Source organism: Callithrix jacchus, chromosome 4, assembly GCF_049354715.1.
Source record: "Callithrix jacchus isolate 240 chromosome 4, calJac240_pri, whole genome shotgun sequence".
NCBI classification, from domain to species: domain Eukaryota; kingdom Metazoa; phylum Chordata; class Mammalia; order Primates; family Cebidae; genus Callithrix; species Callithrix jacchus.
Window position 1 is genome coordinate 16,797,979 of NC_133505.1, and position 487,587 is coordinate 17,285,565.

Below are 487,587 nucleotides of genomic sequence, written 5' to 3' on the forward strand. Positions count from 1 at the left end.
CGTCACACCTGACCCCACACATAATATGCTAGAGCTACACTTTATCATAGCAAAACCATACTGTTGGGGTCTTTAAGGTTATCCAGTAATGAGCATCCCAGTTCCCCACTTAAGTTCTAATGCAAACTAAAAATAAATCAAAAGAATATGCTAATGACTCCCAAACACACATCTCCAACCAGATTATTTATCTAAACTCCATATCAAAAATATTCTCAATTTCCTATTGGACAACTCCATCTCTCATACACAATCAATATTAAACTTATATTACAGCAAGCACTCCAGGAAGACTCCTTTCTTTTAAACTTATCACCGCTGTCTTCATTCAAACTCTTACAATTTCATTTAACTTAATTAAACTGAAATCAACATGTGACTACTCTTCTTCCAAGTCTCTTCCCATCCTTGATTTCACCCAATTTATCTTCTTAAAAACTAAATCTGACAACAAAAAGCATAAGGCAACAAGAAATACATCTAAAAAATGTGTACAAGATCTTTAAGTAAACAATAATACAACGTTATTGAACTACTTGACAGAAAACCTAAATAAGTGAAGAGATGTACCAAGTTCATGAATAGGTCAATACAGTATTTTGCAGATTAATTTCTAAATACAAACCATTTCAATAAAAACTCTATGACATTTTTGGTGAGAACTGACAACCTGATTTCCAAATACATGAGGGGAAAAAAAAGGACAAAAATAGCCAAGATAATTGTGAAGAAAAACAACGTTGGAAGAGTAGCAATACCAGGCATGAAGACTAGCTATGTCTTTGGTACTCATGTAGAGATAACCAAAAATGAAACACAATAGAAACACCCCCATGCTCAGGTGGATACTCAATATATGTCAGAGATGTCATGGCAAATTGTGTGTGTTTGGGGTCATGGAGAGGATGTATTAGATTCCATCAGCTACTGAAACAAAATACCACACACTGGATAGATTAAACAACAGAAATTTATATCTCACAGTTTTGAGAGCCAGAAGTCCTAAATCAACGTGTCAGTAGGTTTGGTTTCTCCTAAGTCCTCTCTCTTTGGCTTGCAGATGGCCCTCCTCACTGTGTCTTCACATGGCCTTTTCTCTGTGTGTACGCATCTGAGTCCTCATCTCCTTTTCTTATAAAAACACCTGTTCTATTGGATTAGGGCCACATCCATATGACCTCATTTAATTACCTCTTTAAAGACCCTATCTGCAAACACAGTCATGTTCTAAAGTACTGGGGATTAGGGTCACAGCCTATGAATTTTAGGAGGACATAATTCTACCCATAACATGGGGAAACATGGACTATTTATTAAATGATTCTGAAATAACTGTCTATCCACACAAGGGAAAAAAACAGATACTCAGATTCCTGCTTCTTAATAGCAAGAATGAAGCAAATTTTTTAACTTTTAGAAGAAAAGATGGTAGGAAATCTTTATGACCTTTGGATAGAAAGCATTTCTTTAAAAAGAAAAGACTGGCTGGGTGCAGTGGCTCACGCCTGTAATCCCAGCGCTTTGGGAGGCCAAGGTGGGTGAATCACAAGGTCAGGGGTTTGAAACCAGCCTGGCCAATATGGTGATACTCTGTCTCTACTAAAAATACAAAAATTAGCTGGGCATGGTAGTGGGTGCCTGTAATCCCAGCTACTCAGGAGGCTGAAGCAGGAGAATCACTTGAACCTGGGAGGCGGAGGTTGCAGTGAGCCAAGATTGCACCACTGCACTCCAGCCTGGGCAACAGAGTGAGACTCTGTCTCAAACAAACAAACAAACAAAAACACATTAAAAGTAAAATTTCTGTGCATCAGAAGACACTAGAACATGGTGAAAAGTGAACAAGTCAAACAGACTAAATGTCCATCTACAGGAAAAAATAAATTATTGTCTGTTTACAAAATAAAATCTTATACAGCAATGAAATGAATAAACAAACTAGTATTACATGTATCGACATAGATCAATCTCAAAAACATGATATTGAATGAAAAAAGCAAGTTGCAGAGCATACAAAAATATGATATATATGTGTATGCACATACATTTTATATATATTACAAATACCATACCCAGACCAGACGTGGGGGCTCATGCCAGTAATCCCAGCAGTTTGGGAGGCGGAGGTGGGCAGATCACCTGAGGTCAGGAGTTTGAAACCAGCCTGGCCAACATGATGAAATCCCATCTCTACTAAAAATACAAAAAAGTAGCCAGGCATGGTGGCACATGTCTGTAATCCCAACTACTCGGGAGGCTGAGGCAGGAGAATCACTTGAACCTAGGAGGCAGAGGTTGCAGTCAGCCGAGATCACACCACAGCACTCCAGCCTGGGTGTTAGAGCCAGACTCTGTCTGAAAACAAACAAAACAAATGCTGTATCCACAGTCATCTATATGTGTACATGCATATATTTAAAATGTATATATATGTGTGTGTGTGTGTGTACACATATACATAACTTTGGATACATGTACATATGTATTAAAAGTAAAAATAAAAATAGGATAAGAATGATAAATTCCAAATTCAGGATAGCAGCTACCTTTGGAAAAGGGGATTAGCACATACGATCAGAGACAGGTAACAGTGGCCTTCAGCGGTATTTGTAATGTTATTTCTGAAGCTGCTTGATAGGTATATTATGTATACCTATCTTTAACCTTTTTATGACTAAAAATTTTATTATTAGAAAAATTGACCTTGTAGTTTCCCTGCTTAAATTTCTGTTGGTTCACATTGCATATAAAGTCAGGCTCAATGGCTTGACACAACAGCTGGTTCATTATCTTTTTAGCCGCATCGCTCATCCCACTCAAACTCCTTCCCCAACCTCGCCACCTCCCATCACACTATATTCTATGCTCTAGCTATTCTGAACCACTCATTATGCCTCAAAATCTTATTCCGCTATATATCTTGATGATCTGAAAGGTTCTCTTGCTGCTTTTCTTGTCAAACCTACTCTCCTCCAAAATCTACATCAAACATCTGCCACCTTGCGAAGTTCCTTTCATCCCCTGGTGCAGAATTCATGGCTTCCTCCTTGGATTCCCATAGCACAGTCTTAACTGATTGAGACATTTACAAGTCATGTGGGAATTACCTATTTGCATGCCCATCTCCACAAAGAGATCAATAATTCATTCTTAGACAGAGGTCTGTAAATTGTGGCCCATGAACCAAATGCAGCCCACCATCCGATTTTGTACAGTTCATGAGCTAAAAATGATGTTTACATTTTCAAATGGTTGTTAAAAATAAAAATAATGTTTTTGACACATGAAAATTATGTGAAATTTAAATTTCAGCATCCTTAAATAATATTTTATTGGGACCTGGCTATTTTTATTCATTTACATATGGTCTTCGGCTGCCTCAGCACTACAATGGCAGAATTGAGCAGTTTCAACATCGACCATATGGCCCACAGAGCCTAAAATAGTTTCTCTCTGGCCCTTTAGAGAGAAAGTGTGCCAACCCCATCCTAGAAGGTGAAGACTGTCTTAATGGTCTTTGTTACCAGGATCAAGGTCAGGAAATGTTTGATGAGTGAATACATGAATAAGTAAATCCAATACTGGTTTCGCCCAGGCACAGTGGCTCACGCCTGTAATCCCACTGCTTTGGGAGGCTGAGGCAGGCGGATCACCTGAGGTCAGGAGTTCCAGACCAGCCTGACCAATATGGTAAAATCCCGTCTGTACTAAAACTACAAAAAGTAGCCTGGTGTGGTGGCCTGTGCTTGTAATCCCAGCTAATCAAGAGGCTGAGGCGGGAGAATTGCTGGAACCCAGGAGGTGGAGGTTGCAGTAAGCCGAGATCATGCCACTGCACTCCAGCCTGGGTGACAGACGGAGATGCTGTGTCCAAAAAAAGTTAAATAAAATAAATAAATAAATAAATAAATAAACCCAGTACTGGTTTAATGCAAAAAACACCTTGTGCTTTCGGGACAGCTCTAGTGTCAGGACCATGTGATTCTGAGTGCCTTGGTTCTGGTAATCCCAGAGTTCTCACAGATTTTGACTTTAATAAGCATACTCTGATTAAAGTCATATTTGGCACAGTCTGCCAATCCAAAATTGAATTCCTAATTTAAATGATTGCAGGGCTACATAGATTCCTGGCATGATGCTCACAGGACCAGCTATTATTAGCTAACGCCTCATCGCAGAATAGCTGACAGCCCTCGAAGAACCAAGTCCTCACCTGGAGGAAAGCAGGAAAGGGCAGATGCTGGAGGAGCTATTATAGAACCTTCCATCACTCCGTCCACCAATCTTCCTGGGCTATCCAAACAAACACTGAGCCAGAATCCACCTAGACACATGGTAAGAACTTTAATTTTTTCAAACTTACTGATTACTACATTCTAACTGTACTTCTTAGGAACACCCTTAGGGAGAGGGAGAAAGGTAGGCTTTGGATTAATTAAACCACTTCCTAAGTAACCTGAGATATTCTGCCATCTACAACGCTAGTCCTAGTCGGGCATAACGCTTCTTCTCTCGAACATGTTGTCAAATAACGTGTCAAAAACCACGACCTAAAGACCAGCAGAAAGGTACATGGGCAATGATAAGCATTCCGATTTTCATTTGGTCAGTGGGCCTATTTAAACAACAAAATCAGCAGCCTGTTGGAAAGGAAGCTCTAAAAGTAAAACAGGATTGCATATATTTTTAGCAATGTAATGACTCCAAAACGGAACTAAAGAGACAGAAAACAGGTACATAAAATGCGTCTCAGTGTTGAAACTTCGTCTGATACTCTCTGTTCTGTGGTTTTTCAGCTACTGAGGATTATACAAACGTCACCCCTCAGACTGGTAATATTATCACACCTTTCTCTTTAAATGGTGCTGCTCCTCAGAGAATAAAGTCTTCAATCACACTTGGTGTGATACTGCCTCAGCAGAGATCAGAATTTGCAGTATATGCACGTAAGCAGCCACCGTCTCTTGTAATTTGAGGGTCATGGAAAGGGTTTCTGGAGACAGATTCTAAGACAGAGTGGCATGAAGGTTTATCTGCCATTTTTAGCAATGTAATGCCATCCAAGGAGACCCACCTGGGGGAAAATGAGGAAGGCACGAAATGGGTGAAGGAGAAGCTATTGTGCTCACAACAGAGGCCTCAGCCCATTCTTCAGGGTGCTCCGGACCTGGCACAGACCTTTAGATTGTCCAAATGGAGGTTAGGGAGTGTCATGAAATTTTGTCCCCTCACCAAATTCATATATTGAAGCCCAGGCCTCCAGTACATCAGAATCTGACTACTTGGAGATGGGGCCTTTAAAGAGGCAATTAAGTTAAAACAAGGCTGTATATGTTTAAGCATTAGGGTGGGGCCTAATCCGATATGACTGGTATCCTTACAGGAAGCAGAAGAGACACAGGGATTTGCTTCCAGTACCAATTCACTGTATTAGTCTGTTCTCACACGGCTGATAAAGACATATCTGAGACTGGATAATTTATAAAGAAAAGGAGCTTTGATAAACTCACAGTTTCAGCCGGGTGCGGTGGCTCACGCCTGTAATCTCAGCAATTCAGGAAGCCAAAGTGGGCAGATCACCTGAGGTCAGGAGTTTGACACCAGCCTGACCAACATGGTGAAACCCATCTCTACTAAAACTAAAAAACTTAGCCGTGCATGGTGGCTTGCACCTGTAATCTCAGCTACTCAGGAGGCTGAGACAGGAGAATTACTTGAACCCAGGAGGTAGAGGTTGCAGTGAGCTGAGATCACACTGTTTACTCCAGCCTGGGTGACATAGTGAGACTGCGTCTCAAAAAAAACCCAACATTTTATATATATATATATATATATATATATATATATATATACACACACACACACACACACACACACACACATACACACACACACACACACACACACACACACACACACATATATATATATAGTCACAGTTTCACATGGCTAGGGAGGTCTCGCAATCATGGTAGAAGGTGAAAGACACGTCTTACCTGGTGGCAGACAAGAGAGAATGAGAATCAAGCCAAGGGAAACGCCTTATAAAATCATCAGATCTCGTGAGACTTATACACTACCATGAGAACATTATGGGGGAATTTACCCTATAATTCAATTATCTCCCACTGGTCCCCCCCCCCCCCGCAACACATGGTAATTATGTGAGCTACAATTCAAGATGAGATTTCAGTGGAGACACAGCGAACCGTATCAACACTACACGCTGAGTAAGGATCGCAGGAGGACACAGCAAGAAGACGCCATCTACAAGTCAGGGAGAGAAGCGTCAGCAGAAACCAACTCTGCTGAGACCGTGATGCTATACTTCTAGCCTCCACAGCTGTGAGAGAATGAATTTCTGTTGCTTAAGCCCCCCAGTCTGTAGTATTTTGTTACAGGAGCACTTTTATTGTAGACAATACAGAGGACCAGGCTTCTGTCTGTCAAAATGGATCCTCCCCTCCTGCCTGTAATTCCATCACAAATGCCTTTATATCACCAGCAACCTACTTCATTCATGTACCACCAACAACAAAGTGTTAAGCACCTTCTGAATGTCAGGCCCAATGCTATCCACTAACAGTCAATGATGAACATGCCTTCTTGGAGGATATAACCAAAAATTAATTACAATACTGTTTATAATGACGTAAGGAGGAATAGTGTATTGTGGAAGTGCAGATGAGGGGCCCTTAGTTAGACCTAGGTGATCAGAGAGGGCTTCCTAGGTGAGTAGGAGGTGTTCAGCCCTAGTGAGGGAAGGAATCATCCAGGAATAAAGAACAGCTGTGCAAAGGTCAGGAGGCAAGAGCTGATGTTGTATGAAGCAGCAGAAGGCTGGAATGTAGAGTGAGAAAGGACAAAATAAGAGAAGAGCCTGAGAGGCCGAGTAAGGTGGCTCATGCCTGTAATCCCAGAACTTTGGGAGGCCAGGCTGTTTCACATGGTGAAACCCTGTCTCTACTAAAATACAAAAAAATTAACTGGGCGTGGTGGTGCGCACCTGTAGTCCCAGCTGCTTAGGAGGCTGAGGCACAAGAATCGCTCGAGCCTTGGAGGTGGAGGTTCCCGTGAGCCGTGATCGCACCACTGCACCCCAGCTTGGGCTACAGAGTGAGACTCTGTCTCAAACAAAAAAAAAGAAAGAAAGAAAGAAAAAGAGGCTGAAAGATTGAAAGAATAAAGAGTGACTGAGCCACCAAGAAGTTTTGACTTTATATTAAGAGCTATGGGTAGCTCTTGAGTCTTAAGCAAAGAGATGAAATCAAATGTGTTTTACACAGCACTGTCTGGCTCCAGAATGGATGAAATGAAAGACAGATTGCAGACTGAGAATGGATTAGAGAGGAGGAGTGTGGAAGTAACAAGGCAGTTGAAGAAGCATGGTCACCTCTCTAAAGGGATGTCTATGAGGATATATTTCCATTTCCCTTGCAATTTAAGTTATAACTAGGAGGTAGAAATTAACAGGATTTAGTGGTTGGATGGCCATTCATGGTGAAACAAAGAGAAGACATCTGAAAAACTGAGTGTATGGGGGTGCCATTCCCAGAGAAAAGGGCAACTCAAAAAGTAATCACTACCATATTAACTGTCATCACCTCGTTTAAACCTTGCCTGTCCTTATATGTGTGTGCAGATCTGTCATCCCACTGAGATACAGGCACCTTGAGGACGGGATATAATTTCCATTTCTGTTAACTGGGCACAGCATCTCCTACTGCTTGATATGTGCTACTAGAAGAAACACAGACCTGGGTTCAAATTCCAATAACACAAGCCACTAACAAAGTGACTTTGGGGCAAGTGATTTTCCCTTCCTTCCTTCCTTCCTTCCTTCCTTCCTTCCTTCCTTCCTTCCTTCCTTCCTTCCTTCCTCCTTCCTTCCTTCTTCCTTCCTTCCTTCTTTCCTTCCTTCCTTCCTTTCTCAGTTAGAAATGGGTACTCACCCTATCTCTAGTGGCATGATCAAAGCTCACTGCAGCCTTGACTTCGTGGACTCAAACAATCCTCTGCCTCAGCCTCCTTGGACCACAGGTGTGTACCACCACACCCAGCTATGTTTTTGTAGAGACATGGTCTTGCTATCTTGCCCAGACTAGTCTCAAACTTCTGGCCTCAAATGATCCTCCTGCCTCAGCCTTCCAAAGTACTGGGGTTATAGGCATGAGCCACCGTGCCTGGCCTAAGTGATTTACTTTCTCTGAGTCTCAACCATGAAACAGGCAGGACAACATCTACTTTATTAGGTAGCTGTGAGAATTCAGTGAAATCATGTATATATAAAACTAGCATATTTATTCATTCATTCACCTTTAAGCACCTATTATGTGCCAGGTATTATCCTAGGCTTGAGGTTTTAGGAAGTATGTTCCAATAGGGGAAGAGAGACAATAAACAATAAAGCTATAAACAAGATCATTTCAAACAATGATTAGTAAGTACTATTAAGGCAACAAAACAGGCCGAGGTAATAGAAAGAGGGAGTGAGAAGAGATGTTTCTTTAAATCAGACTATTGGCTGGGTGTGGTGACTCATACCTGTAATCCTAGCACTTTGGGAGGCCGAGGTGGGAGGATCACTTCATATCAGGAGTTTGAGACCAGCCTGACCAACATGGTGAAACCCCATGTCTACTAAAAATACAAAAATTAGCCAGGCTTGATGGCACGCATCTGTAATCCCAGCTACTTGGGAGGCTGAGAATCACTTGAACCCAGGAAGTGGAGGTTGCAGTGAGCAGAGATCACACCACAGCCTGAGAGGCAGAGCAAGACTGTCTAAAAAAAAAAAAGACTATCATGGAAGAGTTCTCTGATCAGAGCAAATTCTAGCTGACACTAATGGGCAGGAGACAGGAAAGTGACATGTGGAGAAAGAGCACCCCAGGTAGCAAAAACAGCAGATGCAAAGGCCCTCAAGTTTGCGCTCACTAATTGCTAGTCCTCTTCTTACCTTCTTTCCCTTGTTGAAATTGAATGATGTTTCATTCAAATTGCTACTAATTCAATCTCAAAATAATACTCTGTAGCAACAGGCCGTTAATCCTCAGATATTTACATGTTGTGGCAGTGGTTCCTAGACTTGCCTGAATCCTACTTCCTGAAGATTCTAATTTGATATGAGACAGGCCTAGGCTTACACCTTTTTGATAAGCTTTCCAGCTGACTCTAAAGTTTGAGAGCTGGCCCGGCCAGGTCTGGTGGCTCACTCCTGTAATCCCAGCACTTTGGGAAGCCAAGGCGAGTGGATCACAAGGTCAGGAGTTCGAGACCAGCCTGGCCAACATGGTGAAATGCTGACTCTACTAAAAAAAAAAAAAAATTATCCAGGCATAGTTGTGGGCACCTGTAATCCCAGCTAATTCAGAAGGCCGAGGCAGCAGAATTGCTTGAACCCGAGAGGTGGAGGTTGCATTGAGCCGAGATTGCACCACTGCATTCCAGTCTGGGCAAAAGAGCAAGACTGGGTCTCAAAAAAAAAAAGTTTGAGAGTCACTGTGTTACAGAAAGGACTGTGAGTCCCAATTTAAAAATGTAGCAGGCCAAGTGTGGTAGCTCACACCTGTAAGTAATGCCAACATTTCAGGAGGCCAAGGCAGGAGGATCACTTGAGCCCAGAGATTTGAAACAAGCCTGGGCAACATAGCAAGACCCTGTCTCTAAAAAAAAAATTTTTTTTAATTAAAAAAATAGCTGGGCATTGTGGCATACACCTCTAATCCCAGCTATTCAGGAGGCTGAAATGGGAGAATTGCATGAGCCCAGGAATTTGAGGCTACAGTGAGCCAAGGTTGGCCCACTGCACTCAGCCTTGACAATAGAGTCAGACTCTGTCTCTGAAATGTTTCAAACTGTACTATGTTTCTTATAAAAATGTCCTTCTTGGAGTTCAAAATTTGATTCTTTCTTTTACAGCTCAATTGGCTATATTCATAGTTAGAGGAGGCCTTGCTCAATTAGGAAGCAAGTTAGCTTAGCTCCAAGATAGGGGAAGAAATGTGGCCATGTTTTTGGCACCTTTTAATTGGAGATAAATGCTAACATTTTGGAGAAAATCCAAAGAGCAATTAAAAGGAGAAAAGAACTAGCAAAATTATAAAACTAGTAAGTATTGTTTCCAAAAGCTGAACATACTCTGCTGCATAAGGATGGGGAAAAAAATGAAGTGTCCAAAGGGAGGTTTATAAATGCCAAAAAAATAAATCTCTAGAGGAGAAAAGTGTTTGCATTTACTGAGTATAAGCTTCTTGTTTTAAGCAGCTAAAATGTCAAGTTACAATTGAGGGAAACATCCATATCAGCCATTAAAGCATCATTTATAATAGGCCAGGCGCAGTAGCTCACGCCTGTAATCCCAGCACTTTGGGAGGCTGAGACAGATGGATCAACTTGAGGCCAGGAGTTTGAGACCAGCCTGGCCAACATGGTAAAACTCCGTCTCTACTAAAAAACAGAAAAATTAGCCCAGTGTTGTGGTGGGACCTGTAATCCCAGCTACTTGGGAGGCTGAGGCAGGAGAATCACTTGAACCCAGGAGGCAGAGGTTGCAGTGAGCTGAGATCGCACTCCAGCCTGGGCAACAGAATGAGACTCTGTCTCAAAAAAAAAAAATTGTAAAGTAGAAACATAACTACTGCATTAAGGAGACTACTAATATACTATTTTGTGGAATAGTGTGTTCTTGAAAAGATATGATTACTTCGAACTCCAAAATAGAGAGGAAGAAACTAGATGTAAAGGGGTGGAGCATTCCCTAAAGGTCAAAATGGAAGGGATAGAACAGAGGGAGGATGAGAAAGAATTAACCCTAAGGTAGAAAAATGCAATGCCACTTCTGATAGATCAGCCAAGCAAGCAGCTGGGTTGGACAAAAGAGACTCCAGGTAGCAGCTCCCTGAACACTGAAGTCGATGGCAATACTGAAAGTTCAAAGGAAGAAGCAATGGCAGTGGCAGCCTGGAGTCATAGGGAGTTAGTGGAAGGAGCAAGCCTCCTAGCAGGGTTGTGTGTCACTAGGCAGCAGAGGCTACACAGTTACGTGGAGGCAGGCAGGGGCCATCTCCACAGTGACCTGAGCATTAAGTCAGGTACTGCCAGGAAGGAGAGGTGGTCATGAGGTAACCCAAAGTGTTTCACAGACACACCCCACACAGTCATACACACACTCACAAATGCATATCACTATCACCACGCCCACATGCTTACACATACACATGCATACCCCACATGCACACACACGCTCATGTACACGCTAGGCTAGAAGGCAGAATTTTAAGGCATTTCTGGCAATTCCACTAGCTGGAGTGCTTGGAGACTTAAAAATCATTGTTTGTCACTTTTGTCTGTAACTACTTTGAATATTCAAGCAAGAGGACAAGGAAATATCTGTTATTGTACAAATTACATTTTGAGGGGAAAAAATAGTGACTTAATCAGAAATGCATTATCTCAATTTTATTTCATCTCCAATTAGCTAGGATCTCAAAACCTTTGTCTTTAAAAGTTGCTCCTGAAACAAGCCAAACCACCACTTAACCTCAGTAGAGAATAAATGGCTGTGTTATCCGCACAAGATTCCAAGGTTCCTTCTGAAGCAGTGATGAAAGAAGAGGTAGGCCTGAGCTAGCCTAGAAGTCAGGCACAATCTGCTTGGTAAGGACCTAATCCTGCAATAACACTGGATGACAGGAAGGATTTTTAAAACAACTTATTTTTTATCACTGTACATCCTTCTGTGAAGTTGACTGTATTTATGATATCAATAACACCCTAACCCTCAGGAATATTTATTGAGGGACTATTCTCCTAGGGAAGCGGCGGGGGGGCGGGGAGCGATAATAATTAAATGGATAAGAAAAATATACAATATGTCAGATGGGGGTAAGTTCTATGATAAAAAAAATTAAGTATTCAGAGTAATTGGGCTAAAAGAAGGAAAAAAAGACACAGTTTTGAATAGGGTAACAGGGATGAAGTCATCTATCTTTAAAAAAACAGGTCTCGGCAACTCTTGGGGCCGGCGCAGCAGCTTCGCTGGCACTTCAGCGTGGCAGCTCTCGAGCAGAGTAAACAGGGCCAGCTCCCCTTCTGACCGAGGGTTGGAGGACCTACACGGGTCCACAGCACGACTCCCGAGACGGGCGCAGTGGATGTGACGGCACCTCAGTGCAGCAGCTCTCGGCACAGAGTAAACGAGACTGGTTCCCCTTCTGACCGAGGTTTGGAGCCCCAGGAAGGCAGAGTCGCCCATTATGGACAAAAGAAGGAAGCCAGACAGGAGAACCCTGGGCAGAAAAGCACCATCAGTCTTAACACTGCCGTTCTGGCCCTGGGAACTAACAACCTGGACGTCCACTAAAGAGACCTAATCTGAAAGTTGGTAATTTCAAAGACCACAGGAGGATAAATTTACAATGATGGGAAGAAACCAGCATAAAAAGGCTGAGAATACTCAAAATCAGAACGCCTCTCCCTCTAAAGATGATCACAGTTCCACATCAACAATGGAACAAGGCTTGATGGAGAACGAGCGCATCCCAATGACAGAATCACTCTTCAAGGAATGGATAATAAGAAACTTCGGTGAGTTAAAAGACCATGTTGTAGCCCAACATAAAGAAACTAGGAACTTTGAAAAAAGGTTTGATGAAATCCTATTGAGAATAGACAACTTAGAGAGGAATATAAGTGAATTAATGGAACTGAAGAATACAATACAGGAACTCCGAGAAGTATGCACAGGTTTAAACACTCGAATTGTTCAAGCAGAAGAAGGGATATCAGAGGTCAAAGTCCAACTTAATGAAAGAAAACAAGAAGACAAGATTAGAGATAAAAGGATAAAAAGGAATGAGCAAAGTCTCCAAGAAATGTGGGACTATGTGAAAAGACCAAATTTACGTTTGATAGGTGTACCTGAATGTGATGGAGAGAATGAATCCAAGCTGGAAAATACCCTTCAGGATATTATTCAGGAAAATTTTCCTAAACTAGCAAAACAGGTCAATATTCAACCCCAGGTAATACAGAGAACACCACAAAGATATTCCTCAAGAAGAGCAACCCCAAGGCACATAATTGTTAGATTCACCAGGGTTGAAACAAAGAAGAAAATACTAAGGGCAGCCAGAGAGAAAGGTCAGGTTACCCACAAAGGCAAGCCTATCAGACTTACAGCAGATCTCTCAGCAGAAACTCTACAAGCCAGAAGAGAGTGGGGGCCAATATTCAACATCCTCAAAGAACAGAACCTTCAGCCCAGAATTTCATATCCAGCCAAACTAAGCTTCACAACGGAAGGAAAAATAAAATCTTTTATGAACAAGCAAGTACTCACAGATTTTATTACCACCAGGCCTGCTTTACAAGAGCTTCTGAAAGAAGCATTACACACAGAAAGAAACAACCAGTATTAGGCTTACTAAAAATATACCAAAAAGTAAAGAGCACCAACATAAAGAAGAATTTTCATCAACGAATGGATCAAACAGCCAGTTAACATCAAATGGCAGTAACCCTAAATTTAAATCGACTAAATCCCCCAATCAAAAGACACAGCCAAAACCCAACGGCATGTTACATCCAGACCTGTTTCACATGCAAGCATACACAAAGACTCAAAACAAAGGAATGGAGAAAGATTTACCAACCAAATGGAGAGCAAAAATAAATGAATAAATAAAAAGCAGGAGTTGCAATTCTTGTAGCGGATAAAATAGATTTTAAAGCAACAAAGATATAGTGGTAAAAGGATCAATACAACAACAAGAGCTAATGATCCTAACACCCAGATACATAGAGACTTAGATTCAATGAGACAGAAAATTAATAAGGATATCAAGGACTCGAACTCAGATCCGGAACAAGTAAACTTAATAAATATTTATAGAGCTCTTCACTTCAAATACATAAAATATACATTCTTGTCAATACTACATCATACCTACTCATAGGTTTAAATGAAACATTGATTGGCCATTATTAATATCCATTTTTTTTTTCAGAATAAAGCAATATTTCTGTTCACCCTCCCTCTCTCTCTTCCTCTTTCTTTCTCTCCTTTACTCATTTTTTTTCTTTCCTCTCAAAAAAAGAAATCAACTTGTAAAAAATAAATAAATAAATAAAAATAAAAAATAAAAAAACAGGTCTCCTGGGTATATAATGCTAAGTTGACAATTCTTTCCCTTCAGCACTTAAAATATATTGTCATCCAGCTAGGTGCGGTGACTCATGCCTATAATCCTAGCACTTTGGGAGCCCGAGATAGGCGGATCACGAGGTCAGGAGGTCAAGATCAGCCTGGCCAATACAGCAAAATCCCATCTCTACTAAAAATACAAAAATTAGCCAGGCGTGGTGGCGGGTGCCTGTAATCCCAGCTGCTAAGGAGGATGAGGGAGGAGAATTGCTTGAACCTGGGAGGTGGAGGTTGCGGTGCGCTGAGATCATCCCATTGCACTGTAGCCTGGATGACAAGAGCAAGACTCCGTATGAATATATATATATATATATTCAGAGAGAGAGAGAGAGAGACATCCTTGACTTCTTAACACTTAAGGAAAAGAGCATCCTTCCATGCCTCTTGAGGAAACTCCAAGGAGATCCACAGCAGTTGTGATGCGTTTCAGCATGAGAAGACCCTGCACTCAAGTTTTCTGGGAAACTAGAAACCTGGCTTCTTGTTTTCTAGGAGCACACATATAGCACTTGGGAGAACAAGCGTCTGGGCAAGAAGCATGAAACCTTCAGACTGGTTCCAGAATTCTGGCTCTAATCATGAAGGAACTTACCTGAAATATGTGTTTTTTCTTTTGTTGTAAAGATTTTCTCTTCCAGTTATTCTCTGTCCTTAAATTTTAGTATGTCTCTAAAAATAGTGTATCACGTGAGTGTGATGAAATGACAGAATCAGACTTCAGAAGGTGGATAAAAAAATAAATAAATAAAAATAAAAATAGTGTATCACTGTTTTTTTTAAATCCAGTTTCAACACTGTTTAACTGAAGAAGTAAGTCTGTTTGCCTTTACTGTGATTTCTGATATATTTAAATTATTTCCAACATCTTATATGAGTAGGGTAAACAAAAAGTACCAAATAAGATTTAAATGATTACATTTATTATGTATTTATATACACACACGTTTGTGTGTGTGTGTGTGTTTATGTGTATATTTTCTTCCTTTTTTTTCCTCCTGGGATTAATCAAGGTTTTTTTGCCAATTTATTTTTCCCCTGGACTGATTTGAAAGCAAGAATTCTGCAGCCACATGCTTTATAATATTTCAGTCAATAACAGACTGCATAGAAGACAGTGATCCCATAAAATTATAATACAGGTGAAAAATTCCCATTGCCTAGTAACATCGTAGCCAACATCAGAGCACAATTTTTTTAAATAAATGTAATGTAGCCTAAGTATACAGTATGTATAAAGTCTACAGTAACATACGGTGATGTCCTGGGACTTCACATTCACTCACCACCCACTGACTGACTCATCCAGAGCAACTTCCACTTCTGCAAGCTGCATTCATGACAAGTGTCTGATAGAGTTTGGATGTTTGTCCAAATCTTATGTTGAAATGTAATCCCCAGTGTTCAAGGTGGGGACTGGTGGGAGATATTTGGGTCATGGGGTCTGATCCTTCATGAATGGCTTGGTGCTGTTCCCATGATAATGAGTGAGTTTTCTCTGAGTTCACACAGGATCTAGTGGTTTAAAAGAGTGTGGCACCTCCCTGCTGTCTCTCTCTCACTCCCTCTCTCACCATGCAATAGGCCAGCTCCCCATTAGCCTTCCACCATGATTGTAAGCTTCCTAAAGCTCTCACCAGAAACTGAGCAAATGCCAATGCCATGCTTCGCAGATAGCCTGAGGAACTGTGAGCCAATTAAACTTCTTTTCTTTATAAATTACTCAGCCTCAGGTATTCCTTTATGGCAAAACAAATGGACTAACACATGCCCTATACAGGTGTACCATTTTTTATCACTTATATTTATACTGTACCTTTTCCGTGTTTAGATATGTTTAGATATCTTGGCTTTTTTTTTTTTTTTTATACAGCGCCTCACTCTGTCACCCAGGCTAAAGAACAGTGGCACAATCTGCAACCTCCACTTCCCAAGTACAAGCATTTCTCCTGCCTTAGCCTCCCGAGTAGCTGGGATTACAGGTGCCCACTACCACGCCTGGCTAATTTTTGTATTTGTAGTAGAGACAGGGTTTCACCATGTTGGCCAGCTGGTCTGGAACTCCTGACTTCAGGCAATCTGCCGGCCTTGGCTTCCCAAAGTAGATATTTTGGCACTTTCTTCTGAAACTGTTGTCCATCTTCTTGAGGTATATCTTTTAGAAAATCCTCAGTGAAAATCTGGTGATAAACTCTCAGTTTTTATTTATCAAAATAATCTATATTTCCAGCTTCTTATCGAGGATGTTTTGCTGGGTATGCAATTCTAGATTGATGTTATTTTCCTTCAGCACTTTAAAAATATTGTTTCCTTCTTTTCTGGTTTCTGTTTTTGCTCTTGATAGCTCTACTGATAATATAATTTTGTTCTTGTTGGATAATACATTTTTAAAATTTTTTTCTTTGTCTTCAATGGTTTGCAATTTTACTACCATATGTCTAATTGCAGATTTTCTTTTATTTAACATTGGCAGAAATGTGTCTGTTAACTAAGCCAGCTTTTAACTTTGCTGGTACTCATTATTGTTTCTTCATTTTCTGTTTCATTTGTTTTCTCTTTATTATTTCCTTTCTAAATGTTCAGCTTTTCCTTTTAAGGCTAAAAATTTCTCATGAAATACCTCTTTGGTTGTATACTTTAAATTTTGATGTATAGTATTTTTATCATTATATTTTTAATATTTTTGAATTTTCATTATGCTTTCTCCTTTTAACTCAGTGGGCATTTAGAATTTTGTTTTTTTTTTTAATTTCCAAACATACAAAATTGTTATCTTTTTCTGTTGATTTTTACCTTAATTGTACTATGGTCAAAATAGGTTGGAATTTGTTGAGATGAGTTTGATGGCTCATTTATGGCCAATTTTTGTATATGTTCCAGGTGTACTGGTTTAAAATATATATATATATATATGTGTGTGTGTGTATGGAACATATATATGTGTGTGTGTGTGTATGGAACAGAGATATATGTATGGAACATACATATATATATATATCTTCCAACTTTTGGATGCAAGATTTTATAGTATATTATAGTATTGTTAGTTCTAGTAGTAGTATTGAAATCATCCATGTCCTTACTGCTTTACAATCTTTTGATCTTCAATAATTGAGAAAAGTCTGTGATATACTTTGGAGATTTGTCCCCACCAAAATCTTACATTAATTGTCATCCCCAGTGTTGGAGGTGGGGCCTGGTGGGAAGTATTTGGATCATGAGGGTGGATTCCTGATGAATGGCTTGGGCCATCTCCTTGGTGACGAATGAGCTCTCATGCTGAGGTCGCTCCGACCTAGCCATTTGAAAGTGTGTGGCATCTTCCTCCCACTATCCCTCTCTTGCCTCTGCATTCGCCATGGGAGGTGCCTCCTCCACTTTATCTTCCACCATGACTGTGAGCTTCCTGAGGCTCCACAGAAGCTGAGCAAATGCCGCTATGCTTCCTGTAAAGCAGGGATGTCCAACCTTTTGTCTTCCCTGGACCACACTGGAAGAAGAATTGTCTTGGGCCATGCATACAATACACTAACACTAACACTAACGATAACTGATGAGCTTTCAAAGATTGCAAAAAAAAAAACTCATAATGTTTTGAGAAAGTTTACGAATTTGTGTTAGGCCATATTCAAAGCTGTCCTGGGCGACATGTGGCCTGTGGGTCACAGATTGGACAAGCTTGCTGTCCAGACTACAGAACTGTAAGCCAAGTAAGCCTCTTTTCTTCATAAATTACCCAGTCTCAGGTATTTATTGTTTGTTTGAGATGGAGTCTCACTCTGTCACCAGGCTGGAGTGCAGTGGCATGATCTTAGCTTACTGCAACCTCCACTTCCTGGGATCAAGCAGTTCTTCTGCCTTAACCTCCTGAGTAGCAGGGACTACAGGCACGTGCCACCATGCCCGGCTAATTTTTTGTATTTTTAATAAAGATGAGGTTTCACCGTATTAGCCAGGATGGTCTCGATCTCCTGATCTCATAATCTGCCCACCTCGGCCTCCCAAAGTCCTGGGATTACAGATGTAAGCCACCATGCCCAGCCCTCAGGTATTTCTTTATAGCAATGCAAGAATGACCTAATACAGTGCATTAAAAATATTTTACTATGAGTGGATTTGTCTATTTTTCCTAATGGTTCTGTCCATTTTTCTTGGTATGTCACACACAAGTATTCTCTCTTCCTACTAAATACAATGTTTTATTATTATGAAGTGGCCCACTTCACTACCTCCAGTAGCGTTCTGCCCTAACACTGGGATTTTCTGGTGTTAAGCTACAGCACAGCCGTGCTCGTGTGAATCATAAAACCCAGCCTCTGGACATGACGGGTACACCCCTAAGAAGGCTCATTCCTGTGACGGAGGATTACACAACAGTTTTCCGATGGTGGTCCCTGAACCAATTCTATTTCAGAATTCTCGGGATTCAGGATTCTCAGCTCAATCAGAACAAATATGTAGCCGTTTTCCTCTTCCTAGTGGTAATTTTAACGACTTTGCTTTGTGGAACTCTCCCCTTGGGTGCCCTAGGAGCAGCCCAGGAAGAAAACCGAAAGCTAACCACTAAGTGTCGCAGATGCAGACCCTTCAGGTAATTTGAGCCCAGCTGCGGGGTTGTCGTTTCACCCAGCCGTGCAAATGCTGCAAATGTGTCCTGTTGAGTATGTCCAGGTGGAAGCCCCTCCCCGGAGCAGGGCGGGCCGTAGGCCGCCTCCTGGTGCCCTCGCCTCGCTTCGCCTGCGCCTGCGCCGCCCCCTTTCCTGCGGATTCCAGCCGCTGGTGCCCTCTGGTGGCGGCCCTGCTGGCCTTGTCGTGTGACCCGCAGGGGGCGTCCCTACTGGCTTTTGCGCCGCGTTCTTCGGAGGGGTGGGACCCCTCAGGCAGTGCGACCACGTCCGCGCCCTCCGTCCTGGCTAACGGGTCGAACTCGTGCTTCGTTCGGCAGAGCCGCGACCCGAGTCAGTGGCTGAGACCCTGATCCCGGCAAGTCCCTGCCCATCACGCTGAGAGTACTGGGCAGCTGGGTCAAGATCTGGCAGGACCGCAGGCCAGGTTCTCCTGGGCCTGGGGGATCCTACTGGGACTTCCGGGGTGGCCAATCCACCTGCTGCATGCGGTGGGAGAGATGGGTGGAAATTCCCAGATTCACAGGAAAGGCACAGGGAAGGCAGAGTTGCCCCTTCCTTAACGTTCTGCAAAAGAAAACTCACCTGCTCTCTCTCCACTTAGCTTGCTTCCTCTCTCCACCCCTCCCTGCTCTCTAATATCTCTCTCTCTCTCTCTCTCTCTCTCTCTCTCTCTCTCTCTCTCTCTCTCACCCACACACACACACGAAGAAGGAAAACCGGTTTTCCTCTTTTTCTCTACTGTCTCACCTGCACAAAGCCACTGTATTAGGGCCACCATAACAAAGTCAACAGACTGAGGGCCTTGAACAACAAGAATGTATTCTCTCACAGTTCTGGAGACTGGAAACCCGAGATCAAAGTGTTGGCGGGGTTGGTTTCTTCCCAGACCTCCTTCCACCGCTTGTAGATGGCCACCTTCTTTCTGTGTCCCCTCATATGGTCTTTCTCTGTGCCTCAGGAGCCCTGGTGTCTCTCTCTCTTGTAAAGACATCTCATATTGGATTAGGGCCCACCCTAGTGGCCTCATTTGGTCTCATTCACCTCTGTAAAGACCTTATCTCTAAATATGGTGACACTCTGAGATACAGGGGTTGGAGCTTCAACATATAAACGGCGGGGAGGGAGGTACACCTGTACTTTTTAGTAGGGACAGGGTTTCACCTGACCAACATGGTGAAACCCTGTCCCTACTAAAAAAAATACAAAAATTCATCCAATTAGAGTCACCCTGTTGCCTAACGACTGGTGATGGGAAGGAGAGGTGTAGGATCAGGAAAAGAGGAAGTTTAATGTCTTAGGTTGCTGCCGGAGTAAACACATCACATTCCTCTGTTACCCATATTTAAGCCCCTTCCTTCACAAATACCGGTGTGACACTCCCACTTAACTTTTTCAGCTGGATGACAATAAACTTGTTCCCAGTTGGAGAGCACTGGAAAAACACAATGTGGGGTCATAAGGAAATGAACGTTGCCTGTAGAGTAGAAAGGGCTTCGGTGTGTGCAGAGTGAGCCACAAGTACAGGCAGGAGGTTAAAAAGTCCCTGGAATCACCCGCACCAGAAGCCAAAAAAAAAAAGAAGGCCAAAGCCACTGCTCCTGCTGAAGCTGGCTGAAACCCCAAGACCACACCTTGAATATGCTGGCACACTGGATATTTTTTTCACTGCCTTAAAGCTCCATGAGAGGCATTAATGAGAATTATAGATGCATTTGTTCCAAGGAAGCATTTCACCAAAGTATAACTCATAGGAAGTTAACTGCTCACCACCCCACTCCCCAGACACCCTCCAGAGTATCTAGATCTTGACTACTTACGACTTCCTGCAAAACTACTGGAGTAAAACCAAGGTAGACATCTTTTCTTCACGCTTATCACAGCATCATACCTGAAGACGTTTTGTTTTCCCATTTATCCTGAGTGAATCTATTCAAACACAATAAATGGCGGCTGGGTGCAGTGTCTCATGCCTATAATCCTAGCACTTTGGAAGGCTGAGGCAAGAGGATCACAAGGCCAGGAGTTCAAGACCAGCCTGACCAACATGGTGAAACCTGTCTCTACTAAAAAATAAAAAAATAAATATAAAAATTGGCAGCCCTGGTGGCGGGCATCTGTAATCCCAGCTGCTCAGGAGGCTGAGGCAGGAGAATCACTTGAACCCAGGAGGCGAATGTTGCAGAGAGCCAAGATCACGCCATTACATTCCAGCCTGGGTGACAGAGCAAGACTCCATCTCAAAACAAAACAAACAAACAAAAACAATAAATGACGGTGGTGAGCCTATTTGTATGATCCCAGTGAACTTCTGCACAGCAATGCATTTTCTAGCTCAGTGTATCTTGTGTCTCATTTCTGTAACCACTGCCAAGAGCTACTGGCTTCCTCTATCCAGAGGCTCTCCAGGACAACTGATTCCAAGCAATTGGAATCCTCACATCCTGTACCAGTTAAAGAAAAGTGTTTCACATCCATCTGAATGGCTACTGTTGGAAAACCAGAAACTAATAAGTATCAGGAAACATGGAGAAATTTGGACTCTTATCCACTGTGAGTGGGAATGTAAACTGGAGTAGCTGCTATAGAAAACAAAAAGACAGTTTCTCAAAATATTAAGAGTAGAATTATATGATCTCGCAATTCTATGACTGAGGATACATCCAAAAGAACTGAAGGCTGGGTCTGAAAGAGATTACTCATATACCCATTTTCATAGCTATATTATTCACAACAGCCAAAAGATAGATGCCAACCCAAGCATAGATCAATAAATGAATTGATCAGCAACAACACACACACACACACACACACACACACACAATGGAATATTATTCAGCTTTAAGAAGGAAAGAAATTCTGACACATGCCACAATATAAATGAACCTCAAGGGAACTATGCTAAATGAAATAAGCCAGTTACAAAAAGACAAATACTGTATGATTCCACTTATATGAGATACCTACAGTAGTCAAAGTCATAAAGGCAGAAAGTAGAATGGTTGTTGCCTGGGCTGGGGTATGGGGACAGGGAGTTATGATTTAATGGGTACAGAGTTGCAGTTTATCAAGAGGAAAATAGCTCGGTGGGTGGATAGTGGTGATGTTTCCACAACCAACGCTATGAATATACTTAACAGCTCTGTACTTAAAAATGGCTAACGTGGTAAATTTATTGGGGAGAAACAATAAATGAAGACATTTTTAAAATAATTTTCTTACAGAAGAGAGAAGGAATGAAGGAAAAGATGAGAATCAAGGAGGGGATGGGGCTAGGAGAGGTGGCAGTATCTATTAGGCGTGTTATCTGGTAATTCTTAGAAGTTGAAAGTCACATGGATTTTTTAATGATAAGTCAATGAATTATCATTGTCAAAATGATTCTATCAAAATGTTGATCAACCTTTTCATAATTATGGAAAGAATGATATGTCACCCAAATATGCATCTCCAAGTATCTTTGTCTTTTCAATACAAATATTTGCATAAAGCTGTTACACAGGTTTAATGAGTCTAGAGATCTAATGTACAACATGAGGACTATACTTAATTATATTGTATTATAGATGGGTAATTTGCCAAGACAGTAGATTTGAGGTACTCTTAGCATGGACACACACATACAAACACACACACACACACACACACACACACACAAAAGGTAACTATGAGATAGATGATGGATATATTAATTTGCTTGACTGTAGTAATTATTTCTCTAGGTATATGTATATTGAGATAGGTATATAAATCATCATGTTGTATACCTTAAATATATACAATAAAAATTTAGCATAATATTACCTTATCCAAAATCATTTATATTTTAGTTCTTTTAGATCCAGCTAGATAGAATGTGCTTATGCTACTGATCAGACCAGGCCATTTAGACATGTGGGGGGTAGAGGCATGACATTTTGACCTGGCATTTGTCAATCCTATCAAAACACTGAATCAAAATAAAGAAACACTATTTTTTTATTGCCTAATAATATTTCAAACAAACATGGCTGACATTGCAAGCACCTCACCCTCAGCCTCACCCCATCTCTATGCCTTTCACCTGCCTTCACCCCCATGTCAAAATAACAATATCCTATCGTAAAAACACAGTTTTGTTTTTATAATCAAACACTTTTCACCAGAGACATATGGATATCCCTGACCTTCACCCCAGTGCCCCCCATCCCATTCCTCACACTCACTCCCACCACAATGAGGGCAAGAGGCCCAAGGAAATGTTGAGTGTCCCAAATAGGGTGAGACAGCAGGTAGCCGCATTAAGAGGAAATTGTAGTAGCCTATTTTGGTGCCCTGTATCCCCTCCTCTTGACTCACCTCTGATTTTGGTCACAGCTGCAGTAAACAGTTTCTTCTAGTTCAGATCCAGCTATGGAGCCCACCCCACACCCTCACTTTAGTCTCCACATCTTGCCCCAAATCATTCACTGAACTCCCAGGAGCCCACCAGACCCTTACAAAACACAGCCTGGACATACAAGGCAATTAACACCCCTAGGGCAACCCCAACCAATGGATGGACAGAACTGGTGGTAGATGATCAATTCTCCAGGATTCCATCCAACAGAGAGACAATTCTGAGAGGCTACCTACTCAGAGACGCACACTACTCAGAGATCCAAGTGGAAGTGTACTCCTACCACTTCGATGACTCACCTGTATATCAGTTTTCCCTCTTTCATAATCTACCTCTCTCCACTCCCTTCTTATTTTCTGGGGTCACCTCGATTCAGGCCCAGCTTTCAGGAGAACCCAAACTATCTTGGTAACTTTTTTCAAAACATGCATATTTCATTTCAGTTGTTGTTTTGTGGTGTTGCTTTTAAAGGCTCAGTCAAAACTAGTCTACATCAAAGTGGTCAGGCTAGGCTGGAGGCTGTAGCTCACAACTTTTGGAAGGCCAAGGTGAGCCATCTCTTGAGGCCAGGAGTTCGAGACCAGCTTGGCCAACATGGCAAAACTCTGTCTCTACTAAAATTACACAAATTAGGTGTGGTGGTACACACCTATAGTCCCGGCTACTTGGGAGGCAGAAGAATCACTTGAATCCAGGAATTGGAGATTGCAGTGAGCCAAGATGGTGCCATTGCACTCCAGCCTGGGCAGCAAAGTGAGACTCCATCTTAAAAAAAAAAATCAGGCCAAAAGGCATTGCCAAAAAAGTATGGACTCATATGAAAAGGTCTTATTTGTAAGATGTTAGGGTGTGTGTGTGTATATTAAGCTAGAAAACACTAGTCATTTTCTGCAGTGCAGTATCACTGTGACCTTAAAAAAAAAAGCCAATATGATTTTTATGTTTCTCAATGCTTCTGCATCAGCCTAGGGACTTATAAAGTAAATCCCACAGTAAAATTGTGTGTGTGTGTGTGTGTGTGTGTGTGTGCGTGTGTAAAAGAGAGAGAAAGCATGCATAGATATTACTAGTGTAAGTTTACTATTAGGGAAGGGCTTTTTAAAAAAAATAACCGTAAATTTTAATAGAAATCAGTGTAATCAAGTTAGAACTCAGAATTCAGAAACTAACTCAGAACTGCACAGCTTTATAGAAACTGAACAGCTGACTCTTGAATGTTGACTGGATAAACAATGAAATGAAGGCAGAAATAAAGAGGTTCTTTGAAACCAACGAGAACGAAGACACAACATACCAGAATCTCTAGAACAGATTTAAAGCAGTCTCTAGAGGAAAACTTATAGCAATAAATGCCCACATGAGAAGCAAGGAAAGATCTAAAATTTACACCCTATCATCAAAATTGAAAGAGCTAGAGGAGCAAGATCAAAAAAACTAAAAACCTAGCAGAAGACAAGAAATAACTAAGATCAGAGCAGAACTGAAGGAGACAGAGACATGAAAAACCCTTCAAAAAATCAATAAATCCAGGAGCTGGTTTTTTGAAAAGATCAACAAAATAGACCACTAGCCAGATTAATAAAAAAGAAAAGAGAGAATAACCAAATAGATGCAATAAAAAAACGATAAAGGGGATATCACTACAGATTCCACAGAAATTCAAACCATCATCAGAGATTATTACAAACAACTCTATGCACATAAACTAGTAAACCTGGAAGAAATGGATAAATTCCTGGACACTTGCCTCCTCCCAAGCCTAAACCAGGAAGAAGTCGAAACCCTGAATAGACCAATAACAAGGTCTGAAGTTGAGGCAGCAATTAAGAGCCTACCACCCAAAAAAAGCCCAGGTCCAGATGGGTTAACAGCTGAATTCTACCAGACATACAAAGAGGAGCTGGTACCATTCCTTCTGAAACTATTCCAAATAATCCAAAAAGAGGGAATCCTTCCCAAATCATTTTATGAGACCAACATCATCCTGATACCAAAACCCAGCAGAGACTCAGCAAGAAAAAAAAACTTCAGGCCAATATCCATGATGAACATATATGCAAAAATCTTCAATAAAATATGGGCAAACCGACTGCAACAGCACATCAAAAAGCTTATCCACCATGATCAAGTAGGATTCATCCCGGGGATGCAAGGCTGGTTCAACATATGCAAGTCTATAAACATAATTCACCACATAAACAGAACCAAAGACAAAAACCACATGATTATCTCAACTGATGCAGAGAAGGCCTTTGACAAAATTCAACAGCCCTTTATGCTAAAAACCCTCAATAAAAAAAAAAAAAAAAAAAACCCTCAATAAACACGGTATCGATGGAATGTATCTCAAAATAATAAAAGCTATTTACAACAAACCAACAGTCAATATCATACTGAATGGGCAAAAACTGGAAGCATTCCCTTTGAAATCTGGCACTAGACAAGGATGCCCTCTCTCACCACTCCTATTCAATATAGTACTGGAAGTTCTAGCCAGAGCAATCAGAAAAAGAAATAAAGGGTATTCAAATAGGAAAGAAGAAAGTCAAATTGTCTCTATTTGCAGATGACATGATTGTATATCTAGAAGACCACATTGTCTCAGCCCAAAATCTCCTGAAACTGATAAGCAACTTCAGCAAAGTCTCAGGATACAAAATCAATGTGCAAAAATCACAAGCATTCCTATACACCAATAACAGTCTTAAAGAAAGCCAAATCAAGAACAAACTGCCATTCACAATTGCTACAAAGAGAGTAAAATACCTAGGAATAAAACTAACAAGGAATGTAAATGACCTCTTCAAGGAGAACTGCAAACCACTGCTCAACATAATAAGAGAGGACACAAACAGATGGAGAAACATTCCTAGTTCATGGTTAGGAAGAATCAATATTGTGAAAATGGCCATACTGCCCAAAGTAATTTACAGATTCAATGCTATCCCCATCAAGCTACCAATGACCTTCTTCACAGAACTGGAAAAAACCACCTTAAACTTCATATGGAACCAAAAGAGAGCCCGCGTAGCCAAGTCAATTCTAAGCAAAAAGAACAAATCAGAAGGCATCACACTACCTGACTTCAAACTATACTACAAGGCTACAGTAATCAAAACAGCATTGTACTGGTACTGAAACAGAGATATAGACCAATGGAACAGAACAGAGGCCTTGGAGGCAGCACAACATATCTACAACCATCCGATCTTTGACAAACCTGACAAAAACAAGCAATGGGGAAAGGATTCCCTGTTTAATAAATGGTGTTGGGAAAACTGGCTAGCCATATGCAGAAAGCAGAAACTGGACCCCTTCCTGACACCTTACACTAAAATTAACTCCAGATGGATTAAATACTTAAACATAAGACCTAACACCATTAAAACCCTAGAAGAAAATCTAGGCAAAACCATTCAGGACATAGGTGTAGGCAAGGACTTCATGACTGAAACACCAAAAGCATTGGCAACAAAAGCCAAAATAGACAAATGAACCTAATCAAACTCCACAGCTTCTGCACAGCAAAAGAAACAGTGATTAGAGTGAATCTGCTACCAACAGAATGGGAAAAATTTTTGCAGTTTACCCATCTGACAAAGGGCTGATATCCAGAATTTACAGAGAACTAAAATGGATTTACAAGAAAAAAACAAACTAGCCCATTCAAAAGTGGGCAAAGAATGTGAACAGACGCTTTACAAAAGAAGACATACATGAGGCCAACAAACATATGAAAAATGCTCATCATCACTGGTCATTAGAGAAATGCAAATCAAAACCACATTGAGATACCATGTCACGCCAGTTAGAATGGCTATCTTTAAAAAACCTGGAGACAACAGATGCTGGAGAGGATGTGGAGAAATAGGAACACTTTTACACTGTTGGTGGGAGTGTAAATTAGTTCAACCATTGTGGAAGAAAGTGTGGCGATTCCTCAAGGACCTAGAAATAAAAATTCCATTTGACCCAGCAATCCCATTACTGGGTATATAGCCAAAGGATTATAAATCGTTCTACTATAAGGACACATGCACACGAATGTTCATTGCAGCACTGTTTACAATAGCAAAGACCTGGAACCAACCCAAATGCCCATCGATGGTAGACTGGACAGGGAAAATGTGGCACATATACACCATGGAATATTATGCAGCAATCGAAAACGAAGAGTTCGTGTCCTTTGTAGGGACATGGATGAACCTGGAAACCATCATTCTCAGCAAACTGACACAAGAACAGAAAATCAAACACTACACATTCTCACTCATAGGCGGGTGTTGAACAATGAGAACACATGGACACAGGGAGGGGAGCACCACACACTGGGGTCTGTTGGGGGGAAATGTAATAAAGGAGCCTATTATTTAAATGACTGGTGATATTGATGATGATGATAATAGCATGTATTGAATGTGTGCTGTGTGCTCCTAAGTGCTTTACCCACACAATTTCATTTAGCTCTCATGACTGTGCAGTACATACTGTTACCACTCCCATTTTGTGGATAGGAAACTGAGGCTCAGAAGGATTGTGTAACTTTCCCTGTCAAAGGACTGGTAAGCAACAGAACCAGGCCTCAAACTCAGCCAATCTGGCTCTAGAACTTAGTTTTAATGCCCACATTCAAGTAAAAATTCATCACGTAATTCTTCCACTTTACACATGTATATTTTTACTTGTATACCAAAGTCAGCATCTTTAAGGCAACAGAAAAAAGTTTTAAAGTATAATTAACTTCTCCAATTTCACAAGGAACTGTAACACTGATGCTGCCGTTCTGGGAAAAGGCCAGAGCTGAACCGCCATGGCAGATGGCACTTGTCACCGCCAGCTCTGCGATGGCCACTCGGGCCAGCCACACCCTCCATCTGGGAAAGGGGCTGTGCTCTTTCTTCTTCCTCTTCTCACAGACTCCAAAGACTCCTGAAGTTCACTGGAAGAGATACCTTCTTTAATATCTACTTAATGTCCCATGCCTACAGCGGCTACTTCAAGGGGATCTCTGATGAACAACTGCCAAAAATGGCATGTTATCAAGACAAAACACAAACTTAAAAAGAAATGTGATCTCCAGGTTCACCAGCATCAATTAATTATTACTACTTTGTAAGCACATGGATTAGATTCTCAAAGCATGATGTTATAGACTTTATATAGTTATTTAAACCGTACATCTGAAATAGAAAATACACAAGTATCTCTGAAGTCTGTGGTAAACATATGTTAAGGGGGGGGGAAGCACAAAGCATAATCTTTTTAACCCAAATTAGAAGCCACTAAAAGAACACAACTGTACTACTCGTAATAGAAAGGTAGCAATTATTAGAAAAAAACAAGTTTTGGACATATATACAGAGAGAGGAAAAGTTAATTTGTCTCCAAATAAATGATTTCCAACTCAACATAGAAAAAAATCACTATACTAATCAAAGAAATTTCCTTAGTTTGAAAGTACCATATTGTAACAGTTATGGACACAAAATAGCAAATGAGGCTTCTTTTTAGTTTTAGATGAGAATTTTCTGGTGAATAAAATTCCTCACCTCCTTATACAACATGGTAGCAAAGAATTAACACCTTTGCTTTAAAAAAAAAAGAAAAAAGAAAGAGTTGAATGAGCAACATAGTTACTTTAAAGCATTAGAGTATATCATAACATTGAATGATACATGGGAAAAAATATATCTTTTTGGTTACAACAGAATCAGTTAAGAAACAAAATTTGCAATAATCATACCACGGCTGACTCCTATAAACCTATTATATCTTAGGATTCACATAATCCAGTTCTAGAATTCAAAGAAAAAAAGAACACCAAAAAAGTCACTGAAAATAATTCCAGATGTTATTTTCAGAGTTCCAAGACCAATGAGAAGGTTCCATTGCCTCTTCTTTCTACTTTTTTCAAATTCCTCAGTGGCTGCTACACCTCTGAGCCTCTTCTCACTCTCACTTCCCTCCTGAAACTCTCCTAGACACCTTTCCTTCCAAAGTGTCTCTCTTTCTTCCTTCCTCCTTTTCTAGACCTTCCTTCCTCCTGGTCAAACCCTAATCTCCACTTAACTCCTTGGTAAAGAGCATCCTTCTTACATGAGAATTTCCTGGTGAATAAAATTCTTCACCTCATTATACGACAACATGGTAATAAAAAAAGTAACATTCTTTGCTTTAAAAAATACCGTTGACTGAGTAATTTGATTATTTTGTTCAAAAATGTTTGTGTTGCAGCCATAAAAAGAATGAGTTCATGTCCTTTTCAGGGACGTGGATAAGTCTGGAAGCCATCATTCTCAGCAAAGTAACACAGGAACAGAAATCCAAACACCGCGTATTTTCACTTTTTTTTTTTTTGAGAGGGAGTTTCGCTCTTGTTACCCAGGCTGGAGTGCAATGGCGCGATCTCAGCTCACCGCAACCTCCACCTCCTGGGTTCAGGCAATTCTCCTGCGTCAGCCTCCCAAGTAGCTGGGATTGCAGGCACATGCCACCATGCCCAGCTAATTTTTTGTATTTTTACTAGAGACTGGGTTTCTAGTAGAGACCATGTTGTATTTGTATTTTTAGTAGAGACCATGTTGACCAGGATGGTCTCGATCTCTTGACCTCGTGATCCACACGCCTCGGCCTCCCAAAGTGCTGGGATTACAGGCTTGAGCCACCGCGCCTGGCCATATTTTCACTTTTAAGTGGGAGTTGAACAATGAGAACACATGGACACAGGGCGGGGAACATCACAAACTGGGGCCTGTCAGGGGCTGGAGTCAAGGGTAGGGAGAGCATTAGGACAAATACCTAATGCATGCAGGGCTTAAAACCTAGATGAAGGGTTGATAAGTGCAGCAAACCACCATGGCACATGTATACCTATGTAACAAATCTACATGTTCTGCATATGTATTGCAAAACTTAAAGTAAAACAAAAAATTATAATTAAAAAAAAAGTCAGTGGGCTGGGTACGGTGGCTCATGCCTATAATCCCAGCACTTTGGGAGGCCAAGGCGGGTGGATCACGAGGTGAGGAGTTCAAGACCAGCCTGGCCAACGTGGTGAAACCCTGTCTTTACTACAAATACAAATATTAGCCAGGCGTGGTAGTGGGCACCTGTAATCCCAGCTACTCAGGAGGCTGAAGCAGGAGAATTGCTTGAACCGGGAATGAAAAGTAGAGGTTGCAAGACTGGGTCACTGCACTCCAGCCTGGGCTACAGAGCAAGACGCCATCTCAAATGAATAAAATAAATAAATACACAAATAAAGTTAGTGTTTTCTTTATCATAACATTGAGTGATAAATGTGAAAAACATGAGAAGTATTTATAAGGAGAGTAGTCCCAATAATACAGTAGTGGTAGTAATAGGAAAAGAAAAACCTTAAAAAAAAAACTAGATATAATCAAATGTTGGATTTGTCTAGTGGTATTTTCGTTGTTCAGCTCTGCATTTATAATAAAAGCAGAACCTTTACATTGACATGCCTATAGAAAAAATAACTTTTTATTATAAAAATTACTATTCTATAACTGCTACCTCCTAACCTTCCTTTTATCATAAAACAATTATAATTATGTCAGATTTTTGCCTCCTCTATTTCTCACCTTACTGCTATGTAAAACAGAGTAATGAGGATAGCAACTTGTGACCATGTGGGACTATTAGGTATGAGTGGTCGTTCCATCTAGAGTTCTTTAAGATGAACATATTCTATACATTGGGAAGCTTATATTATATTTTCAGCTTTAAAATTAATATGGTAGCATGTGTTAAGCATGCCTTTTATTTTCTATTCTGGTACTCTGACCTCTTGGAGCCTTGCTGACCGGAAGGAGCTGGCCCATTCCAGGGTTAACTAATTCCTAGAGATAGTAAATGACTCATCTTTGAGCACACTTGTTAAATGTCAACAAACAAATCCAGGGTCCATACATCAGCCACCTTCTTTATCTTGCTTTCACATTCAAGCCACGACCCACCTGTCCTAATAACCCCAGAACCAGGTACCAGACAACTAGGGAGCACCCCTATGCCCCAGAACCAACTGAAATGATTCACACTAGCTATTCCTAAGCCTGTTTACCCTGTCTCACCTGTTTCTTTCTTGAGAAACCATAATAAAGGCTCTTGTACACAGTCCCTCTCCCTCCCTCTATTAACTGACCCTGGTGCTTCTCATGTGTCCTCCCATGGTGTGTCATGCTCCTGCCTCTTGGGAACTGTGAGTAACAAATTATCTTATCAGATGTTATTAATCTTATCAATCATAGCCATCTCCTGATCTGTTGGCTTTACTGTACCTCAAATATTCTATTAATATACTATACTTCAAAACACAGTTTTATTGTATGATGCAGAAATTGTCCACTTTTGCATTAATCTATTAATGTCAATTTTTACATATAATCTAATCTGTTACTTTTTTGATGGGCTTTTTTTCTTTGTACTCTAGAATTGGATTATGTGAATCCTAAAATATAATAGGTTTATAATAATCAGCAGTGGTATGATTATTGCAAATTTTGCTTTTTTTTTTTTTTGAGACAGAATTTCGCTCTTGTTGCCCAGGCTGGAGTACAATGGTGCAATCATGGCTCACTGCAGCATCCACCTCTCCAGTTCAAGCGATTCTTCTGCCTCAGCCTCCCAAGTAGCTGGGATTACAGGCATGCGGCGCCACACCTGGCTAATTTTGTATTTTAGTAGAGACAGGGTTTCTCTGTTGGTCAGGCTGGTCTCAAATTCCCGACCTCAGGTGATCTGTCCACCTCAGCCTCCCAAACTGCTGGGATTACAGGAGTAAACCACCACACCCGGCCAATTTTGCTTCTTAATTAATTGATCATGTTATAACTAAAAAGTTATATTTTCATTATATTTTTTCACATTTATCCCTCAATGTTATGATAAATCTACTCAAATACTTTAAAGTTAAAGTAACTGTCTTGCTCACTCAACAGTTTATTTTTTTAAAGCAAAAATGTTTATTCTTTACTATCATGTTGTATAGTAGATGAGAAATTTTATTTACCAGGAAGTTCTCATTTAAAACTAGAATGTCGGCTGAATGCAGTGGCTCATGCCTGTAATCCAGCACTTTGGGAGGCCAAGGCAAGCAGACCACCTGAGGTCACAAGTTCGAGACCAGCCTAGACAGCATGGTAAATCCTTGGCTCTACTAAAAATATAAAAATTAGCCAGATGTGGTCGTGGGTGCCTGTAATTCCAGCTACTCAGGAGGCTGAGGCACGAGAATCACTTGAACCCAGAGGTGGAGGTTGCAGTGAGCCAAGATCACATCATTGTATGCTAGCTTGGGTGACAGAATGAGACTCCATCTCAAAAAAAAAAAAAAAAACTAGAATGTAGCCTTATTTGTTTCATTACTTTCATTGAAAAATAAATCTCTGGATTATATGTCTCTAGAAAAGCTCTTTCTAAATTATTGCCACACCCACCAGCTACAAGAAAAACTTAGGCTGAATTACAACAATTCATATTTGGCTACCCTGTCAGTTCCCCTCACATCACTGTGGTAATGCTACCATCTCTACTGCCCACCCATAATATTTTTCATTCTTCCTGTGTCACGGTTAGTGCACTTCCTCTAAGGTTGGAAATCTGGAGATCTAGAGCTATAGGGTTTTTACAACTTGTCATTAAAAAAGTCACAACCACCTCAGCCCTCTATCCCACAGTGTAGCCAAGGGTGAAACTGAGCTGATGTAGCTAATGCATTGCCTTGGTTACAGGAGCTATGAGGGGTATACCCAGCCGGGTCCACTGAGATATCACTGACCAGAGGCAAATTTGGAAGGCATTCAATTTTGTGAGGAAATAGCTATAGCAAACACTTCCCTCTCTGTATACCTACATGCATATGGACAAAGTTCTCATAGGAAAGAGGAAATAGAGCAAGGTACACAGTGGGGAAAGAAATCAAGTAGGCAAATGAGCATTTTGGGAGGTGGCAGGAAGACCCAGGGAGACCCTGAACAATGAATAAAATTCAGAGTTTCACCACCCTGGAACTTTAGTTTCTGAACTTTAATTCAATATAAATGTCATTGGTGACTATGAGGAAGAATTATATAAACAAATATTGTAAGCAGGATATTAGTTTTAGAATTAAAAAAATAAAGAAAGTGATGTTCTCAGCTATATAGTAACAATGGGGGGAAAGGCAGACATATCAGTGGAGCAGAACAGAAAATCTGGGAATGACCCCAAGTGTATATGGGACTTTGACATATAACATTGGTATTTCCAATCAGTGGCATACAAAATAAATGGTGAAGAGACAACTGGCCAGCTTACTTTTTTTTTTAAATCTAAATAAATCAAATAATCAAACATTAAAAATGAAACTATGAAAATTGTGACAAACTATGAAAAAATGACAGTGACTTGAAGCATTCACTTAAAATATTTAAATATTTAGGTATTTATTTAAATATTTAAAATATTTATTTTATAGACTTCCTCAAAAAAAAGAAAGAAGTATCTTACCTCTCTAGCTTCCATCTCATTTTTCTGTGCCCTTACAGCAAAACTCTTTTGTCTGAAGATCCATTTGTCTATTATATAATGTTAAGTGAGCAAATCAAACTACAAAGTGTTAAGATTAGCATCATTCCATTTTTCAAGTTTTTCTTTTTTTTTTGAGACAGAGTTTCGCTCTTGTTTACCCAGGCTGGAGTGCAATGGCACGATCTCAGCTCACCGCAACCTCCGCCTCCTGGGTTCAGGCAATTCTCCTGCCTCAGCCTCCTGAGTAGCTGGAATCCCACCATGCCCAGCTAATTTTTTGTATTTTTAGTAGAGACAGGGTTTCACCATGTTGACCAGGATGGTCTCGATCTCTTGACCTCGTGATCCACCTGCCTCGGCCTCCCAAAGTGCTGGGATTACAGGCGTGAGCCACAAGTTTTAATGACTATAGGATATAAATATATAGTTTTTTAGCACAGAGAAAATACAAGAGCAAAATTAAAGTAGGAGATCTTGAACCTGAATTATAAATCCCTTATTGCTTAGCTTATTGAAACAAACATTTGCTGTTTTCATAAATTTATACAATCCAATAAGGTTTTTTGAAAGTTTTAATGTATAAAAGTGTTTATTGAACACAAAGTTTTCAATAGACTATGATGTAGGCATTGAGCAGCTTCTAGATTTATGACATAGTTAAACCCTAAAATGCAAAATTAAATTATTAAATGTTTGAGCCAACTTTAAAAAAATAACTAGAGAAATTAAGGAACTTCCATATTTTGCTTCATTGTTTATATAATCAAAATACATTCAAAATAATTAACTGAGTTTAGAATGCAAATACATCCCACCAATCCAATATTTTGAAGAAGAAAATAAAATTTAAAGAATCTATTTCTTGATTTTGTTGTTAGAGAGTATGATTCAACTGCTGGAATTACATTCATTTGGGAGTCTTGCTAATTGTAATATTAGGAGCTTTCAAAATGTTATAGACAGGGCTATGGTAAAATGAAACACATTAAATCGAGCATATTCAGGCACAGAAGCAGGCCTAAGAGAAGGCCAACATACACCATCTGGTTCAGAATCTCAGTTTCTTTAGTGACAGGGCAGTTAGCGAGCACCAGACACACGCATTTATTTTGGCTTTGTTCAAAATACACTTCTTTTTTTTTTACCTACTCTGTCAATTCTTGAGAGAACCTCAAATTTTATTCCAAAAAATTCAGACACTGTATCAAAGAAATTAAATTCTCAACAGTCGATGGCCCTTTATAGCTTCAATTTCTATGAAACTGAATTTTCCAGACTAATAGAGGCACTGTGAAAAAAACCTTCTTTGAATTAGTAAAAGATAATAAAAGTTCTTAGGCTGTTTGGATTAACAGTAACACTCAAAATTTTGATTTAAAATTGTTTTCACAATACTAATGGAAAAATCTTTTTTTGTTTTGTTTTGCTTTGTTTTGTTTTGAGACAGAGCCTCTCTCTGTCGCCAGGCTGGAGTGCGCCTCCCAGATTCAAGCGATTTCCTGCCTCAGCCTCCCAAGAAGCTGGAACTACAGACATGCACCACCACGCCCATCTAACTTTTGTATTTTTTAGTAAAGAAGAGTTTTCACCATGTTGGCCAGGATGGTCTCAATCTCTTGACCTTGGGATCTGCCCACCTTGGCCTCCCAAAGAGCTGGGATTACAGGCATGAGCCACTGCGCCCAGCCACTAATGGAAAAACCTTATTGAGTGTTAATGCAACAGCAATGATTTTACCAAGAAAAATTAGAACCGATTTTGACAAGGTTTATACTCCCTGGAAACATCACTATGGTCAAGTGTTTAAAATATAAATGAATTTTAACACCACCATTAAGGAAGCAACATCTACAATGCAGAAGTGAAACCTAAAATGTCAATTTTTAAATAAAGAGGGAACAACTGCAAGACTGCTTTTCGAAAAACTGGCAATACAGAAATGTATATTAAAGTTAATATTATCCAAATTCCCTAAACCAAATACAAGATACAGCTGCTGACTTATACAAATATATTTCTTACTACAACACAAATGGGTGAAAAGTGCATGGAGCGAAATGTAGAGCCATACGAAAGAAAACAGGGTTATTACCAATAGAATCACAGTTTTGGGTAGTCACTCAAAAGTAACACTTCACAAAAGAGTATAAAATAGCATGCATTTAAGCTTTGCCAGTTGCTTCCGTTTTCAATTAAAAGGGTATCGAAACTCATTACAGGCCAGGCATGGTGGCTCACACCTGTAATCCCAGCAGTTTGGGAGGCCAAGGCAGGCAGATCACCTGAGGTCAGGAGTTCAAGATCAGCCTGCCCAACATAGCAAAACCCCATCTCTACTAAAAAAAAAAAAAAAAATACAAAAAGTAGCTGGGTGTGGTGGCATGTACCTGTAATCCCAGCTACTTGGGAGGCTGAGGCAGGGAGAATTGCTTGAACCTGGAAGAAGGAGGTTTCAGTGAGCCAAGATCGTGCCACTGTACTCCAGCCTGGATGACAGAGTGAGACTCCGACTCAAAAACAAACAAACAAACAAATCATTACAAATAAAGAAAACAGACAAGTGCTTCAGAACAGTGGTTCTTAAAGTGCAGTCCCCACATAGCAATGGCAGCACCTTAGAACTTGTTAAAAAAGCAAGTTCTCACCCCACTTCAACCCCTAACTTGTTCAATCAGAAAGGAGTGGTCCAGCAATCTGTGTTTTAACAAGCTCTCCAGTGATTCCAGTGCACTCTACAGTAAGAGAATGACCGGGCTAACTATGGACAATTCGAAACTATTTTATAAACCCATCCTACAGGACAATAGCCAAAAACAGAGTTAGCACGTCAAGACATACAACCTCAAAGAGCTGGGAAAAAAGGAAATCAAATAAATTATTATTATTGTCTTAATGCTAAGCAATATCAAAAACCATTGTTGCATTAGCAGAATGTTGCATTTATCTTGTTGATCTTAGGTTTGAAGTTTTAAAGTTTGTTCATGTAAAAATATTTTATTACAGCAAATGACTGCCATTTTGTTATTAATAAAGTGATGTACAAATATATGTCAACCTAGGCTTGTTCGGCTACGCAAGGAGTTGTGGGGTAACATGACTTTTGAATTAGGAATTTCTTTAATTTGGGGCCATCTTGCTAAGCATGCCACCGGCTGAAGCTCTTCACTGCTGCCTCCTTGATTGGTGTCTCCTTTTAATCAATGGTTAGAGCTCTCACTCCACGTGGAGAGACACCTTCCTTATTCTTAGCAATGACAAACGACAGCTCTTTTAGTGACTAAGGATAGCTAGATCTCTTTCTTTCTTTCCTTCCCTTCCTTCCTTCCTTCTTTTCTTTCTTTCTTTTTTTTGACAAAGTCTCACTCTGTCACCAGGCTGGAGTGCAGTGGCGTGATCTCAGCTCACCACAACCTCCACCTCCTGGGTTCAAGCAATTCTCCTGCCTCAGCCTCTCGAGTAGCTGAGCCTACAGGCACACACCACCATGCCCAGATAATTTTTGTATTTTTAGTAGAGACAGGGTTTCATCACGTTGGCCAGGATGGTCTTGACCTTTTGACCTCATGATCTGCTCGACTCGGCCTCCCAAAGTGCTGGGATTACAGGCGTGAGCCACCACGCCTAGCCAGGTCTCTTTCATTCTCTCTAAAATGTACCTTTATTCCTTCAAATTAGAGACTGTTTTATTTGGACAGAAAGGAACTTCAATAAAGTAGTAGTCTCCAAAGTTAAAATAAAACACACACACTAGAACTTGAATAAATATTTATTTTTATCTTAAAGAATAGGAAATAAAACATACCTATGTTTAGTATATAGCTTGACTCTACCCCATAGGTAATAAGGTCATATGCCATATATAGCAGATGAGGGGCCTTGAGGGGAAAGTACGAATCTCACTACAGTGAGAATTTGTGGTAGCACCTCCCCCATCATTCATTTTGAAAGACTTGCTGATAATTAGTTTACCAGCTCTAGTTAACCCAGTTTAAGAATTATGATATCTAATGTTACCTAAACTAACATGATTAGACGGAACTGGTGTCACTAAATACACAAGCCTCTTCAGAAGATATCCAGTCGGGCGCAGTGGCTCACACCTGTAATCCCAGCACTTTGGGAGGCCAAGGTAGGTAGATCATGAGGTCAGGAGTTTGAGACCAGCCTGGCCAATATGGTGAAACCCCATCTCTACTAAAAATACAAAAAAATTAGCCAGGTATGGTGGTGCACGCCTGTAGTCCCAGCTACTCAGGAGGCTAAGGCAGAAGAATCACTTGAACCCAGGAAGCGGAGGTTGCAGTTTGCTGAGATAGCGCCATTACACTCTAGACCAGGTGACAGAGTGAGACTCTGTCTGCAAAAAAAAAAAAAAAAAAAAAAGATATCCATTGTTACTGATTGAATTTTTCTCCTCAAAATTTATATGTTCAAGTCCTAACCCCCTAGTGCCTCAAGATACGACCTTATTTTGGAGACAGGGTCTTTACAGCGGTCATCAAGTTAAAGTAAGGTCATGAGTGCCTTACTCTAATATGACAGCATCTTTATGAGAAGGGGAAAGTCAAACACAGACACTCACACAGAGGGAAGATGGCGTGAGGGCACAGGGAGAAGACGTCATCTCCAAGCCCAGGGGAGAGGCCCAGAAGAAACCATCCCTGCTGACACTTTGATCTTGGATTTCCAGCCTCAAGAACTGTGAGACAACAGATTTCTGTTATTTAAGCCACCCAGTTTGTGGTACTTTGTTACAGAGCCTTGGCAAATTACAGCATCCATGGATAGACCTCAGGTGGAAGATGTGTATGATGTTAGCACAAGGAATAACGAGAAAATGGCAGAGCTGTTTTTCCCATGCAAGCTCTTTACTAGCCGTAATACAAGGTAAAAACAGTAATCTAACCAGAGCTGTTAAGAGAAAAAATGGCCTCTCAAAATCAGAATCTCCAAAAAGCGATTTAAAATGTGAATGTTGAAAAATCGGGTGATTTGGAGTACTTGAATCGCTGAAAACTCCATCTAGATTCCCTCCATCAGGAAGCAGCAGACATCCTCCCCTGTCTAATGAGGCCGGCCCTGGCTTGCCTGAAGACCCTGGAATGACCTTCTTTGAGAAACTCAGCTGTCAACTGTCCTCATGCCCCTCCCTTCATCTCTCATCTCTTAAACTAGATAGAGTCAGATCCTACTTTGGCCCTAGGGGGTCAATTCAAAAGATAATTCACCAAGGTCCTAGCCCTTTGGAATGTAGGCAGCGCACATATGCAGAGCAAGTTTAGAACTGCATAGTGTGACAAACTCCACAGGGCTCTGACCTATAGGGGAGATCCCAAGTTGTCTGGGCACCTGGTACAGAGGTAATTTGGGGCAGGGGGATTATCGGCTTGGCTGGGAGAGTTTGACAAAGGAGATGGTTGGAGGTGTGGGCTCTGGGTTGGTTGGCTTGTATTTCAAAGGCACGCTCCCGGGGGAGTCTTTTGCTGTCTAGAAATTAGCTAGCCCCAGAGGGGCAGCCTCTCCAGGGCCAAGTCCCCAGATGCCAGAAAATAAGAAAATGTAGCTATTATATAGGGCCACTATAGGACTTGTGGTAGCCTGTTTACACACTGCTATAACGAATACCTGAGACTGGGTAATTTATAAAGAAAAGAGGTTTAATTGACTCACAATTCCACAGGATTACCAGGAAACGTGGATAGGAGGCCTCAGGAAACTTACAACCACCACTCAAGGTGAAAGGGAAGCAAGCACGTCTCACATGGCAGCAGGAGAGAGAGCAGTGTGAAGGGGGAACTTCCAAACCCTTCTAAAACCAGCAGCCAGGTGTGGTGACTCATGCCGGTAATCCAATCACTTTCAGAGGCTGAGCTGGGCAGATCACCTGAGGTCAGGAGTTCAAAACCAACGTGGCCAACATGGTGAAACCCCCTCTCTACTAAATACAAAATTAGCCAGGCGTGGTGGTGGGCACCCATAATCATAGCTATTTGGGAGGCTGAGGCAGGAGAATGGCTTAAACCTGGGAGCTGGAGGTTGCAGTGAGCCGAGATCATGCCACTGCACTCCAGCCTGGGTGACAGAGTGAGACTCCATCTCAAAAAAATAAATCAATACATACAATACAACCATCAGCTCTCTTGAAAACTCCCTCACTATTACGAGAACAGCATGGGGGAACCACTGCCCCCACAAGCCAGTCACCTCCCACCAGGTCCCTCCCTCAACACCACAGGATTATAATTCAGATTGTAATACAAGGTGAGATTTGGGTGGGGACACAGAGCCAAACCATATCAGACTGAAATGTGTCATGTTTGTAATAGTAAAGAAAAAAATACTTTAAAAAAGACCATTAAAGGGCAAAGATTGAGTAAGAAGCCCCTTGTTCCCATCTGGTCTCCTGTGCCTGAACCAGGCAGGCTCCTCTTTATTCCGAGGACATGGCCTCCCAGGACAGCAGGGCCCTCCCCCAGCACTTGCTGAGCTCTGAGAGAGAGCCTGGGAATCTTGGACATTTTCCCCTGCCACTCACTCAGGAAGTTTTATTGGTTCTTGGCCTATCTGCTCTATGCCTGTCACAGCTGATTCACAGGAGGAGAACTTAGCAAGGCCCACCTGGGAAGTGCAGCACAGGGGCCCTTTACACCCTCTGAGAGATTGGAACAGACGATGGCCAGATCCTGTATAAAAATAGAACTAGGCTGCGTGCAGTGGCTCACACCTGTAATCACGGCCCTTTGGGAGGCCGAGGCAGTGGATCACCTGAGGTCAGGGATTCAAGACCAGCCTGGGCAACATGATGAAACCCCGTCTCTACTAAAACTACAAAAATCAGCTGGGCACAGCAGCGAGTGCCTGTAGTCCCAGCTACTGGGGAGGCTGAAGCAGGAGAATTGCTTGAACTCAGGAAGCAGAGGTTGCGGTGAGCCGAGATTGCACCATTGCAAAATTCTGTCTCAAAATAAAAAAAAAAAAAAAAAAACAGACCCATAGCCTGCAGCAACCTGTTGGAGAAACCAGCCCCTAACCTACAATAACCAGCCCAGGAAGTCAGCCTGCCTTAGGTCAGGCTTGCAGGAAGTCAAATCACTATGCCTAGTAATAATCCAGGAAGGCAAACAATAATTCTTTCACAGTCAGCCAGAAATGCTCAGGATTTGATTAACAACTGATGCTTCCCTAATTTTTGTCCCTTTCCAATTCAGTACTAACCAGAGAAAGGTAAGTATTTACCCACAAGCAACCACATAGGATGCCCCGCTTCTAGGAAGCCGATCCAGCTTCCCACACCAACAACCTCCAATCGGTGCAGCCTAAAGCCCTCCCTTTCTTCCACCCTAAAGCTTCCCCACTCCTCTGCCACCTTTGAGTTGCTGCCAAGCACAAGCAGCAGTGGCTGACTCCCTGCTGTAGCAAGCTCTGAATGAATAGCCTTTGCTTCTTCTCATCTGCTTGGTCTTTATTTATTTCCATACCTCTGATGCCCAAACATATTTAGGGATTCGATTTCCACACACTCTCCACTGGTGGTCTTACCAGAGAGGCGCTGAGGCAGGCTTGAAGCCCCACCCAGATAGTCACTCTCCAACTCAGTTGCTCTCCCATCCAGCTCTGACCCTTCTCCCAGCTCCCAGATAGTTTCAACTCCTCTGAGGCAAGGGGAAAAAATGTCTCAGCCAGTATTTCTCCACATCTGCTGTTTATGGTATGAATATTACATTCCAAATCCCTAAAAAACAGAATATTCAAAAGCTTAAGATTCAGGACAGTCTTAACTACTCTCTCTGCTGTGATATTTAAAAGGCTGTGGTGAAACTCAGAAGATGAGACTTGATTCTTACCTTTTCTTTATATAGCTACCATAATACCCTAAGGAAGAGAATTTAAAATTAATAGAAACTCAAGCAATATGCCAATGAAATACAGATCTTATTTATATCCTGATTTGAACAAACTTTGAAAAATATTATAAGGCAACTGAGGACATTGAACGTTGGCTGGATATTTGATGATAGTAAAGAGTTATTGTTAATTTTAATGTGTGGTAATAGTGTTGTATGTTTAAAAAGTCCTTTTCTTTTAGAATAGTGAAACAGTTATGGATGAAATGATTTGATGTGTGGGATTTGTTTCAAAACAACCCAATGGTGAAAAAGATGGAGAGTAGGTAGGACTAGATGAAACAGGATTTGTTGATAATTATTGAAGCTGGAAGATGGGTAAATGAGGTTGCTTTTTTTTTTTAAGACAGAGTTTTGCTCTGTCACCAGGCTGGAGTGCACTGGCTCGATCTCGGCTCACCATAACTTCCACCCCCCAAGTTCAAGCGATTCTCCTGCCTCAGCTTCCCAAGTAGCTGGGACTACAGGTGTGCACCACCACACCCAGCCAATTTTTGTATTTTTAGTAGAGATGGAATTTCACCATGTTAGGCAGGATGGTCTCAATCTCCTGACCTCATGATCCACCCACCTTGGCCTCCAAAAGTGCTGGGATTACAGAGGTAAGCCACTGTACCTGGCCTGAGGTTTCTTATACTATTGTCTCTATTTTTGCATCCATTTGAACATTTTTGTAATTAAAAAAACCCTATTAATCATGCCTTTTAACTTTCTATAATTCTGATGTTTGGACATCTTGGTGTGACAGGCTGACAGGTTCTTCTGGCCTGCTGCCCTGTAAAAACCCCAGAGAACAGCAGTAAAGAAAGGGATTAATAATCACAGGGGCGGCCAGGTGAGGAGAACAGGGAGAAATTTCTCAACCCGTGTCTTTGAGAATTTGGAGGCTAGGGTGGTTTTTTTTTGTTTTTTTTTTTTTTTTTCTGTTTTTTTTGTTTTTTGTTTTTTTAAGAGAAAGAAAAAGAGGGAAAAAGAGGGAAAAAGAAATATTACTTCATTCCTAAAACAGGTTTCAATACCTGTTTAGGCTAGGGTTTTTTAAGGGTACTTTGGAGGGCAGGGGGCTGGGACTGCAACAATTGATTGGCTGGGGATGAACTCACAGGGCGTCTAAAACTGAATAGGCTTAGAAGTGGCTGAATCTAAAGTGAAGCAATAGGCCGGTGCCTTGAAATGGAACAGATCAGCTCTTGGAGGCAACAGTGAGATTTCTGGACCCGGCTTCTGTCAAATTATCAGGATTAAAAGAAATAATTTGCAGTATTGTTCACTAAGGGAGTGTGCATGCGCGTGTGTGTGTTTGTGTGTGTGTTTCTTTTTCTGGCAATATAAAAATCTCTCTCATACATACAAACATACACAAATACTTCCAAGTCGAATAGGCTGTCCTTTAGGTAAAATGATCTTTCAGTTTTGACAGATCAGTAAAGTATTTTTTAAAAGTTAAATAAAGGATCTCACTAAATACTAAAACAATAATTTCCTTTAAAAAAATTATGTCAGCTGAGAGCAGGGACTCATACTTGTAATATCAGCACCTTGGGAGGCCCAAGGAAGGAGGACTGCTTGAGCTCAGAAGTTCAAGACCAGCCTGGGCAATGTGTCAAAACCCTGTCTCTACAAAAAATACAAAAATTGCATGCCTGCAATCCCAGCTACTTAGGAGGCTGGGGTGGGAGGATGGTTTGACTCTGGGAGGCAGAGTTTGCACTGAGCCAAGATCATGCCACTGCACTCCAGCCTTGGTGACAGAGCAAGACACTGACTCAAAAAAAAAAAACCAAACTTTATGTCAACAGTAACAAATTGGGAAGGCCAAAATGTCAGTATGATAAACAATGAATAAATTGATTTTATCATAAGAAACTTACTATATCATACTTATTTTCATAAGTATAAGGGTATAAAACAAACCAGAATAAACACTTGAGGGTGGGAGAGTGTTTGGCACTAAATCCCAAATTAACATTCACAATTTTGTGTCCCCAAAGGCCTAGTTACCACCAACCATGAGTTACCATGAGTTAGGCCCATCATCCACAGCAGCCATGAGGGTTACTGCTTAGTCAGCTCTAGGGACACTAGGTGGGTTTATATCTGCTCTAAGAAAAGATGGTACCTAGAGGCTTCCAGGGGCCATGGAATAAAAATTAATTAATTAATTTTAAAAACCTCACGAAATGAGTAGAAGGCTCCATGTTGTGGGATTCAGTAAACTCTTCTTCAAAGGTTTTAGCTTGCTAATTTCCTTTAAAATCCAAAAGGGGAAAATCATTAAGTACAATGAATTCTGAATTCCTTTTCAAAGAACTAATATGTCAGTATATTCAACTTCCCTGTTCTTTGTTCTCCATTGTACAGTTCAACTTCCTTGTTTTTTCCCCTAGTTTCAGTAAACAACCTCCTCCAAGCTTCTATCACCTGCTATGTCCTTAGTCGTCCTTAGTCACCTGCTCTGTAACCATCCTTCCCACCAAAACTACTCACCCGACCGCTCCAGCACATACCCTTCTCTCTTTAAAATAGCCAATCGGAATTAGCTTAGACTATGAGGTCCAACCCTAGTCAATAGGGAAAAGACACAGCAGTAGAGACTAGCTATATTAGGGATAAGACCCTCTTCCCTCCCTTGTCCAGTGTGCTCTTGCCATTGCTCCATCCATGAGATGCACCTTTCTGTAGATATAAATTGCCTTGCTGAGAAAACCTTTGCCTGAGTGCTATTTCCACTTTGCGGCACCAAGCATTTTACTTCCAACAATGTGCTCACTTAAAAGAAATACATTGTTTTCATATAAGCTAAATCCATTGGTTCCCATCTAACCAGCAATAAGAAAATAAATAAGTTCATACAACTTATTAAAATGTTTTTCTAATTTTAGAAAATTCCAGGATTTTATACACAACAAAGTATAATGGAAAAAGACTTGGAGTCAGAAAACTCAGGTTAGAATCCTGGTTCCCTCACTTCCAAGTTCCCCAGCCTTTTTAAGTCATTTGAACTTTCTGAGTCTCAGTTTGCTCATCTGTCTAATACTGGGGGAGGGGGGGTTGATGCACAAATAGTTGAGGAGGAGTGCAAAAAAGTACCTGGCATAATGCCTGGCAATGAAATTAGAGTTAAAACTTGTGATTGTTATTTAAAATGCAGAACTGGAAAGACAAGTCCCACCTGTGCTTAGCAAAAAGGATTGCTACCAGCTGGGCACAGTGGCTCACAGCTGTAGTCCCAGCACTTTGGGAGGCCAAGGGGGTGAATCACAAGGTCAGGAGTTCAAGACAAGCCTGACCAAAATGATGAAACCTGTCTCTACTAAAAATACTAAAATTAGCCAAGTGTGGTGGTGGGTGCCTGTAATCCCAGCTACTTCGGAGGCTGGGGCAGGAGAATCACTTGAATCCAGGAGGGAGAAGTTGCAGTGAGCCAAGATTGCACCACTGCACTTCAGCTTGGGCAAGAGAGAGAAACTCCATCTAAAAAAAAACAATTGCTACCTTCTCCCTCTTGTCCAAGACCAGGATAAATGTCTGGGTCCAGACAGTGTATTTCCAGAAAGCCAGACCACATGAAAATTTATGATGTGGGCATTTATCATATTTTTCAATCAGCTGGTACCTTTGAAACATCCTCTCTGTGCTTGGGGAGTTAACTCAGAAAATGCTACCCAGGCTTCTTCACAGGCGTATTGCAACCTAAGCTCCACCAATTAGATGTCTAAATGAGAATCTGATTCAGCAGTAGACCAGGGCAGGCGAGGTATCCATGTAGAATATCCTTGCTGGTGGTAAAGGTATCCAGCCATCAGAAACAGCAGTGTCTGCAAACTTGGATTTCTAAGGTACAAGAATGGCTGCAGTGGCTGGAGTTTGTGAAAATTTCAGTTGTGCTGACTTGCTGGCAATAGTGCAAACTGTAGCAACTAGCGCTCTATGATGACAGTGATAGGGGAAGGACAGCTTCCTCATCAGACCAGGTCTCCCACATAGTTGGGGACACTATTCATGGAAACTGAATTTCAGACCAGGTCCCTAATAATTCTACGATGCAATGGTATTTTAATTAAATCTATTTCTGCCTAATCAGCCAGTCAGCTTCTCTTTTGCCCAAGAACTCAGGCAAATACAAATACAATGACCTTTCTAAAATGCAAACTAATCACCTGTCTTTGCTTAAAATGTTACCATGACAAAGTCTAAACTCCTCATCTTGGCATATAGGCACTGCTGCATCCCCGGCCTCACCTTTCACTAATAGATCTCCCACTCCACCATAAGCTGCAGTCACGCCAAACTACTTGTCACTACCCAACATTTTCATGTTCTTCCTTACCCTCAGATCCTTTGCATATGCTAGTTCTGGAAGCCAACAAAGATTTCTGAACATTGAAAGTTTAATGTTAACCTAAATAACAGACAGAGTGAGGCTCTAAAAGGAAATTATGTTTATCTGGGAATAGAGCATTGCAATGGAAATATGCATGCCATAGTAAACTATGTGCATATTCAGGGAGGCAAAGGAAGACAAAGGTGTTTGTTTGTTTGTTTGTTTTGAAGCAGTCTCACTCTGTCACCCAGGCTGGAGTTCAGTGGTGCCATCTCAGCTCAGTGCAACCTCCGCCTCCAGGATTCAAGCGATTCTCCTGCCTCAGCCTCCTGAGTAGCTAGTATTATAGGCATGCACTCACACCTGGCTGATTTTTGTATTTTTAGTAGAGATGGGGTTTTACCATGTTGGCCAGGCTTGTCTTAAACTCCTGACCCCAGGTGATCAGCTCACCTAGGCCTCCCAACATGCTGGGATTATAGGTGTGAGTCACCGCACCCAGTCAACAAAGGTTTTTAAAGGAAATAATAAGGAAAATTACATAATTGTTTTGAAATATTATCTTTGGCTACAATGATCAATAGCAAGAGTAATGCCAGTCTGAGGTTGGACAAGTAGTTGCTAGGCAGGTGTCCTTGGAGAAATATTTTTTGTATAAGGTTGCAAAGGCCTTTGTCCATGATTGTAGTTTTTGTAGTCTTTTTTCCTTATCAGGTGCACAAGCATGAGGATCTTTTTTTTTTCTTTTTGAGACAGGGTCTTGTTCTCTCACCCAGGCAGTGGTGTGATCTTGGTTCACTGCAATCTCCACCTCCCAGGTTCAAGGGATTCTCATGCCTCAGCCTCCCAAGTAGCTGGGATTACAGGCATGTGCCACTATGTATGGCTAATTTATGAATCTTCTCTTCATGACCTTCTCTGGCTCTGTTTCTCCAGATTTGCTTAACATTAGTGACTCCATTTTGACTCTGACCACTTTCACAATTCATTTCCCAGGCTCTCTTGCACCTAGGTTTGGCCATATGACTATATTCTAGTCAATGAAGAATGTAAGGGGAAGCAACATGTTCAACATCCAGGTCATATCCTTAGAGGGAAGAGGCATATTTTCCCATTCCTTTCCTGACTGGGTAGAACACCAGAACATTGGTGACCCATGTTGGCAGATAATGACAACTGTTTAAGAGTTGTGAGTCCGTGGGTTTGCCAACACTGTGGAGCCACCATATTGACCCTGTATTGTTACATGAGAGAGAAAAGATCTCAATCTTATCTGTAGAGCTTGTGTGTTTAGATGCTGAAACGACATCCTAACTAGTACACCAATTTAGCTAGTTAAGCAGAAAATTAATTTAATAAAGACACTTAGGTAGGTCACAGAATTTGCAGGAGGATCAGTCAGGCTTGGAGAGTACATAACCAGGAAAAATGCCCAAGGTACTACCATATGACACTATTACACCAGCAAAGACCCTACTGATCATACCTGGCGCTGTGCATTAGATGCCAAATCTGCCGTTACTGCTTCCCCTGAAACTCAATGCCTCCACCATCATCATTACCAGAAAAATGGCGCTTGCCTTCATGTTGCTTGTTTCCCAGAGTCTCACCCTGGTACGTGTATATATTTGCAGGGCAGGGGTTAGGTCACATATCTAATTGCAAGGGATACTGGGAAAGTATGTTCCTGGCAAAATGCTCCACATAGTACGGCCTCTTGAAGCAGTGAGAAATCCCCTCTAGTGGAGAATGGCAGGAAAAGGCACAAGGAGAGGAGTAATAAATAATCTGAAGCAGTTTTCTGCTTATGCTATAATTATTCTCTGAAACTTCAGAAACATCTGTTAATTGAAATAGGTTTGTATTAGCACTGTTTTGGAGAAGTAGTAAAAAGAGGCACTAGGCTGGGCGTGGTGGCTCACACCTATAATCCCAGCAGTTTGGGAGGCTGAGTGGGGCAGATCACTTGAGGTCAGCAGTTCGAGACTAGCTTGTCCAACATGGTGAAACTCCATCTCTACTAAAAAAATACAAAAAATTATCCAGGCAGGGTGGTGCACACCTGTAATCTCAGCTACTCGGGAGGCTGAGGCAGGAGAATCACTTCAACGCATGAGGTGGAGGTTGCAGTGAGCCGAGATCCCACCACTGCACTCTAGCCTAGTTGACAGAGCAAGACTCCATCTCAAAAAAATATAAATGAAGCATCAGTACTTTCAAAAATCTACACAGGGATGAGATGACAGGTTCCAGCTGCAAACTCACCCATGTTGTGGATAGATTCTGTATTTTTTCCCAAAGACTCCAAAGTCACTATAACCTTGGGAAGAACAGGAAGAGGAACAAGATGCCTTTATTACTTAGGATGGAGGATAAAGCCTTTTTATTGGCTAGTACTGAAGAAGATATTAGGGGAAAGACAAAGCACTTGGGTTTCACGGGTTTACTAAAAATTGGATGATATTCTAGACCAGCACTGTCTAAAACATATATAGCCACAAACGTCAGCCATATATTTAATTTTAAATTTTCTGGTGGGTACATTTTGGCTAATTTTTTGTACTTCAGTAGAGACAGGGTTTCACCAGGTTGGCCAGGATGGTCTCGATCTCTTGAACTCATGATCTGCCTGCCTCAGCCTCCCAAAGTGCTGGGATTACAGGTGTGAGCCACTGCACCCAGCCTCATTTTTCACTTTTAAAAAAGTTGTATGATGCCCAAACTGAGGTCATCTTTCTCTGCACATTCAGAAGAATCAATAGAGTTTTCAGCATCCTGCAGATAGCATTGTGAATCCTTCAGTCCCTGTGGTTAAATAAATGTTATCTATTCCCAATCCTTTGTTATGGATGTCCCTTCTGTCACTATAAGTATATAGGGTTGTTTCTTCTCCAAATAATGAGAGTTCATCTTTTCCTCTTCATATACAATGTTTTCACCTAATTCATTTCTCACATGTAATACCATAAGAGTAACTTCTTTGGTCCCCCTGAGTCCAATTTCTTCCATTTTAAAACATCCTGATTATTGATGCAAGACTAATCTTCAAAAATGTCATTTTTGAGCTGTTGGTAGGAAGACAGAAGGGATGGGGGATTAAGCAGCCAGCTTTGACTCTCTGCAATAGAAATATACACTCCAGAGAAATCTGTGCTTCCAATGGGAATATAATTACTCCTCCATATCCTCCCCCTTCACATCCAATCCATCATAGAAAAGGAAAGTCTGACACAAGATTTCTAATAAAACCTCAAAAAAGTCTTAGAGCCCAGTTTCTCTAAGAAAGGATACTAGCAATTCCAGCTGCCTCTTCCCCACCAATGCACAGATACAGAAAAGCTGACAGAGCCCTAGGACTATGCCCTCCAGCCATAGCTCAGAGGGCAAAACAAATGGGTCTTGCTTAAAAATGAGAAAGGATTTGAGGAGAAATTACACCCAAGCAAACTGAAAGCCTGGATAGAGCCCCCTAAAACGTTAAGAAGATGAAAAAAAAAGATACCATCTGCATTATGAAAATCTATTACTTTTTTAAAAGGAGGAGAAAGAAACAACCAGATTAAGAAAAAAAAAGATATGGAACCCAGTGTTGAAGAAAAAAGGAGAGAAGGAAATTCTCTATAATGGCTTCTCTATAAAGCAACTCACTAAAAATGTAAATTCCACAAATAAGAACTTAAAGACAAGATGAAATATCAAACAACAACAGGAAAAGAGAAACTTACAATTCTAAGCAAACAGATTAAATACCAAAAGAATACTCACCATAACTAATAAATTCTGCTTCTTTTTTTTTTTTTTTTTTTTTTTTGAGACAGAGTCTTGCTCCATCGCCAGGCGCCAGGCTGGAGTGCAGTGGCGCAACCTCAGCTCACTGCAACCTCCGCCTCCCAGCTTCAAGCAATTCTCCTGCCTCAGCCTCCTGTCTGCTTCTTACATATGACATTAAACATAGATAAAAGAGACCCAGGCTCTGGGCCCTGCTCTTTAGAGGACCAAGGATATCATAAAGACTGGGAAGATACATTTATTAAAGAACATGTGGGCATCACTGATGTTCTGTGCTGGCACAGCAAAACTCACAACCCTAAACCTGCTCTCACAATTCATACCACCCAGGCCCCAAGGAAAGGTTTCTTCTGAAGTACTGAAGAATGCCAAATGCCATGAAGGTTTTGCACCTCTGCCAATATCAGAGATGGACACTGCTCAGGAGAATGAGAAAGATCTGAGCTGAAGAGTTTAGGAAGGATGACAGGCCAATTGATTTGCTTGTCAAATACGTAGTCTCAGGTGAATCCCATAGATTCTTACCCATGAAAGTATCGTTTCCCAGAAGGCCAAGTATTCATTCTCTCACGTTTTTTTTGTGTCTAATTCATTTGTTTTAAAGGCACTAAAATATTAGAGCATATTCACAATTGTTATGCATGGCATCTGAGGAGCATTTTGCAACATTAAACAACTCATGTTACATATTATTCTTAAATGTGTATGTACATAAAGACAAGAAATAACATATGTGAAGTGTAGTTCCAATTCTTTACATTGGTAACTATATGGACTTTAAACATTAATACTGCAAATAGTTTTACAATGTAAAAATATTTACTATTATTATATTAATTTTCAAAAATAAATATTAAAGAAAATATCAACTTTATACAATTTTGATTTTTGTTCAATGTAATTATTTTGTTTTCTGGGTTTTTTTTCTTTTTTTGCTTCTTGGTTTTTTGTTTATGAGACAGAGTCACTCTGTTGCCCAGGCTGGAGTACAGTGGTGCAATTTCAGCTCACAACAACCTCCGCCTTCTGGGTTCAAGCCATTCTCCTGCCTCAGCCTCCCAAGTAGCTGGGGTAACAGGTGCCCACCACTACATCTGGCTAATTTTTGTATTTTTAGTAGAGACAGAGTTTCACCATGTTGGGCAGGCTGGTCTCGAACTCCTGACCCCTCAGGTGATCTGCCTGCCTCGCCCTCCCAAAGTACTGGGTTTATAGGCATGAGCCCCTGCATTCAGCCTATTTCATCTTTTAACAGAAAAATTTCAGGCAGGGTGCAGTGGCTCACGCCTGTCATCCCAGTGCTTTGGGAGACTGAGACGGGAGGATTGTTTGAGGTCAGGAGATGGAGACCAGCCTGGGCAACATAATGAGACCCTTCTCTACAAAAAAAATTCAAAAAATGGCCAGGCATGGTGGCTCATGCCTGTATTCCCAACCACTTTGGGAGGCTGAGGTGGGTAGATGACCTGAGGTTGGGAGTTCTAGACCAGCCTGACCAACACGGAGAAATCCCATCTCTAGTAAAAACATAAAATTAGCTAGGTGTGGTGGCGTATGCTATTCAGGAGGTTGAGGCAGAAGAATCGCTTGAACCCGGGAGGTGGAGGTTGTGGTGAGCTGAGATCGTGCCATTCCACTCCAGCCTGGGCAACAAGAGCTAAACTCCATCTCAAAAAAATAAAAATAAAAAAATTAACCTGGCATGGTGTATGTACCTATTATCCTAGCTAGCTGGGAGGCTGAGATGGGAGAATTGCTTGAACCCAGGAGCTCAAGTCTGCAGTAAGCTATGATTGTGCCACTGCATTTCAGCCTGGATGACAGAGGAAGACTCTGTCTCTCTCAAAAAAAAGTTTTAAAATTTCAATTTTAGAAGAAAAATATAAAAATCATTAGAACAATTTAAAAATTTCAATTTTTTACATCTTTTTTTGATGAAAAGTATTCAAATTTTGATTTAAAAATTTTTAACCTATATTTGTAAAAACAAATTACATGAAAACATAAAAAAAGTTCTTAAAAAACAAATTATGTGAAAATCTTCATTATACTAACATTATGTGTGATTTTGCTAAAATGAAAGAAAGAAAAATTAAAGTTATGGCATAGACAAAAAAACATGAACTATAAAAGTCTGTACTTTAGCATACATCTAAACGTTTCAGGCCCATAAACGGAACACTCAAATGTGCCCAATTGTAATTACATGTGTCACCTTTAATATTTTGCCAAATTTCAGTCATGTAAAAAAACCATGGCTTTTACACATATTTTGTTTTGTTAGTATAAAAGCATATTTGTTAAAGAAGATGGAGCATTTTTAAAAATTTAATAATTTCTTTTTTTTTTGAGACAGACTTTCGCTCTGTCCAAAGCTGGAGTGCAATGGCGCGATCTTGGCTCACCACAACTCTGCCTCCAGGGTTCAAGTGATTCCCCTGCCTCAGCCTCCCAAGTAGCTGAGACTACAGGCATGTACCACCATGCCTGGCTAATTTTGTATTTTTAGTTAGATAGAGTTTCTCCATGTTGGTCAGGCTGGTCTCGAACTCCCAACTTCAGGTGATCTGCCTGCTGCAGCCTCCCAAAGTGCTGGGATAACAGGTGTGAGCCACTGCGCCCAGCCTAATTTAATAATTTCTTAGTTTGGCTTATAACTTCTAAATATTTAAATATATGGGGAATGGGCCTGCATTTATTTTCTTGCTTTTACTCCTACAAATATCAGGAACAGGACTGCTTATCAGTAAGGAACAGAATTGATATGGCTAAAAATTATTTCCAAGAAGGAAAGTCTTGAGGCAAACAAAGTGAGTATAAGAAATAAAACCCAAAAAGTCATTTAAGAAAAATGAATAGATATGGAAAATAAAAGTAACCCAGGTCCAATGAAGAAATCTACTGAACACTTACCTTAGCTAAGTGCTCATATTTAGTGCAATGAATGATGGGAAAGCCTGAGACTATCCATCCATATGTGATACACTGAACACTACACACTAGCTATTCTTGCGAAAAATGTGTAATCTGAATCTAAACATAAGCAAATAATTGTACACATTTGAATTGTGGGACATTTCACAAGATAACTTGTCTGGACTCCTCAAAAATGTCATTTTCATAAAAGCTCCCTCCCCACCCTTCCCAGAAAATAACTTAAAAGATTGTTCTAGATTGAAGAAATGAAAGACATCATTTTTTAAAAGTGACTCAATATATACATAATTGTCCTTGAAGTAAAAATTCAATGAACCAACAGAAAAATTATCAAAAATACATGAAAACAAAGCCAGGCACAGTGGCTCACACCTGTAATCCCAGCACTTTGGGAGGCCAAGGAGGGTACACTGGTTGAGCTCAGGAGTTCCAGACTAGCCAGGGCAACATAGCAAGACCCCCAACTCTATTAAAATATGTATATTTATATTTATATATTATATATATAATGAGTTTATATGTGATATAGACTATATTTTAATATATGTAAATATATATATAAAGAAAACATTCACTGAAAAATGGAATCCACAGATTGAAAAGAAAGTTCTTCTTTAAGTAATGCTTAAATAGGAGACCTTAGTTATGTCTTGACTTTTCCTTAGGTCCTCTTGGTTACCATTATATGGTCCAGGGATAATTCTGACCATCCTCCATCTCTTTTATCCTGAAGACATCTAGAGTATATAAGGCCACCCAAAGTTCTCACAGATGGTAGCTAAGTCAGAGTCTGCCCTGTAAATCCAGCTTTACTTATGGGAGGTCCCTAAGTCTAGATAGGGAGACAGAGTAAGAGGGCCCCACTTTGGCCTCAGATCCAAGTATATTCACCAATCCAACTTTTTCATAAAGTCCTGAACCATGGGGGTTATCTGGCTTCTGCCTGATCCATTAATTGTTTGATACTTCTTTTTCATTGGCCATTAGATTCCTGTATCTAGTCTCATCTAGTTTCTTTATTGATTAGACAGAAGTTTAACATGTCTAGATTATCCTAATATATCTAGATGTATCGAGGATAGGAATCAGAAGCCCTATCCCAGCTGGTTTAAGCAAAAGCAACTTATTGGATTACATAAATAAAATGCCAATTTCAGCCTAAGTTAGAATCAGGTGCTCAAAAGGACCTGTCTCTTCATCTCTTTAGTCTTATTTTCTCCATAATGGCTTTAGTCTTAGGCCACATGGTAGCCCCCGGAGCTCATGGTTCAAATCATCCTACACCTAGACACCACAATAAAAAGACTGCCTCTTCCCAATAGTTACTATTTAGAATCCTAGAATTGGGCCGGACGTGGTGGCTCATACCTGTAATCCCAGCCCTTTGGGAGGCCGAGGCAGACAGATCACTTGAGGTCAGGAGTTAGAGACTAGCCTGGCTAACATGGTGAAACCCCTGTCTCTACTAAAAATATAAAAATAGCTGGGCATGGCAGTGCTTGCCTGTATCCCAGTTACTTGGGAGGCTAAGACAGGAGAATTGCCTGAACCCAGGAGGTGGAGGCTGCAGTGAGCCAAGATCGCGCCACCGCACTCCAGCCTGGGCAACAGAGTGAGGTACTATCAAAAAAAAAAAAAAAAAAAAAAAAATCCTAGAATTGAAGGTCATTGACTTTGATTGGGTGACATGTCCATGCCTGTGGTCTGTGGAGCGATCAATCCATCCAAACCGCATGAAATGAAGAGTGGAGAAGAGCAATTGCCCATGGAAAACTAGGGTGCTGAGCCCTAAAGAAAGGGAATCCTTTGGAAAACAAAACAGGTGTCACATCCAAGGAAAAATGAATGTTATCCAACCTGTGGTTAGAACTGACATTCCTATCATAGGCCAGGCACTGTGCTAAGTGCTTTCCGTATGTTATTGTGTTCTATATCGCCGGTAACAGTAATACATGAAAAGTTAGTCAACATCATTAGGCATCAAAGAAATGTATGTTAAAATCACAATAAGGTACCATTCCATGAGGACTGAAAATACCAAAATTTGACAAGGATGTGGAACAACTGAAACTCTCATCTATTGCTAAGAGTGCAACAGAGTGCAGTCGCTTTGGAAAAACAATTTGGCAGTGTCTATAAATTAAGCTATCCTATGATTCAGCAATTTGACCCACATTCTTTCCCCAAGAGGGATGAAAATATATGTCCACACAGTATTTTTTTTTTTTTTTTGAGACCAAGTCTCACTGTTGCCTAAGGTGGGAGTGCAGTGGCACAATCTAGGCTCACTACAACCTCTGCCTCCCATGTTCAACCAATTCTACTGCCTCAGCCTCCTGAGTAGCTGAGACTACAGGTGCCCACCACCATGCCTGACTAATTTTTGTATTTTCAGTAGAGATGAGGCTTCACCACATTGGCCAGGTTAATCTCAAACTTCTGACCTCAAACGAGGTCTCACACAAGAATGATCATAATGGTCTATGCACAATAGCCAAAAACTATAAGCAAACCAAATGGCCATTAAAAGGAGAATGGATGACCACTGGTGGTACGGTCATACAATAGAATATACTCAACTATTAAAAGCAACTAATTACTGATACAACAGCATGGATGAATCCCATCAATAATGAAGTCGGACACAAAGCAGAAGAAAGACACAAGGCAATGCTTATCGTAGGTCTCCATTTATATGAACTTCAAGAAAAGACAAAACTAATCTATGGTCATTGAAATCAGAAAATAGTTGCCTCGAGGTGGTGGTGGATTGTCTGGAAAACTGAAAACTGGCACAAAAGAACTTTCTGGAGCAATGAAAATGTTCTAGATCTTGATTGGGTGGTGCACACAACTGATAAATGTCAAGTTGAACATATGTCTGTGGATTTTATTGTATGCAAATTATACCTCAATTTTAAAAAATTACAAAGGACTAACATTAAAGTTTGTGCCACAGTTTAATGAATCGTTACCCTAAAGTTGTACACTAGTTTTTCCCACGTTTTCACAATCACAAATTATGATTCAACTACTATCTTCTGTAGTTGGTAATATTGGTATGAAATTATCAATATTAAACATTTTGACCCATAAAAATGATGTTTGTATGTAGATTTTTAATATTTTGGATTATTCCCATTAACCCCATTTTTAGAGTTAGGTGACTTGAGAAAAGTTTATACATTTTTGTTGATATTGCTAAACTGCTTTTTCTACCAGTTTTATAAATGTAAACTCCCAAGCTTTTACAAAAGTGTCTACTAGGTTGGTACAAAAGTAGTTGCGGCTTTTGCCACTGCAAAGAATGGCAAAAAACGCAATTACTTTTGCACCAACCTATGACTTGAATCCTATTTTTTTTACTTCTTCAAGTTTTGATAAACACTTTTTCACATCCACGCGCACTCTCCTATCTTCCCAGCACTTCGTACACCTCTCATGGCTCACAACACCTTCCATCACATATGTGTACGCATATGGCCGTATAGGAAAACAGCTTAACAACAATTTGTTTGGGGGTTATTTTTAAATCTCCTAACTTGGTGCCTTATGCATATCATTTATTCTTTCAACATCTTCCAAGTTCACCATGAGGGACCAGTTATCTGAGATTGTGGAACAGGCTTTCTCAAAAAGTCCCACGAACCTAAACATTATTAGTTTCAAACATACCGGTGTCATTTTAACATTCATGCCCCACGTTTTAAGTTCCCAGCTTGCGACCTTCTCGTGTTTTTGGTGCTCTAAACTGGAAACAAAAGCTATTTAAGTTCAGTTTTGAATGTATCATGTGAGCGCCTTTCCCTGAGCCCTGCTAATAATTCCTTAAAGTGCATCCCAGAGCCACATGTTGAGGGACTTAGGACGAGGATAATCAGTGAAATCTCGGGCAGCCTAGCCTGTTTGTCGGGACCTTTCAAAGGACTCTGAAGGGCGCCGGGGTGATTAATTCCTTTTTAAGGACAGCAGCGCAGTGAATATGCAAATCGTGGCAGCAACAAGCTTCTTCCCTTTCCGGAGTGCCCGCAGGCTCCTCCCGGTCCCTGCCGTCGCCTAGCGAGCGGGGCTGGGGCTCGCACGGTCCCCGCAGTGCCCCGAGACAAGCCACCTAGGCTCGGCCCAGCGTCCCGGAGCGCCACCGCGGGCTCCCACCGCCCCACCCCACCCCACCCCCGGCGCGCGTCTCGAGCCCCGCCCGCGCGCCCGGCAGGAAAGGGCGGGCCCGCGCTGCGGCCCACGCTCGCTCCCGCCCTCGGACTCCGGGCCGGGATCGCGCGCGCCCGACGCCGCAAGCGAGCGGCACGAGCGCGCGCCCGAGCCAGTAACCGGCTCGGGGATGGACTGCCGCTCCGTCGGGCGTCAGAGGACCCAGCGCCCGCCCGACCGCCGGCGGCTCCTGTTCTTCCTGCCCACGGGCCGCAGAGGAGGAAGACCGGGCGCCCCCGGAACCTCGGCACGCCGCTGCCTCTCCACGCTCCCCGGCGGACTGGGGGCGCTGCGCCCTCGCCCCCCTGCGGCCCGCAGCGGCGTGTCCTGTGCCTCCCCGCTGCTCCTCCTCCTGCTCGTGCCCTCCCCCCGCTTGGCCGCCGCCACCCCGCGCCGGCCGCTCGGGGACTGGGAGCGCTCACGCCTCGGATACGCGGTACCCCCGGTCGGGCGCAGCGGCGTGTGGAGATGCCCACCGGGCCTCTCCCCGGGTGTCGCCGCTGCCGTCCGCGCCCTTCCCCCGTGCCATAGCCCGGCGCTCTCACTCGCTTCCTGCAGGAGAGGTGAGGCTCGGGTGCGGGAAGAGAAAGGGGCTCATCTCGCAGGGCTGGGCGGCGGGGCGGGGACCTCGCCTACAGCCTCCGGGAGGAAAGGCCCGGAGAGCCAGAGGGCGGGTCAGCCGAGGGCACCGGCATCTGCCCGGCGCGTGGGGTGAAAGTCCGAACCCGCGCTGCTCGGCCGCGGTGGCCGGGCTTAGCGGAGAAGAGACGAATCGAATTCCGCAGAATCCAGGCGCACGTTTCCTGGCGCTAAAGTTGGAGGGAGGTGCCTGCTGAGGCGGGGAGGTGGTGCCGGGCCACTCCTAGGGTCTGCTTCTGGGCGCCGCCTTCCAGGCGTTCTGTTTGGCAGCGCCCAGCCTGTTGGCCGCTCAGGGGGAAGGGGTGTGCAGGTGGCTGTATGTTTGAGGAGCTCTCCGGGAAACGAAGGGATTGCTCTACAGTTAGACTTCACATTCTAATGGAATCCTTAATTCGTTCGTGGAGTCCTAGCGTCTACCCTGTGCCTGGCGCTTTTCTAGGTGTGTGGGGTATGGTGTATCAGTCCACAAAATCCTTTCCCTCTGGAGCTTAATTCTGGCAGAGGAGACGCAGTAAATATGTGTGTGTGGATACGTATGTATGCATAATTCGTGATGTAATTTATATATACATATATAATTTTTATATGTTCATAATTTGATAAATGGTATAGGAAAAAATAGGATAAGGCTTGGGATGTGGAATGGGTCTCCAGTTGTGAATTTAAATAGGGTGATCAGAATCAATTTCATTGCGAAGGTGGGATTTAATTAAATAGAGTCATGCATCCCTTCAGGACAGTCACCTACTGAGAAATGAGTCATTAGGTGATGTCTTCCTTGTGTGAAAATTGTAGAGTGTGCTTACACAAACCTTGATGCTACAGCCTACTACACACTAGACTAGTACTGAATACTAGAGGCAGTCTGAACACAATGGTATTTGAGTATTTAATGCAGGAAAGGTCCAGTAAAAGTAAGTGTTCTGGTCTCATAGACCGCTGTCGTGTCTGCCCTCTGTCCTGCGCTGAAAGGTAGTTGTGAGGCACATGACTGTTTTAAGGAAGTGAGAGGGATCACTGCCGTGGAGATGAGGAAGGTAAACAGGATCAATTTACTACATAGCAAATTGTTGATGAAAGAAAAAAATCAGGCCGGGCGCGGTGGCTCACGCCTGTAATTCCAGCACTTTGGGAGGCCGGATCACAAGGTCAGGAGATCGAGACCATCCTGGCCAACATGGTGAAACCCCGTCTCTACTAAAAAAATACAAAAAAAAAATTAGCTGGGCATGGCAGCGTGTGCCTGTAGTCCCAGCTACTCAGGAGACTGAGGCAGGAGAATTGCTTGAACCTAGGAGGCGGAGGTTGCAGTGAGGCAAGATTGCTCCATTGCACTCCAGCCTGGCGCCTGGCAACAGAGCCAGACTGTCAAAAAAAAAAAAAAAAGAAAAAGAAAAGAAAGAAAGAAAAAAGCAGTACAGTCAACAAATTTGGCAAAATTTTCACTTTGAACAGTCTATACATATTCACTAGTAGCCATCATTAACCACACCTTTTTCATATTTTCTTCAACACGTAGGCCCGGTAAATGTTGACAGCATCTAAAATTTAGGAATATCATTGGCTGGGGAAAATGCTCATTAGGAGAGCCACAAAGTGAAGAAACTTTATATACAGAGAGGGGGGAATGGAGTAGTGAACTCGGTGTTCCTGCACTTCAGTAATTAAGAGTCAGAGATGAGTTTGGTTTTTATTTCCGTATTTTGCCTTTTGTTGTGCTTTTTCTGACAAGCTGGTAATTTCCAATTTGTTTTTTTCTCAATACAAGAGTCTGGGGCAAAAAGAGAGTGTTGTTTCTCATGGATTTGCTGATCAGTCGGTTAGGTGGTACTGTTTAGTGTCAGCGACCTCATTCTTCAGTCATCATAGAAAATGAGTATGGATGCATAAGAGCAGAAGCAGAGTGGAGACACAGTTAAAGGAAGCGTGTTCCCAGCACTTTGGGAGGCCGAGGCGGGTGGATCACAAGGTCAAGAGATCGAGACCATCCTGGTCAACATGGTGAAACCCCGTTTCTACTAAAAATACAAAAAATTAGCTGGGCATGGTGGCACGTGCCTGTAATCCCAGCTACTCAGGAGGCTGAGGCAGGAGAATTGCCTGAACCCAGGAGGCGGAGGTTGCGGTGAGCCAAGATCGCTCCATTGCACTCCAGCCTGGGTAACAAGAGCGAAACTCCATCTCAAAAAAAAAAAAAAAAAAAAAAAGGAAGCGTGTATGCTCATTAACCAGCTAATGAGAGTTTCCCATCCATTGTTTGCTTGGTGCCTGAGGTTCTGAATCGGGCTGCTTTAAGGATGTCACGAGTAGGAAGTTTGTATTTGGTTTCCTCATCTGTCCATGGCTAACTCTGGGCCTGAATTGTAATCTTGGGTTTTTGAAAACCTCTTGATATGCTGAAGGTCCCCCAGAAAGGGGAATTCCATGTTACACGTTAACAGCTCAGTTGACTAACTTCTTGATGATCAGTGAGGAGTCCAGGACTTGGCTGCGTCCTCAGATACTGCCCTTTGACAGAAGGCAAGAGGGCATTTCCTCCCCTCAGCAGGGGTTGGAGTGCCCACTGGGAAGTGGCCAGCCCTTTTCAGAGGCAGTATTTCTTGGAAATAAACTTGCCGTTTCTGGGGTAAAAAGAATGCTTAAAGTTTAACAGTTGGGAAAGAGGAGCAAGCCATGCCTAAGCATAAAATTGCAGGAAATAGAATAGCTTAGGAAGCTAGAAAGCAAGCTGAAAGGATAAGCGTGGTCATAAATAGTAAGGGCTTTGTATGCCAGGTCAAGTTCTTTGCATCTAAGGGCCCAGTTTTACCAACAAACACACATAAGTCATTGCACTTTATATTTTGTCAGTCTGCACATGGTTCTTGATACACATATGGATTATTGCATCTCTTGCACTCATCTTGATGCTTACAATGACCACAACTACCATCCTGTTCCCTAGTTGGGAGTAGGCTGGGAATGACTCGCGCAGGCTGCAGCGAAGTGTCAGATGTGTAGGGTTCAGTCTACACCACATTTTTGTTTACTCTCGATTTTGTTGTGGAGTAATTAGGGGTGAAGGACTGAGAGTAGAAGCTGGAGCACCTTTCTGGTCATTCAGAGGCCTGCTGGGAAAACCTTTGACCTTTGAGTTGGCAGGTGACCCTTCTTGCTCTTGCCACTCTTCTGCAACACCAAACCTCAGACTGGTGCCAGTTTATGGCAGCATTAGAAAAGTAATGACAGATATGTGACAAGATTTTTATATACCAAGTTGATTAAATGGAAGTTCTTTAGATTGTTCATCTTTTTTATTTCTTTCGGTGCCATAATGTCTTTTTTAGTATAATATTTAATAGTAGTAGTAAGCAGCTATATTTAAATGTTCTTTCATGTTAAGATTAAAAATTGGCAACTCAAATATTGTTCCAATATATATATTTTTAGATACAGGCCCTTGCTTTGTTACCCAGGCTGGAGTGTAGTGGTGCAATCATAGCTCACTGCAGCCACAAACTCCTGGGCTCAAGCCATCCTCCTGCCTCTGCCTCCCAAGTAGCTCTGAGTAGCTAGGACTTCCCTGCCGCCCGCCCCCCCCGAAATGAGGTCTTACAATGTTGTCCAGGTTGGTCCTGAATACCTGGCCTCAAGTGATCTTCCCACTTTGGCCTGTCAAAGTACTGGAATTACAAACATGAACTACTTCACCTGGCCCAGTTTTTTTTTATTTTTTTAATGACTTTAGCAATTCATAAAATCCAAAAGCCAAGAAACTATACCATGTAGTATACTACCTCTCTCAGATGAGTACCTTGAAACAAGAAGTTTACAAAATGGATTAGATCTGTGGCTAAATACACAAAAATTTATAAAAAAGATAATATAAAAATTGTTAGAACATAGCTCTCTAAAGATAGGCTTTTGCAAAGACATTACAAGAAAAAAATGCTATTGACTGATACCTCTTATGATTAAAGATGAGAAAATCCATAACAAAACACTAGCAAGCCAAATCCAGCAACATATAAAAAGTGCAATGTACTAAGTGTAATGTATATTAAAGTATAATGTTCCTAAATAAATGGCAAGACATCCATGTTCATTGATCTGAATACTTAGTATTAAAGTGGCAGTACTTCCCAAACTGATCGACAAATTTAATACAATCCCTATCAAAATCCCAAGTAGTTTTCTTGTAGAAATTGACACAAAGGTCCTAAAATTCCTATGGAAACCTAAGAAAATCAGAATAGTCAAACAGCCCTGATAAACAAGAAAGTTTAAAACCCACACTGTGGGAGGGTGAGGTCTAGTCTGTAGTGAGCTATGATTGCACCACTGCACTCCAGCCTGGGCAACAGAGCGAGACCCTGTCTTTAAAAAAATCAAGAGCAACAACAAAAAAAAGACGCTTCCTGATGTCAAACTTAAAACAAACTTAAAAGTAATGAAGAAAGTGTGGCACTGGCATAAGGACAGACATATAGATGAATGCATTGCAATGGAGAGCCCAGACACAAGCCCTCATGCTTACAGCTCATTGATTTTCAACAAGAGGGGCAAGACAGTTCAGTGGAGGGAATGGTGCTGGGACAGCTGAACAGCCACATGGAGAAGAATGAAGCTGAACCTACGGCCACACACCATTTAAAATGCTACCTCCAAAATGAGTTAGAGACCTAAATGTAAAAGCTAAAACTAAAGCTCTTAGAAGACATAGGTGTAAATCTTCATGTACTTGGATTACCTAGTGGTTTCTTAGTATCAAAAGCACAAGATACAAAAAAACAGATCAGTTGGACTTCATCAAAAGTAAACTTGTGCCGGGTGTGGTGGCTCGTGCCTGTAGTCCCAGCTACTTGGGAGGCTGAGGTGGGAGGATCGCTTGAGCCCAGGAGTTCTGGGCTGTAGTGCACTATGCTGATCGGGTGTCCACACTATTAGGCATCAATATGGTGACCTCCTGGGAGCGGGGGGACCACCAGGTTGACTAAGGAGGGGTGAACCGGCCCAGGTCAGAAACGGAGCAGGTCAAAACTCCCGTGCTGATCAGTAGTGGGATCATGCCTGTGAATAGCCACTGCACTCCAGCCTGGGCAACATAGCGAGACCCTGTCTCTAAAAAATAAAACAAAATAAAATAAAATAAACTTGTGTGTTTCAAAAGACAGTATCAAAAAGTGAAAAGACAACCCAAAGAATGGGAGAAAATATTTTCAAATCATAATCAGATAAGGAGCTTGTATCTAGAATATATAAAAAACTCTTAAAGCTCAGTAATCTGGAGACAACCCTATTAAAAAGGGGCAAAGGGGCGGGACACAGTGGCACACGCCTGTAATCCCAGCAGTTTGGGAGGCCCAGGCAGGCGCAGATCACGAGGTCCAGAGATTGAGACCATCCTGGCCAATGTGGTGAAACCCTATCTCTACTAAAAATACAAAAACTAGCTGGGCATGGTGGTCTACATAGCAGCACGCCTGTAGTCCCAGCTGCTGAGGAGGCTGAGGCAGGAGAATTGCTTGAACCTGGGAGGCAGAGGTTAAGGTTGCAGTAAACTGAGATTGTGCCATTGCACTCCAGCCTGGGCAACAGAGTGAGACTCTGTTTCAAAAAAAAAAAAAGAGAGAGAAAGAAAGTAGGCAAAGGACTTTGTCTTAGTCTGTTTTGTGCTTTTGTGCTGCTCTAAAGGAATACTACAGACTGGTAATTTATAAAGAAAAGAGATGCATTTCTTACAGTTCTGGAGGCTAGGAAGTTCAAGATTGAGAGGCCCATATCTGGCCAGGGACTTCTTGCTGCTTCGTAACATGGTGGAAGGCAAACTCATTCTTTTATCAGAAACCTACCCCGGAGATAGCAGTGTTAATCCGTTCATGAACAGATCCCTCATGGCCTAATCACCTCTTAAAAGACCCACCTCTCTCAACACTGTTGCATTGGGAAGTAGGTTTTCAAAACATAAACTATGGGGAACATGTTCAAACCATAGCTAACTTGAATACATATTTCTCTAAAGAAGATATTCAAATGGCCAAGAAGGTGCTCAACATCATTAATCATCAGGGAAACGCTAATTGAAACCACAGTGCGATACTACTTTACATCCAGTGGGGTAATTATAATTTTTTTTAAAACCCAGATAATAGCAAGGGTTGGCGAGTATGTGGATAAATTGGGACCCTTGTGCACTGCTAGAGGGAATGTAAAATGGTATAACCTCTTTGGAAAACAGTCTGGCAGTTGCTGAAACAAACATGGATTATCATTTGATCCAGCAGTTCCACTCTTAAGTATATACTCAAGATAATTGAAAACATAACGTCCACATAATTCATAATAGCTAAGAAGTAGAAACAACCTGTGTCCTTTAACTGATGAATGGATAAAATTTAATATAGCTATACAATGGAGGAGTGTTCAGCAAAGAAATAAAGTGCCGACACGTGCTGCAACAGGGATGACCCTTGAAAACATGCTAAGTGAAAGAAGCCAGTCACAAAAGACTATATATTATATGATTCCGTGTCTATGAAATCTCCAGAGTAGGTAAACAAGAGACAGCAGATAGATCAGTGCTTGTCCTGAGTGTGGTTGGGGGCAGTGGGGCAGGGCTGGGGGAATTGGAGGGGACAGCTAAGGGGTACAGTTTGTCTTGAGAGTGAGGAAAATATTCTAAAGTTGATTGTCGGATGGTTGCACAATTCTGTGCCAAAACCTGTTGAATTGTATGCCTGAAATTGGGTGAATTGTAGATCTCAATGAAACTGTTATAAAGTTCTAGGTAGGCTTTGGGATATGCCTTACGTTCTCAGGGTGCTGAGTTGCTTTTGTTTTGCATTAAGTGTGTTTCGAGTTTATGTCTTTTCCACCCTAGAGCTAAGCCTGTCTGCTGGATGTCTGCAGCTGGAGCGCAGAAGGAGAGACTTCACCTCTTCTGGGAGTAGGAAGCTCTACTTCGACACTCATGCCTTAGTGTGCTTACTGGAAGACAATGGTAATCCTCTCATTTAGTGCCTTAGAAAAACCTTATAAATTATGACTTCTCTTTTGGTTTCATTTAATTTCTCCTATTTCTTTTTACTTTTATTTTTTATTTGTATTTTATTTTATTAGAGACAGGGTCTGGCTCTGTTGCTCAGGCTGGATTACAGTGGCGCAATCTTGGCTAACTGTAACCTGCCTCCTAGGCTCAAGCCATCCTCCCACCTCAGCCTCCTGAGTAGCTGGGACTACAGGCACATACCACCATGCCTGGCTAATTTTTATACCTCTTTGACTTTTAAGCCTATGGGTCATCTTTGGTTTACAATCAGCATAAGTTCTCCATTTCTTAAGTCCTCATCTTTTACTTAAGGACGTTTTTGCTTCATCAATGCAATGGAGACTTTTCTCACACATTGTCTCTTTGTCCAAGTGAAGTATATTTCTGTAACATCACCATGGAAGTACAGTGTTATAGGTAAAACTTTAGACACAAGTCAGCAAAGCTGAGGAACGGTTCCTATGACAACAGTCTCTGAAGCACAGAAGGGATAGTTTTATTACTCTGCATCTTCTGTACTTTTAAAAATCCTGTGAAATTGAAATGTTGCCGAGTAGCAGTTCTTGATAATCTCAACTTACTGTTCTTTTTTTCTTTTTAATATTCAAGCTAACATTCTCCCTTACTGCTGTTAAGATAAGAGATTGCTCTGGTATATTTGGTGTTCATTGAAAATGCACTTAGAATGTAGGGAACATTCTCGTACTAAATCACATTTAGACAAATACACCAATTTTAATTCTCTGTATGGTGACGCATTCTCAAATATCAGAATTTCAAAAGAATGTAGATTATGCTTGTGAAATAAATGTGGCTGTGTTTTTACTTCATTGTTTAGTTATTTGTCCGGTTGTATCTGTTCGTATCAGAAAAGCTGCTCTCTGTAGAGGTGCTTTACATGCTTAAGACAAAGTGATGGAATGAATTATTCTGCGCTCTGTGGGAGAGAGCAGCTGTGGGCTCAAGCCTAATTCTACAGACTTTTAGTAGCAAAGCTTAGGAAGCCTTTTCCCCCTTCTCAGTGTCCATTTGCCCATCTGTAGTATGAGTGCAATAAGAATTCCAAAGATCTTTTTGAATATTAAACAAGATAATGTGCATGAATGAACTTTGGAAAAACTGTCATATGCTGTGTAATAATTTTCACAACTTTTCTTGTCAAATAGTAGGTTTTTTTCACCAAAACTTCTTTCAGTTCAGAATTTAAAAGAGAAAAGTAGAGGTGAGAGGGGAACATGTCAAGTTACCCTGATAAGGCCAGGTGAAGTGGCTCATACCTGTAATCCCAGCACTTTGGGAGGCTGAGGCAGGAAGATCACTTGAGCCCAGGAGTTCAAGACCAATCTGTGCAATGTAGTGAGACCCTGTCTCTACCAAAAAAACAAATCCTGAGAAGCAGAAGTCTTCCTACTTTTCTTGATTTTAAACCTTGACCCGTGGTTATTTGCTTCTTTCAAGACCATGGTGTGAGGGCTGCACTGCAGTATGGAGGGGCTGTTCAATCCAACATGGGTGGGGGAGTGTCTGAGCTGACTGGCTGAGTCAAGGCCAGGAAGGACTTTTCAAGGCATATTCTACCCTGTGTCTTCAGATGAACAGAACTTCTCATGTGCCTGTGATCTCACTCACCTGGTTCTGCCCTATTCCCTCATGTCTGTAAAAACTTATTTCTGTCTCATAACTCGTAGGTTTTCAGGTTTCCACTTTTTCTCATCCCTTTCTTTTCCCAGAGGTGGTTATAAAGTTTATGGCTTTAGAGTTTGTTTTATAATCAGCATAAGTTCTCTTTCTGTCTTTTTTCTTTTCCTTTTCCTTGTCATTGCCAAACCTAATTTTCTTTGTTTCCTTCTTTTCTTTTCTTTCTGACAGTCTCACTTTTTCACCCAGGCTATAGTGCAGTGTGGCACAGTCTTGGCCTGCTGCATCCTCCACCTCCCGGTTTCAAGTGATCCTCCCACCTCATTCTACTGAGTAACTGGGATTACAGGCATGCACCACCACACCTGGCTAATTTTTCTGTATTTTTACTAGAGACGTGGTTTTACCATGTTTGGCCACGCTGGTCTCGAACTCCTGACCACAAGTAATCTGCCCACCTCGGCCTCCCAAAGTGCTAGGATTACAGGTGTGAGCCACCATGTCTGGCCACCAAACTTAATTATATTTAAAGATTAACTTTTTTTAATGAAAAGTGTTTTTTTTTAATTTTATTTAAATTAAAATAGAGATGAGGTCTTACTATGTTGCCCGTGCTGGTTTTGAGCTCCTGGGCTCAAAGATCCTCCCACCTTAGCCTCCCAAAGTGATAGGAGACACCACCATACCCAACCATTGAACTCTTCTTAATAAAGTTTTAAAATTTGCAGAAGTTTAGATTGAGTTTTTAAAAATTAGGAAGACCGATGAGAAGAAAGGAAACAGATTCAGAGCTAAGCAGTGTTAACATTTTGGTGGGTAACCCTTGGTATTTTTTTTCTAGACATGTGCATGACACGTTGGAAAATTAAAGGATTTTTATTAAAGTGATGGGAATAGGTCTGAGGTTTTTTCCTTCTCCTTTAAATCTGTGTCCTTGGTTTTTTTGTTGAGTATAGTCCCATGCTTCATCTCATCCAAAGAAATTCCATTAATTAAGTTTATTCCAAAAAATACACAATGTATTACAGGAATCGATAGAGTCTTCTGAAATTCTTATAGCTGGAAGTATTTAATAGAACATTTTCCAGGCACTCAGTTTTAAGCATTTAATTTAAACGTATGTGAAATACAGCCAGGCACAGTGGCTCACACCTGTAACCCTTTGGGAGGACAAGGTGGGTGGATCGTGAGGTCAGGATATTAAGACCATCCTGGCCAACATGGTGAAACCCCATCTGTACTAAAAATACGAAAAAATTAAGTGGGTGTGGTGGTGCATGCCTGTAGTCCCAGCTACTTGGGAGATTGAGGCAGGAGAATTGCTTGAACCCAGGAGGCGGAGATTGCAGTGAGCCAAGATCGTGCCGCTACTCTATAGCCTGGGCAACAGTGCAAGACTCTATCTCAAAAAAAAAGAATTTATGTGAAATATGAGTTATTATCCAATGTTTTAAAAGACAATACCAAGTACTACATTGAATCTCTGTCATTCAGTTGAGTATCATTTATTGACTATCGAAGGACATATTTTTTCCGCTTTGGGTCCCCCAGACTAGTTACTGAAGAGAATTGTGAAGGAAAAATGCAAGAACTGATTTTGTCTTTTGTTTGTTTTTTTTTTTGAGACAGAGTCTCACTCTGTTGCCAGGCTGGAGTGCAGTGGCACAATCTCGGCTCACTGCAACCTCCGCCTCCCGGGTTCAAGCAATTCTCCTGCCTCAGCCTCCTAAATAGCTGGGACTACAGGCGCACACAACCATGCCCAGCTAATTTTTGTATTTTCAGTAGAGATGGGGTTTCACCATGTTGGCCAGGATGGTCTCAATCTCTTGACCTCGTGATCTGCCCGCCTTGGCCTCCCAAAGTACTAGGATTATAGGCTTGAGCCACTGTGCCCGGCCTGTTTTGTTGTTTTTGAGACAGTTTCACTCTTGTTGCCCAGGCTGGAGTGCAGTGGTGCAATCTTGGCTCACCACATTCTCCGCCTCCCGGGTTCAAGGGATTCTCCTGCCCCAGCCTCCCGAGTAGCTGGAATTTACAGGCATGCACCATTACACCTGGCTAATTTTGTATTTTTAGTAGAGATGGGATTTCTCCACGTTGGTCAGGCTGGTCTCAAACTCCTGACCTTGTGATCCTCCCGCCTCAGCCTCCCAAAGTGCTGGGATTTATAGGCATGAACCTGGCCCTAATTTTCTCTTTTAAGTAACTTAGCCAACAGCTATATTACTATTTATATAGTCAATGATTTGACTGCCTTATGTTGGACATAAAATAGCTGAGCTTTCCTATTAAGGCAATTATTTTTTAATAACATACACATTCTAAAAGAGATATTGTCCACCATAGAAAATCTGCATAATTCAGAGAAAACATAAAGCAGAAAATAAAAATTACTATGAATCTTTGTTGAATTATAAAAACTGTAATTTTGAGTCTTGCCTTTTTTCACTTGACATTGACTTGCCAGCATTGTCTATCTCATTAAACAGTCTCTGAAAACATGACTTTTGATAGCTGGGAAGGACACTAGAGATCATCAGTCAGTAAAGCCACTGGTACCTGGGGAAGCCAGCTTGGATGTTTTGTGCTTGCTCTGAGTGACGGACACGTCATAGTCTGTGGCTCTACCCTTCTCCCCACCTCCTACCACACGGTGCCATGCCCCTGCTCCCAGATTCGGACAGTCACATGAATGTGTGCGTTTGCTGTGGGCTTTTGTGGCTCTAAGCATGATTTTTTTGTTTGTGCGCTTGCTTAGGGTTTGCTACTCAACAAGCAGAAATCATTGTGTCTGCATTGGTCAAGATCCTGGAGGCCAACATGGACATCGTCTACAAAGATATGGTCACCAAGATGCAGCAGGTTAGCCTTGTTGGGTCGGTGAGCAAGTTAGGACAGTGAAGATGGGGTATTATTTGTAGTAATGTTCTAATGTAATTTTTTGGATAGTAGGTGGAAAGTATATAGTAACTTTTACCATGGTTAAGAGGCAGAAGATTACAGTGGCATAAAAAAATATTAACTCAGAGCTATTTAGTCAATTTTAGAACCATTAGGCTTGAAAGCTCACTGTAAAAATCATTTCAGTGAAATAAATGGAGATGTGCCTGGATTATAATATTATAGCATCATGTTCTGGAGGCGTCAGACCACTACCCTTTTAGCTGTGATTCACTTGGTAATGATAACCAGATATGTGGTTTTTTGAGATAAGATCTCACTCTGTCGCCCAGGCTGGAGTGCAGTGGTGCAATCTCAGCTCGCTGCAGCCTTGATGATCTGGGTTCAAGTGATCCTCCCACCTCAGCATCCCAGTTAGCTGGCATTACAGGTGTGCACTACCACAGCTGGCTAATTTTTGTATTTTTTGTAGAGATAGGGTTTCATGATGTTGCTTAGGCTGGTCTTGAATTCCTGGGCTCAAGCGATCCCCCCGCCTTGGCCTCCCAAGGTGTTGGGATTACAGGTGTGAGCCACCTCGCCTTGCAAAATAATGTGCTTTTCTTCTTTTCCTTTTCCCCTTTTGGAATAGAGAATGACCTCACTCAACTTCTTATTTTGTCCACATTCTCCTGGTTTCTCAATAAGAAGATAGCACATTGAGACGATAGAAGTGGACTTTTTAGGGTAGACTAGATTATGTGTTTTGTTTTTCTTTTCCTAGGAGATCACTCTTCAGCAAATAATGTCTCAGATTGCAAATGTAAAAAAGGATATGATTATTTTGGAGAAGAGTGAATTTTCAGCCCTCAGAGCCGAAAATGAGGTAAAACAGAATCTCTCACGCTTAGATGATTCATTATATTAAGACATTGAGATGAAATATACACACACAAAAGAGCACACATAAGTGTACATCTCAGTGAATTTTTATCAAGTGTACACGTCTGGTCAAATCAAGCAGGGAAACTCGACCAGTGTCGCAGAAGTCCTTCTAATGCCTCTCGGTTGCTCCCACTGCAGAGGAAATGCTGTCCTAGCTGATCACACCACTGACTAGTTTTGCCTGTTCTAGAACCATTTGATGGAATCATGCTGTGTATCTTGTGGCAAGAGATCATTTTTTTCATTGTTTTACATGAATATGCCCCATCGTTCTATTGTAATGTATATTAGAATTGTTTCCAGTTTTTGGTTATTTTGAATAATTGCTGCTGCAAAATATCTCTTTTGTTTCTTTACATAGAGCATAAGGGATGAGCATTTAAATAGGTGCTTTCTATGCATCTTCCTTTTATTTTCAGTTCTATTTAAAGTCCCATAGGGAAGGCCATTTATTGCCTGTTGACCCTAGCCTCCTAAGAAACCTTCTAGCAAAAAGTAAAGTGGTAAAGTTTCAAACTCTCTAGGTTGTCCTTGAAATCAGTTATTTGAGGGCAGAACTAGTTGAAAGATAAACTGAAGGAGGTACTAACTAAAGCAGGGTCACTGAAGGCAAATGAGTGTGCCAGATACAGTTGTGATGACTTCATGTAGCCTTCAAGATTAATTAAAACTGATTTCAAGATATATGTGTTTTATGCCATTCTGCAGTCAGTACGGTGTTCTGAATGAACGGAAAACTTGAAGAACTGTGCATAAATACATGTTGTAATATTTGTTGATTACTGCCTTTTATGCTGTTCTTTTCTAACTTTCTAAAGACTTCTTTTTTTAATGTGTTTGTAGAAAATAAAACTCGAACTACATCAGTTAAAACAACAAGTAATGGTAAGATTCACTTTCCTGTTGGTTTGTTTGTAATTATATAAAATTATTAATAAATATGAGGAATGTTTTTAAAAACTCAAAAACTCAATTCTATGTGAAATGTTTGTGTAATATGCCTCAAAAGTGCACATTGAAAGATTAAGAACACAGTCAATGAATGAATTATTGTTGTCTGTAACCATATTCATTAAGAAAATTGTATTCCAGGAGGAATTGTCTTTTTTTTTTTTTTTTTTTGAGGCAGAATCTCACTCTTGCTGACAGAGCTGGAGTGCAATGGCATGATCTAGGCTCACTGCAATCTCCACCTCCCAGGTTCAAGCAGTTCTCCTGCCTCCGCCTTCCAAGTAACTAGGATTACAGGCACCCGCCACCACGCCTGACTAATTTTTGCATTTTTAGTAGAGATAGGGTTTCACGATGTTGGCCAGGCTGGTCTTGAACTGACCTCAGGTGATCCACCCACCTTGGCCTCCCAAAGTGCTAGGATTACAGGTGTTGTGAGCCACTGCACCCGGCCAGAATTAAGTCATGTTTAAGTCAAAGTTTTTCTAAAGTAGCCACATGGAAGGAATCCTTAAATTCTCTTAGACTGTCTTTAAAGAATCACGCATGATCTTTAAATGCTTACTCTGCCAGCTATTTGATGTTTTTTAAATATAAAAACATGGATGTTAAAAACAGGCTTTGATGCATATCAGAGAAAAGGCTCTGTGTAAACCAGGTTTTAATATTTTGCTGCTTTGAGGCCATCTTTGCTTTCCATAGTTGTTTAAGATCAGCTTTATTCATAAGTTCCATTCAGAGATTATATGGAGTCTTGAGGTTAAAAGCAGCAACAGGCTGGGCATTAAAAATTAGCTGGGCATGGTGGCATGTGCCTGTAATTCTAGCTGCTCGAGAGGCTGAGGCCGGAGAATTGCTTGAACCTGAGAGGCAGAAGTTGCAGTGAGCTGAGATCACACCATTGCACTCCAGCCTGGGTGACAGAGCGAGACTCTGTCTCAGAAAGAGCAGCAACAACCCACTCTAGACTGGCGTAAGCATATAGGGGGTTATGTGTGTAACTGGGAAGTTCTGGGACACGCTGCCTCCAGGTGTGGCTTCGCCAGAGTTCCCTGATGCCAGTAGACCTAGGTCCATTTCTCTGGAAGCCCCTGGCTCTGTCCTGCCCTGGGCTGCCTCCCCTAGGACAGGGGCAGTGTGAGCGATAGTCTCAGTGTCACATCCTCAGAGGGTTTGGATTTCTCCTTCTTTGTCGTTTGCCTACCTTTTAGGATGAAGTGATCAAAGTCCGAACAGATACCAAATTAGACTTCAACCTGGAAAAGAGCAGAGTAAAAGAATTGGTACGTTCTTTCACTAAATTTCTTTTTGGAATGGAATACCTGGTTAAGCCTAAGTTTATATACATGTCACAGGGACTGTTAAATATTTTTCTCTTTATCAATGTTAGGCTGTGTTTTCTCAGGCTGTGTTTTCTCTGTTATAATAATTTTGGACTAAGACTTAAATTTGATGCTCTCAAAAGTGACATTAAAATTAAAATCTTAGATTAGTCAATTTGAATCCTTGTTTCAGAAATACTAGGTATATTTACATAGACATTAATGAAGAAATCAAATGCAATCTTGATCTATTTAATACTCACTTAAATCCTCATAGGCCTTGATCTTGTAAGAGCTAAGTTGATTATCTCAGACTTTAATAATAATGTCATTAATATTAAATAATATTAAATTATACACTGGAATTCAAGATTAAAACATCTCTATGTTGTCTTTTAAATACAGTGAGAAGTAGTGGGGGCTTTTGTGTTTTTGTTTTCTTCTGTTTTGAGGTGGAGTCTCATTCCGTATCCCAGACTGGAGTGCAGTGGTGCAATCTCGGCTCACTGCAACCTCTTCCTCCTGGGTTCAAGCGATTCTCCTGCCTCAGCCTCCCGAATAGCTGGGATTACAGGTGCCCATCACCACGCCCAGCTAATTTTTGTATTAGTAGAGAAGGGGTTTCACCATGTTGGCCAGGCTGGTCTTGAACTCCTGACCTCAAGTGATCTGCCGACTTTGGCCTTTCCAAGTGCTGGGATTAGTAGAGTGAGCCACATGCCCAGCCCACAAGTTGTGTGTTTTAATAAAGATATGTGTCAGGTGCCTCTGGTGATTTTTAATCCTGTCTGAATATTCAGCTGTCCTCTTAGCAGACTTTATTTGGATTTGGTCATATCAGGTGCCTTTTTTATTCTTAGCATAATGAGATAGGGCAGAGAGAGCATCTTGCACTAACACAAAACTGAAAACACATGCAGAAGCTGAGTACTCACAACTGTTCGTTGTCTTCTCATTTTTCACAATTTCCTTTTAACCGAAATGTGCTCTAATGATAAATGACACAAATATTAAAACTCAAAAAAGTAACCTACTTGTGTTTCGGAACTGCCACTGGATTTCAAGAGTTAATCTGAGCTTCATTATACAAAATAATTATTATGTCCGTGTTACCTGTCTTTCTAGTCTTACAACCGTCTCCACCCATAACAATTAAATCACCTAGTATACTTAAATAATTAATGACTATAGCACGTGACTGGTGTTTGGAAGAGGAGAGGAGAAACTCTTTTGGTTACTTCTATCCTTATGGGTTGTGTACTCAGGTAAAACTGAATTCACTTGATGTAGGGAGATGACTGTCTGTAGCTAACCAGGCTGGGAAAAAATACATCAAAGACATCAGGAAATACAGGGCATGAATGTAGATTAAAGGCAGTAATTTTTTTATTTTATATGGAGTCATTTTAATAACATAACTAGGCTGATACATACGTACATTTTTCAATGATGTAATATTTAAATTTTACTCATTTTAAGTCAATGACATCATCTAGCAAACAAAAATTTTCCAGAAATTTTCATATTTTTAGTTTTTAAACCAAGGCATTCAAAATGATAAAATTTCTGCCAGGTGAGGTGGCTCAAACCTGTAATCCCAGCACTTTGGGAGACCAAGGTGGGTGGATCACCTGAGGTCAGAAGTTCACGGCTAGCCTGGCCAACGTGGTGAAACCCTGTCCCTACTAAAAATACAAAAATTAGCTGGGCATGGTGGCAGGCACCTGTAGTCCCAGCTACTCAGGAGGCTGAGGCAGGAGAATTGCTTGAACCCATGAGGAAGAGATTGCAGTGAGCCAAAATCGTACCACTGCACTCCAGCCTAGGTGACAGAGCAAGACTCTTGTCTCAAAAGAAAAAAAAAGAAAAGAAAAGATGAAATTTTCTTCAAATACTCATATTTTTCAGTTATTGGATATATAGAGTGGATCCATTCAGTGTTCTCATAAAATAAGAAAAGTAAAGCTTATACTATTTTGCAAATTTGATAATTCAGCACTCAAAATACTTAACTGATTTTCTTTTATTTGAACTTAATAGTTAAATATGCAGATAAATATAATTCACCTGTTATTATTTTATCTGGAATGACTTATATTGACCTTAATCTTCAGAAAGCAACAGTGCACAGAGTTTGAATTAAATCCTATGCATCATGACAGTAACTTTTTCTACATGATATAAAAGTGTCTTCGTGGTATATATGAACAGCAACTGTGACTATGAATTGTTCTTACAGTCTTTTTTTAGTGTTTCATTATTATTATTTCCATTTCAATAGGTTTTTGGGAAACAGGTGGTATTTGGTTACATGAATAAGTTCTTTAGTGGTGGTTTCTGAGCTGTTGGTGCACCCATCACCCTAGCAGCATACACGGTACCCAGTATGTAATCTTTTGTCCTTCATCCGCCTCCCACCCTTCCCCCCAAGTCCTCAAAGTCCACTGTACCATCCTTATGCCTTTGGGTCCTCATAGCTTAGCTCCCATCAAGCCAGTGAATTTATGTGATTTAGTGTCCTAGCTGGGAAGTTTTTCTTGGTAATCATAGATTTAGATTACTCTAAAGCACAGAGTAGTAGCAAATTATACGGCTAGTATGTTTGTAACATGCATTGGTGAAGATAAGTTGTTTGGCTCTCATTCTTTTGGTAAAGTTAAATGTTATATTAAATTAAAAATTAACTGTAATATTTACACCCAGTTCCAAAAGCAGTATGGCATGTAAACTTTTGGGCCATGGGGTTATGGAGCTACATAGATGTTATTTTTAAAATCATGGCATTGTCAAGATTTAGGTTTTTCTTTTGTGGGTGAGTCAATGTTGAGTTAATGAAGACTGAGGTTCAATGGTGTGCAAAATCTTTTTCCACGCCGCCCTCTAGTGGTGATTTGATGCATAGCGCTCTCCTGGTCTGGAAGCCTGATGTTTAAAGAGCATTGTTGTTGGTCTTACCACCTACCCTTGGCTAAGAGTTTTAGGGGTTTTTGCTTTTCCTTTTTTTTCTTTCCTTCTTTCTTTCTTTCTTTCTTTCTTTCTTTTTTACTTCCCAGCAGTGCTTTTTAAATACTTTATCTCCCAGTAGTCCCAGGAGAACATTTTATAGCTATAAAGTTTCTTTATTCTTCAAAGCATTTTTTCTCTCTATAACAAGGCTTATGTCGATCTTAAAAGTCTTCATTTAAATTATAGATTGTCGTTTTCTCAGTTAAATCCTGTTACCCACTGCTAAGGAAATAAGTCTGATTTCAATCTTATTGTCCACAAAACTGCCCTAAATCTTTTCACTGACATTAATAACCAAAGGCGAGATACTTCGACTCTGGGTAGAATTAGTTCCATTAGTAACACTGGATTATGACTACGCCCAAGTAGGTTTTTAAATTGTTACTAAAACCAACATGTGCAGGAGGCTAAGACGGGAGAACTGCTTGAACTTGGGAGGTGGAGGTTGCAGGGATCTGAGATCACACCACTGCACTCCAGCCTGGGAAATATAGTGAGATTCCATCTTAAACAAAAAACCAACATGTGAAGAGTTAGTGTATTTATGTATTTATGTTGTGTTTTATAATCACAACACAGTGTCTTTGTCATAGAATAAAATCCTTGCAGCTATTTTTTCCCCAACTTCATATCTTTCCTATCTTTTGTTAAGCCTCAAGTGACCTGTTTTGCTGCTAGTTATGATGGGATAGCTCCAAAATTGAATTGAGTCTCCATTTTCAACCCTCTCAATACCAAAAAGCATATGACTCAGCATCCATCTAAATTGGTCCCCAGGGAGTGCTGCTACAATAGTGGGAGGGACCTAAAGACATCACAGCAAAGATAGGAAAAGAGGAAAAAAGCAGGGAGAAGTGATGGATAACTAAGGGAATCCAGATATTGGAGGAATGAGTAAGTGTAAATAAGAAACTTTAGCCAGCACCGTGGGTCCTGCCTGTAATCCCAGCACCTTGGGAGGCCAAGGTGGGCGGATTGCTTGAACTCAGGAGTTTGAGACCAGCCTGGGCAACATGGCAAGACCCCATCTCTATGAAAAAACAAAAGAAACCTCAAATAAGAGTTATAAAGAAACAGGCAGCCTGCTTCATCCCAGAGGTGACTTTCTGGTGTTACATATTCTAGGAGGTACTGAGACCAGCATATTTAAGGCACCAGAGAAGGAGAAGAGAAGGGAGAGTAGATCAGAATCTGACCTGTTACATGTTTATTTCAGTATTCATTGAATGAAAAGAAGCTGCTGGAATTGAGAACAGAAATAGTGGCATTGGTAAGAAATGAGACTTTGATTTTTCTCTGTCATTGTACGCATCTTTGCTTTGTACTCTGCATGGTTGTTTGTAATGATAGTAGGAAGTTATATGCAGGTTTACTGTCATGGGATTTTTTTACATTGTGCTAAAATATATACAACATAAAAATAATCATTTTAACCATTTGTAAGTGTACAGTTTAGTGCTATTGAGTACTTTCACATTTTGGGACAACCATCACCTCTATCACAGAACTCTTTATTTTGCAAAATTGAAACTGTCCCCCGATACATTCCCTTTTCCAGCCCCTGTCGACCCCGATCCTATTCTATGAATTTGACTATTCTACATACCTCATATAAATAGAATCATAGTGTTAGCCTTTTTGCGGCTGGCTTATGTCACTTAACAGATGTCCAGAAGGTTCATCCATATTATTGCAAAGACCGGACTTTTCCTTTTTAAGGCTGCTGAGTATTCCATTCTATGTATATATACCACATTTTCTTTATGCCACATTTTATTTATTCATCTGTCAAGGGACACTTGTGTTGCTTCCACCCACTGGCTTTTGTGAATAGTGCTGCAGCGGGCATGGGTACGCAGATGTCTGTTGGGATCCCTGCTTTCAGTTCTTTTGGGTATTTATGCTGAAGTGGAGTGTCACAGAATTTTTTGCACTTCAAAAAATATTTGGTTACCTTAATGAAAGATAATTATCCTATGAAAGATTTAAACTTTCTTAATGAAGGTTTCCTTTTTTTTTTGAGATGGGGTCTCTCTGTGTCGCCCAGGCTAGAGTGCAGAGCTGCAATCTCAGTTCACTGCAACCTTTGTCTCCTGGGCTCAAGCGATCCTTCACCTCAGCCTCCAGAGTAGCTAGGACTACAGGTTCGCGCCACCACGCCCTGCTGGAAAGTTTGTTTTCCTTAACAGAAGTTTTATTAAGGAAGTGTAAATCTCAGTAATTGAAGAATAGTGAGGAATGGAGAAGTCTTACTCTATTTTTAATGGGCAGCATACATTACTCCTTTTCCATACTGTATGGAACCTGCGACCTCTGAAACCCACAAGAGTCTTTCATGAGAGAATTCTAGAATCCTGGGATGTTTCTCCGGAATACTTTTCTGCTCATCCAAGCATAATTATTTCTTTATTCTCTCCCTGAATTGGTAGCCATCGGGAACAGTTTAGTTGCTCTACAAGTTTTAGTGAAGCATTCCCAGGGTTTTTATGCATTACTGCAGTTACACAACCCTGTATAGCATCAGCCAAACCCACTGCCTTTTGAGGGTTGATTACGTATCCAGTTTAACCGTATTGTATTTGGGGAAGGACACAAATTGACCCTTGGTATCCAAGCCTCATAGTAATGAAGCACTTGATATTTGAACATGAAAAAAGAAAGCTTTTTAAAAATGTGCCTAGAAATAGCTCAAGACAAGCACTGCTGCTTTTAGATTATCTAAGACTCCATTTCTTGAAAACATTTTTTACTTTACTGTGTATCTTTGACTAAGGAGGATTTAGAAGGATGAGACATAGCCATTGCCTCTGAGAACAGGCTGGCTTCATAATACCACATCATTTGTATAGCAACCTGGAGTTATCACCAAAAACTTTTCCTCTTAGATGATCGCATCTGATTCTCTGTACAGCCCAGGTAAAGGCAGGGCCGCTGGTTTGGTTGTTGTGTTTTGTTTTCTGTTTTCATTTTTTTCAAGGAGAAGAAAACTAAGGCCTAGAGAGGTTAAGGGTCCTGACAAATGCAGTGCAGCATGAGGATTTTAGAACTGAGACTAAAGCCCAGGCTTGGCCAGGTTTCCCTGTGACTGCACCCTGCTGGGAAGGAGCTATAGGATGGAGGGCAGAGGGGACGTGCCGTGGTCTAACGCTGTGACTCTCTTTGTTTTAAAAGCATGCCCAGCAAGATCGGGCCCTCACCCAGACAGATAGGAAGATAGAAACTGAGGTTGCTGGCCTCAAAACCATGCTTGAGTCACACAAGCTTGATAATATTAAATATTTAGCAGGTAAGCTATTTTATATCTATTTAAATCAACCTGAAAAGAAAATAAATTTATAAAATAAGTTGACAGAAACTGCATTGATTCCAGCTCTTTTTGAAATACTTTAATATCTCTCAAATTGGAAGGCATTTTACAATTTCCAGGAGATGAAGTGTCATCCTTTAATTGGCATCTTTTCTTTCTTAGTAGTAAAGTAATGGTGTACTTTCGTAATGGATAGAATCCGAAATCTGATAAGATACTGTCATCGAACTGTAGTTATTTGGGATCTTTTGTTTGTTTGTTAGTTTTTGAGATGCAGTTTCCCTCTTGCTGCCCAGGCTGGAGTACAATGGCGAGATCTCAGCTCACCACAACCTCTGCCTCCTGGGTTCAAGAGATTCTGCCTCAGCCTCCCAAGTAGCTGGGATTACAGACATGTACCACCATGCCTGGCTAATTTTGTATTTTTAGTAGAGACGGGGTTTCTCCCTGTTGTTCAGGCTGGTCTCCAACTCCTGACCTCAGGTGATCCTCTTTGGCCTCCCAGAGTGTTAGGATTATAGGTGTGAGCCACTGCACCCAGCCTTGTTTTTTTGTTTTTTGAGACAGAGTTTTGCTCTTGTAGCCCAGGCTGCAGTGCAGTGATGCAATCTTGGCTCACTGAAACCTCTACCTTCTGGTTTCAAGTGATACTCCTGCCTCATCCTCCCCAGTAGCTGGGATTACAGGTGGCCCCCACCACCCCCACCTAATTTTTGTATTTTTAGTGGAGACGGGGTTTCACCATGTTTGCCAGGCTGCTCATGAACTCCTGACCTCAAGTGATCTGCCTCCCTTAGCCTTCCAAAGTGCTGGGATTACAGGTGTAAGCCATTGCACCTGGTCGTGTGTGTTTTCTTAATAAAAAGATATTCCCTCAAGTAGCTCTTAGTAGAACTAATAGTATTCTTGAATTGTTTTTTTTCTTACAGGGTCTATCTTTACGTGCCTAACAGTGGCTCTGGGATTTTATCGTCTGTGGATCTAATAAAGTGTCTATTTAAAGAGATTTCTGTTTTGCCTTAAGAATCCCAGATTGTTGTCCTTTTGTTTTCTTGTCACAAATTTGAAACCGGATTTTAGCTTACTGCATATTATTTATTTTTATGCGAATTATGGACCCATAACCAGGATAAAGAAGTCAGCTATTCCATAGTTATTCCTTTCCTCCTCTCTGCTTAGTCGACGTTCTGACTTAGCGGCGGACAGCACATGGAAGACCCTACTCAGCTGGACCAGGGAGCCTGGTCTCGCCTGTGGTGCACTCCAACAGCAGACATTGGTGTAATTCTCTGCATTTGTGGTCTTCATGGTCAGGGCACAATGGCTTTAATCAGTACTGGAAAATCGCTAAAGCTGAACCAAGAGCACCAGATCCTCTTTACCTAAACACCCAGTCTTTAACACGAGCTGGTCCCTGTACCCGAGGATTGTTGCAGCCGTAGTGGGTTGTTGTGTTAATAGGACAGCTGTGCCTCTACCTTCTCTTCTTTTGATTTCCATTGTCTTGTTAAGTTATTGTCAGGGTTATTTTTAATGTGCCTTCCAGCTAGAAAAATCAGCTGTCTAATGAAGCATTGCAATTGTAATGGGGACTCTTGCCTCTTAGAATGCAAGATTTTCCCTCCTCCCTCCCTCTTCTCCATCTGTTTCCCTCGTGATTTGAGAACTGTAATAATATTCCACTGGCGGCATTACCTACCTAGAAAACCTGCTGATTCTTTGCATGGAACGCTGCTTCAGTTTGCAGGACAAAGTCCACTTCCTTCTGGTCTTCAGTTACTTTTTATACAAGGGAGGCACTCAGCTCTCCATGTGTAAGATACCTAGATGATGGATACGTATTTCATAAATGAAATTTATTTCATTAATGAGTATCCCCTTGCCCCCATCCAGCTCAGGCTTTCAAAATTCGAGATGGTCCTGCCACACAGCATCCTAATCTAGATTGAGTAATTCTGTTAAAAACATTCTTATACCTCCCTTATCTTCATACCGAAAACAAGTAAATTCTAGATACAACTGGGCTTATTCTGGAGAAGCACAGTCTCATTTAATTTACTGGCACATGGGCAAGAATAAGCATTTTAGAGACAATGACACTGACAAAACTTTTTCTGCCTTTCTCTGCATACACATGTACATAGTCTGGTACAGTGGGGGAGTCACAGGAAGACTTCCTGATCAGCTCGGTGAATACATTACTCATTGTTAATGTTCCAAGCACATTGATTAAACAAAAATAGTTACCTTTTGTCCTTTGGATGTCATTTCTAACTTTTGGAAAATTAAGTCATTGTCCTTTTAGAGAATGTACATAGAGAGCTCAGAATTACATAGAGATTCTGAGCTCTCTATGTAATATGAAAGTCAAATATTTTTGCATGAGCAATAGCAGTTTTAGAGTGCAATATTATAGTTCAATCTTTTTCAAGTAGATCAAAAATTATCTTAACTGATTAATAAAGTATTTTATCAATATATTGTCCCCCTTTCAGAGGAAAGTCCTCAGAAGAGACTGCACACTTAGCAGTCGCCCTCATTATCAAAGGCCAAGGTGAGTGGCATCCCACCACATTCGGACCAGCTTCATGTCAGTATAACGGCCTAGAGCTTGGAGAAGGGCCATGGAGCACAGACACCCTTGTCAAGTCACACATCCAAGAGGAAAAGGGCCATATGCAATTATGTTTCAAGGTAAACACTAACCTTGTATAGGTTAAAAACAGTGAAGCGTCTTTGTATCCTGATAAATTTTTTTTAAATAACATGGTGGGGTGACATTTTTGAATCTGCTAAAAGTTTTCTCACATTCTTCCTGGTGATAACGGGCTGCATCATGCTGGCACTTCATTTGAGTGTTTGATTTTGCTGTAGAATTCTTTGCAGTACAGCAGAGCCTGTTTTTGGCCTTGGGAATTGAACTCTTCTTTTGATGATATGGATTGCATGCATATCTGGAGTGAGAAGGGTTCAGGACTGCGTTCACTTTATTTAGTGAAATGTATTCCATTTGAAAGGCATTTGAGTCCAAAATACAAGTGTACCCTTCCCACTTCTGGATCAAGCATCTGTGAGCAGACTAGATGAAGTATTCAGACTTCCTGAGGCTGGGTGCAGTGGCTCATGCCTATAATTCCAGCACCTTGAGGGCCAAGGTGGCAGATCACTCGAGGTCAGGAGTTGGAGATCAGCCTGGCCAACATGGCGAAACCCTACCTCTACTAAAAATACAAAAATGAGCCAGGTGTGGTGGCACGCACCTGTAATCCCACCTACTTGGGAGGATGAGGCAGGAAAATAGCATCCACCCCAGAGGCAGAAGTTGCAGTGAGCTGTGAAGATCTGCCTGGGCGATAGAGCAAGACTCCACCTCTAAATAAATAAATAAATAAAACCTCCTGAGCTACCTGGGCTTATACGGATTCAGATTACTTTAGGAAATTAGGCATTAGCACTAGGAAAGGGGAAGGTGCCTAGAAAAACTTCTAGCTAGCAATGTATGTCTAGCACACAGGGAAATCAACAATAGTGAGATCCTGAACACATCCCTCCAGGTGCTGGTGGAGGGAACGTGGTGCAATGCCTGAAGCAGAACCTCACATGGACAGAATGTATTTCCTTCTTGTTCTTACAGGGCTCCTCTGCATTCCTGCTTCTCTTCCCTCCCCTCTCCTCCCTCCCCTGCCCTTTATCTTTTCTAAAGCGACTGAACTCCAATTTCCATGCTTTCCTGCTATGTTAATAGGCAAAACCCGCTTGCGTGTATGGTTCTTTGCTGGAAACACGACTTTTCGTTTCTGTATTGGTTTTACTGTCAGCCAGTGTTCTAGCTTAATATCTAGCAAAACTAAATCTGAATGTACTCGCTTTTTCCATTAAGTATGCCAAGCACCTCAGTTGAAAGGCTTGACTCAAACCAGAAGTCTTGCTGGAATTCATCTCTGAACACTTGAAACACAGAAACCCTGAGCCACAGCGAACGTGCCTCTGTGTGCCAGATTGCCTTTGTCTCTGCTTCCTCGAGGCTCTTCCTTCCCTTCGTAGCTGTGCTTAGTGACATAATCTTCCCTCTTCTTTCCCAGCCGCCTCCTCTTGAGCCTGTCTGTTAATTAACCATGTCGGGATTGGCAAGCATTTATCCTCCCCCACCCTACCATGCAGTCTTCCAAGAATTTTGCAAAATTCTAAACAAAGAGATGGTATAATAGAATTCAGGTCTAGAAAACTTTGATTTTAACATAAGTTTATCAAATTGGTTGTGGGGTTGTTTTTTGGGGGGGGCACTAAAGCAAAAACATGTTAACCAGAAATAATTTATTCTTTATGTATGTAAAATACTTGAGAATGTTTAGCCTTTTGTTAGAATTTTATTTGGAAAATATTTATCTTTCTACACATTTTACACTTATGCTCCTTTAATTATACAACCCAAACAATTTCTTAACTGTTTTGTTACTTAAGCAGATATTCAATTATATTTATTGTCTAATAAAGTGTAAGATTCTATCTAAAATATTTAATTCTGATTAGATACAGAAAATAAACTTTTGTAATCATTCGAATTGAATATGAAAAGCTAGAATAACTGTGTTGCAACTGTTAATTTCAGCCAATTGTATAATGGTAACACTGGTGAATTTACAAGTAAATCTAATATTTGAAAAATTGGGTACACATAGAAAATAAATTTTAATATGTACAAAATTTTCATCATTCAAAACCATTTCTTTAGCGTCCTCGTGTAATTTTATGAGTAACTTTATATAAGCTTGAGGAGAAATTACAAGGTTTAAATACAAGTTTTTAGAAATGCACAACTTTTATTTTTTTGAGACAAGATATTGCCCTATTGCCTAGGCTGGATAGAGTGCAGTGACAGTCACTGCTCATTGCAGCCTCAGCCTTCCAGGCTCAAGCGATCCTCCACCCTCAGCCTGGGACCGAAGTAGCTGGGACCACAGGCATGTGCCACCACACCTACCTAATTTTTTTTCTATTCTTTGTAGAGATGGTGTCTCACTGTGTTGCCCAGGCTGGTCTCAGTCCTCTAGGATTAAGCCATCCTCCTGCCTCAGCCCCACAAAGTGCTGGTATTACATATGTGAGCCACAGCACCTGGCTGAGAAATATACAAGTTTAAAAAATCTTCCCAGGAGCTGTTGGTCTTGCCTGTAATCCCAGTACTTTAGGAGGCTAAAGTGGATGGGTCACTTGAGCCCTGGAGTTCGAAACCAGCCTGGCCAACATGGCAAAACCCTGTCTCTACAGAAAATACAAAAATTAGCTGGATGTGGTGGCACACACTTGTGGTCCCAGCTACTCGGGAGGCTGAGGTGGGAGGATGGCTTGAGCCCAGGAGGTAGAGGCTGCAGTGAGCTGTGGTTGGTTGTGCCACTGCACTCCAGCCTGGGTGACAGAGCAACACCCTGTCTCAAAAATAGCTATAAGGATTCTTGGAAATCCAAATCAGGCTTGAGCAAAAAAAAAAAAAAATATCCTTTTTTGGCTTATGTGACCAAGGTTCAAGAAGGACCAAAAAGATACCATGTGAGAACTCCCCTCTGCACCTCTTACCTTCGCTTTTTCACTGGAGGACATAATCCTCCCAGACCTACTTACTCAAGCACAGGGAGCCTGTGTGTCTGCAGGTAACACCCAGTACATCCCCTTATAGCCTAATGATTGGTGAGCTCCGCTATGAAAAAGCTTGGGAAGGAAGTATCTAAAGCAAGCAGCTGGGGTCACAAGAAGCAGAAGCGTCCTCAGAGGGATGCAGACTTCACCTTCCTGAGGGCCTGTTGAGCAAATTTCCCACCTCCGAAAAACTGAGCTCTCCTTGAGTCAGCCTGCGTGGGTTGATCTTCAGTGTAATAACTGTCTGCTCAGGAGGAGAGCAAAGGAACACCTTGGAAAAGAGGGTAAATGAAATACAGGTCTGGGCTCAGTGGCTCACGTCTGTAATCCCTGCTCTTGCTTGGGTAATTGCAGTTCATTGTGTTTCACATAATATTTCTGCTGGCTCTCTACCAAATTTTCATTTACTTTTATTTAGTGTTATGACTAGTTTCTAGGATCCCACTGTAGTTCTGGATTAACTCAGATGTTGGAGGGGAAAAAGAAAGTTAACTAAAAAATCCATGGCCTGCATGGTGGCTCACACCTATAATACTAGCACTTTGGGAGGCCAAGGCGGGTGCATCACCTGAGGTCAGGAGTTCGAGACCAGCCTGATCAACATGGAGAAACCCCATCTCTACTAAAAATTCAAAAATTACCCTGGTGTGGTGGCAAGCACCTGTAATCCCAGCTACTCAGGAGGCTGAGGCAGGAGAATCACTTGAACCAGGGGGTGGAGGTTGCAGTGAGGCAAGATTGTGCCACTTTACTCCAGCCTGGGTGAAAGAGCAAGACTGTCTTTAAAAAAAAAAAATCCACATAGGCTGGGCTCGGTGGCTCATACCTGTAATCCTAGCCCTTGGGAGGCCGTGGTGGATGGGTGGCTTTTGCTTAGAAGTTTGAGACCAGCCTGGGCAACATAGTGAAACACTCACTGTCTCTACAAAATATACAAAACTTAGCCGGGTATGGTGGCACACACCTGTAGTCTTAGCTATGCTGAAGTGGGAGGATCACTTGAGCCTGGGAGGTTGAGGCTGCAGTGAGCCATGATTGTGCCACTACATTCCAGCCTGGGTGACAGAGTGAGGCCCTGTCTCAAAAAAAAAAAGAATCCACACTCACATTTGAGTATTTCTCAAAACTCAGTACACTGATTTATACAAGAGGACTTCAAAAAGTTCATGGAAAAATGGAATTAGAAGATAAAAATTAAAAGGGTAAACTTTATTTCTCAATGTAAGAATCATCAAGGTCAACACTCTTGTAAGCAATGATAGCAGCCATGTAGTCCAGCCTTAAGGAACTGAGGGTCCTGGAAACTTAACCGTGTCAATGCAGCCTCTGTTCTATGTTAGTAACTGAAGAAAATTGGGTGCCCTTTACAGGTTGTGCTTTTTGTTTTTGTTTTTTGTTTTGTTTTTTGGTTGTTTTGCTCCATTGACCAGGCTGGAGTGCAATGGTGCAATCTTAGCTCACTGCAGCCTCAACCTCCCAGGTGCAAGGCATCCTCCAACCTCAACCTCCCAAGTGGCTGAGACTACAGGCATGCCACCACACCCAGCTAATTTTTGTATTTTTTGTACAGAAGAGATTTTGCCACGTTGCCCAGGCTGGCCTTAAACTCCTGAGCTAAAGCAATTCTCCTGCTTCAGCTTTCCAAAGGCGATTACAGGAGTGAGTCACTGCACCCAGCCTATTTTTTCTTTTCTTTTTTTCTTTTTTTTTTTTTTGAGACGGAGTTTCACTCTTGTTACCCAGGCTGGAGTGCAATGGCAGGATTTCGGCTCACCACAACCTCTGCCTCCTGGGTTCAGGCAATTTTCCTGCCTCAGCCTCCTGAGTAGCTGGGATTACAGGCATGCACCACCACGCCCACCTAATTTTTTGTATTTTTAGTAGAGACGGGGTTTCACCATATTGGTCAGGCTGGTCTTGAACTCCTGACCTCAGGTGATCCGCCCGCCTCAGCCTCCCAAAGTGCCAGGATTACAGGGGTGAGCCACCGTGCTTGGCTTAATTAACTAATTTTTTAATTTAAAATAAATTGAGACAAGGTGTCGCGATGTTGCCCAGACTGGTCTTGAACTCCTGGCCTCAAGTAATACTCCCACCTCGGCCTCCCAAAGTGCTAGGATTTGCAGGAATGAACTACTGTGCCTGGCCTTTTTTTGTTGTTGTTTCCGTTTTTTTTTTTTTTTTTTGAGACACAGTCTAGCTCTGTCATCCAGGCTGGAGTGTAGTGGTGAGATTTTGGCTCACTGTAGCCTCGACTTTCTGAGCTCAAACGATCCTCCCACATCAGGCTCCTGAGTAGCTGGGACTACAGGCATGCGCCACCATGCCTGGCTAATTTTTTTTTCTTTTTGAGACAGAGTGTTGCCTCATCACCCAGCTGGAGTGCAGTGGTACAATCTCAGTTTACTGCAACCTCCGCCTCCCAGGCTCAAGAGGTTCTCCAGCCTCACCCTCTCAAGTAGCTGGAACTACTGGCATGTGCCATCATGTCTGGCCAATTTTTGTATTTTTAGTAGAGACGAGGTCTCACTGTGCTGCCCAGGCTCGACTCAAACTCCTGGCCTCAACTGAGCCTCCCACCTCAGCCTCCCAAAGTGTTGGAATTATAGATGTGAGCCACTGCTCCAGCCTGCACAGCCTATTTTCAAACCGATGTAATTTCCTTTTTTGTGCCTCAAACTAGGTTCGGTTCCGGTATGTTATAACAAGTTAGGATATGTTTATGTTGGTGCAAAAACATTTTAAAATCCATACATAGTTTTTTCATAATATGCATTTTGCATGAACTTTTTGAAGTCCTCTTGTATATTGTTGGCTTTGCCATAGTGTTTTAACTATATAAGAGTAGAATAACCTCGGTACAACTCCTGAGATGGAGCAGGAATCCCTCTTAGAGGCCTACCAACCCCGCCAAAACAAAAATTTTTTAAAGTGTTGAGTTACTTAAAAAAAAATTCCAAGAACCTAACTAGCCCTAAAAATAAACAATAAGCAAAAAATTAAAGAAACAGTAGCCAAAAAAGTTAAAGTCATGAGATACTTGGTTCCCTGTAAAAATTAGATAATGGCCAGGCACAGTGGCTCACACCTGTAATCCCACCACTTTGGGAGGCTGAGGGGTGTGGATCACCTGAGGTCAGGAGTTTGAGACTAGCCTAAACACTATGGTGAAACCCCATCTCTACCAAAAATACAAAAATTAGCCCGGCTTGGTGGCCAGCACCTATAATCCCAGCTACTCAGGAGACTGAGGCAGGAGAATCGCTTGAACCTGGGAGGCAAAGGTTGCGGTGAGCCGAGATCAGCCATTGCACTCCAGCCTGGGCAATGGAGCAAAACCATGTAATTCATTCATAAATAAATAAGTAAACAAACAAACAAATGCCCCTTCCCCTGACCCCCTCCCGCTTTCTTCCACCACAAGCCTTGATAAAGGTATTTGACCTTACTACACCACGCAAGTAGACCCTCGTTCAGCTCGATAACACTCCTTTCCCTTTATACCGGGCAGGAGTAGAATTCCAACACCTAAGTTTCTTTTGCTTCAGTTGCCTTAGGGTGGGTGCATGGCAAATGTTCGTATTCCTGCTCAGCACCGCTCTCCTCTCTCCAGCTTCCTGCTTCTATCTTTTCTAACTATCACCTGCAAGAATAACTCAGATCATATATACTTGGTCTGAAATTCGCATGATTATGGGAAAAGGGTACTAAAATCAATCTATATTTGGTAGAATTTGTGGTTGGTAAGGGATGACTGTGGCTTATTTATGGTTGGTAAGGGCCCTTGGGCTTATTCATAGGGTGGTAGATCTAGAAGTCATGTGTCATCTACTGAATTTGTGGAATGCTGCAAATTACTTATGTATCCAGTTGCTTCATCCAACCTAGGAATAGAAAATACAGCTATGATACGTATATGCAATTAAACCACAAGGTCAGGTACTTCTGAAAACAAAAATGCTGTTCAGCTACTCCTGCCCCACCTTTGTTTTGTTTTGTTTTGTTTTTGAGACAGAGTTTTTGCTTTTGTCACCCAGGATGGAGTGCAATGATGTGATCTCAGTTCACTGCAGCCTCCACCTTCCGGGTTCAGGAGAGGCTCCTGCCTCAGCCTCCTGAGTGGCTGAGATTACAGGCACTTGCCACCACACCCAGCTAGTTTTTCGTATTTTTAGTAGAGATGGGGTTTCAACATGTCAGCCAGGCTGGTCTCGACCTCTTGACCTCAGGTGATCCAACTGCCTCAGCCTCCCAAAGTGCTAGGATTACAGGTGTGAGCCACCTTTCCTGACTACTCCTGCCCCTTTTAAAGGGAAGGGAGTGTTACTAAGCTGAACTGGGGTCTACTTGCTGGGTATAGTAAAGTCAAATATCTATATCGAGGCTTGTAGTGGGAGAAAGGGGGGCATTTATTTGTAGGGTGCCAAGCAAAGAGAATCAAGCAGCTCATGCTGAAAATCCACGGCCTACAGGTAAGGGTTTTTAAAGGCAGGGAGGCAGGGGTTATAGGCAGTCATAAATTAATTTTTTGAGTTTTCCGTATTAATATTTATGTGAATGAGCCTGGACAACATGGTGAAACCCCACCTCTAAAAAATACAAAAATTATCCGGGCGTGTTGATGCATGCCTGTAGTCCCAGCTACTCAGGGGGCTCAGGCAGGAGGATCACTTGAGCCCAGGAGGTCAAGGCTACAGTGAGCTCTGATCGTGCCACTACACTCCAACCTGGGTGACAGAAGAACCTATCTCAAAAAACAAAACAAAACAAAAAACAGAAAGAAAAAATGTATTTGAATGCCTCTGCTTGGTAGTAAGCACCAGCAAGTGCTAGTGGGCAAGCAGTAGCAACTCTCCAAAGCTTAGAACTCCATGGGAAAACCTTTAAAACTGAGAAAACTGTACCTATTACCTTTTTTCCTGAGAATTAACAAAACTTACGTTGTTTTAGCAGCATACTATCTTATTAGGATTGCTAACCACCAGTTTCTATACGCAGATATTTGGCCACCACGAATACGGTAAGTCAGGAGACCTGGCTTGGGCTCCCGGCCTTGCCACTTGTTGGACTCTTGGGAAAACCATTTGACCTTGCCAAGCCTATGTCTTAGTCAGTCTGGGCTGCTATTACAGAATGCCATAGACTGGGTGGCTTCAACAACAAACATTTATTTCCCACAGTTCTGGAGGCTGGAAGGTCTGAAATCATGGTACTGGCTGGCAGATCTGGTGTCTGCTGAGATCCCACTTTCTGGTTGACAAATAGCTGTCTTCTTGCTGTGTCCTCTGGAGACAGAGCAAACAGGCTGTCTGCAGTCTCTCCTTATAAGGGCACGAATCCCCTCATGAGGGCTCCATCCTTGTGACCTACTCACCTCCTCATCCTTGCTGTGTCCCCAGTCTCTCCTTCTAAGGGCACGAATCCCCTCATGAGGGCTCCATCCTTGTGACCTACTCACCTCCTCATCCTTGCTGTGTCCCCACATGGTGTGGAGACAGAGCAAACAAACAGGCTGTCTGCAGTCTCTCCTTATAAGGGCACGAATCCCCTCATGAGGGCTCCATCCTTGTGACCTACTCACCTCCTCATCCTTGCTGTGTCCCCAGTCTCTCCTTATAAGGGCACGAATCCCCTCATGAGGGCTCCATCCTTGTGACCTACTCACCTCCTCATCCTTGCTGTGTCCCCAGTCTCTCCTTATAAGGGCACGAATCCCCTCATGAGGGCTCCATCCTTGTGACCTACTCACCTCCTCATCCTTGCTGTGTCCACAGATGGTGTGGAGACAGAGCAAACAGGCTGTCTGCAGTCTCTCCTTATAAGGGCACGAATCCCCTCATGAGGGCTCCATCCTTGTGACCTACTCACCTCCTCATCCTTGCTGTGTCCCCAGTCTCTCCTTATAAGGGCACGAATCCCCTCATGAGGGCTCCATCCTTGTGACCTACTCACCTCCTCATCCTTGCTGTGTCCCCACATGGTGTGGAGACAGAGCAAACAAACAGGCTGTCTGCAGTCTCTCCTTATAAGGGCACGAATCCCCTCATGAGGGCTCCATCCTTGTGACCTACTCACCTCCTCATCCTTGCTGTGTCCCCAGTCTCTCCTTATAAGGGCACGAATCCCCTCATGAGGGCTCCATCCTTGTGACCTACTCACCTCCTCATCCTTGCTGTGTCCCCAGTCTCTCCTTATAAGGGCACGAATCCCCTCATGAGGGCTCCATCCTTGTGACCTACTCACCTCCTCATCCTTGCTGTGTCCCCAGTCTCTCCTTATAAGGGCACGAATCCCCTCATGAGGGCTCCATCCTTGTGACCTACTCACCTCCTCATCCTTGCTTTGTCCACAGATGGTGTGGAGACAGAGCAAACAAACAGGCTGTCTGCAGTCTCTCCTTATATGGGCACGAATCCCTCATGAGGGCTCCATCCTTGTGACCTACTCACCTCCTCATCCTTGCTGTGTCCCCAGTCTCTCCTTATAAGGGCACGAATCCCCTCATGAGGGCTCCATCCTTGTGACCTACTCACCTCCTCATCCTTGCTGTGTCCCCAGTCTCTCCTTATAAGGACACGAATCCCCTCATGAGGGCTCCATCCTTGTGACCTACTCACCTCCTCATCCTTGCTGTGTCCCCACATGGTGTGGAGACAGAGCAAACAAACAGGCTGTCTGCAGTCTCTCCTTATAAGGGCACGAATCCCCTCATGAGGGCTCCATCCTTGTGACCTACTCACCTCCTCATCCTTGCTGTGTCCTCAGTCTCTCCTTATAAGGGCACAAATCCCCTCATGAGGGCTCCATCCTTGTGACCTACTCACCTCCTCATCCTTGCTGTGTCCCCACATGGTGTGGAGACAGAGCAAACAAACAGGCTGTCTGCAGTCTCTCCTTATATGGGCACGAATCCCTCATGAGGGCTCCATCCTTGTGACCTACTCACCTCCTCATCCTTGCTGTGTCCCCAGTCTCTCCTTATAAGGGCACGAATCCCCTCATGAGGGCTCCATCCTTGTGACCTACTCACCTCCTCATCCTTGCTGTGTCCCCAGTCTCTCCTTCTAAGGGCACGAATCCCCTCATGAGGGCTCCATCCTTGTGACCTACTCACCTCCTCATCCTTGCTGTGTCCCCACATGGTGTGGAGACAGAGCAAACAAACAGGCTGTCTGCAGTCTCTCCTTATAAGGGCACGAATCCCCTCATGAGGGCTCCATCCTTGTGACCTACTCACCTCCTCATCCTTGCTGTGTCCCCAGTCTCTCCTTATAAGGGCACGAATCCCCTCATGAGGGCTCCATCCTTGTGACCTACTCACCTCCTCATCCTTGCTGTGTCCCCACATGGTGTGGAGACAGAGCAAACAAACAGGCTGTCTGCACTCTCTCCTTATAAGGGCACGTATCCCCTCCTGAGGGCTCCATATTTGTGACCTACTCACCTCCTCATCCTTGCTGTGTCCCCACATGGTGTGGAGACAGAGCAAACAAACAGGCTGTCTGCAGTCTCTCCTTATAAGGGCACGAATCCCCTCATGAGGGCTCCATCCTTGTGACCTACTCACCTCCTCATACCATCACACTGGGGAATAGGGTATCCACACAGGAATTTGGGAGAACACAAATTCAGTCCAGAGCACCTTAGTCCTTACATTTCTAAAACAACAACGATCATGATAATCGGAAAAGCATTTATTTACTATATTCCAGCCGTAGGTTTTTGTTTGTTTTTCGTTTTCTTGCGGGATGGAGTCTTGCTCTGTCACCCAGGCTGGAGTGCAATGGAGTGATCTCAGCTCACCGCAGCTTCCACCTACCAGGCTCAAGCAGTCCTCCCACCACATCCTCCCAAGTAGCTGGGGCTATAGGCATGTACCACCACACCTGGCAAATATTTTGTATTTTTTAGTGGAGAAGGGGTTTGCTGTGTTGCCCAGGCTGGTCTCAAACTCTTAACTCTCAAGCTCTCTGCCTGCCTCAGCCTCCCAACGTGCTGGGATTACAGGTCTGGGCCACCACACCCAGCCTCCAAGCGTGATTTTGTTTTTTGTTTTTCTGAGATGGAGTCTTGCTCTTTCACCCAGGCTGGAGTGCAGTGATGTGATCTTGGCTCACTGCAATCTCCGCCTCCCAGGTTCAAGCAATTGTCCTGCCTCAGCCTCCTGAGTAGCTGGCCTTACAGGCGTCCACTATGGTGCCTGGCTAATTTTTCTTTTTTTTTTTTTTTTTTGTATTTTTAGTAGAGATGGGGGGATTTCACCATCTTAGCCAGGCTGGTCTTGAACTCCTGACCTTGTAATCCACCCACCTCAGCCTCCCAAAGTGCTGGGATTACAGGCTTGAGCCACCGCACCCAGGCCAGCCATAGTTGTAAAGCCTTCACAATCTCGCTTAATCTTCATCACATCCCTATGAAGTAATTACTACAGCGATCTCTATTTTGCAGATGAGGATACTGAGGTATAGAAAGTTGAAGTAGACTGGATGAGGTGGCTCACACCTATAATCCCCACATTTTGGGAGGCTAAGGTGGAAGGATCTCTTGAACGCAGGAGTTTGAAACCAGCCTTGCCAACATGAGGAAACCCCATCTCTATTTATTTAAAAAAAAAAAAAAAAAAGTGGGCTGAGTGTGGTGCCTCACGCCTGTAATCCCAGCACTTTGGGAGGCGAAGGCAGATGGATCACCTGATGCCAGCAGTTCAAGGCTAGCCTGGCTAACATGGCAAAACCTTGTCTCTACTAAAAATACAAAAATTAGCCAGGCACAGTGATGCGCTCCTATAATCCCAGCACTTGTTGGGGGCTGGCAGGAGAATTACCTGAACCCAGGAGGTGAAGGTTGCAGTGACCCGAGATCGCACCACCACACTCCAGCCTGGGTGACAGAGTGAGAATTTGGCTCAAAAAAAAAAAAAAAAAAATGTAGGCCAGGCACAGTGGCTCATGCCTATAATCCCAGCACTTTGGGAGGCTGAGGTGGGCGGATAACCTGATATTGGGAGCCAAGATCACGCCACTGCACTCCAGCCTGGGTGACAGAGCAAGACTTGTCTAAAAAAAAAAAAAAAAGTTGAAGTAATTTGCCCAAGAACACATAGCTAGTAAATGGTAACTCAGAAGTCAAACCTAAGCATTCTGATTCCAGGAAATAGATACCCTACCTGGCTGATTCATGAAATACAATATTTCCATGTATTTGACCTCATTTGATCCTTACCACATAAGGATCAAATGAGGTCAAATACATGAAAATATTTTGTAAACAATAAAACCCCATACATGCATATAAAATATGTAGTCTGCATGCAATACCTGGAATCACTTACTAGTAATTACTGGTAATATTACTTCCCCAGCCACCAAACAAGCAAACTTCTGTTAGTATTCTCCCTGGCAACCACCCCAGAGCACTAAGATGAATTTACAGAGAAAGATGCAGTATCCTAGCAAAAGAACATTCTTCTTTGAATACCTAGGGTACAGACTATAGTAGGTATTGGAAGAATGTAGGTAACCCAGGCACATATCTGTAAGCTCCCGAGTGTTATACCACATCAATCTTCCATAGAGATCCCAGGATGGTTGTGAATGTTTATATTTGGTTTTTGTTTTTGTTTTTTGAGAAAGAGTCTCGCTCTGTCAGCAGGCTGGAGTGCAGTAGTGCTCTCTGTATTCAAGCGATCCTCCTGTCTCAGCCTCCTGAGTAGCAGTACTACAGGCATGTCCCACCATGCCCAGCTAATTTTTTTGTATTTTTAGTAGAGATGGGATTTCACCATGTTGGCCAAGATGGCCTTGATTTCTTGACTTCGTGATCTGCCTGCCTCAGCCTCCCAAAGTGCTGGAATTACAGGCGTGAGCCACCGTGCCCAGCCAAATGTTTATATTTTTATTGGGGAATCTTTATACAAAGGAGGTGATATTGACATGGAGCCCATTGTTTGGGTCTTAGATTCACCCAAAGTTTAGGCCTTAAATAGTTATTGCTGTTTCAGCACCCTCCCCCGCCAACTTTTTTTTTTTTTTTTTGAGACAGGGTCTGGCTCAGTCACCCAGGCTGGAGTACAGTGATGCAATCCAGCTTACTGTAACCTCTGCCTCCCTTAAACCATCCTCCCACTTCAGCCTTTCATGTAGCTGGTACTACAGACATGCACCGCCATGCCTGGCTAATTTTTTTATTTTTTGTAGATACGGGGTTTTGCCATGTTGCCCAGGCTGGTCTGGAACTCGTGGACTCAAGCAATCTACCTGCCTTGGCCTCCCAAATTGCTAGGATTACAGGTGTGAGCCTCTGAATCCAGTCTTCAGTATCCTTCTTTTGTGACATGATCTGGGCTATTTCATTCTTTTTTTTTTTCTTTTCTTTTCTTTCTGAGATGGAGTTTCACTGTTTCACCCAGGCTGGTGCAGTAGTTTGATCTTGGCTCACTTCAACCTTCCCTTTCCTGTTTCAAGTGATTCTCTCCTGCCTCAGCCTCCTGAGTAGCTGGGATTACTGGCCCTGCCACTATGCCCAGCTGATTTCTGTATTTTTAGTAGAGACAGGGTTTCACCATGTTGGCCAGGCTGGTCTCAAACTCCTGACCTCATGATCCACTTGCCTCGACCTCCCAAAGTGCTGGGATTATAGGCGTGAGCCCCCATGCCTGGCCTGGGATATTTCATTCTTAATCATCCAAGTTTACCATCTGCAGCACTTCATGAAAAAATAAAACAAATTTCAGCAGCTTTTCAAAACTCCCGTAAAAAGTTGGGCTACCCAAATCCTGAACAGGCCCTTGCAAGCATTCACATCTCATCCAGAATCTGTGCTTTATTTGCATTGAACCCTTCTTGTCTGCTCTCAGCTCTCAGTGGAGTCCAGAAGAGTGTCTCCCACTCTTCTCAAGCAAAGCAGGACTTCAGATCGAAAAAAAAAGTGCAGGAAAAACTGGGACATTTGCAGGGCACACCATCATTTCACCCGAACTTCTTGTGAGTTAAAAATGTAATGTATACTTGCCTATTCTGGTGATAGTGTGTTTCTTTCTTTTTTTTTATTCTTTTTTGAGACAGGGTCTTGCTCGGTTGCCCAGGCTGGAGGGCAGTGGTGCAGTCTCGGCTCACTAAAACCTTGGCCTCATGGGTTCAAGCAATTCTCCTGCCCCAGCCTCCAAAGTAGCTGGGATCACAGGTGTGCACCACCACACCTGGCTAATTTTTGTATTTTTAATAGAGACAAGGTTATTGCCATGTTGGCCAGGCTTGTCTTGAACTCCTGACCTCAAGTGATTCGCCAGCCTTGGCCTCCCAAAGTGCTGGAATTATAGGCTTGAGCCACCTCACTTGGCCGATGGTGAGTTTCTGTGTCTATGAGACAGTGCCACCAGAGTAGGCCAATCCAGAGACAGAAAGTAGATTTATGGTTGCCTGGAACTGGAGGACTTGGGGCGAAAGAGAGGGTGACTGCTAATCGGGTGGGATTTGTTTCTGAGGTGATGAAGCTGCTCTGACAGCAATCATAGTGACGGCTGCACAGCTCAGCAGATATATTAAAACCATGAAATTCCACACTCTGAATGGGTAAATTGTGTTTAGAAATACATCTCAATAAAGCTGTCATTAAAAAAATGCAACTTCAGAAAGCACATCATTCTTCTAAAAAAAGAAAAAGAGCAAGTAGTAACACTAAAACGACTCTCTGAAATCACCTATCCTTGTACACCTTCCATATACAGATGAAGAACCCAAGCCAGAAAATGTATACTTCACTGCGGGGCTCATGGCTGGTGACTGGAAGGCCCAGCCTGGGGTCCAAATGACACCTTGGTGGGTCCCCTTCCATGACTCCTGACTCCTGACTCCTCTCCCTCAGAAGAAGATGATTTGGTTGCTGTTAAAACCCAAATCACTTTTTATTAGGATTTAGTGGCCCGGGCACAGTGGCTCGTGCCTGTAATTCCAGCACTATGGGAGGCTGAGGCAGGTGGTTCACCTGAGGTCAGAAGTTCAAGACCAGCCTGGCCAACAGGGTGAAACCCCTGTCTCTACTAAGAATACAAAAAAATTAGGTGGGTGCCTGTAATCCCAGCTGCTTGGGAGGCTGAGGCAGGAGAATCGCTTGAACCGGGGAGGCAGAGGTTGCAGTGAGTTGAGATTTCGCCATTGCACTCCAGCCTGGGCATCAAAAGCAAAACTTCATCTAAAAAAAAAAAGAGAGAAAGAAAAAGGAAAAAAAGGATTTAGTGATAACGAAATGAAACAATCTAGTCATCTCTACATTTAAAATGTTTAACAAAGGTCAAAATCTACTTCTGGTCAGCACAAGGAGAGAAACTCAGATGATACATTTACAGCCTGGACAACATAGCCAGACCCTGTCTCTAAAAAAAAATAAAAAAAATTTATTTTTAATTAGCCGGACATATAGTGCATCCCTGTGCTCCCAGCTACTCAAGAGGCTGAGGCAGGAGAATCACTTGAACCTGGGAAGTGGAGGCTGCAGTGAGCTGAGATCATGCCACTGCACTCCAGCCTGGGCAACAGAGCGAAACCCTGTCTCAAAAATTAAAATAATAATAAAATGCAATCATCCGTGTACGGGCGTCTCCCCAGCTGCACTGTGGTTGCTAAGACAGGGCAGGGCCGGCTCACCGCCCCCTGCAGTGGGTGGGGTCTGGAGGCCTCGCGTGGCAGGCAGGGGCTTCCTGTCCACAGGGAGGCCTCTTCCAGGAAGCAAGTCTGCAGGGGCCAGACGGGGCGGCCACCAACAGCTTCGTGGCCCCAGGCGGGAGGTTCAGCTCTTGGCCACCTGGGGACCCCAGGACACCTGTGCCAGAGAAGATCCCTGGCGACCTCCTCCCTGTTCCCTCAAACACCGGACAGACCCACGCCCAGGTAGGCAAGCCCGGGGGTGTGCTCAGAACTCCGCGACTGGCTGCGGAATCCTGGCCTCTGACGGTTTCCTGTCGCAGGACAGGAAACCTCCTGGGCTCAAGCAGTCCTGCCTTGGCCTCCTGAGTAGCTGGGATCACAGACACACGCCCACTCTAAGTTTTAAAATTATTGTTTAAATATGATGCCTGGTGAATATAAGGTCTTCCTATGTTTCACCAGGCTGATCTCAAACGCCTAGGTTCAAACAATCCTCCCACCTTGGCCTCCCAAAGTGCTGGCATTACAGACATGAGACACTGCGCCCAGCCAATCTTCACTTTTTTTTTTTTTTTTTTTTTTTTTTGATACAGAGTTTCGCTCTTGTTACCCAGGCTGGAGTGCAATAGAGCGATCTCGGCTCACCGCAACCTCCGCCTCCTGGGTTCAGGTAATTCTCCTGCCTCAGGCTCCTGAGTAGCTGGGATTACAGGCACATGCCATCATGCCCACCTGATTTTTTGTATTTTTAGTAGAGACGGGGTTTCGCCATGTTGACCAGGATGGTCTCAATCTCTTGACCTCATGATCCACCCGCCTCGGTCTCCCAAAGTGCTGGGATTACAGGCGTGAGCCACTGCGCCCAGCCCCCCAATCTTCACTTTTTATCAAAACTAACTTCCTCTGAGAAAGAGTCTGGACCCACCCATTCTCCTCTGTGCTTACCCCTGCTAACATGCCGTGTCCTGGCAAGGAGTGTGCCCTCCAGAGCCTGGCTGCCTTGGTTTGAACCCTGTAAGACAGAAGGCAGATGACTTAACCTCTCAGTGCCTCAGTCTCCTCCTCAGTGAAATAGGGGTAATAGCAGTACCCATCTCATGTGGCCCTTAGGAGGATGAAATTAATTTATATAGGCCAGGTGTGGTGGCTTAAGCCTGTAATCCCAGCACTTTGGGAGGCCGAGGTGGGCAGATCACCTGAGGTCAGGAGATCAAGACCAGCCTGGCCAACATGGTGAAATTCTGTCTCTATTAATAATACAAAAATTAGCCCAGGCATAGTGGTGGGCGCCTATAATCCCAGCTAGTCGGGAGGCTGAGGCAGGAGAATCGCTTGAATCCGGGAGATGAAGGTTGCAGTGACCCGAGATTGGGCCACTACACTCCAGCCTGGGTGACACAGCAAGACTCTGTCTCAAAAAAAAAAAAATTAGTGGCCGTTCGGGGTGGCTCACACATGAAATCCCGGCACTTTGGGAGGCAGAGACGGGCAGATCACCTGAGGTCGGGAGTTCAAGACCAGCTTGACCAACATGGAGAAACCCCGTCTCTACTAAAAACACAAAATTAGCCAGGCATGGTGGTACATACCTGTAATCCCAGATACTCGGGAGGCTGAGGCAGGAGAATCACTTGATCCTGGGAAGCAGAGGTTGCGGTGAGCCGAGATCGTGCCATTGCACTCCAGCCTGGGCAACAGGAGCAAAACTGTCTCAAAAAAAATGAGTGTATGTGATCTAACCTCATGAGAAGGACCATCCTCTTACTAGTGTCCCTTCCTAGTGCTAAAATAGTGCTCCACAAACAGCAGAGCCTGCAATAAGTGCTTACTATCTGCTTCCCATAACAATCAGTTTCAAGCTAGCACAAAGCCCTTTGTCATATTTTTTAACACGGATGATCTGTCCTTATTTTAAACTCTTGATTCTCACTGAAGAGAAAATTTTCACCTTTCTGTTCGCCTTGTTTCTCCAAAGCCTTTTGTCATATTTCCCGAGTGTCCTTTAGCTGTGGCCACCCTGAGACCAGGGGACTTTCCTGGTTCTGGGCTTCAGATTACGGTTTAAAATTAGCCACATGACTCTCAGAGGGGGGCACCAGAGGAGGCGGGAATGCAGTGGGAGGGAAGAAGCAGACCTGGAGGCAGCGGTGTAGTGGAACAGAGACAGAGCCCCCGCAAACGTTGGCATCCACGGAGCGGGCACAGAGCCTTGAGATCCCCAAGGTTCTGAAAATCCTGACTTTATGCCGTGGTATATGTTTGTTGGGCAATGTCTGCTGCTGCCACATTCGAGCTGCACTGACAACTGGAATCTTCCGGATTGTTTCTTTTGTGATTATAAAGTGTCTTTGGGGTAGTGTGGTGTGGGCGGATGCAGTTTATAGAACTACTTGGACCAATCAGCCTCCTCCTCAAAGGAACACTGGCTTTCCACTCTTCCAGGGTTGGTCTTGAAAAACAACATATTATGTCAATCTGTTTTGGGGAAAAGGAGAGGAGAAAGGACGTCATTTGATTTAAGGACATAAAGAAATACCGGAGCCTGGGGCCGGCCCAGAATAGACTTCAGCAGGAGTGTTTGTCTTACCTGCATCTTCCCTCCGCTCTCCCGACTTTTTCCTCATTCCATGGTATCCCTTCTTCTGTCCAATGCCCACTGTCCGCCTGTGTTCTTAGTACCCTAACCCACCAAAAATGAACACAGCACCCTCTACTTTCCAGAAAGGAACACATCTCACCATGGATGACTTCATTATAAAGGTGGGATTTAACAACAGAGACCTGGGTTCAAATCCTAGCATGGGCTGGGCACAGTGGCTCATGCTTGTAATCCCAGAACTTTGGGAGGCCTAGGTGGGTGCATCACTTAAGGTCAGGAGTTCCAGACCAGACTGGCCAACATAGTGAAACCCTGTTTCTACTAAAAATACAAAAAATTAGCCGGGTGTGGTGGTGTGTGCCTGTAGTCTCAGCTACTCAGGTGGCTGAAGCAGAAGGATTGCTTAAACCCGGGAGGCAAAGGCTACAGTGAGCCGAGATCGCGCCACTGCACTCCAGCCTGGATAACAGCATAAGACTCTGTCAAAAAAAAAAAAAATCTAGCACATCTGCTTCCTAGTTGTTTGAACTAACCTCTCCTGTGTAAAGTAGGGATTTTAATGCTTACTGTATCTGGTAGTGTGCTTTAAGCTGCAACTAATGGCAAAGCCAACTCAAATGGGTTTAGCCAAAAAGGAAATGTATTGACCAAAGTAATTGGAATTTCAAAGGTGGGATAGGCTGATTGAACCCTGGTGTCAGGGACCTAGGTTCTTCCTGCATCTCTGCTTTCCGTCTTCAGTGTTAGCTTCCTCTTAAGGCTGGCTCCCTTCATAGTCAGAATGGCTGCCACAAAGACACAGGGCCACTCCCTCAACCACAAACTAATAGCTGACATCAAGGGAATGCTATGTGCTGATTGGCTTGAGCCTGGTTTCTAAGTCAATCACAAGTGAGAAATAAAAATGAAATTCCAAGCCCCTGACTGAACAGATCCCTTCTTGGCCAAGGGAACCTTGTAAGCTGAATTCACAGCCATGAAGGGATGAGAAATTGGACATGCCTCATTATGGCCCCTTCCTCTATAACAGCTATTAGATTTTCATCTCTCAGGGCTTAATATAAATCAGCTCTTTCAAAAGACCGCTAGTTTATCTTCCCACGTACAGAACAAAGACAAAATGAGATTAATCTTTCCTTCACCTCTCCTCAGACATCTTCTTCCTCTATTCCCTTTTTCTTTTCTCTCTCTCTCTCTTTTTTTTTTTTTTTTTTTTTTTTTTTGAGACAGAATCTCTCTGTGTTGTCCAGGCTGGAGTGCAGTGGTGCAATCTCAACTGACTGCAACTTCCGCCTCCCAGGTTCAAGCCATTCCCCTGCCTCAGCCTCCCAAGTAGCTGGGATTACAGGTACACGCCACCACACCCAGCTATTTTTTGTGTTTTTGGTAGAGACAGGGTTTCGCCATGTTGGCCAGGATGGTCTCAATCTCCTGACTTCATGATCCGCCTGCCTCTGCCTCCCAAAGTGCTGGGATTACAGGCAGGAGCCACTGTGCCTGGCCTCTATTCCCTTTTTCTTCAAATGTTCGTTCACCTTATCATAGGAAAAATGAGCACCAACTAAAGTCTCACAAGTATGTAACCATTTGTCTCGTGACCCGCCCCCTTTTCTTAAGGAAAATGTATAAATGCTAAACCTCCTGAGACCCTCTTTGGAAAAAAACAGCCACAGATGCTTCTATGACTCACATTTTTCCAGGGCACACCCTTAAGCTGGCTTACTAAACCTTGATGATTTGAGATTTATGGCTCGATCCCTCATTTTAGTTGTCACTAACAAAGAGGGACAGGATTACCATGACTGGTACAGACACTGGTGGATCCCAAACATGAGCACACATCAGAATAACCTGAAGGACGTATTAGACCCCTCACACGACTGGGCCTCAGCCCAAGTTTTGGATTCAGTAGGTCCAGAGAAGAGCCTGAGAATTTCCCTAACAAGTTTTCAGGTGAATCTGATGCTACCACACTTTGAGAACTACTAACATAAGCTAATCAGGAGAACCTGTAGACTGGGGTCAGTTCCTCAAATGGCACAGTGAGGAAGCAGTGAAATTGATGTTGGAGGGATAACTGTGAGCTTCAAAACCTTGTAGCAGGCCAGTGCAGTGGCTCATGCCTATAATCCCAGCACATTGAGAGGCCAAGGTGGGTGGATCACTTGAGGTCAGGAGTTTGAGACCAGCCTGGTCCACATGGTGAAACCCCATCTCTACTAAAAATACAAAAAATTAGCCAGGCATGGTGGCATATGCCTGTAATCCCAGCTACTTGGGAGGCTGAGGCAGGAGAGTCACTTGAACCTGGGAGGCAGAGATTGCAGTGAGCCAAGATTGCGCCACTGCACTCCAGCAAGACTCCATTTCAAAGAAAAACACAAAACTTGTAGCATAAATACACTGCACTCCAGCAAGACTCAATTTCAAAAAAAAAAAAACTTGTAGCATAAATACAGGATTGTTTCAGTTGTATATTGCTGTGTAACAAAATACCCCCAAACTTAGTGACTTAAAATAGCAATTTGTTACTAGTTTTGATGATTCTGTGTGTTGGCTGTGCCCAGCTGGACTGTTTTTACTTGGGGTCTCACATGCAGTATAGTCAGAAGTTAGGTGTGCCCCAAACCATCCACAGACTACAAGGAGCTGAGTGCCCAAGATGTCATTTACATTCACACATCTGGCTAGAATAGCTGAGGGCTGGCCAGGCATCTCTTCCTCCGCTCAGCTACTCCACATGGCTAGCTTGGGCTTCCTTATAACATGGTGGTTTCAGGAAAATTGAATTTTGTATATGGCAGTTGAATTTCTCAGAATGAGCATGCTAAGGGACCAGGGCAGAAGGTGTAAGACCTGATTTAGCCTTGGAAAAACCACATGGCACCACTTCTGCCCCATTCTTGTGGTTACAAAAGAGTCATAGGACCCACCCAGATTGAAGGGAAAGGCCCCACAGAAGGGCATGACTATGCAGAGGCAAGGGCTATGGGGAGCCATCTTGGAGACTAGCTCCCACAGGGATTAAAGGAGATCATTCATGTGAAGTCCTGAGTAAAAATGAAAGTGAAGCATTCACCACAAGTAAGTGCTGAGGAAATTAGCATTATTATCATTGTTGCTATTCTTTTCAGGGGAATTTGCCTATTATACTGTATCTGTTATTGAGGAATTTAAGGTTTTCCAATTAGAAAAGGATTTTCAGGCACTAGCCAGAAGGTGAGGCAGTATTTTCTTAAGAGTGATCTTTTCAGATGGGTGCAGTGGCTCACACCTATAATCCCAGCACTTTGGGAGGCGGAGGTGGGAGGATCACGAGGTCAGGAGTTCGCGACCAGCCTGACCAACATGGTGAAATCCCATCTCTACTAAAGATACAAAACTTAGCTGGGTGTGATGGCACGTGCCTGTAATCCCAGCTACTTAGGAGGCTGAGGCAGGAGAATTGCTTGAACCCAGGAAGCAGAGGTTGCAGTGAGCTGAGACTCAGCCACTGCACTCCAGCCTGGGTGACAGAGCAAGACTCCATCTCAAAAAAAAAAAAAAAGAAAGAGTGATCTCGTCAGTGTCCTCAAAACTGTATAAACAACTATTAATTTGACCAGGAGTAATACCTGTACTTTCAAGTATATCAGCTATGCAGTGGAAATGTTTCTTTTCTATTGCTTTCTATATGGCTCCTTTTTAGAATTTGGCTTTTGATGAGATATTTTTATTCAGACTCTTGTAGATGAGATAATTTTACTAATAATTATGACAGTGCTTTTGATAATGCTGTGTTATTAATACATCAGTACTTAGATAAAAGTTCTCAAATGTCCTGTTGCACATTTCAGTTCTGGAAAATCTCTAGAACAACAGTGTATCGAGAGACTGTCATTCCCATCCAGCCACCTCTATTCTGTGGACAAATACACCTTGCAAACTTGAATAATATCATGCATCGCTTAGTTTCAGAATAGTCTCATAGATAAAACGATTTTTTCTTAATTTCTTTCTGCCAAATTGTGTGTGTGCGCGCGCGTGTGTGTGTGTGTGTGTGTGCACGCGTGTCTTGGCTTGATACCTACTGGTGGTTTTTATTTTCCTTTCCCTTGGAGTGTGAAAGTGAGTTGGTTTTTTATTTAACCTCTCGAGCAAGGAAAGCTTGAGGGGCTTTACATTTCTGCATGTTGTCGGGGGTGGGGGAGGAACAGGTGTAAGCTATAAGAAAAATCTGCTGGTCCAAAGGGAAAAAAACAAGGAGCACCTGAGGAGCCAGGGTGTTCTGTCTGTTCACTAACATACCCATGCAGCCCTGCCAAGCTCTGATGTGTTTAGACTTGAGCTTCAAGGGGGAGATTGCACAAAGGCAAGTTCCTGGGATTTGTTCTGCAGTCTGAGTAGGCTGGGGTGTTCTCACTGAGCTATTTCTGTATAAAAAGCTGTCTGGAACCATCTGAGAAGCCACTAGCCACTGCGGTTTACTGGAAAAGGCCTTCTATTCACTCTCTGTTGCATCATTTCCCCTCCATTTTATGCTCAAAAGAACGACTGTGAGTGTCCATGTATATGTCTGTGTGCGCGTGAGTTCCAGAGTTGCGTTGCCATGGAGTTATTTGGAAAAGGCATCTTGTGAACCACTTGAACTGAACATACAAAAACGTATCTCAAAAATCAAAGCTCCTCTTATATAGACTCTTTCTGGGAAGATACACTAAAAATTCCTAACAGTAGTTGCCTTGGGGGATGGGAATTGGGTGGGGGAAAATGCTGTGAGGGGGTATGCTCTTCACTGTGCACTGTTTAATTTTTTTTTATCATGAGCATGTGATAGATTTTTTAAAACTGAAAGCTGAGCCGGGTGTGGTGGCTCACACCTGTAATCCCAGCACTTTGGGAGGCTGAAGTGGGCGGATCACAAGGTCAAGAGATCGAGACCATCCTGGCCAACCCGGTGAAACCCCATCTCTACTAAAAATACAAAAATTATCTGGGTGTAGTGACATGCACCTGTAATCCTAGCTGCTTGAGAGGCTGAGGCGGAAGAATCGCTTGAACCCAGGAGGCGGAGGTTGCAGTGAGCCGAGATTGTGCCACTGCACTCCAGCCTGGTGCCTGGCAATGGAGCAAGACTCTGTCTCAAAAAAAAAAAAAAAAAAAAACTGAAAGCTGGACCAGGGGTGGTGGCTCATGCCTGTAACCCCAGCACTTTGGGAGGCTGAAGCAGGTGGATCACCTGAGGTCAGGAGATTGAGAACAGCTTGACCAACATGGTGAAACCCCATCTCTACTCAAAATACAAAAATTAGCTGGGCCTGGTGTTGGGCACCTGTAATCCCAGCTACTCAGGAGGCTGAGACAGGAGAATCACTTGAACCCCAGAGGCAGAGGTTGCAGTGAGCCGAGATCTTGCCTATTGCACTCCAGCCTGAGCGACAACTCTGTCTCAAAAATAAAAATAAAAACTGATATTTAAATCCTAAGGCTTCTCTTGGGAAATACTCCCTGACTCAAATATCCCTCTTGACTCCTGCAATCAACTCCCCAGGAGGAAACTGGGAATCTCTGAACAATCCACAGGCTGAATACGAAGGAATCTGCTTGGCTTTTCGGATGCACACTTCATACCCTATCAATTAGAATACACAAAGTATGTGGAGAAGAGATACCACATCTTGTTGGATTCAGTTTTGCTCCTAACACAGTGTGGATTAAAGAGTAATCAATAATGACTTTAAACACATTCTTTTTGGCAATATCACAGAGAAAACGCAGCTAGTAGTGAATGTAGCAGCCTGCCGATTGCAGGGAGCCAAACATGAATATGACATCTCCAGACGCCTGACAACGCCTGCCAAGCCGACATGAAACACTCACCTAGGCTGGACCAGGAAGCTTCCTACCTGCTCACGTAGGAAAAGACTAAACACATTCATAATGTGTCCATACATGTTTTGATTCTCCAAGAGATGATGGCTCAGGCTTCAGAAAGAGTGGTGACCTTATTGTATGCTTTTGTATTCTCTTTGCTGATCCGATGGCCACTTCCAGACCAAGAGCACAAATTACAAATGAACGCCCCCAACAGCAGTTCCTTTTCCATCTTTACAGGGAATCCAGTAAAATAGAGACTGTCAATGCAGCATCTCTCATTGACAGTCTATTCATTGTGGGCTAACTGGATTGTACTGGACAGAGTTCTATTCATTGGGAATCATTAGTCGACTTAAGAGGGAGGAAAACAGAACAAAAAGGAAAAAACATTGCCCATCACAAAAATAACTCGAGACCTGTGCAGTCTGCCAACATTGGTCATCTGCGTTCAACTTGCTTTCAGCGCTCTGTTAAGTATACTGTACCACACCCTACCTCTGATGCCATTACTCCCTTCCTTTTGAATAGCAAAGTAATGGGAACTGGAAACGCTTCTGTGAATTTGGCAAGGTTTAGTATAAATGTTTCCATTAGATCTGGGCAAGGCGTGGATGGGGGAGGGAAACCCATCCACTGATTATGCTTTTGTGCTACCTCTTGGTTGAAGGTTGCCTTTCAGAGGTGAAGCCAGGCTTTTCCTATGCTTGAGATCATGCCTAGACCCAGTACAGCTTATTATATTGCTCAAATATGTTTGGAATTATTATGGAACGTCATGTCGCTCTAAATGGTTTTCCACAGCACATTCTTTTGCACATAGAGCTACTTAGTCTCTGAGTTTCTTCCTGAGGACATTGCGCTTTTCCATTTAACAGGGCAGGTGCTTCAGAGGATTTCAGTTTGGTTGGGAGAGATTTAGTGACTGTTCTCATATGTGTTTATGTCTTGTTTGACAGACAACTCTGCGAGGTTGACATCACTGACTTAGCTTTACCAGGGAGTAAGCCATTGCTCAGGGAAGCAAGTGTCCTGCCAGCGCTGCCCCCACTGGTACATGACAGAGCTGGGACTCACACCCAGGTCTCTCTGGCTCTTCTGGGAGCTTCCTCCCCCGTAGCAATGCCCTCTTTGGTGCTGAAGGTCAAGCTGTGGCTCACACAGTTTGGAAAGGGCTTTTTTTTTTTTTTTTTTTGAAATAGAGTTTTGCTCTTGTTGCCCAGGCTGGAGTGCAATGGCGCGATCTCCGCTCACTGCAACCTCTGTCTCCCAGGTTCAAGCAATTCTCCCGCCTCAGTTTCCCAAGTAGCTGGGATTACAGGCATGCACCACCATGCCTGGCTAATTTTTGTATTTCTAGTACAGACGGGGTTTCACCATATTGGTCAGGCTGGTCTTGAACTCCCAACCTCAGGTGATCCACCCATCTCTGCCTCCCAAAGTGCTGGGATTACAGGCATGAGCCACCACACCCAACCTGGACAGGGCTTTTAGGGAGCCTGGCCAGACCCTGAAGAGACATTGCTGAGAATAGGGACTTAGATCGGAGTGGGGAGTTTCGGTAATCCACCCCGCAAGTACATCTGGAGCCTGAGAGGTGGGGTTCCTCCAGCCTAAAGGCAGGTATGTAGGGACTAAGCCATAGGGCAAGATTTAAAACTCTAGAAAGAATGAGAAGACACAATGCAGGCCTTTAGTTGTGGAGGATATAAAGGAAGCCATGAAGGCACTGACACAGAATCCAAGGTATCAAAGGGGTCAAGTTGAAAACCCTCAAGACAAAACTTTCATCACAGGGGCCTATGGTGGTGAGCCAATTACTGGAATCAGGTCAGAGCAAGATCACCACCCGCCTGACTTGGTACTAAGCCTCTACTATGTGGCAGGCACTATTCTAGTTATTATGGAAATAGCCGTGAACAAAGTAGATCAAGTCTCTGCCTTCTTCAAGCTGGAGTCTAGTGACAGAAAACAAAAAAACAAGTAAATAGATATCTAATGAGGTTACATACTATAGAATAAAAACTGCATGATGGAGTTTGTTATGCTGGTGATGGTGGTGGTGGTTGCTATTTTACATAAGGTTGTCAGGAGGGCCACAGGCTATCGGACATTTGAGCAGAGACTTGAAGGAAGGAGGGAGTAAACATCCTGAATACCTGGGAGAAGAGCTTTGTAGGCAGAAGGAACAGTCACTGCAGAAGCTTTGAGATCAAGGGTACTTGGGGTGTTTTGGACTAGCAAAGAGATCAGGTTCACAGGTCGGGGAAAGCAGTGTCTGAGATGATTGGCACACTTGATGCTTACTAGGAAGGGCTCTTGGGATCAAACTGTGGAAGGGAAGGAAGCAAGGCTGGGCAGAGGGAGATGAGCTGTGATGCAGTCCCACCCAAAGCCCCAGGCAACCCCATGGGGATATGGAAGATAGGATGGCCCTTCAGAGCTGCTCTGAGCTGGGGACAGGGGACAGGCCCTTGCACCTCCAAATCATTCAGCCACTGGATGCTGGCTACATTGAGAAGGGAGTGAGATGGGGTGTTGAGGGGGACAGCTCTCCCCAGCCAAGGCCACCTCAGCATTCAAGGGCTGGCAGCTAGCAGTGCACCTCCGCTCCTGAAGGATGCTCTGGGTAGCACCTGCTGGTGGGATTGGAGCTTGAGCCGGGGGCAGGGACAGAAGATGAGCTTAGGAAAGTGTCCAGGAGCCAGATCGGGGGAGCCCTTGTGAGCCACGGTAAAGATGTGGGGTTCTCTTCCTTATGAGGTGGGGAGCCATCGAAGGGTGTGAGACAGAAATGCTAAACTCTGGCTTCTGTTTTAACCTGATCATGCTGGCAGCTGTGTGGAATAGACTGTAGATGGAAGAAGGGGACACAGGCAGGCTCACTAAGGGGTGCCCGTAGTCCTCCAGGGAAAAGGAGACCAGAGTGATACCTGGTGGCAGGTGTGAACAGTTGTTAGATTCTGGATATATTTTGAAGACAGAGCCGATAGGATTTGCTGATGAAGTGGGTGTGGGATATGAGAAAGAGGAAAAAACAAGGACAACACCAGTGTCTCTCTGGAGTAACTAAAAGGATGATGTCACCATTTACTGACACAGGGAAACTTGTGTATGAGTTTCCTGTTGTCGCCATAACAAACTACCACAAACTCAGTGGCTTAAAACAACACTAATGTGTTCTCTTATAGTCCTGGAGGTCAGATGTCTGAAGCCAAGGGGTTCAGGCTGGGCTCGGAGGCTCATAACTGTAATCCCAGCACTTTGGGAGGCCAAGGTGGGCAGATCATCTGAGGTCAGGAGTTCAAGACCAGCCTGGCCAACACGGTAAAACCCTGTCTCTACAAAAATACAAAAAAGAAAAAAGAAAAGAAAAACAAATTAGCTAGGCGTGGTGGAGCAGACCTATAATCCCAGCTACTTGTGAGGCTGAGACAGGAGAATCACTTGAACCTGGGAGGTGGAGGTTGCAGTGAGCCAAGATCACCCGACCTCGTGATCTGCCGACCTCAGCCTCCCAAAGTGCTGGGATTATGGGTGTGAGCCACTGCACCCGGCCTAATTTTTGTATTTTTACAGAGACAGGGTTTCACTCTGTTGGCCAGGCTGCTCTCGAACTCCTGACCTTAAGTGATCCACCCAGCTTGGCCTCCCAAAGTGCTGGGATTACAGGCATGAGCCACCGCACCTGGCCCCAAAATATCTTATAGTTTTGGACCACAGGTGGCCATGGATAACTGGAACAAAGAAAAGTAAAACTGTGGTGGAGAGGGGACTATTATATTTAAAGCCACATAATGAAATGATGACACCGAGGAAGTTGCTGTAGAGTGAGAAGTCTGAAGATTGAGCTCTGGAATATTCCAGTGATTGCGGATTAGGGAGAGAAGAAAGAGTGTGAGGGAGTGGGGAGAAGCTGAGAGGATCATGGCCCGGAGTCCAAGGACAGGGGGACAGCAGAGAGAGTAACGAGCTCCCGAGGAACGGGAGGACTGAGCACCAGCCCATTGGATTTGGCTGGTGACCTTGACAAAGCCACTAGGTCTCCTGTTTGAGAGGAGGAAGAGGGGTGACAGCCTGATGAAAATGAGATCAAGGCCAGGTGCTGTGGCTCATACCTGTAATCCCAGTACATTGGGAGACAGGCCTGCGAATCACTTGAGGTCAGGAGTTTGAGACCAGCCTGGCCAACGTGGTGAAACCCCATCTCTACTAAAAATACAAAAATTAGTCAGGTATGGTGGTGCACACCTGTAATCCCAGCTACTTGGAAGGCTGAGGCACGATAATCACTTGAATTCGGGAGGAAGAGGCTGCAGTGAGCCAAGATTGTGCTATTGCACTCCAGCCTGGGCAACAGAGCAAGACTCTGTCTCAAAAAAAAAAAAAAACAAAGCCTCAAAGGATAATGTGGGGGAAGGATTGGAGACGATCGGTGGAGCCTACTTCTAAAGAGCTTTGTTGGGAAAAGAAGTGAAGAGATGGGGCAGTAGCTCGCATGGGTTTGGGACCAAGAGAAGACCAGTGAGCCAGGTTATTCCAAGGTCCGCTCCGATTCCAGAATCTGGGCCAAGTGGAATCTATGGGTGGGCACAAAGGGGCCCACCTGAAGGTTAGGGATGAGAGAGCTCCAGGAGGAGAGGCCTAGCAAGTCCTGGTGTGGTGGGTAGAATAGGGCAAAAGAGCAATACGGATGTGCTGCTCCTTGTTTAATGACTAGCTTCCTACAGATGCTGAAAGGTTGAACAAGAACTGAATTTTTTTGAAAATTTGATCTGATTTTAACTACACTGGGAAAATTATTTGAAGGAAACTGCTAGTGATTTTTAAGGTGAAAATTCTCTCCAAATAGAACTATAAGAATTTCCATGTATCAGTTTTTCCAAAATCTGGGTACACATATAATTACATATTTTACTTCTCTATTCCATCTAGTACAAAACTAAATATGATTATATAAGATTTTCTTCAAATCATTGGAAACTCTTTTTCAATGGAGACTTCACAATATGACGGTGAGATTATAGGATGGCATGGTTTTTGTTTTGAAAAGCTAAAACATGGAGCAGGAAAGTTATTTTCCAGATGCCACTGCATAAGTGCCCAGCCAAGCCTGGCAATGAATCATGAGAACAGGAATTCAGGGCCAGAAGGCCTGTCACCCTCAGGACCCAAGGGAGTTACATATCAGGCACCATAAGAAATAGTTTCAAGGCTCTGGAGAGAACTTTAAGAAATTAAAGTATCGGCATCTAACATAAACAAGATCCCCAACACACGAATAGCAGCATGGGGCAGGGGAGAGAGGTCATGCACACCCCAAAATGCCTGCAGAGAGGATGGTACATAACAGCTTTGGCTTACACTGAGGAGAAGGTTTCCTTCCTGTGCTTGAAGATTCAAGGCTACACCGTGTCACTTTGAAAATGACGTCTTTGGCCGGGCTCAGTGGCCAAGGCAGGTGGATCACCTGAGGTTGGGAGCTCAAGACCAGTCTGACCAACATGAAGAAATCCCGTGTCTACTAAAAATACAAAATTAGCCAGGCATGGTGGCACATGCCTGTAATCCCAGCTGCTCAGGAGGCTGAGGCAGGAGAATTGCTCAAACCCAGGAAGTGGAGGTTGTGGTGAGCTGAGATTACATCATTGTATTCCAGTCTGGGCAACAAGAGCAAAACTTCATCTAAAAAAAAAAAAGAAGAAGAAGAAAGGAAAATGACATCTTCAGGACAAGCAAGCCAGCCCAAGGCCTTTGTACTTACTGTTTCCTCTGAGCCTCTCAGCCCTTCCCACCACCCCAGCTAAATCTCACTCATCCTTCGGGTCTCACCTGAAATTTCACTTGGTCAGGAGAGCCATTTCTGACCCTGGGGAGCCTGGGAGGCTGCCTCATTCCATCTTAATTCAGTTTTGGGGCCTATTAATTGGAAACCCACAAGTAATTCTTCTGAATAACCTTAGAATCAAAATTTTAAAATTAAAAAAAGTATGTAAGCATCTCATTAAATAAGGTGTCACTGAGGCCATTATAAATATTTTGTGAGCTAAACCAAAGGTGTGGGTACTAAAGCCTATTGGTAATAGAAGGTTCCAGGCCCTTCCAGGTCCTCTGGGACTAAGGTCTGTAATGTTTCTGCCTGAATAGAGAATGCAGAGCCTATCCCTTCCCATCCGATAGGTTCCACTCACCATCATCAGAGACACCATTCCTGAGCGCTCTATTTTATTTATTTATTTATTTATTTATTTATTTATTAATATTTTGAGACAGGCATGAGCCACTGTGCCTGGCCAGAGCACTCTATCTAAAATAGCAAATCCACCCAGGACACACAGTCCCCATCCTCTTACTTTGCATATTTTTCTCCACAGTCTCCTGGGACACTTTTACATGTTTGTTGATTGGCCTGACCTCCTTCTTTCCATAAAGGAAATAGTTTCTCTTGTTCACTATTGTATCACCAGAATCTGGAAGAATGCCTGGTGAGTAGTAGGTGCTTGGTAATATCTGTTGAATGAAACAATGAATGGGGCCAGACGCAGTGTCTCACACCTATAATCCCAGCACTTTGGGAGGCCGAGGCATGTGGATTACCTGAGGTTGGGAGTTCAAGACCAGCCTAGCCAACATTGCAAAACCCTGTCTCTACTAAAAATATAAAAATTAGCCAGGTGTGGTGGCACACACCTGTAATCCTAGCTACTCAGGAGGCTGAGGCAGGAGAATCACTTGAACCCAGGGGGTAGAGGTTAGAGTGAGCTGAGATTGTGCCACTGCACTCCAGCCTGGGCCACACAATGAGACTCTGTCTCAAAAAAAAAGAAATTCCTTTTCAATTTCTGTATGTATATGCTTCCGTGAGGTAAAATGCGATTTAGCTAAAGTGGTTTTCCTTGTTGAAAATTTGCTAATTCTTTGCCTATAAATTGCTACCCAAAAAGCAAAGATCTGATAGACAAATTAACATCAAGATGTTCATGATTGATGATAATATTTGTACTTTGAGAAGCAGTGGTGGCACTTTGAGTAGGCAAGTGTAAACTGAAGGATAGATACTTTTGTAGGACTTTACTGTTTGTTTTATCTTTATTTATTTACTTATTTATTTATTTTGAGACGGAGTCTCGCACTGTCACCCAGGCTGTAGCGCAGTGGCGTGATCTTGGCTCACTGCAATCTCCGCCTCCTGGGTTCCAGCAATTCTCCTGCCTCAGCTTCCTGAATAGCTGGGACTACAGGCGTGCGCCCCCTCACCCAGCTAATTTTTTTGTATTTTTAGTAGAGACGGGGTTTCACCATGTTGGCCAGGACAGTCTTCCTCTCCCGACCTTGTGATCTGCCCGCCTTGGCTTCCCAAAGTGCTGGGATTACAGGCATGAGCCACCATGCCTGGCCTATTTTATTTTTAAGACAATCTTGCTACGTCACCCAGGCTGGAGTGCAGTGGCATCTTGGCTCACTGCAACCCCTGCCTCCTGGGTTCAGGCAATTCTCCTGCCTCAGCTTCTCAAGTAGCTGGGATTAGAGGCATGTGCCATCAAGCCCAGGTAATTTGTCTTGTATTTTTAGTAGAGATGGATTTTCACCATATTGGCCAGGCTGGCTTTGAACTCCTGACCTCAAGTGATCCACCCATCTTGGCCTCCCAAAGGGCTGGGATTACAGGCATGAACTCCTGTGCCTGCCACACTTTACTGTTTAAAATTTGGCATGTGGACCAGCAGCGTTGAGATCCCCTGGGGGGTGCTTAATGGAAATGCAGAATCTTAGGCCTGCACCCCAGAACTACTAAATCAGAATGTGTATTTTGACAAGATCCCCAGGTGAGTTTGAGAAGTACTAGTCTAGGGAAGCACAAGATATTAGAATTGTCCATCCAATCTATGTGGAAAATGTGCTATTAGAAATTGGAGAGAGCTGGCTGGGTGCGGTGGCTCACACCTGTAATCCCAGCACTTTGGAAGGCCGAGGTAGGCAGATTACCTGAGGTCTGGATTTCAAGACCAGCCTGGCAAACATGGTGAAACCCTGTCACTACTAAAAATACAAAAATCAGCCGGACACGGTAGCATATGCCTGTCATCCCAGCTACTTGGGAGGCTGAGGCAGGAAAATCGCTTGAACCCAGGAGGTAGAGGTTGCAGTGAGCCAAGATTGCATATTGCACTGCAGCCTGGACAACAGAGTGAGAGTCCGTCTCAAAAAAATAAAAAAGAAAAAAAGAAATTGGAAAGGGCAGATAGGTAAAATTCCTACAGGTGGACCCTTATGTTCCTGCTCATTTCTGTTGCCTCTCCAACTTGTCAACACTGTGAAGCCCCCTCCCTGCACCTTCACACACTCCTAGTCTAACAAACACTGCCACACAGTACACACCTCCACACACCATCAGCAGTGACTATTGTGAACCTACTTATCTATTTTTACATTTGTGTGGTTCATTTGTAATAAAGATGGATTCAAATAAATCTGTGGCTGATTGGCTCCAATTTCTAATAAAGGAAATACGTTCAGTTGCTCTATCATTCTAGAGAAATTCCCATTTTAGTCCATTAGGATTGTCCTGAGTTGGTCTAATCCAACTCTGTGCCAAGTGGGTAGTTATCCTTACATGAAGAAAATACACTGTTTTAACTTGTATTAACTGGCATAAACTGGTCAATCTTCTTCACCCATACATCCATGGGAAAACTGGAAAAATAGTTATTAGAAAAGGGCACCATCATTCTAAAACAACAAAAAGAGAAACTTGGTTTTTGAGAAACTATTTTTGTTTAAAATTTTTGTTTTAATTTTTGTTTAGAATAGGCCAAGGTAGTAAATTATGCCTGGGAAAACAGATTTTAAATCCAGGCCTCAACAAATTACAAAAGATAGATTTCCAAGGAATATCAGCTCACGATAAAAATATCTCAGAACGTACAAGGAAATAAGCCATCATGCATGAAAGCCAGCAAACCCTGAATGATACTTTTTAATGAAAAAGTATTGATCAATAGATTCAGTGCAACGTCTGTCAAAATCTAAGCACACATTTTGAAAGAAATTGACAAGTTCATGTTAAAATCTCTGTGCAGTTGCAAAAGACATAGAAAAGCCAAGAATTTTTTTAAAAAAGAATGAAGGTGGAGAAATTCTGCTAACAGATTTCAATACTAATTGTAAAGCTACAGTAGTTAAGATAGGATAGTATTAGTGTAAGAACAGACAAATAGATTAATGTAACCGAGAGTTCAGAAGTAGACCCTCACACAGTCAAGTGACTTTAGACAGAAGTGCCAAGGTAATTCAATGAGCAAAGGGTATCTTTTCAACAACTGTGCTAGAAAAACTAGATATCCATATGAAAAACATGAGCCTTAACTTTTACTTCACACCATATGCAAAAATTAACTTGAAATAATCAAAGACCTACTTCTACAGGCTAAAATTATAACATTGCTATAAGGAAAAATAGGAAAAAATCTTCACAAGTTTGGGTTAGGCAGATTCCTTAGATGGGACACAAAAGCATGAAAAGAAGAAATTGAAAAATTGAACTCCATAAAAGTTTTAACTTCTAATCTTCACATATATCAGAAAGGACTGACAAAGTACTTCTATCCAGAATATATAAACAACTCTTATAAATAATAATACGATAAAACTCCAATTTTTTATGATCAAAAGATATAAACAAATATTTTGCAACAGAAAATAGACAATTGTCCAGTAAGTACATGAAAAATGCTTAACCATTTATCAGAGAAATGCAAATTAAAAGTACAATAAAATGCCACTCCACAGCCACCAGAATAGCTAAAATTTTTCAAATTGACAGTGCCAAGTATTGGCCAGGATGAACGTTGATGACAGATGTACACAACAGCACAACCAATTTGGAAAATAGCTTGGCGATTTCTTAGAGGGCTACACTATATGACCCAGCGATTTCACTCCTAGTTGTTTACCCAAGAGAAATGAAAACTTGTCCACAAGAAGACTTGTACATAAATACTTGTAGCAGCTTTATTATTTATAATACTAAAAACAGAAAATAACCAAAGTATCCATTACCGAGCAAATAGATAATGATGGTGTATCTATACATGTCTATATAATAGACACTACTCAGCAATAGAAAGGAACAAACTACTGATGTACACAATCTGAATGAATCCAAAACACTGATTATATTTTTACTTGTTTTATTTATTTATTTATTTTGAGACAGAGTCTCACTCTGTTGCCCACGCTGGGTTGCAGTGGCACGATCTCATTTCACTGCAACCTTCGCCTCCCGGGCTCAAGTAATTTTCCTGCCTCAGACTCCCAAGTAGCTGGGATCACAGGCATGCACCATCATGCCCAGCTAATTTTTGTATTTTTAGTACAGACGGGGTTTTACTGTGTTGGCCAGGCTGGTCTCAAACTCCTGACCTCAGGTGATTCACCCTCCTCAGCCTCCCAAAGTTCTTGGATTATAGGCACGAGTCACCATGCCTGATCCTGAATATATTTTTATTTTACATTATGTGAGGTCAAAGAAGCCAAATACCAAAGAGTACATAATGTATGATCCCATTTATATGAAACCTTAGAAAAAGGGGGAAATCATCTATGACAACAGAAAGCAGCTTAATGGTTACCTGGGATCAGAGGTAAGGGTGGAAAAGGAACAGGAGAGAATATTTTGCCAAGACAGAAATGTTGTAGATGTTGATTATGATGGTGATTACGTAAGACTCTACACTTGTCAAAACTCAGCAAACTGCATTCTTAAGTTGGGTCATTTGATTGTATGTAAATTACACCACAATGATGTTGAGTTTTATCAAACCGAAGGAAGGTATTGAAAACAGAAGGCTGAAAAAGAATGAAATGCAATGTCTGCAAGTGAAACACATAATTATTTAAAATATGTAAAAAAAAAAAAAAAAGAAAAGAAAATATGTATGGAGGACCTACTAGATGCGAGCAAGACGTTAGAAGGTCCTGGGGTGTTAAAGAAGATAAAATGGCAGTGATGGAGTGGAAAATAGTTGGGATTGAAAGGCAGAGTTGTGGCTCCCGCACAGTGGCTGTGTGACCTGGTCAGGTCACTTCTCCATAGGCCTCTGCTGCCTCACCAATAACATGAGGGAGATGGACTGGTTTGCCCCCAATGCTGTTACACTCTATTTTTAAGTCCATTAGGAATTTGCCTCCTTACAGAGTGAGAGATTAGAAATGGAAAGACACATAGCCTAAGTCAGACAAATCTAAGTTGTGCTTTAAAGAAATGAACACGTTTGGCCAGGCACGATGGCTCACGCCTGTAATCCCAGCACTTTGTGAGGGCGAGACAAGCAAATCACCTGAGGTCAGGAGCTTGAGACCAGCCTGGCCAACATAGTGAAACTCCATCTCTACTGAAAATATGAAAAATTAGCCAGGTGTGGTGGAGCTCGCCTGTAGTCCCAGCTACTCAGGGGGCTGAGTCAGGAGAATCCCTTGAGCCTGGGAGGTGGAGGTTGCAGTGAGCTATCCACCTGGGTGACAGAGCAAGACACCATCCATCTCAAAAAACAGACAAAAAAAAAAGGAAAGAAATGAGCATATTTGCAAAGGTGTGCTTTAAAGAAATGAACATATTAGCATTCATAATATAAATTATCTTAAAGAAATCATGCCAGTGTTTTTCAATTAACTTTTACTAAGCACTCATTTTTCACAGGTGTCTCCCCGACCTCCCCAGCTCCATCCTCCCTCCCTTTCTTTGTTTTTATTTCTTGTGACTCAGAAGACTATGTATTAACACACCCCTAAAACTGCTCAGAGGTCACAGTGACCTAATTCCTAAATGTCAGTTCCAATGCACTCGTAAATCTCCATCTTACCTGAATTCTGGGCCACACTCAACATTGTTAACCCCTCCAATCTCAGAGAATTTGTGACTCTTCAATTCTGAGATGCTGTTCTAGCTAAGTCTTCTCTTGCCCCCAGATGACTCCATCTCAGCCTCTTCTTTTTCTTTTCAACCCAAAAGTTCTTTGCAAAGAACCAGATAGTAAATATTTTAGATTTGGTGGGTCATGCGATCCCCTAAAGTAGCAGATTCTTCTTTGTTTTTTATTATTGTTTTAAACTCTTTGGGATGTAAAAGCCAGTCTTAGCTGGCCAGCGGTAGCCCTCCCTTTACACTCTGCCAGCCTTCCTGGGCCATTCCACCAAATGCTGCCCACCAGATGCTGCCACCTTTCACCCAGACCTTCAGAGCGATGTTTCTTAAGTTCCATCTCTCCGTGGCAGGGGTGTTAAGGGTGCCCCATTTTCTGAATTCCAAGAAAAATTCTGGTTATACAAAAAGAAAGGGCCAAGTACATGAATAGATGATTCATAAAGTAATGAATATCAATGGCTTTTAACCATATTAAGAGATTCTCGACCTCATCCACAATAAATGAAAAGCAAGGTGGTGGAAAAACCACCAGATGTGGTTTTTTCGATCTTGCAGAATAACAGAAACGAGAGTTTGATAACATGAACTGTAGATGAAGAACTGGAAAAATAGCATGATCCTCCTTGGTACACAGTTTAGCAACATCTATTAAAACATAAGATGCACGTATCTTCTCAACTGGCAGGTCCATTTCTAAATAGTTACATAAAAAAAAGGAAGGATGTAGAATTATCTGCATATAAAACAGAGCGTCGAGTGGCTAAGGTGGGGCAGAAACTGGCGTGCTGTGTGTCATGAGAGAAACTTACTTTTTCATTGTGTATATTTTTGTGTTAGAATGTTTTTCTTACTCATACTGTATTTTAACTTGCCCCCAATTTTTTTTTTTTTTTTGAGATGGAATTTCACTCTAGTTGCCGAGGCTGGAGTGCAGTGGCACGATCTCCACTCACTGCAACCTCCACCTCCCGGGTTCAAGAGATTCTCCTGCCTCAGCCTCCCACGTAGCTGGGATTGCAGGTGCCCACCACCATGCCCAGCTAAGTCTTGTATTTTTAGTAGAGATGGAGTTTCACCATGTTGGCTAGGTTAGTCTTAAACTCCTGACCTCAGGTGATCCACCCAGCTCAGCCTCCCAAAGTGCTGGGATTATAGGTGTGAACTACTGCACCCAGCTAAAATTATTAAGATAAATGAATGGATAGGTAGGTAGCTAAGTAGATAGATAGATAGATAGATAGATAGATAGATAGATAGAAAGAATAAACTTATAAACAAAAAGAGAGGAATAGTTGAAGTAGAAAGGATCTTAAAAGTTGTCTAATTCAATATTTGCTGATGAGGAAACTGAGCCCAGGACAGTTCTGTGGCATTCCTAAGATCCTGCTGTTACTAGCAGAGGTGCAACCTGACTCCAGGCCTCCCAACTCCCAGTCCAGCACTTGTCTCTCTGCATCCCACCACCTCTCTTAGATGACCCCCTTGATGAAGGTAGTTCATCTCAATCATTTGAACTCAATAAAGAAATGCAGCTTTCTAGAAAAAAAAATGTATCTTCTTTTGTTTTGAGACACACCTCTGTCAGCCAGGCTAGACTGCAGTGCCATGACTTCAGCTCACTGCAGACTTAACCTCCTGGGCTAAAGCGATCCTCTTGCCTCAGCCTCCTGAGTAGTTGGGGCTACAGGCAGATGCCACCATGCCCAGCTAATTTTTTTAAAGACAGAGTCTCTCTGTGTCGTCCAGGCTGGAGTGCAGTGGCGCGATCTCAGCTCACTGCAACCTCTGCCTCCTGGGTTCAAGTGATTCTCCTGCCTCGGCCTCCCAAGTAGCTAGGGTTACAGGCATGTACCATGGCTGGCTAATTTTGTGTTTTTAGTAGAGATGGGGTTTCGCCATGTTGGCCAGGCTGGTCTCGAACTGCTGACCTCAAGTGATCTACCTGTCTTGGCCTTCCAAAGTGGGATTACTCTTGGAATTACAGGAGTAAGCCACGACGCTCAACCAGCAAGACTTGTTTATCGTTTATCAGTCCTCTGTATTGCCACTATGCAAATTGTATATTCATCTGTTTTGCTTTTTCCTTTTGAGTTTTTCTTCTTCTGGCTCTTTGTGTGCATTTAGGATATCAAACCTTAGTTAAAATATATGATGTAAATATTTTATTATAGACTGCCACATGTCTTTTAATGATTTACCATGTCTTTCGTTGATATAAGTTTTTTTTTTTAATGTAGACTGTCCATTTTTTTCTTGTGGCTTCTGGATTGTGTCTTTTTTTTTTGAGACAGAGTCTCACTCTGTCACCCAGGCTAGAGTGTAGTGGCGCAATCTTGGCTCACTGCAACCTCTGCCTCCCAAGTTCAAGTGATTCTTCTGCCTCAGCCTCCCGAGTAGCTGGAAATACAGGTGCGGGCCACCACACCCGGTTAGTTGTTTTGTATTTTTAGTAGAGAAGAGATTTCACTGTGTTAGCCAGGATGGTCTCAATCTCCTGATCTCGTGATCCACCCACCTTGGCCTCCCGAAGTGCTGGGATTATAGGCAGGAGCCACTGGATTGCGTGTTTTTTAGAAAAGTTTGTGTTCAGAATTTCTTTTTTCTTTCATTAGACCTCCTCTGTGGTCTTCTTCTTTTTTCCCCAGGATTTCTAATGTGCATTTGGCCTTTCTGTTTGGAGCAGGGCCACTTCTGGGTTTGGGGCTTACCGTGAGATTTTTGTTCAGAGTAGCCTGGGATTCCTAGATGTTACTACAAGCTGAAAAGACTTATAGGGCCCAGCCTGGGCACTGGGTTTACAGTGCCCGCTCCTGAGTGCACCCAGCAGAGAACAGGTCTCCAGAGCTGAGGAAGGGAGCATCTTTGGCCTTTGGTTAGTTTAGCATTTACTGAGCGCAGTACTCGGCAGTGAGGTTTAGGAATGAGTAGGCCGTGGCCCTGCCCTGGAGGTGCTTGCAGAATAGTGAAGGAGACAGATACATAAACAGATCATTTCAGTTTTTCTACTATGACTGATTAACAGTCTACTCTAACCTCATAAAACATTTAAATTGACAGGGTGTGGTGGCTCACACCTGTAATCTCAGCATTTTGGAGGCTGAGGCAGGCAGATCACAAGGTCAGGAGTTCGAGACCAGCCTGGCCAACATGGCAAAACCTGGTCTCTACTAAAAATACAAAAATTAGCCAGGTGTGGTGGTGGGTGGCAGGGGGGTGCCTGTAATCCCAGCTACTCAGGAGGCTGAGGCAAGAGAATCTCTTGAACCTGGGAAGCAGAGGTTGCAGTAAGCCGAGATCGCAGCATTAGACTTCAGCCTGGGCAAAAAGAGCGAAACTCTACTTCCAAAAAAAAAATTTAGTATAGATAGAGATATTGACTTGATTACTTTGTTTAGTATTACAGAACTCCAGTTTTTAAAAATTGATCCAAAAAATTCTGATCTAAGATTTCATAACAACTGAAGAATTACCTACTAAGTGAGACAAATAAAAATAGCATGGACAGGAGTCAGTTCCTTGGATTCTAATCTGGGTTGTGCCAGGAACAAGCCTTGTGACCCAAAGTATTCCCTACACTTCTGGCCTTGGTTCTTTCCCGCGTGGCTTTCAGGATCTTGGGGTAGGGAGTTTGGTAAGGAGAGGGCATGGGAGGGCAGAGATGCATGAGGATTGTTCTGTTGTTTCATTTTGGTTTTTAAATATCACACTGAAGTTCCGCTGACTCACGTCTGTAATCCCAGCATTTTGGGATGCCAAGGTGGGGGCAGATTATTTGAGGTCAGGAGTTCAAGGCCAACCTGGCCAACATGGCAAAACCCCATCTCTGCTAAAAAATTCAAAAATTACCTGGGCATGGCGGCACGTGCCTGTAGTCTCAGCTACTCAGGAGGCTGGGGCAGGAGAATCACTTGAACCAGGTAGAAGGAGGTTGCATGGAGCTGAGATCCTGCCATTGCACTTCAGCCTGGGTGACAGAGTAAGACTGCATCTCAACAACAACAAAAAATCACACTGAAAAACCCTGCCTTTTTGATTAAACCCATATTTGGTTTACAAAGTGCTTTGTGATCCGATCCTTCATCTCACCTCTCTTGACTGTTTCTAGACAAGTCCTGTGTTCTCTCTTCCCTGTGAGACCTTTGCATGTGCTACTCTGGCCTCTTCTTCTGGACTTCCCCGAATCACTTCTTTACCTACTATTAGAGGCTGAATTATGTCCCTAAAAATATCTTATGTTGATGTCCTAACCCTCAGGACCTGAGAATGTGACCTTATTTGAAAATAGGGTCATTGCAGGTATAATATGTTAGGATGAGGTCATACTGAAGTGGGGTGGCCTCTAATCCAATATGACCACTGTCATTATGAAAAAGGGAAATTTGGACACAGAATGAGGTAGAGAGAGAGAATGCCATGCGAAGACTGAGGTTTAGCTGGCAGAAGCCAACGAGTGCCAAGGATTGCTGGCAAACCATCAGACGCGAGGGGAGAGGCATAGAACAGATTTACACTTGTGCCCACAGAAGAAACCAGCCCTGCCAACACTTTGGTCTTGGACTTCCAGCCTCCAGAACTGTGAGACAATATTTTTATGTGGTTTAAACCACCCAGTCTGTGGTACCTTGTCAAGGCAGCTCTAACTAACATCCTCACCTAACTCCCCTTCACAACTTCCCTCAGGCGTTACCTGGAGGCCTTTCTTGGCTCTCCAAGTCTGGGTTGTTCATCTTTCCCAGGGGCTCACACAGAAACCAAACTCTTCTAAGACTTCAGGTGGGCCTATGATACTGCCTGTAGACACCCTACCCCACATCGTATTAGACATATTAAAATGTGTCCAAATCCAACATTAAATATAATTTCATGGTGTAAATAGTTTTGAAAGAATTTGCTGTATAACATTGCTTTGGAAATTGACTGTGAGTAACTATTTTAAATGTATAACTGTTTATATCAGCCATACTTGTACATATCTGGCAATTGTAAAAATATTTGTTTTATTTGGTTTTGGTTTTGGTTTTGTGTTTTTTTGAGACAGAGCCTTGCTCTGCTGCTCAGGTTAGAGTATGGTGGTGTGATCGTGGCTCACTGAAGCGTCAGCCTCCTGGGTTCAAGCAGTCCTCCCACCTCAGATTCCTGAGTAGCTGGAACTATAGGTCCATGCCACCATGCCTGGCTAATTTTTTATTATTCTTTTGTAGAGACAAGTCTCCCTATGTTGCCCAGGCTGATCTTGAACTCCTGAGGTCAAGTGATTGTCCCTCCTCAGCCTCCCTAAGACTGAGATTACAGGTGTAAGCCACTATGGCCTGTAGAAATCTTTTTTTTTTTTTTAATTGATGCAGTTTTGCTCTTGTCACCCAGGCTGGAGTGCAGTGGTGCAATCTTGGCTAACTGCAACCTCCACCTCCCGAGCTCAAATGATTCTCCTGCCTCAGCCTCCCAAGTAGCTGGGATTACAGGCATCCACCACCACGCCTGGCTAATTTTTGTATTTTTAGTAGAGATGGGTTTTTACCATGTTGGCCAGGCTAGTCTCAAACTCCTGACCTCAGGTGATCCACCTGCCTCAGCCTCTCAAAGTGCTGGGATTACAGGCGTGAGCCACCATGTCCAGCAGAAATCTTTTAATAATCTAGTTTAGAAACTGTTTTCAGGTGTAATAATTTTTATGAATACTAAATGCGGCTAGGCTCGGTGGCTCATGCCTGTAATCCTAGCCCTTGGGAGTGTAAGGCGGGCAGATCACTTGAGGTCAGGAGTTTGAGACCAGACTGGCTAACATGGTGAAATGCTGTCTCTACTAAAAATACAAAAATTAGCCCATGGTGATGATGCCTGCCTGTAGTCCCAGCTACTCAGGAGGCCGAGGAAGGAGAATCGCTTGAACCCAGGAGGCAGAGGTTGCAGTGAGCCAAGATCACGCCACTGCACTCCAGCCTTGGCGACAGGAAACTTCATCTCAATAAATAAATGAATAAATAAGTAAATACTAAAGGAATTTGGATGCAGTTGACATAGTGTTGCATTTTTTTTTTTTGAGACGGGGTTTCGCTCTTGTTACCCAGGCTGGAGTGCAATGGCACGATCTCGGCTCACCGCAACCTCCGCCTTCTGGGTTCAAGCAATTCTCCTGCCTCAGCCTCCTGAGTGGCTGGGATTACAGGCACGCACCACCATGCCCAGCTAATTTTTTTTTGTATTTTTAGTAGAGACGGGGTTTCACCATGTTGACCAGGATGGTCTCGATCTCTTGACCTCGTGATCCACCCGTCTCGGCCTCCCAAAGTGCTGGGATTACAGGCTTGAGCCACTGTGCCCGGCCTAGTGTTGCATTTTGACATAATGTAGACCTTTTTTTTTTTTTTTTTTTTGAGACAGAGTCTTGCTTTGTGGCCCAGGCTGGAGTGCAGTGGCGCAATCTTGGCTCAGTGCAACCTCCACCTCCCGGGTTCAAGTGATTCTCCTGCCTCAGCCTCCCCAGTAGCTGGGATTACAGATGGGAGTCACCACGCCTGGCAAATTTTTATGTATTTTTAGAAGAGATGGGGTTTCACTATGTTGGCCAGGATGGTCTTGAACTCCTGACCTCGTGATCCACCTGCCTCGGCCTCCCAGAGTGCTGGGATTACAGGCATGAGCCACCGTGCCTGGCCTGTAGACATTTAATTAAATGTTTATTTGAACTTTTCATTTTCTTTTTATATTTTGTATGTGATATTTATATATCATTTATATATATAATTCATTTTCTTTTTATATTTTGGATATGATAGTTATGTGACATATCATTTGTATGCATATCATTCTCTCCATTAAGGGTTTAGAATTTTTTAAGACTCAAATATTTTTCTAGTTCCTGGGAATGCTTGCAGGCCTTAAGCCAGCAATCCCCAATGAATCAAACACGCCCCAGCATCCTGAGCTTATCTATGCTGCAGGACATAGCACTTTCTATGTTACTGTCATTACCTTGGGTTTCTCATACAAATCTATGAATTTCTGGAGGGCCAGTCAGTCTCTACCTTATTTCTCTATATATCTTACCTAGTACAATGTTTGCCACGCAGCTGGTGGGTGGTATAGTAGTCTTATTTAACGAACAAATAAGCACTTTTTTTTTTCACAAATTCAGCTTTAAAAATTTACTAAGTGTAGCAATAATTAATGCTTATACTTTAAAATGAAGAGCTAAACATGAAACAGATAAAGCTGCAGGGCAGGCCAGGTGAAGTGGATCACACCTATAATCCTAGCACTTTGTGAGGTCAAGGTAAGAGGATCACCTGAGGTCAGGACTTCAAGACCAGCCTGGCTGACATGGCAGAACCCAGTCTCTACTAAAAATATAAAAATTAGCTGGGCATGGTGGCAGGCGCCTGTAATCCCAGCTACTCGGGAGGCTGAGGCAGGAGAATCACTTGAACCTGGGATGCGGAGGTTGCAGTGAGCTGAGATCATGCCACTGCACTCCAGCCTGGGTGACAGAGCAAGACGGTCTCAAAACAAAAAAGCAAAAAGCTGCAGGGCATATATATTTTTTTACATTTTAGGACATTTATATTATGTCATCATAAGGCCAAACCACATTTTACTTTAGAAGGACAAAACCATTGTCATGTTGCTATTCCTAAGGGATAGGAGCAGATGCTAATTGTTGGTAAGTAGTCTAACGGGGCTTCTATCTCTCTTGGTTCTTCTAGGCCTTGGTTCAAGAAACTGAGTCTTGGATTAGGCCAAGCTAAAGGTTTAGAATAAATGCTAAAGAGCAAATGCCAAGGAGGAGAAACACACGGACATCATAGTGGTAGGAGCAGGCTCTGAAAAAAAGTAGGCATATGGGATCTGAAGGGTGAGGCAGAAGACAGTTGCCTATGCAGTACTAATGATGCTGGTGTGGTAATAAACAAGCTACAGCATGCGTTGAGAGTTTACTAGTACCAAAAACAGTGGGGATGGGCTTTGCATGCATTGCTTTTTTTTGTCCTCATGACAGTTCTGTGATGTATTATCACTTTCCCCATTATATGGATAAAGACATTGGGTTTAAAGAGATACAGCTGAGGTTAAGGTGAAGGTCTTCCAGCGGATGATGGCAGAGTTGGGATTTGGAGTTTGTGTGGCCCCAGAGCCCACACTCTTAACTACCACTTTCTTCCCAGCAATTTGGTTACTTATTTTTGTATTTTTAGTATAGACAGGGTTTCATCATGTTGGCCAGGCTGGTCCCAAACTCCTGACCTTAGGTGATCTGCCTGCCTTGGCCTCCCAAAGTGCTGGGTTTACAGGCATGAGCCACATTGCCCAGCCAAATTACAGAATTATTTTTAAGGAAATTTGTTCTAGTACATTAAACTACATTTAACCATTTAGTTAAGTAATTCCAGACTGTTTATGGAGAAGCACTGTCATGTTCCTTTAATAAATGTTGATGTCTCACTTACAATCACTAATAATGAATGTACTAAAATCCTTCAAATTAAAAAAGGATCTGGCTTTATTTAGGCAGTTAAATGTGTTCCTTACAAGTCTATTAACCAGCATAACAATTTATTTACTAAGCAATTTCTTAAAGTAATCAAAGGCTTCACCATGTTCAGAATGAATGCATTACAATTCAGAATCGAGCTCAACTTAATAAGGTTTTATTATATTGTAAAGGACTACATTAGGAAAGCTGTAGGGAGGAGCTCCAAGAGAAAAACATTTCTAAACTCTGACAGAATAACTTGTAAGCCAATGATGACACAGGATGTAAACCTGGTTCATTCCCAATTTAATACAGGCTTTTGGTCTAGTTTCTAGAATACATTGCTGAGTTAAAAAACTTAAAAAGCCACAGAATTCCAATAAATTATTTTATGCATGCATCAATACTTATTATAAAACCGGCATTGTGTTGCATGGTGCTTGAGGCTTTAGTCTTTCCAAACTTTAACATGCACAGGAATCATCTGGGGATAGTTACTCTGCAGATTCTTATTCAGTAGGTCTGGGTCAGGGCCAGAGAATCCACAGCTCTAAAATGCTCCCAGGGAAGCTGATGCTGAAGGGTTTGGAACTCAGATTTTTCAGGCCAGATAGTTGGATCTGCATCAAAATTGTAGCTCTACTGTACATGGGAGCTGTAGATCTGTGACCTGGGCAAGGTACTTAACCTCTCTGTGCCTTGGTTTCCTCATCTGCAAAATGGACTCATGGTAACTATATATACATCAGAGGTGTGTTGTGAAGATTAGATTAGTTAATGAATGTAAAGAAATTCAAGCAGAAAAAAAAAATTACAACTGTCATTGTATTACACATACGATTGCAACTTGCTTTTTGTATTTAGCTGTATATCCTGGGCATCTTTCCATGTCAGTAGAATAAAATCTATCCAATTCCCTCTAATAGCTACATAGAATTCCACAATTGGATGTATCTTAATTTGCTTCATTCCGGTGATTTTTTTTTCTCTTTTTAAAAATTGTGGTAAAACATACATGACATAAAATTTTACTATTTTATTTTATTTGAGATAGGGTCTCACTCTGTCCACAAGGCTGGAATGTAGTGGTGTGAACATGGCTCACTGCAGCCTTGACCTCCTGGGCTCAAGGCATCCTCCTGCCGCAGCCTCCTGTGTAGTTGGGATCACAGGTACATGCCATCACACCTGGTTAGTTTTTTTATTTTTTTAATAGAGACAGGGTCTCACTGTATTGCCCAGACTGGTATTGAACTCCTGGGCTCAAGTAATCCTCCTGCCTCAGCCTCCCAAAGTGCTGGGATTACAGGCATGAACCACCATGACCAGCCCCAAATTTGCCATTTGAAACATTTTTAAGTGTACAGTTCAGTGGCATTAAGTACATTCCCATGGTTATGCAACCATCATCACTGTCTCCAGAACTTTTTCACCATCCCAGCAGAAACTCTGGACCCTACAAACAATGCCTCCCCATTCTCCCAGCCCGTGGGACCCTTTATTCGACTTTGTGTTCCTGTACATTTTCCTAGTCTAGGTTCCTCAAATAGGTGGAATCATACAGTATTCCTCGTTTTGTGCCTCCGATGGATGAAGGACATGTTTTCTCAATCTGCCTTCCTGTAGAATCTGTGCTCTGAATTTTGAACTCTCTGAGGAGCTGGCTGTTGTCTCTCTCCTTGGCCTGGACAGGAATTAGGTCCGAGATGCTGGCCTTCTATGACATGCAAGGTCTGCAGGCTTCTGACTGTATAATTAACAAAAACATTCCCTGTGTGCCTACTGCAGGCCGGCACTGTACCGCTTGCTGCTCTGTGAGCTTGGAAAAAAGGCCCCTGTTTTACAGATGCAGACCCTGAAAATCAGAGAGGCAAAATGACCTTTTTGTTGTTACTAGTTAGGGACAGAGGTGGGTTCTAGTTAGGTCTGACTCCAAAGCCCCTGCTCTTTCACCACCTAGTAGTTTGGCAAAGGAAAAAGCAATCATTTCCAGTATTTTTAAAAACAACATTCTGATTAGTGCAGGTGGAACTTAAACCAAGCACCTTGAAAATTGAATATGCAGATACATAGCCAAAATAACCGAGGTATTTTCTAAACAAAAGAATTAATCACGGAACCAACCTCTAAGCTTCTCATTTGTTACTTGGTTTCTCAGAATAGGGGCATTTTCAAGGAGAGTAAATTTACACTGCCTGCTATTGTCTAGCCTTATATTATTAACAGTCTCGCATCATCATCATCACGAGAGTGTGTTGATGAGGGATGGTAGTTAAGCAAACAAAGAATTCGAAGAACTTCAGCAAACAGTTCTTTATAGAGCTAGCCCTGTCCTAAAATACAGCAGTCATTCCCTCCAGTGCTCCACAAGGAACAAGAATGCTCAGAGGCAACCTCTGAGGGATCCCTGACATACAGAACAAAAGTCAAAATGCTGGACACTCCCTGGGCAACTAAATAAGCCTGTGCATGCCTGTGTGTGTGCACGCACGTATGTGTGTGTGTACATGTGTATCCAGTTACTTATGGAACTAGACTCAAATATTCTACTTGATGCGAAAATCCTCTAAACATGGCTGTAACTACCACGTCTAAAAATCCCCTTCCTCCCTCCTACGAGTTGTCTTTGGTCTCTTGTTTTTGCCAGAGAGAAAGAGCACGGGCTATGTTTTGCATCAGCCTCTTCACGTGCTCAAGTTCAGGATCATCTTCACCGGCTCACATGTTGTTTTGGCAGCGCACATGCATTCTTTCCTGCGGCCACTGCTTAAAGGAGCCTCGTTCATCCAAGAGGAAGTGTGGCTGTCCTCCTGGCCGCTGCCGACTGGTTTACAGTGTGCTGTGACCCTGTGATGTTATGCTCTAAGTCTGTTTTGACTAGCTGGATGTTAGACTGGGGTGATTAGAGAAGGCTTGATAACATCACCTGAACGCAGTGTGCAAGCCAAAGCCACTATCTTATTATTCATTGTGAACGCCAACAAGACAAAAAAAACTGGTAAAATCCCCAATGACTTCAGAAGGAGATAGTGGTCAAAAGGTCATGGTTTTCCAGATCTCATGCTTTTTAGTGACTTGTTTCAGGCTATATAACTTTTTTTTTTTTTTTTTTGAGACAGTTTCGCTCTTGTCAACCAGGCTAGAGTGCAGTGGCACAATCTCGGCTCACCGCAACCTCTGCCTCCCAGGTTCAAGTGATTCTCCTGCCTCAGCCTCCCAAGTAGCTGGGATTACAGGCATGTGCCACCACACCCAGCTAATTTTTGTATTTTTAGTAGAGACAGGGTTTCTCCATGTTGCTCAGGCTGGTCTTGAACTCCTTATCTCAGGTGATCCACCCACCTCAATCTCCCAAAGTATTGGGATTATAGGCCTGAACCTCCGTGCCTGTCCGCTATTTACCATTTCTGTGACAATGATTAGTATCCAACCCCTATATAGTTACTAGGAATTTTGTAATTAGACAAACTTTTAATTTGTTATTATAAGTAAGTCTGAAATTCAAATCACATGTAGCCCCGTACACTGGATACCTTTCAAGGATTCGTGAGAAACAGTCTCTTTAAACACCCTGGCTGTGATACAATAAGGAATTCAGGCTACTCTGCACACTAGGAAATTGCCGTACTATTTTCTTATTGCAGCGAAGGCCGCTGCCCTTTTAAAGTTTGATGCAGTATCAGAATATAATGTTAACCTTTAATCCCTGTTTCAGTGCTTTGTAAGAATAATTGTGCGTTCACTTTTGGCAAGATCCTCAAAAGTACAAGGCTAGTATGATGTACAGGGTTCAGAAAAGCAGGGATATAAATAAAGCCATCCCTCCAGTCTTATATGCCTGTCATTGATTACCCATTTGGGGTCGGTGAGATACGTTGCACATGTATTCTGAGGTCCATGTGTTCTGGAGAGATCATGGTTACTATAAACGTTAAATTATAATTCAGTATATATTTATTGAACATCTCAATGCTGTGTTTGCTCTCAATTGAAGAGAGTTAGCTAAGCAAAGAAACAGATGAAACCTTCTGAAAGGGTTCCCATCTTCTCCTCTTCCCCTCAGTATCGTATCCCTCCACAGCATGGCTGGTTTCCATCACTCAACACACGTGAAACACACAGTGAAGTATATCTTGAAGGAACTTGCTATCTAGCTCAGGAGAAAAAAATGTATATATGAAAAAGCTAGAGGCTGGGTGTGGTGGCTCATGCTTTTAATCCCAGCACTTTGGGAGGCTGAAGTGGGCAGATCATTTGAGGTCAGGTGTTCAAGACCATCCTGGCCAACACAGTGAAACCTCATCTCTACTAAAAATACAAAAATTAGCCAGGCATGCTGGTGTGCACCTGCATGTTATCCCAGCTACTGGGGAGGCTGAGGCAGGATAATCTCTTGAACCCGGGAGGTGGAGGTTGCAGTGAACCGAGATCATGCCACTGTACTCCAGCCTGGGTGACAAGAGTAAGACTCTGTCTGCAAAAAAAAGAAAAGGCTAGAAGCCAGTGCAAGTTCATATAGAATCAAGTGCTAGAATGTGAGTGGCAAAGACAGAACGGGTTGGAATTTCAAAGGAGGAGAAAATAGCTGGGCTCAGGTTAGTGAAACATTTCTGTGGAAGGAAACTTGAGAGCCAGCCCCTGAATGGAGTGAGGAATTGAACTGATGCAAAGGAGAAAGAGTGGGCATCTCAGACTGGAAAATAGCTGAGCCGGAGCAGAGCACGGAGGTGAAATGAAAACATTGTGTGGCTGTTTCCATTTGTCCCTCCTTTATATTTTTTCCTGCTGCCTCACACAGGAAGAGCTCCTTCAACTCCACCTAATAAGCTGCAGATTTATAGAATAGCCACTCATACTTTATGCCATGTGTTCAGGGAATGTTTTATACCTTCTCTCTCATCTTTTGGGGGAGGGCAGGGGAACTGTATTTAATAAGGAAAAATGGAAACGTGAAAGGAAAATGTGCTCCTTCCTTTCCTGTCCCTACCCTTTCTTCCTGAATGATTGAGTCCTGAAGTATTAGATGGGGCAGAGTGAGGTGGGCATTCACAGACAGAAGAGAGGCAGGGCTGTGGTGTGTCAGAGCCACACCAGGTACAGCAGCCTCCATGCAAGGGGGAGGTCTGGCCGGGGAGTCGGAGCCTATAGGATGAGGGGTATCCACTCACAGGGGCTCTTGATGTGTGTATCCGAGCATCCTTACCTGGGGCAGCCTGACATGGGGTATCAGAGCCTGAGTGGAGAAAGAAAAGCATCCATAAGGGAGAAGAGACAACTGTGGAATTTGGAGATTGATCCAATAAGAAATATATTAAGATTTCTGTTTGTGACCAGCCTGACCAATACGATAAAACCCTGTCTCTACAAAAAATACAAAAATGGTGAGGTGGCGGGTGCCTGTAGTCCTAGCTACTCAGCAGGCTGAGAATGGAGAATTGCTTGAACTTGGGAGACAGCGGTTGCAGTGAGCCAAGATCTTGTCACTGCACTCCAGCAGCCTGAGTGACAGAGAGAGATTCCATCTCAAAAAAAAAAAGAAAAGAAAAGAAATAATTAAGTTTTCTCTTTCTCAGAAAGGGGAGTTAAAAATATAGAAAAAAAGAAAACTAAGATGAATATCGTGGTTTTGGATTCCAGTTGGGTGTATTAGTATGAATTAAAGTTTTCAAAATAGAAAGATAGATGGATAGACTTATACACATAAATGAATATCCATATATAAGTATTGTGGTGGGCATACTCTAAGATAGTCCCCAATTATTCACTTTGAGAGACCTGAGTCTACTCTTGCATCTACCATGTGGTAAGTTGATGGCACTTATATGCTCCTGAGATGGCCTTCAATGATCCACACCCCCCATTCATGCTTTCCCCTTGAATGTGGGCAGAGCCTATGACTCACTTCTAAGCAAGATAATATAGCAGATAGAATGGATTGTCATTTCTGTGAGTATGTTACATAAGATTATAATGTCTATCTTGCTTGGAGACTCTCTTTCACTTTTTTTTTCTTTTTTGAGATGAAGTCTCGCTCTTTTGCCCAGGCTGGAGTGCAGTAGCACAATTTCGTCTCACTGCAACCTCCGCCTCCCAAGTTCCAGTGATTCTCCTGCCTCAGCCTCCGGAGTAGCTGGGATTACAGGTGTGTGCCATCACACTCAGCTAATTTTGTATTTTTAGTAGAGTTGAGGTTTCACCATGTTGGCCAGGCTGGTCTTGAACTCCTGACCTCAGGTGATCCATTCACCTTGGCCTCCCAAAGTGCTTGGATTATAGGTGTGAGCCACCATGCCCAGCCTCTGCTTTTTTTTTTTTTTTTTGAGACAAGGTCTTGCTCTGTAGCCCCAGCTGGAGTGCAATGGAGCCATCATGGTTCACTGCAACCTCTACCTGCCTCCTTGGCTCAAGCAATCCTCCTGCCTTAGCCTCCAAATTAGCTGGGACTGCAAGCATGTGCCACCATACCCAGATGATTTTTTTTCTGTATTTTTTGTCAAGATAGTGTTTCACCTTGTTGCCCAGGCTGGTCTCATAGTCCTGGACTCAAGCAATCCTCCTACCTCAGCCTCCCGAAGTACTGGGATTACAGGTGAGAGCCAGCTCATCTGTGTAGAGCTATGGAGGCCCCACAGGGTCATGGGGTGTCCCTTACACTGTGCTAAGGTACAGGATCCAAGAAGTAAAGAGACAGGACACTGAAGAACTGGTGAAGAGCATCTGGACTCGGGGGGCCACACTGCCTGTGAGCGGAGATCAGCGGCGGTCCCCAAATGCCCAAGAGCATCTGTATTTATTAGGTACAAGCAGGGGGCAGGGTCATGAGTGAGGTCATTATCTATGGGATTAGTAATAGGGTATACCTAATCACATGAGTTACAAGCGAGGGGACCACCTCATGATGTCATCTGGGCAGAGAGGTGGGTCGTGGGCAGCAGGGTCTGTGCTGTGCATAGTAGTAGAGGGTCACGTACAGAAAAGGGGTCTACCCCCTTTAGGTCACCGAGGCAAGGAGGTGGGCCGTGTGCAACAGGTGTCATGCGCAATACTTCTTGTCTAGGGGCTGGAGACTTCAAAGGATTTCTAATAGAAGGATAATGTAAGCTTAATGCAGTGGGAGCTCACAGGCTTTTGCTCCTCTTAAGATATTTATGGGAGGATTCTTTGAGGTAGCACAGAAGCTAGAAAAGACTGACAGGGTATACAGCCGATGTAACTGGTTACACCAAAGGGTTCTTCTCCCTCGGTTACTTCTAGGATCTCAGGCCTGAGGCCTACTTTCCACAAGAACTGGATGCAAGGTACTACAACTCCTTTATCAGGAGGAGAGGCTCTTGCTCCAAGCCTGCCATACAACGTATGCCCTTTTAGGCAGGGACACCACCACCTGGGTCCTCGGTTCTCGTCCTGGTCTGGCTGTTTTCCCATGTACTGCTTCTGTTCTGTAACTGCTCTAGGCATTCCTCGTACTATAAACTAAAAGCACTAAAGGTGTCAGTACAGCTCTGACTACAATACCTATATAATTATATAGAAAAATTATATAGAACTAAGTAAGCTAGATATATGTAAGCAGTAAGTTACACTTCAAGTACTAATTCTATAAACTAATATATGATTATATATGAAGGTTTATATAAAGGAAACAGCTGAGCAATAACACTATAAACCAAGATATTTTTCAGGCCCTAGTTGTGCCTGGGGTCTGGAGAGTTCTCCTTCCTTGGTGCCCATGGGGGGTGTGACCCACAATCTGGCCTTCTTTCTGACTTTGATGGAGCAAGTTGCTAGGTGATGAGTCGCCCTCTGGAGAGGCCCACATGGCAAGGAACTGAGGGCAGGCTTCAGTCAACAGCCAGTAAGAACCTGAGGCCTGTTCGGCACACCCGTAAAGACCTGAATCCTGCCACCACATGAGTTTGAAAGTGTGTCTTTCCTCAGATGAACCCTGCGAACCCTGAGATAAGACCATAGCATCAGCTGACATTTTGTGAGACTTTAAAGCAGAGGATTCCACAAAGCCATATCAGGACTCCTGAGCCATAAAAACTGTGAGGTAATTAATGTGTGCAGTTTTAAGATGCTAAATTTGTGGTAATTTGTTATACAGCAATCAATGACTAACATACATATGTATGTATATTACTTAGCTCTCACTGAAAAGGTCTTAGAGCAACAACACTCCAAGAGCAATAAGCACACGGAGTGGATAGATTTTGGCTTCAAACACCATTTGCAATGAAAAGGAACCATGACTCCTTGGAGAAATGGCTGATTCCACGGCTGCAGCATGGAAAGTCCAAGATGAGTCTGGGATATCTTGTCGTGCCAGAAAGTCAGGAAGTGCTCAGAGAGTGATGGGGGCATTTCAAAAGGCATAGAAGCCGAGTAGAGGGGCTCCCACTAGCCAACTGAGGGGCAATCTGAGTATCAAAATAAATTATAATAGTGATGAATTCTAACCCTATTGAATAAATTTGGAAACCACATCCATAGAGCTAAAAATAAACAAATGACAGTTTGATGAGGAATGGGATATTTGGATTATTTCAAAGCATCTCTCCACAAAATATTTATTCATTGCGAAGAGGAAAAGGGTAGCTTTGCAGTGGAGAAGACTGGCAGAAATGATCAAGGTTAGCATCATCAGAAATGCAGCACATTACTATTGTGTGGCACCCAATATCCTGAGAAGAACACAGAGGCATTTCCGTGATATCCTGCCCAAGATTCATGCCTGAATCTACTTGTGAAGAAAAAGACAAACCCAAATTAAGAGACACTAAAAAATATGGCCTGTAATCTTCAAAGGTGTCACGGTCAGGAAAGTCAAGGCGAGATGGAGGAACTGTTTTGCGGCTAGAGACATATGACAACTAACTGCAATGCATGGTTTTGAAATGGATCATTAGGCTGTAAACAATGTTATTGGGGTAACTGGTAAAATTTGAATGGGGTGTGAAGATTAGATAGTACTAAAGCATCAGTGTTTCTTTCCTGATTCTGATGGTTGCATTTCTGTTATGTAGAATATCTTCTTTGTAGCAATTCCACAAAGGTGACCTCAGCAATTTACTCTCAAATGGCTCAGTAGAAAGAGATCTTTGAATTGTATCCCTGATTTCCCTACAGTTTTGTGATTGTTTCAAAAAATTTAAAAATTTTTTTAGAAGGAAGAAATGCTGGTCTACCTTAGAACTTGTTGGAAATGCAGCTTCTTGAGTCCCGCCCCAGATCAATTCTTCAGGTGATTCTGATGCACTGAGAACCACTGTACTAGCCCATTTATTCAGATTTTTACATTGAAAAACCATTTCTTAGCTGAATGTGACTCCCACTACTAGAGACAAATAAGATTGGTCTTTTAAAATTTCTACTCCTATTTCCATTAATAATTCATTATAAAGCTGAAAAGGTTGATACTAAGAAAGTAGAATAATACATTTTAGAACTGTTTTGAAAAAAGAAGGAACTGCTATTTATTGAGAGCATGCCATATGCCAGGCTTCATGCTAGTTTTTTTCTTGTAGAAAAGAAAATCCATGGATTTTCAGAATAGCCTCCAGCAATTTAAACCAGAATCCTCCATCCCACTTCACTGAATATTCTAGCTTTTTAGAAACCCATTCACCATTCCTTCAACAAACATCTATTGATGGCCTACTATGTGCCATGAATGAACAATGCATTGAAAGTTATATGATAGTGCTGGCCACGGTGGCTCATGCCTGTTATCCCAGCACTTTGAGAGGCTGGCGAATCACAAGGTCAGGAGTGTGAGACCAGCCTAACATGGTGAAACCCCATCTCTACTAAAAATACAAAAAATTAGCCAGGCATGGTGGTGCCCTCCTGTAATCCCAGCTACTCGGGAGGCTGAGGGAGGAGAATCACTTGAACCCGGGAAGGGGAGGTTGCAGTGAGCTGAGATCGCATCACTGTACTCCAACCTGGGTGACAGTGCAAGACTCTGTCTCAAAAAAAAAAAAAGAAAAAAGAAAGTTATATGGTAGTTAGAAAAAATTGTTTTTTTGAGACAGAGTCTCGCTCCCATCACGCAGGCAGGTAGTTTAGTGGCATGATCTCGGCTCACTGCAAACTCCACCTCCCAGGTTCAAGCGATTCTCCTTCTTCAGCCTCCCAAGTAGCTGGCATTACAGGTGTGCACCACCACACCAGGCTAATTTTTGTATTTTTAGTAGAGTTGGGGTTTCGCCATGTTGGCCAGGCTGTCCTCAAACTCCTGACCTCAGGTGATCCACCCGCCTCGGCCTCCCAAAGAATATGGTAGTAAATTTATGTACACAGTATTTGGTGCTAATGACAAAAACCTTCATAGCTCATGTAATCTTTTTAAAAATAGGAACTTTATTGAGATATAATTCACAACTCACATAATGTATCCATTTAATATATACAATTCAGTAGTTTCTTGTATATCACAAAGTTTTGCAACCATCACCATCATACCTTTTAGAACATTTCACCACCCCCAAAAGAAATTTTGTACTCACTAGGAGTCACTCCTCCCTCTCTCCTCCCCCCATCTCCTGGTAACCACAAATCTACTTTCTGGGTCTATGAATTTGCCTATCCTGAACATTTCATATAAAATGAAACATAAAATGTGTGGTCTTTTGTGATTGGCCCCCTTCACTTAGCATGATATTACCAAGGTTCATCCATGTTGTAACATTTATCCGAACCAAAACTCCATTCCTTTATATTGTTGAATAATATTCCACCATATGAATAGATAACATCTTATTTTAAAATTTTTAATTTAATTAAAAGAAATTTTTGAGACAGGATCTTGCTCTATCACCCAGGCTGGAGAGCAGTGGCATGATCACAGCCCACTGTAACTTTGACCCTCTGGGCTCCAGAGATCCTCCCACCTCAGCCTCCCTAGTAGCTAGGACTACAGGTGTGCGCCACCACACCTGGCTAACTTCTCTATTTTTTCTAGAGACAGGATTTCTCCATATTGCCCAGGCTTGTCCGAAACTCTTGGATTCAAGCAATCTGGCCTCCTAAAGTGCTGAGATTACAGGTGTGAGCCACTGTGCCTGGCCAACATTTTATTTATCCATTCATCCATTGATGGATATTTGGATGATTTCTACTTTTTTACTATTATGAATAATGCTGCTATGAACATTTGTGCACAGGTTTTTATATGAACATATGTTTTCCCTTCTCTTGGGTGTATACCTCGGAGTAGAATTGCTGGGTCATGTGGCAAATCTAAGTTTAAGCTTGGAGGAACCCCAATACTGTTTTCACACCTGCAGTGTCTGAGCGTACCAGGGTTCTGATTTCTCCACATCCTTGTCAACACTTTGTATAGCATATGTAATCTCTGCATCATAAATTGTGAACACTTTGTTTTTAGAATGAAGACCACTGGATGAATTATAAAGCCTTGAAATTTAGCATTATGAAACTAGCTTGCTTGTGTCGTCAAGAAGTATTTAAGGAGTACCTCCTAGATATAGAGCACTATGCTAGGAAATGGGCTCTTTAAAGGTGTTTTTTTGTGGTTGTGTTAAGTAAATGGGGCACCTATGACTCAGATTTCCCTGGCAAGCCAGGAAGTATCTCAAACTCTCCAGGTCTGGTTCTACAGGCAGGGCAGCATGATTGAAAAGTCTGATACTTCAGATCACCCACAGTAGGCAGGGACAAGTCATGATAGCTTTTGGCAAATATAAGGCAGATCCAGGACACCTGTAATTGGCCTGAGTTTCTGGTTTTGAGTTCCGACCTAGCCTTTAGGCCCGTAACTGGTGAACCATTGGCCAGATCTGACTCACAGAAGTGTTTCATTTGGCCTGTGAAGTGTTTGGAACATTTTGATTTGAAATTCCTTTATGCTCTCCACTCTATTATTGTTTTATACCTGACCTGGTTCACTCTTTTACATTATCTGCCTGGCTCATGGAGGTATTTGAATTTGCAGGTCCTGTTCAGGATAATGCCTTAGTCATACATTTTAAGCCTGGGCAGTTATTAAATAGAATATCATTGCCATAATCAAAAAGCAGAGTTACATCTCTACATCAACAAGAAGCAGCTATTAAATTCATAATTGTACAACACGCTATGTAGAGAACAATAAATAGTTATGACCTATACCTATGGGGACCTTATAAACTAAGGTAAACCATGCTGACACAGACAGACTTTCACATGGTCAACAGAAAGTAGAAAAAAACATATGGACCATGAAAAGAAACATGATGAAGGTCATGATGAAGCATGATGGCAACAGCCAAACTTACGGGCTCGGGTTCCACTTACACATGGATTCTAAAAATAGTTTCTTTATGAAAGACCCTCTTTCCAGATTAAACCTATTAAAATTGGAGCGTATTTGATGGACACATTTGCAAGACTTGTGACATTCTAACACTGCTGATGCCAACATTTAGAGTTCTCTTAAGGCAGATGTAGTCGTTGAAATGATCAAGTGTGTGATTAGAAATGTGACTTGAAGGCTGGGTGCAGTGGCTCACACCTGTAATCCCAGCACTTTGGGAGGCCAAGACAGGTGGACCACCTGAGGTTCAGGAGTTCAAGAACAGCCTGGCCAACATGGTGAAACCCTATCTCTACTAAAAATACAAAAATTAGCCTGGTGTGGTGGCAGGAGCCAGTAATTTCAGCTACTTAGGTGGCTGAGGCATTAAAATCACTTGAATTTGGGAGGCACAGGTTATAGTGAGCTGAGATGGCACCACTGCACTCCAGCCTGGGAGACAGAGCAAGACTTCATGTCAAAAAATATATATATATCTTTGGTTGTTCTTGGTGCCCTGAGCACTTCTTGTCACCTGCTGGTGCTCCCATCTCAGGCCGCTGGGAATGTTGCCAGTGGCTCACAGACACACCGTCCTCTGGAGATCAGCTTGGCCTGAAGGAGCCTCCTTGCCCAGAGGTGCCCGGGATGTTATACCACCCCAGGGAGGAGCATGGTCTGCAGCTAATGAGTGGTTAATAGGTTAATACAGGCTTTAAAAGCCCTGGACTCTTGCGTTAAGGTGGGATGGTTGTATGGTGCACACACAGTCCAGAGCTTCCTATGGGGTTAGGCTGGAGCCAGACCTCGCTGAGCCTACATCTTCCCCTGGCTCCCTCCTCTGCACTAGTCTACTTCCTCATTCCCCTACTTATTTCACTTGAGAGCATTCTCTCAAAAGATCACATGTACCAGAAACCCCATCTCAGCCTCCGTTTCTAGGAAACCTGATCTGGGACACCTAACCTATCCTACAAAATTGCCCTTCTGGGGTCAAATTTTCAAATGGGTATTAAAGCATAATACACGTGACATTAGGCACATAATGGTTAGAAAGTAACAGCCCTGAGCTCTAGCAGTCATGGTGACCCTCTAATAGCCCCTTCAAGGCAGTTTTATGGCATTAATGCCTCTGCCCAGTGGAAGAGCCATTTCAGTTCATACCTCAATCAGAAAATTACTTTTCCATCAAACCAGAGTGCTTATATAACCTCTTCCTTTACTGAAATGTGGCCAGAACCCAGAGAGAGAGAGAGCGCTATAAAATTATGACGACAAGCAATGAACCTTGATTGCCTTATTGACGTATATAATTTATATAACCACCAAGCTCTGTATCTTACAAAAAAGTACTTTCAAATAAAAAGTGCTTTAATTTTTGATGAGAGAACTGTGGTTGTTCTATCACTCTGGCTTCTACAATGTACAGTATGCCTAATTTTCTTAACAACTTTGGACAGTGTTTTTCCCAAAACCTAAAAAGTTTCAAGTGTGTGTATGTGTGGATTAGCTTCCTAGGGCTGCTGGAACAAATGGCCACAAATTTGGTGACTTAAAACGACGGAAGTTTATTCTCTCACCGCACTGGAGGCCAGAAGTCTGCAATCAAGGTGTCACAGGGCTACACTCCCTCCACCCCACAGGGGAGGGGCCATTCTTTACCTCTTCCAGGTTCTGGTGGCTGGTGGCATTCCTTGACTTGTGGCAGCATCTCTCTCGTCTCCATTTTCACATGGTCTTCCCTTCTCTGTGTGTCTTTTCTGTCTCAAATCTCCCTCTGCCTCTCTCTTATAAGGACACTTGTCATTGGATTTAGGGCCTGCAAGGATAATCCAGGATGATCTTGTTCAAGATCCTTAACTTAATGACATTTGCAAGGACCCTTTTTCCAAATAAAGTCACAGCCACAGGGTCTAGTGATTTGAGGCAGATAGCTGTTTCGGGTGCCATTTTCGGATCTACTGCAGTGTTTATATGCATGTGTGTGCACAACCACAGAAAGATAAAGAGGGGTGTATATATTTGAAGAACCTGATCAGAGCAGTACTTGTACATTTAGACTCACATTGAACATCCACAGTCTTAACTCTTTTTTTTTCTTTTTTTGAGACAGAAAAATACTAAAAAAGCCGTTTGATTCTTTATGCTGCTTTTAAAGATACAGATGTTTTGACATCTTTGAAATATTGCAGTTTTTGAAAATCTCACGTATTGCTGAGCATATTTTTCCTGACATATCTTTGAAGGCACTTAAGGAAAACAAACAAAAATGTTTCTTAAAAATTAATTACCAAACATAAGGTGATATGGCCATGATGAAAGAAACAGTGACTTAGGAAATAAATTACTTTGCTAAACAACTTTCTTCTTTTTTTCTTTTTAAATAATTTTTTTTCTTTCCAGATCCCTGTTCTTTATAAACAACTTTCTTTTTATGTTTACTTAGATGGCAGATTAGGCCTTGTACTTTCTTTGAGGACCATGATGATAAGAAAATATTTGTATCAATTATCTCTACAATATAACCTAGACTTAGCATCTAAAGAAACTTAGATTGAGGAATTAATTCATTGTACTTGTAAGAATGAGTTAGGCTGGACAATTACTTTTCCTAGGATATTAGAAAAAAAAAACTTGGCTGGGCATGGTGGCTCATGCCTGTAATCCCAGCACTCTGGGAGGCCAAGGAGGGCAAGCAGATTACCCATGGTCAGAGTTCAAGACCAGCCTGTCCAACATGGTGAAACCCCATCTCTATGAAAAAATACAAAAATTAGCTGGGTGTGTGGTGGGTGCCTGTAGTCCCAGCTACTCGAGAGGCTGAGGTAGGAGAATCGCTTGAACCCAGGAGGCAGAGGTCACAGTGAACTGAGATCGTGCCATTGTACTCCAGCCTGGGTGACAAGAGCGAGACTCTGTCTCAAAAAAAGAAAAAAACCTATGGCACTTTTTGTCTCTCCTACAGCACTTTTCATATTCTACCTTGAAAAACTGGTTGTGCAAGCAAATTTCCTACAAAACTATAAACTCCTTGAGGGTAAAGATGTTAATGTCCTTTAAAAAATGTTTTCCCCCATGCTTCCTAGCACCGTGTACACACAATAGGCACATAATAGGCACTCCGTAGATGATTAATGGAATGCAGCCCACATCTTGGGGAACCAAGAGGCTAACCTACAGTGAGATGGCAAGTTATTCCCCTCAGTGAAATCTGGCACCTCGGGGAACTATTTATAATTTTCTTAAAGAACAATCATTTTCTTCTCTTTTACTTTTTCTGTGCTTTCTATTTTTATCTTTCATCTTCCTTTTTTCCTGTTTCTTCCCTCCAAACTATGCTTTTGGCCGCCTGCACGATATTCCAGCCACTGCACCCATAGGCATCTCCTGGGTCTGCAGGTGGCATTCCCTGGGTTTCAGAGACATTCTGGGGTAGCCTTCCCATCCCATGATTCCATGAAGAACTTGATCACTATAACACCAAGGGAGGAAATGAATTCCTGCTATCTGCTCCCTATTGTTACTCTATTTTTACTTTTTATGTATTTATTTATTATTTATAGTAGAGATGGGGTCTCCCTATGTTGCTTAGGCTGGTCTCAGACTCCTGGCCTCAAGCGATCCTCCCACCTTAGGCTCTCAAAGTACCAGGACTACATTGTGACCCACCATGCCCTGTCGTTACTACATTCTGAATGCACTTTTAATCAAGAAACAAGCCATCAAGAAACAAGAAAGAGGGTCAAGTGGATGGCTCATGCCTGTAATCTCAGCACTTTGGAAGGTTGTGGTGGGAGGATCACTTGAGGCTACGAGGTTGAGAGCAGCCTGGGCAACATGGGGAGACCCCGTCTCTACAAGAAAAAAAATATATATATATTTTTTTGAGATGGAGTTTCGCTGTTGTTACCCAGGCTGGAGTGCAATGGCTCGATCTCGGCTCACCGCAACCTCCGCCTTCTGGGTTCAAGCAATTCTCCTGCTTCAGCCTCCTGAGTAGCTTGGACTACAGGCAGGCACCACCATGCCCAGCTAATTTTTTTTTGTATTTTTAGTAGAGATGGGGTTTCACCTTGTTGACCAGGATGGTCTCGATCTCTTGACCTCGTGATCCACCCGCCTCGGCCTCCCAAAGTGCTGGGATTACAGGCGTGAGCCACCGCGCCCGGCCCCCAAAAAATTTTTTAAAAGTCAGCCGGGTGTGGTGACACATGCTGGTAGTCCCAGCTACTTGGAAGGCTGACGTGGAGGATCACTTGAGCCTGGGAGGTCAAGGCTGCAGTGAGCCATGATTGTGGCACTGCACTCCAGCCTGGGTGACAAAGTGAGACCCTGTCTCAAGGAAACAAGAATGAGGAGACATAGAGATCAGTACGGATGGAAAGATGTGAGTTCTGCACAATCTGCAAATGAAGGGCTACAGTAGACTAGAACAAGCAGAAGGAAAAATTAGGAGGAAAATCAGGAGATTCAGAGCCTATTAACTTGTCAGCTAATCATTAACATAGGTTATTTCAGCCCAAATTGTAATTTTTGTACAAATTCTTCTAGAACAGATGATAAAACAGTTTCCTCTAAATTTAACTTTTGTTTTTTCACATAATTTTACTTGATGAACACTGAATTGTAACCACTTTTATTCACACATGAATATGTAATAGTGTATTTATGTTATTCCATGTGGTCCTGCGGACCCTTTCACCCTGCACCCCGAACCCCAGGGATGCAGTCTCCTGGTTTGTGGTAAAACAGCCAGCACCGCCCTCATGTTCTGAGACAGCATGCAAATTCTGATGCAGAGTCCTCCCTCACCTAGATCTTCGCCTATCTGCCCATGGACTCTGGAACACTTGTTTCTAAAGAGCATCAACTGAGGCTGGGTGTGGGGGCTCGTGCCTATAATCCCAGCACTTTGGGAGGCCAAGGCAGGAGGCTCCCTTGAGCCCAAGAGTTCGAGACCAGCCTGGGCAACATTGTGAGACCCTGTCTCTACAAATTAAAAAAAAATTGGCTGAGCACTGTAGCATGTGCCTGTAGTCCTAGCTACTTGAGTGATGGACGTGGGAGGATCCCTTGAGCCTTGGCATTGGAGACTGCAGTGAGCTATGATCTTGCCGCTCCAGCCTGGGGGACAGAGCAAGACCGGTTCTCCCAGTCCTTGCTATTCAGGGGCTAATCCATGGATCAGGAGTGCCGGAAGCTTGTTAGAAATGCAGACTCTCAGGTCCTATTTGGCAAATCCCAAGATTCAAGTCTGAAAAGCACTGCTCTCTACTTCCCGTGTGCAGTCGGCCCTCCCGTGTCTGAGGGTTTGCATCCTTGGATTCAACCGAAGACCAAAGATGTATTAGGCCGATGATAGTTCTATCTGTCCAGAACAGACTTTCTGTCCTTGCCATGTTTCCCTAAACAATACAGTATCACAACTACAAAGGATCACACTGTATTCAATATTATAAGTAATTTAGAGGTGATTTCAGTATATACGAGGATCTGGGTAAGTTACATGCAAATTCTATGTCGTGTTATGTAAGAGACGTGAGCATCTGTGGATTTAATTATCTATAGTTCTTGGAACCAAAGCCCTACAGATACTGAGGGGACAACTGTATTAATTTTGCCACTCTGTATTAGTCTGTTCTCATGCTGCTAATAAAGACATATCTGAGACGGAGTGATTTATAAAGGAAAGAGGTTTATTTGACTCACAGTTCAGCATGGCTGAGGAGGCCTCAGGAAACTTACCATCATGGTGGAAGAAGAAACAAACACGTCCTTCTTCACACGGTGGCAGCAAGGAAAAGTGCATAGCAAAGGGCAGGGAAAGACCTGTATAAAACCATCAGATCTGGTGAGAGCTCACTCACTATCATGAGAACAGCATGAGGGTAACTGCCCCCATGATTCAGTGACCTCCCACTGGGTCCCTCCCATGACACATGGGGATCATGGGAACTATAATTCAAGGTGAGATTTGGGTGGTGACACAGCCAAACCATATGCTCCTCCAACTAGACTCTATTCACTGAAAGAGTAGATTCCATACTACTCTGTTTCTCTTTGTAATCCCTCTTTCCTCTTTTCCTTACTCCCTGCCCAACGGAGAAGACAGGACACAGGGTTCCATATATAACATATGCTTAATAAATGCGGAGAACTTTCCCAAATTTGGGCCCTAACATTGTGCAGCCATTGCCATCTATTTCACAATTTGCCACACTAGCTGCAGAACTATCGTGACTCCATTCATGTGTGGCATCAGAACACCGAGGACACTGGAGTGCAGCACACATCGTAGGTAATAAAGTGAACTTGTTGACTCCTGGGATTTCAATGCTAGTGACTTGGCCTTGCTTTTTCACGTTAAGAATGGTTTAGAAGGAACGCTGACACAACAGTCTAGAACAGGGATCACAAACTGAAGCCTGTACGCCAAATCCAGGCAGCTGCCTATTTTTGTAAATAAAATTTTACTGGATCACAGCCATGCCCATTTGTTTACGTATCATCTATAGTTACTTTCAGCTACAATGGCAAAATTGAGTAGTCGTGACAGGTGACTATGTGCCGCAGAGCCTATAATATTTACTATTTAACCCGTTACAGAAAAATTTGCCAATCCCTGGTCTAGAATCCATATTCGATGTGAATGTGGCAAGTGCAGTTCTCTAGGGTCACTGGAAGCTCTAAGGACCCTGTATGAGTCAGTTTCCAAAGATGGCCTTCAGTGATCCTCACCTTCTGGTGTTCATGGCCTTGTGTAATCCCCTCCCCTTGAATATGGGATGGTCCTAATGACTCACTTCTAACAAACACATAGCAAAAGTGATGGATGTCACTTCCGTGGTTAGGTTACAAAAGACTGTAACTTTTGTTTTGATTGCCTTGTTGGCTTGCATGCTTTCATGAAACCAGCTGCCATGTTGAAGGGGCCCATGTGGCAAGACATCATGAGCCACTTCTGGCCAATAGCCAAAAAGAAACTGAATCCCTTGGTCCAGTAGCCCTGAAAGAACTGCATTAGTGAGTGCAAAAGTGGATTTTTCCCCAGTCAAGCCTGGAGATGCCTGCAGCCCCAACTGACACCCTGAATGCCCATGAGAGACCCTAAAGCAGAGGACCCAGTAAAGTTGTGCCAGACTCCTGACCCACAGAAAATGTGTAATAATGCATGTTATTTTAAGCCACTCAGTGGGGATTATTTATTCTGCAGCAACAGATAACTAATCCAGATCCTAAAACCATACTATAGATCTTGGCACACATTGCGATAACATTTTCCAGTATCCAGAAGGATATTGTCATGGACGTTGACTGAAACAGGCTGGCCAGCATCTTAAATTCTTTCCTAGCATGGAAGATCCTCTACTGTGGGCACCAGTGGCTCTTTTCCGCTAGGGCAATGTGTTCTAAACATTTTCATTTATGCCATGCACAGAAAATAAGATGTGTATGGTACTCTGTGAATGCACAAGACTGCTCACTGTTGGAAGGGACCGCTTCTGGAGGCTGTAGCCACCCAAGGCCCACACTGAGCTGAAGTTATTGATAACTTAGCATCTCTGTAATGCAGCCATTGGATAAGCTGGGAATCCCTGCTTGCTGGTGGACTCTGACATGGGCATGCAATCTAGGCTTGGTGACTTTGAAACTTGAGTGAGTGGTGTTAAGGCTAGTGGTCAGAGAGATGCGAGTCCAGGTGGTGAAAGTGGCAGCTGGCAGTGATTTCTAGGACTGGTGCTGGGGTCCAGGCAGACTATTTATGCAGCCTGCTTCCTTTGGTCTTTGTCTGTTTTCAGGCCTTGTTGTCCAGCCTTCTGGTCAATTCTGAGAACCATCTAACATCTTTCCAGTAAGTTCCTTTTTTGCTTGAGAGAGCCAAAATTGGTTCCTATTGTTCGACACTGAGAAACCCAGCAGATACAGATACTGAGTAAGAGTAATACATGGTAAAGACTGAAAACATAGGTTCAAGAAGGGTGTGGATATGTTCACGGCTAATGGATTTTTACCATTTACATCTCTATGTACAGTTCTATTATTTTCATAATAAAATTTACTTTTATTATGCATTATAATAAAAATACACTACTTTTAATAATGCATTATAATTGTCCATTATAGAAACATTTTACAATTTTTCCTTCATGTCTTTTTGGTAATGATTTTGGCAGTGCTATAATTATCGTATGGCTTCTTTTCATGTAGCACATCATAATCATTTTTCCAAGTCTTCAATAACATACTTTTAAGAGGCCATAAAATATCTGTTTCAGGCTGTGCTTGTGTAAGAAGCCTGGAGAGAGTGGGTCTCAAACCGGGACCGAGACCCACTGACTACGTCAAGAGGAAGGAGTGTCTTCTTCTAATTGGTTGGCCTCTTTGACACTTCCACTGCCCGGAAGGGATACCTTAAAAAAAAACAAATTGGCACTAATGTGTTATACGTGCTCCTGCAGCATAACTCCACGGAATGGGGTATGTAATAATTTCTTCCAGTCCCTTCATGTTGGGCATTTGATTTGCTTTCATGGTTTTTTTTTTTTTTTGAGACGGCTCTGTCACCCAGGCTGAAGTGTAGTAACCTGATCTGGTCACTGTAACCTCTGCCTCACAAGTTCAAGAGATTCTCCTGCCTCAGCCTTCCAAGTAGCTGGGATTACAGGCACCTGTCACCATGCCCGGCTAATTTTTGTATTTTTAGTAGAGATGGGATTTATCCATGTTGGTCAGGCTGGTCTCGAACTCCTGACCTCAGGTGATTTGCCTACTTTGGCCTCCCAAACTGCTGGGATGAGCCACCGTACCTGGCAACTTGCTTCCATATTTAATCTACCATTAATACTTCTTGTTGAACATTTTTAGGCCTAAAGTGTTTTCATATTTAGATTGTGTTGGCTTTTTTTTTTTGATAGATAAGTCAGAAGGCATGACTCCTTTATGTTTCCTTAGAAATATAACCAAGTATGTAGTTTTCCAAAAGGACATTATCAATGTTCTGTACCTCCTTCTGTATGAGAAAGTACCCATGTCACAGCATCCTCCCCCACAACTGAAATCATGAATTTCTTGATGGAGAACCACCAGTTCCCCCTTATAAAATGCTTCCAACAAAATGTTAAGACAATTCAATTCCTTTAGCTGTTCCTAAGATATGGAAAGTTCTAGATAGTCCCTAAGTGTGCTGACAGAAAAACAGTACATCTTCATAAGTAAAACCTTGATAAGTGTTTCAAGAAAGTTTAATGAGGCCTGGAGCCCATTTATTCTACCATGGCTATCGTACATTTAAATACAGTTTGGCTTACATCGAACTAATTGTCACTGTAATAAAAATGAAAGTGTTAGAACACTGTAAATACAGTGACATCATGTGATTTAAAGTGCAGTGGCTTAAAAAAAGTCATCAAACAATAGGTTAAAGTTAACTGGTATTTCTATTAAAGTACAACAGAGTCTGGATGTGGTGGCTCACGCGTGTAATCCCAGCACTTTGGGAGGCCGAGGTGGCTGAGGTCAGGAGTTCAATACCAGCCTGGCCAACATGTTGAAACCCCATCTCCACTAAAAGTACAAAAATTAGCTGGGTGTGAGCACACACCTGTAGTCCCAGCTACTTGGGCGGCTGAGGCAGGAGAATTGCTTGAACCTGGGAAGCAGAGGTTGTAGTGGGCCGAGACTGCACCACTGCACTTCAGCTAACAGAATATCTCGTTGTCTGGGTAATTGAGGGAGAAATTCGGCTAAATGTCTCTGTTGATTGTTCTGGCCAGATAATCTTGGCCTTAAATTAAATCACCTTTTGCCTCCCTTCTTCAAAACGAAATAAATCATTTTCTCTTCGGCAAAACATTTATTTGGCCAAATGATTACCATCGCATCTCTGGAAGCAAACAAAATATCAGAATTTACATCATCTAATTTACACATGCAAAGTCCGATTTTGCCAGCTAGGGAAGGGATAAGCTAAACAAAGGGAAGTGGTGAAAACAAAGTAGTAACGTTATGATGGGTCAGAGAGCAACACTTGGCAAGTTGTGCCAAATTCGTCAACGAAGCACTCTATTGGGAATTGCAAAGTAGGAAGTCCTATTTTTGACTCTGCTGACCTCAGTAAATATTTCCTTATTTTAAAAATGGGCATAATTTTGTTACCTAAGAATCCTGTTATGAAAACTAACGAGTCTATAAAATGTTCTGACGTCTCTAGAAGCCCCTAAACACACACTGTAATTTTGTATTCACACAGTGCCTGCTTCTGCTCATTGAAGATATGCCGGTCTTTATTAATGACACCTTCTACCACTGTTAAGTTCACTGTGAGTCCTCGTAAAATTAATAAATGAAACAGTCACTATTTAAAGTGGGAGAATGCCTTCAGAAGTGGTTTCCACTGTCCATATGGTCAATATCACGAAATCAAACACTGTGAAGTACCAAAGGCAACATGTTCCTCTTTGGAGGGAGGCGGCAAACAGGAACGCGACTGGGGCGAGAGCTCGCAGCACAGCGCGGGGAGCCTGAGCCGCTCCGCTCGCCCCAGGCCAACGGGTCCCAGAGCGCCCCGGGACCCCGGCCCGCGGCGGCCCCAGCGGGGCTCGATTACTCTCGCCTGGGCGAGAAGCGGCGCCTCAGCTCAGAGGAGCCCTATGGTAGGGAGGTGGGGCGACAACAACAAAAAGAAGTCAAGTGGGAGGGGATTCGCTGGCGAGAAGGGCGACGGCGGCCGCCGAGAGGGGGGAGGCGTACACCTCCGAAGGGACCTGCGTCGCCAGGAGCCCCGCGACCCTGCCGGCTAGCGACTGGTGGGCCCAGGAGGGCGCCTCGCGCAACCGGGACCCCCGTGGCCCGCCCCTCGCGCCGCTCGCGCCACTCTCGCGGCTCCGTCCCGCCCCCTCGCCTAGCGCCGCCCGCGCGCAGCGTCTCGCGCCGGCCCGGCCCGCCCGCCGGGAAACAGCCGCGAGAGCAGCGGCCGCGGCGGCCGCCTGCGCGCCTTCCCCTCCCGCGCTCCCGCGTCGCCCCCGCCCTCGGCGCCTCGTCCCCCGGCCGCGCGCCTACGTTCCGGCCAACGTTCTCTCGGGGCCTCCGGGGCCCGTCGCCCACTCCCGCGTCTCCGAGCCCCTCAACCGCCGAGCTCTCCCTGGGCGCGCGACCCGCCGCCTGCTTCCGGGGCGGGCGGACTGGGCGCCTGGTGCCGGCGGCCGCAGCGACAGCGCCCCCGGGAAGCAGAGGAGGAAGGAGAGAAGAGGTGGAGGTGGCCGCAGGCTGAGTCGCGGCCGGGATGTCCGGGCAGCCGCCGCCGCCGCCGCCGCCGCCGCAGCAGCAGCAGCAGCAACAACAGCAACAGCTGCCGCCGCCACCGCCGGCGGCCTTGGCCCCAGTCTCCGGAGTCGTCCTGCCCGCGCCCCCGGCCGTCAGCGCCGGCTCCTCTCCGGCCGGCTCGCCTGGCGGCGGCGCGGGCAACGACGGCTTGGGGGCCGCGGCGGCCGCCCTGCTCCTCCACCCTCCGCCGCCGCCGCCCCCGGCCACCGCGGCCCCGCCGCCGCCCCCGCCGCCCCCGCCGCCCCCTGCTTCGGCAGCCGCCCCCGCCAGCGGGCCCCCGGGCCTCGCAGCCGGCCCCGGCCCGGCCGGAGGCACTCCGGCCTCAGCCCTGGTGGCGGGCAGCAGCTCAGCGGCCCCCTTCCCGCACGGGGACTCGGCCCTGAACGAGCAGGAGAAGGAGCTGCAGCGGCGGCTGAAGCGCCTCTACCCGGCTGTGGACGAGCAGGAGACGCCGCTGCCTCGCTCCTGGAGCCCGAAGGACAAGTTCAGCTACATCGGCCTCTCTCAGAACAACCTGCGGGTGCACTACAAAGGTACTGGGCGTGTGTCCTGCGGTGGGAGTGGGGCACTGACCCGACGTGGCTGGCCGCCGCCGCGCGGCTCTCGACCCGCCCCCGACCCCCGCCCTCGCGGGCTCTGCCCTGCGAGGCCATCGCCGCCGGTTGTGCCACCCCGGGTGGGCGCGGGGTCGCGATGAAGGGTCCGAGGGTGAGGGGAGAGATTCTTGGAAGAAGAAGGTGAGTAGAATGCTCCGGGTGGAAAGGAGCTGGTAATCCTAGGCCAGGAGCAGGACACCTTGAGGGAATCCGGTATGACAGGACAGAACTCGCTTTCCGATTTCCCTGGGAGATAAATCTTGGGGCTTGGGTAGAGGAATCCACGGACTCGGAGTTGGGTTACATTGTTCTCCAGGTGGTGGGTCAGGCGTTCTCCTCTTACATGGGGAGAGGCACGATCCTGAGGTATGATTTCTAATTAGGAGAGAGCAGGGATGCACAGGGGGAGGAGTGATCAAAATTAGGCCAGAGATTGTCTAGGGGGACAAAAGGACAAGGAGCCCAAGTTTGCCCTCAGTATATCTTAGTAGAAGCATCCGGAGGGTAAGAAAAGAGAACCCCAGGAGCACCCGTTTTCTTAGGAGACCAGAAACGTACCCCTCCCGATTGGAAATGCTCTATACAGGTCCTTACGTGTTGATATTATATGAAGTCTTGTTGAAAACAGGGATGGAACATAATACAGCTTAATTTTTTTTTTTTTTTGAAATGGAGTTTCCGCTCTTGTTGCCTAGCCTGGAGGGCAAAGGAGCTATCTCGGCTCTCCACAACCTCCACCTCCTGCGTTCAAGCGATTCTCCTGTCTCGGCCTCCCAAGTAGCTGGGATTACATGCATGTGCCACCACAGCCGGCTAACTTAGTATTTTTAGTAGAGACAGGATTTCTCCATGTTGGTCAGACTGGTCTAGAACTCTAGACCTCAGGTGATCCGCCACTTCGGCCTCCCAAAGTGCTGGAATCACAGGTCACCGCACCCAGCCAAAGGGCAGTTTAGTATTTTAAAAAAAATTGGCTTATGTTTTACACCTGCAGTTAAAAACAACCACCTTAGGCTTGCGCTTGCCCCCTTCCTTCCTCACCTGCCTCTCCTAGGTTAAAACAAAGCTAAGCAAATCAGTTGTATATAAAATTATGAAATGCTAAGGGAACTATTGAAATATGGCCCAATTTAATAGCATGCGTCAAGTTTAGTTGTATGGAAAAATTACCAATCTAACGTTGTCAGTCTGTCTGTAAACACATTTCGGGTTTTAGGCCTCAAACCTAAAGCAGCAGCTTTTAATTCAAGGCATCTTTACTTTGATTGGCTACAAAGGGGTCTACTCAGATCTTAACGACAATTATGTAGAGGGATAAATAGCCTGGTGGTTAAATTCTTATACAGGACTGAAATTTGATCAGCACCTTGTTAAGTAAGTTACTATTTATCAGAAAGGGGGAATGGCAATAGAAATGTACCAAATGATTTGGCTGTAAAGAATCACACAAAAATAGGCCTTGTTGAACATTCTTTTTATTTTTGCCATGGATCCAAAGAAGTACTTTTAAGTGTTATCTTTCTTAATCTAAATGTCTGAACATTATATTTACAATATCCAGTCTTCGTTTTTTCTTAAGTTAGGACATTTTGTTAGTTTCCTTGTGAAGTATTTCTACTTTTGTGTTTTAATTTGTGTGAATGGTGCTATGTTATGAAGTGTTTACTTCTGATCTGGCCAGAAAGCTATTGTTAGATGTGACAGAATTTTATTTTAAATTTATGGTTGACAGTAAATAATTTGCTCATAAAATCAGAGCCATTATAGATGGAAGACTACTGAACAAAGAATCCTAGGTTTCCTAAGTTCTGCAGTCGTTTGTGGTTGTACATATTTTACAAGACTGGGCCTCAGTTTCTTCCTCTGAGTGATGCATAAGCTGAGCTAGATGATTGGTAAGGAAATTTCCAGCTCAGAATTTCCATGATGTCTAAGATTTGTGATTACTATTTATTTAGTACTGTAAGGTGTCCTGATTAATTTTACTCTTTTACATAAAGTTGATGATTTAGGTCAGAGAAAAATATATGTTTATGTGAAATTAGTTGGAGTTTGGAATATTTCTGACACTGCTGTCTCAATTGTTTTTCTCCTTGGCCTCTTTATTTCTCTTGTGTAATACTAAGATTCACTTTCTGGAAACATAACTCTTTTATAAACATAAATCATTATTTCTGGAAGAACAGATTTTGTTGTTATCCTTTTTATTTTCTTTCTCTCTTTTCTGTCTTCCCTTTGTCTTTCCCTTACCCCTTGTCAGAAACAATCTCTTTTTTCCCCTTCTTCTGCCTCTTCCTCTTGTCTTGTTACTGTAGACTCGTGTGTGTCTGTGTGTGTGTGTGTGTGTGTGTGTGTGCGCGCGTGCATGAGTGAGAGTTATCTGTTGTTTTTGTTGATTTTCCGTGTGTCTTCTGAGAGGACTGTGCCAAATGTAGTGGGCAACTCTTTCCCAGTAGCAGTAGCAAAGGAAGGAGCAAAGGAGACGAATCATAGTATCATCAGTATCACAAGTGTCAAAGTGGATAATAACACTTTAAAGTCACAGAATAAGAAGAGTTATTTTTTTTTTTGAGTCAGAGTCTTGCTCTGTTGCCTAGGCTGGAGTGCAGTGTGCCATCTCAACTCACTGCAGCCTCCACCTCCCGGATTGAAGTGATTCTCCTGCCTCAGCCTTCCAAGTAGCTGGGACTACAGGTGCGTGTCACCACCCCTGACTAATTTTTTGTAGTTCTAGTAGAAACAGGGTTTCACCATGTTAGCCAGGATGGTCTCGATCTCCTGACCTCCTAATTTTTCCACCTAAGCCTCCCAAAGTGCAGGATTACGGGCGTGAGCCACCATGCCTGGCTAAGAAGAGTGAATTTTTATTTAACCTGTCATTGTGCTGCATTGATTTTACCTAAGTATTATGAGACACTTTCAACATTAAAAACTATTCATATATTCATATATTACAGAATTTCAAAAAAGTGATTATAATTATTTTCCAGAATGACGAGGATTTTTTTTTGTCTTTGAAATGTAAGTATTTTGCCTTCTTTTGCTTTGAAGGTATTCTGGGGTTTTTTTGTTGTTGTTCTGGTGGGTTTTGTTTGTTTGTTTGTTTGTTTGTTTTTTCTCTTGTGACAGGGTTTCAGCTCTCTCGCTTTGGTGGAGTGTGGTGGTGCGATAATGGCTCACTGCAGTCTTGACCTTCCAGGCTTAAGGGATCCTCCTTTCTTGATCACCCAAATAGCTGGGACCACAGGCTTTTGCCACTATGCCAGGCTAAGTTTTAATTTTTTTCATGGAGATGGGGGTCTCACTGTGTTGCCCAGATTGGGTGTTAAACTGCTAGGCTCAAGTGATCCTCCTGCGTTGGCTTCCCAAAGTACTGGAATTATAAGCCTGAGACACTCTGTCTGGCGTGTATTCTGGTTTTTTTTTTCTTTTTCTTTTTTTTGAGACGGAGTTTTGCTCTTGTTACCCAGGCTGGAGTGCAATGGCGCGATCTCGGCTCACCGCAACCTTCGCCTCCTAGGTTCAGGCAATTCTCCTGCCTCAGCCTCCTGAGTAGCTGGGATTACAGGCACGAGCCACCATGCCCAGCTAATTTTTTGTATTTTTAGTAGAGATGGGGTTTCACCATGTTGACCAGGATGGTCTCGATCTCTTGACCTCGTGATCCACCCGCCTCGGCCTCCCAAAGTGTTGGGATTACAGGCGTGAGCCACCATGCCTGGCCCGTATTCTGTTTTTAAGATGTTTCTCTAGGCCGGGTGCAGTGGCTCACGCCTGTAATCCCAACACTTTGGGAGGCCGAAGGGAGCGGATCACCTGAGGTCAGGAGTTGGAGACCAGCCTGGCCAGCAGAGTGAAACCCTGTCTCTACTAAAAATAGAAAAATTAGCTGGGCATGGTGGTGGGCACCTGTAATCTCAGCTACTTGGGAGACTGAGGCAGGAGAATTGCTTGAACCCAGTGCAGTGGGCCGACACAGTGCTACTGCACTCCAGGCTGGGCAACAGAGTGAGAGTCTGTCTCCAAAAAAAAAAAAAAATAATAATAATAATAACAATAGACATGCAGATAGGGTTGATTAGATTGCAGAGGAGTAACAACAGGGTGTGTATAGTATATGTTAAGTTTTTTGAAAGGCATTTTGCTTAGCAGTCACACAACTATTGAAGAACCCAGGGATAGCCCCTCTTATTTTTGAAATTGTTGTCAATATTGAGTAAGTACAAATGTGACCAGTTTAGTCTTAGTTATAATGATAACTTTATTCTACTTTAAAGAATTTTAATGAGTATGACAATAAATTTAGTCCAAATGTTTCAACAACAGATTGCATGTTTATATTTTTCTGGTTATTACCACTATTTGGATACTTTATAGAGTGTTTTGATATATACACACACCACTGGATCTGGACAGGATCCTGGAATTTTCATTTTAGATTTTAGAGAGTGGTAGCACCTGGAGGTTAGATTGTTCCAGTCATAAGTAAGTCAGGACTGAAAATTTTCACTGACCGCAGATTTAGTGTTCTTTTCGCAATACCATAGTATTGCCTCTTTTAGTTCATATGAGACTTAATTATCTCAAGTAGATAAAATCCTGTGATCACATTTAGAACTTTTAAAGAATAGTTGAGATTAAAAATACTTACTCTGGGGGAAAAAGATAACTGGAACACAGTACTTCAGAAAGGTCCAGACACCTTGGTTTTACTGATTTAGGACAGTTTAGGAGAGATGCAAGATAAATTAAAGTTGGTAATTATACGAAGCAATGAAATAGTGAATTTTGGCGGGTGTGGTGGCTTACGCCTGTAATCCCAGCACTTTGGGAGGCCAAGGTAGAAAGATTACTTGAGCCCAGGAGTTCTAGGCCAGCCTGGGCAACATAGTGGGACCCCATCTCTACTCCCCAGAATTAGCTGGGCTAAGTGGCACTTGCCTGAAATTCCAGCTGCTTAGGAGGTTGAAGGAGGAGGATTGGTTGAGCCCAAGAGGTTGAGGCTTCAGTGAGCCATCATGGCCTCGGCGACAGAGTGAGACCCTATCAATAAAAAAAGAGTGAACTGCATTTTTTTCTTTGTTTTTTGAGACAGTCTTGCCCTGTTGCTCAGGCTGGAGTTGCAGTGGCCCAATCTTTGCTCATTGCAACCTCCACCTCCTGGGTTCATGCAGTTCTCCTACCTCAGCCTCCAGAGTAGCTGGGATTACAGGCACTTGCCACCACGCCTGGCTAATTCTTATATTTTTAGTAGAGACAGGGTTTCATTATATGGGCCAGGCCGGTCTCAAACTCCTGACCTCAGATTATCTGCCCGCCTCGGCCTCCCAAAATGCTGGGATTACAGGCATGAGCCACTGCTCAGGGCCTGAATTGCACTTTTTTTTTTTTTTAAATGGAGTCTCTCTCTGTCGCCAGGCTGGAGTGCAGTGGTGTGATCTCGGCTTACTGCAACCTCTGCCTCCCTGGTTCAAGCGATTCTCCTGCCCCAGCCTCCAGAGTAGCTGGGACTGCAGGCATGTGCCACCATGCCTGGGTAATTTTTGTATTTTTAGCAGAGACGGGGTTTCACCATGTTGGCCAGGATGGTCGTGTTTAGCAGAGACGGGGTTTCACCATGTTGGCCAGGATGGTCGTGTTTAGTAGAGACGGGTTTCATCATGTTGGCCAGGATGGTCGTGTTTAGTAGAGACGGGTTTCATCATGTTGGCCAGGATGGTCGTGTTTAGTAGAGACGGGTTTCATCATGTTGGCCAGGATGGTCGTGTTTAGTAGAGACGGGTTTCATCATGTTGGCCAGGATGGTCGTGTTTAGTAGAGACGGGTTTCATCATGTTGGCCAGGATGGTCGTGTTTAGCAGAGACGGGGTTTCACCATGTTGGCCAGGATGGTCGTGTTTAGCAGAGACGGGGTTTCATCATGTTGGCCAGGATGGTCGTGTTTAGCAGAGACGGGTTTCATCATGTTGGCCAGGATGGTCGTGTTTAGTAGAGACGGGTTTCATCATGTTGGCCAGGATGGTCGTGTTTAGTAGAGACGGGTTTCATCATGTTGGCCAGGATGGTCGTGTTTAGTAGAGACGGGTTTCATCATGTTGGCCAGGATGGTCGTGTTTAGTAGAGACGGGTTTCATCATGTTGGCCAGGATGGTCGTGTTTAGCAGAGACGGGTTTCATCATGTTGGCCAGGATGGTCGTGTTTAGTAGAGACGGGTTTCATCATGTTGGCCAGGATGGTCGTGTTTAGTAGAGACGGGTTTCATCATGTTGGCCAGGATGGTCGTGTTTAGTAGAGACGGGTTTCATCATGTTGGCCAGGATGGTCTTGGTCTCTTGACTTTGTGATCCGGCCGCCTCAGCCTCCCAAAGTGCTGGGATTATGGGCATGAGCCACTGAGCCCAGCCAGAATTGCACTTTTTAATTGAAGTGTTATGAATAATGTCTAACCAAATAGGTTGAAATTTTGTTATGCTTACTCTCTCTCTCTCCCCTACGCGTACCCCCAATCATTAGTCCTTTAACACTTCTAAATATAATTGCCTGTCTAATTTCTTACACTTCTTAAGGTTGAACAAATATTTCAACAAATAACTTGCTTACAAGTACAAATGTCTGTTTACAATTATGGGGGTGATATAAAAATGTTTCTTAAAATGAAGGAATTCAAAAACTATTCGCCAGGATTTTGGAAATTAGCTTTAAAAATGCCTATTGGTAACTGCAAGAATCAAGTGAATCTAATAATCATACAGAACAATAGACAATAATCTTGTATATTCTTTTTTTTTTCTTGAAATGGAGTCTTGCTCTGTCATCCAGGCTGAAGTGCAGTGGCACAATCTCTGCTCACTGGAACCTCTGTCTCCTGGGTTCACGTGACTTTCCAGCCTCAGCCTCCCTAGTAGCTGGGATTACAAGTGCCTGCCACCGTGCCTGGCTAATTTTTCTATTTTTAGTAGAGACGGGGTTTCTGCATGTTGACCAGGCTGTCTGGAACTCCTGACCTCTCCTCCTGCCCTCGGCTTCCCAAAGTGCTCAGATTATAGGCGTGAGCCACTGCACCCGGCCTGATGATACATATTCTGCTAGACTAGATAATTTATATGTGTTTCTTACTATTTATTTTTTATTTAATAAGCTTTTAGTGACTGTTTACTTTGTGCCAGATTCTAAATACTCAGTGGTGAATAAGATACTATCATTTCAGAGAGCTCAGAGGACATACAGTAGTAAGGGAAATATTACAAAGAGTACTATGGAGGATAGGAGGAGCATCTAACCCAGACTGACATTGGAAAGAATAAAGGAAGTAGGTATCTGGTATAGCTTCTTGGAGGAGTCGAGGCCATTGGTCAGTCTTAAAGGTGAATAGGATATAGGAGAAGGGGAGGGAGTAGGTGTTACAGATGAAGGAAAAGCAGAAACATAGAGAATTACTTTACGTGTCTGGTTTAGAGAATTACTTCATGTGTCTGGTTTTACAAGCAGTTTTGGGTTGGCGTTTAAGTGTGTGACAAGGAGCATCTGGGAAAAGATCAATTAGGAGGCTTTCTTTTTTTTTTAACTTTTGAGACAGGTTCTGAATGGGTTCAATTGATCTTCCTACCTCAGCGTCCTGAATAGCTACAACTATAGGTATCCACCATTACACCCAGCTAATTTTTCTTTTTATTTTTGTAGAGACGGGGGTTTTGCCGTGTTGCCCAGACTGGTCTTGAATTCCTGAGCTCAAGCCATCTGCCTGCCTTAGCCTTCAAAAGTGCTACGATTACAGGCAGGAGCCACTCACTGTACCTGGCCCAGTTAGAAGCCCTGTGAAATATTTTGTTGAGTTTAGATCTTATTCTGTAGGAGATGGAGAATCATCAAAGGATTTTAAATAGGAAGTGACTGGCTCATATTTTCATTTTTGTCAGATTATGCAGCTGATTGGAAGATAGATTCAAGAAGTTACAAGAGTGGAAATAGCAAACTTATTTAGAAGACTATTGCAGTAGCACATGGTAGAAATAAGGACCTCAGCTGGGTCAGTGGTAGGGACAGAAGGGAAGACCTATTTGTGAGATTTAAAAGTCATACTGAGAGGATATGAGAAATGATGGAGAGAAAAATCAAGGTTAAGATGTTTGTGTTTCTAACTCTGTAAGGATGATGTTTGGGTTTTTAGCTGTTAGGCTCTTGCAGTTAACCATGAATAAAATAATGATTGTGAAGAAGACTGTACTACAGTATAAGTACAGTGAAAGTACAGAGATAAGTAAAAATGGGAATCTCAGCCCTGTGATCTGACTTTATGGAAACCAGAAGAAGACAAAGAAACAAGCCTTATAGAAAGAACAGGAACAGGTCTTCTGGAGTTAAGGGAGCTCTAAATGGTCTTAACAGTTGGATTTCATAACTTAACTTTATTCTACTACTGTTAAAATGACTCAGCTATAATCGCTAGTTTCTGGTTGTTTTCTTACTACTTTTTCCCTACTGACTGGCTTATCCTTTCCTTCCTATGTCAAATTCCTGAGGGACTTACCAGATTGGCCTGGCTAATTGCTATCACTCTTGGTTGGGCAGAGCTTTTCATTATAGACTATGTTGTGAATTGGTGGCCTTCAAGTCAGGTGCTAACCTGTGTTGAATCAGCTGTAGGAGTGGCGGTAGTTATAAAATACAAAATATCCTCCTGGTACAAGGATAGTTTGGGTCTCACATCTCTCAGTAGGGACAATGTGTGAGGCAGTTTCTCCTAGGAAGGGTTGGCAGTTAGCCATAATTAACCTGAAGCTTGGGAGAGAGGTCTAGGTCATGACTAATTTAGGAGTCACTTGTAGGTGGTAGTTGAAGCTCAGAGTATTTGAGAGAGAGAGAGAGAGAGAGAGAGAGAGAGAGAGAATATGTAATAGAGTGAGAAAAAGCAGTGGGCCAAAGATGGGACTCTGAAAAACACCAACATTGAAAGATTGGAGGGAGCCCAAAAGAAATGGTTGAGAGGGCCCTGGACATCTTAGGAAATTGGTATCACCGAAGCTGAGCAGGGGAGAATCAGAAATGAGGAAGTGGCCTGGCTGCAGTGCCTCACATGTGTAATGCCAGCACTTTGGGAAGCCGAGGTGGGAGGACTGCTTGAACCCAGGAAGTCGAGGTTGCAGTGAGCTGTGATCGTGTCACTGGATTCCAGCCTGGACAACAGAATGAGACACTGTCTCACCCCCCTCCCCACACCCCAGGAGAGATGAGGACATGATATTTAGTAGGGTAGGCATAGATAAATTTTCCACTGCATTTGGAAATCAGATCATTGAGACTTTAGGGAGAGCAGTTTGAATCGCATGATGGAGCAAAACCAGATTTCAGTGGGTTGAAAGAGTAAATGAAAGGACCAAGTAGAGAGGATGGTGAAAAGAGATTACCCTTGAGAAATAATAGATGAAGGAAGAGATTAGGCAGTACCTAGAAGAGGATGGAGGTTAAGATAGGGTTTTTTCCCTCTAATTTTTAATGGCTGATAGTGGAGTTACATTTTACCTGGGGTTTAGCTTCTAATGTCAGCATAGAAGATGAAAATCCCACATAATCAAAATTATCCTTAAAAATTCCTTTGCAAAGTATTGTGTTAGAGACCATTGTGCCATTTTTAACTCAGTCTTGTTTTAATTTGGCTTTGTAGGTAAACCGAAGTGACATAAATTAAATGAGAATAGTATATTACAAGGTATTGTGTTCCAGTAAATGTATACAAATTGTAACAGTTTAACAAATAAAAATGATTAGTATACCTGGTTATTACTTTTTTTTTTCCCTCCCTTGAGACACAGTCTCGCTCTGTTACCCAGGCTGGAGTGCAGTGGCTTCGTCTCAGCTCACTGCAACCTCTGCCTCCCAGGTTCAAGTGATTGTCCTGCTTCAGCCTCCCAAGTAGCTGGGGTGACAGTTGCCTGCCACCACACCTGGCTAATTTTTGTATTTTTACTAGAGATGGGGTTTCGCCATGTTGGCCAGGCTGGTCTTGAAGTCCTGACTTCAAGTGATCATCCCAAAGTGCTGGGATTACAGGCGTGAGCCACCACGTCCCGCCTTGTTATAATTTTTAAGTTAAAAAAATATATACTCATCACTAACTCTAGTACATTATCGACACTTGATATATGTGTAGCACAGAGGTGTAGGACTTTGTGAAACGTCTGTACATTTTGGGGAAACTGTTCCTTTATAGATTGAGGGGAGGGAGAGAGAAGAGAGGAAGAGCATGAAATACAAGTTTGTGAGGCTGACAGACTTCAAGGAAGGAAACTGGTTCCAGAGCACAGTGGTTGGTCTTGGAGAGGAGACTACAGACTTCCTCTGATAATAGTGGAAGAAGTGAAGACTGCTGTGGACACAGACCAGATTGTAATAAGAGAGTAGAGAACTGAATATGATCATAGTTAATGTCCTCCCCTTTTTTTTTTTTTGACGTAGTCTTGCTTTTGTCACCCAGTCTGGCATACACTTCTGCAATCTGGGCTCCCTGCAACCTCTGCCTCCAGGATTCAAGCCTTTTTTTGAGATGGAGTCTCACTCTGTCACCAGGCTGGAGTGCAGTGGTGTGATCTCAGGTCACTGCAATCTTCGTCTCCCGGGTTCAAGCGATTCTCCTGCCTCAGCCTCCTGAGTAGCTATGAGGTTATAGGTGTACACCACCACACCTAGCTAATTTTTGTATTTTTAGTAGAGATGGGGTTTCACCATGTTGGCCGGATGGTCTCGATCTCTTGACCTTGTGATCTGCCTGCCTTGGCCTCCCAAAGTGTCAGGATTACAGATGTGAGCCACGGCGCTTGGCTGGTTCAAACCATTCTCCTGCCTCAGGCTCCCAAGTAGCTGGAAATACAGGTGCCCACCACCATACCATGCCCGGCTAATTTTTGTATTTTCAGTGGAGTAAAAGTACAACTGGTAAGTATGTTAGAAGAGTTTATTCAAACTCTTTCCATCAGAATGTTTGAATAAAAAGGAGTTTCATCATGTTGGCCATGCTGGTCTTGAACTCTTGACCTCAGGCGTTCCCACCCCTGCTTCCAAAGTGCTGGGATTACAGGTATGGGCCACTGTGCCAAGCTGGCCTCCCATTTTCTTAATAAGAGACAAGGTACTTTGCTCATTTTGCTATTGAATGTGAGTAGAGGGCATAAGGTTTAAAGTAAATGATGAAAATGTGGACTAGCCATTGAGAGGAATAGGGAACAAGCTGATTGAACATTTCTAAAAATATTGTTGGTAGCATTGAGAGTGCTCAGTTGACATCATTAGTTCATAGCAGTTGCTGTTTGTAAGATTTTAGACTGTATTCAGTGGAAGTTAACTGTCCAGTGTCGGAGTAGGGAAGATAGATTATAATATTGACAGTGTGGTTTTGCTGGTTGGATATGATAGAAGGATGGGCATATGAGGGAGATCAAGGATATTTGAAGTTTTAAGTGATTACCATGTAGCCTATCCTGGAAGAGGAAAAACGGAGAAAAAAGCACAGTTTGGGGAATTAGAGTTCCTGTGATGTTGAAGAGGGACTACAGATGTGAAGGCTGTAGAAAAGGAAGAGAACAGGATGGTGTGTTCTGGAGGAAGATACCCATGTTTCTGCAATAATGTCATTAGTGCATGGCTGGAAAACCTCATGTGTTCCACAAAATCACTGTGCTAAAAGTAACAGGACTTATGGATAATATAAAGCTAGAGCAACCACTTAAAACTTTGGGAACTTTGTAAGCGTTAACCAGAACGTTACAAAAATTACAGTCCTAATAAAATTAAAGGCCAATTAAATTTTCACTGTGCCCAGTATTGTAGATGGCTGATCCGTTGATGCCTTAGACTCTGGGTCTTGGACTCTTGCTTCTTCTAGAAGGAATGATTGAAGTTAGAGTGGAAGTTAGTGGGAATAAAGAGGTTCAGGAATTAAAATGTAGGGAAAAAGTAATTACACGTGAATGCTAAGTGTATTAATGCACAGGAGAGATACATGTTGCTACGAGGGCTGGTAAAAAGAAGTTTTGACCAAGTTGGAGAGATTAGAGAAAGAATATTTGAGGAAGTAAAGCTTGAGCTAAGATTTAAAGTGTGAGTAGGCCTTACTCAAGCTAAGAAGGATAGGTGGAGGGAATAAGCATGTGAGCAGACTCTGGCCTGATCAGTGTGAAGAGCCGAAATAGTGCTGATGTGGCTGGAGCAGAAATGAGATAGAAAGTGCAGGTGGAAAGCAAGGTGAGATAAGGTGTTCAGGAAGTGTATCTTTTTCCTAGGCGGAAGGGGAAACTTGAGAAGGAATTTTAGTTGTACTGAGGGCTGGCGGTATAAGGACAGCTGATTTATAGATGAAAAAGGCACTGGCTGGCTGCATGTTGGAGAGTGATTGGGAGTGGGAATGGGGTAGAAGAGTTTATTGAAACTCTTCCATCACATTGTTTGAATAAAAAGAGTTGGCCAGGCGCAGTGACTCACGCCTGTAATTCCAGTACTTTGGGAGACCGAGGTGAGTGGATCATGAGGTCAGGAGATCGAGACCATCCTGGCCATGGTGAAACCCGGTCTGGACTAAAATACAAAAAATTAGCTGGGTGTGGTGGCGCACACCTGTAGTCTCAGCTACTCAGGAGGCTAAGGCAGGGGAATTGTGTGAATCTAGGAGATGGAGGTTGCAGTGAGCCAAGATCGTGCTACTCTACTCCAGCCTGGCAAAAGAGTAAGACTCCATCTCCAGAAAAAAAAAGAAAGAGCTAAACTTGCTAGCCTTAGAGTTAGGAAGTAATACATATATTTTCTTCTAAAGCCACATAGAAAAACTTAAAATTGAGGACTTTGTAGTTTTAAAAGTTGAAACTTTGGTAGTATGAGGTTGTTTTATGGTTACCACAGAATGTAAGGTAATCATAAACTTTCAGGTGATGAGCATTGTTAGAAATAGGCTTTTTGCTGCTGATATTACAAGTTGAGCATTCCAAATCTGAAATTCAGAATGCTTTCAGAATTCGAAACTTGATTTTTTTATTCTTGAGACGGTCTTACTCTGTTACCCAAGCTGGAATGCAGTGGTGCTGTTGGATCACTGCAACTTCTGCCTCCCAAGTTTAAGCGATTCTTGTGCCTCAGCCTCTCGAGTAGCTGGGATTACAGGCGCGCACCACCAAGCAGGCTAATTTTTGTATTTTTAGTAGAGACGGGGTTTCACTATGTTAGCCAAGCTGGTCTCCAACTCCTGACCTCAAGTGATCCGCCCACCTCAGCCTCCCAAAGTGCTGGAATTACAGGCGTGAACCACCACGCCTGGCTCAAAAGAGAAACGCTCATTGAAACATTTTAGATTTTGGATTTTTGGATTTAGGATGCTCAACTGGTAAGTACATGCAAATATTGTAAAATCTGAAATTTATCTAAAACACTTCTGGTCCTAAGCATTTCAGATAAGGGATACTCAACTTGACTGATCTCATCTAAGAAATAGTATGAAACCTTTTAATCGTACATTTAAACTTTTCCTTATGCCTTTTACATCAAATTTAAATTCTAATTTAAACATGAAACAAATCTTCTTAGTTTTATCATTTACAGAATTTATCTGCAATTACTGAATCATAATAACTATAATGGATTCTTGAATATTTATAATTGGTACTTATAAAGTACTGCAAGTAATTTTTGCATAATGAAAAATATATGGCATTTTAATTCAAGCATGGATTTAATATATGATTCTACCAATTTGGGGCAAGGTATATAATGTGTGAAAATTTTATTCTTTTTCTGTGGGCCCACGACCAATTACAATTTATTTCAAAAAGTGAGTTTAAATAATACCTATGTCATAAATGTTGAATGAGAAAAATCCATACAAAAGCACCGAACACTTTGAGAGACTGTTGACTTTCAAATATTAGCTTCTTTCTCTTTTCCCATAGAAGTAGCAAGAATAGGACATGGGGATATGTGAAGTGATCCCCAAATGTTCATTGGAACTAAGTCGTTCATGGGAGTTCAGAGCTCACACTAGATCAGGTTTCTTGAATTTAAATCCCAGCACAAATCCTCGTTTGGAATTCTCATTCAGCTGTATGACCTTGGGCAAGTTTCCTGATTCCTCAACTATGAAATGATAATAAATAGTACCTACCTCATGGGGTTGTTTTGGATATTATAGAACAGTGCCTTTCACACAGTATTAAATATATGTAAGAATACTTTGGGATTACCTTACCCCTAAAAGTTTGGGTCACTCCCCTTAAAAAAAAATTAGTGAATTTAGGATTCCAGTTAGATTCTCTCTAGATAGTTTTCTCTCTAGATAGATCTATTTGTAGCTATTTAATTTTTAAATATGTATTTAGTTTTGATGACCTTTTCTTAGGTAACTTAATTATTTAAACATACTTTGACTGAAAAAGATGTTTTACTGCCACCGTAATTAAATATTTAATAAAAAGTAACTAGTGCGGAGATTTGTGCTGTTGTTTCTTTTCTGCTGTGTAGCTCAGTGTACCTGCATTTGTTAAAGTAGTTTTGAGGCATGTAAATATTGCTTCCATTTTTGTCTTTCTAGCCAAGCTTGTTGACTCCTTCTGGTCACCAGGCTAAAAGAACTTCTGCCCATAACCCAAGTTTTCATGGCAATGGAAGGAGTGGCAGAGTTCATTTTTTTTTTTGTGGGGGGAGTAGGGTGTGTGAACATGTACTAATTTGCATTGCAAGTGTAAACTGTTTAATAAGGTATATGTTAGAAATTGGTAAAGTGTATGGTAAGAGAGTATATGATCTCATTTGTGTGTGATAATTATGGTATATCTAAAGATATAATTTTTGACTCAAAAGAAAGTATTTAGTTAAAACAATCACGATAAGTTTGAGGAGAATTCTGCTACCCATAAGGGTAATTTTATAGTATGACTGAAAGATTAATGCAAAGTTTGTATTGGGTGGAGCATATTTAACTAGAACACCCAAATAATGATTTAGAGTATTGTTTCTCATACAGCCCTTTTGGGGATTATGGAGACTTGTCTCACTCATACTCTTTGAGTACTTTCTGACATGCTACTTCAGCTTCTGTCTTTATTCTCCCATGGACATATTTTCTCTTAATATTGTCCACATGCTAGCTTTCAAGGTAATTTGTATCTTGGGTGAGAGGTAGAGGAAATGATTGTTGAGTTTAGGAAACCCTAAGGGATTAGAATTGAGGAATAGCTGGTTTAAAAGCCATTATCTAACATATTGTCTAAAATGTCAGCAGTGGCATAGTGTTATTTCCTTTCTTTAAAAAGAAAAAAATAAAATGCATTTAGAAATAAGATGTATTTCTCAATAGGCTGTTATTGGCCCAATAGCTTTTGTGAATCAGTTTTAATTAATAAGATTATATCAAAGGACAAAATTGTAAATTCTTAAAGTAAGAAAGCTGTTTTGCCAGTTCAATCTGATTGTATAAGATTTCACTTAGAAATATACGATATGGTTTAAATATACCATATGCTTCTGGTTTAAAGAGCAGGTCTTTGGCAAGAGTATACAAAAATTATGTAAGTTAAATGCAAATTTAGACCTGATAAAATTAAGATCATTCTCTCCTGTTCCTCAAATACAGCCTTTTTCTCTTAAAAATATAGCGTACTCTATCCCATCTTTTATTTAATTTGCATAAAGGGTTGCTAGGTTCAATTTACATATTCAGATTCTGGAATCTTTTTTTTTTTTTTTTTTGAGACGGAATTTCGCTCTTGTTACCCAGGCTGGAGTGCAGTGGCGCGATCTCGGCTCACCACAATCTGTGCCTCCTGGGTTCAGGCAATTCTCCTGCCTCAGCCTCCCGAGTGGCTGGGATTACAGGCATGCGCCACCATGCCCAGCTAATTTTTTTGTATTTTTAGTAGAGACGGGGTTTCAACATGTAGACCAGGATGGTCTCGATCTCTTGACCTTGTGATGCACCCGCCTCGGCCTCCCAAAGTGCTGGGATTACAGGCTTGAGCCACCGCGCCCGGCCCAGATGCTGGAATCTTAATAAAACTAGTAATAGTGTGAAGAGTTCTGTGGCTAACTTGGGCTATTTTGCATATTGGGTTAATGGTGATGATAAACGTTTTATTGAGTGTTTGAACCGATAGGAGCAGAAATTATATATCATTCCTAAAACCTATATGTTCCTGAATTGTTTAAGATTTTCATGTTCCTATTTCAGTGAATATCTCATGTGATTTCTTTTTTTCCTTCCTGTTTCATATGCAGGTCATGGCAAAACCCCAAAAGATGCAGCATCAGTTCGAGCCACGCATCCAATACCAGCAGCCTGTGGGATTTATTATTTTGAAGTAAAAATTGTCAGTAAGGGAAGAGATGGGTAAGTGTAAACTTTGGTGAGAAAAATCATTTGCTAGATTTTTTTGTTTTGATTCATAATTTTTATGATGTAATTGGAAAATTGGAATCCTGGAAATTTTGGTAATTGGAAAAGTGGAATGTGAATATTCCAGTATAACAGATTGGATCTGGTTATGGTTAAATACTAGCTGAAGTTAAAGCTTGAGTTGGTGATATTAACTAAGCTATTCTGATAGGTTTATTATTAAAATGGAGAATTGAAATTAAGGAAAGGAGAGACAGTGACTAATTTTCCATGACTTTTCTTACACTGCTTTTTCCTGAATTCTGCTAAGAAGTTAAATCCTCTCAAAACAAGTAATCGTAGTCGATTGGTGATTCATAGGTATTTTACAGATGTTGGGCCTTAGAATTTTAGGTTTCGTCTGGGAAATGTATATTTGTATGCTCTCAACTAGAGGAGATTTCTCAGGGTTTAGGATGTGGTTTAGAAACTTTTAAATGAGAAAGAATTCCATGGTAAAGCTGGGAACCAAATTTTATATCACTGCTTTTTAGCTTGGGATTGGTGTGTGGTTTGTGTGGATATCAGAATAACTTATGAGACTATTAAAATAGTTTTTGGGCCTTTCCTCAAAAGTTCCTAAATTCGAATTTTCAGAAGTAAAGCTTTGGGCAAGATAGGCATTTTGAGAAAGCTCCACACTGAATTTTGGTGCCTGTCCCTGGTTAAGCACTAATTACCTAGAATCATTGGCGCTATCCTATAGTATTTCCTGATGACTTTATTGCATATCAGAGTTCTCTTAAAGCAGCCATAGGATCATTAGTCGAGTTACCAGGACAAAGCTATTGGGCTGTATGGGTAAGTTGCCCTGTGAAGTCAAGTTAGGTTGACCTCAAATCAACCCCGACTTAGCAGTTCTCCTATGTTTAATTAACGAATTCAATAGATTACTCCTTTATTGGCTGAATATTCTCGATGTCAACAGTATGAACAAGAGAAAATAAAAACTTGGAATTCAGTGACAGCTTTTTATGTAACTGCCTCAGTTTTCCCAGGGTAATCAAGCCAAAGAGAAAATTAGAGATGCCAAGGATAGAGTGGTTGAGAGAGGCCCCACATTGAAATAGGCCCATGATTGTCACCATTTCTCACTTTATAAGCTGTATAATCAGTAAGCTGATTATTTTTATACTTAAAGTTTTATCATCGTTTTCATAATGCTGGTATTGTTCAGGATGATTCCGATGGTTCTCTTTACCTTTTGCTCTGCTTATTCTGTCTTTACATGAACTTGACCTTATATTTGGTTGCAAGTACCCTCATGATTCTCAAATCTAATGCTGTGTCTTAGCTTACTCCCTTGAGCTCCAGACAATGTATCTAACCAAATGTTTGCATTTGAATGTCCCACACAGGTTTAAATTTAGCTTCTTTAAATTTTTCTTTTCTGAAAACCATTTGGTTGGTGATTTCCCTAGTGCTAGAAACTTGAGAATTTCCTGCTTTTAACTTTTCTGTTCATCTCTACTGCCTCTCCCTTAGTCAGATCTCTTTATTTATCTGTTGAATTAGTCTGAGGTAGTTGATTGATAGGTCTGCAGTTGCTCCCAGTTTTGTTCTTATTCTAGTCTATAACTTGTCAGTGTTCTAATACAGAACTGAATTGTCTCTACTCCTTTTTCGAGATCATTTGGGACATCTGTTGCTTCAAGGATAAAATGTAGAGCTTCTTAACAGGACCCCCTCATGATGTGACTAGCTCTTTCGTAATTTTTTAATCTCTTTGTAGCCAGGATCCCTTATCTTTTTTCTTTTGTTTTTAAAATTAGGTATATGTTACATATAGTAAATTTTATTGTTTTTAGTATACAGTTCTGTGAGTTTTGACAAACTTGTATAGTCATAGAACCACCATCACAGTCAATGTGGGAATCTCCCCTTATCTGTGGGAGATACATTCCAAGAACCTTTGTGGATGCCTGAAACGGCAGGTAGTACTAAACTGTATATATACTGTTTTTTCAGTCTGATAATTGGGAGGGCTACTCAATGACTAAAGGGCATGTGGTATATATAGCCTGGATATGCTAGACAAAGGAATGAGTCCCAGGCAAGAATAGGGCGGGACTAAGTCCAGTGGCATGAGATTATATTGTGTTACTTAGAATGGCATGCAATTTAAAACTTATGAATTGCTTATTTCTGGAATTTTCCAGTTAATATTTTCAGACCTCAGTTGACTGGATAACTGAAACACTGAGGAAAGCAAAACCACAGATGAGTGCAGGCTACTGTATATAGAACAGCTCTATCACCCCCGAAAATTCCTCCATACCCTTTTGTAGACAACCCTTCCCCATCTCTAGCCCTTGGTCCCTATTGATTGGTTTTCTCTCTATATAGTTTGGCCATTTCAAGAATGGCATATAAATGGAATCATATAGTTTGTAGCCTTTTAAGTCTGGTATCTTTCATTTAGTATAACACAGTTGAGATTCCTCCCTGTTGTATATATTCATAGAACAGTCCTTTTTTTTTTTTTTTTTTTTTTTTGAGACAGAGTCTTACTCTGTCGCCAGGCTGGAGTGCAGTGGTGATCTCAACTCTGCAAACTCCACCTCCTGGGTTCAACCGACCACACCCAGCTAATTTTTATATTTCTAGTAGAGATGGGGTTTCACTATGTTGGCGAGGATGGTCTTGATATCCTGACTTCATGATTCGCCTGCCTTGGTCTCCAAAAGTGCCAGGATTATAGGCATGAGCCACCATGCCTGGCCAGAACAGTCCTTTTTAATCTAATTGTGTAAATGGGTAAATCAGAGTTTGCTTACCGACTCCTCAGTTGAAGAACTTCTCAGTTGTTTCTAGTTTTTTGGCTGGAACTGTAAACATTTATATACAGGTTTTTATGTAAACATAAATTTTCTTTTCACGAGTAAATATCCAGGAATGGGATTGCTAGATTGTAGTTAAGTGTATTTTTAACTTTATAAGAAACTGCCAAATTGTTTCACAAAAGTGGCTGTACTAGTTGGCATTTCATTTTTTCTTTTTCTTTTTTTTCTTTTTTTTGAGCCGGTATCTCGCTCTGTCGCCCAGGCTGTAGTTCAGTGGCGTGATCTTGGCTCATTGCAACCTCCGCCTCCTGGGTTCAAATGATTGTCCTGCCTCAGCCTCCCAAGTAACTACAGGCACACACTGCCACTCCTGGCTGTTTTTTTTTTTTTTTTTTTTTTTTTTTTGTATTTTTAGTAGAAATGGGGTTTCACCATGTTGCCCAGGCTGGTGTCAAACTCCTGTCCAACTCCCAAGTTTAGCCTCTCAAAGTGTTGGGATTACAGGAGAGAGTCACTTGTGTCTGGCCCACTAGTTTTCATTTCTGCCAGCAATGTTGTATGAGAGTTCCTGTTGATCTTAGCACTAGGTATTGTCAGTTTTGTTTTTTTAAAATAATTTTTAGCCATTATAATAGGTGTCTAATGGTTTCTTGCTGTGATTTTAATTTACATTTCCCTAATGACTAATGATACTGAATCCCTGATTCACACCTGCTTTTAACCTGTAAGGTACCATCTGTAGTTCTCTAACTACACATGCTGGCTTATATTTCTAGTTCCTTATGCATGCCCTTCCTTCACCTTCTCTTATCTCTCTCCCCATTTGCCTAGCTAATTACTCTTTAAGCCCTAGTTTGAGTACCTTTCTTGTGGCATTTTCTCCCCAAAGTAGCAATATGCCTTTTCTATGCCTCCTTTACATTTTGGGCAGAATGTAATTATGATATTTATGTTATTTCAGTTGTCTGCTTGCTGCCAACATGACCCTATAGTAAGAGTAAGGGACTATTTTAATTTCTATGATTCCAGTACTTAATTTATAGCTGGCTTTTAAATGTATGAATAAATGAATGGATTAGAAGAAGTACAATTCTTGTATGTTCTTGGAGAAAACTTTTTTTTTTTTTTTTTTTTTTGAGATGGAGTCTCGCTCTGTTGCCCAGGCTGGAGTGCAGTGGCTCGATCTTGGCTGACTACAGCCTATGCCTCCTGGGTTCAAGCAATTCTCCCTGCCTCAGCCTCTTAGTAGCTAGGATTGCAGGCATGTGCCATCATGCCCAGCTAATTTTTATATTTTTAGTAGAGATGGGGTTTCACCAAGTTGGCCAGGCTGGTCTTGACTCCTGACATCAGGTGATCCACCCGCCTCTGCCTCCAAAGTGCTGGAATTACAGGTGTGAGCCACCGTACCTGGCCTTTTTGTTCTTGTTGTTTGAGACACAGTTTTGCTCTTGTTGCCCAGGCTGGAGTGCACTGGCGTGATTTCAGCTTGCTGCAACCTCCGCCTCTCAGGTTCAAGCGATTCTTCTGGGATTCCAGGCATGCACCACCATGCCCAGCTAATTTTGTACTTTTAGTAGAGACAGGGTTTTGCCATGTTGGCCAGGCTGGTTTCAAACCCTTGACCTCAGGTGATCTACCTGCCTTGGCCTCCCAAAGTCCTCGGATTACAGGTGTGAGCCACCGTGCCTGTTAATATATTTGTTTTGCCAAACTATTCTATTTCTTTGGTTGTATTTCATTTATCTCCCTGGTAAACTTGTAGAACAAAGTTCTAGGCCCAACCCATTGTTTTAGGAAGGAAAGAAAAATTCATTTCTGATAAAAACCAACTCATATTGCTAATTTTGGCCAAGTAATATTTTTCTGGAGAAAAAATTCTTTTCTAAAATCCCAACATTTTTGTAAAGTATGTACCAGAAAGAGTAGCTGTTAGTCACCTTTTGTTTGTGGTGATGTATGTCCATCGGAGAGTTTATTATGCTTAATTTAAAACTGAATTTCTGCTGAGCACGGTGGCTCAATGCCTGTAATCCTAGCACTTTGGGAGGCCAAGATGGGCAGATCACAAGATCAGGAGTTCAAGACCAGCCTGGCCAACATAGTGAAACCCTGTCTCTACTGAAAATACAAAAAATTAGCTGGGCGTGGTGACAGGCACCTATAATCTCAGCTACTTGGGAGGCTGGGGCAGAGGAATCACTTGAACTCAGGAGACGGAGGTTGCAGTGAGCCAAGATTGCGCCACTGCATTCCAGCCCAGCCAACTGTGTGAGACTCGGTCTCAAAACAAAACAAAACAAAACTGAATTTTCTTTTAAACAAAGTGTTCATCCAAGATCTCACTTTTTAAAATAAATTGTCCTTGGCAACAAATTTTCTCATGAAATGGCAAGAGTTGGGTAAGAATTGCCTCTTTCAATAGAGTAGAAAGAACTGGTGTTAATATATTATGTGCTTATAAAGACTTAATTTCTCCTATGGTGTACATTAGGAATATGACTGTCATGATGGTTATTTATATTTCTTTATTGCCTAGAAAATGAGACTTGAAGAAGTTTTTTTTTTTAATTGAGTGAAAGAATATATTTCATTTTCTGCCATGAGTTCTCATTTAAACTGAACCTAATTTTTGAATATATGCAGTTAAATAAACTTATTAGGACAAAATAGTCTGTTTAAATATTAATTTAAAAATCGAATGCATTTCACAACAAAAAATTAAATCACTTTGTCTACATGACTTTTTTTCCAAAACGGAGTCTTGCTCTGCTCACCCAGGCTAGGGTGCAGTGGTGTGATCTCGGCTCACTGCAACCTCTGGGTTCAAGCAATTCTCCTTTTTCAGTCTGTCCTAGTAGCTGGGATTACAGGCATGTGCCACCACACCCGGCTAATTTTTGTATTTTCAGTAGAGATGGGGTTTCACCATGTTGGCCAAGCCGGTCTTGAACTCCTGACCTCAAATGATCTGCCTGCCTTGGCCTCCCAAAGTGGTGGGATTACAGACGTGAGCCACCATGCCCAGCCCTGCATAACTTCTTTAATGGGTATGTATTTACTTTCCCTTCTTTTTAGTGATCATTGACTGTTGAGATGAATTTCTTTCAGGAGTCTATATGTTATGCACTTTCAGTTCAGGAATTTTATTCAACTTTTAAATTATGCATCTAATAGAGGCAGTGGAGATACAGTTAATTCTAAATGTGAGAGATAATAAAATTTTCATTTGAAAGTTTTTAGAATTATAATTTATTATGAATAGTATTTTTAGCTCTTCAAACAAAATATTGATGCCACTCTTTGACAGTGTTTCAGTGAGAACTGGCAAGTCATCCAGTCTCTCTGTTCTGTTCCTAAATTCTGCTGCTGATAATAAAGTGCACTCTTTCAGAATGTTCCTTTTATGCTTGCTGACTTTCTAGATTATTTCTTGTCGGAAGAGGAGAACAAAGGTCTTTCTTCCTGTCTAGCCTTAAAAAGACTTTGAAAACTAGAAGGCTGTTTTTTCTAGTTTTGATTGGTTGTAAGTAGCAAATGGAAGCACAGGGCAAATGTGGACAAAGAGTAAACAATGTATTTATTATAAGTAAGCAGTATATTTATTAATTTGGCAAAAACATGTTGAACACCTATGATATATCACATCGCCAGTGGCTAAGTGAGGATAAGAAATTATTTATTCATTTGTCTAATTCATAGTTCTTACTAGAGGACCTGACATTTAGTAGAAACTCAATTAATACAATGAGTGAATTGAATGTGGTCCCTGCCTTCAAGGAAGATCAAATCGTTTAAGAACAGGGATATCTTTTAAGACATGGGTCATTAGGTGGTGTTTTTTTGTTTGTTTTTTGTTTGTTTTTTAATGAACATCGTAAAGGGTACTTGTATAAACCTAGATGGTATAGCCTACTACATACCTAGGCTGTACCATTGTATACATAGTTCTTTGTTGACCAAAATATTGGTAAGCAGTATTTAGAAGATATAGTGGACAGGTCAGGGAGAGAAATAGGCAAGTCTAAGACATAATATACTAAGTACTTAAGAATGAGACTATATATGGGAAAACAGTAGAGAGTAGTTAATTCTGGCTCAAGGAGACAGATTTATACAGGAAGTAGTATTTGATAGACCTTTCAAAATGGGTAAGAATTTGAGAGGCCTTGTTGGGAAAGAACATTCCAGACGGCTGGAATAGTCTCACAGGAAGAGTGCAACCTTGTGGTTTTTGGTACAGATACATGGTTCAGTATTGTTGGGAACTTGGATCATAAGGAAGAGTTACATAAGTAAGAATAGGCCAAGTGTGGTGGCTCATGCCTGTAATTGGGAGGCCAGAGTGGGCGGATCACCTGAGATCAGGAGTTTGAGACCAGCCTGGCCAACATACAGTGAAACCCCATCTCTACTAAAAAGTACAAAAATTAGCTGGGTGTGGTGGTGCATGCCTGTAGTCACAACTACTTGGGAAGCCAAGGCAGGAGAATTGCTTGAACCTGAGATGTGGTTGTTGCAGTGAGCCAATATCACGCCACTGCCCTTTAGCGTGGTTGACAAAGTGAGACTCCATCTCTCAAAAAAAAAGAAAGAAAAAGTAAGAATGGAATCAGATATTATAGAGCCTTGATGATTTATAAGGTATTCTATAGGTAGAAGGGAGCCTTCAGGTTTTTTTTTTGTTTTTTGTTTTTTTTTTTTGCGCGGCAGACTCTTGCTCTGTCACCCAGGTTGGAGTGCAGTGGCATAATCATGGCTGGCTGTAGTGTCGACCTCCCATGCTTAAGCAATCCTCCTGCTTCAGCTCAGCCTCCCAAGTAGCTGGGACTACTGGTGTGCATCACTATGCCCAGCTTTTTTGTAAAGATGGGGTTTCGCTATGTTGCATAGGATGGTCTTGAACTCCTGGCCTCAGGCGATCCTCCTGCCTCCCTAAGTGCTGGGATTACAGGCATGAGTTACTGCACCCAGCCTCCCTTCAATCTTTTTGAGTTGAGAAGAGATATGATACCTCTTTTAGAAAGATAATACCAAGTGGGGAGAGGATGAAAAGTGTGATGGCAATGTGCAAGATTGCTAGAGAGTGTAGGGTCTAGAGCTAGGAGTTAGGTTGTGAGGCTGTTGTCTGGGGTTGGAGTGTGCTAGAGATCAAAGAAAAAAAATAACAAGAGGAAAATAACACAGGAGGAAATTTAATTTCTCAAGTACCTGTTATGTGCCAGATACTGTGCTAAGAACCTAGGATTAACAAAGATGGAGACAGGGCTGTAAACATGGCTGAGAAAGGGTACCTACTCTCCAGAAGTGTGCAGGTAAGAAGGGAAATGAACATGTACATAAATAATAAAATCCAGTATGAGATACACAGTAGTAGACATAGAAACAAACTAGAGAAGTATATTGGAGGAAGTAACCAACTGTATTAGAAGACAGGGTGGTGATCAGGGAAGTCTTCATGGGAAGCTAACACAAAATTACAGAAGATTCTAGTTAAACATAAGTCTCTGTTCTCTGTCCTTCTGTTGCTTGGGTATTGTTCACAAGATAGGATATGAACAGAGATTTTTAAAGATTAGTAGCTGTTTTAGAAGCCGACTAGTTACTTTTGTTAAGAAATATAGTGGAGATATAAATTTTGGCTCTGCAACTTACTAGTTCTGTGATTTTGTATTTTTCAACAGACTCTCAGTCTTATCTGTGAAAAGAAAAAATAGTGCCAACCTCATAAGACCCAGTTACATAATTCACTTAAAGCACTTATTAGAGTCCTTGATATGAAGCAAACTCAGGATAGCTTGATGCTGCCCTGAAAAAAGGTGCCTAGTGCACAGCAAACTGATGTCTTCTTGCTGCTGCTGCTGCTTGAGGAAGTTCAGCGTAAAGTTTAGTGGGAGGAGCGTGTCTGGAGATGATCATGAAGGGACTTCTAATGCCGATGGGTATTACCTTTTATCTTTCAGATGCTAGTTTTAAGCAAGGGAATTAAATGGTCTGATTTGCTTTTTAAGTAGGTTATCTGAGGTTAATATGGAAAATAGATCTGAGGCTGACTCCAGAGATCAGTTGGGCTATTGTAATAATAAATGGAGGGTTTAATTTGTGTAGTGGGCTTGGAGAGGAAAGCAGACAGATTTGTTAACTGGTTAGGTCTTAATTTTTTTTTTTTTTTTTTTTTTTTACAAGAAATCTGTCTTTATTTCCTTGATTAGGAAGTAGGAGTAGTAAGTAGGTAAAGATAGTTGTTGATAGAGTATTAAGAATGACTCCCTGGCTTTTTTTTTGAGACAGAGTTTTGTTCTTGTTGCCCAGGCTGGAGTGCAATGGTGATCTCGGCTCACTGCAGCCTCTGCCCACTAGGTTCAAATGATTCACCTGTCTCATGCGCCACCACGCCCAGCTAATTTTGTATTTTTAGTAGAGACAGGGTTTTTGCATGTTGGTTAGGCTGGTCTCAAACTTCTGACCTCAGGTGATCTGCCCGCCTCGGCCTCCCAAAGTGCTGGGATTACAGGTGTGAGCCACCGTGCTGGGATTACAGGTGTGAGCCACCGTGCCGAGCCTACTCCCTAGCTTTTGATTTAAAAGATTAAATGGCTAGTGATGTAACTAAACATATCAGAAAATACTGGAAGATTGTTTTTGTTTTTTTAAGAGAGAGGGACTCACTTCGTTGCCCAGACTGGCGTGTGGTTGTATGATCATAGCTTACTGCCACCTTGAACTCCTGGCTCAAGGGATCCTCCTGCCTGAGCCTGCCAAAGTGCTGGGATTATAGTTGTGAGCCATCACACATGGCCAGGAAGTGGATCTTTAAAGATGGTGATGGTGGTAATAGTGTTTGAACTGCTATGGGACACCCAAAAGATTAATAGCAAAAGCTTTGACTAATAAATGGGATTTAGGAGAGTAGGGCTGAAGGTAGATTTTGGAGTCATCAGAATGTAAGTTGTTAAAGCCATGGGAACTGATGGGATAACCCAAGTATGTAGTGTTAAAATAAAGGAAGAGGGCCTAGGGTGGACACCTTAAACACCACATTTAAAGGACATATAGAAGGGAATTCATCCGAGATTGTTTTCATTTACTTATGAATTTTTTAAAAAAATTTCTTCCTTGTAACATAATCATCTGATTCTAAAAAAACGAATGGTCAGAGAATTAGAAGGCAGCGATCCTAGGTGTTCTCAGAAGCCAAGGAAGTCAGTTCAAAGGAAGACTGCTAAGTGTCCATTGGTTTGTCATTTGGGAGGTTAACTAGTCCTTGTGATAGCAGTTTCCTTGAAATTGGGGTGATAACAGTGTGCAATGTGTCAAAGAGTGAAATTGGGGTACAGTGTGTCAGAGTTAGAGGTAAGGAATGGAGATAATGTGCCAGTGGACTAAGTAGCCGTGTTACTATTGTGAGAAACAATAATTCAGAGCCCATTTAGAAAAGTAATACACTGCCAATTTGATAATTCAAGGCCAGGCGTAGTGGCTCATGCTTGTAATCCCAGCACTTTTGGAGGCTGAGGTGGGAGGATTACTTGAGCCCAGGAGTTCAAGGTCGGCCTGGGCAATAAAGCAAGACCCTGTTTCTAAAAAATAATAATAATAAAATTAGGCCAGGCATGGTGGCTCATGCCTGTAATCCCAGCACTTCGGGAGGCCGAGGCAGGTGGATCACAAGGTCAGGAGATTGAGACCATCCTGGTCAACATGGTGAAATCCCGTCTCTACTAAAAATAAAAAAAATTAGCTGGGCGTGGTGGCACGTGCCTGTAATCCCAGCTACTCAGGAGGCTGAGGCAGGAGAATTGCCAGAACCCAGGAAGCAGAGGTTGTGGTGAGCAGAGATTGTGCCATTGCACTCCAGCCTGGGTAACAGGAGTGAAACTCCGTCTCAAAAAAAAAAAAAAAAAACTAGCTCGATGTGGTGGTGCACACCTGTAATCCCAGCCACTCAGGAGGCTGAGACAGGAGAATCCCTTGAACCCAGAAGGTGGAGGCTGCAGTGAGCCAAGATCACGCCATTCCAGTTTGGGCAGTAGAGTGAGACTCTGTCTCAAAAACAAAATAAAGAAATAAAAATAATAAAATTAGCTGGGTATAGTGGGATGCGCCTGTGGTCTCAGGTATATGAAAGGCTGAGCCAGGAAGATCACTTGAGTCTGAGGTCAAGGCTGCAGTTAACTGTGAGTGTGCCACTACACTCCAGCCTAGGCTACAGAGCAAGACTCTGTTTTTGGGGGGAAAAAACAAAGAGGGAAGATTTTGAAATTCAGAAAAAGAAAATTTGGAAAGTACAGAAAAATGTAAAGGAGGAAAGCTAAGCCATAATTTTGTATAATTAATTGCTATCAATTATTCTGCCTGTTTCCTTCCAGATTTTATGTATACACATATTTTAAGCTTAGTTGTACTCTTTTTCTTGAGACGAAGTCTCGCTCTGTCTGTGGTGCAATCTCGGCTCACACAGTCTCCGCCTCCTGGGTTCAGGTGTTTCTCCTGCCCCAGCTTCCTGAGTAGGTGGGACTACAGGCACATGCCACCATGCCTAGCTAATTTTTGTAATTTTAGTAGAGACTGGGTTTCACCATGTTGGCCAGCATGGTCTTCATCTCTTGACTTCATGATCTGCCTGCCTTGGCCTCCCAAAGTGCTGGGATTACAAGTGTGACCCCCTGTGCCCAGTCTAGTTATCCTTTTTTTTTTTTTTTTTAATAGGTTTTTACATCCTGTGTTTATTATTGATTCATTTTATTTTTTTGGAGACAGGGTATTTCTTCTCTGTTGCCCAGGTTGTAGTGCAGTGGCACAATCATAGCTCACTATAACCTCAAACTATTGGGTTCAAGTGATGCTCCTGCCTCAGCCACTCAAGTAGGGAGGACTACAGTCATATGTCACCATGTCTGGCTTATTTAAAAATTTTTTTTTCTTTTAGATGGAGTGTTGCTCTGTTGCCAGGCCGGAGTGCAGTAGTGCAATCTCGGCTCACTGCACCCTCTGCCTCCTGGGTTCAAGTGATGCTCCTGCCTCAGCCTCCTGAGTAGTTGGGACTGCAGGTGTCCACCAACACGCCTAATTTTTGTATCTTTAATAGAGAAGGGGATCTCTTGACCTCGTGATCCACCTGCCTCAGCCTCCCAAAGTGCTGGGATTACAGGTGTGGAGCCACTGTGCCCAGCCCTATTTTTAAATTTTTTTGTAGAGGATTACTATTCATTTATTTCTATGCAACAGTTACTGTGTATTTCTTGTATAATTATAAACATTTTTCTATGAGATTAAAAGCTCTGAATATCTTATTTTTGGCCATGGCATAGTCTGTTGTAAGTGTATTATGGCACATCCATAGCTGTTCTCCTGCTGCCAGTTATTTAGATTGTTGTAATTCTTTCACTATTCTAAGTAATCTTTTTTGCATGAAATTTGTCTTTATTTCCCTAGGAAAGATTTCTTGAAGCGGAGTTATAGATCACAAGAAGTGGCATGTACATGTTTAAGGCTTATGATACATTCCAAATTACTCTCCAGAAAAATTATTCCTGTTTATGTTTGGGTGGGAGAGACCTTGTTGTATGTATATGCTGAGGAGAAGGAATCACTAGTGAGTCCAGGAGAAGACTGAGGGGGCTAATGAGGCAAATTTCTTTGCCCAGTGGGTAGGATATGGGGATTTAAGTATAAATTAGGAATGTGGGATGGTATATGGAATTTACTTATTGGCACTTACCACTGCTTCTAGACGCCTGTCTTGACAAACTTTCTGCCTTCAAACTAGATTAGGCTCCTCTGTTAATGCCCTTTCACGATGTCTTGTACTTCCTCTTCATAGCATTTAATCACATTCATCATTATTTAAGATCTGTCCTGCCTGTTAGAGTATCCCCTGTATAGAGGGCACAGACTTCTGTTTTATAACTTCACAGTTTTATCTATGTTGTCCTACACATAGATAATCAAGGTTCATTGATCAGAGAACTAAAAGTATTGAGGAACTATGAGATTTAAAGCCATGAATTTGTGACAACGGTTTACATACTTATAATATCATTTTTCACTGTATACTCAGCTGCTTAGAGAGGAGAGTTGAATTATGCTATATGACTGATGCAAAATGGAAGACTATAGGTTAGGTAAATTGGAAGAACAATTGTAGTAATTGAGGTTACTGGTGAGGGAATATTTAAATGGACTGTTTTAGTTCAGTGAGTCTTGGATTTTGGATATGTTCTTTACCTACGTTTTGAAACCATCAAGAATGGTACGAGCCTCAATTTTAGTGGAGAGAGAAATTGGTTATTTAAGAAGGTATGAAATATGGGAAAAGTGACCTAAAGCTATATAACCATCGTGTTTCTCAAATTATTGTTTAGTTGGTTCTTTAGTGCAGTTTAAATTTCAAATCACCCTTACCTCTTACTCTATCAGTTATTTTATACCTAACAAATGTAGGTAGGTTTTTTTTTCTTTTTTCTTTTTTTTTTTTTGGACAGAGTCTCGCTCTGTTGCCAGACGCCAGGCTGGAATGCGGTGGCGCAATCTTGGCTCACTGCAACCTCCCTCTCCTGGGTTTAAGCAATTCTCCTGCCTCAGCCTCCCAAGTAGCTGGGACTACAGGCATGCGCCACCATGCCCAGCTAATTTTTTTAAGTCACAAGGTAATACATTCTTAATGCAAAAGGGGGGGAAAAAAAACCAAACGAGTCCTGTGAAATAGAAAAAAGCATACGTATTTTTAAAAGCATCTGCAATCCTACCACCCATATTAATGGCGGTTGACATTTTGGAATATATTCTCTCCAACTTCTCTATTCACATTGCTTTCAACAATAGTCTAAGAAAGAAAAATTGGTTTAAGATGTATTTGAGTCACATGAGAGATTACAAAAATATATTATTTTTGTAGATTCCAGTACTTATACTTTCACTTTAATATAAATTTAATTAAAAAATTCAGAGAGGGTTGGGCACAGTGGCTCATGCCTGTAATCCTAGCACTTTGGGAGGCTGAGGCGGGTGGATCACGAGGTCAGGAGTTTGAGACCAGACTGGCCGATATGGTGAAACCCTTTCTCTACTAAAAATACAAAAATTAGCTGGGCGTGATGTGGCATGCCTATAATCCCAGGCAGAAGAATTGCTTGAACCTGGGAGGTAGAGGTTGCAGTGAGCCAAGATCACATTACTGCACTTCAGCCTGGGCAACAGAGCGAGATTCCGCTCCGCCTCAAAAAAAAAAAAAAAAAAATTTCAGGGAGAAAATTTTATTTTAATGTTTTAAAGACACCCATGTCACATAACTTTAAGGTTGTATAGTTTTGTCATGATGAATATATTACTTGAAATCATATTCTGTTTTTCAGAACCAGGAAAACAGTTTATAACCAGTCTATTTATGTTTATCTCAGATATATTGAGTTCTTTGTCTTTGCCTATTGCTGGAATCACTTAGGTTGATTAACATTCCAAGATAAGGAGAAATGATCTGTTGGTCCTAGACCTTTTGGATTTGTAGATGATTTGATAGTCTGCATAGTTTTTTGGAGGAGTGGGTGAAATGTTTTAAAATGGTTGCGGAGCAGTAATCCTCAGATGGAAAAACAGATTGGTTAAGAGTTGAAATTTATTCCAGTGATTCTTTGTAATTTGTATGGTACAGAATCTAAGGAGTTTTCTTCCCCAACATACACATACACACAGAATAGAGAGTTAACATAGTGTATACCCTACCCTTGTACACACCACCAAGATTTTAGAATTAAGATTTTGCCATATTTACTTTATAATAGATCTGTTCCTTTGTCACCCCATCTTTTTTTTAATGCATTTCAAAGTGAGTTGCAGAGTTTCCAAATCAGTTTTAGAGTCTCTCATTTTACACTTCTTTCTTTTCTCTTACTCTGAGAATCTTTGATTCTGTTGATATGTATTTATTTGCTTTGTTCTAGAATATCTTGATACATTTCCAAATTAAAATACCAGTAATTTTGGAGGCTGAGGCAGGTGGATCACCTGAGGTCAGAAGTTCGAGACCAGCCTGGCCAACATGGTGAAACCCTATCTCTACTAAAAATAACAAAAATTAGCTGGACGTGATGGTGGGCACCTGTAATTCTAGCCACCAACTTGATATGTTTCTAGTGTCAACTTATTTAAAATTGTCTTCCATTCTTAGGGACTGATTTTTAAATTTTTATTTTCTTTAATTATGTAAACATTTACATTGCTCCAAACTAAGATGGTTTAAGAAGGTATTTGGCCCAGGTGTGGTGGCTCAAGCCTGTAATCCCAGCATTTTGGGAGGCTGAGGTGGGCGGATCACCTGAGGTCAGGAGTTTGAGACCAGCCTGGCCAACATGCTGAAACCCTATCTCTACTAAAAATACAAAAATTAACCAGGCGTGGTGTGGCGTGTCTGTAATCCCAGCTACTTCGGAGGCTGAGGCAGGAGAATCACTTGAGTCCAGGAAGCAGACAGAGGTTGCAGTGCGCCTAGATTGCTCCACTGCACTCCAGCCTGGGCGACAGCTTGACTGAAAAGAAAAGAAAAGCACTTTACAGAAGGTTCATGGCATTTTTTTTTCTTCCCCTCCCTCTCAGGTAACTATTTTCATTAGGTTTTGGTTTTTAAGCAAATATGCCATCAGAAACTTTGAAGAGATATCGCAGCTGATGACACTAAAGGAAGTGGTTAAATGGGGATGGTATTGAAAGGAAACTCGAAACATTTTTGTTGCTTTTGCATTTTTAAATATTATCTATTTTCTCTTTTTTTGAGAGGGTTAGTATATTTTTACATTGAGAGAGGTACATTTATACTAATACCTATAATCCCCTCCTTTTAACGTACTCTTGTATTGTGAGCAGTAATGAAATTAGCTAGTAACCTCTTATGCATCTTTTCTTCCCTTTTTCCAGCATCCGGTTTTTTTTTGCATTTAAAATTTATTATTTATTAACATGTAGTAAATACATTTTTTCAGTTTATAGTTGTGAGTTTTGACAAATAGAATTACATAACCACCACAATTGAGATATACAACAGTTCTCTCAACTCCCCAAATTCTCTTTTTGCCCCTTTATCTCAAACCCTTCTCCCACCCCTAACTCCTCACAACCACTGATCTGTCTTCTGTGCCTATAGTTTTGCCTTTTGAAGCCAGAATGTGTAACCTTTTGAGTATGGCTATTTTGTATTCACTTAGCATGATGATACTCATCCAGGTAGTTGAGTGCATCGGTCATTACTTTTTCTGTAAACTCTGTTTTGTTAATTGTTTTATATCTATAGTTTGCAAGCATATAACATTTGCATACACTACACTGTTTTCTTTATTCTGATCATTTAGTGTTAGTTCTAAATTATATTTAGTACTTATCACCAGACCTTATCCCAAAGATACTTTTAGGACTTTTTGGTTGTCTGAAGCTCACATTCTACTATAGAGCTCATGAGAACAATATTCTTTAAGTCCTTTTGGTTCAAACTGTTTGTTTGTAACCATTATACCCATTATATTTGAAGATTTGGTTGGATGTAAAATCCCTGGCTTATGTTTTTTTTCCTTTCCCCTGAGCAGACTCTCACTTAGTTGCCCAGGTTGGAGGGCAGTGGCACAATTGTGGCTCACAGAAGCCTCAGCCTCCTAAGTAGCTAGGACTACAGGTGTGCACCCTATGCCCAGCTAACTTTTCAATTTTTTAATTTTAATTTTTATTTTTATTGAGACAGGGTCCCATTGTGTTGCTCAGGCTGGTTTTGAACTCCTGGGGGATCCTCCCCCCTCAGCTTCCCAAAGTGCTGGGATTACACACATGAGCCACTGTGCCCAACATGTTTTCTTATGCGCTCCCTGGACATTTTCAAGGTCTTAAGCCATTTATTTCTTTTGCAAGAAATTTGCTCATTTGCTTGGATACCTGAAAGATTTTCTTTAAAGAACCATTGCTTGAATCTATCTTGGTGTTGATCTTGGTATGACCTTAAATAGTAGGTTCAAGTGTTTTATTCCAGAAGAGGTTTTTGTATGTTGTTTTTCATATTTGCTCTGTTCCATTACATGGGTTTGTTTTTTAGGGACTCTAATTACGAATATATTTTGGATCTTCTTTGACTAATTTCTTTTATTATTTTATTTTTTGGAACGGTTTTCTGGTTAAAAACTGGAAAGCCTGCTAGAGAAATTCTTAAAGAGCTGTAACACTTGACTGACTTCGTTATTTTGAAAATTTCCTCCATTCTCTTTTCTCTTTTCTTGTGGGGTCTCTTTTTTTGTGTTCCATTTAGCTTGTCTTTGTTTCTGAAATTCTAATTCTTATGTAAATAAGAACACTATTTTTTGACCAATTTATATTAAAAATTGGAGACTTCTTATGAAAAAGTCTTGAACATCCAGTGTAAATTTTAAGTTGTTAATTTAATCCAGTGTTAATTTTAAGTTTTAAATTTTCACTTGTGAAGAGAAATATTTTTCAAAAACAAAACAGTAAAATGCATCTCAGTCTCCATAGTTTTATAGATACACCTTATTTGGTACAAGTAGAACCTGTAATATTTATAGAATTTAAATGTAAATCAGTTTCTTCTGAACTTATTTGTGTGATTTAAAGTTGCTACTTTTTATTTATTAATTTTATAGGGATATTTTGAAAATAAGATTTTAAATATGGATTACAATATAAATAATTTTATTAACCAAAAATGTCAGTTTATTAGAAACAAATAATTTCGTGTCTTTTGGGCCAGAAGTAGAATATGTTATTTTATACATGTGATTTTTTTTCTTTACATTTAACACCATAACAGTTTAACAAGTCAGAAAACCAGGTTATTTTGTGTTTTATTGTTGTAGTAATTTACTACAGGTGGAATTATTTGACAAAGAATTGTCAGAGGAACTCAAACTAATATGCTTTTTTTGTTTTTAGAGTCTTATTGTCTTAATTGTTAAAAGCCAGGATAAATGAATAGGTACTTGAAGGCCATCTTCGTAAATATAGCCAGGCCTTAATTTAACGTATTGTATATTTATATTTTTATAGGTCTTTGAGAGGTAATGGGAGAAAGGTGCACCTGTGAAGGGTTGATGTATGTTATTGTGAACTTCCCAGAGGCAAGAACTAATTTCTGTTTTCTGTGATTCTTTATGCTTTGGGAAGAAAGTGGTAGTGAAGGTGCAGTACATATAGAGATATATAGAATTGGAACAATTTTTAAAATTACAGATAATAAAGTGAAATGTCTTAGGTTTGAATAGTAATACTGAAAAAGGATTTCTGTTTTCTGTTATTTAAGTTTCTTACCTCAATTTCATTATTTCAGATAATCACCTGGTGAGTGGTATTTCACTTTGCAATATTTTGAGTATGCATATACTTAAATTTCTTTTGTTACTAATGGTGGTTGTTCTAAGAATGTAGGTGTTGGATATGGTATGGTAAAGTCTGTGCAGCTGCAGGGGAGATGAGAATAAGGCTTAGAAGGAAGAATTTTATTATACTCACAGGTCTCAGAGACGGTCACTGCATGCCACACAGGGGGAGCACGAGGTTTTTTGGTTTTTTTTAAACAGGGTCTCACTCTGTTGCCAGGCTGGAGTGCAGTGTTGTGATCTCGGCTCACTGCAACCTCCGCCTCCCGGATTCAAGTGATTCTCCTGCCTCAGCCTCCCAAGTAGCTGGGACTACAAGTGCACGCCACTACGCCCAGCTAATTTTTGTATTTTTAGCAGAGATGGGAGTTTCACCATGTTGGCCAAGATCGTCTCCATCTCTTGACCTTGTGATCTGCCCGCCGTGGCCTCCCAAAGTGCTGGGAGTACAGGCGTGAGCCATTGCTCCTGGTCAGCACCAGGTTTTAGTCAGGAAGTGGAAGACAGTCATGGAAAAGTCCAGGCCAGAGTCTTTATTGGAGTTTCCTGGGAAAGGCAAGGGAGGGCAGGGTAAACAGTTGAGGATTGACCAGTGTGGATAATTCCTGCAGGCTTTGAGCTGTAGAGGTGGTTGTTTCTAATTGCCTGGTACCTGACTCTGGAATGATTTAGGGCAGGAAGTAACTGGCTTTGTATGTGAGCGTTAGATAAGAAGGAGGTTTTGGCTATAGACTCTGGATTCATTGGTTTGTATATGAAAGACATGCTCCTGTGAGCACTTTGCTGTCTCTAATAAAGTGCTAGCTCTGGCCAGCAAACTTTTTAAGAAGTCAAACTGAAGTTTTGTCTGTCTACTCGGTCAAATAATTTATATGTTAATAATCTTTCAGGCATAGCTTTCTAAACGCTTCCTTTTTGGTTCTTTATTATTTTTTCATAAGTTCTCAAATCTTTTAGGTGGTGATTACATGTTTTAAACCATGAAATACATATCAAATATATAACTTGATTGAAATATTTTCACAGGAGCATCTGTAATTGTTTTTTGAGATAAGATCTCATTGTGTTGCCCAGGCTAGAGTGCAGTGATCACCGTTCACTGCAGCCTTGAACTCCCGGGCTTAGGTGATCCTCTCACCTCAGCCTCCCGAGTAGCTGGGACTACAGGCACGTGCCATTATGCCTGGCTAATTTTTTATATTTTTTGTAGAGACGAGTTTTACCATGTTGCCCAGACTGGTTTTGAACTGCCGGACTCAAGTGGTCCGCCCACCTCAGCCTCCTAAAGTGCTGGTATAGGCTTGAGCAACCACATCTGGCCGGCAATTGTTGATGGAATGTTTTTAGTTTAATTTTATAGCACTATTATGTGAATCACCAGTTGGTATGTATCACTTTTATTATCATTTCACTTTTGATGGTTGAAACACATTAGAGTTTGTTCTTTTACATCAGAAGAAAATGGGTGAAATAATTCCATTTTTAGCAGTTTCAAAAAGACTGGTAAGCTGAAGACATTTTTGTCCTATAGGACTGGAGTTGGCTTTTCATTTACAAGCTAACTCAGTTGACCGGTGCCTTATTTGAAACTCAAAAGCATTTTTATAAATGTAATTTCTTTACAAGAGTTTATTTATTTCAGAAGAAAATTCTAGTTACACTAAATGTTAGCTGCATAGTAAACATTAATCTAATGGGCATAATGCCCTATGAAATTCCTTTCTTGATGTTTCATTTTAAAATTTCAAATTCTGAATAGTTTCTTCACGTATGTAAGTTACATGGCAAGAGGGAATTTTTTTTTGTCTTACATGACCTAAAAATTACTTAATGCCTTTGAAATAAAATACTTCATTTCTGCCAAATTGCATTATGAAAATAAGACTTAAGAGCACCAAAAGTTCATTTCTATAGCAAGATATACTAGTATATCTATCCATCTCTATAAAGAAACTCAGGGCACTTGTCTGTAACTCACAAGTTACCAATCTTAAACATTTAAACATATGAACATACACCCATTTTCTTCTGATGTACAAGTTCACGTCTACCTTTTTGAAAAACGTTGTTACATTTCCAATAAAAATTGGAGGGCAGTGTACAAGCTGTTTTATAACATGCTTTCCCCCCATTATTGTGTTACATTTTTTCATTTTATTAAATACTATTTTTATAGCAGCATTTATAATGACATTATAGGCTTGTTTTGATTTTAAGACTCTGAGGATCCTAACAGGACCTGGCCAGAGTTTGAGGGCTTCTCAGTTGCAGGGCCATGTCTTCCTCCAGCCATTGAGTTTGTATAGTGGACAGGGCCTGTGTGGGGCCATTTTGAGATGGGGGCAAAAGTACCACATACTTTTAATGTATGCATATATAGTGATTTGTTACCTTCCTTTTTTCTTGCACATAAAGATTAGGCTCAGTTTCATTTAGAATGAAAAGAATGTTCATTGAACATTCTTGTATGTACCTTTGGATATATCAATAATTATTTTCTTTAGAATGTATTAAGTGACAAAGGGTTTGCCATTTTAAGGAGACCTTCTTTGAGAACTAGTGAGGTCCAATATTTTTCGTGTTTTTTTTCATGTGCCTGTGTGTTTTCCTGAAGTGCCTGTCCAGGTTACTCATGTTTTATTGGAATACTTTTTCAAAAATTTATTTTTAACATGCAGTAAAGTTAACTTTTTTTTCGTTTATATGGTTCTGAGTTTTGACAAATGCACAGAGTCCATTACAGGACTTCCCTTTTATGTCCCTACATTAATCTTCCTTTTACATTTAACTCCTGGCAGCCACTGAATGACTTTCTTTTTCCTAGAGTGTTTCTTTTTTTAAAATGGCATGTAAATGGAGTCATTCAGTGTGTAACCTTTTTTTTTTGGGAGGTGGAGTCTCTCTCTGTTGCCCATGCTGGAGTGCAGTGGTGCAATCTCGACTCACTGCAACATCTGCCTCCCAGGTTCATGCGATTCTCCTGCCACAGCCTCCCAAGTAGCTGGGATTACAGGCACGCACCACCACACCCAGCTAATTTTTGTATATTTAGTATAGACGGAGTTTTACCATGTTGGCAAGGCTGGTCTGGAACTCCTGACTTCAAGTGACCCACCCACCTCAGCTTCCCAAAGTGCTGGGATTACAGGCATGAGCCACCGCACCTGACCAGTATGTAATGTTTTGAGACTGACTTCTTTCACTTAGCATAATACCTGTTAGATTAATCCATACTGATGCTTATACCAGTAGTTTGTTACTTTTTATTACTGAGTAGTATTCCATTGTAAGGATGTAAGTTTATTCATCTCTTCCCAGCAGAAGGACTTTGGCTTGTTTCCAGTTTATGTAATTATGAGTACAGCTGCTATAAACATTCACAGACAGGGTTTTGTGAGAACTTATTTTCTTAATATTTTTAAGCATATTGTATATTAAATGTATAATTGTTTGTTATATGTGTTGGGATATTTCTCCTAACTTGTTTTCCCTTTATATTTGTTTACTGTGTTTTTATTCCCCTAATTAATATGCTTTGGTTTTTAGACTAGTTTTAGGTTTACAGAAAAACAGATAATAAGAGAGTTCCCTCCCATATGTCCCCATCTCCCACACCCAGTTTCTCTTAAGAAAATCTTACAAAGGTAAACACAGTCTTACCATATGATTTAGCAGTCTCATTCCTAGGCATTTACTCAAACAAGGTAAAAATTTATGGCCACACAAAAACTTGCACACAGATGTCTGTGGTATTTAGTGTGGCGTTAGTGTGGTACATTTGTTATAATTGGTGAACCAATATTGTTAAATTATTAACTAAAGTCCATAGATTATATAAGGGTTCACTCTTTTGTTGTACAGTTCTGTGAGTTTTGGCAAATAAATGATATCATATATCCAAACAGTCATACAGAGCAGTTTCACTGATTAAAAATCCTCTGTGCTCCATTTATTCACCCTTTTTCCTTCTCTCCTCTTCCCTCTATCTGCAGACTCATGGCACCCATTAATCTTTTTGCTGTCTCCATAGTTTTCCTTTTTTTTTTTTTTTAAAAGAGTATTATATAATTGAAATCATAGTGCATAACCTTTTTAGACTGGCTTCTTTCACTTAGCAATGTACATCTAAGACTCATATGTATTTCTTCATGGCCTAATAGTTCATTACTTTTTGTCACTAAATAATATTCCATTGTATGAATGTACCATAGTATGATAGTCCAGTCACCTGTTGAGGGACTTCTTAGTTGCTTCGAGATTTTGTCACTTATGAATAAGTTGCCACAGATATTTGTGTGCAGTTTTTTGTGTGGCTGTGAATTTTCATCTTGTTTGAGTAAACGCCTAGGAGTATGATTGCTACATCATACGGTAAGACTGTGTTTACCTTTGTAGGAAACTGCCAAACCATCTTCCAAAGTGGCTGTACCATTTTGCATTCCCACCAACAATGAATGAAAATTTCTGTTACACCACATCCATCTTCATCAGCAACTAATATGTCAGCTTTTTGATTTTAGTCATTATAATATGTGTGTAGGGGTATCTCATTATTGTTTTAATTTGTGTTTCCCCAGTGATATATGTTAAGCGTCTTTTCATACGTTTATTTGTCATTTGTAGATCATCTTTAGTGAAATGTCTATCCAGAGATTTTGCCCAATTTTTAATTGTTTGGTTTGTTGAATATATAAAGGTCCTTTATCAGATACGTGTTTTGCAAATACTTTTTTCCAGTGTGTGACTTATTTTCTTGTTCTCTTAATAGTATCTTTCACAGAGCAGTAGTTTTTAATTTTAATGAGGCCTATTTACTATTTCTTTCTTTTCATAGTTCTTGCTTTTGGTTTTGTATCTAAAGTCATTGCTGAACCAAAGGTTACCTAAATTTTCTATGTCCTATGTTTATGTTTTTCCTCTGTTTTCCTATGTTTATAGTTTTGTATTTTACTTTTGGGTCTGTGGTCCATTTTGAGTTGATTTTTTCTGAGAGGTGTAAAGTCTGTATCTAGATACATTTTCCTCATTGTATCTCTTTTGCTGTTTTGTCAAGATCAGTTGACAAATACAAGATCAGTATTTTTGTGGGTCCAGTATATTTCTGGACTCTATTCTGTTTCATTGATCTGTGTGTATACTTTTGCCAATACCATGCTCTCTTGATACTGTAGCTTTCCAGTAGGTCTTGAGGTTGAGTAGTCTTGAAGTAAAATTCTCTTTGTTCTTTAGCATTATTTTCTATTCTGGATCTTTGCCTTTCTATCTAAACTTTAGAATCAGTTTCTTAATATTTGTAAAATAACTTGCTGGGATTTTGATTGGAATTATGCCGAATCTATGGATCAAGTTGGAAAAAACTGACAACAGTACTGACTTTTGATGTTCATGAACATGGGCTATTTTTCTATTTCTTTAGCTTTTCTTTGATTATTTCAGCAGTTTTATAGTTCTCATGGTATCAATTTTATACATATTTGTTAGATTTATACCAATTTCCTTTTTGTTTATACCAATTTCCTTTTTGTTGGTGCTAATATAAATGGTATTGTTTGTAGAATTTCAAATTCTAGTTCATTGGTGGTGCATAGCAAATTGACTTCTGCATATTAATCTTGAATACTGCCACCTTGCTATAATTGCTTATTTTTTAAAAGAGGTTTTTTTTCCTGTCAATTCTTTGATATTGTCTACATAAACAATCTTTTCAGCTACAAAAGTATGTTTTTTTCTTTCTCAATCTGTGTACCTTTTATTTCCTTTTCTTGTCTTATTGCATTAGCTAAGACTTCCCCTATGATGTTGAATATGAGCAGTAAAAGAAAACATCTTTGCCTTGTTCCTGGTCTTAAAGAGAAAGCATCTAGTTTTTAGCCACTAAGTAGGATTCTAGCTATAGGTTTTTTGTAGATGTTCTTTATCAGGTTGAGGAAGCTCCCCCCATTCCTAGTTTACTGAGAGTTTTTATTATGATTGGTGTTGGATTTTGTCAGATGTATTTTCTGCATCTATTGATCTGATCATGTGATTTTTTTCTTCTTTAGCTTCTTGATGTGATTGATTACATTAATTGATTTTTTTTGTTTGTTTTTTTGAGCCAGCCTTGCATACCTGGGTTAAATCCCACTTAGTCCTGAAGTATAGTTTTTTTTTTTAAATTTATTTTAGTACTCAGACTTCAAGGAGATACAGTTCTTTTTATACATTGTTGGATTTGAATTGCTAATACTTTATTGAAGATATTTGCATCTGTGTTCATGAGAGCTATTGGTCTGTAGTTTTTCCTTCTTGTAATGTCTTTATTTGGTTTTGTCATTAGGGTAATGCTAGACTCTGAATGACTTAGAAAGTGTTCCCTCTGAGTGTATTTTCTGCAAAAGATTGGAGACAGTTGTGTTATTTCTCCCTTACATGTTAGGTTGGAATTACCCTGAAGTTATCTGGGCTCAGTGTTTGTGTGTTTTGGGAAGGTTGTTGTTACTTTTATTTTTTTCTCTGAGTCTATGCTTTTATTTAGCTTTTACAGATACCCACATTGAAAAAAAAAAAGAGAGTGAATGCAGATATCTTTTGAACTCAATATATGGTACATTCTTACTGGATATATTCTGAGGGCAAACATTATGCAACAAATAGTCTTGAATTTTATTTAGTAAATTTTTTATGGATGTGCTTGCTACTGCTGGGTATCATTGCTTCTAGGCTCTTTCAGTGGATGAAGTTTATTTTGAGTCTACAAATTGTATCTAGTTACCAGAGTTTTTCTTCTTCTTTCTCATTTCGGTAAAGGTTATTAATTATTGATTTAAATTTTTTTAATCTATAGAGGCATATTCAGATTTTCAATTTCTCCTTGTGTGAGTTTTGTTAGATTATGTCTTTCAAGGAATTGCCTTGAAATCCATTTCATCTAACTCATCAAATTTGTGGGCATAAAGTTATTTATAAATGTTTCTTTAATACCTTTTTAATGTCTGTAGGATCAGTATTGATATTATTACTGGTAATAATAGTTTCTTATGTCTTTGATTTTGGTATTAATAATTTGTGTCTTTTTCTTGTTTATCCTGGCTACAGGTTGATACATTTTATTGATCTTTTCAAAGAACTGGCTTTTAACTTTGTTCACTTTTTAAAAATTTTCTTCTTTTAAATTTCATTACTATCTCCTCTATTTATCATTTCTTCTTCTTTCTCTAGGTCTGTATTGTCTTTATTGGTACAGTTTCCTAAGGTGGAAAGTTAAATTGTTGATTTTAGATCACCATTATGTTCAGTGCTATAAATTTCTCTGTAGGCACTGCTTTCACTGCATTCACAAATTTTTATAAGTTGTTTTCATTTAGTTCAAAATATTTTTAAATTTCTCTTTAGACTTCTTTGACTAATGTGTTATGTTTAAATGTGTTGTTTAATCTCCAGATTTTGTGGATTTTTCAGCTGTCTTTCTTTTATTGATTTCTAGTTTAATTCCATTAAAGTCTGAGGGCATAGTTTGTATGACTTTCGTTAAGGTGTGTCTTATGTCCCAGAATGTGATCTGTTTTGGTAAATGTTTTTGTGAAGAAGAATATGTATTCTGTGATTATTGGATAAAGTATACTGTAAATGTCAGTGGAATCCGGTTGATTGATGATACTTTTCAGTTTGACTTTACTGGTTTTCTGCCTTCGTGTCTGCCAATTACTGATAGAGGGGTGTTGATATCATCAGTTGTAACCGTGGAGTTAACTGCTGCTGCTTGTAGTTTTGTTTTTTTTTTTGAGATGGAGTTTTCGCTGTTGTTACCCAGACTGGTGTCCAATGGCACAATCTCGGCTCACCGCAACCTCTGCCTTCTGGGTTCAAGCAATTCTTCTGCCTCAGCCTCCTGAGTAGCTGGGACTATAGGTGCGTACCACCATGCCCAGCTAATTTTTGTATTTTTAGTAGTGACTGGGTTTCACCTTGTTGACCAGGATGGTCTCGATCTCTTGACCTCATGATCCACCCACCTCGGCCTCCCAAAGTGCTGGGATTATAGGCATGAACCACTGCACCCAGCCTGCTGCTTGTAGTTCTATCAGATTTTCTCTCACATCTTTTGACACTTTGTTGTTAGGCTCAGGCACATTACAGATTTTTACATCTTGTTTGAGAATTGATCCTTTATCATTATGTAATATTCCTGTTTGTCTTTGATAATTTTTCTTGCTCTGAATTCTGCTTTGAAATTAATATATAACTAACTAGTCCAGCTGCCTTTTGATCAGTGCTGGCATTGTATTTCTCCATCCCTTTAACCTGTGTCTTTAGAGTGAGTTTCTTGTAGACAAAATATATTTGGGTCTTATTTTTTATTCCTCTGTCAGTTCTGTCTTTTAGTTGGTATATTTAGACCATTCACATTGGAAGTATTGTTGTTTTTTATTTTTTGAGATGGAGTCTTACTCTTGCCCAGCCTGGAGTGCTTTGGTGTGATCTCAGCTTACTGCAACCTCTGCTGCCTCCCAGATTGAAGTGATTCTCTTGCCTCAGCCTCCCAAGGGACTACAGGTGTGCACCACCACACCTGGCTAATTTTTGCAGTTGGTCAGGCTGGTGTCGAACTCCTGACCTCGTGATCTGCCCACTTCAGCCTCCCAAAGTGCTAGGATTACAGGCGTGATCCACTGTGCCTGGCCAAAAGTATTGTTAAAGTTGGATTTTAGTGTCTACCATATTTGTTTCTTACTCTTTATACTTGTTGTTCTTTGTTGCTTATTTTAAAATTTTACTTTATTCCCCTCCCCTCCCCCCTCCCTTCTTCTCTCCTCCCCTCCACCTCCTTTCTCCTTTTTCTCCTTTCAGCTTTCCTTTCCTTTCTTCCAAAGGTCTCCCTCTGTCACCCAGACTAAAGTGCAGTGGTGTGATCTAGGCTTATTGCAGCCTTGACTTCCTGGACTCAACAGGTTCTTCCACTTCAGCCTCCCAAGTGGCTGGAACTATAAGGGCATACCACCACACCTGGCAAATTTTTTATATTCTTTATAGAGATGGGATTTCGCCATGTAGGCCAGCCTGGTCTTGAATTCCTCGGCTCAAGTGATCCTCCTGCCTTGGCTTCTCAAAGGTATTACAGGCCTGAGCTACCATACCTAGCCCATTGTCTAATTTTAATTGAACATTGTATGTGATTCCCTTTTTCTCTCCTATTTAAGATATAAATTGTACTTCTTTAGAAAGATTTTTTAGTAGTTTCCCTAGAGTTTGCCTTAGGCAGAACTCATCTAAGTTCATTTTTAAATACCACTTATACTGCTTCACAGACAGTGCAGGTACCTTATAACAGAATGTAACCAACTCCTCCTTCCTGTCCCTTATAACATTGCTATTACTCATTTCACTTATCCGTAAACTACAGTTACCCAAGATAGTTACTATTAATATTCTGAATACTTATCTATAATGACCAATTAAGATTAAGAAAAAGATTGTGTCTTCATTTGTTCCTTCTTTGAGGATTCTGTTTTCTCACCTATATCATTTTCCTTTTCTCTGAAGAACTTTTAACATTTCTTGTACATGTTCCCTCTGTTTTTGTTTGTCTGATAAAGTCTTTATTTTTCTTTCACTTTTGAGAGATGATTTTTCTGTATGTTAAATCCTAGCTTGGTGGGTTTTTTCCTCCAACACTTAAATATTTCACTCCAATCTCTTCTTGCTTACATGCTTTCTGAAGAGAAATCTGCTATAATTTTTTATCCTTCTTTCCTTTAGTGTGTTTTTGTTTTTTTTTTTTCTCCAATTTCTTTCAAGATTTACTCTTTGTCTTTTGCCTAGGTTTGAACATGAAGTGTTGATGTTTTTATAGTTGGTTCTCTGAGCATTCTGGGTTATGTGTCATTAATTTTGGAAAATTATCAACTCTTATTACTTCAAATGCTTCATTTTCTTTGTTTCTTCTCCTTCTAGCATTACTATTATGAATATTTTTCACCTTTTATACTTGTCCCACATTCTCAAACACTGTTCCAGATGGTTTTTTTCAAGCTCACTGATTCTTGTTTTTTTTTTTTTTGTTTTTTTTCAAGCTCACCGATTCTTGTTTTGTTTTTTTTTTTTAAAGTCTGCTGATTACCCATCAAAGGCATTATTTGTGTTAATGTTATTTCTGGAGTTTTGATTCTTTCTTATAGCCTTTAGCATATTACTGAGTTATTTAAAATTTCCAGTTTGATCATTCAAAATCTACCTTATCTGAGTTTGATTTTGGTGCTTGCTTTGTCTCTTCAGATTTTTTCCTTGCCTGTTACATGCCTTGTAATTTTTGTTGAAATCTGGACATGACTTACTGAGTAGTAGAAACTCAGGTCAGTAGGTATTTAGTGTGAGATTTTAGGTTTATCTGGCCAGGAGTTAGGCTGTATTTAATGTTCACTAGGTGTTTGTATTGTTTATAGGTATAAAAGACTTTATTTTCCTCTACTTTCCTGCTTTTTGTCTTCCTTGTTGTTTTGGGTTTCCTTTTATTAATAAAGTCTATTTCTTGTAGCTTTCTCAGTTGTAATCTGTTATATTGGAGCCCTGTTTATGTGCTCATAGGTAGTAGAGAGGAGAAGTGTTCCGTAATCTTATGATGAAATCTGTTGGGTTTTTTAGTGCACCAGAGTTCCTGAACTGTGATCTTCAGAAGAATTTCTTAAGTCTTTTATTTTGTTCTTCCTCTAGGTTAGATTTAAAAACGGTTACTTTTCCCTTTTCCCTTTCCCCTTTCCCCTATCCAAGATGGAGGGGATTTTACGCTAATAAAAGCCTACTCTAATAAGAACATATTGTTAAAGTTGGATTTTAGTGTTTACCATATTTGTTGCTTTTTTTTTTTTTTTTTTTTCTTTTTTTTCTGAGACAGAGTCTTGCCCTGTCACCCAGGCTGGAGTGCAGTGGTGCGATCTCACCTCAGTGCAACCTCTGCCTCCTGGGTTCATGCGATTCTCCTGCCTCAGCCTCCTGAGTAGTTGGGATTACAGGTGTGTGCACCACCATGCCTGGCTAATTTTATATTTTTATTAGAGACGGGGTTTTACTATGTTGGTCAGGTTGGTCTCGAACTCCTGACCTCAAGTGATCCACCTACCTCAGCCTCCCAGAGTGCTGGCATTACAGGTGTGAACCACCGCACCTGGCCCCATATTTGTTTCTTACTCATTATACTTGTTAATTGTTGCTTATTTTAAAATTTTACTTTTTTGGTTGAGCTGTTTCTGTCACCTGTATTCTTCCTTAAGACTGAGCCCTCATGAGTTGAAGCTGAGGTTAGTTCACTCTCAATCTCTAGTAGTTTGCTAATTACCTTTAAAGTGTTCATTCTAGTTATTGGCTCCAGATTAACTATAGCGCCATATGTCTATATTCACATGTTTCTTCAGTTTTTCTGGAGGTGTTGTGACCTGTGAACTCAGTTTTCCAATGCATATAGGAGTAGTTGATTTTCAGTTGTTCAGCCTTTTTCTTGTGAGGATGGGAGTGATGATTTCCAGGCTGTTTACATAACTGAGCTGAACTTAGATGTCTTCTTAATTTTTTAAATGAGAGTTTTATTAATGTATAATTCATATATATGTATTCACCCTTTAAAAATGCACAGTTTGGTAATTTTTACTATATTCACAGAGTTATGCAACCCTTACTACTATTTAATTTTAAAACATTTTTGTCACCTGAAAAGGAACCCCAAAACACTCATTCCTCCCAGTTTCAGGGAGCAACTATTTTGTTTTTATGGATTTACTTATTTGAGACATTTCATGTAAATGGAATTATACAAAATGTGACCTTTTGTTTTTTACTTATCTTATCGTAATGTTTTAAAGGTTGATTTTTGCTGTATCGTATATCAGCACTTCATTCCTCTTTGTTGCCAAATAATATTCCATTGTGTGGATATATCACATTTTGTTTATCAGTTGGTGGAAACACTTTTTGATGTTATGAATATTGCTGTTATGAACAATTGCATAACATTTTAGTATGGATATATGTTTTCATTTTTATTGCAGAAAATTGGAGTATAATTTCTGGGTCATAAATATCTATGATTAACTTTTTGAGGAGCTGCCAGATTGTTTTCCAAAGTGACTATTACCATTTTACTTACTACCAGCTATGATAGTTGCAGTTTCTCCACATTCTTGTCAACACTTATGTTCTTGATTCTAGCCATTGTAGTGTATGTAAAATGAGAGCCCATTGTGTTTTTGACACAATTGCTAATGCTAATTGCTAATGATTAGCATATTTTTACTTGCTTATTAGACATTTATACATCTTTGAAGAAATGTCTATTCAGATCCTTTGTCCATTGTTTTAGTAGGGTTTTCCTTTTATTGTTGAGCTGTAGGAGTTCTTTATATGTGCTGAAAAAAGGTCCCCTATCAGATATGATTTGCGTATATTTTCTGACACTCTAGATTGTCTTTTAGTTTACTTGACAGTATCCTTTTTAAAGCACAAACATTTTAAATTTTATAAAGTCTAGTTTGTCTTTTATGTTCCTTTTGCTTCTGATGTTATACCTAAGAGATCAGACATTCATCAGTGTTTTTATCTAAGAGTTTTATAGTTTTAGCTCTTCGGTTAACTCTCAAATCCATTGTGTTATTTTTTATAAATGGTGTGAGATAGGGATCCAACTGCATTCTTTTTGATTTTTTTTTTTTTTTTTTTTGAGACAGAATCTTGCTCTGTCACCTAGGCTGGAGTGTGGTGGCACAATCTTGGTTCACTGCAACCTTTGCCTCCCAGCCTCAAGCAATTCTAATGCCTCAGCCTCCAGGGAAGCTGAAACTACAGGCATGTGCCACTGCACCTGGCTAACTTTTGCATTTTTAGTAGAGACAGGGTTTTGCTATGTTGGATGGGCTGGTCTTGAATTCCTGACCTCAAGTGATCTACCCACCACTTTGGACTCCCTGAGAGCTACCATGTCCATCCTCAGCTGCATTCATTTGGATGTGTATGTTTTCCCAGTACCATTTGTTGAAAAAAGAAAAAAAAAAAGAATTCTTTCCTCACTGGATTTTTTCCCCCTTGTCAAAAATCAGTTGATCTACCAGATGCTGTGGTGTGTGTGCCTATAGTCTTAACACTTTGAGAGGCTAAGTTGGGCAGTATTGCTTGAGCCCAGGAGTTTGAGACTAGCCTGGGCAACATGGAGAAAGCCTGTCTCTACAAAAAATACCAATAAAAAGTTAGCCAGGCATAGTGGCATTCCCCTGTAATCCCACCTCCTTGGAGGCTGAGGTGTAAGGATCACCTAATCGGGGAGATAGAGGCTGCAGTGAGCTGTGATCATGCCACTGCACTCCAGCCTGGGTAACAGAATGAGACCTGTCTGAAAACAACAGCAGCAGTTAATTGATCCTAAATATGAGTTAGTTTCTGGACTCAATTATATGGCATTGATTCATGTGTCTGTTTTTAAGCCAGGAACACACTCTCTTGGTTACTGTCACTTTTTATTAAGTTTTAAAATTGGGATGTGTGAGTCTTCCAACTTTGTTCTTCTTTTTCAAGATTATTTGGCTCTACTGGGCCTTTGCCTTTGTGTATTATTTTGGGATCAGTTTGTCAATTTCTGCAGCAAAGCATGTTAGGATTTTGATGGGTTTGGTTAAATCTCTAGATTAATTTGGGGAGTATTGCTATTTTAATAATACTTAGTCCTCAAATCCATGAATATGGCATGGGGAGTCCTCATTTATTTAGGAGTTCTTTCATTTTTTTCAACAATGTTCTGTAGTTTTTAGTGTTCAGGTTTTGCACTTCCTAAGTGTTCTTTTTTTAAAGAAAATTCTGTCCCAAATGAAATTGTTTTCTTAAATTCGTTTCCAAATTATTACTGTTGTATAGAGATACAACTGATTTTTGCTTATTAATCTTGTATCTTGTAGTCTGAACTTGACTACTTTTAATAATTTTGGGGGAGGAGATTGTTAAGGATTTTCTATGTAAACGATTGTGCCATTTGTGAATAGAGGATGTTTATTTCTTGCTTTCTGATCTAATGGCTTTTATATCTTTTTCTTGCCTTCTTGCCCAGGGTAGAAACTTCAGTACTATGTTGAATAGAAGTGGTGAGAGAAGACACGTTTTTTTTTTGTTCCTAATCTTAAGGACAAAATATTCAGTCTTCTGCCACTAAGTGTGATATTAACTGGTGATTTTTCGTAGATGTTCTTTTTCTGTGAGGAAGTTCCCTTCTACTTCTGGTTTGCTAAGTCATGATTTTTCATGATTTTTAAATCATGAAAGGGTGATGGGTTTTGTGAAATTATTTTTCTATGCCTTTGAGATAATTATATGGGTTTTGTTCTTTATTTTCTTAATATATTATCTTGATTGATTTTTTTGTTAAACTTCATGTTTTGGGGGTAAATCCTGTTTGGTCATGATTTATAATCTTTTTTATGCATTGCTTGATTTGATTTGCTAGTAATTTGTTTAGGATTTTTGCATCTGTATTAATGAAGAATATTTTTTCTATAGTTTTCTTGTGATGCCTTTATCTAGTTTTGTTAATGAGGTAATACCGGCTTTGTAGAATGAGTTAGGAAGTATTTCTAGCTTTTTTGGAAGAGTCTGGAAAGGACTAATGTTAATTTTTATGTTTGGTAGATTTCCCCCTTGAAGTCGTCTGAGCACAGGCTTGTCTTTGTGTTTTAAAATTACTATGCAGTTTCAATAGTTTGTGTCTTTCTAGGAATTTGTCAGTTTGTTTGTCAATTTAAAGGAGGTAATGTAATTCATTGTTCATAGTATTTAATTATTGTTTTTTTATGATCCTTTTTAGTTTAGTACTAGTATTTCTTCTTTAATTCCTGATTTTTAGTAATTTGAGTCTTTTTTTTCCTTAGTAGAACCTACTTTTGAATTTGTTGATTCTATTGTTTTCCTAGTTTCTATGTCACTTATTTCTGCTCTGATCTTTGTAATTCCTTTTCTGCTACTTGCTTTGGGTCTAGTTCATTCTTTGTTAATTTTAATTTTTTTTGAAACAGAGTTTTGATTTTTTTTGCCCAAGCTGGAGTGTAGTGGGGCAATCTTGGCTGACTGCAACCTCTGCCTCCTGGATTCAAGGGATACTTCTGCCTCAGCCTCCCAAGTTATCTGGGATTATGGGTGCACACCACCTTGCTCAACTTACTTTTTGTATTTTTATTAGAAATGGTTTTTCACCATGTTAGCCAGGCTGGTCTCGAACTCCTGACCTCAGGTGATCTGCCTGCCTCACCCTTCCAAAGTGTTGAGATTACAGGTGTAACCACCATGTCCCACCTGGGTTTAGTTAGTTCTTGAGGAAGAAATTGGATTAGTAATTAGAGATCTTTGTTTTTTATTGAATTTTAATTTTTGAGACAGGGTCTCACTCTGTTGCCCAGGCTGGGTGCAGTAGTGTAATCATGGCTCACTGCACCTTTGAACTCGTGGGCTCAAGTGATCCACCTACCTCAGCCTCCCTAGTAGCTGGGACTTACAGGTGCACATTACCATGCCTAGCAAATCTTTTTTAATATAGGCATTTTACAGCTGTAAATTTCCCTCTCAGTGCTACTTTAGCTGCATCTCGTTCATATACATGTATTTTTGTTCATAAATCTTTTCTTTTGGTGCGGTGGTGGGAACGGAGTCTTTCTCTGTTACCCAGACTGGAATACAGTGGTGTGATATCAGCTCAAAGCAATCTTTGCCTCCCAGATTCAAGCATTTCTCCTGCCTCAGCCTTGCTAGTGGCACCTGTCACCATGCCCAGCTAATTTTTGTGTTTTTAGTAGAAATGATGAACTCTTTTTCTATATTTGATTTAAAACAGAATCCCGGCTACTCAGGAGGCTGAGGCAGGAGAATTGCTTGAACCTGGGAGGTGGAGGTTGCAGTGAGCCAAGATGGCACCACTGCACTCCAGCCTGGGCTATAGAGCAAGACTCTGTCTCAAAAACGCGCACGCACACGCACACACACACACACAGTAAAACTACATGGGTTTAAAATGTGTTAAAAATTTTAATTTGTGTAACAATAGTAGCACAAAGAAGAAGGAAAGAAATAGGTATTTTGGAATGAAATTTGATACATGATTGTAATTATATTGGTATACATTCAAATTACTTTGTTTTAAGTTATTATCTAAGAAATCTTAGATTAAGTTATTATCTAAGTATGGAGAGAAAACACTACAAAAAAACTCAAAACTGTAGTAAAGAAACCACAGTGAAACAGAAGAGCAAAAATGGGAGAACAGAGAAAAAGGCTAAGACATACCAACAATAAACAATGCCAAAGTAACAAACATACATCCTACCTATCAGTATGTACCTACTGGTAATTTCAGTCCTACCACCTCTTAAATCTACCTATTAATAATTTAAGTAAAAGCAAATAAATTATCAAGAGGCAGGCAGTGGTTCACAGAATACATGAAAAAAGAAAAAAAAAACAATGTTATATTGTCCACAAGAGTCAGTTTTAGATTCAAACACACCAGCTTTAAAATAAAAAGAAATATTATGCAAACAGTAACCACCTGAGAGCCAAAATAGCTATGCTAATATCAGACAAAACGGACTTTAATATAAAAATTGTTCCTAGAGATGAAGCAGTGTATTTTATCACAATAAAGGGTCAATTTATGATAAGGCCATTAAAATTATAAATAAATATACACGTAACAATACAGCCCCAAAATATGTGATGTGAAACTGACAGAATTGCAGGGAGAAATAAACAGTTTATGGTACTAGTTGGTGACTTCAGTGCAACACTTTAAATAATGAATAGAAAACTAGACAGGAAAAGAAATACAAAGCAAACTAAACTCTAAATCAATTTGAATTAACAGACATCTATAGAATTTTCAAACAACCCACAGTGAAATAAACAGACTTTTCAAGTACACGTGGAAGATTCTCCAGGATATATTAGGCCATAAAGCAAAACTTAATAAATTAAAAAGACTGAAATAATGCAAGGCATAATCTCTAACCACAAAAAAATTAGAAATCACTAATCAGGAAATCTGGAAAGTACACAATATGTGGAACCTTAACAGTATGCTACTAAAAACTCACACGAAGAGGAAAGCACAAGAAATTAGGAAATACTTAGAAATGAGTGACAGTGAAAACATAACACACCAAAGCTGTCTTTTATGTTTACCCAGGTAGTTATCTTTACTGAGTTCTTTATTTCTTTGTATGGATTTGAATTACTCTGTCCTTTGTTTTCAACCTGAAAGGTTTCCCTTTAACTTGTGCTGCAGGTCTGCTAATGACAAATCCTTTGTTTTTGTTTATATGGAAATGTCTTAATTTTCCCTTTTTGAAGTGTAGTTTTGCTGGTCATAGAATTCTTGGATTAATTTTTTTTCTTCCAGTACTCAAATTTGTAATCCAACTGCTGCCTGGCTTCCATGGTTTCTGATGAGAATTTTGTTAGTCTTACTGGGTTAAAATGGTATTACTAAAACAATAGTAATCATTTTTTGAGGCATTTGTGACATGAAGTGAGACATAATAACAGCAACAAAAAATGTGTTGCATAAGAATGGGTATATATTCTGAAAAATGTGTTGTTAGGTGGTTTCATCATTATAGGAACATCATAGAATTTTATTTACACAAACCTAAATGGTATGGACCATACCACATGGCCTGTTATACACCTAGGCAATGTGGTGTGGTCTGTTGCTTCTAGGGTATAAAACTGAATAGCTTGTTGCTGTACTGAATTGTAGCACAATGGTTTTTGTATATCTAAATACATCATGTAGAAAAGATACAGTAAAAATGTGTGATATGAAAGATTTAGAATGGTACACTTGTATAGAACAGCTCCATTATAATCTTATAGGACCATTGTTGTATATGCAGTCTGTTGTTGACCAAAACATTTTTGTAGAACATGACTGTAAAAAGGTTTTTAAAAGTGTTTCTTGCATTGCCAACATGTGATACCTATACTAAATCAAGAATATAATAGATCAAAGAGGCATTAAAAAAAATGATAAGGTACTCATTAATACACTGCCAAAAGGGATAGCAGAAAACTATTAATGGCTAAAAAACAAAAATAAGAATTAAAAAGAACACAGAGATGGACCAAATAGCAAGATAGGAGGCTTAAACCTATCAATAACAGGAATTAAACTAGAATGTTGTTTGTTTCCATTTTATGTTAAGCACCAATATTATTTATGTAACAGTGTTAATACATAATTTCTGATGATCTGTGTTGACATATTGATCTGAAAAATCTTCATGTTCATTGCCCTTCGTAAACTCCTAGTACCACAATAATAAATTTCTTGTCTGTATAAATTTTGCCTGTCCCTCATTGTCGAGTTTGTTTTTATATGTCAGACAGCCTTCCTGTATCTACCAGCTATTCAGTTTACTTTGAGTTATAAGCCACACCCAGCCACAACTGGTGTTACAAATTTCCCTCTGTCAGATAACCCTTCCTTTCAGCACGTCACAGTAGCTCACAAGCAGTAACTCTTATGACATCCATTTCCCAAGTATAAACTTAGGTGTTTTTTCAAGGTGAAATACTTCCTTGTAGTATTTATTCTGTAACAATTTTTGTTTGCTTTTTTTGAGACAAGGTCTCTGTCATTCAGGCTGGAGTGTAGTAGAGCCATTATTATGGCTTACTGCAGCCTTGACCTCTTAATCTCAAGTGATCCTCCTGAGTAGCTGGGGCTACAGGCAGTGCACCACTGTGCCAATCTATTTTGTAGAGATGGGGGTCCCGCTGTGTTACCCAGGCTGATCTTGAACTCCTGTGCTCAAGCACTCCTCTCACTATGGCCTCCCAAAGTGCTGGGATTACAGGCATCAGTCACTGTGCGTGGCCTATTCCTTAATAATTTAACAGGTATATGATTGTTTTTATTGGGTTCTTATCTTTCTATAAATGTGTTACGATATTTTTGCATGCTGTGCTCCCAACCCCATTTCCTTTGTAAACCTTGTAGCTTTTATTGCATGATTTTGTATAATGTGGTGGTTTTTTGAAACTCATATGTCATGATATAGCAGAACTGACTATAATTGTTTTACACGGTATCTCTTTGTTCCTCTTTTCATCAGTTGATCCATCTTAATCTTTTATGCATTTCAATGCAGGTATATACTCCCCCCCAGTCACTACAGCATGTATATCATTAGAGTTTGATGTCAGCTTACTGCTTTTTTTGTGTGTGTGGTGCAATTTACATTTGGTGAAATGCACACATCTTAAGTGTACTCTTAAATTTTACAGATGCATATGTCCATGAAATGCAAACTTCAGTCAAAGTATAGACCATCATCATTCTCAGAAATGTTCCCTCATGCTCCTTCCTAGTTAGGCCCTTGACCTACCCTTTTAGAGGCAGCTACTGTTTTGTTACTAGGATAGATTGGTTTTTCCTGTTGCAAAACTTCATATAAAAGAATTAATATGGTGTATACTCTTCTTGTATGTAAAGCTTCCTTGAGTCAGCATGACATTTCTTTGATTGATTGGCATTTATCAGTAATTCCATTTGTGTTTTTGTTGCTAAGTAGAATATACCAGTTTGTATATCTAGTCACTTGTTGGATACCCAGGCCAAGTTTTTCACTATTATGAAGAAATCTGCTATGAACATATTTGTACAAATATTTTGGTAGACAAATTTTTATTTCTCTTATGAGTGGTATTGCTGGGTCATAGGATAGGCAGATGTTCAGTCCTGTGAGTAACTGCCGGCCTTTTCAAAGAGGTTGTATTGTTTTAAATTCCCACCAAAAATACATGAAAGTTCCTATTGTAACCATTCTGGCAGGTATGCGGTTGAATCTCAGTGTGCTTTTAATTTGCATTTTCTTGATGACAGTTTGGAGCACCTTTTCATGTGCACCTTGGCTATTTGCAGTATCTTATTTTGTGAAATATCTATTCAGATCTTTTGTTCATTTTTGAAAATTGGATTATCTGTGTCTTTTGTTGAGAGGTTTTAAATTTTGATAAAGTTTTATTTATGAGTTTACTCTTTTATGGGTTTTCCTTTTTGTGTCCTAGTAAATCTTTGCTTTATCCTCAAGTCATTAAGATAGTTTTACATGTTTTCTTGTAGAAGCTTTATGGTTCTTAACGTTTATATTTAGGACTATGATTCATCTTTATTTGATTTTTGTGTATTGTGTGAGATAGAGAGTAAGGCTCACTTTTTTCCACATGGATGCCAGTTATCTTATAAATAGTTCAAAAGACTTTACTTCCTCTTTTGAACTGTGTTGGCACTTTTGTAAAATATTAAATGACTATAAATGTGGGTCTCTTCCTGGACTCCTTAATCTGTTGCATTGATCTATTTATTGATCCTTAAGCCAGTACCATACTGTTTAGATTACTCAGCCCATTCTATGTTTTGAAGTCAGATTGTGTAAATTCTACAACTTGAAGCTTTTTGGGGATATTTTAGATCCTTCACATTACCATATAAATTTTATACTTTATTTAATTTTAATTTTTTATAGCTGCATAATAGGTGTGCATGTTTTGGGGGTACAGTGATAATGCAGTTATATAATTGTGAAGATCAAATCAGTGTATTGCGGTATCTGTTATCTTAAACATTTGCTTTTCTTTATGCTGGAAATATTTGAATTACTGTCTTCTAGCTATTTTGAAATGTGCAATGGAGTATTGTCAGCTATACTCTTCTTACTGATCTAACAGTAGGTCTTATTTCTTCTATTAAGCTGTGTATTTACATTCATTAATCAGCTTCTATATACACTTTAAAATCAGCTTTTCAGATTAAAAAACAAACAAAAAAGAAAAGCTTAGTGTAGTTACACTTTGGATTGCGTTGACTCTGTGATCAGTTTGAAGAGAATTGCAGCCTTAAAATGAGGTGTCCAATCCGTAGACATGATATGTCTTGCCGTTCATTTACATCTTTTAAAATTTCCCGCCCAGGTGCAGTGGCTCACACGTGTAATCCCAGTACTTTGGGAGGCTGAGGTGGACAGATCACCTGAGGTTGGGAATTGGAGACCAACCTGACCAACGTGAAGAAACCCTATCTCTACTAAAAATACAAAAAAAAAAAAAATTTTCCACAGTGATGCTTGGTAATTTTAAGTAGAGAGGTCTGCATGTCTTTTGTTCAGTGTTTTATGTTTTCTGATGCTATTGTAGATAGAATTGGTTTTTAAAATTTTGTTTTTCTAGTATTTGCTGCCAGTATATACAAGTAACAGTGGACTTTTGTATATTAACTTTGCATCCTACAACCTTCTTAAATTAACTTATTCCAATTTAGATTCCTTAGGATTTTCTTTATAAACAGTCATATCTTCTGTACATAGAGCCAGCTTTTATTTCTTTTTAATGTTTATGCATTTCATTTGTCTTTTTTTCCTTGTTGAAATGGCTAGGGTTTATAGTAGTGTTGAATAGGAGTGGTGAACACTGGCATTCTTGCCTTTTTGTTGGTCTTTGGAGAATAGTGTTCAGTATTTCACTATTAAGCATGTTAATTGCAGGGTTTTTATAGATAGGAGTTGAAGAAGTTTCCTTATTAGTTTGCTGAGAATATTTATTTTAATGGTGTTAAATTGTACCAGGTGTTGTTACTGTGGCTATTTCATGATAGGAGTTTTCCCCTAATACCATAAAATACACTGATCGATCAGTTTTGAATGTTAAAGCAATCTTGTGTTTTTGGGTTAAACATTGTCTAGTAATCATATATTATCATTTTGATACATTATTAGAATTTATTTATTTTCTTTTAAATAGAAATGGGGTTTGACCATGTTGACCAGGATGGTCTTGATCTCTTGACCCTGTCTGTGATTCGCCCACCTTGGCCACCCAAAGTACTGGGATTACGGGCATGAGCCACCACATCTGGCCTAGAATTTCTTTTTAATTTATTTACTGACCTTTATGTCTCACCATTTTTAGTGATTATTCTAGAGATTTTAATATATATCTCTTTTTTCATAATTCGTTGAGAATTAATATTGAACCATTTTATGTAAAATATAGAAACTTGCATTTCTACATTTGTCACTTCCTCTTGTTCTTTTGCGGTAATTGTCGTATATATTACATCTACATATGCTATAAACTACACAATACATGTTACCATGCTTTAAGGAGTCATGTTTTAAGAAAATTAAGAGCATTTTTTTTTTAGTTTAGGTTTGCTGGCAACACATTATATTATTTTTCTTTTATCTGAAAATGGTTTTGTTTCACTTATATTCTTAAGAATATTTCTCTTGAAAATAACATTTTGTGTTGGCAAGCTTTTGTTTTTTTCTTTACAGCACTTTCAAAGATTTCATTTCAGTGTCTTCTGGCCTTCATATTTTCTAATAAGTCAGGGAAAATTCAGGTCAGTGTTCCTATGAAAGTAATATATCATTTTTCTCTAGCCGTCTTCTGCATTTTTTTTTTGGTTAGTTTTCAGCAGTTCAGCTATGATTTGTGCCTAGGTGTGATTTTATTTAATGTTTGTTTAGCTTCTTGAATCTATGTTTTTGTCTTTTACCAACTATGGGAAATTATTTTCAATTATTTTTTTCTGTCTTATTCTTTCTCCTTAGGATTGGTTATATGTATTTTGATATTGTTCCAGGGACTCTTCCCCTCACACCCCTTTCTTTTTTTCTCTGTCCTTCAGATAAGCTCTGTTTTCATGTTACTATTCACTTTGCCATCTTCAGTCTGCCAGTAAGTACATCAGTAAATACTTATTTCATACAATTTTCAGCTCCGAAATTTCTGTTTGGTTCTTGTCTTTGTTTGGCTGCTGTTAACAAAACACCTTAGGCCGGATACAGCATACATTTATTGTTCACAGTTCTGGAGGCTGGAAAGTCCAAGATTAAAAGGCTCCAGCAGATTCCGTTTCTGATGAGAACTCTCTGCTTCATAGAAAACACCTATGTGTTCTTAATGGCAAAAGGGGCAGACAAGCATTCTCAGGCCTCTTTTATGAGGGCAAAAATCCCATTCCTGAGGGTAGAGCCCTCATGACCTCCAGAGGCCCCACCTCATAATGTCACCACAGTAGGGACTGGGTTTCAACGTAAGAATTTTGGGGGACACATACCTTCAGGCCATAGTAGTTCCTTTTTATTGATTCTTTTTCTTTTCTGGAATTTCTTTTCATTCAAAGCAAGTGTATTTCTCCCTACATCTTATGCATTGTAACAGTAGCTTTTTAAAATTTTTTGTCTTATATCTGGATTGTCTCAGGGTCATTCCCAGTTTGTCCTTTCTCTTGAACATGGACATTTTTTGTTCCTTTTTTATGCCAGGTAATTGTGTCCTAGCACATTATGTATGGATGATAGATTTTAAAACTCTGAATAGCATTTTTAATCAGTAATGAATTTTAGTGATGTATTTGGTCATTTTCTGTGCTGATTGTTGTCTTGTCCATATGGGTCTTCTATTTTCACTCGTATCCCTGATGCTAAAGTGTGTTCTCAGATAGTTCTTTTGTGACAGTCTGTGGATTGTAAACCTTAGCTTTTATGTGTCTGGCAGTATCTTATTTTGCCATCATTCTTGCTGCTTTACCTGGGAACTAAGTTCTAGGTAGACAGTTTCTTTACTTTCAGATGATGATGATGGTATTGTGCCATTGTTTTTCATCAACAGTTGTTGCTGGGGAGAAGTCTGCAGTCAGTCTTAATTGTCATTCCTAGCTATGTAATCTGCTTTTCTTTCTGGTAGCTTTGAAGATTATGCCCATGATTGATATTCTACAGCATTTCTTATGTATGACTTAATTTTTATCTTCCTCAGTATGTGATGTGTATTTTCAATTCAATAACATGGTTTTCAGTTCTGGAAAATTATTATCTAAATTATCTCAATAAATATTGGTATACCACTGTCCTTATATTTTAGGGATTTTTTCTTTTAGTATATTCCTAAATATACTTATGTTTTTTAAAAATCATACTAATTATGCTATCTATTGAGTGATATCATCTAGAATGAATTCACATTCCAGTCATTTATTTTATTGGTCTTTTTCTTTTTTCTCATTTTTTTCGCCACATGCCTGTTGTGTCAAATTTGTTGGTCTTATGTTTTAGAATTTTCCCCTTGCAGCCTTATTTTGATTGGGAAGTTTAGCATTTTTCTTATTCTGCTCATCTGTCTTTTTCTGTGCTTATTTTCTTTCTTATAGTTTTTACTTGCTTTTCAATTCATTAGTCCCTAATTCAAAACTAGGTTTGTGTTAGAGTTTCGAGGTTCTTGCTTCAGCACGATATTGAAAGCATTGCAGATTCTGGCATGGATCCATTCCATAACTAACTGGTTTAGATCCTGGTCAAGAGGTTTCTATTCTTTTTTTCCCCTTAAGTAGGCCACAGTGTCAAATAAGCTCTAGCTTAGGCAACAGGTGACATCAGTATATTCTTAGCCTCCTTTCAAGAGGAGATGCCTATTCCAGCCTTTGGCTTTAAGCAGTAAGCATAGCTAATACTCCTCTTGTGGAACATTTTTAGTCCTCGTTTACCCTGAGGAGGTGGAACTTTGAGCCATTATTGAGTGCTCATAGACTCAGAGCTTTGCAGGTCCACAGCTTATATCCTCATTCACAGCTTTGTGTTTCTTCTCATCTTGTCTTCTTGTGACTTACTCAGCCTTTTAAAATAAAATATAATACATTTTATATTGTACTTGGAGCACAGGGGCTAAATCAAAATACAAACTTAATGAGCCTTCTTGACTAGACATCTAGATGTTTCTTAATGTTTTGTCACTTTTGCCTCATTTGGCGTATGCTCATAGTAGTAATATTGCTCTTGTGAATCTAATTAATTATGAGTTTTAATTTCTAGTAGGAAACACCCTGAGTTTTCTTTTTAAAAATTTTGTCTTGATGAAAATTATATATTTTTACACATTAATTTTGAAATCATTTTGTCAAGTTTTAAAACTTCTGTTGGAATAAGTCTTGAAATGTGTAAATACATGTATACATATACGTATACATCATTTTAGAAAGGTTGTCCTCTTTTTTTTTCCCCACTCCTGGTCTGTCACTCAGGCTGGATTACAGTGGTGTGATCATGCATGGCTCACTGTAGCGTCAAACTCGTGGGGTCAAGCAATCCTCCTGCCTCAGGCTTCCACATAGCTAGGATCGCAGGTGTGCACCACCACACACAGGTGATAGTTTTTGTTATTGTTGTTGTTTGAGACGAGGTCTCCCAATGTTGCCTAGGCTGGTCTTGAATTCTTGGGCTCAAAAGATCCTCCTGCTTCAGTCTCCTAAAGTGCTGGGATTCTAGGTATGACTGTGAGCCTCTGTGCCTATTTGAAAGATGGCCATTTCTATGCTCTCAAGTTATCTGGGTGTTTACTAAATCCATTTATATGCAGCTTTTAACATGTAATTTTGAGCTTTACTTGAGAACCTTATTCCTGTTTTAAGTTTTCTGTAGTTATTGTGACTGTCCTGCTGGCTATACTAGAAGAAATATTAGAATGTTCTTATATCTAGTCACTTTGTCAGAATACCTAAATTATTCTAAAAGGTTTACCTGGATTCTGTAGTTTTCTACGTATATAGTCATACCAACTACAAATAAAGGTACTTTGATCTCTTTTAACATTTATACTAATTATTTAACTTTCTTATTTTGTTAAGTTTTCTAAAGCCCCGAAAACAGTATTTAACAATTATAGGCGTCTCTTTATTCTTGATTTTAGTGGAAATGGCTTCAGTGTGTTTTGCTGTTGAATATCTTGCTTGCTGTATTTGGGGGAAATTTTTCATAGTTAAATAATTTCCTTTTTATTTTATTGAAGTTACTAGAAATGGTGGCTGAATTTTATTAAATGCCATTTAAAACCTTGATAACAATAATTGTCAATTAGCCTTTTAATAAACTAGATTGTTTTTTTATTTTGTTTTTCTGTTTTTGTTCATACTTAAACGCGTATTGTTTTATGTTTTCTTTCTTTGAATCATCTTTATCAGGTTTTGTTATTAATGTTTTATAAGCATTTGAAAAATAACTGGATACCTTAATAATCTTTCCTTGTGTATTGTGTGGAGATTATTTTGTTCTAATTTTATAAATTGATGATAAAGAGCCCTCTGTTTAGGTAGATTTTGTCGATTTGCTCAGTTTTAGAAAGCTAGTATAGACAATACATACCTTGGGGTAATTTTATTAAGATATTTTTATGTGAGTTTTAAATTGTTCCCAAATGTGAATCCGTATTTCCTTTTTTTTCGTGTGTGTGTGGTCTAAATTTTTACTGTGCCCTTTGGGAAACACATTTGTTTCCTTATTTAACTTTTTTTTTCTTCCACAGTTCCCTCTACGCTTTTCTTTGTGAGAAATCCTAATCCCAAACATTTATCTGTAAATAAGTTGGAGAGATTTTTTTATAGGTGTTAGTAGAGTGCATAGCTATATATTATAATACTTGCTGTGTGTTTATGAATGATACCATATAAGATTGCTGTGAAATCTGAGTATTATTGGTGTTTAATATTGCCCTTTGTTATTACCTAATAAATCATAATAAAATTTTGGTAGCCACCTTAGGAATTCCAACTTGGGCATGGTTCTGATATTGTTTGAGAGTGTTTGCTAACTTACATGTATATGACTATAATAATGTGGTTTTCTTCTCTCCTCCCGCCCCCGCCTCCCCTCCCCCAAACAGTTACATGGGAATTGGTCTTTCTGCTCAAGGTGTGAACATGAATAGACTACCAGGTACACTTGTAATTGAATTGTAGTATTATGTCTTATGAGTAGCTCTTTCTTGTTAAAATTTTCAAGTAAGAAATTATAATATATAAAGATATGATTTTTTGTGTTTTTAATCATAAGTATCATGAATTTTAAGTGAAAGCTGAGTGTTTTGTTGTTGTTGTTTTTAAGGCAGAGTCTCGTTGTGTCGCCCAGGTTGGAGTGCAGTGGTGCAGTTTGAGCTTATTGCAACCTCTGCCTCCTGGATCAAGTGATTTTCCTGCCTCAGCCTCCAAGGAGCTGGGATTATAGGCATGCACCACCATGCCTAGCTAATTTTTGTATTTTGGGTAGAGACAGGGTTTAGCCGTGTTGGCCAGGCTGGTCTGGAGCCCCTAACCTCTCAGGTGATCCACCCACCTTAGCCTCCCAAAGTGCTAGGACTACAGGCGTGAGCCACATTGCCCAGCCCGCTGAGTAGTTTTTAATAAATTTAAATTTCACACTATTTAGGAAAACATATATATGTCATTTTTTTTGTATTTTGATATTTTTGAGTTTTAGTACATAGTAATAGCAGCTACTTTCAATATTTTAATGTTGCTGTTTATACTGGCTACCCATCACATTTTTGACTTTTAACCCATCTTTAGTTGTTTAATGTTCCAGGAATGTTGACTAATATTTAAAGTAAACTAAGGGAGAGATGAATTGAGATGGCAGACCTGTTTCCCAGTACTACTTATCAGAAGGAAGTGATTCTTGGATTACGTCTTTTAATACTCTGCTAATGTTAAAAATTAATTTTGGGGAGACTTTTTGAAGTACAGAGCAAAACTGTCAATGTAAAACTACATAAAGTGCCTTAAAGAAACAAACCAAGCCAATGTAGTTGCATCTAATTGTAATCAGATGTGTTAGCTTGACATACTTTTCTTTGTACCCTTTTGCTTAAAATTATACTTGAAAGAGAGTTTGAGGTTTTTATTATTTGAAAACTTTTTGTAAAAGTAACTGATAAGGTAAAAATCTCTCAACGATGATATAAACATATCTGTTATAAATGTATCTGTAGTTTGGTAAGATCACACCTTGTTTGACTTTTATATTTGGATTGAGGCATTGAGAAACTTGCAGTGATTGAATAGGGTGTAATCTTTTAGATTATATAAAATGTGTGTGTGTTCTTTAAATTAAAGCAAAATTATTTTGGCATATTAGCAAAAGGAATATGCATAGAAAATGTGTGCTCGTGTGGTTGTTGCATTTATGTTTGTTTTTTTCTGGCAGGGGTTCTCTTTGTTTAATATTTGTTTTAGTGTTCTATATAGCTATTTCTCTTAATTTTGTAAACAGTATTTTAATGTAGAATAAATTATGTAGTGTAATTGTTGAGAATTTAAATAAACATTGGGAATTTCATCTTTATATTATCTTGCACTGTTCTGATTTATCATAATCTTAGAGAGTAAATCTAGCACAGAGGAACCTTACTTTTTCATTGTAAATATGCTGGAACTTTCTTCTTAGGTTGGGATAAGCATTCATATGGTTACCATGGGGATGATGGACATTCATTTTGTTCTTCTGGAACTGGACAACCTTATGGACCAACTTTCACAACGGGTGATGTCATTGGCTGTTGTGTTAATCTTATCAACAATACCTGCTTTTACACCAAGAATGGACATAGTTTAGGTACTGAGATAATATATTGCATGTTAAATAACCAAATATTGTGATTATTATACTTCCAGGATGATAGTCATATTTATTATGTGATTCTTCTTTATAGATAGATGCCCCTGTAAATGGTTTCTTTCTGTTTCCCAGATAGAAGTTGAGGAAATGGTGAATATTTATGTTCTGTGAAGGTCATCTGTATGATACATATATGTATAGGAATTACTGTAGAAATAATCCCCACACTGAGACATTTATTCTAGAAATAGAAATGCCAAGAGTTTTCTGCTTTAAATAAAACGTTACACAATGTAAGCTAATTATCTAGGTAACAGGTGCTAAGAAAAAGGGGCAGTCAGTTGTTAGGATTGTGTGGGTAGTAGTAACAAAGGGAGGGAAAGTTTGATGCCACAAGCATATGAAGGGCATCAGCACGCTCAAAGGTCAGATCTGCTAACAAAAATGGCTAATGTTGGTGACTACAAGTTTGTTCTATGGAAGGGAGCAGAATTAAACAAGCAAACAATGACAAAACTTCTGAAAATAAAAGGTGGCTAATGAGAAATAAATAGGTTATGGAAAACCTGAAACCCATACATTGTAAGACATAGTAAATTAAGGTTTTCAGTGGAATATTCATGTACTTATAGCACTTTAAATTTAAGGTTGTATGTGGTTGTTATAGTCCCTTTTCTTAGATTTTTTTTTTAAACTATAGAAAATATAAAGGATGGTAACAACACTGATGGTTTTAGTTTAAAAAAAAGATTTCACATTTTACTGCTGGAAAAATCTTTGAAAGCAAATTATTTTTAATGAGGTAAAATGAAAGGAAGTGTAAACTAACCTCTAGAAGACAGAAACTACTTATAAATAATATTTAGAAATTAGACTTAAAGTAGTTTGCTTCGACATGTAATAGATGTTCTTTAATATAACACAAAAGCTGTTTTTTCTGTTATAATAGAAAATTCTGAATTTCTGGCTGCATTGGCAATACTCTTTTTAAAGTATTTCGATATATTTCTTATATAAAGTTTTTTATATATATATTTGCTTAACATTTCTGATTACTGATTTTAACTGAAGTCCTTCTGTATTATCTGACTTAACAGTTTTTCTCAAGTCCACAAGAGATTTTTTCACAAGTACAATAATGTTAAGGACCCCATGCAAATTATGTATATTTGTGTGCAATTTGATTGTTGTGTCCACCTGGTTTCCAAGAACAGTATAGGCCCCTTGAATTTATTTGTTGTTGCTTTTCTGACCAATCATATAATATTAGTTGGCTTGACTGCTTAAGATGTTTGAAGTCTTCAGTTAGAAGAAATCTGCTTTTAGGTATGACCTTTGGCTCAAAAACCAAAGAATACATTTTTAAAAAACTGTAATCTCTTTAACATAAACTTTTTAAACTTTCCAAAGAAGAAATTTCATTTTGGGACATAAGACAATCCCAGATGATACGATTTTATTTTTTCCCTATTTTCACAAATATTTAAATTAAATTTTTCTCTTAGCTAAGAAAGCTATTTTTAAAATACAAGGTGTGTCTTTAAAAAGGTGTACCTAATGATAGAGTAATGGAGTTGCATTTTAATTTTTTGTTGTTGTTTGAGACGGTGTGTCCTGTCACCCAGACTGGAGTACGGTGATGGGATGGTGGCTCCATGTAACCTCCGCCTCCCAGTTTCAAGCAATTCTCCTTCCTCAGCCTCCTGAATAGCTGGGATTACAGGCATGTGCCGTCTTGCCCAGCTAATTTTTGTATTTTGTATTTTTAGAAGAGATGGGGTTTCACCATGTTGTCCAGGCTGGTCTGAACTTCTGTCCTCAAGTGATCCACCTGCTTCAGCCTTCTGAAGTGCTGGCATTACAGGCGTGAGCCATTGCACCCAGCCCACATTTTAATTTTAAGTAAACCTAAATGTTTGGCATTATTCATTCTTAAAGTTAATAAATATTAAGCACATAGAGAGGTGGCATAACAGTGGTTAATAAGATTTCTTCAGTCAGACTTGGCCGAGTTTGACTCCTAGCTTATGCCATGTAACCATACATATGTAAGTTACTTAACATTTCTGTGCCTCAGTTTTCTCAGTTTGTCAAGTAGGATCACTGTAATACCTATTTCACTAAGGTTGTTAGAGTAAACTCAAATAGTATGTGCACAGTCTGGCATCTAGTGAATAATCATTAAATGTTATTTAGCATCATTGTTAACCCCTGGGCTAGGTTCCTGGGATCCACTGGTAAAACATAGGTAAGCAAAATTACCTCTCTAGAACAGGAGTCTACAAGCTATGGCCAAGTTAGCCTCCTGTTTATTTTAAAATAGAGTTTCGTTAGAAACCAGCCACATTCACTTACATATTGTCTGTGGTTGTTTTCCTGTTACATTGGCAGAATTGAGTATTTGTGATAAAGACCATATGGCCTGGAAAGCAGAACATATTACTAGTCCTTTATGGGAAAGCTTTGCCTAACTCTGGTCTAGATTCCGGAGTCTTAGAAGATAAAATACTGTTACTATTTTCTTGTACTTCCTAAATGGATAATTTGTATCCAAAAGCTAATACATCTTTAGTTTCTGTCTCATGGAAGATTTTCAGAATATATATTTGCTTATTATATAAAGAGAAATGGAAAGGTTTTGAGAAAAGAAATGTTGCAATATATAGGTTAACTTAATTTGATAATTTTGACTTTGTTTTTTAAAATGTTGTTTTATTAAATATCATTTACCAATTGAAGATCTCTTTTCAGAAAGCCTGACAAACCAGGAAATCATGAATATAGAAAATTGCTTTCTATGTAAAATTTAAATAGTTATGCCATCTTGTTAAAGTGGCATCTTTTCATGGTCTGATTGAGCAAAAACATGTTGTGATAACTGTATTTGGCAGTGTTAAAAAAATGTTAACCTTTGGAACTAATTTTGAATTTTTCATGAGAGTTTTTGGTAAAATGAAAATTTCGGTAATTATAGACATAAAGGATTTTTGCTAAAAATAGAATGTACAGTCTTTATTATAACTAGACATCTTTGAGAAAAATAATTGATTTTCTTATTTTATGAAAAATATTAGAAATATGTAGTTATAGTATATTAAAATAATTCTCTCTTTTTGTATTCTTTTAACTTTTGTGAAAATTTGGAATAAACTTTATTTGGGCTGATAGTACTCACTTGCCTTCTGTGTTATTAATGAATTTAAATGTAATGATAATGTTATACATGGGGACAACCGGAACCCTAACTTTGCTTTCCTTTTGACAAGACACAATGAATTTATTTGTTTAAACTCAAACAGGGCTTTACTAACTACAAAGCATTATTTTTACACATTATTTTAAAAGTGTAAAATTTATATTCAGGTTGTCTTTTAACTTTATTACCTTAATTAACAGAGTTAGATGTTTTCTGTTATAGAGGAATAAAATGGCAAGTGGGAAGAGACCTTAAAAATAATTTAATGGAAATCCCCTCATTTTTAAGATAGTGATCAAGACTGTAGAAGCAGTGGTGCTGGCTTGGTTTGTTTTAATGTTTGTTTTAGACTGGAAGAATTGAGAGCAACTGACTCACCAGTACTGCTCCTCTCCCATTATTCTAGAGCTAGATCTTTTAAAATATATCTGTGAGGTCCTACAGAAATAATTTATCTTACTTTCAGCTAAGTTGTGTATTTGAATATTTGGAAGGAGGTAGTTAAATTGTCATGTTGGGTTGACAGTAGACTTATTCCAATGATACTGCCCTTGTTCAAGTTGTATCTAGAACGTGACTGTTTGAAATAACTGTCAAAGGGTATTCAAGAGAAATTCTCAACTGTGTATAATCCTTTATTCTTTGGAGGAGGAATTGTTTTTTCCCATGAGTAAATCAGAAGTTAAAGAATTTACTTTCATAAGAAACATTTCTTAAGCAAAAATATACTGTATTTTCCCTTGTTCGCTTTTTATAACAGAAAAACTCTTTTCCTTCCACCTAAAATTATTTACAAGCTAAATCTAGATGATGATTATTAAACAACGAGGCTAGAAATTGCAACTTGCGGGGTAAAAAATAAATTATTTTGCAAACAACTTTCTTAATGTGTTTTCTAATGTAGCGTTGAAGATATGTCTAACACTATTTCAAAAATCCTTGAGACAGTGACAACATCTCAGAAATAAAATTTGTGTATGGCTGATTATATTGAAGGGGGACAGCATTCACTCAGACATGTATGTTAGTATTATTGATTAAAAAATTACTCCTGTTATTTTATATTTAGGCTTTCATGTTTTTTCTTTTGCCATTTGTTTCACTCTTTTTAGCTAGAAATTCAGCTTGTCACTATAGTCTGCTTTGAAAAACAGCTCTAATGCTACTTTTTTTCTTTCTTTTTAGGTATTGCTTTCACTGACCTACCGGTAAGACTTTTTATAAAAAGCAATTTTCCATTTTTAATTAAAGGAAGTACAAAGAAACTGATACTGGGCATATTTAGGAAGTTTAGAATACAGTCTTATTGATATTTATTATGTTTGTATGCAAAGAAGAGATCTTTTCTCTAACCACCTTGGATATAGACCTTCAGAAATTAAGTTCCAGCTTGCACTGGATTCATTGTATAAAGGAAAATAAATCAGAATTGATTTACGTTATCTTTTTAAATGTCACCATTCATTCATTTGAAATGTATTTCCTTGGACTCTTCAGCAGAGGGCTGTATAGCGATTCTAATTTATTCATCCAAGCTATATAGAGGCCTACCATGTGGCAGGTTAAGTGCTTGGAATATATAATTCAACAAAACAGGTAGTAATGGTCTCTACCTTCTTGGACTTCATAGTAGCCAAGCTGTGAAAGTTAGATAATAAGCAGTATATGAAAAACAAGCATATTAGAACATATTTTAAGGGTGTTAAGTATCCTTTGGAAAGAAAGGGAAAAAAGAGAATGGGAATACCAACAGTAGGACACAAGGTTGTACAAATTGCTCCCCTTTGCTCAAGGTGAGACTTGAGTTAAGGCTTTTGGAGGAGTTGAGGGAGTCAGCCAAATGGATATGTAGAACAAGAGTTTTCCAGGCAGAGAGAAGTTAGGGAAAAGGTGCTCAGGCAGGAGCACACTGGGCTTGTTTGGAGAAGGGCATGAAGTGTGGTAGAGAGGAGTGAGGAGGGCAGAGCGTATGTAGTAGTAGATGATCAGAGATAATGATGGGGGTTGGGGGTAAGCTATTAATAGATCATCTGGGCCACCTGAGCAAGCCATTGAGAGTGAAATTCACTCTGAGTGAAATACAAAGACATTGCAGACTTTTGTTTGTCATGATATTACTTCACTTTTTACAGGATCACTGTGATTGCTTAGTTGAAAAATAGGCAATATGGATGTAAGGGTAGAAGCAAGGAGACCTGTGAGGAGACTATTGCAGAAATTCAAGCAAGGGATAACAGTCACTTTCTTCAGTAGAGGTTTGATTCCACGTATCTTATTTACCAAACCCAAGGCAGTATCAGTTGTAATCTGCATCATCTTTGACACCAAGGGGGAAAAAACTAACAAACTATGACATAATGCCTCCCTTATCACTTAGTATTTTTATTTGATACTCACGGAACAATCTCTTAGGGTTATTTAAACATAGATGTTTAATCTGTGTCTCTTTTTAGATGTTACACATGTAAAAACGGAAAAATAAATTGCAAAAAAAAAGCAAAAATAAATTGATTAAGGTCCTTCATGTTCAGAGTCTGACCTTTTAAATCAATTATTTTTAGTCTATGCCATGATTTTCTTTTGTCTCACTCTGTCACCCAGTTTGATGTACAGTGGTGTGATCTTAGCTTACTGCAACTTTGGCTCACTGCAGCCTCTGCTGCCCAGGCTCAAGGAATCCTCCCACCTCAGCCTCCCAAGTAACTGGGACCACGGGCACACCCCAGCATGCCCGACTGATTTTTTGTCTTTTTGGTAGAGACGGGTTTTCGCCAAGTTGCCCAGGCTGATGCCTATGATTTTCTATGTGATACTATCTTCTCTGCTGTCAAGTACATTTTTTAAGATTTCTCTGTTATGTCTCTGGGATTTTCCTTCAGTTTGCTGATTACATCGTGCACATTTGATACTGTCACTTTCATGATAGTAATCGATATCACAAAAATGAAAATTTCATCAGGAAAAGCAATTCAGTCCCAAAAGTTTTTCAGTGAGCTCATTGTTTAACAAATTTGCACCTGTGCAGGCAGTGACCGCTGTGATCATGACAGCTGCCTGACCATAGTAAGGTGTCATCAATTATAAAATGCATTCCAGTTTTCAGAGATGCATTGAGAGAGATGATGGAAGATTCAGAGGCAGTGAATATATCTTTTAAGAAAATCCTAGGGAAAAAAAGCAGAAGAAATCAAAATTATAATAGAAAATAATTTTAAGACAAGGAATATTTGAACCCTACCGATCAAAAGTACTCACCAAGAAGCATTATTTGGCTCTGGGAAACAGGTGGGAGAATTGCTTGAGGCCAAGAGTTCAAAACACCACTTTGGGCAATATGAGACCTCTCCTCTTTAAAAATCCAACTCAAAACCAAGAGAAATGGCTGATGGATTGGATCTGAAAATTACATAAGATCTGAGAATTGACCGTTGTACTTAGCAGAGTAGAGGTCATTGGTGACCTGGAGAAGAAAATTTCAGCAGTATGTTGGAGAGAGACATCCTGATTGGAATGGATTTTAGGATGAGGTGAGTTATAGACAGTGGACAACTCTGGAGGACTTTGGCCACAATGAGGAGAAAAGAAAGGGAGTAGGCTGGGTGCAGTGGCTTACGGCTATGATCCCAGCATGTTGGGAGGCCGAGGTGGCAGATCACAAGGTCAGGAGTTCAAGACCAGCCTGGCCAACATAGTGAAACCCTATCTCTACTAAAAATACAAAAATTAGTCAGACATGGTAGTGCGTGCCTGTAGTCTCAGCTACTCAGGAGGCTGAGGCAGGAGAGTCACTTGAACCTGGGAGGTGGTGGTTGCAGTGAGCTGAGATCACACCACTGCACTCCAGCTTGGGCAACAAGAGTAGCACTTCGTCTCAAAAAAAAAGAAAAGGAAAAAAAGAAATGGAATAGTAGCCAGTGGTGGAAGTTGGGGCAGTAGACAAAAAAGGAGATTGAGCATGCTGATGAAAATTACTTGCACGCAAAAAGTTGATATAGCGTAGAAAGAGGTAGACAGGTGTATGAGATAAATGAGGGGATAGGCTTTTGAGAAGAGCATTGTAGGGACAGGCAGAGTGTGTAGTACAGATTCTTATTGGTGGGTTGATTTGGTCTTTAACTGTTAAGAGACTCTGGTGAGAATGCTGTTAAGTTTCATTTGGCGTTGGTTAAAGGGTTTAGTGGCTGGTTTTTGTTTTTTCCTGTGTTGTGGCACTAAGCATGTAAAACCAACTTGTCAACCTGAGCTTTTGTTGTTGTTAGCTTTCATTTTCTCTTTCATAGATAGAGTGGTGATCATTTGGGAAAAACTTGGTTGGTTGTAGATGTGTTATTTTCTCTCCCACTTTGAATCACCAGTTGTTTTCTCCCTCGGTTAACCAGTGATGTGGAACTTCGTTATAACAGTGGTCAGAGTGGTGGTTTTAGGTTTCCTTTTAGTATAGTGTTTTTCATTTTCAATACTGTAAATCTTCTCAACTTCCACAGGCTCCATACCACTTTTCTACTTAGGAAAAAGTTAATCTTTCTTTTAAAGGAAGCATCAAGGAAATGTTTATATCATATTTTCTGTACCTGTGATTTCTCACTAGCTACCTGTACCATCGACTCCTTAAGAGAAAGTATATTTGCAGAAAAACCAGTTTACCTAGATTGTTCTGCACCTGTTATGGAACATAAGTGTTTATACAGCTTTGAAAACCTTAGATTTTTTCCAGAATAGTCTTTTTCCCCTCAGCTTTTCCTCACCAGTTTGAGAAATGACATTAAATATAATTCAGTTTGGGATTGGGTATATATTTCTTTAGTTAGAGTAGCTGTTCTCATTTTAAGTGATGCTATTTTCCTATTCTAGTCACTGACTTGAAGTCTCCTTTTTATGGATACATTATTTGTATAGCATTTTTAAAAATTTTTTTTAATTATTTTTAAATGAGGAGGAGGAAGGAGAGGGGAAGAGAGTGAGACACACACACACACACACACACACACACACACATGCAGGGGGTTGGGGGGCTGGAGAGAGAGAAATACCTGTATAGTCATTTTTATTAGAAGAAATCTAATATAGACCAAAGCTGTGCTATTGAGAATATGAATTTATAGAGTATACATTTAGCTTTTAAAAAGTTTCTAGGTTGAAAATATCTTTTGCAAGTTAATAGAAATGTTTTCCTATTCTTTTCATAAAGGACCTATTTTGTCTATGTACATAAGCTGGAGTAATTTTTTCAGATTTAGAAACATTTTTCTGGAAAACATTATTACATCTAAATCTGTAGTGAAGATGTGTCTGCTGAGTGGATGAACCTTGAAAACATGCTGAATAAATCAGTCATAGGCCGGGTGCGTGGCTCGTGCCTGTAATCTTAGCAATTTGGGAGGCCAAGGTGGGCAGATTACCTGAGGTCGGGAGTTCAAGACTAGCCTCACCAAAATGAAACCCTGTCTCTACTAAAAATACAAAATTAGCCGGGCGTGATCGCGCATGCCTGTAATCCCAGCTACTTGAGAGGCTGAGACAGGACAATCACTTGAACCCAGGAGGCAGAGGTTGCAGTGAGCCGACATCACGCCATTGCACTCCAGTTTGGGCAGCAAGAGCAAAACTCCAATTCAAAAGAAAAAAAAGCCAGTCATAAAAGATCACATATTTTGTAGTTCCATTTATGCAAAATGTCTAGAATGGGCAAATTCATGGAGTCAGAAAGTAGATTAGTGGTTGCCACAAGTTAGGGGACTGGGGGGATGGGGAAATGGGAATTGTCCTCTGATGGGTACTGGGTTTCTTTCTGAGGTGATGTGATTGTTATACAGTTAAATTATGATAGTTGCACAGTTCTGTCAACATACTAAAAAATATTGAAGGCTGTTGCTTTTTAAAATCTGTGATATAGCAAGTTAAGGACTAGTCCTTAATCCTCTTCCCCCAAATTCTCCAGTTGTATAAATGCTATAAAAATTATAGTTACTTTTCAGTGAGCCAAAACTGACTTAATATTACTAAAAGTTTTTTTAATCTATCTCAGAGTATAGAAGTACAGTATTAAATATTTAAATGAGAAATGTTTATATATACAGAAATGTACAAAAGAGAAGTTCTTCATGATCCCAGTCTCTTTGGCTATAATGTTTAACTTGAATATATATCTTTCTAAATACATACAAGCCAGTATGTTCATTTTTTAAATGTTTATATAAAAGATAGGGTCATACTATATACATTATGTTATACCTTGCTCTCTTCATTTAGTAATGTGTATAGGACATCTTTCTGTGTCCATATATACATTTTTCATTCTGTTTTTCCTGCTTTATGTTCTCTTATTGTATTAACATACTACCACAATTGATCAATTATAAAATGTACATTTTTTCATATTTTAATATTTCTGAAATGAGAATGCACTTTAGGGCCAGGTGTGGTGGCTCACGCCTGTCATGCCAGCATTTTGGGAGGCTGAGACAGGCGGATCACGAGGTTAGGAGTTCACTACCAACCTGGCCACCATGGTGAAACCCTGTCTCTACTAAAAATACAAAAAATTCACTGGGTGTGATGGCGTGTGCCTGTAATCCCAACTACTCTGGAGGCTGAGGCAGGAGAATCGCTTGAACCCAAGAGGTATAGGTTGTGATGAGCAGAGATCAGGCTGTTGCACTCCAGCCTGGGCAACAGAGAAAGACTCCATCTGAAAAAAAAAAAAAGAAGAAGAAGAAGAAGGAAAAGAAAATACACTTTAGAATCAGTGGCTGGTTAGAGTTTAATTTGCGTTGTGTTTTCCTACACATAAAACAGTGATATTTGTTGTTATTAGAATCTGAGATTTGATGAATGTGGTATAATGTCACCTATCTGTGGATATTTTAAAATTTTGTTTGCATTACAAATAATGCTACAAGATATGTCTTTGCACATGCTTGCTTTGAATAAACTCAAGTGAAATTACTGTCGATTTTAATAGATTTTTCCACATTTCTTTATTAAAAGATTATGTCACTTTACATTTCTGTGTGCAATAGATGAGGTTATTTTCCCAACCCTTATCAACATTGGTTATTCTCAGCCTTCCAAGTGTTAATCTGATGTTCAAAAAAGTTTTTAATCTTGCATTTTAAATTTAATTGATTTTATTTTAAGTACACATTAAAAAATCTGCATCTAAAGACTTGAATGCAATTAAGCGTGTCTATATGTTGTCATTTTTATTTCTTCTACAAATTGTCTACATATTCATTGCCATTTTTAAGAATTTGAACTGGTAGTCTTTGTCCTCCTGAAGTGTGAGAATGTTTTCTATATTTGGAATACACATTTTGCCATATGCATGGTACATTTTTTTTTTCTAGAAAGTCATTTGTCTTTGCCATTTGTGGCATGTTTTGTCATAGGGAATTTTAAATTTTTATGAAAGTTTTATCAGATAATTCATGAATGTTGATTGTCTTTGATAGTGTTGACAGAATTATTTTTCTAAATTTGTTAGACAATTTAGATGAGCAAATCATTTTGAAAGTGTCTTTATTTAGACAATACTGAATATCATAATTGTAAACTTTGCTTAATGATAAAATTGCCTTTCACTCTGTTGATTTCTTTATTGTTTTTGGCTTATATGCTTTTGTTTTAAAGTATCTCATAACTCTAGTGGGTTTTAAGGCAAAGAATACTATGCTAGAAGTAGAGAAATGTGAGGTTCTTTTTTTTTCAAGTGCTGCCATTAGCAAGCCGTGTGCTTTTAAATTGTTTCTGTAAAATCCTTTTCTTGTTTTCTTGTTTTTTTTTTTTTTTTTGAGATGGAGTCTCACTCTGTCACCCAAGCTGGAGTGCAATGGCATCATCTCAGCCCACTACAACTTCCACCTTCTGGGTTCAAGCAATTCTCCTGCATTAGCGTCCCAAGTGGCTGGGATTACAGGCGTCCGACACCACATCCAGCTAATTTTTGTATTTTTAGTAGAAATGGGGGGAGTTTTACCATGTTGGCCAGGATGTCTCGATCACTTCGCCTTGTGATCCGCCCGCCTCAGCCTCTCAAAGTGCTGGGATTACAGGCGTGAGCCACCGCGCCTGACCTATTTTTTTCTTTTTTTGAGTTGAAGTCTCGCTGTTGTTGCCCAGGCTGGAGTACAATAGTGTGATGTTGGCTTACTGCAACTTCTGCCTCCTGAATTCAAGTGATTCTTCTGCCTCAGCCTCCCAAGCAGCTGGGATTACAGGTGCATGCCACCACACCTCACTAATTTTTGTATTTTTAGTACAGACAAGGTTTCCCCATCTTGTTCAGGCTGGTCTTATACTCCTGACCTCAGGTGATCCACCCACCTCAGCCTCCCATGGTGCTGGGATTATAGGCATGAACCACCACACCTGGCCTGTTTCTATAAAGTCTTTAGGTCTCCATTTTCTCATTGGCGAAATGGGAACGCTGTACTGTCTCACCTGTTTTTAGCTTAAAAGTCTATAAACCTGTTAGGTTTGTAAGTCTGTAAACCTTTAGCTCTGTTGATTATTAAGAATCTACATTTGCATACTTTGCTTTAACCATTTATTTCCATAATTCAGTAGTACTTTGTTGATGTTTGGCCGCAATATTTATTTTGTTTCTTATTTGTTCTGCTTGATCAAATAGTTGTTTTAAAACATATCCTCTTTAGCATTTTATTGTGAAAACTATTTAACATCTTTATTCACACCGAAATTATCCACTCTTGATCTTTACCTTGTTTTGTACTGAAAATACTTATTATAACTATTAAATCAAAGATATAAGACATAAATACAGAAAACAAAAATATGGTAGGATTTGGAGTTACAAGAGGAAAAAATCCGTCATGGATGTGGTATAGACAAACTTGTGTGTCAACTCCATTTCTGTCACTTGTTAGCAGAATGACCATGAGCAAGTTATTTAACCTTGAATCCTCATTTTCTCTATCTTTGTAGTAGAAATAATAAGAGTGACCTCACAGAACTATTATGATTAAACCCTGGCATTTAGTAGACACTTGGAAACTCATTCTCCCTTTAGATGTAACAACCAATTAGTGACACAGCCAAAAGAATGACTCCTCTATTTTTTTGTATACTTGAGGTTACCACCTTTTCATCTTGAGTAACCTTGAAATCCTGGAGTGTACGTGAATGCATTTCTGAGTTTAGGTATTTAAATTAATCCTTTTCCTCCCTTGAAATATGTACACTTGAGTTTTGTTTTTTCTAATTTAATATAGAGAATCCCCACTCTTCATGGCACTGTGTTTTGCTTGTAGTTAAGGTCTTATCCCCTTCCCTTTGTAAAGTTAGGCATCCCAAATGTGCAGAATGAAAATAGTAAATTTAAGCTATTACATGCCAGACTAGCTGAGATTGTACTTTTATGGTAACTAGCTTTAACATGCAATTTATAGAAATGTATCATATAAAATCTGGGGTAAACCTGAGTTATATGTTTATATTTGAATTTCTATAACTACTATATGACATAATCTTTAGAACAAGAATTACATCTCTATATATTAGTAGCATAGTGCCACATGTTATAATACAACGTTGTCCCTGAATCAGTAAAATAGAGATCTTGGGTTGCTATGTTTTTTCTTGATGATTAAATTGCAGGAAGTGATATTTTTTCATCTAACATACAATGTATTTTAGATCATTTGTTTTAGCCTTCTAATATTTTGACTGGGATTTTAAAATATAAAGTAAATTTATAGTTCTGCTCTTTTAAAGATAACATTAAAATAATATTAAATCTAACATAAAATGGATAGCTGTTTAATGAAATATGTTATCTTACAGCCAAATTTGTATCCTACTGTGGGGCTTCAGACACCAGGAGAAGTGGTTGATGCCAATTTTGGTCAACATCCTTTCGTGTTTGATATAGAAGACTATATGCGAGAGTGGAGAACCAAAATCCAGGCACAGATAGACCGATTTCCTATCGGAGATCGAGAAGGAGAATGGCAGACCATGATACAAAAGTAAGAGTGAAGAAATTTGAATTGACATTATTCAGAATATATTTTTTATAAGACATTTATTCTTTTGGTATTCATGGAAACTTTTTAATCAGTTTATATACTAATATCTCTACAATGTTACTGATTTTATTCTCTCAACAAAAAGTAATTTACTCCACTAAACAAATTAAAAACAATTGATGACACATATAGAATTGTATTTCTGTCTGAATTAATTGGATGGAGGAAATAAAATGATAGGTCATCTAGGCTAGGTTAATTCATTTGCTTTTCTTAGTAATAGGATTTCTGTACGTTACACAATTTAACTTTTAATAATGTTAATGCAAAAGATAAAGTTGAGAGATAATCTAGATTTTATAATTAGGATCTGTGGTTTTTGGACATGAACTTGGCCATGCCCAAGCTCTTAATATTTGAACTAACAGCAGTATAAGTATAGACTTAAATTTTTAATAAATACCATTAAATTTAAAAAGTCCTTTTCACTATTATAATCCAAGCCAAGAAAATAGCAGACTTTCAGATGCAATTGGTCTAACACATGTCATCTTAAATGTCCTTATAATTGCTTTGAATATTCTTAACTTTAAAATTGTCATAAAATTTTGGGGGTATTTTGTTAGAAAAGGCAGTGATTAAGAGACATGATGATGACTGTGAAAGCACACTTCTTCCCTAGAACTACAATCATTTGTATTACAGAGCTTGAACACTCGTTTTTCTGTCCAGCTCAGAGAACAGACAACCCTGATGCAGAATCCCATGGTCACCATGAGCTGAAGCTCTAGGTTGGGTTGTTCTGGCGCCACATTGTTTTAATGCTCTCACTGAGCGTCATGGCAGGGTCATAGAAAACATTGATTTTAATCTTACAGCCAGGATCCTCCCACTTCTTCACTGAATTGTTACTTACCATGAACTCTTGAGAAGTCCATTCTAAAAGGTCCCCTCCCTCTTAAATTAATTTGAACAATTGGATAAAATAAGATGCAGATTTGTTTCTTAGACTTTTTTCCCTGCTTCCTCTCCACTTCTCCTCAGTCTCCTCCTGGTGAACCACTGCTTCCCACCATTTTCTAACTAGCCTGTGTAGTGTCAGATGGAGGCAGGTTTAAGAGTTGAATGTTTGGAGATAACAGATACTTGGGTTAATATTGTTGGATCACCAGTTTTTCTAACCACATTTTGTGGGTGGTAGATACATGTTTTGACTACCTGGTACCTTTTAAAAAGATTATTGTCTTGGAAATATGTCACTTACATGTAAATCATATTTGATAAATCTCTTGGGCAAACCATAGTAATTGATTTAGACTAGAAGGCTGGTTCTTCCTTTAACTAGGCTTTATAGACATTGTTCTGGATTCACCTTAGTATTCTGTACTTACTTTGTGATCCCATCTTATTTAACTGGTATGTAAAGAAAATTATCAAACTTTGGAACGTTAACATTTAATCTTTTACTTTAAAGTTGATTATTTTACAGAATGCCAGCAATTACTGGAATAAGTCATATAATAAAAGCAAAATGAAAATTACGGTTAGTAGGGCTGAATAATAGGATAGGAAGGGAACTGGGGGTAATGATAATCTAAGAATCAAAAAAAAGGTCACTTAATGTCCTTGATTCTCAAGTAATATTTATTTTAGGAGGGTACTCTCAATATGGGATTTCCGTTATCTTTTTGAAAATACTACATGAATACAACAAATGATGTTTTTCAAAAGCTTACTTTAAAGGTGAGGTTCTTAACAACACCTTGTTTCAAGAAAATAGGTTCGTTTTTGTAACACCAGAGTAGACCTTGTTTATGTAAATTGTAGTATGAAGCATGTATTCTCTTCACTAAAAGATGTATGTTTCTTCTGTTTTATTTTAAGAATGGTTTCATCTTATTTAGTCCACCATGGGTACTGTGCCACAGCAGAGGCCTTTGCCAGATCTACAGACCAGACCGTTCTAGAAGAATTAGCTTCCATTAAGAATAGACAAAGTAAGGACACTGTGGTGCATGCTAACATTTGTTTTCAGATTATAGATTGGGTTGCTTTAATTTTTAGAAATTTTATTTTCTTAATTTAAATAATTTCAAGTATATTTAAAATGGATGCCTCTGAATTTTATTTTCACTGACATTTTTGAAGATCAGCCTTAAAAATTCACATAGGTCTGTGTCAGAATTCTAATTCTAGAGAGATTTTGCAGAAATTTTCGTAAGGAATGTCTTTACCATTTTTTTCTTAAAAGAATGTTTTCTTAAACTTTCAGAAAAAAACTAAAATTTTTTAAAAATAAGTAGTTCTGATTAGTTGGAGGAGATAATATGTGAAAGAAAGGTAAGTATCTTTGAATTTAAGTTGCTATCTAATATAAGATAGTATTGATCATACGTATTTATTATTTAGATCCTAGTGCTGGCCTGTGTGGCCAAAGATAAAACAGGCCCTATAATAACAATGGCAGGTTAGCATAACTGTTCCATGGTTAGCCATCCTAAAATTGGTGCTGTATTCCATCAGGGTTGGTATGACTTGACAAGAGGGGGATGAAAACAAAACAGATGGGTGAAATAGGTGGATGAAAACAACCGTTTCATAGATCAAATCGCTGTAATAGCACTGATTACATTGTATTGTAGTTAATTGTGTGCTATCCTTTTCTACTATTTTAATAAGCTCTGTTGAACAGAGATCACTTAACTCATTTTGTATCCTCATCTAATTTAAAAAAGGTCAGATCAAGTGAATGCTCAGTGAATCTCTGTTAAATTGGAATCTTATTCAAAAGCTAGCATTTTTTTAGTCTTTTGTTCAGAAAGTCATATTTGATAAAGCATTTTATTATCTCTTTAAAACATAGTCTTTTTAATCTGTGTTTGAAACTTCAGTATTGCATAATATGTGTTTTAATTATATTACTTGTGTGTTTGTGATTTTTTTTTTTTAATTTGTGACAGTATGTTTTTTTCTAATTTTTTAGTATGTCTGAAATGTTTCCTGGATTGCCTAATGGAAACTATGATGTTAGAAAAAGAAATAGAAATTAATCATAATTTATTTGCAGATTTTTACTAACTCCCTTTTCTGAGGATCCACTAAGTTTATGTTTTACCTACCTTTGTAAAAGTTAATCGTTTGCTTTCTATTACTGAATAGGAATTCAGAAATTGGTATTAGCAGGAAGAATGGGAGAAGCCATTGAAACAACACAACAGTTATACCCAAGTTTACTTGAAAGAAATCCTAATCTTCTTTTCACCTTAAAGTGAGTTTGCATAATAAAATGCTATATTTGTTATGTGTTATAAATATTTGTCATATTTTATATAATAAAAGATATATTTCATGCTTTTGTAATTTTAATTTTCCCCCTTTACAAATATATGTAATTTTGTAATGTACATTTATTTATTTACTTATTTTTATTGCATTTTAGGTTTTGGGGTACATGTGCAGAACATGCAAGATAGTTGCATAGGTACATACATGGCAGTGTGTTTTGCTGCCTTCACCCCTTCACCCACATTTGGCATTTCTCCCCATGCTATCCCTCCCCAGCTCCCCCACCACTGTCCCTCCCCTATTCCCCCCAATAGACCCCAGTGTGTAGTACTCCCTTCCCTGTGTCCATGTGTTCTCATTGTTCATCACCCGCCTATAAGTGAGAATATGCGCTGTTTCATTTTCTGTTGTGTCAGTTTGCTGAGAATGATGTTCTCCAGATTCATCCATGTCCCTACAAAGGACACGAACTCATCATTTTTGATTGCTGCATATATTCCATGGTGTATATGTGCCACATTTTCCCAGTCCAGTCTATCATCAGTGGGCATTTGGGTTGGTTCCAGGTCTTTGCTATTGTAAACAGTGCTGCAATGAACATTTGTGTGCATGTGTCCTTATAGTAGAATGATTTATAGTCCTTTGGATATATACCCAGTAATGGGATTGCTGGGTCAAATGGAATTTCTATTTCTAAGTCCTTGAGGAATCGCCACACTGTCTTCCACAATGGTTGAACTAATTTACACTCCCACCAACAGTGTAAAAGTGTTCCTATTTCTCCACATCCTCTCCAGCATCTGTTGTCTCCAGGATTTTTTAATGATCGCCATTCTAACAGGCGTGAGATGGTATCTCAATGTGGTTTTGATTTGCATCTCTCTAATGACCAGTGATGATGAGCATTTTTTCATATGTTTCTTGGCCTTATGTATGTCTTCTTTTGTAAATTGTCTGTTCATATCCTTTGCCCATTTTTGGATGGGCTTGTTTGTTTTTTCTTGTAAATCTGTTTGAGTTCTTTGTAAATTCTGGATATCAGCCCTTTGTCAGATGGGTAAACTGCAAAAATTTTTTCCCATTCTGTTGGTTTCTGATTCACTCTAGTGACTGTTTCTTTTGCCGTGCAGAAGCTGTGGAGTTTGATTAGGTCCCAATTTGTCTATTTTGGCTTTTGTTGCCAATGCTTTTTTTGTTTTGGTCATGAAGTCCTTGCCTACTCCTATGTCCTGAATGGCTTTGCCTAGATTTTCTTCTAGGGTTTTTATGGTGCCACATCTTATGTTTAAGTCTTTAATCCATCTGGAGTTAATTTTAGTTTAAGGTGTCAGAAAGGGGTCCAGTTTCTGCTTTCTACACATGGCTAGCCAGTTTTCCCAACACCATTTATTAAACAGGGAATCCTTTCCCCATTGCTTTTTTTTGTCAAGTTTATCAAAGATTGTATGGTTGTAGATATGCTGTGTTGCCTCTGATGCCTCTGTTCTGTTCCATTGGTCTATATCTCTGTTTTGGTACCAGTACCATGCTGTTTTGATTACTGTCGCCTTGTAGTATAGTTTGAAGCCCGGTAGTGTGATGCCTCCCGCTATGTTCTTTTTGCTTAGAATTGACTTGGCTATGCGGGCTCTCTTTTGGTTCCATATGAAGTTCAAGGTGTTTTTTTCCAGTTCTGTGAAGAAAGTCAGTGGTAGCTTGATGGGGATAGCATTTAATCTGGAAATTACTTTGGGCAGTATAGCCATTTTCACGATACTGAGTCTTCCTAACCATGAACATGGAATGTTTCTCCATCTGTTTGTGTCCTCTCTTATTTTGTTGAGCAGTGGTTTGTAGTTTTCCTTGAAGAGGTCCCTTATTTTCCTTGTAAGTTGTATTCCTAGGTATTTTATTCTCTTTGTAGCAATTGTGAATGGCAGTTCGTTCTGGATTTGGCTCTCTTTAAGTCTGTTATTGGTGTATGGGAATGCTTGTAATTTTTGCACATTGATTTTATATCCTGAGACTTTGCTGAAGTTGCTTATCAGTGTCAGGAGATTTTCGGCTGAGGTGATCGGGTCTTCTAGATATACTATCATGTCATCTGCAAATAGAGACAATTTGGCTTCCTCCTTTCCTATTTGAATACCCTTTATTTCTTTTTCTTGCCTGAGTGCTCTGGCTAGAACTTCCAGTACTATATTGAATAGGAGTGGTGAGAGAGGGCATCCTTGTCTAGTGCCAGATTTCAAAGGGAATGCTTCCAGTTTTCGCCCATTCAGTATGATATTGGCTGTTGGTTTGTCGTAAATAGCTTTTATTATTTTGAGATACATTCCATCGATACTGTGTTTATTGAGGGTTTTTAGCATAAAGGGCTGTTGAATTTTGTCAACGGCCTTCTCTACATCAATTGAGATAATCATGTGGTTTTGTTTTTGGTTCTGTTTATGTGGTGAATTACGTTATAAACGACTAGCATATGTTGAACCAGCCTTGCATCCCCGGGATGAATCCTACTTGATCATGATGGATAATCTTTTTGATGTGCTGTTGCAGTCGGCTTGCCAGTATTTTATTGAAGATTTTTGCATCTATGTTCATCATGGATATTGGCCTGAAGTTTTCTTTTCTTGTTGAGTCTCTGCCAGGTTTTGGTATCAGGATGATGTTGGTCTCATAAAATGATTTGGGAAGGATTCCCTCTTTTTGGATTATTTGGAATAGTTTCAGAAGAAATGGTACCAGCTCCTCTTTTGTGTCTGGTAGAATTTGGCTGTGAACCCATCTGGACCTGGGCTTTTTTGTGTGGTAGGCTCTTATTGGCTGCCTGAACTTCAGACCTTGTTATTGGTCTATTCATAGTTTCAGCTTCCTCCTGGTTTAGGCTTGGGAGGACACAGGTGTCCAGGAATTTATCCATTTCTTCCAGGTTTACTAGTTTATGTGCATAGAGTTGTTTGTAATATTCTCTGATGATGGTTTGAATTTCTATGGAATCTGTGGTGATTTCCCCTTTATTGTTTTTTATTGCATCTATTTGGTTGTTCTCTTTTTTTTTTTTTTTTTTTTTTTTTTTGAGACGGAGTTTCGCTCTTGTTACCCAGGCTGGAGTGCAATGGCGCAATCTCGGCTCACCGCAACCTCCGCCCCCTGGGTTCAGGCAATTCTCCTGCCTCAGCCTCCTGAGTAGCTGGGATTACAGGCACGCGCCACCGTGCCCAGCTAACTTTTTGTAATTTTTAGTAGAGACGGGGTTTCACCATGTTGACCAGGATGGTCTCGATCTGTTGACCTCGTGATCCACCCGCCTCGGCCTCCCAAAGTGCTGGGATTACAGGCTTGAGCCACCGCGCCCGGCCCTCTCTTTTCTTTTTTATCAGTCTGGCTGGTGGTCTATTTTGTTGATCTTCTCAAAAAACCAGCTCTTGGATTTATTGATTTTTTGAAGGGTTTTTCATGTCTCTATCTCCTTCAGTTCTGCTCTGATCTTAGTTATTTCTTGTCTTCTGCTAGGTTTTGAGTTTTTTTGATCTTGCTCCTCCAGCTCTTTCAGTTTTGACGATAGGGTGTCAATTTTGGATCTCTCCACTCTTCTCATATGGGCACTTATTGCTATATATTTTCCTCTAGAGACCACTTTAAATGTGTCCGAGAGATTCTGGCATGTTGTGTCTTCGTTCTCATTGGTTTCAAAGAACTTTATTTCTGCCTTCATTTCATTGTTTATCCAATCAGCATTCAAGATCCAGTTCAGTTTCCATGAAGCTGTGTGGTTCTGAGTTAGTTTCTGAATTCTGAGTTCTAACTTGATTGCACTATGGTCTGAGAGACTGTTTGTTATGATTTCTGTTGGTTTGCATTTGCTGAGGAGTGATTTACTTCCAATTTTATGTGGTTAGTTTTAGAGTAGGTGTGATGTGATGCTGAGAAGAATGTATATTCTATGGATTTGGGGTGGAGAGTTCTGTAAATGTCTATCAGATTTGCTTGTTCCAGGTCTGAGTTCAAGCCCTAGATATCCTTGTTAATTTTCTGTCTGGTTGATAATATTGACAGTGGAGTGTTAAAGTCTCCCACTATTATTGTGTTGGAGTCTAAGTCTCTTTGTAAGTCGTTAAGAACTTGCCTTATATATCTGGGTGCTCCTCTATTGGGTCCGTATATATTTAGGATCGTTAGCTCTTCTTGTATCGATCCTTTTACCATTATGTAATGGCCTTCTTTGTCTCTTTTGATCTTTGTTGCTTTAAAGTCTATTTTATCAGAGACGAGAATTGCAACTCCAGCTTTTTTTTGCTCTCCATTTGCTTGGTAAATCTTCCTCCATCCCTTTATTTTGAGTCTTTGTGTATCCTTGCATGTGAGATGGGTTTCCTGGATACAGCACACCGATGGGTTTTGGCCTTTTATCCAATTTGCCAGTCTGTGTCTTTTGATTGGTGCATTTAGCCCATTTACATTTAGGGTTAATATTGTTATGTGTGAATTTGATACTGCCATTTTGATGCTAGCTGGCTGTTTTGCCTGTTAGTTGATGCAGATTCTTCATTTTGCTCTTTAGCATTTGGTATGTTTTTGGAATGGCTGGTACTGGTTGTTCCTTTCTATGTGTAGTGCCTCTTTCAGGAGCTCTTGTAAAGCAGGCCTGGTGGTGACAGAATCTCTGAGTACTTGCTTGTTTGCAAAGGATTTTAGTTTTCCTTCACTTCTGAAGCTCAGTTTGGCTGGATATGAAATTCTGGGTTGAAAGTTCTTTTCTTTAAGGATGTTGAATATTGGCCCCCACTCTCTTCTGGCCTGTAGAGTTTCTGCCGAGAGATATGCTGTGAGTCTGATGGGCTTCCCTTTGTGGGTGACCCGACCTTTCTCTCTGGCTGCCCTTAGAATTTTCTTTTTTATTTCAACCCCGGTGAATCTGATGATTATGTGCCTTGGGGTTCCTCTTCTTGTGGAATATCTTTGTTGTGTTCTCTGTATTTCCTGGACTTGGATATTGGCCTGCCTTGCTAGGTTGGGGAAATTTTCCTGAATAATATCCTGAAGAGTATTTTCCAGCTTGGATTCATTCTCTTCGTCACATTCTGGTACACCTATCAAACGTAGATTAGGTCTCTTCACATAGTCCCACATTTTTCAGAGACTTTGTTCATTCCTTTTTGTGCTCTTTTCTCTAATCTTGGCTTCTCGTTTTATTTCATTGAGTTGATCTTCGACTTCTGATATCCTTTCTCCTGCTTGGTCAATTCGGCTGTTGAAACTTGTGCATGCTTCGCGAAGTTCTCGTGTTGTGTTTTTTAGCTCCTTCAATTCATTCAGATTCCTCTCTCAGTTGTCCATTCTTGTTATTATTTCCTCAAATCTTTTTTCAAGGTTCTTAGTTTCTTTGCATTGATTTAGAACATGTTCTTTTAGCTCACGGAAGTTTCTCATTACCCACCTTCTGAAGTCTGATTCTGTCATTTCATCACACTCATTCTCCATCCAGCTTTGTTCCCTTGCTGGTGATGAGTTTTGGTCCTTTGTAGGAAGCGAGGTGTTCTGGTTTCGGGTGGTTTCCTCCTTTTTGTGCTGGTTTCTCCCCATCTTTGTGGATTTTTCCACCTGTCGTCTGAGTAGTTTGTGATTTTTTGATTGGGTCTCTGAGTGGACGCCCAGATTATTGATGATGAAGTATTTCTGTTTCTTAGTTTTCCTCCTAACAGTCTAGCCCCTCTGCTGTACGACTGCTGAGGTCCACTCCAGGCCCTCCTTGCCTGGGGTACACCTGTAGCAGCTGCAGAACAGTGAGGGATGCTACCAGTTTCTTCTTCTGCTATCTTTGTCCCAGAATGATGTCCACCAAATGTCAGTCTGATAGTCCTTTTTGAGGTGACTCTTTGGATATACGGGGGTCAGGGAGCTGCTTGAGGAGACGGTCTGTACTTCATAGGAGCTCAGGTGCTGAGCTGTGAGCTCTGTTGTTCATTCAGGGCTGCTAGGCAGGTACGTTTAAGTCTGCTGCAGCAGAACTCATAAAACCCCTTTTTTCCCTCAGATGCTCTGTTTTGGGGAGTTAGGGCTTTATTTATGAGTATCTGTTGCACTGTCCTGCCCAGCTAGGAGGCAGTTTAGTCACTATTTGCCTGCCGAGGCTCCTCCCTGCTGCCATGGGGTTGCCCTGTTGCCGTGGGCTCTGCCTTGCTGTTGCCGAGTGTAATTCCCTGTAGTCCTGCTTAGATAGGTGTGGTTAGAACTGCTGTGGTGATGGTGGCCCGCCTCTGTATTGGTGGACTCTCTCTGTTATGGCGGGTTGCCTTGGTAACGGCTGGCTGCGTCAGCAATGGAAGAGTACCTCAGTAGGGGCAGAATGTCTCGGTAATGGCGGATGCCCCTCCCCCACCGAGCTGCACCGTCCTGGGTTCAGCTGTGCCCACCGTGAAACTCTCAACCCTGAGTGTTTTGAATCGCCGTTTTGTTTGTCCCTGTGGGGGTGGGACCTGCTGAGCCTGATCACGTGGCTCCCTGCCTCAGAGCCCTTTTGTTTTTTTTCTTTAAGTTGAACGGGTGACTCTCTCCCAGGTGTTTCAGTGGCCTGCTGAAAGGGCACTGGGATCTGTGTGATTTCCCGTGCAGCGACCCACTGTGCTGGCTTAAACATCGCTCCCAGGAACCTTCTGGCCTGGCTCACTGTCCAAGTCCCATTTAATCATCAATATGCTAATCTGCCCTCCCAAATCTCAAATTGCCGGTTTAACAGGGCACCCAGACCAGTGCGTTTTGTGCGGAGTGCCGCTGCGCCGCCAGCCAAAACAGCTGCGCTGGCTTCCCGTGTCTCTCCTACACCTGGGAATTTCCCCATTCTGTGGGCAACAAAGATCCGTCTAGAAATGCGCGTGCACTCACCCTCTGCGCCTTCACTGAGAGCTGCAATCCTGAGTTGCTTCTACCGTAATGTACATTTAAATAACAGGTTATGAAAAATACTTTTGTGTTAAGGACCATAAGCAAAAGATTTCCTTTGCTATGTATTTGCTCTTATCATTCTATTTTTATGTTTAAAAATGTGAAAATCTTCTTTAGAAGATTGGTGTCTTATTATCCCTGCTGAAAAGTAAATTACATTTAATCTCTGTGGCATTTAAAATATACATAAAATGTAACCATTTTTTACATTCACAACATTGTGCTCCACAACTTCTCCATCTTTCCAAACCAAAACTCTCTATTAAACACTAACTATCCATTCCTCCCCACTAGCCCCTGGAAACCACCATTCTACATTTTACCTCTATGAATATGACTACTCATATAAGTGGAATCAGAGTATTTGTTCTTTGTGAGTGGCTTATTTTAGTTAGTGTAATAGCCTTAAGGTTCATCTTTATTGTAGCATGTATCAGAATTTTCTTCTTCTTTTTTTTTTTTTTTTTTTTTAAATATAGAGATGGGCTTTCACCATGTTGGCCAGGCTGGTCTCAAACTCCTGACCTCAGATGATCCGCCCACCTCGGCCTCCCAAAGTGCTGAGATGACAGGCATGAGCCACCGCACCTAGCCAATTTTCTTCCTATTGAAGGCTGAATTGTACTCCATTGTTTGGATAATACTGCATTTTTTTATTTATCCATTCACCCACTGATGGACACTTGGTTTGCTTCTGCCTCTTGGCTATTATTAATAATTCTGCTATGGTGTAGGTGTACAAATATCTAAGTCCCTGCATTTGATTTTTTTGGTTATATACCTAGAAGTGAATTTTCAGGATCATATGGTAATTCTGTGTTTTACTGCTTTTTAAAAAATAGCCATCCTGATTTGATAGTTCTAATTGGTTTTATGAATCTGTTATTTTAAAAATTAGATGTTATTGAGCTTCAGATTTCAACTCTTTAAGCAACTTATTCTTTGTAAGTCAAATGACAGAATTGTTTTGCTTTAGAGTAAGTAGAAGTTTAAATAAGAACCATTTTGGTTAAGGCGTTGGAAATGGGACAGGTAGGGAGAAAGGCTGTATTTTACATGTATCATATATACATAAGATCATAGGCATAATTGGACCTACTACCAAGTTCAAATGTTATTTTGATTAAATTACTTGTAGCTAAACAAAATGGCGTTCATGTCTTCTTATAGGTAAACTTCCATTTAGTAAATCTTGATTAAAGGGGGTAATATTATTGTAATATCTATTGCATTATACTCTTGTTTTTCTGGAAATTCTAATATTCTAACCAATAAAGTATAGGACACTGTATTTAATATTTTTAGCTTACTATCTAAAGACCAATCTGACTGATAAATAAAAGTTTAAAAAATATTTTAGAAATCTGTTGCTATTAAGTAAACGAAAGGCCATTTGAAGATGATGTCTTAAGTATGTTTTTCTTTTCTCCTGTAGAGTACGTCAGTTTATAGAAATGGTGAATGGTACAGATAGTGAGGTACGATGTTTGGGAGGCCGAAGTCCAAAGTCTCAAGACAGTTATCCTGTTAGTCCTCGACCTTTTAGTAGTCCAAGTATGAGCCCCAGCCATGGAATGAATATCCACAATTTAGCATCAGGCAAAGGAAGTACTGCACATTTTTCTGGTGAGATTTTATCTAATGACATTATTTTGAGATTTTTCCTCTTTATAATCTTGAAACTTTTTCCTTTTTAAAATCTGTATGTTTCTTTTGTAGCTGTTGCAAATGTGTATACTTAAGATTTTCAAAGTGAAAAATTGTAGGTTCAGATTTACATGTTCTCAGTACCAGGAAGTAACTTGAACAGTTGTTTCTGAGAGTAGGTTATTAGCAGACCTTCATAAATGAAAGTCAGCATTCAAAATGAGTAGTCATTGAAATTATATTATTGATATTTAATAGTGTGAAAAGGTAATTGTGTGTTTTAATAAAATATAAATTTAAAGGCAATCCGGCTGTGATATCTGATTACCACACCTAGCTGGGCTGCCCCTGCCTCCCTACCCTCAACCTTTCCCAACCAAGCCTCTTGCAAAAGTCAGCTCTGCCTAGTTCATTTTCTCCCATCCATTTTTTGGCTCACCAGTCTTACTGTCTGTGACTTTGGCTGTTCTCTTAATTAAACCTCTTCCCCTTTCTTGACTTTTGTCACAGGTTTTGTGGTTTTGTTTTTGTTTTTTCTTTAAAGAGAAGGAGTCTGGCAATGTTTCTAAGGCTGGTCTCAAACTCCTGCCCTCAAGTGCTCCTCCTGCCTCAGCCTGCCAAATTGCTGAGCTTATAGGTGTGAGCCACCATGCCCAGCAACAGATTTATTTGTGATGCTTCGCAGTCTTCTGTTTACCCAGCTCTTTAATTCTGCATTTCCCAAGATGTTATCATTGTACATTTAACATTCTTAAACTAGTCAGATAGTGTTGCTTTTCCTTTCATGAAGTAACACCATTGCTTTTTCTCACTTCAGTTTATCCTCTTTTCTGCATTACTTCCTCTCAGTTTATTTACATCTCTATTCTGTACCACAAGTATGATTCTCATGTCTGTTCTTAGGCACTCCTCTTGAATATCATACAGTCACTTCAGGCTTGGACAAATTCTGAGCCTCAGTGTATTCATATGTAAAGTTGGGGTAATGATCATATTGCCATTTTAGGGGGATTGTGAGGATTAAATGAAATCTGTAATTAAGCCTTCAATAAATGCTAGATGAAGTAATAATTAAGATCTCCCAATTAAGTATTCTTAGTATCCTTTCAAAGAAATTACCTGTTTACTATTTACATCATCCATTGACTTGCCTACGTTCTAGAAGTCTTAAATACAAAATGAACGTGGAGACTTATTTACAACCTCATTAATAAATTAGTGTTTGTTTCTGTTTCCATGTGGTATCTTTTTCTCAGGTTTTGAAAGCTGTAGTAATGGTGTAATATCAAATAAAGCACATCAATCATATTGCCATAGTAATAAACACCAGTCATCCAATTTGAATGTACCAGAACTGAACAGTATAAATATGTCAAGATCACAGCAAGTTAATAACTTCACCAGGTAAGTAATTTCACTAATTTTTGCATTAATATAAGCAACCTAGTTATAAGTGTAATCATTGTAATAATTTTGAAAGAACTTGAATTACATGACCCACAAAGGGGCTCTGGGAGTTCTTAAGCCCTCAGAAAATAAAAGGGGAAGGAGTCAGTTCCTCAAAGGTTTTTAGTCTCCTACTATGCGAATGAGCTCTTTCCTTAGTTTCTTCCTCTTCTCGACTACGCTTTTCCCTCTAGTAACGTTTTAAGGACAAATTCAGGACTCCATGCATTGTCTTCCTGCCAGCCACAGAGCTAATACAGATGATCACATAAATGCCATTTGTTAGGTTTTCACAGTACTTAAGACACAGTAGTATATTTAACCTCGAATGGTAACATAAGATAAATTTACAACTAATTTTTTTCTCTCCGTGTGTTTTTTTGGTGTAAATGTGTAGAATGTTTTTTAAGTTCAGAACAACTAACTTTGCAAAGAATCATTTTTGAAAGCCTGTCTTTAAGTAGCTTACATATAGCAGATGTCTAAGTCATTTAGTAAACAATGTGAGGATAGTTTTGAGGATTTGTTGGGGACCAAACATTATGCCAGGTAGGGTATCTGATTTCAAAGAGCTTTGCAAGAAGATATATCTCAGTCAGTGTCCTATGACCCTTGACATACTCACGTTTAATATTTATGAAACCTAAAAGTTCATGAAGTGAAATTTTTTGAATTGAATACTACTGTGCAGAAGCAAATTCTTGTGAATTCACCCTGCCCAAATCATCCAGAACTGAGTTAATTTAATATTGGTTTGGGCTCTAACAAATCGGTTGGTTACACTGCATTTTCAGGAAATGGCCATCATCAGTGTAACATTTTCTTCTTAAAGGAGAGAGAACCTAAATTTTAGCATGGAATCTTAATGGAAATATGATTTTGGAGAAAGGAGTCTATGTTAAAAAAATCTGTATTTGAAAATTTGGAGAGTAATCAAAATTTCTGGGTTATGTCACACACGACAAAAATTACTGAAGTGATGGTATGTGTGATTGATACAACTTATAATGGAGAACCACAAAAGTGTATGAGAATGGCAGAAAAATCATCTTTCACAGCAGAGATGATATATTGGAAAATATAAAATCAAAATATAGTTTAAAAATATATGGAAATTTAAAAAGTTTTAAGTACTTCATCATGCTTATAATAAAGTACATTGGTACTTTATCATTGATCGAGGGTTCTGCTATTGTTTGAGGGTGAGATTGCAGGCAATTTGTGAGTTTTTTCTTAAATACTGTTCCCACAGCAGGAAGTTGCTAAACAGATCTATTATGACCTGAGTTCAGGGAAGCAAGCTTAACTGAAGGGTCTGATGACACAGTATCCCCCTTTGTCTGGCATATAAAATGTAAAGAAAGTACTTTTGAACTGCTTTAAACTATAAGTTATTTTGTAGTTGGTAACGGCTATCTTTACAACAGTACTGTGAAGTAGGCAAAGATGGTATTAACTTTTTCAACCATTTTACAGATGTAGAGCCGGATGTCAGAAAAGTAAATGACTTTTTTTCCTTAAGGTCAATTAATAGTAGCTATTAAGTTGCAGAGCTGAGGCTGATTTTCAGGATTTGACTTGCAAACTTGTGCTTTTTCCTTAATACCGCCCACTAACTGAAATGTTTATCTTCCTGCCCTCCCTTGCCTCCAGTATAACTTCTGTCCAGGCTGAGAAAATTCAAGTTCAGATGTCAGTTTTTCCAAGATGTTTTCCTTGATTTACATCCCCATCAAATGTGTCATGTTTTGTGATTAACTTTCATCTTAGTACTGGTCATAATTACTCTGTAATATAATACTTTCATTAGCTTTTCATAGGTTGTTTGCTACAGGGAGGCAGAGGCTGTTTCATAATTTCTTTCGCACCTAACAGGGATAATACCTCAGAGGCTCTTAAATGTGTGTTAAATGAATGAGTGCCTTTCAAATACTAAATCGAGTTATAAAACAAAAAAAAGTTTAGTATTTTTTAGAAGACCATTGAAAGCTGTGATGGTAAGGATTTTCTTTTTTTTTTTTTTAAGTTTGGTTTTTCTTACCAGTTTTTGAAGTTTGTCAAGATTATAAACAAGCTTTCCTGATTGAATAAGTCTTCTCTGGAGTCCTAGGGCCATCCATATCCCCCTTTTCCCTAGATCGTTCGTGTTTGTTTACCTTAAAGATTTTACTAACAGGAATGTATGCATGTACACACACACACAGCCCCAAGGTGTTACAATTTGTTACCTCTGCCGATATTACACATAGTGGTTTTTGCTTCTCTGTTATTTTTTTTCTGCAAATGAATATATAGTGCTTTTGTAATGAGAAATGTCTTTTTTATCTAAGCATTTCCTAAATTTTCATCAAGTGTTTACTTCTAGATTATATAATTATTACCTGGATCTTCATAGGAGAAATCCTAAAGATTAGATATTATTGCTTATAAGAGTGCGGATGGGTCTGAAGGACGTACATTGATATGTATGTCCAAGCTTAAATATGTCCAAGTACAGTTATTGCCACACAGTTATTCATTGAGTGTGGAATGAGTGAAAACTGTAAACTAAGACATCCGTTTAAAAATTAAAATTCATTAGCTGGGTGGTGGTACGTAGCCTGTAGTCCCAGCTACTTGGGAGGCTGAGGCAGGAGAATCGCTTGAACCCGGGAGGCAGAGGTTGCAGTGAGTCGAGATTGCACCACTGCACTTCAGCCTGGGGGACAGAGCAAGACTCCATCTCAAAAAAAAGAAAGAAAAAGACAAAAATTAAGATTCAGCTATACTTAAGCCAATAAGATAGACTATGAGAGAAAAAAAGGGTCATGTGGTAGAAAGGGATGAGACAATGAAATGGAGTTGTTTTTTAAGTTATAACTTAACCTTGAAAGAGTGTATATTTTTAAATATTGAGGACAAATGCTAGAATGCTATTTAAAAATAGCTTAGAAGTGGTTGAGTATGAGGTCCGGAACAAGGTGAAGTGGGTTCCATGAGTGAGATGTATTTGTTTTGAGAGTGAGGTTTTCCCCTTACATGCTGGAAATGAATGCTAGGGGCAGGGGGAGAGGGCTGGCTGGGGAGATGGTGGGGCAGCAGTTGATGAACGAAGACCTGCAGATCTGAGTCTAAAAATTAATAGGATTGTGCGGAAGTATGATTTCTCCATATTGACGTAGAGTCATAAAACCACTACATTTTAGCATATGTACTTTTTTCTTCCCTTACCTCCAGGGGTAAAAATGTGTTAAAAGTTAGCTACGTGTTTGGCTTTGAATACCTTCAAGATTTAACTAAATACCTTTTTTTTTTGCAGATTTCTATTGCCTTATAAAGTTAGTTTATTCGTAGGCTATATAAGTTCAGTAGTGATTTATTTTAAACTAAGCTGCAAATATGATATTTCTAAAATTAGGTTTGTTTTTCGTTTTCAGTAATGATGTAGACATGGAAACAGATCACTACTCCAATGGAGTTGGAGAAACTTCATCCAATGGTTTCCTAAATGGTAGCTCTAAACATGACCACGAAATGGAAGACTGTGACACCGAAATGGGTCTGCAGTGATATTTCTTACATTTTTAATAAAAAATGATGGCTACAAGGTTATGTTTTTACTTGTACTGATTCACAGCTGATGACCATAAACCAGATTTAAAGATGTATGTGCTGTAGGACTTGACAGTAATGCATAGCACTTAAACTCTCTTGTTTGAGTGGGCTGCTAGAGAAAGTAGTTACCTTTCAGCTACAGGCAGTGCTCTTCGCTGAATTGCTTAGGCTCAGCTTTAGTGCTGTCACTGATGCAGCAGTACTGACTTACTGATGCTGAGCCTCCAGGCTATTTTAGGTTGGGAATGAGAAAACTTATTATATTTCAGTATAGTCAGTAAGGCCAAATGGGCAGATGATTTTACAAATTCTTTTTTTGGAGATGGAGTCTCGTTCTGTTGCCAGGCTGGAGTGTGGTGGTGCCATCTTGGCTCACTGCAACTTCCGCTTCCCAGGTTCAAGCAATTCTCCTTCTTCAATTCAGCCTTCCGAGTAGCTGGGACTCCAGGAACATGCCACCACCTCTGGCTAATTTTTTGTATTTTAGTAGAGACACGGTTTCACCTTGTTGCCCCGGCTGGTCTCAAACTCCTGAGCTCAGGCAGTCTGCCCGCCTCGGCCTCCCAAAGTGCTAGGATTACAGGCATGAGCCACCATACCTGGCCTACAAATTCTAATCAGTATTTCTTAAATGTGTTTGATGTAAACATATGTGACTATACATAGTACTATCCCTGGTATATGGTAGGTGCTTAAGTATGACCTCCCTTACCAAAAAACAAAAAAAAACTTACCACCAACAAAATTATGTGGCTGAAAGACAAATTAGCATGCATAATTTTATTTTGTAGACAACTTACGTTGCAAATTGTCCCATCAGCAAACTATCCCATCAAATGGAGAATGAAAATTATAGATTATTTGTTGGAATTCCATGGCAGCATTAGATTTCTTATTATTTTGAGATGGAGCGGTATTAATAAAATTATTTTTTAAAAAGAAATGCAGATTTGTTTTACTCCTCAATATCAGCCATCTCAGTTTCCAAAGGGTAATTTAAGTATAGTGATAAAGAGCAGGAGTTCTAGAGCCAGATTACCTAGAGTTGATTTCTGCAACTGCCATTACTAGCTATGTGACCTTGGAAAAATTACTTAACTACTCTGTGTCTCAGTTTCTTCATCTGTAAAATGGGTATAATAATAACAACCTCGTAAGTTATTGTGCAAAGAAAATGAACAGTCTGAAAAGCTAATTGCACAAAGTGCTTGGGAAATATTAACCATCATCATCACCATTACCTGCTTCATGATTTATATATTATTAGCAATTTATACAGTTAAATTATTTTGTTGTCAAGATATATAATTTTCTCAAAGTGGTATTTTTCTAAAAGCAGTGCATTTAATCTTTTCTATTAGTATAATATGCTGTCTTCTGTATTTTTATTGTAGTCATTTTGCTTCTCTTAGCTTTCAGGAACATTTTTTCACCTCTATTATATCAGTTAAGGCAGACTGAGAGGGATTATTAACTGTTCTTTTTTTTTTTTTTTTAAATGTTGCTTAATACAGTTTTAGGAAATTACACTTTTTCTAAAATTTTTTCTGACATAAGTACACTCTATAACACTGAAAGGTTGTCCTCGCTCAACTTCATGCTAAATACTGGATCCTAGACTCTTGAGAGCTAAATAAAGCATATCTTTTAGCTGCAGTTTCATATTAAATTGAAAATGAATTTTTAATAATCTGTGCATTTAGATGAAATATTAGGGAATAGTTACTAAATGTACAAAATGTTATAAGAAATATATGGTCATGTCTTCATTATACTCCATTTCATAAGGTGGTAAAATACTTGTCTTTTTCTTACAGAAGTTGATTCAAGTCAGTTGAGACGTCAGTTGTGTGGAGGAAGTCAGGCTGCCATAGAAAGAATGATCCACTTTGGACGAGAGCTGCAAGCAATGAGTGAACAGCTAAGGAGAGACTGTGGCAAGAACACTGCAAATAAAAAAATGTTGAAGGTGAATATATTTTTTGTTGAAAAATTATAAATGCGTCAAAGGAACTAAAATGTAGTTTTGTGAAAAATTGAGCAGTGTCCTAGAAATTCCTGGTAGGGAACTTGGACCTGACCTTCCCCTTGGCTCCTTGCCCATTTGAGAGTAGAAAAGTTTGATGAAGTTAGGCAGTTGTGATCTACTGGAAAGAGAATTGGACTAAAAGCAAAAAAAAAAGATTAAATCCCAGTACTACTGCTTATCAACATTGTGTGTCCTCGTTAACTCAGTTTAATTCTTAGGTTTATTTTCTCAACTGTAAAATCAGCAGTTACCAGGGTATGCAGAGAAAACTATGAATTTGAAATACTATTTTAGTAAATGTTGTTCATGGTTATAGCAATTTGGATGTATAAAACATGGTTCTTACTTTGATGGGGATTAGTGAAGAATTGGGTCACTTTTTATGACCAGAATAGTTAAAATGCATTTTAAAGTCTCTTCTGGATTGTTGTCCATGAGCTAGCTAGTAGGATGGATACAATTTAATTCAGTAAAGTAGCCACAGTTTTGTGTACCAGTTGAAGGTGGAGGGGCTTTCTCCTAACTGAAGTCAGCATTGCAGTTGTGTAGAGATGTAGAGCTCTTTTAACAGTTGTTCATTATAAACATTTTCTTCTGAATATTCTGGAAGAAGACTGAAGAGTTAAAGGGGAGATGAATGTAGTGGCCTTGAGACTGATGTTTGGGTATGGAGGACAGGGCAAAAGATGACATGCTCACTGGAACATTTATGATTGTTAGATTAGAGATGCTCAATTAGTGACTTTTTAAATTTGGAAAAATCTGAAATCTGAAACAGCACAAGCGTAGGACATAACATACTTGCGTGGCCTAGGATGGGCTTTAGAGCTGCCTGCAACACACCTCAAGATAAAGGCCTGCAGTTTTATATTTCCCTAGCCAAGATGGGAAGATAGGTGTATTTATCATACTTCATACTTCATCTACTTGATAGTATAAAAACTGCTGTTTCTAGTGGTTACCCTGAGGTATCAAAAAAGTTAAATTATTTTTAGGCTAGATAAAACACAATTGGTGGATTTTGTAATTGAAAAAGTCAAATCACAGTATATCTGGAAAATGACTATCCACATTTGCCTTAGAATATTAAGATTTTCATGAAGTCAGATTGTCTTATAACTCCTCCCCCCTTTTTTTTTTTTAAAAAAACTTTTTGTAGAGATGAGGTCTCAGTATATTGCTGAGTCTGGTCTTGAACTTCTGGGCTCAAGCGATCCTTCTACTGTGGCCTCTGAAAGTGCCAGGTTTATAGGCATGAGTCACCATGCCAGGCCTAACACTTCCCCTTGTAAATATTTATCTTTGTTGTGTGTGTGGTTTTTGTTTTTTTTTTTTTTTTTTGGAGACGGTATCTCACTCTCTCGCCCAGGTTGGAGTGCAGTGGTGTGATCTCAGCTGCAGCCTCCACTTCCCGGGTTCAAGCGATTATCCTGCCTCAGCCTCCCGAGTAGCCGGGACTGTAAGCAGGCATAACGACGCCCAGCTAAGTTTTGTATTTTTAGTAGAGACAGGGTTTCACCATATTGGCCAGGCTACTCTCAAGCTCCTGACCTCGTGATCCTGCCCACCTCAGCCTCCAAAATGCTGGAATTACAGGCATGAGCCACCAAGCCTGGCCTTAAATATTTATCTTAATGACTATGCCTCCACTGTGTAGCACCAAGGTAGTCAATGTATGTTTATTAAATTGAGGTAGAATTTATTTGAAAAGTATAACAGATTTTTCCACATTAGGGATTTTCATTATCATGCAACTTTGTAGAACTTTTTCTGGTACTAGGAGTGCTATGAAAAAACTTAACATTTAGGCTCTTTATTAAGTTATTTTAAGGTGTCTAAAATTATCCATTTGGAAAACTGAGTACTTCTTTGGTAGGTACTGAGGATGTTTTAGGTCAGTTGATTTCAACATATTTGGTGTCTGACTCCTTTAAAAATTATTAAAGATTCCCAAAGAGTTTTTGTTTATATGTGCTACATCTATCCATATTTACTATATTCAAGTATTAATTCAGCTACTCAGGAGGCTGCGGCAGGAGGATCACTTGAGCCCAGGAGTTCAGGTTCAGCCTGTGCAACATAGTGAGACCTTGTCTCTTAAAAAAAAAAAAATCGGAAGAGTGGCACTGCTTTATAGTTTTTTGTAAGTCTCTTTAATGCCTGGTTTAATAGGTGAGCTGTATTCACATATAGACCAGACTGCATTCGGGCTGTTGTGATATCACATGTCATGTACCTATGGAAAACTCCACTGTATAGTCATGAGTAAATAAGAGAGAAAAGGGCAAGGAACATCTTAGTACTACTATTATAAAAATAATTTGGGGCTGGGCACGGTGGCTCATGCTTGTAATCCCAGCACTTTGGGAGGCCAAGGCAGGCAGATCACCAGCTCAGGAGTTTGAGACCAGCCTGGCCAACATGGCAAAACCCCATCTCTACTAAAAAATAAAATAATTAGCTGGGTGTGGTTGCACATGCCTGTAATCCCAGTTACTCAGGAGGCTGAGGCAGGAGAATCGCTTGTATCCAGGAGGTGGAGGTTGTAGTGAGCCAAAATTGTGCCACTACACTCCAGCCTGGGCAACAGAGTGAGACTGTGTCTCAAAAAAAATTTTTTTTAATTAAAAAAAAAAAAAAGTTTTGACTTCACAGACCCCCTCAAAGGTTCTTGGACCCAGGTGTCCCCAAACCATACTTTGAGCACTTTGTTTTAGGGCATATTTGGGAATGTGAAATTTTTTTTTTAAGAATTCTTAGACTTTTTTACATTAGGTCATCTGACTTGGTTTTCTCATTAAAACTTTTTGCTAATTAAGCAAGATGAAGACAGGTTTGATTTATGTAGTCCCTTTGAGAATTTAAGATTATATTCTATTAGCTTACTTTGTGTTTGATTCTTATTTACATGAAGCTCAGAAGATGGCATTATATGGCCAGTTCTCAAAGATATTCCTTGGTGTTATGTGTGAAGATATATAATCTTCATCTAAAGAGTATAGATGGCTTTGATTTTGCACGTCTAACTTCTGAGCAAATGCCAGCTACTTTCAGAGACTTTCTCAGTATTCTGAGCTGCTTCCGTTCTCATTTCTCAAACTTAATCTAGAGGATAAGATGAGTAACTGACCCACCTTATAAGTAGCCAAAGAACAAGGCTGGGTAATTGGAAGGCAACATGGAGAGAAACAGGTTTAGAAACCATTCATTCCACTTCTCTTTGTCACTTCTGTTCACTTGTAATTGTAGGGTTTTTTAAATATCTCATTTTTAGGTTTATATAAACTTTTTTTTTCTATGTTGTGTTTAGGGATGGGAGGAAGATGAATGAGAATGGCTGTACACAGGGAAAATAAAAATATTTGGCTTTGCTGCATAAATAATTTAATTGTTCAGAAATGTAGAGTGTCCTAGTGCTAGGAGTAAATGGGTTTAGAGGTTACAGTAGTCTAATGCCTGGAAGCCGTATTTTACCTCTCACCTTGGAAACATTTGTGAACATAACAGTTGAACTATTTGAATTAAAACCAAATCCATGTTTTTAACAGGATGCATTCAGTTTACTAGCATATTCAGATCCCTGGAACAGCCCAGTTGGAAATCAGCTTGACCCAATTCAGAGAGAACCTGTGTGCTCAGCTCTTAACAGTGCAATATTAGGTAAGTAAAGCCAAATATGGCACAATTTCAAGTAGATTCTCTGAAAATTTAAGAGAGTGATTCTGCTGGCATTTGTACTTTGGTAAAATCACAGGGAAAATGTTTTCTACAGTTTTAAAATATTAAAAAATACCTAAAATATAGAATCCCTCCCCCTTTAATTCTAGATTGAAATGGATTCAAATAATATAAAAACAGTAAAACTGGGTACAACTTGGGATATTTGGGAAATAGAAGTTTTTGTCTGCGTATGTAAGCATTTCTGGTAACCATGAATGTCTACTTCTCTCATTGTAATGAGAGATTTGGTGGTCCTTGTGTATAATTCAGAATATTACCATACCAGAGACATTCTTTATAGCCCTCTTTAGTGAAAGGCATTTTCTGCCACTGATGTCTAGGCTGAGAATTGGGTGGCGTTCTCTAGTTCCTAGTTTGGCTGCTGTAGAAGGAATTGGAGAATGTTAACAAGAACATAGTATAATAATTGTCACAAGAGGCTAGAAGGGAACAGGGTATATTTGAAGAAAATGAAGAGGTCAAGAAATAGAGGTTTTGACGGAGAGAATGAGAATGGAAATGAGTGAAGAGCTTGAGTATCAGAGAAGCTCAAACTGATCCAGTAGAGGGCAGGATTCCTAGCTGGTGCTCCTGTTACCTTGTTTCCCACCATTTTGCTTGAGATATTTGCAATGGGTAATGGTAGCCTGAGCCACCGGTACCACAGCTCCCACCATGCTTATGATATGGGCACAGGGGGCTTCCAGGTGACTTATGAGTAGCCTGTCAGGACCAAGCCTTGATGTCAAATTCTGTTTGCATTTATATTAACCAGATTCAACTACATGCCCTCACCCAGTAAAAAGGGTGGGTAAGGAAGAGAAAAGCAATTTAAAAGTTGAGGCTTAGCCAGGGGTGAGCATAAATTGAGAAACTCTAATTTGATGTTCCTGTTTGGTTGCAACTCACTGAAGAGTGTGTGATTATAGAATTTATATGCTGAAAAATACATTTTATATGAATTGCATAACTGCACATATTGTGCATTTCTAATATAAATGTGGTGGTAGGGTCGATTGTTTACATAAAACAAGTTTTAATTTTGTAAAGAGTGAGTTTTCATTTGACTTTAAAGTCCCAGCTAAATGGGACTCCAATCCCATTTAAAATTAAAACTTAATTTTTTACAGAGTAAGTTTTCATTTGACTTGAGTCCCAGGTAAATGGGACTCCAGTCTAGTTTAGAAGTCTGTGCTGTCGTGTTTGGCTCTGCTAGGTTCAGGGACTTTTTTTTTGAGACAGAATCTCACTGTGTCTCCCAGGCTGGAGTGCAGTGGCGTGATCTTGGCTAACTGCAACCTCTGCCTTCTGGGTTCAAGCAGTTCTCCTTCCTCAGCCTTCCAAGTAGCTGCAATTACAGGTGCCTGCCAAGCTTTTGTATTTTTAGTAGAGACGGGATTTCACCATCTTGGCCAGGCTTATCTGGAACTTCTGACCTTGTGATCCACCTGCCTCAGCCTCCCAAAGTGCTGAGATTACAGACGTGAGCCACCGCACCCAGCCGGTTCAGGGACTTTTGGTCACATATTTCAGACTATTTTAGGAAGATGAGGGCAGTGCCACAAAAAAGATATGAAAGATTAGTTTTGATAGGGAGACGTAATCAGGGCCCAGACTCTTATGGCAAGAGGTAAAGGAAGCAATGAAAAGCATTCATATTTGAGCCTCAATCTGTTTCTTTGCCCTTAGAAAATTTATTAATTTGTTAAGGACTAATACTAAAGTTTGGGAATAGGAGAAGTGTCCTTAGTGTTGTATTTCTCCAAAATTTAGGATTTGTGTATAAATGCAAATTTTCTTTGGTTAATGTGTTAAATTTTCTTTGGTTCTACAAAATTCATTTTGCTCTACTGGTAAGGTAACTTAGTAATAATGCTGGAATTGTAAGGAAAATTATGGTTTACTGTTGTCATTTTGAAGTTACCATATTATAGGTAATCATTAAGACCCAATAATTAGATGATACTAAACTTGAAAAGAATTTAAGGAAAACCAACCAGTTTTCATATAACAGTTTTTAAATTTCTTGAGTTCTTCAAGGGAATTTAATTGTTGAGCACCTTTATTTATAGACACATGTACTCTTACATATTGTGCTATATTATGTAGATTCAGCTATAAATAGTGCTTAATCATATTAATGTGATTCCTATAAAATTGAGTTACTAAATTGCTATAGATGGGTATGTTTGTTTATAAACACCATGCTATATTATGTAGGTTCATCTATATGTAAGTGCTATAAAAATTTCCTGTGTCCAAAAAAATTACAGATGTATCACCAGATGCTTCCTTTGGCCAAAATAAAATTACAATAATGTTCCCTCTAGATGCTTGCCTTTGAGCAAGTCTTGCTGGGAACTCTCAAGACACCATATTTTGTCACCAATCTACATGCCTTTTTCACATACTTTTATTCTTAATCCTGTTTCGTTTTCTACCTTTAAGTCCTGAATTAGCTTCTTTTTGATTTTGCGCTCTATCCCTTTTGGAAATTTTCTTTTTCCCACCACCACATTGCATCCTCTGAACCAAGAGTGGAGTTAAACTATATGGAGCCTTCCCAGCCGTGTGTCGCTGTTTTTGCCCTTTGTCGTGAACTGTGCTTGTGAAGAACTGATTAATAATTTTATTGATTGGTTTGGACATTGCCTTCTCATAAAGAGAAATTACCAGCTTCTGAGTCTGGCACCTTACCATTAGTTCATTTTTTTTCATCTCTGGTAAGGAACAAATTTTGGTAATTTTTGCATTTGTACTACAAATGTCTGACAAAGAAACTTGTGGTATGCAGGACCCTAAAAACTTACCAGCATTTTTTAAAATTTCTGAACTGTCCATTGTAAATTAGCACCTCCAAAACTGCAGGGTGACTTATGTTCTCTCACCGTCCCCATCACCTACGCCTCATCAATGCAAATCACATTCACCTGTATCTATGCCTTGGAGATGGCTACGTAGCCTGAGCTTGGTCCTATCCAGAACCAAAGAACCTCTCCGTGGAAACTTGTAATGAAAACCTGGTACCTTTTTTAGTTAGTATCAGCTTACTTTGATCCACCAGAAGGGAAATAATTCCTTACTCTCCACTCCAAGTATCTATCAGATAAAAAGTTGTATCTGTCCCATCATAATTAATACAGAAATGTTTTTTATTATCTGATACTTTAAAGTCTAGTTCTGCAAAAGTTTATCTTATAGTTGAGTACACAGTACCCATACTACCTTATCAGAATAGTATGTCCAAGGCATCATCTTCATTTGCTAGTATTTCACAGTGGTATGGGAACTGGTAATTTTTAAAGTCATGCAGCATTTTCCAGATTGATATTTTTATAAATGTCTTGCTAATTGCTGTTTTCATTTTAAAATTATTTTTCCTCAGAAACCCACAATCTGCCAAAGCAACCTCCACTTGCCCTAGCAATGGGACAGGCCACACAATGTCTAGGACTGATGGCTCGATCAGGAATTGGATCCTGTGCATTTGCCACAGTGGAAGACTACCTACATTAGCTATGCATTTCAAGAGCTCACACTTATATTGTGGCATATAGTCAACATGGAAGTAGACCAGCTCTGCTGATTTGAAATTTAGATTTTTTAAATTATGTACTGGGGACAGGTTTTTGTCGCTTTACATTGCTTCCTAGTTTACAGCATGATGCAAATGATTTTCTAACTTAGTGTTAGGAGAAATTATTTTCCATCTTTAACCTCTTAGTTGTCTAAGAGTTAAATATTACTGAATTTCAGACGTTCTAATTGATCATCACAAATCCTTTAAAACAATTACCTAAAAGAAACCAAAAATCCTGCCTTCTTTGTGGGGGAGGGGGGAAAGAGGGGAAGGAAATGGAACAAGTTGTGTTTGTGTTAGCATGTGGGTGATGTAAACTTCAAATTGGGAGATGTTCCAACCCCCGCTCCCATATAAGCATTCAATCAGTGTAATTTGCAAAATGCATAAACATCTGACAGTTTGAATTTATAGTGTTGATGGAAGAAATCATTTTTAATGTGTACTGTAAAACTTGAAATACTCAGGAGCTGAGTGAATATGTTTGTTGCTACTTACAATCCCAACCTGTTAGTCCCAGTAGTTTTGTTTTAACATGGTCTTTTTCAGCTTTGTTTCCTGTTTAACTACAGATGACTTCTGTTGTAGACTCACTCACAAGTTTAACTGTTGTATTATAACAGTATTACATGTCAACGGTGTGGTTATGACCTTTATTTATATAAAAACCAAATATTTAGTCAATTTACTGTGTCTTAATTTAATCTTTGTACACCTTCCATTTTTAAGTGCTTAAATGAGTACTATATTGCAATAAAATGTAGTGATATAATTAACCAGCCATTAAAAATTACTTCTACAGATACAGTGTCAGTTGAGTTTATATATTAGATACCTGTGTACTTTTTATGATTAATATGAAAATTAGAACAATTAAAATTAATGGTTTCTACAATTAATCTGAGTTCTACAACCTAAAACTGCCTTCGGTTTACTGGCATCCCTAGATTAGGGTTAAACCTGATACTGTGGGTGACACAGAAAGGCAACAGGAAATTAACCTCATGATTTTCATATTAATAACATGGCACATGAGACTCACCAGGCAAGCAAATCCCCAGACTGGTTGAAAGTAAAATTTTAAAAGCTGTTAGTCAACTGTATATTGTACACTGAATCTTTAAGAACAAATACCTTAAGGGCTGCAGTTTAGTTAGAGACTTTTCTGGAATGTCCATTTCTCCTTTTTGTCCTTGCCATTCCTGCCACCTCCCAATGCCCCAAGGGGGCAGAGTAGAAGAGGTGCTGTTGCTGGTGTGGGTATGGCTTGAATTCAGTTAAACTTTTTTTCTCTAGGATTGCCAACACAAGGCACAGTTCTCCAGAAGAATGAAGTGTGGTTGAGTATTTCCTCAAATAAGTTTATGATTCTTATAGTGATCCTTTAAAATGATTTATGAATGATTTATTAAATTCTATACATACAGATTCTTCATTTAGCTTTGATTTACTTCTTAGTTTTCATCTTTCTGACCATCCACCGTCTTTTAAACCTCTTGGCATTTTGTTTTTTCTGGATTCCTAGAATAGAAAGTTTTGTGCAGTAAGAATATTAGAGAAACATAATTCAAAATGTTTTTATAATTCTCTATATGAATGTAATTACTAAAACTGGGTGGGCTTATTAGATCATACATTTTTTATATATATATATACATACATACACTGACCTATTTTTCACAAGTAATATATGAGCTGTTGTAAGGGGAAAAAGTATAATTATGAACTATCTGCTTCAAAAGAACATTATTCAACAAGCTATTAGAGACAGGAGAATAAAACTGAACTTACCCCAAGCATTATTCAAAAACTGGACAGCAGCCCTTTTCACTGGTAACCTCTTGTTAGCAAGAGACAGGAATTTATTTACTAGAAAAGAAAGGCATTATCATTTCATTGTTTTATTTGCAGTAAAAAGTGAGAAAAAGTCCATAAAAAATTACCTGTAGTCCTGTTAGTTCCTGGCCCATATAAAGAATTATGGATGAAGGCTTGTGCTGCCTGTTGTCTTGCATCTCTCAGATCTTGGTCTTTTAGCCTCACGGCCAGGTAGCTTTTATTCTGGCTGTTGATCAATATAAAAGGTTAAAATAAATGAAAATTATAGATGCTTATTTTTTTTTTTCCCCTGAAATGGAGTCTTGGGCTGGAGTGTGCAGTGGTGCGATCTCAGCTCACTGCAACTTCTTCCTCCCTGGGTTCAAGCAGTTCTCCTGCCTCAGGCTTCCAAGTAGCTGGGATAACAGGCAACTGCCACCACACCCAGCTACTTTTGTATTTTTAGAGATGAAGTTTCACCATGTTGGCCAACTGGTCTCCAACTCCTGACCTTGTGTCCGCCCACCTTGGCCTCCCAAAGTGCTGGGATTACAGGCATGAGCCACTGCACTCGGCCTACCTGCTTGCTTTACAAATAAAATATTTTTGTCATTTGTCTCATAGTGATAAAACTAACTATGTGTATGCAGATAGGATAAAACTAACTTACAGGACTTTTAAGAAACAGACTAACACTCATATTTTAGTAGAGTACATTCTTGGATCAACTGAACAAACTGCCGTTCAGATGTACTCAACTGAAGAACTTGTCCCTGGACATTTATACGAAAAACTCAAAGCGAAAGTCAAAACATAACATTAGTTAACAGGAAATTTTTCTGATATGCATAATAAGAGAGAACAGAAAGCATGATTTCCAAATCAATTGTGCCACATAAATTTGGCCAAATGAAAGTCCAACATATTGTGGTGAATTCCTCGCATGGTCTTGCACTTTGCATTTGTTTCTATATTTGATCTTGTGGCTAAAACACCGAGCAAGTGATGATTTGGTCCACCAACCTGTATTGAAAGCAACTCAAAACGAATGCCTGTGTACTTCAAGACATTATAAACATCGTCCATAGTATGAACCAGAATTTCAGTAACAGCAATAGCCACTTTCTCTGTGACTTCTGTAAACCGTTAAGAATAGAAGATAAAGCCATATTGTCAAGGAAATGTTGAATTTTGTGAAAAATGACTCCTTTTGAAGAACTGCCAGGACTGGCAATAGTAGTGAACGCCTTTCCATTAGAATGGCTGTCTTCGCAATGGCACCATGCACCATAAAGGTTGGTGACTAGAGGAACATCCAACAGCCAGACAGATTACACTGCCTCAAGAAGTACAGGCTGGCACGTTTGGAGTGCTGACAGTAGGCCCCAGTTTATCTTGAAATAAACATCTATCTATTGGGAGAGGTGAAATGAAAATTTTCTCAATAATAAAACCACTAAAAAAACGTTTTTGAACTTAACTTGCAGCACCTGCAAGGTCAAAGTATTCAACTGATCTTTTTTATAAAAACCAATTTTTTTTTTGAGACACGGTCTCGCTCTGTAGCTCAGGACGGAGTGCAGTAGCACAATCTTGGCTCACTGCAGCCTCTACCTCCTGGGCTCAAGCGATCCTTCCACCTTGGCCTCTGGAGCAGCTGGGAATACAGGTGTATACCAGCATGCCCAGCTTACTTTTTAAATTTTTTATAGAGACAGTTTTACCGTGTCACTCAGACAGGTCTTGAAATCCTGGAATTAAGCAATCCACCTGCCTCAGCCTCCCAAAGTGCTAGGATTTGTAAGTTTGAGCCACCACACCCCAAACTGATTTTTCCAGAGAATCCAATCTGAAATTAATAACTAATTAAAATACCTTCTCATATTAGCCAATACTTTAACTCTCTTAAAGGTCACCTTTACATCCCAAATGAAACAAAAGACTCATTACCTGACAGACTGTACTTTCTGTACTTTAACTTTCTTGGAGTCATTTCCTTTTTCACAGTCTTCATTTTTCTTTTGCAAATTAACTAAAAAAATGAATTACATTTTCTAGTTAGAATTAATGTAAAAATAAATCAGGAAATTTGCTGGCGTTCACTTTAAGCATCCACTACACACCAATGTGGATGCAGTTTTTATTGGTAAGACATACAGGGAACAGGCTCCAGCTAACCTTGGCCAGGCCCCTGCTGTCTGAGGGCCATCCATATTTGACTGGAAACATCTGCAAATGCACTTGACACTTACATGAGAAGTTACTTAAATCAGCAATAGTCATACCTTCTTTCACCTTTCCTGGCGATTTCTTTATGCTAAGGGGAAAAAACAAAACCAATGACTGGAATGGCAGATGGCAAAGGTTCCTCAAAACATGTTATACTATTTCATCTGGCTTTACAAGACACCCCCTTTCATTACCAACATCTCCATTTCTAGTCAGGAGCTCTCATCAGTTCGGACAGCAGCAGTCACTCCTCGGTACAACTGCCACCAATGCTCAGTCAACAAACCAGTATCACTAGGATTGGCAGATCTTCATAATTCAGATCTGAAAGCTTATTAGCAAGCTTTAGAAGCAGCAAAATGCTATGGGCAATGGAATTAACGTGAAACACTTAAGTTATACCGTATTTGAAATATGATGTGAACGGTACCAGGCCTGCCTCATTTCATTTGGGGAAATCACCAAGGATTAATTGAATACTTTAGGTACAGGAGACAGGGAACAGCCTTAAGGGGTCCAATGGAGAGAGAAATGTAAACAGACAGAATACAGCACAGAATAATAAAATACAGAAGTGCTTGCACAGAAGAAAGGCCACATGAAGGCGGAAGTGATGGGAGGTGGAGGGGGTAGCAAATGAGAAGGCAGAGGTGATACTTGAGCTTGGTTTTAAAAGATGAAAGGGAATTTGCCACCAAATAGATTTGCTTTTATGTTTATTCAAGTACTGAGTAACTTTTTGGTAAAGTTTTTTTTACTGAAAATTTGAGAGCCACTGGCCTAAGTGGCTAAATTTCTAAATTTAAAACATTAAGGGGAAAGAAAGAGGATAGAAAAAAATATACAAATATTTAGAAGGCTAAATTTAGTAGGGTTTGACTGATTTCCAAGGACGACTATAGCTTTTGGCTTTAAACCATAAAACACCAAAACTGCTCAATGAAGTGAGGAACAAGGAGGAAGGGCAGGTTGGTGGCAGGTAAGGCAAGTATGGGACAAAATTGAATTTTCAGAAAAGTAATACATTTCAAAACACTTTTATTCACCACCATCTACTCTGCCCTAGTATAATGACAGGCAGTCAACAAAATGTACTGAATGAACACATGGGATCAGGAATTCAATAGCTAGCTATGCGAATGAACAAAAATAAATGGCAAAATAAGAAGTGAAATGTTACCTCCGTCTTTCCCCCCAAATTCAAATACCAAGGTAGCTGTTAAATCTATAATTCCTTCAGTTATTGGATTCAAATAAATGTACCAGTATATAATTCCAAGATGAGTGTATATAAGCAAGTAATATAAGAAGATTAGTTACTTACTTAGTCTGGGAAGCTGTGGTTAACTTCTCTAAAATAGTGTCTGGAAGGAGTTTTCTTTTCTTAGGAATGTAAACGTTTAAAATTAATAAAAAGTCATGTACATGATACGTCCAGAGTTGCTTCTGAAGTTACCACTTTTAAGAATAACCCTACATCTAGGCAAAGAAATGAATTAGGCTGGATACTGCCCCCACTACCTCCAAGCTATGGGACTGGGTCCACAAAACTCAGGACCTATTCCATATTCTCTCAAAGACTTGATGAAAAGTTGAAAGAGTGCTCACAGTATTCTAACCCTCAAGTCACTGTTGTAAATTGAAAGCAGTTAAGTAATATCCACTTGGAGCCAGTGCTGTGTGGCGAGTACGCATCAGACAGCAAAGCAGCCATACACTATGTCTGTCCAGTCCTTACAGTTTACAAATCGCCTCATTTAATTTTCACAGCAACCTCCGATTTTCAGTTGGTAGACAGTAAAGAAGACGGGCTTTTTTTTTTTTTTAAGATTGAGATAGGGTCTGTCTCTGTTGCCCAGGCTGGAGCGCAGCGGTGCAATCTCGGGTCACGGCAGCCTTTACATTCCGGGCTCCGCCCACCTCCTCCCCCTAAAGTACTGCCAGGCCCAGGCCGAGCATCTTTCCACCACTGTCAAAGGAAACCTTGATGACTTTTTCCCCACTCCAATATCCTACCAGCTCAAATTACAACCAACATGGGAATCCTCCCCAAGCCGGGCTGTTAAGACGCCTCCTCCCTATCCTCTAACCTTTTGTTCGATGAACAGCTCCTCTCGTCGCTTCCTCTTCTCCTTCAGGAGCGTTTTATCCCTGGGAAGAAGGGTGACAAGTCAGCAAAGGTAAGGACATGAGGGACGAGAAGGGGCTGTTCTCCCTGCCCCGCCGCGGGCCCCGAACCTGCGCACGGTCTCCCGCACTCGTCGCTCCTCTTCTCTCGCTTCCGCCTGGGCGCTGGCGAAAGTCAGCTCCTCCGGGGCCTCGTCTGATTCCTCGTCTCCTTCCTCGTCTTCCTCTAGCGGCTCGGCGGCCGCACCGCTGCTGGGCTGCCCGAGCAACAGCCCGTGCTCCGCCTCCTCCTCCGAGGCCGGCTGGCCCTCGTCCACCATAGCCTCTGCGGACACCGGGGCGCGAGACGCGCGCGGTCGGAGCTGCACCATGGCCTACACTGCGCGGAATCGTCTGACCTCTGACCCGGAAGCAGCTACAAGCTGAGCGCAAGCAGACTTTCATCGCCCCCTGCAGGTTCGGAGGCTCTCAGGGCGGGGCGCATGCGCGGAGCGAGGGCGTGGCCTATGGCCAGTGGGCGTATTTCTTTACACGTGGCCTGCGGAGGCCACCCGGGAGTCGGGTGGGTCCCACTGAAAATGTTCTGCCGGCGAGAGCGGCTAGCGGTGGGGTTGGTTTCAAGGCAAGGAAGAGCCGTCGCGCTGTCCTCGTCGTCTGGGATGGCGAGACAGGGCTGGTGCGACTCACGCAGGCCGGTGCTCGGAAAACGGGTAACCGCGGGCCTGGGACGCTTCTCGCCGCCGTTTTTTGGCCATGGGTTCCGCCGAGTGGATCCAGCTTGTCGGTGTTTGTAGATTTGGCGGCGTTCGCTCCGCACTTCGGAGGAGGTGGAGTTACATGGGAAGAAACACACTTTAGCAGATGGCCGCCCCGGCCAGCCAGCCCTGCTGTCATCGTCGATGACGCAGGCCACAGACCTGCCCGGCGCCCTCAGCCTGCCCAGCGCCGCAGCCGCGGCGACGCGTGTTAGGAAGTCAGCCTTGTGGAAGCGGCGCCCTTCCTGGTGCCGGGCTGGCCCGTAGCAAATGCTGAGCAAATCTGAAAGAATGGCTTCGCCGTTCCCTAGAGAATGCACCCAGAGTTTTGTGGTACATACACAAATGTACACTTTTTTTCCAAGTATATTTTATTTCTTGACAAACATGACGCTTCGTGATCGCCGTGTTTCTCTCCTCCTACCCATTATACAATACTAAATGATTCATCATTCTTTGAACAAATCAAGCTGTTTCACACCTGCCATGCATTTGTACCGACTGTGCTCTTCCCTCCACTGCCACAGTCCTCCAGGTAGAAGTCCTTTTTTTTTTTTTTTGAGCCGGAGTCTCGCTGTGTCACCCAGGTTGGAGTGCAGTGGTGCAATCTCGGCTCACTGCAACCTCCACCTCCCAGGTTCAAGCGATTCTCCTGCCTCAGCCTCCTGAGTAGCTTGGATTACAGGCGCCCGCCACCACGCCCGGCTAAGTTTTGTATTTTTAATAGAGATGGGGTTTCACCATGTTGGACAGGCTGGTCTCAAACTCCTGACCTCAAGTGATCCACCTGCCTCAGCCTCCCAAAGTGCTGGGATTACAGGTGTGAGTGACCGTGCCCGGCCCAAAGTCCTTTTTATACTTCAAAAATTCCCATGCAGGCGAACTTCAGGCACCTTACCCCCAACCCCATCCCAGTGTGCCCATCTCTACTGTTCTCTTCCTTCTTTGCATTTCCTCAAAGCATTTCCTGTTGTGAGCTGCCCCTTGTTCACTGAGGTAATGTAGCCAAACAAGGTTAAAGACCCGCCAGTAAAGCCGTATCCTGGGGTAACATCTTTATAAAATAAATTACCTACTATAGAGAATGATTTTATTTTCTACTGAAACTCATGCAAAAATCACAATTAAAAGGTTTTTACCCCTCGACTTCTACCTTGCCCAAATAACAAAAATAAAACCAGGATAACTATTTTTAAAGACAATCTAATTTACTAAATTTTTCCCTCAATCATCGACATACATCAAAGATATCTTACTTTTCAGTTCAAATAATATGCATTAACTTTACAGTCCTGTAACTTATCCAAACCCCATCACTTATCAACAGGTTGGATTCCAGCTAGGGAATAAGAGGATATTTTTAGATTGTTCAATATTCAGCTCACCACCCATAAGACCATTTCTTCTCTGCGTGTGGCCTAGTTCTTAGATATAATTTCCTTCTTCCCCAGGATACTTAAGAAATAGTTTCATTTTCATGAGGGGCAAGGGCTTCAGGAAGAGTCGTTCCACAGGGTCCCTGGAAATGAAACCTGAGAGAGAAGCAGCAAATACAGCAGTTATGAACTACACGTTAGCAAAATCAATGCCTTACTTCAGCAAGCACTGATTCCTTAAGTGATATCCAAAGTAAAACCCAAATTCTCATAAGTACGGTAGTTTGAATTTTTATGCCCACTTCTTTCATCTAGTTTCTGACAACTCTAGTTATAACACTTCACTATGGACTGGCCTCTGTTACTAGGGGAATTTTGAGAAGCAATTGTCTAGAATGTATGTGCCATAAAGAAGAATTTTATTTCAAGGCTTAAGAGACATGATTGCAAAGTATATTTTGTTTTTTCAAACCCTGAGAACCTGTGCAAGTGAAGTGTATTTGGGGACTATATTGTCAAACTCATTGAAATTTTAAGTTTAGAATATACATATATATATATATGTGTTACAGATGTATTTTATATAAATATATGTGTTTTATGTGTATATATAACACATAATGTGTTTGGCATGTATATATATATATATACACACACACACTACATTTTTTTCTATGTGTATATACACACACACACAGAAAAAATGTTTTTTGTGTGTACATGTATTTTGTGTTACATATATATAAAACATTACGGCAGCATTCGCAGGTAGTACTGAGGACAAGAGAAAAATACTTGTGCACATCAGACCACCAGGATTTCAGCTGAGTCAACAAGCCTCTCAAACCATCCATTTGATTTTCTGACGAGTCTCTGAGCTGTAGTTAGAAAGTAGAAAAAAGAAAAAGAAGAAAAACAAAGGAGAAAAAAGAAAAATCATGGACTTTTGTTTCCTCCAAGGAAAACCACTTTGGAAAGGGGGAAAAAAACTATGAAGAAGAAGCAAAAGCAGGACTTTCTAGTGCATTATTAATAAGAAAACCAGTTGAGCACAATTAAAAATGGAAAAAGCGTTTCCTCAGTGCAATTCATTTATATTATTTATTCTTGACAGAATACAAATCATGACTGCCTTAGCCCTCAAATGCTCTGTTCTGTCAACAGAGTGCCACTTAATGGACAGCCCAGACTACGTGGTATCTCCAGTCCCTCTACCCCCCCACACCCACGGCCACATGCTAAGCACTGACTTCCAGAAAGCTCCTGGCCAGTATGTGGTTAGCCAGGAATTACCACCAGGCCTGGGGAGTGTTTAGGGAATTCCCAGATCCTCAGTTGCCACCTCTTCTCTTACTTAAGAAAGGGATTTCAAGTGCCCCTTTCCACATTCACCCTTCTTCCACCTTAAGAAAAGCAAGCTGGACCCCTCACCCATCTCCAATTTTACAACGATACCGCATCCCCAAATGTGAAAACATATGGGGTGCCAAATAGAGGGACATCTGGAATCCTGGCGTAGTTCTGACACATTCATATGCAAGTAGGGTGCTTTCAATAAAGTTGAAAGAGGGTCCAAAAGTATTTTCAGTGAACAGGTCACTAAATATGATACAAAATTACTCTGGGTATTTTGGCATATAACTTGGAAGGTGGTCCAAAATGGCAAGGCTATACCTACATTTCTTTCATGGCTGGGCACAGTGGCTAATGCCTATAATCCCAGCACTTTGGGAGGCTGAGGTGGGAAGATGGCTTGAGGCTAGGAGTTTGAGACCAGCTGGGCAACACAGCAAGATCCTATCTCTACAAAAAGTAACAGTAAAAACAGCCATGCATGGTGGCACGAGCCTGTAGTCTCAGCAACTCAGCGAGAGAGGATCACTTAAGCCAGGAGTTCGAAGCTGCGGTGAGCTATGATTACACCACTGTACTCCAGCCTGGGTGACAGAGGGAGCCCCCATCTCTTAAAAAAAAAAATAACTCCTTCATGCCCAGAGCTTAGGTGGCCCAGGTCTCTCAGTACTTAACATCTATAAAAAGCAAACACTGGTGGGGCACGGTGGCTCACTCCTGTAAGCCCAGCAGTTTGGAAAGGCCAAGGCAGGTGGATCATGAGGTCAAGAGTTCAAGACCATCCTGACCAACATGGTGAAACCATCTCTACTAAAAATACAAAAATTACCTAGATATTGTGGTACACGCCTGTAGTCCCAGCTATTCAGGAGGCTGAATCAGGAGAATTGCTGGAACTCAGGAGGTAGAGGTTGCAGTGAGCCGAATCGTGCCACTGCACTCCAGCCTGGCAACAGAGCAAGACTCCGTCTCCAAAAAATAAAAGCAAACACTGAACATTCCAAGTGACATTGAAAAAGTAAAACTTAGCTTTGCTGGTCAAAATCTGCCTAGCGATTCTTTGGATTGGAATAAAAGACACGGGTAAAGCCAGCTGTAAAGTTAACAGGAAACAATGTTTTTTCCCCCTAGGATAAGCTACAGTGTCTTAATTCCATTCTTTGAGTGATTACTGCCTTTTGACTCACTGAAGAATTTTGTTCCTTAATATTATAAACTATCGGAAACTTTGCTATTAGAAATTATAACAGTAAAGAATGAAACATTCCTCTAGCCTTGAGCATCTATAAGTCACTTTGATACCGAGAAGCAGCCTAGATTTCCAACCCAGGTGCAGGGCTTCGGATAATGGGTTTCTGGACACAACATTCCACATCTGCCTAAACTATGTATCGCAGTTTCTGGGGGAAATGGGAACCTGGCCTACTCTGCCAGCCAGACATGATGCTGACCCCTTTACACTGTACAGGCCTGCTAGTTGCTTGAGTTTCTCAAAAACGACTTCATTTAAATTTCACTTAAACTCTACCCTCCCCCAACTGCTGTAATACCACTACCTTTTCCTCTGTTAGGAAACACACCTCTCAATTCTACTGAGGTGCATTAAAGTCAATAAACCTGATCTTGACAGAATACTGGTTTGTTTATGGTGACTGTGGGACGACTGGGCTAGAGCAAGAGGAACTGTCTCCTTCCAATAGTATGTAACACTCAGCCATAGAGACATGGACCAATTCAAAGTTTATGTCCCATTCAGCTATTAAGAATGTAATGCCTTGCCGGGTATGGTGGCTCATGGCTGTAATCCCAGCACTTTGGGAGGCTGAGGTGGGCAAATCCCTTGAGGTCAGGAGTTTGAGATCAGCCTGGCCAACATGGTAAAACCCCATCTCTACTAAAAATACAAAAAATTAGCTAGGTGTGATGGCACGTGCCTGTGATCTCAGCTACTAGGGAGGCTGAGGCAGAAGAATTGCTTGAACTCAGGGAGCGGAGGTTGCAGTAAGCTGAGACCACACCATTCCACTCCACTCTGGGCGACAAGAGCAAAACTCCATCTCAAAAAATAAATAAATAAATAAAAGAACGTATTTCCAATAAAATTTTACCTGTTTGGAATTGTTAATCTAAACATATATATATATATATAGTTTTTACAATTATGCACTGCAGATTACCATAGTGATGATTCTGTCTAGAAAACATTTAATAAAACATTTTTTAACATTTAAAGGAAACTGAAAAAAATTAAATAATTCATGCAATATTCTGTTGCAGAAGTGTGATAGGGTAGTCAGTAAAAGATTTTCTTTTTTTTGAAGACAGAGTCTTGCTCTGTTGTCGAAGCTGGAGTACAGTGGCACAATCTCTGTTCACTGAAACCCCCGCCTCCCAGGCTCAACAGATTCTCCCACCTTAGCTTCCCACGTCGCTGGGATTACAGGTGTGGACCATCACACCTGGCTAATTTTTGTATTTTTAGTAAAGATGGGGTTTTGCCATATTGGCCAGGCTGGTCCCAAATTCCTGGCCTCAAGTGATCCTCCACCCCAGGCTCCCAAACTGCTGGGATTACAGGCGTGAGGCATTGCACCTGGCCAGTAAAAGATTTTCATGCATAAAAATATATTACATTAGTATAAATTCTGTAGTAGTGATAGAATGGAACTACAGGTTCCAAGAGAAAAGAAAAAGTGTTAAGTTTTCAGTTGTTCAGGAAGGGCTTGTATGTTTATTTTATGAATGGATGGTGGTATGTTCCAGACAGTTATAACATTCAGATTGGACTGGACACATTTAAAACCGTGGCATGGTAGTTTTTACTTTAAAATGTCAGCATTTTGGCTGGGCACGATGGCTCATGCCTGTAATCCCAGCACTTTGGGAGGCCAAGTCAAGCAGATCACCTGAGGTCAGGAGTTTGAGACCAGCCAGGCTGACATGGAGAAACCCTGTCTCTGCTAAAAAGACATAAAATATTAGCCAGATGTGGTGGTGCACGCCTGTAGTCCTAGCTACTCGGGAGGCTGAGGCAAGAGAATCACCTGAACCAGGGAGGCGGAGGTTGCAGTGAGCCGAAATCGTACCACTCACTGCACTCCGGCCTGGGTGACAGAGCCAGACTCTGTCTCAAAAATAAATAAAATAAAATAATAAATAAATAGATAAATAATGTCAGTGTTTCCAATGCACTTGGAATCACATCTCTCCAACTATAATATTTTTGGTTTGAAAAACCTTAGATGTCAACTTTTAAAATGTGAAAGGCATACATGAACAATGTTTGAAAACCTCTTTTCTAGCACACCCATGCACTCTGCCTGCCCCCACCAGCTGTAGGGCAACCAGGACTACAGTGTTAGTTCCAAATCTGCTCGTGCCACTTTTACTGGTTAATGTAGTCATCTCGCTGAATTTAACATTATGTAATAAACCACCAAAACAGAATGTTAAGTTATTTCTAGGAAAACTAGTTGAATGTTTGGGAAAGACATGACATGCTGAGTCATTAAATATAATTCTGTTACACTAGGTATAGGAGTAAAAGAGGGGAAGATTGCTTCGCATTTTTCTTTTCCTAAGATCTTGCTCTGCTTTAAAAGAAATTAAAAAAACAAAAACAGACAAATATCAAAAACTAGAAGTTGTAATCCTGTGTTTGCCAAGTTTCTTGATAAGAATCACCTGGGTCATTTGCTAAATAAACAGATAAACAGACATCTCCTCCTGAAAATTCTGATTCAGGAAGTCTAGGTAGGGGCCTTGGGATCTGGTTTTCTCCGTTGTCTGTTTTGTTTCATAAAATAAGGGCTGGAGTCATTCTTATCTGCAGGGATATTTGGGGAACACGAGGAAGATTATGGATATGATTTATGCAAGAAAGGTGAGCTTCAGCAAATCCCTACTTAAACGAAAGGCCTTTAGCTCTGTTTAAAAAAAAAAAAGCAGGCCAAGTGCAGTGGCTAATGCCTGTAATCCCTGTACTTTGGGAGGCCGAGGCAGGTGGATCACTTGAGGCCAGGAGTTTGAGTCCTGTCTGACCAACATGGTAAAATCCTGTCTCTTCCAAAAATTAAAAACTTAAGTCAGGTTGGTAGTACACGCCTGTAATCCCAGCTACTCGGGGGGCTGAGGTGGGAGGATTGCTTGAGTCCGGGAGGCAAAGATTCCAGTAAACCAAGATTGCACCACTGCACTCCAGCCTGGGTAACAGAGCAAGACTCTGTCTCAAAACAGAAAAAAGGAATTGAAAAAAGAAAATGATGGTACATTTATGCTTTCAATCAAAATGTTTAAAGTATGTCTGTGTCCTTTTCTATTGGTCTTGTTTTCAGTGGCTTTCTGAATGAACAGACCAGCTACGCCATGACCACATGGACTAGGAGGGCTTCCTACCAGCCCTTGACAGCAAGCCAGGGAGAGCTGGACTTCTCCAATGAACATGGCCAACCAGAGCGCCAAAGAAGTGACCTCTTCACACCGTAGGTAAGTAACTACATAACCGCAACAGTCTATGGATGTCTTTTCTACGTAAGAATTCCTTAGACTTCCAAACTCCACCAGCAGATAACTTTCTCTGGGTGTCTTCCCTCCCCAGGGCCCCCAACTCCATGACTTTACTGCTCGCCTCTCCTGGGACTTCTCCTTCCTCACTCCACTCTGAGTGAGGAAGCTCTGTGTTTAAACAATCCTCTCAGCTGCTCCTGGGTTGGTTTCTGCCTTTGAAAAATTGAGTAGAATGAGATGACTATCACCAGCATCTCTTCAAAACGTCAGCTTTGATGACACCGAGAAAAAAGCACTGCTGACTTCATTGATCAGATGACAGTTCTTGTGATCAGTCTGGTTGATAAGTAGCTTGTCAAACTGATGAGAGTTTCTAACTAGCAAGTAGCCTGTTTGTCAGAGACAATCGTACATTTTCAAGACAATATGAAGCTGAAGAATTTTGACTGAAGTGGCAGCCGAAGCAGTAGCAGACAAGGTTTTAGGAGGCTTGGCTTATGCAATGTAAAGAATCTCTTCTGACCTGGCAGGAAAAACCACCAAGTTCAGTTTCTTTCACATGAAGACACAGCCACCATAGGCAAGGGTTGCCAGAACCCTGCTGGTCAGTCCATGGCACGGGAGGTGGGGGCCAACTCGAAACTTGGGTTGTGGAAATACTCCAGTTTTATTTTCTTCTTTTTCTCCATCTGCATTTTCTTGACTTTCTACAGTGATGATTTGTTTTCATTCTTTATTTTTTTGAGACAGAATCTTGCTCTGTCACCCAGCCTAGAGTGCAGTGGTGCGATCTTGGCTTATTGCAACTTCTGCCTCCTGGGTTCAAGCGATTCTCCTGCCTCAGTCTCCCAAGTAGTTGGGACCACAGGTGCCTGCCACCACCCCCAGCTAATTTTTGTATTTTTAGTAGAGACGGGGTTTCACCATGTTGGCCAGGCTGGTCTTGATCTCTTGACCTCGTGATCCACTTGCCTTGGCCTCCCAAAGTGCTGGGACTACAGGCATGAGCCACTGCACCTGGTCCTTGTTTTAATTCTTTATAATCATTAGAGATGAGAGGAAGATCAAATGACTGAAAAGAAACCATATCAGAAGAACCACACTGGAGACGCAGTTCATGTCCTGCTTCACAAAGTTTATCCTGTCCTACTCTGAGTTTTCTGAGGGTCTTTCAAACAGACAGGAGGCTTGAACTACCTAGCTGTGGTATTGCTCTTAGTCATGCTAAGTGGCCCAATTGCTACACATATGTGCCACAACACAAATCAGAGGGAGGCCCAATGTGCATTCTTCAGGGGATAAGTTAGAAGATAATTTAATTTTTTATATAATAGCTTTATTGAGATTTGATTCACATGCAGTCCACTCATTTCAAATATATAATTCAGTGGCTGTTAGTGTATTCACAGAATTATACAACCAAAATCAATTTTAGAGCATTTTTAACAACCTCAGAAGAAAGCTTGTTCGCATTAGCACCGATTCCCCATTCCTCCCTACCCCCAGACAAAACAACCACTCATCTACCTTCTCTCTATTGATCTGCCTATTCTGGATATTTTGCACAAATGAAGTCATACCATGTGTGGTCTTTTATGACTGGCTTCTTTCACTTAGCATAATGTTTTAAAGGGTCATCCACACAGCATACATGGGTACCTCATTCTTTTTATGGCTAAAAATTAGTCCATCGTACAAACATACCAAATTTTGTTACCACGTTTTCCATGAACACGTTATGAACATTTGTATACAAAGTTTTGTGTAGATGTATGGTTTCATTTCTAGGACTTTACCAAGGAGAATTGCTAGATCACACAGTAACCCTACATTTAACTGCCATACTGTTTTCCAAAATGACCGTGCCATTGTTCATTCCCGTCACCAACATTGGTGATTTTCCTGTATCTTAAAAATCATAGCCACACTTGTGGCTGTGAAGCGGTATCTCACTGTGGTTCTAACTTGCATTTATCTAATGCCTAATGATACTGACCATCATTTCAATATGCTTATAGCTATGCATATGTATTTGGAGAAATGTGTTTTCAAATATTTTGGCCTGGTTTTTAATTGAATTGTCTTTTACTATTTATAGTTGTAAGAGTTCTTTATATATTCTGGATACAAATCCCTTATCAAATATTAGACTTACAAATATTTTCTCCCATTCTCTGGGTTGTCTTTTTACTTAACTGATGATACCAACTGGAGTATAAAAGTTTTAAATTTTGATAAAGTCCGAATTATCCATTTTTCTTATGTTACTTGCATTTTTGGTATCATATCTAAGAAAGCTTTAACTAACCCAAGGTTACAAAGATTTACTCCTACATTTTCTTTTGACATTTTATTCTTTCAGCTCTTACGTTTAAGTCTGTGATCCATTTTGAGTTATGTTTTGTGTATGGTGTGACAGAGGGTCCAGCCTCATTCTTTTGCATAATGGTATCCAGCACTATTTCTTGAAAAAGACTGCATTTCATCAAATTGGCTTGACCCTCTTTTCAAAAATCAATTGACCATATGTGGGCTTCCGTTTTATTGTTTTGTTTTGTTTTTTACTGGACTCTCAATTCTATTCTACAGATTCTATATATCTATCCTATGCCAGTGCCACACTGTCTTGATTACTGTGACTTTGCAGTAAGTTTTGAAATTGGGAAGTATGAATTCTCCAACTTCATTTTTCATTTTGTTTTGGCTATTTTGGGTCCCTTGCATTTTCATATGAATTTTAGGTTAATCTTTTCAATTAATTGCTGCAAAAAGCCAGCTGTGATTTTGATAGGGACTGAGTTAATTGAGCTCATAGATCAATTTGGGGAGCACAGCCAGCTTAATCATACTAAGCGGTCCAATCCACGAACATGGGATATGTTTCCATTCATTTAGGCTGCCTTTATTTCTGTCAACAATGTTCTGTAGTTTTCACAGTATAAGTTTTGTGTAGGAGGCAATTTTTTTAAAGGCTATCTTCTTAGTTCCTACTACTCATGCACAAATGAAGAACTGTGGATGGAGAACACAGGCTGTAGCTAATCAAAAAGACACATGGAAAACAAGAGGCTCAGAGCCTGCCCACTCACCTGAGGAGGAGTCTACCTAAGTGTCTGTGGCCCTTTTTCTTTCTTTTTTTTTAAATCCCAGCGAAGACTTTGAAGAGTGGTTCCTATCCTGGCTGCACACTGGAATCACCTAGGAAACTTACCAAAATGATGATGCCTGGGCTGCAACTCAGAACAATAACACTGAAATTTCATGAGGTGGCACCCAGGCATCAGTGTTTTTTTAAAAATGCAGCCAAGGTTGGAAACTGTTGATTAAAGTAATGATAAGATGTTTCAATGAAGTTTTCTATTTTATTTATTTATATTCATTTACTACTTATTGATATTCTAACTTATTCAAAAGTAATTAACTAGATGGACAAGAATTAGAAGTAAAGGCAAAAAAAGTAGGGGTGAGAAAAAAGAACAAGGGGCCGGGCTTGGTGGCTCACACCTGTAATCCCAGCACTTTGGGAGGCTGAGGCAGGCGGATCATGAGGTCAGGAGTTCAAGACCAGCCTAGCCAATATGGTGAAACCCTGTCTCTACTAAAAAAAAATACAAAAATTAGCCAGGAGTGGTGGCAAGTGCCCATAGTCCCAGCTACTTAGGAGGCTGAGGAGAATCACTTAAACCTGGGAGACAGAGGTTGCAGTGAGCCAAGATCACACCACTGCACTCCTGCCGGAATGACAGAGTAAGACTCTGTCTCAAAAAAAAAAAAGACACAACAAGGGTGAAGACCTAAAACAGAGCCCGGAATAAGACTAAAAATGCACGCTATGATGATCCACACTTTCCACCCAAGCCTGGGAAGCAGGATCAGTGTCACAGTATGGCCACAGATACAAATAACCTTGGCAATTAGACCAAAGGGGAGTCTGCCAGGTGGCCTCCCAGTGAGGACGGCAGGTGACGAGGTTCTGCAAGGGCATCTCCCAGGCTCACGTGTGGAGCATCTGGGTAACTTACAACTAAAGACTGCCACTAAATCTAGCTTAAAGATGTAAGGGAAAGCAGAGCCTAAGCAATCAAAGAAGAGTTTTCAAAACGTAAACAGACAAAAGTCCCACTGCAAATTTCGCGTACAGTGACGGAGCTACCCACCCTAGTCTATAATGAATGATTTTGTTCTTCCATAAAAGCAATTGCAGATCAAAAAACAAAACACAAACCCTGTGTCTTTTTTAAAAATTAGGGGAGTCGGTCAACTATGTTGAGAGGAGCATGTCTGCACCTGCCTCCCACATCTCCCTCTCCCACCAGGGTATCCTGGTACCTGAATCTGTTCGTAGCTGGGGTGGTCTCCATGTTAAATTCAGCCACTGGCACGCCCCTCGCAGCCACCTGGGGAGCAAACATGGCTGCTGGGTACACCACAGAGGAAGTGCCCACCTACAAGACAAGCACACGGAGATACACAAAGGGCCACATGACGAGGAGAAGGAACATTTTTCAGAAAACTTTACATAAACTCAGGCAGGTCTTTGGTTGCAGGTGTGAGAAAAGCCATACAGTATGGGATAAAACAGAGTGTCCAAAGGACAAGGGAAAGTTAAGAGGTGTCCTTTGATCAATCACTAGAATTGATAAGAACGTGTGACATTAAAAGGAGAGTTGTGAAAAGAGTGACAGAAAAATGACTCCATCAACATATTTTGGGGGTAATTCTGGTTTTGTTTCTACTTTTTAAAGTTATGCAAGGCTGGGCGTGGTGGCTCACACCTGTAATCCCAGCACTTTGGGAGGCCCAGGCAGATAGACCACAAGGTCAAGAGATCGAGACCATCCTGGCCAACATGGTGAAACTCTGTCTCTACTAAAAATATAAAAATTAGCTGAGCATGGTGGCGCATGCCTGTAGTCACAGCTACTCAGGAGGCCGGGACAGGAGAATCACTTGAACCTGGGAGGCAAAGGTTGCAGTGACCCAAGATGGAGCCACTGCACTCCAGCCTGGTAAGAGCGTGAGACTCCATCTCAAAAATAAATAAATAAATAAAATATAGTTATGCAAATGATCCATAACTCTTTAAAACATATTTTCTACTTTTTTGTTAAAGGTAGAAAATACGAAGAAAAAACATACGTGTCATCCATAGTCTTACTCCAAGATAACCACTGTTAACATTTTCATGTATGTCTTCTCAGGTTTTCTCTTATAAATATTTGCTTATGAACATTCTTTTCGGGGAGGAGAAGACCATGACCTGTTTTGTAAACCAGCTTTTCTCATTTAACAATCCATCATCGACAGTGATACTCTTCTGACACTGGGAAGAACTCTTTAAATACCGGCTGAACGAATACGCACCAAAAGAAAGTACCTCTGCTTTTAAAGACATGTCAGGAAAATTTGGAAATATGCATACAATTTGTCCAATTAATCCCACTTTTAGAAAATGTGTCCTAAGGAAATCATTTGAAGAGCACACTACGATTTCTATGTAAGGATATTCATGATAGCATTGCTTAAAAATCAAAATTTGAAATAGCCCCAATGGCTTGCAATAGAGAATTAGCTAAATATATCATTCCTAATCCATATAAAACATCATGCAGTCAACTGAAAGATGATATTGATTTGGATGTACTGACATGGAATATGCTAAGTGAACTGCTGGGTGACTCATTTCCAAATAGAACTCAGGTCATGAATTTGGTTTTGAATTTTCATTAATACGTGTACATCTGCATAAGAAAAGGTTTAGTCCAGAGGTGGGCAAACTTATTCTGAAAAGGACCATACAGTAAATTTTTCAGACTTTGCAGGCCATTCAGTCTCTGTCACAAGTACTCAACTCTGCCACTGTAGTTTGAAAGTAGTCATAGACAGTTGTGCAGAGGAATGAGCGTGGCTGAGTTCTAATAAAGCTTTATTTACAAAAACAAGTAACAGACCCAATTTGACCGAAAGGCTGCTGTTTGCTCACCCCTGGTCTAGAAGAAAACATACTCAACTGCTAACAGTAACTATTTCTAGATAGCAGAATTGTGGGCGATTTCAGAAATATGGGAAATTTCCTCTTTATAATGTGATACTTTTTTGCATATTCTCAATTAAATTTAATCATGAGCATATATTATTTTAAAAACCAACAGCATGTTCTTTTCTCTTTTTTTGGCAGAGCTGGGGGAGGCTTTGAGATGCCCAAGACATGGTCTTGCATAGTTTCCTACTTTATTTATTTATTTTTGAGATGGAGTCTCCCTCTGTCGCCCAGGCTGGAGTACAGTGATTCAATCTCGGCTCACTGCAACCTCTGCCTCCTGGGTTCAAGCAATACTCCCACCTCAGCCTCCCAAATAGCTGGGATTACAGGCATGTGCCACCACGTCTGGCTCATTTTTTTGTATTTTTAATAGAGATGGGGTTTCACCATATTGGCCAGGTTGGTCTCGAATGCCTGACTTCCAATGAGCCACCTGCCTCAGCCTCCCAAAATGCTGGGATTACAGGTATGAGCCACCATGCCTGGCCCATAGTTTCCTATTTTAATAGAAATTATCATTCATTGTTTCTCAGTTTTTTTATATGATACCACAAAAACTTCTCAACATACATTTTAAGGAAAGGAGGAAAGGGAGAAAGGAGAGGAGGTAGGAAGAAAAGAAGCAAGGGAGGGAGGAAGAAAAAGAGGAGAGGGGAAAGGAAAAATAACAACAAACTCCAGTCCCGTCTTGGGGTTAGGGAAGGACATGACCCACCACTAGACATAAGTCACAGTGTGCGAGCTCTCCATCAACCTCCTCCAGAATGGCAGGATCCAGGTTTTCTCCAAACCACACGACGTGAGGTCGTAGCAAGCCCCCGCAGTCTGCCTCTTCACACCTGGAAAAATGGGATCCTTCAGCCAACGCTGAGCTGAGTCTGCCCAGCTGGATTTGAGGGAGGCCAGGGGCTGCCCGAAACCTAGTATGTCCAGATGGGTCACCTCTAATGCCTCTTATTCCCTATGCCCTCCCTCCCAGCCTATATAAACTTGCCTTGTATATGAAGCTTCAGGTTAAACTGGCCTTATTTTTTATCTTATCTGTTTATACTTAAAGCGCTGACACACTGTTTCAGCTAAGCTCTCCTTCAATATGCTCACACTTGTGCTCACAGCTCCCTAGACCTGGGAGTCACACTGGACTCAGATCTGCCTTGGACCCCAAGCATCCCCGATTTCATCAATGACCTCCTTTCATGTTGTCTCAGGTTCACGTCTCTGGCCCAGTATGTAGCCAGCTCTCCTGTGTCCATTACCAAAATCTCTCATCTTTCACTCCCTCGTACCTTGGGGTCACGTTTTATACACCTAAAATCATCCTCCCAAAGACCATTTTCATCATAGTCATCTCCTACATCAGAGGAATCCTCCAGATCTCCCTATTTCTTCAGAAGAAAACTTTAAACTTTGGCAATGAAACCCCTCATAAGGAAAATAAGAAAGGTTCTGTGGTTAAAAAAGCCAGCAAAGTATTAACATACACATTATAACCACTTTTTAGAAGGCAGCGATGTGGATTAAATGCTCTGAAAAGTCCTGCAGCAAAGCAAACCTATTTTAACTTGGTTTAGTCTAATATTTCCATATTTATTTGAGTGCCTAACATGTTTTTTTCAAGTAATGTCCATCAATGTCACATTAAATTAATGTTCTATGGAATATTTTTAGAAGTGCTGTTTTATTTTACTTTAAAAAACAAAACTCTACTCCGGCCAGGTGTGGTAGCTCACACCTATAATCCCAGCACTTTGGGAGGCTGAGGTGGGCAGATCACCTGAGGTCAAGGGCTTGAGACCAGCCTGGCCAACATGGTGAAACCTCGTCTCTACTTAAAAACACAAAAATAAGCCGGGCATGGTGGGGTGCCCCTGTAATCCCAGCTACTCAGGAGGCTGAGGCAGGAGAATCGCTTGAACCCAGGAGGTGGAGGTTGCAGTGAGACAATATCGTACCACTGCACTCCAGCCTGGGGGACAGAGTGAGACTTCATCTCAAAAAAAAAAAAAAAACCTCTAGCACTTTGGGAGGCTGAGGCGGGTGGATCACGAGGTCGAGAGATCGAGACCATCCTGGTCAACATGGTGAAACCCCGCCTCTACTAAAAATACAAAAAAATTAGCTGGGCATGGTGGCGCGTGCCTGTAATCCCCACTACTCAGGAGGCTGAGGCAGGAGAATTGCCTGAACCCAGGACGCAGAAGTTGCGGTGAGCCGAGATCGCGCCATTGCACTCCAGCCTGGGTAACAAGAGCAAAAACTCTATCTCAAAAAAAAAAAAAAAAACCCTCTAATCCAATTATAGATTATGGAAGTGCTGTTTTAATGTCTGGTTTTGAAAAATTGGCATAAAAATCTTCCTTTTTTTATTTTAATCTACGAACATTCTGTCTAGTCCTGTAACGTCTCCTATTCAGGTCCTTTGGCTTAATCGTGCCAGTGATGTTACTTGACCAGGCACAGGTCAGCGCCTGTGCTTTCTGTGCACTGCTTAACCAGCTGTCGCACAACAGCTTCAGAAACTTCCCCGACCTCAAATGAACCCGCCAGAACACAAAGCAAAAAGGGGTTGGAGAGAAATCATTCTTTTCATCCTGACTTGGTTCATCCTTTGCGCTTTCACTTTTGGTCTCAGAGGTCAAGGCTAGTTTTTACGTCTGTGCACTTGGTTTAGGAGGCATCTTGCCAAATGCATGTTTAGGTTTCGATGTCTATTTTTTTTTGTAACCTGGAACACTAGTACAAATCAGAGTTTTTTACCTACCGGGGAAGTTTCTCAACTGGGATGTTGGCATCTTGAGTTCCAGGTTCTGGAGCACTGAAGTAAATCATATTAGACAAGAAAGATTGTTATTGGCATAATCAAAAAATAAAGAAATAAAGTAACTCAGTTTGTATATTTGCCTGGCAATATGTGATATAAAACTCCTAAGTAATACATGCTCACTTGGAAGGACATTAGAAGGAAGGTCCCCAAGCCATTAATTTCCAGTGGTGCTGGGCATAGAGGCTCATGCCTAGAATCCCAGCACTTTAGGAGGCTAAAGTGGGAAGACTGCTTGAGGCCAGAAGTTCAAGACCAGCCTGGGCAACATAGTGAGACTCCGTCTCTACCAGAAATACAAAAATTGGCTCAGTGTGGTGGTGCGTGCCAGTAGTCCCAGCTACTTGGGAGGCTAAGGCAGGAGGATTGCTTGAGCCCACGAGGTAGAGGCTGCAGTAAGCTGTGATTGTACCACTGTATTCTAGCCTGGGAAACAGAGCAAGAGTCTGTCTCAGAAAAAAAAAAAAATCACCAGTGGTTGTCCTGCAAGTGAGGGAATGCATGTGTGGGGAGGGCTAGAGTGGCTGGGTGTACTCAGGGAGCTTCACGTTGACCTTCACACATCACCATCGTTTGTATCCTCAATCACATCATACAGTCATACACAGTTTACACTATTTTAAAATGACTCAGTGGAATTTTCTCAATATTGGGTCTACCCTCAATTTTTTTCCTCATTGTAATAATAGCACATGTTCATCATAGAAATGTAAGAAAATTCAGAAAAATATAAAGAAATTAAAAATTACCCATAATCCCACCACTCCTGATATTCCTTATTAACATTTTGTTGTATTTTAACTATATACACATATACAAACTCATTGTGTGTATGTGTGAGAGAAAGAGAGAGAGAGAGAGAGAGAGAGAGAGTGTGTGTGTGTGTGTATGTGTGTGTGTGTTTTAATACAAAGCTAGGATCATATTATACAAGTTCAGGACCCTGTGGTTTTCACTTAACACTGTAAGTTGTGAGCAAAATATTTCTTTTATCACATGGCTATATTTAGTCTTTTTTGTTTTTTGTTTTTTGAGACAGAATCTCCCTCTGTCACCCAGGCTGTAGTCCAGTGGCAAGATCTCGGCTCACTGCAGCCTCAACTTCCCAGGCTCAAATAACCCAACCACCTCAGCTTCCTTAGTAGCTGGGACTACAGGCATGTGCCACCACACCCAGTTAATTTTTGTATTTTTTTTTTTTTTTTTGGTAGAGACAGGTGTCTCACTATGTTGCCCAGGCTGGTCCTGAACTCCTGAACTCAAGCAATCCTCACACCTTGGCCTCCCAAAGTTCTGGGATTACAGGCATAAGCCACTGCATCCAGCCTTGTATTTAGTCTTATTTCTCATAAATACCCATGGGAATCTTTGGTAAATGTTCAATTTCCTCACATTTATATTCAACCTAAAGGAGAAAACAACATATACTTATTCTATAGTGTGGTATAATTACCCTCTTCCTGATAAAGCTGGACAAATTGGACTCCTGTAATTCTCAGCCACAACTCCACAAGAGGTACATCGAGTTTTAAATAAGCTACCTGAAAAATACATATGAAGCAAGTCCAGAATTTAGGATAATCAAGAGCAACTGTCTCCGTGTCTAAAAGGGACATACTTTATTTCATTTTTGGTCTTATCCAGTTACCCAGGCTGGAGTGTAGTAGTACGATCACAGCTCACTGCAGCTTCCAGCTCCTGGGCTCAAGCAATCCTCCCACCTTGCCTCCTGAGTAGCTGGGACTATAGGTGTGCACTGCCCCACTGAGACATACTTCAGTTTAGCAAATGGGCCTCCCCTAGCTTTCACGGGAAACAGAGAGGCATGCAGTACTCTTAAGCCAGTCAAGAGCATATGCCCTCAAGGACTTTATAATCTGGAGGATAAATAGCTATCTCCCTGACTAATGTGCGGCCGGATGACCTTGGAGTGGCGTTCAAGTGGGCAGAAGTGGCCAACAGGGTAGAGGGAGCTTGACCTAAATCTAAGGGCATAATTTACTGATATGACTGATAAAGTTTCAATGGTGTGGGGTATGTTTACAAAATCTTAACTTTGATTTCAGAAAGCCTGAATCTTTTATACAAAAGCAGATCAATAAATAAGTAATCAACTAATAAATGAAAAAAGTAATTGTTAATACTAGCCACCACTTATTGAACTGAAGCTATCATGGTGGCCACAGTTTGTGAAATGGTGGCCAGGCACCGGGTGCCATGCAGAGCACTTTAAACCACAGAGGGCATGCACTGCTCTGTTCTGCCCACCAGTCCTTCCTTGGGGAGTACCATCCCTGCTCTCTCCCATGCTGAGCCAATCGGGCTGTGGGTCACATCCCAAATACAAGCTTGACCACATGCTCCACACAGGTCCCATGTGGTGGCCATCCCTTTGCAGTCTCATTTGGTCAGAAGGGTGGGTGTGCGGACCAAGAAAGCCCACCCAGAGGTTTATTTTCTGAGCAGTTGGCTGAGCTGGAGAGCCTGAAACCAGAGGCCCTCTCCCCTGGCACGTGGAGGCAAATCAGTTGCAGAGGGAAAAGGGAGGTCACCTCAAAGAGAGAGCAAAGCTGAGAGAAGGAGTGGGAAAGAGGCCAGAAGAAAAGATGACATCAGCTGCACCCCAAGGCCCCTCAGTTTTGTGAGCCAATAAACCTATTTTGTCAGTTTTACTGTGGACATTTTTTTCCCATTTTCACATCTCTGAAATTCAGATGTCCTACCGTTTACTGGCCAGATGAGAGTGTGACCTCACCAACATGCTTGCACAGACTTGTTGAAGGAGAACACTGAAAAGTGGGGTGACTTGGTTGTTATTCTCCGTGGCCTGACCGGGCAGATACAACCTCTGGATACTTCCACCAACAAACCATTCAAGGGCCACTTCCGGGAGGAAAGCAAGTTCTGGCTGTGTCTACAGCCTTTCCACTGACACCGTTTGGTAAGAGCATGAAAGGCTCAATAGCGCACCTGTGGAGTGTGTGTCAGAAGCTTGGATGAGAATCCCAGCTGTAACAGAGGGGCATTCTCTCAAGAAAGGCTGCATCATCCATCTCCTGAGGTACAGAGCGTGAAACTGCATGGAAAACACAGACCCATCCATGCTCTGAGTCACTCAGAATCACTCAGAAGAGCTAGATAATGAGAAATATTTGGACCATGCTCATGCTTTATGTATGCCTGGAAAGATAAAATTTCTAAAGAAGGTGTCTCAGTTTTAATAAGCTCTTTCTCTAAGTATAAAATAACAATTCTAAGGAATAATAACAGTATATCATGGTTTAGGCAGATTATATTCTAAGTGCCACATTAAAAACATGATGCATCTTAAAAAAAAACCTTCATCAGACAGAAGATGCCACTGATTTTTTTTTAACCTAGGTTGGAAGAGAGTTCTCATCTTTTGAAACTAAAAAAAAAAAGTCCTAACACATATATATGTATGATCTTATTTAACCTTCACAACGATTCTGTAAAATAGGCATTGTCATCTCCATTTTATGCCGATGACTAGCCCACATTCTGACATTGCAGGGAAATGAGCAGAGGCATGTGGAAAGCGGCTCAGACCCAGCAGATGCAGGTACCGAAAAGTTGTTCGGTTAATAGGTGGCTGACTGTTCCAGGCACACAAAAGAGAAACAGGGTCGAAGTGAGTAGTGTCTCCCTGTCTTTATCAGGGTGACCTAAGTAAAAGGAGGTAGCTTCACCACACACACCCAAAATCAAACACCCCCACTGGTGCCCTGCCTCTGGAAATTCTACACTTAGAAATGCATTCTTGGCTGGCGCAGTGGCTCACGCCTATAATCCCAAAACTTCAGGAGGCTGAGGACAGAGGATTACTTGAGGCCAAGAATTCAAGACCAGTCTGGACAATATGGTGAGACACCATTCTACAAAAAAAATTTTTTTAATTAGCTGGGCATAGTGGCATGGGCCTGTGGTCCCAGCTACTCTGGAGGCTGAGGTGGGAGGATCCCTTGAGACCATGAGTTCAAGGCAGCAATGAGCTATGATCAGGCTACTGCACCCCAGCCTGGGCAAGAATGAAACCCCCATCTCAAAAAAAAATTAAGAGAAATAAATTCTTAAAATATAAGAAATGCATTCCTTGGATTTGAATGCAGACTCTTTAAATGCAAGTGGCTTTGGGAGAAACCCTAGTTTGCCCATTATGACCGTGGAAGAATGGATGTATTAGATTTAGGGTGACAGCAAAGAAGGGAGGAGCCAAAAGACAGAGTGAAGAGATGAGGGGCCACCCAGGACAGAGGAAGGAGGCCACAGGGACCCAAGACAAACTCCACTGACATCACAGGCTAGGTGGGGTTGGTGCAGTACCTGGTACTGAGCTGGCAGCTCCCTGAGGTTCCAGGCCGAGGCAGAAGCACAGTCTCAGTGGGGAGTGTCCACCGGGGCAAACAGAGAGGGAGAGGAGACCCCCAGATGCCATAGCCTGCCCCTGCCTGATCCTGCTCAAGCCCTGCCTGTCCAATGGGCCAGGCCTTCTGTTCCTCGGCTCAGTGAGGCCATTGTCTCACAGCACTGCACCCCTCTACAGAGGCAGGGGTCACACAGCTGTGCAGCCCAGCGTTCCTCCAGTGTAAAAGGCACTTCGGCCACCTGGGCTCATGGGAAAATGCAGATTCTGATTTTGTGGGTCCGATGGGGCCTGAGATTCTGCATTTCTAACAAGCTCTCAGGGGATGCCAAACGTTGCTGGCTCTCAGACCACACTGAGCAGTGAGGATGTAGGAACTGCCAAGTGAATAATGTCAGTGGGTCAGGGCTCCTCCCATGGCCAAAGGCAGCTGCCCAGGTGCCACAGGGCACTAACATGTCCCGGAAGGAAATGCCACAGCATCCTAAAGGACGAGATGGGTGTCCAGCAAGGAGGGAGGGAGGCCAACAGAGGTGATGCTGAAATGGCAGGATAGGTGTTCTAAAGCTGGTTCCCTGAACATGAGGCGGGGGGTACCTCACCATGGATCTCCAGAAGGTTTTTGGTGCCAGCCTTGCGGTGCAGTTCATCGATGTTCTGGGTGATGACCATGACTCGCCGGCCCTGCTTGCCCAGCCGGGCCTCACACTCTGCTATGGCACGGTGCCCGGCGTTGGGCTCCTTGCTCACCATGACCTCCCGCCGGTAGTGGTAGAACTCCCACACCCGGGACGGGTTGTGGGAAAAGGCCAGGGGAGTCGCCAGGTCCTGGGAGTGGGAGAGGAGATAGGAGTGAGGGAGGCAGAGGCAGCCAGGATGCTGAACCCTGGGCACAGGCCTTTCCTCCCTAAGGCAGAAACAAGCAGCATTGGGAGGGTGCAGGCTGGAGGTCGAAGCACTAGGTTCAAACAACATGGCATATGCCACGTGGCAGGGCCTGGGTACCAGCCTATGTCCCCATCCTGGGACTGCCCTGGGACCTTGGAGAAATCAGTTTCCTTAGTGACAAGGCAGGAAGAATGCAACCTATCCCATTCCCCCACACCAAGTAAGTTGTGAACATGAAGTAAAGTAACATGCAGGAAGGTATTTTGGGTCAAATCGCCTTTTTCATGGAGCTCTAAAATATGAAGTGGATCTCATTTTGACCTATACCCAGGAAAAACATAAAATGCAAAATGCCCATTGAGGTCTAATGACCATGGTTGAGAAACTCAGTTTTTATAACTATAGCTATGGCTCTACACACACACACAACTACACACATCTATACACATGCAACTATACACACGACTAAACATACATACACACAACGACATGCACAACTACACATATACAACTATACATACACACAACTACACACACAACTCAACATACATACGCACAACTACATACAACTCAACTTACATATACACAACTACACATACACAACTCAACATACAAACTACACACAACATACAACTAGACACATCTCAACATACACACTACACACACAACTAAACATGCATACAACACACACATAACTACACATATCTACATACACACACAACTGCATACACATACAACTAGACATACACACGACTAAACATATACATAACTACACACATAAACTAAACACACAAACTAAACACATCTACATATACACTGCACACACACAGCTAAATACACATGACTACACACATCTACAAACACAACTGCACACTACACACACTACACACATACACACAACTACATACACAAACTAAACACAAACTATACACATCTACATATACATTGCACACACACAGCTAAACACACATATACAACTACACAAACTACACACAGCTGCACACACAACTATATACAACTACACATACACACATACTAAACACATACACACAACTACACACATATAAACTATATGCACATGCAAGCAACTAAACATACGACAGAAACTAAACACACATAAAACTACACACATCTACATATACACTGCAGACACACAGCTAAACACCTCTATATACACACACAACTGCACGCACACAACTACACAAACTAAACATACACAGCTACACACATACATACTACATACACACAACTAAACATACACACAGCTACACACACAACTATACATACATACACACAACTAAACATACACACAGCTACACACACAACTATACACACATACACACAACTAAACATACACTCAGCTACACACACTACACATCTACATACACACACAACTGCACACACACAACTAAACACACATACATCTACATACAACTGCACACACACAACTAAATGTAAACACAACTACAAAAATCTACATACACACAACTGCACACACACAACTAAATGTAAACACAACTACAAAAATCTACATACACACAACTGCACACACAACTAAACATACACACACAACTATACATCTACATACACAAATAAGTGTACACATACAACTAAACACACACAACTAAACATACACAAAACTATATACATCTACACAAACAAGTGCACATACAACTAGACAGATACATCTAAACACACAATTACACAACATACAACTAAACATACACAGCTACATATATCTGTTAATACATACACAACTACACACATCTACATGCATACACAACTATACATACATGCAACTATACACACAACTAAACACACACACAACTACACATAAAAAGTGTATATTATATATAAACAGAACAGATAAAATACATATACTTCAGATATGGTTCTAGGAGAGACAAACCTCCTTTCTCAAAAAGGAGCCGAGTAGAGGTTGAGCTGGGAGCTGGCAGGGAAAGGCATAGGGAACTTGCAGCAAGGACTGAAACGTTGTTTCTTGACAGTGGAGGTGGGGTGTTATATGAGTGCATGCACCTGTCAAAACTCATCAAACACAATGCACACAGGTGCATTTTATTCTAAGGAAATTCTGCCTCAATAATAATTTTTAAAAGAAGCATGGCTTCTCTATCAAGGAGACGCTTCCTACACTGAACACGTGTGCATTTCATTCTACTGTAAAGGCCCCTCTGCTTGGAGGCAATGTCAGCCTTTGCCACATGAGGGGCTTGCTCTCCATGCAGAACACACAGCCTGGAGTAGTTTATAGGTGGCACACGAACATGTCCACAGGTGTCCTTGGAAGGAGGTTGGAGTCAAATACATTCTGTCTACTTCTATGCTTTGCCCACAAACTCTGAGCTTTTTTGGACACAACTAAGCGCCCCTCTTCCAAGCTCCTCCCACACCCTCTGACCTCCCACCCTCTGCTGCTAATCAAGGGACTTCCCTGTGGTTCCTCTTTCTTGCTGGCCCCTAAAGTTCTCTGCTCTCTTTTCTCCCCCACTTCACCTTTAAGGTAACAACCCCCACCCTTCACCTAGAGGGCAGAAGGCAGGAGGCAAAACACCCAAACACCTGCCAGCCTCGGCTGTTCAGAAGAAGGAAGGGGCAGGTTCATGAACTCTGCATTCAGTGAGAAATAAGCTACTAACCCTGGAAGACATTTATTTATTCCTGCTTTCATTCAACCAACGAAAACCTATTAAGCACCTATAATGTGCCAGAGTTCTGGAAACTGGAGACAGTGCAATGAATAAAACAAACAGAGGCCTGGTATGGTGGCTCACGCCTGTAATCCCAGCACTTTGGGAGCCCGAGCAGGCAGATCACCTAAGGTCAGGAGTTCGAGACCAGCCTGGCCAATGTGGTGAAACCCCATCTCTACTAAAAATACAAAAATTAGTGGAGTGTGGCAGTGCATGCCTGTAACCCCAGCTACTAGGGAGGCTGAGGCAGGAGAATCACTTGAACCTGGGAGGTGGAGATTGTAGTGAGCTGAGATCATGCCACTGTACTCCAGCCTGGGCAACAAGCAAAACTCCATCTCAGAAACGAACAAATAAACAATTCCTTGTCCTCCAAAACTAGGATTTCCTGAGCCAGTGGGATGGGAGAGCACAGACTACAAAGGGCCATGAGGGAATGTTCTGGAGGGATAGAAATGTTCTACATTCTGATTATGGTGCTGGCTATACAACTATGTCCATTTGTTAAAACTTACTAAATTGTACACTTAAAATTGGTGACTTTTACTTTATGTATATTAGATCTAAAAAAATTGAATTTAAAAAATCCACACCATCACAGAGCTTACATTCTGAAGGCTTTCCTATAGATTTTTGAATATCGAACCCTAATCTTTCAATAATCAACATTAGTTTTAATTTTGTCATACGATAAGTGCAGTAACTTTAGGAAAGTAATGAAAGATGCTAACCGTGGTTTTCCGATTTCACTTTAACACAACTATTAGGAGAAACTGATATCTGAATTAATGCAATCTATACATATCTAAAAAGGAGAGTAGCAGCCTTACTTAAATTTTATCTTAATCACAGGAACTTTGTGTTTATGCCAAAAGCAATGGGACAATAGGGTCATAGTTAACTTCCAAAACATTTCCCCAGGTTTCAGGGCTCGGTATAGGATCTGAGTCAAACACTGTTACAGTTTCATCAGAGAGAGGCTTTCAGTGTTCTGGAAACATTACAAACCTGGGCTTGCCATTTTCTCCAATAACCTCCAGCTCCTCTGAAAGTCGGAACGCCACTTTCCACACTAACACCGGCCCCTGAGATGATGACTATGTGCTTTGATTTTGCAAAACACTTCCGAAAATCTGCCATACCTAAACAGAATAAAATCTTCATCAGTCCAGTGTACCATTTGCACATATGTATCCCATATCAATTGTCTATATCTTGAAACTTGACCCAGTGTGAAATCATACTTTAGGATAAACAAACATCAATTCCTGTACCATAAAGACACCATCCTATGAAGGCCTGCTGGGTGAGTGTACAATATTTTAAAGAAGCAGAGGCTTTGGGCACACAAAGCTGGCTTTGCATCTCAGTTCAGCCTCCCAACTAAATGTGTGATCTTATGCAAATTACTTAGCTTTTTCCATTCTCAGTTTCTTTGGCTCTTTGAGGTGCATAGTAGTGCGTTCCCTAGAGCAGGGATTTTACAAAGATTAAAAAAAGCCTAGTAGAAGCTGGGCATGGTGGCTCACACCTGTAATCCCAGCACTTTGGGAGGGAGAGGCAGGTGGATCACAAGGTCAGGAGTTTGAGACCAGCCTGGCCAACATGATGAAACCCCATCTCTACTAAAAACGCAAAAATTAGCTGGGCATGGTGGTGGGCACCTGTAATCCCAGCTACTTGGAAGGCTGAGGCAGGAGAATAGCTTGAACCAAGGAGGCGGAGGTTGCAGTGAGCCAAGACTGTGCCACTGCATTCCAACCTGGGCGACAGAGCGAGACTCCATTAAAAAAAAAAAAAAAAAAGCCTAGTGGGAAGGAATCCATCTTCCTTCATAAAAGTAAAAACAGGCCTGTATGTTTGTGTGAGTGCTGAGTTGAGGCCCACTGTACCCCAAAGCCTACCCTTCCTCCCTAAATTCACCTTCCCTTTGGGGATCTTGCTACTTTCAGCTTCCCTCAGCACAGCGACTGAAGGAGAGGACAAGGGCCTTATTTGAGGACACATGATCTTCTTGACAACTCAAATAAGAGCCAAACTTTTCAACAGGACACTGCCAGAGACTTGGGAACTGAGCAAAGGGAACTGAGCACAGAGAGTAACACTAGAGGAAGTAACTGTGGATACAGACCAGGGCTCACCCTCCTGTCCTAGAACTCCAGGCAGCCTCCTGCCTGAACACAGACACACAGGGGCAGCAGCTACGATGGCAAGGGCTCCCTGCACCCCAAGTGCTATGCCAAACACTTTACATGGATCACAAGCTGGGATGTTTTCCCTGAAACAACTCTCCTCATGCCAAAAGAAGAAGCAGGAGCCAGACTTGAACTCAGGATGGGGGAGCTGCTACTGTTTCTATTGGGCAGCAGAAACTGGGAAAAGGCTGGAACACAGCTTGTCTCCCCTTTTCTCCCAGACACTACAGCTCTGCAGGCCCTTGTAAGTTAGATAAGCACTATGGCCCTGGAAAGCCAGAATTAAGGGGTATAGCACTGAACATAAGCTGCCAGGAGAAGAGAGAGCCCCTTTTCTGCCCTACCCCTGGAGAAATGAGTGCTGTACCTCATTGCCTGCTGCAGTCCCAAGACACTGAAGCAGGGAATGCCCCGCCCTGGATATGGAGATCTTCCAAGGACGGCCAAGCTGTGTTGAAGCACTAAGGGTTCCAGCAAACATGGAACTGCATTTCTCGGTTGACTAAGCTGGCTTCCTGGCCTTCCTCTCTTGAAAGAATGGCAACCAAGGCTACCCCTTGTACTGAACGAATGAGGGGACGCTAACCCTCCCCTGAAAGATGGAACCAGTGACAGGCAGGAAGCCTGCTAGAAGGAAGATAGTGGGATAGGGGCTTGGAGACAGTGAACTTGAAAATTAAAGGGAACGTGGCCTCATTTTGTATCCCAGCCATAAGGGGCATCCTACTGGTTTTCACGTATGGTTGAGTCCCTCTAAGCAGGGATGGGACTTCCTGGTCCTTCGAAGCCCAGACCCACACACTCTGCCCAGCTCAGGATAGAGACTGTTAATAAGGGCTCAGCCCTTCCTCCCCTTTCCTTATTCTCTTCCCTACCATGGACTCCTGGTAAAAATGAACTCAGAGGAAGAGTAGGCTTTTTCCTCTTGGGCTCCATTCATGTTTTGGCAGCACAAGGCAGAGACAAATTAGGACAGTCACAACACGCCATTCTCATGAGGTGTGACGAACCCAACTACCCCGGCAATCATGCTAAAGCCCTACCTGAACTCACATCCCTTCCCGAGTAGCGTGTTACCTATCAGCAGACAGATAAGGCCTACGACAGGCAGACTAATGTTGTCCAGACGGGAAGCATTTGGAAAAATTACAAACTTGACCTGGTGGATTCCAGTTTCTAATCTGATATAATCTCTTGAAAGAACAAGATGCTTAATAAAAAACATAACATACTTTCCTAGGTTCAACCCATAGGAACATCCTTAAGGACTTCAAAATCTACCCCTAAAACTCCCTCTAGTCCTAAAGGTCCTTTCTATCCCAAATAGAAACTGTCATCCTCCTGATGAATATATTTCTAGGTCAGAGTGACTTCTTTTAAGACAGAGTTTTGCTCTTGGTGCTGTGTGGAGTGCAATGGCGCAATCTCAGCTCACCATAACCTCTGCCTCCTGGGTTCAGGCGATTCTGCTGCCTCAGCTTCCCGAAAGGCTGGGATCACAGGCATGTGCCACCATGCCTGCCTAATTTTGTATTTTTAGTAGAGACAGAGTTTCTCCACGTTGGTCAGGCTGGCCAGAGTGACTTCTATCAAGGTACCCCTTAAAGTTACTTTTAGAAACAAATGTTAAGAGTCAACCTATGTTTCGTTCTTAGAAAACAGGATGTAAAATACAGTAATGTTAACGTGGTATAAAATCTTAAAAAGAAAAAGATATTTCCCAATGGCTAAAGGAAAATACGCCAGCATGTTCTGTGGTTTCAAATGTCAGCGGCCCACTTTTAGCCGAGGTCAGGCACACGCTTCTGCACCCCACCACAGACGCTAGCACCCTGCTAGAATGGAGGTGCAGTGGAACGGGATCTTTCGGTTCTTTTCCACTCCTGGGGCAAAATGGAAGCAGGAGTTATTAATCCTGAGCAGAAAAGTTATCCAAAAGTTGAAAAGGAAGCAAAAAGAATTCAGCTTGGCCTTTCAGTTTCATTCTGAAGCATTGTTCAACAGGCCCACCTAAGAATCGCCGAATTATAAACATTTGTGAGACTTTATATTCTTGTAGACTTGGGGTGCAGATAGGTTAATCTGGAGGTTTCTCCCAGGGAGAGCTACAAAATATTTCTGTCCAGGAGAAAATTTAATCTCACACGGCCCTATAGGACAATCACCAATTTTCCTCCCCTGCAGAGAGATAAGGACTTTAAAGTACAAAACATGTGTCAAAAGCTTAAATGCAAATATTCTGGCAGAAGCAACAAAATGTTCTCCATGGACTTAATGTGAGTATTAAGAAGACCGGCTCTGAAGGCGCCCTAGAAGGGGTGCCCTAAAAGAGAAGAGGACAGGGTGGCTTTCTCCAAAATCTTGCCCAACACCTAATTTGACACTGACATACAAGTGTAGGACTTTTGGGTACTTCACATTCGGCCGCAGGTGAGGCAATGGGTAAGAATGACTTACTTGAACTTGGCCGAGCCATTTTCAGGCAAATCCGGTTTTGTGCGGAGGCTTCAGGCTTCAGGCCACAGTACAGCTGGGAAATCAATCGACTTGGGACAATCTGGAGAGGTCGCATCAGGGTTTGTTTGTAGTTCTAATGCTTGAGGTAGGCTTTAGAAAAATCACAAAAACAAATGTTATAGAAACAATCAGCAAACATTTTTAGATATAGAAATATTTATAAATATATTTTTTCTATATTATAGAAACACACTGTGTATATTATACACACATGCCACACATACATGAACATCCTTTAAAAAAAATCTTTAGTAACAAATCATGGAAAACTGGCTGTTTTCCATCTGTGTTCTCAAATGCTCCCAGGATGTGCAGAGGTACCTTGGAGCAGTGCTTCTCAAAATGTGTTCCCTAGACCAGCAGCATCGGCATCACCTGAAATCTTGTTAGAAATGCAACCTCTGGTTCCACCCCAGACTTGCCGAATCAGAAACGCTGAGGGTGGACCCCATCATCTATTTCCAGGTGCTTCTAGTAACTACTCAAGTTTGAGGACCACTAAAATGCACATGAAAGAGTTAGATATGAGAATTCATTGAAAAACTTGCGGCTTTTCAAAAGGTATGTGGCCTGGCACAGTGGCTCACGCCTGTAATCCCAACACTTTGGGAGGCTGAGGTGGGTGGATCACCTGAGGTCAGAAGTTTGAGACCAGCCTGATCAACATGGTGAAACCGTATCTCTATTGAATACAAAAAATTAGCTGGAAGTGGCAGTGCCATGCCTGTAATACCATCTACTTGGGAAGCTGAAGCAGGAGAATCGCTTGAACCCGGGAGGCAGAGGTTGCAGTGAGCCGAGATTGTGCCACTGCACTCCAGACTGGGCGACAAGAACAAAAGCTCCGTCTCAAAAAAAAAAAAAGGTATGAAAACCACCACTAGTCTCTGAACTTGCGGTCAAAGTACAGTTTCTTTCTTATAATTCGGATAGGACATTGCTCTGTCACCCAGGCTGGAGTGCAGTGGTGCACAGTGATGTGATCACGGCCCACTACTGATGACTTCCTGGGCTCCAGCGATCCTCCCATCCCAGCCTCCCCAGTAGCTGAGACTACAGGCACATGCCAGCATGCCTGGCTAATTTTTGTAGTTTTGGTAGAGACAAGATTTCACCATGTTGGCCAGGCTGGTCTTCATCTCCTGAGCTCAAGCCATCTACCTACCTAGCCCTCCCAAAGTGCTGGGGTTACAAGCACGAGCCACAGCACCGGGCTCAAAGTACAGTTTCTATGAGAATGTAATTTCTAACTGAGAACTAAACTCTGAAGGGAAGAAGTGTATTGTGCCAATAAATAGTATTAAGATGACATTGTGTCAAAGAAACTTGTAGATCTTAAGGCACATTCGGTAAATCTTTGTCTATATCTGAGGAATTGTATAAAAGGAAAACAAACAGAGAAAGACAACGTTCGGATCAACGACACTGATAACTGGCAGAGCTGACTTCTATCTAGTGAGCCAAATGGCTGGCAGAACTGAGGATTAAAGAACCGTGGATAGTGGCTAGGCACAGTGGCTCATGCCAGGAATCTCAGCACTTTGGGAGACCGAGGCAGGTGGATCACTTGAGGTCAAGAGTTCGAGACCAGCCTGGCCAACATAGTGAAACCCCCTCTCTATTAAAAATACAAAAATCAGCCAGGCATGGTGGTGAATGCCTATAATCCCAGCCACTTGGGAGGCTGAGGCAGGAGAATTGCTTCAACTGGGAGGTGGAGGTTGCAGTGAACTGAGATCACACCATTGCACTCCAGCCTGGGTGAGAGAGCGAGACTGTCTCAAAGGAAAGAAAAGGGAAGGGAAAGGGGCAGGGGTAGGGGAAGGGGCAGGGACAGGGGCAGGGGTATGGGAAGGGGGAGGGGCAGGGGCAGGGGAAGGGGAAGGGTCGATCTGTGGATATGAAAAACACATTTCTCAAATGATATAATCCCTCTGGAGAACAAACTATCAAAATTACACATTTTCCCTCTGACCCAGCAATCCTAAATCTGGAAATTTTGTCCACAGTTAGGCTTGCACATACACAAAATGATGTGCCTACAGATAACAGGTAAGACCATGTGGTTAACAGCAAAAGACTAGAAACAACCTCAGTGTCCAAATGTCAGGGATGAGATCAGTACACAATGGCACATTCACAATGTGCGATATGGCTGCTGTAAAGGAGAATGTACATGTTTCTACTTATAGGATGTTCTGGAATAAACAAAACTATGAGGGCAGGAAATGTAACAGTGGCTGGCAGAATGGGGAAGAGTGAATAAAAAGGGGCATGTGGGCCGGGTGCAGTGGCTCATGCCTATAATCCCAGCACTCTGGGAGGCCAAGGCAGGCAGACCACCTGAGGTCAGGAGTTCGAGACCAGTCTGACCAATATGATGAAACCCTGTCTCTACTAAAAATATAAAAATTAGTCAGGCATGGTGGTGGGCACCTGTAATCCCAGCTACTCGGGAGGCTGAGGCAGGAGAATCACCTGAACCTGGGAGATGGAGGTTGCAGTGAGCCAAGATCATGACATTGCACTCCTGCCAGAGCAACAAAAGTAAAACTTCGTCTCAAAAACAAAAATAAAAGGTGGGGGGGGGGGGAAGCCATGTAGGAATTTTTTTTGTGTGTGTGTGTGGAAGGCTATAGTAATGTCCTTTATCTTGATTATGGTGGTGGTTACATGATCATATCTTTCAAAACTCATAGAACTCAACATTAACGAAGGGTTAATTTTACAGGACACATACTATACTTAAAAATAATGAGCATGGAGCTTTAGTTTTACAAGATGAAATGAGCTGAGGGGACCAGTTGCACAACAGTGTGAATGTACTGAACTATACCCTTAATAATGGTTAGAATGCTCAATTTTGTTACATGTGTTTTACCACAATTATATTTTGTAAGAGAAAGGCAAGGGGATAAAAGAATATACTTTAACTTACTTGCGTTTGCTTTAAAAAACAACAGAATTCACAAGAAGTTAGTACAAAGAATGGAGTGTAGGGTGGGAAACTCTGTGTAAGGAGACTAGAGCTGAGCAAGGATTTTCAATATATGTATTTACATATTGTTTGGACTGTCAGTGCCTTCCAGTCCAAGGAACACACTTGTACTCAAGTTGCAAGAGAGAGAACACGCCATGAAGAACTGCAGCATCTGCTGGGAACCGGGAATGGATTTATTAGAGGATTTGGGTTTGGGTTAGGCCGTGTTGGCGAGAGGTTCCTGGAACCTGGATTGGATGCTGTAATGGATCTTATCTAAAAGGTGGAAGGAATGAAGTAAGGCTAAAGCTGTGAGTGGCTGAGAAGCTGCAGTCCCTCATGGTAGCAGCATGGGAGGATGTCTGGTCATTTTTGTGGCTTCAACAATGTTCCTGTTTCTGTCCTGATTCATAGTGGCCTTGTTCTTGTCCTGACCCATCGTGGTAACAGAGTGGCCTTGTCTGATACTGGTGCTCTGTGACATGGTTTTTATGTTCAATAGAACACCAAGGCCTATGAGATAGTGCCAGGCCCAAGACTAGAAGCAAACCAAATGTCCAGGAATTTACAAATGGGTAAACAAATTGTGGTTTATCCATACCATGAAGACTCTTCAGCAATAAGATCAAAGTGCTAATACATTCAACAGCATGAATGAATCTTTAAAAGTGTCATGCAGGCTGGGTGCTGTGGCTCACGCCTGCAATCCCAGCACTTTGGGAGGCTGAGGCAGGTGGATCACAAGGTCAGGAGTTCGAGACCAGCCTGATCAACATGGTGAAAGCCCATCTCTACTAAAAATACAAAAATTAGCCGGGTGTGATGGTGAGTGCCTGTAATCCCAGGTTCTTAGGAGGCTGAGGCAGGAGAATCGCTTGAACCCAGGAGGCAGAGGTTGCAGTGAGCAGAGATTGTGACACAGCACTCCAGCCTGGGCAACAGAACACGACTCCATCTCAAAAAAACAATTTGTTAAGTGTTATGCAATAAAAACTTTATAGTAGAAAACCTGGTACCTACCACCTTAACCAAATGATCACAGTTAACGTCACTAGTAATAAGACACGGCGACTCCACCTACCTCCTCATATGATGCAAAGAGAAGGGCACGGAAGCACCTGTGTGGCATTCGTGACTGCAATTTAGTTATGAGAAAACGCCAAACTCAAGCTGAGGGGCATTCTACACACTCTACAGCAAAACTGGCCAATACTCTTCAGAAAAGTACCAAAGTTCTGAAAGATAAGAACTGGAGAACTGTCCCAGGTCCTAATGAGACATGACAAGTAAATGCTATATGGGATCCTGGGTTGAATTCAAGACCTGAAAGGGGACATTAGTCAGACAACTAGCAAAATCTGAATGAAGCCTATAAATCAGTTACTAGTACTGTACAAGTGAATGTCGAGGTAAAGTACCTGTCCTGGTTTAGATCATTGCACTCTAGTTAGGTAAGATGTGAACATTAGAGGAAAGTGGGTAAATGGTATATGTGAACTCTGTGCACTATTTCTGCAATATTTCTGTAAGCCTAAAATTATTTCAAAATAAAATTGCTTAACAACAACAACAAAAGGGCCAGCCATGATGGCTCACCTGTAATCCCAGGACTTTGAGAGGCTGAGGCAGGAGGATCATTTGAGCCCAGGAGTTTGAGACCAGCCTGGGCAACAAAGTGAGACCCCCATCTCTACAAAAAAGAAGCCGGGCATGGCAGTGCATGCCTGTGGTCCCAGGTACTCAGGAGGTTGAGTGCGAGAATCACTTGAGCCCAGAAGGTTGAGGCTGCAGTGGGCCATGACTGCACCACTGTACTCTCTGCCTGGGTGAGTAAGACCCTCTCAAAGACAGGAGAGAAGGCCAGAGCGAAAGTGAGAGTGAGGAAGAGAGAAAGAGAAAAAGAAACAAACAGAGGGAGAAAGGGGGAGAGAGAAAGAGAGAGAGAAGCATTGTGCTAAGTCAAAGAAGCCAGATACAAAAGGCTACGTTTTTGAGACCATTTGTAAGACAGTTTGAAAAGGCAAAACTGTTGGTACAGAAATCATATCAGTGGTTTCCAGAGACGGGGTAGGGGAATGAAGGGAGCAGAGAAACTTTTAGAGCAATGGAAAATTCTTTATTTTTGTGATTTTTTTCAACATTCATAGAACTGTATAATAAAAAGTGTGCATTTTATAGTGTGTAATATGATAAACCTCACCTACAGATAAGCAAGTCAACACGTTTTCAGTGTATCCTGCCTCTTCTGCAATCAAAAAGACTGCACAAAAAGACTAGCATACTGAAAAAGAGAAGAGGTTAGAGAAACATGGTGTAGCTTCCAGAAAACCTCAGAGGACAAGGCTGTCTGGCTGCCTGAAGTCACTTCTGCAGGGAAGGAAGGTGGACCGGCCGCTAGGGGAAGTGGACAGACTCATGGGCCCAAGCAGCCACTCTGGTGAGCAGCTCACAGACTCAGTGACAATGGTGACATCTAACCAACATAAATATCACCCCAGTGCTCGATTTAAAGAAAGCTTGAGGAAAATGGTTTGCCATGATCTTCAACTAGCATGGGCATGATAAGCTTCCGACAAACTTCAATGTACCTGAAAAACTCAGTAAGGAACAAACGAGGTGTTACTATATAGTTCGTGGGTCTTTTGTTAAAATCTGAAAAAACTTAAACAAATACAAAAATAAACAGTATAGTATAGGGAACCCTTATATTCTCATCACCAGGTGCATAAAGCTTTAAAAATATTGTTATAGGGGAAAGGGGAGGGCCAGCGGGTGGGTAGAGCTGGGGAGGGATAGCCTGGGGAGAAATGCCAAATGTGGGTGAAGGGGAGAAAGGAAGCAAAACACACTGCCATGTGTGTACCTATGCAACTATCTTGCATGTTCTGCACATGTACCCCATAACCTAAAATGCAATAAAAAATTTAAAAAATATATATTGTTATAGATGACAATTATTAAACTTGCATGTATTGAAAGTGATGAAGATTAAAACTCTGAATTCTGCCTAACTGGAACCACAAGCTTCTTATATGTTGTTACTTAGGCTTTCATCTTGAGCTTAATACGTATCTTTAGTTATTTCTCGCAAAGACGAATATGGTTGTCCTGTTGCTTTCTAATAGCTTTGACTCTGGAGACGCCAATACAATCCAGACTTCCAGTTTGAGACAAAATTTGATTTTTTTCTTCTGTAGGTTTTTACATGTTAGAAAACATTCCTACTTGCTGTAAAATAATTTTCAAAAAGCACTGAATAAACTGTCATACTTTTTCTTAGGCATGAAGGTGGAGTTATAAAAGTCATTAAGAATTTAAAAGAAGGCGGGGAGGACTCAAGATGGCGCCATGAGAACAACCCAGGATTGGAGCTCGCGTTGAATCCGCAAACGGGACATGGATGAATCTGGAGAACATCATCCTCAGCAAACTGACACAAGAACAGAAAATGAAACACCGCATATTCTCACTCATAGGCGGGTGATGAAAAATGAGAACACATGGACACAGAAAGGGGAGTACTAAACACTGGGGTCTATTGGGGGGAAAAGGGGAGGGCCAGTGGGAGGGGGAGGTGGGGAGGGATAGCCTGGGGAGAAATGCCAAATGTGGGTGAAGGGGAGAAGAAAAGCAAAGCACACTGCCATGTGTGTACCTACGCAACTGTCTTGCATGCTCTGCTCATGTACCCCAAAACCTAAAATCCAATAAAAAATTAAAAAAAAGGAATTTAAAAGAAATTAAGAACAATGTCACCTGGAATTATTCCTAAGATCGTAAATGCTCACAACCTAAAACTATTTTCTTAGTCTTTATTTGCTACTACAAAGTATTTTAAGACTAAAAGTCTAAATACAACTTAGTATTTGCTATTAAATAGGCTTTTAAGATGCTACTACAAAGTCTTCATTGAAAACATCCTCTGTGCCGACATGTATCTGCTTTTCTAGGCAGCGGTTCTAGTTTCCACAAGGTTACAACCCTGTTCAAATTTAGAAGCAATGTCAGAAGGATGATGGGGCACCACTGTGAGAGCCAGAGGACAGAGGACTCAGGTTATCCAGCCCAGAAGCCTCAGGGGTGAAAGCTACCCTTGGTGAAGACTCCTGCCTTGATTTTATCTTCCAGGTGGGAAAAGAGGCCTTGGGGGAGGAAATAAACTCATTGATCAGTCATTGGGAGTTTTCTGGGTGCTAGGCAGGTTCTTAGAAACTGACACTAATGTAAGCAATGTCACTTAATGATGGTTTTTTTCATTAAATCTGAAACTCACCTAACGAATTTTTTTTTAAGCCTGTATGTTCTCTGTGAAAAAGGTTGGGGGCGGGGTACGGTAGCAATTCTGAAAGACAGAAGTGAAAGATTATACCAGGAATTTGAGGGGAAAAAATTTACAGAAAACTCAGGACCTGACGGCTTCACTGATGACCTGAATTCTACCAAATATTTAAAGAACTAATAACAATCCTTTTCAAACCCTTCTAAAAAACTAAAGTGGAGGAAATACTTCTAAACACATTTTAGGAGGCCAGTATTACCCTGATACCAAAGCCAGACAAGGATGCTACAGGAAGAAAAACTACAGACCAATATCTCTGATGAACACAGATGCAAAAATCCTCAACAAAATACTAACAAACTGAATTCACTGGCACATTAATAGGATTATTCATCATGATTGAGATTTATCATCCCTGGAATGCAAAGATGGTTCAACATAAATAAATCAATACATGAAATATACCATATTAACAAAACGAAAGACCAAAAACTGTATGATCATCTCAAAAGATGTAGTAAAAGCACGTGACAAAATTCAACGTTCTTTCATAATAAAAACTCTCAATAAAATAAGTATAGAAAGAATGTACTGTGACACAATGAGACCAAATATGATAAACCCTCAGCTAAACTGTACTCAACAGTAAAAAATTGAATGCTTTTCCTCTAAGATCAGGAAGAAGACAATGATACCCACTCTCACAATGCCTATTCAGTGTAGTAGTATATGTCCTAGCCAGAGCAATTATGCAAGGAATGGAAGTAACAGTCATCCAAATAGGAAGGGAAGCATTTTTCTCAATATAAGTTTTCTACGTATAAGATCCATATATAATATAGATATGTATATAAAATATAGATATGTAACACCTATGTATATAAGATATACAGAGAAATATATAGGGATATATAAAATATATATGTAATATATAGAGACATATATAAGATATGTGAGATTTCTATATATAAGATCATGTTATCGGCATGATCCCTGTTTGAAGATAATATGATTTTATACACGGAATACCCTAAGGACTCCACCAGAAAAACCTGTTAGGACTAATAAATAAATTCAAGGAAGTTGCAGGATACAAAATCAACATATAAAAATCAGTGGTGTTTTTATACACTAACAACAAACTATACAAAAAAGAAATTAAGAAAACAATTCCATTTATAATACCATTAAAACAAAAAAAAAAACACTTCAGGTAAATTTAACCAAAGTGGTAGAAGACCTGTACACTGAAAACTTTAAAACACTGACGTGACAAGAGAGACACAAATGAACGTAAAGGTATCCTGTGTTCATGGATTAGAATCATTAATGGTTGTTAAAATGTCCATACTATCCAAAGCAATCTACAGATTCAATGTAATCTCTATCAAAATTCCAATATCATTCTTCACAGAAATAGAAAAAGCAATCCTATAGTTCATATGGAATTGCAAAAGACCCTAAATAGCCAAAGCAGTCTTGAGTAAAAGGAACAAAGCCAAAGGCATCATACTCCCTAATCTCAAGATATATTATAAGGCTATTGTAAACAAAACTGCATGGTACTGGCATAAAAATGGTCACATCAACCAGTGGAACAGGATAGAATGCCCAGAAATAAGCCCAAATATTTGAAGTCAGTTGATTTTTTAAGAAAGGTGCTAAGAACAGACAATGGGGAAAGTCTCCTCAATAAACGATATCAGGAAAGTGAATATCGACATGCTGAATAACAAAATTGAGTCCTTATCTTACACCATATACGAAAATAAACTCAAAGTAGATTAAAGTCTCAAACAGACATGAAAGTATAAAATTAATAGAAGACAACATAGGTGAAAACTCCATAATAGTTTGGGCAATAATTTCTTGGATAGAACCCCAAAAGCAACAAAAGCACAAAAAGACAAATGGGATATAGCGATCCAAGATGGCTGATTAGGAGCAGCTCAGGATTGCAGCTCCCAATGACAGCGCGGAGGGTGAGTGGACGCCGCATTTCCAGACGGATTTTTATTGCCCATAGACCAGGGGATTCCCAGGCGGAGGAGCCCCGCTGGTCACCAGCACAGCTGTTTTGGCTGGCGTGGCAGGTCTCCACACAAAATACATGGGTTCACGCGCTGTTTTATCTGGCAATTGGAGTGCGTGGGAGACAGTCACCCATTCAACTAATAAAAGGGGAACTGAAACAGAGAGCCAGGACAGGAGGTTCTCAAGCAAAAAAGCACCACAAATCTCCACACGGCTGTTTCAGCCAGCACAGTGGGTTGCTACACGGGAAATCACACAGTTCCTGGTGCCTTTTTAATAGGTGACTGGAACGCCTGGGAGTCGCCCATTCAACTGATAAAAGGGGGACTGAAACAGGGAGCCAGGCCAGGAGACTCCCAGGCAAAAAAGCACCATGAATCTCCAGCTCGGCTGTTTAGCCGGTGCAGTGGGTCACCACTCGGGAAATCACACAGATCCGGGTGCCTTTTCAACAGGCAACTGGAATGCCTGGGAGACAGAGTCACTCATTCAACTGAAAAAAGGGGGACTGAAACAGGGAGCCAAGCCAGGAGATTCCCAGGCAAGAAAGCGCCACGAGCCCCCACTGCGGCTGTTTCAGCCGGCACAGCGGGTCTACGCACAAGGAATCACACAAATCCGGGCACTGTTTCAACTGGTGACTGGGACGCCTGGGAGACACAGTTGCCTGTTCAACTGAAAAAAAAAAAAAAAACAGGTCTGAGGCAGGGAGCCAGGTGATCAAACTTGGCTGGTCCCACCCCCACAAAAAACAGCAATCTGAAACGCCTTGGATTGAGAGTTTCACAGCAAGCACAGCTGAACCCGGGACAGTCCAGCTCTGTGGCAGAGGGGCATATGCCATTACTGAGGCAGTCCACCACTACTGAGGTAGTCCGCCATTGCCAAGGCAGCCCGCCATTGCCAAGGCAGTCTGCCATTACAGACAGAGTCCACCATTACAGAGGTGGGCCGCCATTGCCGAGGCAGTTCTAACTATTCCCCGATAAACAGGACTGAGGGGAAGTTCACAGGGCAGCTGGGCAGAGCCCACAGCAGCTCAGCAAAGCCTCTGCAGGCCAACTGTGACTAGGCTGCCTCCTCACTGGGCAGTGCAGCCCTGAAAAAAGGCAGCGGATGACAGAAACTTTATATAAATAAAGTCCTACCACCCCGGGACAGAGCACCTGGGGGGAAAAAGGCGTTTATGAGTTCTGCTGCAGCAGACTTAAACATATCAGCCCAGCAGCTCTGAATGGAACAACGGAGCTCACAGTTCAGCACCTGAGCTCCTATAAAGGACAGACTGTCTCCTCAAGCAGCTCCCTGATGCCTGAATATGCAAAGAGTCATCTCATAAAGGAGAGCTCAGACTGACATCTGGTGGGTATCCTCCTGGACAAAGATAACAGAAGAAGAAACTGACAGCAACCCTTACTGTTCTGCAGCTGCTGCAGGTGATCCCCAGGCAAGCAGGGCCTGGAGTGGACCTCAGCAGTCCTATAACAGAGGAGCCTGACTGTTAGAAGGAAAACTAAGAAACAGAAAGAAATAACTTCATCATCAACAAACTGAACGTCCACTCAGAAACCCCATCTGAAAGTCAACAACTACAAAGTCCACAGGTAAATAAATTCACAAAGATGGGAAGAAATGAGCACAAAAAGGATGAAAACAACCAAATCCAGAATGCCTCTCCCCTCCAAGGGATCACAACTCATCACCAGTAAGAGAACAAGGCTGGATGGACAATGAGTCTGATGAATTGACAGAAACAGGCTTCAGAAGGTGGGTAATAAGAAACTTCTCTGAGCTAAAAGGGCATGTTCTAACCCAATGCAAAGAAACTAAGAACCTTGAAAAAAGGTTTGGCAAAATGCTAACAAGAATAAACAGCTTATAGAAGAATATAAATGAATTGATGGAGCTGAAAAACACAGCATGAGAACTTTGCGAAGCATACACAAGTTTCAACAGCTGAATTGACCAAGCAGAAAGATATCAGGGGTCCAAGATCAACTCAATAAAATAAAACAAGAAGGCAAGATTAGAGAAAAAAACGGTAAAAAGAAATGAACAAAGTCTCCAAGAAATATGGGACTACGGGAAGACCTAATCTACATTTGATAGGTGTACCTGAATGTGATGGAGAGAATGAATCCAAGCTGGAAAATACGCTTCAGGATATTATCCAGGAAAACCTCCCCAACCTAGCAATGCAGGCCAATATTCAAGTCCAGGAAATACAGAGAACACCACAAAGATATTCTACAAGAAGAGTAACCCAAAGGCACATAATCATCAGATTCATCAGTGTTGAAATGAAGGAGAAAATGCTAAGGGCAGCCAGAGAGAAAGGTTGGGCTACCCACAAAGGGAAGCCCATCAGACTCACAGCAGATCTCTCAGCAGAAACCCTACAAGCCACAAGAGAGTGGGGGCCAATATTCAACATCCTTAAAGAAAATAACTTTCAACCCAGAATTTCATATCCAGCCAAACTAAGCTTCATAAGCAAAGGAGAAATAAAATCCTTTAAGAACAAGGAATTACTCAGAGATTTCATCACCACCAGGCCTGCTTTACAAGAGCTCCCAAAAGACGCACTAAACATAGAAAGGAACAACCAGTAGCAGACACTCCAAAAACATACCAAATGGTAAAGAGCATCAATACAATGAAGAAACTGCATCAACTAATGGGCAAGACAGCTAGCTAGCATCAAAATGGCAGGATCAAGTTCAAACATAACAATATTAACCCTAAATGTAAATGGGCTAAATGCCCCAATCAAAAGACACAGACTGGCAAATTGGATAAAAAGTCAAAAGCCATCAGTGTGCTGTATCCAGGAAACCCATCTCACATGCAAGGATACACAAAGGTTCAAAATAAAGGGATGGAGGAAGATTTACCAAGCAAATGGAGAGCAAAAAAAAGCAGGAGTTGCAATCCTAGTCTTGGATAAAATACACTTTAAACCAACATTACATAATGGTAAAAGGATCAATGCAACAAGAAGAGCTAATGATCCTAAATATATACACACCCATACAGGAGCACCCAGATACATAAAGTAAGTTCTTAATGACTTACAAACAGACTTAGACTCCCTCACAATAATAGTGGGAGACTTTAACAACCCACTGTCAATATTAGACAGATCAATGAGACAGAAAATTGACAAGGATATCCAGGACTTGAACTTAGACCTGGACCAAGCAAACCTAATAGACATTTACAGAACTCTCCACCCCAAATCCACAGAATATACATTCTTCTCAGCACCACATCACACCTACTCTAAAACTGACCACATAATTGGAAGTAAATCACTCCTCAGCAAATGCAAAAGAACAGAAATCACAACAAAGTCTCTCAGACCACAGTGCAATCAAGTTAGAACTCAGAATACAGAAACTTACTCAGAACCACACACCTTCATGGAAACTGAACAACTGGCTCTTGAATGTTAACTGGATAAACAATGAAATGAAGGCAAAAATAAAGATGTTCTTTGAAACCAACGAGAACAAAGACACAACATACCAGAATCTCTGGGACACATTTAAAGCAGTGTCTACTGGAAACTTTATAGCAATAAACGCCCACATGAGAAGCAAGGAAAGATCTAAAATTGACACCCTATTGTCAAAATTGAAAGAGCTAAAGGAGCAAGATCAAAAAACTAAAAAACTAGCAGAAAACAAGAAATAACTAAGATCAGAGCAGAACTGAAGGAGACAGAAACATGAAAAACCCTCCCGAAGATGAATCCAGGAGCTGGTTTTTCAAAAAGATCGACAAAATAGACAGACCACTAGCCAGATTAATAAAAAAGAAAAGAGAGAATAACCAATAGATGTAAGAAAAAACTATAAAGGTTATATTACCACAGATTCCACAGAAATACAAAGCATCATCAGAGATTATTACAAACAACTCTATGCACAAAAACTAGTAAACCTGGAAGAAATGGAGAAATTTCTGGACACTTGCATCCTCCCAAGCCTAAACCAGGAAGAAGTCGAAACCCTGAATAGACCAATAACAAGGTCTGAAGTTGAGGCAGCAATTAAGAGCCTACCTACCCAAAAAAGGCCCAGGTCCCGATGGGTTCACAGCTGAATTCTACCAGACATACAAAGAGGAGCTGGTACCATTCCTTCTGAAACTATTCCAAACAACCCAAAAAGAAGGAATCCTTCCCAAATCATTTTATGAGACCAACATCATCCTGACACCAAAACCCAGCAGAGACTCAACAAGAAAAGAAAACTTCAGGCCAATATCCATGATGAACATAGATGCAAAAATCTTCAATAAAATACGGGCAAACTGACTGCAACAGCACATCAAAAAGCTTATCCACCATGATCAAGTAGGCTTCATCCCAGGGATGCAAGGCTGGTTCAACATACGCAAGTCTATAAACGTAATTCACAACATAAACAAAGACAAAAACCCACATGATTATCTCAATAAATGCAGAGAAGGCCTTTGACAAAATTCAACAGCCCTTTATGCTAAAAACCCTCAATAAACTAGGTATTGATGGAACGTATCTCAAAATAATAAAAGCTATTTATGACAAACCAACAGCCAATATCACACTGAATGGGCAAAAACTGGAAGCATTCCCTTTGAAATCTGGCACTAGACAAGGATGCCCTCTGTCACCACTTCTATTCAATACAGTAGTGGAAGTGTTGGCCAGAGCAATCAGCCAAGAAAAATAAAGGGTATTCAATTAAAAAAGGAGGAAGTCAAATTGTCTCTATTTGTAGAGGACGTGATTGTATATTAGAAGACCCATCGTCTCAGCCCAAAATCTCCTGAAACTGATAAGCAACTTCAGCAGTCTCAGAATACAAAATCAATGTGCAAAAATCACAAGCATTCCTATATATCAATAAGACTTAAAGAAAGCCAAATCAAGAACAAACTGCCATGCACAATTGCTACAAAGAGAATAAAACACCTAGGAATACAACTAACAAGGAACATAAAGGACCTCTTCAAGAGAACTACAAGCCACTGCTCAACGAAATGAGAGGACACAAACAGATGGAGAAACATTCCATGTTCGTGGTTAGGAAGAATCAATGTCGTGAAAATGGCCATACTGCCCAGAGTAATTTACAGATTAAATGCTATCCCCATTAAGCTACCAATGACCTTCTTCACAGAACTGGGAAAAACCACCTTAAACTTCATATGGAACCAAAAGAGAGCCCGCATAGCCAAGTCAATTCTAAGCAAAAAGAACAAAGCTGGAGGCATCACACTACCTGACTTCAAACTATACAAGGCTACTGTAACCAAAACAGCAGGGTACCAGTACCAAAACAGAGATATAGATGTAGACAAATGGAACAGAACAGAGGCCTCAGAGGCAATGCCACACATAGCTACAACCATTTGATCTTTGACAAACCTGACAAAAACAAGCAATGGGGAAAGGATTCCTTGTTTAATAAATGGTGTTGGGAAAACTAGCTAGCCATGTGTAGAAAGCAGAAACTGGACCCCTTCCTGACACCTTACACTAAAATTAACTCCAGATGGATTAAAGACCTAACACCATAAAAACCCTACAAGAAAATCTAGGCAAAACCATTCAGGACATAGGAGTAGGCAAGGACTTCATGACCAAAACACCAAAAGCATTGGCAACAAAAGCAAAAATAGACAAATGGGATCTAATTAAACTCAAGAGCTTCTGCACAGCAAAAGAAACAATCATTAGAGTGAACCAGCAACCAACAAAATGGGAACAAATTTTTGCAATCCACCTATCTGAAAAAGGACTTATATCCAAAATTTACAAAGAACTAAAACAGATTTACAAGAAAAAAAAAACAAACAAACGAATCCATTCAAAAGTGGGCAAAGAATATAAACAGACACTTTTCAAAAGAAGACATATATGAGGCCAAAAAACATATGAAAAAATGCTCATCATCACTGGTCATTAGAGAAATGCAAATCAAAACTACATTGAGATACCATCTCATGCCAGTTAGAATGGCAATCATTAAAAAATCTGGAGACAGATGCTGGAGAGGATATGGAGAAATAGGAATGCTTTTACACTGTTGGTGGGAGTGTAAATTAGTTCAATCATTGTGGAAGACAGTGTGGCGATTCCTCAAGGACCTAGAAATAGAAATTCCATTTGACCCAGCAATCCCATTACTGGGTATATATCCAAAGGATTATAAATCGTTCTATTATAAGGACTGATGCACACGAATGTTCATTGTGGCACTGTTTACAATAGCAAAGACTTGGAACCAACCCAAATGCCCATCGATGATAGACTGGACAGGGAAAATGTGGCACATATACACCATGGAATACTATGCAGCCATATAAAATGATGAGTTCGTGTCCTTTGTAGGGACATGGATGAACCTGGAAACCATCATTCTCAGCAAACTAACAGAAAATCAAATACCGCATGGTTTCACTCATAGGCAGGTGTTGAACAATGAGAACACATGGACACAGGGAGGGGAGCATCACACACTGGGGTCTGTGAAGGGGAAATGGGGAGGGACAGTGGGGGTGGGGAGTTGGGGAGGGATAACGTGGGGAGAAATGTCAGATATAGGTGATGGTGAGGAAGGCAGCAAACCACATCGCCATGTGTGTACCTATCCAACAATCTTACATGGTCTTCACATGTACCCCAAAACCTAAAATGCAATAAAAAAAAAGACAAATGGGATTGCATCAAGCTAAAAAGCCTCTGCATAGCAAAGAAATAATTAACAGAGTGAAAAGACAACCCGTAAACTGGGAGAAAATATTTGCAAAGCATACATCTGATAAGGGGCTCATATATAAAATATATATATATAAGAAACTCAAAAACTCAATAGCAAAAACAAAAAATAAACAAACAAAAAGACACATAACCCAATTAAAAAATGGACAAATGACCTGAACAGGTATTTCCCAAAAGACATATGAATGGTCAACAAATATATAAAAAATGCTCAACATCTCTAATCACCAGGGAAATTCAAATTAAATCACACTGAGCTACCACCTCAGGCTTGTTTGAATGGCTATTATAAAAAAGATGAGAAAGTGTTGTCCAGAATGCAGAGAAAAGGGCCCTGGCGCACTGTTGGTGGGAATGTAAATTAGTACAATCATTTTCAAAAGCAGTATGGAGGCTCCTCAAAAATCGAAAAATAGAATTACCATATGATCCAGAAATCCTACTTCTGGGTATATATACAAAGGAACTGAAATCAGTATGTTGTAGAGATATCAGCACTCCTGTGTTTTCAGCATTAGTCAATAACCAAGATATGGAAGCAACTAAGTATCCATCAACTGAGGACTGGATACAGAAAATGCGGCACATATATACAACGGAATTCTACAGTCTTAAAAGAAAAGGCAATTCTGTCATTTGCAACAACATGGATGAACCTGGAGGCCCATTAGGCCATGTAAAATAAGCCAGGCACAGAAGGACAAAGAGCATATGATCTCACTTATACACTTGGGAGTCTAAAAAAGTTGAACTCATAGAAGCAGAGTAGAATGATGGTTATCAATGTCCTGGGGGAGAACAGATGGGGAAGAGAGGCATGTTGGTCAAAGGATACAAAGTTTGAGTTAGATAAGAGGAGTGAGTTTTAGTGATCTACTACACAGCATGGTGACCATGGTTGATGATGTATATTTTCCAGGAGAGTAGATTTTCACTACAAAAAATAAGTGAGGTGATGGATATGTCAATTAGCTGGATTTAATCTTTCTACAATATATATGTGTATCAGAACATCACACTGTACCATATAAATATACAAATCATTTGTCAATTAAAAAAGTGGCAACGGAAAAAAATACATGCTAAGAATAATGCAATGAACTGCAAAAAGTTGTACAGGCTCCCAATAAATACTTTTGAACGCCTATGAGCTAAATACACACAATAAACCAGTCCCAGGTGTCTCCACTACCGGGTCCCATTCCTTGCCGTTGCGTCACTACTTTCCTCAAGGTCGTCTCCAGCCTCCTATTTGTTCAAACTCGGCCTCTGACCCAGTTCATCACTTTCTCAGGCTTCCGGGAGCCACCCTCTCCAGGTTTTCCTCGTTCCCCCTTCCAGCCCTGCACGTCTGGATCTCCCAGCTTTCCAGAGCGCCAGACTGCATGCCACCTCTCCGCCCCCTGTATCCCATAGGCAGCTTCCACTCCACGGTGGCAAGCCTGAGCTACAGAGCGGTGCTCAAGCCCTCTCCTCCCGAAGCACAGAGGCACCAACCTCCCGGCTGCTATTCGGGCCCAGGAACTAGGCCCTAAACCTTCCCTTCTCGCACGCCCCATTGCCAAGCTGTTCAACAGATCCTGACGGCTCCACCTTCAAACTACGTCCGGAATCCGACCCCTCTCCACGCCCACTGCCTCCACCCCGGCCACCTTCCTCTGTCATCCTGGCTGCTGCAGTGCCCAGGACGACCTTTCCAGAACGAAAAGCTCTCTTTGGAGCCCTCGCGGGGCTCCCAGGCTCAGCGGCCTCTCAGGCCCACCTGGTCGGGTGGGATTACTTTCCAACTCCGTTTCCTGCCGGCTCCTTGATCTCCAGCCGCAACGACGCCCACGCAGAGCTCGAAAGACCTTGGGCCCTGCACGTGCTGCCGCCGACGCCTCACCTGGGGCAGCTAGCACACCGGAAGACCGTTTCCCGCGCCTCGCCCCCCGCGGTGCCTCCCTCGCCCCCCGCGGTGTCCCCCTCCCGGCCATCCGCGCCCACCCACCATCCCCCACATCCCTTCCTCCAACCGCGTCCCAATCACCCGCCCGGGACAGCGGGGCAGCTGCTGGGCCGCGCATGCGCAGCTCGGACTGGCACCGCCTCCGCCTGGGGAGCTGGCTGCAGACTCGGGGGACCCCGGAGCCCGAGGCAGAGAGGCTGCAGGGGCAGAGACGCACCTGCGGGAGGCAGGCGCGGCGGCGCGGGAACTGGGGAGGAGGCGGAGGGGCAGAGTGGCTCAGCGTCCTGCTCGGCTACAGCGGCCCCTACCGGAGACCTTGGCGCGGTCCCACTCTGGAGCGGAGGGGCGATGCCCTGGTCTTTATAACTGAAGGATTGTCTCTCTGTTTTTCTTTATTTGGGATGGGAGGAGGCACAGTGACTTGCTTGGTCTTTGACAGCTTCCAAGGTTCATTCCACTGCCCAAATATGTAGTGAGTTACTATCGGCTTTGCTTCTTCCTTCAGGAAACAGCTGAATCACAAGTTCAGAACGGGGGATTTTAAGTGTTGATGTTATTTTCCCTGAAACGATTTCAAATGAAGGTGAGTTGGTTCCCAGGCTAGCCCACCTAACCTCGAACGCAAAGACGAGTGCACTATGACTGCTGAGCTGAGAGCCTTCCGTGGCTCTGGGACCCGGTGACTCGGGTGGCTCCGCATGTCACCCTTCCCTTAAAATCGGAGTATTTCCTTTTGTTGGATCCGGACTTACCAACAGCACCACTTGGCAGAGTGGAATTGCTTGCGGGCATGTCAGTGAACTAGAAACGGAAGTGGTCTGAAGAACTTGGGGGTCAAAAATGTTACATTAACATTTTTTGCCTACCTAAAATGTCAACCACTTCCCATACTTTGGCTAGAAAATCAGCCCATACTGAGGCCCCTCTCACTCCAGCAAGTGTTACCAACAACTCAGGGTTTTACACAGTAACAAAATTGGGAAAGGACTCCCATCCAGCTGCTGTTTTTCCCCCTAAGGTGTAAAGTGCTTCCCCTGAGTCAGACAGTTTTAAGAACTTAACATGTAGTAACCCATTTAAATCGTCCCCACCATGTGATGGAATAGGTACTGTTACCCCCACTTTATGGGTGGGGAAACTGAGGCCCAGGGAGGTCAATTAACTGCCCAAAGCACAAAACTGTTGAAGAGTAGTGTGACTAGGGCAGTCCTGGAGAAATCACTCAGAGGGCAAAACAGAGAGCTCATTAGTTTCTTAAACAGTACAGCTGAAAATGCTCATTGTTTCTTAAATCTTTTTTTTGTTTGTTTTTTTCCTAGTCTCCTTACAGGTAAACTAGCTTAAAAGAACTGCAGTTGGCCCAGGAGCTTCACTGCCCTTTGTCAAGTACCAGAGAAAGATAAGGCCTATTAGGAACCAGAGCAAACCAGAACCAGCTATCCCTTGTTATTACTTTTAGATGATTAATATATGCTCAACTCCCCACCCATAGAAGAGAATCACCGCCATTTTCTGATGGTGCATTGTATGAAGATGATGCTTATGATGCACCTGTGCATCTGGCCTTCCTCCCTGCATATGCTTGCACGCCTCCCCACTCCACATCTAATGCCTTACAATTCCCCCACTTCCCAAAGATCTGGAAGAAGGGGGTCTGTGGAGTGAAAGTTTACTCCTTCTCCATTTCTGGCCAGAAATGAAAACTGCTTGTCTTTTTTTCCAGTTGGTGTTCTTTCTTTGCAACCAATACAGAGTAGGGAAAGAACGCAGTTTACCAGTAACAGTAGAGCTGGGATCTGAATCTACATGCTTTTGCTCCAAAGTCAAGGTTCCAAGCCACTACACCTACCACTTCTCATTAAAGTGTATTCCATTTCTTTTGTGCTTTCATATTGACCATTGTGTGTTAATCCTTTCAATTGGAAGAAGAGGGAGACAGTGCCCATTATTGCAGACTTTCATGGTCCACAGGCCCAATATGTAGCCTTCACCACTCACAGGTTCTGCCACTTCTGGGGCATTGTATTCCATCGAGATCCAGGCACCTGCCATCCACATACCAGCCCTGGAACTCATCCTTCTCCCAGGCTTGGAAAAGCCAACTCTCTCTGACCAGTGTTGGGCCACTTCCTCATCTTGAAACATCAGCCACTATCCTTTCCATCTTTCAGGCAACTCAAGCTTAATTTCTTGATGGCCTTGCCCTTCTAAAACAACGGCTGTTCCCTTTCCCTAGAATGACCTTTTCCTATTCCCTCCACAGTAACTCCCCTCATCCTTCCAGTCTCAATTCAATTGTCCCTTCTGGGGACAATTTTTTTTTTTTTTTTAGAGACAGAGTTTCACACTTGTTGCCTAGGTTGGAGTGCAATGGTGCAATCTCAGCTCACTTCAACCTCCACCTCCCAGGTTCAAGCGATTCTCCTGCCTTAGCCTCCCGAGGGAAAACCTTTTTAAACCCTTCTCCCTCCCAACTAGATGAGGGCCCTTGTCTCTAATATAAGCTCCTATAACACCCTGGCACTTAACCCAGTTGAGATTTTAAATATATTTCTGTGTATTGATTAAAGTTTCTGCCACCAGGCTGTGAAGGTGGCTTTTTGTTTTGTTTTGCTTCCCTTGGTATTCCCAGCACCTCAGGGTCCCTTACAGTAGATGCTGAATTAGTAAATACATATTAAATAAATGAATGAACAACCTCACAGGAAAAGCAGCCTCAAACTCAGAGGACAATGGCCTGGCTATTGTCACTAAAATTTCAGAGGCAAGTCGCTTTTCCTCCTCGGCTGTCTAAGGATAGGCCGCCATCGTGAACGACACAGTAACTATCTGCACTAGAAAGTTCATGACCAACCTACTACTTCAGAGGAAACAAATGGTCATTGATGTCCTTCACCCCGGGAAGGCAACAGCGCCTAAGACAGAAATTCGGGAAAAACTAGCCAAAATGTACAAGACCACACCGGATGTCATCTTTGTATTTGGATTCAGAACTCATTTTGGTGGTGGCAAGACAACTGGCTTTGGCATGATTTATGATTCCCTGGATTATGCAAAGAAAAATGAACCCAAACATAGACTTGCAAGACATGGCCTGTATGAGAAGAAGACCTCAAGAAAGCAACGAAAGGAACGCAAGAACAGAATGCAGAGAGTCAGGGGAACTGCAAAGGCCAATGTTGGTGCTGGCAAAAAGTGAGCTGGAGATTGGAACACAGCCGAAGGAGTAAAAGGTGCCGCAATGATGTTATCTATGGCCGTTGTGGATTTTTCACGAGAAGCTTATTAATAAACTAAAAACTTTTGTGTGAAAAAAAAAATTTCAGAAGCAAATGACTTTTTCTTTCTGCTTATGAGTCTGTCTACAGCAGCACGAAACAAAAAATCAGTAAGCAAGATAGAGTTTATTGATAACTCATCCTATTTACAGAGGTTTTCCTGGGACATGTGGGTAGATGATGGAAGGGTTTAGAAGCACATACACCAGAAAATAATTTTGCCTATTTCCTTCAGTGCAATTCAGACATGTCAAGCTTTAACTCTGGAAAGAGAATCTCCCTCCATCCTAAGTTTTACATCCTCTTGGGATCTCTCACTTTACTGGTTATCACGGCTGTCTCTCAGGGGTGAACTGTCCTCTTTAAGCTTCTGGTGCAAATATAAATATGGAAGTAAACACCTAGGGATGGTCAACACCAAGAATGACCCAGCCTGGGCAATAAGAGCGAAGCTCTGTCTTAAAAAAAAAAAAAAAAAAAAGAATCCCGTCTTCACCAATTCTGTCTTAGCATCTTGAATCTCAGATTTTTCACCTTTCAGATGGGGCTAATAATGCTCATTCTCAATGCATTATTGTGAGGATTAAATGCAATAAGGTATGAAGAGTATTTACCATAGTGCCTAGCATACAGTACCACCCAATAGGCAGTTGCTGTTCATTTACTGCTTTCCAGGACTACATTATGAAATTACTTTATACATTTCACTTTGAAAGAATATCTTAGTAGTTATTAGCAACTATCAATCCCCCACCTTGAAAAAGAAACCATATATCAACCCTCTTGGAAAGGCATAAAATGAATATTAACCAGATTCTGAAATTTCCATCATGTCACACAGGTGTGATTCTGAAGCCACCAGCATCAGCAACACCTGGAAGTTTTTTAGAAATGCCGAATATAAAGCCCTACTCTGGAACACTCCATCAGAATCTGCATTTTCAGATACCAAGGTGACTCTATGCACTTGACAGTTTGAGAGTTACTGCCCTTGTTTACTTTTCAGTGGAAGTTCAAGTGGGCATTCACCTGATTTTTTTTTTTTTTTTTGGAAGCAGAGGAGGAGAATTAGACATAAGATGAGAAAAAAGCGGTGGAAACTCTTGGGACTTTCTATATGTCCCAGTCTTACCCAGGTCCACAGCCCTTTGATCTTGCTCATCCTCCCCATGATGGATATATGTGGTACAGGGTACAACCAAGAAAGGCATATCTGGTGAACTGGCAGGGGAATGGGGAAGGGGGCTCTCTAGAAGACAGAGCACGGACTACAGGGACCTGGAAGTGGATTCATCCTCAGGGAAGAAACAGGAAGATGTGTTGAGCTCGTCTCAATAACAGGTCTAAAGTCTGGCGCTGAGCAGGAAGTCTAAGTAGATAGAGCATAGCAGCCATGACCGAAGCCTGCTCAAGCCAGTCCCCTTGACACCATCTGAGCTCTAAAGAGGAAAGAGCTTATGTAAAAGTAAAGCATTTGGCTCAGTAAATTCTGTGATTCCTGGGGTCTAAGGATCTCTCTTAGGGCCGTGAAAAATATAAACCAAGAAGAGCAGGATTCACACATCATTGCCTATCACACAGCAAAAATGATCTGTGGGCAATGGTCCAAGGAGACTGCTGTGCAGTGGATGGGGGCGAGTCATCCTGCTGACATGGGCACTGGCATGAAAGGGCTTCAGGATGCCACTTAACAACACTTAAAGCAAAACAACACCTGGGATACTGTAGTTACGTAGGTGTGGGGTATTTGACTAATAAACTAAGTAAGTGGTAATGACCTTATTTATACCTGGCCAGTGAGATCTGGGGATGTTCCTGTTATAGAGGAATAGCCATTTGATTCTTAATTTCAAGCAACAGAAACCAACTATGGCTGTTAGAATTATTAAAAAATTAATTCATTAAAAAAGTAATAGGGCCAGGTGTAGTGGTTCACACCTGTAACCCAACATTTTGGGAAGCCAAAGAGAATTCCTTGAGGCCAGAAGTTCAAGATCAACCTGGGCAATATAACGAGACTCTGTCTCTAGAAAACAATTTAAAAATTAGCCGGATGTGGGCCTGTAGTCCCAGCCATTCAGGAGGCTGAGGCAGAGGGATGGCTTGAGCCTAGGAGTTTGAGGCTGCAGTGAGCTATGATCATATCACTCTACTCAAGCCTGAGTGACAGAGTGAGACCCAGTCTTGCTTAAAAAAAAAAAAAAAAAAAAAGATTCTAGATAGCAACTCTAATCTCATAATCATAATCTCCCCAAAATGGAAACAACCCAAATGTTCATCAATAGGCGAATGGATGAGCAAACAGTGGTACTTCAATAAAAAGCAGTGGACTAGATGCAACAATTTGGATGAATCTCAAAGACACTATGCAGACATGAAAGGTTACCTACGATATATTTCCATTTCTATAACCTTCTAGAAAAGGTAAACTGTGGGGATGAAGAACAAATCAGCAGTTGCCAGAGATTAGGCGTAGGGAAGGGTGTGACTACAGAGAGCAGAAGGGAATCCTTTGGGGTGATTAAAACTCTGTATCCTCGTCATAATGGTATGCAAATTTATGCCTATGCCAAAATCCTGTAGTCCCAGCCACGTGGGAGGCTGAGGTGTGAGGATTACTTGAGCTGGAATGTTGAGGCTGCAGTGAGCCTTGGTCGTGCCACTGTACTCCAGTCTGGGTAACCAAGTGAGACCTTGTTTCAAAATAAATAAATAAATAAACAACAACAACAAAAGGAGGCTAGGTATCTCACAGAGTCACTGAGACCGGGTCTAGGACCACCTGCCAGGAGCAATGCTCAAAATTCCACTGCAATACTGCTGCAGAAAGAACACCTCAGTAGCAACTACCAGGACAAGACCTGAGCTTGGACCACGGATGCTGTGCATTGTGGATGTGGAGGTTACCCCACTCACGCTCTCTCTGCTGCCGGAGAAGTTCAGCTTCTGAATCCTCTGCCATTGCCAGTGAGTTATTTCTGGTCCTTTTTTCCATCACTTTTTAAAGTCAGGGTGGATGCCTCTTGCAGAACCTCAGTCCTGTGACTTGGGAAAGCAAGCATCTTGCATTTTCATCTTCGGGAGTGGAAGACTGACTGCTTCCCACCAGAACTCAGAAGATGGGAGAATTCCCCAAACATGGGAAAGAGGTACAGATACCAAGCAGCCAAAAAAACAATGCCCATTACAATAGCAAGTATCACCTTCTTTCAAGTGTTGACTTCAATTGGCCCCTTTGGGTCTGGAAATGCTTCATATAACAGCAGCACACTTACATTTTCCGAAACATGACGATGAGTGGCTGGGAGTATCCACTTGCCTGTGCGTCTCTGCTCTCACATACTCTGCTACAGTTTCTAGACAGAGCCTGACACACTCCAACCCCGTTAGCGTTTTCTGCTCCAGCATGCTTCATAACACGAGCATTTCTTTCTGCCTCCTTGGCCACATAAAGGCCAAAGGCAATTAGGAGAGCTCGGACTGTTGACACTTTACAAAGACAGCTTTGAATCATACATCACATCCTTACAGTACACCCAGAGGGAAGTGAGCAAAAGGCAAGTTTGCAAGTGTCCACTTATGTAGATGTATTTGTCCCTTGGCAAAAGTTCCCTGGTGGAGAAACGATATTCTCCATCGTCTTAAATTTAACTGAATGCCAAAATGGTACCTATGCAGCTCATTTCCACTATGGCAGCTGGCTAGCAGGCTTCATTTAGGCTATCTATATATTATTGAAGGAGATTTCTTTTTTTTTGAGATGCAGTTTCGCTCTTGTTACCCAGGCTGGAGTGCAACGGCGTGATCTCAGCTCACCACAACCTCTGCCTCCTGGGTTCAAGCAATTCTCCTGCCTCAGGCTCCCGAGTAGCTGGGACTACAGGCACACGCCACCATGCCCAGCTAATTTTTGTATTTTTAGTAGAGACGGGGTTTCACCTTGTTGACCAGGATGGTCTCGATCTCTTGACCTCGTGATCCACCCACCTCGGCCTCCCAAAGTGCTGGGCTTATAGACGAGAGATTTTTATAGCCCATTGAAGTGCTTTCAAATTATCAGTAAAATATTCTTCCCTGACTCTTCAGGTCAACGTTAACATCTTTTGTTTTACGTACAACTACTTGGACATAGAAGTTACGTGATGTGGCCAAGGTTAGGGAACCAGGCACTGTCAAACCTGGGATTGTGTGATTTCAACATTGTATCATTCATTGGCAGCAGGCTGCACTAAATCCAGGCCACTTTAAAAGTCAAAAGCAAGAGAAGAATTGACTAAGTGCTGAACTGATTCTTTTGGAAGCTTGGCTTAGGGAAGTGCTGGCTTGAGAAAGATCTCGAACCTTGCTGCTGTAAGACTTCTAAATCCATCCAGCTCAACCCGCAACTATAGACACTAAAACTGTCACTGGAGATATCACTCCCTGGGTTTTTTTGTTTTGTTTTGTTTTGGTGGAGCTATGCTCTGTCACCCAGGCTGGACTGCAGTGGCACGATCTCAGCTCACTGCAACCTCCGCCTCCTGGGTTCGAGTGATTCTCCTGCCTCAGCCTCCCGAGTAGCTGGTATTACAGTGCCCACCACCATGCTGAGCTAAGTTTTGTATTTTTGGTAGAGACAGGGTTTCACCATGTTTGCCAGGCTAGCGTCAAACTCCTGACCTTAGGTGATCTGCTTGCCTCAGCCTCCCAAAGTGCTGGGATTACAGGCATGAGCCACCATGCACCAGCATCTCCCTGTGCTTTTGTATATTCACACACTCATGTTCAAATATGACCTTCTTAGGGAATGATGGAAGAGGTGGTTTAGACCCAGAGTCACTAAAATTGATATAAAGAAAATGTTTACCTAAATAAAGCAGTCATTCCTTGGCTGTTAGCCAAGCTATTAGTTATTCACAGTTGCTAGGTAATATTTTATTATTAGTTTATTTATAGTTTAAGATATATTTGACAAAAATACTACACCTTTTTGTAGGACTCTCAGTCGAGGAAAGGTTAAAAGCTCTGAAGGGAATCCTAGGGCATTGCCATGCAAAATCAATAGTTGCTACCTCTGGGCTTTAGCACCAGAATAGTGCTTGTCTTCCAATCTTTTATCTTACCTTCCTTAAAAAGGCTGAAGGAAGGCTCTAGAATGGCATTCAAATTCAGTTCTCCTTGCATTCTAGAGAACTCTACAATTAAGCAATAGTGTTCTAATGAGAGAATCGAAGAGAGTGGATCATCCTTCAGTCTTGTAGAAAAAGCTTCTGCCTAAATGGACTTTTGTTCACTCTGTATTCTATTACCGCAGCATCAACTAATTTTCTGAGCTCTTCACTATCAGCTGTTTATTTCTGAGGCAACATAATGAAATATTGTAGAGAAGGCAAGTATTTGGTTATTTGACCCGGAGCAGGTAGGAATGGAGCCTACCACCAGCCAAACTACTGAAATGTCATTTCCAATTCCACCGTTGAGTAATCCTGCTGCTAGCTCAAAAATAAAACGAGTGACTTTTGGGCCTGCCGCATTTCAGTGTTCAGGTCACAAAAGGTCAGCAGAGGCGAATTTTAGAAAGAACAATTAGCTGGAAGTTCAGGCCGAGCACAGCGAACCAAGCTCACGGGCACATTTCCAGTTGGTTAAACTGGAGCATGGGGTGTATCATTTTCAAGCTTTTTTCTTTTTTTTAACATGCAGCATCTTTTCTTCAAATGAACCCTTCACACAGATCTGATGGGCAGGATGTTCTGGATTTCAGGATGTGTGTATACAGAAGTGATCACAAAGCAGAAGCCACGAAACGTTAGCAATACAAGCTGAAGATTCCTTCTTTTAAGGGCCACATTTAGCAGTCAATGAAGCTGACACAGCTTCATTTAATTAGGCCATATAAGCGATTTCCCTCTGACAAAATACTAAACTGGGAGGTGTGTTTTTCTTTAGGCCAAATAAGCAAAATAAAAACAAACAGTTCCTGTTTTTTAAATTTTGTATCCACTTTTGAGAGCATGCCTTTTTTTTTTTTTTTTTGAGACAGAGTTTCCCTCTTGTCCGCCAGGCTGGAGTGCAATGGCGTGATCTCAGCCCACTGCAACCTTCACCTCCTGGGTCCAAGCGATTCTCTTGCCTCGGCCTCTGGAGTAGCTGGGATTACAGGCACATGCCACCATGACCAGCCATTTTTTGTGTTTTTAGTAGAGATGGGTTGGCCAGGCTGGTTTCAAACTCCTGACCTCAGGTGATCCGCTCACGTTGGCCTCCCAAAGTGCTGGGATTACAGGCATGAGCTACCGTACCTGTCCAAGAACATATCTTAATATTAACAAACATTTATGGAAGACGTAGTATGTGTCAGCCACTGTGCTAAACATTTTACATATTGCTTTAATCAGAGCTCCTGTTGCAAGAGGCAGAAACCTACTCCACACGAGTTTACAGAAAAGGTACAATGTATCATATACGGTTAAAAAGCCCAGAAGTTTAAGAAACTTGGATGTGGTGGTGCTTTGCCTGGAATCTTAGCTACTTGGGAGGCTGAGGCAGGAGAATCCCTTAAACTTGGGAGGCATAGGTTGTGGTGAGCCAAGATCACGCCACTGCACTCCAGCCTGGGCAATAGAGCAAGACTCCGTCTCAATAAAAAAGAAAAAAAGAAAGAAAGAAAAAGAAACTTCAGAAATGCTGAAATACAGGAACTTAAGTTCTTTCACTTTTTTCATTCTCAGCCAGGCTCTCCCTAGGTGATGGTAAAATGGTGACCAGCGGTTCTAGGTTTATATTCCCTTATCAGGAAGAGAATGCCTCTTTCCTCGTGGGGCTCCAAATAGGAGGTAACTCTCATTGACTTCGCCTAGGTCATGCCACCAACCTAAAACTAACCACTAAGGGAGGAAGCTGGAATATACTGATTGGCCAGATTTGGGTCACATGGTCTTCCATGAAGCGTGGAGAAATCAGCTTCATCTGTGCTGCATGCACTAAATAAGAATTGAAGATCAATTTCAGAGAAATAAGAATTGTGATCATTCCGGAGAAAATTAAGATACTATTAGAAGTCAAGGAAGAAATAGATGCTGGGCAGCCAAAAACAATAGCTGTCACTGCAGAAGTCTGTTTTATACTTGAGAAAAACAAAGGCTCAGAATGTTTAAGGAATGTGGTTAAGGCCACATAGCTGGTGGTTCAGTAGCTTCAAACAACCTTGAGTAAAGATTAAGAGCCTAGGCTTTGGCATCAGACAAGTTTGAGTTTGAATCTTGCTCCCAATGCTTATTGCCTACGTGGTCTTGGCTAAGTTATTTATTAATAGTTTCTCTGAGCCTTAGTTTCTTCATCTGTAAAATGAGAATAATAATACTTTTAGTAATGAATGGGCTGCTTTTCCAATGCCTGTAGAGGCCAATACTATAGCACTGAATTTTGAGAAAATAAATGTTTAATTGTGAGTTGACAGGCAAGCAGGCAGGAAGAAACATTCAAATCTGTGTCCTCAAGCTGGGGCTGGGTTGGATTTTATAAGCATGAAATAATGAGATGTGATCTGATTGGATCTTGCAATGACGTGACATAATCTGATTGGATCCTGCTATGGGGTGACACCAGAGCTTGATCTGATTGGATTCTGGATCCTGCCATGTAGTGTCTGCTTCTTAATTAAGTCCCCACTCCTCTGTCCCATCACTTAGATTTCCCTGGTGGTTGGACACTTGGTTCATCTGGGCATGCTCAGATTATGTCACCTTCAACTTGGGAGTCTATGGCAACTGAAAGGCAATTTACAACATTGTTACATACAAATTGAAACAGATTGGTCTGATGCAGTTAGAATACCTGTTTCACAGAATTAAATAAAATAACATATAAAGCATTTACTATGGTGTTTGGCACATAGTAAGTTTGTGGTCATAATAAAGTTATACTAACAGTAGTGATTTTAATATTATAACTCACATAATTATTTTTGCCCTTGCTTCGAAGCCCATAACTATCTAAAGATATCAGTGTATTTTGGCAAGAATTATTAGTAAATTAGACATGTACAACTAATGGATGTTTTAGGATTATAAGACCCTACGTAAGTGAAAATAAAGTTTAGAAGTTTGATTAATTCTAATTACACGCTTCCTACTATTTTTTGGTGGCCAAGCTTCTGGTAGAAATACTGCCTATCTTTTGCCCTATTCCACTTTTTTTTTTTTTTTTTTGAGACGGAGTTTCACTTGTGTTACCCAGGCTGGAGTGCAATGGTGCAATCTCGGCTCACCGCAACCTCCGCCTCCTGGGTTCAGGCAATTCTCCTGCCTCAGCCTCCTGAGTAGCTGGGATTACAGGCACGTGCCACCATACCCAGCTAATTTTTTGTATTTTTAGTAGAGATGGGGTTTCACCATGTTGACCAGGATGGTCTCCATCTCTTGACCTCGTGATCCACCCGCCTCAGCCTCCCAAAGTGCTGGGATTACTGGCGTGAGCCACCGCGCCCAGCCGCCCTATTCCACTTTTAAACCTTTTTTAAAAAACTGGCGTCTTCCTATTCTGTGGATAAGCAGCCCTGGCCCCAGGGCAAAGCTCTGTTCTCTGGCCCGTTGTGTTGGTAAGGATTTTCACTTGTGAGTGAGGGTTTTGGCACAGCCTCTGAGCCCTCATTTCACTCATTCTCAATTCAATTTGAGTAACAACTAAGGTTGTCAGGCAGGGGGAGGAGACACTTATGATGATTTAAAATTCAAACCACAGACATTCAGTTTTGAAGCAAAACAACAGACACCAGTCAAGACTTTTCCCTTTTCGAAACTGTAGCTCTTTTATTCCAAAGTAATAAGGATGACCTCTGTTATCAGATGACTCAGATATAAAAGTGACCGGAGAAGCCGGGCTTATAGCACTGTCATTTTTATTAGCCTGATTTTTTCTGGGTGTGTTTTAAGGACTGGGGAAAGTATGCTATTCTCAGAGAAAAAGGGAAATAGCTTAATCATGTTGAGAGTTTACATATAAAATGTGTGTTGGCTTTAATACGTTGTCTTGTGATAATGATAAATATTTTCATTAATAACAACAATATATTATTGTTGAAACGGGTTAATCTTCAATCCAATGTCAGCTTGTAAGTCAAATTAATTCCTCCCTGTGCCTGGCACTCGTGTGCCTGACAGCCTAGCTCTGTACCAGCCCTGTTTCCTGCGGCCTGCTGTCTGCATCTCAGCCTGCATCTCTGCCAGGGGAAAGCAATGCCTAACAGTCCCACACCACTTCTGCCACTGCTTTTGGGTGGGCCAAACTGTTGGCAAGGGTTCAAGGGTGCTACCAGCCAACCTCTGGGAGAGTTCTGGGGCAGGGGTGATAGGAGGACAGAGTCTTGTCTGTCTCAGCTTGGAGACTATACTTCAAGAGGAATTTGAGCACCTGGAAGCACCTAAAAAGAAGTCAGAGAGAAATACAAGGATGATCCAAGGGGTTAAAAAAAAGAAGATGAAGACTGGGCACGGTGGCTCACGCCTGTAATCCCAGCACTTTGGGAGGCCGAGGCAGGAAGATCACAAGGTCAAGAACCTGAGACCATCTTGGCCAACATAGTGAAACCCCATCTCTACTAAAAAGGCAAAAATTAGCTGGGTGTGTTGGCACACACCTGTAGTCCCAGATATTCAGGAGGCAAAGGCAGGAGAATCACTTGAATCCGGGAAGTGGAGGTTGCAGTGAGTTGAGATGGCGCCACTGCATCCAGCTCAGCGACAAGAGTGAGACTTCATCTCAAAAAAAAAAAAAAAAAAAAAAGATGCAACGGGAAAAAAAAGAAATGGTTGGGTCAGGTGTGATGGCTAACACCTGTAATTCTAGCACTTTGGGAGGCCAAGGCAGGTGGATCACTTGAGGTCAGTAGTTCAAGACCAGCCTGGCCAACATGGTGAAACACCATTTCTACTAAAAATACAAAACTTAGTGGAGCATGGTGGTGCACACCTGTAATCCCAGCTACCGGGGAAGGTGAGGCAAGAGAATGTCTTAAACCTGGGAGGCAGAAGTTGCAGTAAGCCTAGACTGTGCCGCTGTATTCCAGCCTAGGCAACAGAGTGAGACTTCATCTCAAAAAAATAAACAGGCAAATGAATAAATAAATAAATAAACGGTTGTCAGCTCACTTAACTTGGAGAAAGACAGCTCAAGAGTAGTTCAAATCAGATTTTAAGTATCAACTTTAATAAAGACATATTTATTAAGAGCCCACCATGTCCCAGGTACGTGTTACACTGGAAGAATTGTCACCTGGAAGACAATGCCTAGCTACTCTGTCTCTGCTGAGAATGGAACAAAAGCAAATGGATTTGCATAGCAGAATAAGGGTTTCAAATTAGCTGTAATGAAGAATTTTCTACATCACATAATGAGAGCTATTAAACGCGGAATGGCTTGCCAAGGGAATGGAGCAGCCAGGAGGGGGCCTGGGGCTGGCTTGCTAATCAGTTCTGGGTGGGTTGATTGAGACTCACAGCTCACAGCAATCAGTTGCTCAAGTAAACCTGGGGTTGTGTTGTTTTTCTTTCTCTGTTATTTTGAACCAAAATTTTTACAAATACTACTGAGTAATCTCTCAGAGGTGTTAAAAACAGGTTACTCAGAGAAAAGAGAAATGAATACCTGAACTATAGGTGAGAAATCTCACAATAAAAACAGCAAAAGATTTCAGTAAACATCTTCAAATATGTAAAAAAAAAAAAAAAAAAAAAAAGTTAAAAGGGAAATAGCAACCGGAGAACAATACTAAGACTATAACACATGACAAATACTTGCTATCTATCTAATTCTTCATTCAAATTGGCTAGAAAAACATTAACTCCCCAATAGTTAACTGGATTAAAACAAAACCAATTCATAAAAGGAGACTTCTATCTGGCCAACAAATGAATGAAAAAAAAATTGGACCTGATTACTTGTCAAATACAATAAAGTTCAAACAGCTCCCTAATTCTTGATTTTAAAACTCGACTATATTTTTAAGTAATAGTTTTTATTGCTGACGAGGATACGGAGAAAGGGGTCTGACTGGACATCAGTATGATTCGTATGTAAAGCTACTTCAGCACACTTACAGCAATTCCACTTTCATTTTTGGAAATCCATCTATCCTAAAAAATCTAAATCTAAATACAGTTGTGTTCAAAGATGTTCATTGCATTATCCACAATCACAAAAAAAGTTCAACATTATCTACAAACCACGAAAAATGGGAAGTAACTCCAATGTCCGTTAATAGGTGAATGATCTCATAAATTGGGATATAACAACTCAAAACATTGGACATCAGCTACAATTATGTTTACGTAGGGCTATTACGACATGAAAGGTCATGTTCAATACTAAGTGAAAAATGCTTGATATGTCTGGTCGTGCCACTTTCTACCTCTGCGGCTAGTAAGAGACTCCATTTCTCATCTGTAAAATGGGAAGTAACAAAGGTATCTTTCCATCAGTTTGTTTTGATCATTAGGTAAAATTACCCCAGCACTTTGGGAGGCTGAGGCAGGAGGGCTGTTTGAAACCAGGATTTAGGGATCAGCCTGGGAAACATAGCAAGACTCTCTACAAAAAAAACAAACAAGAATACAAAAAAAGTTGAATTCGTGGTGCACACCTGTAGTCCCAGCTATACAGGAGGATGAGTTGGGAGGATCACTCAGGCCCAGCAGTGAGCTATGATTGTACCACTGTACTATAGCCTTGGGCAGAGTGAGATACTATCTTTAAGATATGTATCTTTTTTTTTTTTTTTTTGAGTTGGTGCCTTGCTCTGTTGCCCAGGCTGGAGTGCAGTGGCATGATCTTGGCTCACTGCAACCTCCACCTCCTGGTTTCCAGCGATTCTCCTGCCTCAGTCTCCCAAGTAGCTAGGACTACAGGTGCCTGCCACCATGCCTGGCTAATTTTTGCATTTTTAGTAGAGATGGGGTTTAAGCATGTTGGCCAGGCTGGTCTTGAGCTCCTGACCTTGTGATCCGCCCGCCTCAGCCCCTAAAGTGCTAGGAGTACAGGCATGAGCCACCGAGTCCAGCCTAAAATATATATCTATATAGAGACATAACTATGTACACAAAGTATTTAGCAAAATGTCTGGAAAATATCAAATGCTCAATACATTATTTTTTTTTTCTTTAGAGTGAGATATTACCTTGCTTTAAGGAGTCATCATAAGTATTTTAATTCAAAAACTAAACCTACAGGAAACTCTAGAAAGAACAAGGTCAAAGTCAGGGGTGTCTATAAGTGATTAACTATAGGTTCAAATTTGGTTCAACTATGATATTCTCTACTTTTTACTTTTTTTGAACTTTCCAAGTTTTTTTTTTTTTTTTCTGTTTCTGTATCTCCACTACTTTTATAATGGATTTAAAAAACCAGGTTCTTTTCTTAAAATTTAGCTAAGTTAATAACAATAGTTTCCAAAGATGAGTGGCAGAAATAGATTGCCACTAAAGTTCAGGTAGACATTACAAACATTATTTGGCAGTAAACTCAGTGACTTCACCGGTCATGGAGGAGGGAGGGGTTGCCACCCTCATGCCCCCAGCTCCTCTCCCCCGACTCTGCTATCTAGGCCATGCCAGGACACAGCTGAGCCTAAAAAGGGCTTTTCTGGTTTTTATAAAGCTGCCTCCATGGCCTGTCTTCTTGTGCTTCATGCAATGTTTTCTCCCGCAAGCAGAGAACTGCAAAGACAGATTTTCCATAAAAAGCAGAGCTTTTATGTAACCGAAAGCCTGATTCATCTTGCTTTACTTAATGAACACCCAAATGGATTTTTATTTTTACATTCTCAAAAAAAAAAAAAAAAAGCCTCCCTTCTTTATCCTTGAGTTAGAGGTCAGTGGTCTTTTTGCTTTTAAGTTGTCATATTCTTGACTGAAAAATAAAATACAGGGAAAAACTCTGCTAGTCATCCTTTTCCCAGGGCCATCGTCTACAGCTCGGGTGGATGAGGGAGCATGCTCACTCTGTTTGCCCATATCCTCACATGTGTGATGTGGGATACAGGGATCTGTGGGGAGGGAAGAAAATGGGGGCAAGTCATTGCAGAAAAGTCACGATTATCCCTGAATTCTAAAGTTCTGGTATTCATTTCAAGGACAATCGTGAATAAGGCTTGGGTTACATATCCTCAAATAACCTCCCATGAATTTATACACATCTTGTAACCAGAAAACATTCAGAACTTTCCCCACCCATTGCTTCCTTCCTCTCCAGTCTTTTTCAAAGTTGTTTGATTCACAGCCATGTCATACTGTCCTCACCTAGTGCTGCCTGCTCCGCTCCACCCGGCGCCTGCAAAGAAAGCAGCTCTTCATGGAAAGGCAGCTGCATGTGGCTTCCCTCCCTCCCATGGGCTGGAAAGGTATGACTCCCGCCTGGAGGAGCTGGGCAAGCCTGGCGCCAATCCCATCCCCAGACCAGCTCTTCTCAGCTGCTTGGTGAGGCAGGCTCTGAGCATGGGATTTAATCAGGAAAAAGGCTCAAGGAGCATAGGCTGGCCTTCATGGCCCTGAACTGAGATAAATGCTGTCTCTTCTTGGCCAGCACTTCCTTGGAATGCCTATTAGATAGAGAGGAAAACTAACAAGAAAGACTATTTTAGTCTTTGCTGTGACCATGGAAAATAGATCATGCTGAGATTTTAAAAAATAGATGAATGTGCCCCAACCCAGGCACAAGAGCTTTGCCTTAGAATGGGGTTTCTCAACCTTGGCACAATTAGCAGTTAGGGCCAGACATGTTTTTTTTTTAATTGCATTTTAGGTTTTGGGGTACATGTGCAGAACATGCAAGATAGTTACATAGGTACACACGTGGCAGTGTGATTTGCTGCCTTCCTCTCCTTCACCCGCATCTGGCATTTCTCCCCATGCTATCCCTTCCCAGCTCCCCCTCCGCTTTCCCTCCCCTATTCCCCCCAATAGACCCCAGTGTGTAGTGCTCCCTTCCCTGTGTCCATGTGTTCTCATTGTTCATCATCCGCCTATGAGTGAGAATATGCGGTATTTCATTTTCTGTTCTTGTGTCAGTTTGCTGAGAATGATGTTCTCCAGATTCATCCATGTCCCTACAAAGGACACAAACTCATCTTTTTATTGCTGCATAATATTCCATGGTGTATATGTGCCACATTTTCCCAGTCCAGACTATCATCGATGGGCATTTGGGTTGGTTCCAGGTCATTAGAGAGATGCAAATCAAAACTACATTGAGATACCATCTCACAACAGTTAGAATGGCGATCATTAAAAAATCTGGAGACAACAGATGCTGGAGAGGATGTGGAGAAATAGGAACACTTTTACACTGCTGGTGGGAGTGTAAATTAGTTCAACCATTGTGGAAGACAGTGTGGCGATTCCTCAAGGACCTAGAAATAGAAATTCCATTTGACCCCGCAATCCCATTAGTGGGTATATATCCAAAGGACTATAAATCGGTCTACTATAAGGACACATGTACACGAATGTTCATTGCAGCACTGTTTACAATTGGGCCAGACATGTTTTAAGAGGCTGTTCTGTGTGTTGTGAGATATTTAGCAGTGTCCCTGGCTTCCACCCACCAGATGTGAGTAGCAACCCCTACCCCAAGCTGTAATAACCAAAAACATCCCCAGATATTGCCAAATATCTTCTGGGAGGCAGATAAAATACAAAGTGCCCAATTAAATTTGAATTTCAGGTAAATAATATGATCTTTGGAACATATTTATGCAAACAAACTATCTGTTGTTTATCTGAAATTTAAATTTAACTGAGCAACTTTGTATTCTTATGTGATAAATCTGGCAATTCCCCCCGCCACCCGCTGGGGAACAAAATCATTCCCAGTTGAAAACCACTGCCTTAAAGATACCAGGAGCTGGGAGGACAGTCTTGAGGATAGGGTTTCTCATCAGGGGGATTGATCGTGTGCTCAATCTAATGATTCTGAAAGCCAGGGATTGGAATAATCTGACCCCCGAGCCCCTCCCTCTTGCATGCGCCCCAGCCACCCCTGCCCCAAGGCAGACCTGCAGAGAAGGATTCCTCTCTGGACAAAATGAATGAGCCCACAGAAACCACCTCATCACAATGATATTTGGGGTGCTGCAAAAAAAAAAAAAAAAAAAGAGGGCAGACCCTCTGGCTGATAATCCTAGCATGAGGCTTGCCCTGCAATAAGCCTTTCCCAGTGGAAGATTGCTTCCCACCAGCATTTTCTGATGCCTCACTCCTGGATAAAAATGGACAGTCAGATTTGGGAGGGAAATCCCCCAGTATGAAAGAGATAGACTGTAGCCTATCCTGCTGGTCTCGTTTCTTTCTTTTAACAGAGCCCTAAATATATTCAAGGGAGTAATGTGCCCAGTTCTAGACATCATTGGCCCAAGCCAGAAATGGCTGGCACTCCTTTTTCCATTATTTTTTCTTGCTATGAAGGCAGATGTGATGCTTGGAGTTATGGCACCAAACTTATGGTCATGAGGAAAAGACCAAAAGAACTATAGTGCTACCAGCCAATATCTGGTTGGCATTAACCAATGCCAACATCTACCTATTGCTGTATTTCTTGTGATAAGAGAAAAATAAACTCTTTGTTTATTTAAGTTTTTTGTAGCTTGTAGCTGAAAGCATTCTTTTTTTTTTTTTTTGAGACAGTTTCGCTCTTGTTACCCAGGCTGGAGTGCAATGGCGCAATCTCGGCTCACCGCAACCTCCGCCTCCTGGGTTCAGGCAATTCTCCTGCCTCAGCCTCCTGAGTAGCTGGGATTACAGGCACGCGCCACCATGCCCAGCTAATTTTTTGTATTTTTAGTAGAGATGGGGTTTCACCATGTTAACCAGGATGGTCTTGATCTCTTGATCTCGTGATCCACCCGCCTCCCTCCCAAAGTGCTGGGATTACAGGCTTGAGCCACCGCGCCCGGCCCTGAAAGCATTCTTAACTGATACAAAGACCAAAGTAAATAATTCAGGCCACAGAAAATGAAAAACCCACAACTTACTCAAATCTATGTAACATCTTGAGAGAAATCGAATATTGATTGATTGTTCCTCCAAAAGAGAGTATTTATCGTGAGTTTCTCCCTTCCAGTATTTAAGTACTGTGTGTGTGTGTGTGTGTGTGTGTGTGTGTGTGTGTGTGTGTGTATTTTTTTTTTGACACAGAGTCTTGCTCTGTCACCCAGTCTGGAGTGCCGTGGCACAATCTCAGCTCACTACAGCCTTCGCCTCTTGGGTTCAAGCAATTCTCCTGCCTCAGCCACCCAAGTATATGGGACTACAGGCGCGCACCGTCATGCTTGGCTAAAATTTTTTTGTATTTTTAGTAAAGATGGGGTTTGGACATGTTGGCCAGGCTGGTCTTGAATTCCTGACTGCAAGTGATCCACCCACCTCGGCCTCCCAAAGTACTGGGAATACAGATGTGAGCCACCATGCCCAGCCCAAATACAACACATATTCTTATTCCCTCCTTTGCTACGCTAAAGCTAGCGTACTATATGCATTCAGTCAAATAACATTCTGTACACTGTTCTGAAGTTTGCTTTTATCACTTAACAATATAGTCTGTGATCTCTCTGCGTCAGCCTGAGATCTACTGTATTTCTTTTTACAGCTACATAGACTCCATCAACTTGGTGTACCCTAGTTTGTTCAGCCAGTAATTGACTGCCCAATGCCTGCTTGTTTATAATCTTTAAATTTTACATATTATGTCACAACAAATAGACTTTTACATATGTTCTTTCATACTTACGTTTGAGATTGTGTAGGATATATTCTCGGAGCGGAAAATATGTCTGTATTTTTGGTAGCTATTGCTAGATTCCCCTCCAAAAGGAATTGAATCATTTTGCAATAAGAAAATACAAGACCAGCCTGGCCAGTGTGGTGAAACTCCATCTCTACTAAAAATACAAAAATTAGCCAGGCATGGTGGCATGCGCCTATAATCCCAGCTACTCAGGAGGCTGAGGCAAGAGAATCGCTTGAACCCTGAAGGCAGAGTTTGCAGTGAGCTGAGATTGCCACTGAACTCCAGCTTGGGTGACAGAGTTAGACTCAGTCTCAAAAAAAAAAAAAAAAAAAAGATAATACAAAAGTTCTTATTTCTCTTCAGCCTTCTCAAGAAAATGTGATGTCAGATACTGGGATTCTTTTTTCCCCCCAACCATATTAGGTGAAAAGATGGCAGCCTGGTATAGTTTACATCTGTATTTTTCTTATTATAAGTGAAATTCTTCATATTTTTATATGTTTAAGGGTCATTTGTAGTTCTTTCTTCCATGAACTCTCCATAGCCTTGGCTGTTTATTTTCATCTTGATTTCTAGAAACACTATAAAGGGAGATTAGCCCTTTGTAATATAATTTACAATTGTTTTCCTACTCTGTCTTTTAATTGTACTTTTGATGTTTCGCCATGTAAAACTTTTTATTTTATGTGGTTATCAGTCTTTTCTTTGATGACTTCTGAATTCTGAATCATAATGAAAAATCCCTTCTCTCTCCCTTAAAGAGGAGTTTACCCTGTTCTCTTTTATTAGATATTCATATATTTTGCAGTTTGATTTACTTACATTTAAATCTTTGATCCATTTTGAGTCCACCTGACTACATGGTGTGAAGTGCGGACCTAGGTCTGTCTTATTTCCAGGGGCTGATCATTACCCCAATACCTTTCCTTTTCTGTTTTCTTCTTCTTCTTCTTCTTTTTTAGACAGAGTCTCACTTTGTCACCCAGGCTGGGGTGCAGAGGCACAATCTAGGCTCATTGCAACCTCTGCCTCCCAGGGTCAGGCAATCCTCTTGCCTCGGCCTCCCAAGCAGCTGGGATTACAGGTGTCCATCACCACACCTGGCTACATTTTTGTATTTTTAGTAAAGATGGAGTTTCACCATATTGGCTAGGCTGGTCTCAAACTCCTGACCTTGTGATCTGCCCACCCCAGCCTCCCAAAGTGCTGGGATTACAGGCATGAGCCACCATGCCCAGCCCCTAATACCTTTTTCTAAAAAGTTCATCTTTATTCTATGGATTGGAGATGACATCTTTGTCATATATTAAATTTCTCTGTAAGGTTGAATCTATCTCTGGGCCTTCTATTCTACTCCATGGATCCATCTGTCTTTCGTGCATAGTACCATACTATTTTTATTCCTAAGGCTTTGTGGGTGTTTTAATATCTGATAAGATTTGTCCTCTCTCAATGTGTTTCCCCTTAGAATATTTCTGGCTTTTCTTGATTATTTATTTTCCCATATAAATGTCAAAAGCAACTTCAATATTTCAAAAAAAAATGTGTATGTTTACTGAAATAGCATTAAAAACAAATTAAGAATGTTGGCTAAAATAAGAAAATCAGTGATAAAGTTGGAAAATGATCAAATAAATCTTTCAGAAAAAAATGAACAAGAAGAAAATTTGAGAGAGAAAAAAAAATCTGAAAGCTCAATTCAGGAGATCAAATGATCAACTAGTAGGCATTCCAGAAAATGAACACAGAGAAAATGAAGGAAAGGAAATTATCAAGGAAATGATTTTGTAAACGTTTAACATGAGTTTCTTGACTAAAACAGCCTGGTATATTCCCAATACTATATGTAAACACATATTCTCTTGCTAGTTATTCCCATCCTCTCTCCAGGAAGAATTTGAAAACACCAGAGATAAATATTATAAAACCGTCCAGAAAAAATAATAGGTCACAATCAAATTAATGAAAATATTGCATTAGGCTTCTCAACAGCTCCACAGGGTTCTTGAAGAATCTCTAAGAACAACACAAGATTCTTGAGCAATGCCTTAAAATTGTGAGGTAGAATTATTTTCCACATAAACTTCTATGCACAGGCAAACTACTAGTCAAGAGTAAGAACCAAATAAAGACATTTTAGTTAGATATCTAAGGACTCAGAAAAATTTATATCCTATGCACACACTTTTTTGAGATGGTTACCAGAGGATGTGCTCCATCAAAATGAGGAAGTAAAGCAAGGAATAACAGAAGATAAGGAACTCAGTGGCTACAGCAGCCCTCAGTGGGCCATACAGTTCTTAGATTTGGCTGCACATTAAAATTGACTGGGGAAATTTATTATTATTTTTTTGAGATGGAGCCTTGCTCTGTCACTGAGGCTGGAGTGCAGTGGCACGATCTTGGCTCATGGCAACCTCTGCTTCCCAGGTTCAAGCAATTCTTCTGCTTCAGCCTCCCAAGTAGCTGGGATTACAGGTGCATGCCCCCGTGTCTTGCTAATTTTTTGTATTTTTAGTAGAGACAGGGTTTCACCATGTTAGCCAGGATGGTCTTGATCTCCTGATCTCATGATCCACCTGCCTTGGCCTCCCAAAATGCTGGGATTATACAGGTGTGAGCCACCATGCCTGGCTAAGAAACTTGTTAGGCATATGACTATATCCCTCCACTTGACCCTCTCCATCTCCGAATTCTGATTTAATTCTCTGGAGTGGAGTCCAGGTATTAGTGTTTCTTCAAAGTTTCCCAGGTAATTCTACTGAGTAGCAAAGGTGAGAATCACCAAATTATGAAGAAAAGTATCTTTCTGTATACAGACTTTTAGTTATTATGGATGGAACAATCATTTGCTGCTTTTATTGTGTTTTTCAGCCAGATCTACAGGTCAGAACTTTAAACCACAGGTGAATTCCATGTACAATACAGAGTATTTATGTATTAACTGCTAGCTTTAAATTGTTAATACTCACAGGGGAAATACAATGGGTTTTTAGAGTTTTTCCATATACCAGAGACAAAACAAAAAAGGTAAGAATAAGATGCAATGATTGGGAGGTAGTTTGTAAATTTTTAACCCTTGTAAGAAAGTAGGGATGTCTTGAATGCTACTCTTTAATATTCTTAAAAAAAAACAATGCACATAAATAACCCCTCTCCATCGGTAAATAGAGTGCTGTAATTAATTTCTTGGTAGGAAGAGTCTCCCAATTAAGCCAAAGTGCACAAGTCATAGATCCCATATAAATGGGATTAACTAGTTTTCTCCTGGTGTGACCGACACCAAGATTTTCTCTGATTTCCCCTGCTCCACTCAGTTATCAGTGTCTTTGGCAACACTAAGGTTTCTAGAGCATAATTTTTGCCTGGATAACTAAGGGTTAGGGCCTGACTTGGTATTTTGTTTTTGTTTTGCATTAATAGATAAAGGACCAGTGCCACCATGGCCTTGCCTTTTGTGAACACTTCAGATGTTATGAAAAGTGATAGGATGAATTGTTTTGGGGCATCCTGCAGAAACATGATTGTCCCAGGCTGGGCTTCTAGAGGAGCACCTCCATCTACCCAGGGACCAACAGTCCTCTGTTTGGAACTGAGTAGAATAAACTGGGGAAGATTTTAATTTATTTTCCTTCTGTGTTAGTTTGTTCTTGCACTACTATAAAGAAATATCTGAGACTGGGGAATTTATAAAGAAAAGAGGTTTAATTGGCTCACGGTTCTGCAGTCTGTACAGGAAGCAGGCTTTTAGGAAGCCTCAGGAAACTTACAATCGTGGAAGAAGGCAAAGGGGATGCGGGCACATCTTACATGACTGGAATAGGAGGAAGATAGTGAAAGAGGAGGTGTGGCTACATACTTTTAAACAACCAGATCTTGTGAGATCTCACTCATTATTACAAGAGCAGCAAGGGGTCAGTTCACCCCCACGATCCAATCACCTATCACCAGGCCTTTCCTCCAGCATTGGAGATTGCAAGTCAACATGAGATTTGGGCAGGAGCACAAATCCAAACCATATCTCTTTCTTTTTTTTCGTTTTTCAAAAATAGGATCTCACTCTATTGCTCAGGCTGGTCTCAAATTATGCTCCCCTCTCAGCCTCCCAAATAGGTGGGAGAGCACGCAAGTGCCACCTTTAGTTTCTTTTTTAGTTAACCTAGGAAATTTGGACTTTCCATTTTAATTGACAAGGGTAAATGTATTGATTAATTTCTTTGAACTGTTACATAAAATTCCTGGACTTTAACTTCTTTGAGATTTTAATCTTTGAACTCTGAATCCATGGTGACCCATGATTTCATGAGGCATGTGTTGTTAGCATTTTATTGTCATTATAATGTCATTTGAGTTCACTGCAGAACCTTTGGTAGGCTTTACTGAATAACATTCTGAACTTAATTTGAGATGGAAAATAGAAGAAGGAATAGATTTCTAGCTTTTTAGTACCTTAGAGCTAATTTAATTAATGTGGAGGGGATGGATCTAGGTTTTGGAGGCCTGATGTATATACAATATGAGGAAAACTTTTAGGAACAAAATTATAAATATCAAATTAGATATAAAAGTAAATATTTGTTTAGTTGAGAAGATATATCACAACAAATTATGATTTTGTAAAACTATCAAAGACTACAAATACTGCACATCTAAAAATTAACATATTCATATTATTTTTATCAAGAAAGGTATTTATTAAATACATATCAATAAATATTGTCACTCTTACACATTATTTTGGCTGCATAATCTTTGAGTACCCCTTCACAAAACAATGGTTTTATAATATCATTTAATAGAATGAATAGAAAGATAATTCAGCCTTCTGTCACGGTTAACTAAAGTTTTCCTCAATTGTACATTTTTCATTAGCAACAAAATTTTACTTGAGTACCTTGAGTCTGATCTTAAACCAAATATAAAAGGGATGATGACTTCTGTATAAATCATTTTCCCAAAGAAAAAGGCACAAAGATATTACTTGTATCAAATTCAACACTTTGATGAATGACTGCTCTTTCCTCAGAATCAATGAGGAAGGTGTGGCAAGACTGTTTGGGAAAAAATCCCTCTTCACAGAACCAGAAAAATGGATTTAGAGGATTGTGTCTCCTACTGTCAATGAAAAAAATTAAACTCTGTAAAATATTTGATGAGATTTATTATGAGCCAAATATGAGTGATCAATGGCCTGTGACATAGCCATCAGGAGATCCTGAGAACATATGCCCAAGGCAGTCAGCCTACAACTTAGTTTTATACATTTTAGGGAGACATAAGACATCAATCAATACATATAAGATGTACGTTGGTTTGTTCCAGAAAGGGAGGATTACTGGAAGTGGGAGAGCTTCCAGGTCATAGGTGAATTCAAAGATTTTCTCAACAGAAATTGGCTATTATCTAAAGACCTGGAATCAATAGAAAGGAATGTCTGGGTAAAGATAAGCGGTTGTGGAGACCAAGGTTTTATGATGCAGATGAAGCCTCCAGGTAGCAGGCTTCAGAAAGAATAGATTGTAAATGTGTGTGTGTGTGTGTGTGTGTGTGTGTTTTATCAGACTTAAAGAGTCTCTTCTATCACCCTTAAGATGTGTTTTAATGTTACTATTGATCAATATGTCTGAATTATAAACGGGAGGAGGGAATAACGAAGCATGTCCAACTCCCCCTTCCTATCATGGCCTGAACTAGTTTTTCAGGTTAACTTTGGAATGCCCTTGGCTGAAAGGAAGGGTCCATTCAGATGGTTGGAGGGCTTAGAATTTTATTTTTGGTTTACACTATGTTCCCCAGCATTTTGCTCCAATAACTTGTCGGGCATAACCATTAAATTATGGTCAAAAGAATGCTGTTGGTCCCCCTGGAGAAAAAGACCACAGTGGATCAGGGAGGTCCTGCTCCTACCTTCCTTCAAAACCCTGCCCTGCTGTTTTGCAGCTACTCTTGGCTACACTGGCAGGCAGCATTAATTTTGTCCTCTGGAAAGTTCTCAAGGTAGCTTAGAAGCCCAGAAGTACAATTACTTTAAAGCAAATGAAATTTAAGTTCTGGAGCTCCTCCATTGTGCAGGCCTCTTCACGGGCTCACTATATTCCATAGAGAAAGAAGCTGGGTCTTCATTGCCTTCTCCAACATCACCAAACATCTGGGCCTTAGGTGGCTCAAGCCATCTTTCTGCTTGGGGAGAAGTGGAATTTGTTACAGAAATAATGCAAAGAGAAATGTAATTCTCTGCTTCTGACATGCAAAACAGGATTATGCAGCAAGATTTCAGCCATGGGAGACAGGCTATAGTGTTAAAAAGGGATATTCTAAATGCCTGTACCCACCCTCCTTTTCTCTCACCCTGAGCCCAAGCATGCCTTTTTTCCTTCTAAATCCCTACTGCCTCCAGAGCTCCTGGGACAAAGTCAGCACTCAATTAATACAAATTGAATGAGTCAGTGAATGTGTCCAGAATCTAATCCTGTTATGTATCAAAGGATACTGTCAAGAGAGTGAAAAGTAACATACAGAATGAAAGAAAATATTTGCAAATCACATATCTGATAGGAGACTTATACCCAGGATATATAAAGAACTCCTACAAAAAACAAAAAACCTAAATTTATAAAATGGGCAATGGGCTTGAATAGACATGTCTCCAAAGAAGATACATAAATGGTCAATAAGCTCATGAAAAGATGCTTAACATTATTAGTCATTAGGGAAACGCAGATCAAAACCACAAGGAAATGCCACATCATACTCATTAGGAAAACTATTATGAAAAAAAAAAACAGAAAATAACAAACGTGGGTGTGGATGTTGAAAAATGGAAACCTTCATGTGTTGCTCATGGGAATGGAAAATGATGCAGAAAATAATTTGGCAGTTCCTCAAAAAATTAAACAGAATTAACATATGATCTAGCAGGTCTACTCCTAGGCATATACACAAAGCAATTGAAAGCAGAGGCTGGGACAGATAACTTGTACGTTCATGCTCATAGCAGCATTATTTACAATAGCCAAAAGGTGGAAGCAAGGTATGTCTAACAATAGATGACTGAATAAAGATCATGTGGTGTGTGTATATATATGTATGTAACATCATGAGGTATATGTATATAATATGTATATGTGTATATAATATATATGTGTGTGTGTGTATACACACACACACACACACCAAAATATTATTCAGCCATAAAAAGGAATGGAGTTGTAATGTTAACAGTGGTGAATTCATATGGGTCTGCAGCAACCTCAATTTTTGCTTCCTCAGAAGAAAGAATTCGACCGAGGGGCATAAAGCAGAGGGAGAGATCAAAGCAAGTTTTAGAGGAGTGAAAGCTTATTAAAAAGTTTTAGAGAAGGAACAAAAGGAAGTAAAGTATATTTGGAAGAGGGCCAAACAGATGACTTGAGAGGTTCAAGTGCATGGTTTGACCTTTGACTTGGGGTTTTACACCCTGGCATTCCACATGTGCAGTGGGCTGCCAGCACTTGGGAGGCACTGCATGCACAGTTTGTCTACTGGAGTTCTGCACATGCTCACTTGAGGTGTTTTTCCCTTACCAGTTGAGTGTTCATAGAGGAAGGTCATGTACCAGGTAAGCTTCGCCATTTTGCTTCTTAGGGTGCATGCTTGAGCTCACTTGCCCAGCTCCTGAGATCTTATTGGGAGCCTGCTGATCACAGTTTCAGGTGTTTCTATCTATTGGGAGACTGCCTTTCCCTGGCACCAGCTGTGACCCATTGTTATTTTAGAGAAACAACAACTGCCTGGCCTTTGCCTGCTGGTTCCCTGACATTCTGATGGGGGTAGGGGAACCATCTGCCCTGCTCATGTCTACCTGACGACCTACTCTAACAGTGATGCATGCTACATGGATGAACTTTGAAAACATTGTGCTAAGAAGCCAAACTCAGAAAGACTGTGTGATTCCACTTATATGAGGAACCTAGAGTAAGTATATTCATAAAGACAGAGAGTGTGCACGTGGTCACCAGGCGCTGGGGAAGGGAGTACTAGGGGTTGCTGTTGAACATGGGTACAGAGTTTCTATTTGGGCGGGTGAAAAATTTCTGTGGACAAGTGGCAGTGAGCACAATGGTGTCAATGTCCTTAATGCCACTGAACTGTACTCTTAAATATGGTTATGTTGGTAAATTTTATGTTATGTGTATTTTATCACAACAACAAAAAAAGAAAAAGAAAAATTTGGGAGGTTGTTGGGGAAAAAGTCCAATCCTATTGACTCAACTTACGTATCTCTCAAATGGCTGCGCTCTTCTGTTCTCACTGCTACTGGCCTAGTGAGTCCAGCTTCCATGGCCTGTGCCTAGATTATTGAAACAGCCTCCTTATCTGTCTCTTGTGTTCATTCCTGCCCTTTCTAATTGATTCTCCACAGAGCAACCTGAGGGGACCCTCAAAATGTAAATGGATCGTGTCAGCCCTCTGCCAGACAAGTGCACGGTGGGATGCTGGAAGGTTCAAACCAGGAATGCCATGACTAGATTGACACTATTTAAAAAACCGTGGCTTCTGTAGGGATATCAGAGTTATGTGAAGCCAAGAGAAGTGTTCTCAGACTTGAGTGCCATCAGCTGGAGGGCTTGTTAAGACCCAGGTTTCTAGGTCCCACCCCTAGAGTTTCTGACTCAATAGGTCCAGGACGAGGCCTGGAAAGGTACATTTCTAACAAGCTCTCAGGTGAGGCAGTTGCTTCTGATCCTGGAACCACAGGTTTTTTTTTTTAATTTTAAATTTTTATTTATTTCATTTTGTATTGTATATACTTAAGGTGTACTGCATGTTTTGATGTACATATACATGACAAAATGATTATTACAGTCAAGCAAATTAACATATCTGTTCTCTCACATAGTTCTTTTTTTGCATGCATGTGGTTAGAGCACCTAAAATCTATTCAGTTAGAAAATTTCCAGTATACAACACATTATTATTAACTATTGTCCCCTGTGTGCAATAGATCTCAAAACTTATTCCTTCTGTTAACTGAAACTTTCTTGGGGGGACAGGTTCTTGCTCTGTCACCCAGGCTGGAGTGCAGTGGCTCACTGCAAACTCCACCTCCCAGATTCAGGTGATTCTCCTGCCTCAGCCTCCTTAGCAGCTGGGATTACAGGTGCCTGCCATTATACCTGGCTGATGTTTGTATTTTTAGTAGAGACGGGGTTTCACCATGTTGGTTAGGCTGGTCTCAAACTCCTGACCTCAAGTGATCTGCCCACCTTGGCCTCCCAAAGTGCTGGAATTACAGGCATGAGCCACCGCGCCTGGCTTGAAACTGTCCCCTTTCACAAACATCTCCTCCTTACCACAACCCCACCCGCCCAACTCCTGGCCTCTGGCAACCACCATTCTACTCTTTGTTTCTATGTATTCAACTTCTTAGATGCCATATGTAAAGTGAGAGCACGCAGTATTTGTCTTTCTGTGCCTGGCTTATTTCAGTTAGTATATTTTTAAGATTCATCCATGTTTTTGCAAATGGGACTGCCTTCTTTTCAAAAGCCAAATAATATGACATTAATGTATGTACCACAATTTCTTTCTCCATTTACCCCTCAACAGACATTTAGGTTGATTCCATCTCTTGGCTGCTGTTAATAGTGCTGCAATGACCGTGGGAGTGCAGAGAGCTCTTCGATGCACTGGTGTTAATTCCTCTGGATATACATCACGAGTGAGATTGCTACCATATGGTAGTTCTAGTTTTGATCTTTGAGGAACCTCTGCACCATTTTCTGTAGTGGCCAATTCACATTCTGGGACCACACTTTGAGAACCACTGGCTGTACATGTCAGCAGAGTGGACATAGCTCTTTGTGGCCTGGTCTTACTGTCTTAATTCTTGCCTTTCTCTCCCTCAAATAGAATATTTGCAGACATATCAATTATTTTTCATGTTCCCCAGGCCTTCATCTAGTAAGTTCTCTCTGCCAGGAACACTCTTCTTTCTCCTTTCCTCCAATCTCCTCTCTATCCCTGTGTTTTGCCTGATTAACTATCATTCAGCCTTCAGGTGTCTGTCTATTTCCATGTATGTTTATGCATCTATTTTTTTTTTCAGACAGAGTTTCACTCTTGTTGCCCAGGCTGGAGTGCAATGGTGCGATCTCGGCTCATCACAACTTCCGCCTCCCGGGTTCAAGTGATCTCTTGCCTCAGCCTCCCAAGTAGCTGGGATTACAGACACCCGCCACCACACCTGTCTAATTTTTTGTATTTTTAGTGTCGATGGGTTTCACCATTTTGGTCAGGCTGGTCTTGAACTCCTGACCTCAGATGATCCACCCGCCTTGGCCTCCCAAAGTGCTGGGATTACAGGCATGAGCCACCACACCCAGTCTTGTGCATCTATTTTTAAAAAGCAAATTTATTGAGATAGAATTCACATACCATACAATTCACCCATTTAAAGTACACAGTTCAGTGGTTTTCATATAGTCACAGATAGGTGCAACCATCATGATCATCAATTTTAGATTATTTTCATTGCCCTGAAAATAAATCTTCTAGTCTTAAGATATCACCTCTCTACCTCTCCCTTTTCCACTTCCAACCCTCAGCAACCACTAATCCACTTTCTGTCTCTATAGCTTTCCCTGTTTAGGATATTTCATACAGATGGAGTCTAACCATATGTGGTCTTTGGTGACGGGCTTTTTTCGCTTGGCATAATATTTTTAAGGTTCGTTCTTGTTGAAGCATGTATCAGTACTTTATTCCTTTTTATAGTGGAATGATATTCCATACCACATTTTGGTTCTTCCATTGTAACCCTGGACACTTGGGTTGTTTTCATCTTTTGGCTATTACAAATAATGTGGCTGTAAACATTCTTTTTTTTTTTTTTTTGAGACGGAGTCTCACTCTGTTGCCAGGCTGGAGTGCTGTGGCGTGATCTCGGCTCACTGCAACTTCTGCCTCTCGGGTTCAAGCAATTCTCCTACCTCTGCCTCCAGAGTAGCTGGGACTACAGGCTTGTGACACCATGCCGAGCTATTTTTTGTATTTTTAATAGAGATTTTGTATTTTTTTTTTTTTTTGAGACGGAGTTTCGCTCTCGTTACCCGGGCTGGAGTGCAATGGCGCGATCTCGGCTCACCGCAACCTCCACCTCCTCGGTTCAGGCAATTCTCCTGCCTCAGCCTCCTGAGTAGCTGGGATTACAGGCACACGCCACCACGCCCAGCTAATTTTTTTGTATTTTTAGTAGAGATGGGGTTTCACCATGTTGACCAGGATGGTCTCGATCTTTTGACCTTGTGATCCACCCACCTTGGCCTCCCAAAGTGCTGGGATTACAGGCTTGAGCCATCGCACCTGGCCGAGATTTTGTATTTTTGTATTTTCACTATGTTGGCCAGGATGGTCTCGATCTTTTGACCTTGTGATCTGCCCACCTTGGCCTCCCAAAGTGCTGGAAATACAGGCGTGAGCCATTGCGCCCGGCCAACATTCTTTTTTTGAGACAGAATTTCACTCTTGTCACCCAGGCTGGAGTGCAGTGGTGCAACCTTGGCTCACTGCAACCTCTGCCTCCCAGGTTCAGGTGATTCTTCTGCCTCAGCCTCCCAAGTAGCTGAGATTACAGGCACATGCCACCTGTAATGATTGTATTTTTAGTAGAGATGGGGTTTCACCATGTTGGCCAGGCTGGTATCAAACTCCTGACTTCAGGTGATCCACCTGCCTCGGCCTTCCAAAGTGCTGGGATTACAGGCGTGAGCCACCGCGCCCGGCCCTGTAAACACTCTTATACAAGTTTCTGTGTGAACAGCTGGTTTTACTTCTCTTAGATATATATCTAGAAGTGGAATTGCTGGGTCATATGGTAACTCTATGTTTAATCGGTTGAGGAACTGCCATCTGTTTTCCAAAGCAGCTACATCATTTTACATTTCTATCAGCAGTGTGCAAATGTCTAATTTTTCTTCATCTTGCTAACACTTGTTATCTGCCATTTCAAAAATCATAATCATTTTAGTGTGTGTGATGTATTATCGTGGTTTTGATTTGCATTTCCTTGTCACGTGACGCTAAGCATTTTATCCTGTGCTTTTTGACCATTTGTATATCTTCTTTGAAGGAGAGCATATTCAGATATTTTACCCATTTCTAATTGGATTATCTTTGTAACAGTTCTGTAAATATCCTAGATACAAGTCTCTTATCAGATATATGATTTGCAAATATTTTCTCCCATTCTGTGGGTTGTCTTTTCACTTTGAAACATAAAAGCTTATAATTTTGATGACATTTAGTTTATTTATTTTTTCTTTCATATTTCATGATTTTGTTGTCATATCTAAGAATCTTTTGCCAAATTTAAGGTCATGAGGATCTACCTCTGTATTTTCTTCTAAGCGTTTTATAGCTCTTGCTTTTACATTTAGGTCTTCGACCCGGTTTGAGTTTTTGGATATGGTTTGAGATAGAGAATCCAAATCCCTTCTCTTGCTTGTGGCCATCCTGTTATCGCCACATCATTTGTTGAAAAGACTGCCCTTTCCCCATTGAATGATCTCTGCACCCTTGTCAAAAGTCAATTAACCATGGGTATATGGATTTCTGGACTCTCTGTTCTAGTCCATGGATTTATACATCTCTCCATGTGTGTCTGGATTACCCTTTCTGCTTAAATGTTGTTACAGTATTTCATGAAATGCATTGTGATCTTGGAGATATTAAAGTGTAAGAAAGAAGGATCAGTGTTTATTGTATCCCAACGCCTGAGATGTTAAGGTCTTAGGACTGATTACATTTGAGTGTCTGGGAAAATCTTCTCTATCCCCACAGACTAGATTAATCTTCTGCTCTAGGTCCCTGCTTCACCCAGGACTCATCACAGCATTTATCATATACTGTTGCTACTGTTCCTCTTAAAGCCAGCGGCTCTCAAAGTGTGGCCCACAGACCATCAGTATCACCTTCAGCTGGGAACTTGTTAGAAATGCAAATTCTCAGACCCCACCTCAGACCCACTGAATCGGATACTCAGGAGGTGGGGACCAGCCATGTGCGTTTTATCAAGGCCTCTGAGTGAATCTGATACACACTGAGGCTTGAGAACCCAGAAGGTCTGTGAGGGTAGGAAACAGGTCTGTCTGCCCACCATTGTGTCCTAGCACCTGGCATGGTGCCTGTTATGGATTAATACTCAATAAATGTTGAATAAATAAATAAATGAACAAAGTGACGTGACTTGCCCAAGGTCACATGAACAGTAGGTGAAAGCTGAGACCTAAGTCACCTCTTTCTGTCTTCGTTGCCTGGTTTATGGTGTGAGGTTGACAGGAATTCCTAATTCATTCAACAAGCCTTTGTTAAAGAATTACTATGTTCTCAATATTTCGCAAAATTTGGCCAAATGCTCTAGCTTTGGTAATAAAATATGAGGCATCAATAGATAACTTTGTAGGATAATTAGAAGCATTTCAGATTTAGAAAGAATTGGGGAAAGTTAGACTTTCTTAAACAGCCGGGGGAGCTTTTTGAAGAAGAAAGCAGCCCATTTTGTAGGGCAAGCCAAGCCAGCATAAGAACACTTGTTTATTTATTTAAGAATAAATTGGTTCCTAGACAGACCCTTCTTCCTATTGGATTCCATTATCTGGACATTCTATTTACCTAGGCTTAATAAAATCACTCTCAAGACAACAATAAACCTTTAACATATCTGTGGAAAAACAACAATATTCTAACATTTCGAAATAATAAAATTCAGTTAATCACAAAATAAATGGATATTGGGAGGGTTATTTATCTGCTTTGCCTAATAAAGTTCTAATAAGGCAAAAAAGTGAAAGGTTAACTAAACAAAGCACATTGTTCTCCCGGAACGTTGAATGGCTATGTGGATTTTCAGGATGTGTTTTAATAATTATTGGAACATCAATGCTTTTCTTTTAAATCTTTGAGAGTATTTAAAGTGCGTTCTCAACAATGTTTGGCACAGTAGGGGGAAACCACTCCTGTAAATCTTAGTAGATTGCTTTGGGAAGGTACAGGTTATTAGAACGGAGGAAACTGAGTTACGCAGAAGACAGAACACACTGTTGGCCAACTTCTGCACCCCCACACGGAGTCTCATTACTAAGAAAAAGCCTTCCTTGACCATCCAACTTTAATTTTACAATATTGTTTGAATAGAAATCCACATTGTACCCTGCTTTTTTGGAAATGGATCTCATTTTAATAAAGCCAGTATTTCAGGTTTCCCCCTGAAACCTCCTGAGACTTCTGTCAGTGTGCAAAGGAGAGAACCTACAGCTGTTTGGTGTGAATTGGCTGCTGCCAAAACAAGACAGACAATAAAAAGAGAAGGCACATTTAAAGCTGTAAAACAAAGACTTTCAAATCAGAGTGCAGTGCCAGTCCTTCTGGAAACATTTCATCATTCAATGAGACAGAAAGGTTTTCTCTAAAGTGGATTACTCTACAAAAATTTCCAACTATAAGCTTTCAACTTCAATGGAGATGGAACAAATGAGTGGATTAATTAGTCATAATAACTTCGAACAAGTTACTTAGCCCATCCGTGCCTCAGTTTCCTGACTTTTAGAATGGGGATGGTAATCAATTGCACTTACCTTGCAAGGTGGTTGCGAGGGCTGCTCATGTACAGAGCTTGGCAGAAAGCCTGGGAAACATTCGCTGTCCAGCCGCTGTTTGCCACGATGTGCAATTGTTTTCTTTGATGCTCATGTTCATATTCCATCACCTGCAATTCCCAAACCCCAAAAAAGCTCTGTAAACCCCAAACTTGCTGGTACAATCTTTTCTGAATTAACAGGAGGCTGAGGAGAGGCTTTTTTAAAAAATTAAATCCCATTTGGGATAAATATTTATATGTTTCGCTGTACAGATATTAATGTATTTGCCCTTCTAACGTTCCAAATATTCTAAATTCCAAGCCACTCTAGCCCCAGAGGTTTCAAATATATAATTTAGGGTGTATTTATACAAGATGCCAGTGTGACTTAGAGAAAAATGAATGAACGTTGGATTCATAGACACCTGGATTTGAATCCAGATGTGGTCATCTACCTTGTGGCCATCGCAAGCTACTTAACTTCTCTTTTTTTTTTTTTTGAGACGGAGTTTCGCTTTTGTTATCCAGGCTGGAGTGCAATGGCACAATCTCGGCTCACCGCAACCTCCGCCTCCTGGGTTCAGGCAATTCTCCTGCCTCCGCCTCCTGAGTATCTGGGATTACAGGCATGCGCCACCATGCCCAGCTAATTTTTTGTATTTTTAGTAGAGACGGAGTTTCACCATTTTGACCAGGATGGTCTTGATCTCTTGACCTGGTGATCCACCCACCTCGGCCTCCCAAAGTGCTGGGATTACGGGCTTGAGCCACTGCACCCGGCCTTGCTACTTAACTTCTCTAAAGGCTCAAGTAATCGATACACAATTCCTATTACTGCACAGGGTACAAACTTCTTCATATTCTTGTACCCCCACTCACAAAGGTATCTTCCCCTTCCTTCATCCTGACAACCAACCATTTTGGGGAATTGCCACATGCCTGGCTTATTCAAGATCACCCTCCCACTGCACCCTTAGCTAACTATACCACAGGTGAACGGCATATGAGCCAATGAGACAGTTCTATGGATTCCAAGAATGGAGAGAATGATTCACATGAAGGAATTGGGTTGATACGTTTCTGATGTCAGCTAATAATCTGCTGGGATAAATTCCCAAAGCCCTTCTGCCCCGCAGTTAATTTGCACCAAGGTAAAAATGGCTAACAGCTCAAGGTAGTGATGGGTTTAATTCACTTGCAAATTAGAAAGGGAAAAAGTAGAATTTCACCTCACCCTATCGTTGCTGGCTGCCAAAAGATTGGAGAATGTGGGAAAGGCAAGAGCCAGAGGTGGGTCATTGGCCTAGACTGATTTATTAGAGTGGTTGCTTTAGGCTAGAGATCCTCAAACCTGACTGCACAGTAGACTCACCTCAGCCAGCAGCTTCAACAATGCCCATCCAAGGCGAGCAGATGGCTTGAGCCCAGGAGTTCAAGGCCAGCCTGGGCAACATGATGAAACTCTATCTCTACAAAAAATATACAAAATGGCTGGATACGGTGGTGCATGCTTGTGGTCCCAGCGACTCAGGAGACTGAGGTGGAGAATTGCCTGAACCCAGGGAAGTCAAGGCTGCGGTGAGCTGTGATTGTGCCACTGCACTCCAGCTGGAGTGACAGAGTGAGACTTGGTCTCAAAAAAAAGGCCAGGTCCCTCTTCAGATCAATTGGATCAGAGTCTCTGTTGTGTTGTATGTAGGGGTTGGGGGGGGAAGGGTGTGTAGGCAGGTGTCATTGTAAAAAATCTCCAGGTAAAGCTGAGTGTGGTGGCTCACGCCTGTAATCCCAGCACTCTGAGAGGCCAAGGTGGGTGGATCATGAGGTCAAGAGATTGAGACCATCCTGGCCAACATGGTGAAACTCCATCCCTACTAAAAATACAAAAATTAGCTGGGAGTGGTGGCACATGCCTGTAGTCCCAGCTACTCGGGAAGCTGAGGTAGAAGAATCACTTGAACCTGGGAGGCGAAGGTTGCAGTGAGCTGAAATTGTGCCACTGCACTCCAGCCTGGTGATAGAATGAGTCTCTGTCAAAAAACAAAAAATTCTCCAGGTAAATTCGGATGTGGTGGCTCACGCCTGTAATCCCAGCACTTTGGGAGGCCAAGGCGGGCGGATCATGAGATCAGGAGTTCAAGACCATCCTGGCCAACATGGTGAAACCCCGTCTCTACTAAAAATACAAAAATTAGCCAAGTGTGGTAGTGCGCGCCTGTAGTCCCACTTACTCAGGAGGCTGAGGCAGAAGAATCACTTGAACCCGGGAGGAAGAGGTTGTAGTGGGCCGAGATCGCACCACTGCACTCCAGCCTGTGCGACAGAGCAAGACTCCATCTTGAATTAAAAAAAAAAATCTCCAGGTGATTCTGTATTCAGCTTGGTTGCTACCTGCTCATTGAAGACACCTGGGAGTTTTAGGAAATTAAATAATGATGCCCAGGTCCTCCCTCAGAGATGCTGAGCCAACTGTTCTGTATACAAGTGGCCTGGAGTGTGATGGGGCATCAGGATTTTTTTTTAAAGTCCAGAGTGATTCTCAGTGATCCAGGTTTTCTCCCACTGTGCAGTATCCATTTCACCTTAACAACTAGGTTTCCTGGAATTTTTATCAAGAATTCCAACTACCATAACAGTAACGTTCAGATAATACAGTTTGAAAGCTTATTTTGTTCTTTAATAAAAAGTCACCTTTTCAGGATAAGATTTCGTTTTTGAAGTGCCTTACATAAGTTGGGAATATTCTAGTGAAAATTGAAAATACAACTCATAGCCATTGATTGATTACCTGCCTGAGTATTTTTCTCGTTACCAAGAATCACTATTATCAATGAAGGGATGGAAAGAACTGGGGAATACAGAACATGATTCATGATTGTTTTAAGTAAGTCTGCAAAGTTAGTGTGTATCACACGTATGGTGTGTACCTTTATATATCACTATATGTTTCACATTCGAGAATGTCTTGTTTTTCACTGGCAGGTAAATAGTTTATTGACATCCCTGCCTTTACGGTACTGTACCAGGTACCTGAGACTCTAGAAGGGAGTTGACAAACCCCGCCTCCCAGAGCTGAGCAGTGGAGACTGAGCTCGTTTTCTCTGCACTTTCTCATCATTCCGTGACTTTGCTTTGCATCTACTGTTGGCAGCCAGAAGGGCCAAGGGTCCTTGCATTGCCCTGACCTCCGAGGACTCCGGATTTCCTGTAAGAGTCTGTCCACGCTCCTTATCTGGGCATGCGTGGCCTCATTGTATCACCAGGTTCTTCTCCTGCTCAGCTCCGACCACGCCACCCACGTGGGGCTGCTCCCAGCTCCTCCAGACCTCTCCTGGCCCCTGCACTTTTGCTGCTCTCCACCTGGCGTGCATATAAATACCTCTGTGGGGAAAACAAGAATTAAAGCCCTAGTCCCTCTATGATTCAACACAAGTGAACTTGGTTTGCTTGAGGGAGCCCCGGTTTGTATCAGCATATGACGGCACTTTAACTTTCCTAGCACAGAGCGTTTCATATTTATTTTGGTAAAAACATAATTCAGAATATTAGGAGGGCCTTTTAGGAACCTGCAATTTATTCAATGCACTGGTGAACTCCAGAGTTGACATAAATATGCTCTTTTGGGTGAGAACTCATCCTATTGTTTACAGGACCTAATTAGATAGAATTATAGTGTAAAATGTGTTTTACATATAAGATTCCTTTCCATCTGGTCAAAACTCTAACATCCACTGAATGGTCGTTGTGGGTTTTGAGAAGGAAATCCACTTAGAAGATGAAGGACTGGCCTGACACCCTGGGCCTTCTGCCTTCTGGTTTTGAGACATGTTCTTTGCAGTGAGTACTCAGTCCTTCTTCCTCTGTCTTCTCCTTGACTATTTATGTCCATTAGGTCAGGCTCCAAAGTCCCCAGATATTGCCATATGTATGTATGTGTGTGTGTATATATATATATATATATATATATATATATATAGAGAGAGAGAGAGAGAGAGAGAGAGAGAAAGGGAGAGATAGAGTCTTGTTCTGTTGCCCAGGCTGGAGTGCAGTGGGGTGATCTCAGCTCACTGCAACCTCTGCCTCCCGGATTCAAGTGATTCTCCTGCCTCACTTGAATAGCTAGGATTACAGGAATCCTCCCGAATAGCTAGGATTACAGGCATCCACCATGCCCGGCTAATTTTTATGTTTTTCGTAGAGACAGGGTTTTGCCATGTTGGCCAGGCTGTTCTCAAACTCCTGACCTCAGGTGATCCCCCGGCCTTGGCCTTCCAAAGTGCTGGGATACAGGCTTGAGCGATTATGCCTGGCTGATATTGCTTTATTTTAAGAATGAAACAAACTTGGTGCTACGCATCGACATAAAGATAGAGAAAATAGACTCTGAGAACTCCAAGGGGCTAGCGGGCTAGATTGAAAAATTATCTACTGGGTAAAATGTCCAATAGGTGGTGATGAATATATGAGAAGCCCAGCTCCCACCATTATGCATGTAATACATGTAATGAACAAGCACATATACCCCCTGAATCTGAAATTTTAAAAAAAGCCACAATTGGTATTTGACAGGCAGTGTGATCAGAACACAGTTGGTATTTGGCAGGCTGTGTGACAGGCAGGGGCAGGCAATGGTTAGCACACACAGCGGAACTCAGACAGTTTGGGTTCACAGCCTGGCTCTGCCACTGACTAGTTCTGTGATTGTGGCAGTGCACTTAATTTCTTTTTGCTGTGTGTGTGTGTGTGTGTGTGTGTGTGTGTGTGTATAATGCAGGCTTCAACTCTGAGCTCTAATGCATTGAATGTCCCAAGGTGGGGAGTGGCTAAAGGCACTGGGTACTCTTTCTTCTGAAATCTAGCTCCTGCCCTGAAACTCACTTTCCTTCCCACCTGATCAACCCAGAATTTGTTTCCCTCCTCTTCCTCCTTAAAGGAACCCTAATTCTGGTCAGATATCACCTTCCTACATACTCCCTTGGGGCAGAGACTCCGTCCTATTTGATCAAAGTTAATTTGATTCCCTCGGCCAGTTTTTGGTTTTGGCATGCGCAAGTGACCCAATTCTAGTTAAGGAGACATGAAAAGAATTCTGTGAGGTCTTTTAGTGAACAGTCATTTTGGGTTCTGAAATCGTGCCTGGTCCATCACTCACCGGTCTCAGGAGACACGCCACTGCCAGGTGCTCACTCCTTATTCTGAAACCGAGCTCCTCCCCTGAAACTCATTCTTTGCAGCCTGAGATGTCCACTTTCTGGTTCCTTATTGGGGCCCCACTGGGATCTCTTTTGGTTCCTGAAAGTATAAGTCATTCTATACCCTGAAATGTACCTCCTCCCTAGAACAGTTTTCAAGAGACTATTGCCAAAAAATCCTTCCCTCCTGTCTATTAGCTGTTATCATATGTCTCTCCTTTTAGATGTCATCATGTCCTCAGCTCAATCGTTCATTCATTCATTCAACCAACTAACCAGTATTCCTGAGTTCCAGGCACTCTGTGGGAAGCCCATTCTCATTTGGAGTTAGGTATAAGTGATATATGATGTAAGATGTAAGTTATAAGAAGCTCTGGTGACCTGGGAGCCTGAAGGAGGGACAGACAGTTCAGCTGAAGGGGTAAGGGATAGAGGGGTAGGGGAAGAATGCAGCTGTGACAGGCTTTCTAGAGGTCACTTTGAGCAAGTGGGAATTAGCCCTAGAAGGGGCTGGGATATGCAAGAAAGGCCTTCCGGGTGGAAGACGAAACAACCAGCCTGGGAGAGCGTGGCTCCTTCTGGGAGCTGCAGAGCCCACAGAGGCTGAGTTCAAATCTTGGTTCACTCCCTTCTTGCCATATGAGCTGGGGAGTGGAAGACAGAATAATGGTTTTCCAAAGATGCTGCCATCCTAATCTCTGCATCTTGTGACTATGTTACCTTACCTAGCAAAGGGATTCTGCAGATGTGATTAAGTTACAGATCTTGAGAAGAGGAGATGATCCTGGATTATCTGAGCCAGTCTAATGTAATCACAATGGCCCTTAAAAAAGGAGGCAGAAGGTTAGCAGGGAGAGGAGGAAATGGATGATGGAATCATAGGTTGAGTGATGTAGCCATGTGGGGAGAATGCAGGCAGCCTGAGAAGGTGGGAGCAGTAAGAAAATAGATTTGCCTCTGGAGCCTCAAAAAGAAGATAGCCCTGCAGGCACCTTAATTTTAGCTCGGGGAAACTGACTGCAGACTTCTTCAGAACAGCAAGATAACAAATTTGTGTTGTTTTAAATCACTAGGTTTGGGCTGGGCACGGTGCCTCACACTTGTAATCCCAGCACTTGGAGAGGCTGAGGCGGATGGATCACTTGAGGCCAGAAGTTCGAGACCTGCTTGGCCAACATGGCGAAATGCTGCCTCTCTTCTCTATTAAAAATACAAAAATTAGAATCAAAAAAGAAAAAAAAGGAAAACACAAAAATTAGCTGGGCATGGTGGTGCACACTTGTAATCCCAGCTACTCTGGAGTCTGAGGCAAGAGAATAGCTTAAACCTGGGAGGCAGAGGTTGCAGCAAGCCGGGATTGTGTCACTGCACTCCAGCCTGGGCTACAGAGTGAGACTCTGTCTCAAAATAATAATAACAATAATAATAATAATAATAATAGTAAATAAATTACGAGGTTTGTGGTGATGTTTCACAGCAGCAATAGGAAACTCACATACGGACAAGATGAACATCACAGCGCCCGACTGCCTCTCGTATAATGTGGCTAGAATAGCATTTCCATGGGAGCGCTGTTCTGAGAGCTAAGTTAAATAGCACAGTAGAAAGTGCTTAGAATAGTGCCCTGCATGTGGGAAGTTTTAAATTACCATCTCTTGCTAAAAAGTTTGTCCTTTTATTCTACATGAAGGAGTGCTATAGGAGCATTTTAAGCAAGGAAATAACATGAGATTTGCATTTTAGGCAGATCCAATGGGAGGGTGTGGAAAATGGGTGTGGGGGTGAGAGAGAGCAGGCTCGTAGCTGGAAGACCAGTCGGGGGCTCTGCCCTCGCCCCAGGCAGTGGCAATGGGGACAAGATGTAGGGCAGCCTTTCCCGAGCCCTCTGTCTCATTACCCTGTTGGGTTTTTCAACGCCGTTTTATTGTTGTTGTCAATACTGTTAGCTGTATTTGTTTCCCTCTTCTTCCTCCTTAAAGGAACCCTAATTCTGGTCCAATATCACCTTCCTACATACCCCCTTGGGGCAGAGACTCCATCCTGTTTGATCAAAAGTTAATTTGATTCCCTCTGCCAGTTTTTGGTTCTGGAAGCGCAAGTGACCCAATTCTAGTTAAGGAGACACAGAAAGAAGTCTGTGAGGTCTTTTTCGAACAGTCCCTCTCTCCTTTGGGAGCTGCAGGAAGAAAAAGCCTCTTCTCCCTCTGGCCCTGGTTACACCTGAATGGACGCCAGGAGCTGCTGCAGCCATCTTGCTTCTAATCTTAGGCTAAAGCAAAACAAGGGAGGTGGAAAGAACCCCAGTTCTTGGAGACGTTTTTGAACCACTAAGCATAACCCCTTGTAAGTCTTTTCCATAGCTTGAATTAAGCCAGTTTCTTTTACCTAACAGATAAAAGCAGGCTTCGTACAATCTGGGGCAGTTTTATTTATTTATGTGTTTATTATTGCCTCCCCTGATAAGATTGGAAACTCTTCCACTGTGAGGCCACATGTATGCAATGCCCCAGTACCCTGACTATGCTTGGCACATTGTCGCTGCACAGTAAATATATATTTTTTTGAGACAGAGTCTCACTCTGTCACCTAGGCTGGAGTGCAATGGCACGATCTTGGCTCACTGCAATCTCTGCCTCTCTGGTTCAAGCAATTCTCCTGCCTCAGCCTCCCAAGTAGCTGGGACTACAGGCACACGCCACCATGCCCAGCTAATTTTTGCATTTTTAGTAGAGATGGGGCTTCACCATGTTGGCAAGGATGGTCTCGATCTCTTGACCTTGTGATCCACCCACCTGGGTCTCTCAAAGTGTGGGGATTACAGACGTGAGCCACTGTGCCTGGCTGTAAATATTTTTTATTTTAATTTTAAGACAAATTGGATGACTGTTGGATATGGAATGGTAAGGAAAAGAAAAAATCCTAGATGATGTCTTCGTGTGGGGCCTGAGTGGGCAACCAAGTGGAAGAGTGTGCCATCAGCAGAGCGAAACTAGAGGTGGAATGGCCCAGACCTATGACCCCACTGGGCATTTTGATGGTGATCCTTTTGACTTCTCTCTCTACCAAGTCCCTGGTTGTTACCAGGGATGCTTTGTGAAAACAGTGAATAAGAAAAAATGTATGGGACCCCAAAGACAAAGCTAAGAAAGAGGGATTTGCCCATTTACAATTCCTCATCACACCTTTTCCCATACTCCACTGGGGGCACGCTAGTCTTTAAATATGGTCTTCATCCTGATTTGGCATTTTGTGAAATTATTCTTCACTTGAGAGCAGTTCTTCTTGTCAAACAGCATCAGGATTTTGATGTTAAAGGTGCCTTGGGAGATGAAGCTGACTGACAGGCGATACAGGAAGCAGGAAAGCCGCCCCCCGCCCCCCATACAAGTTAAATTAAACCCATTTTTATTGCTAACTATAGATATAAATTCCTCTTCCAGTCTGCCCTCCTCCCTTACCTGCCCAAATGGTACAAAGCAGTTGTCACTTGGGCTTTGAGATCCTGGGTCTCCTAAATGGCCCACAGGGCTGGGAGGGCTGCCCCAGGTTGCTGTGGGCCTCACGGTTTGGCCATAAGCAGGCCCTCCATTGCCTGTATTGTTTTGAGGCCCTGGAGGTTGCTTTTTGGTTTCAAGCTTGCTTCCATCTATTCTCTCTCTATTTTCCTGATTATCAGAAGAAAGCCCTTCCTCTCCCCCTTCCATGGTGACAGCCTGAGCTGAGCATGCGTTTCCCACCCTCTTTTTTCCTCTTTTCTCACTCTAAATGCTTGGCAGGCAGACACAACTCCCTATCAGAGGTGTTGGTGCAGAACTTGTCACCTCTGACTGCATTGACAACTAGACGCTGTCTGCACCAGGACTGTGTAAGCACAGCCAGTCTGGAAATTGATTTCCTCTTTGTTACTGCCTTCCTCTTGAATTACATTAAAAAAAAGAAAGAAAGAAAGAAAAGTAAGAGAAGGTAAAAGTTAAAAGACAGATGCAGAAGAGAAATACAGCTCTCAGATCTTGTTTCCACTTATCTTTCTTTTTGGAGAAGGGATTATTTTCCCTTGGCTTTATTGAATTATAATTGACAAATAAAAATATAAATTAAAGGCACACAACATAATTAGAGAGATATATACATATACACATTGATATATATATATATATACACATTGATATATATACTATATATGTATATCTACACATTGTGAAATGACTACTAGCATCAAGTTAAGCGGCATAAATGTCACCTTATATAGTTACTGTTTCATTTCTTGTGTGATGAAAACACTCTACTTGCTCTCTTAGCAAATTTCCAGTATATAATACAGGATTATTAAATACAGCCACCAGGCTGTGCATTAGAGCCCCAGAACTGATTTCTTTTACAACGGCACATTTGTATCCTTTGACTGCACCCCCTTCCCCTCACTTCCCAGTCCCTCAAACCTCGTTCTATGAGTTTGACCTTTTTTATTCCACATAAATGAGGTCACATGATATTTGTCTTTCTGTGCCTTGCTTATTTCATTTAGCATGATGTTCTCGTCTATGTTACAATTAAAAGGATTTCCTCCTTTTTATGAATGAATATTCATATGTAGATATTATATTTCCTCTTTTCATTTTTAATTAAATATTTTTATTACTATTATTTTTGAGACAGGGTCTTGCTCTTTCACCCAGGCTGGAGTGCAGTGGCATGATCATAGTTTGCAATAACCTCAAACTCCTGGGCTCAAGCAACTCTCCCACCTCCACCTTCCGAGTACCTGGGACTATAGATGCACACCACCATGCCTGGCTAATTTTTAATTTTTTTTTTTTTTTTTTTAGACGGAGTTTCGCGCTTGTTACCCAGGTTGGAGTGCAATGGCGCGATCTCGGCTCACGGCAACCTCCACCTCCTGGGTTCAGGCAATTCTCCTGCCTCAGCCTCCTGAGTAGCTGGGATTACAGGCACGCACCACCATGCCCAGCTAATTTTTTGTATATTTTTTAGTAGAGATGGGGTTTCACATGTTGACCAGGATGGTCTCGATCTCCTGACCTCATGATCCACCCGCCTCGGCCTCCCAAAGTGCTGGGATTACAGGCTTGAGCCACCGCGCCCGGCCAATTTTTAATTTTTTTTTGTAGAGATGAGACCTGGCTATATTGCCCAGGCTGATCTTAAGCTCTTGGTCTTAAGGGATCCTCCTGTCTTGGCCTCCAATAAGATTTTTAAGTGTGCAAAATAATGTGCATATAATTGCAAAGCAATAAATTATATTGATATATAGGTCTCCAAATTTAAATATATATATCAATAAAACCATGTATAAGCCTTTCATTGAAGGATTAAATAACAAAAGCTGGTTGTGACCTACTGATTTCCATTATCTCAGAGAAGTAATGAGTGTAAATGCCGCTTCAAGATATCTGCAAACCAATAATGAGATCTGAAAATAGATGCGAATCCTGGGCAAGATAGCAAGACCTCCTCTCTACAAACATTTTTAAAAGCATTAGCTAGGCATGGGTCTACATTGGTAGTTCCAGCTACTCAAGAGGCTGAAGCAGAATTGCATAAGCCCAGGAGTTTGAGGCTGCAGTGAGCTGTGCTCACACTACTGTCCTCCAACAGAGCAAGACCCTCACCTCCAAAAAAAAAAAAGTGAAAATAGATGTAATTTCTATTGGTGATGAAGTCACAGATATTGCTGCTTACACAATTGTGATTTGTCATAATCAAAGACAATGCTAAATTTCACAGAGTTAATAAAAATTCAGATGTTATCTAGGTCACAGCAGATACTAATAAATTCAGTATAATATAATTCTTGCTAAAAAAAAAGATGCATATTTTCCCTCCTAAGTTTAGAGACACCCCTACCCCCAAATTTATACTCTAGTCTGGGAGCCGCTGGCATAACTGAAGGATGAAAGGAAGAGAAGAATGGACACAGAGAGATTGAAGGTGGGGAATGAGAGCAGGCTTGGAAGGGATGAGATCCAGCATTAGAAGAGAAAGATATATCTTTCCCTCTGACTTGGTTTCCCCATGCAAAGAAGAGGAAGTGGGTGGATACAGCATATATTAGGACATCAGGAGAACAGGTAAGGAAGCATTCCTCTGATGACCTCAGAGTGAATGAATGGATGAATGAAAGCGACAGGCTGTCATGAGCAAGTAAGGGAGAAACCCGGATGTTACAGGCAACCTAAGGAGAGAAGATCCGGAACTGATCTGAGGACTGAGCCAGAGTCCAGAAGAGCAGAGGCCAGGGGCTAGATGGAGCGGGTGAGCATCCACTTCTGCTGGCCAGGCCGGCTTACCTGGGGACTTTCTTCAGAAATTCTGTGCTGCAGGAGGTGACAGCAGATTGAAGTGACAGCGTAGTGGGTGGGTTCTTCAAAAGCTGAGGAGGAGTGAGAAGCCTCGTGTGTGCACCAAAAACATAAATAAAGGCTAAATGGGAGATTTCTGAGTGGAGGGTGTGTTTAAAGGGCTCCAAGGAGGGGACTAACACATGGTGAAACGGCAGATGCTGAACCCTTGAAGATTTCAGGTTTGGGGGATTTGCGAATCGCAAAAGCAGCAAGAAAGGAGAAGGGGATCCAAGGGGCACTTGGGGTCTTAGGGATGTTGCTCATTTAACACAGTTGTTGGCATTAAAGAACTTCCAGGAAATGCCAACAGTTTGATAGCTTTGAACAGCCCTAGGAGTGACTCAGCCAGACTGTTCATATAAGAATTCCTCCCTCATTCCTCCTTGTCTGCTGTCCTCCTCCTCAAACAAGCTGCTTCCAAATATCTCAGGCAACATTTGCTTATCTTCACAACCTTCCTTATTTTAACTCAAGCAACATGGACTTATCTTCATGACCTTCCTTAAGTGCAGAGCCCTCTGACCTTCCATCTGTTTGTTCCCCTTCATTTAGTTTAGCCTTCGCGAACTACCACTTTTCCTGCAGCCTTCTCCTCCTCTTGCTGGTCCATTACCGCCAGCTCCTTCCTCTTTTTCTCCCCATCCCTTTCTTCTCTCCTGCTTCCTCAGGGAGATGTAGAGTTTTAGCCCTTCACAGCCAGAGTGACGCACAGCTGCTCCTTCCAGGCTAGCTCTGTCTTCAGCTTCATGGCGGAAACCTGACCGTTAAGTCCAGATCCTTGGCCAAGAACTCTGAAGAGTCAGCCTCATTTGTGAGCTCCAAGACAGGCAGCTTTGAGAAGCTGAGAAAGTGCAGATCCCCGTCTTGCTCCTCTCCCTGGAGTTTCATGAGCTCTCATGCCTGCTTGGCCTTTGCTTCTGAGGAATCTGGAGTGATTTGCCATTCCCACGGGAGCCTCAAACAGCCTATGTCTGACTTAGATCTGATTTAGACCCTTTAGTTCTTTCTACAAGGGAGTTAGTGACATGGGGAAGTTCGAGGCTGAGCGGGGTCTGTGCGCATGATCTGCACATCAGCTGCAGCCCCTCAGGCCTTCCTAGGGTCCCTTCTTCCCAGGGCGCTAATGGCCAATGATGACTGGGTCGGAGACAATGGGGCATACATACACATGTATTCCAGACTGTTGTTCTAGGATTGAGCCCCTTCAGTGGCTGAGAAATAAATTAATCTATAATTGCCCAAGAAGGCTTCTAAAAGTTACCGTATTTTTTACTTTCGTCACGGCTGAAGAGGTTTCATTCAAAGGTTTCATCACTTTGGTTTCATTCAAACTGATTAGAATCTGTATGAAATCAAGAGAGAAAGGTGTTTCTGCAATTAGAATGACACTTTACAGGAAGTCCAACAACCAGCTTAGGTATGCTGGAGTTCATCATGCAGAGCTGTGGTTGGACCACGGCAATGCTACAAAAGCTTCACAGCTCAAGTGATCATTCAGGAATGTCCCAGCAGATGCAGACTCAGAGACAGGATTCAAAAGGAAGCCTCAATGTGAATGCACAAGGCAAAGGATTTTGAATAGTTTTAATTTGCTTCAGATTTTTGTAGCAGTCTTGGCTCAAGTAAACTGTAATGCTGTGCTTCTGGTGGTGACTTGGCAAAAACTCTGTGAAGTGATGTGTCTTCTTCATCTCTATCATCTAGACTTCTTGGACAACATTCCCTGCAGGGGCCATTGCTATTGCTGAATGCATAAGGGTGGGGTGGGGGCAAGCCTAGGGGCTATCTAGGCAGAGGGATCTTTTCTACTTAAGCAAAAGTTAGGTGAATAAGGTCAATATCATGGGAGCCTATGACTTAGAGGGAGGTGAAGTTATTTCTGTTTTCATTTCTATGCATACAGAGTTCTGTATATATTGTGTATCTGTAATTCATTCTTACAGTAATTGTAGCTGTCATTTCATCTTTTAGATCCAGTCACCCGGGCTTGTCATAACAGGTGCTAAAAATGCACAAGATAAAAGAAGCGGGAAGTGAAACCGAAAAATGGTTCTGTGCATCTGGCAGGTGGGGTATGTAGACAGACAGACATCAGAGGATACCCGGGGTTCTCTTCATTTCACCAGTAGAGAACAACCTGGATGACTTACTATGCAATTGTATCTGTTCCTTTTAAGCAACAGTTCAGAGACTATGAAAGCAGCACTGATCATATCCTGTGGTTTACTAGGAGGCACATAATCCCAGGTTCAGAAAGCAAGAAATGGGACTAAATGAAGAGAAACCAACATCACAAAGAGAATCCCAAACCCGTGAAGAAAGAACAAGCTCCTATATTAAAAGTTTATATAACTGCTGGCCGGGTGCGGTGGCTCAAGCCTGTAATCCCAGCACTTTGGGAGGCTGAGGTGGGTGGATCACGAGGTCAAGAGATCGAGACCGTCCTGGTCAACATGGTGAAACCCTGTCTCTACTAAAAATAAAAAAATTAGCTGGGCATGGTGGCGCGTGCCTGTAATCCCAGCTACTCAGGAGGCTGAGGCAGGAGAATTGCCTGAACCCAGGAGGCGGAGGTTGCGGTGAGCCGAGATCGTGCCATTGCACTCCAGCCTGGGTAACAGGAGTGAAACTCCGTCTCAAAATAAAAATAATTATATAACTGCTTAGATATAAAAATTTATATAACTGCTTAGATTTGAGTTTTCATTGAGGGTTGGTTCTCAGGTCACTTTGCTGGAAGAAACTTAGGGGAATGGATCCCATTGTGATAATACTTGACATTTGGGTGGACGGTGCTTTTGGTTTTGACAAAGCACTCTTTTTGGCCTTATTTAGAACTGCTCTTAGATTTACTGCAGAATCATATGATATGAGAATGTCATATATTCAAGATAATAATCTATGTGGATACAGGGGGTTGCTATAATTTTATCATAATAGATGGACTGAATTCTGGGTGTATTCAGTCCATCTATTATGAAGGACCTGCTCATGAATGAATGAGATTTCAGATTTTGTAGCATTACTTCTTAAGTGAAGGGGAAAGCATAGAGAAAAAGGAACATTCATGAGCATTCTCTAAGACTCAGCAAAGGATAGAAAGGAAACGCCAACCCCTCCACGAAACAGTCTATGTCATGCAAATTTGAAATTAGGCTGAGCTCAATCTGAAATGGTTGACCTTAAACACGGCTAGAAAGAAGTAGCAAAGATGCTCTCTCTCTCTTTTTTTGAGACGGAGTCTTGCTCTGTTGCCAGGCTGGAGTGCAGTGGTGCAATCTCGGCTCACTGCAACCTCCACCTCCCGGGTTCAAGCGATTCTTCAGCTTCAGCCTCCTGAGTAGCTGGGACCACAGGCGCCTGCCACCACGCCCGGCTAATTTTTTTCTATTTTTAGTAGAGACGGGGTTTCACTGTGTTGGCCAGGATGGTCTCGATCTCCTGACCTTGTGATCCGCCTGCCTCGGGCCTCCCAGAGTGCTAGGATCACAGGCAGGAGTCCCCGCACCCGGCAGCAAAGATGCTCTTTTAAATGGTCAGTGTTGGGCACTGTGGCTCATGCCTCTGATCCCAGCACTTTAGGAGACTGAGGCAGGCAGATCACTTGAGTCCAGGAGTTTGAGACCAACCTGGGTAACATGATGAAACTCCATCTCTAAAAAATACAGAAAAAAAAAAATTAGCGGCTGTAGTGGCCTGTGCCTGTAGTTCCAGCAACCCAAGGGCCTGAAGTGGTAGGATTGCTTGAGCCACAGGAGGTAGAGGGTTCAGTGAGCCTGATTGTGCCATCGCACTCCAGCCTGGGTGACAGAGTAAGACTCTGTCTCAAAAAAAAATCTTTCAGTGCTTGGCGTGAAGTATTAGGTTGTATTAGGTTACAGTGTTAAAATACTAGAGAATTCTCAAATTTGCTCCCCCAATCTATGAGCTATGTTCTCAACTTCTTGTTGTCCACACTAGCTCTGGACACTCATAGACATATCTAAAGGCCGTAGGTAGGTTACTTCCCTTTCATTTCCACATTTCCAAAATGAGGGTTTGAACCAGATGGCTTTGAAGTGCCTCCAATTCTCAAATGTGTTGGTTTTCAATCAGAATTGTAGGTTCATTGATTTCCATTGTTCAGCTTCATGGATGCTGACTCACGAATGGCCTCCCCCAGCACACGCACAAACACAACAGACACACATACCCTTCTACCTTGTATGTACCCACTCATGCTTCAGATCCCACAAACCGATCAGGCGCCTAAATTAAGAGCAGGCCATTATTAATACCCATTTTTTTTTCAGAATAAAGCAATATTTCCGTTCACTCTCCCTCTCTCTCTTCCTCTTTCTTTCTCTCCTTTACTCATTTTTTTTTTCTTTCCTTCTCTCAAAAAAAGAAATCGACTTGTAAACCTCTAGATCCAGGTCGGCAATGTCTCTCTCATTGCTTGAATTCCTTCCTTCTCTTCCCTCCCTCCCTCCCTCCCTTCCTCCCCCCTTCCTCCCTTCCTTCCTTCCTCCCTTCCTCCTTCCCTCCCTTAAAAAAAAAAAAAAGAGAGAGCAGGGTATAAAAAACAGGCAAAGAGCTGGAACTGTATTTTCTTTTAAATCTTTATTTATCCTTTTCATTCCTTTATCCCACCAATGCAAACTGCGGAGAATAGCTAGAAGCCACGTAGGAGTGGCACAGGCCAGCTGGCTGAGTGATGCTGACCGCTGGCCCCAAGCATCCAGCATCACAGAGGTCACAATGGGAATCAGCTCGGAGCAGCAGACACAGAGCCGCTAGAGGCCCGCAGGGAGAGCCACCTCCCAGCTCCCACAGGAGTTTGGCCTTAAAACCACTACGAAGAGTTGCATTCATTGTCCTTTTTTCCTTTAATAATAAAAAAGAAAACCAAAACCTCCTATAATTTATAAGCTATGTTTGACTATCTACATTATATAGAAAATATAGACTCTGTTTACTTTATAACACACATCTTTTTCCCTTGATAAATAACTCTTTAAAATATCTAGTGTACATGCCTTGACTTCTTATATATAAATTTGGTTTTATACATATACATACATATATACTCATGTTTGTAAAACACAATAAATATATACTAGACAATGACAGCCAAACAAATGCCGTTTTGGGTAAAAAAACACAACAACAACAATAAAAAACAGATGAAGTCCCGTAAAAGCACCAGGCAGCAGACAGAAAGCCGTAATTGCTAGAAACTTCTCCCTCCCTGGGCAAGGCACAGGGCAGAATACTAAACACGTCCAGGTGCCTGAAAGAAGGCGGCAAATGAACGGGTCAGGTCACAAGCTTTTGATTTGTTTCTTAACCTGGGATTAGACTAAGAATCACACATAAGTCATAGTGTTTCTAAGGAAAAACCAAGGGGCTCATTCAACAGCTTAGCCCTTGTGGTGGCTACAGGGGACAGCAGAGACCTGGAAGGGGAAGAAGGAGAGAGAGACAGTGACCTTGTGACAACTCCATGACTATTTTGTAGCCCCTGACTCCATCTGCCCAGGCAAGCTTTTGATTGCCACACTGAGCATCAAGCCATTGCTTAAAGCATGTTCCTTTCATTACCCTATTCACTGCTGGTGTAAACAGGACTCAGTAGTGCAACACTTCAGGAAGCTGAATGAGAGCCACCTGTTTTCGTGGCCCCTCAAGGGCTCCAGCAAATGGGGACTGTGACATCGGGGAGAAAAAGGCCGGAGGGTCATTGCCTTTCCCTCCCGAGACAGTACCCAGACTCCAATGGGAACACCGAGTCTGTCTCCTTTTAAAGAAGCACAGGAGCTCTTGACTCCTCTTATGAGAAGGCCCAGAAGCCCCAGTCAGTCTGGGTAGGTGTCCCCTGAAACTCAGAGCACAGTCCAGCTCCTGTGCCTGGTGGGGAAAAGATGGAGGGGCGGGCCTGCCTGCCGCTGAGTGAAATAATGCAGCAGTTGCACACCGCTTTTTTTACATGGCCCTCCTCTCCGATTGTTGATTTTTAAACAAGCTCCCTAATGTCATGGCCTCTGTCCTATAAACTCCAAGGCTCTGATGGCCAAAGAAAGCAGGCGGTGGTGGAGCAGTAGGCGTGCTCATGGCTAGATTTGTTTTAATGTCTAGGAGTTGGGTGGGGATACGGGTGGAGGGGGATCCCAATAGAGCAAGTCTCAGGAAATCCCAGAGGTGAAGATCTGAATGCATATCCCCTATTCTTGCCAAATAAAATACAAGTTAGACATCATGGTTCACATTACAGTCACAATGAGAAATTTTAAACAGCTCATTTTCTGAGTACATTCGAGACATAACTGAGTTTACTTTAAAAACTGGATTTCCCTGCAACAGCTTAGGGAATCCATTCCAATGGAGGTTTCCGTTCTAATTCCAACTCCTTCACCCACTAGCCACAGGACCTCAGACAAGTCACTTTACCTCTCTGAGCACCCTTTCCCCAGAGCTCTGGAGGTGCTGTGTGAGGCAGCAGGAGACTTAAAAGAGGCAGAAAACCTGACTTCTTGTGCTGGCTCTACCGCTAAAGATGGGGGTGGCCTTGACCATCACTCTCTGTTATAGAAAACAAAGGGACGGCACATATTGGACTGCGAAGCCCCTTCAGATGCAACTGAATTTCCTTTCTGCCCAGAAAATCATTGACAAAGCTGATTCTGCCTCAAGTACCCACCAGAATGCAAGAGATCAGATCAGAAACCCAACTTAGGACCACTAAATTCAATAGCTGTGGCTCTGAGACAAGATGAAGAGAGTAAGAGTGCACAGTGCACAGCTAAAATTTGAGTCACAAACAAACGAACTTTAAAGCCCCAGTCCCCGAGAAAGGACATTTTCCTATGTTACATTCAGACCCCCACGAACAAATTCCAAGGCCATCTATAATAGTCAGCCAACAAGATTTTGAAAATACCCAGGCCTGAGGCTTGCTGCATCACCTACGATCAAAATCAACTTAGGAAGTCAATTTTAAAAGAGGCGGAGTGATATTTCCATTTGGGGAGGGGAAGAAACACCGGCTACTTCCCTGTGCAGCTCTCTAAGCTCCTGGCAGAACATCAGATGTTACATGCTGCTGAACAGGAGAATGCTGACGGCAGGCTGGGTGAAGCTGGAGGCCAGTCCATGCTTGTCACAGTCCTTCCTGGGTGTGACAGCAGACCCCTGAAGAAGTTGATAAGGAGCGCTTTCCTGCCTGGTGGGAACAGGAGGTGCCCCACATCTCTTCTTGGGAGGCAGTGTGGTCTGCAGAAGATTTTGGATTTGAATGAGCCCATTTCTGCCTAACTTGTCTTGTGTGACTTTGGACAAGTTCCTCTTCCTCTTCCTGCCTCCATTTTCCCATGTGTCTAAAAGAAATAGTAATACCCAACGCTATAGGACTGTTTTCAAGTATTGCATGAGATCACATACCGAAAATACTCTGCGCACAGTGGACAAGTCCTGGAGTTGGCCAAGACTACCCAAGAGTCCAGATACACCTGGCGCAGTGGTATTTGCTGCCATGTAGGCTGAGGTGGGCCTGGGGTGCCCTATGGTACAATTCTCTGTTGAGGGGAGAAGTCCTGGAGGATCTGACGGTGATTAGATTCTAAACTTTTGAATAGGCACAGGGCACTCCCAAACATTTTTAGATACCAGGTAAGAGCCCTGACCCACACCCTCCCTCAGGACTTGGAACCTAGGGGCACCCATACATGGATGGGAACAAAACAGGCAAGTGGGAACTAACTGGGAAGACTCTTAAAGCACTGCCTCCTGACATCAAAGCCCTTGAAACACATTAAACAAAGCAGAAAGGAGCCGAAATATTGCTGGGTGCTAGTTCTAGGTCAAAGTCAGCTAAGGGTACCCGAACCCCTAAGGGTGCTGGGCTGAAACAAAGTCCTTCTGCAGAATGCTGTCGAAGGCCAGAGATTTCAGCGTCAACCTCCCACCCCCAATCAAGTCTTTGCATGTGGTGGGTTAAGGGCAAATGGAGCACTAAAGAAGTATCTCAGCCGGCTGCGGTGGCTCACACCTGTAATCCCAGCACTTTGGGAGGCTGAGGTAGGTGGATCACCTGAGGTCGGGAGTTCGAGACCAGCCTGACCAAGATGGAGAAACCCCATCTCTACTAAAAGTACAAAATTAGCCGGCGTGGTGGCACATGCCTGTAATCCCAGCTACCCGGGAGACTGAGGCAGGAGAATCGCTTGAATCTGGGAGGCAGAGATTGCAGTGAGCCGAGATCGTGCCATTGTACTCTAGCTGGGGCAACAAGAGCAAAACTCTGTCTCAAAAAAAAAAAAAAAGTATCTCAAACCCATTTGCTATAATTTTTATATTTAAAGAAAATGAACTATCTAGCTCTTTTCTTTCTCTTGTTTCTTCATCTACCTACTACATGCACTTCAGTGGATAAAATTTGAATACACTTATTAAAATATTTTTTCATGCTTCTTTTAAAGAATATATGTTCTTTCTATATACCCAGCCTCAAATGAGAATTTTTGTTTTAGATACTAAATATTTATTACAGAGCTTAGAGGCCTTTATGGGGACCTCTCCCCCAAACCCCAAGTATTATGATTTAGTACAGAAATACACAATTGAAACTCCAGAAATATCCCTATTTAGGTTATGAATGACTTAGAAAAATGAAACCCGTTGAGTCATTTCACTTGCTTTCCCTTCATCCCTAATCAAAGCCCTTCAGGCTAGCTAGAAAAAAATAATAATTCCAATGTTTCCACAAAAACTACTTTCCCAGAGAGCAATTTAGAAGAACGAGAACCAAAACAGTCCATGACGTGGCCCTCTGTTCAAACCATTATTGGGAGACTTCCATTCCAGTAAATCTCCAGTTTGGAACTGAGAGCGGCAAGAGCAGGAATGCTGACCCCGAAGTCTGTCGGCAACAGGTGAGGGACCAAATGAACCAGGCATGGGGTTTCAGCCGACCGACCCTGTAGTGCTGCAGCAAAGCCCCAGGAAGCAGGGCGACTCTTTCCAGAAAGGCAATACTTACTTCTCTGTGCTAGAAAATGCCCAACATTCCCCTGGTGTTTGGACACACTATACTTTCATCTATGAGTAGCCTGGGCTTCAAAGTATATTGACCCTATGGAGGGCAATGAAGGATGCCACTGATTGTGCTGTTCATTCTCGGATTTTGCCTACTAAGGCTGGGGGTGGACTCCAGGCCTCTTAGATTCCCTTCTAGTTCTAATGCCAGCTATCTGAAAAGAACTCTAAACCTCAGCTGCAGGTAAAGACACCTGTTGGACTTCAGCGAGCCTGTGAACAAAAGCTACATAGACTTATGAGGAATGGCTTCCACGTTCACCCTTGACAAATGTCTTACTTGGGGTGAAGGATTAAGCAAAGATAACAAAGGATAATTCCCTGTTCTCTCAATGTGCTTGACTTGATCTTTCTTTCAAGACCAGATCTGAATTTTTAAGAATGATTTCAGTGACATTTGATGGTAGCAAGCATTCACAAATCTCTCTCTCTCTGTGTGTGTGTGTGTGTGTGTATGTGTGTTCCCTTTTGGCACTGCCTGCTCCAAGCCTGCAGTCAGCATCTCTAACAAAAGCTCTGTAAGCAGAGTGTGCAAAGACAAGAGAGACAGGAGATCAATTAGATGAACATGTTTTTTTCCAACATGAGCCTTCTCAATGCTAAGTATGGCCCCTTAGAAACACTAGAAATAATGTTCCTTGTTGTCCTTTTGTTTTGGTTAGTTTAGTACCTACCCCTAAATTCTCTGGTGTCAGAATCCTGAAAGCAAATGCTGGAGCTAAGAAAAATACTTTTTTTTTTTTTCTTAAAGAAAAGAGGATTCTGATTGGAACTGAAGTCTTCCTTTTAAAATCCACAAAGCTGGATGAATCTCCTAAACACTCTTGCCAGCTTGGTAGGAGAGATGGGTGATGGAGCCCTGAACACCTCCCTGGCTAGTCGCACTTTACCTTGTTAGGGAATTCACACTGCAACACTGAGGCACACAGCGGTCCCCAGTCTTTGGGGGCAGCATATGAGCTTATGGTCAAACGCATACTTGTGCTGGCTTCTTGGCACTGCCTGGAGAGCCATGTGGCCGGGCTACCTTAACACCGCAGTAACCCCTGTGACACTCAATTTCACCTTTACTGGAAATAAAGTTATAAGGTGACTCTGCAGTTTTTAAATTGTTGACAAGTTCAAAGAAGCAATTTTATTCTCTGCTCCCCCTGTTGTGGTGCAATCTGAGCTCTTTCCTTGTGGCTTCCGAGAGTTCTGCTTTCTGCTTGCTATTTCTGACCTCTCTCCACCAGGTGAAGGGCAATGAACCAAGTGTGAAGACACATCCTCAGTGCTTCCTATGAGGAAGCCCAATCAATCAAAAGCTGGCCACTTGGCTACTAAGTACTTTTGCCTTCAGATACCTTACATTCAATAAAAAGCAGCTTCCTGAAATCTGAACTTTCCCAACAGCCCATCCCACCCCCCAATCCCAGCCTAACGGGCTTCTGCAGACTGTGAAAATGAGCCTTCTCCTGCCAGCGGTGGGCATCCCGGGCACTGGGTTTGCATCTGATACTGGTGCCTTGACCTTGCAGGAGCACTTGGCTTGCAAGAGGCCAAGGTGTGTGAGGGGTGGATGAGGTAGGGAGGGAAGCAACCCCTCCTTGCTTGTTACAGTAAAGCGCAGCAGAGGCAGCTAAACCAAACCACTCTGGTGCAAATACCCAGCAGGGGTCATCCCGGGAATGGCAGGCCCTCCTGAATGCTTCCAGGCTACAAGCTCAGCCCACCAACAGTCTGGTTTGGGGTGGTCCCCGGGACTGGAGTTTACCTTCCCAGATGCCATTTATTCACACTGTCCCTCTACCTCCCCTATCCGCACATTGCCCATGGCCACCGTCTCCTTCCCCTCTCTGTGGATATCCCCTGCAGAAGGCTCAAGTCCCCGAGGTCCCCAGTCTGTGCTAACAGTAGAGGGACATCCTGCTGCGGCGCATAGCCTCGCTGATCAGGTAGGCGGGGCTCAGCTCCGGCTCCTCGGTCATGATGGCAATGTTCTGCCACTCGCCTGTCTGGCTGGACCTCTTGATGGTGTCCACCACGCACAAGGCATACAGGCAGTCATCGAAGGTGGCCGCCATGGTGAGAGGCCGCCCGTCCCACGTGCGCCGGTCGTCCTGGTCCTGGAAGGCCTGGCGCACCGCCTGCATCATCTTGATGGTGCCGCGCAGGTAGGGCGAGGGGATGTCGCTGAAGGCCTTCTCGGGCAGCAGGGAGTTGCTCACCGGCGTGGCGTCCTGCACCAGCAGTTCCTGCTCCGGGGCGCTGTTGCGCTGCCCATACAGGTCTGTGCCCACGGCCAGCAGGCGCCCGGCGGAGCCCACCACAGTGACGTCCTGCTTGAACTCGCCAGGCACGTTGAAGTTGAGGGTTACCGTGCAGCACACCCCACCCTCCAGCACCATCTGGAAGGTGCAGAAGTCGTCGCTAGTGATCTGGCGGATGCCCTTGATGTGGTCCGTCTGCTTCACGAAGGTCTTGAGCAGCCCGTGGACCTTGACGGCCTTCTGGCCGGTGAGGAAGGTGAGCAGGTCGATGATGTAGGTTCCCACGGAGTGCAGGCCGCCGCCGCCCATCAGGTCGTCACAGCTCCAGTTGTACTTCTTGCCCAGCAGGCTGCCGCCGTGCACCTGCACCTCGCACACTAGTGGCTCGCCCACGTAGCCCTCCTCGATCAGCTGCTTCATGCGCACGAAGGCCGGCAGGAAGCGCAGCACGTTGCCCATGATGCTCATGAGCTTGGGGTAGTAGTGGGCGGCAGAGGTCATGCGGAAGGCGTCCAGCGGCGTGGCAGTGCGGTCGCAGATGACGTTCTTGCCGATGCCTGCAGGTGGGAGGAAGACATTGGTCAGCGGGCGGGACCATGCCCAAGCGCGCATCCCTGGGTCAGGTCTTAAAATATTTCACATTAATAGAAAAAGAAGGCCAGGAGTGGCTCATGCCTGTTGTCCCAGCACTTTGGGAGGCCGAAGCCGGAGGAGGGCTTGAGCCCAGGAGTTGGAGGCCAGCTTGTGTAACATGGTGAGATCCCATCTCTATAAAAATAAAAATAATAATAATAATTGGCTGGGTGTGGTGGGACACACCTGTGTCCCAGCTTCTCAGGAGGCTGAGGTGAAGGAATCACTTGAGCTGGGGAGGTTGAAGCGGCAGTGAGCTGTGTTTCGACCACTGCACTCTAGCCTGGGCAACAGCAAGATTCTGTCTCAAAAATAAAGAAAAGAAAAAGAAGACATTCTATGTATTTCAATATTACTTTAAATATTTATGTTGCATTAGTTAATTTGTTGCTTTTTGTGTGTTTTTGAGGCAGAATCTCACTGTTGCCCAGGCTGCATTGCAGTGGTGCGATCATAGCTCACTGCAGCCTCAAACCTCTGGGCTCAAGCAACCCTCCTGCCTCAGCCTCCTGAGTAGCTAAGACCGTAGGTGCCATCACACCCAGCTAATTGTTTTTACTTTTTTTTGAGATGGAGTCTTGCCCTGTTGCTCAGGCTGGAGCGCAATGGCGTGATCTCAGCTCTTTGTAACCTCCGTCTCCCGGGTTCAAACAATTCTCTAGCTTCAGCTTCCCAAGTAGCTGAGAATACAGGCAACCGCCACCGCACCCAGCTAATTTTTTTATTTTGTTTCACCATGTTGGTCAGGCTGGTCTCAAACGCTTGACCTAGTGATCTACCTGCCTTGGCCTCCCAAAGTGCTGGGATTACAGGCATGAGTCACCCTGCCTGGCCATTTTTTTTTTTTTAAAGAGAAGGGGTCTCTTAAATTTTTTTTAAGAAACAGGGTTCTCCTAATATTGCTCAGGCTGGTCTTGAATTCCTGGTCTTAAGTGACCCCCCTATTCGCTAAGTCCCAAAGTGCTAGGATTACAGGTATCCTGGTCCCAGAAAGCCATGAATTACTTAATTTTAATGTTAAATGTCTGGTATTGATTTAAACAATAAGGTTTATTTTAAGATATTTAAGTAACCTACATTTTAGAAATGTTTGGCAATGTTTACTAAGGCCGTATAAAATGTTTCATTTTATATTTTATACAAATCTATAACATTTTAAACAGAAATAGATTTTGCTTTTATATTATTTAAATACAAAAGATAGTATTAAATTATACAATATAATATTTTTACATATAAAATACATTCCTTTACAATTATCTTACATAATGGTTTGTTATATTTTATATTTAAAATATCATTTTTAGTAAAAATGTATTATTCTTTAAAATGACATAGCGAAAGGAGAAGAGTACTTCTATTTGGGCAGAATCAGAACACATAAGCTTAAATCCTAGCCAAGGTGAGTCTGATTAAGTGTGAAGAATTTCTTAATGATACCCTTTGGAGGTCTAAGCTTTTGGCTAACGTCTGATCCCCTCCACCCTCCACAATTCCCCAAGATTGTATTTTGAGCATTATCGTGCTTGTTTATTTTGCATTCTGGATTAGGGCTGGGCTGGCAGTGGTCACAGAAGTGTTTGTTTCAAGTTGTTCTTTTCCCATAAAGAGCGGATGTTGCCTAAATCTGAGGGGCTGGCAGTGCCTGTTTCCTCCCCGACCCCCATCTGCTTCAGGGTGGAGTGTGTTGCTTTTGGCCAGTGGAGGTCAAGCCAAATAAGAATTAGTCTTACGTGATGCCTGTAATGTGTGTATAAATTACAGGAAGACCAAAATGCCTCTCGGAGCCCTTTTAGGAGACTAAGTAGTTCTGGGTCTGGAGAAAACAAAGGATCAAAGCAAAGGAGAGTGCCAGGGAACGAGAAAGGGATTTATTCCACGGAAGCCAAGAGCCAGGGAAGAAGAAAAACAACTCAGCTGGACCAGGAGAAACAGCCAACTGGAGGGCAAAAAAAAAAAAGATTTACACAGATTTGTTAGCAAGTCAGATACAATAGATGCTAGGCGAAAGACTTGGGTGCTACTGAGTGAAACCCCCCATCCTGGGGCAGTTCTCTGTGGTCGAGGCACGCTCACCCACAGACCCTCTGATGGAGACCTGGGCACTCTAGCCACAGAAGTAGGAGAGAACCCAAGGGAAATGGGGTGATGAGACACACCCCACCCTATCCCACTTGTCTTGACCATGGGCACTCAATTGACAAAATCCACTGACTCTTACAACACACTGACCTAAGATGGGGTTTTGTCAAAATCGAGCAATTGCAGCTGTCTGTTCAGGGCCACAGCCTGGCACATGGCTTTCTCATTTTCCCACTGGAAGAGCTAGCCAAATCCAAACTGGTCAGTGCAGATTGGAGAAAGGAAATACAAACGATGGCTGTCAGTTTCCATGTGCACATCTAGTTCTGGCCCTGAGCAAAAAGCCTACAGAATAATGATCACACCTCCTTGCCTTTTCTTCTCTGTTGGCAGAGCTGGGCTGGTCCCCCTGATGGCCATGAAATAGCAGTGAGAAGCTCATTTAATGCTTCGCAACCAGGCGAGGACTGAAGCTCTGGCAGAGAGACGAGATGCCATTGGTTTGTATCACCGAAAGAGCCACACACCCGTGTAACATTATGTTCTGACAATATGATCTTGTAGGCATAAGGCTCGTGTAACACTGGCTCATGCTACCAGAAACAGATTTATATGTAAATGGAGTGATAGGTCACTGCAAGGACAGGTGACAAATCTGCCTCACACCCGTTGGGTGAAGGCTCTGGCCTCTGCTACAACCTATCTCAAGGCCCCCCAAAGCAGGAACCTGACTGCCATCTCCTCAGTGTGCTCTATTAGTCATGTGAATGGTATTAAGAAAAGTTTTTTAGGCCGGGCTCAGTGGCTCACGCCTGGAATCCCAGCACTTTGGGAGGCTGACGTGGGCGGATCACGAGGTCAGGAGATCGACCTCTTTGCAGCTCCATAGATAAAAAGATTCTGATGAAAGCCCCAGAAAATGTAACATGAACACGACATGATACCCAAAAATGCAACTCCATCCCAAGACTCATGTGTGGATTCCCCAGGGATCTGAGAACAGACATCTCTTTCTTTAGGTGATTTATTAGGTTGGTGCAAAGGTCATTGTGGTTTTGCCATTAAAAGCAATTATGGTGCCCTCTTTTTAATGCTAAAACCACAGTTACTTTTGCACCAACCTAATATGTATGAAACAGTTCCGCATTATACAGTAAGGACCTCGAGGTTAGGGCTGGGTCTTTTAATTGCTTAAGCCTCCATTAATACCCACAGCACCTTGTGGTACATCCAATGTGCAGCAGGAACCCAGCAAGCCCTGTTGCCTGGCCCCACCTCTTTGCCCACAGTCTTTTGCAACATTCACACTTTACAGATGGGTCTCAGCAACATCTTAACACACAGTATCTTCAAAAGTCAAATGAGACTTCTAGGAATTTATCATAAAGAAATAATCCAAAATGCAAGCATGGCTTCTTGCCCAAAGATAGTTCTGACTGCATTATTTATCAAAGCAAAAAACTGGGAACAGAGGCTGGATGCAGTGGCTCACACCCATAATCTCAGAGTTTTGGGAAGATCACTTGAGGACAGGAGTTTGAGACAAGTCTGGGCAACATTGCAAGATCCCACTTCTTAAAAAAAAAAAAAAAAGAGCTAGGCATGGTGATGCATGCCTGTAGTCCCAGCTTCTCGGGAGCCTGAGGTGGTGGATCACTTAAGCCCAGGAGTTTAAAGCTACAGTGAACTATGATTGTGCCACTGCACTCCACCCGAGGTGACAGTAAGACCCTGTCTCAAAACAAAAAACAAAACAACTGGGAACAATGCAAATGCTCAACAGAAAAGGGGTAAGTCAGCAGTCATATAGCCATATAATAGAATATTGTGTAGCCATAGAAAATGATGCTTATGAAGACCTTTCAATGGCAAGTAAGATGATTATGATGTAATGTTAAATGAAAAGGGCTCCATTCATAGATATATATGATCTCAATCCTCTTTAAAATGACAAAAGAAAGAGAAAATCCCTAGGAGGTTAGTTCCGAGGAGTAGGATTGGTTGGATTTGTAGTTTAGGGTTGGCTTTGTTTTCTTCACTACATTTTTCCATATTTTCTCAACTTGTAATTTTATGGTCAGAAAAAAATTCTAATTAAAAAAATCCACAAAGAGACAGGAAGACCTTTGAAGGACAGCACTCACAATGATGGGAAAACGGCCCTCCAAAGTCTAGGTGAGCTGGCAGGTCCAAGTTCTCATGGACCCACCCCAGTTCCTGAGCCAGACAGATGGTAGAAGGCGCTGCTGACCCTGACCCTTGGATGCTTCAGCGGTCCAGGCTCTGTTGCCAGATCTTGCTCCAGTTGCTCAAGACTGCTTTATGATTCTTAGTGAAGGCTGTGGACACTCTCCAAAACGTGCAACTCAGACAGATGCACAAAACTCTGCCCCAACCTGAAGCCCATGCACGGATCCCCTCCGGTTCTGAGGCCCAGGCATCATCATACATTGTATGATAACTTCTTGAAGGCTTTGGGACATACTGTTAAAAATAAGATAATGCTTCTAGTTCTAAAAGGAACCCAAAATGTAGAGCCAGCAGACCCTTCACAAACTGCTGAGCGAAGTTTGTTTTCTCTGCATTCTGGACAGTCTTCCCTTACCCGACCTCTCTCAAGGGGCTTCTGCAAAGCCCACTCTGGGACCTCCAATATCCTCGGATTCTTTTCCCAGCTTTTTCCCACCCCTATCAAAAGCTTCTTGCTAATGAAGCACAATTCTAAGTATAGTCATCAGACACTTGTGTATGTGTGCATGTGTGTGTGTAGGTGGATTAGTGTGGCACAGAGCATTCCCCTCATCCCTAAAATCACATGCAATGTAAAGGGAACTTGTATTGTCTGAGTGTGTGGTTGACACACCCCACAATTCTGGGTGTGTCAGATGCCACTCACTGTCTGCTGGGATTTCTCCTGAAGAAAGCATACAGATACCTCTTCTGCAAATGGCCTGCCAGCCTGGGCTTTGGGCTCAGCTCTCCAGCAAATACCACAGGTCTTTCTTTGAGGTCCTCATACAATCATCTGTCTTAGCATAGTGCCTTTCTTTCCACCCAGAGAAAGCACCAAAATGGCTCTTAAGAAAAAAGTACTTGTGCTCGCTTCGGCAGCACATATACTAAAATTGGAAAGAAAAAAGTACTCTCTCTGTGTTTAATGTAGGAAATAAGTAGAGGCCGTCCTGCACTCTTGCCTAAGTACATGGCTTTGGTAAGTCGATTCTACCAGGGAGACAGAAAATGAGGGGTTCAGGCAGAGGCCCCTTTTTCTTTTTTATAAGCCCTTTACCAGCCATGGCTAATTTCCTAATGTGGAAACCTACAAAGGCTTTCCCCCTCTTGCCATGAGAAAAGAATGCCCTAGCTCACTCTGCACAGCCTAAGGAAGCAGTCTGCTCTTTCTTGCTCCTGGGTGGACAATTTCCCTGAAAGGATGAGGAAGCCACTTGTCCCATGCTGCATCCACACGCCTCCGGGAACACCAAGGCAATACACGTTCTTTAGGTTTCAGGTTTACATCCACCTGTGGCAAAATGTGGCGCCCTCTTTCTAAGGCAAAAGATTAAAAACCTCGGGACTTCAAATAATTTTAGAGGACAAAGTCGTGCCGCAGAGAATTCGGCAAAGGGACTTGGATGGAACATATGGACTCTATTTCACTCCAGATTAACAGGCAGTGAAAAATGGAAAATATGAAAACAAGAAGTGCCTGAGAAAGTATGTCTTGTGTTTTGCCAGGCCTCAAACATTTCCTGAGTGGTGGGAGAGGTTTGGCAAAGTCCCCTGGTGCTCACAAGTATGGTAGAGGAATGGGAGGGGTTTTCTGCACATATGTGGGAATGATGAACGAGGGTTATCCAGCTGCATTCACCCAGGACTGTGAGCCATCGTGCCACGGCTTCTTGCTCAGCTCACCCCACCGAGGGTCCTGTCCCTGCATCCAGAAATGACTGTCTTAGAGGGTTGCCGCATTTGTCAATATGATGGAGTGTGACTACGGGTGAGTGGCAGAGGCACACGGGGTATCTGGCCTGTGTCTTCTGGGGAGGCCTTCATAACTCATTCCACAAAGACCAGGCTCCCCTTTGTGTGAGGACAGAGAGCTAAAGCTGGGTCTTCTGGGGGGCTTTGGGGCTTAGACCAACTCCATTTTTTTAAGACAAGATCCCCTCAGCAGCAAATAAAGCAAAGCTACCTGTCCTTAAAATGGTGGGGTTGATACTTCCCACCTATGTCACTGTGCCACAGTTAAGAACAAAATGAAACCCGTGGGAAACTTCTGGCGGGTGAAAGGGCTATAAGCAAAGCGGTGTGCCTGCTCTTCATCAGCAGCTTTTAAGTTAAATAATTTCAGAAGGAGCTTTACTGTCCTCCTGAGATCCCTCTTGGGGACGTGGAAAATCGGCTTCCTCCGAAGCCTGCTGAGTGCGTCCTCTGTAACCGAGCCAAAATATTCATGGCCCTTCTGAGAAATCTGTGCTACAGGGAAGAGTTTCCAGCCCAGAGACCCCAAAGCCCTTCAGGCAGCTGCTCCCCTTATATCCTCCAAGCTCAGGGTCTCCAAGCTGTGGCCGAGTCTCTGCTCCTATCTCAGGACAGGCCAGAGCTTTAGTGCTGCTGACCCTTGATCCACATGGTGCCCCCGGGAGCCTGGCCCAGGGGCTTCACATTCACACTTCGAGGGAAAGATGGAGCTCTACTGTCCCGCAGAGCAGGTACCCTTTGCTGCCTTTCATCAGGGAAGTTATCCCTGGGTACCTGGAGGATGGCTGATACTTTGCCACCCAGGGGCCAGGGCTGTTCCCTAACATAGTAAGCCTGGAACCTCAAGCAATATCCCCATGAGCACATTTCCAATTACACACTCGCTGATCTAATCATGGTGGAAATCTCTGAGGCAATGCTGCTTTCCCACCGGTTCCTCCCTGTCATTCCACTTGTGTTGACAGCCCCTTATCTTCTTGAAGCCAAAATGGATGCTAGTTCCACAGCTAGCTTGCAGCTGTCCCAGCAGATTGGCAGAGCCCCCAAAAGAAGTCCCATCAGATACAGCTTCCTACTTTTTCCTCTAATTTGCAGAAGGTAGAGATGGCTTGCTTTGCATTTCAAGTAGGAAACTCATTATTTTCCTTCAATATTTCTGTGCTAGGCACTGGGACCAAGAAATGAGTGAGAAAGATACAGGAGAGTCACAGTCTAGTAGAGGAGACCAATCAGGAAAGGCGTGATTATGTGATGCAGATCTCAGAAAGTGTCAATGAAAGCATGAAGGAAGGGCTGCCCAGCTGATTTGGGCATGGAAGAAAGTTTTGCTGGAGAGGGAACATTTGAGCTGGGTTCTGAAGCATGCATAGGAGCTTGCCTATTCATGATTCAGAAGTTTGGGTATGGTATAAAAAGTGGTCTAAAATAAGATTAATGGTGTTTAATGTGGAATCTGGGACACTGCTAATACTAGACTGTTTACAAAAACTGTGTGCAGTTTTCGGAGAGAGGTTCACTAGAATCTTAAAATTATCTGTGATTCAAGAAAGACTAAGCAGAATTGGAGTTTAAAGAAGAGGAAAGAAGGTAGGTCAAAGACAAATCTCTGGTTTCAACAGAACGAAGCATATGAACAGACAGGGCGATTTATAATCCCTCCATCCCTGCACCCTGAGACATGGGACATGCAACACCATTGAGCCCAGCTCCTTTTCCTCTTTTATTTCTGCAAATCTCCTTCCTGCTCCCCCAACACACACACACACACACACACACACACACACACACACACACACACGTTTGTTTGTTTTTTTGAGCTTAGAAACTGCAAGAGAAGTAGAAGCTAACTTGTTTAAATCCCACTTTTCCCTCTGGCCCATATACGTTAAGAGACGCCGGGCCAGGCATGGTGTCTCATGCCTATAATCCCAGCACTTTGGGAGGCCAAGTCGGGTGAATCATGAGGTCAGGAGATGGAGACCATCCTGGCCAACATGGTGAAACCTCATCTCTACTAAAAATATAAAAATCAGCTGGGTGTGGTCCACGCACCAGTAGTTGGGAGGCTGAGGCAGGAGAATCGCTTGAACCAGGGAGGTGGAGGCTGCAGTGAGCCGAGATAGCGCCACTGCACTCCGGCCTGGCAACAGAGCAAGACTCTGTCTCAAAAAAAAAAAAAAAAAAACAAAAGAGGACCTTTGGAGAGACTAAATCCCCGATTTTCAATCCCCATGAGAGTTCTTAACATAGATACAACTTCCCAACTCAAAAGACTAGTCTGATCTGCTCACAGTACCAATGGCAAAATCTCAAATCGCAGCAACAGCCATTTATTGAATAATTACCTTGTGCCAGAGGAGGCTGAGTGTTTTGCATGCATTTTCATGTTTTAGTCTACACAACCCCATGGGGCGGGTATTCGTCCTGTTCCCATCTTACAGACGTAGAAACTGAGCCTCTGAGGGGTAAGCAACTTGCCTCTGATTCCATGACTCAATAGTAGTAGAGTCAAATCTGGAATTTGAACCCAGATTGTCTAGCTACAAAGCCAGCCTGGTCTTTTTAAAAATATTTTTTTTTTGTTTGTTTGAGACAGAGTCTCACTCTTTTGCCCAGGCTGGAGTGCAGTAGCGCAATCTTGGCTCACTGCAACCTCCGCCTTTCAGGTTTAAGCCATTCTCCTGCCTCAGCCTCCTAAGTAGATGGGATTACAGGCATGTGCCACTACCCCTGGCTAATTTTTAGCAGAGACAGGGTTTCACCATGTTGGCCAGGCTGGTCTTGAATTCATGACTTCAAGTGATCTGCCCATCTCAGCCTCCCAAAGGGCTGGCATTACAGGTGTGAGCCATCACACCTGGCCAAAAACAAGTTTTTTAAATTTATACATAATAATTATACATATTTCTAGTGTATATAGTGATGTTTCAATACATATACTGTACAGTGATCAGATCAAGGTAATTAGCATATTAATCATCTCAAATCTTTATGATTTCTTTGCATTGGGAAACATTCAGTATCCTCCTTATCGCTATTTGAAAATATACAATAAATTGTTGCTAATTTCAGTCACCCTACAGTGCTATAGAACGATAGGACTTATTCCTCCCATCAAGCTGTACTTTGGGTCTGATCTTAACTTTTGCACTCTTACTGCCTTCTGACCACCCTTGTCTTAGGCTGGCTAGGTTGTTCTTTGCACCCATGTCACCCTGAGATACATGTTCCCATTCTCGCTGACTACACGTGCCTGTGCATGTACGTGCAATATCTGCAGCACAGGGCACAAAAGGAGGGCCCTGAAGACAGTCATGAAACTGACTGCAGCGACCCTCAGAAACCAGGGCGATGGGGGCGGGAGGCCCCATGTTCAGCGGGGTGACATCTGAAGTCCCAGGGCAATTTGATTAAGTTTTCATCCTAATTGCAAACTTGAAATGGAAATGGGTCAGAGTGACCCATATTCAGCTCCTGTGTCAAAGCCTCTGGGGCTATCAGTGGGCTCTGAAAGAGGGTCATAGCCAATGAAAGGAAGTCAGGACAGCTGATGGTGATGGGACTTGGTGTTGAACTGAATTACTTGTTCAAGTGCTTTCTGCATTCAACCCGCCCATTAGGCCAGGCCCCTATCCCACCAACCCCTTTGTGAACCTTCCCCCATGACTCAAGTCTGTTGCCTGGGCCCTCTTATTGCCCAGGAACCCCCATCAGCACGGGGATTTTTGTGATTGCTTCCTGTGCACTTGGATCACCTAATGATAGAAACTATCATATGTGAAATGGGCATCTACTCCTGAAACACTTTTCAATTTCAGTGACCTCACAGGTAAATCCCACACATCTCCGTCTCTACAGCTTATATTTGAGGCTACAGTTGAGAATGCAGATATGATACTGGGGAGTCACTAGCCAGCTCCTTCCAGTAGGGGCATTCCCCAGGAAAGTAAAGAAAAGCTTGCTACTTCCAGCTCGAGGTAGACTGAGGGTAGAGGTCTAGAAACAACAGGTAGGTATGCAGGACCAAAAGACCTTCCAGGCTGGTGGCCAGCTTCCCACGTAGGGAGGCCTGGGGCAGCCCTCCCCTTTCTATTGGTGGCACATACAGACCAGAGTGGGAGGGGACAGGGAGGTGGTAAGAGGGCAAGAGGGCCCATGGGAGAACAGAGGCTTGGAGTTGGATGCAGTGGTGACAGTGGTCAGGGACTTGGGGACAGAGGAAAATGGCCAGCAGTTGAGTCCTGCTATATTGGTCCAAAATAGCCAAATGACAACCCCTGTACCTCGGGGGTCACTATTGTAGAGAGTGGCCTAGAACAGCCATTCTTGAGCCTACACCACCATTCTATATTTGGACAAGCCAGGATTCAGAGTGTACCCGCTGGATCCAAGGGACAGAGCCTGAGTCTCATAAGCCACACTGTTCCCATAGAAAGGGCTACTTTCTGGAGGGGAAGAAGAAAAAGCAGAATGCCAAACATTGGGTCACCAGAGCCATGTCAAAGAGGCTGAGATATTCACAAGAAAACATAAATCACTGGATTGGGTGAGACTGCTGGATTGAATTACAGTTCCATTTCCTACCCACTCACCTAACAGGATGGGGGCCTAGAATGGTGGTCAACTTGCCTCTTGAGAAATAAAGAAATCTATGCTTTCTCTTCCCAAGTATGGTAGGAATCCTCATCACACATCCAAAAGCCTAGGATCCTCCTGTCATCTCCCAAAGCCCCCATGGAGTACCCAACAAAACCTCAGCATATCCTTGTTGATTGCAAGTCAGTACTTCAAGAGAAACACTATCCTCACTGTGTGTACAATGGGAAAGACAAGAGACTTTAGGCAATATCTCAAAACAAATGCAGGAAATTCTCCATTCAAGGAGGGTTGTACTTTAGCGAAGGGATCATAAGTGTATTTACCCAACAACAGATATGTTTTGTTTTGTTTTTTAAAGCCAAGATATTTCACACAGTCTGAAGTTTTGGTCTCAAAAAATGCAAAAATCCAGAAACACTGGGTTCCTTCTGTAGAGCCTCCTACATGACAACACCTCAGTTGTAGCTGACTAGTGGCTTCCACAGTTAGATAGCATGTACATCTCAAGTACACCACAGTCCTCACCAGTCCCTATTGCATTGCTATACTGTGTTAGCTTTTATTGCTGTTGTAACAAACCAGCACAAACTGAGCAGATTAAAACAATACCCATTTACTATTTTTCAGTTCTCTAGATGAGAAGTCCAGGTGGGCTCAGCTGGGTCCCTGACTAGGGTTTCACAAAATCTTTCTGGGGAAGAATCTGCTTTCAAGCTCATTCAGGCTGTTGGCTGAACTTGGTTCCTTGTGGCTGTAGGACTGAGGTCCCCATCTCCTTGCTGGCTGTTAGCTTCTACAGAAGCCCACTTTCCTGACATGTGCCCTGCCATCTTCAAGCCACCAATAATATGTGGAAGTCGGATCCTCCTCATACTTGTAAGCTCTTGGACTTCTTTTGCCACCAGCGGGAGAGAACTTGCCGCCTTTCAAGAGCTCCTATGATTAGATTAGGATCTCATCTAATCTTTTTGCCGTAAAACTAATCACAGAAGTAACACCAAGTGGCAAAAGTCCTCTTAGAATTCTACCTCCCACAGTTCCTCCAGCCCCATCCACTCATTGTGTTACCTGCCTGCAAGCTCTAGAAACCCCCACAGAGATAGAGTCTCAAGTATTCTCAGATATATGTCTACATTCCTTCCAAATCTCTCTTTGTTTCTGTGTTCCTTCAGTAGCTTTTACTCCATCAAAAAGAAAGGTACTCAGTGAGGTACTCCAGGGTTTTTAATATCTATTTTTAGTCTCCTTGCTATCAGTGAGACTTTGTCCCCCAGCTCTGGCTCCCTGTAGGCAGTAGGAGCAGGAACAGACGCAGGGCAAAGCCAGAGCCTCAGTCTTGGGGCAGAAAAGAGCACAAGGAAGAGAACAGAAGCTAACATTGATGCATCCACTTGGCACCAGGGGCTTCCCTCTGGCTCACTTAAGCAACAATCTGACACTATCACCTGCATTTGTAGAAAAAGGGGAATGAAGACTTAGAGATTTTGATTGCCCAAGATCAGAGACATGTGCAGTTCCAGGTTGCAAATTCAGTTCTGTGGTTCCAAAGCCCCAGGTTTCCCATTTTTCACACAGGGAATTGCTATGAGTGGAATGGGGATAAGATGAAATGACTGAGCGTCAGAACTACCAGGTAGGTGAATAAAGGAAGCACCATCCCTCAGGCGCTACCCCCCAGCAAGGCCCCAGCATTGTATTGAGAAGATCTGGGGCAGCAGTGAAAGGAGGGCAGAGTCTAGACCTTGAAGAGGAAAGAACTGGACAGCAAAAACAGCTAGAGGCTTGGCATGGGAGAACACAGTGGTTCTTCTCTTTGAAGGCAAAGGGATGGTCGCTCCACATCCATGGCAGTGAACCAGCCAGGACAACTGAAAGATTATTATCAAGAAAGAGAGAGGCTGGGGAAACCAGCCACTGTAGTGCTGAGGTTCCTATAGGATTCCCACAGCTGAATAAAGGAAGCCCTCCCAGGGCCCCAGCCTTCTGTAAGTGGGCACCTCTCATCTCTGCCAAAGGAACCAGGCAGTGATGGGCATGCCACATACTACACTTCTAAGAACCAAGGTGCCAGCAGGAAAGCTACTGAGGGAGCACGCTAACCCCACCTCCTACAGCCTAGGAACGCACATCCTTGGAGGGATACAACCACTTAGAGTGGCCAAAGCCTGCCCAAGAAAGGAAAGCAGCCCAATGCTCCATGCCTCCTCCCCAAGAAACGAGATCCTCCTGCTTCAGCCAGAAGCAGAGGGAAACAATCAGCCTATGAGAACCCCATCTGCTGCTGATATGGCCTAACAGAAGCAATAAACCCCTCCTGCAGCCAGGAGGCAAACCAGCTCCAAGGCTCCACCCACAGCAGGTGGTGAACGTGATTAATGAGCTACTTCCCAGAGCACTTTCACCTGCACCAGATCCACACTGTAGACATAGTCTGTGCCAAGGGGCAGGGAGTGGTGGGAAGATGGTAATATTAGAAACTGACAAGTAACTTACAGTGCAATAATGGAGTGTTTGTGTGTGTTTGGGGGAGAAAGGGTAGTAGAGACATGTGATTTTGGGGAGCTGCCCAGTCCTTGAATCTCCTTGCTGTGATTGGGAAATTCCCCACCCAAGAGACTTGGTGGGAGGTACAGCTTCCCCCTGTAGAAGCCACGCCAGCTGTTTGCTTTCCCAGCAGCCTTTGCAGCAAAGTCATGGGCACCCACCAGGGTTTGGCCAAGCAGGGACAGCACCTGGGCCTGGTACATGAGAAGGGAGGAAGGCACCACAGTCCTAGAAGCTAGATGCTGCTACCCCACTGCCAGCATCTAGTTTCTAGGGCTTTGGTGCCTGCGATGCAATGATGGTTTCTAACACCCCGCGCCAGCACCACTGCAAGCAACCGAGTCTGTCTATGGCAGATGGGTTCTCCGGTGTGATCTGGCTGTCATTCTGTCGTTCCAGCTGCCAAGACTTTCTTTGTTCCTTGTGTTTTCCAAGCTGACTTCCCCAGCCTCTCATACATTTCTGTGAAAAAGTAAGGTCCTTTCAAATAATTCCCTTCTGCTAAAATCAACCAGGTAGTTTCGGCTGTTGGCAATGTAAATGGCTCTTGAGTACAGCAGGTTTCCAAGCTTTCCGGACCCCTTTCTGAAAAGATTGATTTGGACAAGGGGGAAGCCCTGCCTGCCTGTGAATAAAGCAGCCCAAGATCTAGTGTAATCTGTCAGAAAAGTGGAATGAGGGTCAGGGGGCGTGGATTGAAATTCTCACTCTGGCATTTGCAATCCATGTGACCCAAAGAAGCTTAGTTCACTTATCTATAAAACTGGAATAACAACATATACTTCAAAAGGCTGCTTTGAGGATGAAAGGACAGATAGGAACTGTCCTGACCCATGACAAGTGCTCATAAATGTCTGCTCAAGTCAATAACAGACCCAAATAAAAACTACACACGTCAGCTCTTAGAGCTGCAAGAATTCAAAACAAGTTGATGGCAGGGAGGTAAGTGTGTGGCAGCACAGGGGGTGGGAAAGATACGGACTCGAAAGCTATGTGGGTTCTAGGTCTGGCTTTGCCCCTCATTCCATGTGCAAAAACCATCTGTGAATCAGAGCTGGTATCTGGTCCTGCCGGCTCTGTTAAGACTGCTGACAGTATGAAATGAGTAGTGTTTGGGGAAGTTTGCTGGAAGGAATAGGCCTGCCGCAAGAAGAAAGTTATTACTGAGATGCCGTGATGCAGTCATAAATAAAACCAAAGAATACACTTCCTGTAGCGCTCTCTTCCAGGGATCCCTGGGCAGATGCTCTCATGAATGAAAACAAAATGCAAAACTGCAGCTTCCAGATCTGCCCACGTGAATGTCATGATGGGGTGCTGGCGGGAGCAGCTTAGCGAATGTCTAGTTCAGCGAATGTCTAGTTCATTTTACGCCACACACACACACACACACACACACACACACACACACACGGCGGAGACTTGTTTTGGCATTGCTGGCTGACTGGGGTGGCCACAGGGAGTCAAGGCTGGACAAATGGAGGGCAGAGGTTGCCTGAGCACTTAGCTGCACACATTAACTGCTCTGAGGAAATAAGGAAGGCTTAGCTAGCTATGGGAGGCTGCAGATTAAAAAACTCCTCTTTCCAAATTACAAAGCCTCACTCTCGGTTGCAAGCTGATATTTTGATAGGTCTGTGCTACCATCCTCACTAGGCTGAGGATGGATTGCTGGGAAATTCGTCTTATCAACAGAGCTCAGAAACCTCAGAAATGAGCATAAGGGAGCTTAAGGGAATGTTTACAAAGCATCTGACCCCAGAGAGCCAAGGTTTCCTCCTGCAGCCCAAAAGACAGCAGATTTCTTCCCTCCTATATCCTCTTCTCTCCAAGGGACAGTGCTTAACGTTTCACCTAGGGACCCAATGACAACCGCTGAGCTGAATGAGACGGGGGTTTCAGCAAGCCCAGCCAGGCTGAAACGCTGCTCACTCCTGGGGGTGGAGAGTCATGCGGCCCCAGGTGCCGGCTGGGCTGAGTCCTGGTGCTTTGTTTTCTTTTGCAACAATATGCAAAAGTAATGCAGACTGTTTTTGAAGACAGAAACCTAGTTGACAGGAACTCCTAGAAAACTGGGCGCACCTGGATCTGTGTTGGCCCCAGCAACACTCTTTCAAAATCTGAAAAGCTGGAAACCCACAGCCTGCTTGGTGATGTCAGGTGGCAGCAGCCCCATTTTACAGACAAGGATATGGGGTAGGAGTTAAGTTTTTATACTTTCTCTTCCACATAATACTGTGAGGCCCTAGAATAGGCCAGGATACAGGCAATAAAGGCTCCATCCCCTGGGAAAAGGGTCCCAGCAGAGCTGAAAGGGTTTCCTTGCACATCCTGGGGATGCTTCCATACGGAAAAAACTCACTGATTCCCAGGAAAGGGTTTTTCATGGACACACTGCTGGAACAAGTCTGGCCTGGGGCTCCTGGACAATCAGCCACTCACCACACTTGCACAGGACTTGGGTGGAGCACGTGGGGAGATGTCTAGATGTCTCAGACACAGCGACGCCCTAAAGGTGCGCCAGATGCAGAGAACAAAGAGGCCCAGGTGTGGCTTGCTGTGTGCTCCAGTGGGAAGAAGCATCGACAGGTGGTTTATCCCCTCCCCTCCTCCTCCCTCTCAGCCCTCAGCCACCCTCCTCTCACGAACACCTCCTCCTGAGACAGGTCACCATGCTCAATCACACTGAAGTCTAAAAGTGACCCCTGGAGAAAGAGAAATAAAAAAAAAAACAACTCACACTGACTGATCGAAGCAGTTACTACTGCCAAGTACCTGCGAATCACTTTGCAGGAAATCATCTCACTGAATCCTCCCAAAACCTGAAGAGGTTATTGCCATTCCCATTTCACACAGGGAGCCAAACCCTTAAGAGTCAAGGGCCAAGTTCACACCCTAGTAACTGGTTGAGCCAGATCCAAATCCACGTAATCTGGCTCTGTGTATCTGGGCTCATCTTGATTACAATAAATTACCATCTTAAATGCAATCTGGCAGCCAGTCAAATATGATGGCAAAGAAATCAAGTTGTGATAAGGTTTGGCTCTGTCCCCACCCAAATCTCATCTTGAACTGTAGTTCCCATAATTCCCATGCATCATGGGAGAGACCCAGTTGGAGGTAACTGAATCATAGTGAATACAACTCATGAGATCTAATGGTTTTATAAAGGGGAATTTTCCTGCACACACTCTCTTGCCTGCCACCATGTAAGATGTGACTTTGCTTCTCCTTCACCTTCCACCATGATTGTGAGGCCTCCCCAGCCACGTGGAACTGTGAGTCAATAAACCTCTTTCCTTTATACATTACCCAGTCTTGGGTATGTCTTTATTAGCAGTGTGAGAACAGACTAATACAAGTTGGAATTGTGGATTTTCATATAACCATTCAGCCCCACAGACTTAAAAAAAAAAATTTAAGTACTGGGGTACATGTGCAGGATGTGCAGGTTTGTTACATAGGTAAAGGTGTGCCACAGTGGTTTGCTGCACCTATCAACCCATCACCTAGGTATTAAGCCCAGTACGCATTAGCTATTTTTCCTAATGCTCTCCCTCCCCCTACCGTACTCCCGAACAGGGCCCAGTGTGTGTTGTTCCCCTTCCTGTGTCCATGTGTTCTCATTGTTCAACTCCCCCTTATAAGTGAGAACATGTGGTGTTTGTTTTTCTGTTCCCGCATTAGTTTGCTCTGAGGTTAATGGCTTCCCACTCCATCCGTGTCCCTCCATAGGACATAATCTCATTGCTTTTTATGGCTGCATAGTATTCCATGGTGTATATGTACCACATTTTCTTTATCTAGTTTATCATTGATGGGCACTTGGGTTGATTCCATGTCTTTGCTATGGTGAATAGGGCTGCAATGAACATGCATGTGCATGTATCTTTGTAATAGAATAATTTATATTCCTTTGTAATCCCACAAACATTTATTAAGAGTCTACTGGAGAAGAGATGGGGGGTCACCCAGGTTGGCACGAGATCTTGTATTTTCTATGACAGTTTCTGTGCTTTAGAACCATGGTTCTCAGCCAAAGGCATCCAGGGGTCCCATGGTGAACTCAAGGTAACTGCAGTGTATTTTAAAATTTAGAGGTAAATATTGTGTTACTTGACATCTATTGGATACTGTAGGACCCGCTCACTGGAGAAAGTTCACAGTTTGAACACTGGGTTACATGACATTCGTTTCAGTGATAGCCTCTCTCTGTGAAGGTGAACTTTTGGCAGTTGCTGTGATTAGAACAAACACAGGAAAAAAATCAAGGTGTGGGATGGAACTGTGGGTGGCAGATTCTAATTGATTCTGAGTTTGAGAAGTTGTGCAGTGCCCAACAGGCACACACATTTCATTGTTAAGATAATTAATTGGAAGGCCATTAGGCTGAGATGGCTCTCACACCTTGGGTTTCTATGTAAGCAAATCAAAGCCCAACTCTCCATAAACAGTAAAATGAAACTTAAGCTTAACCAATCAGAAATGCCAACTAACATCTAACTAGGGACTTTCCACTTTAACCAATCAAATGTTTTCTTTGACTTGCTCCTTCACACCCTGGGGGGAGCACTGAACCACTTTTGGTCTGGCACTGCCTGATTTAGGAATTGCTGAATGTTCAAATAAGCGCTTTAAAGTGTTAATATGCCTACGTTTATGTTTTAACACCATTAGTACTGTGATTAAAAACAAAATAAAAATATTAGTAGGGTGTGGTGGTTCATGCCTGTAATCCTAACGCTTTGGGAGGCTGAGGTGGGTGGATCGCCTGAGATCAGGAGTCCAAGAGCAGTCTGGCTAACATGGCGAAACCCCGTCTCTACTAAAAATACAAAAATTAGCCAGGTGTGGTGGTGGGTGCCTATAATCCCAGCTACTTGGGAGGCTGAGGCAGGAGAAGTGCTTGAACCTGGGTGGCAGAGGTTGCAGTGAGCCAAGATCACACCACTGCACTCCAACCTGGGCTACAGAGTAAGACTCTGTCTCAAAAAATAGAGTAAAATAAAATAAAAATATCTTTACTCTTTTGATTTATGAGTTATTTATTTGTATTTTTAGTAGAGACGGGGTTTCACCAAATTGACCAGGATGGTCTCGATCTCTTGACCTCGTGATCCACCCGCCTCGGCCTCCCAGAGTGCTGGGATTACAGGCTTGAGCCACTGCGCCCAGCATGAGTTATTTTTTTAAAGCACCTGCCAAGTTATTAGGATTAATACTTATTGTTTGGACTCACTCACTTACTCTATGAACCTGTGAAGTCTTTCTTTTGGCTAGGAGCACCATGAAAAAAATTACTCAGACACTAAGGGCAGTGTGCACGGAGAATGCTTGGGCACCTCTGTTCTAGAATGTCTGCGTCCTACTCACAGCCATAATTTAAGTTCCTGAAAGGCAGGAGCCTTCTCATACTAGTCAATACTTTGGTTTCTCCTCTCCATACTTCATTTGCTGTAGATAATTTTTAGGACTTGTTGATGATTTACAATAGACTGTCACCATGAGAAGCCCTCAATGATCCACAGCAGCACAGTGAGGTGTGAGTGATTACAGGGAAACCGCTGACATACTAACTCACCAGTTCCACAGGCTGGGAGGCAGAGAGGTGCACAGTACCTTTTAGACCTTCAGAATAATACATTTTTCTGAGCTCTCTGATGTACCGCAAAATAATCCACTGCTTCATAAAGTTTTTTTTTTGCATACAAATGAAGACAGAAAATGTAGGCATAAATCAGTTTAAACTCCTCTGGATTTAGAAGCCTTCCTTGCCCATGAGGTTGAGGCTCCACTTATTGAAGCTTGAATCTATTATCATTTCATCTATTTAGATAGTTCTTTCCAGTCTCAAAAGGCAGGATGAGGTCTGGTGGCAGCAGAGTTCAAGTTCCAGCCCCCTGGGGTACCTCACAGCTGGACCCTGCCAGTGAGAGGTGCAGGCCTGTCTTCTGTATCTGCTGACTGACCCTGAGAGTGCACATTACCTGGTTGCTTAGCAACTACTGCAATCCGATACTGGGGCCAGCAGAGGAGGTGTGTGTCCAGTGTGAGGTTGACAGTCTAATCTTGAGCATGTGTAGGTATCTCAAGATAGGACGGGCAGGAGAGATTCCACCCAGGTACCTGCTTCCATAAAGCTCTGGTCCTAACAAACTTAAAGATGACATAGGTAACATACAAGTGCCTTTGGGAACCATATGACACAGTTAATGGAACTGTCATTCAAAGTTTGCATGTAGTTATCATGGGAGCCTCCCTTAAAGACCAACCAATGTGCAACAAGGAATAGTGGTTGTTCCGCTGGGGCTGGGGACAGAAGATAAGAACGTGGATCCAAAGAGAACTTTTATCCTGTATTTTTGCTAGACAAGGGAAGAAAATCACAGAATCGTTTTTCTGCTTTCTCAGTACAGCAAGATGAGCCAGTCACCAAGGGTTTTACGAGAGGAACTTGCCGAATTATTCTATTAGCTCATTGAGCAGCTTTTGTATGCAGGTTAATTTCTATTTGAAGAATAAAAAGAAATGTAAGTATTTATTTAAATAGAGTATAGGTGAAGTATAGGTAAAACAGTGCCTAAAACAAAGCTACTTGCCTTCTTCAAGGTCTTAAAGCCTACAGAATGTACTCTGTGGAAAAGCACTTACAGAGTAACTTAAATACCAACTTCTAAGGATAAAGCCACTGAATTATTCCCCTTCAGTCCCCTGTCTGTTCCAAAGAAGAAGTACTCAGCACAGAAAAAAAACTCAGGTTTCTGCAATACTCTTCTCTAGATTTCCTTTCATTCTGTCTTTCCCTCAATCCCCAGCTTGTAAGATTTCACGTTTGTATCCCATCTGTTGATGCCAGTATTCTATCTGTTGCCCCAGCCAGGGAGTTTGGGTAAATTACCTTTTTGTTTTTTGTGTTTGAGACTGGAGTTTCGCTGGTGTCACCCAGGCTGGAGTGCAATGGCACCATCTAGGCTCACTGCAACCTCCGCCTCCCAGGTTCAAGCGATTCTTCTACCTCAGCCTCCCAAATTACCTTATGTTTTTACAACAGCCTCAGTGTTCAGAATCCTCGGTTCCCATTGTATTTCCAGATCCTAAAGGATCATGATGTTGAATTGTTCTGAGGAGCCTCGTATCTGTCAGGTCCAAATCTCCCTTCCCATGTATAAGCGAGCAAACTGACACACCTGTGCACTGGACACATGTTCCATGAGTGAAAGCTGACTCCAGGTAGCACTGTCCTGACTGAGGAGGAATCTCGCACACCATGGGGGACACGAGGCTGTCCCTGCCAGCAGCCGGAGTCAGCAGAAGTGTCACTTGCCTGGAAAGCCAGGTAGGCTAGAGTTTGGGGCAGAACCCCTTCTTCCCAGCCATCATCGGCTCCTGCACCAAGAGCACCAGCTCCCCACAAAGCTCTGCTCCCCAGCGACCCTCATTCTGCCACTCCTCCTGGGGGCTTTCAATGGGTGGTGCTCACCTCAACACACACCTTTAATTTCAGAGGCTGAGTAATCAGCATATATGGCAGGTTTAGACTTCATGCGCACCCCTGGTCCCAGGTCCCAGTCCTGACTCAGCCACCATCTGTGTGGCCTTGAGTTCCATTTCCTCATTGGCAAAGCAAGGGGACAGGACTATAACAGCTGTTCTGAGTGTTTCTGAGGAACACCGGCCCTACAGGGGGTTGAAGACTGTGCCATGCATAAAAAACAGAATCAACAGAATCAACAGGGTCAAGAGGTTTGGGAAATGCTGTTGAAAAATGTTAAAAAGCATCAATTCTGGATTCCATCCCTATTACCAGCCTCCATCTCATTTCTCACAGTCCCAGCATAGAAGATTAGACCAACGATATCCTTGCCTCATAGGTGTACTTCTGTGTGTTTCTGTTTTAATAGTTTTTGAAGAAATTTTAAACAGTTACATAGACACGCACACAAGAAACTGAAATTGCAAGCAGCTTTCCCACATGGAAAAGGTTTCACGAATGCAGCAGTGTTAACACTTCTCAGAGTCATTAACGTTTACATGAGCATCCAAGGAGCGACATGGAGCAATGCCCAGATGATCTGACCACTCCTTTTCATAGCCAAGGGAATGTTGGAGAGAATGCTGAGAGAAAAGGGCAGATAGTGATTAAACTGGAGATTCTATAGGGTCCCTCCAAGTACAACATCCCATGATTTCTATTCTCCACATAATGCCTTGTTAACTAAATGGTCAATCCGCATGTGTTTCAGGGGCATGGGAGCAGAGAAGAGGCAGGAGGGCCAGCAAGGTTTTGATGCTAAGTTAGGGCTATGTGTGGTCCCACCAGCTGGCCCTGCACATAGCCTCAAGGGAGGAGAGCAATCTGTATCTGGAACTCCTAGCACTTCTAGAAGCTACAGTTCAGGGAAGGTGGGGATGTGAAAGCACCTTAAGAACATGTTGGGGAGCAGGTGCCACCCATCTCCCCATTGCACACACACCTTAAAACTAAATGAGAAATGAGATGTGTAGTAAGCCACTCAGGAAAAAAAAAAAAATCTTAGCACTGGGGCAAGGAAACAGCCCATTCCCAAATTCAAATACAGGTGGCTTTTGCCAGCTGCTGATATGCGACCAATTCTCTAAAGGTTCAAACCACGTCAATAAGGTGTCTATAAAAACACCTAACACCACTTTCCAAACTACTGTATCATTAATCTTTTCCAAATACTGACACATGCACGTGTGCGTGCACGCACACACATAGACACACATGCGGGCGCGTGCGCGAGCACACACACACACCCCTCCTGTTTACAATTTAATCTTTGCCATTGCCTATGCTATGTGTGTTTCACTTTCCTGTGTTGACCATGACTTACCTCTCCAAAGGACCCCGGCATCTCTGCTCAGTCATGAAATTTAAACAGGTTCAGCGCCCCTGTGCACATTCCCACCTTCCCTCCTCTGCTCCCTGCCTCTCCAGTCCCTGCTGTGCCACTCCTCTCCAAGGTCCAAGTTAAGTCCCACCTCCTCTAGGACATCCTCCCTGAGGATCCCAAGCCTTGGTATCTCTTCTTCTCTAATACCTGCTGCCTGAGCTTTCCAAGCCTTAATCATATGACATCTGGAATTCCTAGCCATATTTTCCTGGGGAATACTGAGATCCCCAACCACCTGTGAACTCTAGAACAGTGAGGTAGTTCCTCCAAACCTCTGGGCTTCCATTTATTTTTGGTTTATATAAAATAGGGGCTGGGAATGGCGGCTTATGCCTATAATCCCAGCACTTTGGGAGGCCAAGGCAGGAGGATCATTTGAACACAGGAGCTTGAGCCCAGCCTGGGCAACATAGTGAGACACTATCTCTACAAAAATACAAAAAATAGCCAGGCACTGTGGCATGCACCTGTAGTCCTAGCAACTCTGGAAGCTGAGGTGGGGGATTCCCTGAGCCAAGGAGCTTGAGACCAACCTGGGCAACACAGCAAAACCTCATTTCTGCCAAAAAGTTAAAAAATTAGCCAGATGTGGTGGCATATGTCCCAGCTACTAGGGAGGCTGAGGCAGGAGGGTTGTGTCAGCCTTGGAGTTCGAGGCTGCAGTGAGTTGTGATAGCACCACTATACCACAGCCCGGGTGACAGAGTGAGACCCTGTCTGGGGGAAAAAAAAAGAATAATAATAGTATCTAGTGAAAGGTTGTTATGAGGATGACATGAGGCAGTGCATGCAAGCTACTTAGCACAGTGCCTGGCACAGAGAGTGCTGAATAAGCACTAGCTCAGCTCTTTTTAACCAGCGGCTGAAACCCTTGAGCACAACTGGAGTCATATCTATTTCTTGGTGTCCCCCACTGGCCCAGCACAATGACCATCTTCCATAAACCTTTGTTGCTTGAAGTTAGCACAGCAGGGAAAGGAAGAAAGAAGCCCAGAGAAGGAAAGTTTCATAGGACACTTAATAAAGATTTTCAAGGATGCGATTGGTTCTTTCACAATGGATGGTGAACATTAGATTTTTCTGTTTGGTTGAAGGCAGAAGGTGAGAAATGGACTTCAATTCCAGTAACCTTGGCTGGGACTATCTGATGGTGCTAGCTAGCCAGCAAAGTAACTATACGTTATTGAAGAAATTGGTGGTTCAAAACCAGCAAAACCCCATCTCTACTAAAAGTACAAAAGTTAGCCAGGTATGGTGGTGGGCACTTGTAATTCCATCTACTTGGGCGGCTGAGGCAGGAGAATTGCTTGAGCCCAGGAGGCAGAGGTTGCAGTGAGCTGAGATCGCACCATTGCACTCCAGCCTGGGTGACAGAGCGAGACTCTGTCTCAAAGAAAAGAAAAGAAAAAAAAAAAAAAAGAAATTGTCCAAGGAAAATAATGTACTATTTTGTGGAGTCCGTATCAATTGAATAGGTAATGACTCCCTTTTTTCTTTTCAAGAAGAAAAAAGAAAGATTCAGTAGAGGATAGTAGAAAGAATGCCGGCAGGGGAGCCAGACCAAGGGCTGAGTCTGACCTCAAAGCTCTACCACGTATTTGGACAAGTAACTTAATTTCCCTAATCCTCAATTTCCTCCTCTGTTAAATGGGGATAGTAAGAGGATCATTTTCATTGGAGTGGTGAGAACCATCTTGAGAGCTTAGCACAGGGTCTGGGACATAGTCCGTGTTCAGTCAAGTCTAACGATGGTCATAATGTTGTTACCAACGGCTGTTGTGGGTTATTCCTTTAAAACAGTTGATAATCATTTACTTGGAGTAGACCTCTGGTGAACAGGCCTGCCCGTAGCAAGGTTCTGAAATTTGAAGACTAGGGACTACTCTGGTGGACACAATGAGACAGCCCACTTCCTCTTGCTGCATTAAGAGCTGCTTCCTAGGCTGGGTGCAGTGGCTCATGCCTGTAATCCTAGCTTGGGAGGCCAAGGAGGATGGATCCCTTGGCCCAGCAGTTTGAGACCAGCCTGGGTGACATAGCAAGATGCCACCTCTACTAAAAAATACCAAAATTAGCCAGGTGTGATGGTGTGCACCTGTGGTCTCAGCTACTTGGGAAGCTGAGGCGGGAGGATCACTTGAGCACAGGAGGCAGAGGTTGTACTGCACTACAGTCTGGGTGACAGAGCCGGACCCTGACTCAAAAACAAAACAAAACAAACCTGTTTTCTCTGGTCAGTGTGTTTTGAATAGGTAACAACTTCACAAAAAATAAAAGAAGTTGTTTTTAATTATTTATTTATTTTTTTTGAGATGGAGTCTCACTGTCACCAGGCTGGAATACAGTGGCGCAATCTCGGCTCACTCCAACCTCCACCTCCTGGGTTCTATTCTCCTGCCTCAGCCTCCCAAGTAGCCTGGATTATAGGCACATGCCACCATACCTGGCTAATTTTGTATTTTTAGTAGAGATGGAGTTTCATCATATTGGCCAGGCTAGTCTTGAACTCCTGACCTCAAGTGACCCACCTGCTTGGGCCTCCTGAAGTGCTGGGATTACAGGCGTGAGCCACCGTGCCCGGCCTTTCATATCTGGCTAATTTTTAAAATGTTTTGTAGAGATGAGGTTGTACTGTGTTGCCTTGGCTGTTCTTGAACTTTTGGCCTCAAGGAATCCCCCCACTTTAGCCTCTCAAAGTGTTAGGATTACAAGTGTGAGCCACTGTGGCTGGCTGGGTTTCTTTCTTTCCTTTTTCTCATAGAGACTGGCTTTATTATGTTTCCTAGGCTTATTTTAATTTTGAACAAGGTGACTACATTACCAGTTCAAAAATACATAGATAAAGTTAAAATTTGTATTTAAAAATGAAAAAAATGGCTCTTACAATATCCCTTAGATGGGAAGTGAGGGCTAAAGTTTCAGGAGGGAGGTCCAGGCTGAATGAAACAAGGAAAGGCACATTCATCAGCATGACAGCCAATGGCCTGGGCATGGCCATCTCCCAAGAGGCACTGGGTCCATGATAAAGAGCCCTATAAACACCCAATAAAACTCATATATCATTGCCTTGCCTCTGATAAGGGGATCTTGTTTTTCCTTTCTTGCAACACAATAGAGATTCATGAATTAGCCAGAAATTCAGATACTGCAGCATCATGGGCTGGTTGGCTTACAGGTTGGACAGATGCCAGCCCCTTCCTAGCTGTGTGAGCTCAGATAAGGGAGTTAACCTCTCGGAGCTCCAGCTTCCTCATCAGTAAAATGTAGACAGTAATAGCCTGATGATCAAATAGAGATAACTTATGTAAAATAACTGGCTCTGTCAGAAATGTTAGCCCCTTTCCACTCGACAAAAGATAAAATAACTGGCTCTGTCAGAAATGTTAGCCCCTTTCTACTCGACAAAAGAGCCCAGAGGCCTTATGAGTTCCCCGGTCTTTGTTCCCACTGAAGACACTTCCTTGGCATCGACGCTACAGCCACTCCACCCTGTACCAGTTAGTTCCCAGCCATGAGCACAGAAGCTAAGGGCCTGCCCTTGAGGGTCCCACTCAGGCCGTGGTAGCCCTGGTCCAGGGCACTGGGGCAATTCTAGGTCTAGCTGGGCTTTGTTCACTCCATGGGGGATCTGAGCCTGGGATGAGTGGAGGGCAGGCAGAAGGGGATGCAGGAATGTCATCCTTGTATGTCACTTTCATCTGCCCTTTCCAAACGTGTAGCTGTGGGTTTTAGAATTTGGAGGCCTGGGGAAACAGCATTTATATGTTTCATTTATTTATTTTTAGTAACCATGTAATTACCCATGCAAACTGAGCTGAGGAACAGTATTACTTCTGCTTCTATGCAGCTCACTAGAAATCCTCCAAACAATTAGAGCCATCATTTGTTGAGCACCTACTGTCTGCTAGCGACAGTACCAGATGCTTTATCTTCAATCTTCCCTGCAGATCTCTACCTCCATCTTATAGATAAGAAAACGGAGGCTCTAGAGACAGCAATATTTAATCTATGCCAGGTCAACAGAGCTAACAACTGGGTCAGGATTTGAACTTGGGTCTGAGGGGCCATGTGCTTTCCAATGCACCTCTCCAAGTCACAGAGTCACAGAGCTGTGCCCATAGCATCATCACCTATAGGGCAGGAGGCCTTTTCCTAGGAGTTGGTGCCAAGGATTCTGAGTCCCCTGTGTGGCAGACTGAATGTCAATGTCCCAATCCCCAGAGCTTGCAAATGTTTACTTATAGAATGGCAAAAGAGACTTTCTAGGTAGGATCATGAGCTGGGGAGATTATCCTGGATTGGCCAGGTAGGTGGGATGTAAGCACACCACTCTTTTTTTTTTTTTAAAGATCAAAGCACCCATTTATTTATTTATTTATTTTCTAAGATTAAAGCACTAATTTATTCATTTATTTATTTATTTTTAAGCATTAAAGCACTAATTTGTTTGTTTGTTTTTGTACTTTAGGTTCTGGGGCACGTGTGGATCATGCAGGGTTGTTGCATAGGTACTTATATGGCAAGGTGGTTTGCTGCCTCCATCCCCCATCACCTTTATCTGGCATTTCTCCCCATGTTATCCCTCCCCAAACTCCTCACCCACCACTGTCCCTCCCCTAACTCCCCTCCCCAGCAGACCCCAGAAGCATACCACTCTTACAAGGAGGAGGCAGGAGATCAGAATGGGTCATAGGAGATATGTCCTGGAAGTAAGAGGTTGAAGGGACTTGAGAAAGGGGTCATGAGCCAAGGCATACTTCTGGAAGCTGGAAAAAGAAAGGATATGATTCTTTTTTTTTGAGATGGAGTTTCACTCTTGTTGCCCAGGCTGGAGGGCAATGGTGTGATCTTGGCAGCTCACCGCAACCTCCGCCTCCTGGGCTCAAGAAATTCTCCTGCCTCAGCCTCCCGACTAGCTGGGATTACAGGCATGCAACCCCATGCCCAGCTAATTTTGTATTCTTAGTAGAGGAGGGTTTTCTCCATGTTGGTCAGACTTGTCTCAAACTCCCGACCTCAGGCCATCTGCCTGCCTCTGTCTCCCAAAGTGCTGGGATTAGAGGCGTGAGCCACCGTGCAACCAAAGGTATGGATTCTTTCCTGAAGCTTCCAGTAGGAATGCAGCCCAGGCAGCACATTGAGTTTAGACTTTCCACCTCTACAACTGTGAAGAGAATAATCTGTATTGTTTTAAGCCACTCAATCTGTGACAATGTGTTACGATAGCAAGAGGAACTCGTACCCCTGGAGACGTTTCAAGTCAGTGGGAGGGATATTTACCTCCCAGGAGGAAGGCAGGGCTTCCTGAGTGGTGGTAATCACAGGTGTGCAGTGACTGACACCTGTGAGGTCAGGTGTTGGAGACAGTGCTCAGAAAAGGGACAATAGCACCCAGAACCTGTGCTTAAGGAGCAGGAGTGGACCCACTGTGGGTGCCCTCAGAAGCCTCCCTCGAAGGGAAAAGCAGTGTCCAGCTCAGGCCTCTAGTCTCTCCATCTGAAGACTGGGGCCTGCTGTGGGAAAGTGATCTGCATCTTCACTTTCACCTCCTCTTTCACTCTGGGGCAGCCTCTGCCATAACCTGGAAGGGTGGAAGCCCAGCTTTGTATCATAAAACCCAGAGGCTGGCCTTCTGGGAAGAACTGAAGGCCCTGATATGACCCGGGAGGGCAGGCATTTGCCTCCACCTGCATCCACATTAGAAGTCAATGCAAAACAAGAGAGCAGGGTGGGGAACGGGACAAATATTTGGCCAAATACCCATTCAGACTTAGGAATGAGCAGGAGATGGTGGTGTCTTGCAGTGGGCATACCAAGAATACCACAGAGCCCATGTGGCATCAGCCTGGCACATTCTATTACTAGCAATTTGAATGGGGGCAGGGGCAAACCTTTGTAAATAACACATATTTTACATGCAAATAAACATTGGCACATTTGGAACTGAAAAGAAATTTTGCATTCATTTTTAAAAGAAGAAATTTCCGACTACAGGCCACACCCCCAGATACTCCCTCCATCTCCCAAAGTATGCATCTTCTTTTCCCTGTCCTTAACCGCTATTGCAGAATGAAGTCTGAGAAGCTGTGTATAGGGGAAAGTGCAAACCTGGAGCCTCTGCGGCTGGGTGTGACTTCAGGTGCTGCCAGCACAAGCTGTTTCATGTCAGTTACTGTACTATGCCATCTATTATGTTATGTACTACGTCAGTTACCGCTCTGGGCCTCGGTTTCCTCATCAAAATGGAAATGAGAACTATTACCTCATAGGGCTGTTCTGAGGATTAAATGAGATCAGGTATGTACATGCCTTACACATATTAGTCCATGCTTACTGTTAACAGCATTCACAGACACATAATTTGGATCTGTTACGAGGCTCACTTCCTTAGCAGGGATCAGGAAAATGTTTATACAAGTCCAGGTGGGACCTCCGTTTCAAGTTTATACTTTTGAAATGTTCCAAATCTTGATTGGTGGTGATCTGAGTGTATGTATTTCTCAAAGCTCATTAAAGTCTACACTTATCATCTGCTTATTTCACAGTACGTAAATTTACCTGAATAAAAAATTGTTTCTCAAAAAAAAAAATTGCCCCCTGTCCATAAACACCCATTTTGTATATTTAACCCAGAATGTGCATGCCAGTGCACAAATGCAGCAACCAAGGAGCTCACATCGGGTGTCCAGTTTTGATTAATGGACTTTCCCAGACTCAGAAAGGAGGTAATTTAGGATCCCAGCTGCCTGCAGGCAGAAAGAGGCTCTGTTGAGCCATCAGCACATCATCATGGCCTGCTCAGCCTCCTGGACTTCTCAATAAATGGCAACTCCGCTTTCCTGCAGGCCAAACCTCAGGCCAGCCAGTGGCCACCCCGGGGCAGCATCCCAGATCAGGGGGTAGGGAGAGACATCCAGGGGCTCAGATGCTTTTGAAAGCTCTCTATTGACAAGGATGCCGCAGACACAGTTGATTTGACTCGTTGTTGTAATTTCTTCTAGCACAAATCATGAGCCAGTTATAGTAACACTGGGCATTTAAAAGGCAGGGGCTAGACAAGCACTTTACACTTGGGAAAACAGACAGGCTTTTTGGTTTTGTTTTGTTTTGAGACAGAGTCTTACTAAGTCACCCAGGCTGGAGTGCAGTGGCGTGATCAAAGCTCATTGCAGCCGTGACCTTTCTGGCATGCTCCTGGAAGCTTCTCTCACCTCAGCTTCCAGGAGCACGCCACCGTGCCTGGATTAACTTGGGGGGAGGGTAGAGACAGGGTTTTTCCATGTTCACCAGGCTGTTATCAAATTTCTCAACTCAAATTTGATTGGCCCTCCTTGGCCTCCCAAAGTGCTGGGATTACAGGTGCGAGCCACGGTGCCTAGCAAGACAGATTTTTAATAAAGCAAAACAAAGTCTTACTCTAAAGTCCAGCAATTTACCAAATATAAATGAAAACATATATCTACACAAAAGAACCAAATTTGAATGTTCATAGCAGTTGAATCTACAATTGCCAAAAACTAGCAACTACTCAACATCCAACAGCAGCTGAATAGATAAACAAATTGTGATACATTCACAAAATAGACTACTACTCAGCAGTAAAGATAAACAAACTGCTGAGACATGTAACAATACGGAGAAGTCTCAAAAATGGTATGCTGAGTGAAAAGAAGTCAGATGCAAAAGGACGCAGACTAGAGGACTCTATCTATCTGCAATTGCAAAACAGGCAAAAGTGAGCTATTAAGGCAGAAAGCACATCAGTGGTGACCGGGGCTGGGACAGGGGCTGAGGCTGGAATGGTAGAGAATGCACCAAAAAGTCAACTCAGGCAACAATCTGGAATGATGGAAATTTCCATCTCTTGAAATTGCGGTGGCATTGCACAGGCATTTACGTTTACCAAAACTCACAAAGCTTAACATTTAAAATAGGTATATTGTATTGCATGTAAATTACCTCAACAAAAGTAGCAGGGAGAAGAAGAGTGATCTGATGTCTCTGAGGGGTGCTCCCTTTAGGGGAGGCCAATAAATCATTTCTTTCTCCTAAGATCCTCCACGTGGTTACACAGTCTCTGAGAAGCTGTTTTAATCTATGAAACTGTGGGGACACTGATTTTAGTTTTTTTAAAAAAAGAGCCTTCTGGCCTCCTGATATATTGAAGAGAGTAAAGACTTCCTGGATGGCAGAAGCTCTAAAATAGACACAGTGCAGGCCAGTAAGCTAAGACATGCCGGATGGGGCAGGGTTTCAGCCAGCACACAATGGCAGTCACACTGGAGCTGGGATACATGTTAAAGTATCTATTTATCAGGTGGGAAATAGCCACTGCCCTGAGATGCCTGAATATCTCTCCATCATCCAGGAACTCACCCCATCTCCCCAAAGTCCAGCAACTTGAAGAGTTGGTGGCTACAACAGTGGGAGCCAGCAAGATCCCACTCCAGCTTCAAGGCACCTCTGTGCTGATGGATTGGTGCCTGGCCATACTCAATAAAAAGATATTTCAGATGCCCCAGTCCTCCTGAGAACAATTTAATTTAGGAGGAATTTGAAGCCAATAGTGATCAAAAGAGCACACATTTCATCAGAAGGAAGTGCTATCAATGGAAACAAATATAAAAGTGGGAGAATGTTTCCACTTTGGGCCCTGCTTTGACTCTAGTCACAGACTTATGTCTCCCATGCAGATGAACGTTTTAAAGGAAGAAAAGAGGGAAGAGTCTCGGGAGACCAGAGAGAACACACATCTGGTGACTACAGAGTGAAGATGGGGAGGGGAGCATAGGAGGCCCCGAATGAGGAACTCTTCTATGGGGCAGGGGAGTCTAGTTCTCCACCCCATTGCAAAAAGAGGCACGAGAGTCCTCTTCCTTACTCTTTATAACAAGTAGTCATTGACACTCAAGTATGGAGGGGGTGGGGACAGGAAACAATGATGTTTGTCAATATCCTCAGCAAGGATGGCTTCCCCTCAACAGGTACCTGGAGAGCCAACAACAGCATCACACACCTGTGGAGACTGTAAGTCTATGTTTCAAATTCCTTTCTATGAAATGAGGTGTGAGACAGCTGAGATCCATTTAATGAGGATTGTGTGACAACAGATGTTAGATCATGTGAGGTGACAGACTCACTGCGCTTGAATAATATGAATTAAAATCCTTAAAGCACAAAAAAGAAAAAAGAGGGGCTCTTAGAAGAGGGTTGAAAGGTCTAATTGCCAGGTATAAGGTGTGCGCCTGTTTGGATCCCTATTCCAGAAGGCCAACTGAGGGAAGGTGTTCTCTTACTGGGTCCACAAGTGGGGTAGTTTTAAGGGCAAGAACTTCCTAGCGCCATGCCCTCCTCCCATCTCTCTACACCTGGGGGATTTAACAGTTTATGTTTGAATTTTGCAGTGCAGGAAGAAACTAAGGCTCAATCACTCCAGCAGAAATTCTAAGGAACTCCTTTTATTGGCCTGGGGTCTTAGAGAAGGTGAGGGTTCCTCCCCGGTTAAAAGTCCCCTTCTTCCACACTCCTTCAGACTCCATGTTTGGGTCCCATTCCACGAACACTCCCTTCATGGAAGCCATCTTTCTCTCTCCTGGATTTTCCCTCTGGAGTCCTCTTCCACACTCTCTTGTGGAAGCCTGTCTTCCCCTCCTAAACTCCATCTCTCTCTATTCCCTAACTCTCTTGTGGAAGCTGCTTTCCTCTCCTGGATTCCATCTTTCTGGATTCTCTCACTCAGTGTGAGAGTTAGCTGTTTCTTTCTCTCTCCTTCTCCTGTTTCTCCCTCTCTTTAAATAAATCACTTTCTACAAACACTTTTGAGTCCGCCATTTACTGCGCACTGTGCCGTGGTCTGCTCTCTCATTCTTGAGAGGGCAGGAGACCAAGAACCTGGAGAAACATCCTCTCAGGGAAGCTGAGGGCACCCTGAACTCCTGAACCCCAATATTACACAACCATAAGAAGACATTTTATAGATAATCCAGGATATCTGAATCTGAGCCATGCAGTAGATAAGAGTGGGGAATTCTTGTTAATTGTCATGTCCAGTAGTGGAAAGAGGGGGAGAGGGGATGGGAAGGAAGGGGAGAGGTGAGGAGAGGGGAGGGGAGGGTTGGGGAGGAGAGGGGAGGAAAGGGAAAAAGGGAAGGAATCAGTTCTTATTAGTTGGAGATGCTAGCTATGGGATTTACAGATGGAATGTCATATAAGTATTTATGGATAATGGGGCACTATTTACAATTTTACAGAAAAATGAACAATCTGAATATGAATTAAGAAAACAAGTCCATTTATAGTAGCATCAAACAGAATACTTAAAAATACGTTTAAGAAGTATAAAATATGTACTATGAAAATTAAAAAATATATTTTTGAAAAAAATTAAAGAAGAACTAAATAACTGGAATGACAGCCTGTATCCATGGATCAGAAGACCTAATATTGATAAGACAGTAATATTATCCAGATTGATCTACAGAATCAAAACAGTTGCTATGCACGTTCCAGCTGCTTTTTTATGTGGAAATTCACAAGCTGGTCCTAAAATTTACACGAAAATGCTGGGATTCCAGAATGGCAAACACTACCTTGAAGGAGAATAAAGTAGGAAGACTACTTTTGCACGTCATGATTTCAAAACTTACCTCAGAGCTACAGTAATCATGATGGTGCACTGCTGGCATAAGGATGAACAAGCAGATCAATGAGAAAGAATTAAGAGTTCAGAAACAAATTCTATCTTACGATCAACAGGTTTTCAACAAAAGTGCCAAAAGAATTCAGTGGCAAAAGAATAGTCTTTTTAACAAGTGGTGCTAGAACAACCGGCTATCCACATGCAAAAGAATGACGTTTGAGGCCTTCCTCATGTCATATGTAGAAATTAACTCAATATGGATCAAAGCCTAATGTGAAAGAACTCTTAGAAGAAAACACAGGAGTAAAACTTTGAGATCTTGGGTTTAGGCAAAGCCTTCTCTGATATAATACCAAAAGGTAAGTGACTATATGTAAGATATACAACTTAAACTTCACCAAAACAAAGAGACATACTTTGAAAAACATTAAGTATAAAACCATCGACTGAATGGTAGAAAATATCATATATTTGAGAAGAAAAACAGTATCTATAACATATAAATGACTTAATAATTCAATAAGAAGGCAACTCAAAAAATGAGGAAGGATCTGAATAGACATTTCTTCAAAGATGGCACATAAATGGCCAACGAGCACATGACAAGATGATCAACACCATTAGTCTTTAGGGAAATGCAAATCTGAACCACAATGAGATGCTACTTGATACCCATTAGGATGACTATAAAAAAGATAGAAAGTAACAAGCATTGGCATGGTTGTAGGGTAGCTGGAACCCTCAAACACTGTTTGTAAGAATGTACAATGGTGCAGCCACTTTGAAAACCATTCTGGCATTTCCTCAAAAAGTTGATCATATGATTACGATTGATCATATGACCCAGCAACTTCAATCCTAGGTATATAGCCAAAAAAAAAAGAAGACAGGTACTCAAATACTTGTATATAAAGATTCATAGCAGCACTGTTCACCACAGCCAAAAGGTGAAGATCACCCAAATGTCATCACCTGATGAATGGATAAAGGTGGTACAGTCATGCATCGTTTTCTCACAGTGATATGTTCTGAGAAATGCACCATTAGGCAATTTTGCTGTGCAAACAATATAGAGTGTACGTGCACAAACCTAGATGGCAGTGATTTTTTGTTCTTGTTTTTTTTTTTTTTGAGATGGAGTCTTGCTCCGTCGCCCAGGTTGGAGTGCAATGGCACTATCTCGGCTCACTGCAACCTCCGCCTCCTGGGTTCAAGCGATTCTCCTGCCTCAGCTTCCCGAGCAGCTAGGATTACAGGCATGTACCACCACACCTGGCTACTTTTTGTATTTTTTAGTAAAGAGGGGTTTTGTCATGTTGGCCAGGCTGGTCTCAAAATCCTGACCTCAGGTGATCTGCCTGCCTTGACTTCCCAAAGTGCTAGGATTACAGGCGTAAGCCACCATGCCCAGCCTGACAGCAGATTTTTATGTGCTTACCATATACCTAGGCTATATGGTACCACCTACTGCTCATAGGCTACAAAGCTGTATGTCAATAAATACTGTAGGCAGTTGTAACACAGGGGTAAGTACTGGTGTATCTGTAAAAATGTACAGTAAAAATTATATTATAAAACTGTGAGACCAACATTATATATGTGGTCCATCATTAACTGAAACATTGTTCTTTGTTACATTTGTATAGCCATACAATGAAATATATTCAGCCAAAAAAGGAACGAAGTACTGATACATGCTGCAACATAAATGAACCTTGAAAACATCATGACCTGTGAAAGAAGTCTCACAAAGGACTACTTCTTTCATGGTTTCATTTATATAAAATCTCCAGAACAGGCAAATCTATAGAAACAGAACAATTAGTGGTCGCCCAGGGTTGCAGTGGAAGGCTGTTGGGAAAGTGATTACTAATGATATATGGTTTATTTTGGGGGTGATAAAATGTTCTAAAATTGGTTATGGAGATGATTGTACAACTCTGTGAATACATGGCATTTTTGGCAGGAAAGAAGTGGGAAGTTATAGATGAAATATGAATAGCAAAACATTGGAATGTTTATATATATTTTAAAAGTTAAAAAAATAAACAATAGTTTGAAATCAGTCTAATTTTAAATGAAACTTGGAATATATCTCTGTGAATGTCTACAATGTTGACTATCATTTTAATGCACATAAAAAATTACTGGAAAATACTTTGCACAATATTTTGAGATGGGGAACCATTTAAGGGGTCCCAAGAGTCCAGGTGTGATCCAGACTCAGCCTTTTCTTGTACCAGGAAGTCACAAAGCCAAGGACTCATCAAGTAGTCATCTAGTCCAGCCCCTTCTTAGAACTGAGGGAAACTGCAGCCAGCCAGCAAGACTGAGGGACTTGCCTAAGCTTCTTGCCTTTCATAAAATTCTTTTAAGGATCAAATCAGACAACATGTATGATGAAGTTTTATAAATCCTTTGGATTACAACTGTGGTATGTGAACACATGGGCTTGAACCTTGTTCTGCTGCTTTCTTGCTACAGCCAAGTGGGTGGCTTAACTTCCTTGAGTTTCAGTAAAAATGAAGATACCACCAGCGTCAAAAGGGCGTGGCAAGAACTAAATGAGGCAACACTGTCCCAGTACCTTCCAGAACAGGAACTCTGTGAGTTAACTGTTAGCCACGTTCTTGGTGAAAGAGTAACGTGAACTACACGATGGAGCCTGCGTGCTGACTTGGGTGCACAATTTAAAGTAATGTCATTTCAAGATTTAAAGAGGAAATTCCCATTTACAAAACCTGGTTTGTGTTGTCTGCATGAGTAATTTTCATGGAATCTGCTACGTAAAATAGTTTGTTTTTAAAGGTCCAAGAGCAACAATGCCAGAGTCCTCTGTGCCAAATTCCACCTTTGGGTCAAACTCCATCATTGCTTATGGGGCACCCAGGGTTTAAAATTGTTTGAATTTATATGCCTCTATATAGGGCACCTCTCTCCCCAGTGCACAACAAGCCTCACCATTCCCTGTTGTCTGTCCTCAAGCCCGTCTCCCTTTACATCGTTATCTGCTCCCTGAAAGTGATTAGGGTTCTAGACTCTATCTCAGACGCTCGGAAATCTCTTTGTTGGCTATCCAACTTTCCTCTTATAAAAGTTTGCAGAGCCTCTTCTTTTCTCTTAAAGTCTTTTCAAGCTTTAGAAGGTTTTTAAAAGTTCATTTTAATATTTTCAATAACTTTAAAAAGTGCTACCATATTTTAAAAGATAACATAGACCAGTACCATCCTGATAGAAGAAAAATACTAGCCGCAAATGCAAGCCACCTGCATAGTTCTAGATTTTCTAATAGCTTTGTTCATTAAAGGGAAAAAACAGGTGGAATTTTAATAATATATTTTCCTTAACCCAGTATATCCAAAATTTTATTAACATGTATTCAGTATAAACATTTGTCTTTCAAAGTATTTGAAATCCAGCTTATGTTTCGTATTTATAGCACATCTTAATTTGGACTGGCTCAAGTGCTAAGAGCCAACAAGTGGCTAGTGGCTCTGAATGGGACAGCACAGATTGAGACGACTGTGATATATTATATAATATGAGGCCTTGAAAGAAGATGTGAAGTTACACAGGAAAAGAACATCTAAGTTAAAAAATACAGAAGAGGTGGACTCCAGGGCTTTGGTAGTCATGCTAATGACCTGGCTAGAGTAAAGCTTGAGATGGAATGAAACTTAGATCCTATTATTCCAGCACAGAGAAGGAGGGGAGGACAGTCAGGGCATCCATTTTTGCACTGTTTCTCCTTCTGTCTTTCCCATTCTATGTGTATTGCAGGTGGCATAGGGCAGAGTTGAAGACAGTGAACACAGAAGCATGAAAGACGGGATTGAGAGATTGCCACTCCTCCTAGATACTTTCAAGGCCCAGCCTCAACTCAACAATAGCTTGAAGGGTTCCAGGGCCAGGAAGAGCCTGGAGACACTGGCAAGGATTTTCCTTTCATTCCTGGCCTCCCCACAACCAACTTCTGAAGCAGCATCCTCTATCTCTAAAGAGCAGGCTTCCCTGCTCTGCTATTCAGGTAATATTATGTTCTCCCAACTGTGATATTTTGGGTCCTTTTGGCAGGAGGTGGAGATGGGCAGGGATGGAAAGAACCCACGAATGTATTCGGAACAAGGAACCAGTAAAGTACAGACATCTGGCCTCAGGATTTTGCTGGCTCCAGGGACGTCACTGTAAACCCACTAACACTAATTGCTTTCACGTCTGCTCCTGTTTCTAGTGGAAATAAAATGCCTCTCTGGCTAATGGAAAATGAAACGCCCGTTTGCTGTTTGTTTACCACATTACGTAATAGCTCTCCGTACCACCCTCCTCCCCTGGCCTCTGCCCTGAAACCCTCTGAAGGACAGCTTGTACAAAGCCTGCAAGCGCTCTATAAGTACAAGGTAACACGGCTTCAGAAAGGGTGCCTGTAGTCATGTTAGGACTGTACAGCTCTTTAATCCTAAACAGACGGGAGGGAAGGGCAGAAAGAAGAGAGTGAGAACACAATTGAGAATGAGAAGAGAAGAATTCTATCTGCTTTAAATTCATGTTTCCAGGAATATTTGCCATCTCCTTACTTGATGCTAAGTGTAAAGATCTACAGCAGCTCATCAAACCTCAAAACTTCCAAATTCAGTTTCCCTGACAAAGAAGGGGAAATACAGGTCCAGCTGAAACTGGGATTTAAGAAAGTGGACTCTCATCCATTGGGCCTTTCAAACGTCTGACAGTAGGTGATTGGGAAGCCTTCTTTGACAGTCCTGTTCTGGTTGGCTGCCTGTGTTTACCCCCATGTTGGCATTTTTTACACAGTTTAATAGCAAGTATAAAGACCTCTGGCTGTCCATCCTCTCCCCTTGCCAGTTCTCTCCTTCTTCTCCAGTAGCAGAACCACTCATTTTAGCTGGACCCATGGTTGCCAAGAATGAAAAACTCTATTTCCCAGTCTCCCCTGCTAGTAACTGTGGCCATGTGACTAAGTTCTGGCCAATGGGATGTGAATAAAAGTGCTGTATAAACTTCCCCATTGTGCAACCCTCCATTCCCCTTTCCCTGTGTGACAAGTGTGAGGCCGTGTAGGGCCATGTAGGCAAAGACAATTCTCTAGGGATGGGGGCACAAGACAGACAATCCTGGATCCCAGACACTGTAGAGCTGCCAGACTGCTATGGGAAAAATAACTTACTATTTTGGATCTGGGTTACTGCAGCTGAAATTGTATGCTTGGGATCTATTTGCTGAAGAGAATAAAGGAGGATACCCTTAAAATAGATGACCCCACCATGTGGCTTTCACATTGGAAAGCCAGCCTCCAGCTCTTTCTACCTTTCTTATTAATGAAGAATCTTACATCCCTACCAGCTCCCAGACCTCAGATACTATATCTTTCTCCTCAACTTTCTTTGTCCCCACCTTCTTCTGTGTGCTGCCTACTCCCAGGCTGGCACAGAGGAGCACTCCTTGACCAAAATGGCCCAGACAGTTGGAATAAAAGATGACATTAAAATAGAGCCCTTTGTTATATCTCTAGGGAGTGCCCTTGAAACACCCTGCTACAATGGCCAAGAAAATTGCCTAAGGGCCAGGTGCAGTGGCTCACGCCTGTAATCCCAGCACTTTGGGAGGCTGAGGCAGGAGGATCACGAGGTCAAGAGATCGAGACCATCCTGGCCAACATGGTGAAATCCTGTCTCTACTAAAAATACAAAAATTAGCTGGGCGTGGTGGCGTGCACCTGTAGTCCCAGCTACTCGGGAGGCTGAGGCAGGAGAATTGCTTGATCCCGGGAGACAGAGGTTGCAATGAGCTGAGATCGCGCCATTGCACACCAGCCTGGCGCCTGGCAATGGAGCAAGACTCTGTCTCAACAAAAAAAGGAAAAGAAAAAGAAAAAGAAAATTGCCTAAGATGGCCAAGTTCAAAGGGCTTATCTTCAAATCAAAAGCAGGAATGGGGTTTTGTACAAACATCATCTTCTGCCCAGTTCTGAGGTTCTATCTAGCAAACATGGAGTAAAGTTAAGATCAAATGGGCTCAGAGGATCAGCTATTACAACAGGCCTCTGTCAGATGGCTTTTCCTGAGCCACTGGATTTCATCAGGAGAGAACTGCAAACACAAACCGTTTGCTTAATGTAGACGGTGATGAAATAAATAGGGTGACTCCATCTCAACCACCCTCCTCCCAGTACTCACCCAACAACTCTCGGAGATTGCCCAACCAAAGAGCAGAAGTTCACAGGATAGCTCTTCTTGAGTCAGCACCCAAAGATGGGAGCGCTTGGCTTTGCTCCCAGAAAAACTATCATCTGGTGAAGGTATGTGAGAAATGTGCCCTTCCCTACTGCACACTCGCAGAAGAAAGTGGCTGAGAGCCCGGCCACTGTAGCATCTGTCCTCCACATGAAGAGTCTTTATGAACTGATACCTTCTCACTCTAGCTCAGGCAATAGCTTCTGCCTCATCAGAACACAGCTGAATACAGTGTTGGGCCAAGCTATGGCAGGTCAAGGGTAATTTCCTTTCCTTCTTAGGGCAGGACCTAGTTCCAACTGTCTTGCTTTGTCTAACTGTTTTCCACATGATAAGGCAAGCTCCGTATCTTGGGCAGCGAGGTGAAAGCTCCCCCGTGTTCCTCCTGTGGTTTCCAGTGGAACTTTGAGGAGGGGCACATTTTGCTTAAAAAACAACATTAAGTGTGAGGAGAGAATAGGTTTTCTACTGATGACTGCTATTCTAGTAAAAATGTCTATCGGCCCAGCACAGTGGCTCACACCTGTAATCCCAGCACTTTGGGAGGCCGAGGCAGGTGGATCACAAGGTCAGGAGTTCAAGACCAGCCTGACCAACATAGTGAAACCCTGTCTCTACTAAAAATACAGAAATCAGCCCAGTATGGTGGCACATGCCTGTAGTCCCAGCTACTTAGGAGGCTGAGACGGGAGAATCGCTTGAACTTGAGAGGTGGAGGTTGCAGTGAGCCGAGACCACACCATTGCACTCCAGCTTGGGTGACAGAGTGAGACTCCGTCTTAAAAAAAAAAAAAAGAAAGAAAGAAAGAAAAAGAAAAACAGTACAATGACACACACAAATCCTAAGAAAAAAATGAAACACCTCCAAACCTACTACCCATCAAACAACCTTCATGAGATTAGGGGGACTGAAATGTCAGTTACGTCTTTATGCACGGACAGAAGTAGGAAGATGGATAGATTGACAGGCAGAAATAATTTAAAGGGAAATACCTTTAAGTTAAATTAAAGGGAGTATACCACGTAGCTTCTTTAATAAACAGGATTCCACTATTTGAACTTAACAGATAAGAAAGAAACTGAATTGAAGTAGGAGCTGCTGCTGAATTTCTAAAATGACATAGATTTTCAGGTTTTTTTTTTTTTTAAGATTGGCACGATAACCCTCTAAGGCCAACTGAGGCAAACAACATCAGAAAAGCTGGTAACATAGGGAAATAAACCCCCAGATGATTCAAAAATGTTTTCTTTGGAATTCTGGGAAGATACCTTAATTCCAGATAAACAGAGCAAGCTACTCTGGAATTTGTGTTCTGGGACCCTGGCTCTGGCCATGCAGCTGGCTGGCTCCTGTGTTTGGATGGGTTATCTCACCTTTGTAGGAAGGAGACTCTACCTAGTGCTTGGTAAGTCTGGACGACAACAATGAAAGTTGGAAAGAAGGTGTGGAAGGCCGAGGCAGGTGGATCCCCTGAGGCCAGGTGTTTGAGACCAGCCTAACCAACATGACAAACCCTATCTCTACTAAAAATACAAAATTAGCCAGAGGTGGTGGTACATGCCTGTAATCCCAGCTACTCAGGAGGCTGAGGCAGGAGAATTGCCTGAACCTGGGAGGCAAAGGTTGCAGTGAGCCTAGATCATGCATTGCACGCCAGCCTGGGCAACAAGAGCAAAACTCCATCTAAAAAAAAAAAAAAAGAACGTTGAAAAGAAGGAGAGTTAATTCCCCAATATGCCGGCAGAAAAAAGTGGAGAATCAGTGTCACGGGATCCCAGGACAGACCAATGTAGGTCTGACCAATTTGGATGGAAGGAGAAGAAGTGAGGAGAAAGAGGAAGATGCGGGTAGAGGAGACAGACCTGACTCCCTACACTAACGCTGAGAATCAACGCCTTACTGCCCCTACACCTCACCCCTCATCCTCTGCCTCAGGAAGGAAGGGCCACATAATCACTCACACAGCAAAATACAGTTTAATTTCACGGAGGCAGGGGGAAAGCTTTCAAAGCAACGAGGAAGCCTCACATAACTGCATGGTGAACTTAAGCTTTCACCAGGAAGAGCCCAGCTTCTGCAAACAGTCAGCTTGTGTGCAGACCTCTGAGTATGCTGTCATTGCATTATAGGAAAAATGAGACAGTCCACAGGAAGGGTAAAAAAGCAGAAGGAAGGCTCCAGGCAAAGGGACACCTTGAAACACAGAGGAGGACAGAGAAGCCAGATGTGAAGACGGCAGGCTCCAAACCTTGAGTGAATCCAACCTGAGGCTGCCAGGCCTGCCTCCTTCATGAGCCGGTGAGGACCAACAAAGACATCGGCTGTCCATTTTCATCCAGCTGTACCCTGGTTTCCTCAGATGCAGCAACACTGTGTTAGCAGAAAGGTCTCCTTCCTGGGCAGTGGCCATGCCGATGAAGGCCTGCCATCCAGTTGGTGACAGGAGCCAGTCATTGGTGGGAAGGAGTGCCTTAACCTTTCCTCCCCTTCAAGGAATGAGGATGATCCCTCTCTACAACCCACTCATTGATAACATTTCTAGCGAGAAGCTGGAGGAAAGCCTTTACTTCCGAGATCAGAGGACAGAGCCCAGAGCACCAGCTTTGGAATGGGATGGCCTGGTTCAAGTTCTAGTTCTGCCTCTTTCTAGCTGTTGCAGTCAAATTACTCAACTTCTTTGTGCCTCTGTTTCCTCATCTGTAACATGAGGGAAATAAGAAGAGCGACTTGAGAACTGTGGCAGGGATTAAAGGAAATAACCCACAGCAAGTGCTAATGGTAATTCCAGCCTTAGCAAGAGCTCCAAGATTAGCTATGAGGGTTAGACTACCACTTAGCACGTAGTAAGTGTTATGAGCTGAAGTGTGTCCTTCCAAAATTCATATCTTGAAGCTCAAAAACCCCAGTATCTCAGAATGTGACTGTACTTGGAGACAGGTTCTTTATGGAGGTAATTAGGTTAAGGGTCACTGGGATGGGCCCTAATGCACCATGACCAGTGTCCTAGGGGAAGAGGAGATGAGGACACAGCCACAACAGAGGGAAGACCCTGTGAGGACATGGAGAAGACACCACCTACAGGCCAAGGAGAGAGGCCTCAGGAGAAATCAACCCTGCTGACACCTTGATCTTGAACTTCCAGTCTCCAAAATGATGAGAAAATAAATTTCTGCTGTGTAGGCCACCCAGCCTAAACAGCCTTAGCAAAGAAATACAAACAAAGGTTGACTGATATTTTTTCTTTCTTTTCTTTTTTTGAGACAGAGTCTTGTTCTGTCCCCAGGCTACAGTGCAATAGCATGATCTCGGCTCACTGCAACCTCCACCTCCTGGGTTCAAGTGATTCTCCTGCCTCACCCTTCCAAGTAGCTGGGACTACAGGCACGCACCACCGCAGCTGGCTAATTTTTTGTATTTTAATAGAGACAGGGTTTCATCATGTTGGCCGGGATGGTTTTGAACTCCTGACTTCGTGATCTGCCTGCCTTGGCCTCCCAAAGTGCTGGGAATACAGGCATGAGCCACCATGCCTGGCCAGCTACCTGGTATTTTAGCAGAACTGATATTTAACCAGGGTGGAAGCAGAGCCAATGTCACTTCTGGCTGGTGGTATCACTTATGAAATATTTCAAAGGTCTTTAACGTCCACTCCCTTCCCCCAGTTAGTGTTATTCTGGGGGGGTCAACCCTGGGGTGGGAGAACCAGCGTGGGCTGCAGAAATCAGTGACAATAGGCCTGACTTCCGCTCCCTCCTCTTGCCTTCCCTTCTGGGCTAACACAACTCAGCACATGGTGTGCTCTGAGCACTTCCCCCACCCTTCTTTGAAGCACAAAAGTTGTAATAACCAAGTGCAGTAACCCGGTGGAGGGGACTCTTCTGAGCAAAGCTATTATCGAATGCTCATCTGAGAAGGCCTTGGGGATCCTGTCTGCCTCAGAGAGTATGTGTGTTGCTATGGCGATTAGCACGATCCTGTTTACGCAGCATCTTTCAGTCTTTCAAGCGGTCTCAGTGGCAGGTACTGTACACATGAGAGGCCCAAGGAAGGCTAAACTGGGAGTGAAGTTTTACGCAGCAGATGGCCCACCCTCTTGGCTCTGCCATTGAGTCAGCCTTTGCCAACATGTTCCCCTGGAGTGTCGGCACCCAAGACTTAGGTGCCACTTGGACCTGATGTTTTGCCGTCTTTTTTCAGAGTCACCAGCCACACAATTTGTCACTGCATCTGCCCCAGGGCCTTGACCCTTCCACGCTCTTCTGCGTGGCAGGAAGAAAGGATGGAGGTGACCGTTTTTCTTAAGAATCTACCTGGAGGCTGGGCACAGTGGCTCACGCCTGCAATCCCAGCACTTTGGGAAGCCGAGGCAGGTGGATCACGAGGTCAAGAGATCGAGACCAACCTGGCCAACATGGTGAAACCCTGTCTCTACTAACAATACAAAAAAATTAGCTAGGTGTGGTGGTGTGCGCCTGTAGTTGCAGCTACTCGGGAGGCTGAGGCAGAAGAATCGCTTGAACCTGGGAGGCAGAGGTTGCAGTGATCCAAGATTGCACCACTGCACTCCAGCCTGGTGACAGAGAGAGATTCCATCTAAAAAAAAAATCTACCTGAAGACTGGCTATACGGAGTAGGCCACCCACTTGTGAGGGGTTGTTCAGCCTGTCATTGGCCTCCAGTCTTCCCTCCTGCCACCAGGCCAGTTAAGCACAGCCAGAGTTAGCATCCATGATGACAAGTAATGAGTACACACTCCTCATCCCAAGGACAATCAAAAGAAGAGGCCAGATCCAAGAAAAACCAACATGATCCTCTCTAATGAATTGTCCCTACAGTGCCATTCAGCTCTTGAAGGGCAGAGAACTTCCAGCAGGCTGTCGTTTAGCTCTGCACTCTCTGTACCCATGGTAAGCCAAGGGTGAGTCAGGCTGAAAAGAATGTATGAGCATTCCTCAGCCAAGGTGGGGAAGAAAGCACTACTCTGAAGCAGGCGTTGACCCTGCCCTGCAAGGCGGCACCAGCTACCACCCCCTGGACCATGGGACAGCCTGTGCTGCCTTGTCCAAACAGGCATGTGTGCAAAGGAGCCCACAGCAGAGCCGAACAGCTCGGCAGATAAGACCCCAGGGCTCTACCAAGCAAACCAGGTTCAATCTCAAAGCTTAGTTGGGTTCTGCCCCTTACACAGGTTAATGGGAACAGCAGTCACCTTAGGAACTATGCAGCACAAAGATGCCTGATGTAAAGAGGCCAATACAGAATGTATAACATGACCAAGCCCCTAAGGCTCTAAATGCTGCAGACAATGCTTTCCATCTGCTTTACAGTTACCAAAGCAAACCGCATTTATTCTACATAGAAGTAAGGGCTTGCTCACACCAGTCAAAGGCAGGTTTTTATCTACTGTTAGTAGGCTGCCTCTTCAGCGTAGACTGTCATGTTCCCCAGTCAGGCTAAGTGGCATTAGACCACTTCTAAGTACCCCCTAACAAGCTAGGTACCCTGGGGAGACTGGACAGAAACAAAGCATGTGCCCTGTTCCTTAGCATCTTTCAAGGTGGATGGGGAGAAAAGATGTACATATTTGGGATGACTTGGGATGGCAGTGCAGTCACACTGGCCAAGGTCACTGATGCAGGTCCGTGAGTGCTGGAAGCATTGGGCAGAGTCAGCCAGCCCCCTGCAAATCCAACTAACAGAACAAAACTAGCCAGCAGAGGCTTAAGAGGCTGAGAAGCTGAGCCGTTTGTCTTAGGTGGGGAGTGTGATGCATTTGGTACCCCAGGGTGAATACAGTTGTCTCTGGCCAGGCACGTAGCACAGCACAGAGTCGATGAGACCAAGTCCAGGAGCCACTCTGCTTGGGTTCAGTTCCTGGCATGGCCACCTAGGTCCCTCATGTGATCTCTCTGTGCCTCCAGAGCTCCATCTTTAAAATGGAGACCACTAAACAGCTTCCATATCATAGCCTTGTTGGGGAAGAATGCCAGCACAGTGCCTGGCACGCAGGAAATGCTCGATAAATGTTGGCTATTATCCTGGGCCTGAACTTCGAAAGGGGTTCCCTTCCATTTATGGCAGGAATCAGAATAGCCAGTCTGAGTCAAAAGACAGATTATGCAGCTCAAAGTAATTTTCATGTTAAATGAGATTTTCTTGGGTGGTAGTGGGGGCAGCCTTGGTATCCTATGAAGATGGCGTTAGTCAAAAGAGACTGTGACTCAAGGTAAAGGCCACTGTAACCCCAACAAATGCGAGGGCTAGAAAAAGAATGAAGCCGACTTTTCCTGCCAGGGAGCAGCAGCTGTGGTGTCTGAGCAGGGAAAGGAATTAGGCACCAAAGAGAAAGCACATCAGCCATAACATCCCAGAACAGCCAGCAGCAGGGCACAAGCCCAACTACCCGCTGGCAGGACCCCCTTATCCTTCACTGCTATCTCCAGGTTCCTCCCCAGCATTCGTGCCCTGTGTGGTGAGGACACTTAAAATATTCCTCAGAGACTAGGCCCCAATACCCAACTTTTCTCAGGTCCTCTTAAAGCCACTCCCCTCCCCTCTTCCACCCTTTCCAGAACTTGAGCACACAGGGCAATTCATGGGACAGTTCTAGAACATGCTTGACTGTGGGAACCCAGTCTTTCTTTGCCTTCCAGTTTGCCTGCCCTTCTGCCCCCTTCCCTTTAACACCGACGTCCCCTCTGAGGGAGGGCACTGTCATTACGGGAGTGAAGGAGGGGTCGTTGAGTCAACCCCATCTTCTTTACCTACCTTGCTTTGGCCATTCCAGCTCAGAACACAGCGCAGCTCTCAGAACACAACACATTTCTCAGAACGTGGATGCCACGGGGCACAGTCCAGCCCTGGGGGTGGCTGCAGATTTCAGAAGCTTTCCTATCCCTCATTTTTCCTTAAGGGGAGGCATCTGCCCATGTCCTGGGTCAGGGAGATGTTTGGGTTAAGTCCCACAGGGCATCCAGTGACAGCAGACCTTCTATGTGTCTGGATTCACTAGCTGGGCAAGCTGACGTCTTCGATGGTCCATTTACTCATCAGATGAATATGTGGTTAAGAGAGACCATGAATGCAAAGCACATAGAGTTTGAGCCATAATCGCTATCTGTCTAACCGATCACCATTATTATCTATGTGGCTAAGGTGATTGGCATCTAGTTTTCTACTCATTCATTCAACAAACATTGACATATTTTTCTAGCATCAACCATGTGTCTGGCACATGGTGGTAACAGACAAACAGTGTCCCATTCCTGGAGGACTGTAGGGTCTAGGTGGGGAGTGATATGGTTCGGCTCTGTGTCCCCACCCAAATCTCATCTCAAAATGTAATCTCCACGTGTCAAAAGAGGGACCTCGTAGGAAGCGACTGGATCAAGGGGGTGGTTTCCCCCATGCTGTTCTCATGATAGTGAGTGAATTCTCATGAGAGTTGATGGTTTAAAAGTATTTGGCAGCTTCCCCTTCATGCTCTGTCTCTCCTGCCACCTTGTAAAGAAGGCCCTTGCTTCCCCTTTGCCTTCCACAATGATTGTAAGTTTTCTGAGGCCTCCCTGTCCATGCAGAACAGTAAGTCAACTACAAATGGACTCTTTCCTTTATAAATTACCCACTCTCAAGTAGTTCTTTATAGCAGTGTGAAAATGGACGAATACAGGGAGACAGCCAGAAAACAATTAAAGAAAGAAGAAACATCATTTCAGGTCGTGGGAATGCTATGAAGGAAACCAGTGGAGTTTGTAACGAAGGAGAAGGAACTTACTTTATACAGGGCAGTTGGGGAAGGCCTCTCTGAGGTGACATTTAAGCTAAAATAGAAAGATAAGAAGAAGCTGGCCGTGTGGAAAGGAGGGGCTTGATGGGTCCAAGAAATGAAAAAGTCAGTATGGCTGCTGTGCCATCACAAAAGGGATGGGGAGAGCTGGGCAGGGGCTAGGTCTATAGGCTTTGGTAAGGAGCTTAAATTTTAAGAGTAATGGGAAGTCTCTGAAAGGTTTAACCAACAGAGGGTATCTCATATAGATGTACCAGACTTTCCTTAATTATTCATAGTAAAAATTCCTGTTCACTCCTATTGAGCACTCACTGTGTGCCAGGCTCTAGGCTACAAATTGTGCATGGATTATTCAGGCAGGGCATGGTAGAATGAGGACTAGACTGATGGAGATGGGGATGGAGAAAGGTGCAGAGATCTGAGAAGTGGATAAAGGAAAAGAAAGTGGCCAGGCTGGGGCCGGGCGCGGTGGCTCAAGCCTGTAATCCCAGCACTTTGGGAGGCTGAGGCAGGTGGATCACGAGGTCAAGAGATTGAGACCATCTGGTCAACATGGTGAAACCCCGTCTCTGCTAAAATATAAAAAAAATTAGCTGGGCATGGTGGGGCGTGCCTATAATCCCAGCTACTCGGGAGGCTGAGGCAGGAGAATTGCCTGAACCCAGGAGGTGGAGATTGTGGTGAGCCGAGATCGTGCCATTGCACTCCAGCCTGGGTAACAAGAGCAAAACTCCTTCTCAAAAAAAAAAAAAAGAAAGAAAGAAAGAAAGTGGCCAGGCTTTGCTGACAGAGTGAAGAGGACCGAGGGTAGAGCCCGGCTCAGACACTGCCACTGGCTTCTCAAGCTATCCCATCATCATCATTCTTATCATCATCCCCTATCAGAACTATCATTTAACCAAAAAACAAGACAAGACTAAATCAATTAGTCAACTTCTTTATAACACACCACTATGAACACTGTACCACGTGCTCAGTAGGAAGCACTTGCTAGGTTATTCTGTACTCTAGAGAACTCCATTACGCCATGCTTTTCTTCTTCTTCTTCTTTTTTTTTTTTGTGATGGAGTCTTGTTCTGTTACCCAGGCTAGAGTGCATTGGTGCAATCTCAGCTCACTGCAAACTCCGCCTCCCAGGTTCAAGTGATTCCCCTGCCTCAGCCTCCTGAGCAGCTGGAACTACAGGCATGCGCCACCATGCCCAGCTAATTTTTGTATTTTTAGTAGAGACAGGGTTTCACCATATTGACCAGGCTGGCCTCAAACTCCTGACCTCGTAATCCACCACACCCAGCCACTTAGGGACTTTTTATTAACCTATTTCCTCTGGCTGAGTCTAGAAATATTTTCCAAAAGAACCTGATAATTGCTAAATGAGCCAATTAACTTAAGTCAGCTCCAAGGACAAAACCAGAGAATTAACCTAGAGACCCAAAGTCATAGCGCTACTTACTAACTGCAATGGTGCGACTAGTACAGTCAGTGGAACCAAGCACAAAAGGCTTCTTACTGCGTCACACAGTCTGTCAGGCAGAGACGCGGAACAACATCAGGCCCAAAACAGTCACAGAGCCTTGAGCCCAGGGATGGGTTCTCATAAGTGCAGCAGGAAAAGAATAGCTGGAACATGGGTTCTTTCAATCACAGCATGAATAGCAATATCAGTTGCCACATTTTTGTGGAAACAATAATGCATGTCTGGGCTCAGAAATGAAAATATTATGCTGAAAGGGCCTAACCCACGCCTCGGTGGAGAGCACATCTACTCTCGCAGGCATTCTGGAAACATTGGCCATTTTCATCAATTTCATGTTGGTGAATTTCACAACAACGTGCAGCGAAGTGAGAAAACAAAAACAAAGTGAGAAGAGAAAAAAAAAAACTTTCCAAAGCTGAATGCCCTGGGTCTGTCATCCTCCTATACCTTGGGAAGAACGTGTTAACTTGCAGGTAAGAAGAGAGAACGGTATCAAGCTTCTCTGACCTGGCTTCAGCCCCAGACCTGGACAAAGGCTGTCATTTTTGGAAGCTAGCCATTCACCTACTCAGTAAAAATCTTACACCAAAGTGACTGCAGGGGACGGACAAGAAGATTATAAATCATAACAAGATGGAGAAGGGACAGAAGAAAAATGAAGGCTGGAAGTGGAAGAAACACCCATCTCTTGAGTGGGGGAATTGTCCCATTCACATTCATTACCCTCCAGAGCTGCAGAAATCCAATATGGGCACATGGTCTGATGGACAGATGACTGATCAAAGTAGGTCCTTTTGCAGAATATGCAGCCATCAGGGACGATTCTCCTTGTGTGAAGAAGTCTTACTTTCTTATCTCAGGCTTCAGTTTGCTCATGTTTCCTTTAACAGAATGAATTGAGTTGTGCAGCCTGTGAAAATCATGAATGCAGAGGCCTAAAAGGTGACACCTGGGAGCTTGCTCTGAATTTGAACCTGAGACACTTCAAGGAATCACCCGAAGCCCGGAGTATTGGTGTCATCTGTCACCTCTGCTCCTTATTTTTTATTCAGACTTTTCACTTAGAACTGTGAGATGTTAAAGCTGACACACAGCTCAGAAATCAAGCTGTCTGGGACTCCTGTTGAAGATGAAAAAGGAGTCTCAGCAAGGATGGGTACCTGTCACCATATACCTGGTCAACGGCGGAATTGGAATAAAAAAGAAGGTCTCCAGAGCACTGATCCAGCAAGAACCCTCCTGCCACACTGGGAAATGTTTCTCAGCCCTTTTCATGAATATAATCAATAATCTAAAGCCCTAGAAGGGAGTCAAACAGGTGCTGGAGCTAACAGATTTCAAATGCATCCTGCCAATTGTTGGGTTGGTGTTTCCTGGTCAGACCACGGAGTTTGGGAGTCCCAGCAGGTGGTTCCTGGTTTTGTGTTTTTCTCAAGTTCCCATTAAGCAGAAGGCCTGGCATGGAGGAGAAGCAGCAGATGGCTCTTGCCGAAGTCCAGGTTGCCATATTGGACTTCTGCTGCATTTCCTGTTGATGAAGGAACTTGGAAGATTCATGCCCATTTGAGAGGCGAGTATCTTTCCAAATGGAGATGGAGGCAAGGATTTTTAAAAACTAGGATTGAGACCTGGAGATCAAGATTCCAAAGAGGGAACAGACTATTTTTAGTTTCTACTCTCCCCTGGGGAAAGGAAGGATGCCAGAGGCCTCTAAAGGCCAGAGATTTCCTCCCAAGGGATGAGTGAAGGCAAATGACATTGATCGCCCTGCCATGTGTGCTCCCAAATGGGTCACTTCTCACTCTCCACGGAGACCGCTGTCCCCTCTCTCCTGGACTGTGGCAGTAGCTGCTGATCTTCTTGCTTCCATCCCTGCCACAGCTAAACCAGAGTCAAAGCCAACCTCTTAAAACAGGGCATTGGATGCTGTCACTCCCCTGCTTTTCACTTTCCAGTGGCTTTGAAGACATTTGATATAGAACCCTGAGTTTACTCTGTGGCTTCCGGGGTCTCCCACAATCTGCTTCCTCCTCCACAGTGCCCATGCCGCTGCTCCTCTGACTTCTCGCCCTCACTCATTCCTTTCCAGCTCACTGCCCCCTCACCATTGCGGGACAGACAAACACACTCCCACCCCTTTCGCGCTCACTGTTGCTTCCACCTGAAACCTGCTGTCCATAAATGTTCATGTCTCCCTCCCTTGCTTCCTTCAAATCTCTGCTTAAATGTCCCCTCGTTGGACAGCCCTTCCCTGCTCAGCCATGGAAGCCGGCACTTCGCTTACCCCTCACCCCATCACTTCTGTGCCCCGCCAGCTGGGCTTTAGGGTAGTGTGCTTATTGCCCACTGAGGGGATACAATCGTCTCTCTTCCTTCCAAGAAGGTATGTGAGCTCCATGCAGGCAGGATGTGGTCTGCCTGTTCACTGCCCTGTCTCCCTCCAGTGTCTGGGACAATGGCCGCCAGCACAGAGAAGAGGCTTAGTCCACACCTTCTGGCTCACATGGGATCCATGCCTTTGAATGAGGTCTGGATGAAGAAAACACAGTTTCTAGTGGAAAACTCGAGGCCAGTGGGCCCTCTAGTTTCTTTTTACACACAGGTTTGTTTCCACATATATATGCTACCGTCTATCCATGCAGCCCTGTTTTAAAGAGTGACAACCAAGCTTCAGGACACATCACATGGAGGCCTGGCAGGGGTCCAAGGGCGAGGGAACAGCAGTGGACTTCCCGCAGGAAGAGGGCATCCTACTCTCAAATCCCAAGCACAGGCCAATTCTTGGGCATCTTTCCAAGGACGAGCTCATCCCACCCACTTCCTAGACACAGCTAGCTTGAGAGTGGAACACTCAGGGAAATAGGAGCGAAGGAGAAAAGCAAGGGCAAGAGAAAAGCTGTCACAAACCGAGATGGATCCCAGAGCCCTCCTGAAAACTCTTGACCTCCGTGAGACAAAAGGCACGTGTTGTCTCTTTCCTATGCAGTACCTCAAAATGCATCCAATGAAAGGCCAGTCAAGACCTGCTATCTTTTTTTTCCTAAGTCTCAAGAATAAACCACCAGGTATTTATCTTAAATTATGAGACTTCTAGTTATCCCGCAGGCCACTGGCTCCACTTCAACAAAGGACTGATTTTTTTCTGGGTCTTTGAGAGGACACAAGCCTGGGTACCCTCTCCCTCCATGTGGGAGTATAACATGGCACTAAAGCAGGTTGCGATGTACTTCAAGTGTGTTTTAAAAAATTCCATGCCCAGTAATTGTGCACAGAGGAATTCACTCTAAACAGGATGTGATAAATCAGACAAAATGTTATATGCAAAGATATTCATCTAAGCACTATTTATAGTGGCGGTGGGGAACCACAAGCCACCTAACTGCCTGAAAAACATAATAATAATGCATGTAAAATTCTTGGCCCAGTGTCTGGCACACAGTGAGTATTCAATAGGGGTAGATATAACGTTGTTATTTCGAATAAGGAGAGTATGGTACCTTTCTATGAGGAATAGTTTTGAAGCTTTTGTTTTTCTGTATTATCAGATGCATATAAAAATGTGAGTAAAAAATAAACTGACCAGGCATGTTGGCTCATGCTTGTAATCCCAGCAAGCATGGGAGGTGGAGGCAGGAAGATCGCTTGAGCTCAGGGGTTTGAGACCAGCCTGGGCAACACAGCAAGGCCCTATCTCTATAAAAAATTAAAAACAAATATTAGTCAAGCATGGTAGCATGCGCCTGGTAGTTTCAGCCACTCAGGAGGCTGGGGTGGGAAGACTACCTGAGCCCAGGAAATCGAAGCTGTGGTAAGCTGTGATCACACCACTGCACTCCAGCCTGGGTGACAAAGTCAGACCCTGATTCAAAAAGAAAAGAAAAGAACAGCTTAAAAAATTATACTTTCTACAGGATATCCACCCATATTAAAAGAAAAAACCCTATCAATATTTCTACACTATCCCAACCTCTGTATTTGACAACTGCATAAAAGGCATATACCACCCACCAGATGATCTCTCCGCTCCCACCACTGCAATCTTTATTAGCTTTCCCTCCCAGAGGCAGGTGGAAAACACCTACTATAATTCAATCAGCATTTTTAGGGTCTATTATGTTCTAAGGCCTGACTAGGATGAACATCTCAGAAAGCACTGCTGAAATGATCAGGTCGGAAGCTCATCCCGCCTATGGAGGATCTCTGCTGAGGGACCAGAGGATTTGCATGGAAGGCCTTTGCTGGGGGCTGCAAATCCAACAGGCACAACAGCCTGTGATGAATAAAGCAATGGCTGGTTTTTTCCTCTGGAAAGCACCACTGGGCCGAAATCCGAAATCATGAGCTGTAATTCCTTTGGCGGAGGAATATATCCACAGGGAAGAAGGAAAATAAATCAACAGGCTTTCAGAAAACTAGGGGCTGCTTGGGTCCCCTCCCCTTTTACACCTTCATTCACACACACACACACACACACGCGCGCGCAACAGGAACAAAAAAATAATGCATGTAAAATTCTTAGCCCAGTGCCTGGCACACAGTGAGTATTCAGTAAGGGGTAGATATAACATCGTTATTTTGAATAGTTAAAGAGGGTGCGGTACACTTATAAGACGGATATTTTTGAAGTTTTTGTTTTCTGTTGGTATGATCACATGCATATAAAACATCACATGCACAAACACACATTCTCTCCCTTTCTTTTAATCATGCCCTTTTCCAGTTAAGGCTGCCATTCTTTTTTAATTTTTTTTTTTGAGATAGAATCTTGCTCTGTCGCCCAGGCTAGAATGCAATGGTGTGATCTCAGCTCAGTGCAACTTCTGCCTCCTGGGTTCAAGAGATTCTCCTGCCTCAGCCTCTTGAGTAGCTGGGATTACAGGCACCTACCACCATGCCTGGCTCATTTTTCTATTTTTAGTAGAGACGGGGTTTCACCATGTTGGTCAGGCTGGTCTTGAACTCCTGACTTCTTGACCTGCCCGCCTTGACCTCCCAAAGTGCTGGGATTACAGGCATGAGCTGCCATGCCCAGCCAAGGCTGCCATTCAGTCCTTAAGGTCTGGTGACAACAAAATGAACAAGAAGCTCATTTGTATGCAAAACCCCAAGCGGAGTCAAAGAATCCAAAATGCATGCTGCCTGAATGGATTCTCAGGAGAGAAAATCTGACTCTGCAAATGCAGAAAATGGTAAAGCTGGAGGTAGATGGAGACCTTGTCCACCCTGTGGAGGAAACTAGGGTCCACCAAGTGACACTTAGTGTCCCCAAGATGCTACACAGAGAGTGTCAATTTTCTCACCAGCTTCAATCCCATCCAACAAATCCTTCATCCTCTACTTCCCCGCTTACTCAATTTATTTAAAATAATGCCTTGAAAGGCTGGGCATCGTGGCTCACGCCTGTAATCCCAGCACTTTGGGAGGCTGAGGTGGGTGGATCACGAGGTCAGGAGATGGAGACCACACAGGCTAACATGGTGAAACCCCGTCTCTACTAAAAATATAAAAAATTAGCCAGGCATGGTGGTACATGCCTGTAATCCCAGCTACTCAGGAGGCAGAGGCAGAAGAATCATTTGAACCCGGGAGATGGGGGTTACAGTGAGCCAAGATCACACCACTGTACTCCAACCCAGGTGACAGAGAGAGACTCCATCTCAAAAAAAAAAAAAATAAAATAAAATAAAATAATAATAATGCCTTGACAAGACAAAAGCAGAAAGTCACTTCCCCAAAAGTCAAGATGCCTTTTAGATGTCTCTCCTCCAGTCCTTTGCATGTAAGTCACTAACTTTCAGATGGATGAGAGGGAAAGAAAGAAAGAAAGAAAGAAAAAACTGTGTTCCCCTCCATTCAGATCATTCCCATCTAAGTAGGAAGCCTGTGTTCACCAGATACCAGTGGGCTGGTTCCTTTGTTTAAACAAAAGCTTTCCTGAAAGCTGCAGGGAACCCGAGGGCAGGAATTCTCAGTAAGAAATTTCTCTTAGTGAAACAGGAAGTGCCCTGGTGGGAATGTCTTGGCCTAGTTTGACAATTCTGGAAATTCAGGGTGGCGAAGTAGGCTTTGTGTAAATGTGTGTGACCAACACATTCACCTGAGGAGCTATTTTAAACCCAGCTTGCTTTAATTGGCTATTTCTCCTGCACCTACCTCATTTTACACACACATCCTCCAGGTAGAAGAGCATGCCCAGGAATGAACAGGGCACTCACAAAGTGCCAGAGATACATCCCTTACAGTTGGTTTACTGAACATGTTTTTGAAAACCAACCAAGTGAATGCCTTTCAAAATCTGTCTCATTTCCAAAAGAAAGTAAAGAAATAAAACTCCAGACAGCCTTAGATTTCAAGATAAGTATAGACAGTCCCCTACTTAAGAAAGGTTTGACTTACACTGTTTTGACATTAAGATGGGTTTATTGGCTGGGCGCAGTGGCTCACGCCTGTAATCCCAGTATCTTGGGAGACCAAGGTGGGCGGATCACCTGAGATCAGGAGTTCAAGACCAGACTGACCAACATGGAGAAACCCCATCTCTACTAAATATACAAAATTAGCCGGGCATGGTGGCACGTGCCTGTAATCTCAGCTACTTGGGAGGCTGAGGCAGGAGAATCACTTGAACCTAGGAGGCAGAAATTGTGGTGAGCAGAGATCGTGTCATTGCACTCCAGCCTGGGCAATAAGAGTGAAATTCTGCCTCAAAAAAAAAGATGGGTTTACTGGGTGTATTAAATGTACTTTCAACTTAACAGTATTTTAACTTACAATGGGTTCACTAGAATGTTGACCCCATCTTAGGTCAGGGGGCATTTATTTGTACAATGTGCCTGACACAGTCCCTGCACACAGCAGCATATAAATACCAGAACTCCTCACCCCGGCATTGAGGCCACGTTCCCAATGACAGCTGAAACTCATGCACAGTGACACTCACACAGACGCTCCTGAAATACATGAGAGTTGGTCTGTTCATTGAGCGCCTGCCACATGCAAAGCTCGAGGCAAGCCACTCTCCATGAAAGTCACAGGTTGCCCTGAGAATGTGGTCAGGTCCACTTGACCATACAGAGAAGAAGGGTGCTTAGGTGCAGGTTACTGAGCCAAGAGCATTCAGTGAGTCAGTAGCAGAATGGGGGCTGCCCACTTTGATATGGAAGGCATGCTCTTCCCACAATATGGCCTTACATGAAGTTCCTTCAGTTGAAGTATTTCAGAGATGAGTCCTTCTTTACAGAACCTTTTTGATCTATCTCCCACCCAAAGCATGAGCATCCCCAACAGATGGTCATTCATCCTTTCTTTAAATAATTATATTGGGCTTAGAGAGTCACCACTCCATTGCTGAGCTGAGGTCCAGTGGCCAAAACTTTTGCCTCTACACTGGGTTGGAGGCTGCCCTCACATAACACTGATGCATTGGTTCTGGGTGTGCTCATTTCTTTAACAGATCTGGCGAACATTAGGAAGATGATGGTGATGATGGTGACCATGGTGATGACATGAGTGCTTATCTTAAATCTTCTTTACACAGAGAAGCCATATGTCCAGGGGTTCCCTTGCAAACTTCACATTCCATCGAGTACATACTGGATACATGGATGTGAATGAAAGAGAATACTTTAATACTCACCATAAATAATGGAACATCATAAAACTATTAAAATCAGGTCTCAGGAAGACTCTGTACCATGTGAAAACACCCGCATGCTTATAAGAAAATTGGGAAAACAGTATAATCATTATTTTAAGAACTATGTGCTATAAAAATATACAGAAGAAAATGTAAAAATACTAATAGACTGGTTATTCTTCATTGATACAAGGGTTTTTTCCTTTCGAAAAGTCTTCCTTTTATATTTTTGCATCATTTTGCTGTTTTACAAAGGGTTTTTTTGTTTGTTTGTTTTTGAGACAGAGTTTCACTCTGTCGCCAGGCTGGAGTGCAGTGGCATGATCTTGGCTCACTGCAACTTCCACCTCCCAGGTTCAAGCAATTTTCCTGCCTCAGCCTCTCGAGTAGTTGCAACATGCCACCACGCCCAGCTAATTTTTGTGTTTTTTAGTAGAGACGGGGTTTCACCATTTTGGCCAGGATGATCTAGATCTCTTGACCTCGTGATCCACTCGCCTTGGCCTCCCAAAGTGCTGGAATTACAAGCGTGAGCCATCGTACCAAGCCACAAAGTTTTTAAAAAAATTTTTGGAATTATCCATCCAATCTAAAGAACTTCCTCTGAGAGTACATCTCATATAAACATCATTATAGTAATAACAATAACTGTAGCGGCCCCCAAATTTATATTATACCTAGCATATGCCAAGCAGTATTCTGAGGGCCTTATAAATATTTAATATCTATAATTAACATTTACTTTTTTTTTTCTTTTGAGATAGGTTCACACTCCGTCACCCAGGCTGGAGTGCAGTGGTACAATCTAGGCTCATTGCAGCCTTGACTTCCTGGGCTCAAGCTATTCTCCCATCTCAGCCTCCGAAGCAGTTGAGACTATAGGCATGTGCCACAATATTGGGCTAATTTTTTGTTTATCTTTTGTAGAGATAGGGTCTCACTCTGTTGCCCAGGCTGGTCTGAAACTCCTGAGCTCAAGCAATCCCCCCACCTCAGCTTTCCAAAGTGCTAGGATTACAAGTATGAGCCACTGAGCCTGGTCTAACACATTTAATTCTTACCACAACCTGTTGAGTTAGTTACTACTGTTGCCACCATTTTAAAGATGAGACAACTGAGATCAGAAAGATGAAGTCACTTGTTCTAGGTCCTGGAACTAGTAAGAGGAAGAGCCCAGGCTTAAATCCAGGCAGTCTGGCCCCAGGTGTCCTGTTCTTGGCCACTACCCTAGGGCTGATGTTCCACAGGCCAGAGCTAAAACAGACAGGATTAGGAAGACTGGAAAATGGCTCAAAAACCCATCTGAACACTGTGAACTTGTTCAAGTCCCTCATAGGGTTGCTCAGAGAGATAAACCAGTATCAGCAGTCCCCATTCAGATCTGAAAGCTTCAAGATCCTCATCCTATGCCCCTTCCTCATCAGTATACACAATCTGACATCTCCCACCCTGGCCTCTGTCAAATCTCGCCCAGAAAACCAACTAGAAATAGTCTCCATGTGCTCCGACAGAAATGAAGATAGCCAGGTTTAGGAAAAGGGTCTAGGCCGGGGTGTCCAATCTTTTGGCTTCCCTGGGCCACACTGGAAGAAGAAAAATTGTCTTGGGCTTACACATAAAATATGCTGATGGTAGCTGATGAGGGAGGAAGGGGAGGGAGGGAGGGAAAGAAACTTATTTAAAAAATCTCATATTTTAAGAAAGTTTACAAATTTGTGTTGGGCCACATCCAAAGTCTTTCTGGCCCGGAGGTTGGACAAGCTTGGTCTTAGGCCATGCTGCTCGCACAGAAGCAGGCTCAGACCAGGTACGGCCAGCTGAGTTTCTGCCCGCAATGAAGTAGCTCTACCTCAAAATCTCCAGGGCACACGACGCGAGATGTAAACATCACAGAGCTTTCTAGGGAGCCAGCAGACGTGGGAAGCAGATTAGTCAGGCTACCATTCAGTCTCCAGCTCTCTCCCTTCCCTCCTGGCTTGGCTGTGCCTCCTAGGAGGGACTTTTTGGCTGAGAAGGCCACACACGCCCCCAGGCAGGCCACAGGCCCAGACTGCCTGGTCTTACAATACAGAAGACAGGAGGGCCAGGAAGCCAGAGAAACAGCCGTCAGTGGGGCTTGGTGTCCCACACACAACCTGAGATTCATCAGACTCCAGCTTTTACTGTGTCACCTGAATCACAAGGGAAATGGAAATAGTGAAGTGGAGCTGGACCAGAAGCCAGACACGAACCTGACTTCTCCTTCACTGTCCTGAAGTCTCTCAAGGACCCCGGAAGTTGTCTCTGCCCCATGAGAAGGTGAATGAATCCCCTGCTGGTATTCTGAAGGCACCCAAGATGGGTAAGGTACAGGGAGTACCTGGGACAAGCAGAAGGAACAGTCCCCTTGAGAATGCGGAAGCAGAGTGACCAAGCCCATTGCAAAGCAATCCCTGAGCAAGGGATAGTAGGGGACCTTAAGAGCAGAAGTGGGGCTAAGAACCAGCAAGGCCAGAGGACGGGGGCCCTGTGCCAAGTGTTTCAGCTTCTGCCCACCTTTTTCTCGTTCTGGGAACCTGTCAGTGGCTACTGGTGGAAGAACACGCCCCTGGTGCCAGAGGCTAGTGTTAGAGTCTCATCTCTCTCGTATCTGTGTCTTGGGGCAGGATACTCAACTTCTCTGGGCCTCAGCTTTCTCCTCTGTACAACAGAAATATAATCATATTTATCTCACAGTTACTGTGATAAGCGTGGCAAACCATTTTTTATAAACTACAAGGAAGCTGGCTTTGGCTCAGATGTGTGTGATAGGAACTCACAGGACAAAACTGAGGTGACAGGATCACAATGCACCTTTTTCAGTTGATATAATCATCTTGAAATTACATTTATCAGGGTCATACAGAGTCTTCCCAAAACTGAAGGCCACGTGTAATTTGTACACCTCAAGCCTTTGAACAGAGAATATGCATGCAGAAACTTCCAGAAAATCCAATAATTGTGATCCAAATGGACAAAAATCCAATTGGGCTCAAGTGAGATAACAGACATAGAAAACTGTGAAGAGTTAAAAACACGATGACGAAAAAGGACTCTGTCGGCCAGCGCAGTGGCTCATGCCCATAATCCCAGCACTTTGAGAGGCTAAGGCAGGTAGAGCCCTTGAGCCCAGGAGTTTGAAACCACCCTGGGCAATATGGTGAAACCTCGTGGCTACTAAACATTATCCAGGCGGTGTGCTCCTCTAGTCCCAAGTACTCAGGAGACCGAGGCAGGAGCATCACTTGAGCCCAGGAGTTCAAGGCTACGGTGTGCTGTGATTGCACCACTGCACTCCTGGCTGGGTGACAGAGTAAGAACCTGTCAAAACAAACAAACAAACAAACAAAAAAAACTTTGTAATAAAATTTTCTGATGTTTTTCAGAATTCAATTTGTATAAATTTGAGACACCTACATTTCCCAGACGTGATTATCCTGTGCCATAATCAAGGAAGGTTTATCCCACTGTTTGCAAAGCCTGGAGCTTCCTTAGACTTGTACATCTTTCCTGGTGCCCGACTGGCACTTTTCCAGCCTCTAAGGAATCTTTAGCAGCCCCACGACACTAGGCTGAGCCTCGTGACATTGTGGCCACAGGGCGTGGGAAGGAAATACTGAACTTCAAAGTCGACTCAACCAAAAGAGAAAAATGGCAAGTCCCAGACGGAAAGGTATTGATGGCTCTCTTTTCAAACACCTCCTAGCCTGGCTGAGCACAAAGGCCCGACAGTGCCCTGAGCTACATCAACACAAGCTGGGTTCAAAGACTCGCAGGTCTAAGCATCCTGGGCACCACAGAGATAGGAAAGTCCAGGTGGAAAAAAATTGCCTTTTCTCTCAACCATGTGTGAATTCTGAACTCCCTTTCTTCTCAGTGTTAGAAAAGGAAAACCAACCCACTTGCGGTCTCTGCAGTCTTTAGAAAGCCAGTTCCTTTCTGTGCCTCTCAAGCCCATGCGGAACTTCTCTGTTCTCGTCCTAGCACCGCTTTTGATAAGACACCGTGAGCCTCACTCAGCCCAGAGTGACACTCGTCACTGGGCTGGGGAGGAAGTGAGAAGGCTGCGTAAGCCTGAGGGAGGAGCAGGTGTTGCCTGAGGCCCCTGCGGCCAGCAGTGGGAACGCAAACTTGACATTTCCATTTTCCCGTAGCCTTCTGATCTCAGCGCCCCCAGTGCTGGCTTTTCATTTCCCTTCTCTTTCACACCCAGCACATTAAAGGCTGGTGTAACAACAACAATAGAAAAAGGCTAAGGGCTTTAAATCATGAAGCCTGAGGAAATTCAACAGTTGCTGTCTCCAGCTTCTCTACCCAAAGCACCGAAAAAGCCTTCTCTGAGGGAGTCCAGGCCCCCTCCCAGGGCAGAGGGCAGGGGTATTGCTTTTGATCATCTGTACTTCTGCGGCCACTTTCCCTCTTCCCTCTGCAAACACCACAGCTCGACTGTCAGCTGAAAGACCTCCCTTTGGCCCTCCGTCAGGAGTGGACTTTCTGATCATTCAGTAATTCTAGTAAGAAGGTCCACTAAGTATTATAAAATGTATAGCTCTGCCTGCTTTTCCTCTGACCTAGTTAAAAAGCACTGTGTTGGACCTGCATCTTCTCGACCACATGAAAAGTGGGAATAAAGATCTAAATTGGTACCAAGTCCCTAAGCATGTGAGCCAGCTTGCTAGATGCTCAGACAGGACTCTACCAGCATGAGCCCAGGTCATCTATTTATGACGATGTGCTCCCAGGTGGCTCCCAATGGCACACAGAGGAAAGACCCCAGCAGAAACCAAGGTGGGTGCAGATCTGTCGGTTCCAGGAGAGTGAGAACACTGGGGCGATGTGGGCTGAGAAGTCCTGGCTGCCACAGGCTGCCGGGAGGAGCTGGTCCCCTATGCGGCAGACAGTGGCTGCCAAAAGGTTGTGTGGCCCCAACATGAACCAATCGATGGCTGTACTTAGGAAATGGCTCGTTTGTATACCAACAACCAGGAGGTTCTGCCAGCTTGCTGCTTTAAGAATGACCAAGGACTGAATGCAATTGAATGCCTATTGAATGCAAAGAGCACAGGGGATGTCAGAGACAGGGAGCAGGTGAGTTCCATGGTCCTCTCAGCCAGAAAAGTTTGGGGTTACTGCTAGTCAAAAACTAAGAGTGCAACAGGAACTGCTGGTGTCATAAAGCGTGGCCAGAAACATAGTCAGGTAGTGCCCTGAGCAGAACCCAGACACTGGCATTCTAAGAACCGGCTCTTTGCTCAACGCTGTCTGGAAGAAACAGAACAGGGCACAACACAATAGCATGGGGAAAATCAGCTGAGTGGGCTGGCAAACAGCGTCTTTCTTAAAAGAACAGAAGAGGACACAGAGTGTATCCTATGTAATAGGGGAAGTATTATTTTGTAAAACATTGAAGTTTTACATATTCTTATGTGTGAATGTTACCTGTAGACACATATGTGATAGATACATTATTATACAAATATGCTACTGTACATATATATTTATGTATACACACATATGCATGTATAGAGTGGTAAGGCAGGTTGTATTTTTCAAAAATGACACTACTTCTCATCTTACATGTTCTTCCAGAACCCTGCCACTTCCTGATGAAGAAGTGAAATATATGTCCTTCCCCTTGAATTTGGATGGGTCGTTGGGACTGGCTTAAGGAAAAAATATGCAGTGGAAAAGGCACCATGTGACTTTCAAGGGTCAGTTACAAAAGGTGATCACAGCTTCCATGTAGCTGTACTCTGTAGGAATGCTTGCTTTTAAAATCCAGCCATGCTGGACATGGTGGCTCATGCCTGTAATGCCAGCACTTTGGGACGCCAAGACGGGTGGATGACTTGAGGTCAGGAGTTCGAGAACAGCCTGGGCAATGTGGCAAACCCCACTCCCCTCTACTAAAAATACAAAATCCAGCTGGGCGTGGTGGCACAGGCCTATAATTCCAGGTACTCAGGAAACTGAGGCAAGATAATCACTTAAACCCAGGAGGCAGAGGTTGTAGTGGGCCGAGATCACGCCACTGCACTCCAGCCTGGGCGACAGAGTGAGATGCCATCTCACAAATAAATAAATAAATAAAAATAAAAAAATAACATCCACCCATTGTGCTGTGAGGAAACCCAAGCCACACACGGCATGGGATGCTGTCCATCAAGCATAAACAGAAGGAAGGGATTGGCCACAGTGTTATCCATATTCCCAATGCTCCTATTATGGGGTTCCCATAGAGACAGGCAGCTTGTGTACAATGGGGAAGACTCAATAATGAAAGGAAATGAAAGCAGCTCTTGGAATCCACCTAAGGCACAATTTTCCCCATGCTATTGTGTTGTGCCCTGTTCTGTTTCTTCCAGACAGCGTTGAGCAAAGAGCTGGTTCTTAGATTGCCGGTGTCTGGGTTCTGCTCAGGGCACTACCTGACTATGTTTCTGGCCACGCTTTATGACACCAGCAGTTCTTGTTGCACTCCTAGTTTTTGACTAGCAGTAACCCCAAACTTTTCTGGCTGAGAGGACCATGGAACTCACCTGCTCCTTGTCTCTGAAATCCCCTGTGCTCTTTGCATTCAATAGGCATTCGATTGCATTCAGCTGGGAAAGAGAGTATTCCCTGTGGCCTCCAACACAGCCTCCAGACAGTGGAAACCAGGGCTATTTGTGAGTCTCGGGTGGCTTGCCCCACTCCCTCCTCTGCCTTTCAGGCTCACTACCAAACTCTACTCCTTACCTTCCCTGTCTCTAGGACTCCTTCCCATCAGGATACCCACTTGAGGATTCTCCATCTCTGATTTTTTCAAGTAAACTTCCCCTGCCCTCTCTATAGTCCAGTTACTATACTAATGCTTTGTATGTCCTTCATCTCATTCAGTATCCACAGCCATAATTTTACATCAGGAAACTGAGGCACGGAGAAAGCAGTGAAGGCATTAGTCTCAGGTCAAACAGCGAGTAAGTCTGGATTTGGGACTGAATCGGGTCCTTTAATTTTGCATTGCTTATTCTGAATCACTATGCTATATTCTGCAAAGAAAAATGAGTTAAAGAAGGGAAACTGAATTCCGTGGATCTAAGGGTGGTGATGGTTGAGACTATGTTGGTGGCACCCGCTCTGCCACGGCCTGTGCTGTGTATTACGTGGTCATGGTATCTAATCTTCACCACTCTAGGCAAGAAAGATTATTATCATCGCCCATTTTGCAGATGAAGAAACTGAGGCTCAGAAATGTTAAGCGATTGTTCCAAGGTCATTTAGTCAGAGTCAAGATTCCATCCTAGACCTCCTATCCTCTCTACCACTCATACTCTCTTCCCATCCAAAAGGAACATGATGGTCCCACCTTGTCTTCACTAGCCACACTTTCACACAGGTTCATTTGGACTTTCATTTTCTCTGTGACCTTTCTTTAAAGCCATATACTGAAAGAGCCTTCCCTCCAGATAATCCCACAATAGGACCAAATGCCCTTTTAGCTACAGAGCTTGGTAGCACTTTTCTTACTAAAAAACTGCACCCACTCTTTCTCTGAACAGCCCTTGTCTAATTAGCATGATGCAAATTTTATTTTAAGAATAAAGCTTTTCATCTGTGATGAGAAAGAACCCAGAACAATAAAGGACCCAGCACCTCAATACACACTTAAATGACCACTTACATTTAGTTCCCAGGTTGCCACCAAGTGTGAAATGTCACCAGCTAAAAACTCTAATTAAACTCATTTTCCCAAAGTCCCTCCTTCCTTTCGGCTGCCTTCAAACTCCAAAGCTTGGCAGAAACCCTTGATTGTACAGAGCCTGTGCCTCTAATGGCATATTTCATGAAAAAGCAATTCCTTCTACCCTCGGTATTCACAATCACTATGAGGCCATTTCCTCAGCAGCGTCCTGCCTCGACTCTCTTTAACATAGCTCAGGAAGGAGAGGGTTCTCACTTCCCAGTGACTCAGCCCTGCATGGCCCAAGTCACATACCACATGGCTTCTGAACCTGCTCTGAGCAGCCACACATCAAAACAACAAGCCAACAGGTGCAACAGCACAGGTCCATTCAGAAACAGAAGACACCCATTTGCCACACAACCAGTCAGCAGATTTCTTCCTGGTTAAATCATATTCTTTTTTTTTTTTTTTTTTTGAGATAGGGGCTTATTCTTTTTTCTTTTTTTGAGACAGGGGCCCAGGCTGGAATTCAGTCGTGCAATCATGGCTCATGCAGCCTCGACCTCCTGGGAGCAAGTGATCTCCCACCTTAACCTCTCAAGTAGCTGGGACCACGGGCCTGCACCACCATGCCTGTCTAGTTTTTATTATTATTATTATTTGTAGAGATGGGGTCTCACTAGGTTGCCCAGGCTGGTCTCAAACTCCTTGACTCAAGTGATCTTCCCTCCTTGACCTCCCAAAGTGCTAGGATTATGGTGCGACCTCCCATGTCCAGTCTAATGATATTCTAAAGAGATAAGAACCTTCAGAAGAAAACAGAAGAGGGAGACAGGGTGAAATTCTTATTTCCATGTCAGCCAAAGGTGACATTCTGCTAGAGGGAAACCTCAGGAAAGGGCATTGAAATGAAAGTAACCCCATCCAGTCCTGTACCTCCTTCTTCTCACGACACCCTGCTATGTGGTCTCCTTCGAGGTTCCAGCCTGTGGCCTGTGCATGTCCCACCATACCATTATGGCTGTTCCTAGAAAGGGCAGCACAGAGGCTATTGCAGCGTGTCCTCGTGCCTTGCTGTCTCCTGTGTATCTACCTCCCCGTCCTACACACCAAGTGCACATCCCACCAAACCTTCATCCATGCAGAGAAAAGACAGAGAGTGTTAATAAACAAAGCAGCAACTTGCCCCAAACCAAGTTCCTCTCCCATATCTCTGGTCATATATCACTGCCCATAGAACATCACTGGTCACATGTACAAGTTAATTAGAAACATCCAACATTTCCTCATGCAGCCCTAGTCTACATGATCAACCTGTGGCTAAGCCACAGTCTGCTTAATTTAGGGTTTCTCACTGGAACCATGACTGGCATTTTCTGCTGGGTCACTTTTTTTTTTTAAATAGACTTTCGCTCTTGTTGCCCAGTCTGAAGTGCAATGGCACAATCTTGGCTAACTGCAACCTCCACCTCCTGGGTTCAAGCAATTCTCCCACCTCAGCCTCCCAAGTACCTGGGATTACAGGCACATGCCACCATGCCTGGCTAACTGCATTTAGTAGAGACAGGGTTTCACCATGTTGGTCAGGCTGGTCTTGAACTCCTGACCTCAGGTGATCCGCCTCGGCCTCCCAAAGTGCTGAGATTACAGGCGTGAGCCAGTGCACCTGGCCTCTGGGTCACTTTTTGTTGTAGGAAGCTTACTGTCCTGTGCATCACAGGACATTTAGCGGCATCCCTGGCCTCTACTCCTAGATGCTGATAGCTCAGCCAAAAATGTCTCCAGACATTGCCAAATATTCCCTGGAGGGCAAAATGTCCCCCAGGTGAGCTAAAGGAGGACTTCCATGGAAGAAAGCCTTGAGGGGAGTTTTCGTGTGGGGGCGGGGGTGGGGTTTCTTTGGTCCCCCACCACACCACATCATATTCCCTCTCTCTTCATTGCACTGCCACACCTTCGTCCAGAATGCCTACAACTTCCTCTCTATTCTGCCCAAACCATGAGAGTCAGCCAGAGAGCAGACTCTTCCACGAGGGCTTTGTAAGCTCCCTCAGCCCGCAGAGATCACCTGCTCCAGTTCCCAAAGGCGCTTTTCTGCAGACTATTGTCTCAATAAACATTTTGAGAGTCTTCTTCTAAGGTCTACACCAGACTCCTGAATACCAAGAGGAAGTAAGCACAGTCCTGAGAAGCACCATGACCTATGAGAGCATCAGTCACAACCAGTGTTACAGCCTGTGTGGGGAAAGTGGAGGGCACAATGAGAACAGGGAAGTCAAGTGCAAGGCATTATGGGAACACAAAAATCAAGTACAGGGCATTATGGAAACACAGAAGTCAAGTGCAGGGCATTATGGGAACACAGAAGTCAAGTGCAAGGCATTATGGGAACACAGAAATCAAGTGCAGGGCATTATGGAGACACAAAAGTTAAGTGCAGGGTACATGGGAGCACGAAGTCAAGCACCTAACTCTTGAACTGGAAGGAGAAGTAACAGACATCCAGAAAAGCAAAACATAAAAGACCAGCAGAAATCAGCCAGGCAGATGAAACAGGGAGGATACTCCTTGAAGACAGAGTAAATAGAAGCATAGTGGGTTCTCAGAACAGCAGGCTACAGGTCAGAGCACAGCAGAAGAACCAAAAACAGCAAGGCAAAATGTGGTTGGAAAATCAGAGGCCAAGAGAATTTGCTACATGTTCAACCAGCATCTGACTCACTTCAACGGGCCACTTGCAGCAGCAAGGTCACCACACAAACTTGCACATCTTGAGGGGCACATGTCTCAAACCAAACACCTCCAGGGCAACCTCAGACCTGCCTCTTTCCAAGCACCTCCAAGTGCATGCTGTGCTATACTCATGAACATCCCGGCCTTCATGTCCTGATAGAAGGGGGTTTGGGGACCACAGCCTTGAGCTACAACTGCCGCCACTATTTACCTACCTGCGAAGAGAGTGCTAATGAAGAAACAACAAGCAATGGAACTCAAACACAGAGCAGCAGAGAACTCCTGAAGAATGCGTCTTTGACATGTAAAATACTGGTTATGGTAGAGGTGCTAATTCCCTATTTGCATCATGAACGAGTTACCTTTGCACATGCTGTTCCCTCTTCCTGGAATGCACTTTTCCTCCCTCTCTGAGTTAATTTCCTACTCATACTCTCCTCTCAAATAAGACTTCCTTTACTCATGAACTACCTCAGATCCCTGGCATATGCTTTTGTTCCTCCTTCATCTCTCTTATTGTAAGTATAATTTAAATAATCAATGGTGTGTTTTCCTGTACTAGACTGTTGGCTCCAAAGGAACAAGACTGCGCCAGTCATGGGCACCATCCCTCCAGGTGGGTTTGCCCAGTAAGACCCCCAGTACAACCAGCAGATTGTTACATTGCTGAGAAACTTCTGTGCTGGGTGGTAAACAGCTACTGCTCCAAGCCCACTGCGTGCCTTTCCCGAAACCTAGGCTTGATCCAAACCATGCAATGACTCTTTATAATATGATTTCATAGCATTTCCTGTGCACAAAGTGCAGGCCCTACGAAACAGGCTAGTTGGGAATTCTGAACTTTTGCCTGCTGTTCTTGACTAGTAAACCTGGAAAAGTTGGGTTTCTTCTCCAACTAGCTACCTTTTTAAAACGCTAACATTATAAGTATAGGAATGAAGGGGTAAGGAGTGACGCTAGAAGGATATTTTAGCACACATTCATGTTTACACATATAATTAGAAACTAACTTCAAGGGACTTTCTCTCACATGAATAGAATGTCTGGAAGGATTGACAAGATACCAGAATCACAGAAATGAAAGGCAATTTGCATTCTTTACTTCCAAAAACATTCATCTCTGCAATCAGGGATAACAGTGGTTTCTCCAAGAAGGGGAGCTGGCTGACCAGTGGATGGAGAAACAGGGAGATTAGCATTTCATTCTTTACTCTTTTGTACCTTTGAATATTTAATCACGTGTGTGTATTACTTGGGCTAAAAGTATACAAACACGTTTTTAAAAATTAAATTTTGAAAGTACATAAATAAAATTTAATTTTAAAATGAAAGTGAAACACGAATATGTTTCTTGTAAAAATAAAAAACTAACACTACAGTAGGAAATAAAATGAAATTAAGTTTTTCCCTTGCCAACTCCTGTTCATTCCCCAGATAAAATGGTTATAAAAGTTTCTTGAATATTCTCCTGGAATATCTAGCTCTTAAACATAATTAAAATTATGATCTTCCCATGTCAGCATACGCAAATCTAAATTACAGTATTATAGCCTGCACGACAGTATGTTGTATTAATATGACACAATTCACTTAACCAATTTCCCTATTTACAGAGACACATATGGTGTTTCCCAGTTATTCAATATTATAACCATTGCTGCAATAAATAGTTGTGCTAATATAACTAAATGAATTCCCACAAGGAGATTTGCAAGGATGAAGGGTGATAATTTTTCACCTTGACAGCTATTGCTGAATTGCTGGACACATACTGAATCATTCTGTGGCTTTATTTCCTCCATTTTGTAAATCAGAAAAATATTGGTGAGCTATCGGATTACTCCTATCAAAAGCCTGGCTAGCCTGAGAAATATGAAGCGAGATCATTTTATGTGATGTTCGGTCAAAGGCATTGTGTTCATTCAGAACTCCAATTTAGAGCCTTGCGCAGAGCCAGCTCATAGGGACAGCTCCAGGCCAAGCTGCTGGTCCAACAGCATCAGCCTCAGAGGCCCTGGGAAAGCAGGGCCTGAACATTCCATGGCCAAGTTGTGTTCACCTCCTAAAACCACTTTCAGAGGGAAAGTGTGAGTAGAGTATGAGAAAAAAGGAAAGGCCGACCCAAATGAGGTGGGTCTTGGTGAAGGCAGTGATGAAAAGCCAGGAAGTTCCAGCCTCAAAGCCCCGAATTGGTATTGGGTTTCTGCTGCTCCCTGCTCCAACACTGAGTTCCCTTGATGACATACCAAGCCCCACTGAAGATTTTATCTTTGAAAACATCCCTTCTCTAACCACAGCAAATGCAGGAGACAGGCTTGAAAAGGACCCTCTCAACTCAAGTCACTCTGAAATCCCTTCACACTCCCTCACGTGCAGCCAGTAGAACTTTCTGCAAGGCTAGAATTGCTCTTTGTATGTCCAAAATAAAAAGCCACTAGCCGCAGGTGACCAGTGAGCACTTGAAATGTGGTTAGTGCCACTGAGGGACTGAATTTTTCATCTTATTTTCTTGTAATTCATTTAAATCTGAATAACTGCTTGTGACTGGTGGCTACTGTGTTGGGCAGAGCAGCTATCATTGTTTTTCAAGTACAGGTGCCTTTTTAGTTTAGACATCTTACAATCAACCCATTCTAAAAGGCAAACCAACCCTCTAGCAATTCTGAAACAGATGATGTATATGGATGTACAGAAATGCATACGCCATGGTCCAAAATACTGTTCATGACCTTTGGCAGTCACTGCTATGTCTGGTCAGCAGCCTGCCATATACCAGACAGAAGTGTGTTACTGGTGCACTTGAGTTTGCAAGAGCAAAGATACTTTACTCATCCTTTGGTCAGCAAACATCTATTTTAGCTATGCTGTGCTGGGCACTGGGGTTACAGAGAAATAAAATGCTGAGGAAGAAAATGGGTGGAGGAGGAAGGAAGAAAAATAAAATAAGATACATACACACATACATACATATATATTATATATATATGTGTGTGTGTGTGTATATATATATATATATATATATATAGAGAGAGAGAGAGAGAGAGAGAAATATACTTGGTTAGCATTCAGTGGGCACTTTTTAACATGTCATTTTACTTATTTAGTTCAATGGATGACACATATAAATGCCAAATGGCCATGTTATATGATTAAGGGTTTAGTTGGCTACACACAAAGAACGTGGGAGCATCAAAGAGTATGCACTGAATTGAGCCTCCACTTCAATTCCAAAGTGCGATTTTGAACATTGAACATTGATGAACCAGCCCCGAATAACCCCCAGCGCACAGTTGTGACTGTTCTGTTAAAACGGAATACAAAAGCTGTGCACATTGTGTTTACGTGAGAATGAACAGAAAAGGAAGTTCATTTCCACATGGAAGGCAAGAAGGCAGCAAAAATGTAGAGGAACTGAGGATGCAATTACCCTCTTTACAAAGAAAGCCAATGGTAATCACACATAGATTTTACCATAGCCTGTCACCGCTCAAGACGAGTTTCCAAGCCTCACAGCAAATTCAGTACCATCTCTGAATGTAAAACTACACCTTCTCAAAAATGAATGGAAAAAGATTAAATTTGAAAACGTGAATGACTAGTCTCTCAATTAGTAATATATTAATATATATTAATCTACACTACTGAGCCCTTATAATGAACCTGGCATATATATTATTTATATCATCTCTCATCTTCATCACCCATCACCCTGTAAAGTGAGCACCCATAGTTAAACATTTGGAGTCTCGTTCTGTCGTTCTGGAGGCTGGAGTGCAATGGCACGCTCTTAGCTTACCAAAACCTCTCCTGGTTCAAGCAATTCTCCTGCCTCAGCCTCCCGAGTAGCTGGGATTACAGGTTTACGCCACAACGCCCGGCTAATTTTTGTATTTTTAAGTAGAGGCAGGATTTCACCATGTTGGTCAGGCTGGTCTCAAACCCGTGACCTCGTGATCCGCCCACCTCAGCCTCTCAAAGCGCTGGGATTACAGGCATGAGTGAAACATTTTATAGATAAAGAAATCAAGGTTCAGAGACCAAGTACTGATCTAGGATTCAACACAGACCTTCTGAGGTCTGAAGTCCATACCCCAGGCCCGTGGTGAGAATCCTAGCACTACTAGATGCCAGTAAAAACCCCTGAATGAGTGAATCTGTATTGGAGCTGGTACTAAGGCGAAGGTGTTAGCTGGTAATGTTCTGAGAGCAGAATTTTCAATCCAGAACAATGGATTTTATAATCGATGCTTATGAAACATTGACAGAAGTTGCTATCCCATAAGTAGACATGATTTTATACTAGTGAATGATAACAGAATCACAGAAGTGAAAGCCAGTTTGCATTCCTGACTGCTAAAAACATTCATCTCTGCAATCAGGATACTCAAAAAATTAACTGGTCTGGATGTGGTAGGTAGAAGATTAGAGATACATTACCCAAACTTGCCTCGCATTTAATTTTCTCAAGGCTGCCCCTTGTCTAATACTATAATAAAGTCACATTTAAAAAATTTACCACAATAATAAGAAGAAGGAGAATCTGGGAACAAACAATTGAAAATTGAAAGAAGATCGTGCGTTTCTGTAATTGCAAGTGGAATGGGTGTACCTGCAGGTCTGAGAAGGTGGCCCGGTTGTCAGAAGAGGCTCTGATGCTCAGCCATTTCCCTCAATGCTTCTCTGCAACACCATAGGCTTAGAATATCTGACTGTCTCTGTCAAATAAATGCAAGAATTGCACTCCTGTGCCTCCCTTTTAGCAGATGTGGGAACCATCACATTTGCATTTCAGAAGTTTTCTTTGCATGTAGAGAAATTGAACTCACTGGGCACAGTAGCTCATCTTGTAAACCCAGCCACTCGGAAGTCTTAAACAGAAGGATTGCTTGAGGCCAGGAGTTCAAGAAGTTGAGTTAGGGATGTAGGCTGTCTTTATTGAGCATTTACTATGTCCTGGTAGTGGACTGATCATCATGCACGTATTATCTCTTTTAATCTTCATGGGAAACATGTATGTTAGATAACACTATTCCCAATTTCTAGATGATGAAACCCTACTATTGAGCTATAAAACTTTTCAAGTCTTACTTAAATAGTGGCTCTCAACATGTTTACCCAGGATGAGAAGGGAGAATACTGTTAAAAATACCAATGTCTATGATTCACTCCTAGAGATTGTTACACCCTTGCTCTAGGATACAGCTTGGCCATCCAGAGTTTCAAGAACTGCACGGATGATTCGAATGTGCAGTAAAGACTAAGAACCACTGCACAAAAGCAAGTCAGTAGAGGAGACAGGATTTGAACCCAACCTCTCTAATCCCAGAACCTGAGATCTTGACTGCTTGCCCTATACTGCCCTAAAACTGAAATTCAGAACACTGGATGCCGGCAATCAATGGTAATTGCTGTGGGAAATCTAAGCTTGACCAATCCTAGTATTCCAGGCTGCCCAGTTCTTCCACAGAGTGCCAGATCTTTCCATTTAAGAGTTAACATGAGGATTTTTTGAATTTTGTTTTATTTGTTTGTTTGTTGAGGTGGAGTTTCACTTATGTCACCTAAGCTGGAGCACAATGGTGCGATCTCAGTTTGCTGCAACCCCTGCTTCCTGGGTTCAAGCAATTCTCCTGCCTCAGCCTTCCGAGTAGCTGGGATTACAGGCACCCACCACCACACCCAGATAATTTTTGTATTTTTAGTAGAGATGGGGTTTTACCACATTGGCCAGGCTGGTATCAAACTCTTGATCTCAGGTGATCCGCCCGCCTTGGCCTCCCAAAGTGCTAGGATTTTAAGTGTGAGCCACCGCGCATGCCCAACATGAGTTCTTTATTTGGGAACCACATACACCTCCTGGACTGTAATCAGTCCATCTATGATGACTGCTCTTAGAGCCCTACCGTTGGGCAGCTCTCCTCATCCCTGGAAAACCAAGAGTTCAGACTTCCTCCCATTTCAGGACTGGCTTGGTCTCCTGGCAGCAATTTTGCTAACAAATGTTTTCAGAAATCAAAACCAGATATGTTTCCTATCAAATTCGAGAACAGCTTTCAATGTAAACAGTACTTAGGTTATTACCCTAACATTCCTGGTTCACTTCAAGAAATGCAGAGCTCTTTAAATACTTTTCTTTAAAATAGTGCTTATGTTGTTATTTTTAAAGCCTCAGCTTTGCCAGTTTCCCTAGTGTGTGTCTGCCCTGCTCTGGGTACGTTCTCCACTGTTCTCCTCCTCCTACTGTTCCTCCCCACAGACAGAAGGAACGGCTGCAATTAGCTGTGTATTCAGATGGACAGGAATAAAAAGAATAGGGTTTGGCCTGTTACACTGATTACTTCATCTGCTAACCTAAAAGTCAGCAGATCATCATGAGGAAGTCATCCCACAGTCCACATTTACTAGGATTGATATAATTTGGCACAATAAGCATTTAATAGTAAGATCTCCTTCCCCAGCCCTTCCTACAGAAGCTAGGGTAGTGCTGTGCCCATATCGGACCCAAGTTCATTTATGGATTCTGAGACCTCCCTCCAGCTCTGAAGGTGCGTGAGGTCCAGCATGGACCTCTGCTCTTCTTCATCATCCACATCCATACTGCCACCACACACCTACAGGCTCTGACTGTTCTTCTTCCTAAATAAGTGGGGCTTCAGGTGAAAAGCTCCCTATGAAATGACAGATCTGAGATCACTGCAAGTGATAAATCTCTTTCAAATGAAATGTAGCACACATAACTTATGCATCACACAAATAAACACTTACCCAATAAAAAAGGAGAAAATAACTGAATCTAGAGTTCTGATTTCATACATCATGTTAAAAAAAGTATCTTTTCTTAAAAATTGGTAATATACTAGATTTTTAGCTGTTCTCACTGCAAAAATAAATGGTAATAAGTATAGTAAGTTCTCCCTTTATCAATAAGTTCTTGGAAACTGTAACTTTGCATTCAGAGTATATTGAATATAGAAAACTGTCTGGAAAGAATTCCCCATTCTAGATGCCATTAAGAACATTCGTGATTCAGGGGAGGAGGTCAAAATATCGACACTGACGGTTCAAAAGAAGTTGATCCAAATCCCCATAAATGAATTTGAGGGATCAAAGACTTCAATGGGGGAAGTCACTGCAGATGTGGTGGAAATAGCAACGGAACTAGAATTAGAAGTGGAGCCTGAAGATGTGACTGAATTGCTGCAATCTCAGGATAAAGTGTGAATGGATGAGAGGCTGCTTCTTATGAATGAGCAAAAAAAGTGGCTTCTTGAGATAGAACCTATTCCTGGTGAAGATGTGCTAGACATCATTTCAATGACAAGAAAGGGTTTAGAATATTACATAAACTTAGTTGACAAAGAAGCAGCAGGGTTTGAAAGAAGTGACTCCAATTTTGAAAGAAATTCTATTGTTGGTAAAATGCTATCAAATAGTATCACATAACACTGAACAATCTTTCTTGAAAGGAAATCAATCAATGTGGCAAATGTCATTGTTGTCTTATCTTAAGGAATTGCCACAGCTACCCTAACCTTCGGCAACCAGCACCCTAACCAGTTAGAAGCCATCAACATCGAGGTAAGACTCTCTACCAGCAAAGACTACAACTTGCTCAAGGCTCAGAAGATCATTAGCATTTTGTAGCAAATTATATTTGGAACCCAGGAATCCCATTACTGGGTATACCCAGAGGAATAGAAATCATCCTACCATAAAGACACATGCACACAAATGTTCACTGCAGCGCTATTCACAACAGCAAAGACATGGAATCAATCTAAATGCCCATCAATGACAGATTGGATAAAGAAAATTTGGTTCATAAGCACCATGGAATACTATGCAGCCATAAAAAAGAATGAGATCATGTATTTTACAGAAATATGGATGGAGCTGGAGGCTATTATCCTTAGCAAACTACCACAGGAACAGAAAAACAAATACCACATGTTCTTACTTACAAGTGGGAGCTAAATGATGAGAATTCATGGACACAAAGAAGGTAACAACAGACACTGGGGCCTCCTTGAGGGTGGAGGTTGGAGGAGGGAAAGAAGTAGAAAAAATAACTATTCGGTACTAAGCTTAGCATCTGGATGACAAAGTAATCTGTACAACGAACCTCTGTGACATGAGTTTGCCTATCTAACAAACCTGCACATATACCCCTGAACCTATAATAAGGGTTAAAAGAAAAAAAAAATGAGAACATTTCCCTAGCGTTAAAAAAAAAACTGGAAAATTCTTTATTCTAATGAAAATATATCTAAGATAGTGCTTTATATTTATGTTCAATATTTTTGTTGAAATTGAACTTCAATTTTTTTTTTTTTTTAGACGGAGTTTCGCTCGTTACCCAGGCTGGAGTGCAATGGTGTGATCTCGGCTCACCGCAACCTCCACCTCCTGGGTTCAGGCAATTCTCCTGCCTCAGCCTCCTGCGTAGCTGGAAATACAGGCACACACCACCATGCCCAGCTAATTTTTTTTATATTTTAGTAGAGACGGGGTTTCACCATGTTGACCAGGATGGTCTCGATCTCTTGACCTCGTGATCCACCCGCCTCGGCCTCCCAAAGTGCTGAGATTACAGGCGTGAGCCACGGTGCCGGGTCGAACTTCAATTATTTAATATAGAACATTTTATGTCTAAGTAACTGGAAACTTAAAAAATAAAAAGATATTTTAATGAAAGTATGTACCTTGTTTTTTAGACATCATACTACTGCATTAACAGATTACAGTGTAAACATAACTTTTACAGGCACTGGGAAATATAAAAATGTATGTGTCTTGCTTTATTGTGATATTTGCTTTATCGCAGTGGCCTGGAACTGCAACCACGGTTCTCCAAAGTAAGCCTATACATATTGTAAAACAACACGTTGTACATGATCAACATACACAATTTTTAGTTGTTAATTAAAAACATAAAAATTAAATATGTATCTTTTCACTTTCCCAGCTCCACCATAAAAATCAACCCCCCTCTAAGTATTAAATGAATCCCCTTCTAAAGGAAATCGATTGAGAATACAAATACCAGTCTTGCAGTAACACCACATTACTCTGGTCAGTAACACACCAGTCTCTGCATATACTGGTGAGGACGACACACCAAAGGAAGAGGGCTCAGCAGCTGGCCACAGGCTCCGAGGTTGAACAGGGAGGAGGGAGGAGTTTGCATTCCGGTGAAGGTGTCGGCTGGCAGCCTTCCAAGCTTGCAGATGTTCACCAACTCCTGTCTTCATCGGGAGCCAGATTTCCTGATGCTTGTTGAGCACCACTTCTTATATTCATATCTGAGTACTAAGGAAATAATATGCATCTAAATGAGTTCTAGAGACTGCCGATAGCTATAATCTCCTACTGATCACAGTCATAATGTTCTGTGCTTGTACTGGGCCCTCGATCTGAAGAGACCAAGATCCAATCCCATCGTTTCCCTATCAGAATAGCCGCAGAATTAAAACAAGCTCTTGTTTCCCATTTTCCAGAGCCAAGGACAAACAGATCTCATCGTTTGGCAATGCCTGGCTTCTGTCCCCTCTGAGTATGGTCCTGAAGTGGGAAGAAGATTCTCACAGCCAAAGAACCAGGAGGAAAAGACAGCTGTGTCTGGCATCTCTGTTCTTCCTAACAGGCTTGCTTTCAAAAAAAAAAAGGCAAGATTTTTTTTCTCTTATTTCTGCAGAATCAGGAAGTTTACTCTAAACCAAGAAACCTTACTGCTGCCACTTAGTAGACACACAAACCAAATAAAACGCAGGTCTAATCTTTAAGAGATCAATAGCCTCAGGCCACGTGTGACACAGCCTTGTCCTGCTGGGTGCACAGTCCAGATGTCCATCCTTGGCTGTCCTACACCTCTCGGGTGGATGCCACAATGTAGGTCCGATCTTTTCCTAGAGCGTCACACCACAGAGTGGGCTAAGTGTGTTAACCTTGATTAGGAGTGCTCTGGGTGGCAGAAGGAAGGTTAAAGAATGTCTGTTCAACTTCAAAAGGAAAAAATGATGCTGGCAGGGTCAAAAATAGACTAGCAGAGGGAGAAGGGATCTCAAAATCACCATGCTAGAGTCTGGATTAACAATTCTGTCCACGGTGCTAATAAGCACAGCCCATTCTCAGCCCAATAACGAGGCCAAGAACTGAAAGTTAACAAAGCTGCAGCTCTGGGGATTCTAACATGACAGGGACAGGCTTTTGAAATAGCCACATCATTAAGTAGAATTTGTTTCAAATCACCTCTAAAGCCTCCAAACACAGGTCTGTTCACTTCCAACTCCCAAAACTGAATCCTAAGAACTAGCATGTCCAGGCTGCCCCAGGAGAATGAGGGTAAAAGCATCAAGACAGAGAGAACTGTATGTGTTAGAACCCTGGGGACCAGTGGGGTCATTAATTATATCAACTGGTGGCTGTGATCTCTAAGTTGGAGATTGTCACAGCATGGGGAGGATCCACCTCCTGAAAAGCCTAGAAAGAGCCTGGGGTTCAGACACAGGACATGGTGAAGCCAGGAGAGTCTGAGCAATGACCAAGGGTTACACCAGGCCCACTCTGGACACCTGCTAGTCCCAAAGTGGCTTATCAAGCAGCACCAGCAAACATACCCCTGACACTGGCAGCCAATCACATATGTAGGCCACACTCACTGCCCCAAGTACATGTATCCAAGTGGCTGCCAGCTACAGCAAGGGGAGCCTTGCAGGAAAGCAGGGGTCCCAAGGAAAAGGGTAAGGGCCGATGTGATCCCACCCATCTGTCCTGCTGATGGTGGAAAGGGATTTCAGAGACCAGAAGCACATATTTGAGCCTTTTCTCCTTTTACCAACCGGCAGCCACATAGCCTTCATCCCCACCAGACATTTCTCTGTCCAAATTCTAGGTGTCCAAAGCGGAGATGGCCTCCCCAGTTCTGAGTCCATCCAGCTCTTAGTTCGAAGAGTATTGGCAAAAACGGGCTCATCTGAAAGCGATGCTTTTGGAACCTATCTGCTCTCCTAGATGTTAAAGTAAACAAACCACTGATGTCACCACCATCCCAACAGACCAGAGAAGACTGGTGTTGGAGGCTTATTAGTGTCCTAGGGCTGCTGTAACAAAGGACCACAAAGCAAGTGGCTCAAACAACAGGTATTGTCTTAGCTCTGGGGGCTGAAATCTGAGATCAAGGTGTGGGCAGGGCTGGATGCTTCTTAAGGTTGGAAAGGAAAATCTGCTCCAGGCCTCTGCCCTATCTCCCGGTAGTTAGCTGGCAATCTTTGGCATTCCTTGGCTGGTAGATGCATCGGCCTACAAGCCAGGTGCCAGCACTCTCTCTCTACGTGTGTCTGTGTCCAAATTTCCCCTTTTTATAAGAACACCCGACATGGCGAGTCAGGGCCCATCCTAGTGAACTCATTTCACCTTTACGATATTAACTTAATATAAGGTATTAACTTAAGATACTCTGAGGCTGGGTGTAGTGGCCCACACCTGTAATCCCAGCACTTTGGGAGGCCGAGACAGGCAGATCACTTGAAATTTGGGAGTTTGAGACCAGCATGGCCAACATGGTGAAACCCTGTCTCTACTAAAAATACAAAAAAACTAACCAGGCATGGTGGTGCATGCTTGTAATCTCAGCTACTCTGGAGGCTGAGGCAGGGGAATAATTTGTACCTGGGAGACGGAGGTTGCAGAGATCTGAGATCATGTAACTGCACTCTAGCCTGGGTGACAGAGCAACACTCTATCTCAAAAAAAAAAAAAAAAACAAAGAGTGCGTAGGAGTTTTCCAGTCAGGGTCATTAGGGAAAAGGCATTCCAATCAAGAAAGCAGAGGGAACAGAGGTATAAAAGCCACAAACATTTGAGGGTAGGGGGTAAAGATGAAAGAGGCACAGAGGGCTGAGGAGGGCTGGAACTCTGTCCTGAGGGTGACACGATCACTGGAAGCCTTGGGCATTATGACCACGATAGAGAGAATGGAGGGGGTAGAATCTGGGGTGGATTTGGAGGGAGGTGGGAGGTGGACATTTAGCATGGCCTCCAAGTGTCTGGTGCGATCCTGGGTTGGGGGATGGAGGGGGCACTCGTGGTGCTCCGAACAGAGGCAGGGAAGAAAGGAGCGGAGCACGCTGACGCAGCAGGGAACAAGATGATGCTGAATAAAGGTCTGGCTTCAACAGTTCCTTCAAAAACCTCATTCTTAGCAACTTCTCTAGTTGGCCACGCCTGACTATACACGGAATGCCAATGTACATGTTCATTTATCTTTTGTTTTGCAAATGCCAATCGGTCATTTCTTGCAAGTGATGGTGAGGGCTTCGGGGTTGCCCTCTCATACAGCCCGAGGGACGCTGTGGAAGGGAGCCCCTCCTCCCAACTGTTTATCCTCCACCCCATAAGGCACACAGCACAGTGAGTTCTCTGCACAAAGGAAGTGCTTGATAAAAGTGGCTGGCTAATGGTTTCCTTTGCTTGTTTTAGCCTCAAGGAAAGGGTAAGCCTCAGGTCCCCTTCACTGTTCATGCTCTTATTAGTCTTCCATCTGATAAGGATCTGGTGAACAATTTTGAAAAGAAAACGAAAGTTTCCAAATGCCATTGCAACACTCCATCTTCCTCCTAAGTGTCAAGAGGGGCACAATATCTGCCTACTCCCTGCATGCTGTTTGCAGCAGTTCCTGAGCATATAGCTAAAGTCAGTGTCTCATACCATTAAACCGCCATGGAATTTACAAACTTTCCCGAAACAGCCTCTGAGGGTCATGCTTCTAGTAACCTGCTGGACAGAGATCTGGCTGGACCTCCTGAGATGCTCTGTTTTAAAAGCTGCTGACTGGACAGGCACGGTGGCTAATGCCTGTAAGCCCAGGCTTTTGGGAGGCCAAGGTGGGTGGATCACCTGAGGTTGGGAGTTCGAGACCACCCTGACCAACATGGAAAAACCCCGACTCTACTAAAAATACAACATTAGCTGGGTGTGGTGGCACATGCCTGTAGTCCCAGCTACTTAGGAGGCTGAGGCTGGAGAATAGTTTGAACTTGGGAGGCAGAGGTTGGGGTGAGCCAAGATCGTGCCTTTGTACTCCAGCCTAGGCAAAAAGAACAAAAACTCCATCTGGGGGAAAAAAAAAAAAAGCTGCTGACTTTTAGCCCTAGCTCTGGAAACAGAGCTAGAGCCAAAAGCCTCTCTAAACAGGAGCTAATTTTAATGCTGGAACACAGAGGGGTGGAGTGACCTCCTCTTCCCTTGGAGAGCCTCTTGGGCAATCCAGAACAACTGCAAGAAGAAGAAAGGCTGCTCAAAAAACCAAAAACTGATTTGGTGCCTGTAATCCCAGCACTTTGGGAGGCTGAGGCAGAGGATCCCTTGAAACTAGGAGTTTGAGACCAGCCTGGGCAACATAGTGAGACACCATCTCTACAAAAAAAATTTTTTTTAAATTAGCCAGGCATAGTGGCACATGCCTACAATCCCAGCTACTTGGGAGGCTGAGGTAGGATTTTTTAAGCCCAGGAGGTTGGAGCTGCAGTGAGCTATGACTGTGCCAGTGTACTCCAGCCTGGGTGACAGAGGAAGACCCTGCCTTAAAGAAAAGTAACAGCTTTGTTGCGTTCTCATGGTCCATAAACGACACAACAGCCAAGCGTGACAGCGTGCACTCTCCTCTCCTTAGTTACACACCCACAGTTCTTGCCATGAAGGGTGCAAAAACTCTACCTTCACAGAACAGAACTTTATGGGTACCTAAAGCATTCAGGTAAAGTTATGTGGTTTCTATTCAAAGCTCACGGAAACAGTCTAAGTATGCTGTGACATGGTTTGGCTGTGTCCCCACCTGAATCTGATCTTGAATGGTAGCTCCCATAATTCCCACGTGTTGTAGGAGGGACCCAGTCAGAGATAATTGAGTCCTGGGGGCAGTTTCCCCCATATTGCTCTCATGGTAGTGAATAAGCCTCATGACATCTGATGGTTTTATAAGAGATTTCTCCTTTTGTTTGGCTCTCATTCTCTCTCGCCTGCCACCATGTAAGACATGCTTTTTGCCTTCTGCCATGATTATGAGGCCTCCCCAGCCACGTGAAACTGTGAGTCCATTAAATCTCTTTTTCTTTGTAAATTACCCAGTCTTGGATTATGTCTTTAACGTCTTTATCAGCAGCATATGAAAACATACGAATACACTAAGGTTAAGACATTATATTTCTTCTCAAATAATATTTCCCCCAGCAGTAATTTTTCCCGACTTCTATAAGACCAGCTGGCTTTCCTGACTTGGTTCTGGAGAACTGTCAACATCATTCAGTTAAGGAATGCTGCTGCTGCTCTTTCTGAAGCACACTGCCAGAGCCGCCCAGGTGAGAAGCCGCACCAGCCAAATTCCGTTCCTGAGAATTTCCTCCATATTCCAGAATGTCAAGCCAGGCCAAGATCTCTGTGATTTTTTACTCCTGGACCATGAATGATCAGGCCTCCCAATGGACAGCACAACATTTGGATTCTAGGTTGGACCAAGGGGGACACAAGTAAGCATGATGCCACAGTCGCAGATTTTAACTAAGCTAAAGCTCCTCTTAGCACAGGCAGAGGGGCCCAATCCTCTACAGCATGAATTAGCATGGGGGAATTGCACAGGAAGGGGGCTTATCTTCACTTGCTTAGTCGCTTTAGAAATCTGCGAGTGTGTCTGGGGTCTCCAGCATCACCCCCAGGTTTGGTAAGAGGTGATTTGGTAGCAGGACTCAGCATACAGCTGTCCCTATGGCTAAGATTTATGACAGTGAAAGAGGATGAAGCACAAACAGCAAGGAGAAGTACCTGGGATGAAGGCCAGAGCACACCAGGTATAGGCTCCCAAGAGTCCTCTTCCAGTGAAGTCACACCGGATGTGCTTAACTCCCCCAGCAAACAGCAGTGGCCACAGTGTGAAGTGTTGTCAACCAGGGAAGCTCAGTAGAAACTCATCCCCCAGGGATCTTATGGTGGGGCTGCTGACGTAGGCAGCCTCTGCCTACCCTGTCTCAAAATTCCAGATGGAAAGCAAGTGTTCAGTATAAATCATACTGTTTGCACAAACAGCTTCAGCACGGCAAGCCCACCTTATCATTTGGGAAAACTGTGTATGGGCGAAGGAAACTGTTTACCGGTTAAGTTGCCAGACACCAGCCAAGGGTCAACTTTGCAAGCAGGCCCTTCTAAGGATAGCAGTCTAGTGCCTGCACAATGAATAAACCAAGACTCTGTAAGGCGTGTAAATCCCAGGCCTCAAGTGCTTTGTGGTTGGTTGTCCTTGTTAAGGTTTCCTACCATGCCTTGACCTTAGAGTAGCCCTTTCCTCTGGGCTGGTCCCACGTGATGCAATGGTGCTCATTCTTTGCACACTCTGGGCAACTCCTGCCGGAGTTTTTAGTGACATCACGGAAATTCTTAGAGTCACAGGGTCCTGAAAGAACATTTGGTTCATTCCCCTCAAGATACAGATGAGGAATGAGAGCTGTGGTGAGGTTTAGTGACTTGCCCAGACTAAGTCCAGCTTTGAAAACCTTCCTTTTCTGCCAGACTCTCCTGGCCCCAAACATGGGAAGGGCTTTGATGTTGACAAGGCATCTATCCACAGCCCTCATCTGTGACCCACAGGGCTGAGAGGAAGAAAACAGATGAGCAACACAGAGGCTGGAGCCCAGGTAGTGGCCTGGCTGTGCAACCAGGTTTGGTGAGGTCAGGGGGGCATCGCCAGCAGTTCAATCACAATGCACAAGGTTGTAGAGAACACAGGCTCAGGGCCAGTCCGTGCTGATCAACACTGGGTCACCTTGAGGTGTCCTGAGACCTCATCAGCAAAGCCCTCCAAGTAGCTCTTGGGCAGGTGGTGGTGTGTGTACCCTAAGGGTCCATCAGTTTGAAACCAGTAGCTTAGGGGAGATGGGCAGCCAAAGGCCAAGCAGCTTGCCTTGGCCCCAGGCAAACGGGGTACACCGTCATCTCAGGGGACAGGAGGGCAAGTCAGCAATTGCAGAAGGTGGCAGCCTGAGCGGTAAGAACCAGGGTTGGGAATGCTCACTACCAAGACACGCTGGAGGCCAGGTTAAGGTCGGCAAACAAATGATCCTGGGGCAAACGCACCACTGGAAGGAGGGCTTCCACTGCATTCACGTGTGTGGTCTGTGTCATGTTTCCTTTGATGAGACCCCCACTCACCACCACAATTTTCCATCGTCATGCAAAAGGGAAGCAGACACGTGGCAATTTGGATTGGATTTAAAAGACTCCAGTTCAGCTCAGCACTATCCTTAATTGAGGAGATAAAAAGCTTCGGCAGGTAGCAGCTATTTTCTAATGCATGGACTGGGAAGCAGAAAAAGTGAATGATCAAAGGAAGACACTCAAGTGGGAGGCAAAGGAAAAAAACTCCTGAGTTCCCTATGTCCCGGATTCTGATCCTTCCTGAGGCTAAGCCACGGCTCTGTCTGGGGCTCCATGAGGTCCAACCAAATACAATGCCTGACCCTAGACTGGATCCTGTTGAGATGGGGAAGATGCTATAGTGGGTCCACTGGAGACGCTGGCATATGGTTGGTGGATTGGATAAAAGCATTGTGTCAATGTTAAACATCACTAAAGTTGATCGTTCTCCTGTGGTTATCTAAGTAAACATCCCAGTTCTTGGGAACTGCATACTTGAAGTGTTTCACACTAATGGATGGACTAATAACGGTCCTTCCTGGCGGTTATCACAAAATGCTGTAAACTGGGTGGCTTGTCAACAGCAGGCTGTTGAGAGTTCTGGAGTTGGGAAGGCTAAGAGCAAGGTGCCCGCAGATTGGGCGTCTGGTGAGGGCTCACTCCCTTCCTGTTTTAGAAGGTGCCTTCTCGCTGTGTCCTCACGGCAACATGCAAATTTTGCGAGAATACAAATTTTACTTTCCAACCAGAACACCCCATATCCTAATCATACCTTGCTCACCCTGCCCGCTTTTGTCCATTCCTCAAGCAGGCTTCTGCGACTTAAAGGCAAAACAGGCCTAACGTTTACCATTAGGATGGGCTGAGCCAAGCATGCAGACTTCACTTCTTTACTCTTTATGGCAAATAAAGCTGGCGGAAACGTTCCAGATGAAAGGAGAGTAAAGAGACGATCGCGCCTCTCCCAAGCTTTGGGGCTGGAGCACACCGTCTAGCTCCTCTGAAGCTTCGTGTTCATTCATTGTAAAACATCCAGTTAGACAGGCCCACCATCGCTTTTCCTGGGATTCCGGGGCCAGGTGTGAAAGGGAATCTGGTGACACATTAACTGGATGTTACGCATCATCCCTGGTGTTTTCAGCAAACGTTGTGAACATTCACATGCTAGAAAAGAAGATAAAACTACTGCCTCGCATCAGTTCAGCCCAGGTTTTGTAAGCAAGTGAGTTTGCACCAACCTATCAAAGAAAGAATTCAATTTTCAGAGGTTCATTTTGTTTTGTTTTTTAAATTCAGAATTGAAGATAAGGGACTGCCTCTATCTCATTGGCTTCTTTGGAAAATTACATCCTGCTTCCAGGTGGATCCAGGTGGATCCAGGTGCAGCATTTTGAAGAATGCCTGTTACCTTCTATGACTACATCACTTGCTGTCTCTGCCTCTCACTGAGCTGAGAGCTCCTTAAAACCCAGAGACACTATCACAGTCACTTTTGTACGCACCGCACTACCTAGAGAAGTACTTCCTGCATAGTGAGGCTTGAATAAATGTTTAATAAATGAATAAATGTGGTTTCGAAGATAATTTCTTTTCAGTATTCAAAACACAATGAATACTTGCAGATTTCCTAGAGGGAACAATTACCAAGTCATTTGAAGATATATAAATCTAAAAATCCAGGTGGTAATGTCCTTATTCCTTTTAATTCACCCTCTTTAAAGCATCCTCAATAACACTACATTCCCATAACTTTAAACAAGCCAGTAAAATTGAGATACTAGCAGTAGTGAGAGAAGCAACTTAGATTTAGTGAAAACTACAATATGCCAAGTATTCTTTAAAGAACTTTATATGTATTAAATTATAACTTGTCAACCATATTTTAAAATTTGTCCCTTTTACTGATATGGAAACAAGACAGGCAAGTTGCCTGAAGACACACAGCTAGTAAGTGGCAGCTGTCAATCCCAGGCCATCAGCCTCCATAACGTGTGATCACATGGCCTCTCACATAAAGGGAACAGAAAACCCCCTTTGCCTTCATTATGGGTTGAATTGTGTCTCCCCAAAAGATGCCACAGTCCTCACCTCCTGTGAATGTGACCTTATTTGGAAACAGAGTTGTTGCAGATGTCATTAGTCAGGATGAAGTCATCAAGATGAACCCTAATCCAGTACGACTGGTGTTCCTACCTGTATAAAGGAAAAATTCAGAGACAGGCATGCACACAGGCAGAACCCCACTGAACATGAAAGCAGAGATGAGTTGATGCATCCTCAGGCCAGGGTGCGTCAAAGACTGCCAGTAGGCAGCAGAAGCCAGCACAGGCCTGGAACAGACTCTCTCACCGCGCTAGAAGGAACCAGCCCTGCCCACACCTTGATACCCCAGCTTCCAGCCTCCAGAACTGAAGAAATGAATTTCTGTTGTTTAAGCCACCCAGATGACGATACTCAGTGATGACAATTCCTGGAAACTAATATGGGCCCATCAAACTGCTAAAAGAAACTGCCTAGAATCAGCAATGCCAATAAATAATCCTGCAGAAGGCATATGCATAACACAATAATCGCACGCTTGTTGGACTGAAGAGCTAAAGATACAGGACACTGATGGGGCTTCTAACTCACTGATATGCCCACAAGTCCTACTTCCTGGGCTTTCAGTAGCTATGTCTAAAAAAGAGAGAGAAAAAGCCAGAAACCCAAAAAACCAAGTGAAGACACATTTCCATGCTACCCGCCTCAGAATGAGCAATGTTATCACTCTTGTCCAGGAGCACACGTTCCCACACTCACACATCAGCCACGAAGCAGACATTTCCCACTATCTGCCCGGCAACCTGCTGATGATACTCTCCACCCTCCCACAGACAGCATATGAGTCAGAGACAGCGGGTGGCAGCTGGGGACTGCTGTCAATGCTTCCCAGTCCTCTTGTGGGCTACAAGATGGAGAGAGGTGACCCCACAAATGGACATCAGAGCAAGAGTTTTATAGAGGGAGGGGAGGATCTTGAGACTCCAGAATATTAGTGTCATTATTAGTGCTATCACTCATAGCAAATCTCTGGTTGTCTTGATATCAAAAACCTCAAACAGACTGTAAAGGCATTTGGATGAGATTTTCTACTATCTGATGCGATCGCTTCTGCTCGAGTTTAGGATTTCATCATCTGAGGTCTCCTGATGTAAATCTCTCTGCACATGTGCCTGACACACCAGGGTTTGACACACACACACACACACACACACACACACACACACACACACACACGCTCCTGTCCCTGCAAGAACATAGCCTCCTGAAAGGTCCCCAAAGCCTGGTGGTGAGTGATACACCCAGAGAGGTACAGGGTGGGTTAGGTTTCTGACCGAACACAAACTGAGTTTTATGCTTGGAGTTAGTTCTTTCAAAAGTCCCTATCACTAAATCACCTTGGTAATTCCAGACACCCACTGGGGATCTTGTTTCCTGAGAGTGAAGCCAACCCTGGGCTCACAGAAACTGTGGAGAATGGTCCCTAGCAGGGTAGCTAACATGAATGGGAAAGCCACCTTGTCACTGGTTTGAACTGAGTTACAGAAATGCCTGGGACATGTACACAGGTTATTCTAAAGAGAAAATCTTATGATATTCACCACCGGTTGACAGTTTGACAGAGGGATGCCTAAAACTGCAGGCAAAGGAGTATCACGAAGTCAACACGGTAGCCCACTAGAACCCCTGCTACTGCCTGTCAGTAGCACCCCACGTGGGCCAACTTTCTGTGTGAAACAAGGAAGCCCATTCAGAGGAGAAATAAATGTTTCAGCCAAATTAAGCAAGACGCCCACAAAAGAGCTATATTAGATCATGACGGGCACAGAAGGTCAACGTGCGCCACAACCTGCCTGTACTTAGGCACTGGAGCACCCACCGGAACTCTGCAACAGGGAGGGGTCTAACGACCCAAAGCATCCTCAACTCCTAGTTGGTCGCAGTTTAACACCAGCCTGGTCAGCCCTCTTGGGACAGCATTGTCCAACAGACAGGATGGGAGTTTACTTGATGCAATCCTCTATCTTGACTGCTGCTTATTCGGACAAGACTGTGGGGCATAATTTTGCTATAGCAGGCCTGGTGGGCTGGGGGTTCTCTCCTCATTGGGCCCAGCTCCGTCATTCCAAGAAAGACATGGGTCTCAGAGGTGGGTTTTAAAATGCAATGGCCCTATCTCCAAGCAAGATCTGAGGGGGTTGAAAGGAAGTGAGGTTTCTAAGAGACTCCTTTATCTTTTTAATGTTTTTAAACATTTTGTCTTTATTTTCCGAGACAGGGTCTGGCTCTGTCACTCTCGGTCTCTGTCACTTCTGCTGGAGTGCAGTGACGTGATCCTGGCTCACTGCAATGTCCACCTCCCGGGCTCAAGCGATCTTCCCACCTCAGCCTCCCAAGTAGCTGGGACTACAGGCATTCACCACCACGCCTGGCTAATTTTTGTATTTTTTGTAGAGACAGGATTTCTCCATGTTGTTCAGTCTAGTCTCAAACTCCTGAGCTCAAGTGATCCACCTACCTTCACCTCCCAAAGTGCTGGCATTATAGGCATGTCACCATGCTCAGCCTCTAGCTTTTTAAAATTTCTCATAAATATTGTTACGACTACAGATACAGGCTTATTCCACTTTCTCTTGTCCATTAAATACAGGTTAATTTTGGAACTACCCATCACTGCCACCTCTAATCCTTTCTAGACTAAAGCAAGAATCTAAATAAATATGTAGACAGACTTGAATGCTCTCTTACTGCAGGTAATTAAATCTGAACAGGTGAGAGGTCCTGACATACAGCCTCCTAGAGCTGCACTGTATAGACTGGACGGCCTGCATGCTGCTCGCCTTGACCCTGCACAGATCTGTCTTGGGAGCCAGGAGGTCAGGCAGCCTCCTGGGAATGAAAAGCTTCGATTCAGACAATCACAGGGACATTACTGAGTAGAATAGAAAGTTCACATGAACTTTTCAAATAAGAACAAGAGACCTCAGAGAGGCTGTGGTGCCCTGCAGGAGGCTTTGAGCTATGTCGCTCCCTAATTCCAGGGCACCTGAGCAAGAAGTCAGGGACAGTTTCAGAGCATTCAGGTGATCTCAGTGGCCCACCTGGGAAAATCAAAGATGGGCTTTTCTCTCATAAACAGGAAGCAAATGGGCAATGCTGCCCACAGCACACAGCTAGCAGATCAGGTCCACATCTGCCCAACATGGAAAGTAAAAACAGACTGCAAGGAGAGCCTAACCTTCCCAGACACACTCTGTCCTGCGGATCCTGAGTCAGACCTTGATAGAAGCAAATGGGCACCTGCCAGGGTTTTGAGAGGTGACCTGGACTGTCTGAAATTTTCCAGAGTCTAAAATGGAGGGATGATGTCTAGAAAGTTCTACAATATCCCAAACTGTGCCCTATAGATAACAGGTACTCAGTAAACGTTTGGGGATGACGAGAAATCGGCCTGACATAAGCAGAGCTAACCAAGGAACTTGGCTCCCACAGCACCAGGAGCACTCAATATTCTGGGGCAGGACCCAGAGTCTTCCTCCAACCCCCAACCCAGGGTCCTCCTGAAGTGGTCCTTAGATACATGTTAAGAGAAACTGATCCTGAGAAGATGTCACACACCCAGGGATGATGGGGCTGGGACTAGAACGTGGTCAGATAATGCCCCACTCAGTGCTGCTTCTCCTGTGCCAGAGCATGACTGATTATTGATAGAGACCGGGTATTTCTCTCTAAGTGCCAACAACCATCTGTAACAAATTTCTGCAGTTGGATGTAATTCAGAGTAAGCAAGTCATCCTCAACGCAGTTCTAAGCTGGTCTCTATGACTAATGTTCTTTGAAAGTGGCTGAAGGCCTGTTCTTGCAAGAAATATGAACTTGGAAGCTTCCACTGGCTTGGCTTGGAGCGCTCTTCATCATTCGCTCGGCTTATTGCAGCAGCAGCCTGCAGCTGAAATCAAGAAGCATTTTCTATCCAGGCAACGGCGTAGGTCCCAGTGCGATGCCTGGAGCTCCAACTGGAGTCGGTGGCTTAAAAGGATTATTTCATTCCTTCTCATCAACCCAGAGTCTCACCTTATTCAAAAGCTCAAGTTTGAACCAATGACAATTAAAATGCAAAAGTATTGTTTCCTCATCCCTTGGCCCTGTTTTTCTCATCCATAATTTTAAACCCTCTTTGTATTATAAAATCTTTTATAAACCATGTCCAAACTCCTTTGAAATGAAGATGTAATCAAAGATGCTCTCCACTGAATTCATCAGGTGATCTTGCAGGGTGGAGAAGTCACACTGACCTTGACTTTACTCCCAGAGCCCTTCCTGTACTCTCTGTGAGATCTTCAACAAATGACCTCAACTCTCTAAGTCCCACTTTCGTCTTCTACAAAGTGGTACTAATGCCCACATTACAGGATTGTTGGGACATTAGAAGGACAAAAATAAGAGGTACAAAAGTGCTTTGTGCAGGTGGTGCTGTCACTAAGGCAGCCAGCAAAAAGACTCAATTTCCCCTTGGGCTAAAAAAAAAAAAAAGTGAGAGGGGGATGAGGAGCATTTGGGGCATGATTTCTTATAAGAAGTGACGATGGAATAGTGAGAGGAGAAGCCTGAGGAACAGCCAGAATGTTAACTGATAGATAATGCCCATGTTTGTTTAACAAAGGCAAGTGGGCAGGAAGAAGAAAGGCACATACAGAAAGGATCCAGAGATTCTGTCCTATCTTGCTGTGGTTTGAATGTTTGTGTCTCCTCCAAAATAGACGTCTTGAAAACTTAATTCCCAATGCAACAGCCTTGGGAGGTGAAGTCTTATGGTGGGCATCAGGGCCACAAGAGCTCTGATGAATGGATTAAAGCTGCTATAAAAAGGGCTTGCAGTGGTACTGGTACCAAAACAGACACGTAGACCAATGGAACAGAATAGAGATCTCAGAAATAAGACCACATGTCTACAACCATTGGATCTTCGACAAACCTGACAAAAACAAGCAATGGGAAAAGGATTCCCTATATTATAAATGGTGCTGGGAAAACTGGCTAGCCATACTCAGGGAACTGAAACTGGACCCCTTCCTTACACCTTATACAAAAATTAACTCAAGATGGATGAAAGACTTAAATATAAAACCCAAAACCATAAAAACCCTAGAAGAAAATCTAGGCAATACCATTTAGTCAGGACATAGGCATGGGCAAAGATTTTATGCTGAAACTACCAAAAGCAATTGCAGCGAAAGCAAAAATTGACAAATGAGATCTAATTAAACTAAAGAGCTTCTGCACAGCAAAAGAAACTATCATCAGAGCAAACAGACAACCTATAGAATGGGAAAAAAATTTTGCAATCTACCCATCTGACAAAGGTTTAATAACCAGAACTTATGAGGAGCTTAAAAAATTTACAAGAAAAAAACAAATGACCCCATTAAAAAGTAGGCAAAGGACATACCCTTCTCAAAAGAGGACATTTATGCAGCCAACAAATATATTAAAAAACAGCTGAACATCATTGATCATTAGAGATATGCAAATCAAAACTACAATGAGATACCATCTCATGCCAGTCAGAAGGGTGATTATTAAAAAGTCAAAAGGCCAGGCATGGTGGCTCACGCCTGCAATCCCAGCACTTTGAGAAGCTGAGGTGGGCAGATCACCTGAAGTCAGGAGTTTGAGATCAGCCTGGTCAACATGGTGAAACCCCATCTCTGGTTTCTACTAAAAATACAAAAATTAACCAGGCATGGTGGTGTGTGCCTATAATTCCAGCTACTCAGGAGGCTGAGGCAGGAGAATCACTTCAACTCAGGAGGCGGAGGTTACAGTGAGCCGAGATTGCACCACTGCACTCCACCTGGGCAACAATATAAGGCTTCATCTCAAAAATAAATAAATAAATTAAAAAGTCAAGAAACAACAGATGCTGGTGAGGCTGTGGAGAAATAGGAACACTTTCACACTGTTGATGGGAAGGTAAATTAGTTCAACCATTGTGGAAAACAGTGTGGCAATTCCGTAAGAATCTAGAACCAGAAATACCATTTGGCACAGCAATCCCATTGCTAGGTATATACCCAAAGGGATAGAAATCATTCTGTTATAAAGATACATGCATTTATTTATTTGTTTGTTTGTTTGTTGGTTTGTTTGTTTGCTATCCACAATAGCAAAGACACAGAATCAACCCAAATGCCCATCAATGATAAAGAAAATGTGGTACATATAGATCATGGAATACTATGCAGCCATAAAAGGATCAATATCATGTCCTGTGCAGAAACATGGATGGAGTAAGAAGGCATTATCCTCAGAAACTAACACAGAAGCAGAAAACTAAACATTGCATGTTCTCACTTATAAGTGGGAACTGAACAATAAGAACACATGGACACAAGGGGGGAAAACACACACCGAGGCCTGTCGGGGCTGCGGGGAGAGGGAAGCATCAGGATAAACAGCTAACACATGCAGGGCTTAATACCTAGGTGGCAGGTTGAGGAGTGCAGCCAAACACCGTGGCACACGTTTACCTATGGAACAAATCTGCACATCCTGCACACGTATCCCAGAACTTAAAATAAAATAAAATGTTTTAAAAAAGGGTTTGCAGGAGTGGGTCCACTCTCTTTCGCTCTTGTACCATGTCAGGACACAGAGTTCCCCAAACTTTGCCATGTGAGGACACCTCAAGAAGGCCCTTAGCAGACACCAGATGCCAGCACCTTGGTCCTGGACTCTCTCACCTTGGTCCCGTCCTCCAGAACTGTGAAAAACACATTTCTGTTTTTTATCAGTTATCTGGCCTGTGCTATTCTGTCACGGCAGCACAAGACTGCCTAAGTCGTATCTTTGTCTGTTGACATGGGTTATGAGTGTGTGTACTGTCTATTTTTAACCTCCCACGCTGACTCCCTGGAAGCCCAGGGTCTACCTCACCACATTTCAAGTCTCCTTCACAGCCCCTGGCGGGGTATCTTGTACATGGTGGGTCTTCAGTAAGTGTGCTGATCTCTTGATCAGGAGCAGCCCTCGGCCCTCTCTGTGGTGTCATTGAGCCAGAGCCGCTAGGGAGAAAGGGGGACACTGGGTTCAAAGGGGAAGGGAGGCATCCACCCTTTACAGACCCAGCACTGGAGCCCATAATATAAAATTTGTTTGTCCTGAAAATCGGGGTCAGAAAAAGCTACTCTGCTCACCTGCAGATGTTTGGTGATTTCACCCCCACACAGACCCTTGCTCCAATGCTATCTGAAACATGCTGGGGCTCCCGAGTCAGCTACCACAGCTGGGATTCCTCCAGTGCAGCCTTGTCACCGTCACTGTGGCCTCTGTCTTCTGAGCCTAAGCCGCCACCCCCTGCTTGTTTTTACATCTACTGTCAGCTCACACCTTCCACCCTCTGCAGCAGGGCGGCACCACTCTGCCCCCACATTGCCTGGTCGCCTCGGTGGCTGTCTGCTGTCAGCTGCTTCTGTGGGTGGTGTGCTGGTGTTTTTCCCTTAAGCTGGTGTGTACCAGGGTTCACTCTCTCCCTCACACAAACTCCTTTCCTCTGACTTCGGAGAGAAAGGAGGCTACTTTGCCATCACCCCACCTCACCCCAGGCTCAGCTCTTGCCAGAAAACACATGAGCCAGGTTCACCTTCCAACAAGAGAGCCAGAGTGTGGAAGACCAGCGTTCCCACCTGTCAGAGCGATGGGCGCCAAGAATGCCACTTGTACCACGTGTACCAAGCCTGGTGCAATGAGTCACCAATGCCCTGGGGCACAGCAGGCCACCTCCAGCTGGTCAGGCCTCAAGTTGAGAGAGGCAGCACAGCAGTGCAACAGCACAAATGCTGGGAGTCAGGCTCTGACACTGCCAGCTCCTAGCTGTGTAACACTGGGCAAGGTCCTTAACCTCTCAGTTTCTCCATCTGCAAATGAGGAGTCACTTCCTCAGACTGTAGCAGTAAGAATGAAGTGAGATGCTTAGCACATGGCAAATACCATACTTTTAATAAAAAGTTTTGCATCGATGTCAAGGGTTGGGGAGGATCTGATACAGCATGCCTTCGATGCTATAGCACTGTTGTTTAAAATGCCCTCATTGTCTCTATACAGAGAGACTAAGAAGGAAACAAGGTCCACACAATCTTTGCTTCGGTCTAATCGGGACGAATACTTTTGTTCCCAATCTGTGGGTGTCATAAATTAGGGTTCTTCCTAGGATTTCTGACCCTATTTGTACCCCACCCACCAGAGCCACAAGGACTTGTCAGAACACCTCAGATCACTTCTGGGCTCAGCACAAATCAATGGGTTGTGAGCCCCACACCCAGTTCATCTTCAGTCCGGTCAACTGTGAGCACCGGGGAGAAGAAACTGCTTTCTGAGAAGTCAAATAAGCCAAGTGAAGCACTCTGCCAAACCCACCTCCTCCAACAAGACTGACTATCATTACTTTTCTTCTTGCTGACAGTGAGGAAGAAATCACCCCTCCCTCATCCTTTCCTGGGCCCCTTCATTTTCCCAGCAGGGTCCTGAGGTCAGTCAAATCATGGGTCTTTTCTAGTTCCAGCTGCTGGAATTTAAACAAATCCCATCCTCCAAACCTCAAAGCCAGAATCACTGGCTTTACAAACATACAACAAAAACAAACCCAACCCAACCCAATGGCTAACCTATGCACCACACTCTCAGTGTCTTCCTTCGGAACATTCCACCTCTCTGCTGAGAGCTTTCTGATCCTTGAGAAGAAAGTGACTGAGAGATAAAGCGAAGCATCTCCTGTTCAGGTTGCAAATGCTGTCCCAGAGCTCAGCAAGTCAGCCAAGACAGGCTGCTAAGATTTCATTAGCCAGAGGGCTGCTCTCCTTTCAAACTGTCAAGGCATACAGGTGAGCAATTAAGCAACTGAAAGGGAAGAAGGACATGGCTTCTTAAAGAGCATTTAAAAATGCAAAGCATGTTATCTGTGACACCACCCAAGGCACTTAATTAACTCCATGCCCAGCTGTAAGCCCAAAGCCTGGCTTTCCAGACCACGGGAATGCAGAGGGTGGGGGCTGGCCACGACTAGGGAGATGATTGAGTCTGGCCTCCCAGTTTATAGATGCTGCACTTGGAAAAGGGGGTCTCACTGCCAATTATCAAGTTAGGGGCAGGCGCAGGGCAGTACCCCAGATCTGTGCCATCCAACGCAGGAGCCACAAATTAATTAAAATGAAAGGCAATTTAAAATCCAGCTCCTCATTCACACTGGCCTCAGTTCACACACTCAGTAGCCACATCAGGCCAGTGGCTACCGTGTTGGATAGAGCAAAACAGAACATTTTCATTGTCTTGGAAACTTCTACAGACGGGACTGCTCCAGATCATAAGCTCTTTCCACGTCATCAGGATGTGGGTCTTTTCTTCACCCACAGTTATCCATCCATTAAGCATTGTGAAATCAGTTCAGTGGGTCACAGCCAGCTTCTCCTCTTCTCGTTAATGAAATGAAGGAAAATATGATAGTATTTCACGTGCCGATGAAAAACAGGTGAGCATCATGTCACAAACCTTATGTTCATTTTTATTTACATTCACACATACATATGTGGGTTATCTATAAATATTTTAATACTGGTATATAATGCTATATATATGATACAGTATATAAAGTATAGAGAGATAAATACACATCCAGCAGGGTCCTAGATTAGTGAAATCATGGGTCTTTTCTGGTTCCATCTGCTGGAATGTAAACAAATCCTATCTGCCAAACCTCGAACTTAATCTCTGGCTTTACAAACAACATACAACAAAAACCATATATATGTATATATATTTTTTCTGACCCTTACAGGAAGAACAAATTTTATATTATGATCCAGTATACTGTGTATATATATATTCCAGGTTGTTTTTGTTCTGTGGTAAGGACAGAAGAGCAGGACCTCACAGGCCCTAGCATGAGCACCGGCTCAGCTGCGGTCTCCCTGACCAGTGCCTTCTGTCCTTACTCACGCTGGGGACACTGGAGCCCGTAATATAAAATTTGTTCTTCCTGTAAGTCATGGTCAGAAAAAGCTACTCTGCTCACCTGCAGACGTCTGGTGGTTTCACCCCCACTCACTTCCCCCCTATCCCAAATGACTCAGATCACAAGAGAGTGAGGCACAGTGTCTGCTCTGCCCTGCCACACACAGGTTTTCCTACAGACCTAATTTTCCATGCACTCTTCCCTGTAAATCCATTTCCTCTGGGCACACAGTCAGGCAACCAGAAGGCTCCAGACACTCATCTGGGCTCCAATGCCCCCAGCACGAGTAAGGGCAGAAGGCAGTGGGCAGGGAGACCACAGCTGAGCCGGCGCTCATGCTAGGGCCTGTGAGGTCCTGCTCTTCTGCCCTACCACAAAACAAAGACTTGCCGGAATATCAACGGTGTCCAGAAATCAATCTTGCTCCCTGACACCATAAGCTCCTCCCTGTCTAGCTATAATTCTATAGTTCTCAGAGGTCAGAAGAAGCTGGAGGACTCTTTTCCTCACTGTGATGGTTAATTTCATGTCAACTTGGCTAAGCTGCAATGGCCAGATGTTGGGTCACACACTTTTCCGGATGCTTTTATGAAAGTAGTTTTTAGATGAGATTAACATTTATACCAGTAGACGCTAAGTAAAGCGGACACCCTGTATGATGTGCTGGGCCTCACCCAATCAGTTGAAAGCTTTACGAGAAACAAGACCAATTTCTTCTGAAGAGGAGGAATTCTTCCAGCAGATTGCTTTGGATTGAACTGCAACATTAACTCTTCTCTGAGTCTCTAGCCCACTGGCCAGGTGTACCCTGCAGGGCTTCCATGCTCTCTTCCTCTCTCTCTCTGTCTCTCTCTCTCTCTCTCTCTCTCTCTGTGTCCTTTTGGTTCTGTTTCTCTGAAGAAACAGAAGTTTCCTTGACTAATACCTTCCTTGTCATTCGAGGCTCTCTCAAATGCTACCTCCTCTGTGCGGCCAATCCTGATTTCCTCTGCCAGAAATGACTACTCCTTCTTCAGTGCTCATTCTTATATTATATTTCTTGTGCCACATTTTTGCAAACAATTACTGTGCTTTGTACTATCATTAATTGATCATCTAAAGCAGGGGTGTCCAATCTTGTGGCTTCCCTGGGCCACATTGGAAGAATTGTCTTGGGCCACACATAAAATACACTAACACTAATGACAGCTGATGAGCTAAAAAAAAAAAAATTGCCAAAAGTTTTCATAATGTTATAAGAAAGTTTATAAATGTATGTTGAGCTGCATTCAAAGCTGTCCTGGACCACGTGCATCCATGGCCCATGTGTTGGACAAGCTTGATCTAAAGCTTAGATTCTAAATCTTGTTGCTCAAAGCTTGGTCTATGAATCAGCAGCATCAGTATGCCCTGGAAGCTTGCTAGAAATGCAGAATCTCAGGCCCTACCCCAGACCTACAGAATCAGAATCTGCATTTTAGCAGATGGCTAGGTGATTCACGTGCACGTTAAAGTTTAAGCAGCACTGCTGTAAACAGATGCTTCTAACCATTGAGGAGCTTTAAAAAATACCTACACCAAGTTCCCACCCTCAGAGACTCTGATGTAACTGGTCTGGGGTGTGGTCTGGGCTTCAAGATGTTTGACATCTTACGGAGTATTCCGAACTCACAGCCAAGCTTGAGAACCACTGTAATAAACCCCTGGTCTTAGAAGGAGAATTGAGCCCAGTGAAGCTGAGGGACGCCTGTAAGGTCATAAAATGAATTAGTATCAGGAATCAGAATCCTATCAAGGTTTCCTGCTCCCCTAAAAATGTTTTAAGGAAAGAGGAAAAAGATCCATGTGCACTGTCAGCAAAATTGTCATGAAACCTGGGTCATCCAACACCCAGCTGACATAGGAAACCGTCATCATGCCAAATATCTCCTATGTAGGGAGGAACCAGCAGGTTTCTCTAGAAATCAAAGAAACAACTCGGCCTAGGCTGGATCTTAGGAATACTTCTCATTTAAAATGACTGTCACACACCCAATTTGACAAATTTACACCAAGGGTAAAATTATTGCTAGGACAGATGGGTGTCACCTCTGACCTAGGGTGACCCAAAAATGTCCCATGTGGATACAGACAAGTCTCCAGCGGTTTCTTCCTTCTCTGCTGATCCTGGGATGCTTTGGTTATGTAATTTCCTTGGAAGGTACAAGATAATGATACAGAGCCTTCTTTTTATTGCCATATGGCATGGAGCTTTGATCTGAGTTAGAAGATACTAAAGAGAAAAGATGAGAGAAGTAAAGTAAACAGATCTCTTTTCCCTTCAAGACCCTCTCTGGGTTTCATATTTATACCGGCCTGGTAAGGTCCACTAATTCTTCCGTCAGGGTTATCACCAGTAACGACAGGCTTTCCACCCACAGAGATTATTAATGTCACATCCTCTACCTTTGAGGAAGGATAACTACGTGCCAAGAGAGCCTGTCAGTGGCAGACACCCCCATGAAAAGCGGCCACACCCACCAGTGACTCAAGTGTGACAGTGTGACATTCTCAATCACCTCCCTCCCTGTGGCCTCCTGTAAACTGTCCACGATACATTTCTGACCTGCAGTTGCTTGGGATGGATATCCCCTTGATCTGCTGCCGACAGGGCAGTACTTCTTCTTTGGCAAAACCACCTCTTTCCTTAGTGCAGTGGACCACAACCTGCTTCATGAGGCATCTGCAGGAGAAGCTAACCCCAAACGCCCACTGTGCTGATAAATTTGTGCCGGAAAATTATACCAAACCCCACTGAACTGTTAACTTGACAGTTAGTATTAGCAGTTACTCATGCAGATGTGTTCTCAGCAGTGCTATTAAAAGGGGGGGAGGAAACAAGGCACAACACGCTGAGTAGGTGCACACACACCCATGGGCACACACATAAACACATGCACATATACACACAGGCACCTGTGTGCATAAACACACACATGTACACATACACACACTCACACGCTACTGGCCAGCAGCCGACCACCTAACCCACAATGAGCTATGCTAGTCTGTCCTGGAATATATCTACTCCCTTGCAGATAAAAGGAAGAATGCTTCCTGGTATAGAGGAGAGCTGTGTGTATTTGTATAACTGATTAAAAAAAAAAAGAAGCAATAGCAAAAGCCAAGTGAATCAACCATATGACAGCCATCATAATAAAACAGCACATAAAAATATTTACCAAGTTAAATAATTTGGCTAAGTCGATACCAAGCTTTTAAAGTGAGTTATTAGAATAAACATAAAAGGTGGGAGCTAAAAGGAACTCTTAAAAATCGACACTGGTGCCTGCTAAGGAAATGAAAGTCTAGCAGGGTGAAGTCACTTGCCCAAGGTCACACAGCTAATTAGTATGGTGTCAGGACATGAACCACCTGTCCAGGCTCTCTGGCCAACACCCTTTTGGCTGCACACTACCACACATGCAGCTCATAAAGAGATTCAAGCAGATAATGATGAATTTTCTCAGGCCCAGGGTTCTAAAACTGCTAACGATTTATACCAACACAGGTTTGACTGAAAAGAAATCTTCCTGCAAAGAAAAGGGAAATAAAAAATGGAAATATTGCAATGGTACATTTTCTTTGGAAGGCTGAATGAAGCCAACAAGAGCTTTACTTCCCACCCTGGGGAAAATTCAGGAGGCAGAGAAAAATGATGGGGCTGTTCCAGCTGTTTCCACAGCGTTTGGGTTTTGGTCATACAAGGTTAGAAATACAAATAAATTACCCTGCAGCCAAGAGTCTATGGTTTTTGCCCAAATTCAGAGTCATGTCCAATTATTCTCCTAAACAACGGGAGAGTGTCTAGACCTTTATTCAACCACTTCCACTTCCTAGAAGACTGCATTTTCACTTTGGCTAAGGCTAAACTTATTTTTGCACTGTAAAAGACACATACCTACAGCTTGAAACAGCCAGTCCAGAGCCAAAGGATCACAGAATATAAGAGCTGGAGAGTCACCCCGACCAAACCATTCTTTCCCATCTTACTATTTCTTTTGAAAAAATACAGTTTCATTATGATCATATTTTTTAAAACAGAAAATTTAGAGAAGAAAAAATTTCATAATCCCATTATTTGATAACAAACATCATTAGGATTTGGGCTCCTTACCAGACTTTAATTTTCTGGGCAAGTGTGTGCGTGTGTGTGTGTGTGTGTGTGTGTATTTTAAAAAAGGCTATCATCATAATATGCAAATGCTTCTGTGTTCTTTTTCTTAACCTATATCATAAAAAAATTTCCTATATTGCTATGGTCTTCCTACACATACTTCTAATGACTATTTAGTATTTCATTAATTATATTTACCATATTTACCTAACTGTTCTCCTACTGTGGAAAATTTATGTTTGTTTCTAGTGTTTCGGTAATCATAAATAAGGCTTCAGTGAACACCGTTGTGCATGTAGGTGTTTTCATTGTTGTTATTTTAGGTTATTTCCTTCAGAGACTTCCTAGGAGTCAACCTCCTCATTTTCTTCATTGTTAGAAAAACACAGTTCCCCAGTGATTAAATGACCTGATAAGGTAATAGGCACCCTCTCCAGAGACCTGGGTTTGGCCCTGACTCAGCTGTCAGTGATCAACTGCTGTGACAACACAGTGACATCAGTGACAACACAGATAAGCCACTCAGTCCCTGAGACTCAGTTTCCTAAGGGTGTTAAAAGACAAGAAGCCCTAGGCCTGTCCTGGGTGTTCTGATTGCCAGCGGTGTTCTCTTTCCACTATTTCCCACAGCCTCCCATCTGTGATACTAAGGCCCCTGACCAATGCCCCTTCCACTTCTCTGCTTTCACATCAGCTGCTTGGGAAAATGACTTAGTCAAAGCCCATTATGGGACCAAATATGTTCAAGCATGTGGGAGCCAGGCAGATCAAGCCTGTGGTATGCAAAAGCCAGCAGCAGGATTGGCTGTTTCCTTCCCTATGGAGCCCTTGCCACTGCTATCTGAATCCAGGTCAGCCGTGGAATTCAACAGACTTTGCTCCTTCTCTGGCCACAGGGCATTGTGACAATAATAAACACACATGGACCTGCTCTTGGGGACTTCCCAGAATTCAATTCTGTAGGAGAGGGAGTCAGCCTGTGTCTCCTATCATGGCCCTCCAGGACAGTAAAGAGGTCACTGGTCACTCCCCTAAAGAATCCCTGTTGGTAACAGCACCACACTTAGCCTGGAGCACACCAGAACAGATGGGGGAATGTATCACACTGCATTTTGTATCTTATCCATACAAGAGTTTGCCATTTATTTTGGCCTCTTCAAAAATAAGTTATAATCAACAGAGAAGGGAAGATCATGAAATAACATTTTCTCAATTGTTTAACATCCTGTTAGATACACACAGTACCCTGGGATATTGTCTCCTCAGTTATGGAATCAGAAGATGCACATTCCAGGTCAGTCACCATTTCCCCGTTTTTATACTTTGTCAGTGAAAATGATATGGCCTTGGTTCATACGGACCACCGATACTGCCGCACATTATACTGGAAAACACACAAGCTTTGGAGTCAGGCAAACCTCAGCTGAATTCTGATTCCACTTGTTCTTAACTTGCCAAAATACCATATTTCACAGACTCTCAGACACCACTGCAAAGACCTACAGTTATTTTGCTATGAAGAAAGAAAAGCCCTTTTAGATATATCTATATTTCAGATGGTCCAATGTGAAAATAATAGACATCACAGAATTAGTGACATGCGATATTTAACCTCTTTCCAGTTAGATTTTTCTCACTTGTAGGATGGAGATGCTAAATGTCCACCTTGGAGGTTGGCCATGAGATGTAAATGAACAACACTTGTACTATGCCTCACTCCAGATCTGGCACATAGTAAGTACTCCATAGAATGTTAGTGTCTCTTCTCTTTCCAAATGTGATGAGTAGATTCTGGATAGATTATGGGTTTTCTCAGAGTACATGCCATATCTTATATGACTTTGACCTTTTCTAACTCCCCATGACGGAGAATATTGCCTTACACACATTGTAGGCACTCAGTGAATGGGCAAGGCATACAGATGTGGAATGTGTTTGAAAAACTGATAAATACTGACATTGGGAAATCCTGTTGGTGAATGTAGCCAATGAGGTCCCACTGGCTTCCCCAGCACCTGCACATGAGCACATCATCTATCTATAATCTTGGCTGGGTCTGGCAACTGGAAAGAAGAGCAAATGCTGGCTCATGAAGCACATCCCTCCTGAAAACCCCCATGCCGGCAGGCTGTGGCTGGAGGCCCGCTGCATTCAAGCAAGAAGGTGCAGCTAAGTCTCAGTTTTACAGACAAACGCAGCATTGTGGTCCCCGTGGGCCTCCCGGGGAAAGCCAAGCTGCCTCTGTGCCCTGGATGTGAACGGCTGTGCATATTAAGTTAGACAGGCTGCATCCCCAAGGGCTTGAAACTTGTCCCCCGGGACTCTCCAAGAGCAGCATCGTGGGGGTAAACAAATGTCCCACGTGGGGGTGCTGGAGGGAGCAGAAGCTCAGCTGAACAAAACCACGTGGCATTTTTCCCCCAATATTTTTCTGTCTGCTGCTTTTTCTTCCTCTGATGTCCCAGCTCTATCGGAAAGGGGGAAGAGACAGAGAAGAGGAACACATCTCATTTTCTACCACCCACTTTTGATTATTCATATTCTTGTGGGAGATGAGAAGAGCCTGCCAGGGACACATTTAAATAACAAGTAGTCTAAAATCATTACTTTGTCCTTGACTACAGTCAAGAGACATTCTGTGGGCAGCACACTGCAGCGTGTGTGCTCACATCCTCACAAACGCACACTCACCTCTCCCTCCAAGCTCCCACAAGCTGGAACTTAGCAGTCCTGTTCCCTAAAGAATCTTCACACAGACGGATGTGCTTTCATAATGGGACTCAAAAGGAAAAAAAAGCAATAATTATTAGCAAAACAGTAAGTACATATTAGTTGAGGTTTCATGCTTTAGTATTTATGCAGCCTCTTTCCTTGAATGAAGGAAAGGACAGGGGAGTAAAGAAAGGAGAAATAAATGTGCTTTTGACCTTTTTAAGACATACCCGAGACTGGGAAGAAAATGAGGTTTAATTAGTTTAATTGGAAACGCTATTGCCCATGGAACTGAACAGCATGTTGGCAGTAGAGCAGAAAGCACCTTACTCTGAAGTCAGAATTCCTCCCCCTGGCCCACATCCTCAGGAGCTAGCTGCTGGGTGTTCTAGAAGGTTCTTGCAGGACAAAGAGGCCTGGCATCTACCTCCTCCTTGCCACCTTACTGGGCCGCCTTCTCAGACCCTTTGCTTCTCAGTGCTTTGAGGAGGAAAAATGTCCTTCTTCCCTCCCTCAGAGGATGGCTGAGAGGGTTAAGGAAGATGCCACCTGCGAGCGAAGGCAGAATTCCTGGCCTGGCATCACCCCACCCAGGTCCGTGCCATCTGCTACCTAAAGTCCTGTAATAAACCTGAGGGAAAGTGGGTGGAGCAGGGAGGGGCACCGTCATTTATCTCATTGCTCAGTCCCTGTGTCTAATAAAGAATTTAGGAAACTTCCCACAGCACATCTTCTTCTCATTAATAATAGAGTCCTTACTAATAAATCCTGAAAGCAGCACCCAGACCTTGTTAAACCTCTACTAATTAGTTCTGAGACACCCATAACCCAACGTGGAGACTACCAACACATTCCCAGGAGAAAATGAAGCACTCACAAGTTGGGGTTGCTCAAAAATCCATGTTTGGATCTCACATGACTGCTTTGTCAGTTGCTATAACCATTAATGCTGTCCAGTAGAACTTTCGGCAATGATGGAAATGTTCTATGCTGCATGGTTCAATATGGTAGCCACCAGTCAGCCACATGTGGCATCTGAGTGCTTAAAATGTGACTAGGACAACTGAGGAATTTGTATTAGTCTGTTTTCACGCTGCTGATAAAAACATACCCGAGACTGGGAAGAAAAAGAGGTTTAATTGGACCTACAGTTCCACATGGCTGGGGAGACCTCAGAATCATGGTGGCAGCAAGAGAAAACGAGGAAGAAGCCAAAGCGTAAACACCTGATAAACCCATCAGATTTTGTGAGACTTATTCACTATCACAATAATAGCACAGGAAAGACCAGCCCCCACGATTCAATTACCTCCCCCTGGGTCCCTCCCACGACACATGATAATTCTGGGAAATACAAGTTGAAATTTTACTGAGGACATACCCAAACCACATCAAAACTGAATTTTTGATTTTATTTAGTTTTACGTAAGTTTAAGCAGCCACGTGTGGCTAATGGCTATCCTATTGCATAGCACAGACCCAGAGGGCATCTGGTATGTAGCTGGCACTCAATACATCTTTGTTTAAGGAAAAACATAAATGGACAGTAGTTCACCATAAGAAGTTCTGATTAAGCAGGGTTCTCATATTTATTGAGTCTTCATTTTAAACAAAGCCCTGTTTAGGTCAACACCCTTCTGAGACGGGTACTTTTATTATACCTGTTATACAGATAAAGAAACTGGAGCTCCGAAGAGTTAAGTGAGGAGCCCACAGCCACACAGCACATGGCCAGCCAAGGATTCAACCCCAGGCAGTGCCCACACACTCATTTCTGCAGTGCCTCCAGCTTTCCGCAGTCTAATGGGACAGCCTCTTCAAACTGCTTTTTCCATCGACCAAGAAAAGCCTTCAGGGGTGTCACTTTACTTTCACCAGAATGACATCACATTAGCCAAGGAACTTTTCCTTTTGAAATAGAAAAATGAAGATTAAAAATGCTGTCACATCTGGGGATCTTTAAAAGCCTTGCCAGAGCAGTCACTTTGGAAGGCTCTGTGCCTGACTTCTGGATCCCAGGTCAAGAGTTAACTATTCGTTCCACCACTGTGGCACTTCCTCAAACCATCTCCCAAGATGACAGACTACTCTGACAGAGCCTCACAATCATCATGTCCATGAGCTCTCACCTCTGAACACTGAGAGGTGAGAAAGGGATTTGAGACACCAGTGACCCCAATGCAGAGTTTGTAGACCCACTCACCATGAAAGATGGGAGAGGCATGTCCACATGTCATATGCAAATGTCCTTCTCCAAGGAGATTATTGCATCCTTGCTCATGTAGTAAATCATAACTGCAGCCAGCCCTGACCCTTGCACCATCAGGGCTCAACCGTATAAGAGAATATGAGCTCCCACTACCATCCGATGTAAGCACCATACTAGGGGCTGGGCACCCTTCAAAGGATCCTCTCCTCAGCTGACCCTGTTTACCATAGCATGTCCCTGACTCCATCACACACAGAGCTGTCTTGAAAGCACTACTAGCTGAACCAATTTTTGCAGCTCTTCCCAGGCCCTCTAAGGCAGCCATTTGGGCTCCTCTTAACAGGGTCCTTTCCAACTCTCCAGCAAGCTGTTTGCCTTGACTTACCTCAGAGCTCTGTAATTTGTGGCTGTCATCATTTGAGATATGAAAGGAGAGAAAGATGCAAGTAACACTAACTGCTGATAAAGAATATTTATAGAATTGTAGACATTCTTAAACCATTCTAACTTTGCCCTAGGAGGTCAACTGCAAGCAACGCAGTTCATCTCACAGCACCAGTGGTTCCTTGAGGAGGACTTTACATCACAGAGCCTCCCATATCTTCCTTTTCAATTATTTAAATCCTACTCCCTCTTCTGGGCCCAGTTGAAGACCAACCCACCTTTTCCAAAAGGTCTTTTGGGACTTTTTCAGCTCTCAGGAATGCTCCTTTCCTCAACTTTCAGGCAGCATCCACTATCTACAGTGCCACCTTCTCAGTGACCCACCAAAGAGGGGAAGGGAACCCGGGATGAGTATGGCCTTTCCTCACTGGCCCCATTCATTTTATCTCTGATGTCCAGCTCAAGTTCCCCACTCAGCAAAACAAATGTGCAGCAGTAAACTAGAAGCAATAATTCCCCAGCTCTTAGAGGAAACCCCTTCCAGGCCCCTTGCGCTGCAAATGTCTCATTCAAACACACAACACTTTTTTTTTTTTGAGATGGAGTCTGGCTCTGTCTCAGCGTTCAAGAGATTCTCCTGCCTCAGCCTTCCAAGAGCACCCACACTGCAGCTTTCCAAGTAGCTGGGACTACAGGCATGCACCACCATGCCTGGCTAATTTTTGTATTTTTTGGTAGAGATGAGGTTTGGCCATGTTGGCCAGGCTGGTCTTGAGCCCCTGATCTCAAGAGATCCACCTGCCTCATCCTCCCAAAGTGCTGGGATTACAGGCGTGAGCCACTGCACCTAGCCTCAAACAAACAACACTTTTTATGAGGAGGATCTTGTTAAAACATTTTTGCCATTTTTTCCTCTTTGTCTTAGTGCCTTTTGTAGACTGGCTCTGGGAAGCTACCCAGGGGATCAACCTTTAATCCAGTAATGGTTTTTTGAGGGGTTACTCAACTGCCTCAAGCAAACTTCCTGGCATTGCAGTACAACCATTCACTCTGCACTTAGTCATGTAGCTCATGGCATTGCTGTGTGTTTGCCTATGTGCTCTTCTTTCAAGGACAAAGACCATGTCTTACTTTATAGAGCATTTCTCACCACAGCTAACATAGTACTACAGGGATTCAAAAGGCGTTTACTAACTAAAAAGAAATAGAAAAAAAAAAAGAAACACCCTCCAGACACTGGGCAGAATAGGTGGTTAGAAAATCCTACTGGAAGATAATCTTCAAGTTGGAAAAGCCACTGGCAGAGGGTTCAGTGCACTCTCACAGCCCGGGGCAACACCAGAGCCCCAGGCATCAGCACCCCCTCACCTGGTAGTCTTGCTCTGCTACTCCATAAACGATTTCAGCGAATACTTGGCAAAACTAATTTTACTTGGGTTGGAGAATTAGTTGTACTAATTCCAAAATCAAAAATAAGAGGAAGTATATGAAAACTAAAATAAAAAACTCTACCCCTTCCCCAAGTGAAGTCTGCCACCTCAACAAAATAAGAAAATATCACCAAGCCAATGCTTACAAATCAATAAATGACAAACAACCCAATTTTAAAATGGGTATGAGATTTGAATAGTCATTTTATTAAAGAATGTGACTGTCTAATAAACACATGAAAAAACGTTCAACATCATGAATTATTATTAACAAAATGCAAATCCACATCCTAACAAGATACCTCTACATAGCAACTATAATAGCTATGATCAAAAAGACTGACAAGGCTAGGCACGGTGGCTCACCCTTGTAATCTCAGCACTTTGGAAGGCCAAGGCCAAAGTGGATCACTTAAGGTCAGGAGTTCAAGATCAGCCTGGCCAACATGGTGAAACCCCATCTCTACCAAAAATACAAAAATTAGCCGGGCCTGGTGGCACATGCCTGTAATCCCAACTACTTAGGAGGCTGAGGCATGACAAACACTTGAACCCAGGAGGTGGAGGTTGGAGTGAACTGAGATCATGCCACTGCACTCTAGCCTGGGCAACAGAGGTTGCCAAAAAAAAAAAAAAAAAAAAATGACTGACAATATCAAGTGCTGGTGATGATATCAGAAAATTGGAACTCTCCTACATTGCTGGTGGGAATGTAATCTACCACTACTCTGGAAAATAGTTTGGTACTTAAAAAGTTAATACATACACACTATGCAACTTAGCAATTTCAGTCCTAGGTATTTATCCAAGAGAAATGAAAATGTGGCTCCACAAAGATTTATATGCAAATGTTCACAGCAGCATTATTCACAACTAAACACTAGATGGTGAAGGGGTAAACAAAATGTGGTATATCCACACAATGGAATATCACCCAACAATAAAAATAAATGAACCGATCCCTGCAACAGGGATGAACATCGAAAACATTATGCTAAGTGGAAGAATTCAAGCATAAACTACTGCATACTTCATGATTTCATTTACATGAAAGTTCTAGGAAAGGTAAGCTATAGCAACAGAAAGTAGATTAGCAGTTACGTGGAGCCAGAAGTGGGGGGTGAGGATTAACTGCAAATTGGCATGAGGAAACATTTTAGTGTGTTGAAAATGTTCTAGATATATAAATTTACTAAAAATAATGGAATCACTTACAATGGGCGAATCCTGTGAAATAAAATGAATGGAGAATTTTATGGTATGTATAGTTCAATAAAGCTATTTTTTCAAAAGTGGTGTTAAAGCTACAAACCAACTTAAGTTGGAGCTTTAAAATTTTATAGTTTCAGTTTAAGGACATTGTGCTAATCAAACATCTTAATACTGTAAGGGCTATTACAATTAGAAACTGGAAAAAAATTTTACATCATAATATTTCAGTGTAAGGTTATTTTTCCTGCACTTTTTAATGCCCCACAGTAGGATATCAACAATTCTCAAGGAAAGTCTAAACCCCAAGGCATCCCAGATTTGCCCAAACCCTAGAAGTCAAAGACCTTTAGACGGGTATAGAACTGGTCAGGGTGAAGTGTTGCTCTGGCTCAGTGGTGAATGTGACAGCCTCTTTCCCACCAGTCTCCTTAGTTCAAGTCTGAACCCAAAAGAACACTGGTTTTCCAGGTCTCCTGCTTTGAGGACAAGTGCTCAGAGGCCTGCTGCAATCCTAGGGGCCCACACCTACCAGCTGAACTAACCAGAGCAGTTTCTCCACTGATGCATCACGTCTTCCAAGTGTCTCATCTCTCAGCTTGTCTAGCCAGGTGGCCTTGATCCAGGCAAAATCTTTATTAGTCAGGGTTGTCCAGAGAAACAGAACCAATAGGGTGTGTGTGTGTGCACACAAATATAGAGAGATTTGTTTTAAGGAATTGGCTGTCACGATCGTGGGGTTTACAAGTCTAAAATGCGCAGGGCAGGCAGGCAGACAGGCAGGCTGGAAACCCAGGGAAGAGTTGATGTTGCAGTTTCCAGTACATAGGCAGTCTGAAGGCAGAAATCCTTCTCCCTCAATCTTTTCCTGACTCCTTGAGGGCCCTAAGACAGTACTTGAGCAGAAAGGGACTACGTCTCGTGGCACTCGTCTGACCTGCTACACACGCTACCCACGAGGCTTTTGGTAAAGGTTTGTGAACTACCAAGACCAGAGAACTCCATGCAGTTGTCCATGTTTATCTACTTTCCCATCATACTCTTCAAAATATAGGTCTTAAATTCAATAATAATTTAATAATAACAAGGTTGTATTACTAGATTATCACATCTATTATTTTTCACTGTTTTGCTGTGGTTATTATCAAAGTAGTGAAATGCCAAATGTGTATTTCACAAACTGGATAAAGAACCTACACAATCAGGCCAGGCACGGTGGCTCACACATGTGATCTCGACACTTTGGGAGGCTGAGGTGGGTGGCTCACTTCAGGTCAGGAATTTGAGACCACCCTGGCCAACATGGTGACCTTATCTCTATCAAAAATACAAAGATTAGACAGGTGTGTTGGCACATGTCTGTAATCCCAGCTACTTGGGAGGCTGAGGCACAAGAACTGCTTGAACCCGGGTGGTGAAGGTTATAGTGAGCTGAGGTCATACCACTGCACTCCAGCTTGGGCAAGAGTGAGACTCTATCTCACCAAAAAAAAAAAAAAAGGAAAAGAAAAAAGAAAAAAACCTACCTATATAATCAAGAAATGCTACATTTGTTTGTTTTGTTTGTTTTGAGATGGAATTTTTTTTGCTCTTGTTGCCCAGGCTGGAGTGTAGTAGCACAATCTCGGCTCACTGCAAACTCCACCTCCAGGGTTCAAATGATTCTCCTGCCTCAGCCTCCAGAGTAGCTGAATTACAGGTGCATACCACCATACCCAGCTAATTTTTGTATTTTTAGTACAGATGGGGTTTCACTATGTTGGCCAGGCTGATCTCCAACTCCTGACCTCACGTGATCCACCCAGCTGGGCCTCCCAAAGTGCTGGGATTACAGGCATGAGCCACTATACCCAGCCAAAATATCTGTATTTGTAATAACTTCCACCATCTATATTCTTAGAATCAGCACTTTCTTTGGAGAGTGCAGCCTAGATCAGAATGACTGCTCTTAACAATCCCTCCACCCCTCCAGCAGGGTGGTCTCGGCAGCATTTTGCGACGTATCCCCCATACGGTGGGTAACCACAGGAAAGACTGAGCCAGGAGAAAGCACCTGGCACAAGCAGGGAGAGCTGGGCACGGGCGCAGGGCTGCACCTCTCAGGTGGCTGAACCTGTCGTGTTCATATTTGGCAACTGCATATGGACAAGTTTTCACCTACCACATGAGTCTGTAAAGCAGAGGAGGCCGGTGTAGAGAGGGATGGATGAGGAAGCAGACACGTGGAGAGAAGCAGAATAAAATGCAGAGGGTTTCTGTTTTCCGGGTATCTACTGATGCCCTGCTGCAGCCCTGTTCCTATGTCATGTGGGATCCCCCTAAACACCCTCACTGCAAGGGATAGTAAATCTCCGCAGCAGCATGGTGAGCTCTTGGTAGCCCCATCAGTACCTTTCATTGATCATGTAGCTGGGAAGCAAGTACTGGATTCACAGCAAACACGACACCTGAAGCTTGGCTTAGCTTTACAAATAAAAACTTTACAAATTAAATGTATTCTCTGAGTCTTCCGGAGGGAATCACCTCTGCAGAAAATATTTTTAAAAAATCTTCAAAAGTACCATTTGGAAGACTTTTACAAAATCTCTTTACAAATAGAAAATTAAAAAATTAAATGTATTCTCTGAGTCTTCAGGAGGGAATCAACTCTGCAGAAAATGTTTTTTTAAAATCTTCAAAAGCACCATTTGGAAGAAGCTAAAGAACTACTCACTTGGCCAGGTGTGGTGGCTCACGCCTGTAATCCCAGCACTTTGGGAGGCCAAGGCGGGCGGATCACGAGGTCAAGGGATCGAGACCATCCTGGCCATGGTGAAACCCCGTCTCTACTAAAAATACAAAAATTAGCCGGGCGTGGTGGCACATGCCTATGGTTCCCGCTACTCGGGAGGCTGAGGCAGAAGAATCACTTGAACCCAGGTGGAGGTTGCAGTGAGCCGAGATTGCGCCACTGTGCTCCAGCCCGGCGAAAGAGTAAGACTCCGTCTAAAAAAAAAAAATAAGAACTACTCACTTAAAAATTCTAAATTTTTAGAAAAAAGAACTGATTTCATTAGGACAAAGTAAAAACCACTGTTTATTTACTGAGCTTGATGCAGATAGCTGAGGGCAGCCACAGGGTAGCTCTTCATATTTTCCCTCTCCTTTTAATTATCACACCAACCCTATATGATACTATTAACTGTGTGTTATTGGTAAGAAAACTGAGGGTCAGAAAGGATGGGTACGACTCCCAAAGTTACACAGTAGTAACCTGTCAACCTTTACTTTCATTGATGTGTGTTATGAAGCACAACATCTCATATCATGATGCTTTTTACTGAGCCATGATGGCCCTGAATCAAATACATAACTAACTGCCTGTGTATTTCATTCTTGGTGAAACCCTTAAAACATGCTATTGACTTCCACTTTTTGTTGTTTTTCTTCCCCAGTTTCAGGTATCAAAATGTCCAACTTCTTCATTTAGCTTCTTCTCACTCCAATGGAAACTTCTGCAGAAATTGCACATTATCAAAGCCAGATATCATCAACGAAATAATCATTCAACTGCACCTAATTTCAGTTAGATGAAACGAGATTGGTGATGCTTGACTTTTCCTATAAATAGAGTAATTTCTTTCCTTTACATGATGCCCAAGGGCTTCCTCAGCTCTACAACAAATTGATAGACCAAAAATCATTTCACTCAGTGCTCAGGGGCAGGAGCCCAAAGAGAAAAATGCAATCAGCTTTTTCACACCGTGTGGGGATGGGAATAGATCCAGAGCAGACCTCAAGCACGAACTGGAAATGCAGGGTTTGCTAGGATGTCAGAATGGCTGCTGTCAAGTCCAAGTGCATCGTGAGCATTATCTGCCACCGTATTTCTGCTGACACGGCAACGCTGGCCTCCAAAGTTCTCTCTCAACCACATTTCCTCCCCGGTCCCTTACCTCTTCCTAGCAGCCGTCCTCAACATGAAGCAACTGCTGACACCATGAAGAAGGAAAGAAAGGGGCCAATTGCTCCAGGTCCTCAGCTCATGATGCCAAACAAGCTGTGATCAGTGTGCAGCAAGATGAAAGCTCAATGGAACCCTTTGGCCTTACTCACCACCCCAAAGGAGGCTTGCACTCCCATGGAGAAGCTTCACCAAGAGAGTCCGCGCTGCTGTCTCCAAATACAGGGATCACGAAAACAGATGTCATCACATTTCACACAAGGCAACAGGTATTTTAGCACAGTTCCCCAGCCAGGTTAATTACTCACAGCAGGGGATGTCTTCTGTTCCCAAAGGCAGAGAGCCTTCTCATCTCTAGTGTCTGACTGGCCCAGTATCCACACCGCCTGAGGACTGGATAGAAATTCTGAATCTTAGGCCCCACCTAGGAATCTGTTTTTTATTTTATTTTATTTTGAGACAGAGTCTTCTCACTCTGTCACCCAGACTGGAGTGCAGTGGTTAGATCTCTGCTCACTGCAGCCTTGACCTCTGGGGCTCAAGTGATCCTCCCACCTCAGTCTCCCAAGTGCCTGGGACTACAGGCATGCACCACCATGCCTGGCTAGAGACAGGATTTCACTATGTTGCCCAGGCTGATCTCGAAGTCCTGGGCTCAAGCAATCCTCCTGTCTCAGTCTCCCAAAGTGCTGGGATTATAGGCGTAAGCCATTGTGCCTGACTTGGAATCTGTTTTTTGATGAGATTCCCCAGGTAACCACACATTAAAGTTTGAGAGGCATTCAGCTACTGCACCCAGGAGGATAAGAATACTACACGTTAATTCTATTTAGAACCTTTCGCCTTCCCCCAGGCATGCATGTATTCAATGAAAATGCATGCATTTGTCATTCAATAAATATTTATAGTGGGTATACTAGGTAACTAAGTGTCTCCCACGGCCTAAGGGAGATAAGGGTACCCTGGCGAACCAAGCAGACAAGGGTCCTACCCTCAAATAACTCACATTCCAGCCAGGGAGACAAACAGCAAGCAAGAAAACGACCAAGCAAATGAAAGAGATCATCACACACTGTGAAGAGTGTTACCAGGAAGGGAAAGACGATGACAGAGGCAGGGTTGGGGCTGGGGGAGAACATTTTAATTGGAAGGGGAGGATCCCGAAAGGCCTCTCTCCCAAAGTACCACGTAAGCTGAGACTTGAAAGCGAGAATGAGTTAGCCATTCCAAAAAAGGGATGAGTTGGTAAAAAAGCTCAGAGTCAGGAAAGAGACTGGCCTGTGAGGAACAGAAAAGAGGCCAAGTGGCTGGAATAGAGAGTCCAGGAGTGTGTGAAGCCATCCAAGAAGTGGGAGTGATGGACAAGGCAGGGCCATTCCAGGCCAAGATAGTCCTGGTAAGGAGCTTGGATGTTATTCCAGGTACCATGGGAGCCACTGCAAGTGGAGAGTGACACCTAACACACACACACACACACACACACACACACACACACACACACACACGTGCTCCTGTTCGCCTTTGTACAGAGTAGACTGAATAAGAAACAAGACTGGACCTAGGCGGGTTGGCTTGGGCCTATGCTGGCCAGGAGCCCCGTGCTGCTCAGGACACAAAGGTGAGTGAGGCTTCTTTGCCTTGAGACAGAGTCTGGCTCTATCACCCAGGCTGGAGTGCAGTGGCATCATCTCGGTTCACTGTAACCTCCATCTCCCAGGTTCAAGCAATACTCCTGTCTCAGCTTCCCAAGTAGCTGGAACTACAGATGCCCACCACCACACCCAGCTAATTTTTGTATTTTTAGTAGAGACGGGGTTTCACCATACAGGTCAGGTGATCCACCAGCCTTCACCTCCCAAAGTGCTGGGATTACAGGCGTGAGCCACAGTGCCCGGCCAGGACCTGACTTTAATGAGGAACAGACAGAGACTTTTAGATGGCATCAACCAGGTTTGGGAATTGATTCCAGGGCTAAGATGAAAAAGGAATAAAGGACAACCCCAACAGTCTCGTCTGGGCTGCCATGATCTATGAAGTGGAGCCAGATAGCTGATGGAAGAGGAAGAAATTACTCCGGGGGAGGTAGAGAGGTGGGTTCAACTCTAGCTGTAGGTCCAGGAGCAATGTGACTCAGGTCTCTCAATCTCAGCTGTTTCATTTGTGAAATGGGGCTACTATCTATCATAGAGGATTATTTTAGTCATGAAATGCTTTATACACAGCACTACCATGCTGCCTGGCACACAATATGTACTTAGTAAGAGGCAGCCTTGGACAGTGTAGAAAGTATGCTTGGTAGAACTGTCTCTATAACAGAGGAATGCCTCATTCACTAAGGTAGGAATTTCGAGGAAATTTTTAAAAATTAAAGGAGGACATGTGTGATTCAGTTGATCTGAAGTTCCATTTCACTGTGGTCCCTAAACCAGTCCCTTACTTTGACAGGCCTGTGACCAGTTATGAGTGTGGATCAAGCAGCTGTCACCATCACTGGGCAAGCAGCTCCAAGTCCAGGCCTTTACCAGGACGAGTCAGAGTGGCTAGTTTCAATTCCAGGCAAACACTCATATCTATACACTCCTAACAGCCAGACCAGGCTGATAACTGTTTGGGGTTTTTGGTTCCTGTGTTGTGTGTGTTGAACCTTCAATGGCGAATGCATAATAAACCAAGACGACCACCCCACTGTGCCCTCACAGGGGCACCCTGCAAAAGAGGGAGTTAAAAAAAGAAAAAAGAAAGGAACTCAAAACCTACCATAAAAACATGAACAAAACCCTATTCTGTCAACACCGTTATTCAACTAGGTCTATTCTGCCTCTTAACATTGGTTTTGAAGAAGTAACGGACATGTCTTGTTAATGAAATAAAAGTCACAGGCATACTTGAAAAATAAGAACAGAAGTATCCAGAAATGTCTAATTGTCACATCTCTTGAAACTGAGCCCCAAATATTTTCCTGGCCAAGGTACCAGAGACAGCCAGAAAACAAGGTCATCCTTCTTTACCAAATTGCCACCCTTCTGCTCTAAGTTTGCTCTGTGGGTCTGAACCCAGGACAGAAACCACCATTTTTATGGTGGAGAAACGATGTTACAACATGGTCTTTCTGATATGACCAGTCCTAAGCTCTCCAGTATAGGCAGGGCTCATGAGGGACCAGTTTTGTACAAATTGCACTAATAGAGTCAATTATACCATAAGATGGTTATAAAATATTTGATATGCAAAGAGCCAGTATAAACAAGGGAGTTAGCCACCCAACATACCCGTTCCATCAAACAGAAAATAAATATTGGCCACAGAAACAAACAGGCCACAAAGGCCAGAGACTTAATAAAATTAACTGACAATGTGGGAAGCCTCCTTAGGAATTCTATCAGATACCGCCTCTGAGTCAGTAGCCAAATGGCCTGATAAAAAATCCCTTTCTATGGAGAAAGAGTTTCTACATTCTGTTCATAGCTCTTTGAAGATAGCAATAAAACACATGTATTATTTCACCTACCCAGAATTCACACCTATTTTTAAAAAATAAAACAGTCTTTCCAAGACTACATAACTTCCGGTTGGTTTCTGGATGTCGTCTCTGCTCCTTCCAGGTTCTTCCCCTCTAATCTGTTCTACTATATGCTGCGTCTGGTTATAAGCTTTGTTCTTGTTATGAGCTTTGTGTTTTTCCTGACCAATAGAAACTTGAACTTTCAGAGATGAGCTGCTAATTTTCTTGGAATTGTAAGATCAAGCAATCTTCCTGGGATTGCTTTAGGTTATGTGTAAGAACGGATGATGAACAAAACATGCCCTTCTCTTTCCCCTGGGCATAGGCTGATATTCTGTCCTCAGAGATTGTTCAGACTGCCTGGGAGTTGAGAAGAGCAGGGACTGGATGGTGAGGCACCCTGAACGCCTCTCCAGCCCGCGGGTCAACTGTGCCTTCAGAAACTATTCCTGAGGGCAATTAGGGGGAGCCTTTTCTGATGCAAAGCATCCATGCCTCTGAAGTGACTCGCCCATCCCCCTAACAATTTTAAATCTACTCCTCTAAATTGGGGCAGAAGACATTTCTCGGGAGGCTGCAGTCAAAAGTTAAAACTCCCTGGTTTTACCAAATCAGTCTTCACTAACCTATGACGCCTCTGAAAACATTCTATTACAGCTCCCCCATCCAACCATTCCCACCATCCTTGCCTCCAGCGCAGACGAAATAATTCCAGCGGATGGTCGCATCTCCAATCTCACGCTAAACTAACTCACAGCATTAAGAAACAAACCACCCTAGCAGGGCGCCACAGCTGCTGAAGAGCAGGTCCTCTATCACACCCAAGAAAACCCGAGACACGTGTGCGGCCCTTTATTCAGGCGTTTCTGGGCGCGCACTCGCATCTCCCAGGGGCACGAGCGCGCGCGCGCGCGCGCACACACACACACACACACACACACACACACAGCTGAGGACTAAGTTTCCTCTTCTCGCGGAGCACCCCATTCCCTGTCATCAGCATCTGATCTTCCTGGTTCGGATCCCTGGAACACACGCCTCCTCCAGCCTGCACGCTACACACGTGGGGAAACGCGTCCAAATGGAGCCAGGAGGGAGGAGGGAAGCGCAAAGGTGGGGAAGGACGGGGAGAGGAAGGAGGGAACGCTGAAGTGGATCTGGGATCTCAGATCCCGGGGACAGCGTAGATGCAGGGTAACCTTCCGGGATGTGGATAGGGAAAGGCAGCGGGAAAGGAACCCAGAGAAGGTTAAAGGGCGGGGGTGGGACGGGGGTCACGGGGTCGCTCACCCAGGGTTTTGACAGCGATCTGTCTGGTGAGGGGCGGCGGCAGGTTAATGCACACCAAGTCCACGTCCTGATGCAGCAGCACCTCGTCAATGCGGCTCGTGTAGAAGGGGACACTCATCTCCTTGGCCAGCTCCTCCGCTTCTTCCTGCGTGCGGCCCCACAGCGCCTTCACCGCGAAGCCCTCGTCTTTTAACAGCGGGATGATGACACGGGCCGTGAGGCTGGTGCCGAACACGCCCACCCCGGGAAGCATGGCTGCTCAGAGCCGCCTGGTTCTGCTTCTACTCGGATCTCCAGTCCAACAAGCGCACACACCCACCTCTAGCCAGTCCTGCACCCGGCTCCTGCAACCAACCCAGCCCCTGTGCGCCAGCCGCCGTGCACCGGGCAAGGCGCCCAGGTGCCCAGAGCGCACCGAGCTGCAGGCGGAGCAAGCTCCGGGCGCCTCAGTACGGTGACTGCGGCAGTGTCCGCCACGCAGGGCTCGCGTCCTTCCCGGAGGCGGCGGCAGGAACCCCCTCAGGGCGCCGCAGGCTTCGAAGCCTCTCGGAGCCCCGGCTCAGGCACCGCTCCCGCCACAGCGCCAGCCCGCTGCGTGCGCCCCGCCAAGGCCGCTCCATGGCCGGCTCATCCCCGCGGCCGCGCCGCCGCCCGGGACCGGCTCTCTCCCGCGTCGATTGCGCAGCCGGCGAGTCGCATACACAAACGTCTACACCCTGCCAGAGCACAGACCCGCTCCACTGGGGAGTCTCCTTTCTCCCCCGCCCTCCGCTCAGAATGAAATAATCCCGCCGCCACCAGGAGGCCAGCTAAGGATGCGGCCCGGAGCGCGCCGGACTGGGATCCCGAGCTGCAGCGCAGCAGCGGCGGCCACGAGCCGGCGCCAGCCTCCTCATACTGCTGCCATGTTCGCTCGCCGCGCGGCTCGGGCGGCCTCGGCCCCAGACCGGCTCGGGCTCCAGGATCCGGAGGGGACTAGGGCGGAGTTGGCGAGTTTGGCTGTCAGCGGCCGGTGTTCCTGGACCGCCCTCGCCGTAGCGCCGCGCGCCATTGGCCGCCGCGCGCCGCCCCCGCTCCCGCCCCCGCCGCCGCCAGCTCTGGGTGCGCGCCGCGCCGGTGCCCCGAGAGCCCAGCCCGGCTCCTCCCCGGCCCCGCCTCGCTCGCCTCCTGCCCCTCCGCTTCTTCCCTTTCTTTGCCCTCACCATCTCCTTCTCCTCCCTGCTTCACTCCAAACCCCGCCCCGAGAAAGCAAGTATCTGTCGAGGCAGGGCGCGCCCTAAGAGGTTAGTCGCTTGTCCCTTGGAAGAGAGCGGTGGGCGCCTTGGCCTGGGGGAGGTGAGGGGACCCGGCGAGGTGCGAACAGCCGGTAATAACAACCTCGGCTCCCGTTGCTTTTCCTGCGTGATGAGCATCATACTAACACCTTTCCAGGCATTGTCCCTTTAAGTCCTCGCAGCAACCTAAGGTTATTGGAAACCCATTTTACCAGTGATGTGGATGAGCCCCAGTGAAGGCTAAGGTGACATGTAACAACAGGCCTGCGATTATTCCAATCCAGGCCCCAGAGACTGGGCACCGAACTGCAGACTTCTCCTGTCTCCTTGCAAGCCAGCCTGCTCCCTTTGCGTACCCCTGCTCCGGCAGCGCACAGTTCAGCTGCCTTCCTCCCAGACAGTCCGGTCTCGGTGGGCTCCCATCTGCCTCCCACCTCCCCCGCCCCTACACCCGTACCCGCGCCCGCGTAGACACTATGGTGTGAACCGCCGCAGCGAGGCAGGGGTCTCTCAGGCCGCTGCAGCACATGTGTCTGGAGTCTGGGTTTCGAGACCCACACGACACTCTGGCCAGATGCCATGCCCGCCTCCTGCTTCGGCTTCTGTTGCTGTCGCCACTTCCCGCAGACTTTACTTCTCGCAGGTTGCCCCTACCTCCACCCCCGTGCACCCTTCCCAGGCCCTCAAGGGGGTACTGAGGGGGGCTGGCCAAGGCTGGCTCTGCACCTCTGGAGCTGTGGGGACTCTGCGTCTGTCTGGTTTCCCGCCATATCCTTGGCATCTGGCATACTGCCTGCCCTGTATATCGTAGGCGCGCAATAAACATTTGCTAAATACATGAATGCACATTCATTGAATGCCCGCTTTGCACCCATTTGGTGCCAGGAGGGGGAACTCGAAATTGAAAGGCACGTCTTCTAACCGAAGGTCTCTGGAGAGGTCATGGGTCAGGTCATGTTCATCTCCTGTCTTCAGCACTGGGCTCAATGTAACACATAGTCTGCCGCAACGCAAGTGGAAAACGTGATACTTGCAAGCGTTTGAAACAACTTGTGACAACAGGCAGTGAGGCAGGGCGCATGGAGAGAGCAGGATACCAAAAAAAGCTGTGTGTGGCAATGCGGGGTGGAGGCTGACCTAGGGGCATTAGAAGAAAGGCACGAAGGACACAGTGCTGGGTGGCTGGCAGCAGCCTGGGAAGGACTGAGAGACAAAGAAGGGTGTTGCCTTCACCACTAACAGGCTTCTTTTGAGCAGTGGTTTTGTAAGAACCAAGGCAGGAACACCTATCTGGGCACAGGGGCAGGCAGTGGTGTCAGACCCAAGAGACGGGATACATCACAGGCTTGTCACATGTCAGAGACGGCCAGGCTGTCAGGGAGCCAGAGGATGTGCAGTTTGGTAGAGTGGTCAGAGCCCAGCCAGAGCCACTGGCGTTGACTTCCACCTCTGCCATTTACTGGCTGTGGGACCTTCAGCAAATCACTTCTCTGCAGCAGTCTCATCTGTAAAATGGAAGGGTAATACAGTATATGCCACTAGAGGTTTTAGAGGATTGTATTCATTGATATTTACAAAGTCCTAAGAACAAGGCATGGCGCATAGTAAGTTCTATATAAATGTTAAATAAATAAAGAATGGGTCTATTACAGATGTCATTTCTTGATGAGAGAGACCATTGTACAGTGCAGCAATATCTAGCTAATAAGACGGAGTTTTGTTTGTGTTATTTTAAAGAGAACTCTACCCCTAGCCTGAGTTTGAATATAAATGGACCTTCTAAGCCTGCTGTGGTGGTTCACACCTATAATCCCAATGACTGGGGAGGCCTAACCAGGGGTATCGTTTAGGCCAGAAGTTCTAGACCAGCTTGTGAAACATAGCAAGACCCCATTTCTTAAAACATTAAAAAAATTAGCTGTGTGTGGTGGTGTGTGTCTATAGTCCCAGCTACTTGAGAGACTGAGCACAGGAGTTCGAGGCTGCAGTGAGCCTAGCCTTGATCATGCCACTGCACTCCAGCCTGGGCGACAGAGGGAGACCTTGTCTCTAAAAAAGAAAGAAAAAAAAGTACCTTCCGTCTATATAACATCAAAGAAAATGATCACACTTTATTCTCACTAAAACCTGTCAATAAACATTATTATCACCATTTCATAGAAGGCAAAACTACATCCTGCTAGCAAGTCTAACTTAAAGGTTTCAAACAGAACACTCCACTTCCAACCTGACTCTCAAGCCATTCCTCCCTCATCAATAAACAGCATCACCAGTTCACCAGTTGGCCAAAAGCCTTGGAGTCATCAGATCCTTTACAGCCAACCATCAATAAATCCTGTTTTCTCCCCTTGCAGAATGCACCCAGAGTCTGCCCACCTCTCCCTGGCAGGGTGGGGGAGTCCAAGTCATCATCATCACTGTCAGACCACCGTCCTTACTGGTCTACCTGCTTCCAGTGATGCCCCTCATAGTTCATATATCTCCTAAAAGATGAGTAGAATCATGTCCCATCATGCTTGATATCTGCCAGTGAATACCCACCACACTTAGAATAAACTCCAAAGGCCTCAGCATGCCTGAAAGACTCTACCTGGCCTAATCCACAGCCTCTTGCATCTCGTAGTCTACGACAGACCGCCCCATACCCTGCATCCCAGCACTCTGGCCTCTCTGCTGTGCTCTTTACAGGCTGAGTTTGTTCTTGCCCCAGGGCCTTTGCACATGCTGTTTCATTTGCCTAACCCCCCCCCATTCTTTCCCCTCGACACACACACACACACACACACACACACACACACACGCAAATATCCATGGGACTCACTCCTCACTTTGCTCAAGCCTCTGCTCAGACTGCCTGGCCTGACCATCTCACCTAAAATGACACCTCTGTCATGTTTCATCCCTTTGTCCAGCTTTATTTTTCATCGCTCCTGTCACTGACTCACTTTATATTACATGCCTGTCTGTTGATCATTCATTTGCCTGGGCAGGTTACAAACTCACTGAGATAAGAAGTTTGGGTGTCTCATTCACTTCTGAATCTCCAGCACCTAAAATTGTACCTGGCACCTGCTAGATATCCAATACCCGTTTGTTGAATGAATGCTTGCACATTCTTCTAACAATCGTATATTGTTATGAGTTAATATTTATAAAGTCATCAGAACAGTGCCAAGTGCCATGTGCAAGAAGGATGCGTGCAAGGGAGATGCAAAGTGGAGTAGGACAGAGCCCCTGCCCCCAGGTTGCTTATGCCTGGCAGCCAATTGGTTGATGACATGAATTGACCATGGCAACACAGCATGGTGCACCCAGGAGACTGGTCCACATGGGTTGATTTGGGAGCAGAGGAGGGTTCTAAAATCTGAATGGGAAGATTGTGAAGACACGCACTGAGAAAGGGACCAGGTTTTGAAAGACTTGCTGGAGTTAGCCCAAAGAAAAAGAGGGGAATATTCTAGATAGAGGAAAGCTATGAACAGGCTAACTCAAGGTGGAAAGGTATGTGTGGAGGCCAGAACTTGGTGGGGACAGTGAATAATCAGATTGGTGTTTTAGAGCCATCATTCAGCCTCCAGTACAGAGGGTGGCTTGTGAAGGGCCACTAGACCCAGCCCTGCAGGGAGCCCACTGCAGGGACCCCCGAGTGAGGGAGAGAGGATTAAGAAAGGTGGCAGCTGTGGGAAGGAAGATACCTGTGCAGAGATATCATGCAATAACAAGGAGATGAAATCTCCTGGGCCTGGCAGCTAATTGGACATGGGAGAAGAGTAAAAAAATTGTTGGCATGATTTCTCAGCTTGGGGCTAGTGGAGAAGCTGGGTGTGAACTTGTGTCCTCACTAGTTAGGCAGGTCTTGCTTCATTCGTCCTGGACATGAAAGGATTACTCTGAGCATGCATCTATTCTGAGCTTCTGATGATACAGAACCTTTGCGTACACAGTACCTGTGGACATGGTCCCCTCAGACGAATCTTATTATTCAGGTTCTTCATGCGAAACCCTCTTAAACCGTGGATCCTGAGTCCCAACCTGTAACACAACCTGAGGTTTTGACATTTTAACAGTTCTGAAAATAAGCCTAAAATGTTCTTTCCCCTCCATCCATGATTTAGCTGCCAGCCTCTGCTATCTGCATTTGTGTAAGATTTTAGGCCCATTTGAATGTCATTGACAATAAATCTCCAGCCTGGGCAACAGAGCAAGATCCTATCTTTACTAAAGCTTTTTTCAAAGTAGCCAGGAATGGTGTGCGTGCTTCTAATCCTAGCTACTTGAGAGGCTGAGGCAGGAGGACGGCATGATCCCAGGAGTTGAAGGTTTCATTAGCTATGACTGACTACACTCCAGCTTGGGAGACAGAGGAGACTCTACCTCAAGTAATAATAGTAATAATACAATGAATTGAATACTTTTATTCCTATCTCTAAGATAAGGATAAAATGGAATTTCTTCTCGTATTAATTCAGTTTAATAATTTAAAGTATTTTTCACTATAAAGGTTATCTGTACATATTACAGATGTTTTAGAAAATACGATGAAGTCAGCCTTAATCATTCTATCCTTCCAAGGCCAATGTAAATAGTTCGGTTTATTTGCTTCCACAATATTGGAAATACATTACTATTTCAATGGAATAGAAAAGTTTTGCTCTTTAGTTAGATTTATTTATTGTTCTTTATGACACAAAGTAGAAACAGGCTTTGGTTCTTTTTAGCTGACTGTCCATAAATGTCCAGTGTTCTTATAAATCTTAATATCTGTGGAATGAAATACTTTTGCTCTTTGTGGAATGATAGCTTTGTCAGGTTGAAAAAACTTGAATATAGTTGCCGAAGATCTTTGAGCAGGTCTATAAACAGGTGTGATATTCATAGCACTGAGATATGTTCCAGAACTAGTTTTCATCAGGAGAGTTTTTTTTTTTTTTTGAGACGGAGTTTTGCTCTGTTACCCAGGCTGGAGTGCAATGGCACAATCTCGGCTCACTGCAACCTCCGCCTCCTGGGTTCAAGCAATTCTCCTGCCTCAGCCTCCCGAATAGCTGGGACTACAGGCGTGCGCCACCATGCCCAGCTAATTTTTTGTATTTTTAGTAGAGACAGGGTTTCACCATGTTGACCAGGATGGTCTCGATCTCTTGACCTCGTGATCCACCTGCCTCGGCCTCCCAAAGTGCTGGGATTATAGGCGTGAGCCACCGCGCCCGGCCAGGAGAGTTTTAAAAGTACCCATTCATCATTATACATTCAACTCTTTGTTCTTTTTGTTGTTAATAATAGGTACCACTTACTAAGTGTTCATTATACATGATGCACTAAATTAACACTTTTATTTTGCAAGAAATGGGAGCTCACTGTTGTCCAGGCTAGTCTTGAACTCCTGGGCTCAAGTGATCCTCCCGCTGTGGCCTTACAAAGTTTTGGGATTAGCTAACACGTCAGGCCCAATTTTTTTTTTAAGCTAAGCCCTTTGCATATATTTATGTTTAGTTCTTTCAGGGAGACACCATTATCCCCATTGTTACGAATAAAGAAACTGATAGATTTTTTTAAAGTCGAGTAATTTCCTTGAGGTCATAAAGGTAAGCATTTGGACTAAGACACCTGACTTCAAAACCAGAGCATGTGACCACTGAGCATGCTGCCCTTGAACTCACATTAGATATCACAGCCTCTATTTTCCCCTGCAACATGTGTAGGGGAGGGGAGCACACTTAATTCCCCTTCTCCTAATGCAGTTCAACAGACTCCCTAAGCAGGGGGTCACTAGAGCTGCCATCTGGGTCAGGAAATGCAATACTGTGCTGGTGGTGCTGCTCCTCAGGGACAGAGGCATGGGACAGTATCGGCCACCATAATCTCTGCCTTGGACTACCACAGTAGCCTTCTAAAAGGACTACTGTCCCTCTCTTGCCTCTTGCAATCCATAGATAATCACAGAGCTTTCAAAAGCATCTCTCATGAAACTGACTTGTTTAGACTCCTTCCCTGCTCCCTGCCCTGTGCTGGCGATGCCATCTAAACCCCTGAGCATGACCCAGGCAGCTGTGCTCTGCACTTCTGCTGCCACCCACTCTTGACCTGATGCCCCTTCTGCATCAGCCACACTCACCTGCCTTGATGCCTCAGTCTTGCCTGGCTCTTTCCTGTCTCAGGACACCTATACTTTCTGTTTTCTCTTCTGACAAATTCTCTTCCCTCAGCCCCTCATTCTCCTGGCTGGAGAGGCCATTTGGGCTCAATTCACATGTTGCATCCTTCCCACCCGACTGAGGTAGCCATCCTTCCCAAACCTCTGCTGCTGCTCTCCAACACCACCCTGTTTAATTCCATTCATAGCGCTTACCACAATCTTCTTTGAGTTTGCTTCTTTGGCCCCTGGCTGGAATGTTAGCCTTTTGGGGCAAGGGATCTTACTGGTTTATTGCAATATCTCAGGGCCTAAAACAGTACTTGGTACCTCACTAATACATAATAAATTCTTACTGAATGAACAAATTAGCCACACAGCCGTGAAAACATTTTCTAGTGTCATGTGATAGCATGACAAAACGCTTATAGCATGACTTTGGGTTTACAACACCAATCAATATTGTGTATATATTATGATCACATCTACATATTTTTATCTTTGTGTTATGGTAAAAATAGACATAACACAAAAGCTACCATTTTAATTATTTTAACTGTACAGTGGCATTAAGTAATTCA

The 487,587-nt window shown here is 42.4% G+C and overlaps 5 protein-coding genes, 3 long non-coding RNA genes and 1 other non-coding gene across 24 annotated transcripts; 3 read left to right on the forward strand and 6 right to left on the reverse strand.

Annotated features, from left to right (window-relative positions):
* The first annotated feature begins 57,005 nt into the window (after positions 1-57,005).
* On the forward strand, positions 57,006-83,318 carry MCUR1 (mitochondrial calcium uniporter regulator 1). Of its 2 annotated transcripts, none has more exons than XM_002746210.6 (9): positions 57,006-57,459; positions 64,395-64,514; positions 68,962-69,065; positions 69,868-69,969; positions 70,872-70,913; positions 72,191-72,262; positions 76,524-76,577; positions 78,479-78,593; positions 79,544-83,318. In XM_002746210.6, the coding sequence occupies exons 1-9, from the start codon at positions 57,027-57,029 to the stop codon at positions 79,597-79,599; spliced, it is 1,098 nt and encodes a 365-aa protein (XP_002746256.3). In that variant the 5' UTR covers positions 57,006-57,026; the 3' UTR covers positions 79,600-83,318. The 2 variants fall into 2 exon arrangements, with proteins under 2 accessions (XP_002746256.3, XP_008992187.3); XM_008993939.5 differs by having other exon boundaries at positions 81,110-83,318.
* Positions 69,964-91,620, reverse strand: LOC144582032 (uncharacterized). Its single transcript, XR_013533753.1, has 3 exons — positions 90,690-91,620; positions 72,184-90,567; positions 69,964-71,842 (listed from the first exon to the last, which is right to left on the reverse strand). It is a non-coding gene; the product is annotated as an uncharacterized LOC144582032 (long non-coding RNA).
* On the forward strand, positions 79,752-253,139 carry RANBP9 (RAN binding protein 9). Of its 3 annotated transcripts, XM_078368329.1 has the most exons (15): positions 79,752-94,537; positions 95,104-97,132; positions 166,197-166,308; positions 211,202-211,254; positions 212,761-212,928; positions 217,313-217,335; positions 225,929-226,113; positions 227,998-228,110; positions 229,273-229,381; positions 237,758-237,948; positions 239,226-239,373; positions 242,832-242,953; positions 244,827-244,978; positions 248,587-248,698; positions 252,144-253,139. In XM_078368329.1, the coding sequence occupies exons 2-15, from the start codon at positions 96,523-96,525 to the stop codon at positions 252,272-252,274; spliced, it is 2,229 nt and encodes a 742-aa protein (XP_078224455.1). In that variant the 5' UTR covers positions 79,752-94,537; positions 95,104-96,522; the 3' UTR covers positions 252,275-253,139. The 3 variants fall into 3 exon arrangements, with proteins under 3 accessions (XP_078224455.1, XP_078224454.1, XP_035150762.1); XM_078368328.1 differs by having other exon boundaries at positions 79,752-97,132; XM_035294871.3 differs by lacking the exons at positions 79,752-94,537; positions 95,104-97,132 and adding an exon at positions 148,969-149,887.
* LOC128931920 (uncharacterized) lies at positions 96,121-99,202 on the reverse strand. Its single transcript, XR_008481032.2, has 4 exons — positions 98,838-99,202; positions 98,479-98,595; positions 97,835-97,901; positions 96,121-96,437 (listed from the first exon to the last, which is right to left on the reverse strand). It is a non-coding gene; the product is annotated as an uncharacterized LOC128931920 (long non-coding RNA).
* LOC118153335 (U7 small nuclear RNA) lies at positions 183,271-183,333 on the reverse strand. The gene has a single exon (XR_004742578.1). It is a non-coding gene; the product is annotated as a U7 small nuclear RNA (small nuclear RNA).
* On the reverse strand, positions 252,978-258,907 carry NOL7 (nucleolar protein 7). 2 transcript variants are annotated; one of them, XR_004741581.3, is made up of 8 exons: positions 258,624-258,907; positions 258,476-258,536; positions 257,710-257,768; positions 256,335-256,473; positions 256,107-256,188; positions 254,282-254,403; positions 254,130-254,207; positions 252,978-253,859 (listed from the first exon to the last, which is right to left on the reverse strand). XR_004741581.3 is itself a non-coding variant. In XM_003732589.6 (8 exons), exons 1-8 carry the CDS (start codon positions 258,881-258,883, stop codon positions 253,786-253,788), a joined length of 768 nt encoding a protein of 255 aa, XP_003732637.3. In that variant the 5' UTR covers positions 258,884-258,907; the 3' UTR covers positions 252,978-253,785. The 2 variants fall into 2 exon arrangements, 1 of the variants encoding a protein (XP_003732637.3); XM_003732589.6 differs by having other exon boundaries at positions 256,442-256,473.
* A 1,549-nt stretch (positions 258,908-260,456) lies between these two features.
* Positions 260,457-361,520, reverse strand: SIRT5 (sirtuin 5). 9 transcript variants are annotated; one of them, XM_078368340.1, is made up of 11 exons: positions 352,222-361,520; positions 345,874-346,013; positions 340,723-340,853; positions 288,005-288,154; positions 284,361-284,494; positions 280,353-280,578; positions 276,820-276,907; positions 275,307-275,360; positions 273,261-273,384; positions 270,832-270,947; positions 260,457-260,799 (listed from the first exon to the last, which is right to left on the reverse strand). In XM_078368340.1, the coding sequence occupies exons 4-11, from the start codon at positions 288,117-288,119 to the stop codon at positions 260,724-260,726; spliced, it is 933 nt and encodes a 310-aa protein (XP_078224466.1). In that variant the 5' UTR covers positions 288,120-288,154; positions 340,723-340,853; positions 345,874-346,013; positions 352,222-361,520; the 3' UTR covers positions 260,457-260,723. The 9 variants fall into 9 exon arrangements, with proteins under 9 accessions (XP_078224466.1, XP_078224465.1, XP_035150766.1 ...); XM_078368339.1 differs by lacking the exons at positions 340,723-340,853; positions 345,874-346,013; positions 352,222-361,520 and adding exons at positions 295,318-295,386; positions 305,892-306,209; XM_035294875.3 differs by lacking the exons at positions 340,723-340,853; positions 345,874-346,013; positions 352,222-361,520 and adding an exon at positions 306,295-306,345.
* LOC144582033 (uncharacterized) lies at positions 266,013-274,204 on the forward strand. Its single transcript, XR_013533754.1, has 2 exons — positions 266,013-266,481; positions 271,704-274,204. It is a non-coding gene; the product is annotated as an uncharacterized LOC144582033 (long non-coding RNA).
* On the reverse strand, positions 356,859-480,576 carry GFOD1 (Gfo/Idh/MocA-like oxidoreductase domain containing 1). Of its 4 annotated transcripts, none has more exons than XM_078368337.1 (3): positions 479,600-480,576; positions 475,116-475,200; positions 356,859-364,156 (listed from the first exon to the last, which is right to left on the reverse strand). In XM_078368337.1, the coding sequence occupies exon 3, from the start codon at positions 364,098-364,100 to the stop codon at positions 363,237-363,239; it is 864 nt and encodes a 287-aa protein (XP_078224463.1). In that variant the 5' UTR covers positions 364,101-364,156; positions 475,116-475,200; positions 479,600-480,576; the 3' UTR covers positions 356,859-363,236. The 4 variants fall into 4 exon arrangements, with proteins under 4 accessions (XP_078224463.1, XP_054110779.1, XP_035150763.1 ...); XM_054254804.2 differs by lacking the exons at positions 475,116-475,200; positions 479,600-480,576 and adding exons at positions 439,604-439,869; positions 442,228-456,116; XM_035294872.3 differs by lacking the exon at positions 475,116-475,200.
* Between the last annotated feature and the right edge of the window lie 7,011 nt (positions 480,577-487,587).

Excerpts from the sequence above, each read along its gene's own strand:
- MCUR1 (XM_002746210.6), top strand. The coding sequence starts at position 57,027 with ATGGACTGCCGCTCCGTCGGGCGTCAGAGGACCCAGCGCCCGCCCGAC. Across the intron at positions 57,460-64,394 it reads ACTCGCTTCCTGCAGGAGAG|AGCTAAGCCTGTCTGCTGGA; the intron begins GTGAGGCTCGGG and ends TTTCCACCCTAG. Across the intron at positions 69,970-70,871 it reads CCCTCAGAGCCGAAAATGAG|AAAATAAAACTCGAACTACA; the intron begins GTAAAACAGAAT and ends ATGTGTTTGTAG.
- RANBP9 (XM_078368328.1), top strand. The coding sequence starts at position 96,523 with ATGTTTAACAAAGGTCAAAATCTACTTCTGGTCAGCACAAGGAGAGAA. Across the intron at positions 242,954-244,826 it reads AGACTGTGACACCGAAATGG|AAGTTGATTCAAGTCAGTTG; the intron begins GTCTGCAGTGAT and ends TTTTTCTTACAG. Across the intron at positions 244,979-248,586 it reads CAAATAAAAAAATGTTGAAG|GATGCATTCAGTTTACTAGC; the intron begins GTGAATATATTT and ends TGTTTTTAACAG.
- NOL7 (XM_003732589.6), bottom strand. The coding sequence starts at position 258,883 with ATGGTGCAGCTCCGACCGCGCGCGTCTCGCGCCCCGGTGTCCGCAGAG. Across the intron at positions 256,189-256,441 it reads GCCAGGAAAGGTGAAAGAAG|TTAATTTGCAAAAGAAAAAT; the intron begins GTATGACTATTG and ends TCATTTTTTTAG. Across the intron at positions 254,208-254,281 it reads AGGAACTAACAGGACTACAG|TAAATAAATTCCTGTCTCTT; the intron begins GTAATTTTTTAT and ends TTTCTTTTCTAG.
- SIRT5 (XM_078368340.1), bottom strand. The coding sequence starts at position 288,119 with ATGCGACCTCTCCAGATTGTCCCAAGTCGATTGATTTCCCAGCTGTAC. Across the intron at positions 280,579-284,360 it reads GGAGAAAATGGCAAGCCCAG|GACCTGGCGACTCCCCTGGC; the intron begins GTTTGTAATGTT and ends TCCCACTCCCAG. Across the intron at positions 276,908-280,352 it reads AAACCTTCTGGAGATCCATG|GTAGCTTATTTAAAACTCGA; the intron begins GTGAGGTACCCC and ends TGTATTTTTCAG.
- GFOD1 (XM_035294872.3), bottom strand. The coding sequence starts at position 479,852 with ATGCTTCCCGGGGTGGGCGTGTTCGGCACCAGCCTCACGGCCCGTGTC. Across the intron at positions 364,157-479,599 it reads GATCGCTGTCAAAACCCTGG|GCATCGGCAAGAACGTCATC; the intron begins GTGAGCGACCCC and ends TCCCACCTGCAG.